This window comes from Anas platyrhynchos, chromosome 2 (assembly GCF_047663525.1).
Source record: "Anas platyrhynchos isolate ZD024472 breed Pekin duck chromosome 2, IASCAAS_PekinDuck_T2T, whole genome shotgun sequence".
NCBI classification, from domain to species: domain Eukaryota; kingdom Metazoa; phylum Chordata; class Aves; order Anseriformes; family Anatidae; genus Anas; species Anas platyrhynchos.
The window spans coordinates 101588658-102157622 of NC_092588.1; the positions used below are offsets into that span (position 1 = coordinate 101588658).

Consider the following 568965-nt stretch of genomic DNA (forward strand, 5'->3'; position numbering starts at 1 on the left):
TCATTTCTTCTTTCAGAAAAACTCTCTTTGTGGAAGTTTGGTCTAGTTTTGCACCTGGCCCTCTCCAAATACAAGAAATGAGTAAGCCCTACAAGTGCTTTACTCAGCCCTTCCATCATGACCCAGATCAGCTCAAGTCAAGAGTCTTGCAGGGAAGAATGCCGGCCATTTTTTATTGACTGTAATGTGACAACCTCTGTATTCGTCTGTTTTTCCAGATGTAGGTGTACCTGACATTTGCTAGGAATAACTAAAATTTGTGTTTATCACTTCTTTGATCAAAGCCTTTTAGAATAACTGTGAACTGTCTGTTCAAAATACAAGGCTATAGTAAGAACTTCCTCTGACATATACCATGCACGAATGAGATACACGAATGACAGATCTTGGAAGTGCAATGGAATTCATCCTGTGAGAACTCAAGAGTGTGTGTATACATCCCTCAGAAATATTTGGTAGGGAAAGATACAGTTGTTTCATCTTTTTCTCTTCCTGCCTCTCCTAAACTAAATTTCTTTCTTGACCCTATTTCTTGCTTTTGCGGGACCACTCTAGCTGCCAAAATTCTGCTACTTCCAGGCAAAACACAGACATATGACTCAGTCTCATTGGCTTCCCAAAATCATCTTCACCTTACATTGTCAGCAAGTATATTTAGCTTAAGGCTGAAAAGATGCTGGAAGTTGTCACCACGCCTGTGGGACAGCACAACCTGCTATTTCGTTTCATTTATGGGAGCTTGGGGAATGTGTGATAGGTAGGCATACAAAATTCAGAGGTTTGTTTATAATATAGATAAGCATCTGAAGTGCCAAAGTTGATTTTAATTTTAAAGGTCCTTATGCATTATGCAGCTCTTCTCCTTTTCAGTAAAATGCAAAGTTACAATGGAAACCACTTTATTCCAATGTGTTACTTCTTTTGAGGAATACAAGAGCAAAATGTCCTCTTTAAAGCCAGAATCATTTGCTGACTTGTTTGCCACAGAACCACATCCATCTTCTGCTCATGATTTGAATGTGAATCTACAGGAGGTGGGTATACAGTTTGCCTCTTGATCTTAATTTTTATCTCCCCTGTTTTATTTAGATTCCAACAAGGGGCAATCTAAAACTGCTGCTTCCATAGGAGATTCAGGATGTCATTTTCAGTCTGAAAGGAAAGCAGAGGTGGTAGCTGGTCAAGAGGAAAGCACGTGTGTGGTGTTCTTAAGAGGGCTCCTGTCCCAAAGTCCATGGAACATGGTGAAGTCTTGTTGTGTGTCTTCAAGTCCCACAGTCCTGAAATGATGTGCAAATATGTTTTTGTTTTGATTTGTTTTCTGGCTCCTCCTCTCACACAGGTTGAGCTGCCTCTGCAAGTCAGAATTGGCCAGGTTTCTTTAGTTCTTGTATGTAGGTTGTTTTTTAGGGTCATGTTCATTTATTGCTTTTTTTCCCCTACTTTAGCAAAATTAATGTCTTTGATGAGCATTTCTGAGAAGAGAAGGATAGGTGGTGTGGCAGTACACCTGCAACCCAAGTGTGCAGAAGGAGCTGAGGAAAAACTCAGAGGAGACGCTGAGCCAAGAGTGAGGAGGTCTGGATCAGTTCTCCGCTCCTTTCTGTCAACCTGCAATGTGATATTTTGGCAAACTATTTCACCTTTTCGTGCCTCTGATTTCATCTGTAATTTTTATTTTACTCCTTCTCACTTGGACTTTTTAGTGCAAAGGCGAAAACACGCGCCTACCATGAGCAATCTGTGTCACGTCTGGATTGAGGCCTCGTGTAGGACTGCTGGGTGGCTTCTCTGGGTGAAGGGAGGTGCTGCACTTGCGCTTGAACACTGAATTTCGCAAACACCTGCAGAAAAGTTTTTGCACACAGGTCTGTCCTGAAATGCATGTTGATTTATTCAAGTGGCCCAGTATGTCTTTTGGTCTGCCTTGATCCTGTGGAAGAGCTGGGGGGCTTTGTAATGGATCCTTTTCTTCTCACTCTGACTGTCCAGTGAACCAACCCACTGGTCTTGTGCAGGTAATTCTGATCAGAAGTGTATGTCTTGTACCAATGTAATAGATACTAAGCCATTCTCCTTCCCAATTCATATATATATTATTTTTACAGGGAGTTTTCTGCTGATACCAGCCTCTAATTTTTCTTGTTTCTCCTCTTTTTAAGAAGGAAGACGAGATGATCAAGTGGAAATTAGAGGCCACTGCATGTCTGAAAATATTTTATCTCAAAGCATGCTGAATGATTAGAAAATTAGAGGTAAAGTATTTCTCGGGCTAATACCGAGAGCAGTAAATCTGTATTTCCAAAGAAATTTGCGTGAGCGGGGGGTACAAGAGTGGCTTTAGAAATAAACTTGGCTCCAGCTATGCTATGTTACTGGGAACGTGTGTTTATTTTTTGTCTATGTCTTTTCTTCAGGATGCAGCTTAAAATATAGAATTTACTTTTTTTATTATTATTATTATTATTACTTTGGGTGGGCGGGGGATGAGGGGGGAGATCCACTCCAGCTGTATGGTTACAAAACGCCGTTTCTATCTTAAAAACGTTTGCAAAAATAAATATATAAATGAATGAACGAATTAATGAGGGGCTACGCAGAACTTCGCAGGGCTGTTGCTGCTCCCCTGCAGCTGGCAGGGGGCTGGCTGCGGGTAGGAGCGGGCAGCACGGCGCAGCCGGCAGGGCAGGCAGCGGCAGCTCAGGTTTGAAACTCCCTCTCCTCGCAGGGCTGCGGCTTTTCTTTGTCCGGGGGTGCCGCCGAGCAGCCAAACAAACGCCGGCCGGGACGCGGGGCTGGAGGCAGGTGGGTGCGTGAGGCTCCATCGGCCCCTCGGCTCCGGAGAGCCCCGGGCTCCGGGCGGCCTCGGCCCGCTGCGAGGGGCCGGGGGTGGCTCCGTGAGGCCGGGCCCGGGTGGGAGGAGGCTGGCGGCGGGAGGAGGAGGAGGAGGAGGAGGAGGAGGAAGAGGGAGCGGCGGCGTTGCGGGCGTTGCAGCCGGTGCCGGACTATGGTGCGCCTCGGCCGGGGCTGACAGGCGGGCGGCCCCCGGCGCACGGGCGGCGAGAGCTGCCGGGGGAGCATGAGCTGCGCCCAGGCCGGCATCCTCCAGGTAAGGCACCGGGGGCACCCCCAGCCTGCCTGGGGGGCACCCCCAGCCCTCCGCGGCTACCCACAGCCTTCCCCCGGCGCACGCTCAGCCTCCCCCAGGTACCCCCATCCTCCTCCCGGTTACCCTCAGCCTTCCCCGGGTACCTCCATCCTTCCCCAGCACACCTCCATCCATCCCCTGGGTACCCCCATCCTTTCCCCAGGCACCTCCATCCGTCCCCTGGGTACCCCATCCTTCCCCAGCCCACCCCATCCTTTCCCCTGGGTACCCCCATCCCTCCCCGGGCCCCCCGTGTTCTGCGCCCCGCTCCCCTTTGTGGCCGGGGGGCGATGTGGGTGTCGTTCCCGGCGGAGCACGGGGGCTGGCGGCCAGGCTGCGACGAGCCCAGGCAGCGGCGTGGAGCCCACCGGCACCCGGCAGCGCCTGGGGATGGGGATGCCCACCGCCGCCCAGGAGTCCCGTGCTCAATTCCCCATGCTCGTGGCTCCGGATGGTAAAAGGAGAAAATCCTCCCCCGCACCCCCCTGGTTTGGTTCTTGGCTCCTTGACAATGCAGCAAAATTTGAGCGCAAACTGTCCTTTTTTTTTTTTTTTTTTTTTTTTTTTTTCTCCCACCCCCCCCTGCTGTTGCTGTGGGCTAACCTTATGATTTGGTATTTTGGCTATTATCCTGCGTTATTATGTAACCGCGTTTTTCACCGGCAATTAAATAAAATTACTTATTATAAGTCTGCTAAGAATATTGCCCTAGCCTGTAGCATTGTCAAATACTGATTTTCTCATTTCGTAGCCTTCACAGATAATGGGTTTGTACCGACACAGGCGCATACAATTGGTTTTGTTGTCTCTTTGCATCGTTTCCCATGTGTGTTTTTTTTATAGTTGCAGAAGAAATTACTTGGCCTGGGTTTTGATTTTTGCATCCTGCTGTTTGGAGCTGCAGTAGTGCCTTTTTTTTTTTTTTTTTTTTTTTTTTATGCTGCACTCAGCAGAAGTGCATAGTGAGACTGTACAACAGTCGCCCGGGCTGCGCTCCTCTCCGCGTATCTAAGAGCACTGCTGGCTTGGTTTGGGGGGCACCTGGCCCTGCTGGACGTGGCAGCAATTAGGGGCACGGTGCTGCCGTGCCAGGGATGTCACATAGCAGGTGGTCAGCTGCGCCTCGCTGATTAGCGCTCGTGCTAGGATTGCAGTTATTACAGTAATTCATTTTAGCTTGGGGGATTCATTTTGAAAATTTGGATTTTCCACTAAGAAGGGATTACGGTTTCTCTGTGTAGTACGTGTGTTTTGTGGAGAAGCGGAGTGCTGCCTGTAGCCTGGCTGCTCTCTCCACCTCCCTTCTGCCTCTGAAATGCACACCCCTTTGGGTGGCTCAGGTGCGAGGTTGATTTTCCTGCTGGAACCAGGAGTGGATGTAAAAAGCAGTGTGCTTAGTCAACGCAGCGCTCACCCTGGCAATGCAGTCGCAGTCTAGCACAGGGAGAAGGAATATCTGTCCCTTGGGAAGCAATGCTCGTGCAATTTACTTGGTCGTTAGCAGGGTGAGCGGGGAGCTGGCTCAGAACAAAGAGTGGCTGGTGAGGAGCGAGCAGCGTGCGTGTTGGTGGCGGGTGGCATCTCGTGTCCCTCGTGTGATGCGTACACTACTGTGCAGCTGACTTAATGTGTCCCGAGCTCCGGACTCCTAACCTTTTTAGTATCAATCAGCTCTTTCTCGTAAGCTGGCTCGTTTGAAACCAGAGTGGGCCAGAGCATGAACTGATGCACACAGTGACTTTATCGGGAGCTATAAATATCCGAATGTGGCAGTGATTTGAAAGCAAGCCGTCCGCTCAGATCCAGAACATCCTAAATAATGGATCCGCAATCCGTGTGCTCTGTTTTTTAAACGTGTGCTAATAAACAACGTGGTGTTTATTGTATTCCAATAAGGAACTGGCTAAGGGTTGTTAGTAAACAAAGCAGCACATCTCCCCGGGGGTTGTGTTTCAGACACGTGGCACTCGATCTGGCGTGCTCTGCGCTCACGAGGTGATCCCTGCGATGAAGCTTCATGGAGCTCTGCACGTGCTGCGCCTGACGCTAGGCAGTGTTCATTCATGACAGTGCCAAAGCCTTCTCCTCGCCTCCTTTTGAGAACAAGCTTTGTAGGAACAATGAGATTGCTGGAATAAGTGGTGTGAGCGGGATTTGGCTGATTAGCTACTTTCTGAAGTCCTCTGAAAGGTGTGGTTGTGGCAGAGTGGGAGGGACTCAATTGGGAGGGTGATAGTACTGAATGGCCAGCGTCAGGCCAGGGCCCGTTCAGATGAGGGGTTGTGCCACCCATTCTTTGAAATTGTTGGAAATCTCAGTCTTGGGGATGCAGGCATTAAGGTTGCCCCTGTGGTTCCTGCTCTGTTTAAAGCTACTTTTAGAAAAAATAAAATCCCACGATACAACCTCCTCATTTCTCCCACCTGTCAGTGATATTGCTGAGTTCAAAAAGAAGGGATTTTAGTAATTAAAAACAAACAAAAAAAACCAAAACAACAACAAAAAAAAACACTCCAAAATATCTTAGTTTGTGACGATGACTTTGCCAGAGAATCCAATTTGTCTTTTCAATGGCTTTCCTTCTGTTCTTCTGAAGGCTCCCTCTGACCCAAAGTCTTACCTACTCCCGAATTTAGGGTTATTCATGGGACTGATGTTAGTGCACAGAGGTTGTAGTCTTTGCAGACCCCTGTAGACAGGGCAGAGAACTCAACCCTCACACAAGTGCTCTGGTTTGCTCTCCCTTTTTTCTGAAGAGGGGCTGCTAGCCAGCTGAGCCCAAAGCGTGCCTTTGTGTACCCACAACAGCAGTTTTGGGGCATACAAACATAAGAGTGGCTTCCACGAACTGAGCTGATTGCATCTCCTGCTGTCGCAGCTTTCCAGCCTGTGTATCAAGGAGGCATCCATGCACAGGGAGTCCCCAGTGCCAGGTCTGCTCCTGGGCCTCTGGTGGCTGTGGCATCGCTGCTGGTGTCCCCGTGGGACTGGCAGGAGCGGCAGGAGGAGGGTCCCACTCCCACCTGTCCCTGCCTGCCTATGAGCACGCAAAGAACTTGCACCGCCTCCTTTTCTTCAGGACGTCTGCTGTTTGTTTATGCTCAGCGGCGCTCTCGGTTTTGGCAATAAAGAGATGACTCAGTTTTGCTTCTGTTTAAGACTTTTTTTTTTTTAAATCTGTTTCTCTTGTGAGGTTCCTTGTGCTGTTGTAATTCTGCAATGGCTGAGTGGCAAACGCTGCGGGAGTTTGTTTTTGTTCCTCAGGAATAAATCTCAGATTTGATGTGCGGTAATTCTAATGAGGTCTTGAACCAAATTTTACATATTTCTGCATTTGTCCGAAGAAGCAAACAAATATTTTGGTCTCTCTTATGCTTGGGAAGGTGGCGGGGCATGCAGCAGAGGGAAAAGTAAACGTGCAGCTGGGAGCACAGGGCAGGCTGAGATGCCACTTGCTCCAAGTTGGTGTTTCCCAGCTGAATTTTGAGCTCAGCGATGACTTAGGACGCATTAAGAAGACATGGCAAGGGTCTTTGATGTAGGGAGCCCAGGGTCATTTTCATTTTGGTTAATGACTGGTGGCCAGGTAGCTGCATAATGGGCTTGTGAGTCAGCCCTAGCTTATTTATTTATTTCTGTTCAGCAGTGCCATGGCTAGGGTGCTCCGCCGTCAGCTCCAAAGCATGAGGTTAGGATCTTCAAGGCAGGGCTGCTCCTCAGGAGGTGCTTGGACTGCCCCTTGGTAAGGCGGTGTCCCCGCCTCACCTCGGGCGTTTGTGGGTTCATCAGGACATGGGCTGGTAAGGCTGCTGCGGGCCAAGCAGGCTGCTGGTGTGGGCAGCTGCCTGCTGGGGGCAAGAGGTGGGCCGTAGCCCCACAGCCTGCTCTCCCTTGGGGAGCAGGGAGGAGTTGGGTCGAGCACAGCAGCAGCTGAGCCTGGAGCACAGTTCTCCACTGCAGTACCTGTGGCAGCTCCTTCTTCTCCTTTGGGAAGGGGGAAACCCTGCTGTTCGTGTTGGAAATCTCGAAGTGCCGTGCTCCCCGGGGACTTGCGGTGCTCCGTGGCAGCGCAGAGCTCTCTGAGGACGCGGCACGGGCTGCGGAGCAGGAGGGCTGTGGGAGAGGGCGAGTGTGTGCGCCGCAGCCAGGAGCGCCGCTACCGAGACCTGAGCCAGGGTTGCATTGCATGTGCTGAGCAAAACAGGCGCGCTTTCACGCCTCCCAGATATTTTTATATTTCTCTGCAGATGCTTGTGGAAGACCAAGCGTTTGTTTGGTTTGAAGCCTGAGTTAAAATTCCCATCCGATGTCTAGAAGCAAAGGAAAAAAAAAAAGGAAAAAAAAAAAAGGAAAAGGCAAGTGTTTGTCCCAGAATTAAAATCTCTTTAAATAATGTGCAAGTTGTTAACCCATGAAATAGTGATGCAGTAGAGAATGTCTCCTGGAGTGAATCACTTGTATTTAAAATGGAACACGTTCTAAAAATAAGTGGGTAATTGCCTCAATGTAGTCAATATGGAATTTCAAGATGACTGACAGAGTGATTTGTCATCCATCACCGTAGCAGGAGTCATCTGGGAAGTCTGTGATGTTAAAGGCATTTGTTTCTATTAGCACCTCTTAAAGCAGTTTTGTTAATGAGCTCCTGAACACAGAACTGAAATCTGTTGTGTGGTATAATTAATTTTTCCATACCATAGGAAAATGTCTGCCTGGTGCACCTTCAATTACTGAATCAGGTTTCTCAGGTCCCAGAACGTGTGGCTCGACAGCCCTATTGTCTCAGGGAGAGGAGGAGTGTGCTGGTCCCCTGCTGCCAGCACCGCGCTTTCACACATCTCCGTGTGAAATTTGGGATGGCACCCCACGAGCTCGGGCAGAACTGATGTTGTGCTACCCACAGCAGACGCTCTGCGAAGAGGAAGGCTGGGGGATCCTCCTCCCAGACATGTAGAAGCAGAAGAGGTGGAGCAGGAAATCGTCTGCTTTTCCCCGGGGGAAGAGAGAGGAGAGAAAGAAATGGGGAGTGCTTGAAGAGACTGTCGGACAGGTTCTCTGCTCGTGGATCTCCTCTGAGTGCTTGGCTGTGTGGAGCGGGCAGGTCAAGGAGCTGTTCTCCCAGCCTTGAAGGTGCTGCCGAGTCTCCTCTTCCTTCCTGAAAGCAACCACACGGAGAACATAAGCAGCGTGGACTTTGCTGAGCTAGGTAAGAGGCAACAAAGCCGGGGATAATCCGGCTTTGCCGTGAGCTGGGCACCTGTTGTAAGGCGCTTCCCAAGCCACTGAACTGCAGGCCTCCCTCCAGCGGGACGGAGCAGACGCGTTGGGAGGCTGCCTGCCCGGGCGCCACTGGCACACTTACAAGTGCCTGACAGAACTGGGTGATGGATGGGGTCACCCTGTGGGCCAGAAAGGTCCCTTGGGCAGCGAGGGACTTCCTTGGGCCCTGTCAAGACGGCTGTGTTATCCTCACGCAGCAGGATGCATTGTCTTCTGCCACATCTTAATGCAGCCTCAGGAAAATTGAGGCTTTTAAAATTCACATTCTGATGCAGAGCATCCGTCAAGTGTTGGGTTGTTTGTCAAGTGTCTTTAATGGTGTGTAAAAGAAAGATGCTACAGGAGAGGCCTTAGGATATTTAATGTAAAAATATATACTTTGTGTGTGTCTGAAGAAGTCAAGGGATTTACTCTCTGAAGCAGCATCTTGTTTGTAGTAGTACGTTTTAGCAGCTACACGCTTAAGGTGGAAAGGGGGGAAGTGGGTGAAATATTTGATTCTGGAGCCAGGACACACATTTCCAAGACGATGCTGTTCAAGATTCGTGAAATGGACATTAGCCATTAACTTGTCGGCTGCCTTGGTTACAGGCCTGTAGCAGCTACGCAGGGCTGAGGAGTGAGATACTTTCGTGAGTGTTAAGTTGCTTAATGTGATGGCACTACGCTCTTGCAAATGGTAGTCAAGGTGAGGTCAATGCCACAATTCAGAAATACTACATAAGTACCCTGAGTCATGGCAGAGACCTGAAGCTGAGATAAAGCATTACCGAGGCCAGCTCTTCCGTGAGAAAATGAACAACACTCCTGCTGAAGTTATTGGGAACTCTGCCTGACGAATGGCAGTACCATCTGGCCTTTTGTGGTGCATATACATGTATACGTGGGGGTTTTGTTGTTGTTGTTGCCATCGGTGGGGTTTTGTGTTGTTGTTTTTTTTTGTGTGTGTATGTGTGTGCACGTGTGTGGTTTTACCAAGTTCTGTGAGTAGTGTTACAAAGCTGACTGTTGCTGGGAAGCTGTTTGCTGTGCCAGTGGAAATTTCTTTCTCATTCTTGTAACACCAGATTAAAGTAGAAACAGCTATAGGAGTTTGTACCCAGACCAGGCATTAGAGGATAATGAGCTGAAGCTGAGCTGTTTTTCCTTCTTTTTCTCTTCTTTTTAGGCTAGAAAAGGACTCCAGCATATAAACACTGAGCCCTACGGCAGAACTCGTTTTCCAAGCCCCATCGCTGCGATGGCTTATGAGAGTTAGGCTGATTTACTCATTGCTGGTTTCCAGTTCTTAACATTCATTATGGATTTTGCTCTATGTGTGGAAGGAAATTGCTCATTTTTATATGAGCAAAGGTCCCATTAAAGAACAGCATTTCCCATCTGTCCGAAGGCAGATTTTCTTCTGTTGGTCCAAGAAACCCTGTGCTGGTGTAGAATCATTACCTGCTCCTGAAATGTGACTTGGAAGGTGCTCCTCAGGACTGTGTTGCCCTCAAAGCATCCTCTTTGAGGAGTTTTCAGAGACTCCCTCTCTGCAAAGAGGTTTGCATTCTCTTTAACAGCTTTGCTAGTTCCTTCTCCCCTCCTCCCACATTCCCACCACCGAGAACTGGGTAATTGCAAAGTACCACTGTGCTTTCCAGCACACTTTGCTGCACACACAGCTTTTCCTAGGCCATGCCATCATGCGTCTCAGACAGTGAGAGCATGGGTTCATGGCTCATGCTGGTGCTCTCTGCCTAATAGCTCAGTGTAGTCAAAAACCTTCGTGTCTGTATTTGAACAATTATGCTAGGATATCCCACATTAAAAATGTATCTCCTCAGCAGAAGTGCCTGAATGCTAAAATGCCTCTGTGTCATCTGTGCTCAACTGCATATAAATCAGCAGCAGGTGCGAAGAGGGTGCGTGCTTAGGATGCTCTAAATGTGGAGCTTGAATTTACTCTTGCTGGGGAGGGAATCAAAAGCTGGGGATGTGGGAACAAAATAATCAAGCAGTAATGCTGCAAGAAATACAGAAAAACTGTATCAAAGGTGTGGTGAGATGTTCTGGGTGCTTCTGTGGATTCAACTTGCTGGTGGTGCTGCTGCATTTTGGCTAGAGGTGGACCAAAGAGCAGGGTGGAAGCAGACAGTGCAGAAAGCAGAAATCTGATTTAAGGACCAGCTGCTTGTCAGAGATGCGTGGTAACTTCCTCTTGGCATCAGCTGTAGCATCTTGTCCAGCTTGGAAGATCAGCACAAGGCCAAGAAGTCACTTCAGAAGTCCCAGAAAGAGCCAGACTGCCCTTGTATCCCTTCTTTTTGTTTCCTTGTGTGTCTGTCAAGCCTGACCCTGGGGCTCATGATGCTCAGCCTGCCTGCAAATGTGATTTTTGAAGCCTGGGACAGGGGCATTGGCCCAAGCCGGGCTCCTTGCAGGAGCATCTCATCCTTCCCCCTCACCATACTGAAGAATGTAACAGGAGACATCTAGAGCTGTAGTTAGAAATGGTTAAGAAATGATTTCCCAAAAGACGTTACAGGAGGAGGCTGCTTCTGTAGAGAAGGATGAAGGATGCGGTGCTGTGAGGCAGAGGTGGTGTGTCTAAACCTCTGTGTGGAGTGGGAATATAAATGTTTCCGACAGCGTCCCTGCTCACGTAAAACGCTGTGATCCCCTGGTTGTTCACATCAGAACGTCTTTTTAGTGGAGAAACTGTAGATTTTGTGCATGGCTGCATAATTATTTGTCAGTAAAACAGTTCTGTTTTGGACTCCCAGTTAAATATATGCCTGTTTTGACCTATTTTTTCTCAACCTAATTCTGCCAGCTCCTAATGTGCGTGCATGGTGTTACCTGCTCAGGGAGTCCCACTGACATCAGAAAGACAACTCGCCGTAGGAAGGCTGGTGTCTCCGTGGTGGCAGCAGGCTTGGGGTTTGTATGAAGTCGTCTGTTGGGCTCAGTGAGGGAAAGCACTAAAGCATTAGGTGATAAGACAGGGGGAAATGGCCTCAAGTTACACCAGGGAAGGCTTAGGTTGGGTATTAGGTGAAATTTCTTTGCTGAAAGGGGTGTGTGGCATTGGAGCTGGCTGTCCAGGGAAGTGGTGGAGTCACCATCCCCGCAGGTCTTCAAGAAACGTGTAGATGTAGAGCTTGGTTTAGATGTGTACTGGTCAGTACCAGGTTAAAGGTTGGACTAGGTGGTCTTAGAGGTCTTTTCCAACCTGAACGATTCTAAGAGAACCGTGGAATACGATGTTTAAACAGGAGCCTGCTGATCAACACTGCATCATATAGTAGCTCAGGAACGTTCATCATGAGCTATGTGTTTGGCTGATATCTGACATCCTTGCGATAGCTCTGAGAGGCAAATACAGCTTTCAGATGCAGCTTCCTGTGTGATAGGATCCCAATATAATTCATTCTGTTGCCTATCAAAGCTCAAATTTTATGTGGTGACCAGATCTTCAAGCCTCAGAGTACCTAGGATCAGAGCTCAGAAAGTTGTTGGGCTCACTTCAGTTTAAGAGCAAGATAAGAAGTAGGTGAGAGGCTACTGAAAAATGCCTTCCAGCTGCACCTCTCAATCACAACTATCGTCTTTTCATAACCTCTTCCCCTGATCTTTTGTTTGCAGTCTCTGATAGGGTATGGGGGAGACAGCTAAAGAGGTCTCAGCTGCAGTTCATGTAAATGAAAGGTTTCTCAAAGGAACATAGTCAAGACTGCAGTTGGTGATGATGATAAATGAGTCAAAAAGGTAAGTTAGCTCCCTCTCAGAGCTTATAGTTTTTTGTTTTGTGTTGTTTTGCTTTTTTTTTCTTCCCATTTTTTTAAAAGGAAGAACCAATTTTTGTGCTTCAATCAGCAGAGGAATTCTGCATCCTCTAGAGGAAGCAGGTGTTTTTTTCTAACAAAGAACCATTTTTATATAATTGCTTTGGAGGGGGAAAAAAAATCACATTTGAGACCTTGGCATTGAGTAGACTTTCTCAGAGACCTCTACCCAAGCGCGATGCTCCTCCTCTTGCCACGTGCACTTGGTGTTCCTGCTGTCCCAGCCTGGTTTTGGGCAGCTCCAGGAGCTCCTGGCAGCCTTTGGCAGCTGGGCCGAATGCTGAGTCATGGGGAGGAGCTGGAGACATGAGTGCTGCTTGGGTTGGTGCAGCACCAATGCATGGTTTGCTGAAAACAGGAGGCCCCCGTGAATCACACATGCTTCTTCAGCTGTCCGTCGAGCTCATATGGCGTAGCAGTGTAATTATGTTCGTTTCCAAAAGGAGGGTTGTTCAGGTAAAAAGCTGAATTAGTCTCCAGGCGAGCCATCCTGATGCTACCAACCCTCCTATAAAAAAATATACATAGCTGTTTTTTTTTATCCTTGCATCTGTTTTATTGGACTGTGTGTGTCATTTATGTGTTGGATCACTCCAGTTTTGGTGATGCTTTCATCGGGTTCTTTCACTCTCGGCAAGGACAAGCCTGGAAACCTGGTAGGAGCAGTCCAATGACCTGCGCACGCGGAGCACAGTTATCTTCTTGAAGCAGTTCTGGTACATGCCCATGTGGGAGGAGGGGAGGCATATTAAGTAGCGCTGCATGAAAATTTGCCAGTGGAACAGTTTTCTGTCAAAAAATGCTGTTTTAAACAGAATCAAAATGTGCCTTGTGAGAATGTGTTTGCGCTGCGGCTGGCAGCCATTCAGAGGGCCTGGAGCCCTGCAGCCGTGTTCAATGATCGGATCCAGTTGGGAGGGATCAGAGATGGAGGTGTGGCAAGGTGCTCGCTGTTGTTATGCTTCAGCTTTAAGGAAAACTTCAAACCATTTCGCTTTCCCACAGTGCAGAAAATGAGACTTGACCTACTCTGCTTCAGACAGCCGCCTCGTGAAATCTAGCTGCTGTCTCTGGTGCACATCATCGTTACGGTGTCGTACTGCTGGGGTTGCTTCACAGAAGCCTGGGGTCGATCTCGTGGTTACGCCGAGTTCATTTAAACCTTGCTTTTGGCCCACGAGACCTTGAAATAACCAGGCAAAAATTCACTGGGTATTTATGTGGGACAGAGACCACACAGATTTTTTCAGCTAGCAGTTTTGTAATGCTCGTGTGATGGAAAACATAAGCATGTTAGGCTGCCCAGGGAGGTGGTTGAGTCACCATCCCTGGAAGTCTTCAAAAGACGTTTAGATGTAGAACTTAGGGATATGGTTTAGTGGGGACTGTTAGTGTTAGGTCAGAGGTTGGACTCGATGATCTTGAGGTCTCTTCCAACCTAGAGATTCTGTGATTCTGTGTGATTCTATGTTAGTGAGGAAATACCCCCCCACACACACACGTGTTCACTTTTTGGATTAAAACCACCTTGAAACACATTTTTTTTTTTTTTTTTCCAGTTTAGATACTGGTGTTATTTTAGCAGGATTCTCCTTACTTTTTTCCCTCCTGACAATGCTGGGAGCAGTTTTTTCCTCTTGTTTATCCCTACTTCCCTGCACCTCACACACACACCTTTTTTTATAGCCACTGGAGGCTAATGTGTCTGTTCTCCTAGTAGCAAGCCTATAAAATGTTTAGGCTTCAAATGTAATCTGGGGCAATTTAAGCACAGTGCTACTGTCTGGGTCTATCTGTTTTCAGTTGTGATGCGACCTTATTTTTGGTTGCAGAAAGGCCTGGACTTTGCAGGTTGTTCAGAAGTGGTCTGAAGGAAAAAAGTGTCCTATTTTGGCTTCACTTCTCCTGTGGCAGTCAGACCAGGTGTCAGTGCAATGAATAGAAAAAATGATGGCTTCAGTTAAAGCCCTACCGTTTCGGGAACTTCTCTCTCTCCTTTTCTGGTGATTTGTCTTGTTCCTGCAGAGACCTTTTTCAGGCCTTGCCCTGTGGGTTGCTCAAATGAGTTGGAAGCCCGTCCTCTGGCTGCTTAGTCTGCTGAAATGCCAAGGTGGAAAATACATTTCTCTTGGTGAGGGCACTCGCCAGTGCAGTTGTTCAGCAGCTGAGCGGTTCCTTGTTCAGACCACACCGTGCAGCAACAGCGTAGTAGCTTCATCATCCTCTCATTAAGATGAAGAAAGGGAAGGTTAATGATTTTTCTTCTATTATCCTGAGAATGTTTCTCATTCTGTTTAGCTCACTGATTTCTGGTGCTTATTTACTAGCATTTGCCTTGCATCCTGCATATAAAGAGAGCCTTCAGCCTTCAGCCTTCCCCTGGGCCTGCCCTGTGCCCTTCTGTCAGATGATGGCCAGAGGTCCCTGCTGTGTCACTTGTTCCCAGCTCCAGGGAGCCATGTGGGCTCCCCTAAAAGTGCTCTGTCCTCTGGGCAAAACTTGGAGGCGTCCAGCTTTTTATCTGCCAGTGGACAAAGCAAAAGTGGGGTACAGGAAATTTATTACTCTTGTTGATGTTTTTGTAGTCTGAGAGTAGATAGCCAAGGATCATGTATGAAAAATAATATCATTTTGAAAAGTTATTTTCCTCAAGTGTTTTGCTCTCCATAAAGACAGGAATTTTTCAGAGATCTTTGTTATGCTGTGCCAGGAGTGGTTAACCATTTTCGGTTTGTAGACCCTAACCCTTAAGAATTTAAATGCTTTTCTAGCAGGGATGTCCCCTTCCCGGTAACTGAATGGCAGACACAATGGGACATTTCCATAACCTCTCTTCTTCAGGGCCTGAAGTTTTTTCTTACCTTTAAATGGCACTTTCTCTATTTCAGTTTGTGCTCATTGCCTCCTGTCCAGCTGCTGGGTGCCACTGAGAAGAACCTGGCTCCATCTCCCTCCCTCCCTCTGATCAGCTATTTACACTGATGAGATTCCCCCTGAGCCTTCTCATCTCCAGGTTAAATAATCCCAGTACACCCTGCTGCTTTTCCAACCATTCCATCCCACACATTACTTGTTTCCTTGTGTCAGGACATGCATTTGTGCAGCTACGTGAAGGGCTGCATCAGGGAAATGACCCAGGTTAGAAGTTACCTGCTATTTTATGCCATGCAGTTAAACCCAGGTGAGGTTTATTTGGCTGTTTGAAGAATATCTGTGGCAATGCAAGCAGACAGCATAGGGTGGAAGGAAGGAATGGAAGGCAAGGTATTTTTTCTTGTCAGTTTATGGTGACTTAAAGTGTTTCTGACAGTGTATGGACTGTGAACAGATCTGAAGGCCTGAGGGATGAAACCTTTGGTTTAGACTTACCAAGTAACCAAAGCAACTGAGATGGAGTTTTGGCAGAGATTATGTTAAAATTAAGAAGACAACAAGAAAATTGTGTAACTCAGTGTATGAATGAATGGTTGTAGTGGTTCAAACAAAAGGTCAGCCCAAGATTCTCTCTCTTGTGACTAAAGGAGAACATTTAGGAACCATAGCAAACGTTTTTGCCTGCCATGAGAAAATCACTATCTCTATTATTTCCTTACCCTCCATGCCAACCATTTTCAGTTCATAAACTTTCTTAACTTGATGTTTTTGTATTTAGTACCCTTTGATAGAGACCTACTCCAAGAATCCCCCCACTACTTATCTTTGGACCTATCTACTCTTTTATCGTGAATCTTCTCTTAAGCCTTCATCTTTGGTACCTGCATAACTTTCCTCTTCCATTTGTTACCTTTATACTATGCACTTTGTGTTTTTCAGGTAATCCTTTTGCGTTAACTCCCTAAACTCATTCTCTTACTTCTGACTCCAACCCCTAGGGTGTGATTTTGCATCTAGCTCTGTGCTGCCTGTGTGGTCTCACTGCTACCTGATCTGGATCCAGCTCCGATCCAGCTCAGATTATGTGATTATGTCAACCTCTTTTTTTTTTTTTTCCCCTCCTGCCCACCATCTTTAGGTCTTGGACTTACAGTCTTTGACTTTGCCAGACCAAATTCAGCTCTTTTATTATGCCATTGAAAGCGTATTTTTCTGTTGATCTTTATTGCCAAGAATATTGCTTGTAACTTATTTTCATCCTTTCTTATGTAATCTTTACCTCATCAGCTTTTTGCAATGTAAAATTTTGCTATGAGTACCTTTATCTCCTTTTTCTTTTTTTTTTTTTTTTTTTTTTTTCTTTAAATCTATTTCTTTTGCTTTTATCTACATGGATATGCTGAATTCTGCTGATCCTTAGATACATGTTCTCATGCCTCCTGTCCCATCTTTTGCTTGATAATTAACATGACTGAAGCACTCTTTCTGCCATTATGGCAACTCTTTTCACACTACTTTTTCTACTCATTGTGTCCAGTGGTAAGAGGCTCAGCAGTTTATTACTTTTTTCCTTCAGATCCCTCCCAAGTATTTGCTACTTCCAAATGGCTGTTCCAGTGATATCAGTAATCTGTTGTTCTGTATTTACCTTGTCTGTATAAGGTTATCAGGTTTTTGGTGTACAGATGCTTACTGGATGATTTCTGCAGCTCAGTGCTATCCTACCTCTCATTTCACAAAATTGTGTCTGATATTAGACATTTGCTAGACAACTGTTTCTGGTGTTTATGACATTTTTTACTTTGCCTTATTAGTAGGTGATATGATACGTAAATCTTCCACGATGCAGGAAACCTCAGAGCACTCAAGTGCTGTTCCCACTGGAAAGCAATTAGATTTGGGGGCTTTCTCCCTTTTGTGTAGTCTTAGATGGCAAGAAACAGCCTTTTCTTTTTATTGATTTTTATTTTTTTACTTTCTTTGTTATGTTTCTCTTTTTCCCTTTTCCTTGTTATATGGATTTTTTATGTTGTTTAGTGAACAAGCCTGAATGTTACTGGCTTAAAAAGAAAAATCCTCTCATTGTCTCTGAGGGTTAATCAAGAGAGAAACTTTCTAACCTGTGAAGGCAGGGTGAGACTGTGTCTGCTCTGAAATATTAAATAAAGGAAACAAAGGGAAATAATCCCCCACGATGATACCTCAGGGAGGATTTAATTAAGAAAATGAAATTGCATTAAGACTGACCCATTGTGGACTGCCAAAAAGCCAGTGGACGAGGGAGAAATTTGTTAGCAGTGTCTGCCCATCACTGAGAGGTCGCATGGTGTACCCAGCCCGCAAGATACAATGCTCCACGGAGTAGCTCAAAGCGCTGTTTAATTACCTGATTGATGAAGGTCACCTCTTTAACTTCAGTACTGCAGGGAGAGCACCTGGCCCGTGAGATGGCTCACGGGGTCCTTGGGATCAGGCTGGCACAGCCATGTGGCTTCTCTCGCTGTCACCAGGTGTAGAGCTCAGAGCTGGGAGTCAGGGGAGAGCGCATCCAGGCTTACTCTGTGCTCTAGAGGTGAGGATTGTTTCATAAATCCCAGCTGAGGATTCAATGGGAAAACTCCGTGGAAAATGCACATGAACCAAGGAGGGAGAAGGGGTTTTGTGAACTTAACACCTGACCCTTTACTCACCCAGGCAGTGCTTTTGAAATTAATTTGACTCATGGGCTCTTTAGCAAACCAGGGGATGACATTCAACAGATAAAGGCTGCAAGGCTGGGTGCAATGCCTCTAATAATGTGTGATTTCGTCAGTCAGCAGTCACTGCTGTGCAAGGGCTGGGCAGTTTCTCTTGTGCCCTGTGCGCTGTCTGGGTCTGTCTCAGCAATTACACAGGCATTCCCTCGTGCTCACCATTAGCGTAATGGCTAGCAAGAACATTATTTATCCCTTTGCTGAGTGACTACTGCTTCCATAATCTCTTTTGCATTAAACTAATGGCCAACATGTGTATGTGATTTTTCTCCTCCTTCTCACATGATAAAGAGGGTACCTGTCATTGCCTTTGTCCCATTTGTCTTTTATTGCAGATGAAAATAGAAAGAAAATTTGACAAGAAATTACAGCAACTGTCATATCTTGTTGTGTCCCACCATCTTCTGCAAATCTTCTTACTTAAAGGTATGCAAATAATAGAAAATGCCAGCTGGAAAAACACCTCCACATGCAATTACTTTGTTGCTATGTGTAATTCCTCAATTGCGAGAAAGCAGGTTCTGATCACTAGCAGTCATTTTGCTTGGCTTTTGTTTGTTTATCTTCCAGCTAGAAGTGATATTTAAACTGGCTACTAGATAAAATGGAGTAGTGATCATTTCCCAGCCCTCCCCTATGAAAGAGCAAGGAAAAATTTGCTCACAGTTACAGTACCTCTTCTGCTGTTTTTAGTGAAAGTAACTGTGATTTGATTTTACGGCCCTACTTCATCTTCTCTGGTTTTAAAACATTCCAATAAGTAAGAATCATTTCTTTTTTTTCCATATTTTTTTTTCCTCTGGTCAATGCTATTGTGCCCTTCTGTTGACCATCTTTTTTGAAAAGTGGACTGATGAGTCCTTGCTGTGAGGGAATAAGTTTCAGAGAGCACAAATGACTGCTCGTTGTATCTGTTCTGGGGGAGTGTAGAAACAGAGCTGGAAGTGACCTGTAGAGGCAGGGACAGCGATACCTGCAGCGCTTACCAGGAGCTCGTGTAGCTGCTCTCAAATGTCACTCAGGATGGAGACTCCACAGACTCCCATCCAAGGGTGTGCCTCTGCTTCTCTCTCATTGTTAGGAAGTTTTTTATAATGTCTGACATTGGCTCTTGCCGTGTAATCGATCTCATTGCTTCTCATCCTATTTACGGTGGGCATGAAGAGAAAATGTTTTCTTCTTTGCAGTAGCCTTCTAAACACTAAACTGTGTCACTTACACCACTTCTTCTACTTCATCTCCAGTCTTTTTTTTTTTTCTAACTTCTTTTTCTGCTAACCAGTCCTAGTTTCTTTGAATGCAGTGTCCAGGAGATGTAGTACTGCAGCTGAAGCTTTGCTAATGCTCAGCAGAGTGGAAGGATGACTTCACATTGCGCAGGCCACAGCCCTGTTTGTCTCTTCCAGTCTCCTCATTTGTCCCTTGCTCAATAGCTTGACACTGACCTGTGTTCAGTTTGTCATCCACTCTTACCAGGGGATCCTCTCCCGGAGGACTCCTACCTTGCCAGAAGTTCTCCTTGTATTTATGCAGCTATTTCCACCTTGTGTGTACAGATCGGTATTTTTCTCCTATTTTTTTCAAAAAAAAAAAAAAAAAAAAATCCAGCTTGTTGTGGTATTATTGGATTTTAATCCTGTCCTCCAACATATTTGCAGTCTTCCTTGTTTCCATTTTGTCTGCAGACTTTAAGGCTACTGTTTTCTGCCATCCAGTTAAAGAAACCATGGGGCAGAACTAGCCTACAGAACTCAGCCTGGGTGCATGCTCCAGGCTCATGCAGAACGTGCAGTAGCTGCAGTCTGGGTACAGCTCACCGAGCTTTCCATCCAGCCTGAATTAACTTCACCCAGATCATATTTTCCAAACTTCCTTATGAGGATATTGAGTGGGACTATATCAAAAATCTTATTTGGAGTCAAGGTATAATGTATTTGTGCTTTTTCCCTAGCCACAAAAACTGTTACTTTGCTGGGGAAGGAAATTAAATTGGTTTGAGATGATTTGTTCTTGATGAATCTATTTCTTGTTACATCCCGTCCCCAATCTCTTGATGTTCTTTTTGGATATGGCCCACTGTAAGAGCTCTTGGGATCTCTTGTCAGAGTAAATGCGTGCCAGAGAGGGTGTAGTCCAGGCCCTGCTTATTCCTCTTTGTCTAGACTTTGCTGTCTCTTGGCCAGGCTCAGGGTTTACCTTCATGATATAGAGAAGTTGCTGGTAAATCTTGAGCACCCCTGAAGTCTTATCAACAAGATTGTACAAATTCAACATCAGGGAAAAAAGGGAAAACAACCAAAACCCAGTGATTTTTTTCTTCGCTGGGGACTACTGCAGGATCCACAAAGTTAAGGAACTGGCCTGGTGTACTGCATGTCAGCCAGTCGTGTGGTCTTTGTAACAGTACGACCTAGAAAGAGAGCATGGAGTACTTTATTTAGGTTGTACCTAAGGAGAAGAAACACTGTTACTACAGATGGGCAGAATCTGTTTCTTCCTCTGATGCTGCATGGATTTGTAGCCAAGGAATGAGAAGGGGAAGAAGGTGTAATCCAACATATAGTATAAACTTTATTTTACTCACAATGTGGTTAAAACGAAATTACTGTAGTTTTATGATCTGCTTTTTCCCCATCTGTGTGAAGAGAAAGTTCTTTTCAGATGAGAAGCCTAAAAGACTGTTTTTTAGATATCTACGCTGTCTTGATAAACAGGTGTGAGAAAACAACACAATTAGAAGACCAGCAAGGCAGCAAATCAGGTCATCTTAGTAGGGGTGCTTTGCAAGGTTTCAGCTTGTCCCCTGGCACTAGATGTTAGATCTGTTTTCAGACAGAGCGGGAGCACTGAAAGATAATAACCCATTTTTAAGATATGTTGTTTGTTGTTGTTTTTGGAAAAAAAAAAGAAAAGTTGCGAGCTGATTTAATCTATGAATTCTTTTTTTTTTTTTTTTCCTCCTCTGAAGTATACTTTATTGCTGAAAGTTATTCCTGTTTGAAGTACAGTTTATTTACTGAAGTTATTTTACTGCTGTGTGGTTACAGAAAGCTTCTAGTGGTCTTTCCTCCTTATTTTGTACAGTGGAGCTTAACTTCTTTTTCCAGTTTGCTTGTTGCTGGAATCTGGAAAATAGCATTATGTTACTCACAATTTGATTTATCAGACAGAAGGAAGGCTTTTCTGCATGCACATTGCCACTGTAAGTATAGAAGAGCTGATCTAGTTTTGTGAAAAACACATTTGGAATACCTTCTGTATCTGAGAAAACACAGACCTCTTAGGATTTCAGAAGGTCTCAGCAGCCTCTGTGGAGTTATCCAAGTGTCTGAAACCTGTCTTGCTGTATCTACGTTGTTTTTCTCTGGTAATGCCTTTGGACTGATGGATCTGCAAAGTTTTCACTGCTGTAACTGTTCAAGAGTTCAGCTCCTCATTTTTTCTGAAGTCAAGAAGCTTTAACAAGAAAATATGTTTCTTTATACATTCAGTGTTTGTTTCCATTTCCTTTGCAGAAAATTAACTGGTTGAATTTTAAATCATTAGTCTTAGTCTTTGCTTAAAAATTCATTTATAAAGTAAAAACAACCTTTGTGCATGAGAGGTATAAAGGCTGCAGATTGCCAGTGCTGGGTGCAAAGCATCAAATGTGGAGAACCGCTACTACTATGATTTATGCAATATGTCTTGCATAAATCATAATAGATACTTCATTTGACAAGGTTTAGCATCAATTCAGGAAGGGACTGCTATTCAGGATGGATCTTTAAACATTCATTTGTATTTTCTCAGTGATTCGTTTCATGAACCAATAAACTTACTCTGTCCCTGATCTGCCAAAGATTTAGAATGTCTTTAATTTTGAAGCAAGAAGACTATGCAAATCGATTAGACAAACTCTGCTTAAAATTAACTTGAATGGGCTTAAGCAGAGTGTGTCTATCAGATTTTGTTCAGGGACCAAAAATGCTTGGGATTTGGCTACGTGGAGGATTTAAGATACCTCATAAGTCCTAAAAGTAATTTAGTGGTGGCTTTTAGTTATAGCTGCTCCTTTTCATGTAAGGAATGCAGGAAAAATAAATACCAGGATTTTGGAGTGCAGAAAATTAATGCAAGTTGTTCTGTATCCACCATTTACTTGAAAAAGATGCCTAGATGATTTTTTTAGTTATGTTCTTTAGAATTGGTCTTCAGTTCCTTAGTCATCTCCTTTGTCAAGGCCTGAATCTGACAGTATATGTATGTCATGGATCATTTTTAATTCAGTCATCTTATTAAACACATGCATTTTATGCAGTTTTTGCAAGTCACTGCAGTTAATTGTCTTTTTTTTTTTTTTCCTGTTTTCTATGCTTTTTGAAATTATTTGGCTTGGAAAAAATGGTGGGCTGTGGGTTTTTTTGTTTTGTTTTGTTGTTTTTTTTTTTGGGTATCTAGATAGTATGAGACTGAGTCTGTGGGATTTTCACATATGCTGTTCATCACTTTGAAACACGTTGCTACCCTGGCTTGGAGAGCATCATTAAGAAAGTGCCACCTCGGAAAGCCCGATGTGAACTATCAGAGAATGTTGATGGTTTAGTAGTGACCCCGATTTTTTGACACTTCTCACGTTGCATTTGCTAACGTTTCGAAACATTTGGTTTTCAAGGAAGAATTTCTTCTGCCCGGCTTATCTTGCTCCTTTCTTGAGGCTGCAGAGAAGATGCAAGGCTGGGTTTGACATCATCTCCATGGCAGCACACGTTCGTTTCCATGGCAATGTATTTCACAAACAACCCTACAACTTTACTACAGTGTCAAACAAAAGGAGAAGCCCGACTGTTGGAGCAAGCCCTTACCAAGGTTAAAATTAAAAAGAGGGGGAGGGGAGGAGCGTGGAAAGAGGTTGGGTGAGATAATGACTTCTTGCAATTTGTTCTTGTGAAGCTCTTGCTCCAGGGTAAGCACGCCATTTCAAAATCTAAATTCACCAGTCCATAATTACTGTGCTACCCAGCTGCATTCCTGCACAAGAGTAGGTAAGTGATGTGCTGTCACAAGTCTTTTGTCCCAAGATACTTCTTTAGCCTGGTTTCCTAAGGAAATGAGGCTTATGGAACAACATTCTTCTGTTCCGGTTGTCTCTTTGTCTCTCTCCTGCCATGCCTCCCCCCACCCCGTAGCTTTTGACCCCATTGATCAGATCATTTGAATTTGACAGAGGGGCCAAAGTTGAGGAGGTAATTAAGTTCCTCTAGGTGTTGTGAAAAAGCTGGGGTCTGCCTCTGTTCAGTCCCTGGAAGGAGGCAGTGGGCATGGAGAACTGGATAATAAGGGCATCTAAGCTAGATGGGTATAATAAGCAGTATATTAAAGCCTGGTACCTTTGGTGATGGTCCGAATGCAGGAAAATGTTTAAGCATGTGGCTAGTGTATTTGATTATTTATTTCATCTAGAGGTGCTTTCCTAAACTGCGAAGTAAGGGATCTGTGTGGGGCTGATACCTGGGGAAGCAGTTAATGACTTGACTTCTCTTTCAGGATAATGGCACTGGGAAGGCACGTGGGAGCTGTGGAGGGCCTTTCAGCTAGATGCTGAATACAAGCCATACACCAGGCTTTTACAATGCCAGGATTGCAGGCAGTAAGCAGAATAATTTGGCTTGTCACGTTGTCCTTGCAGTGCATGGAGTCTGGTCAGGAAGCTGAGAGGCAGCTGTTCCTGCCCCACATGCATGTCAGGCCGTCGCTGGCAGCTTGAGGTGAAAATGCAAGGTGGAGCTGGTAGCACAGGGGGCTCCTAATTGGGAGGGTTTGGGCGTGTGGGCAAAGATAAATCAGTGTCTGCAGTGGTCTGCTCTGATACCTGGGTTGGGCACCTCTGCCCTGTCTCTGAAAGAAGCACAGCATGGAGAAAGTCGTGAGATTGCATTTCTGTCATGGGAAGGTAATTGCCTTTCGCTAGAGGGTTTCTCAGCTGCGTTGGAGAGTAGCTTAAGAACATGAGAAAAATATTGAAATGGCTTTTGAATTCTACATTGACCCTGGTTTAGAAATGCAAGGCTACCAACATTGTTCTCAGGATTTCAAAGCATTTCCCATCCAACTTTGTAGTATGCTATCTTGTTTACGAGTTTTTCTGTGAAGATGGGAGGCATTTTTGTTTCCTAGTTTTATTTTTATTTAAGGATTTTATTAGGCTATGTTATAAAGGTGACTATACAGGGTTAAACATAGGAGGGAACATGCAAGTATCAAAGATAACTGTTGATTAGAAGAAATACAGATAACCCAGGCTAGTATTGCTGTAGATACTGGTGTGGCAAATGGAAGATGGAAGGCAACTTTAGGCTGAGAAGCTCTCAGAGGCAGAAGTAGGTTCTGGAGCTGCAGCTCCTGGCTGAGGGCATTGCCATCAATCTCATCAAGCCCCATAAAGATACTGTGCTTCAGAAGGAAAAAAGTTGTTGTGCACTTAATGTTATTTTCTTCTCAATGTCGAAAACTGCTGGGAAATTTGGACTCATGGAAATGATCCCAGTGGAATTGGTCTATTGAACAGTTTTAGATGAAATGATCAAAGAAGTATGTAGTGAATTTATTACCTGCCTTTCCATTTTACTTGATTATTGTTGTTTTCAGAAGAGCCTTTTATTTGTTTTGCTTTGTTTTGTTTTTGATCTTGCTTTTCCAAAATCTTCTTAGAAGCTAGTTCTTAGGTGGCCTCCACATTCTGAAAATTAAGTGCCTTGAAGTTTCAGGTGATACAAAGGAGCACACAAACACCACATTATGAGTCTTGCCAATAGAAATGTTAACTGTATAAACAGCCTAGGCATTTATGCTTCTGTTTCTGACTGGGGAAAAAAAAAAAAGAGGAGTAATAACTGTGATAAATTACTGAGCTTCTTAAATGCCAGGCAAGGAGTAGCAAGGCAGAGCAAACTAACTCGTATCAGTCCTTTTGTATGTTTATGACCAGGATAGGATTAATGTGCATAGTTTGCCAGTATTATGATTTCCATATGTTTTCCCAGTACCTTTCTGTGAACCATGGTAATGCCTTGCTTTCTTCTGCTTTGCCTCAGAGTGTTAAAATTGCAATGTGGGCTCGCTGCTGAAGAACTACCAACATACCCATCTGAATGAAAGCTGTGAATCTGTTCCATGGGTTGTAAAAATAAACTTGTTTCATTGAGCTTTCATGTATCATGAGATTTGCAAATGTAAAAATTCAATACGAAGAAAATGGGTTTTGAGTAATTCCTTAATCTGTTTTTTCAGTGGTCAGGATGTTCAGCTTTGTTTTCTATGTCTTCTCCCTAATCACTTTCATATTAAAGATTAATTGCATATCATAGAGAATCCTTGATTAAGCCAATGAAAAGTGAGAGCATAGATCTGTTCTTCAGAAGCAGCACGAAGAATAGTAATGAGCAACCGCCTGGCTTGTCTACCTTACAATAGACACACAGAAGACGTATTTCTGTGGTGCTCCATTTGCTGTTATTAAACAGAAAAGAATCGTCTACTGCTATACTGGAAAGCTTTCTTATTAACAAAACACAATAAATTATTCCACTGTACACACCTTTTGTGGTATAAGTTTAACAGGGAGAGGAGTTAATATTTTACAAGTGTGTTTTGCCTCTGACTTCGGGAGAATTCAACAAGGTGATTTATGAAGGCATTTTTATTCTAGACTCGCACTTTGCTGTTTTGGTTATGGCTTTCTCTTTTGCTCCATGCCTCTTAGCAATGTTTTTTGTCCTGAGTTGTGAGGTACTTTATGCGAGGCATGTACCACATCAGTAAACCTGTAGAATTTATTTCCCATTGCACAACAAAGTCAGCAAGGACCCTGTGTAAAATTTCCGCCCCCCAGACTATGTTGCTCTTGAGCTGTCTTTGGCCTCTCTAGAGGAGCAATGTCAAAAGGATAGGATGCAGCAAGGGACGTGGCAGGAAATTTATCAACAGCATGGACTATGCATATGCTAAAATTCAATTTAGAGTCACTTTTAGAACAGACTGAAGCAACAGTGGGATGAGATTTCTTTGCAAGATGAAATGGTGATTAAAAGCATGCTTTTATTTCTGGTAGGTGCTAGTATTGCTGCTGCTGGATTCCTACTCAGCAGCAACATGTGACCGTCCCTTGGAGGGAATGGTTTATTTCCACTGGCGTGCTGAATGGGTTTGTCCTCAACCTGTGAATGAAAGTCATTAGGCTGTAATCATACTTTGTATGCTCATAATCTCTAGCAGTGATTCTGAAACCTCTTGGAAATGGATGACTGCAAAGTCTCAGAATTTCTCATGGGCCCTCTTGCATTCTTCTCAAACGATTAAGAGAAAAGCCCACTAGGCAATGAATTCAAGTTGGTCTCCTTCACCCCATGCCAGTCATCGGAGTAATGTAGCTTGGGGGCCACTAACAGAGCATCATCTTTGTCTTGAATTACCAATAAAAAGCCTCTGGTTTGCCTTCCCTGTTCTGACAGAGTAGCTTTTTCCTGCATAAGGCTTGGAGGTTCAACACGTACAGAAGAAAAGTCCGATGCTGCAGTGGCAGTTGAGTACTCCTCCTTTGAAGGCGCAGACTTCAGGACAGTCAGTTTTACTGTCACAAGACTTGTCTGATGCTCATTCTGTGCTTCTTTGTAAGCCATGGTCTGAGATCCCATTATTTTGCATGTGTTGTGGGGAGGATGCCTGGATGTGTGTCAGAATACACGAAGGTGGTCAGGTACCAAGAAAACCTCCCAGATGTGCTCTCTTGGAGCCTGGCTTGCAGCCTGAGCAGTCACAAGGAGCAGCTGCTTGGTGCGCTGTTGGAGTCCTTGCCCAATAGGTGGGCAGCATGGCTGAATTCTTGATTGAGAAGATAAATTATCCCCAGGGAGTAATTAGCATCTGACAAAGTGACAGTTTCCAGGCCTCTTGAAACAGGAGGCTGTTTCATGATTTCATGTTTAAAGATAGAGATGTAGTTATTGGTGATAAGTCAATACATTTTTTTTTTTTCTTTTCTAGCAATATTCAAATCACAATTAGAAATAGCTGGTTATTGAGTAATCTACTTTTACATTCCTTCTCTTGCTATCACTGGACTTTATAAATCACTTTTTAACATTTTTATTTTTCTGCTTCTCCTTCCTGCCGTTTTTGAACTAACATGAGTAGTACACCAAAGGGAATAGCTAACCTATTTATCTTGCATTTCTCATGGAGTCTCTAGGCAGCGTATTTTAATCTCCTTCATCTTCCAAAATGTCTGCACTATATTCGGAAAGATTAAGGGAAAGAAACTTCAGTCTTGGTAAAAACTTAAACACGGATGTTGGCAATAATAAACCTTCCAAATTCTTTGATCTCTACTGAAAAATGGGAACCAAACTGAATTGTATGGATGGTTGGTCAAGCTGTCACAAGCCTAGTTTGTGTTTAATATAATTTATTGAAGTATGTGGTTTTACTTTTTTTTTTCTTTTTTTTTTTTTTTTTCTTGGTGCAGACCAAAGCGATCCCTTGAACTTCAAAGTTTACTTCCTTTTCTTTATTCATAAATGGTGTTGGTTCCCAACACAGGCTGAATTTACTTTTTTTCCTTTCTAAGGGCTTCTGAAATAAAGATTGTCATTATTACTTCACAAATTTTGCCAATACACCCATAAGGGAATTGTTTTTAATGAATGATGAGATCTTCAACTGGTGATATTTGTATAGAGAAGATCTTGAACTAATGAAAAAAAAAATAATGTCAAGAGTTGGATCAGAGAACGGTATAGCTTATGTGACAATGATGGGGTCCAGTTAGTGATTAAAGTTGTGCATGCTGTACAGTCACTGCTTGGACTGCAGGTTGTGAAGACACAAGCTAACTTTTGTCAAGCCTCTGCAGGTACTGTTGGTGATGTGATTTCCACATAGGTGGTGCTGCAAAACTCGCCAGAGAAATCGTGCACATCCAGGTGGTGTACTTCTTCCAAGTCCAGTCTGTCACAGTGGGTACAGGGTTGGCAGCACAAACCAGTGAAAAAAAGTTGGTCTAAAAAGTATATGCTGCAGGCAATTCACTTGGGTGTTGCAGGGATGTGAGTTGTTCAAAACCCATTTCCACCAGTAAAAGAATTGCATAGGTAAGGCTGCTGTTTGTAGTCCCTACTGGTTTTGTCTGAGGAGCTCAAGGAACACAATGTGTTTATATTCTCTCTTTAGGAATCAAATTATTTCCATTTTACTGCTGTGAAAAATCAGGCTTTAATGGGTGGAGAGGGAAATCTGGTCCTCATCTAGTCCAGAAAACTTGTTATAGTGCTGTCTGTCACTGTGGGTATCTGACAGAACATACGGTCATGGGAACAGTTGAATTTTGCACAGCTCTCTGGACAAGAAGGAGCAAGTAGGCCAGACGAGAGGCAGGAGAGGACTGAGGAACTCTTAATGCAGGTTTTCTGCTGTCCTCCGAAAGAGAGCACACTTCGGATGCGTTGTAGAGGCTACTCCAGCCCCTGTTCCTTGCTGTAGCTTTTGTGCAAGAGTTACAGGGCTGCTCATGCTCTTAAAGTACTGGGTTGGTTTCCTCACCTGCCTTGTCTCTACTCTATTTCCCTGGGTTAGGCTCTGGGCAGGTTCAGAGACAGAATTTTTGGTCAGTCCCATAAGCTCAGATTTACCCCAAGAAGGCCAGGAGGAGTTCAAAACCCTTCTGATTTCTTGTCCTGTGCAGGAAGCCAGGGACCCCCATTCCAGTCCTCTTCAAGTAAGTGCTGGACTCTTCCCCGTGTTCTTCATGGAAAACATGTTTAAGATTAACCCCTAAAAGTGGATTTATTGTCTGTGCATCTCAGATGCACTTTCTGTCTCCTTTGATATGCTCTCGATACCCTGGTAGCGAGGCATTTTTGGAACATTTACTGTATTCTTGCCTTCCCTCTTCCTGATTGAGCTACTTTCCCTTGGAGCAGCCCAGAATATGCATCTCTCATTTTATTTTGTTCGGGTTATCCGAAGCTTTATGCAATGCAGGAACAGGTAGAAAGGAAAATTTGTATTGATTCTACCTTTTAGTGTTTGACAGCAGTTTTATTTTTAGCCACAGGAATGCAGAAGGGGAGCTTTTCTCTAAAACTAAGGCCATCCTAAAGAATTTTCACTGGTATGTATTGGGAGATGGCCAGAGCAATGTGACAATCCTTTCTGTAGGGCACCAGAAGCAAGTATCAGATGATAAATGAAAAAGGAATGACGTTAAGGTCACACAGGGAAAGGGAAGATATCTGGGAAAAAAAAAGAAAAAAGATTTATAATGGCTAAAAGACATCATAGAGATTGTTGTTCTAGTGTTCTAGATGATCTCCTAACAGACAAAAGAACACTTACAATTTAAACATAGGTGAGCTATAAGAAAATACAGGAAGGCAAGGGAAAAAGATCAACAAGGTTGCATAGGTCATCTGCATGCAACGATTATTTTAGGAGTAGAAATAATCTGCAACTTTCATTTGTGAGTGTTTTTCAGTGGAAAATTCGGTATCCATAAAATATAAATATTCCTCAAGGAGTTGTCAGTATTGGAGGGGGGATATGTCACAGTTTCTGACCTGCACAATTAAAGCAAACTAATTTACTTTAGTTTGCTTTATCCAGATCAAAACACTTTGACCTCAGCATTACGCTGAGTCTAGTGTCTTGTGTGTGTGTGTTAGGAATATTGCTTATATGTTGCTGGGTGGGGGAGAAAAAATAGAAACACTAAATTTAGGTTTTGGCAGTCAGCAGATCCAGAGATTTGCATCTGAGAGTTTTGAAAGAGCTTATCAAGGCATTCTGTAGGCCACCGATGTCAGTTTGTAATATACATTAGAGCCCTGTAAGAGTAGAGAAAGGGACTGCTTTGTAGGTATTTAGGAAGAGTCAGGGGTACAGCCTAGGTAGTTATTTGTCCCTTACCTGTTATCTGTGCCAAGCCTAATTATCGGATGCGTGGGATGTGATTATTGCAGCTGTAATGAGGGGTAGCATAATGAAAGCTAGCCCGTGTGGGCATTGACTTGTGGAAAAGAAATCATATCAGATTGGTCTTTTTTTTTTTTTTTTTTTTTTTTTTTTTTACCTTTTTTATGGCATTTTTAAGCCTGGTTAAGAAAACTTATGGAATTGATGTAATACACCAAGACAACTATGAGACATTTCCTTTGGTGCTGTACAACATTTTGATTGAGACACTAGGCTAGGTTGTTGTGGAACCAACATGACACACTAAATAGAGAAAGAAAACATATAACTGAAGTCTGCAGAAGGAATGGTAAGTAGGAGAAACCACTGCTGACATAAAGAAGGCTACCACCCCTTTCTGTGGCGCTCCCTGTTCTTATGCCTGCCATGGAGTAAAGTTTTTGGAAGTGGGATTTGGCTAAGAGCCACAAGGAAGAGTGATGAACTGGAGATACTGGCTGCCTTAATTTCTTCTACCAGGAGATTAAAGTGGTGACTTAATATTCATTGTAAATACATAGAGAGGAAGTAGAAATTTGAAATCTGAAGCAAAGGGGCAATGCTCTGAGGATGGAGACTGAAACAGGCATTTTTACTTTGTGATGTAATTAACAATTTAAATAATTCCTCAAGGTTTGTATGGCTTTTGCCACGTCTGAAATCTTCGTCCTTTTTGTATGTTCTGCTAAAATACATGCCCAGGGAGGCATGCAGGAATTAATTTTGCAGAAAAACCACCACCTCTTTGGGCGAGATAAGCTTCCCGTGTGTCCTGCAGCAAGTGGTGCTTGCAGGCTGGGCTGCCTCCCACTAGACCACCCCATTCCCCTGGACACTGAGCCGAGTGATGGAGCTAACGCGGCAAGGCAGAGCGGTCCTTTGGGGAAGAATAAGGTCAGGAGATGCTATTGGGAGGCTCTGCGGCATCGTACATGGCCTGGGGGCCAATTTAGACCCAATTCAATTTAATGTCAAGCCTGTTTAAATTACAACTTACCTATTTAGTGCAAGACACTAACACATTCAGCTGGGAAATGCTGGAATATTTAATATCCGAACCTAACGATTTCTAAAGGCTTTATTCTGTGGAAAATGCTGATATTTTGAATTTTTGCCCTAATTAGAGATGAAAGCAAGTGTCAAACTGGGATATTCTGAAGGGTGGTACTTCTGTGTTGTTTTTTTTTTTTTTGTTTGTTTGTTTGTTTTCTATTTTTACGGGAAAGCTCGCTTTAGCAGCTAGCATCACTCTTACATTCCCAATCAAGAGAGCTGAGCTTCTGCCTTTCTGTCAGGCTATGTGCCCAGGGCTGGTGCCAGGGGCTCAGCTGAAGATGTCCTCGCTCTGCAGGCTGAGCTCCCACTGGGATGCTGATGGAGACCTGTATCATGTCTGAGCGGGGCATCGAATGGGCGGTGTAATGCGCCAGGAGCAGAGGGTTAAAAAGGCACAGTTTAGTGCCGGTGACTTGGCTGTAGCTTACATAATGCTTCTATACGGGCGCTTTAATATTTAATGTTTACTGTAACATAAGTGGAGCTTGCAGGCAGCTGTACATCAGCTGCATGAATTTTTAAGAGGGGGACTAAAAAAAAAGTTTGGGAGGCATGAACGTCACAGAAGCTTCCTAATTGGCACACACCCCAGAAGAAACCAAAATGTGAAAATTAAGCGACTGCCCTAATTATCAGAGGCTCCTAGGAATATATTGTGCTGGGAGATATTCCTTTTTCATTTCATGCACTGCTTTAAAAATAAGCATTGTGCAGAGCATAACAAGGCTTTTAATTAAAAGGCTGTGCCCACACAGCAACTTTTTGCTGTGTCGCTAGCTGGTGAAGGGAGCCGGGAGGGGTGAAAACACTGCCTTGTGCCCTCAAAAGATGGAGTTAATCATCTGCTGATAACCAGTAGCTCTTAAATGCATTTGCTACGGTGACATGAGGTCTGATCCTGACTGACAGCAGCGTGCCTAGTAGACTTTTTACAAGGGTGAGTACTTCAGAGCGTGCGCTTTGGGCCAGGAGTCGCCGCTGCCCTCCTGCTCCCCAGGGGTTACACGGGAGGAGACGTGGGCTTTCTCCTGTCCGTGGTGCCAGCCTCACCCCAGCTCTGGCAGCTCCATCCCCAGCCCACACCAGAAGGTAAAAGTTGTAATCGTTTAAGCCAGCAAGACTTGTAAGACGTGAAAGAAGACAGATTTGCTGCAGGGGGATGGACAAGCATAACAGCGCGTGGTACAGATGGACAGTGTCACAACGGAGTAAGGAAAAGCAGGCAGAAGGGTGTGCTGGGGAGGCTATGAATTCTGCTCTTAATAACTGTGAAGTTCCTCTCGACTTGCAAAATGTGCTATTTAAAGAGGCAAGGATGCACCATGTATTGATTGAGGCAGAGGATGCAACTTCAATAAACTTTCAGCTATTTTGCCAGCTATTTTGCCAGCTCTGTCATACCAGGGTGATTGCCATGCCCTATTTTCTAACCCACCCACTGCTCCTTCCGTATCACTTTTGCCCCCAGCTTCCCTCTATCCCATCGTATCTATCCTACCTTAAATATATCTGTGCTCCTGATCAACTAAGACTCACATTTTTTGTGGCAACAGCCAAAAGGACTGCCATGGGGCACTAGGATGGCAGGGTTCAGTACCTCAAACCCGTTTGACTGAAGCAGCTTCACAGACTGTACATGTATGTCATGGAGGCAACTTTTTAAAGTTCTTTTAAACATTCCCTCCATTTGTTCCCCAGCCCTTGTCCCTATTAATATAGTCAGGTACTAATTTGCCAATGAGTTACACTTTCCCGAATGCAGTGTTTTTATCTGGGCAAAAGTAATGGTAATAATAACTATTATAATAATGGTAACTATAACTATTTGGTAATAGTTATACTAAGTTATATATATATAGTTATATATAATAGTTATATATAATAGTGATCAGCATGGCCTATAATAATGAAGATGCTCATGAAAACATGGGAGCAGCTATAGTGGATTAGAGTAAAAGTTTCCCCTTATGTAGTTCCCGTCTCTCATGAGCCAACAGGGTTGTTTAGTCAATGAAAAATGGAAATATCACAGGCTTCTACTAGTCCACTGTGCTCTCTCAGCTTGCAGTACTCTGTGGCTCAGGAACTTCAAGTCTGTACTGCCTAATAAATCTTCATGGACTTTTTTATTTATTCAATTATAGTTGCATTTTTCCACTTTATACTTCTTTCATCTTTTCCCCTTAGTGTTCCTCATCACCAAATTTTTCTCCAAAATGAAGTTTCCATCCTGAAGCATATCTGCTCTGACACTGCAGTTTCTGGCTGCCAGGCAGAAATGTGATGATGTGATATTGCTGTTGCACTCTCTAATTCAAACAGCTATAATTTGCTGTTTTTGCAAAAATTGCTATTTCAGTTATTCCATGATATTTCTTTGGAAGAAAGAAAATGTGAACTGAAAATTTAATGCGTTCACAAGATTTTCCCAAATCTTTATAAATGGCATGAACAAAACCACACCAAGTAAGCAGGGTGACAGCAATCTCCTTAAATCTGGTCACAGGGCACTCTAATTGACTAAGTAATCAAGCTAAACGCCTTGAGTATGAGTCCCTGACTCTCACACAAGTGTGAATGTCACACAGTCTGGTAACTGATAACACTGTGGGCAGTATCTCTATAAAACTTGCTCTTTCAGTTTGGCAGCAATCTGCCACAGAGCTCTTTGCAGCCACATTTGTGCTCGTGCCTTATCGTTCTGAGTGTGATAACACGCAGTGTGCCCAGACTACTTCTCTCTTCCCTGCCTCAAGAGAATCTGTGAGCTGATATGAAGGTAGGAAAAATGCATCTCAAGAAGAGTTTGGCAGAGATCCACAAAATACAAGATAGCTGTGTAAATGTATGGCTGCTACCTGGAGGCAAAGAAGGAGGCAGCATTCAGCCTAGGAGGTGTAACAAATACAGCTGTTAGACACTCGTATGACTCTCTTGGTTATCGCTGAGAAGTATCTGAGTGTGTTGGAATCAAAATTTCATCCACTGCCTTTTAGCTTTAGGAAAGATTGTTCCATCAGTGCTATTTGTTCAACCATAATCTGTATGTCCAATTATTTCTTAAGCAAAGCACCTGATAACTTTCTTTCTTCAGAGCAAAATAAACGCTGCAAAATGCTGTTTATGATAGTGCCAGAACTAAGCACCCAGTTCCTGTGCACCAGACATTAATATCCGCCTGCCTGTGCCACAGTTTTCTCTTTTCTTTTATTAAATCTGAATTTCTGCCCTTCTCCTTCCCTGCCTAGCAGAAGGTAACTGCTGGAGCACAGGATTCAGTTCCTCCTAGGTGTGACTGCTCATGTTTTTGGGGGATCCTTTGCCTAATGCAAGCTGCATCAGGACCCACGCTGTCATTTTGGTGTACCTTAAGCTCAGTTGTCAGATGGTAATGGCTGGAAACGTGAGCTGTCATAATGTGTTAACACCTGGAATATGTTTGCCTAATTAGCTGAAGGGCTGGAAATATAATTGGTGTATGCAGCAGCCTTGCCATCGTCTTGAGAGGTCTGGCTGGCTTTTCACACGTATTTCAAAGAAAAGAGCAAAGCTTTCTCTATTGGAAGAATAACCTTTCTCCTTATGGCAGGAAGAGTGAAGTATTTTGGATGTTGCAAGTCAAAAGGACATTAGGGGTCCCTGCACTGTAGCAGTAACAGGGAGGCTGTGCATCGCACCATGGGGCACCACCAAGTTTTTCCTGAAAAAGAAACTCCACCTGAGGTCCCTTGTTCACAAAGATCAGTGTTATTTGCACAGCATCAAAATTGAGTTAGTTCACTGCAGTGAGACAAGAGCAGACTGTAATATAAGGTTTTTTTTTTTTTCCTTTACAAGTCCTGCAAATAGCACTGGCTGTGATAATAGAGACTGCCAATGTTTAGAAGTACTGTATTTCAGATCTGTGTTCACTGCATTGCCCAGGCTTTTAGTTTCCCCGTAATTATTACCCACACAACATTTGGCAACCAAACTGCTCATTCAAATGCTTGTTCTGTATATTGTGAAGGTTCTGTGTTTTTTTTTTTTAACCAATATTTTATTTTTAAATTCCAAATAAAAACAACCAATGATGCTTAAAATAGATTTCAAGAAACAATGGGCAAGAGAAGTCCTGGAGATGGTTGGAGATCTTTCTGGTCTTTTCTTTGTACTGGAAGAAGTGAAGTTGGCTTGCAAGTATTGTCTTGCTTGATATAGCTGCAGTTTTTCTCCTAACATGGAAATCGGGCACCTAAGAAATAAGTATTTACAACAGAATTAAAAGAAATAAAATAAAAACTCAGCAAGGAAAAAAAATGTTCTCTAAAGTTGAGAATGACCTGGTGATTGCAGTGTGGTACTGAATGCCTTAGAAGGAAATCTGAGTCAGTACCACAAGACAAATGGCAGATTCATTTTCTCCAGAATCAGGTATTAATTGTCAAGTTCATTTGAGGTGGTGCAATCAAAGCTTTATGCTTGTTTTCCTGACTACTCATGTGCGTATGCCACGTGACAAAACAGTACAATATTCAGATTCTGTTAGTGGATGTTGAATAAAGGAGTGAATGTCACATTTCTTACCGAGTCAATGAAAATAACATGCCATTTAACAGATGTAAATATATTAATTTTGCACAACCATTTTGCAAACAGTCAGAAGAACTAGTGGTTGTATTCCTAAGTGAGAAAAAATGGATAGCAGATGTTTGTATCTAAAACCAGAGTATTACAACCCAGGTACAAAATACACTTGCTATACCAAATCTGTGTGTCAAATAAAGAAAAAAAAAATTATGCTTCAAGAAAATGATGGCTGTTTGGCTCATGTAGCCACTGGATGTAATTCAGTGCCAGTTGGGCCCTACTGAAGTTTATGTGTGGAATACTGCAAAACTCAGCAGAGCTGGGATCGTGGTCTCAGAGTTACTAAGTCCAGCTGGGAGTGTAACCATTGCAAAGACTTACCTGAGCACAAACTGACTTTTCCTGTCCTCTTGTGTTTTGCACATTGAATCTCTTCTGCCTGAAAAGCAAAGCAGTGTGTTAGTGTGACTGGAAATAGGCATGGCTCCTGGTATGAATCCATCAAAGCATTGTTAACGTGGGTTACTCCTTCACGTGCGGCATTCCCCCCTAACTGAGGAGCAACGCTTTGTCTGTAATCTGTAAGTACTGTTTCATGTGCTTTCAGTTATGCTGTACGTGCTTATGGCAGATTTGAGGTGCTCTGATGACAGATGGGTTTATAAGAATAAAGTGGATTCTTGCCTTGTTGCAAAAACAGTGATTCGGAGCTGTTTCAAGGGCTACACACAAGATGAGTATCTGCCTTTGATCTGCACGCATGCCATCTATTGACATTAGTGCAAGTCTGATTCAAGGACTGGGGGCAGATGTATTAACATGCCAAATGTTCATAATTGGCCTGTCCAGATAGTTGATTTTTTTTTCCAAGTATGGCAAATGAACTGCATAATAAAATAAAACAGAAAAGCAAAAAACACAGTTCAGATTATGCCAAATGTGAAGTTTTTCCTGCCTTTTTCCAAACAGATTTTCACTCAGCCCAAAGTAAAAGATATGGCACCATTTTCAGCAGCTGATTAGAAAACAAAAGAAGGACATTCTTGTGTTCACAAAATCACCTGTGGTCATACCCTTTGTTTTTTTTTTTTTTTTTTTTTTCTTAGAGTTTCTTGATTTCTTTTCTCACCTAGGATATGGAAAACTTGCTTTCACTTCTCATATTCCTTGAGGGCTTATTTAAATTTGTATGTCACACTGTTGACTTGAACCGCAAAGCCAAAAGGTAGTCTGAAGTTGGGGATTCTTCACAATCACTGTTTCACTTTTATATACATAAACTCACTGGAGCAGCAACCAAGACTGAAGTGTCTTGCTCGACAAGTGGGCATCCTCACAGGTGGCATTGAGAGCCAGATTAAATCCTGTGCTTTTTCTTTCTATTGACATTTTTTATCTATAGTGGAACAGCTCCATCCATAGTAGCTGAGAAGGGCTCGATGTTAACTGTCCTATGGTATGAAGGCAGATGTTGGTGGCTGAAAATCCACTTGAGCAGAGGAGGGAACTGAACTGAAGACTGATAGCCAAGCGCCAGAGCTGGAGAGCTGTTGGGCAGAGCAGAGATGCCCACCAGCAGCAGTTCTGTGAGCCGGGGCTTCCTTTTCCATCCCAATAGAGTGCTGCTGAAATGGGATGGGACACAGTCACGTAGTGAAGGGGCATGTGCTTTTCAGAGAAGTTACTGTCTGATTCAGTGCCAATCATACCCTGTTCACCGTTCTTCTAAGCAAACATAGCTGTCACATTAGTAATGTCTCAATGTTTTTTTCATCAAAAAAAAAAGGATGTTAATCACTTCTGAGATCTCCTACAGCGTTGCTTTTTAATACAAAAACAGGTTGAGACAGCAGGCAGTAGGAGCCTTTTAGAGGACATACAAGGTACGTTAAAACTGTTTTGTATTTGGAAAAGTGTTAATGCAGAGGTTTTTCCCAAAGCATAATGTGTGAATTTTTAAGACTGGTAGGGATGCTCTGTGATAACACAGTTTAACATCCCATACAGGTGAGATATAGCTCCTCCAGTGCTTATTCTAGTTCTTTCTTTGTGTTGCTCAGTTATTTGCTGTGAACAAGGTTGGCTCATGCTCTAAACATGTTGATTGTTGCTGTCATAACCATGCAATTTAAAACTTGTGGTGTTTTGGATGCTTACAAGGAAAATTTGATGGTCAGAAGAAAATAAGTCATTCTTTCTGATTCCAATCCAGCTAGTGTACTCCATCTAAAGTCTTCTTTTGATGGCAGAGATGTTTGTTTTGCAATAGTTTTTACTTTATTCTTTTGTCTTAATGAGGAATGTTAAAAGAGGAATTAAATGCCGTATGTACTGAAATCTACTGGTTCTCATCAAAGGGACGCTGCTATGGACATTTATCTTAGGACTTTAAAAAGAAAGAGGCATATCTGATTCCACAGACCACATTTCATTGTTGTTTTTTTTTTTTTTTTTGTCATGGAGATCTGTAAGTGATGGGACTGCTCATTACATCAGTTATCAGTTGACCAAATCACTAGCAGCTGTAGGTTGGAATAACAACCATGTTTCAGCAGATCTTTATTAGTCAGCACCATCGGAGGATTTGGCTTTGTTTCTAAATATGCTAGTCTAAGAGGAGCTCTTTATTGCATATCCTGTAATATTGTGTATAATATGATGAGACCTGCATTAGGCTGGGTGAGTTAATAGGATTTTGGTCAATGCTGAAGTGTCAGTTTTGCTATAAGTAATATGTGTTTGTAAAACATGAGTATTGTGTAAATTACCAAAAATTACAGCTGAAGTCTTGACTAGTAACAGCTAAAAGAAGTCATTTTTAAGAAATGTGGGCCTACCACTTGAAGTGATCCCATTCAAACACAGTTTTTCAGCAGTGCACCTACCTTTTCACCAGGTTTAAAGCAAAAGTTTAAATAATAATGAAAAAAAAAAAGTTTAAAATTTAAATAGCTAAAGTCTCCACGTCTCCAAAGTTTCCATCCTTTCTCCATCAGTCAGCAATTGGTCTGCTGAATGCAATAGTCTGGGGTAACAGGCTACATAACGTGGGATGGGATGGGCTTGAGTCAAGAGAAAGGTTTAAGGACTTCTTATTAGGGAAGAGAAATGAACTGGACAGCAGGACTGGTACATGCCCTCTCAGTGAACTGTACTGTCTCACTGTCACCAAAGGGGCCTGTCTCTCTCTCTCTCTCTCTCTCTTTTTTGTTTTTTTAATCTTGATGTGGATTTCCTAAGGTGAGAGAAATCACTTAGTGAGTAGGAGAAGATAAAGGGGACATGTGAGAAAACCTCCTGCAGTGCCATTCAGGCTGGTCGCACTGAGAGCGCCTCTGTGAGGCACAGGTGTTTTTGCTGGCAGTGCTTCAGGAGCCCCAGGGATTGATAGCCTATATCTGATTACTCACTTGAGGGCTGGGGTCTTACCTCTGGAATACTATGGAAATGAAGTATCTTATGCAAATAAGGGTTCAAGTACCATGCAAGACCTACTACAACCCGAGATATCTTTGGAGAGGACCAGAAGCACCACAACAGTATCCTCATGCTGTTGTGGAAGAAAAACATTTTATCCCTCACTTCAAGAAGTCATAAATAGATCAAGCAGGCAGTCACTGTTTTTAGGTTAGAAACCACTGGGTGGTTTGTAACTTAAAGCTAATGCACTGTAAGTATGGTCCCACCAGTTAGTGGTGGTTATCAGGAGGTTATGCGGTACTGACAGCCATCTCAGTGCAGAAGGCTGTAGTTCTGTGTTTCTTTTTAAAACGAGCTGCTCCATGCCCAGCCAGCAGACAATGAGACATTTAGGTGAATCAGTCCTGCATGAAACATGACAAAGCAGCAAAGGATGTGCTACATAAACTGCTACTAATACAGGGCTGTTACGTCATCACTCTGCTTCTGTTATCATTTACTTAGTAAAAACTCTTTCCCATGGCTTTGCGTCTATTCTGGTGTGCAGCCCCAGTTTGGTAAGCCTACGTGGTTAGGAGCATATCTGAGTCTGCTGTTTGAACATCCCACTTAGCTATTCACGCTCAAAATGGAGTTAGATATCACCATGTGCTCAGGCTTCTAGTGTTTACATGTTTTTCCAGGTGGCCTTTGTGTTTGACATGGGACAATATGAAAATGCCTAGTCAGTTCTCAGAGGCAGGGCCTCTCACTTAACACTAGCTCTTCTCCTGCAGGCAGGCAGTCAGCGGAGTCCCATGATTTTAATTTTGAATGAATAGTGAAGATAGAATCTAAGCTCTGTCTTGTGAGGCTTCCCTGCTTTGGAAATGAAGTGATGGGTGGTTCATAAGCGTGAGAGCTGAGCGCTCTCAGAGTTTGCAAATTTTGATTGAAGGAATGTACTTACTGCCACTCAGTTGGATTAGTAATAAAGACATTAAATAAAACTGAACGTTCCTCTTTGGCATCCCTGTGGACATTTCCTTACAGCTGTGTCCATATGACACGACCACACCAGAATTATCTTGATCTAATATTGGTTCTTTTCTAATCAACATTATAGAATTCTTTTTATTTATTTATTTTTTCAGTCAAGTCCCTGTACTTTCTCCTTGCTACATTTCTTTTTTGTGAAAATGTTGTCATTCCTTCCTCGCAAAGTGTGGTATGCTCCCTGTAAAATGCTGGATGCACAGCTTCAACTAATGAAGGCAGTTTGTCCTTTTCAAAAATATTCTAGGAAGCAAAGTCATGGTAAGGGCATAGGAGAGGATCAGGAAACTTATTTATTTTTTCCTACAGTGCACCATTACATAGTCTAAGGTGATGATTAAAACATCTGTTGTGTGAGGTACAATAGCAGAAAGCAGAGAGCTATCTTACACATTTTCTTTGCAGCATTACTTGAAGATAGACCTTGACGGGCTTGAGAGGTGAGGCTATGGGAACCTCATGGAGTTCAGCAAGGCCAAGTGCAAGGTCCTGCACCTGGGGCGCAATAACCCCAAGCAGAACTACAGGCTGGGAGAGGAATGGTTGGAGAGCTGCCAGGCAGAGAAGGACCTGGGAGTGATGGTGGACAGTCAGCTGAATATGAGCCAGCAGTGTGCTCAGGTGGCCAAGAAGGCCAACGGCATCCTGGCTTGTATCAGAAACACTGTGACCAGCAGGGCTAGGGAGGTGATCGTCCCCCTGTACTCGGCTCTGGTGAGGCCGCACCTCGAGTACTGTGTTCAGTTTTGGGCCCCTCGCTACAAGAAGGACATCGAGGTGCTTGAGTGGGTCCAAAGAAGGGCGACGAAGCTGGTGAGGGGCCTGGAGAGCAAGTCGTATGAGGAGTGGCTGAAGGAGCTGGGCTTGTTCAGCCTAGAGAAGAGGAGGCTCAGGGGTGACCTTATTGCTCTGTATAAGTACATTAAAGGAGGCTGTAGAGAGGTGGGGGTTGGCCTGTTCTCCCATGTGCCTGGTGGCAGGACGAGGGGGAATGGGCTAAAGTTATGCCAGGGGAGTTTTAGGTTAGATGTTAGGAAGAATTTCTTTACTGAAAGGGTTGTGAGGCACTGGAACGGGCTGCCCAGGGAGGTGGTGGAGTCACCATCCCTGGAAGTCTTCAAAAGACGTTTAGATGTAGAGCTTAGGGATATGGTTTAGTGGGGACTGTTAGTGTTAGGTTAGAGGTTGGACTCGATGATCTTGAGGTCTCTTCCAACCTAGAAATTCTGTGAATTCTGTGAATTCTGTGAATTCTGTGTCCTACACCTGGTTCAGGGCAATCGCAAGCACAGGCTGGGTGGAGAATGCATTGAGAGCAGCCTGAAGAGAAGGACCTGATGGTGTTAGTTGATGAGAAGCTCAACATGAGCAATGTGTGCTTGCAGCCCAAAAAGCCAACTGTATCCTGGGCTGCATGAAGTATTGCTAGCATGTCGAGGGAAGTGATTCTCCCCCTCTATTCCACTCTTGGGAGACCCCACCTGGAGCACTGTGTTCAGCTCTGGGGCCGCCACCATAAAAAGGGCTTGGACCTGTTGAAGCAAGTCCAGAGGATGGCTGTAAGGCTGATCAGAGGGCTGGCCCATCTCTCTTACAAAGAAAGGATGAGAGGGTTGGGATTCAGTCTAGAGAAGAGAAGGCTTTGGGGAGACATTACAGTGATTTTCCAGTACCTAAAGTGGGCCTATGGAAAAGCAGGAGAGGGACTGTTTGTCAGGGAGTGTGGTGATGGGACAAGGGAGGAATGGTTTTAACCTTAAGAAAGGGAGATTTAGACTAGATATAAGGGCACTGGCACAGGTTGCCCAGAGAAGCTGTGGATGCCCCATCCCTGGAGGTGTTCAAGGCCAGGCTGGATGGGGTTTTGGGCAACTGGGTCTGGTGGGAGGTGTTCAAGGGGGTGGAATTGGATGGGTGGCAGGGGGCTAAAATTGAATGGTCTTTAAGGTCACTTCCAACCCAAATTACTGTGATTACTGTGGGGGCATTTGGAGATGAACGAAGGCAGAATTTGCTGTCATGGTCAACTTTCACATCCAGGATCATTTGGAAACCAGGATCTGTTGAAATGATTCAGGCCAGCTGACTTGCTGCTGTTCGTTTGCTTTTGCTGGGGGGAATTGCTTAACCCTCTGGCAATCCTTAGTGTTTCTGCTGAAGAAAGTGTGGGGGAAATCATTTGTGGTCTCTTATTCGGGGATCTTACACCTTCTCATTTGTGAAGCTCTGAATTCGGAGTTTTACTGCCAATTAAATCTTGGTTATTTCACTTTCCAGAGGTCCAGTGTGGTTTGGATTTTTTAGAGGTAGTAAATCAAACTTTTACAAGGGTTGCTCAGATATGATGAGCCTTGTTCCAGATCAGGATCAGTTATTCCATTCTCAACAGCCAATATATCTTATTTTACATATATTTTAAATCTGAATTCAGGATTTGTTTCCCAAGCTTCTTTTAGGGCAGAGTGCCAGTGTGTCTCTGTACAATCTCTCCATCAATAGTCTGTATGACTCTCTTAAAACTTGTTTATTTTTTATTACCAGTAATCGTGAGGTTTCTCTCTGAAGGTGCATGGCTCTTAGCACACCAGCTGTTCCTGTAATCGTGTGTTGGTCAATATCCTGCCCTTTCTCTCCTCAGAGGGAAAGGAAGTTGTAGAGAATGAAGTTAAAATGGAAGAAGTTTTATATTGTTGCTTCCTTTAGAGATCCAAAAAGTGGATCCAGTATAAATTATACTGGTAGCAAGTTCCACACTTTGTTTCCAGTCTTCCCTCTACACTCTCACCAATGCTCCCAGGGCTGTTTCATTGATAAGCCATTCTTCCAGACTATCAGGATTCCTAGTCAGATGCAAGGTGAGGGCAGAACCCCCCACCTTGTCAGGAGTGTCTTCATACAGTAATTCAACATGTTCAACTATGTCAATGATACTGGCAACTTCATCAATTTCCATGCCCTCAAATGAGAGCGGATCTTGCAGCTAGTTGCATCTGTAGTTGCTTCCTTTTTAAAGACCCGTGGCTTCAGGTTTTAGCAAGCATATTCTGCCTTCATGGTGGTCCAAGCTCCCCTGCCAAAATGAAAGCACTGCAAAGCCACCTCATATCCTTCTTCATATTTCTCCTTGCTATGTGGCATACATCAAAAATAAGCAGCAATTAGTATGTAGTGACCCTGGTTCAATTTGTTGTCACTGCTTCCATGTTCTTTCATTCTCCTTTCTCTCTGTTTCTATGTGTTTGCTTTGTATTTCTTGCAGGCTTGTTGGGACTGGAAGTGTTTTCTTGTTTTGCATTTGCACCTTGTGTTGGGACACACATCCCCATTGAATGGTCGACTTGCACAGGAGCGGCCAGCTGGTGCTACCTGAGATGCATGTGGCCAGGACCAGCATGAGGCTGGGCTGATCAGAGACTGCTGAGTGAATCCAGCTGCATCCTCTAATGAAGTTCTGGGACCTCTGTAAAATTAGTGTTTGTTCCCATCTTTGCCCTGCTCTGGAGTTGAGCCAGTCCCACAGCTGCAGTTCCTGTTGGATATTTTGGCTCTTAAGAGTTTTGGTTCAGTCACGTGAAGACTGTGGTGGGCAGGCAGTTCATAGATCAGTCTTGTGCTGCAGAACCAGGGCCTTGAAGGTAAGTTCAGCAAAGATTTATTACACTTGTTGAGCCTGCAAACTAAAAAGGTTAAATCTGGTTAGTTGAAGCAGACTGTCTGTTGAGTTGCCCGTGTCTAAGCTAACAATAACAAGAAACAAGTTAAAATAACGAATGTCTCTTTGGCTACAGCTGTAAGTATGGAGGCGTCTAAGCTCGGTTGTTTGAGATTTTGAAATTACCCCAATTTCTGCTTAGGTACCTGCTTGGAACTTATTCATGGAGGACATTAAACAACTTGTGTCTTCTTTGAGACCAAGAAACTGCACATTTCTCCGCCAAAGGCCTTTAAAGGGGCCCAATTCTGGGTGAGGTCTGGCCTTTTTTTTCCTGCCTTTAGTATATTTAAATCCAGTCTCCCAATTCCTTGGAGAAATGTCTAACCTTTACACTGGAGTAAGATTTCTTTAACAGAACTCTTGGTCAAGAGACTTCCCTCGCAATGAATAGGAGCTACTGTGTGGCCCAAGGTCATGTTGCTAGAGAGAAGGGGCAAAAATTAGCCTGATGCTTATTTGGGGGCAGAGGGAGAAGTCCAGGGCTTGGTTCCTACAAGTTCCTGTGAGAAGAAACTGAACTAATAAGGAATGGCTTACAAGTGCTTGAGATCTAGACCTTAAACTCATTTGTTTGGCTTGAATAAGGATCTAGTTAAAACCTTTTCCACCATTTCAGTGTAACAAGACACTTGTGATGTCTTCACCCTCTAACTTCTGAGCCGTTCATCCTTTAAAGCTGATTGTTGTTCTTAGTGCTGGTGTTTGTAGTTTTAACAAACTACAGAAAATGGCTAAATGCAGAATGGTAGCTGTGCAAGATCTTGCTTTTAAAAGAAATACTTGTGTGGACAGCCTCTATGTTCGGAAAATACATATGGAGGTTGTGTGAATGATGACCTTTACCAAAAGTGCTTCCAGAGACCCAGGCAGAGATCAGAATCACTCTGTATTTTGTGCAAGTTGTGGTCACAAAATAAAGCATAACCCTTGTTATGAGAGAGGGTTTACTGTCTAAATAGATGAGATGCCAAACAAATGGTGGTGTCACAGGAGCACTGTGATTATCCTAGTGCCACAACACAGACATTAAATCGATTGTGCAGGGAGTTCTCTGGCAGAGCCAGAATGGGGGCTACCTGTTTTTAAGTCCCTGTCATTGCTATGATCTCCAGCTCATCATCCATCCAATCTTTATCATAAAAACAAACCAGCTAGCCCAAAAGTCAATGGGCTCTCTGGGAGCTGGAAGCAGAGTTTGGAGTAGTGAACTGTGGAAATCGGGAGTCATCTAGCCAAGTTTCCTGGTGGAGCAAAAGATCTTTTGGATGTCAACAAAAGGCCTGGTTGTCCATACCCTGCCTGGTACTTAACTTGCTGTGGTGTACATCTGGGTGTTGTGTAGAAAATTGTGAATTCAAAGCAGTCTTACCTGCATGCATGGACAACAGTACATAAAGCTGTCCAAGGGCATTGTACTAGAGGCTGAAAGTTTCAGCTCCTGCTGGAGTGAACTAAGCTTTAACGAAATCAGAGAAACATCTATATATATGAGATATATATATATATATATATATATCTCATATAAATCATGCATGGTAGTGTGGTGCCACCTTGAACAGATTTGAGGCTAAAAGAATGCTGTGGAGATAATGTTTGTAATTTTTATGGAAAAGATGCCCAATGAAATGGCCTAAAAGGGAACAGGAAAAAAAAAAAGAAAAAAAAAGAAAAAAAAAAGAACTTTACATATTTGTGCACACCACAGAGTTGAAACAGTGTCTGCTTCTCTCTTTAATACCGAGGGAATATGCTTTTCTGTGATTCTTAAGAGTGGTGTCTAAATATAAGGGTAACTGTTTTCTTTAGGTCATTGTTCCACTGTGTCACATAGCAAGCAGCACTTTGTCACTTCCATTTAAAATGAAATTTGAGGTCAGAGATTTTAGTGGCCTTGTGGTATTGTAGGGGATTCCTCTGCTGTAACTCATGATCCTGTAGTGGTTCTCTCTTTGGATCTCATATCTGACTTTCTCATTTTGGTGATTTTTGAAAGTTCCAAATACCCCACCAAAAGGAAAAAAAAAAAAAAAAGAAGTCATCCCCCCTTGCTGTGTAACAGTCCTCAGAGGAGGCTGAGTGGTTGTGCTGACTGTAGTGGTGGGAGAGATGATGAACACCTCCAACTCTACACCTCTACAACCTGTACCTCTTGAGTTAAGAGGAATTGGTGAGCAGCATCTTTAGAAAACAGGTCACTGACAATTAGCAGACCATCACAGTCCAAATAGCTAGCCTTTACTGCTTTTCTTTGGAGGATCTTAACCTTTTGATCTTTGGAGGATCTTAACCTCTTTTCTTTGGAGGTCTGTCAGTGTTGGGATGGGGATTAGAGGCTAGGCCAGGACATATATGTTTGCTCTCAGTCCCGGGATAAGGTGTGAATTTTAGAGGGGAGAAAAAGGCAGAGCTGCTAAACTTTACCACTCCAGTCTAGCCATTTTTCACAGCTAGTGAAAAACCATGTTACAGCAGTTTTAAATCCAAATTATAGCTCCTCAATGGAGGTCCAAAGGATATAGTCTGAGATGGGGAGGCCGTAGCAGAGGGGAGGTACGTTTGCCATTACAGCACCTGTTCCCCAGATCCTTTAAAATTGCTTTGAAACGAGCTTTTTTGGATGAAAAAAACAAAAAGGTTATGTTTACAAAAGGGGACAGAGCATACTTCATCTCTTCTTATGAAGGCCCTTTAGGGTCAAGAACAGGCAACTGGGTAATCACAGTTAGAGTGGGAAGTTTAGGCTCTGCTCATCTTTTTTCACCAGCCAGCTGAAGTGTCTGACCATGGGGTGCAGAGCACACAATCTTCTCTGGGATGGTGGAGATGGCACAAGGGTTCCTGCTCCATGTCAATACCAGAAGTTGCTGAATTTCATAGAAACATAAAGGTTGGAAAAGACCTCCAAGGTCATCTGGTCCAACCACTCCCCTACCACCACTCACCCAAAAAAACCCTGTCCCTAAGCACCACATCCAACCTGTCCTTAAACACCCCCAGGGACGGTGACTCCACCACCTCCCTGTGCAAGCTGTGAATTTAAGCTTGTTCCTCAGAGATCACGCTGTGGTTCCAGCTCTCAGAGCACAGGTGTAGCTCAGATGGTGACAAGCTGTGTGTGTAGGGGGAAAGACGAACAACAAGAATGGTAACAGGAGGGGGAAAAGGTTCCATTCTCTCATATCACTTACAAAGTAATTGCCTCAATCTCAACATGACTTGCTTTCAAATCCAAACTTAAAATAAAACCCAGGATTGTCTTTTTCTATTGCTATTTCTGCCGCCTCCATGATTTGTGGGAGGCATTTCAGAAAGGCTCATATTAGCATTTTCATGTTACTTTTTTTGCCCTCCCTCCCCCCCGTTGTGACAATTCCTCAAAATAATGACTTGTCTGTGACGTTCAGAGTGACTTCTCTGGTGAGGTTTGCTCAAAGATGTATTGTTGTTGTGGAAGGTAAGTTCAGTGTCTAGAGTAATATAATCAGTGCTCTCTCTGGTTCAGAGACCGAATTAAATTTTACCTAGCCTTAGGCTGTTTTCTTTCACAGCTGTCCTTTAGGGAGGCTCAATTACTGATTAAATAATTCCCTTACAGTATCAGGACCTGGAGAGCAATCTGAAACAGGTATATTGCTATCTTATCTGTGCAAAAAATAGTGTGGGCAAAATCACTGGCCAGATTGACAGGTGCTGTGAGGAGGAGGAGAAGAAAAAACAATCCTAAACCCCAGCTTTTGCTCTGCCTTTTGTCATGGAGCACAACAGCATGGAGCAGTGCCATAGGGTACACACTTCAGGCCCTAGCTTGTTTGCTTGTTTTATTTTGGAGAGATTCAAATCAACCCTGAAAAAATGAAGCCCCTTGCCTTTTGATGACCCATGAAGCTGTAATGGCTGCGTGCCTGGGGTTAGAGCAAAGCTAAAAGTGCCTGATGGTACACACTGAAACTCCAGACTTAGGTGGTTCTGTAAGAATGCCAGATTAATAACTTCAGTGGGAATGGTCTTTTAATCAGTGTTTAAGGACTGTGAGATAGTGGGGGCTGTCTGTTGTGCAGTTTGTTAGGCTCTGCTTTTTCTCCAGCCTACGTTGTTGGGTTCGGGTCAGTTTGCAAAGTGCGCGATTTCTGTCCTCCTGTGCCATTGTGTTAGCAATAAAACTGAAGGTGTAACAAAAGCAAGTCAGAAGGTCTGATCACTTTGGGTTATTGGTGTTTTTCTGACTTGAGGTTCCTTTGGCATTGCTTCCCAGAACTGTGAGAAATTCATAAAAATCTTCAGCTTGTGTCTTCACTGTAAATAAACTCCTTTCCATGGAGGCATGCAAATCATTACATTGTGCCTTAAAGGAAAGGAGGGTAGTAATGAAGCTAATCTAAGTGTTTCATGTATGTGAGAAAGTAATTTTGTGGTGCATGCAAGTTGTAATTTTAAGAAAAAGGAATGCTCAGTATTTGTAATCACTGACATTTAAATAAGTGGTAGGCTAATTTTTGTAATCAGCTTTAAATACACGGTGAACTAAGGACAAATTCATTTCTACAACTTTAGCAACCTCTGAGTAGTTACCAGGAGACACCCTGACCCACTTCTTTTCTCTGTGATGATCACATCTTAATTTTTAATTTTAACTTGTCCATGTGTCATTGTTTGTAGGGGAGGGATATATTCAATTCGTGTTATTCTGTGCAAAAAGGAAGTTTACGGGAACTGTATAGCCTGTATAGAGAGCTGCCTGCCCCAAGGGCATTCTACTAATCTGCTTGAGAAGCAAACAGGATCTGGGACCCAACGCGTGGAAGCAAAAACCCTAGTGAGAATTCAGTCTGAAGTAAAACCTTCCCCAGATCAATACCATTTGCTGAGAGTTGGAGGCTTCACATGGAAGGCAAGTGTTGGTGGACAACAGAAGAGATCTTGGCCAGCCAGCTACTGATGTTCAGAAGTCTGTGCTCAAGGTCCTCTATGAAAGCCGCACCTTTTCCAAGTGCTTTGCACACCAACTCAAGAAAAAGCTGCTAGACTGGCTACAGTATTTATACGGCCTATCTGTATGTCTGTATAACTTTTCACAAGTAGACACAGTGAAGACAGTAAATTGCAGAGCATATTAACCACTCCTGACTAAGTTGTAGTAACTTGGAGGGTTGACCAAGGTCCGTGACATGGACTTTGTCTTGTAAGGTATTTCTAACCTCAAGAAGAAGCAACCATTAACATGGGTTTTGAGTTGGTTTTTGTTTGTTTGAAAATATTTCCCCAATCCCTGGCAAATCTTTGGTTGGTGTCAAGGAGTTTGTAGGTGATTTTCCAAGGAGACCCTACTGTTGACTTACTGGATTTCACCAAGAGAAAATTAGTAGATTTCCTTAGCTAGAGTGTACCAGTAGTTAGTAGCTTTTCAGAGCAGCTTAATTAACAATTAATTCATAATATTCGTAACTCTTAATTATTAATTCATAATAGTTTGTAACATGTAAGGAAGGATCTGTCATGGCCTGAAAATGTTAGACAAACCTGAAAATAGGAGTTTGATCTCAGGAGCAATATTGAGAGCTAGAATCCACTCTGCTGGCACAGCAAGAGGAAGTGAGGCTGAGGTGAGAAGTGATAACTGCACGATGGCATAATTGAAGCCATACATCAGTGCTTGTTCACTATTAAGTGATCAGAAGAGATTTCGGAGCAAGCATGGGAAAATAGAACCATTCTGCATTATCTGCTTATGGCACTTATGAATAAATGACCTTTTCAAAAGGAGATGAGTAAATGTCTTGAAAACACTTTGCGGTTTCTTTGATTCCAAATATAAAAATACTCAGAGGATAACACGAATTTCCATGACTTGCGTGACCAAATGATATTTTGGAGGGAGCATTAGGTTTTTTTGGTCACACTTTTATCACATTATCTTGTGACTATATGTTGCTTTCTGACAAGGTTTCTGTTACTATCTTCACAGGTCAGAGCTCTTGTAATAATTCAGAGGGTAGAAATAGAAATCTTTCAGAAGATACAAAAGTCATAGAGCAAAGGCAGTGGACAGATGCTTAGGTGACGAGTCTATTTCTGACTACCTGCAGGATGTGAGATTGGCATGGTGTGCAAAGGGATGCTGCATTTAGTTTACCATATGCAAACTGAGGGTAATAATTCATATTTTCCGTTTTCAATTAAACATTTCTGAGCAGGTATTTTTTCTTCATGTTTTTATAACTTCTGCTGTGGGGTCCTGACCTAGCCACCACTTCTGGGTCCTGCTACAGTATTCTGCTTCTGAATGTAGAAGCCCAAGAGCATCACCGTCTGAAACTTTTCTAGTTTTCTCCAGCCACTTTTCATTCTTAAACCCAGTGTGTATATAGACACATTTCTTAAAATACAGCTGCTGGTGGGGAAAATGCAAAAGTTGCTTACTGAAGTTTATATAAATATATATTTTTTTGCCAGAAGGGCTCTCTTTGATGTCTGTATGCTTAATGAACCTGTCTGAGAATTTCATTGCTTATAGCTATTCGTAATAAATTAATGAGTAATTAAAACTGCTATTAGGAAAAAAACATGGTATTTTAGCCTTTGGAAAATGTAGCGCTCGTTTTACCTTCTGCAAGAGTAACATGTACCTAAATATGAAGGCTCTGTTTGCTTATTTCATTATTGCTTTGATTCCAAATCTATAGGTAGATGTAAAATTGGTGTGACAAAGTAGATAAACTGGCCACTAAATTTTACTGTACACGTGTTGGTGCCTTTTTATAGCCACGTGTTATTTGAGGTGTGTGCTTGCAGTTTAGTTTGAAACTTCATAACTGGGCATTCTGCTAGTTAACAGTAACTTATGAAAATACACTAGCATGATAATTTTTTTTAAATGTTATTTGGGGTATAATTTTTTAAATGCCTTACCAAGCTGGTTTCTTAAAAATTGTTATTTTTTATTTTTTTAATTTGCTGTAAGTATGTTGTGCTTAAATTTTGATGCTTTATTGAAAAGATCTTTATAGTGCATTTACTGCAGAAGGCAGCATCCTAGGAACTGTTTTCATTTTCTCTCTAATGCTGTTATTAAAACTTCCCTTTGGAAAATGTTTGAAAACCTTTCCTGAGACAGTGAAACCACTTCCTTCCTCCCCGCCATCTTCTGACCCTTCACCCCAGAGCTTTTAGTTGTTGTTTGGAAGGGATAAGGCAGTAAAGTGTCTGTCACACATGGAATTCCACTAAGGGTTGCTTGAGTGTGATTAACCTTTTAAAGTTGTTTTTTCCATGTTTTTCTTATCCATTGTCCCTTCCTACAAACATTTTGGAAAGCAAATGACTTCGCACTCAGGCATGCTCTTAGCTTATCACCTGTACAAAGGTTTGCAGGACCCAGACTAATATATGTTCCCAGGCTGACTGGATTTGACAAGTTTCAGAGATGCAATCTTTCTCAACAGAGTTGTCAGTCTCTGAGAATCCAAAGCATTTGGGAGTGAAAAGGAGGAGAATTAGCTTCAGCGCAGGTGTATTAAGAAATAACCACCAATGTGTATCCCTCAAGGGCATCTTCTTGTCTGCATTTTGGTGTTCTTCCAATGTAGGTGTTAGCCCATCTCTTCTGCAGAAAAAGTTCTTGTTTTGACTTCTCACAGGTTTTATCTTATACTGTGCTTTTTAAATTTAACTTAGGGTCAATGGTTAGATGAGAAATGCTCTGCTGTCCTTTCTGCTGTTTACAGGAAAGGAATAGGTGCGGGAAAGGCCATTTTTATAGATGACACGTTGTAGGGTTTCTTGTCTGACCAATTTGGTCTCTTCTGGAGGTGCTCACAGTCTTCATCTGTCTGTTTTCTTTGGATGCTCATATGGTGTGGGCTGGGAATGGGGCAGAGGAGGCTCTGCACAAGCTGCTGCATGGTCTTGCATCGCACTGGGCAGTATGGAGCCCGTGCACAAATCACTTTCTCTTGGAGCTCCTTCCTTGCATCTCAGTTTCTTTTATCTCCCATTCCCTATAGCCCACCCTGAGTGCTTAAGAACATGGGTCAAGAAACTCTTTTGGAAAAAAATGCAGTTTGTGGGAAAGAAAACTTCTTTAAACCTGTCTTGTGATTATTTCTGGGGGGCCTTTAGGGATGAACTTTTCCAGATTCTCTGAAAAGTTGAAGTTAGAAACCCGCCATAAAGACAGGATTGGGCTTTTGATGAATACTGAATATTGTAAAAGCTTCAATTAAATCCTAGTCATTAACCTTCTCAAACATTACAAAATAAACAACAGAATGCTTTTGGCCAAATATTTACAATACCATCTTGTTCACAGCTCAGATCTTTTCCTTTGCTAAGTCTGCATAAGACCTAAGGAGAATATTTTCACTAAGCTGAAAAACACAATGTTGGCTGGAGGAACTGCGGGATGTAATGCAATGTATCAGTCAAGCGGGGTAAAATGCTCGGAAGTGTTCTGTGTTGGAAAAACACACTCCCTTTTAATTAATGTAATGAACAGTGCCTTATCTTTTATGTTACCATAAATACAATCTAAGTTATTCTCATGGTATGCAGTGCTTTTTTTAATTAAAAAAAAAAAAAAGATGCATCTCATGTAAGTTATGCTGACAAATAAGGATACATATGCATACATATATGTATATACGTGTGTGTATGTACACGTTTCTAAACATACATATAAACAATAAAAGCAATGGTAACACAACATCTTAATATAAATACAATTTTCATAATGAATTATTACTGGCTTCTGTTTTCTTAAAAAGGATGAAATGCAGAATGAATCTTCCAGCAGCCAGAATGTCCTGATGTGCCCAAATTCCCATTAGTAACAAACTCTAACAGGTAACGATTGTATTCTCAAATGCCAGCTTGATTACCAACACTTGTATAATTGTATTGACTTTTATGGTTTTATTCATATAGCTAAACACACGCCTTAATTTGCAGAATTGGAACAGCTACATCTTTAGTTTTGGTAAGGTCATTTCCACCTCTGCTAATTGCATATGAAAGGTGTCAGCGCATTTCTAAGTGACTTCTGATCACAGGAGACACTAACATAGGTGAGAGAGGCAGGGTGGGTTCCTGATTATATTTTGCTGCTTGTGTTCTGAATCAGTAGCACTGGAGAGAATGTTTCATGGGAGAGGCTATTTGTCAAAATATTTCTCATGCATGTCAATTGTCACATATGAGGCCTGTTTTTACCCAAGTTATAATTCAGGATGAATTTACTTGATTTGAATGAACAGTCTTTGTACTGGACTTTACAAATTAGTATCTTGAATATGTGATTTAAGAGTTGCTAACTTAGGGAAACAAATGCTTAGACTGGTAAACATTAATGTTTAAAAAAGAAACCACACGCCTTCCAAGATACATGAATTTCCATAAACTTCCTTTAGAAGAAAAAAAAAATACCCCCCTTTCCATTTGAACAAAGGTGACCAAAAAGGGAAAAGTAGTGCAACAACAGGCATGTGAAGACTAGAATGTCCAGAAAAATTAGTCTCTTTGTTGGCATAGGTCCTATTTCCAGGGATATTTCTCTGGTAATTGTGTATTTGATGATGATTGTGCATGATTTTTGTATGATCTTGTGCAATATTCCACGCAGCTTCTCAAGCATACATTTAATCAAAGTTTATTAATTTATCTAGTAAATAACGCCACCAACTTTAACCTGAGAATTATCTAGAGAAAAGTAATTCCACTTTGCTTGTTCATCAGCACAATTTGCCTAACATTTTTCTTGACGGTTTAGATGATGATTCACAGGTCACTCGTGATTCACTAGGCTCACTTGTTTGCAATTTCACTTCAAAACTCCAGAGCCAACTACTGGTTCCTGAAAGGACTTCTGATTTTCATGCATTAAGCATAAAACTCAAATGTACACGAAAGAAAACATGCTACTTAACAGTGTTCATTTCCTGTTGATTACTTTTGATGGATGACTTTGCTTGTATGCCACAATGCCTAAGTAGAAATTACACAGCATGGGGGAAAATAACTGGGGGATTGGGGCGGGGGTGGGAGAAACCAACCTTCAGCTGAAAAGTGATAGCTTTATAATGAAGGTGTTTTTGTTTTTTTTTTTTTTTTTTGGTTATAGAAACAGCAATGAATTTCTCATTTACTTTCTTTTTGTGCAGCTGAAGAACACACAACTGTGATACATATATATTCTTTAAACAGCATTCTTCAAGTTAGATCTGATCACTGGAATTCTGTTAGGGAATTACTTTGGCATCTAAATTAGTGTGTGTAAATTATGCATGCATGAGCACAAGAAATAATTTTGTGTTCATAACAGCCAATTGTACATTCAGACGAATGTTTGCATGCATAGTCACCCATTTGGAATCAGGCCCAAACTAAATTAGAATTAATACCATGGGCTAGTTCCAGGATTTAGCTCTCGGTCTGTTTATAATAATGTAATATACATTAAAAATATCCACCTCGGCAGAGTGCATCCTGCAGAGGCTGTTGTAGCTGAAAACCCTTGTAGCTGCAGCAATCGTATACCATCAGGTAAACATGTACATGTGAGATAAGAGGTTGGTACATCGAGTAGAACCGTCATCAACATAAATTAGGTGCATGTGTAATGCGAAGAAACAGGCTGGGCTGCGTAACAGAAAATAGACAGAGATGCCCCAAGCACCTCTTCTTTTCAACCTCCTCCGCGCCACGCTGTGTGAGCAAGGGCTGTGCAAATTAGATGGACTATTTCCAGGAGACAGCCACTTCTGTCCAAAGCCCCTGAGCTGACAGCGTGCACTTTAAAAGTAATAATAGCTGCCAGCCACCGCGGGCCCCAGGGGATGGGATCCTGACGTGCTGCACAGCGTTCAACAAGCACGCCTGATGTCTTCTGTCAAGTCAAGTGGCCAGGCTTGAGGTGCAGTGATGGAGGAGAAGGGGCAAAAAGCAGTCTTCTGGCTTAAAGCCTTGTGGATGTTGCATCCCTTTCCTCCTGAGCATCTTCCACTGCTTGGACTGTCCTGTGAACAAGGGAACCATCCCCAGTGTCCTCCCTGTCCCCGCCAGCTGTGGTGAGATGGGTGTGCTCGCCAGTCTCGGTTTCAGCTGATGAGGTGTTTGGGCTCGAAATAGCCTCCCCAAAGCAGAGGTGTAACTTTATTTTCTGTGAGTGGAAGACAGTTCCAACCATGCTTTCGGAGCAAACCATGAACAAGTTCAAACTTTTTTAATGCCAGAAGAGAAAAGAGCACTCAGCTGTCCTAAAAAGATTATTTGGTGCAGTGAAAGGAGTACCAAAAGAAGGGAAGAATACAAGGAAGCAAGGAAATGATCTTAAACAATGAGTTGTATTAAGAAAAAGGGGTTAACTTCTGCTTGTTTCAATGCAAAGAAATTAGAATTGTAAATCTGATTTTATTTATTTATTGTATATTAATTAGAGTTATATAGGGTCAGATGACTCTGCATGAAGTCTTGGCATCAGATGGAATACTGATCCTGTTACCTTAGCTACTCATGTGACCCAAAAATGAGTATAATGAAAGTTTTTTTTAAATCAAATTTTTAATGCAGATGTTAATCTGCAAAACTGAGCTGTGTTTGTAACAAAATCTTAGAAGCTTCCTGATGGCACCGCAGGTGTGTTATATATAGAAGCAATCTTAAGCAGGTCGAGGGAGAGCACAAGAGGAAATCAATCAGTTCCTCTGCAGAAAAATAAAAATAAATTCACGATGTATTTACTTATTGTTTTGGGGTAAGACTGTCCTTTAAATTCCCAGGGTTACAGAAATGATAAAATGTATTCAAGTAATTAACTTGCTTTGGAAAAGATTACTTATCCTTAGAAATTGTTTTGTTACTTAGCCCTTTATTCTTAATCCTGTATGGAAATATGGATATGGAAAGCAGAAATAGAAACATTCTCTTATAAATATCTTTCTCTAATGTCTGCTTGTCTGAGAGAGCTTGTCACTTAATTTTTATTCTTAAAAAATATATATCAACTGCTCTCACACTTACAGAAGTAAGACTTGGCTTTGATTTTGTATTTTTATTTTTTAAATTTAATCTACTGCTGCTTTTTATAGGGCAAAACTCAAGGGAAAGCAAGGTGTAATTAATGGGGTCAATGTTTCACCCTTGAAGAAGTTAACAGCAAATTATAATCAATTTCAGCAGTACAGGAATTTCACACATTTTCACACAATTATTTCCTAGGTCTTTTTAAAAATAAAACAACATAATCAATTGGAAGTAACTGTTTTTCATCCAGGTCATGTATTTAAGACTGTCTGAGATCCTTTGAGAAGGTGAAACGCTGCTGGTCTGACCCTGTTTAGATGGGAATTATCTAAATGGCCTGGTTTTGAAGATGTGCTTCATCTTGCTCTTTCCATTTAGAAAATGATGCATGGCAAAAAGCGGGAGGTTAGTGGCCCAGGTAGGACACACTGGTCTGTCTGCTGTTGTCCTTGTGGCCAGGTTTCCATGAAAATAAGCTTCCACTTCCCCCCCCACGGTGAATATGTCCTCTGCTCCAACTCTGTCTACTTGAAAAATAGCATTTGCCTTCTTCAGTGGCCTTTTGTAAAGCCTAGTGCTTGTCTGCCTGCCTGATTCATTATGCTATTTATCACTTTTATCGAGTATAGAAATCTCTTTCGCTTATAGCAAACTTGAAATGCTGTGCAAGTGGACTGCCAGATAAATTAGTGATTATTTGTGTCCAGCAATCATTGTGGCTTTATGTATTATCTGTGTATCAGTGTCACTCAAGTATCCCCTTGCTGAGATACCAAGCTTGCTGGTAACTCCAGAGCTGGCACCGGTTGTCTGCTTTTCCCCAAGGTCCCCTGGATCATTCCTCAACAGAGTCCTGTTGAGGTCGGTCCCCAGGGCATTTTGTGCAGGGAAACATGGAGCCAACCAGTTACCAGAAGTAATACTTCTGGTTTGGGACCTATTTTTATTTTTATTTTTTTCCAAGGAGGAAAAATTCAATCCTTTTATATCTATATTTTCCTTTATGTCTTCCTTTCAAAGTTTTCCTTTTATATCTTCCTTTAGCAACTGGGTCTGTGAACATTGCTTTGAAGAAGTGAATGGTATGATTCTAAATACAACTCTGTGAGATGCTGTTACATTAACCTTTGCCTGTGTGTTCATAAGGAAGCAAATAGAAGTTTAGCATAGCTAGGCCCAGAGCTTGCAAAATCCTTTTAGGTAGTGGATCCGGCCCCCAAATATAATCTCTTTACTGTAACTTCCATGTTCTGCACAGAACTATCCAACAAACAAAACAAAACAAACAAAAAAGAACCTTCATTTCAGTAATAAATTCATTTCTTTGGCGTGGAAAATGCCACTTTGCTGTTATAACGTGGTTATATCTACAGTAAAAAGAGAATGAGATGGGGCCACAGGGTGGTTCCACTGAAATAATGACACTGAGCCTTGTCCAGTGAGCAGGGTTAGTGGGTTAGTGTCGTGACAGCGAGGCTGTGTACCCTTAGGATACCCAGTGATTTAGAAATGAGCTAAAGGATCTAGCATTTATCTGTTACAGAAGTTTGATTGCTGCTTTCTTTCTTTTTTTTTTTTTTTCCCCTCCTTTTTGGCAATTAGATGTAAGCTGTAGATTGTAGATACTGGTCATTACACCGAACAATTGGGAGAAGATGCTTCTGGTGCTGCTAATAGATAGCTGGATGTTTCTGTGTCACAATTCATCAGATAAGTTGAGGAGGTTGCCAGCTCCAGAGATGTCCAACAGCAGCTTGTTATACTTGAAGCTTGCTGCTTTGCAGACACAGGCTTTAGAGGCTTGTTGCAGTCAGAGAGGAGTAATGGCATTTAGGCAGTGCTAAATAAAGTTTTCTGTCTTGTACCTTTTCCTGCTGTAAGTCTAATAGCTTTAACATCCTACTCAAATACAAAATAACATAATAGTTTATTGCATAGCTGTCATGTGTTCTATTTTTTTTCAACTCACTTTATTCCCCCATACCTACTTTCTGCTTTGGCAAAAAAGATGCTTCTAGACAGACCCAGAAATTGCATTTGCAAGTACAGGGTTTTAGAGGCATCAGGATAAGTGATGCAAATACTGACTCTTCACTCATGCCTGGTTCTTGGAATATGGCTTTGGCTTCCTTGTGCCTGATATCTGCAGCTTGTACAGTGGTGAACTTCATTTGGTAAGCATTAATCCAACTGCATGTGTTAGTATTCCACTGATCCTTCAGGACGGCAGTTCAGATCCAACTTCATTTCACAAGTGGCTGGCGGACTGTGTTAAACTGTTTTTCTACTTAAGTCAGTGTACTGCCAGGTATCCACATCACCAGGAAAATCACGATTGTAAGAGAGAGACTGAAGACTTGAGGCCAGGCCCTTCAACCAGTTGTTAATTATAGTCTGTTGGAGCCAGTGGAGTGATGAGAAATTACTCCGTCTGAAGAAGTGGTGTTGTACACAGTTCAACCTGGTCAAACAAAATGTTTTCTATTAAGGCCAGCGCTGAGTCCCCGTGGCAGAGCTGTGGGAAGAGTTTGGCTGCTGCTGCTGCTCTTGCAGTTGTGTCCCACAGTAAGCAGGAGCCTTTTGTGCCTGGTTGCTGGACTGCTGATCCCTGTCATCAGCATGATGTTTGCTTAATAAGAAAAACAGAAAAGTAGCAATAAGTATATATGGACCACTTCTCCTGCAAAATGTCACTGCTAACCAAAATGTTAGGTGCAAGTGGGTGGATGCCTCATTTCACCACATGTAAGAGGATAACTAAAGCTGAGGATAAAGGAACACATCACCTCTAATACACTTCCTTTTGGTACAATGATGCCAACTTTCTTTAGTTTTCATTGTCTATAGCCACAGCATTATATAACAGCTAAATGTTTGGTGAATTGCCTGGCAAAATCTGGAGGAGAGAGGAGGAGTTGCTGAGGAGCCCCATTTTCCAGAGGCTCACCAAAGCAAGGTGAATTTTGTTCTCTTTCATAACTTGATCCCGACATTACTGCAATGCTTGTTCCCTTTTCAGTAAATCTTCACAGCTGCTTGTTGTCCTATCTGCCTGGCAGGCAGATGAAACACTACATCATCCTATTTCCATTGCCTCTTTCAGGTGGGCTCAGTTTGTCCTGAGACCACAGCTTCCTACAGTAGTCATTCTCTTCAGACTATGTTCCTCTGAAGCTCTTGGTGGGTAGGTGGGTGTCTCTGAGATTTCACCTTGTTGGAAGCAGAAATCATGTATTTTGTTCCATGTTCATATGTCTCCTTGCTACATGGAGGGCCTTGGTTCAGGACCTTGCTTCTAAACTACAACTTAATGTATCAGCATTTATAATATCAGTCAGATTTTTAATAATGTCAGCTGTTGGTTATTGCTGCTACTACCCAATTCCTTCCAAGGCTGGCTTGCAAACTGAGAACAACGTGGTAGATCTACAGATTAGCAGATGGAGGATCTCACCTGAAAAGGCCATGCAGTTGTAATCTTTTTAATTTCTTTGGTATGGAGCAATCAAAGGTTACATTTTACATCGAAATGTACAGATTTTATGCATTACTTTACTGAAAAATCTAGAGTGCTTTCCACAACAGATGTAGCTCTGATTTTGAGCCAGATTTCAAGACAACTGAGGTTTGTCTCTGTGCAATTAAAATCCTCAATTAACATATTAATTCTTTTTCCTAATAACATTACTTTTTTTTTTCTTTTTGTCTACTGAAGGAAAAATAAAATGACTAATTTGTATACTGGTTTGTGAGATATTTAGCTAATTTGCACATGATAATTTGTAAAGATCTGTCTTGCAGTCACAAAATTGAGCATTTATTCTAAGGGATGTTATATATTTCCTGCTGTAGCTAGATGCATTGTAATAGTGACTTCATATAGCAGGCATAATTAGCAAAATTGGAAAATACAAGATTTTTGGTATGTTTTTATTTGTTGAGACAGAAGGAACACACACTTCCAGCATAAGTACCGCTTCCTTCTTTTCTCTGATCTTTATAGAAAATAAAAAAAACTTTCAAATATCAGACTATCTGAGGAGGTTAAAAAAAAGTCATTCTGATCTCTTAAATGTCATTCTGATCCCTTTAATGCAAAGACGATGCTTAAAGCATTCAGCAGGCAACTGTTAATTAATGGCATATTGGGACTGATGCAGGGGGCAAGGGCAAACGAAGTAGTGGAGGAACAGAAGAGCGCATCTGCAAAAGAGAAAAAAGCATGACTGCTTTTCTGTTATTGGTAACAGAACTGTTAATATTGTTGGTAGAGAAAAGCATATCTTTTGTTAGCAAGGCTGTGGTGCTCCGTCTCGGTATGAACTGGTGGCTCAATATTTGGGGAGCAGTGCTAGACGAAGCCCTGTGCAAGTGGCATGGAGCCTACGGGGAGCTGAGCACAAGCCTTCGCTGATGCCAGGAACAAACTGTTGACCACTGGGGGAAATAATTTTTCAGCCTTGAATGGGTTTTCCTGCAAAGACTGCATTGTTATTAAGCAGCACTGCACATCATGCCTGGAGATCATTTGTGCTAATTACTATACAAACCGCCTCAAGGCACTAAGCAGTTCACAGGCTAAGTGCAAGCAATATAGAAAGATATTAAAAATAAATAAAAGCACAGCAGCAGGGGGCAAGGATACAGTGGAAATTGTGTATGTGTAGCTTTGTGAACATGTATGTAGATATGTAAAACATGGATTTTAGTTGTTTGCACATCAACTTTAGCATGATCAGAGGTTTATCTTTTGGTTTCCTAAACAAGTTGCTGCAAAAAAAGTGTTTCTGAGTACGCATTTGAAGGAAGATGCCAGGTACCAGCAGGGTGTGAGTTTTATAGTCATGTCAGGAAGGGCATGGTATGCATTAAAGATGTTAATCAGCCTGTATGATGAGCAGAGCCATCCAGAAACTATCCTGCCACTGCTTAAGAGGCGGGGGTGGGGGTCAAGCATCGGCTGTAGGGATTAGCAACTGCTTCTGTGCAGGAAGGGACAAAGCAGGAGGAAATGAAAAGTGGAGGAGGAGAAGAGGAGATACTGTTACAGCAGAGACAAAGGAGATAAACCTGGAGGGAGTGGTGCTGAGGCGCAGCTGGGCTTGTCTGATCTGGATAGCAAACAAGAAACCTTAATGTTAAGTGATGGGTGATGAAAGAGAAGGTGTTAGAAGAGTTGAGGGAGGTAAAAACAGAAATCAGGAGAAGGAGTAAACACTGACTGAATAAACTTGAATTCCCCAGGGTTTTCAGAACGAGAAATGGGTTGGGAAAACTCCGCTGCCTGGGGGGACTCTCCTCCTCACTTGTCACTTTTGTCTGGGCTCATGCTAATGTCATACAGCGAGCTCAGAAGAAACCACTCATCTTCTGGGGATGCAGGAGTGATTTTGTTGAAAACCTGTATTGTTCCCAACAGGGAAAAGAAGGGATGCTCAGGCTTGCACGTGGTCCTGACACACGAACAGCCCAGCTCCTGTAATTTTTAGTCACTGTTCCTCTAACCTGCTTAGCATACAGGCTCAAATCCTGGTAGTACTGATTTTCCAGGCTCTTGAGAGTATGTTTGTGTACACCTTTACTGAAATAAGTGCTTTTTAGACTTGTATTGCAATAGCAACTGAACGACCCCATGATGGACTGAGAAGGGGAGGGTAAATGCTGCTCTAAATGCCACATGAAAACTGAACAAAAGTGCCAAGAAATGTGCAATGTAAATGTAAAGATGGAAGTTCATAGGTGAACAAGGACAGACAAAGAAATACAGAAAACCGTGTTTTATCTAAGTGATGTTCTGTGTGATCACAGGCTCTCCAGTGTACTTTAAGAACACTTCAACCCTAATTACACTTCTGAAGCACTTATTTAACAGAGAAGTCCCCCTGAGTAAATCTATTGATACGTAAGATAGCGTTTTTGCTGCTTATTGCTATTAAAGCTGGAGCATGCAGCCCCACATGCAATGTACACACCTGTGGGCGGGCAGAGCCCTGGCCCTGGGTTGCACCCCACTGCCCCATGCTGCGTAGGCTTCAAATGGGGCCCGAGTGTGCCTGGGCCTTCCTCAGTCCTGCCACAAACCCTGAGTGATGCTTGCTTTCTGGCCTGGATGTGTGAAGGCATCCCAACACTGCCTGTCACATTAAGTGCAAAAAAATGTTTTCTCTGCCTTTCAGGGTGGGAGTGGGGCTGTGTGTTTTTCACGCTGCCTATGTATAATGAAACTTTCCCTTTCTGAAAGCTGCCTAAGAATCTGATTAGGAAGAGAACCATGCTTTTTCTCCCAAACCACAATAAGCAGAGACTTGGCACAGAAGAGTTTTGCAAAAATCACCAGTATGTCATTCAGCTTTTCCTGGCAACACCACATTTAAGTATGTACGTGCTGGTGTCCTAAAGAAGCACTGGTATCAGTCACCTTAGCAGTGTCATTGCGAACATCCTGGCAGAGACAGGGAAAGCACCATATGTACCTTTCACTAGGTTGCCTTACTTTTGCTTCTGGTACTGAAATGTAAGCAGCCTTGGTATGTTTGTGTCTCATTTCTTGTTAGTAAAGCAAAGCGACTGGGCTATGTTATGGAAAATCCTACAGAGTATTAATTTTTCCCATGGGCAAAGCTATTAAGTCTCAAATGAGCTTCCATGTGGCTAAAAAAATGTACATGGTGACAGTGGTTTTGAGAGGTGGTCCTTCTTGTTCGGAAGAGTTTTTATGCCATGTCCACTGCTCACGGACAACTGAAAACAGTTTGTATGGATAAAGTTCACTGAGGTTGTTTCCAAAGAGGGCTTCATCTAACTGTGGGATAAAGCCATTTTGCTTCCAATGTAAATAGACTGTTTCACTAAAAGCAAAGGCCACCAAACTGTAGGCAGTTGGTAAATTTGGGACTGAAATGAATTATGTACATGAGACTTAGTGTCTTCCAAAGAAGGGCACAGGGAGATGACAACATGACGTGCACTTTAACTTTCTTTAATTTCATGGCTGTTATGTATTTTAAAAGTCTTTCTGTCTGATAAAATGGCATTGCTTTATTTATTTATTTATTTTTTTCTTTAACTGAGCATTTCCAAACAGTGGATATTCTTCCTAAATTTGCTACCCTTCCCTCCACTCTTGGTTGTCTTGTTCATTTTTGTACTGTTGAATTAGTAGTTTTAGTAGTCATTTAAATAATTTTTTATAAGATTTTTTTTTCTGCTTTCTTGAGAAGAGAATGCTGAGGGGAGACCTCATCAGTCTCTACAACAGGAGGTTGCAGCAAGGAGGCTGTCGGTCGTTTTTCTTGGGTGACAAGTGATAGGACATGAGGAAATGGTCTCAGGGTTTCAGGGGAGGTTTAGATTGTACATTAGGAATAATTTCTTCACAGAGAGGGTGGTCAAGCTTTGGAATGGGCTGCCCAGGGAAATGGTGCAGTCCCCATCCCTGGAGGTATTTGAGATATGTGGATGTAGCACTAAGGAACGTGGCTTTGTGATGTGATGTGGTAGGTCACGTTGATGGTTGGACTTGATGATCCTGAAGGTCTTTTTCAATCTATGTGATTCTATGAGACATGGGATATTTGACTAGTTTGTTGCTGAGGAGCTTTCCCTTCTAGTGCAGTGGAGGAGCTGCAAATGTCATAGTGCCTCAGTCATAAAGAGGAGCAGAGAGAATGAATTGAAAGCACAGATATAAATGCTGCTGCTGGGGCTGAATTGTGGATGTCTTTCACATTTTTTTAATTGAAAATGCTGTTATTGCATGTTTGGGGAGCCTTCTGTCCTTGCTGATTAGCTGTCACTGATTCGGGTTGAAGTTTCTTTGTTTCATTTCTTCTCCCTGTGTAGTTTTGTAATATGTAGGTTTTTGAAGCACTGGTTGAGGTTAATTAGAGAAGTTGAGGTTCGTTCATTATTTCATGGTCTGATCTTAGACTACAAAAATTATGTTGGATACCAGATTGGTTCAAGTACAGCATACTAAAATTAACTTCCTTTGCAGCTGGTCCCCATGATATCCAAGGGTATCAATAAATTGACAGGACACAGAAACGCTGGTTGGCTGCCACCGCTCTAAGCTCCCTCAACGTGAGGATTTTATGATGAACCTGAAGATCCACTGGTGGTGTCTTTTGTTATATCTGGGCTTCTTGATTTCTTTCAGATGCTTCTTGAATGAATATGGTGCTTAATCTTGTATAGTCTGCAAAATTTACTGTAGTTAATCCCATTTGTATTTTTTAAGCACACATATTTCAGTGTTGAAGTGCATGACAACATTCAGGTCTACCGGAGCATGGTATCATACACTGTTAACATGGGTAAGATATACTCACTGCCCAACAGTGAGGCAAGTCAGTTAATAAAATGTTGGCAAAGACAGTGTTGGTAGAAAAGCAATGTTTATAAATGTCGCTTATGTTGCTTACAGGATACATGCTGAGTTAACCTCATTGAACTTTTCCCCAGGAATTGATGCGCGTACAATTGGCGGGTCATTATGCTGCTCCACCTGTGTAGTGTTAAGGTCAGTGTGTTTTTCTGATTATAAAAACCATCCATACCATTCCATTATAAATTCACTACCATTCATAATGGAATGTGCCAAAGCTCAGAGCTCGTTGCAGCTGCCCCCGGTCCATGTTTAAGATCAAACAAAGCAGTTCAGGTAATCTGAGCACCTTTTCAACAACACGTCCAGTCAAGCTTCATTTGAAATGATCCTTCCTTGTTTTGTTTCTGTTTTGTTTTTGTTTCATTTTTGAACCTGCTAAGTATCCATCCGATATCAGTGTTGTTTTTGTATTGTGTTTTAATACGGCCTACCCAAGAATTTTTCTCGAATCAAGCCATGGCAATTAAGATCATAGCAAGGAGGTCCTGGGAGCAGCAGGCAACTGTAATGTTGCAGTTGCACGCCTTCATGCGTAGGCAAAGCACAGAATGCATCAACCGCTCACCTTCACAAGGCATTTCCTGAAACCTACAGCTTTTAACTGCGAATTAATTCTGAGTCATCAAGGCACACAAATCAGCCATCACAGCAGACACTAATGTGTGAGATGCAGGAATGTATGACTGGCACTAACCACGTACGAGGGGAACCCGTGAGATGATGTGCATGCGTAACACACTGCTGCTGTATGCATCTTTCTGCACAGCTTAGTTCTCTAATTGTCATGCATTATCAAAGCGAGACAGAATGTGCATTAAAGCTTATCTGGTGTTATTTCTGTCAATGAAATGTTGTTATGGTTGGGGTTTTTGTTTGTGTGTTTGCTTCTACATTTTTTTTTTTTTGTTACTAGTCCTCCAAATAGCATTAATTCTGTGAAGAATACAAATTCTGTGAACATCCATGTATCTGATAGGTCATTATATTCTTCTGGTTTCATGAGGATGTATCCTTTTTATATTGAATTTTGCACTGTGTAGTAGCTAGTGGGAGCCTCCAGCACTGGCTGTTTTGCTGTGGAATGTTTTGAGCCTCTGTGCAAATTAGCAGTGCTGGAATTGCTGAGGAAATAGATACAGCCTCTTGGTAATGACAACTGTGAATTTTTGTGACAGTGTCCAACAGCACTCTTCCTTTCACCTCTCCATAGTTGTAAACTCAGTGGTATTCTACACTAAACATGTAAAATTTCCCCAGAAGCATCTGCTATACAGTGCATCACAAGGTGTGTTGGAAAGTCATGGGGAAGAACAATACCTTTGGTGAAAAGTAATCCTTGAATGCTCTAGCTCATGAAAACTGTTCACAACCTGACATCTCACCCAACAATATGACTTTTGAAACTGCTGCATGAGGTAAGTGCATCTCCAGAGGCTTTCAGCAGTTTCTTTCCATTACTCCGGGGAAAAAGAAAAAAGATAAAAAGGAAAAAAAAATAAAAAAAAATAATCAATTTTTCAATTTGGCCACAGTCCAAAAACTAAATAGAATATCCTCCCAAAAGAGAAGATGCCCTTCGTTGTAGGATTGCATGTTTTTTCTCAAGTGAAGAGACCAATGAAGGGCACTTTTAATAGGAGAAAAGATTAAGAATAGTTTTGTCAAGTTCATCTGTTCTGATGTAGGTTCCTAGCTTTTGAATAAATGCATTTCTCACCACTACATAAATATTGTAACAAATTTGGGCCCTTAACATAGAAAACAAAGGAATTCCTAGATGTAGTTGTGTTAGATACCTCCCGCCAAGAACCTTGCCAGAAACTGACGATGTGTCAGTAAGTCATGACAGCAGGAATAAGGTAATTTAACTGCCTGCTGCCACACATTCAACTGGCAGTGATGCTTTCTCTCTTTGGGCAAGTTTTCTGTTTAAGGTCAGTCCTCAGTCTGAGGACAACTATACTCAGACTTACCAGAGTGAGGCAAATTGTAGATACTTGTCACAAAGTGCTGTCTGTTAGATACATCACAGCACTTTTATTTGACAAAATTCAGTAACTGAAAATGCACCTTTGGCCCAATTTCTGCCATTCTGCCTGGAGAGTGAAAAATAAAAATAATAAAAGAGTCATTCCCCAGTTCCCTGCCCCACCTCCTGTATTCTCTCCCCCTACATGGGAAAAAAAAATAAAAAATAAAAAATAAATTAACTGAGTTTATAACAATAATTCCAGCTGTTACAGAACATATTTTAAAAATTACTTTCCCTCTGTCTCAGTACAAACTGCTTCAGGCAAAGTAAAACAAATGCATGATTTGTGAACAGTACATACCTTCATGGTCATATACTTGACCTTGCAGATGAACCTTTTGATTGAGTTGTGTATAGATATTTGAGATAAATATTTTAGATAAATGCTAGTATTTGTTAGCAGTTTGAAGACTTGCCTGGTACAGGACTGCTCCAAATCCTTGGGGAGGCCTGAGCACCATCACAACTCTGTGTTCAAGCACCTGTTTTAGTTCCTTAGGTTAACTTCCCTAAGTATACTTTGTACACTCAACAGTGTGCAGTCAAGCTCCTAATGGTATATCAGAGCACCCTTTCCTTTCCCTTAAGTGGGGAAGTGGTATAGAGAAGTCCCTAATGATATAATAGTAGTAGCCCTAATAATATAAGCACCCAAATCTCAATGCAGGCTATAAAAGGCTGGAAGAGAAAACAGAAAAAAAATGTGTTAGCACAAGCAAAATTGGGTCTCAGAAAAGAGTTAGTGCTCTAGTACGTGGTGGCTGACACTAGCTCCTGCAAAATGACATTCCTTGTTTTTGAAAAAGTCTACTCTAGATGAGACAAGGAACAGTTGGCTTCAACTTAGTTCTTCATTAGGGAAGAGGATTTACATTGTTCAATTGCTTAAGAAAATCAGCTTTTGTGCAAGCTTTACATTATATTCACTCTACCTGTGACCATTATAGAGTGTCTTTTTTGTAGAATTCTGTTTGTATTAAAACACAAATGATTTATATAAGGAAAGCCATTAATTAATCACATGGGGAGATCATTTATTTAATCAGACAAGTTAGCTGTGGTAAAAAAAAAAAAAGAAAAAAAAAAGACACATTAGCGTTCCTAAATTAAACATGTTTGGTGTAGAATTGTGGTTTAGTTTGGACTCAATATACAGAAACTTTTCAGATTCTTTCATGCAAAGAGTAGTAGTTCTTAAGCAAAAATTCAAATAAAAAAAAACAACAGTTAAGTGAATTTCTTTTCTTTACTATAAAAATTGAATTTCTGTATTATTAAAAATAAACCAAAACAGACAGAGGAAGAAGCCATACCTGAAAGCTGTTTTCCAGACAAAAGCCTTCCCACTTATCAAAACCAAAGAATATTGTTACTGCTTTATTTTCTGCTGTAAAAATATCTACTTTTGCTAATGATAACGCACGGAGCACATTTCAAACTTTGCATCTCTTCTCATATGTTTGTCTGATAGCAGAAGAGCTAAGTGACCCACCAAAATGCATTCAGGTGGAAAAGACAGAGCATTTAGCAAACCTGCAAGCGTGAAGGAAAGCAGCAGGCTTTTCCTGCAGACCTTGGGTGAGTGGGCAGCACTTGGGCTAAGCCGCGGTAGGAGGCAGCAGGCTGCGGAGAGGTGGAGCTGTGAACCCAAGCCCTTGCTCTCCTAATGCCTTTTTAATTAGAGTAACATAAATATTGGCTAGGATGATAGTTGTGTCTTAATGGAGAAATTAAGGAATGGATTCATTTCTGGCACAATTCCCTCTTCCTGTTGACGTCAGTCCCTATTTCCAGCAGCATTTTAATTGAAGGAGCAATTCTATTTGCTTATTATCCACCAGCCTTGTAAGGGAATAACTGTACATTTGGGAGAGCATGAGGGGGATTAAGGGCACCAGCAGAAACAAAGGCAAGCATTAAAAAACAGCACAACCCAACACCGTGAGCATTCGAGTGATTACAAAAAGAGGACTTGCAATGAAATCTGGCGATAAGTTTGTCATTCTTCCTGTTGTACCACAGAACTGGAAGGATGGGGAGGTGGCAGTGCTTTCTATCTAACCTCACATATGTAGGAATAGAAAATAGTAGGCCAGGATCTGATTCGAAGTCTGACATCTTGGGAGTCTTCTCATCACACCCAGGGGATGTGAGATCAGGCCTAGACTGAATTCAGTGCAGGGGAACTGAAAAGTTTTGCATGGATCTGTGCCTACACACATGAGCCTCTTGCCTGTGCCACGGGACGGTAGGTGGAAACCATCAAAAACAAGGTCTATGCCTTTGAAGTTTTGATGCTGCTTTAAAACCTCTTGTTAAAGCAGCTGTTGTCGGCTTTTGGGCCTTTTAAAAACCTGAGATAAAAGGCTATCATTTATTTATTTATTTATTTTTGTAAATGACAAATATGCTTTTTATTTACATTCAGCATTTCCAAACTGGGCACCTACCTTGCATCCATAGTATTTTGCAGCTTTTCCCTTGAATGACACACACAAATATATTTTTTTTTGACTTGCATAAATATTTTCATTTTCAATTTCTCAAATCTTTTCTCAAAACGTGGTCCATCTCTTCAAAGCCAACAGAGAAACTGGCTGAAAAAAGAAAATCCATTAGTTTGTGAGATTCTCTATGATAAAGCTAATTAAAATCAATGAATGTCTAAGTTGATTAATATTAAACCACTTATAGAGCAAGTTGCATAGTGAAAAAATTATTCTACAGTACATTGGGTAAGCCTTGTCAAATACGTCATCTCAGACTTATGTGAGTTTATTCTGTAATTGCATTGGTATTTTAAAACCGAAAATTATAAAGGAGATTTCTTTTTACCTGGTAATTTAAATTAGTCCATTCTTCATGACACTAACTTTTCCATCTTTGTATTTCTTTGTTTCTTGAAGAATAACTACTTGATGCCCCCTTTATTGTTGGAATAAAAAATTCACCACAGACTTACTAGTAAACTGGAAGTCTATCAAATATATGTACTTTGTTTCATTTGTAACTAAAGTTTCCCACTAGGATGAGAATAAGGCAGTAGACTCTGTATGACAAAATACTAAGTAGGAAAAAGGAGCTGGAAAGGATGGAGAACTGTTATATTTTAGGTCAAATCCTGCTCCTAATGAAATCACTTTGATTCGGCTTCTCTTGTACTTTTATGCTGGCTTGAAACAAACTCCAACATCTATTTCTGCAGGCTTGCACACTTGAGTAAATTCCCTTGTGTGAGTAATCAATTAAATTGGTGAGGCTGTTGGTAATTTTTTAGCCCGGCTTCCTAGGCTGTGATAAGACTTCTATGATTGCCCTTTCTGTCTATCTGTCACTCCCATACCTAATTACTTTTGAAGCCCTTGGCTAATTTCAAACAAAAGAGAGAGGAGTAATTGGCTTTGAGATAATTGAGTTTCCACAGGTCTCAGTGGCTGGGAGAAGAGGCAGACCCATGTCAGGACAGGGGGATGGCAGGCAGAGCCTACCTGTCAGCAGCTCCGGCTGCCAGGATGGTCACTGGGGTTATCTGTACCTTTGCTTGGGGTGTAGCTTTATTTTATTTTATTTTATTTTATTTTATTTTATTTTATTTTATTTTATTTTATTTTATTTTCAGAGAAATGGACAGGAAAAATCTGAGTCTTTGGTAGAAATTTGCTGGTGATGAAGGTTACAGCTCTGCAGGAAAATGGCTTCATTATAGTTTCACTGCTAACAAGGCTGTTTGGTTTTGTTTCCATGAATGTTTTCAGAATCAGACCTGAATGTCTTCAACACGAACAATCAGCTTCTAGTTAGAGGTTAGGAAAATACAGTAATCATTAAGTTAATTTATCACTAATATTGAAAGAAAAAGTAGTGGAAACATTAGTATGTGGCCATTACCTAATGTGTTACAAGTGATAAATTTGTCAAATTAGTGTCTTTTCTGTTTGCAGGTCTTCCACAAAAACATTTTTTGCAGTGTTTGACCATTTACCTGTTCAGAAGTCAAATTTTAACCTCACAGAAACACCAATTTTACTAAGTTCAAGTTGAACGTCATCTTTTAAGTCAAACAACATTTTAGACAACAAGTAATGCTATTAATTTTTAAGAACCAAAGAGTTCTTGATTGATTTGTGCATAAAATCAGCAGATAGTTTTCGGACAGTGAGTAGTCTTCATGGTCCTCAACAGAACAGAGCCAAGTCCTACAGCAAAAATCTGATGGGATCTGATTGTTCATGTGGCCACTGTGACTGGCTGTGTGATGGTCTGTCTGTCTCTCAGTCTTTCTTCCAAAACAAAACTCAGGTTTAACACCTGCAGAGCAGAATAGTTTTCCAATTTATCTAATTCTGCAGGCTTTTATAAATACTGATTAGCTCTAGTCTTTCATTGCAAAGCACTAGAAGCTAATCCTTGGTAGATTTAGGACACTTCATTGATGGAGGGGTTGTTACCAGAAAAATAAATTTTAAAAATTCTTTTCTGGGCCTTACTTTTACAAGTGCAGTCTTACAAAATGTAATTCTGCTGGAAACCAATGGCAGCAAAAAAGCATTGGGTTAAGTCTAGATAAGACTTAAGTCCCCATTAAAATGAAATGAAACTGTGGCTTGAAACTTTTTCAGAGCCATTCATGTGCTTTTGTCTGTGAGTAAGTGAAATACACCTTTTGTGCTCACCCTTTTCAGTGTTCTTCGTATTTGAAAACTCTCCTGAGACCTTCTGAACACAGGATCACAAACTCATGTGAACTGCAGTAAAAGAGAAAAAGAACCTCCCACAATAATATGAACAGATATATGCCTGCACACAAGATCTTGCGATATAACATATATATAACACATATAATCACTGTATTAGAGATGTACTAGCAGCAAAGTAAATATGTCTGAAGTTCAGAACTTGTAATTTCACAATTACAAAGTTCTGCTTCAGTTGTGCTGGATGTTTTCTGCTTTGAAAATCTACTTTGTGTACACCCTTGTTTTCCAGGGGGAAACTACTAAGCTACCTTGGGTCTAACCCTGGCTAGCAGTCCCCCAAGAAACCCTCCACATGTAGCTGGGGCTTGTCTTGCAGTGATCCAGAGGAAAGCAGAGTCCCTGAACACAGCTCGTGTTCTCTCATATAAGATACTTTCTGAGCCCTATATGAAGACATTGCATTTTCTCTTCATAAAATTTGAATCTTGTTCCCAAACTAGGGATTGTAATACCAGAATGACTCACTTCTCTTGAGATAGCTTGCCCAGTTTCTTTGCTTTCTCATTAATACAATTATAATAACAATTTATTATGATTTATACAAACAAAACATAAACAGCTTTTATTAAAGATGAAACAGTAAGTATGAACCTGGCATGGAGATGAGTGTCTAGACTAGTTTCACCTGTCCAGGAACAAATAAATCTTACTCTTTCAGTTTTGACTTGTGGTTTATCAGTAATATCAAAGGTTTTCAACTGAATCAGGATTCTTTTTAAGAATAAAACACTGGATCTGAGGAATTACTAAGCATAAAGTTATTTTCCTTTGGTGTTTTTTCAGAGCAAAATAAGAATCCCTGATCCTCTTAAAACCTGTGTTATAATAGATTATTATTTTTTTTTTTTTAAAAAAAAGAAAGTATCATGTACATTAGATAGAACAGGCTCCTCAGGGCAGTGGTCACACCACCAAGCCCGCCATAGTTCAAGAAGCGTTTGTACAACACTCTGACATACGGCCAGATTTTTGGGTGTTCCTTCCTGTGTGGAGCCAGGTTTTGGACCTGATGTTCCTCATGGGTCCTTTCCAATTCAGGATATTCTATGATTGTATATTTAAAATTGTTAATTATTAAAAACATGAGGATGCGGTCATAGTTTCCCTAAGAGTGTAAAGATGTAAGAAGTCATAGTCTCTGTTGAGAACAAGCACACTTAACTGTGGCAATTGCACTCCTAATACTTGCAAGCAGTTTTCACTCTGCCTGTCAGTGACACCAGACAAAAACTATACAGTAATGATAGAACAGCAAATGCTTAAGCATATTCTGCTTTAAATTCATGGGGTGCTGCTTTTGTTATGAATTAAAAAGTTTTGTATTCTACTATTATAATTGCATGGAAAAAAAGCATGCAGATATCATGGTCTAAAACTAAGATTTTAAATTAATCCTCACCCATCTACTGGTGGATTTATGTGTCATTCTGAGAACTCGAATGAAAGCCAGTGCTCTAATCTGTGCCCTAAATTGCAGCTTGCTGCTCTGGGTGTTTCATGCATCTTCCAACAGAATAGGTGGAGGCATGGATGACAGTATTTGAAGTGCTGTAGTTAAAGCATTTTTGATAATCCAGCTGTGGACCAGCCCTTGTTCCCTGCAGCTGTTGAGATCTATCTGGATGCTCCTTTGTTTTGCAAAGTCACTTTGTTCCACAGTGAAGCTGGGGGGAGTTTTGCCTTTAATTTCATTGGAAGCAGCACCAAGCACACTCAAGCAATGGCATTTCTGTATTTGTCCGGAGGTAGCATGATAATATGGGAGCTCTGTAGCCAATTAATTTCAAAATGTCAGGGAATATTGCAGCCCTCGTTGAAAGGTAGGAGATGGAGCCAAGGGCATGCACAACAAGCTGGTGTCTAGCTGAGGGGCTGGCTCGCTGCAATGGTTTGTTGTTGTTCGGAGATGAAAGGAGTGGTTTATGTAGGCATTAATACGCAGCCGCCTGCTCAGAGCTACTTGCCTCTGCCCTGCCTCTCTGCCCGAGGGGGGTAAGGTACTGGCACTTCAAATCACTTTTCTCTTAATAAGAAATGAAGACAGGGTAAAAAGCACGTTAGAGGAAATGAATGAAATGAGATTTAAAATGCTGTCTTTGGTGTGGAGTGGGATGTCAGCTGGAAGGAACCCTGGATGAGAAGAGTTACTTTCCATCCCTCCTGGGTTTTGTGTGTTTATTGTCCCCATGTGGAAACCAGTGCCTGCCTTATGGCTGATACAGCATTTAACGCCTCATTCCCTACCCCTTCCTATCTAGGAGAGAGGGGAGAATGGTAATATTAATGAGTGATAAAGAGATGCCCTGAGAATAAAAAGGGATGGGAAGAAGAAAGACAAACTGTCACCTGGGACCATGAGATGTGAGGGACGTGGTACAGAGGAGCAGGACCTCACTGACAGTCTACAGTCAAGGGAGGCAGCAGGGAAGCCTTACTCTCTTCTTGCAGGGAATGGTGCTTGTGATGAAATTGTGCAACTAATAGCAGTGATGAGCACCTTGTGACACGTGTATGGATCTGTGTGTGCTGTGCAGAGTGTCTGGGCAGGGAGAGAAGCATGGTTGGAGGCAGTAGTGCACAGGTAGGTGCGAACTCTGCAGGATAAATACTCCTCCGATACGTACCCACGAACCTGTGGTTTGCAGAGATTTGTACACGTACTTGTGTCTGAAGGAGGGCGCATCAACATGAAAAGCTTTTGATATCTATGCTGGATTGCTTTCTGTTGCCTTTTGTGTGTGTGTGAATTTTACAAATAATAACTCGTGCCTAAGATCCATGTAATACATTTGACTATTTTTTTGTTTGTTTGTTTCTTCTATCTGGTGGCAGTATACAGTACAGAAATCACGTGAACTTTGTTTTTTAGTAAGCAGTTGTCATCATGGTAGGTATAGTATAGCTCCAACATTAGATAATGTTGAGGTTTTTAGAACTCACACATAGGTTTTTTTTCAGCAAAAAGTTTTCAGAAGAGTCTTTGGACTCTCTGGGGAGTTGAGAAACGTGGGGCTACTTCTGAGCAGAGAAATGATTGTAGCTGACAGTTCTGGGAAACGTTGTACATTACCGGATATCCTTCTGCAGCTCGTATTTACTCTGCATCGTTGCCTTCATAATCTCCTAAATTTTGCAAGACTTCACGGCTTTTCCTGTAAACCTCTCCTGCATTTACTGGTATTACACGTTTGAAGAGACCTGTACGTGCAGTGTGTACAGTATGCTGTGTAATTTCTTTTACTTGGTTATTTTTCTCCAGAAGCACCATCTAGTTTGCAACATTTTATATTGTTGCCTGAAAAATGAGACTAATCTTAAAAAATCAGGTAGTAGAGTTTAGTACATTCTTTTATTATGCCTTATGATGTGTTTTCTGTTTCACATGCTTAAAGGTACTTATAATATACATTTTCTGCCACCCTTGGGTGTACTTTGCCCAGTTATGTTTTTCCTATAAAATCTTGCATCCTGAGAAGCTTATATACATGTCTTACTCCATCCCATCTGACTTAATATCCCTAACCCAGGATCCCAACAGTTGCAGTCTCCTTGTACAGGTGAAGAGAGGCGGAGCTGAATAATCTTGGGGGAAGCCTTACCTGGATCTCAGTCTTTTTCTGGAGGAGCCTGTCTCCTCCCTCTGCCTACACGGGAAGTCTTGGAAACCTACGGTCTGAAATGAGATGACTTAGGTACTTAGCTGAACTTGGGTGAGTCCAGGACACTGTGAGTGCTATTAAAGATACTGGTGTTTTGCATGTGGGAAGGACTGGAAGAACTGAAGCCGCTGGTTACAAAAATGCATCAGGTAAGTGGTCGTTATTGTGCTGTGCAGAACCTGAAGCAGGGCATCCATCTGGTCAGGGCTTCTCAGTACAAACAGCAGTTGCTCACTGTACAGAAGAGCAGCAACGTGTTCAGCCTGCAGAGGAGAGCCACCTCCTGTTCTTACCTCCTCCTGAGACCCCTTTGGAGTAAGTAGAGCTCCTGGGAGACCAGCAAAGTCCAGCTGGACATGATGAGCGGAGTGAGGAGACTTGAAATAAATTCACTGGCATGGGGGGGAATGTGGGCTCTTTTGGACATCTCTCTGCTGAGAATGCTTCTTTACTTTAAACAGCAGATCAAAGAAACTTTGATCTGTTTGTTGTTGCTTTTCTTAAAGTGATTGTTGCTTGTAAATATTGTCCTTGGCTTTGAAAAGTTGAGAAGTGGAGATGTTTAGTCTTTGGCATCGCAGTCACCAGGACTGTATCTGTGAAGGTGGCGTTGATGGACATGAGAATGGATGTTAGGAGAGGGCTCGTTCTCCTACCAGCCAAATGCCTCATCTTGCACCTGGTGAGAGGCAGTCACTGTGATGCCTGTCTAGTACTGCAGCAGTGTAGCACCACTTCTGTGCCTGCTCCTGATGTTTAAAACCAAGCCAAAATACAGATTTCCTGTTCCGTGTGTCATAAAGTCCCAGCAAAGGTTAGCATTGTGGACTTCAGAGTATTTGATAGTAGCATATGAGCAGATCGTCAGGTACTTTCTTTCATTTTGCAGTGTGAAAAGAACAGAGTGAAGCTATGTGGTATTATCATGGCTTCAAATGTTACTATACTGACCCTTTTTTTTTTATTTCCTTAGGCTTATCTTTTTGTGTTTTTATATTCAGGCCATATTGCATGTTTACCTGTTGTTGTGTACAAGGATATATATATATATATATTAAATATTGGCAATATTTTCAGACCTTTTTTCTATAAAGGGTAAACCTGATGACTGTTTCTCATTCTTCACTGTGTCAAATTGCTGAGACAGTATTTTTTGCATGCTACTAATTTCAGAGAAGTTAAGAATTCAGTTTTGCTCTTAGCTACATTCTGTTGCAGAAACGTCCAAGTGCCTTCTGTAGTGAACTGTGGCTGGATTGTCACTGTGTCAATACCAACTTGTTGAATGCAACACTGTTAATTGCGCCTAGGGAGACATAAGTAGTCTACAATGTTCAAGCTTGGAGTGATCCCATCCAAACCCAGTGAAATGTCAGATTTGCACAGAAGCTTGTTTGGTTTATACACTTTCAGGAGTGCAGATCTTAATTCTTGGAGTCATTTAATTGGAAATGTGATGTGCATGCCTTTCAGCATAATCTCTTGGGTTCACTAGTCAGCACTTTTTTCTTACTTATCCAGAAGGAGTAGAGAAAAAGCATCATTAACTGTTTTTCTTAGTTTATCTGAACTCCAAGAATTTGCCTTCAATCATTTTGCCCAATAATCTACCTCCTATCTGCTCGTGCCCACAAGATTGTTCAAGTGCTCTCAGAAAATATGGACTGCTCTTAATTGCCAGGGGCAGTTGCTGTTGGATGCACTTTGTAGATGCTAAAAGTGTGTCTGGTTACTGCTGCTAGCTTTTGCTGCCTTATCACTAATACGCCTGCATCGGGAATCAATCCCACACACCAGCACCAAACCTTGCCGGTCTGACCTTGAGGCCAACTCTTTCATTTTGATTCAAATTTTTGCAATGATTTGCACATCACTGAAGCAAAGTTAAATGCAAGAGGATGCATTAACATAGCAGTAAAGCTCGACTGGAAATGCGCAAAGGTCAGGAAATGGAAAAATGAACTCCCTATTAATGTCCTTTTGACCCACTGCAGATGTATAATGGCTTTGATTTCCGATTAGTGTTTATTATAGGCATAAATAAATATATATGCAGTGTGCCAAAGATGTGCAATATTAAGACAAATGCACTGAGCATTTTTTGGTGTTAGTGTGGCGTGCATCCCTTTGAAACATTTGCAACCTCCTTCATTTCAGCTTTCCCAGGGGCAGCAGTGTCATCTGGACACTCTTCAAAACCTTGCAGGAAAAGAGGTTTTCATTAGATTCTGGGATCCTGTGACTCTGTCATGCTATTAAATGATTCATTTGGAGCTCTGAGAAACCACTCTTGTGTCTCACAAGTAAAGGGACTGATCCTGTAAAGTTATCTTGCTGTCCATATCTTTTGGCTCTGTAGCAATCCCAAGGCTGATGATTTTCATGGTGGATGGCTGAACCATTTGCAGAGGATTTTGTACAGCTGCTTGCACTGTAAGACCTTGTTTACTGGATTTTGCTGCACTGTAAGCCATGCTTTACAAATATATATATGTATATATATTTGTGCTAACAGTTACACTAACAATTCTTCCAAAATTCAAATGTTCAAAAGGATTTTTGCTCATGTGTTGAGAAAGAAATAAATGGCTGTGATAGGTGGGAGTAGTTGGGGGCAGTTATAATGGAAGTTGAAACTGTAACCTTGATTACAGCTTATTTAAATCTATATTTCTACTTAACCTTGCATTGCCTTGCACTTCATGTAGTTGATTGTAGTGCGTCCTCAGTGAAGGAAAATGCAAATGTTCTCTTTGTGGGTAATTTCCAGGGTGGATATCACATGCCCTTTTAAGAGAACCATCCCTAGGCAAACAGGAGGAAATCTGTGCATTTCTTTTACCTTTCTCTTGCTCAGAGTTTGTCAGAGGGAGAGTGTGCCTCCCCTGGAAGCTGCTGAGCACAAGGGACCTCCAGGGCTATGGGTGGTGGGGAAACAGACGGGGGAAGAGATTGAGGGCAGCAGCAGCAGCAGTGGAGATGGGAATGCTGCTGGGAAGAACAGGGAGCAGACCCTACAGCACATTTCTGAGGCTGTGAAAAGCAGGAGAGCATCACAGGGAAATATTTGTTTTCATTTTCTTGCTTTCACACAGCCTTTTTACTCTTTGACCCAACAGAGCTGAGTTTTCTTTCTTGAAAAAGTTACTGGGGTTTAATTTGTGCTCTAATAAAAGTTGTATGTACTGAAAGCCCTTTTGGTAGGCTTAACTTGAAGTTGGTCTGCCTCGAAGCTTTGGCAGAGTCCCATCGCTTCCCCCCCTGTAGGTAGTGCTACGTTATTGCTTGTCTTTCTCGCTCAGTCTTGAGATTTTGCCCTGAGTGTTCACATGCAGGCCACGACTAGGTCTTTAAAATATTTTTATGTCATCTCTCAACCACCCAACTGAATCTTTCCTAGAAGCTGTTACTACCTTATATTTCTGCTAGTGCAATATCCTACTTGATACATGTAACCTTATCTTACTTAAAGCTGCTCAGAAGACTTCTGTCATAATTTATCTCTTTCACAAGGCTAGCTTAATTTTTTATCTCTCTTGACTCCTCTTTCTCTTTTACAAAATCATACGCGTTTAGTTGTCATTTGTAGGGCTTACAAGGAGAACCTTTATCTCCCAATAAAAAAACAAGAGTCTGACTACACATCTGATTTTCCCATGATGTTAGACTTGGCTACAGTCCTGTTAAATTTTTGGACAAGTAAATGTGTTCTGTCTCAGGCTTTCCATCACAGAAAACTACCTCCCTATCTTTCTCAGTACTTGCCCTTGAAATTCTGGTTGCAGTGATGCCTGCAGACGTCTGTAAAGCTACATATCCCTCAATTTGAGCCCACTGTCATGCTGGCTAATGTCTCCTTGTTTCTTGTAACCTCCTCTTCTGCCAATACATCACAATAGTGATGTGTTGTATTTCAATCGTATAATATCTTCAGTATGGACAGTAAAAGTCTCTCCTACCACCATCCCGACTGCACAAATACCTCTCTGTCAATGCAGCTGTAGGAAGTAACTGGTTGTCGGTTTGAGTATCTAAAAGCCAGTTCTGAATCTCCTGAGCAGAAAATAGAGCTGGATCCTTGCAGATGCTTAGCTGGGATCTGTCTCTGTATGGCTAAAGCATCATGTACCCTTCTGGCATGACATAAAATAATACCAACTAATATCATGCCCCCACCTCCCCAGACGTGAAGCATCTCTCCAGCAGAAGTTGCTGCATGGCAGCTCTGAATCCTTTGGAGAAATTCACTAGGAAGACGACCGATAATCTCGGAGAGGGAGATGGTACTAGTTTTTGGGGCAATGAAGGAAAAGGCAGGGGTTGCAGCAACTTTGCTGCCTGGTGCCAAAAACCAGGCAATGAGAGAGGTGTGAGTGTGAAAGGGGGAGAATGTGGAAATAAAATCTGTGAACTGTTTTTCTCAGTATTTACCGATTATAGGTTTTCTATATGTGCATATTTGAGATCTGTTTTCTTTACAATCAGATCTTGTCTGCTGCTTCCTTTTGACTTCACCCTTCTGCTAAAATTCATTCTTATCTGACATTTGTTTTGTCAGATGGGCTAAGTGATGTAAATAAGAGGCAAGGTCTGCCCACGGATAATTCTCCAGAAATGTCATTTTGAGTAGGACTTTTATATAGCTAGTTCTACTCTGCACATTGTTATTTTATGACTAAATACTTGTTGCTGAGCTGTCTGGCTACAAAAGGGCTCTTTCTGATATCAAAAAGAAATGTAGTTACTAAATTAATTGAAGGAAATGCTAATTTACAAAGCTGGTAGCAGTAGAAAACCTATTTGTTGTCCAACTGTGATGATTTTTTTTCGTGTTGTCCTTGATTAGATATTAATTTAACTCTACATTTCTTCTTAGTTCAGTAAACTAAAATTACTTATGGATGTCCTATCACATTACTATGCATTATGTTCATTCAAATGAGGAACATCAAGAGAGAGAGACTTTTCAATCTGTTACTTCGGGTGTTGAACACAAAAGTAACTGGATTGCTGATATAACTGAAATACTGTCCATTCCTGTCACATTGTTCCCCCTGCACCAGATGAATTCAGAGGGAATAGCCAAGCAGCAGGACAAGGCAATATTGGCATCCTTAATTTAGGACATGCTTGAGCTCACATTGGACACATCATAGGTGTGTGATGTATCTAAATGTGGCAAGACAGGCTCTTTTAGGACAAAATCTGAAATATTGTTGTGTTGTGTTGTTGGGGCAACATTTGGCCATTTTTTATTCTTGCTATATAATGTACACTGTACACTGTTTATTAAAAATTAGGCTGCAGCTAAGTGTATACAGTGTGCTTAGTGTACCTACGCCTCTAAGTAACAGAGGGAATAAATATGATCTCAACCCATCTCCCCCCCCAAAAAAAAAAAAAAAGTTCATATTTGATGTGCTAGGGTGCTAGGTATTTATGGTGGATCAGATTGCTTCCACAAGGAATAGAGAGGACTTCTTTATAATTTGTAAGCCATTTTACTATGGTCGGGAATCAGGGCTTAGGGGCTGCGTGCACATTTTACAGGCAGATATTGTTGGAATTACGTGAAAAACCTGCAAAACTGTTAATCACATGTGGACTAACTATTTTTCCTAACCTTTTTTCTACTTATTCATACATCTGTGCACATAGAGCTTAGGGATATGGTTTAGTGGGGACTGTTAGTGTTAGGTGAGAGGTTGGACTCGATGATCTTGAGGTCTCTTCCAACCTAGAAATTCTGTGATTCTGTGTGATTCTGTGACATTATTCAATCTAGATAATTATGGCTCACTATATTGTCCTATTTGCTTGTGTTTTGTTTTTTTTTCTGTTTGGGGATTTCCTTTTTTTAGATGATTTGTGTTGAATCAATGCTAGAAATAAGGGAGACTGAGATTTCTGGAGACTGTAACCTTCTGGATTACTTTCAGGCTTTGCTGTTCATGCCATTGACATCGATATACAAGCAAATGGGAACTTAGAGAATTCAAACATATTGATGAATATACCATTGTTCATTAAAATGGGTTAAAGTCATGCTGAAGGTGAAAAAGTCACGTTTGTTAATTCTGCTTTAATTTGAAAGTATGCAATTAATTAATACACTCTACCATTACCATTCAAAAATGGAAGTATCTGTAGAGCCACTGTTCCCTGGAGTACTTTGTCACCAGAAATAAAAGGTCTGCCTTCGAACTGAAATACATGTACCTTGTGGGTAGTGCACTATGAGCAAAGGAAGCCATGTTAATGAGGCAGACCAACACAAGAAGAGTGGGCTTGAAATTCTTTATATTCCTATCTCACCACTACAAAACCAATAATAGTCTTCCCAGGTGCTGTTGTGACAGCATATACCTTCCTGACAAAGTGGCAGGAACTTCTATTGGTTTAAATTACTGCCTAGAGCCTGGTAGTTGTGCATGCACAGAAGTGCTTCCCTGTTTTAAATATGTACACAGCATACAAGAAAGTGTTTTTTTTTTTTTTTGCTTTTCTTTTTTGTTTGTTTGTTTTTATGAAGATGATGCATTTTCTGTTTGAAGGGTGCACTGTTTCATATACTGTGAACTCTTTTTTTTTTTTTCTTTCAAAAAGTGAATAAAAGTAACTGTTAGAAAAGAAAAAGCAAAGGTAGGATTAGGTGCATAACAAATGCTATCTGATGTGAGCAGTGCATGTACTTCATTCCCCCCCAGACATCCTTCCTTCTGTTCCTCTATTTCTATTGCAACCTTTTGCATTGTTCGCTTCCATCGTGCCAGCATTCACTCTAAGGTGTGGCATCCCCGCTGGAGCTATTTTTGCTATAAACCCAGTTTAATGCAGTAAGTGAGGATTTGGGTCATTGGATTGTAAGCGTTGTAGGGCACATTCTGCGAAGTGACAGCATATTCTAAGGGTAAAAACATGCCGGGTGAATTTTTTGCTCTCTCCTTACAGCTTTTGTGCAATGGAATTGTAGGACATAATAATAGGTGTCTTAATTATTCTGCAAAAATTGATATTATTTAATAAACAATATGTTTTGCTTTTTCAGGGCTGATTTTTCTCCTGTGCTACCATAGTCTTAATAGATACCAGGGTTAAATGTCTGCTTGGCTGGACAAAAGAGCTAAGATTTTTCTTCCACTTAATTTGTTTGAGTTCAAAAGGATGATTTGACTTCTGGTCATGTGAAAAGCATTTCATAGCGTACTGGAAAGCTGTCTGGGTTTGTGTCTAACGGACTTGACAGCATGGTTGGCAACAGATGGATAATGGAAAACTAATGAATAATGAAAAGCCAAGTGATTGAAATAGCAGAGCTGCAGGGAGAGAAGAGGGAAAGCAGGGAAGAAAAATGGGAAAACAAACAGCACAGAAGTAAGCAATAACCAGTATTTTGATCAGTATCAAGGCAGGTCTTCACATCTAAATTAACCCATCATAACTTAAGCATTCTCCATCTGCCAACTCACAAGAACTCGTGCACCATGACGCATTTTGTACAAGTCACTCAGCTTGCCTCGAGGAAGGAGAGTAGGTTGGAATTTAAATAATTTTTCAACTGCTGACACGATGACTACTCTGCAGTAATCTCCTCCACTCCCATTAATTGTCCAGTACGTTCCCAAATCTCTGCCAGAGAGGGTGTGCATAGTATTTTTCACTCTCCTGCAAAAAACAAAGCAGGGCAATAGCATGAAAAGCTGTCAGCTCTGCGGAGACTCTGCAACACTCAGTTTGTATTTACAGTCCAGTGAAAATGTCTTTATTTTGGTATCAGGGACAACTCCGTTTTTGTGGCTCTAACTCTTCAGACATGAAGCTCTTACTCATTGTTAACCACTCCACCAAATGGGATGAGTTCTCTGTGGCAAAAGATTCCTCTGCAAATGTAACAAGGAATACTAGGAAGATTGACTCCATGAGTCAAATATGGGAAGGCTACCTCCTGATGCTGAAAGAGAACTGCTCTCCATCTGATTGATAGTCACAGTGTTGGTGTCTGGATGCGCATATTAACTTGGAGGAAGCTAGCTACTATTGATTCTCTCACACACTGCCGATTGCAGCTGGGCTTGGTGGTATAAGGCTTGCTTTTGCACTTCTTTTTGTGGTAAGAATTGAGGAGTAGAAGTTGAAGTAGCAGCCTCTGTTGCCTGCTGAACCTTTCTGTATCTCTTTTTTGCGGTGCCAGATGCTCTTTTCTTGCTTTCTCATTCCGATGCACTAATTTTCATAAGCTTTGACATCACTGAAACATGAATCATACCGTAAATACTATCCTTTCTTTTTTTTTTTCTTCACAGAATCTGTACCAAAACAGGTTCCTGGGCCTGGCAGCCATGGCGTCTCCATCAAGGAACTCACAAAATCGGCGCCGGTGCAAGGAGCCCCTCAGATACAGCTATAACCCTGACCAGTTCCATAACATGGACATCAGGAACAACTCCCACGAGACAGTCACTATTCCTAGGTCTACCAGTGACACGGACCTTGTCACTTCGGACAGCCGATCGACCCTGATGGTCAGCAGCTCCTACTACTCCATCGGGCACTCACAGGACCTAGTGATATACTGGGATATAAAGGAGGAAGTGGATGCAGGGGACTGGATTGGCATGTATCTCATTGGTAAGTCCCTCTTCCCCCTTCCCCTTTGGTCTTCTTGCTACTTTTTTTTAGTTGTAAGCATTAGAGTAATAAGAGCTAATGGTAATAACAGGCTAATACAGATCCACTGAGTATAAGCTTTAAGTGGGTTTATATACAACAAGATTTCTTCTCCTCCTGAATTTCTAGTTGCAGTCCTGGTCCTGACTTTCTCTTCAACAGAGATATGAGAATTCTTTCTATCGACAGTTTATTGAAATTTCAAGACACTTTATTTTCAGCCATTTGGATTTTGTGGAAAATGCCTTCTATATAAAGAAAGCATAATGTTTTCAGGGTTTCCTCTCACAAGTCCTTGAGTAATCTGTGACAGATGAGAGGTTTTACAAGTCAAGAATATGAATCATTAAAAAACCCTGTGAAACAGAATGCCTTTCCTGTATAGCTAGAGGATATTTTGATATGAACAATAATAATTATAGACTGAGGCAGTCTGGAGTCCCAGATGACTTTTTCTTTTTTTTTTTTTTTTTCTTTTGCACATTGGAAGCTGTATTCAGCCATTAGCATATTTTTGGCATCTCCATCTGTGTAAAGGCAGCCCCACAGAAAAGTAATAAGAAATGCTTTCAATGGACATTTACCTAATTGTTTCAGTTCAATATAAAATAAGCATTTTGACCAGGTTTGGTTCCCATGGAAATGGTCCCACTGCCTAGACTGAAGTCTGCATTAACTCTTTTCCCTCTGGTAAGTTTTGAACATGGTGGATCAGTTTCAGTCACATTCCTCAGTGGATTAGAGGTCTTAAAATGTGAAGCTCTAAATGTTTTCTGAAAAACAGTGGCTTGGTAAAGAAGATGGACTCATATCAGTACATTTGAAAATTTATACAAATTTGTAATTTGTAAATTGTGCATTCTACAAGGGAAATATTGGTGAAATGCTGCCGGTACCTGTTTAGATAAGCATGCCTAGCCCTTAGCAGATATTTCAGTTGAGTGTTTTCAGATATTTCAGTTCAGTGTTTCAGTTCAAATCTCAGGTGTTTCAGTTCAGTGTTTTGCCTTGCCTAGTCAGCAAGCCAAACAAAACCAGGTAAAGCATAAGAGGTTGTGAGGGGCTTTTGGAGCAATCGTAGGGAGTGAAAGTGTTGGTCGGGTGCTTTAGTGGATAAGATCAGAAGGGTTGGCATCGTGTGCTGAGGATGTGGGGAACACAGGTGTTGGCAGGGTAGGGGATACGAGAATGAGCTGGATGGGAGGTCGGAGAGTGCAGAGGAGCCCTGGTAGGCAAGTGGTATGCACTGGAAAAGGAGTTCAGTCTATTTATGTGACTTGGAGAAGGGGAGGATGAGGATGGCTGTGGAAAAGAGTGTGGGGTGCAGGAAGCCAGGCTTCAATACTTCATCCTGTGAGTAACCTCATAAAATACCCTGTTTTGAAAATAAAGGTAGGCTTCTGGAATTTAAAATATTTTAGGAAAAAAAAAAAAAAACAACAACAAACAAACAGACAAAAAAGAAAAAAATAGAGACTGGATTCTAAACAGATGCACTGAAAGCAGTTTGGTTTGTTGGCCTTAATAATTACTTATGTTTACAGTTAGGATTGCCTTTGACTGTTTTATTTGAACAGATGAGAAGGCTGCCGTTTCTAGGCACTATGGAATACTCTATGCCTATTCTGCAGCAGTGCAGACAACTCATGAAGGACTACCTTGCTTCAGTAAATACAGGCAAAAGCATCACTTCTGGTGGTCTGCTGTAAACAGGATGTCCACAGAGCTGTTGCATATTGGATGAACTCATTCAGCCAGGTTTCATAGCTCAGACGTTGTATCAAGGGCTATAAGGATATATCCTGCATTTCTTTGATAGGTAACCTACACACACAGGGGATTAGCTGGGAGTGAAAAATCCTCCCTGCTACTCCTCTGTAATTTACCTTATCAACCAGGGTGTTGCTCAAGACACCCCAATAAATTAGAATTAGAATAAATTAGAAGTATAAATTGTGAAATACATCCTTGCCCCTGCTGGCTGAATGTTTGGTATTAAAGGAAATAATCAGTGGTTCATTCTGACACATACTGCTGCCAAATGAAAAATGATTAGTGTGTCCAGTCTCCAAGAAACAGTTGGCCCTTGATGTCTTTGGAAGTGTTTTGTCTCTGTCCTGTCAGGTTCCTAATCTAAGTAGCCAAGGTAATAGCAGGCAGCAACACCCATCAGTCCTTTCTCACTTCCCTTCCAAAACCTGACGTGAGGTGAGATTTTTTTTTTGGTTCCCGTAAAGCAACAACCTGGGAGACTGTGAAGTTCACATGCTTTTCTTTTTTTTTTTTGTACTGGTTTTAAAGTGGAAAAAAATTGGAGCCTAAGAAGGTGACTGGTGCAATGGCTGTATCTACATTAATGACATGGAGCAAACCTTGAGGAACGGGTTTTCAGAAGCAAACAGCTGCTGAACTCATTTTGGAGGGCTTGGCTTTCAAGCAGTTCCAGTCTGGCTGACAGAGTGCCCTTGGATAGCTGTAGGGCACCTTTCAGTTCAGATCCACCAGGAGAGAATTGAGATTTTGTGCCTGAAGATCACTGCACAGTGTGAACCAAAGTAGGGACAGTTGGAAAGGGTCATTCCAAAAGCACACTTCTGTCCTGAAATAAAACACTCTGTTCAACATTTGTGATAAATCCACAGGAATGGGAGATCCAGACATCCTAATGGGTTGGATTTGTGTGTGCGCTTGCACAGATTTCCCCAGTCTGCACTCCTGATTAGGGAGGAAACGTTTCTGGCCTTGTGGATCTGACCTTCACGATGTAAACTGATATATGACTATGTTTTGAATTAGCAGCCAGCCAGACTGGAACAAGAGAACCAAAGAAAGTATGAGCTTTTCCCAGTCTACTCAATAGGGGATTAATGTTGGAGCCTATTATTACCACTTGCGTGGCAACACTGTTAACTATTGCAGTGCTGCTGGTCATGCCAGTGTTTGTCTCAAAGCCAGCTCTCTGCTACAATCCAATCCTTTTTGTGATTATTTTGGGTTTGTGAGATTTGACCGGAAAGGTTTGAATGTAGCAATACTTTATTATTGTGGTGAAAGCACACAAACCATGAAAACATGGAGAAATTATTTGTGTCCTTGAGGTACCAGGAGTGTGGCTTTGGTTTTTCTATAAAACTCAATGCAGAAGCATGAGAGTTATTATTTATTATTTGTCTTGTGATTGCTTCTGAGCATCTGTGGAAGGGGCTATACGAAGCAGAACAGAAGGCAGTTCCCACCTCAGAGGAGTTTAGTCACTGCTGTTGTAGTATTCTAGGAAATATCTCCAAATAATCTTATATGAGTGTTGACTTTGAAATGCATAAAAATAAATCTGCTCTTGCCACTTCTACCATCACTAAAATTTTAATGATACCTAATAAACTGCAGGCTTCAGAACAAAGATGTTCAAAGTCTGAGGAAATACAGCTGATATAGAAGGCTTCCAGAAGAAAAAGAGCACAAATGGTATAGATCAGATGTTTTGATACAGAAACCATAGCGCATTTTGGGATGTTAGTCAAAGTTTAAGGCTGTCTGAAGAAGAAGTAAGGGAGTCCTCCATTTAGGGAAATTTTGGCTGCTTGTGGCGCAGTTGCTTTTATCAAAAATGAAGGTATCTTTTATTCTCCCCTTCAATCCATGTGCAGATTCATAAGGATGTCCAAAAGGGAAACAAGCTTTGCAGGAGAAGGTAAAAGCTGGATTTAGAGCTGATTCTTAGTGTTTATTTGTTCATGGTCTTAGGAAATGGACTAGGTAACCAGTCAGTCTCACATAAAACAGTCTAAAAAATGGTGTCTGTGTATCTCATGCCAAAAATATTATTGATTGTATCTACACTGTAGCTATGTGAAAACATTCATGCACACCTACCTGAATTTGTTGAAGTGCCATAGAAAAACTGTTTGGTTGAAAGGAATTTAATAAATGTTGACTCTTTTAAAATATAGGTGCTGTTACTTCAATGCATTTTAAGAATAGCCATGGTAAAATGACAAAAAAGATGAGAATTTGAAGGACAAGCCTTTCTGGGTGTTTAAGACATTGTGCCTTCAGGAGTAGGAGTTACATTTCATGCCTGCCAAACTAGAACTCTGGAGATGATTTAACTTCCCCTTATAGTATATACTACATCATTATACTACATACTATATCAGCTCCAAGCTATGCAAAAAAAATCTAAATTCTGTGACAACTCACCTGAGGTGTGCATGTGCTGTCCCTCAAGAGAATTATAACACTTTGAATATCGGCAGTCTTTCAGAATAATCAAAAATACATGTAAACACTCAAAAAAAGAGTTATTTGAGGAATTTGAACATGATAACACAGCTTTGTTTCTATTTAAAAATCTCTGTCTTTTTATGAGCTTTCTTTGCAAAAAAGCTACAGGTAAAGAAAACACACACTGAAGAAAAGGTGAAATGAAAACAAAGGTTTGAATAGTGAAGATAGTGTATTTATAGTCTTTAAAAAAAAAAAAAAAAAAAAACCACCATCGTTTAGTAGCTACTGTGAGACAGATGGAATATTTGCAGTTATTTATCTCAGTTTTCTCTTCTTCTGTTATCTCGTTTGCTATTACTATTTGCTCCAGTATGAAGCCTCTTAGATAAATTAATATGGACTGCTGGCAGCTCCTCTAGATAAAGAGCTATCTTATAATTACTGCAGTAGCATTTTAGCTGCTACTAGATTTCACTTCTGTCATCATCTCCATATCTGATGTAGAGTAGCTAATGAGAAATGTTTAAACCAGACTTGGAAAGAATCATTTGCTCCAGTGTCTGTGCACACTGATGGCAGGAATTTATCAGTGCTGATGTTGCACTCTTCTTACCAGTATGCAATAAACTCTTTTCCTTTTGACATTTCCTTGTGGGAAAGCAAAACATTATTAAAGGCTGTTTATTAAATGTTTCTTTGTACGCAAATCTTGTAGGGTCCAATTTCCTGCCTTTCTTTTTTTGTTTTTTTTTTTTTTGACAGAGGAGTAGTTCTCAAATTTATAGAAGTAAGAATGCCTTGACCTAATTAGTGACTGAAGTTTAGCTTTAAAACAGCACGTTTAGGTCTTCTGCTTTAGCCAGTGATGTTATTTCTCTCCCCAAAAGGCAATCTTCAGCATAATCCAACAAACCTCATTACTGAAGCAAATGGAAAGAGCCCCGTATTCTTCCTGCAGTCCAGCTTGGATCAGGGCTTGTTTGTACAGCTATTTCACCAGACGAGCAGCACGTACAAGCAGAATGTCACATGTGGCCAGCAGAGATGGAAAATGTTAGAAATGACAATGTGCTGGGACTTGTGGGTCCCTGCATTACAGCTCTAATCTCTGACTTTGGCTTTCTGTGCATTTGGTCTGCTTGCTCCACCTCTCTGCCTTAGAAATATTGGTAAAACAAAGCCCTTCACAATGTGCCCACTTAGAGGACAGTAATTTTTTTTGATGTTTTGTGGTTAACTGTCTTTCTAATCCTTCAATGGCCCCAAATCATAACATTCTCTTCTTTAGGACTTCTCCTCGGTGGGTCATCTTGTGGTTGGTCTCTGGGCTGGGGATAGCAGCCGTGCCTTGCTGTGGTCACATCAGCAAGTTACGTGTTGTACGACACCTGCAGTTCTGCTCTCTCTGTGAAACGTCAACAGAGGTGCCCGGCGGCCACACAGCTTTCACCAAGCACAGCACTATTTGTTTCAGGAAGAAAAAGTATTAGAGGAGCAAACCTGTCACACAAAAAGGACAGTAGAAAAGCTACACAAATGCTGAGCAGAGGAGGTCTTAGCTATCAGAGGCCTTGGCAGGTACATTACTGCAGCAGTATCTGTTCTTTGTTCCCACCTGGCTGCTCTGGGATCTGGTGGGAGTGACTTGTCATTTCAGGCTGAGTCACTTTTTTGTATTTCTTAGTTCTGTATCTAGTGGACCACTTTGCTACACAAAACCAGGATACACCATTTCCAGACCTACCGACTATGGCACATACAGTTAGCTTTTGCCTCAGTTTCACCTCTTCAGATCTTTGAATATTATGCTACAGATACAGCTTTGGACCCATTCTCCCTTTCAGTGCTTCCAAGGTTTGTGTCTGTCATTTACGTACTTCTAACCTTATTAGCAGCAATGTACCAACAAGCTCTTTCTATAAAGGGATTAGTGCAGTGGTATTGTGCTTTATGGCATGGTCATAAATCCACAGTAGTAATGTTAAAGAAACCTGTAGGTTGCCAGTTCTTTTCCTTTCTGTATATTAAATATGTGGTAGAGAGGCATTTACTGTGTGCCAAAAGATTCCCATTTTCATTTAGCATTTCTCCAGGAAATAACAACTGTGGTATTACAAAATTTTCCAGGTAAGCTTGCAGAAGAGTTTTCTGCTTCAGTTGTCATCTTGAATATCTGGAGAGGGTAACAATGCAGGCAAGGAGTACAGCAGCCTTGTGCCTCCTCTGTGATTTTCAGCACCCTTATGCCCTTGGATAAAACTACTTCTGTGCTGTGGGGCCCATATTGCTGTATAGACCAAGCTGATAATGAGGACAGTAATGATCATCTACTAAAGCATTTTGAGGAAATCAGACCGTGGAGGGATACTGGTGCACAAAAAGCCAGCTTATGGCCTCAATTCCTCAAAAATAAAAAAGTAATCCATGGAGCAAGTTAAGATGTTGACTGGGTAGACTCAATCATAGCATTAACAGTGGACAGCACAAATGTAACTCTTGGCAGGATGCAGCTTAGCCCAAAAAGATGTGTTCTCTGCGGGTTATCAAGCTAGCCATGTGGCTATGTGCATTTTGAAGGTTCAGCATCTGTTTTGCTTAGTTTTCTAAACCAAACTACATCATTCTTCTCACTCCTTATTGTTTATAACACTTCAACGCAATGTTCATAATATTTGAATATTCTCATGCTGTCCTTCACAACTCCTGTAACGACTGTCTATGCATTCAGCTTTCCTAATCTTTTCTTATCCTCTGATCTCTCCAGCCCTAAAGACATTTTTTCTTCGCTGAAGATCTTCTAATTTGTGATAAGCTTATAATTGAATGCCATTTTTTCAGATAAAACTGCTTCAGACTCTCAAGAGATTCTTTATCAATAGTGCTTCTGTGCCAACACCTGAGTTGTGTGGGCTTTTCCTTTTTTTGCTGCTGTATCAGATCACAAACTCCTGTTTAATTTGCTGTCTGCTGTTACATCTTTCAACATTGCTTTAAGTCCATTTTTCAATTACTGCAAATTATTTCTCCCCATTATTTAATGAACATTGTTACCATGCACAAGTGTCATTCTTGTTCACATTTCAGATCTTCCTACGTCCCTTTATATCATGTCTTTATACTGCCTTGGGCATGCAACATCCCTTATTTTAGTATCTTCACTAAATTTTCATGGATTCACTGTTTTACCCTTGTCCACATTTTCCAAATTGTACTGTAATCATTGGGAAGGGAAGGCTTCCATTGACTGCAAGAACTTTGGACTGAATATTATATTAAAAACAAACAAAAACAACAACAACAAAAAGCTCTTTCATGTTGTACCTCACCAAATTCTGTGAAATTCTGTGAAACATTGCATTTTTTCTGATTTCAGTATGCACAGAGGCAGTCGTTGTTTGGATTCCTTCCTCCCATCTTCACTTATGCATGCAAAGACAAATGTCATTAATTGTGGAGAAATATGTGCAATGCATACCTAAAGGATAGCTGTAGCTGTACAAAAAGACAGATGTGTCCCATCTGCCACAGTGGTGAGAAGAAATCTGGAAACACCGGAACTTTACCAAACTGTTCTTGCTCAGCCCCACCTCAGCTCTTTGCTTTCCTCATTCCATCCACGTTTTGTGATCTGTGGGTTTTTGGTAGATTTGTAGGTTACTGGAGAGAACCGGATAGGAGGTAGGTTGTGCTGGAGCACGGATCCCAAACACCTCAGGGATACCGTGGGAGAACAGTAGCCAGCAGCTCCACTATTAGCTGGAGGCTCCCCTATTACAGGGGAGGAGGGAGAAGTCCCTCGGGTGACAGAATTCAAACTCTCTGTGCGATACTGTCAAGTGCAAAGAGGGCAGGACAGTGAGGAAGGGCTTGATCCACAGTTCATCCACAGCCTTTTGAAAACCTCCATCACACCAAAAATGTAATATCATCTTGACAACTGGCAGTCTTGTGTTCCCTTTTTTTATTGATATCAGTATTGCAAAAGATCAGAGTATCTCCCAGCAGTAATTTGGAGGCTACTGATGTGCTAGAGGTAATGTCACGTATGATAATGTCAGAAATGGTTCCAAAAGTAAACCAGATGTTCAAAGGTAAAAGTGTTTTGCTGAAAGTTGCAACTCCTTGATTTGGGGAGTGGATGCAGGTGTCCTTTGGGTTTCGTGTGTCTCTTTCTGCTTTTTGAACCAAGAAAAGTTGCAACTTTGCCAAATATCTTTCCCCATTTTATCATGGTTTATGCTTTTTGTCTTGTTTTTCCTCTCTTTTCTACTCTCCACTCACTGTTCACATTTTCTACCTCCCATTTTACCACCCACCCAGCTAAAGAAAAATATTTTTTGTGATATTAAAATAGAACCACTCGTGTACTTAAAGCACATACGCAGCTGTTAGGTCAAGGGCTGAGTTTTCAGCACCAATGAAGGATTAGATCCTTGTTTTCCAGAACTCTTCTCTCTAAGAAATTACAGGAGGATGGCTGCTAGCTGTAAATTGAGGTATATTTGCTGTCCCTTTGTGACATTAATGTACCTTCACCAAAGAAGCTGTGAATTGAGATACGACAAGACAATACGTAGTTTGAAACGAGAGGAGCAATTCCTTCAGGCTGAATTTTGCACAAACTCTGTGCTTATCAAAGCAGTGTTGTATTCACATCTTACTCAAATAAAAAGGTGGCAGAAATTGGCAAATGAATTAACAGTGAATTTTTGATCCATATTAGAGTTGGATCCATAGCTGAGACAAGTGGAAACATTCCTATTGACTTTTATAACGATATCCATTATTTGTGATTTTCTACTGTGGTATCTTTGTAAATAAGAAATTTGTCATCATTTTATGTTCTCCTTCAAATGATAAATTGGGTGGTAGGAGAATAAACATCAGAAATAGAAAACTTATCCATGGCATGCACTTAGATTATCTGGCAAAATAGTTTCAGTTTTTTGATATTCTGTGCTTTAAAATGCCCCTTTCCTGCAATTTTCCATGCAAATTGCAAAACAGATCAACTGGAGCTAGATCTTTTTGTCCAGAAAACAATTTTAAGAGTATTTTCCTGACTACATTCAGATGTCATTGTAGTACAGACATACATATTGACCAAAAGCACTTTTAAATTTCAAGCTAAAGAAAATTTGTTCAACTAAAGACTATAAATCCTTCTGTAATTTCGGCAGTACAGCATTTCTTAGTCATAAGGGATGAAGACATGAAGTTTAGCTTCTAGTTTTATGCTATAATTGCACCAAGTTTATAGAAAGCACGTGTTGTAATATGCAGTGCTAAACCAAATTAATGATGGATAAGAGACTGTAATAATGTACTAAGTTCAGGAACCTGTCTGATGTTGTGCTTCTTTCTCATGTTAGGTATTTGTTTCTTTGAATGTAGCCCAGATTATTCTAAGTTCTGTAGTTACTATTCTTGAAGAGCATGGAAGGATAGATCATATTTGTCAGCAAAACACTGTTTGGGAAGGGGCATTGTTTCTTCTTTTCCTCCCTCTTAACCCAAACTGACCAAAAGGGTGATCAAAAGGGTCACTCTGCTGTTTGTAATTTGTACGTCAGTCCTTCTGAGGAAGAGGTACGAACTGTGTTCATCTGGGGTAATTTCAGACAAGCTTTCAAATACTGAGATCCTGTCTGTTTAGTGTAGGCTGCTGACAGAGACTGAAGTTCTTACAATATTTTTACAGACCTTTTTGCGGGGTGGCCTTTATCAACATTTTCCCTAATTCATCTGAAGAACAGAATGCTTTTTGTCCATTTGTTACTGCTTTTCATCGGAAAGAGCTTTCTTTGGTGATGGCTCTTTATCTCTCTATAGATAGTGCCTGTAAAGTATGTGGGGATCTCTCAGCATGGAAGTGACAGTGCAGAATATTTTTAGTGGTAAATGGCTGTGCTTGGAGGTATTTGGTTCAGTAAGGACAAGCAGTCTGTCAGAGTCTTCGCTGGTTCCCAAGCTCTTGCTAATATTTGCCTCTGGAGTGCCTTGGTCCCTCTAGCTGCTTCTCAGGCCCCTGCAGCCTAGTGCGTGCTCATTCATCACCTTCCCCTTTTTCCTCCAGGGATGTGCGAGGTGCCGGAGGCCAGCTGCCTCTGCTCCTACCCCAGCACAGCTTTGTGGGTCTGCAGCCACTTTCCCTGCTCCATGAGAGCACCTTCTGCCAGCTCCCCCGCCAGCCTGACTCAGCTGCCACGCGGTCCCTGTCTCCAGCTGATGTTCAAAGGGCAGTGCATCCCGAATGCTCCTTCACTTGGCAGTTTTCTAAATTAGCTCCCAGTTTTCCATCTGGGGAAATGCAGCCTCAGATCTGAGGGTGATTGCAAAATGTTTGCTTTTGGTCAAGTGGGCCCGAACCCAGGCTGTGCAGTGGGGATTGCCAGCTAAGCAGAGAGCTAGTGTAAATGTTAATCTTATTTCAGAAATAGAGGGAGGGAGATGCATTACAATGCTTCATTGGAAAAATGTCAAAAGCCATTAGCTGCTGGCTGAAATATATGAAAGGGAGCAGCGGTAGCTGTGTGCTTCATTTTGTGTAGAGGTGAAATGAAGCATTTCACCATTTACCTTAGGGTATTAAGGTACAACATGTTTTTAAGCTCTGTTCCTTTGTTATAGGAATTATTACTAGAAATACAAAGTATTTTTTTCCTTTGCACATACCTTTTTTCTATTTAAGGTACCCTATTATCTCTGCACTTATATATGGTGGGTTGTTGATATATATACACATATATACACACAAGCACATGCAAGTATACACAGTACAGTAAACAGCTGTGTATTTCACATGCACAATTTTATTACTCAATATGCTACATATACAGTGTCAACCTCTGGGGAATAGCAGGTCTGGATTAGTATCACCTGCCAACTAAATCAGGTCGATAGGAGGTATTCATATGTTCCATCCTCCTGAACAGTTTCAACTACTGCTATTTTTTCCTTGATAGGGGATATTCCTTTTTCTTTTATCTTTCAAAGATGCATCCCTTGAAAACATGAAAAAGAAAGATTTCCTGTTTGGACCTGTATGTATTTTTAGACCTTAATTTTGTCTGGCTTAAGAATCCCAACTGTCTTAAATTTTTGTTTAACTAAAAATAAGCTTTATTTCTTTGGAAAGAGGAGATACCTAGCTTTTCAAAAGATACAGGCAGGGTTTACATCTGGTTGTAAGAAGGACCTACATACTGGATTTCTAAGCCATGAGATTTGTAAATATGTTTTGTTTGCATTATAAATTTATCTCATCCTTACTCTGATCATTTACGCTTCAGTTAACAAGCTTCTTTATTTTGTAAGAGCTAAAAGTAACAGGACCAAGATACTTTTTTTGGTTTAGTTTCTTATAATCTACACAAAATGGGTAGTGTTAGAGAGTAGTAATCAATGACTCTACTGTTCCTACTTGGGGTGACCTGCGTATTTCAGACTGTGGGAAACTCATTGTAAGACATCCTTTCTACTACCCAAGCCTGTATTTTTGTTGCTGTCTGTAAACTGTGAGTGCATGACTAACTCTGTCCGTATCCCTTCCCTGACATGCTGTGTGACCTGACCTTTTGCTTTGGACACTTTCTGTACACTCCCATCTCCTAGCAGGAGACAGCGTGCAGATGTTGCTTGGTGAGAACAGTTGGTTCCATCTTTCCCATATTCTCACCTGTCAGCTCTAACTGTAGACCAACCTGCTTCTTCCTTTCCTTCATTCTCCTTCTACCTTGAACATGTAGATGGAGAGCAGTCTTTTTTCTTAGCTTGCTTTGCCAGGCATTCTGGCTGTTTCCTACAAAAAGAAGGAGAGAGCTTTCCACAGTCATCCCTGCTGGCTCAGCCTGTAATACAAATGTGATTTGGTTCGGGTATGGGCAGATGCTGACATCTCAGTCAAATTAGAGAGACTGTGTGACACAGAGCTCGTACTGCCATTATGCCAGCTGTGGGAAGCAGACAACAACCCATCCAGTGTTCTAGCCAGCTGGCCCCAACAGATAGTACGTATGAATACAGCATTTTAAATCTGATTCTGGGATCTCTTGTGCTGCTAAACTCTGGCCTAAAATGTCTGTGATTTATTAAGCAAAGCCACCCAGTTTAGCTCAGCTAACCCTTCTTAAGCAACACGGTATTTTGTAAACAGTATATCTTGAAAAACAGTAATTATCCATGCATCTTAATCACATGGCAGGTGTTGGAGCATCTCCAGCAGCTTCCAGAGCCTAAATATGACAAATAAACGTCATGAGAGATGAAACTGGAGAGCAGCAAGCCTGAGCTGAGGGATGTCCTCTGTATGCAGTCAGTTTCAAAGCTCCAAATCAGCACAACATTTTAGTATACGCTCACCTCTAAGTATAAAGCATTTTCCCTGTCAGTTAACATGTTTATATCTCCTTGCATGTATATACATGTTCCTGCTTCCACAGAATGATGTGGGTAATACTGGATAATCTGCATCCAGGATGGTCCTTACTAAAGTAGTCGAAGCCGGATGCTTATCTGCCCCTTTTATGTGATTTTACATTTAAAAGAAGACAAAACTAGCTGTAAAGAACAAGAACAGACAAAGAACAGAAATTGTACCAGAGGATTTTACTGTTGAAGGTTTACTACAGGAAAGTACTGTGTGAATGTGCTGAAAAATTTCCACTTCTACACAGAGCAGGAAACACAGCTAGTGAAATAATTACTGACAATTAGCAAGTCAGCAAAGGGAAAATGTATTGTAGATAGCATTGCTGTTTATAATTATCCATTGCAATCATTATTGACCTCTTTAAAAGGATTTCCTCTGTAAATCCCTCAAGAGAGTGGCACCAAAGAGTTCCATGTTGGTAGCCCACTTATCTTTCTCCTTGGAGAGCACAACTATGTAAAACTGAAACAATAACATTGACATTTGCCTGCTGCTTTATTCTTTCAGTGAAAGTGTAATTTCCTTCAAATTAAAAGTTTAGTCTGTTTAACCTTTGCATATATATAGTTGAATAATATGTTGTTCTTAGAGTGTCTTGATTTTGTCCTTTGTATGCCGTTCAGCAGCCTCCTGGAGACACTTTGCTTGGTTCTATATGACAGATAAACCTGCCCATTGATACAGACCTCTCTGGCCACATGTCTATTGTTTTTTACTTGTTTGTCTCGTTTCTGGAGGTCATTTCAATGTCTGTGCCAGCATGGCAAGAGGCGCAGCATTCATGGTAGCACCGTGAGTGCAGAAATGGCAAGCTCTGTGGCCATGCTGGCTCTGGGCACTGTTTTCATGTCTCTGCACCACCTCGTGCTGCTCTGTGCCTCCAAGCAGCCTGGTCAAAGGTGGCCTTATGCGGTCTGCATAGCTCTGCAGGTTGTCACAGCATCACTCTATTCTCAGGTTCCTCAGATGTGGAGTCCTTTTGTCATGGTAGCATCACCTTTGTTTTCTCACTGACCTATGTGGTAATGAAGTGATGTTTATAGTTGATGTGTTTTAATACTCGATCTAGTGGATCACACTTTTCCTTAGGTTTTTGCATGACCAATGATTAGTGTAATTGTCTTTGGAACAGAATTGCAGCACCCACCCAGCTCTTTCTCAACAGCACGGTTGACTCAGTTAGTGTGTTTCTACAAGTCCCTGTCAAAGTTAAAACCGCCTTCATTGCTCTCTGGTCGCTGTAGGCAGGACTCAGCCTTTCACTTTGTGCAGATGTGAGATCCACTACACTGAGTAGTGAGGCCATGGCTTGGAGATGCGGCATAGCCAACAGGGCTGCCACCTCGGCCCTCAGAGTGCTCAGCCACCCTGGCCTGTCACAGGCCCCTACCTCCAATTCCCACACTCCTCAAATGCTCTGTAAATGTCTATTTTATTTTTGCTGTGCTGATTCCATTTACTGATGATCAAAACCATGTGTACTGTCCTGGTATGGTGGCAATATGTGCATTTTTGTTGGCTTGGAAGCCAACGTAAGCTCCTAAGCAAGGATGGGCCATGGCAGGGCCTCACGAGCACTTCTTTTGGCTGTTGAATGAGAGAGGGTCAAGAAGCAGACCCTTGCCCTGAGCCTGGGGTGTGTTTGCTGCCATCTGTACTGGATAGGACTTCTGGATTTCTAGTGAAGAGAGCTGGTTGAAGCAGTCTACAATGAAACTTGGAAGCAAACTCAAAATGAATTAGCATGGACCGTCAGAAGGCTGCTTTTCAGACTCACTGCCTTGCCCTAGTGTTCTTTACACATAGCCCTTTGCATGCAAGGCGGTTGCTTTCTCAGCGTTCAGCCCAAGAGCTGTCAGCAACTTTTTATGGATTGCACATGGATCCAAACATCTTTGAAACTCAGCGTGATAGTCTAACAACCTCTAGGTGTCTCAAAATGCTGTGAGTGGACAGCACTTCATCAGTCATTTGGTTTTAAAGGCTGAGAGGTGTTTGTGTGCTGTTTGTGAAGTTAGTGTAATAATTCTTCAAACATAAATATCGTTCACTGTCTACTACAAGAAATAACCCCCCTCTTTTATGGTAATAGTGAGTGTAGCACAGATGCATACACACAGCTATTCTCTGATTTTTATTTTTATTTTGTTAAGGGAAGAACTGGTGCAAAGGGGGATTATTTTTTTGCTACCATTTTCTGTTTCAGCTAGACAATTATTTTTAATTAGGAAGGGGTTGATCTATGGTAAGCCACATGTTTTCATATTTGAGAATTTTTTAAGGATGTGTCTTTTAAAATTCCATCCAAAAAAAATCTGCAATTTTAAGAAGCACTGCAGTTATTTCACATATAAATGAATGAAAAAAATATATCTGAGCATGTGGTGCCAAGCTGTCTAGCAACCATAGCATGTTCTGTAAATCCAAAAACATATTTTTAGTCTGACTCTCTGCTTTGTGTGTTGTCATAACATGCAGTTGATGATACCGTTTTCTTTGTTCATGTTCATAGATGAAGTTTTGTCTGAAAACTTTTTGGACTACAAGAACCGTGGCGTCAATGGCTCTCATCGTGGTCAGATTGTCTGGAAGATTGATGCTAGTTCTTACTTTGTGGAGCGTAAGTATTTTTTCAGTTTTACTACAGTACAGTCCAAGCAATGCAGAAAGATAATTGAACTGCTTAGGTTGTTCTTGTAATATTCTAATACCCAACATATCCTTTAAAAGGGCAAAAAATTTTGACACAACTTTGAATGTGTTAAGAGGAACGGAAATGCTCTATGGAGTAGGAAAACATAGCTTCTACAAGCAAATAAATTTTGTGGATATTGACTTATTAATGTAGCTATAAATAAGTATTTAATCAATTTGCTTTTATTTAGACCGTGTCATTAGCAGTGAGCTGCAATGACTTTAATAACATGTTAAGAAGAAGAATACGGGGGCATAACCTCACTAGGAGGATTCACACCGACTTTTAATTGGAAAACCTCTGGTGGGTCCATCAGATTTGGATAAATTTAGAAATTAAAAAGGGGTCTAGTTCTGGTAATCATCTAGATTGATGTAACTGCACTTTATTATACTTCTGTCAAAATACACTGATTTCAAATGAATTGTTCCTCATTGTATTCATGTATTATGCAGGATGTCTGATGCAATGCAGTGTAATCCTTTTCCATCCTGCAATCCTCCCTTAGCGATCAAAATATATGGACACTGAGTTCACTTCTGCCAAGTGCTATGTGCCCTGTACAGCAAGTTAACATTTCCAGACTTCATCATTCCACATCCTTGATCAAAGTGAACCTGACCATTGGAGTCCTTCCTCTTTTAAAGTTACCTTGTGCTAGTATGAATGGAGTTCTTGGTCTCTAAGTTCCACAAAGGAAACAAGCACTTTTCTTTGAAGAAGAAAAATAGCATACTCAAAAGACTGGACTGAGATTTATAGGGAATATCCATAGTAAAATAGATGCATTTGTCTTTAAGAAGGGGTTAAGTGTGATGAAATCTATCAAGCAATAATTTCACTTTTCAATTGTAATGGATGTTTTCAGTGATCTACACCAGTCTGCTGGGCAAAATTTAGAAGTCATGTAGAGGCATATATAAATTGCATGACAGGTGTATCTCTTTACAGCTGTCTGAATTTGAGGGCAATCAAGGGAATCTTTGATATGACCTAAATTCTAAAGGACTTAGAAAGGATATGAATTATACTTGATTAGATTCATCTCTGACTTTGACCTCAAGCATCTGGTATTAGCAAGGATGCTATGTGCAGACATTTTACAGAAATTCAATCCTAGAAACAGGTTCTCGCTTCACAGTATGAAGCTATCACTGATGATCCGTAATTCCTAGTGTTAAGTTAAATTGAGAATATTGTTCTAAAGAATTGAAGAGAACTGCTGAATTGTCTACAAAACCCACAGGATATGATAAGGGTGTTTACATCGTTTATTCAAAAAAAAAAAAATACATTGATGGGAATTGTTTAATATACAAAAACATTGATTTTAGTTATCCCGTTTTTGGAACAGAAACGCATTATAGGATCTAACCTTTAAAGCAAGATTCTAATCTGCAGCTGCTGCTTTGTGCTTCAGTTGCCAATCTGTGAGACTGATCACACTTTCTTTTAACTGTTAAAGAAGTGTGGGGAGGAGCAGAACAGGGTTTTGAAGATGCCTTAGTATCTCAGTTTATTGACAAAAGGTGTGAGTGAAACTGGGCTGCTGGAAGCTTTCTTCCCTAATCCACGGCAGAGGAGAAAGAGGCAACGTGAAAAAGCCTCTTCAGGTGGGCCGTATTTCATTAAGGGCTCAACTATGCAATGAATTATGGCAGCTTAATAAGTTGCTCCTGTTAGCTGAGACATAGTAGCTGTTGTTAATTGATTGCACATACATTCTTCACTTGCCCTAATGTGAGAAAATGCAGCTTAGCATAGCCATCCCTCACTGACACTTAAAACTAAGTCATACTACACTGTAGTTGGGCAGCTCACGCTTGACGAGTTTTCCTCTTGGTAATTTGTTAAGCTGCCATCATTAAGCTTTGAATCTCAGCCCTGAGATTGTGTACCAGTGCACTCATCGAGGACAAATTATTGCCCTGTCCAAAATTAAAATAGGAGAAAATGAAGTAGGCAGTAATAAATAATAGCACATGTAGATAACCTTAGAGCGGCTTGACTGTTGAAGTGGGAAGTTAAAGCAGTGAAAAATGTTGATGCATGTAAATCATATTAATGTAAAGGCATATTAGAGGGTTCCTGCTCATTGTTGAGAATTTTACAGGAAATTACACAGCTTTGTAGTTGATTAAACATTATGTTAAAAACTGCAGTGCCTTAATATACTTCATGTATTTTCTATCCAAAGGCAACTGTGTAGACCACCTTCATCAGACTTTTTGTATTTTGGACAGAGATTGCATCTGCATGTTTGCCGAGTACATGGATGTGGTAACATTTGCAGGAATCAGAAATCAGTGGGTGTTAAAATCAATCTCAGAAATCTGTTTTCTTTTTCTGAGAGAGCCTAGAGGATAGGACATGGTTATGTTTAGTGGCAACACAGTATAAGGATTGCTATGTTGGACAAAAGTTAACATGACATGGTGTCCTGTCTCCAAAAATGGCCAGTGGTGGACACCTGAGGAAGTGTATAAAGATAAGCAAGTGTTAGTGACTCTCCTAGCTGGAGTGTTCTTTCTATTAATCTGGTGCCAAGGCAGTTCCTGAGCTAGGTAGTCTTTTTATTTACTAGTGGTCAAGACATGTAGTAGGTAACGAAGACACAGCAATTCATTTTCAAGGTGTCCATGTTGTTCTTCTACGCATTGTGTTATACTTCCCTTAAGTGGCTATTGATGGAGTTTTCCTAAGTATATCGTTAGTTCTCTGTAAAACAGAGAACTAAAACAGAACTCTTACTTGCAAAGGTAACCCTTCAGTTCTGTGTTTACTTTTGGCAGTAAATATCTGCGCTTCGGTATCTGCTCACCACATATGAGTCAACACTGGCAGTTAACCTTTTCTGAAGCAGTGTGTAGATAATAAAGGTATACACCACAGTGTTTAGCCCATTGTAGCTGGCAGGAGCCACAATAAAGGGGAAATCATAATATGGTCAAATGAAGAATCCGGCCTACATATGGAATTTAAACTCCTACATAGAGAATTTAAAGTCCCCAAGACCTTAAGACAGACTGGCTTGGTAGCTATTCTTGAAATGTAGAAGAGTTTAACATTTTTGGTAGTGTCAATTTGTGAGGTAAAATAGACTTATTATCAGGGGACCAGGGGGATCATCCAGTCCAGCAGCCTCAGAAGTCGAGTTTTTTCTTTTGCCAAAAGGTGGGAGCTTCAGTATTTCCCGTCATGTGAGTTTTTCAACCGTGCTCAAGAAAATTACCATTCAAGTTGCCAGCCACTTGAAGCAAAGAACTTAAAAGACATTTTTTGAATGTATGGTTGTTTTATGTATTTATTTTTTTATTTATTGAAGAGCTATATAAGTGAACTCGAAAATCACAGGTATTCAAGGTTGGCTGATTTCCAACTGTGAAATTCCCATTAATATGAAAAAAAAAAAAAAAAAAAGAAAAAAAAAAAGTTCCAGGAGTGGAGTCAAGTAAATACAGAGTCATTTTCTACATTTTGAATCTGTAGGCATATATCATGTGTTTGAAAGTGTTTTGTTCAAAATCCTTGATGTTCCCCAATGGAGATATTATTTCTTTCCTTTATTCATGAAAATTAATAAGAAAATGAAATATGGTATTCTAACTGTGTAATCTGCAGTTAGCATAAATAAAACCAGTATTTAGATACTTAACAGAAAACTAACATCTAATCGTTATAGATACTCAATAGTTTGTATGCAATGATCTAGGATCTGGAATAGCAGTAAGTAAAGGCAAAAATTGCTGGAAGGTATTTTCTTCATGGTGGTAGATTATCAAAACAGAAATCTTCTATCAGACTTAATTGTAATGACCATTACAGGCAAAAACCATTGACATGGAGGAGCACGGTAGCTGGAAATTGTGCACATGCTGTCACTATGGGCAAAGTGACTAGAAATATTGTGAGAGATCTGTAGACGTGTGTCAGGAGTGGAGGATACAAAGAAACACATGGCAAGAAATTGAAACCGCTTTTTGGTGTAAACTGCACTGCTTATGCTTTTATAAAGCTGAAATTCTGCAATTTCAGATGTTTCTCAGCTGCTTAAGCTGTACTTTCACAATTGCTCAGTGTGTTGCCCCATCTGATACATTCATGGTTACTTGTTCAGGTATATTTAAAATCTCACTAGGTTAGGGAAATCATTCTTGTGTGGTGGGTCCATAACAATGCCAAATAGCTTTCTCTTTTTATTATGTGTTTCTGTGTTTTAGGGGCATTTAGGTAAAGGTGTTGCTTTCAAATTTGCTGATAGCATGGTTTAAGACCACCTAGGGAGCCCTCACTATTCAGGACAAAGATAATTTCTTGAAATATACCCATACAGCCTTTTCAGATAGTGTAGCCACTTAAAGTTTGTGTTTTGTAGTGATCTAGGTTTTCACCTTGGAAAGTATTAAGAGAGGCATATGCCTTTCCACTTTGCATATCACAAAATTGCAATATAATGTTGCCAGACAGATATGTAATTGGTGTGAGCCAGAGAGGGAATTGCTTCCAAATTACAGCATGAATGCAAGCAGAACCGAACTCATCTCCTATTAATACTCAGCAAACAAAAAGCCTTAACAGCTGCAGAGGCAATGTCGTACTGTGGCCAGTTTTGCATTTCTGCAGAAGTCTAGCAATTTGTTTTTTTGACAGCCAGCAATAAACAGTAACCATCCCCAGTAAACATGAAATGGTTGGGGTATGGGGAGGGGAAGGAGGAGGGAAGAAAGCCTGCATGCCACTAGGGTTGTGTACTTTGTGTTAAGGCTTGGAGGGCACTGCAGTGAAGGAACCAGCCAATAATGGGTTTTCCAGGAAAGCAAACATGCTCTACTTCATTGGAATTTCTGGCACACTTTTTTGGCTTCTACAGCAATACAAAGAAAGAGTGCAAGGAACCATTTATCTGAGGTGCAATGCAGCGTCTTCCTGTAAGCACAGTATCAAACCTTCATATCCTTAAAAGGATGATAAAAGTTTTGACATGATTCAGAATTGCACTGAAGACAGTTAAATACTGGAGATCTCTGTTAATCTACTAGTCTTCTGTATGTTGTTTTACTTTGTGGCAACTGAGAAAACGATTTCCAATTGTGGAAGCTTATGCAGCAATGGGTTGTTTAAATTTGTTATTCTTGTTGCTGCATTTTTATCAAAGCTGATAGCAAAGACAGATGATAGGCCTGGCAAAAAGGAGAAAGTACAGTTAGTTATTCCTGTTGACCTTGAGAACTAGTAGGGATATAATGGTAAAGAAAGCATGCAACTAAACAAATCAGAGGTCTGAGAGATTGTGGTACACCTGCAGGTAAAAGGTAGCAAAGGAAAAATAATGGTCATGGTCAATATATGCCATGTATGTGTGCATGTGTGGAAAATAAACAGAAAGATGAACCAGAAGTGATGTGTAACCAGCCCTTCCATCTGGGGCTCCCTCTAGAAAATCTGTGTTCAATATTGCTTTAGGCAGACCTAAGGCCACTTTCAAAGCACAAAGAACTGAAGGATGTAGTAGCCTCAAAGGTTTCCAAATAAATGAGACACAGTCACAGCGACAAAAGTTGTAATGAAACTGGAATCGTTGAAAATTGTTGCTTTTTCTGGACAGGCTGTTGACAAGTCCAGCCCTCTAAAATAATTTCCTGTCTTCATTTTCATTACCCCAGTGTCTCTCAAATCACATACACTTCCCTGCTGAAAGTGTGTGTGAAGGAAGGAAATGGAGATAAGGCCAGTGGAAGTCCATCCTGCTGTGCCTTTGAGCAAATCAGAACATGCAGCATGACTTCAACTTTCAGGAACCCACAGATGGTGAAACTGGAAAACTATTTAGCAGAACAGTGTCAAAGAAAAAAACAAAAAACAAACAAACAAACAAAAAAAAACACAGATACAAAGCAACAACAGAGACTTGTGTCCAAAAAAGCACATTTACTGCTTGCAGCTCTCCCTGCCACACATACTAGTCTTATTGGTGCCTTTTGGTTGTCTTCTACCTTACACACCCATAGCACTTCAGCTTTGTGCCAGGCTTAGCTTTGGGAGAGGAGAACAGTCTGATCCTGGGTAAAGGCATTTCCCAGTTCAGAGCTGTCATTGTTCCTTAAGAACCCTTTACTTTGGATCCTTTGCCGAACCTTTAATCTTTGCCATCATTTCATTTTCTATTGTTTTTCATCTTACAAAATCTTTCTGTGCCAGGACTGTAGGTAGCAGCCTGCCATGAAAGAAAACAGGTCAGTCCACACAAGACATTAGACGGTGATTTCTTGGCTTCCTGTGTGACTGAACTGTGGTAGCTTAACTGTGAGACTTGTCTGCAAATCAGAGTTTTCTCCATCTTTCCCTCTCTTTGCCAAACTTATTTTGTCTCTTGGACATGTTTTGTTTGGAGAGCAGTGCTGTTTATTTGTTCCCACACAGGGAAGTGGATGCTTTGTGTTGCAGTACGTGTGCTTGGTGACTCCATGCTGGGACAGCCTGGCTGATCCCCATGCTGCCTGCTCTCTGCTTTTCATCACACCACTGAAAGAAATTACAAAAACTTTATGTGCACAAAGCTCAGATTGATGTGAGAGCTCAGATATGCTGGCAGTAGGAATTTTGGAAAGTTCTTTCAAGGTGAACTGGAAAGCTTTAAATGAGAAATAACGTTTAATCCAAGGCATGCTGAAGGTAAAGCAAGTCTTTCTTCAGTGAGCTGTAGTTCCCAGCCACAGAGACCACAGCTTTCTGTCTTAGCCATTTAAACCTAAATAAGCACGGCCATTTTATCATTTTATCTGCATCAGAGACTGAACATGTTGCAGTTCTCGAGGCAACGGTGAAGAATGACAGTAACATTGAACCAAAGCTTTAGTGCTAATTGCACTGAACCTTGGAGCATTTGGGACTTGATGTGGACCAACAGATCTATTCTCATTTGTTAACTTTCAGATTTGTATTATTTTTGCTATTGTTGCTTTTTTAAAAATATATATTATTATTATTATTTGTTTGTTTAATAATGTCTGGTGAATTCTGTGCAGAGCAGATCTTCATTCTTTTCTATGTACTAAGGCAGTTCTTCTCCTAAAGAGCTAAGACCAGTTTTTTGAAGGTACGGGGTTCAATGCTAATGCTTGATAGCCAGGTTTGAAAGCTGAGATAGGGAAGATATCAGACTGAAAGTTGAGGGATATGAACCGAGGCACAGAGTGAAGGAAGTGATTGTAGTGCATGGGTTACAACTGCGGATGAGACTTCAGTTTCCATGCTCCCTGCACAGTGTCTCATCTGGTATTTTAGGTTGTCTGTAGTATGTTTGCAGTCTGCACTTTTGGGAATTAGTTAAAAGTTCTACTCTGAAAATAAGTGTGCCATACTGCACAGTGCATTTCTCTTCCTTTTGTTCTTTGAGAAACAGAGCTTCTGAAAGCTCTTCTGCTGTAAGGAGTGGAGAGGCTTTCTGTAGGGCTATTATGTCTTTATCAAAGTCATATGCTCAGGCTTATGCCTGAGAGAGAAAAGGTGATGCTGAAAGAATCAGGATTTTTCCTCTTTTCTTTTCCATCTTTTTTTTTAAGACAGCTGTGGATATTCTGTATCTGCTTGTTTTCTTTCCCAGATGTTGTCAGGTTGAGCGACAGCAGTAGCTTCCTTCACAGTCCACCACCCCAGGTCTTGCCTGACTGACCCTCTACCTACAACAAAGATTTGTCAAGTTGCTTTACTCACTAAACAGAAGACTGGCACAGCTGGTTTCAGCCTCGTTATTCCCTTGCAGCTTGTCTTGTCTCATAAGTAGGCAGAAAGATGCTGTCACCCTAGAGCTGCCAGGTGACCCCATTTCTGGACACGCAGACAGTAAGGTCCACCACCAGCTCAACCTGGCACATTGTCACCCAGACTGGCAGAACAGTGCAGACTGGTGAGGACGCCTGAATCCCAGCTGCAACCTAGTGCAGAGTGTTACCTGAGGCACCAGATGTGCCTCCTGCTGTGAGGTCCAACACCACATGATTTCAGACCTTGGGTAGAAGGTCATTGACAATAAGGAGGGAAAAGTACATCCCAATGCTTTCTTCATCCCCATTATTTTTTTTAATTTTTTTTCTTTTTCCCGCACACATCTGCCCAGTCCCTAACTTGACTACCTTTCTTAACTTGGGGGATTTGTGAGGACACTAGAAGATTGTGACTGTTTGGGAGGACTGGTCTTTTTTCAGGCTCATGTGATCCTAAGGTAAGGGGAAAGTTGTCAGAGTTCACTCTTTCCAAGCAGGAGCTCGTCTTACTCTGAGCTTGTCATTTAGCACCCTTTAAAAGAAACAGGTAAGGATGGGAGGGCAGCTGGTAGTGCTACTACTGCAAGGAGATTGAAAAGAGGCTGTGAACCTGACAGGAGCTGAGAATGTGCTGGCCTTTCCATGCCCTTGTGTTAAAATTTGTGGGCAGCTGTAAGTTCTGATCCAATCTACTGTACTCCCTCTGCTCAGATCCCACTGAAGATATCGGGTAGGGCCTACATCCTTAAGCACTTGCAAAGTTATTTCTTGGTTATGCAGTCATTCTCCAGAATAAAATAATTTAAGAAGAAGCCATCAAACCACTCAGGACCTGGCATTATGCCACAGGAAATAGTACACGCTCATTTGGGGTCTTTATGAGTCTAGCTGTAAGTGCCAAATTTTGAAAATAATGGTTCACATCCATGTTTGTTTTGCTCTCCAAATCACATAAAGCACATCAGCCATACTCTCAGACACATTGTACTTGCTCTATATTCAGAACTCTTGTGCGTGTGATGCATTTTCTCTTTTCACTTTGGTGTCATTCAGGGATGTACTTGAAGAGACGAAGAGAGAGTCTTGAAATCCAGTAGTGTGGCTAGTAGCTGTATTGTTCTCATCCATTGTCTGAAAAATGTATGCACAGACACTGCTTTGATTCTTTGAACTTCACATGTTAGTATTCTGCACAATGGGTGCTGAAGTCATATAATAATTTATTTTCATGGATCAGTATAACTTAGATAATGTTTTGTGATTGATAATCTTTCTGCTGCTGACAGCAAGAGATTACAATGTCATCTCTAATTCACGAATCGGTCTTTGCCACTGTGAAATACTACTGGCAGGTCTCTTTTGGATGGTGCTGTCTAGGTACTTGGTAGAATTGCCCTAGAAGATTGATTCCCTCTCTCTTGCATAGGGGCCCTATGCTCTCACCTTGAATACTTCCATTGGACACATTTCTGAAGCTGCTACAAGCCACTAAATCCTCACTGAGATCAGAAAGAACTGCTTGCATTTGGCACCTGTGTGCCCATTATGTGTGCAACCATGTACAGAGAGGAACCCAGGTGCAGATTTTGGCTCAAGTGGTTTTACCTTTGTAGAAAAACAAAAACGAGATTCATGTAGAAGATGAAAACAGTGGAAATGGGACACAAGTGTGACTGGAGGGGTTATCAGCACATGAATGAAAAGGTCAGATTTACTCTGCTAGAGTGCTGAGATGCCAAGCCTTGTTTCAGTCATTTTCTTACTAATTAGAGTAAATAAATAGACAAACACACACTGTATCCATGTTTTTAAAATTAAGGATGTAAGTTCAGTTCATGGATGCCAAATATATCAGGAGATGAAGAGTCTGTCTTGTCAGTGTAAGGTCCCAGTGCCATTGAACTTGAACATTCTTGATTTTGGAGGGCTCAGGGATCCCAGAGATGGGAAACTAAGTAGAAAAGGTAAGCTGCATCAAGGGCTTGCCTGAGAGAGCAAACTCAGCAGGCTGCTTATTGACTGAGTCCATGTCTAGTTTAAGGGTCTGAAAAATAGATCAGTGTCAGTAATTTACTATTTACAGTTTTGGAGGATTTTATGGATTTTTTGGTAATCCTGTTAAATTTTGCTATGAAAGTAATTCATCAAAACAGAACTCGGAGTGTATGTGTTAAAGACAACATTTTTCTTGGTTTATGGAAGCAGTGAACTTTCTTCCCATCTGCTGCAAGGCTCTTTTATACCTTTCTGCAGTGGTAAAGCATCTGAAGGGCTCTTTTTAAACGTCTGGTGTGGCACAGGAAAATCTCAGTATTAAGGGGGATAAATCCCTTCACGTTATACAGAAATTTGGTTGTAGCCCTGCTATATCATTGTCCAGTTTGGGCCAGCTACTCAGTCCCTTATGCCTTGTAGTGGTTATGGCAACATTTATCCAATGCATTTGACCTTCCATGAGGCTTTTACCTGCTTCAGGAAAGCAGAATTATCCCTGTGGTGTACTGCTGTAGTAACTCATCGGGTTTATAAAAAAGAGCATAAGCGATGCAGAGAGCCTTTTGATATTTCCCTTTTCTTTGTAACTAGTTAGTAAATCTAGCCCTGTCATTGTCTTAGTCCTGGTCCAGGGTTTCCTGCTATGGGACTCCTAGATGTCAAGAGCACTTTTTCTAACCAGAATAGACTTATTCAGAGAGCAGGAGGTCAGCAGGGATAAATTAATATCTCCCTGAAGAGTCTGAACACTTCTGCGCAGCAGAACCATCTTTCTGCAATGTCTTTAATATTGGTAATAGGATCTTGGGAGCCTCAGAAGAATTGGTTTTTATACTTCCAAGCTATTCTCTAACCCTTTCAATACTTCATACGTTCACCCTACCCCATTAATAGCAGGTGTAATTTCCTCTCATATCTCAGTGCTAATAGTTTTTATATTAAAAATAACTTGAAATAGATACTTTTGCTGAAATTGTTTCTTAATTAAATCTCCATAATGATGCTTTTTTTTTTGTCCTTCCCCTTTCATTAAATTATCTATGCTGATTTCATTATGCATTCTCTCTTTAAAAGATGTTCTGCCAATGGACTTTTTTCAACCCTCCTTTGTCAAAAGCAGCTGCTACAGTGAGACCTTTAAGGGTAGGCAGCAGCATTTACTCCAGACCCTTCTCCCTGGTGGTGGGGCCTGTGCATCTGCCAGGCCCTTGTCCACCTCTGAGATGGTAGGAAGCAGAGGTGTAGGGAGGTGATGTGTTTACTCACCTGGGATGAGCTGTCATGGCTCACTTGCAGCTCTAGACTCATTCCTGAGAATAAGAGCTACAGATCTGATGCCTTCTCATCATCCACTCAGGGAACATTTTAAGGCAGTGTTATGTGATCAGATTGCATGTACTGATTATCTACATTCCTTTTACTGACTCCTTTATACTGTAAGAAAGCAGTGAATGCAATCATAGGATAAACTTGGGAGGAAGGCAGCTCTGGGGTTTCAGCTCTTTGCTCAAAGCAAGTCCAGTTAGAGCAGCTTGCTCAAGACCATATCCCAGTGAGGTTTTGAATAAAGTCAAGGATGGAGTTTCCTTCCAGGGAACCTTTTTCAGTGTTTGACTATCTTCATAGTGGAACAATTCTAATTTCATTTTCAAAGATGGCCTTTCTCTGTCTCTAAGTTTTATTAACTTGTTCTTTTTGCCTGGTTGGAGCACTTTACAAGTTCAATAATGACTGCCATCCTTTGGAAAAAGAAGAAATAATGAGAAATAACTTAAAAAAGATACCAGGGGAAATAATAATTATAAATAAAACACACGATATCACTATATCACTTACAGAGTTTAAAAATAAAAGTCTTTTTTTTTTTTTTTTTTCATCATGAGAAACAAAATAGATTTGGGCTATGAAGTGAAGTGCTGCTGTGTTACAAGCATGAGGTGAAGCTGGGGATAGAAATAAGATGGGGAACACGTTTCGGAGTTTAAGCTGTGGATATTGTAACTTGCCAGCAATGCTTCCCCAAAAAGAGACTTCTGAATGGCAGAAGTAGAAAACATGGAAAGTGCAAACGCAAAGAGAAAAAGCACTCTGTGTGAAAGTATAATCTTTTTGCGATAGATGAACACCAGGGAGTTTTCCCAGGCAGCTCATGGTAAGGGCTCTTGTTTCCTGAGGGTCCCCTAAACTCAGCAGGCAGAACAGTTGGAGAAGTTGCTTTTGTGAAGTGAAGGTCTCACGTCCATCTCTTTCTCCTGCCTCTGGCTTCAAAAATCAATCTGCATGCAGAAAAATACCATAATGCTGCAGTTGTCCAGCACAGGCCTCACAGGTTTACATTATATGACTGCATTTCTGCTTCTCCTCTTCTGTTCCCATAGAATAAGTCTACAGGTGGGAACGCATCAGCATGCATCAGGGCCTTGTAGAGATGTCAGAGTCTCAGTTTGTCTCCCTACTAACTTGCCGTTTGTCCAAGATACTGAACAGCACTTTCTGGGAGCAGCATCACTTCATAACCTGAATTACTACAGAGATATCTGGAACCAACACAAGCTGATGCGTGATGACCCCCTTGGATTGTCAGGCAGCATTTGAACAGCAGTTACCACACCAAAATATAATATGCCTACAATGTGTTAGATTGTCCTGTCCGTTTGATAGCTACAAAGATTTAAGGATGAAAGAATATTTCCTCAGAACAGAATACAAATGCATTGTTAAGATTTTGTTTTGCAGCAAGGAATTTTCCATAGCTGCTCCTGTATAGTAGCTAAAGTTGATTTATGACCTCTTAACCTCTATGTTAACCTAGAGAGCTCTAAAAGGTGCATTTTCCTGTTCCTGCTCATAAAGGTGTTTGCCCAAGGTAAAATGGGCCAGCCCTGCTCACTTGCAAAACACTGATTACTTTTTTTTTTTTTTTACTATGACATTTCGTGGTCATGTATAGAGATGGGACTTTTTCTTTCTCTTAGTTTGCCTAGGATTTATTGATTTACATATGTAAATATGTGATACTCTGTAATTAGCACAATTCTGGATCCAGACTCCGTTCAGAAACAACCCCAGCAGAATCACCAGTGCTATTTAAGGCATTGCTCTCCCTCTGTTGTCTGTGCTGCCTCTCTGCTAGGAGTCTTTCACCACCACCCCGTTTTAGGAGGGACCGTTTGATTTCTTGTTATCCCCTGCAGCAATCCGGGTAGTTTAGATTATCTTCAGGTGCAATTTCTAAAATCCTCTGCCTGTTACCAGGCTAGCTAATGTAAGCAAACATTTGGGCTGAATAGGCTCAGGTCACCTAGAGACTTCAGGTGTGTGGGGCTCAAGTGTGGGCTTGCACTCAGCTGAAAGCCAAGAAGTGTTTTTGCTGATCACATTTTAGTGCAGAGGGAATCTTCATGTGGGCTCAAACTACTTTTTTTCTGTTTGAATTTCACTCTAACTTTTGATGGAAAGCAAATCAAACTTGCCAAAGGAAAGCTGAGTCACAGCTGTGTTGATTTCCCTGACTGAAGAGGAGGTGACAGTCAGGCAGATCAACCAGGTTTGCCATGATCTCTACCTTCCAAAGGCAAAGGATTCACAGGCAGAGTCAATCCAAACTAAAAGCTTACTATAAAGCTTTATCCTGGAAACCAAGGCCAATTTTCAGCCTTCTTACAAACGGTTGATAGAAAGTCTCATTACTGTTTGTAAAATCTTCTTTTTACTCAGTCAATATCAGAGCAGAGCTCTTCCAACTCATGTCCTGCACTGAACATATTTTACTACGCTGTTAGTGGCAGTTGTGTCTGGCAAGGGCATGGAAGGGGTTTCCAGTTGTCCTCTGGAACATCTCTTTCAAAACAGCCAATCTTTAGTTGTATCAAAACACCTCGTGAGGCTCAAAATAGGGAGAAGTGTGACAGTGCATAGGGTAACGATTGACATCTGTCTCTTTCAGAGGGGTTTGAACAAACTTACATCATGTTGCAACTGGAACAGCCTTAAGAAAGGCATCAATTAAATGGGAGAAGGCACTTGTCCTTGCAGAGCAGCTCTCTGGACAGCAGGAACTGAAGTGCTCCGCTCTTTAGAGACTGAAATTCCTTCTCCACTGCAGTCGAGAGAGATAGCTGTTAATTTAAACAGGATAAGGACTTCACCCCAAAGTGTAAGAATTTGCAGTTTTTAAATTATTAACTCTGCCCCTGGTATATATTCACTGATAAGCATGAAAAATTGATATAATTCCCTTTTTCTCTTTGCAGTTTTACCACAAGGAAAAATAACTAAATAAATTGTTTCCGGGACAAAATTTTCTATGGTGGTTTAAAGCCAGTGCATGGGTGCTTTGTGACTGAGCTGTGAAACCCTGAAAACTGGGTTAATAATGAACCTTCTGACACAGCCTTAACAGTAGCACTGCTACCAGGCACCTCTGTAATTACTGCTTCTCTACAAAGTCTGCTGAGCTCCTACGATAGATTAAAAAATCTCATATTGTGCTTTTTTTGTTAGAAAATGACTCAGTGGAAACCTTTAAAATGTGTATAATACGTGCAAAGATAAAATTATTGCATTTGAACCAGCCCATTTAGGTTTTGTGCAGTTTGGAAAATAGAATCAGGGTTTGCTCTAGCAGGTCTATTTCTTTTTGTAAATTTCATAAATTTGTTGTATTAAAGATGCAATGAAATGCTAAATAATATCTCAATGACATACACAAACGATTTAGCTGACCTATGCATATTATGTACTGTGGAGTATAAATCCAGTTGGTAGTGCATTTTTTTCTTTACCTAGATATTTTCAAACAAAAATAGCACAGGAGCTTTAGAAATATTTTAGAGAAGAACAGCAGGGCTGAGTGACGTGGGGATGCGAAAGGAACAGATTACAGCTCAGGGGACTATTTCTTTTGGAAGGAAAATAAGAGGAGGTAGGTGTGGTCTTCAGCCACTGATATCAGTCAGAGTTTTTTTGCTGGTTTTAATAAGAGATGAACTAGGCTTTTAGCAGATAGTATGCAAGAGCCACATAGTTCAAATGCTAGAATATGTTTAAAAGGATAAGTTAAAAAAAAATGTAAGATTTTTTTTTTTCTTCCCATGGACTAAAAATTCTTTAGTCCTTCAAAACACTTTCATTTTGGAAGCTGCAGCTTTGTCAAGGCTGACAAAGATTCACTGGCAGCTGACTCAAGTAGTACCGCCAGCCCTCTTTGTGGTAGGTATGTTCTACAAGGTAACCAGAAGGTGGAAAAATGGATGAGCAAAACTATAAAGCAACAATGTTCGAAATACGTTTACCTACTCTGTAGCTTTAGTGTGGCAGCCAGCAGTTGGGTGTCTGCAGCAGCATGGTATGAGTGAGCCACGCACATACAGTTCCTGACACACCAACTTGACACTGTTAAAATGCACATCTTATGCTGGCCTTTTGCTAGCAGGTAAATCTTGTGTATCCTCAGAGCCTATTTGAGACTTTGGGTCTGGAATATTCATGTGCAAGTAAAGGACCTCTTTTTGTAACACAGTAGGCTACATATGTCATATGCATGAACAAATACAGATCCAGTAGTTGGAGATGATGTCAGCTCACAGCAGCTGAGGGTTCAAGTTTTGATTATCAGACTAAAATTCCTGTAAGTAGTACAGGAAAGAAGTGTGCAAACCAATCTATTGCAAACCCATCCTCTCTCCTTTTAGAATTGCAAAGTTCAAGTCAGTAAGACAGCTTGTGGTCTCAAAACTTCATTCCTGTCTCTCTTTGATGCCCCTTCTCTTTCTGCTTTCAACACTGCTAAAAAAGACATGTTTAATGGTGACGGTTAATGAGAAAAATTACTTGGGGGAAAAAAAAAAACAAAACTTACTGCATTTTTTATGGATTCTTTTTGACCTGGTGAGTGAACTGAAACATGTTACCTGCAAATTTATTTGTATGACTTGGGCAGTGTGAGTTGTATTTTAAAATATTTAAGCTACTGAATTGTGATGATTGGATGGGTGGTGGCACAGGCACGTGTTTGAGTTGAGCATCTCAGCAAATGGAAGTGGTTCCAAGAGGCTACGTGCAGCTTCTAGAAGTGGGGAACAATTCCCCTGAGACTGGTGAAACCCCACCAGAAGGTCTAAAGGAACCACTTGGTTAATGAATCTGTGGTACGTTATGCATTTGTGCCTGTTATTGTTATAATTGCATTAATTTTAAATGCCTGTTTGCATGCTAAAAGAGCTGTCCTCTCGCAGAGATAGCCCTTTCCTCCCAGCGCTCTCCATGTGTGTGCCAGGCCATCAGCACCTCCAGCCAGCCAGTTAGACCAGTAGCTTTCAGCCTCACTCCTTTGTGGCTGCTGGACTGAATGCCATGCTCTCTCAGTGGGATTCCCAGTGCAGGGAGTGACAGGGTTACAGCCCGGGAATTTCTGAAGTACAAAGCTAGCTGTGATTTAAGAGAAAATAGGTGTAGGGCACGTCTGAACAAACAAATGCTTTGAAAGAAATTCGTAATGTACTTTTCAATTTCAGTGTGACCCAGCTGATTGCAGCTTAAGTAATAAGTAGAGCTAAATCCTGTGGTGACCTGCTCAGTCCAATCCCTTCAGGTCAGTACAGAAGCATGCCTGTAGTGCCTTACCTCTACAGGGGCAGACTCACCAGCCTCAATATGTACGTGTTGGGAATTTAACTGCTGCTGAGCTACTGTGCTACCAGGTGCTAATAAGCTTTGTTAGGGTCTGTACTGAATGTCTTCTTGAGCACTGCTTTACAGAAGAGAACTCTCCTCTCCTGTGGCCAAAGAACAACCCCATGATTATGAAAACCAGCTTATGAGAGGACTTGCAACACTCACATCCTTCTCTTGGGTTGCAGGAAGCATCATCTTATGGAGGAGTATGTTAGGTCAGGAAAGAGTGAAACTACTTGTACAGCAAGTCAGTGGCAGAGGTTCAAAGAGAACCCAGGTCTCCTGACATCACAGCTTCTCATCCTACGCACCTAATGCTCAGTGTGTTTGTGCTAGAGATAGCAAAGCAGTGGCGCAGGTTCTGCAGGACTCCTGAGGTCTCCTGCCTCACTCCAGGCTCAGCAAGCAGACATCCATCTGCTACACTGCAAGGAAGTGCCACAGCATTTTCCTTTTTTAATATTGTTGCATATATACAGGAAGTATGAAAGCAATTGTAAAGAGTAGGATTAAGCGCTGTATTTTCTTATATATAACCGTCAAATTCTCATGGGGAAACATACACGATATACAGTTAACTAAAAACTAGCAATAACAGATGTTACAAATGTGCAGGCGATTCAAAGCAAATCTACCCCAGAATCATCCTCTCTGCTAAGTCTTCCTTCTTCAGATGCCCTTTGTCTCTGCTTTTGGGCTTTTGTTTAGGTTCTCTGCCAGCTTGTTTCTGAAAAAGTGTTTTAAAAATAGTCTGGGTTATCTGCAGTCTGGACTGTACAGTTATCCCACTGTGTGTTGTCACATAACATCTGTTAGATCTTGCTCAGGCTATTGAGGATTTTGCATTAGGGTTTCCTTTCCACAGTGCAGCAAACTCCGTGGGAGTTGAGCGTGCTGGGTTTTCAGACCTGAGCCTTTACTGTAAAAACAAATAAATAAATAAAACAATGTTTCCTGTCTGTCACCTGCTTGTGTGACTGCAGCAATTTCAGCTTGGATAAGCTTGAGCAAGCTGGGAGTTCCTGTTGTCAGGACTGAAGGCCTGCAAATGTCAGCTGCGGCCAATGAAGCGCACATCTGTGACTTGCACTGCAGGTCCGGGCATTAAGGTGCAAAAAGCCAGAGAAAATGCAACAGCCACCTGGTGGGCATCTTCAGGTGTCTGAAGTACTGGCGTCTGCATAGTATTTTTTTAATCAACAGGAACTAACAGTAAAGATTTTATTTTTTTTTTTTTTACATTCCCCCAGTGTACATCTTCATATATTTTGCTAGGGAATAAACCTTCCTAATTCCACAGCACCTCATCCAGGCTACATTCAATTATCTGTCCCCTTGTGTGTTTAAATGTAGTATTTCCATTCCTTGCTACTCCAGTGTATGTTACAAGAGTAAGTTTTACCTGCACAAACACAGTATCTGGTTTATAGTAATTTTCCCACAGTTACATTTATTTATTGCACATGAAAAACCTTGCTCTCATCCAATGCTCTCATTATTAGGTTCACTGGTCTTTTTTATGGTCAGGATATTTTATCTTGCCTCTCAATTTAATCTAATCCATTTGCAGCCCCCTTCTTTTTACTGGTTTCAAGTATGATACTTTGAAATTGCTGGGGTTTAAAAAGTCGTGTTTCATTTTGTAATTACTGCAATTTTCTTCCCTAATTACTGCATTGCAAATAAATGGTGAACAGAAATTGATAGTTTAAAAAAGAAAAAAAAATACAGTTGTCACAATAGGAGATCACAGAGGGAGCTCTAAGGTGAGAAGTAATAACAGGTATATTGTATTTTTCTTAGCAGCTTTTTGATCTTTCTTGATAGCTTGTGCTTTGTCTTATAAATTCCCAGGGAAATTAACAATAGGCACCGTAGCAGTGGTGGCTAATCAAACTGCCCTTGTGAATAAGAGTTTTCTGAATGGGTGAGCAGACACATCCAGGGCCATCACAAGCCAGAAGAAATCCGTCGCTGTTGAGTGGCTCAACCAAATGCAGCAAGTTACATGCTTTCTACTTCTGCAACCAGAATTTTAATGTGAATCACAGAAGCCAGAGCATGATTCCTGTAGAAGATTACTTTATGGGCAAGCTTCAGAAGAGAAGTAGTGTTTGATGGGTCTGTCCCCATCTTTGTAAAGAGAGCAGAGAATCTCAGTACTATGTTCCAGCATCCCATATGATTGTGAATCCAGCTAAAATCAAAAGGAGATGACACAACTTGACATAATCTCTGGAGGCAGAACTGCCTGTGAATTGCTTGCCTGAGAAGGAGTTTCACGTGCTGAGTCCTGTAGGGCCAAGATCACTGCTTATGCATGGCCTTCTACTGTGCACGGTCCATATCCAATCTACAATAGTAAGCACATATTGGCATTGTTAATGGCAGGCCAATATATAAAAATGTACCTAGAGTACAGTCACAGTTTCTAGAAAAGGACTTGGATGTGCTGCCTTCCCTCCACTGTCAAATAGAGACCTGAGCAGTGCTAAAGATGGAATTGCCCAGTGATTTGGAGACTGGCAGTGTTTGAGCCACAGTCCGACAGTATGTGAGCTGGTATTGAAATAGAAACCACGATAAAGAGGATGATTGGCATGTGTGAAGCTAGAATGCCAAGGGCTTTTCTCTTTGAGATGTTTTGTATGCTATCAGCATCTGAGATCCTCTACTCTGTAGGGACTGTACAGTTCAGATAAAAAAAGGACCTACAAAAGGGGCTGTGTGTCAAGTAGACAACTGGGATCTCCTTCATGTCCCCTGGGCTTCGAGGTTATTTTTCTTTTACCAGTCCTCCCTGGAAGAAGTAAGCCTACCTGAGTGTGCATATGACAAGCTCCCATCCCTGTTGAGCTTAGCAGCAGCACACAGCAGAGGAATTTGGGCAGCATTGTTTTAAAAGGCTAAGGCCAAGCCTTTATCCACCGTATCCAGATGCCACACTGCATTTACAAAGGCGTCACACTGATGGGGTTTCACCAGCCAGTGGTGCGGCTCATGAGTCTTTGTGAGCACCAACAGGTTTGAACACACTTTCTCTGCCTGTGATTTCTCAGCAAATGGGAGGAAGATAGGTCCTGCTGCTCTAAAACAAAGCATTTGTAAGACTAAGGAAGAGGAGAGAGAAAAGCTCTACCTCGGTAGTGTAGCTGACATGCAGCTTTTATTCAAGGCTCGCGGTTCTGAGTGGGCAAGCCCAATTAATTATACGAGCTCTGGATGTCTAAACAAGAGAACAGCTCTCTGTTGTGAAGACACGGAAGTGTGTTTTGCTCTGTTTAATAAATGCTTAAGGACCTTCACAGGTAAGTCTTTAGTGTCCTGAGAAAAGACCTCAAACAGTGCTGATTTTTCAGAATAACAACTATGGGGAGCTTCATCATTTGGTAATTACATTGCAAGAATATTCACCTCATACTTGCACTTAATAATGTAACAAATGTTTAGTGATAGAACTGCATATTGTTAGCTACTCTCCAGTTTGGAAAGAGTTTATAAAAAAAAATAAAAAAGGTATGTGGAAAGGAATAAAATGTTTGCAAGGTGTCTAGAGGATTCCATTATCCAGTGTGCTGAAGATCTCAATATCTGCATCAGCATTATTGTGCTCTAACTGCCTTTTGTGCTCAGTAGAGTTGCAGTGCCAAATCCAGGTGCAACTGTCCTTGTTTTCACCTTATATCGTTAGGTGCCTTACAAATAAAGCCAAATAATCCTGAGGGAAAAGGAGAGGAGATGGCCATTCATTGGGTTGCTCTGTTGTAATGTTTTCCTTGCCTTTAGTTCCTGTGCCTGGATTTCTGACCTTCATTTTGGTCTTCCAGCTTTTGCAAATAATTCTCTTCCAAAATTCTATGAAAATAGTTCTGCTTTGACGTAGAGCAAGGAAAGCCACAAATGTGAATTGTAACACTTGCAATCACGTTCTTGGTAAGTGCAATGTATTACTAGTCGTCTAAGAGAGTACAACAACACCTTCTCTTATTCTTCTTTATGCTTGGGGCCAGTAATGAGTTTGGAGCTACTAGAACAATGGTGAGCTCTCACTTTAATCTCAAGTAACATTTTGCTGTTTTCTTCTGCTTGTATTCATACTGTGATGGCAGTGAACAGTCTTTGTCGTATGATAGCACGATATGTAATTCTCTTAATCACTCAAAGTGAGCTCTTAAATGTAATGATTAGAAGTAGCAGCAACAAACAGTAACAAGCTTAGCGTAGTGGATAAATGATAGCATTTGACCACTGAGAAGCTTCTTTTGCAAGCATTTTGAATTTTCATTCAGCTGTGTTCTCAAATTGACCATTTCTTGCTTCATTGTCATGGAAATATTATGCTAAAAATATCTTTAGATGTGCAAGGAATGTGTGCATACTGATTCTGTAGCCATCTGAAGTTCTGATATTAAAATAAGACAAGCAGCTTTTACTGTGCTGTGAGTAACAGTGCTACGCTTCTGAAGGCTTTGCTTTTACACCCAAGTGCAAAGGATGCTTGCTCAGTAATGCTCTCATTTTGTTGTGAGGGGGACAGGCTGACTCGAGGGAATGTTACGCTGTTTCTAACATGAAATTTGGTTATGCTTATCAGATGTAATCAAAGATAGCTCAAGAAGTGTTGTCACAAGCGTGTTAAATTAAACTGCCTCTCATGTAAATAAAAATGTGAATCCTCCCTAATTTAGCTGGGTTTGGAGTTGCGAGGTGGCCCTTCTCATGGTGTCCTCTCCCTTCACAAATCAGGCATGGGGTAAAGTTGGGGCTTACACCTCCCTAAGTACTAATCACTGATCATAAGGGTAATGCAGTTTTCTGCTTTTATAAACTGGCAGCAATTCCTGGTCCACCCAAGCCCTGAGATCAAGGGGAATAAAAAGTTGTGATGTAGAGGGCTGTGTTTGAGGCACTTGGCTTCCTAGGGCTACTTCTGCAGTTCATAAATTATCTCTTGCTCGTGGCTGTGCCTGAAGGCATAATGCAGTCATTTAATTAAGGCCTTAAAGAAATGTTGCCCTGATAAAAGCAGGGAGTTGATGGTTCACAGGCTTCTGCTCCAGGAGACAATTAACTTGAGGCAGACATAACACCTGGAAGCCTCAGGGGCATCATTGTGACAGGGACAGTCAGGAGGAAGTTGCTTCATCTGGGACAACTCAGTGGCTGTAAACAGGAGTAGGGAAAGGAGAGGGGTGCTCAGCTCTGACTGTTCTTCCTCTTTCATGGAGCTTTCAGCCAACTTATAGCTCTGAGTTTATACCTGTTTCTTTCTTCCCTGAATCACCTTTACAGTACCTCAGCTGGTGCTCAGAACAAAGTTCAGTGGTGTCAGTGTTTTCATAGGTTTATTTTTTTTTCTATCCCTTTACATAGTATTTTAATATATATTAATGCCTAATTGTGCTCTCAGTTACACCATCTCTCTAATTCAGATTTTCTTCATGAATGTTGTCAGTGACTCTAAAGTAGCTAAAGGGACATTTTTTTTCTTATATACGTGAAACATGGCTTTCTGCATGTGTACTTAGAAGGATCAGTCAAAGTTATTGCTTCTTTTATTTATTTATTTATTTTTTTTCTGAGAGCTAGTGTTGCATGCCTTTACATGACGTTTTTGAAAGCTTGTTGCTGTGTAAGTTTAAAACCTTCACATAATCCAATTGAGTGGTTGAGGAAAAAGAGGGGTATTGAATCACTCAGACAGGAGAAATAGTAGAGAGGTTATTTGAGTACAGTGTGCCAAATTATAAAAAATAAAATTGTGTAGACGTACAAATATTTTTGACACTAATCAATTTTGCTAAAGAACCATCAAGAGTTAATTGTAACCAAGGTGAAGGAGTTTTAAAAGAGAAATCTTATTTTACAACTTAATCTGATATAACTGTTGCATTTCAGGAGTTTTTTTATAGAATCATAGAATCATTCAGGTAGGAAAAGACCTCTAAGATCATCTAGCCCAACCTTTAACCTAGTACTAAAGACTACCACTAAACCATGCTACTAAGCTCTATATTTACACATTTCATGAAGAATTCCAGGGATGGTGACTCAACCATTTCCCTGGGCAGCCTCTTCCAATGTTGCACAACTCTTTCAGTAAAGATAATTCTCCTAATACCCAACCTAAACTTCTCCTGGCACATCTTAAGGCCATTTCATGTCATTTCTGTCATACATAGATATGTATTTGATTTCACCTGCGATGTTGTTTATTGTGCATTGTGCATGACTACTTTAGCATCAGACTTTAGGCATAGTTCCCAGTTCCTATGGCCTCAGCTACCACACAGGTTAAAATGCTTTGACAACTGCAAGTTTTTCTCAGATACATTACTCACTTGCTAATCGTGGTGGTGAACAACTCACTGTTAAGCTGATTTACACGAACACCTTACACATCTGTAGGCTCCAGGATTTCATTCAAGTCTCAGTTTTAGTGCAGCCCTTACAATTTGCTGTTTGCAAAGGTCTCTCTGAAACCACTTTTCTGTCCCCTGGTGGAAGACAGGTAAGTAGTTACAGCCCCCCCGGGCTCCCACTTGCTCAGGTTGGTGCCTATCAGTCCTTTCCTTCCACCAGCCCATAAAAGACAGAACAGATAGATAGCACTGCTGGGCTTAACTGTAAGAGAATGCATAAAATTCTTGCCTGTTCTGGGCTGGATCCTGCTGTCTTTATAAATACAGAGCAAATTGTTGGTTTCAATGGGATGGGAAATGACAGAGATGACTCGGTGCTAGGAATGGTAAGGCTGAGTCCTTTTTTTTTTTTTTTTTATTTTTCTCCCCATCTCACGTTTCCAAAGATAATTTTAAGAGGAAATGGTTATCTTCAAGGATGTGAGCTGTCTGAGCAAAGCAAATTTCAATCCCATTACCTGTGTTATAGAGTAAAACTTGTGAAGTGAGTAACGGTCTAAGAATATGCCTCCGTGTGAACTACAGGTTCTTTTCCTAGCCATACAAAGGCTGGAACACCTACTTAGTAAAGACATTTAGCATCTTCAGCTGCCGCCTTGGCAGTGACATTCTTCCACTGGCCTTTCCTGTGGTGGGGAGCTGTGGAAGCTCTGCCTTGTTCTGCCCTGCCTTGGCTGCAGTTGTTCTAAAAGCCAGGCTCAGTGGGCACTCTGGCGGAGGCACATGTTTGTGATGAACAGGACTTTCACAGGGCCACTGGATGGCTGTAAAATGTTAATGCATTCTAACCTCTGCCCATCCGGACAGCAGACTGACAGTAAATTCCATTGCCTGTTCCTGTGCTTGCCTAATTGTGAGCTTGAATGCAAGTCCCCTAGTGCGTGCATTGTGTTCCCACCATGGAGGCAGCCAGCAGTGCCCATCTCTTTGGCAAGACTGAGACAGGGCTCTGCTACCTGCTCTCCCAAGCTCCTGCTCCACCTGCCTATATCCTGTCTATGACCTCCACACATCACAGGTTTATTTTCTTTCCCTTCCTACCTGTTTTTGTCCTGGTTTCTTCTTCCCCAGCCCACATTCCTTATCCCCCCAGCTGCTTCTACCTCTTCCTTCAGCAAGGGCAACCCTGGATTCATGGTTTCTTCTTCTACGCTACTTGGCACAGCAGGGAGATACCCAGAGACACACTCTTCCTACCTGCAGAAGGTACACCCAGACGTGGCACAGCTAAAAAGAGCTTAGATCTGCATTGCAGAAAATGTGTCTTAGCGCCAGTCTGGAACATGCTCAAACCAGGTAGGATTTCCTGGGCATTTAGATGGTAAAATCAAAGATGTCTCAAATGAGCATTTCAAACTGAATTTTTTGGAGAGGCTTATAGGTTAGCTGATCTTTAACATATTTTTATGTGAACAGCAGAAGATGAATGCTTAGTATGGTGACTACTGCTCCAGATTAGCATGGAGGATGAAAGGAAAGGTCATCAGAAATCTTTAACAGGTAAAAATAAAAATAAAAAAATGTTCCCTTACTCTCACAGCTACAAATTTCTTCATTAAATTTTCATGGTGTGCATCTCTGTAGATCTGAGGCAGACATCTGGCATGCAAAATTTTACTCCAAATGTGTGTAGCTTTGAAAATGTATAGGCAACTGAAGACAGAGTTTATAATGGAAAATGTCAAGAAACTTTAGTAATCAGCAATGCTAGATGTCCTGCTTAGACAAAGAAATGTATACAAGTGCTAGAAATGAATAGATAAACACACATCCAGTCCAGCCACCAGCATTCCTTAGTAACAAATCTTGCCAGTAGGGCAATTTTTATGAGGGAAGTACACAAGCAAAAACCTACTGATAATAGATTTGTGTTCTTTGCAGAACCATGTTGTTACATTTTTCCTGGTTACCTTTATGTTCCTAAGTCAAAATGAGAGGCAGGTAGCAAAAATGTGTGGCTTTGTCTTTCTTGTGCTTAGGAGTCTCCACCTGAAAAATTACTGAATATCAACAACTAATCACAGTACAGTTATAAGTAGATGCATATCACTTCATGTCAACTGCCTAGTAATAGAGCTAGATTGTACATGGCTAGACCCCAAATCAATGAACATGCAACACTGGAGGCTCGAACAAATGTAGCTAGGACAGAGGAGACTGGCTCACTGACTGCAAGCAATTTATTGTTGCCCATTAAATATTAGCGTACTGATTTACTGTACTACTTCTGTGGTTATTGGAGGCAGGCAGCTACTAAATAGGATTATCAAGCTGAGGAAATATAAGTGAAAGTCAATAATAGGGAGTATCCACAGATCACAAATAACAACAGAACAAAGAATCAATGATAAAATAAATGGCAATCAGCTTTCCTGTTACAAAGGAGATGGCTCTAGTCCTGAACATGCAACCCTTGTAAAGCAATAGCTGTTTATGTCAAAACCAAGAAGAAAAAACTCTGAAGATGAGATAAAATTAAGATTAGATAATGTGTTCCTAAAACATCAGCTAAGTGCAACTACTCAAATACATCATGTACTGCTGCAGATTCAGGGTTATTTGAATGTTCGAACTCTGCATTTCTGTATCTTGACAAGCTTGGATTCTTTTGTCTCAACTGTGATCTTGGTGATAAGTTTTTTGGGTTTTATGCTGCTTGTTTTTGATACGCTTTAGTTTCCTTGCAAACATTTTTACCTGAAATTATCAGTACCTACTGGTCAATCTTACTTCTACCTCCAGATGCTTTTCTCTTTCTTGCTTGGAAGTATTATAGCAATCTGGAAGCTGAGGTTTTAAAATCTAGTATCTTACTATTTCTCAAAAAAGGTCTTTTGAGAGACTGTGTTCACATGTGTTTGTGCACATGTGTGTTTTAGAGCAGGACAGGGAAAAAGTCATGAGAAAATTGGAATAAATTCTGCAACTGGGATTAAACAGACACATCTGCTTAGGCCTTGTTGGGTTTTAAACTGTTGCCTGTCTAAAAACTGAGGAGCCTTACAGAAAGCCATAGGCAGTTGTGTTGCTGAACACCTACTATGAGCAGATATAGTTTACAGCTTAAGGAAATAGAAGCAGAGCAGCCTGAAGGCTGGAGTATCACTGCTGCATATCAGACAGGTAATTCCTGGAACAGGCAGTTTTTCAGGTACAGCACAAGGAATAAGAGCAGCCATGGAAATAATTTTCCCAAGCAGGTTGTTTGCATGGAGCAGCAACAGGCATACATGATAGAGATAACCAGTGCCGTGTATTGATGCTGCGGGTAAAAAGGACAGGCACTCGTGTCCCAGGTTTCCCAGGCAGCTGCTAATGCAGCTCATACATAGTGAATGAAGGAATGTTCCTGGTGAGAGGGCACTTTTTTCTCATCCTTCCTCAGATTTGACTCTCTCCCCCTTTGCCTTTCCTTGTCATGCTGTTTTTTCCCTGCTTTCTTCTCCCTGTTTTCTCATGTAGACAGTCCTAGTCTTCTGCCCCTTCTTTACTGTCCTGTCCTGCTCAGTGATTTTCCTCTACTCTTAGTCCTGCTTTTCCCTCAGCTTCAACATCGGTGCCCATGCCTACTCGATTCCATCACTGCACCACATCATATAAACTGCCTTTAATTGCTGTTTTGACTACCCATTGTAATTTCTTCTCCTATTTTTTCATATGCCACCCCCAGCGTCCCCACTGCGTTTAATCCCAGTTCTCCCCTGCAGAGACTCCCTGACGCACCTACTGGCTCTGCTTCAGAGACAGCCTTGGCTACTGTAATTTCAGACAGTCCCATAGCGATCTGATTATAGCACAGTATCATACATTTATTTACTTTACTGCTGGGTCTTCTTGAAGGAAAACTTTATGACTCATAACTTAATTGCTTCCCTCTCTGATTTGGTTCGCTCGGTTCCCACCCACGTACCGTAGACAGCTACCTTTTCATTACTCGCTTTTGACACCTCTCATTTTTTATGCATGAGGCTTGCCCAAAAAGAGCAAAAACAGCTCTTTTAGTAATAGATGGAACTGATCACAAATGACTCAGTTTTGAAGACTGACGTTGCTTCCCTGAAAGATGTGCTTAGAAATGCTTAGCTAATGCCTAGTCACCTTAGCTATTTATTTGAGCAAAAGTGCCAGGGGTGTAAATTACAACCAGATTGTGGAAGTGCCTCGTGTATCACACACTCTGATCAAACACCAACTGGTAAAGCATGCTGTGATGCATCTTGCCTCTCTGGAGAATATAATTTAGTTTTTTTCCTTGAAATATCCATTAGGAAGTTGTGGGTGTTTCTATTTTTTAGTATAACAAGGGAAACTGCTTAACCCTGGCATTGCATTGCTTCTTGTTATATTTGAGAGACTAAATTCATCATTTAGTGAAAGCTAAGCCTCTGAGACCAGACTAACCTTAGTGAGGAGCAGAGGATTATAAGAGCAAATTAACTTTTGTAAAGGGTAAGAGATTTAAGGCAATTTTGTCAATTCTCAAGGAATGAAGGAAGGCAAGTTGGGCATGGAAGTGCTTTAAAGGAAAATGGTATCAAGTGAACCAACAGGAATGATAGCACTGGCACAAGATGACCCAGGATGACGAGAGTGGGTGGGTGATGGAGGTGAGGTGGGGAGAAGGACTGGGACACCCACCAGAGGCTTTCAACCTTCCCTCTAGCTGCAGTTCATTAGTAGACCCTACTACATTTTATCTCCGCTCACTTCAGTTTAATAATGAGTGCAGTGTTTCCAATTGCTGAGTGATTTTGGAAGAAGTATAGAATATTGCCAGGAGGAGTATTCAGCTGGTAATTAATTTTGCAGTTAATTCACAAAACTGACTTGGTAACTGAGGTAACTCAGGCCTTTAGTAGAGAAATAATTTTCCAGGGACTGGATAGTTTTTATTGTGAGAGTGGTGAATCTCCATGGCAGAGGAGTCCTCTGGCACAACTCAGACTTGCTCAAAGTTTTGCTTTGAACGAGAAGTAATTTCTGTGGTGTCTGGGCTACATCCCTACTCCTCCTCAAGTTCTCAGGAACACCCCACCTACAGGAAAGTTGGTGTCTATGGGCTGCAGTACAAGGAGGGAAATGGAATTGCTTCTCCTGCTGTCTGGCTTGTTACTCTGCCCTGGAGGCCTTGACTTGGGGCAGCTGTGTTTCCTGCACCCATGATGGTTACACCAGGGGATCTGAGCATATGACTTGGGACTGGTTTATTTTTATCAGTGCAGTGGAAGGCTGTAAAACATCTGTGGTGTAATGGAGGTACCACGGCTGATGTAAGGGGAGTATGTTACTGTTCTTGATCAATGAAAATCACCAAGTAGTCTGGTAATTGTCATGGGCACAGGCATTTCTGAGCATCTTTAGATATCTCATCTCTTGGAAGATTTGCTAATCTAAATGTCATTTATACTAATTGAAAGGAGAAATTAACTTCATTACTTCATGACTTTAATATCATAACTTCATTACCTGATCCAATGAACTACTGTTCCTAATTACTGAGATGAAAATAACAATGGCACATCTTTATTTATAGTGGGATTAACAGGACAACACCTACTGCTGACCTGGGCATCATGCAACGTAGCTAGGGCAGCAGGACAGATGTAAATGGTTGTCTTTATTCCAGAACAAGCTAGTCTACAAGACTATAATGTAAACAGCCCTTATACTTGCATGTTACGTGCTAATGCCAGCTGGATAATATTCAGGTTAATTTATATCACTGCCTGGCCTATATTTCAGATGCCTTCTGTTCATCTGCAGAGGTACAAAGCCAGTGAATATCTGTGCTTGCATTTGTTTTGCAAATGTCTCTTTCAGAGGTGATTCAGAGGTACAAGAACTATTTTCAGAATGATTAAAATATTAGGATGACACTGAAGTGGAAAACAAGACACCAACTATGTTATTTGGAAAAAAATGTCTCCCAGCCAAAAAAACAAACAAACAAATAAAATCTAAGGTTTAGGTGAAATTTTTGTGCACAAAGATGCCATTGGTAATTTTGCAAGCTTTACTTGTAAAAATTTTATCTAGAGGCCTAAAAAGCATATGTTGTAATGCAGTGAGAATAGCCATTTTCTTAATATTGTCAATCTGAAATAGATCTGGGAAAATGTAGAGAAAAGAAAAAAGAAAACATTGTTCCCTTGATGTTTCCAGAATAATTTCTCAAGCTGAGATGGTTCCCACAAGATCTTCTGCCATCAGACCTTTCTCTGAATGAAACCTGTGACTCACTTGTTAATCACCACCTCAAATTTTGCCTGATGAATATTTCTTCCTCTGACGCCATTTTGAATTGGACATGACACTTGCATCTCTCTAGGTTGCCTTCTTTCTAGTTTGCATCTGTATTTGAACAAGTTGATTGAAAATTAAACTATAAATAGTAATTCTGTGAAACTAAGAAAGGAATCGTCAGTACCCATGTGGTTCTTTACAAATATATACTCAATTATCTTTGTAATCCTCTGTCCTTGAAAGTAATACTAATAGCCAGAATACCTACGGAAGGATATATTCTTCTTCTGTTCTCACTTTGTAGTAGTTTTAGCTTAATTAAAAATATTATTTAAACCATAGTGTCCCAATGTACATGGTAACCGATTTCCTACTTGTCAACCTATTTCTTGCTGTGAGGTCTGAAAATGGTCACACAGTCTACTACCAAAAGCTATACTTTATTAGCCTTGTAAGCTAATAGTATGTTTTAAAATAATAATAATAATAATAATAATAATAATAATAATAATAATAATAATAATAATAATAAAAAGCTTCTCTGTGTTCTACCTTACTGTTCCACGCAAGCTGTAGCTAAAGATCTCCAGGAGAGAGGAGTGTTGGTTTCACCCTGCTGGGCAGCTAAACCCCATCACACCTGCTCTCTCACTCCCCCTCATGAAAGGAAGAGAGGGAGAAAATATAATGAAAAGGAGCTCAAGGGTGGAGATAAGGACAGGGAGATTGTTCACCCATTACCATCATGTGCAAAATTGATTCAGTGTAGGGAGATTAATATAATTTATTACCTATCACTAGCAGACTAGAGCAGTGAGAAACTAGAAACACCTTCCCCCTCCATTCACCCTCTTCCACCTCCTCCCCATGAACAGCGCAGGAGAATGGGGAATGGGGGCTGTGGTCAGTCCTTGACACCTCATCTCAGCCGCTCCTTCATGGTCCCTCTCTGCCCCTGCTCCATGTGGGGTCCCTCCCACGGGATGCCGTCCTTCCCAAACTGAGCCTGTGCTCTTCAAGCACTGCTCCCACACGGCTCTGTACCATGGGGTCCATCCATCCCCCAGGAGCAAACTGCTCCAGCACGGGTTTCCCACGGGTGGGCAGCAGCTCCCCCCAGACCCCTGCTCCTGCGTGGGCTCCTCTCCACGGGCTGCAGCTCCGGCCCAGGGCCTGCTCCTGCGGGGGCTCTCCATGTGCCGAAGCCTCTTCCAGGCCACATCCACCTGCTCCACCAGGGGCTCCTCCACCCATGGAGGGGCTGCAGCGTGGAGATCTGCTCCATGTGGGACCCATGGGCTGCAGGGGGACAGCCTGCTCCACCAGGGGCCTCTCCCTGCATAGGCTTCAGGGGAACTGCTGCTGCATGCCTGGAGCACCTCCTGCCCTCCTGTTGCACTGACCTGGGAGCTGCAGGGCTGGTGCTCACTCCTTTCTCACAGCTGATGTTGCACAGCATTTCTGAGCCTATCTTGAATATGTTATTACAGAAGTTGTGCCAGTGTCGCTCACTGGCTCAACCTTGGCCAGTGCTGGGTCCCTTTTGGAGCCAGCTGGAGCTGGCTCTTCTCACAGAGGCCACCCCTGTAGCCCTCTCAACTACTGAAACCTTGTAACGTAAACCCAATACAAGAGGAAAACTAAGATTTGAATAATCTTGGAGAGAACTGTGTGTTTTAGCTATTGTATTATCATCAATTTTTCCTGTCTGCTCAGTGGGTAAATGCTTTATCTGCTGAGCTGTTAAAAGTCCTGTAGAGAAAATGAAAATTCAATCTGTCTTGCAGTTTTTCTGTTCCTCAAGCTCACCTAGCTTTTTTTGCTTCCAAAAGGAATATCATTGTATGGGGCAAAAGTAGTGCTGCAAGTCCAAAACCATGGTCTTGCTTGAGTTCCTCAAATAATTCAAATCTTTGGAAGTCGGTGGAAATGCTCCAAGATGAAGTCTCATGGTACTACACTGTTTTGAAAAATGCTTTAATGTAGTAAATGTCAGAGAGGTTAATCTGTGTAGATCCATGTCCTTCCTCTGGCCAAGGCCAGAGCAAACTGAGTCAATGAAACCTATCAGTGAGCAATTATGCAAGCACATTGTGCTGAGTTTCTCACTTTCTCTGCACATTACTGCTTGGTATATCTAACTAGTGATGATTTTCTGTCCCTGCTTTTCTTCTTAGAGTAGCTAAAGGATGTTGATTGTGTTTTCTAAGGTCTGCCTGTCATAACTGGTGCTCAAGTTATACTGTTTTAAGTCACGGGAATTGTACTCTAAATTTCACTCTGGCAAAGCAGAAGATCAGAGGCAGGAGACATCCTGTTGTGCCAACCAACAAAACAGAGACAAACTACTCACAATTCAACTACGTGCCAGCCTTTTGAGTAAACCTTATTATGTCTGTCTGCTGCAACCAATTGTGCCACTTCTCCCTGGCAGTTCTTCTAATCCGAAATAATTCCCTCTTTCAGCTGAAACAAAGATCTGCTTCAAATACTATCATGGTGTGAGCGGGGCACTACGAGCCACAACTCCGAGTGTCACAGTGAAGAACAACGCAGCTCCCGTAAGTAATGCTGGCCTTTTATTTTTTCAGTATATCTTCCCTACTGCCACTGTGCTATGCCTTGCTTTCCTTGCCTGCTTTGTGTACTAATATATGAAAACTGAACAGAGTATTTTCCCTTAAGCGTGCTGTGGAGCAGAGGAATGGGTATTCTCTCAGTTAAGATGTGGATCTATAAGCCAAAAGAACTTAAGAGTCAGCTCTCAATCTGTCACAGATAACTTCTGTGATTTGGGGCCAGTCCCATTTCCTAGCTGTATTCCGTTCTTTTATCTTCTGTCTTCTGGGTGTTGTGATATTTGTTTAATACCTCTGAAGGACTGGGGAACCTTGGATTGTAAGTACAACAAACATGCAGAAAAGGAGTAAGATTTTCCTAAGTGCATTTCTCAAAATCAAGTTGTGAACAACTGGTGGTGTCTCTGAGTTCCAGAAACAGCTAGGCTCTGACAGACTAGCATCAATAATAAGTGGGCATTCAGACCCTGATCCATCAAAGTACTGAAGATCATTTTTGACAGACTGAGGCTTCATTGAGAGCAATTTTGATCTGTTTAGCAAAGCTCCATAGCTCAAATGGCTGTTAGAAGCTATATATCTTGCCCATTTTCAGAAAATGTAGTCACCCTAAGAGTGAAAAAAATTTTAGAAGCCCGGAGAGACTTGCTGAACTCCAAAGATTGTCTGGTCTTGCTGAAGGACTTTCACTACCTACTAGGCTCATCTTGGCAGAGAACTGATAGAACTAAGGAGTTTTAGTTCAACCAACATTAGAGATGGATGGGTTCAGATGTTTACTCTGGAAACAGAGTTCAGGAAAAGTTTGTCTTATGTGTAGGTGTACATAGATTTTAGTGGACATCACTGAATCACATTTTTTGGGGTGGTCCCAAGTGTGGTGAAAATGTCTGATTGCACCACGGTCAGGAAGGATTAACTTTTTTACCCTTGATGCATGCACAGACTTTTGTTGTTTTCCTTTTACCTTCTTTTGATGTACACTACAGCTGGAAGCTGGATGCTGGGTAGGGACTGATGTGTCTGTTAAGAATAAAAGGTGTTGTTGTCTCAATACACCTTTCTCACATGCTCATGGCAAGTCCATACACTATTTTGGGAGCCTGGAGAATTCATTTCAGCTGTCTTCAGTGGAACATTATGGGGTGCTCTCAGATATTTTAATTTTGTGGGACACTGAAAAATACTTTGTATGCTGTAGCATGTAGTGTCTTGTTGACTCAGGACTTGCCATTCATTTCCTGATTGTCATCTGTCTGAGGGAGGACCATCTGTGCCATTGATTTAGTCCCAGTCTTCTCTGAAAGGTATGGGAGTCGGCCAAGCAAGGCAGAAAATACCAGTAGGCTGCGAGATCAGAATATTTTTTTTTCACGAATCACATCTGTGTCTCAGACTTGAGTTTGACCCAACTAAGTAAATTTCTCAGGTCTAGCGTGGAGGGGTTAGTGTTTCATTATTAACTATTGGCAGTATGTTTTAAGTTAATAGAAGAATGTCAGAGGAACTGCTCTTTGTGATAAGCAAATATGTAATCTCTCCAACTTCTTTAGCTGAAGCCTTTACACATATATGGAAAATAAAGTGCCTTAAGTAGCCATTCCCTTCCAGCTGAAGAGGGCTTGTGTTTAAATGAAAGTCATTGTCTAGTACTCAAAGTCTTCACAGAGGTCAGATGAGAAAAAGAAACACCTGTTATGATCTTCAGCTGAGTATACTGTACATGACTGAAAAATAAAATACAATAAAAAGTAATATCACATACATTTTCCATGTGAGGGTCAAACCATTGTCCTTGGCAACAGCATTCTCTTCACATCTAATTTTTCTTGCCGTTCTGGGTTGCAGACTAGTCTGTTTTTTGCCAGTTGCCTTCACAGACCAGAGAGGCCAGCAGTGTTGTAGATGCATCATTGGTTTCTCTGTTGTTTTCTGTTCATTGTTTGCTGCATGACATAAATATTTGGTGCATTGTAAGGCAAATACTAAGCAGTGAAAACAACAAGAACAAAGGAATAGCAACAAAGATGATGCAATATTAACCTGGGTGACCCTGCTGTATGAGTGCAAGGGAAAGAAAAGAAAAAACAAACAAACAAACAAACAAACAATAGATTAGAAAACCTCTGTATGAGCACAGAGGAAAATAATGGGATGGTTCTTGCATATGTGTAGGCTTTCAGTTAAGTATGACCCTTCAAATCCCAGTCCTAGCTGAAAAACCATCAGATGGCTTTCCTCATCTGGCTCTCTGCAGTACATTTGCGACCTATTTTATTACTGAAGTATTTGAATGTTTCACAGCATACTGCACCACTGGAAAATGGTGTTTTTCTAACTGCACAGAAAAGGAAGGGGATAACAAGGGATTTGCTGAGCCCTAACCTTCTCCTGGGCTCTTGTGTGCCTCTGCGCTGGCTGCCACTGGGGCAGAGATACCAGTCATGCAAAGTGCAGATGTTATCCTTACAAGTGCAAAAGGATGTAGGCACTCACCTTTGAGTGTGATTTCACTAACACCGAATTCTGGACCCTTGTATTTTTCAACTGAGTGGAAAGAGAGAGAGGGAAAATGTTAAACAAATTCCAAAATAATCTGCCATATCTATTTTAAAACTTTTTTTTTTTTTTTTTTTTTTTTTTTTTTCAAATAGTGGCTTAGGGCAATGATCAGAAAGTTCTTGTCCAAAAGCAGCAGCAGCTATTCTGGTTTTCACCTTGCTGTGCTCATTCATCATCAGCCAGAGAGTAAATGCACACCTTTCCTTATTCCTGTCGCTGGGTCCCTCCCCATTCCTTTGCAGTCAATACAGTCAAGTATACTGGGTGGGCATCCCCATCTCTTTTTCCTGTCTCCTGAATTGATAATCCTAGCACGGCTGAGCAGGAAAGTGATAGATTGTTTTATTTCCCCTGTTCCTCTGTGCGACCAGTTACGGGCTGTGACAGTCGTGCCATGCTTGTCTGACGTCCCTGAGGCTTCTTACCCTAGTGAGACTTGACACCCTGGGCCTTCTGTGATAAAACTGGATGCATCAAACCCCTCCATTGTTTTCCTTGCTCCAGTGATTCAGAGCAGCGCCCCAGGGTCCCAGGCATGGCATTTCTCAGTGCCATGAAAGCTCTGGTCCCCCAGTTGGTGCGAGCAGGGCTCTGTTCAGCAGGAACCTTCTTCAGATCCCGGAGCAGGTTCTTTCATGTCTTTTCAGCTCATGGAAAGAATCCTGTGCATGGAAACTTACCCACTATTGCAATCAGTGGGAGTTTTAGTGGCATCTGTGGGATCTTAGTGTTTTATTCCTACCTTTGCAGGGAGAAAATCTCAATACAGCTCCTGCAGTGGGTGTAGGGGCTGAAGATTTTTTGAAAGTTTATTGCCTTGAAAAAGGAGAATTTTTGCCAATGTGGTAATGGCATCACAAATTCACCCTGAAACTTAGGCTGTCACTAGAGGAACAGAGGGAACGAGGCTTTGTTTATTTGACAGAAACAAACCTTTTCGTCTGGCACAGCTTGGGAAAAATAGCAGGAGCAGATGTCCTTTGAGAAGCAGCATTTGGGGACAGGTGACCTTCCAGGGACAGTGTTTTCCCTGCTAGCACAGACTCACCTGCATCTGCAGCCACCCAAGCAGATTTTGTCTGAGCCTCCAGGCACGTGGCACTTCCTGTGATGGGGGCAGCAGCTGGTGTGTTGGCCAGCATACCCGGCGGGTATCTCGTCCTGCCAAAGAGACCTGCAAATACCAATAACCAGACAAATCCTAACACCACAATTCAAAAATAACAACAAAAAATCTGTCTGTCTGTATGTGGTTCACTGCAACTGAGAAGAGAAAAGGAGCTGGAAATAGCCATGCTGGGGGCTGTAAGTGGTTGCCATTCTCGTTCACATGCTGTTGAGACAGTATTTAACTAGCAGTTAAAAGGAAACCTGCTTCTAAAGGGGGAAAAAGTTGCTGTGTTAGTTGGATGTCTTTGCATCGCATCGGTGGTGCTTGAGGCTGAGCAGCATCTCGCCTTCCTTATATTGTGGATGTTCTGCTCCATTTGAATTTATCTCCTTACATTCTAACCCAGTTATTAGAGCTGCCTCACCCCCTGATTGGGATGCCCTGCAGTTCATTTGTCAGTGAAAAGTCCTGTCACGTTTTATTGCTTTTGAATCGTCGAGCTTGAATATCTGGGAACTGAGGGCCGTGCACTTTGACCAATTCCTACATGGCGAAAGCTTAAATGTGAATTTAGGGCCTGGGGCTGATAGCAGTGAAGTGGAGCACCTGCAATCCTGGGAAAAAGGAACATCCTGGCAGGCCTTTTTTTTTTTTTTTTTTTTTTCCTAAACTAGTGGCATCCGTAAAGTGCATTTGTGCATAGTAGTTTATACTCCTAAATCATAAGCATTGCTGTGGTGAGGGTGAGCTGAACAGTGTCCTCAGTAGAAAAGCACATTTCTGTGGCATTTGTAACATTCCTGTTCTGTTTGTTACTCTTCTGTTATTCCTAATGTCACCTTTAATTCATCTTTACAACAGATATTGTTGTAGAAAAACAATGCAAGTTAGAGCAATTAATTCTAGCAATAGGAAAGCTGCATCTTGCTAGTGGGAAAGTCTGAGCATTAAAATGATTTAACCTGAGCGCGGTTCTTCCGCGGTAAAATAAAGCAGGCACAAGAACAGTATACTGAATAAAAGGGAAATCTTTTCCCCTTTGAGCTTATAGCCTAAAAAGATAAATTGGATACACCACAATTAAAAGACAGTAAGTGGAGAATCAGTGTTTTAGCCTTAGGACAAATGTCTTCACTAAATTGGGAGTGTTCACTAGCGGTGTATTAGATGCAAATCACCACGGTTGATCGAACCTCTGGAGCTTTCGTGCCACAGTTTCTGTCTCAGAGATCACAATGGCACTTGTCAAATATACTTAGCGTCCTGGGGAAAGCTTTGTAAATTGGGGCTAATTATTGGAAGAGACCTTCTCTGGGCTGTGTTTGTGTGGAAATGCTACCTCAGCTGGGCTTCCCACAGCAGGAATTACCGCTTGATAAGCTGCTGCCATTTGATGGTGACTGATCATTCCTGAGGACTTCCTGCTGTAAATATTTGCATTATGTGCTGTCACGTCAGAGCGTGGGCTGCTGAGGAGTGTTTGATAATGAAGCGTTCTGCCTCATTTCCATGTATGTGCTGCGAGCCAGGATTTTGAAAGAGCTTGCACGTATGAGCAGCCATCTCTCTCGTTCTTTCCAGAGATGGGATTTAAAATCTCAGCTGTGTGTTCTTTTTTACTTCTGTCTTTTTCTGTGATAGGTGAGTTTTAAAACTGTCTGTGTTTCTGGGGCATTACTATGTTTAATAAATCTAACAGATTATTTTAAAAAATTAAGAATAATTATAATTTAAGAAACAGAAGATAAAGAGGTAGCAGCTTACGGGAAACTTGTGGCTATTGTCGTGATCAGCAGTTAAGGTTTAAAAAAAAAAAAAAGCTTATGGGAAACACAAAATCAGGCTGCTGCAATTAATCACAGCAAAGAATGCAAGCCAGGTACATGTTTAACAAGTGTGAGTGGTGTACTTTGGAAGGCTCAGCATTTCTAGGAAGGGAAGCATCATTTCTCTGGAAGCTATGGTTCTGCTTAGGTGACTAAGTATTTGTCAGGACTGAGCAAGAGCATCCCCGTTCCTTATCGTGAAATGTGAAGAAGCCAGAGCTCACCCAGCTTGCAGCTGCCTTTGAATGCAAGGTAAGGAGCAGCATCGTAGTGCCACCTATATTCAACCTGTCCCTGCATACACCTCCTCCTATTTTGATTTCCTGCAAAGGAGAAGGAGTCAGTCAGGGATGAAAAAGTCAACAGGGAAAATGACTGGAACTGGAAATACTTGCTCGGACGGAAGGAAGCATAGATTACAGAAGTGAAGAACAAAGTGCTCTCTGCCAAGGCAGTCCCTTTCCAACATAAAAGAGGATCTAACAGAATATATTTGCTAAGAAACAGTTGTAAGAGATTGTATTCTACTGGTTAGCCATTTGACGTGAATGATTCTGAGACAAGCAGCTGCTCCATAAACTGTGGGAGGAAGGTGGTCTGCGTAGGCTTCTGATCTGTTGGAAATATCTGCACATTTTTTGTTTTCTTCTGATACGGCATTTTTTTCACAGTACTTGCAATGTTGTCTGCGTCCCACCTACCTTATGTGCTCATACTCTGCCACTGGTGTAGACTAACATGGAGTAATATAACACGAGGGAGGACAAAGTCTTTGGATTTAAAGAAACTATTAAATGTGACTGTGAAATTACTTCAGCATTTTAATGCAAAGCTCTGTATGTCATTGCTTTTCTGCAAGTATGCAAGGAGCAGTTTGGTCACTTCTATACAAAGGAATTTTATTGTGTCTGGAGCTAAGTAGCTCTAATGGCTCACCGTAAGCTCGATGGAGGTAAAAGAAGTGTAGTAGTACTTCTTAGAGGGGAATTGGCAAGGATTTTACTATGTGCATAAGAAATATTAGCATTTTCATGTTAGGCAACCCTAAGTGTGTGCATTTTCTGCTTGTCTTGAAGTGTTCTAGAGAGCTGGAGTTAAAAAAGAGGGCAAAGAAAGGATTAGGAGCAATACAGAAAGGTTTTCATTAGTAGTCTATTGTTTTTAACACTTCATATTGTAGTATCACCTAAGCCCCAAACTATGATTGGGCTCGAGGGCACTGTGCACTGAATAGATATGCTCGCCATTACACAAGCATTTGGAGAGCAGATTTTCCAGGCAGAATTTGCCCCCACTAGCTACAAGATACAAGGGAATTATTTTTAGTGTGAAAACGACCCTCAGCACATTTGTTACAGCTTTAAAATGTCATGAATTCATTTCTTCACTTCCGTTTTCCTTCATTATAAAACCATGGCAGTGTTTTACAGCCTGATTTGGCAATATGCAGTAATGTTCAAACATACTCACTCACACGAGCAGCCTTCTAATAGTCGCACGGCTGAGCCCTTAGTTCAGTGTAATTACATTTTTGGTTATGCTTTTCTATATCCTAATTAGCACTGATTCAAAGAATTTGAAGCTTAATGACATATCCAAATTATTTCTTATTGCCACCTCAGTAACACAGGCACTTTTTTTCAGAATCCAGAGACATAAAGACCATTGTATTTACACTGCAATTACCCTGACACGGAGCGAGTGGTCCATTTATATGAATTAGTGGAGTCAGAAAGCGTAACCCAGGTTTAATTGGTCTCTAACTGCAGCGTAACTATAGTCACTGTGTTATAAATAATAACCTTTTCCTTCCTTTTATTTCCTCTCCTCACAGTTTAAATTGGGATGGTTGGCAAGAGATTTTCTTTAGATATTAAGAAAAACTCATTTGCACGAAGGCCTCTTCTGAGTACTGTTCAATAACACTGGCTTTTATGGTCCTGATGCAGTAAAGGTGTGGAGCATGTGCAGAAACACCATTGCTTTTACTAGAAAAGTTTAGGGATTTTCTTCCAAATTGGCAGAATCTTTCAAAACAGAGCAGAATTAGCAAGTAGAATCACTTAAAACAGTGTTTTCATTATGACATATTTCAGATATGTCAATAAGCCGAAGTGACAAGTGATAAGTGATGCAGTTCTGCCTGCCTTGTGCCTTTTTTCCCCACTCTCTTGATACTGACTTTTTCAGCTCAGTGTGCTTCAAACCACTATCACTGCCAGTTTATGTCATCAAAAAGGACACCGCTTACAAGTTGTATGTGCTCAGATTTTATTACCTAACAAGCACAAAGTGAGCAGGGGAAATACAAACAATGATATTATTTGTGAACTGATTTCCTGAGCAGCAACCTGTAACTCACAACGTACAAGTATGTTCTTTTCTATTGCTCCATCTCTGCTTTTCAGCACACAGCTTTCTGCATATTTAGAAGTCCATTCATTTTGTGTTCTTCATAAATTCCTGATCCCTCTGTACGAAAGATGAGGTAGAATGTATTGAAGGGATGATGTTTCAAATATAAGCACCAAATACAAGTTTAGTTTTGGTGCCAAAATTCACAACTGATTTGAAAGACACGTGAAATGGCCCCAAAACACCATTCAGTGCTTTTTCTGCACTAAATCACCTGCATATTGTGGATGCATCTCTAAGGACTGTGTATCTAGGAGTGAAGAGGGGAAAAAGTCACGTGTGTGGGGTGAGTATGATGCAGGGCAGTAGATCCACGTCTCCACACAGCACTTCTCTTGAATGCCCTGCTCCTCACCGAGGGCTCTCAGCACGCTGGCCCTGCAGCTCTGAAACAGGGGACTCAGAGCACTGGGACAAGCAGCGACTTTGCACGTATCATTGGTGTGTTGAAAGCCAGTGCCCTTCTGCAACCTGTGGTGAAGCCAGGTGATGTTCTAAAGAACGAAATAACTAGTCATATATATCAAATATTTCCTGGGCAGGGTATCAGACTATACAGAAAGGATGGTTAGGGTACCTGCACTATACAGCGCACTGATGTGTAACACAAGTTACAGAGGTACTGACATTGTCCTCATCCTTTAGTCCTCTTTTACCAGTGCAAGCATGTTTGAGCACCTGGTAACTTCAAAATCTATTTTATTTTGTACATCATGCACTGCCACAGGCTTAGCTACGATGGATTTAAACAGGGAAGGAATCACATAAGAGAGCTGGTATCTGTTAAGTTGTTAAGCAAAATAATTATTTCAGTGTTTGTTTATTGAACTTTTTCCTATTGTGCTGCCATGAATGTGCAGTTGTGCAGTCAGAAAAACAGAGTAGGGGCAGAACAAAAGGCAGGGCTAAGGCCACCGTATCTCCTGTTAAAGTGTTGTCACCTTTTTGCCCTTTCATGGACTCTAATTAAGCAGCAGCTGCTGAGCCACCCCTAGGTATCACTGGCCAAAGCATACTCTTCATTTGCAGCCGATCAGCTGAACTGATTTTGGGCTTCTCCCTGTTGCCCTTGCTTTCTTGCACAGGTTTCAAAGAAAACACTTGGGTCAACTTAACCTTACCGGGCATCTGATCCTGTATGAACTTCTTAATGTAGATATAGAGTGGTTTAATTAGCAGACTTGCAGTGCAGCGCAGAGTTGAAGTGAAGAAATTAAAAGCATGACAGATGGGGAACTGGAGTGATTTTATTTCAGCAGCACCAAGAAGATCATTACACAAGCCATTTATTTGTTAATGGGTTCAATACATGTCTGGTGTTTCCCAGCCACTTGCTTCCCGAATGTCTCTTGTTATGGTCACATAATAGCCGTACTAATCGCCTGCACATCATATTACTCCCTTCTGTAGTTTAGTAAATTATGGAAAGATCAGTGACTATTCAGCACACTGCACTGGTGTAATCATCTCTGTGCTGGTATGTAGCGCTAGTGAGATCTCGTTCCACGACATCCGTGCTATGCAAAGACAGTGTAAAACTGTTGACTTCGGTACAGTTGCTTCTATCTTACACCAGTGTAACGGGTTCTGCTTTGGCCATTTAAATAGAGATTAAAACAGGAAAAAAAAAAAAAAAAGTAACAGGCATGCTGCACGGCTGAAACTTCTCCAACATCCAGCTAGTCCAACACCTGGGACCACAGAAGTTACAAGGATCCTGCAGTGCATGGGCATGAAATCCTCTATTTTAAATTATTGTTAAATTGTGTATGTCTGCAATAGGATGAAGCACAAAGCAGAAAGGACCAGGGTTTGGTTTGCTGTGCTCCATTATGTCTCCAGGACCACTTGTCTACATCGTGACTTCACTGGCCATGATGTTTTCACCAATTGTCCATTCTAGGTGTGGATAGACATAGAGGGGTAGCTGTTGCAAAAATGTGTGTCCAAACTATTGCAAATGGGGTGCTTGGTGACTGGAAGTCATAGGAGCAGGGAAATAATTTGAGGCTCATAAGTTTGCACTCTGGTATGTATCACAAGACACCACGTAAAGATGCAAGTCAAATCTTCACCAAAAATGTCCTGTGCAATAAATGAGACATGTAGACAGACCTAGTGAGCAGCTGCTTAGGTCATGGTTTAGTGTCCTGTTTGACTTTCTGTTACCATATGTTATATAGCCATCCATCACTTTTTTTTTTTTTTTTTTTTTGGTCTTGTTAAATTCTTGGTTTTCTGTGTCCACGTAGTACTAAATTTTGCTCTCTACTTAGGCCATGCAAGAAAAAAAAAAAGATGCTTTTCTCAATTTTTAAGTTGCTATTGTTCAATTTCTTTGCCTTTTGTGTTCCAGGATCAGTGGATGTGAAGATTAGGCTTCCCTTCTCTGTATCAGTTAGCATGGCATATAGTTTTACCATTTCTACTTTTTCTCATGATTTTCTAAGGTGCTTTAGAAGTGTGTAAACACATCAGGGGATGCATGATACGGATCAGAGTCTCATTACACAGTTTTCAATACAAAATGAAATTCTTCTTGAATGCGTAAGCAAGTATTTCAGGAACTCTGATATCCTCTGGTACTCAAGAGTTGAGGAAGTTCTTTGCATGTTTATTTAACAATATAAGAGAGGAAATTTTGCATGTGGATAGCAACCGTGTGGTTTTGTGTAGAACTGCAACTGAGGCAGAAGACTTTTGATGTAGGAATGGTGTTAATAATCAGCTAAGAAATCTGAAACAGTAGGGTTGAAATGTACCGGTTACTGTATGTGTTGGACTCCATGACCCAGAAAGTAATTTCTAGCCTAGTGTTTCTGCATTGCATTTTCATCAAGATAAGGAGTCTGTGTTCTGGTGGTCATTAAAATCATACTGATACTTTTTCAAGAATAATTGAGTTAATGCATAAACTCTAATTGTTCAAATTCTAATTTGGGTAATTATGTTCCATCTTTAGTACATGCCATTTCAAATTAGTTTAGTTTGTGGTTTTTTCATGTCTTGCTGTGCTTTGTTCCTTTGTACTGCTGTTGGTCATCATTATGTTTTATCACAGATGGGGCTGTCAGTATCTTCTCTCTCAGGTATGTGTTAAGAATTAAAGGTTTTTTTGAAGGGGTTAGAAATTCTAAAGTAAAAGTTGTTGTCATAGTCCTTAATCTGATGCTAATTCCTATTAGCTGATGAGACAAAGCAGACTACTGAAGTTCAAGTATTAGCCATGCTGAAGAACACAGGTTCCTGACTGATGTGTCCATCCAGGAAAATAAGTATACTGAGCCATAGTCATTAGGTTCAAATAAAGAAGAAATGACTCATGTTGAGGAAGAAATGCAAATATTAGCTGAGAGACAACTGTTTGTGTGGATAAGCCTTCCAAAGAAGTTGAATAAATTTTAAAGGGTGTACAGGGAAAAACATGAACTCAGTGCTTATTCAAAGCAATGAGTAAAATCCCAGATGACTCTCTAGAGCTTACAAAGAACAAGACAAAGAAGGCAGATGGAGCTGGGGCAGTGAAGGAACTTGTTCTGTAAAACTCTTGTGATACCTCTGTGATGATATGAAAATAGGACATCAGGGAAACTTGGGAAATTAAGCAGAATTAGCAGCTGATGGGTTTCTTTTAAAATATCTGTGATGTTTGTAGGAGATTAATGATTTTATAAACAATGTTAAGATGTCAGAGGTTCACCTCATCTCTTGAAGATGGTGATTAGTGTACTTGTATCTGCTGCTGGGTCTGACACGCTGCCAAGTGAAAAGGGAAGAGATGCTTAAAAAGATGTTGCTACAATTTTTAAGTCCATCGGTATAGATCATGGCAGTCTGAAAGCCAGATCCACTGAAGCCATTAGAGATCATCCTGCTGATTCAGCGGGTCTTTATCTCAAAGCCTAGAAGAACTATTGCACAAGTATGTGCTAGATATGATTTGCTTGTCATTTACATTGTGTTTCTTTGTGTGGCTATTTTAAATTACTTATTTTGCTGTAAGGCATGATACTTCGGGCAGTTGCTTTGGAGTATAATTCAAACCATCTATAAGAGTTAAGTAAAATTAGATGATGATGATTATGATGATGATGATGATGATGATTATTTTCAGAAAAGAACAAGGAGACTCTCTCTGTCTAGGAAGTATTAATACACTGACCAACCTGCCCTCTGCTCTGTGTTGCAATTGTAGGTGTAGCCTGTAGGTTTACAGATGTGAGATAAATATTTAGGACACACAAATGATAAATAAACTGGATATATCAATGTTGAAATTGCCATGCAAAAGCAAAATATAATTTTACAAGGTGTCAATGTGCAGTTGAGAAGACTGAGAAATTCTCGGGTAGGTGGTACAGATTATAAGGTCTCCGAACACTCACAAATGAAACAGAAGTTTTAGTGGAATCACATCTAACTAGGGTAAATGGTGCTTCATTCCCTGTGACCAGCTGGAAAAGTGACGCAGGGAAAAGAAAACAGGCAAGTTCTCTTCTCATGTACACATATCCGCATCATTCATATCCACATACAAGCCAAGGTATGAATTTAGGTGTGTAACTGCTTGCCCAGCCTCTCTCTCAACAGCTTTCAGCAACTGGCACCCTCCTAACGTGGCTCTTTTCAAGCACTGGGAGGATTTCTTTGCCTCCAAGCTGCAGGCAGCCAAACAGCTAGACATGCAGGGGGAAAGAGGCCATTAAGCTTGCCAAAGCCAGATCTGAGGCCTATGCTGACCCTCACTGAGTGCAACCTTACAATGATGTTTCATCTCTGCTGGAGATGGCATTGTCTTTAGTCCTGACTGGATTTTCAATAACCAAGTATTTCCCAGCAGCCAGTGTGAAGGAGAAGAATAGCTTATTTTTCTTGAAATCTCTTTCTTTTGTTTCCTCATCTACTTTCCTAAGTCATGGGAAAAAGGGGGATGGGAAGCAGATTTGAGGAGAGAAGAATATTATTGAAATTTCAAACAGCATAACCCTTTATAAAAGTAACCAATACTATGTCCTGAAATAACCCATACCCTCAAATAACCTGTATAAAATCAGCAGGCCTGACTGCAGAGATGAATGTGAGGTGAACTTGCATGTGTCTATAACTTGTGGATTTGTAGGTCATTTTGAATGTTTGGCATAATTTGCAGGCTGGGCTGACAGAAAGCTAGAAAGTTTTTCAGCAATTGCAGCATACATCATTGCCAGCAGATATCTGCCCTTCAAATGTAGTGCGTATGTAGGTGCTTCTGTGCGTATGTTCATTTGTATATGGTGGAAGCCCAGTGGTGATCGTCATTCTCTCCATCTAGCTGCTTTTTTGTCCTCTCTTACATTTTTTATTCTTGCTGTTCAGATCTGTATTTCCTACTTCTTCTGCTTATGGCTCAGCTTTTAGTTTCATGTTCTATCTGAATATTGAGTATATCTTGTGTGTCCTGCACTTAGCTTCTCACAAACCTCAGGTGATGCAAAAAATAGATCTGTGATGTTACATTAACTGAGGAAAGTTTGTGATCAGCCAGCTAAAAAAAAAGAAGAAGCATTACCATTTTTATTCATCAAAAGGCAGACTTAAACTTTCCTGGTTATCTTTTAGGTTTATATTTCCTGGTTTCCAAGACCTCCCTCAGCAGGTCCCCTTCACACAGTTGTGACGGTGGATTGCAGTTATATAATATTGTGTACTTTGCTAAATAATTTTTGCTGTAACTGTTGCTCGTTTGAAAGATTAAGAACAAAAGTAGCTCAAATGGGAAAATCAGTGTAGGTCAGTGTGTTAGATACCAGTATGTATGAGGGCTGTCATTTTTTAAATAGAATTTTGAATCCTTTGTTCATTTTTAATCCTTGTATCTCTTGAGAAACATCTTCCACTGATATTAAATATCAGTCTGGGTTTCCTGGCTAGCTGAGTTCTCAGACAAGAGTATTTCCATATATATTGAAAGCATACAGTCTCTCCCTTTTCAAAATATCCAGTCAAAAAGCAGGGTTAAACTCTTAGTGAAGTCTGATGGAAAACATTAAAGTTGTTTCTACACATCTCCCTTTCTGGCTGCAGGGATCTGTTTTTTATTTACGCTGAGGCCCTTCGTACCCTTATGGCAATGCAACAGGGCTTTATGGTGAGCGTAAGCCTAAACCACATTATTAGACTGTATGTTGATGTTCTTAGCAAAGGACCACCGGCGTTGCTCATACTACCTAACTGACCCCGGGAAATTGTTAAAATTGAGTTCAAAAATATATAACAGGCTGTATTATTTCAGGTACCAACACATTAATGACGTTTCGTCTAGCCAGCTGGGACTGTTTGGTGCCTGTGACTGCAGGGGTGAAGTACTTGAGGGTTTCTAATACCCGTTACCACAGAGATGATTCAGCTATGCAGGAATACTCAAGGCTAATACCGGAAAAGCCTGGAGGTGCCACAAGCCATCAGGAAACCCTGGTTTTATTAGCAGCCTATTTATTTCTCTCATTGTTCCCCAAGGGGTATAACCTATCCTAGCCAGTAAGCAAGTTTGAAAGATGCTGCTCTCAGGTTTGAGTTCTGGCAATGCTGTGATGGTTGCTGTTGGCCTTTTTTGTTTGTTTTGGTTGGCATGTTTTGAAATGTATCTGAAAGAGAGGGAGGACATTTTTAATATATGTGGAAGATCTGGAATTTTAGAAGTGCTTTCTTTCTTCATAGCCTCTTCCACTATTCTTTCTTTTCCACTCTTCTTCTAGAGAGCCTTGCCTTTTCTCTCTTCCCCTCTCGTCACTTTGTCTTTCCTTTTCTCTTTCACTCCTTTCACATTTTTTGCTGGCTGCTTCTGCTCTGAAGATCACCTTGATTAGGAGATCCAGGCTGCCAGAGAAGCCTGCTGTGCTCTGGCCCGGAGCAGCCTTTAGGACCACTTGGCTGCCTCTCAGACAGCTGGCTGATGGCAGCCACTGTGTGACCCTCAAGGAGGGGTGGGCTAAGCTACCAGGCACAGCCAGGGATGTGAGATCGACTTTGCTGTGAGGGTGAGCCAGGGCTCTGCCCGAGGCTCAGCTTGCAAGTCCACTGGTTTTGCAGCTGCCTCCCCACATGATGCAGCAGCGGCCTGGGAGTCTTCATGCTTTTTGGAGCAGCTACTGCTGAGAGGATGCTCAGGTTGTACAAGTTTATTATTCAGTTGTGCTTTTGAGAGTGAGGAGTGGAGTGGAGGAGCTGCCAAGTGTTTGTCTCATGATGTCCTCACTTTCTCCTGTGAGTGATGCATCATTGACAGGGTGGGCAGCACAGGCTGCTTCAGCGCCATGCAGCTCGGGGATCTGTAATGCTGCTGCAGCAGGAGGACATGAAATATGAATGCGGCAAAGCCAGCGGCTCTCACCACTTGCAGAAGGGGCACCTCCGGCTTCCAGATTCAGCAGTCATCCCTTGTGCTTCACTCCAGACTGTAGCACAGACTGCCCCAAGATGGGAGGCAAAGAGCCAAGTCTCTTGTTCACCTCCTTTCAACTGGTTTGGGGGGCATGGCCCAAGGCGGTAACCTGGATCAAACCTACTTCCACGTAGCCCAAAGATTTGGACACTGGCGACATGGAGTTTGTGTGGAGATGGGAGCCACACCTCATGCATTATGAGCCCCATTCCTCCCCGCTAGATGAGGACCATGTGGGCGGTGTGTGTAGCGTGAGGTACTGTGGTTTAACCCAGCAGGCAGCGCAGCACCACGCAGCCATTTGCTCACTCCCCTCCGCCCCCAGTGGAACTGGGGAGAGAATTGAAAAGAAACATGCAAGAATTTGTGGGTTGAGATAAGGACAGTTTAGTAAGAAAGGAGAGGAGAGGAAAAAGGGAAGAATAACCAAAGCAAGCAATGCACAATGCAATTACTCAGCACCAGCTGACTGATGCCCAGCCATGTCCATCCTGAATCCAAAACCATACCATACCACAGCACCATACCTCCTCCTAGGAAGAAAATTAACTCTATCCCAGGCAAAACCAGGACAGGTACGAACCTCTGCATTGCCTTAATCTGTGCCACAAGAGCAATTTCCCAGGACTGATGGAAGTGTTTGAGACAGATTCTGTGCTGATCTCCATTAAAACTGACACACTCACTGAAACCCACCTCTCTTGCTGTTAAGATGTGATTTATTTATTACATCTACAAGAATTATATCATTAGACAGACTAATTATAATATTATACACACTAATGATATGCACGCTAATGACTTCTCTGCAGTGACAGCACTCCTGCATTTAGCTGACATCCTTTCCCCCCTCCTGTCATATTTAATGACTTCACATTCAGAAGTCTTTTGCATCCAGCATGCAGCAGGCCAAGTCCTTTGTGAAGCCGTGATACCCAAATTGCTGTAGTGACCTCAGCTGTTATCAGAGACTGGATTTTGTAAACATTGCTTCCCTTAAAAAATTTTTGGCATACCTTAAGTTTGCCATAAAACCCTACCACAGTCATGTTCAGAATGCGCTTGGCCCCTAATTTCTTTATCTTTCAGATTAGTCATTGACATTATGTATGAGGAGTGGCAGAGACAGAGGTGGATTTGTGCCGTCTTAAGAGGAGAAGTATTAAGCGGAATATTAGTGATGCCCTTAACTACACAGTGGGAGGGTGTAGGGCAGAAGGAGACTCGCTCTTCTCACAGAGAACGGTGAAATCACAGCAGGCAGCAGGCACTAGTTGCAGCAAGGGAAGTTTGGATTAGACCTCAGGAACTTTTGGGGTCTTTCCCAGGGATCTTGTCCTTTCTCCTTCCTTGGAGATACTCAGAACTCAGTGGGACAGTGCCCCAAGTAACCTACTCCAAATTGGTCCTGCTTTCACTGAAGGGTTGGACCAGGTGACTTCAGGAGATCCCTTCCAACACCATTATTCTGTGACAGTTTGATTGCAATCAGTATTTCCACAAGTGCTCTTCACTGGATAAAACTGTTGGCTTTTTAAAACCCGCTGCTGGAGATAGCCACAAACTAAGGCAAAAAAAGCAGTGGGTTTTCAGCTGCAGCAAGCAGCCAAATAGTAGAACAAAGGCAATTAAAATAAAAAATAAATAAAAAATAGACCATGGATTTACTGAGATAGGATAAGTAGTTTCTGCTGGCTCTGATGTATCTCCCAAAAGATGCACAGAAGAAACTGAGCATGAATGTGGCTGCATTAACTAACAGACTGTAGATACTGTCTCTTAGGACTTTTTATTTTTTCTTCTCAGCTTTACCCTTTGTGTGCTAGCATGACTAGAAAAATGCCCTATGGAGTGCAAATGTTTTATTAGTAATTCAGCAAGATTAAGGGGCATTTGAAGGAGCAGAGATATTTCCCTATTTATTAAAGCAGACTATAAATTTCTGCAGTCACTTCAGTTCTGCCAAAAGTAGGATCCAAGGTTGAACGCAAAGGGTTTGTAACTCACTTTTCAAAATAATGCTATTTGTAGGGAATTGATATTCGGGGCATTCATTTAGAAGAATGGGCATTGTTCACTGCCTTGCTGCTTCTTTTATGGAGGGAAGGGTCATTGACCAGATTCCTTCATCCAGACTCTCTGACAGCAAGATGAATGCTTGGAGCCCTTCCTCAAACACAGCTGAGCTGAGTGAGCCGGGCGTCCCACGCGTGTCAGCATTATTCATCTATGTACTTGTCCCAGCTTAGCTGCATGAGAAGAGCGAGGAGTTTCTAAAGCCTCCAATAACTGCTGCCTAGCACAGTTTACTGCCTTCCGAAGACATTATCCATGTGTTGCGTTTTAGGGTATTTCTACCATATTCGCCCTGCATTTTGATCCCCCTCCTTGTTCTGTAGTTCAAAGAGAAAAGGCATTAGTGGTGATTTTTTAGTTTTCCATGCAAACAGGACATGTTCTTGAGAAGACTGAATTTAGAGTCTACAGGGGCAAATTTTGTGCCGAATTGTAGGACCTGAACAGTGCCCACTGGGCCTGTCTTACCCATCAATGGTGCTGCTGCCAATTATTTCCATGGTGTAGGGATTTGCGTAGCTGCTCCCAAGAGGCTGTTATTTACACACAGTTCTTTGCTGTGAGAGTGCTTAAGCACATTAATACTCTGTGTACAGACCTGTCAGGTTTACAGGCGTGATCCTGTCCTGCATTAGGCAGCTGCTTGATGTTAATCTGATCTTAAACCTAGATTTCCTTAGTGGGTTTTTTTTTTTGTTTGTTTGTTTTCTGGATAATGCTAGCTCTTGGGAGCACGGAATTGGTTAGCAACCGCAGAGAGCCTTCTTCTCAGTTAACTGCACCAGAGGCAAGGGCAGTGGGAAGGAAGAGCCTTTTGTGTCTGTAAAAGTTTGTTTTGCACATTGGGGTGTAAACTACTGCCATCCTTTGGACTGCTTTAAACTTGCTGAGGGACGTGTTAGTGCTTAAAGGCCCACTGATGTCAAATTGCATGCAGCCTCAGAGCTGCAATGAGTCCTTGGTGAGGTATCCTGCGGAAAGCAGTCCTCCTAAGAAGTTTGCTACATGTCAAGAAAAATGACCGTCTCTTAGCTGTAACCCAGCATTCAACCCATAAAGCACAAATTAAACACTATCACAAATGCGGGCACAACTGTTTAAGTATCTGAAAATCTAAGAATTTATTTAAATGAAATTTCCAAAGAGCATAGGAAGATCAAAATCTCTAATCAAAGCTTCTCCTCTGCTGCCAAAGGATAGCTGAAGTTTATTAGCCAGAACTGTTGAAACAATGAAAAAGCTGAATCTAATAACATTTTGGAAGAAAAAGATGTTGGACTCTGGGGGAGATGCTGATTTGTTGCCTCAGTCCTTGCTTTTGTTTTAATTGAAAGTGGTTGCTCATAACATCCCTCTTCTGTCTTGTCATTATTCTAAACCAGCGTTCTGCCCACATAGGGTAGGTTGGGAAACAGCAAATATCTTCGTGCCAACGTGGAGACCTGGTGTACTTAGTGACTTAGTGCATGCTGTCACTGAATGTACGCTTGTCATAAACCTATTAGTAGTTGCCTTCTAGAGGACCATACTGATAGTACTAAGCAGCAATTTTGTTCTATAATACTAGTTGGGCATCACAATCTAGAATCTGCTGAAAGAGTTCATTACACTTTGAGTGGAAAAAAAAAATGTTTATTTGCTTGCTAATCTCTGCAAGGGTTTCTAGGAGGGAAGCTTTCGGGAGTGAAAAACTTCTGTCTCCTGGAGAAAAAATAATGATAGAAGCACTGCTGCAAGAGGATGCAACAGGAGCCTTCTGCATTCAGAGGGCAATTGTGACATGGCCGTAAAGGCAAATTCTCCCCTTAATCAGGGAACAGCAGTGAGAAGGCGCTGTATTACAGGGCTAGAACAGCACTGACCACAACAGAGGGGGAAGACTGTGGCACGTGTGTGGTCACAGTCCTTCAGGGACGCGAGTCAGCTGCAGAGAATCCAGCAGGGAGTTAGGCTCTGCTAATGGAGAAACTGGCTACATGTGATTTGCAATCACCTGATAGGAAAATACTGCAGTGCCAGCACAGTGGCTTAACGAGCTAACAGGATAAGTGGAATATATTGCATTCAAGAGCTGGATAATTCTGTTAACAGAGTGAGGGTTGTAGCTGAAGTACTGCCACTAATTAGGGCTGGATTTTCAAAGTGTAGCCTGGGATTAGAGCCATAATTCTGTCAGAGACAGTCATGGAGCTTGGATCTCCATTTGCTCCTTTCACAGCCCACCCCATGCATCCCAGCCTACCCTGTGTTCCCAAGAGGTGGTAGAAGTCAGGTCATGGAGGGAAAAGAAGCACTTTTGCAGCCTGTGGATATTTAGTCAAGTTTTCTTCCCCAGCTATGCCTTTTTACAGTCAAGACTGGGAGGAAATGGGAATATTCACCCAGATCAACTGAGAGCCATTCCCTCTCTGAAGTGGATGGCACAATGTGAAGCGTGAACTTGGGACAATGCCTTATATTCTTGTACTGTGGAAAGACACTTCACACTTAGGAAGTTGTCCTAGTATTAAGAGTTCAGTGAAATCAAGGGGGAAACAATAACAGCAAACAGAGCTTGTTTAGGGCATAATAATTTTTTGAGAAACTCTTCTTGACACCTGTGCCATGTACACGCTGGTTTGTTAAAACAGTAGCTCAAAGCTGATTTAAACTGACATCAGCAAAGCAGAGCAGAGTGAAGGCTGGTACTCTGCTCCTGCCTCAGTCTGGGGAATTTTGGACCCATCTTATGTCTCAGATGAACTGAAAAATGCAAACAGATGGAAGGAGGCAGAGCGAAGCATCACCTTCTTCTTTTCCTTCTGACCATTGAATTCAGGCCAATAACTTTGTTTATTTTATTTTAAATCTGCAGGCAAATTTGGTGTTCCTGAGACTCAGAGAACACAGAACTGGAGCTTGAAGCAAGCGTAGGGCAGGCTGTTACTGACCAGTCTCGTCTTTCCCCCTGCTCTGCAACACCATGTCTTTAGCTCTGACACATCTGGCACTATTTATTTTTTTTCCTTTTGCTGATACACAGTTTGGGACTGAGTTTAGGCTATTTTTCACTTGTTATTTGAATCAAGCACAGGTCACCAGCTTCTCTTTTATTTGCAAGGCACTCGTCTGCTTCTTTTCATCCTCAGGACTGGTGTATACAAACAGAATATACTTTGCTGATTTGCTTTTGTAGTTTCTAGGTTTCTTTCATTGTACGCTTCTGTCTTCCATGCAGGTTGAGTAGTGTTGCTGGGAAGTGTGAGAGCCCCTCTGAATACTTCGATGTGTTCTTAGAAGTGTTTATTTTTATTTTATATATATATATTTATTATTATTATTATTTTTTAATAAAAGAAGCTCTTGCTAATAGGTAGTATGGTCCAGGTTGAGCTATGAAAACTTTCAGTACCCAAGCATTTAGTCTACATTAGTGTCACTGCAGTTTTCTCTGTTTTAAATGTAAGAAATACTGGTCTATGTGAGATAATATCAGTTTTGACCATTAAATGTTACCATTGCTTTGCAGTTGAAGCTGCTGCTACCCAAGTGCCTTGGATCTTAGTGAAGAGTACGATTTCTTAAATCAGACGTTTCTTCTGTTTATGGGAAAAGAAAATTTACTTGGCTTTGTTGAATTCCCTTGTCTGTCACAGACAAGGGGCCACAGGGGTCAAAAATGCCCTTCTAGAGAGTAAAGTGTGTTACTAAATTATAAGACATGGCTGTTTTTTCTGTGCTGTGTGTTGGAAAGGAATTTGTGCTTGTACTTGCTACCTGTGTACGTCTAGATGTGGTAAAATCAGGTAATAAAATCATATTCTGTTCCATATCAGCACGACCTTTAACATAATTAAGTTGGGCTGTGCAACATACAAACATGCTAGAAGTAGCTTAGAAAGTGGTGCAGAGCACACTTTACCAGCATGTTGCATTATTACAGGTCACTCCGCTGCTGGAAAGCATATTTTCTACTGCAGCAGCAGGCAAGCTTGTTTACAGCTTCTTCCAGACCTCTATTCACATTGCATACTTTCTAAAAGTATTTGCCTAGGTATAACAGGAAGGCTGAACAGATGCACCTGAGGCGTACCCTGGAGCCACTTTATTTTTAGTAGCAAGACTGTTGTCCTTGGTACTCCTCCATATATCCAGATAGACCAGTGAAGAGCAAAGTATTTTAGGATATATTGTTAATTAGCTGTCAGAGTCCTTGTTCTGAGCTTCTGGCTAGACAAAGTTCTAGTGATGCACTTGGAATCTTGCCTCAGTAAGAGCTGATGGACTGTCATACTGTGGGATTTCTCAAATTTGGTTATTTTTTGTTGTTGTTGTGTTGTGGTTTTTTTTTGTTTTTTTTTTTTTCATAACACATACGAAGAAAGGGAGTCTCAAGGGCTCCATTTGCCAGTGTGAAGCCTGCTTCCTTTCTCATTCAGGGTCACATGAATTCCCTCCAGCATTTGCAGGAACTACTCACAAGGAAAAGCGATGCCAGGAAAACACTGTATTATTTTTAGTTTTCAGTCATCTCCTTCTGTCTTTTTTCTCTCTACCAAGAAAATGAAAAGCATTTCCAAATGTGGACCTTTCCTTGGTTCAGCATGTCCTGAGAGGCTTTGATCTGGCCTCAAATACCTCCCCACACTTTGCAGAGAGCTGTGACTGCCCTGGTGGTTGCCTTTTGCCTGTGCTTCAGTGGTTGGGAAACCGTGCTAGACCAGAAGTTTTTTTCAGGGTGTGTTTACTGGAGAATATTGTGAAAGAAGTACTGGTGCTTCAAGTGCTTGAGTGCACACACTCCTGCCCATGGAAATGACAACGCTCTGCTGAGAGCTACAGCTAGGCTTCAAGCTGCAGCTCAGGTCCCATCTTTTCATGACTACATATGGTAGAAGCATGTAATAAAAGCATATTAATCCTGTTTCGCATCAGGACTTTAAAAATAATTAGGTTTTGCTGCACAATGTGCAAACGTTACATTATAAACAAACAAACAAAAATATTAAAGTAATTCAGACTGAGCTCTTCAAGGGCATAAAAGAGCACCACAGTTATAAAAGGAAAATTACATTTGTTCCTTTCATGCCAAGGTCTTAAGTCTGTAAGATGTCAAGTGATAAGATGAATGTTGTTCTGTCAGCTAACTGTGTTTTCAGTGGCAGTTGAGCAGAGTTTATTTTTTACTTCCTGATGACTAAATTCAAAGTTTACTTACAGTGACAACACTCCTAGTGTAATTATATTGGAGCTACTAAAATTAGTCTGGGTTTCTTTCATGATAAATGGCAAGAAGGAGGAATATGACCCATGCACTTTTTCATCCCGGGCATCAACGCTTTATAAATTCCACTCTGTGCAGTTGCCAGTGATCGTTAGTGAGCACACACCCAGCTCCTGTGCAGAGCACTCTTAGCCTTTTCTCACTACTGAGGAGAATCTGATACTACGTCAGAAAATAGCGAGTCCAAACAGAAGCCAATAGCTTTTTTTCTTCTCAAAATATTGGAATTAAATTGGAAGACTTTTCGCATTGTTTCCACTTTGCTGAGATTTTGGCTTGGTCCTGGAAACTTACCTTCAGTTAGACAGTGAGACAAACATAATGACCTTGTCTGTTCAAAAAGCTGAGGGAGAACTCCTTCATGCTCACCTTCCCTTACACAGCAAGCTAAATCATGCCGTGCTGTTGACATAACTTTTCTTCTGCCCCCACTGGTCGTCGCAACTCCCTACATCAATATTCAAGTAAAACCACTTTCCAAAGTGTTGTAATATCCTTCCTTGGGTATGTCCTTGCATAATTATTTATTTTTGAGAAAGGATTTGCATCTGCTCTTGAGCCTGCTTGGGCACGTGGCCAGCTGCTGGGACCAGCCTCTCAGGTGGGAAGGTGCAGCATACCTGTTGGCCAAGTGGAGGCCTCGGAGCCAAGCCATTTCACTGGGCCACTGGAGAAAAGAGACACCAGTTTGGGATAGTGGAGCTGTACAGAACAGGGGTTGAGAGGATTTAGGAAGTGCTACAGCTAGGATCTTGGTTTGAAGCTTTGTACACTGAAGTCTTTAATTTGCATTGTGCCTCCGTCCCATGCAGCCTTAGTGCTGTGTGTTCCCTTTGTTGGCTAAGCTTCAAAGAAATGTTGTAACATCTTTTAAAATCACTAAGGTTAAGTGCTAGGCATTATCAAAATGACCATAGCAGTGCATCTCAGAGCTACGCTGGGATAATCTACATAGTTCATAATTCACTTATAGGCAGCAGCGCTGGTATTTCGCCGTACTTTCGTATTGCCACTTCAGGATGCAGGATTTGGCCAGAAGGAAACGACCATTTTTAGGGACTTCAGGGGCTGCACAATGTTTTCTGCAACTTAAAAAGTTACTGAGCTGGCTAAAATGAAGCCTAGAGGCACAATATAGTAGGGTGTACGGGATGTGTGTGGCCAGGTTTTGGTAGTAGGGCCTTCCAGGCTGCTGTGTGAGGCAAGGCTGGGGCTGCCCCGTGCTGGTCCCCCTTGGCCCCACCACAGGGCCTGGCTGAGCCCCTCACCTATGGGTGGGCTCCTCAGGGAGAGAGGAGCTCAGCAAGGGCCAAACGCTGCCCGGCAGTGAGGAAAGGAGTGCGAGAAGCAGCCCTGCGAGCAGCCAGGGCAGGAGGTGCTCCAGGCACCCAGCGGAGCTTGCCCTGCAACCCCTGGAGAGCCCAGGGTGTGAGGAGGAAGGGGCAGCACAGAGGAGCTGCTGGGGGTGACCGCAGCCCCACTCCCCAGACCCCTGCACTGCTTGGGGAACAGGGGGGAGGTAGGAGTCCAGTGGGGTGAGCCTGGGAAGCAGGTGGGGTGGGGCAAAGGTGTTCTGTTTTTTGTGTTTTTTTTCTCTCCATCGAGCTCTATTCAATTGGGAATAAAATAAATTAATTTTCCCCAAGGTGAGTCTTTCTTGCGTAGAATGGTAATCAGTAAGTGATCTGTCTGTCCTGAGCTTGCTTTATGGGGTTTTCTGTCTTATCATCTCCCCCTGCCCTGCTCAGGAGGGGGAGCAAGAGAATGGGCATCTGGCAGGTGGCCCAGGTCAACCCACCACATATGGGAAGAGTTGTTTACAGTGGTGAGTTTTTAAAATGTTTGTGCTGTCTGACTTGGTTCTTTTTCTTCATAATTAAAAGCTTAAGCTTTTCTTTGTCACTACTGTAGCAAAACTTGACTATTTTTTTGATTTTTTTGAGACCTTTTAGTCAAACCTCTGACTGAATTGGGATCAGGAAAACCAGGATTAGGAGAATTATGTCAACATTTCAAATCAAATCATGAGAACTGTTTTCCATGGAAAGCCAAGGGGAATGTTTATTGTCAGACAGGTAATTTTAAAACATTACATTACTCTCATACACAGAAATGATGTGTCTGTAGAGTAAAAAAGCAGGAGCACTTCCAGGTCCCAGGTACAGATGTGTGCCCCAACCTGATGCCAGCACATTATTGGGCCCCAGAGCACACACTGGAGATATGCCCCATTCTTTAATCCTATTCCAACCTCCTTGTGCCTTGATTTCCATGAGAAAACATGACACAAGGGGAAATTGAGGGAGCACTACTGAAGGCCCCGTGATTGCCTGAGGGGTGAGCACTTAGATGTGCAGTGTGAGGAGCACCTGATCCACAAAATAGATGGATCCTGTAGAAGCAAATCTAATTTATTCTTTTCCCTCACTACAGCTTGTTTCACTTATAGGGCTGGTTGCATTACTGTCCTCCTTATGTAATGCCATGCTTTGGCACTGCAGCTTTGGCCATGCTGGGCATGCTTTTGCCTATGCATTACGTTTGCCCATGCATTACTCAAGCATTACTGTCCTGATTCAGTTTCCATAATGTAGTTATGGACCCTTAATAGCAACATATTTTTAAGTTTTGAACACACTGGTGTTTGCAGGACACCATCAGTTCCATCCCTAACTGTTCAAAACATAGATCATTAAACTGTCCATGCTGATTTGTGGCAGATTTAAGAATCCTGGGGAAATGTTTAAGGGCTGGAAAAAAGTGCACATTTTGCAAATATGCAAGTATCTAGGGCAGTTGGCCCAGGCACTGTCCCAGACAAAATCATGAGAAGACCATAAGTAGTAAGCCTGAAAGGAAAATGTATAATGCCAGTCAACGAGGTTGTATGAAAAATACATCTTGACAAAGAAATGTCATTGTTTCTGCCATTGATTCACAACTTCAGCTGATAAAGGTTACTGAGTTCTTGTCACAAAATTCTCAGTGTCATGTATAATACTGATATAAATGTGTACCTTTTCTATCAGCGGCGGCTTTAATAAATAGATTGAAACCTGCATACCTGAGAAGTCCAAAGCTGTAATTACAACTAGTTAGCTGTGATCCAGCTGGGGTGTTTCTACTTAAATTCACTTGTAGTGTCACTCTATTCAGTACTCCTTATCCCATTTAAATAGTCTACGAGAAACAAACTGATTATGGCAAAAGGTCAAGTACACCAGAGCCCATTTTTCAATGGTGTCTAAATTCACCCCTTGTATTCACAATCCATGTGTCACTTGTGTGTTGACCTGCCAGCTGTGCCTGTTTCTTAATCCCTGCTAGGGGGCTGCAATGCTCCCTTGCTCTGGTTTGAACTCTGTGGGGACAAAGAAGAGCTTGTTTTCTAAGTTAAGCTTGAATACACAATATTTAATATACTGAGCAATGAGTCACAGTTGAGTGGGACTTCAGTTACTGTCTCCTGGCAGAAACTGGAACTTAACTGCATAAATGCTCTTTTTCTTTTTTGCCTGAAAGCCAAACAACAAGACTGGTGAGGAGCTGTGACTTCCTAGGAGCAGAGCAGCACTTGGTTTGGCTCCAGAGTCAGTGGGAGGTAGTCATAGTAGCACCATCGCCCTGCTGAACTTGGAGCCTGTCTCATGGTAGCATCTCTTCTGCTCTGTTCAGGGAAACAGCAGTGGAAACTGCTGTCCCCCAGCTGATGCAGGTTCTTATTTATGCCCCAGACACTGGCATGAGGGGTTTTTGCTTCCCAGTTCTGATCACAACCAGGAGGCAACCTGGGTCCTAACTTGCCCAACGTCAGCCCACCAATGAACTTGCTGAGCTAAAGCTTGACATTAAAACTCAAGCTGTGGACATGATCCTTGTCAAAAAACAAGGTACAGACAAGTGAATACAAAAGGCCACCTGTTGATGTACTTTTTTTTTGTTCAGATTCACCCTCAATACTTACCGGTATCATAATTCACAGTTATTTGCACAGGATAGCAGTAAGCTCAGAGAAATGTGCAATAAACTTCCTGGAAAAAGATTTTCTACTCTTTTAATATGTTATAAAGACAGACATTAGTAGAGGTGAGAGCCATATCCCCATCCTTATGCATTACTTTTATCTCATTTAATAAATAGTCCCTTTCTGTGTGAGGAACCGCTATATTAAAATTACAGTAATATTGCTGTATCATTCTGTTTTAATCAAATGCATCCAGGAAGGTCTGAGTTAGCCGACTAGTGGGTAAATCATTACCTGAATGAAAACATTGTTTTGATTAATGGTTGTCTATTTGACTCTTAGTTGGTTATGTTGTAAAAAGGACAGTTACTCAGCAGTTTGTCTGTTCAAGAGATACAGGAGACTCCTCCTTCTCACCTTTATTCTTCTTCCAGCAGATTTTTAAAAGCATCACCAATGAAGATTCAGTCCAGGGACAGGGAAGTCGGAGACTGATAAGTTTTTCATTGTCAGGTAAGTTACCATTTGTGTGAAAGTTTTAAGCCCAGAGAGCAGGGGACTGAAATTATTAAAACCCTTCACATACATGTCTATGTATGTATATCTATGTGTATGTATTTATGCATATATGGTGAGGCACTGGCACAGGTTGCCAAGAGAAGCTGTGGATGCCCCATTCCTGGAGATGTTCAAGGCCAGGCTGGATGGGGCTTTGGGCAACCCAATCTAATGGGTGGCATCCCTGCGCATGGCAGGAGTGGTGGAACTGGATGATCTTTAAGGTCCTTTCCAACCCAAACCATTCAACAATTCTACAACTCTATGCATTTTTACAGGTTACTCTAGAAGTGACAGTAATATAGAGAACTAATATCTGTCCTACGATTATTGCCGCACCCTCTTCCTTCAAGGAGAGTTAAGTGCTAAAGAGTCTTGTTCAGGTAGAGGGTTTTTTTGGGTGTTTGTGTTTTTTTTTTTTTGTTTTGTTTTGTTTTTTTTTTCCTGATTAAATGTGGTTCTATATATGTATGCCAAGGAAAGCAAGTTCAGTGGCACATGCTTTACTTATGGAGCTCAATGTGTGGCAGCCCTTTGTTTCTTAGAGAGCATCTTCCACAGTCTTGGTCTGGACCTGAGGCAGATCCACATGCCACACTCACAAGCTTATCTGTATTGCTCAGCAGTAACACTGAGACTTCTTAAGCCAGGACACTGCTCTCACTCCTGAATTTTATGGAGGATGATCAGCCTCATGATTTCACATGTCATTGCAGATTTTAAATGCTATGGATCATTTCATCTGGCTTTAATAACAACAATCTGCAAATTGCCTCTGTAGAAGAGTTTGATTTGTCAAAAGAGAGTAGTTGTGAGCAAGGTTCTCATTTGGGGGGCTTTAAGCTTGTTAGTTCGTTTCTGTATTTTTAGTTCCTCCTCAGTACAAAGAGGAAGATGCTGGACTTGACTCAGAAATTCCATGAGAAAATAGCACAGAAAAAAAAAAAAGAAAAAAAAAAAGAGTGGTTTTATTATACTCCATTTACCCTAGTTAAGAATTTTTACAAGTGCAGGCCTTTCCACCTAAAGTCCTACATTCAGGCAAGCAGCATGTTACATGATTGTTTTGGCCATATGATTTATTTCAAGCCTTGTTCTAAGTTGTGCTGAAGCCAACTAGGACTTCTGATTCTCCTTAATGTTAGGCATGCATATCAGTGCTTTTCCGTATTAGGTGCCCAGTGTGGTTCTTAAGGGGTTGTATATGCTATATGGCAGGTTAGACTGACATTAATTAGGACCCATTTAACACATCATTTACGTTTTATTAGGTTGAACAATAGGCACCCATGCAGTGACATTCATTTGTTAAAGAAAACTACAGGTTCAGCTGGAAAGAAATAAAGTAGACTTAGTATGTTCTTAAGTATAGTCTTGCCCAGAATTAAATACACTTTTCCATTCTCAGAGATTCTTTGGCCTAGTAGACCAAGAGATATCAAGAGTGATAATTTGTGAGACAGCTAAATGATGTTGTCTCAGTGGGCCCTAGATCATCCAATGTATAGATTGATTCAAAGTTTACAAAGACCATACCATGTGATACTTTAGGCATTTCTTATCCTAGTGGTTAACATCCATTTACGTATGTATCACATCCATATTAACAGCATCATCACAGCTAGGTTTTTGTTAAAGCCTTGAGCTCACAGTTATTATGTCAAAAATCTTTGGTATCAGAGTAGCTGTAGTTCAGTCTGTCTTTCTGATAGCCTGGACTTGAGGTATTTCAGTCACAAGTTAACACATCACAAAGATTTATTTACTGGTTTCTTACTTAATCAACAGAAAACAAATGTTGTCTATGTCAAAGTAAAATTGTTGCCACTCCTATATCTGCTATGCTAGCTAATAAAATGCAAATCAACCCAGGCCTTTCTGACAGATAGGAAGGAATTGGGATCCTTCTCTGTTTGCACCACTATTGCAGCAATAACCTGTCTATTGTCAGGAGTCCTCTCAGCTCATGCAGACTTCTTAGAGACTGGTCCTTAGGTGTTTCAGTGTCATTATATAACATTTAGGTTTCAAATTCTATTTATTTTATTATTTTTTTTACATTGCAACAGAATGAAAGGCCATTAGTCTTCGGCTGGGGACCATTGTGTTAGTTATTGCACCAACAGAGCCAGCCTACCCTGAACAGGTTATCATCTAAAGAATGCAAGGAGAGCTATACAATCTGTAATACTATTTTTTTAAAGAAAAATATTAATGGAATGGGAGAGAAAAATCTCAAAGTAGGCAAAATCCCAAGAAATGCTGAACAAGATCATTCCATTTCAGCTGATTTATCTTGTTTGCTCTACTGCCTAGACACTCCAGTGAGACACTACTTTAAAATGAACTGTGCAGAAACAATTTATTTCTAAAAGTTGGTGGCAAAGTATTTTATTCCTTCTGTAGTTTTATTGAATATTTTCTTGGGCAAAATCCAACTAGTTTCACTGGAAATGTTGCCTGTGGAAAGGTATCTGGATTGGACAAAAATGTCAAACAAAAGCGTATAAACTGATGCTTTAGAGCAAAATGAGATCACTATCTTCTCCAGAACAGAAAGAGCAGTAGGTAGTTTGTTTTCCAAGTATTTCCTTCTTTAGAAACTGGAAGTTGTTCCTGTGAAAGGTTAGTTCAGCTTAATAGGTTCATTAGCAATACTGATCTCAAAGAAGATAATTTCCCATGATTATGCTTCTTAATCTTTTATATGATGACTGTATTATCATAGCTTTAATTATTAAAACACGAAGAGAAATATCATAAGCCTAATTTAGTTAGATACAATCTTCAAGGAAAACTATTCAGCTACTTTGCATTTAGTTTCCAGTATGAATTTGCTGCTGTTACCAGAGAGCATCACACTTCTGATAAGGCAGCTGAAAGTGTCAAAGCCACCTCACATGAAGTACAGAAAGAAGAAACGTGCTAAGCTTCCCAAGATGTTCCAGCCACTTCACTGGAAGTTCATGGTTTAGCAGCAACATAACACATTTGCCAAAAGCCCTGGAAACCATTCTTTTGGCTGGCATATTTAGAAAGTGTTATCACAAGGTTTGCATGACATCCCTCCTAGCTATATATTGCATTAAAAATCTTTTTTCAAACTTTAATATTTCACATCTCTCACGTGTTTACACACTTATTTACCAAGCACTCTCATGGAACAAATGACCAGAAGGTCTAAATATTTCACAGACATTCAGGAATTAATGTTTCATGAATGTTTGTGAGACATAAACCTACCTCATCTTCTGCCCTTACCAACTCAAGCTATTTTGTCCTGATGTGTTGTTTATAAACCCAAGTTTCTAACCACTCACCTTTTTGTTGTTGCTATTTGTTTTTTACCTTTCAGAGCTTGTGTTAAGGTGAGGTGACTTTTCTACTTCCTCCAAAGCACCAGTGGCTACAAAGTACTGCAGTGCTCTAGACTAACAGATTTAAAGTCTTTGAAATTAATTACTCCGTTATCCTATGTCACACAAGTCATCGTACTCCATGGTATGGAGTTTTGTGTCAAATTGGTTCAGTTCTGTCCTAGACTGGCGCATACTCTGGTTCTGAGCAAAATAGCTGGTATTTTGCTCCAGTCGTTAACAGCTTACAGTGATGAAACTCTCACCGTTACGCTGTTCACAATAGTTCTTCAAACTTTTTCTGTTTTTTTTTTTTTTTTTTTTTTTTTTTCTTGATGAAGGCAATTTAAAAAGCAGCCTGTCTTTCAGCCATTTTTGAATATTTAAATTCTTCACACCTTTTCATTTATTAATAGACATATTTTCTTCTTTACGCCTCTGCTGCCTCTTCCTTATAGAAATGAGAATTCCTTTCAGCATTCCCTTGTGGCACATCCAGCTAGAAAAATTATTTTCTCCTCTTCACTTTACTTTACTCCTCTTTACTTTAGATTCAAGTATCATGTACTGTTGCATGAATCAAATTGGCATTTCCAAGTCAGTGCAAAATTTCTGTGCTGTTACTGTTGAAACATTATTATGCTACTGGTAGCTAAAATAATTCCTATTGCTTTAAAAGCATGTAGCTGAGAGGCAGTGCCTAGGTGTCTCCTGTTGAATCCTGAGCAAGCAGAGTTTCGTTTGTCCTTCTTTTGAAGCCACCACTATGTAGCTCAGCTCAGTATATGAACTTCTGCCATCCAAGCTAAGAGATAATTGTTCTGTTCAAGCTCTACACCAAGCATGCTACAAAAGAAACATTGATGTACCAGTACCCTGGCAACTACCTTACCCCGTTGATAGTCAACCCAGATACCAGTCCTGGTCAAGTCCAGTTACTCAGCATCAGAATCTGAACTGAAAGCTCTTTGGGAATTTACAAAGGAAAACACAAGGGAAATGTATGATCTATCCATTGACAACCTAATTAGTAGCTCTTTTTCTCATAGTGATGGATCATGAAGATAGTTTATTGTGCCTTGATAGATGAGCTATGAGGATCTTGGAAAGACGACAATAATTTTATTTTCTGCCATTAATGAGCAGATTATGGAGAGAATACATTCCATTTGGGTGTTCATCAAACTAAATCACAGTCTAAATTGATGTCTGGGATTGTTCAGCCTGCAGAAGAGAAGGCTCAGGGGATCTCATTAGTGTCTATAAATACCTGAAAGGAGGGTGCAAAGAGGACAGAGACAGGCTCTTCTCAGTGGTGCTCAGTGACAAGACAAGAAGCAATGTACACATGCTGGAACACAAGAAGTTCCATCTAAACATCAGGAAGCACTTCCATACTGTGCATGTGACACAGCACTGGAATAGCTTGCCTAGAGAGCTGGTAAAATCTCCTTCCTTGGGGATCTTCAAAAGCCATTTGGACATGGCCCTGGGCAACCTGCTGTAGGTGTTCCTCCTTGAGCAGGGGGTTGGACCAGACAACTTCCAGAGCTCCCTTCCAACCTCAACCATTCTGGGATTCAGTGATTTTGTGACAGTGGTCTTTTCAGTGACCCTTTGTTATTTCCAGTGTCCTGGTAGCCTTGCAGAACATCGTTAGGTTGGCTTTTAGATGTGTGCTGAAAAAGTTTGGCCTAACTTGAAATGTCTTCATATTCTGAGAGAGTCAGGGGACTCGTGAGCAATGCATAACATTTCCTGAGTTCGAGCACACATGTCTAGTACAATAAAGAAGAAAAATGTGAATTTGGTGTGTTGACCGTAGAATTGCTGAGGCTTAATGATCTCTCTCATGTGTTATATAGCTAGCTGCAAGACAGCAGTTGCAATCAATTGGATGGTTCTTGGAAACATAAAAGACATTCAATACTTGTTGTCTTTTGATGGAAGGAATTTGCCAACTGTATTATAAAGTTAATATCAGCTTTTTAAAACTAATGGCTCTGTTGCTTGTTGGTCTTGACCTTTTTTCTGGTTTGTAGACTGTGTCTACTGCAGTAAAATAAAATATACACAATCAAGAGACTAGATGGACTCAGTCTTCTAGGGATATATTTATAAACTACACAGAATAACTTTGTGTGTTATTTCTAGGAAAGTTCTTCCACAGCTGTTGACAAAAGCTTCTCATCTCTTGGGGAGAATACTTTCTACCTTCATTAGCTTATCTAGCAACAGACTGATGGCCAGACTAACCATAATTCGTTTAGAAATCCGGCCGTTCTATATTCTGGTTCTCACTTTGATTCACCACCCTTTTCTGTAGCATGAGTCTGATCCAGTACTTCACTATATCTGTAGGGAACTGAACTACCATCTTCACAATGGTTTTGCTGATCATTGCCATAAGAGAATCTCCTTGCTGTGAATGACAAAATGTGACTCTCATATCCAAATCATACCTCTCCCCTGACCATTTGAAAGCTTAGTCACTTGTACTGAGGCAAAATCAAACTTGGCAAACACAAATAGGTTCAAGCTGTGAATCGATTAGTATCCTCACCTGGCTCCATGTTTTCACCACTAAACACACACCAACTTCCAGACTGGCACAAAGATGCAGTCTCCATCACTAACCAGTCATCATTGCCATGAAGTCTGGGATGCTGCATGGAAAATGGATTCACAGAGTGATTCTTTACAAGACAGGGAAGAAGGGAGGTCTACAGCCCACCTTAAGGACAGAAGCCACATGCATGCAAAAGCTTCCTAAGGTCTCATCCAGACACCCAGAGATTGGCATATATGGAAAATAAGCCCTGAAGTTGGAAAAAAATCATAATTCACTTGGGGGAAGCAGCAGACAACAGTTGGTGTAAGCTATTTGTATACAGTGAAGTGAGCCTAGCTGGTTTAGGATGCATGTACTTGCGATTACTGGCTTAGGATGCAAATACTTACAATTACTGAAAGTCTGTAGTAGTGAGTTAGCTAGCAGTTTCTTCTTGTTCACCTGCATTTCTTTCTTCTGTCATCTTTCACAAGAGATGGCCTGACATTATCAAGCTGATAGGTGTATAACCTCTTTTTTATGAGTAAATGAGAAGCTGACATACAGTGCATTAATCATTTTTTAATAGACTGAGTGAAAATACACTTCTGAAAAGCAGGGTGAGTTACGTTGGTAGCATTTCCTGATATGTCTGCAAGAAATAATACACTGTAAAACTGCAGTGTACAGCAAGATGAATCTAAGCCTTCTGGAATTCATTAGTTTTATCAAAGATTTAAATTCAGTTAACCCCAAGTACTGAGCATTTTCAGAACCTTTTTCTGAAGACAGTACAGATAAGAGAGAAATATTTTCATTTGGGGGAGTGGAACAGATGGTATTCTTCTAATGGGGTGTTATACAGCAGTGGTAAGAAAGTACCTGAGCCTTTTGGTTACAGAAAGTTACAGCATCCATGGTTTCCACTTCAGATTAGATTGACTTCTTATAGTTATATGCAGATACCAACGCAGCTTTATTCTGAACTTTTGTATTTTTGATGCTCTGTTTTTCACGGTGCCAAGAATTTGTGGTGATATATGTAAGTATAACTGCAATTTCTGTAGTTGAAAAAGCTAGTTTTGTGACCCTATGGGCTTTGGACATTAAATACATGCTTCTAAGTGACTTTTTAACATAATTTGCTGTATCGTGCAATTTAAGAAAATGACACAAAAAGATAAAATTTCTTGTGAGCTTGGCTTAATCATTTTTCTAATCCAAATACAAAAATTAGATAATTAATTAATGTTAGGAGTACTTTCACCTTTGTGAGTGATTAATTCCCACCACTGGACAGAGATTGGTAGATTATCATAATATGTATGTTCTTTATAGTGTATAATATAGATGTATATATAATTGAATGCTAGCTATTTTCTAGCGATAGACTATTTCTTTGCACAGTGGTAGCAAAAAAAATGGTATGGTTGCTCTTTGAAGGAAAAAAAAATCAGAAACACATACAGCAATAAATATTTCAGTTTCAGAATCTTTTGAGGAAATACCAGAGAAGAAGAAAATAAGATCTCAGAGGTCTTTCTCTACTCTCATGTGTTATCAGCCTGACACGATTATACTGCTGGGCCTTGTCACTCATAGTGCTTTTGCAATCTTGGCTTCTATTTCTGGAATGCACTTTTAACAGTACAACTTCCAAAGCAAAACAGTTTGCCATAAAGGATTTCAGCAGGGCTGATAGATTAGATACCTACCAGTAACACAGAGATTGCACACTTGGAAAAGAAATCCATGTTATCAGTTTGAACCAGATCTTTTTCTTTGTGTAAAAGCATTGCTAGGACCTTGGCAGTACATAGTGTCAGCAAAGTACTTTCAAATGGGATATTAGTACTGACATCCCCTATTTTTTGTTATTTGTTAGAGAACATTACAAGAATAAGATTCTTAAAATACAGTCTGTTTCAGGACCATCTGTCCAACCTCTTTTGAATGTCTGCTACATGAATTGTGTGCTGGAATATATAATCAAAATCAACCAAAATGAAAACAGTTGCTTTTTAGTTCACACATTTTATTGTGTTGGCTATTACCATAGGTGAAGGAAGCAAAATACAACTCAGTGAATATTTTCCCTGGTTTTGGTTTAGCTGTTTTCTGAAAATATGCTGATGTTGATGTGGAAAGTGTAAGATTTTCAGATTCATCCAAAATAATCTGCCTGGAGTGTTTTACATGATCTCCCATAACGTGCTAGAATAATTAGTTTGTTTGTTTTGTTTTGTTTTATCAATTAGGAGAGAGTTTAAGCACTGATATTTTAAATTACTGTTTTAAAAACCTGCCTAAAAGAAAACATATATGTAAATTGAATGTTTAAGAATACATCTGAACAATTTGGGAAACCATCTTAACTAATGCTTTGTACCTCTTCAATAAAGTAAGGGAGAGAAAATAGCCAGTGCTTTTAGCCCTATGTGAAATTAAGCTTTAAACAGAGGAAGAGAACCTCCATGCAAAGAGACATGAGCAAAAACAAAAGCTCGACATGGGGCAGCAGTGTGCACTTGCAGCCCATAGGGCCAACTGCATCCTGGGCTACATCAGCAGAGTGGTGACCAGAGGGTTGAGGGAGGTGATTGTCCCCCTCTCCTCTGCCCTCGTGAGGCCCCACTTGAAGTGCTGCATCCAGTTCTGGGGTTCCCAGCACAAGAAGGACACAGACCTGTTAGAGTGGTCCAGAGGAGGACAACAAAGATGATCAGAGGGCTGGGATTTTCTCTGCACAACGTGTGCAGCACTCCCTGGGAATTCTGCAGTTAGAAAGTCCTGCTCAAAACTTGGAGGTTACGTATATCAATCTCCTAAGTTAGCTGAGGTAAAGTTAACCCATTCACGGAAGGAGGAGTTTTAAAGTAGAAAAAATGTAAAATGACTTCTCACAGAGAAAGTCATCTAAAAGCTAAGTTTCATAGAAATAGAAAAATGATACCTAGGAGAACTGGCATATATTGTGTACCAAGTGCCATGTCTATGTAGTAAAATGAATGGATTCATCTCTTCTCAAGTTGTCCTATCACTGGAATCAGGCTGAGCAAGTGCTTAACTCCTTAGAAAAAGCAATAGATCTCTTCTGTTTAGTTCCATAAACACCAATTTAGAAGCCACATTAGTCTGCACAATCAGGTTGTAAAATCTTCAATTTCATTAGATAGTAATTTTTAAATCCTAAATCACAGAATTATTATAATTTGGCTTTATGTTACCTCATAAGAAATATAATGATTTTTTTATATTCCCACCGTATTATTTGAATTCCTCACTGGCTTCCTATCTATTTCTCCCAGAGAGCTACCTGCAATATGAAAAATAATAAATTTATTTATCTTGTTAACCTTCTTTCAGATTTCCAGGCTTTTGGTCTGAAGAAAGGAATGTTCTTCAATCCAGATCCTTACTTGAAGATTTCCATCCAGCCTGGAAAACATAGCATCTTTCCAGCGCTTCCTCATCATGGACAGGAGAAAAGATCGAAGATCATTTGTAATACAGTTAACCCGATCTGGCAAGGAGAGGTAAGTAGTTGAGCTGAAATTTGTTCAGTTGAGCTGAAACTTATCTTAAAACATGTCAATTACTCTAGCAACGGAAGGTTTTGGTGTGTTGTTTGTTTGTTGTTTTTTTTTTCCAAACCCTTTCTTGGCTAAATAGTTTCATGACTATTTCATGACTTCATATCTTAACACAAAAGGCTTAAATAGTAAAACTTTCGGGATGGGCTGTACTTCGTGAATGTAGTTTATGGAGTTAATTATTGAAGGTAAGCCTAACTGAGAAAGGAAAACTAAATTTGGGTAATGTGAAAGGCTGCTGGTAAATTCTTGTAGTACTCTTACACTGAGATGAGACATTATATAAAATAGAGTAAATATAGCATGCAAATAAAAAGAATCTATGTGATTGAAAAACATTAGCAGTAATATAAATTAAAGTCAGCTTTGGCACATTTGCTCATCACCTTGAAGAAATGCTCTCTAGTCTGCTGCTCCTTGTTGGAAGGGCTTAGTGGGTGTTAATGAGATCTCAGAGTTCAATTGCTGCCTGCTGTTTTTAAATTACACCCAAAATGGAAACAGACAGGAAAGAATGAGGAATCTCTCTAAAATTAAAGGAGCCTGACATAAAGGGTGTGATTTACTGGTGTTCCCTGTCAGACCAATATTTTCACTGCAGGAAAGAGTAAAAGAAAATAAATAGATTAAATAGATCTATTCAAAATAAAATGCAAATTGCAAAGTAGTTTAGGGACAATTAGGTCAAACTGCATAAGAATGAAAATTTTAGTAAAGAAGATGGAAGAAATGTCACTGAATACTCCTACTTTGAGGAGGATGGTCAAGAAATTAGGTATCACATCAGGTTATGCAACAGGTGAGCCTTTGTTGGGGGAAGGTTTGACACCTCAAAACTCATCTGAGAAAAATGCCTTCTAACAGAACTCACTTAAGTGGAAGGCCCTGTCAGGAGGCATCCACCAAGCCATAACGTCTTTCTTGCTCCAAGCATCAGACATATCTGGCTGAGGGGCCCCAGGTTAAGCCGAGGAGCTGGAACTGACATGGAGGATCAGAGAGTTGGCAGAAAGTAAAGTGCTTAGGACGCAGGCCTAGAGGCGGGCCAGGCGTGAAGAGGAATGCTGCTGTATGTGTGCCACACCGTGCATGGGATTTGTGGGAGTTTGCAGAGAGCACGGATGCCAGGAGTTGATGCTCAAAGGAGGACTCAGGATGTGGCTGTGGTCCCACTGTTCTCTGTCTGCCAGAGTTACCTGCTGAGGTGGCACACAAGCTGTCCATATTAAAAGAGGGATGTAGCAGCTGTGCTGGAGGCTGAAAGCCAGCATTCTGGAAGCACTCAGTACTGCTTGGAAGACTTCTCTTGACAAAGACAACCAATGTAATTTTCTCTCAATTCAAGGTCTTTTTGCACTGCTGCAGGGTACAATAACCCCAGAGTAAGGATGTGGCCCTGATGAGGTGTCAAGGGTCTCTTCTCCTCAGGGCATAAAATATGGCTGAGTTTGTGGGCTGACATTTCTTTTCCAGCAGAGTATTTCCTTTGGCTGATGTGGAGATGTTCAACTGCATGTACTTGGGCTGCAGTTTCTACACATCTGCTGTTCTGAAGTCTTTGTTATTGAAAATACATCGGCTTCTCTGGCACAGAAGTTCCTAGGCTCCTTCAACTTTATGTTTTTTATGGGGAAAGGAGAGAAGGAGGACTACAAACTATTGCTGAATTGTGGTGGTAGCCATTCTTCCGTCCTCCCTTTTCACTGATGGATGTGAATACCTGAAATTAATAATATTGAGAAAATCATAGCCATTTTATTAAATCAATCAGTCACTAGTTGTTATTCCACAAATTTGTTTCAGGCAATGTATTATTTCAGAAGGGTGGTTCTTCCTTAAGGTTCTCTGTCACAGTCCATATAAATAGAAGACAGATTTTTTTATTATTTTGTTTTGTTTTTACAGTTCAATGACATATTTAATTTATTTTGTCTGCTAACTTGAAAAAGTCTGGAATGGAGAAATTAAAACTGTAGAAGTAACTGCAAGCTGGTATCTTTGTGTTCTTGATTACCCTTGAGTAAATTCAGTAGAGAAGTGTTGCCTTAATTCTGTAGGACTTCATCATCAAAATAAAATCCTAAAGACTAAGAGAAGATGGTCCATTTGCTTATATTAATTCATTCTGATTTTTCCCCCTCATATACCTAGCAGGCTGTTCTATTTGCAGAGTAACCACTTGCATTATAAGAAAACTCTAGGAGCACCATGATACCTCTGGCAATTTTTCATGTGTCATGCAATATTGATGATCTTCTTCATTTCACAGGCTATTCAAATACTGTTCAGCACAAGTTACTGTGAATTAAAGCTGTTCTTCCATTGCTCTGTTTAGTTGTGCTTTAGACAAGAGGACTTAAAAAAATGAAGTTTCTTACTAAGTGATAAGAGATACATTTGACGTTTTGGTGCTTGTAGCAGGGCTCAAAAAAAGAACACTCACTGAGAATTATTCGGTGAGATTAAAGACCATTCAGGCAGATTAAAGACCATGTGGTATCTTACAGTGGTTGAGAGGGTCCTTCTGTGATGCTTCTGTATGTTTTTACATACTTACAGAAGCATAACATCAGGTTCTGCTAAGCCAAAGTGTTGAATATTGCAGTGCGCAATGATGACAACTGGTAAGTACTTTGGGGGAGATCTAGACTAGTTACTGATGGTGCCTCAACCTCTACACAGTCCAGGAGGAGAAGTAGGCCACTGCAGGAAATAAAAACAAGTTCTCCTCAGACGGGGAACTTACTGCTGATTTATGGTTAATGGACCAGGTTCTTTTCATATTCCTTGCTCTACTTTCAATCTGGTGCATTCTTCAGCAACATCTGTACTGTTAAACAAAATAGATGAGGTCCTGGAAACCAGGTGATGCTGGACAGCTTGAATCTATGTGGTAAACTCTGCTGTCATCTGAAACATGTCAGCAGCATCCAAATGACTTGTTTGGAATGTAGTGACCCCATGCCACTCCTGACATTGGTTGGCACGCTTCAGAGCAATTGCCAATGATCGGCAAAGGAAATCTGTGGAGGAAAAAAAAAAAAAAAGTGTTCTTTTCCCAAATCTTCTGTTTATCTGGTAGAGTTGGGGAAGTTGACCATCTTTCTTCTAATATTGATGTTAGAAGAGTAAGAACATTTTATTTGTCAACCAGTACAAAGTGATAAACAGTTCAGGCAAGCAGTACAGATCGTTGGAGGTCATAAGCAACAGAGTAAACTGGTTTAAGAAGTAGTTCACATACCTCAAGCTGAGTGGCAAGTTCTGTCAATATGTTTGTAGATAAAGTACTTTAACCCCTCTGGACCTTTCCTAAGACCTATTTATGGCATTTCTTAACTGTGGCAGTTTGTTTGAACTAGCTGCTTCTTTAGATTTTGTTATTTACTAGTAAGTAGATAGAGAGCCTCAAGGAATAGTCAGTGAGATGGCTATAAAAGTTGGCTGCTGCAACTATCCATATATTTAAGGAAGTATTATCTGTTAAATGACACAGTGAATTTCAACTCCTATAATCCTAGTTCTGGAAGAGCAGATTGCATTGAAGTAGGAGCCCAGTACGAGGATACAAACCAACTCAACTCCCTGCAGCTTCACTCTTTGTTTCTTTGTTTCTTTCCCTCAGCATTTACAAATATTGTTAATGTTTTGGGCGGCCACTTTATCACTCTGAATATAGCTGCATTTCACTGGTGAATTAATTGATGCGTGTAAGCAGAGGTGTTCAGCACTCTGTTGCCAGATCACTTAACAAATAGTAGTTAATGTGTCACATCTGATAAACAGAATTACAGTATTTACACATGTATAACTTATACTCTCTGCACCTCAGATAACCTACAACCTTTCAAAAATACTGTACTTGAATATGTTGTCATGAAGCCTGTCTCTTCAGATTACCAACACACAATCAGAAGACAGAAACAGGGGCTCGAAGGCTAGGGGGTGGTGATTTGGGGAGAAAAGGCTTCTATACAGGCACCAGTGGTAAGGTTTGTATGCTGGTTGCAAGACTGCCAAGATTATATGAGTGCAGTTGGCTCTCTGAGTGATGTTTTGGAGCTCCGTTTCTTATGATGCAGGTTTATAACTCAGCCACTGGTTTTATGATCATAAATGCTGGACTAGTGTATGATGGATCACCCAGCAGTACTGGGACTGAAAAGGCACTTTGTCAAAGTAGCCAGAGCATGCAATATGGGGTTTATGTTAGCTCTGTGCTTCTCTTGAGGCTTTATGTTGGCCATATGATGATGTAGAACAAACCTAGAGTGGCGCAAGCAGGAGATTCTTGACCAAAGATTAATGTTTCCAGTAAAACCATTCAAGATACTTTAACTCTATTTGAATCAACAGTATGAATTTAAACTGGATGCAGGTTGTATTTGATCTGATTTTGATCCAGTATTAAGAGCACTGGATGTTGACAGTCCTACCATCGCCTCACAGAATTAATACACGATTTCATCAAAAGTCCAAAATGTAAAGAGCAAGAGGAATATCACACTGATTGAACTTTTTTTATTTGAATTGTTTTGCTTAGATAACCTTTCTCTCCCTTCTACTGGCAAATACAAAATAATCTGCTGCAGAAACAGGCAAACCTTTACACCTAACTGTAAGTCCACCATATATGTAGTGAAATACAGATCCTGATTTCGGTATGAGTTTTGCCAAAGGTTTTGCCAAAAGGCATGAGTAAAGCCTTGTGAGTGGTAGCATCAGCATATGACATTCTGACGCACGTGGCCATTTGGGTCAAACCATATTTATTTTACACTTTGTGTAAGATTGTTTTAATATCCCGTGATGACTGGCAAAAGCCCAAGACATCTTCAGTTCCTTCAGGAATGGGTTAAAGAGTGAAAAAAAATATCTAGCTTATTTTAATATGTCATTCTTCTAGAAACACATTTTTATTGCAACTTCCGCACTTAGAATACTAGCAATGTTGCTGGCCTTGAATTTTAGTACTCAAAAGAGTCCTAAAATATTTCCAGTCTGTTCTGTACTCATAAACTTGCGCACAACATATGAGAGATGAAGAAAAATTGTAACTCTTAAAGCACTGTTTATACTTGATTTCTTCCAGGAGTTGTTCTAAATTTAACTGCTGAATCCCAAGGCAAAGACTCTCTAGGAGTATTTGTAGGGATGTCCCAGCCTTCAGCAGCCATGGGGCTCTGTGTCCTAAGTTAGTGACACTGCAATATTTTCTGTTGTTATTGAGGACTACCATAATAAGTTTAAGAAACTGGAATTCCCCACAAGCTTATCCAGTTGCTCACGTAAGTAGTGTTGTATGGGACAGTAGTGACGTACAGGAGATTTTTGAATGGGGAGCAGAATCATACAGATGGAGAGTGGTGAGTGCGTTAAGGATGTAATTGTTTCAGTAGAGTATATGAAATGAAAAGCCCACTAATGAAATATTCAGCTGAAAGACTAAATCTGTCTTCATCCATCAAAAGTAATTTACAGCCTTTTAAGATTTACTTCTTCTTATATTGTCCCTGTGACATGATGGGTATCACAAATAAATTCTGTTTAATTGTATCACTTATTCAACTCCAAATCAAGAGCCTAATTCTTCCTGTCACCAATGTATTAATTTACCTACCTTTCACCAGTTATTATACTGACTGTTCTTAGGATTTGACTTGCACTTAACTTGTCTAATCAGTGCTAGTGGACATACTCAGTTCATGTCAACAGCTTCCTTAATAATGTTATTGAGAGCTCATCGCTATGATCTATCCATATTCAGGGATGCAAATAATGTTGTTAAAAATAAAACATGAGAATTAATCATCATCATCATTAGTTGGCTTTCTATGAAAACTGTTCTCAGACTCTGGAAATGTTTTTATTATCTTATAAATGGATACAGATGTATTCTGCCAGGTCAGTATTAGCATGTGCCTTCAGTCTTCACCTCATGTAAGTCATGCACAAAACCCCCACAAAATCTGTTTATGGTAAGAAAATGAATTATCTGTGTATGTAAAACCATCCTCGGGTTTAGAAGCCAGAAAAAAAAAAAAAAATCTTGGCACTAAGAAGCAGCTTGCTATCTGAACCTCCCTTTACTACAGTGTTTTCAGATCTTGCTCCAAGATAACAGTAGTGGTATAAATTCAGATCTGTGTTTATGTCGAGATCATTTGAGAGAATGGATGTGTCATCTGATCCTAGATAGCTTTGACTCTGATTTGCGTCTCTGTGAGAGTGAATCCACAGGGAAGAGGCAGGTGTGCAAAATCTGTGTAAATGAGTAGGAGTATCCTAATGACTTCACTGGGCAGAGCCCAAACTGATGATATTGTCTGCTTAGCCCAAGAGTTAGTATGTTGACATGGTTCTTTCCATCATAGAATCATAGAAACACAAGGTTGGAAAGGACCTATAAGATCATCTAGTCCAACCGTCCTCCTATCACCAATACTACCCACTAAGCTACTAAATCATAACTCGTAGCACCTTGTCCAAGGGCTTCTTGAACACTGCTGAGTTCAAGCTTTTAACTCTCAGGGTTTTCCAGTCTGGGAGCAGTCTTCCAGCACAAATCACAGGAGCAGCTAGTTGCCCACCTCATCGTTCTAGTGGTGCTCCTCACTGTGAAGGGGTCCTGATCTCCATTCATTTATATCTAACCTATGAACAGGAGCACTCTCATCTTTGGCTGGTAAGGATCACACAAGGAGACAACTGATCCACCACATGGATGGTATGGGGTCTGACACCTTTTAGGGCCAGGCGCCCAGTGAGAAACAAGCTGTTCCTAAGGGTAATTTCTCGGCAGTTTAGATGAGGCAATCTGCCATCTCCTCTGTGGAGTGTGCAGTGTCCTGTGTCATCTGAAGTTCTAAGAGTCATTTCATACCATGTGATGGTTGGTGTGATATGCAAGGTAATGTGTTGTGGCTGATGTAGTATTGTAGGTAGTTACTGGTTTGGGCTAATAAGAATAAAGGTTTAATTTCTTGTTGGTTACACATCTATCCACTGACCACTGCACAGCAACTATAAATGTTGGATTCCATGATATCTTAAGAGTTCTTCCCCACACACACATTTTCACAGTGCATTTTACTTGAGTTTTTATAAGGGGATTAAGTGAAAATGTATTCTAGCTGTCACTAAAATTTTATGTGGATTGTCCTTCCCAGGTGTCCTGTTTTCTGCAGATATCCAAATAAATATATTAATGAACATTGGACAAAGTCTTTTCCTTGGGGGAGGCTTTAGTGTTGAAACTAACTGATTTGGTAGGTGAGTTGAAAACTTGAAAGCAATGTCTTCCTTTAAGTGTGTTTGTAATAAAGTACAAAGAAAGCCACAGACAAAGTCACAAACGAAATCCATGAAGTCATTTTAAAGTTTGGTTGGCCTCTGGACAGCTTTATAATCTAAACCTTTCAAAAAAGCTGTCAGAACATCAGTATTTAAAAAATGACAGAAATTAGATTTTCATTTTGTTATTTGTGGAAAAAGCCTGTTTATGTAAACTTGAGTACGCTATTTTACAGTTAGTCTCCATGTAAATGTTAGTGCCTTTGGATTCCAGTAGGTTGCATGAATTTCTTGTCCAGTTTTGCAGTTTGCACTAGCAGCTGTGATTCAAGGAACTCAACCTTTTTTTGTTTTGATTGTTTTGTAAAAAGTGTAGCATGAGTTGGAGTTCCCACAGGCACCTACTCTTGCAGAAAAACAGGTTTCTGCCCTTTCATACCTCATAACGATGCTTAGTAGCACCTTTACACCTGACCCTCTATAAATCTCCAACTTCCAGCACAAGCGACAAGGCCTATAAACACTATCCATCCTCCTAAAAAGAATCTGTATGATTTTTTCTTAACCTTCATAGATACACACTCAGTAAGGGCATGGTGAGTTATTAAAGCAAAGGAAGAGTATTTGAGAAACAGTAACCACAAACAAAATCATTTTTAGGTTCTTTATCTGTTTTGTTTTAATAAAGCATTATGAGTTTTCTACTCCTAATGATGATATTTGTTACAGAGTAGTTGAAAGTTGTAGATACATAGGACTTATCTTTGATGAAAATTAAAGAAATTTTCATATGTACTACACTATCCTGCTGAGGAAAAAAGCTGAAAAAATGAGAAAATTCTGCAAAAAGTTTAATTTGCTTTGGGAAGGCGGAAATTTGGTTGCTGGGAAAAGTAAGATCCATGGGTATTTTCTAATTGTTTTGCATGTTTATAATTTGGCTTCATCATGTTGCCAGCAATTGTGAAAATCCTTCCAATAACATCATTGAGGACAACAAGAGCTAGGTTCTTCTTTGTATTAAAAAGAGTCTAAAAACAGTGACTGCTCAAGCTTCTCAGACTGCTCAGCTTTCAGCTCACAACACACATTCTGACCAAAGACATTTTTTATTTAAAAATTTAAAAAGCTATTTTTTTTAAGCATCCCTTTTGGGAGCTGAATGTTATGCCCATAATCTGTCTCTAGACACTGACTGTGGATCTAATCTTGATGCAGTAGTGAGTACAGCAATATCTGACATGGCTCCACAGATTATACGGGGAAGAATTCTCCTCATCTGTCTTTGCCCACAGTCCCTTAGCTCTAGTGGCTCTGACCAGAAATAAGAATTTCAAAAGACAGAAGTGTTTTTCCTGGATGACACAAATCAAGTAGTGATGATTGACAGAAGAGATGTTGGGAATAGGGCTTGTCAGGGGCTGGTACAGATGTAATATAGATGTCATGAGGTTTCACTGAGTAAACTGATTTCCACTGTTACTGCAAGAGGTTATCATTTTCTGCCATCCTATGAGACTGTTTCAAAGTCTTCATTAACATCAACCATTTTCCTCCCTGTTACTTCCATGTGCTTTGAACCAGACCTCGTTGTTTGAAATCCACTACCCAAAATATCATCATATATACCACTGAGTGAGGAGGATAATCCAGTTTTGTTTTCACAGCTGGTACAAAAATACATATTCACACAATCACGTAATAGTTTAAGTCAGGAAGTCATCTGGTCTAACCCCTCTGCTTAAGCAGACACCTAAAGAAGGTTGACCAGGACCCTGTCCAGATGGTATTTATATATTTCCAAGGAGGAAGACTCCATAACCTCTCTGGGCAACCTGTGCCATTGCTCGGTCAACTAAAAATTACTTCCTGACATTCAGAGGGAACCCACAGTGTTTTAGTTTGTTCCCATTTCCTCTTGTCTAGTCACTGGGCACCACTGAAAGGAATCTGGCTCCATCTTCTTTGCACTCTCTCTTCAGGTATTTATATACATTGATGAGATCCCCCTAAGCCTTCTCTTCTCCAGGCTGAATAGTCTCAGCTCTCTCAGTCTTTCATCATAGGAGAGATGCTTGAATCCCTTAATATCTGTGGCCCTTTGTTAGACTTTCTCCAGTATCTCCATGTCTCTCTGGTACTGAGAAGCTCAGAACTGGACACCCCAAGAGAGTCCCCATGAGTGGCCTCGTCGATGCTGAGGGGAAGGATCACCTCCCTTGACATGCTGAGGCCACCCAACATGGTGCCAGGGGTTGCATGCACATGGTGCCAGGTGCTGAACTTCATGAGGCTCCTGTCAGCCCGTTTCTTCATCCTATCAAGGATGGTACTCTGGATGGCAGCATGACCCTCTGGTGTATCCATCACTCCTCCCAGTTTTGCAAACTTGTTTCGGGTATCCTCTGCCCCTTCGTCCAGATCATTAACAAAGATGTTAAATAGGACAGGAGCAGTATTGACCCCATGGGTACTCTGCTAGTCAGTGGCCTCCACCTAAACGTTGTGACACTGGTCACCACCCTCTGGGCCCAGCTGTTCAGCCAGTTTTCCATCCATCTCACTCTCTGCCATCCAGCCCATACCTCAACATGTGAGGATCCTACAGGAGGCAGTGTCCCAAGCCTTACTGAAGTCCAGGCAGACAATATCTGCTGCTCTTCCCTGATCTACTGGGTTGGTCATTTCATCATAGAAGTTTGTCAAATTGGCCAAGCATGACTTCCTTTTGGTGAATTCATGCTGATTACTAGTGATGATTTTCTTGTCCTTCGTGTGCCTGGAAATGATTTCTAGATTAATTGATCAGCCTGTAATTCTCTTTCCCTTCTTGAAGACAGGAATGACATTTGCTTTCCTCCAGTCCCCATGCATTTTGCCCAGTTGCTGTGATCATTCAGAGACGATCGAGAGTGATCTCGCAATGATGTTTGCCAGCTCCCTCAGTACTTGTGGACATCCCATCAGGGCCCATGGGTATATGTACGCCCAGTTTGTTTAAGTATTCTCTGACCTGATCCTCTTCCACCTCGGGTGTATCTTCCTTGTTTCATCCTTTCCCCCTGGGATTCCTGAAGGCTGGTCTTCCTGGTAAAAACGGCATTCAGTACTTCAGCCGCTTCCATGTCCTGTATAATGAGCTCGGTCCCCTGTTTCTTTCAGCAGTGGGCCCACATTTTAGAGAAGACCATGAAATTCAGGGCTCTTTTTCTTGCAGATAAATATGATATTAAGGGCCAAGTATGGAACAGTGTAAAAACAGCCAATGTTTTGTAACTAATGTACAGGGGCTAGCACTTGTCAGAACAGAAGGTGAAGGAAGAGAGAGAAATGAGGGTTTGATTTGGTTCCTCAACCAAAGAAGATGACAGTCTAATCTTTAAATGTTACAAGAACCTGTGTGTTTTCATAAATGATTGGGGATTCTTGAAAATGAATTTATCAAACCTCGGTGTTTTGCTGGGGCCAATTTTTCAAAGGGTGGGTGATCAGTGTGTTCCTCAGAACAAGCGCTCCTTAGGGATTTTCAGGGTGGATGGCATAAGCCAGAGGCATCCACAGTCAGGGATTACCTCTAAAAAATTAAGAATTAAAATTAGATGAGAATAACAGTGGGAGCAGGTTCTTAGATAATGGAAAAGTGCATTATGTAAAATTATTACTATTTTACAAACTGTCTCCAAACCCACCTCTCCGAGTTCAGTTTTGATCTCAAACTGCAGTGGTTTCCAAATGGTAAATCTTTTAAGCCCGGCCACAGGACACTTCAGATCCTAAAGACTTAATTGTGTTTCCAAGACACTGCTGTTTTCAAATATCAGAACATTCTTCTAGCAGCAGTGCTTGGAAACTGTGATCATGGGCCAGGACAGTCTCATATATTCCCAAATGCAGTGTGGTTGGCAGGTGGTGAAATCAGAATACAGTTTGATTTTACAGATTATATGGAATATCACTGTATTTCTATGCCTAAGAGGCACAGCAGTGTGAGGAAAAAAATAGACATACAGACATTTCCTCTGGTTGATTCTAACACATCTTGCTCCATGTGGCCATTCTCTCTGCTCAGTTGCTGACAAATGCTCTGGAAAATGTCAATGTGTTTCTTGTGCAAGAAAGGAGCCATCAGGCTCAATTCCACCTGATATTATGGAAACAAATGTCCATGAAGGTTCTGATTTACTTCAGAGCTGTACCACAAGACAAAATATTAGTAGCATAGGAAAGTGCAAATCATTTATCTAGGTTTTACTTTCCACTTACGGACAGTTCAGTCTCTACCTGTGTGTGTGCATGCTCTAACTCACAGAAGCTGTTTTACAGTATAATTGTCAACAACATTATAATGGAGAATTCATTAAATGATAAATTGCTGTACAGCAAAATAACTTCATTGAGTTAAGTTATTTACCTTCTTCTGCTTTCCTTGTAAGTGTCATGTATTGGCAGTTACCCAAGGTTTTTAGCAGGTGAAATAGCAATAATACAACTTACTTTGATAAAGCTGCTTCCAAAGTACATGAGAAATTAATGTCCTACCCTTTGTAGGTTTTATGTTCTTTGGTAACCTGTTGCAAAGATGTAGAAAATAAGAAGAAAATAATGTTTTGCTGTTATTTGAAATGTTTTTCTCTGATTATTTGCTTCTTTTTTTTTTTCAGGACTTAATTAATAGAATATCCCACTCATGTTGGTTTCACTTGAAGCTGTTCAAACTAAGCATTGCTGGAAATTAGATCATGATCCAATAGAGCAAACAATTTAGGGCTTAACTCCAAGTCTCAATAACCCAGAGCACTGTTCTGTTGTGAAGATTGTTTTTGGCACTGGGAAAAGATAGAAAACCCTTTCATCTATCTCAATAGTCACTTACTACAGAAGTCGGCTTCCAGTTTAATACTGACTTTTCAGTTAGACAAACAGCAGTCTCGCAGATAGCCAGCTTTTGTGTGCCACAGCAGAGATGCCATTTTATTTTATTTTATTTTATTTTATTTTATTTTATTTTATTTTATTTTATTTTATTTTATTTTATTTTATTTTATTTTATTTTATTTTATTTTATTTTATTTTATTTTATTTTATTTTATTTTATTTTTGTGTGATTGATGATACCCTAGTAGTAGCAGGTCTGTTTGGCAGAAAGGATTCAGTGACCCATGTCACCAGCATTGTTATTCCTAAATAACAAGCTCTGCTTTCCTTATGGGGACACACCTACATCTCCAGGTGCTGTAATGCTCTTATGCTTGGAATCTGTATACATGAACTTCCTTGCACTCAAAACCTAAAATATTACCCTCCTTCCTGATTTTGCATGCACACATTCACTAAAATATTACTGAAACATTACATGTAAGTAAAAGTAGATGTTCTTAAAACCAAATCAGCTGAGGTGGTGGTCATGTTTCAAAGACTGCAGTGACACCACCAGTTTTAGATGTTGCCATTCCCATCTTCCCTAGTACCATTGGTTCTGGTGCCTGTGCCATGGCTTACCTTCTGGTTTAGCTTTGTGGAATCATATTGTGTGCTGGGTTAGGAGATTGATACAGATAAACACTAATTTCAGACTTTTTCCTACTAAGGTTGGACAGGGATGAGAAAGAGAGGGAGAAATTTCAATATGTATCTAAATATATATCTAAAAATTGTGATCAGCTGGCCTTCCCTTCATTAGATCCATACTTCTCAATAGCTGAGGTGTGCTGCATAGCTGAATGGCCATGGGTCTGGTGGAGGGAAATGCTTACTAAACATCTCTCCAGGCTGCCAGTTCAGTTGTACTTCCATGCAGCTATTTAAAGTTTTTAGAACATGGGGAGGGGGAAGGGAAAAAACATAATCTGTAATGATTTACATTCCCATTTAGACCAGCAATCACTGGTAGGGCAGAGTACATTAGATTCCCATAGGTGTACTGTCCTTATCATAGACAAGCCTTGTGTAGAGTGTTTGGATTCTAATATGATATGAATAAATTAAATTCCTGCGTTCCCCAAGCCCAATTATATAATGTTACACAGTACATATAGTGTGCTTTTACCTACTTGCTTTGAGAACAAGCTTTTTTATTTTGCAGGCCTGTGTCTTGGGGTCCAAGGACTGTGAAAAAAACAGACAGTCCCACGGGTCAATCAGATGCTAGCAGGATTTTGTTGCTGTGGCTTGGATACCAGCTTCATGTTCTGTGCTCTTCTTTTCTTGCAGCAATTCAGCTTTGTCTCCCTGCCCACGGATGTCCTGGAAATAGAAGTTAAGGACAAATTCGCAAAGAGCCGACCGATCATCAAGCGTTTCCTGGGAAAACTGTCTATGCCAGTTCAGCGCCTCTTGGAAAGACATGCCATAGGGTAATTTGGCTGCTCGTGTTACCTTGAGCTTTTTGAGGAGTGTGCTGCCATTTAAGTCCCTGATGATGTATCATTATAGTGTTACAATTATGTTGAGGGGGAGTTATCAAACTGAGAGTTGCCTGTTGAATTATGTTAATTAGAATTTATACAACTATTATCCAGCCAGTAATTTTTCTCTATAGCCTTATCCATTGCATTTTGAAACATGAGAGCTGGCATTTAAGAAAGATTTTTTGTGTATCGTGACCACAAATCTGGAGAGTGCAATATTTTCAATTTAAACATTGTTTTAATGTTATCAACAGGCTATTTTCATGTTTCAGGGAATTAATGTGGGCTGAAATCTTGCCAAATCTGTTCCTCCTTCATTTAATTTCTAGACAGTGGAGATAACTATAAAATATATGTGTCATGTTGTAACTAAATCTTTCTGACCCTCCCTTGCTGCCAAGGAGTAACCGGTTCAAATCAGCAGTCTTGTCCTGCTTCCCCTTTTTAAGAATGTCCTTGGAAGGTGTGTGCAGACAAAGTAACACACCAATTTATGAGGGATGGATAGCATGTCAACAAAGCTAAAAAGTTGGCTGTAAACTCTAAGGTTTAAACCTTGAGGAGCAGGGAGAGAAAGAGTAATCTACTGAGAAGAACATAGGCAATGCAGTTCCCAAGAGGGCACTTCAGAAAATTGGATCTCAGTTCATCAGAACAGCAGGAAGCTGAGCTTGTTGGAAGTGTTTTTGAACAGCTGTTTCAGAAACTGGCTGTGATATTGACAGCTGAATCTACCAGAAGGGACTAAACTACCTCCCTGTTTCTCAAGTAAGAAAGATAGAGTGGCTTTTTAGAAACCAGATGGAAAAGAACAGCTTGGGTAAGGTGGAGCCCTATAACTGATATCACTGGCTTCCCTTGATGTGGAAAGATTTGTCATCATCATCTGATTATATCCTCCTATTTTACTTCCTTATGGTAAACACTGTCTATCTAAGGGTATACTTTGCCAAGAGCCGTGCCTCCAGCCTGCACCTAGATCTGGTTTAGTTTTAATACCATGGTGGCTTTTAAATCTCAGGCAAGCTCAATGTGAAGTATACAACCAAGATCATGTGTAAACCTTGAGATCATCTCATTTATATGAGTTTCCAATGCATGTGAAACTATCCTAGCAAATATATTGGGCCCAACTGAAAGTGAACTATGTTTCTTCAAAAGATGTATAACTATTACTATCTAGTGAACCCTCTGCAGTCAAAAATGCTTTGCAAACATTGATTCAGCCTCATTTTGGGCAGCTGGGAAGTTAATCTCTTCTGTAGTTTCATTCTGTTCTGAGGGGTGGATGAAGTGTGGCAAAGGGAGGGACCTGCACAAGGACAGAATGGAGTCATTGATCAACCTTGTCAGGAAGGTGTTCTCCTGATATTTCAGCTTCATAGAGGTAAGAGGGGTGGAAAGAGATGAAGAGTAGTCATTCAACCAGTTTGAAACAAGAAAGTGGTAAGCGGGGACTGGCCTGTCCAGGATTTGGAAAGAAAGGACAGGAAAGCTGAATTTTATGTGGATGGTGAAGGGAAGGAAATACAAAAATGTGAGGTTCTGCAAAGGGTAGATACGGTCAGATCAGCAGGGAAGTAAAGTCTTGTTACAATAGCTGAAGTGGGAGTTGTTTGCTTCCCATGTTGATATTCTCATACCCATGCTGCAGAAGTTCCATTCCCACCGTTCTCTCTCTCTATATATATACATATGTGCGTGTGTATCCCAGAAGCCTGTCTGAATCACTGACGCAGCTGTTCCATTGTAATTGAAGACATTGTCCTCTCCTGCTCTGCCATTTGTTCTCACATATGCAAGTCAACATGCCCTCATGGCTGGGTTGAATAGACTTTGAAACTCATTATGTATTTTTGTAGGACACAGCAGCTTTATCTGTGGACAGTAGACATTTGGTAGGTTATAGTCTATTGTGACAATATTTTTTTTCTTGCAGGGACAGGGTTGTAAGCTACACTCTTGGTCGCAGGCTTCCTACAGATCATGTCAGTGGCCAGCTGCAGTTCCGATTTGAAATAACTTCCTCTATCCATCCAGGTAATTCTTAATCTTTACGCATCATTTATCTACATCCGTCTTTTTGGTTTGCATTCATTTCTCCTCAGAAATCTGAATTCTTTCCTGGCTGCTCTGGGACTTTAGGTACACTCGTGAGAAAGGAAAGTGCATAAAACCTCCTGTCACAGGATGCATCGTGAGTCACAATTTCTTCCCTGTTTCCCCTTAGCTTGCAGCTACTGTTCTATGCCCCTGTTCTTGGCAGCTTCAGATAGTCTCCCTTGTCACTGGGAGAAAAGAGGATGGAAAACTAAGGTCCCAGCTGCTTCTCTGTCATCTGCCCTGAGGAAGTGTTAGATGGACTGTTATTTGTAGAGTCATGAGCATTTGAGCACTTTAGGAATAAAAATGGAGAAGTAATAGTAGAGATGACTGAAAACTTCCTCGTTTTGATTACTTTTAATTTAAGAAAAATGTAAAAGAAAATTTATTGTAACCCTCCCACCCTCCCTTTTGATTTGGTTTTGGTTTAGGTTCTCTTGTAGTTATTAGGAAGTCACTGTCATGATGGAGTCAGTTTGAACTTTGGTTTCATGTGAAAATCTCAATAGTGTTGCCCAGGGACTTTTTGCTTCTCTAAGGTAGGACCCTCTCAGGAAAACTTTGTCAAGCCAGCAGCTGCATTTGTAGTTGGAAATTGTGACCTGCCCCTTGATGGACAAGGTAGGTGGAGTCAAAGAGCCCAGGTTGTCTGGCATCTGGGAGGAGATTGTACAGATGGGGATCATATCAAAGGATTTTTGGGGAAAGTTTCCAGCTTTTGGGACTTGAAAAGCAGTTTGTTAAATTCTCTGTTGTAGAATCTTATCATCTTCTGTATGACAAGAAAAATGTCATTAAAACATCAGAGAAGGCTTCCTTATCATTCCCGTAATATTCCTTCTTATGCCAGTTGACTCAAAGAGCAGCTTCAGGAAGGTGCTACCATCAGGTTATGTTTCAAGGAGGAAGGGTGCTGAATATAGAATGCCACCATGAGTAAGCCCCATAATCGTTAGATCCACCGTACAAAGGCTGCGTAGCAAAAAAAAGCAGCAATTCTTGATGGTTGCTCAGTTACCCACTCATTTAGTTCTGTAATTTATGCTTTTAATTTTCTCAGATTGCTGCGGATGCCTGTGCCCCCATAGCCAAGCTACTTGTTCAGTCAACACTTTGTGTTAAAGGAGTACGTAATTTCTTTTCCTGTCTTACACAGATGATGAAGAGGTCTCCATTAGTGCAGATCCTGAGCCAGCTGACCTCCAGGAAAGCCCTGTGAACAACCCCACAGAGGAAAGCCTCGGTGAGCCTCCATGCATCAACACAGTGACCTCAGAAAACACAGCTCCAGAAGAGCTAAATGGATACAGTGTGAACAGTATTGATAGCCCAGGGGCTGTCAAACCACCTGGGGAAGTCAACCAGAACAACGTGAAGGAAGAGCTAGCAGGAGATGCAGAGGTTGATACGGTGCCAGTTCCCGAGCCCTTGGAATCCATCCCAGGAGAAGCGCCGCCTTCTTTGAGTGCCACGGACCTCACGGAGCAGCTGGCTCTGCTGGCTTGCATGTCTCCTCCTGAGACTGAAGCTAGGGAAAACAACAAAGTCAATTCTGGTTCTCAGGAAGATGGAGTCTTGAATAGCATAGAAGCTTTAGATGCCAATGAGGTGAGTGCAGATGTGCAAGCTGGCAAGGATCTACAGAAGAGTCAGGAAGAAGGGGCTTCAGCCCAGGAGGAGGAAGGCAGCAAGCTCCAACTGAGGACCACAGCAAAGAGGAAAACCAGGCCATGCTCCTTGCCTGTGTCTGAACTTGAGACAGTAATAGCTTCAGCTTGTGGTGAGCCAGAGACCCCTCGCACGCACTATATACGGATCCACAACCTGCTCCACAGCCTGCCCTCAGCGCAGATGAGCAGCGATGGGGAAGAAGAGCAAGATGGTGGCAACGGTGGGGAAAACGATGAAGAGTCCACAGTCAAGGAGGCATTGGATAAGGAGGTGGTCAGTGAGAGTGAGACAATGGCAGCAGAGCCTCCTCTGGAAAATGAGGTTGAAGAGAACTTCAGCCAATGCACAGTGCCTCCCGGGACCTTGGAGGAGCAACTCTCTGACTTAAATGATGGGCTGTTGGACGGGGAACACCCCAGGACAGGAAGCGAGAGCGAGTCGAGCTCCAGGCCTAATGGTGACAACGAATGTGAGGCGTGCGACACCTCTTGCTACAGCCCCTCTTGCTACAGCACCTCCTGCTACAGCACCTCCTGCTACAGCACCTCTTGCTACAGCACCTCCTGCTATGACAGTAACAATCGCTTCTCCAGCCACACCCGCTTCTCCTCTGTCGACAGTGCAAAGATTTCTGAGAGCACGGTCTTTTCCTCACAAGATGATGAGGAGGAGGAGAACAGTGCTTTTGAGTCAGTGCCAGATTCAGTACAGAGCCCTGAGCTGGACAGGGAGCAAGTGGATGGCTCCTCCCAGTGGCCAGATGAACTAGTAGCTCATGGTGGGAACCCACAAAGAGCCACAGAAAGTCTAGACACCCCAATAGCAGGTCCAAGCAGCAGAAGAGAAGGTTAGATCCTGAGAATCAATGCGCTGAGCAACCCTGATTATCTGGATGTCACAGAAGGCATCAGATAATCGAGGTTTCAGATAGCTCACGGTTTATTTCCTATAAATTTGGGTGCTCTGAGCTGGGCGATATATCAGGGAGGGTTGGATAATTGAGCCTGTCTTTAAAAATCCCAGTAATCTCCCAGCATATACAGATGGGGATCCATATATATAAGGATTCCTGTAGATATACATGCATCATTATAAAATCAAGATTAGCTGAAGTTATGTGGCAGATCAGCATTATCACATCCACCAACCCATTCCTTATTTCCTGGGATTGTTTCATTTCACATATCTGATGTACTGCCATGTCTCTGGTAGCCAGTGAGAGGACCAGCTTGTGCTTATCAAGGAGCAGATATGCTGATTTACTCCAGCTGAAGATCTGGGCCAGTATCTGTATATGATTGGTAGCCATACACAGTCATATGTGTGGAGAGAAGCAAATACTTGCTAGTTAGAAATGAAACCAGCTACCTCTTACAAAGCCTGTTTATTCCAGTTTCCCAAATATCAAACAGATTTACATCAGATTTCACAGACCACAGGGCAACTCAGGTATTGTGTGTTGTTTTTGTTTTTTGTTTTTTTTCTCAGATGCTTTGAAAATTTGACTATCTCAAAGTTCTCATCTCATCTTCCTCTAGAGATGAAACATAAATAAGAAAATCATTTTTATCTTTTTAATTTTTATTTTATTTTATTTTTCAATCCTTCCAAATTCTTACATTAAATTCTTACTTTTGGTAAGTTATTTTGTATAGTTACATAAAGGGTGGATTTGGTCACTTATCGTTTCTTCAGCTCATTTATTTTTTTTTCAGGCTGAAGAAGTAAAGGCCTCAGCAGCAGCTGAGGGTTGTACAGCAAGGTCTTTGCATTTCCAGATTCTGAGTCAGCTTTATCCTGGTATAAGTGACACCAAATTTAAACAGCACCAAGAGGATAACATATTTGGGGATGACTGGGAAACCACAGCCAAAGCATCCTTCTGCCTTTTCTGTGGCCATTCTCACTTCATTTACCTCTTCCACTGCTCTGGCAGAAGGAGAGGTGTAAGGATGTCCTTACATACTGGGCTGCGTAATGCCTATCTAAACAGCCGGGCCTAAGCAATTATTCACTCTGGAGAACAGAATCTGGCCCCCCTCAAAAAAAATAATTCTCAGAAGTAAAGAGAGATACAGAAATCCCCTGTGAGGTGATCCTTCTTCCTTGCAGGCGAGGGTATTTGTATGTGGGCAGCATTTATGTGCACATATGCCTAGGAGGGCAGGAGTGTGTGTGTGCATGAGACCATGCTTACAGATCCGATGGTTACTCTGGGCTGCGTGCACTTTTTAAAGAGGGGATGTGGGGAGAGGGTGTCTTCTTCTGCATACAGATTCAGAACAGCTACAAGACTGTCCCTCGAGCCTGTATAAAGCTCACTGCAGCATTCACAGTGGCTTTGATTAGCTGAGAGAAAGGCTGAAGGGCAGCCCCGTTTCTTAGCACTCTTGATATCACCAGGGGGTACCTCAGTAACGTGCACACTGTTTCACGATTTGGCGGCTGTTACAAGCACAGTAGATGCGGTCACCTCCTCCTGCTCCAGGTGACTGACACTACCATGCTTCCGCTGGCTTGGCGTAACTGTCTTGACTAGGGGAGAGTCAATTGTGGTGAGGTAAGTAAAGAAACACAGATGGATGTTCTGGTAGTTTGTGCTACAACACCTGGAGTAACAGCACCATTTTTCAGGCTGAGAGATGGACTTTTAGCACTGAGCAATAACTTATGTAACTCTGCTGTCTGTTCAAAACACACAGCAGATGTGACTGTGAGGTACGCCTATACACAAGTGGTTTAATGAAGACATTTAAGAGGCCATACGGTATCATCAGAGCATCTAGAAGAGGGAGTATTTTTGTCTAAGCAGTTTTTCTCACTTCTGGATGGTGTGAGATTTTTTTTCAGTTTTACACAAAATTGGCTTCTGAAGCCTTCTAGCTGTTGGTTGTTTAAAGAAAATGTATAGAGATATATATTTAGGCTTTTTTTTTTTCATTTGATAGCTATGTGTTATTTTTTTTTTTACAAAATATTCTTTCTTAGGGTATTAAGATACTGACATTAAAGACAGTTAAAGCAGCCAGCACACAGAGTTTGGTTCAGCTGAAAGGTCTGTTTTTAATTGTTAAGTACCTGTGTAATTTTCTAGTGATGTTGGAAACACTAAATATTTTTCCCTAAGATGTATCTTTTTGATGCACCTAAATGTTTTATTTATGTAACTTAGATTGTATCTCTGTAATACAGACCCACCTGCACCTGAAGGTTATAGCAAAAAAAACCTGTTACCACACAATTTGAAAATGTGTCCATTATTAGGATGAATAGTCCTGGTTTCTAAGGTTTTAAGGAGAGAACAAGAAGGAATCTGAATTCTAGAACCTGCAAAGTTTTATCTTGCAGTTTCCTCATTCTCACAGTTAAGTCTATGAGGAATAGATTTTCATCCTTATCATACGCTTCTTAGTTTCTTAGAGAATTCTATAAACATTGAATGGATCTTAAGTTACTTGTTCCTCTCAACAGAGCATGAGTTTGGACATTTGTTTAGGTTTCATTTATTTCATACTCAGATACATAGGCATATATACAATGTTAGTGTTTTTAAAACTACCTCTGCACTGTCTACTTACTGTGTGTCGCTTCTTCTTTTTCTTCTTCTTCTTCTTCCTTCTTCTGTATCTCAGGTCTTCCCTCTTTATCTCAGGTCCTGACTATGTCTCACTATCTTTTGTCCTCTCTTCTGCCACCTGTCTCCTACCTGTTTCTGGTCCTTCTCTCATTCTCCCTCCTTCCACCCAAGATGGACACTTTGAATTTTTAAATATACCTATAGAAGGGGACGATCTTCTGCTTTGCAGGGACTGCATAATCCTGCCACTCCAGTCCACTTATACAGTCATTGATCCTTTGGAAAAGCAGAGAAGGATTCAAGGCAGTTTTTAGCCTTGTATTCTGCTGACGGGAACAGTTGGAACCAGGATTTTGCATGTTCCTGCCCAATTCCTGCAGAAGCTGCTTGAGTTGTACAGTATTTCTCAGAGATCAAGCCTGATTCTTCTCTCGCTTACACTTGTGTGTCTATGAGTCCAGAATCTGGTCCATAATAGCTTAGCATTGACACAAACCTGAGACCATAGCCTTGATTGCATTATTTTCATAATTCTTGGGCATGTGAGATATTATTAACATAGTGCCTAGAAATAACCAAAGCTGTTAAGACACCAGGCTAACCTCTGTAAAAAAAAAAAAAATCGCTTGTTTTACAGTAGCACATTTTTTGAACCACTTTGTAAGAACAGTGAATGACTGTCAATGTCTTGAATATCTTGTCCGTAGGTGATTGTCCTTTACTCCATAATTCTCAGCCAGTCAGCCAGCTTCCTTCTCTGAGGCCTGACCATCATCACTACCCAACTATCGATGAGCCTCTTCCACCAAGTAAGCTTTAGTTTTTTAATTTATTACATTTTTCAGCCTTTCCTGTTAACTCAAACAGTGTAGAGGTCAGTATGTCTTTCTAAATAACCCCATCTGTTCTGTATACGCTTTCTCCAGAACCTAAGCAATGTGGTCTTTTGTTTCCCGTATTTGACCCTGACTTCAAGTATTGCCATGGTGTTTTGGACAAGCACTATAACCTTCCTCTACCTTGATCCATCCTTTTACTTACCTACCATGATATGAAAATACTAATGTTTCCCTGTCTCCAGTCAATGCTGTAAGACTGGAATGAGTGGGTATCTGTCAAGTGTTCTGGAAGCCTTACAAAAAAGCTTCTGGTTGTTGTGTCAGCAAGGTACTCTGATTTTTCTGTAATGTTTGTCTTCAGGATTTTTCATAACATAATTCCAACATGGTTTGGGATAGCACTCCCTGTGGTCTGTCAGCTCTACTTGCAGGTTCAACAGGAACCCTTTCACAGTCAGGATGCTCCTGGGACAGATAGCAGGTCCAAATCTGAGCAGAAACAGCAGAAGCTGGGGAAAGGCACCTCATGTACCGTGGACCCATCATACTGTTTATGGATTTGATGATCAAATCATTTTATGTTCATTATGGACTGTAATGGTCTCTGAAGTTATGCTGAATAAAAATTAGAGGGTTGCAAGTAGAGTGATCAACCAACAGGCTGATAATACAGGGTTTTTACTGCCGTGTCTACTGCTGAAGGTGTTTTCCCTTGGTTCTACAGCCTTTCACTTGTGTACCTAGAGGATTAGCCCACTTTTTGCATTAGCGTTAACTGCCCAGCAGAGTGCACTCTATGCCCTGCAACGTGCTGCGAGTCAACTTCACATTCTGCACATTATTTAGCAACCTAACTTGTGCAGTGCCTCAGAAAACAACCAGGCGTATAAACAAAGCACTCTGTTTTCTTCAAAGCCCAAGTAGGGAACGCGCTTATTTGGCCCATGGTGCCCTTGACAAATAATTCATCATTTACCAACCATGCTGTCAGTATTCCCTGAACTGAAAATAGCCCCGATGCTGGCGTCAGCTGCACAGTAGCATGAATGATTCAGATGCCTCTAGCCCAATGAAGTCTTATTAGAGTCCCACTGTGGCTTACCGGTGAATGATGAAATGGGAATGGTTACCTCTGTAACAGGAAAATCTCTCTTCCTCCCACTCTTACCTCAACATTTTGTGAATAGTTCCCAATTAGATGACTTTATGATAGGACACTGACTCCAGCTCAGGTAAACAAAACATACTGTCAATCCATGTCCCATATTCATCTGTCACCAATTTAATACATTTTTTCCTCTTTTTTATAATTATCCTCAAAAGGCCAGTATTTCTACCATTGGTTTTCCCAACTGCTTTCACTACAAGGTTTAAGAACATGAAATGCAGTGCACAACAATACAGTGCAGAAGTTATATCCTGTTGTAGGATTTTATTTTAGCATTCGCACGTAACCTTTTTACAGTAGAGACTGAAACTTTGGGGTTAAGCATATTGATTTTAATAGGAATAGACTCTACTAAGTTAATTTTGTGAGAAGAAAAAGTTGAATCAGATAATATCAACGAGGAAGGTAGTGCTAAAAGCTCTCAATGAAATTTCAAAGTAATTTTAAAAGAAAAACCATGGTCTTAATCTAGAAATGTTTCTTCATCTAGCATTTGGTATCACTGCCTCAGTGCCTTTAATGCCTCTTAATCCTAGCTAAATAATTCTCAAATGATGGGAAGGGAAGAAACTTTGCATTTTAAATGTGAGTTATATGGTTAAACTTGGCTTGCCTCTCGCATGTAGCATTAGTTTCTGCCCAGAAGTACTGTTGGTGATAATTTGCCATTGCTGCAAGTCCAGTCTACAGTGTAGACTCTCCAGTGTAGACTGGACTTGCAGCAGTGTAGACGAATAATCTTCTGGTCAGTCTTTTTTCTCTTTGGAATAGTTTTCTGAATACCTTTGTTTCATCATAACCTCACACCAGTTGGTCCCAGGGAGAAAATTTAATCTCAGACAGCTTTGTTTAGGAAAGTAACGTAGAACAGATTCGTTATTTATGTAGGAATGTCCTAGTGACCAGTCCAAATGTTAAGGCCTGTATGAGACTGACAGGTTTGCAGAACTTGCGCTGCCTCCTGACGGCATTAACAGTCACCCTTTACTACGCCTGTGATCACTGGTATTGCTGCAAGCCCTACAGAACTGAAGCCAAGACAAACACATGTGCCCAGTTCAGCACCGCTCTATGCCAAAGGTGTGGCTGAGCTTGGAAAGGGAAAGGGAGCCTGTTTACTCTGCCCCTCTAGGATTATGGGCCTGCCAGAAAAAGTTGTGTCTTGCAGTGTAACTCAGAGCAGTTGCAGAGGCTGCTGTGAAGACTCAGCAGATGGAGGGGGATCGCTGCAGGACACAACCGCTGCTGCCCCGTCTCTAGCCTGTGCTCCAGCATGCCACTGCTGTGGAGGTTAGATGGAGGTTAGTCTCTGTTGTAGTCACAGTCTTAATTTGCCTGGAAAAGTAACAAAGAAGCCTGAGGGGATTTGGCTGCATCCTAGATCACCTGTCCCCCTGAAGTAGCGTGAAGGAACTTGAGCACAGCTCAAAAGCAGACTCCTGTCTGTCAGTTCACCTGCCAGCCCATCCATCTCCGTGCAGGTATCCACCATCTGTCCACAAATCTGCTGTCATATGCAGCTTCAGTGACTTGTATGACTTACTGGTTGTCTTGTGGGGAGGCAGGAAGCGCACCTGACATCTATGGACAACAAAAATACCAACACCTGCTACTCTCTGACAGCCTTCCCAGGTAATCAATAGAATAGTTATTCAGCTGATCAGAAAGGCTGTTCGAAGGATCAGTACTCACCTAGGACTGCTGCAGGTTTCCCAAAAGCCACGTGACACAGTTGCTACTATTTCAGTATGCCACTGCAAGTGTCAGCCCATGGTTTCAAGTGTATACACACATAAAGCAATGAATAAAGCAGTGCTCACAGTTAGATTGGTGTAGTTCGTGTTTGTACGTAATGCTGCTGGATGCTTGATACACACAGCAGAGATAGCCTGTCTGAAGTTGTAGTCCAGCCTGCATGATCCTGACCTGATATTTTCACCATGACCTCCAAGCTCTGGACAAGTTTTGTTGCTCCTGGATTTCTAAATGTTATGCTTAAGAGCTTAGGAACTCTGCATTACATTTAATTAGAGAAACACTGCAAAATAGCCTCAGAAGCCATAGCTCACAGGACTGGATTATGAGGCACTTGCTTTACTGTGTAATTGGGCAGTTGTATTCTTACTGAGTGCCTATCAGCAGGCTCCAGACCAATATGACGTGGACTGTTAGTTGGTGTCTACTATGTAGGGTGGCTTAGAGTGTGGGTCTAAGGATCCCACAAGGATCTTGGGGTCCAGCTCCTGGGTCCACACAGGACCACCCAAAACTCAGACCATATGTCTGAGAGTGTTGTCCAAACACTTCTTGAACTTTGGCACTTTCCTGGGGAGCTTCTTCCAGTGCCCAACCACCCTCTCAGGGAAGAACCATTTTCCTGACATCCAGCCTGACCCTCCCCTGTCACAGCTTCACTCCATTCCCTCAGGTCCTATCGATGGTCACCAGAGAGCAGAGCTCAGCACCTGTCTGTTACATGTATACTGCAGTGGGAGGTGATTTGGCCTTTGCCAGACAATGGCACGAAAAATGAAGATCTTCTCAGTGATGTTAAGATACACCAAGTCAGCTTTGATTTGGGCCAAGATTATCTCGTTTAGGATGTTGCAAATAATGCATGGCTTTAGAAGGTCCGTTCCCCACCCATGGTGGTACACCTGCCGCTAGTCACAGCATGCTTGGCAAGGCATTGGCCTTCAGCCTGCCCTGTGTGTCAGACTGATTTCCTTCAGTGCGCAACTGTTGCGCTCCGTGTGCTGTTTTTCACTGTCTTGTGTTTTAGGTATAGTTTTCACAAAGCTGTGTTCTTGTTCTTGAAACAGCTACAACATCCTTGGGAAACCTTACCTGGTGGGAGAAACAGAGGGCCCTCCCCTTAAGATTATGTAGGGATGTTCACTGTGAGGGAGGGAGACTGTGTGTGGTGTGAGCATAGGCTTTGCACCTATAATTACTGAGGTACTTACAGTCGACTCTGAAGGAAATAATGCACATGCATGAGATTCCTGCTGTTTTGAATTCTTAGAGAAAATTCCTCTGAGGTGTCCTTTCCGGGTTCCTGGTATTAACATGCCAAGGGCAACCAGCCATAGACGTAAGCCAGCGTACAATAAGCTGGGACCAGTCTGGGTAAGGGAACTGAGTTTAGCCAGGGGCAGTGTTCTGGAGGAGGAAACTGGTTGTGAAGGATGGGTTTCCAGACAGAGCAGGGAGAGGTACACCTTCAGTCCTTCTCTTAGAAAGAGGAGCAGGTAATACATAAAGAATGAAGTCCAGCAGATCCTAAATATGATCATAGAAGAACATAGAAGGAATAGAGTCATCCCCAGTTAGAGCAGGGAAGCTGGCATCACAGTAAGGCTATGGGAATAACAGAGAGTTTTTGCCCCCAAAAAGGTAATTACCATATGTACATTTGTGTGTGAATGTGAGTGAGGTTTGTACATAAACAGGTGTAGAAAGTGTGTGCTTATATTTACATAGATGTGTCATCAGCTGATGGATCAGATAGAAAGAAATACAAAGCTAGCAAGTCAAATTTATATCACTACTTCATACTTTCTAAGCAATCTGAGGTGAGAGTCTGTTTTACTTTCACTTCAGAATTTCCCCTGTTCCAACCCCTTTTGTCGTCAACATTACCATTTTTCACAAACCATCGGATACTGAAGAACTTTTAGTTTTCAGTCATGGGGCAACTTGAACAAACATTAACAGGAGACAATAATGATGGAAGGCTAACTATTATGCTGCAGACTTTCAGTCTAGTTGGCATTCATCAGTACAATAAATTTATGAAACATCTATTTATATCTGCAGAGATTTCTACAGGTATGTTCAACCAGGCTGTGATCAGTTTTCAGGGGAACCTATAATTGTTGTATGGTATCCTTCTGAGACACGGTATAAAAAAAGAGAGAAATGAAACAAACAAGCAAACAAACAAACAAACAAACAAACAAAAAGAAAATGGGATTTGCCACATTAGATCCTATTCAATCCTGCTTTGCTAATGGTCAGTTCTATGTGGCTACCCTGATCTGCAATGAATCTAGCCAACTGGTATTACTAATTGTAAAATTATCCAGCCCTTTAAAAATATACCCACTATGTCACTTGTTTTTCATAGTCTATGATGGTTTTCATAGGCTGCCTATGTGCTGTGTGTGAAATATTTATGTATATGCATATATTGCATATACATACATATAGGCAAGCACAGAGTATATATATATTTGAATATATACACTGAATATATACACATATATTGCACGCATATAGACATCTATATAGTATCTATCTCACGTGTGTGTATCCACTCTCTGTGTGTATGTATGTCTGTGTATATGTATCTCCCACTTTTTTTTTTTTTTGGAAGGCTTCACACTGACACCATCATCCCTTCTTTTCTTTCCAACCCTAGATTGGGAAGCCCGGATAGACAGCCACGGGAGAGTATTCTATGTCGATCACGTCAACAGAACCACCACGTGGCAGCGCCCCACAGCCGCAGCAACACCAGATGGGATCCACAGGTCTGGCTCTATCCAGCAAATGGAGCAGCTGAACCGGCGGTGAGCAGTTGCGTCTAAATTCCCTTCAGATCCACACTCCCCTTCTTCCACACCATGCCAGTGGCTTCCTTCCTTCCTCGCTGTATCCCTTTAGCTCCCTAAAGATTTCTCCTCTTTCCTTGTCCAAGTCTAATATACACGTTCCTGTGTCTGCTGATCACTTTCTACCTTGGTGTACCTGCTGGGAGTGTTCAGTACCCAAACTTGCCCACATGAGGAGCGCTGTTGAGTGAAAGATGTTGCAAAACATTTCAAACAGTAAGAAGAGGCTTTGGAAAAACTCCCAAAAGAGAGGGGAGCATTCTTCCAAAAGATGGAGTCACTTTTTCTAACTCTTAACTCTTAACACATAAACTCTCAACTTTTTCTCTTAGAGTGGTATCCATGTATCAGCACCTAACACTGCATCACAGTATCTTCAGAGGTTTCTGAGCTGACTGTTACTGAAATATTGTTGCTATATCAGTGTGGCATTTCTACTCAAGCTAGTTAGGGCTATTGAAAGGTCTGTCCCCTAAGAGAGCAGGGCAGAGCAATGCCTTTCCAGAGTATGCCTTTCCAGACATAGAGAGATCTGCTTAGTGTTGTAATAGGTGCTGTAAATCTGTGAGTTCATTCTGAGCTAGCTCAGTTATCTCTTAACACGGTACATATTTTCCCTTTGTGTGACTCATCCACACATAGATTTGTTTATCATTTCTTTCTCTTGCTTGCTTTTTGGACTGAATTTAAGAGGAAAGACAAAAAAGAAATAAAGAGCTAGCTAAAAATCTTCCCTTTTTAACTTCAGAAAAGATTTTCTTTATTATTCCCTGCTTACTGTAATGATATGGTTTCTTTTCTAGACAAGCAAAACTGAAATTATATTCTAATCATAGCATGTGAAATGCCACAAAAGTTTGTTGGCCATTTTCTCTTTGCTAAGAGAAAGATCTGCAGCTGAGAGAAGAATGCAGTTTCAAAGTGCTGTTTTCATATACAGAATAGCTTTGGAGTTACTGTGTGTAAGGAGAAATGGGTTCTGAATGACAACAACTGGAAAGTTAATGTAACTTTTGGAGAGTAAACCACTCTTCTGAAACTGGTTATTGTACACAGTAAGTTGTCACCATCAACACACTCTTGAAGAAATTCTCCATTTTTTCCCACCAAATTTATTATTTTGGATGTCATTTGTAACATGTATTATGTTTTGCAGAGGTGAAAGAACCTGCATTTGTTTCCATTATAGTTTTCCTCAGAAAGTGTCAAGCTATGATGTTAATATTAAAAACAAAAATAAATAAACAAACAAAAAACTCAAAGGGTATGTTTAATGTAGATTTTTTTCCAGTTAATTTATATGACTCTTCTCTGCCATTTGGCATTTGTCTTTAAGAGGGATTTGGATTACGTCAAAGATCAGACTATTTGACTGCCACATAAGCAAGCTATCTACCACAGAAAGCTCTTTTCTGGATATACATCAGACTTTTTTTTTTAAGTTGAACTGTCATGTAACTGCAGCATAAAGCCAGGAGAAAGTCTTTGTGAGAGTCTTTGTAAGAGTTCACCATTCTTCCAGCTAAAACTGGTTAATCGGTAAATGAGCTATCTCAGATCTCACCAGAAACTGCAGAGTAGGCATTGCATTTGTGACTTCCTTGCTGCAAACTTTATTCCTCTGTAGGTTTTCTTGTAGGTTGTCTGACTTCCTTGGTTGTGACTTGATTGTCACTGGTTTGGATTAGTAATTGACTGTTAATGTATCCAACATTCTTCATTGGATCTCTTTATTTTTAATATTCAAATATCTGATTACAAAATGAGAAGTGGAGAGGGTTTTCAGTAGTGGCATAGCTCTCTTTAGCTGAATCCTGTTGGAGACTAAGCACTGTGCAACTTAATAAAGATAAATTGCCATGGCTTCTTGGGACAGGGAAAAAAATGATGATTCGCTACTCATTGCCAAAGAGCTCTGCTGATTTAAAATGTTGAATGAGGAGTTCTGTTCCCAAGTTTGGGAACATTTCCTAAGATTCTGATAAATGAGATTCATACTGAATACTCCATTGAAACAAACTAAGTATTTCTGAAGTGGAAAATAATTTCTGCACTTTCAACCAGGCTGCTAGAATTTTAAAATTTTCATTGTCCTAAAGCAAATTTCACATAATTCAAGTCTCCATATTTATGTATCATGAGGAAAACAGCATTTCATAAACGGTTACTGGAAAGCACTTTGGAGAATCAGGCATAGTTTTAAGCACTCATTTTAGAAATACTGTTTTTAGTGTTTCAAACTTCGTTGTTAGAAACAGTCTTCAGCAAACACACCTGAGAATCATTTCAGGTGAGGCAATAACAAGACCTTCCTGATAGAATTAACAACAGCCTGAACTTTTGCTCTAACCTGAAATAAAAAGGGGCTCAAAGCCACTTAGTTTGAAAAAAAAAAAAAAAAAAAAAAAAAAAAAAAAAGGCCACTTTTCTTTTTGAACCAATCTACTCACTTTTTAGCTTCCTGGTTTCATTTTTTGGGAGGGAATGGAAAGACCAAAATATTACAGGGAAGCTTGGTATTTCCAGCCTTGCCAAAACCACAAAACCTTGGAAATTTAAAGAAACCCATAGCTGTAACTCTTCAAATCCAAGAGCCTAAACCTGCTTTCCTTCTGTGCTCAAAGCTTTCTATTAGCTGTGCTAGGCCACTCGAGGATAAAGGGATTGCAAAACTGGAATCCAGGTGTTAGGCAAGTTCCAAGGAGACATCCATAATTTTTATTTTAAAGACTCTTTCTCATTTTCTCAACATCACTTGACTTGCTAACTTAGCAAAGCCTGCAACAGCTATTGCTGATGAAGCTCTGTTGGAAAGATCCTTTGCAGCATATGTATATCTAAACTTGTTTTTTTACTGATTTAAAAAGTAATAAATAACACACAAAAATATATTTGTGTAGTTAAGACAGCCTCGGTGTGGTATTGTTAAGCCTCCATTTCTTCGACAAATCACTTTGAAAGGAGACTGAAATTTCCATAGCCATTCCCATAACTTTTGCCCTTTCAATGTTTTCTTCACTTATTTTGACATTTTGGGGTATTTATATAAGATGAGTTTACCCCCCCAAAAGCATATTTTTTGTTGGCACACAGCTAGTGCTACTCTGTAAAGTTTGCCAATAGGGATTTTCTATCAACTATTAAATGGAAACTACAAGTTTTTTTGTTTGTTTTGTTTTGTTTTTATAATTGTGCTTATATCATTTGATTACATGAACTCATTTAAAAAAAAAAAAAAAAAAACTCTTGCTGCCGCATGTGGGTGTTTTAAAACTCCTACAGTACAGTACTGGAAACTTCATTCAGTTGCCTGCAGTCAAGTAAATAAAAATGTGAAGTGTGGGTCTAAAACAGAGGGACATAACAACTAAGGCAAATTCATGCTGTTGTGAAATCTGCTATCAGAAGTTCCTTGTAAAGATGGATATTTACCTAAAAACAGAACCCCCAATTGATGTTTTTAAATCAAACAAACAAACAAACACTTCTAAAGATGCTCTTTATTGAACTTCGAAAAGAAATTTTAGATGTCTTTAGATACTGAGGGACAGACATACTACTGTGAAAGTTTAGTGCAAATCTACTAAAACTTAAGTAGTTTTTCTTAATTGTCTCTAGCCCCCTCTGCCCAAAGTTGAGTTGCAGTAAGTTGCTGGAGATGCTACCTGTTGAGAGATGTAAAAGCCAAATTGTCTTACATGATCCCATGTCACTTTGAAGAACTAACTCCTGGCCACCTTCCTATCTGGAGTAAAATGTGCATTAGCAATTAAAGAGAGAGATAGAAAGTAAGTAAAATTTGTAAGTCAGAATATGAGCTGAGGAAAGAAAAAAGAGTTTAAGTCAGGAAAATGAGAGACAAACAATGCAGGATCAGATTAAATACAGGCAGTAAAGCCATTCTGATTTATGTAAGCATGGGAATGAAATCCAGAAATACAGATAAAAATATCAGGGTGGAGTAAAAGCTAATTAATCTAATTAAGAGGGCCTATTTTCTTTCTTTCTTCCCCTTTCTCCCTTTTTCTTTCTACTTCTTTCTTTTGTTTTATTTCTGTCTGTATATGAAATATATGTTCTTATTCAACATATAAAAAGATTTATATTCATAGCTAACCAGTAGAACCAGAGAAATCTTGATCTCTCATTCATCTGTCTGTGTGGGTTAACTAGATTTTGTTTTGTGTGGTGTATATTTGATCACTCCAGCTTATTCTCACAGCCAGATATATACTTTGTTCCTGATCTGGTAAAGTATTTAATATTGGGATCATCCCTAAGACCATGATTAATCCTATTGGCATCAATTAATATGGTAATTAGTTCTATAATTAACATGGAAATGGCATAGTTTTTAAAGGTGTTTGCAGGTTTTAATTCAGCATTTACTTCGTCGTCTTTCTCACTGTTGCTCACTTGTCTCTGTATTGTTTCCTCTCCCTCATTCTGCAACCCAACACAAGCTAAATACTCAATCCCTTTAATTTCCTGAAATGGATATATCCCATCCTTATGCTTTTCACACAGCTCATGTGTTACATTCTATTCTCCTTTTCTGTGGTTGTCACATTAATTATAGTTCTTTGAGTTCACACTACCTACTAGTCTACATTCCATATTGCCTACCAAAATGGAAGTGTTCCCTCCTGGTGGCCATGCTGTGTCATCATCAACATTGTGAACACTCTTAATATCCATTACCTTTTTATGGTTGAGCATGTGCATCTGATACTGTAATAACAAGGCTGAAGGGCACTCCGTGCATCATAGATTGTACTATCATAGGACTAAATGAGAGAGTGAACCATGATCCACTAATATTTTTAGGTTCCAGACATCCAGATGTTTTAAAGAGAAGCCTAGTAGCAACGTGTAGCCTAAACACCTTTGTGAATTTGACCTTTGAGTCTTCTTCCTTGCCTTGCACAGTAGCTATTTGTTAGTCAGTGCAAAGTGCCATATCTGCAGAGTAGTGGTTGGCCCAAGTGTGACTAGCTACAACATTTGAAGAAGAGTCCAGCATGCTTCTTACTCTGTTGTATGCTGAAGGTACAAGCATTGTAGTCTTTTAAAATTAGTGCTAATTTTTTAAGATAGAAATCACTGGAAAGCTGTTCTGTTAACTAAACATGTTGTTGCTCTCTTTGAATGTACGTAGATACCAAAATATCCAGCGAACTATTGCAACGGAGCGGACTGAAGATGATGGTGCAGTAAACAGGGTGGAGAGAGTTCCCACTGGAGGAGGAAGTGACTCTGAGGCAGAGCCTTCCCAACCAAGCTCAGGTATGTGAAAAAAAGGTATTGAGGATGTGTTCAGTGCCACTCAGTGTTGGCATTCCGATTTGGAGAGCACTGGGGGCTGGAACTTCTTTATACCAGGGTGCAAAAGCTAATTAAAAGAAAAGAGGTTTAGACCTGAAGCTACAGGTACAAAAACAGATACAGAGCTTCATTTTTTAACAACTTCTAAGACAGACAAAGCATTTTTACTTTATTGCAATAAAAATATTTATTATTATTTGAAATTAAAATGGAGAAGGTACCTGGTTTTTGTTCAGCTTTGTAGTTGCAAGAAAACACACTTCTATTTTTGCTGCAGCGTGACTTTGATCTTGGGGCCTTACAATTTATTATTTCTGGGCATGGCTTCTGCACTGGTCACACCTGCAGTGGCCCTGGAATGGAGTATGGAATATTTGTGGTTTTTTTTAAGGCTGCAGCTTTGTGATAGCTATGAGCTGATCTAAGTGTGGGTTGCCTCTGAAGGAGGCACAGCTGTCTTTTTGCTCATCACCAACTCATGTGACAGCACCCCATACCAGAACAGGCAACTGATCTGTCTGAAAACTGATCTATTTCTTGTAGTTAATGCTCTTTACAGCCAAATTGGTTCTTCCATCTGGCTCATTAGATGACTAGAACAGAACTGGTGCCAATATGAAGGAGAAGAGGAGAATGCATACCAAGGGAAGGTTGGGCTGGGCAGGGAGTTATTCTATACTTCTTGGTGATAGTCATATTTCCTTAAAGCAGTTGTGAAACCATCAATGAAGGATATATATACACTTTGGGGTAAGAATTATTAGCAATCGGACTAATACCCACTATGCAACGTGTGGACCCACAAAAATAGCTATCTCCTTTGTTTTAGAACTTGTGTTACCAAAACGAATGGCCAGTTCTCTTCCTTTGCATCATTCTCAGCCCCACCTAGGTTTGTGTTCTGTGTTGACTACAAGAAGTAAATGTCTTCTTGCCATCCTTCTGTAAATAGCATTGGCAAACGTACAGAATCAGCACAATGTCTGCTTGAATTTTCTTAGTGTTCTATGCTGAAGTAGAACACAGAAGAATAGTGAACCTGCATTTTTTAAACAAGTTTGGTAAAATATTCAATTTTATCTATTTGCTATCACAATCCTTTAGGTGTTTTTAGGTTGAAAATGAGTTTTGACTAAGAATGTTTAATGCTTGATATTAAAAAATTCTTTGCAGTCCTCTTTATTACAATTTGTATAAGCCTTTTACCTACAATGGATCTTAAAGGAAGAATGCAGTACTTTCTATTAGTAGATGAGATAGAAATGAGCTTCACATTGTATTATTGCTATTTAAATTATAAGTAATACAGTCATTAAGTGTAATATTTATAATCATTTACTGCCATCACCTACACAATAAAATAGTAATTGAATAGGAATTGCTACCTAAGTATTTAGGTCTGTTTATTAATGTAATATTCACTTTTTTGTTTTAACCCCAAAGGACTATTGAGCATAATGTATATCATCTTAAGTAATCAGGAAATGGTCTTTGCTGTGGATATTTTATTGCTGTTAGGAGAAAAAATCCATACTTTATAAAATGCCAAGAATTAAAAGATCAAGGAGTGATGCAAACCTCACTAGAACAAGAGAAAGCTGCAGTATGATATCTTTGCTATTTGCCTTTTAATTTAAATGAGAAACATCAGAAGGAATACAATTTAGGCACATTAATCCAGATTCTAAACCACTATAAATCAATTTAACTACAGCACTGGATCTAATCTACAGTCTTAAGTGGATAGCATAACAAAATGTGTCTAGGGCAAAAAATTGTGATAGTTGATAATAAGAAAATGAGTATCTATATTTATTCTGTTGATGACCTCTGCATCAAATTTCCTTGGACTGTACATAAAGGTTTGCTTGTATTTGAAAATACCAGAACTGCACACTGAAGCCGTAATTCCATGATAGGAAGCATTTTTCTGGTGTCTGTAGAGGTCAAAGAGCCCCTACCTCTGCAGAATTCACATTCTCAAATACTCAGTTCTGCTCCTGTGCTTCATGAATCAATACAGATTAAAAATAATCCCTTTGTGACTGATTTTTTTTTTTCTTTGCCATATGAATATACAAAAAAATGGACTTGCCAAAAATGATGCAATTACAAGTAAAGGGTAATGTTTTGCAGCACTAACATGGAAATGGGTGGGGCAGGGGACTTCCTTGTCTTAACCTTGCTACCAGATGCTTTCTGCTGGTGATCCCCCTCAGTCTGGATTGGGAAATCTGCTCTCTCCAGAATCAACAGTGCAAGGAAACAGTCAGGACTTGGGTAACAGTAATGTCACCTGGTAAAAATTGTTGTGGTCACATTGATGTTCAGAGACAGCAGTTGATATGACTCAAAGGTTTTTAACAAACAATATAGAAGAGCATCCAGCTCCTGCCCTGCTGCTGTAAACACTGCAGCACTAACCATAAGAATGCTTACAGTTTTGCCAGCAGACTTATCTTGGTAAAACAGAGAGGGTAGGTGCATTGGGCAGGATGCTGCTGTTCAGTAAAGATTAGATACTAGACTTGCCACTATATTAATACAATTTTGGTGTTTTTGTTGTTTGTTTGTTTGTTTGTTTTGTCCAGAGATTAGGAGGGAAGGTTCACTTTCTCCTGTGAATTCTCAAAAAATCACCTTACTGCTGCAGTCTCCAGCTGTGAAGTTTATCACCAATCCCGAGTTCTTCACTGTGCTGCATGCAAACTATGTGAGTAATTACAATTTGCTCTCTTGCACTACTGCTTTCTGAGTCCAGACTCTGTGCCCCAGGCCTTCAGGTAGAATGCACACTGAATTTGAATTGTGTGGCTTGGGGCTCACTTGTCCTCTCTGAGCACCAGACCAGGTTGGGGACAACACAGGCAGACTGATCCAAGAAAAATCTTTCTGGAATTCTGCCTCATACACAGAGTTCCTTGAGAAGAACAGAGAAGTTCATTAATGTTACCCTTCCAGATTAAGCAGGAATCCTTGGTTTCAGGTTGGTTGATTCTGTTGTCTGTTGCTGCAGGGAGTGAGTTTGTTACCTTTGGAGCCATGTTCCTGAGAAATCTTACTCAGATTCCACCAAATCTCAGGGGAACAGAGAGGGAAAAATTATTTACTCCTGCAGTTTGCACTCCCAAGAAGCAGGTGGGCATAATGCAGTGAAAGAAATACTGACTTGAGTCAGTGTATCTGTTTTGGGGAAGAAAAAAAAAAAAAGATTGAAACTGAATTTTTAAATATTCAAATCAGTTCTTTTTTTTTCTTTTCTTTTTCTTTTTCTTTTTTTTTTTAAATTACTTCAATAAGTCTGTATGTTTTGTTGCAAACCTGATGTGGAATGGAAAAAGTTTAATGGTAGGTCAACCAGGAGGAAGCAGATAGGGAAATCTCACAGGGATGTGTAGTTATTAGGTTCCAGTCCTAGTTTGCCTATCTTGAATGTAGGTTCAACTAGACACCCACACAACTTCAAAATATTTGGAAAATCTGGCTTTGGGTAGGGATGGCCTTTCTTTTTGAAAGTAAAATTTGAAAAAAAAGCACTTTAAGAGTTGTCTCTGCACAGGTCCTTAGCTAATGACAAATGTCCTGTTCTGGATGTTGTACTTGTTGTGCTGAAGCCAGCTGTCCATTTCCAAGTTTCTGGCAAAGTTTATTGCCCCTGAGATTATTGCATCCTGCAGAGGAAGGGATATATTAACTCATCTAAAATTGCCTGAACTATGCTATGGTGTGCACATAATTTCTTCCATTGACAGGATGATATATGATGATTTATAGCTGGAAGCTGTATCATTTTCCTTTGGCATAGCTGTTTGCAAAAGGAACAAATGATTCTATAGTGGTACAAGGAATAGCTCACAAGAGATTAGGTCCCAACTTCATTTCTCACTGAAATAAAAAAGTAAAGAGAGGCCTTCAGTTTGAGCTTATAAAATTGCCTCTAATATGGGAGCCATAACAATCTGTTGAAACATCCATCAAATAGTCATACAGATTCCACTTGCACAGAAATAATGGCCCACATAACTTTTGGTTTAACATGGTTGTTATATTTTAACCACACACCCCTATTAAAATTTCAAGCTATTAATTATACCAATGAAGTTGGGATTGGAAAATATTATCCAGCAGTTAGAATTAAAAGGAAAAGGCTTTCATTTTGCAGGTATTTTAATTCTGTGGAGGGATAAAACTCCATTACATTTTTTGTTTCCCTAGTGCAGCTCAGAGATACTCCGTTATTGATCAAACATCAGATCAAAATATAACTTCTGTCATGGAGTAGGCTGTGAACTCAGCAACTTGCAATCATGAAGCTTTCCTGGGTAATAACCAGGTCATATCTTCAGGGCAGAGATCATATCTCTGTGATTTCACAACATACACCAGTGCTTTTACCATAATTAGGGACCCTGACCTGCAAGAAGTATATTCCCTTCTCAACACTACCACAATGACAAATCCTTACATGATAAAAATAATACTTGTAAATGTTTTATTGCATTGTAGTGGTTAAAATGCATTAAAAGTACACAGAATTTGAGAATTGAAAGCTCTTGGGTCAGATTCTCTGGGCAGATCACAGATACACACACTGGGGCTCACTTCACTGGAGGCGCATATCCTCCAATGACACTTTATTGCTCAAGAAGACCAGGACAGCAGAAAGTACTTTGTGTAGTATAACAAAAGTTTCAGTGAGTAATTCAGTCCTTTGCATTGACCAGCACACTCATTTTCTCTCTAGTGAAATGCTCAGAAGGCATGCAGATTTCTATAGTTTCCTACCATGCCTTGAGCTTTCTCCCTTAAGTAAAATATCCAGGAGCAGCCTGAGAAAAAGTGTTGACATTGCACATGTATTTTGTGGTACTGTGTTGTTGAATATCCTGTGGCAACAAATACAGTTCACTTTGGCTCCTATTCTGCGGCCAGATCAACACTAATGAACTCCAGTCTGCGTCAGTGGATGCTCCCCTAAGAGGTGTGTTTAATGTCCATGGTGAGATACAACTACCTGCCTCAGGGGTAATGTTCATCTGACTCAGGAAAACATCTCCATCTGACATGCTTTTTAGTCGGTGCAGAAACAAATACTCAGTTCCAGGAAGCGTTTCATTATCTTCCAAAAATAGACAATTGGATGTGTCTGTTTCTGTCCTGTGGCTATAAAGTGACCGTAAATAAGTTAACAAGCTCTGATGTGGACATCTGTAATGCAATCCTCTTCAGTCGATGAGTTCTATCACAGACATCTTGATTTGAATTATACCATAACTATATGTTCACAGCTGTCTTTGCATCTTTCTGGGATCATCCAGTCACACAAACAGGCTTTCTGTTGGACTGTGAAAACACTGAAATAGGCACAACTGTGTGCATCTAGAGTGGGTGGTGTTTTAGCTGACTGGTTTGGGAGTGCTTTAGGAGGCAGCCTATGCAAAGGCTAGCTGTGCGTAGTGTGTGGGCTGTTTCTTACTTTTAGATGTTTGTGTAAAGCAGACATTCAAATCAATGCGACGAGTTGAAAATTGTTCTTGACTTGAACAGTATATGTTTCAGTTCTTTGGGCATATGTCCCATGAAATAACTGTTGTTTTGATATCAGAATTGCTTTTCCTCACTTTTGTTTTCCATCTCATAGAGTGCCTATCGAGTCTTTACTAACAGTACCTGCTTGAAGCATATGATTCTGAAGATCCGTAGAGATGCTCGTAATTTCGAGCGCTATCAGCACAACAGGGACCTGGTAAATTTTATAAACATGTTTGCTGACACCCGACTAGAACTTCCTCGTGGCTGGGAGATAAAAACTGACCAGCAGGGCAAGGTAAGTGTGTCAACAAAACTAATCACTTGCTTAACACAGCACATCAGCTTACAACATCACTGGAGGTCCTTTCTTTCTTGACTCAAAACTGGTGAAGATTTGGTTTAAACAATACTTGCAGCAAGCAGAGTTATTTTAAAAGCAGAAAAAATCTTCAGGAACAAATACTTCAGAGCATAGTGGTGACCCTGTAGCCTTCTGTGGAATATCACTCCATAGCCAAGGCAACACTGGACTAACAAAAAGGTTTCATCTAGAGCTAAGATATGTCATGACTGCAAAATTTGGCTTAGTGTCTGCCTCCATTAAGCATTGCTGGGTGACTTCTGAAACTACCCAGAAGGTTAAAGAAGTGTTCCCTGGTAATTTTGTTCTCTTCTGCCTCATTTACCTCATGGACATTACATGTGTTTTTGAGCTATGTAGCTTTAGGCATTTCCCAAGAGCTGTTCTAGCTTAGGCTAAGAAAGTCTTGTCATTTGCAGATACCATCCATGGACATCCTTAGCAGGAGATTTCCGAAACACAGTTGCCAGTGATTTTCACTTTATGATCCCATAATACTGTCAGTGTTGGCTTTCTCCTTACAAAAATAACCCCTGTACATTGTTCCTGTGTGTTTCAGTCTTTCTTCGTTGACCACAACAGCCGTGCTACCACCTTCATAGATCCCAGGATCCCACTGCAGAACGGTCGTCTCCCTAATCACCTGACTCACCGGCAACATCTTCAGCGACTTCGTAGCTATAGTGCTGGAGAGGTAACAGTGCTAGTATCAATACAGCTCCTTTTGACAGCAGTCTTCTGTAGAATTAAAAACACTTCCTACTTAAAATGTGTTTGAACAGATGTTGTGGTGGATTTTTATCTTCCAAAGGAAGTGAGGGATCTTTTATTTCTGAAGGGTTTGTGTAAGTGCTTGCTGTTAATGAAGTTTATATTTTGACTGTTTTCAGAATAAAATGATAAACAAGTAAAACTAAATAACCAAAATGAAATGACATCAAAACAGATTTTAAGAGAAGAATCCATGTTTGACATGCTAGTTGTGCTTTAGTAAAGGCAAACATCAAAGATGATTTTTGTCACTGAGGAGCATGTGCAGGATGGTAGAAGCATAAATCCTGTTTTGGAATTGTAGTGTTAAGGAGGAAAGTACTGGCAATCAGATTCTTCATACAGTTGAAGCTTTGTAAAGATCAGAGCTGAATGGGAGTAGTTATGAATTGTGGCCAAAGAATCCTCCTCTTCCAGAAAATCATCAGGAGAAATGCCTGTGAAATTAACATTGAAATTTGTTGCAGCCAGACCAGTCTGAACACCTCCCACTGCCAAAGGGGCTTGGTATCAGGAGCTGGTTAGGGTGTGAGGTCGGTACTTCAGGACCAAGGGCAGGCCATGCATAAGTAATTTGATGATTTTTTTTCCATTTGCGGTAAATACAGTAAAATATTTTCTGAAGATAGAAGTGTTATCAATGTCTCTTTCAGTTATTTCTTCTCCCCATCTTAGCAACTTCTGTCCATCAGCAGCCTGCAGTTTAGTGCTTTTATTGTGACTGATTCAAGTGATATGAATGTGAAAGTCACCCGCATGATGATTCATACTTGGGCCCATGTTTGCCTGGGGCTTGCTTACAAATTCACCCAGTCAAGGACAGAAACGCTGCTGAGCAACTCAGCCAACCTAGCACAAGAAATACACTCGGTTCTGCAAGTGCTGGCAAAGCTGGCAAAAACAATTTGCAGTAAACCCAAAATGTCATGTACAGAGAAAGGAGTGAAAAGACTTAAATATGTCTGAGCAATGACTTTGTCTGGGGGAACTGTAAACTGTTCATCAAGACCACTGGTTTGGCATGATCAATCAATGACATGGGGCCTTCTGTCTATGCAGCCATCAGTGTTGGCACCCTCCTCTCCCTGTCTTGGTTGCCCAGGTTCCATGGCACTTAGACATCTTTGTCACAGCCAGTAGCTTCCCCTTTGGGAGTATCAGCTCCTCCACTGGAAGCACTCCCGTTGGTTTCCAAGGACTTTGGATCAGTGCCTGAAAGCCCACCATTTACAAGGAAAAGATTCAACCCTTTGCAACTTGGCCCATTTATCAAGAAATGCATGTTCCATTACATTTCTTCCAAGTATATTTAGATGTCTGTATATAAATATAAATCGTGTCTGCTGGGACACAAATGGGGCTTTGTCCTGGCCATGTGTCAGCTGTCTGTGCTCCAGTTGGTTTCTTTGTTGAGCAGGTGATGTGGCCTCTGGAATCTGTCACCAGGGTGGTATGAAGGACCAACAGAGATGACCACCAGTCTTGAACAGTATGCACAGATGCCAAGTGAGCATGCCGAAGAGCAGAGTGGTGCAGCTTCAGATTTCTTGTGGGTGGCAGAGAGGGCACAGAAAGGAGCTAGGATAACAAGAGGCAAAACTTTCCTCCCTGTCTTTGCACGCACAACACTGACATACTGCCCAAGTGCCAAAACGGGTCATCAGAGTGTTTGTGTGGACCTCCCAGGGACTTTGTGACACTGAGTGATCAGCTGAGGAAATAGCAGATAAAAATCATTGGCATATATTAGCCCAAAGTGGAAAAAAGAAATACCCCAGGTTCACACAATCAGCAATGGCTTTGAACTGAGTCATCATGAAGAAATGATAACAGTTCTAAGAAATTATGGTCTCAGTACTCAGCAGCAGACAAAAAGAAAATGCATTGTCTCGAATTCTTAGAAAGTGAATAGAAGTAAAGGATTATTTTATTCAGCAGACAACAGGCATTGCAAAAACTAAGTGTTGGAAGTAAAATCAAACCAATTCAACTGAAATTAGGTAAGATTATTTAAACGCAGTGAGAAGAGCTAACCATAGGAACTAATGATTTTCATGGTTATTGTGTCCCCGTTTCTTCATAATTTCAGGCCAAAACATAGTCCTTTTCTGGAGGATATATTCCATGCATAAGCCAGTTTTGTCTAACCATCAAGCTCTTGATCTCCTTGTCTAAGTATAGTGCAATAGGTAGGTTGTTGTGATCAAATAACAAATGGTGATCACCTGCTCTGCCTTCCATGATATCCATGAATCCTATAAATTCTTGTGGCTAACCTTGCCTAGTCAGTATAGTGACTAGAATACCTTGCATCACTACTAAAGAATTCAGTTGTAGTATTTCGTATATAGTTTTAAGACTGCTTCATGAAATTAAAATATGCAAATAAGTTTCCTCAAATATGTCAGTTTTCTTTGCTTTATGGCAATTAAAATTTATTCTCAGTAAAGAACAGAGATAACAGTCACACAGCTTTGCTGTAGAAGGTTAGCTGTTGTTTTCCAAGTCCTCTTATTCAAAGTTTATCCAACTATTAACAGGTCAAGCAGAGATTCAAACTGTCTTTTTAACTTCATCTGTATGTGGTGGGTGGGCTGTAGTTGTGTTGTGTTTTGTTTTGTTTTAATTAGAAAAAATATGTGTATAATAATACCCCATTTCCCTCTTCCAAGAAAGCATGTGTTTCATAAATTATTCCATAGTGTTTATGCTTTTCTCTATGTTGAAGTATTCTCCTAAATTAATTACCTTTGTAAACGCTCTTAATGCCCATCCGTGTAGATTCTTGATATTAAATGGCATAATATGTTATGGACAAAAATGCTACTTTTTCAAGGGAATCAATATTTTAGAAAGGAAAGGTTGTTGATGCTACTTCTGGTTACCTGATTTTTGAAAGAAAACTTCCAATTCACTCTCAGGGGGTTTCCTTCTCCAATGGAAGTCACTAAGTACGATGAAAGGGTAGAAATTTTAAAAAAGAAAGAAGCAGGCATCCATAACTGAGCATCAAGAGTTTCTGATTAGTAGGAAAGACAAGATGTACGAGGATGTGGCAGTATATAAATCTCTTTGCTGACCCAAACCACAGAAGGCAAGTGGAAGGACTGAAATATGCAGGAGCCTCTCAAATCCAGCAGTGATATAAAATCCAGGAAACAGTATTTTATCATTGGAAGGCTCCTGTGATAGGTTTGGACTCTCCTCTGGTTGCAACATCCCAGAATCAATTGCTAAGCTGTTAAACTGTGTCTGTAAATCTGTCAGATCACCCTGCACTAGGTGAACCAGGTCACTAAGTCATTAGAGGGGTCACTCTTTTTTTTTTTTTTTTTTTTTTTTTTTTTAATACGAGAATACAGTGCTAATCTAAATTAAATGATTCAATTAGAAAGTCAGAACAGACAAGGCATTTGTAATTAAACACTGAATTGAAGCAATCAATTGTATTGTATTAGATAAAAGATTAGAAAGAGGAGTATTAGCAAAATGGAAGGTAAATAGATGGCTGGGAATTTTCCTGCTGTTTTGCCAGAGGAAAATTGTTTAGAGGTGTAAATGTGAAAAGACCAGGATCCAAACATAGCATTAGCAACAGCTAATGATGGTGATGAAGAGAAGCACAGCACCACACAGTGTGTGCCATTTATTCTGTTCAGGTGCGTACAGAACCGGGTTCTTACAATCCGGTCAGCTTTAACTGTTAAACCGGGGTAAGAAAGGGAAACGGGGAGTGAAGGTTTTCCTTTATGAGCTCTAGCCACATTTCCTTTCAAAATTCCTGCTTCAGGAGAATGTCTTCAGATACACAAATTACCAGCACTGGTAGGCTAGTGAAGAAAGGAAAGGAAAGGAAAGGAAAGGAAAGGAAAGGAAAGGAAAGGAAAGGAAAGGAAAGGAAAGGAAAGGAAAGGAAAGGAAAGGAAAGGAAAGGAAAGGAAAGGAAAGGAAAGGAAAGGAAAGGAAAGGAAAGGAAAGGAAAGGAAAGGAAAGGAAAGGAAAGGAAAGGAAAGGAAAGGAAAGGAAAGGAAAGGAAAGGAAAGGAAAGGAAAGGAAAGGAAAGGAAAGGAAAGGAAAGGAAAAAGAGAATACTAGTTTACATGAGCAAGGGGTAGCAACAGGGGTGCAGGATTTCTATTTGTCACACATGAGTCAGAGACCACCCTTAAAAACAGGCTCACCCATAGTCAGCCTTCACACACAAGCTGATTCTACATTCAGGCCTGGGGAGAGGCCTCCTCACCTGACCTCTGAAGCTCCATGAAAGGGGAGAAGCTGAGCACAGTGTGATACCTTAGGATGTGCAGTCACCCTGCATATCCTTGCTAACACATCCTGCACATCTTTGCTAGCACATCCTTGCTAACAGCTGACCACAGGGCAGGCCAGAGTGTGGCCCTCACTACGCTGCCAAAGACAGCCCAGGAACAGCTGTGCCCAGAAAGGCTCCATGCCTACTGCGGCAATGGTTGATAGGGCACCCCTTGTTCCTACACCTCCTCTTCTTCCATAGCAGAGAGTGAATGCTGTGAAGAGCACATGGTTCCTGTCAGTGTAGATGCCTGGGCCACAAGGCGAAAGCTGCCTGAGCTAAATTTGCAGTGTCAGCTGGCCCATGGGGGTGTGAGGAGACAAAAGGAGAAGGTGAGAAGATTTGGCCCAGAACAGAGGGCCTTGTGTCTTAAAATGGCTTTAGGACAAGACTTAGAGTGCAAGCCAGTGGGAGCAGAGAGTGTACACCTCAAAGCTGTTCCTTAACAGGGTTGGAGAGGAAACACTAGTTTCACAGCCAAGGATTTCATTACATTTACGCGGCTTTTGACAAAAATGTACACACTGATTAAATTGCATCAATCCCAGTGGCATTCACTGCTGTTGCAGTTAGTACATTGTGTTTGACCTGCCTGAAAGTTCAGTCATAAATTGCCTGTTTTTAAAGGTGAGAAGGATTGGACCAAGATTAGCACATCGGTCCATTAAGTACTGCAGGCTTGACTGTTCTCCCTGGTGCTGGGATAACTCTCTGTAGTCAGCAGATGTGCAACAATATAAAATGGGTACAAGCAAAATCATAACTGAATAGTAGAGCAAAATGTTCACCATGCACTTTCATAAGTTTTGTGTTTTCAATTAGAGTAAATTTAATTTGAATCATTAAGATTTTTCATTGTTTAACCTGCGTATTGATGCGTATCAAGTGCATTCACTGGCATCTTGTTACACATAAACTTCTTATGCTTTATGTGTTCCACAGGCAACTTGCCAGTCACATTTAGCTTCTCAATTTTCATTTGTATCCAGTTGGAAGATTTGGCATTTGGCCATAGCACTGAAAATGGATTGGCACTATTTGCTTGGATGCAGAGCTAAGCATTTAAAATATTGGAGTTGGGGCAATTTCTTCATGAACTGGTTGCCAAGTACTACAGTTTGTGCTGTGAGGAGGAAGCCACCATCTGCCCAGTAGAATGGAATTCGTGCACATCTTGTCCTCATACAGGGTGTGTTTGCACCGATTTTGTAGTGGTGCTTCTCTGTTGGCTTCCCTGAGGCGATATTCTGGAGGAACACATGTGTGAGGCGTGGGTTCCTTTCAGTTTGCCCAAGCCCACATGCAGTTACCCAGAAAATAATGATTTACCAAAGACATTGCCAGACCTCATTGTTTGTCTTGTATCCTTATATCTAGGTGTTTTCCCACCTTCTATTGTATCTGCCTTCTTGACATGAATCCCTCCTCTAGATAGTATATTTAGGACAGTGTCATTCTTCAAATTAAGTGCCTTAATTAAGTAACGGTGATAAATTTCATCTTTACTTTTATCTACTTTCAGATTATGTTCTTTATTCAGTATATAAGATTCAACATTCATGTCTGGTCACGCAAGTTAGGCAGCCATCCTTTAGGATGATGTGGCCCTTCTTTGACCTGTGCTCTACCTAGGTATGAGGAACACATTATTACCTGACTCTTTTAAGCTGGTTAAAGTGTAAAGCTATAATTTTAACAAAGACTTTCTGTCCTTTAGTCAGTCAGCGTCATGGGCCATTCTAAAAAAAATACAAAAAAACACCACCAAGATCAGAATCATTCTTACTGACTGATGTGCTGCTGACTGCCAGTTTGCCCATTCTTTCCTTTTTTTCCACTGTTGTAGGCCTCTGAAGTCTCTCGGAACAGAGGAGTTACTCTGTTGGCCAGACCAGGCAATAGTCTTGTAACAGCTATTCGAAACCAGCATCATCATGAGACATTACCTCTGGGTAAGCCAAGTTTCCCTTTTCTTTTCAAAGCAGTGCTCACAAAGATGTTTTTTAGATCTACTCATCAACCACATGCACTGCTTCATGTTGTCCTGTGCCTCAATTAGCAGTGCAGTCAGTGTGCCCCTACATAGTCACAGTGACGTCCAGAAGGCCCCCACAGTGCTAAATAAAGCCTCTGTATCACTTTTTTGCTTTTCCAGCTTACAATGACAAGATTGTTGCATTTCTACGCCAACCCAACATTTTTGAGATGCTGCAGGAGCGTCAGCCCAGCTTGGCCAGAAACCATGCACTCAGGTACTGCTTTGTTCCAGACTGCTGACACCAAGTTCCAGAAATGATTTCTTGTAGTGAACAAAGCAAATTCTGGTAACTGTAGTAAAAAAGATGAACTTATGTCCTATGCAGAACTGTCAGTAAATGTTACTGAATAGCAAAAACTGTCTTCACCTACAGTTAATCACCTTGCTTTTCAGAAGATAAGGTTAAAATAATGTTTTGATGGAAGTGAGCAGCAAAACCCCAGTAACTTCAGCAGAACCAGGATTTTACCTTGTGTCTGGATCTACACACATGCCACGGACATAGTCACCCTGGATTTTATGAAGAAATAGGAACGTTGTGAAGTAGATTATACTCCTGTCTTTATTCTCATGACTTAATGGTAGTCCTTTCAAAAAAAAAAAAAAAAAAAAGACCATAACCAAAGCGATTATGATTTAAAATTTGTTCTAATTCCAAAGGTTAAATTAATTGTTTTAGTCTCAGCAGTGCCAGCGTGCACCAGCTAAGAGTTTGGCCCAAGGGTTTAGTTTGCCCTGTGCAGTAAAAAATGCAACTGGGGGCTGGTAAAGAAGGGAAGGAGGGGCAACAGAAAAGCCTTCAAGATCCTGCAGTGCAGTTTCTGCAGATAGCCCTCCTGACTTGTTATTTACACGAGGGCCAGACAAAATGTTCTTTGGGTGTAAGGATTAGACTTGCTTCCTGGAGGAATTAGTACATGCAAATAAAAAGAAGAGAAAATGAAAACTGCTGCCTGTGTTCACGATGTACATTTCTGTAACTGAGAAATTTTTATCTTCACCATCAAATTGTTCCAGACTGCTTTTCTCCTCAGCTGTAATTTGAATTCTCATTTCTCGTAGAACAGATGATGCTTTTATCTCCTTTTGAGCAGAGAACAAAATTGACTAGCGATAGGGACTAGACAGCTTAGCCAGTGCGTAATGAGATTTGTAACAGGATATCGAGCCCTTTGCCTCCAGGTCATTGCTTTGATTACAGTTTAGGTTAGGATTAACCCCAAGCTACCATCTAATGCTCATATAGCAGACCTTAAGTAAACTCCTAGGAGACAAACGTCCATATTTACAGGGCTTGAATCTGCAAAACTTCACAGCCCCAGCCAGCAAGGTTCTAAAGTACATCCTTGACGTGAGGTAGAACCCTTGGACTTGATAATACAATAAATATTCTTGGATTCTGTGGTGCTTTAGAAACACACTTGCACACCGGGGTATATCTTTGTATTTTCCATGGTCCTAATCTGTTGATAGGATCCTGTCCTTGTTAGCATTCACTTGAAGCAGCAAAATGTATGATTCTATACATGCACCATGTAACTTCTGTTATCAACCACTATCAAGTGTATGTTAGAGTGCTAGTTCCCAGCTAGAATTGGCAAATAAAAGTAAAGCGAGTGGTATTATGTGAAATTCTGTTAATGAAAGGTGATATGTTAGTTGTAGCCTTCAACACAAAGTCTGTCAGTGACGGTAGCTATACTGCTATACATGAGCTTGGAAAACTAAGAATTATTCCGTTTTGTAACATATGGTATAATTTCTCTTGCTTTAGGATCAGGCAACTGAATGATATATTTAGATTATTTTTTACAACTTTGTTAGTGAGCTTAGAGAATGAACCAGGCAGTTAAGATGTCTGCTATTTTTGTAAAGAGAGAAATGGGAACTGGCAAAATACCAAAGAATAATTATTTTATATGTATCTTATGCCTTGATTATGGCATGTTTTCTTCCTTTTCTTTTTTCCTTTCTACACTTGTCAATAATATTTATTTTTCAGGGAGAAGATCCATTACATTCGGACAGAGGGTACACATGGGCTTGAAAAATTGTCCTGTGATGCAGATTTAGTAATTCTGCTGAGGTAATCAATTTGTTCAAAAACATAATATTGTTACTTACGGTACCAGAGAAGTTGGCTGTCTCTTTCTTAGCATAATTGGAAAGATTTATTAAATCTTCTAGGCCATTTATAATTAGAATAGTTTCATGGCTGGTGATCATCACCAAATACTTCAGCCAACATATGTCAGTCAGTTCTTACTTCCTGGAAGGCAGTCTCCGTCAGTGAAATAAACTCCATTCCCAGCCAACTCAAACTGTTACCATCAAGTAGCAGATAAAATGTTAAAATGTTTCCTTATAATGGAAAAAAAAATCTTATTTCCTTTATTCAAAAGGAAAAATAAAATATTTTCTTTTACAAGACTAGTAAATAATATAACTGCTCATGAAGTTGCTAGTTTTACCACAGTGGTGCAGCCCGGATGTGCAGGGCTATGTCCCACTTACAAAACCTTGAGATACAGTGAATGTTGTTTGGATAATGTCGATAAGGCTTTGCTTTTATTGGGACTTGGGAGTTTAGTTTTTAAGCCCTAACTGCTTTTGTTTAGCACAGTTAAGAACTTCTTTGTATTTTCCTGGGCTTACATGGAAAATGTTGCATTACCCAGCAGGTCTGGGTATGCTGCACAGCACTACCTAATGCGGGAAGTTATTCCCATCAGCTTCACCTGAACAGTCACAGAGCTGAGGTATACATGACCAAATATATGACCAAAGAAAAACAACCTGTAAGACAGATGTGCATGTCTTTGTTTCTCAGTTCTAAATTGTAGAAGTTGCCCACGTTTACCACATAGTCTCAGATCATGATGTTCTGTCACTAAATTGAAGCACCATCTTAGCATGAAATGTCTAATAAAATTTACTGTGTTCTCCTTTGTTGCTGGTGACCATGCTTTGTTTGGGAAACCTGTGGTTTTACAAATCCAGCAATTCAGAGATGTACCTAGACTTATAACTGCAGTAGACTTGCAATATACTGCATGTTTACCTTCCTTCATGTGATGAATGTGAACCAAACTTCTTTATATCACTTTTTACATGCAGCCTTTTTGAAGAAGATATTATGTCCTACATACCACTGCAGGCCGCTTTCCATCCGGGTTACAGTTTCTCTCCTCGCTGCTCACCCTGCTCATCACCCCAAAATTCTCCAGGTAAGGGGATGTGGAGAATAATACAAAATCTTGCAGTTGTGGTATTTCTCCTGATAATTAGGAAGGAACAGATTGCGAGCCAGCATAACCTACAAATTCCAGTGCCCGTTCCAAATCCGACCCAAGCTGCTTCTTTTCTGGATCAGTTGTCGTTGCTGTGTCTGTTGAAATGTTAACAGTATCTAGAAGAGAGAGATCAAAAATTGCCCATATGGAGGAACGTATTTTACTGCTTTTCATATGGTTGGAAAGGATTAGGATAGGAAAAGAATAGTGTAGTCCAAATATAGCTCTCACGTGGAAGCACATTTATGTTATGTGAGAGGAGCAAAGAGCAACTTCCAAATCAAAGGTTTATTGCAATATCTCCAGTACTCCTATAAAGTTAACTCACCTTCACTTTGTGCTCCAAATACTTCACCTCTTCCCAAGACCCATCTATTTTAAGACCTGAGGGGATCATCTTGATCATCTAGTCCGACCTCCCGTATTGAGACCATTAACTTAGGTTTGAAAGGAAACATTTTTTCCAGAACGACATGCTGTCTGAGAAGGTTATTTCCAGCTGTGGTATGTCTCTGTAGTTATTGTTTATGCTATAGAAATTCAAGGAGCTAATGTCTCCCTTTTGCCAAGATATGCAACCCCCACTATAGTCTTGCTGCATGGCTGTGTCCAGTGGTCATTTTGAGAGAAATAGACAGAAATATGATCTGAAGAAATCAATTTTTGGCTGAGATTTTAAAGCATTCATTTAAATTACCTGGTTTCAAACAAAATTAATGGACAAGAGATGTCCAAATCTGAGAGGTGGCTATGTAAAAATCGAGTTGTTTTTTTTTTTTTTAACATGAAGAAGCTAAATGCTCGGCCTTTGTCTACAGAAGAACTGTTTTTGTCAGACTGTCCAGTTGTCATTAATGAGTTTGAACAGCATTGTAAACACAGTTCCTCTCCTCTACATCAGGACAGATCATAAACAAGTCTCCTGCAAGACAAAATATAAGTATTTGGCAAGAGCATGGCTTACAGAACTGCACTGGTCTTTATGTGCTCTTGTAAAAAGACAAGAAGGGCAAATAATTTCTGGCAACATGCTGTCTGCTTGCTTATTTCTGCCACTGGTTCCATAGCCCATGAAAAAAAAAAAAAACACATTTTCTTATGTCATGGGGCACAAAAAATCTAACAAAAGAAAAGAAGTGTCCTGAGGGATTCTCTTCACACAGCATGTAAATAAATACCCAGCAGAGACTTTACCAGCAGAGACTATTACTAACATCTTCCCCTCCTGGCAATCATGATACTTTGTGCTCCCACTAAATGTGGGGTGGATGGGTTTTTTTTGCCTTCCTATGGAGGATTTTCTGCCAGATTTCTCATAAAAGAGCTTGTTTATATTGTCTTCTTTAATGAGAAAGGGAAATGGGATTTCATGGATCCATTCTTTGACCCTTTATGGCATGGCACTGCTTCATATAAAAGGACTAATCAGCCGCTTTGAAAATGCAGATTTCAAAACAAAACAGGTCCCAAATTGCTGCAAATCTGCTGTATATGCGAATCATAACAGGAAAATGTAGCATTTCTTGCTGACATAAATCCTTCTCGGTGCCACAAAGGGTTTTTGTGTTGATGGCTGGAAGTGTTTAATATACAGTCAGATTAACTCTGGGAAACCCGATTCCCAGCTTGGCCCGGGTGCTAGGCTCCAGATAGAAGCACTGCTTTGAGCTCCAGAGGTTTAATCCTGCTAAGTAAGGAGATCTCCTATACTATGCAGAGGAGAGAGATCTCTTAAAAGTGCAAAAGGGAAAGAAAACCTAAATACCAACAACCATGAGTGGGAGTTACGCATGTCAATCTTTCTCATGCCTTTCTGATGCTTGAATTTCCATTCAGACCAATGACAGTTAAAGGCTCAGGCAACACAAAGGCACACACAAGGACAGTTTAACAGTTCTGTTAGTGAAGAAGATATAGACACTGAAAGTCATCAGAATCACTGAATTGTAGGATCTTAAAACTCCATTAAAACCAGGTAGACCAAAATTAATAATGAGTGCACAAAACCCCTAAATATACCTGTTAAAAGTTCCTAAAGGGTTAGTGAGTTTTGTCTGGAAACATCAGCTGCGTGATTTGGAAGGATGTAAAGCCCTTATACCTCAGAATGCTGTTTGTTTTCCCACCAGGACTGCAGCGAGCAAGTGCAAGAGCACCCTCTCCATACAGGAGGGACTTTGAAGCCAAGCTACGCAATTTCTATCGAAAACTTGAAGCCAAAGGATATGGGCAAGGTCCAGGTAAAATTAAGTGAGTATTATGACAAGTCAGTCAAATAGTCTAATGTGTTGTAGCATTGTCTTTCATCATTATCCATGAATGAAGACACTGATAGGAAGTGGGAAACACACCAGAGACTGTATTTCATGTGTGAATCATCAGGATCAGATAAGAGTGTATCCTTCAAAAGAGTGTATCCTTCAAAAGACCTTCAAGAAGTTTTAGTGGAAGTTTTATTTCCTACAGATTCATACTCTCTTAACTACCTATTTAACAGGAATGTGGGTATTACTACCTATAATTTACTAGTAGGAAAATCATCCATTCAGGCACATGTCCACGGTAATTAACCAGACATTATTATCATCTATCTCTTTGTAATAATATAGTAACTCCAAATCCTTTGTATCTACATATTAATATAACTTGGGACCAGAGTATGACCTTATGGAAGTTATCCCATCCCATGCAGTTTTAACTTTCAGCAGTTCGTTATGCTGTTAGCCCTGCTGGATCTGAACTAGCAAGATTTCTGCCTGTCTTCACCTATTTTGGGGATCTCTGTTACTTGGTTGTGGACTTGGCTTCCCAGACAGCTTAGTAGTCGGCTTGCAACTCTGCACCTTCTTGTGCTTGATTGAGTCATCCTACTTGGCTAAAGGACTATAAGTTTCTTAGGTATTTCCTGGGCATCTGGTTGAATTTATGCATCACTTTGGCTTCTTACCAAATCACATCTGTTATGGGGAAAAAAAACCTGAAACCAAGCAATTTATTCCAGGCAAATGTCATCATCAAAATATTCTTGCAGAGGTTGGGAGTCCTTGCTATTGGTTATGCCTTTCAGTGTCCTTCTAAGTGGGTTCAGGACATTTTTGAAGAACATTTCAGTATGTCTGTCTTAAAGTGTCCATGACATATGAACAAGAAAGATTTCTTAACACAGACGGTGTTTAAATGCACTATTCATTAAGCTGTTTTAGAGGCTGACAGGAGAGTGAGAGGTGTGTTGTACAAGGAGAGGCTGATACTCCTTTTGTTTACCCTGCTGCAGAAGCAGTAATTCCATGCACATTCACTGGATTAAATCCGGGAAGTGTTTGAGGCCAATCCCAGAATGCTGTGACCTCATATACACAGGAAACTGACGGCCCAAATTTGAGTGTAGAGGTGTCAGAGAGAGCAGAGGGCGTTAGCAGTAGAGCAACACTTAAAACCTAATCACAGCTTTGTGAAGAAATTCACCTTTAAGGCATACAGGAAAACTTAATGAAGCCCACTGAAAACCCATACTGGTCAAGTAGCTGTGCACCAGCGGACACAACTTTATTTGACTTCCTCGAGACTGAGTCTCTCTTTACCAGCTCTTGTTTACCTTCAGGCTTACAGACTCACACCAGACTGAATCATCAGATCTCTATTTCTGCCTCCCTTTGCAGGTTAATTATACGGCGTGACCACTTGCTGGAAGGCACCTTCAACCAGGTAATGGCATATTCACGCAAGGAGCTCCAGCGGAACAAACTCTACGTCACGTTTGTTGGCGAGGAAGGGTAGGGAACCACTAAATGCTCTCAGTTTTGAAGTAGCTGTTATGTTGCAAAATACTTACAGAGTTGACTAAGGCTGAGCCTCGTTACATATTGTTTTTACTTTAGTTCTCGTTTTACCTCTGAGCAAATGGTCTATCTTAATTAGCTCAAACGTTTGTTAAAAAATCAAAATAGTAAAAATGCTTCACTTTCCTGCAGCATCTTCCGTCTAGATGCCTCAAAGTGACAATTTAAGTGGTGAAATCTGATGTCACTTTGTCACCATGAATATTTTGACTAGATGGAAGGCAAAACTGAACTAAAAGCCCATGGTTACACACTGAAGCACTCTCATGACTATAATTAGAGACCAGGCCTTTACCCATTTTGTTACTCTTCCTCTTCAAAATGAATCTGGTTTTGGTTCAAAAAAATTTTGCTTTGCATGCCATCTAATGATCATTTGTTTCCCATATGTGGACCTCTTGTTTCTGGCTGAAGTGAGAAGCATGAATGCTGTTAAAAGATTAGTCATAACTGTTTAATTCACCCAGCTGGAAGCTGAAAGCAATAGAAATCTCTTGAGAAGTCGTGTTCTCAGGAGACTTTATGCCAGCCCTACAAATTCCAGAACATTGTATGTATGATAAGGAAGCCACTGACTTTTTGCTTCTAAGTCTAAACAAAACCTTTCAAAGCCATCTCATCTCACCCCCAAGAGCTACATTGTAATCAAGGCTTAATCCATATCCTTTTATAATGGAAAAAAACGTTGTGTGTGTTTCCAGTGTTTCATATAACAGAGGCTTGAAATCGTATTTGCTAATAGTTTTGTATATAAGGTTTCATTTGAAAAACAAACAAACAAACAAACAAAAAAGACAAAAATAGGAATAGGACTTCAGTTTCAAAGTTACTAAAACAGTAAGGCTCTGGGGCATCTCTCAGCATGTCCAGCAGCTGCTGACACCATAAGCTCTGAGGTGGCACATCAAATGAAGAATTCTGAAGAGCTGAGTTTGTATGGAGACATGTTAGGGCCAGTGGAAAATAAAAGTCACCAATCTCTCTTTGAGTTACTCAGAGACCTCAGTATCAGGGGTTTTCTTAATTCTTACTTTTATTCTCCATGGATTTCAATATTATCTAATAGAGGTAGTCTTTTGCAGCTGTTTTTGCCGCTGGCTTGCAAGTAAATCACAAACATGCGGCATACCTCAGTTTGCATTTTTGGAATAGTATTCTAGTATGCTAACACTGTCCAAAGTTATAATGTTTTCCCCACATCTCTAATAAGTTTTACTGTGTGTGGCACAATATCCTCAGGAGAAATCATAAAGCAATTTGATTTGCAAATTCATTCATTCTTCACTGATTCATTTACATCTGAAGATACACTCCCCCAGGGTTTCTGCAGTTTAATGCTAGTATAGGTTCTCCTGGAGGGACTCCAAGATAGCAACTCCCCACTGAATAGTTGATGCTGTATGGCCACATCATGCTGTATGGGCAGAGCTTCCCATGTGTTTCAAAGTTAAAATGACATTGAAAATCAACTATGAAGGCTTTATGATGAGTTAATGTGTTGCCCAGAAATGCAATATTTGGTCCCTCCTTGGAGGTTTTTGATTATAGGCAGGTGTTGTTTGCACTTCTTTTCTCCAGCCATTGGCACTCTTAGACCAGTTTTTTAATGTCTATTGAACCAAATATATAACATGGGCTTATTACCATCTCCTTTTGCTGTTGTTGCTTTAGGCTCACCTACATGATCCTAGGGCCAAAGCTGCTGAAAGAGAACCGTACTGAATCTCCAGATATAAAGCATAGAAGATGGGTCTGCTGGTCCTTTATCATCTTTCTAGTTGCACAAATCAGTCATTCAAACTCATGTGATTATGCTTCCGTAACTTCGAATGTATTAGAAAGCATACTGGCCCAGCTGCAATTTTCCACTTAGCTGGCCTTTGTTAAGTTGAAGGAATAGTGCCCACCTCACAAACTGTTTTGGCACACGTGATATGTGGCTACAAATCTTTTGTTCGTATTGCTGCATGTGGATTTATTTTAGATTGAAAAGCCTACCTACCTACCATTATTAAAGGACAACCTGTTTTTAATAAATCCATCACAGCTGGGATTAATGCATTCGTGAAGCTTTTTGTTTGTTTGTTTTTCAAGTTGAGTTAATTGGAAACAGATTGATTTAAAATTTGAATTGGAAAAAAAAAGTGGGGGAAATGCTGGTTTTCTACAGCGCAAAATCATGCAACAGCAAAGCACAATTTGGTACACCACATGTATTTGAAACTCTTAGGAAATTAGGTACACCACATGTATTTGAAACTCTTAGGAAATTAGGAGAGCTTGAATGAAACAACTGAGGGATCCCCACTCCATCTTAAATGAGTTCATCTGAGACTAGGTCTTCCTCGGTATTGCCCTTATAGTCAGTTTTACACTATAAGAAAGCATCCTTGGGGGTAGATTATATCTTTGGTTACATCTCAAGTGTAGAGGAGTAAGAACAATTTCTGCTTCTGTCTGGGCTGTCTGATCTGTGAACCCAGGTGTTCATAGGCAGTTCAAACCCATTCGTTAAAAAGTGATAGAAGAATCTTTGCCATCTGCTAGCCTGCCAGCTAAGGCAAGGCTGAGCTCTGTACCTCCAATTTACTAAACCCTTGAAACAACAGACAAAAAAGTGGAGGAAACTACTTAAGGGATGTGTCTGAGTTGTGATTCTTCTCTGATCAACCAGTATGCTGGTGAAGTTTCAGCATCATGAGTTGTTTAGGGCTCATAATCAAGTTTTGGGAGAGGATATATACCATGATTATATACCATGATACGCCTGATTGCACAGGGGTAGGTGGTAGCAGCCAATGTACACAAGAAAAACAAGAAAATCACTCAAATGAGAACAAGACTCATTTTATCTTCTTTACTTTCTCCTTTTCAGGCTGGACTACAGTGGCCCCTCACGAGAATTCTTCTTCCTTCTGTCTCAGGAGCTCTTCAATCCCTATTATGGGCTGTTTGAGTATTCAGCCAATGACACTTACACTGTACAGATCAGCCCCATGTCTGCCTTTGTTGAAAATCACCTAGAATGGTAAGGATATTGTATGCAGAATTCAATAATCCTTTTAGAGCCATGCAGAAATGGAAACACAAAACACAAAAGCTGTCAGTTTAGACTAGGCTACATACCAGTACCATTGCTGCTGTCGGGAACTGGGAAGTAGATTGGGAGAAGGAAGAAAGGAGTAAGTATAAATACAACAGCAAGGTCTGAAAAAAATGAATTGTGATGAGGTACTGTTAGATGTCCTAATCATATTACTTTCAACTTGATGTTTTCATGCTTCTGTGTGAAGGTGAAAAGGATGGGGGAGGAACATCTCTGCTTAATCCAGTCCTCCTCTCCTGGGCCCCTTTCTAAGGGGTGTGTAGTCTTTCAGTACATCACGCAGCTTTGTGCTTGGAAGCTATCGAGTGCTCTCCAGGAGCTACCCTGCTGCTCTGTACCTACTACAGGCCTTAAACAAGGCCCAGTGAAAGCGATACACCTTTTTTTCCCCACACTGTCCCTGCTCGTGTACGGCAAGGCCAGCAGAGCAAACAGGTTCCTCCCTTTGCCGTGTATGTGTGCAAACAGACAAATTGGTTCTATATCAAAAATTCTGAATGCATATTGTGATCTCTTCATTTTTCTATCAGCCTCCAGATCTCTCTGTCTCTGGGAGTTGTTTTCCCTTTGATATTTTCAGATGTGGTTCAGTGAAGCATGGGCTGCCAGCCCTGGGTGTTGCTCGATCCCTTGTGGTCTTTCATTGTGTCAAAGAAGTACTGACACATGGGTTTGTTCCTATGATGTTTTCCTTTGTCTAACCAATCTCACTGGCTCCTCTCGGAGATACTTTTTTTTTTTTAATGGAAGGCAGTTCAGGCCCCTTTTAAATTGCAAATAACGCACGTCCCACTGTTCTTGTAGACTGTTCCCACTTTACTTCAGCTTACAGTGGGCAGGAGATCAAGAATAACCAAACGGTTGTAGCATCACTTCTACTAAAGCTTCAGTGGAAGACAAGATTTGTTGTGAACTAGCAGTGGTGTCTGAATTCTTTTAATATTATCATTTCCAGCAGTGGAGCATTTTGCTAACAGTGATCCTTGCATTAGACTGTTTCTCTGCTGTCATTAGCAGGAAGAATGCCATAGTTCTTACAGCTTGTCTGTCTCCCACTGCAATCCTACTGATTAAACAGTATAAAGTGACTTCCCAGTTTTCTAGAAGAAATACAGTCTGTCCTTCGTTCAGTTTAACAGGCAGCATGGATAAACTTTTTATTTCAGAGTCTGTATTTGTGGGGATGCGTTCTAATTCCAGAGCATAGGAATGCAGGTGCAAACCAAGCATCATTCTGCTCACACAGAGCAAGCTAGACTCAGGCCTGTTTCCCCAGAATTGGTGTTACCGTGTTATCCCAGCAGTATCTGAGATAGGTCCTGCCTCTTATCTGCTGTAAATAGTCTCCTTGTGAAAAGAGTTCAGCTGCACTTCTCTTAACAGAAGTGATCAATTACACTACAAAGAGCATATAGTTTGTTCTGTACCCCCATTTTGTTCTGCTCATTGAGAGATTTCGTCATGGAAGAGGCAGATTTTGAAGGTAATCTGGGCATATTAAAAAGTGAAAAGACACCTAGTATGATTTTCTATAGCAGTTAGCACTTAACTCAGAAATCAGTAGAAGTTAGTTAAGATCACGTCCCAGTTTCATGTGTCTATACAGGCTATGTGTACACTGAATGTTATTTGGGCTTTGAATATTTTTGGTTTGTTATTTTTAAGGAAAGAGAGTGAAGTCTCTTGGCCTGTAAAGTGTAATAAAAGCTATGACCAGAAAGGTTTGTACATAAAGTAAATAGGGTAAGACTGTAGAACCCAAGGAAAGGTAAGCAATCCAGCAAGTGCTCAGTAATACTGCTTGATCCTGTTACAGAAACAACTGGCCAAGACCAGCAGTTTGTAATTAGCCCAATAGGTTTCATTATTGGCTTGTAGATGTGTAGACATTCCAAGTTTTTTATGCTGTCTGTGTTGACTGATCTTAGTTATACATGCGTAACCCTAGAGGACTGTATTCAGAAGTCTGGGCAGGCAGCTAAGATAGGATTTGAACAGAGCTTTTCAAAACTGAAAGAATAGGATTCTTCCATTAAAGCTTTGTAGGCTTCTCTGAGGACACTGTACTAACTTGCTTGTCATCATTTGTTTATGAGGAATGTTTTGTTTTCTTTTGTTTTTCTGAAGTTCTCATCCTTTCTCTAACTTTGTTCTCCTCATTGTCAGTGCTAGAACTTCTATTTCTCATATTTACTTGCTGATTTGGTTCCAGCAGAACCTTCTCCCTTTAACCTACATGAAATTATGAATATTTTCCTGTTCAGAAAACTGTTATACGGCATTAGTTGACATGCATGGAGGAATTGGTTTTGAGAGTCTCAAGGTCACAGATAATTAAGATTCATAGTCTTTTTAAAGCTTGAAGTTTGATGTCAGTCATAAAAACCACACAACCATAATTGTATTATATTTGCAGATTTCTTGAACTGTATGCCTTTTGGGGCTTTGGGGCTTATCATTTTTGTTGAATTTACCCTTGACGTGTGTTTCTGTAGATTAGTTCTGCAAGACCTATCAAGACACAATGATATAGTAAGAAACAGGGCTAGCAGAAAAAAATCTCCTCAAAATTATTTTACATTTTCATTTTATAAGTGAACAGTGGTGAGTTTGAGATAGAACATGTTTAACAAAATGCAAAGATGTGAAGAACTGGCAGAAATGAGAAGTACGCTGCTCTTTTTCCCCTGGCCTAAAAGTTACAGTTCTTCCCCTGTTAATGGCTTATTTCATGCCTTGCTCTTTGTACAAACAACATTCAGAGTCCAAAATGAGCACATCAAAGCGTAGAGTATTTGTATGTGTGCCAAGTAAAAAAGAGACGTAATGACTGGAAAATATTTCTCATTTATGGAGAAACTGAGATTTAACACCTTTCCTGCAAGCTTCCATTGAATAAGACTTTTTCCTGCAGTTAACATATGTGCATGCAGAACATACAAAATACAAGATATCACACTTTTTCAAACTTCATAAAAATGATTTTAAATCCTCTTGTATCTGAAATGGCACAGTTGACTCTTTCTAGACCTATGAGGTTTGATGTTACACATTTTTATCTGCATGCTGCAGGATGTACCTGAAGTTCATGCTCAAAAGAGTTGCTTTTAATCCATGCTGGTAATGAGCCATTCTGTCTGATCTGGGTAACATGTCTAGTTCTTTGCCTGAATATTTGAAAACATCTTCTGAAATACAGTTTACACCCCCCACTAATGGTAGTTTCCCTTTCTCCAAATGAGTGGGCAAACTACGGTTGCAGCTGCCATGTGTTATTCCAGTGAAAACAGTATGGTTTAACCCAGAAAGAATGTTCTTTTCTTTGCACTTGGTCAGGTGTTTTGGGTAACTGAAGAAAGGAGAGTCACTGAATTATCTCCCTCAGGCTTTGCACAATGTGCTGGGAGACAGAATAGTGGGGAATGTGAAACTTTTTTATCACAACCTCCAATGAAGCTAGAGGTGTAATATTGAGTACAGCTACTGAACAGCTACTATAGCTAGTTAATTGCCATAATGCTGCGTTCTCACATATGAGCAAATGGCTCCCAATAGCTTGCAACATTAGCTTATCATTTTCCTCCCTGCCATCAGCCCTTTGAAAGATTTCATACTGGCTTTCAGTTCTCTGCAGCGATGAAGCCCTGGTGTCCAAGATGCCCAATATTAGCGAGTATACAAAGATACTTTTTCAGATACTCTGACATCTTCTTCCTTTTGTGATATTCAGGATTATGATATCCATCAAATTCATCTTAGATTGACCTCTGCAGAGTGCTCCTAAGGTGCAGGGAGATGACAGGTGATGATATTTAAATCATTAGACCTCTGGAAAACATATATAGGAACTCTCTTCTAGGGAGGGCAAGACTTTTGGGGGATAAACTTGTACTCTCTCAGAAACTTCAGATTTCATTTTTTTGTGAACATTGGTGCTTGTTAAATTCGGCTTCAGCAGATAGAAAGGGAAGATGGGAGATCTTTCTCTTGGAGTTAATGCAAAATGGACATCCAGTCCTTTTAACAGAGATTGGGACAGTGTTTCCATCTCTGATTTGGAGACTAAAAATTTGACTGAATATTGTAGTTCCCCAATTCACCAAATATAAATAGATGGTTGGATGGATGGATGGATGGATGGATGGATGGATGGATGGATGGATGGATGGATAAATCATTCTTGAGTGAAAAAAAAATATCCTGCAAAATAATAGATTGAAGAAATGTGTTTCTAAATTGTGGAAACAAAATATCTAGTTTCAGAGTTAGCATAATCTCAAATGCTCATGTGGGTCAGTGGTTACTCTCCCTGTTGCCTTCATGGTGCATTTTCAAAGGTCTAAAAAATGGCTGGTGTTTGTTCACTGCATCTCATTCACTCTATGTTGTATCAGAATGATTTATCTAACCACGTTGTGATACACTGTGTTTTTCCTCAGGTGTTCATTTTGTCTACCATCTTCCATAGTATTTCCCTACTCAGGTCCAGCTATGCCACCGAGTAAAGTGGAAATTGGTTTTCATGATAATTTTGCTAAACCTGAGGACTGTAGCCTGTACTCTTTCATTGTTCTTGTGGCTACCATTTTCAGATGCTTAAAATTTGTCTATCATAAGTTTTATTTCTTAGAATACAACAATTCTTAGTGTTTGCCTGAGAAGTTTCCCTCCCTGCTGTGAGTTCTTAATCTGACAATGATAACAAAAGTACTGTTGTCTTTTCAGTTCACAAAACACTGTATTCACAAACTGCTGTCAGGCGGAAATCCAGTCTCTTTTCATGTCTTCTGAGTGGGCTAGAGTTTTCCTTCACAGCAGTCCTGTCCCCAGGAGTAATCCAGTTAGATAATGTAATGCACCCTTCTTCAACACACAGCATTGTAGTCACAGCATGGTCACCTACGCCAGACTTTCTGTCCCCAGATCACTTGCCTGTTCTTTTATCTAACTGGCATCTTCTACTTTTGAATTTTTAGTTCATTGCATGTTTGTGAATTTAGAACCACAGCCAGAAATGTGAAAGGAAGCCCAGTCTCTGCATAGAAGACCAGATGGCCTAGACAGATAAAATCATTCACAGACATTCATTTGGAGATCTGAGGGATGCTAACTTGAAACATCTTTTTTTTTGTGTGTTTTCATAGCAAATTAATGACAGCATTTTTTTTTAACAATTATGCATTTGCAGACCTTGCTGTGTTATTTATACAGCCAGAGACCAAGACCTCAATGTCACGGTTGCCCTAGAGGTATTTGCAGCTTCCTAATCATGCCTAGCATTCTATATCCATCTCAGAGTAGTCCTGGTCTGTCTTGATTTTTGTTCTGTAGTGTTTTGTTTTGTTTTGTTTTTTTAATGAAGTCTAATACATTTATTTAGCAGAAGCTTATTAGAAAGTTGAAGGTTTTTGACTAATATGTTTTTGCACAGAACCCTACATCCCCACAAGGATGGACAGTCAGACACAGTGGTCCAGGTTCCCAGAAGCTGTAGACTGATTCCTCACTGTGGTGTCCTAATGAACTACATTAATTCAATGCTCATTTACAACTGCTTTTAGGGCAGGAGTTTTTTCATTCAACTGCCATAGTCTTTTTTTCTTTTTTTCTTTTTTCTTTTTTCTTTTTTTTTTTTTTTTATGCCTTCCAATACCCTCCATATTCTAGTTCTTGCTGCTGAACAGACTCAGACAGAAAAATGTCATGTATTTCTACACCGTATTCTGCAGGTAGACAAAAGCCTGTTGCACCCACTCTTCATGCAGACATGAACTTGCTTTCTAAGCTAACTGATGTGCTTACTGGAACACTGAGCTGAGCAAATGTATGCAGCTACCCATCAGGGCTGATTAGTTTAGGCTCGACACTGCCTTGATTGCTTTTACGTGCTCTGGCAAGCTTGGCACAAGGGTAGAGGAAGCTCTCTTTACCCACACACTGCTGTGTGGGTATATGCCATGCCAAACTCTGACCTTCCCTTTTATTTGTTTCATATAAACCACATAGCCATCACTGTCCATCCCAAGTGTTCCAGAAAATGCAGGGTGTTGTTTTTTCCTATTTTTTTTGTATAATAAACCCAAGAAGAACCAAGAATGTTGCAACCTCAGCTGTCCTTTTCTACTCAGAGAGCTTGGTTTTCATAACCCGATTTCCTTAGTAGCTCTGCCTTTTGCAGTTGTGCTGTACAACCATCAGTTTCCTAGTCACTTTGGGACCTATTCAACAGGAAAGTAAATGTCCTAAAGATGCAGAGTTCCTTAAAGCGTCGTGAAATTTGTGATTGGGTAGAGATATGCTGAACAATGCCTTAGCAAGGGCAGTCTGATAAGCTCAACAGTTGCCTATTCTGTTTGGCCCCTTGGCTGGCCCAAGTGAGCTGACAGGTCTACCACAAGCATGGGCTGTGAACCAGCTCTATCATCTTGTTCAGTAGCTAGAGGATGTGAGGGAGAGCTGTGAATGCTCAGGGGAGGCAGAAGGGAGAAACTGGAGATACTCCAAAGTGTGGGAAGTGCTAGCAGAGATGCGTAGGAGGAACTGCAGCTATTGCACGTAAGGCCATCAGACAGATTATAGGAAACAAAGCACCATTAATCGTGCCACACGGAGAATAGCTTGTTTCAGTTGAAGTCTTTTTAAAGAACGTGACAAATTGCCTCATGACCTCATGGGTTGTATTCAGATGCTGACCAGCTCCTGTGATGGATTTAGGCACTTTCTGTGGCTCTTTATAGAAACAGTGGAGAAAAGTAGTCACAACTTTGAAGCAGGAGCTCTGCAAATAACCAGTACTCCTCTCCACTGACTGAAAATAGCTCTGAGGAACTTGTTTCAGCTGTTGTGGCAGGTAACCTGAGTATTGGCCCAATACCTGTTTTGTTGAGGGAGTCTGAAACACTGAGTTCAGTTTTGTACCTGACTGAAATGGGTCAGTTGCATGGGTCTGCACTTGGGGGAGCAATGAATTTAGAAGCCCATTTTGACAGCCATCTTGAAGGGGCCTATTTATGCTAAGCACTGAAAAATCATTCTCTTAAAAATCAGATCAGATACAGCTCTTCTCAGAGTGGGCATCCAGTAACATTCAGTTCTTTTTGAAATTTAGATCATTACGTCTTTGCCTCAGTTTCCATCTGAAGAGATTTCCAGTATGTAATCAACTTGAAATCCATTTGATGTATACTAATGCTCTGAACCGCTTTGAAATTCTCAGATGAAAGGCACCATAGAAAGCCAAAGCATTTAATTTTACATTACACTATAAATTTTAATTACTAGCAATATCTTACTTTAAATAAATTATGTTTGCATGAGAAATTTTCAAGCACTATTGTAAATCTTCTGGACAAGAATTATATTAAAATAAATACGCAGCTGAAATCATTTTATAAGACCATTTCACTATGTGAAAAGGGTATGTTACTGAAATACCTTCTTGCTGCTGTACTCTTTCATTGCTTTCTGTACTTAAGTAAACCTTGATTTTCCTATTAAGTTTGATGTATGACTGTATCACATAGAGCCTGCCTCAGCAGCTGGTTAATTATTTATTAAGGGTCAGGAGGAATTGGAAGATTAAAGGCAAACCAGAGCGAAGGAGAAAAAAAAACATTCTCCCAAACTGAGCTTCTACAACACCCTTTTTTTTTTATATATATTAAAAAAAAAAAAAAAAGTTTCTGCTTTGTATTTTTCTTATTCTTGGCTTTCTGTCACTTACTGGTGGATTTTTATCCAAGTTCTTTTGAGAATCTGGATGGCTGTATCACAAGGGCTTTAGAAAGAGTTGTGTCACTTACAGTCTCTCTTCTCTTCTCTGGATCCCATATTGTGTAGCACTGTTTCCATAATTAGGGTTTGGTTTGAGGGGAAGGCGGGTGTTGTATTTTCTTGTGTTTTTACAGAAGTCATTTTTTCCCCTCGCTTAAGGCCATTTAATCTTTTGCAATGCTCTGGATTGAATTTTCCCAGTGATGGGAGGGTTCACATGAAAATCTGTATGGTGTCTCCACCTTGCATGTGGTAGAAGAGAAAAGGGTAAAATCCATACCGTCTTTGAGCACGGGGGCCTGCAGGGAAGCATCAGGGTGGGCAGTGATGGTGTGTTTATTTGTAGTGGTGAAAAACTCCTGGTGAGTCGTGAATGTCCTCATATATCTTGTTCCAGCCACACTGGAATGGCAGTGCTGAGCTGTCGCTGTGAAGTACCGCTCAGTCGTCTTTGCCACTCCTTATTTCTACTATATTTTATTCAGGCTTTGGTAAGATAAAGAAATGTCAATTAGGACAGGTGCAGAAATTCCCAAGCTAGCCTTTTTTTATTAGTAAACACAATTCATGCATCAAAAAAAATCTGCTTGCGGAGCAGAATTGTTTTCGGTAAATCACTCAAAGCCATGCATTTATTTTTTTAATGGAAAAGGCATTTTTCTTTCTGTAGTTCTTTCCCTGGGATATTTTGGAAGTTAAAGGTTTTATTTCTCCATTGAAAAATATTTTTCATTTCAATGTTAGCTAAGCATTACATTAAAGTGCAGAAACAGAGAAGATAAAATATTTACATTGATCTGATCTGTATGTATATATATGGAGAAGGGTAATTTCAAGTTTGTTGGTTTGCCCCAACTTGAGACTGGAATATTTTTCAAAATCTCAATAAAGTCGCAACATTGTGGAGGATGAGAACAATCTTTACCTGTCCAACCTCTACGAAAAGTTATGTATTTAATAATGAGAATACAGAATTGCAAATTCAGTATCTTGTGTCCAATGTAAGGAAGCTTTTCACATTGTCTCATGACTTGCATTCCAGAAAAGATGAACTAGAAGCTTGAATTTATAACAGAAAAATCAAAACTTTTCTCAGACTTCAGGGAACAGCAATGAAAAGGTTGAGGTCTGCTGCATTCTCCATGTTCCTGGGACAGGATTGGAGCTGTCAGTTTTCAGTGGTATTATAAAGTTGGAGGTGTTCAGTGTTTTGCAGAATGAGATCTAAAAAAGACTGTCAAACGCTTTATAGCACGTCTGAATTTTAGCACACAGATTCCTGAGCTTACACAGTTGAGGAACCTCATCCCAAGAGGCAGGGATTGTTAGCTGAAATGCAGCACAGTGCAAATGCAAGGTACAGCTTCTGAACCCGAAGTGGTAGATCCACGTGGCTCTGCACTGCAGATGACCTGTTTGCACTTAGCTCAAGGCTATCTGCATCATGCTTCATCACACGGTGTAAACATTCCTGGGTGCTTACCGGTGAGTTTATGACGAGCAGTCTCTCTTATGTTTAAACACCCCAGACAGACTGGAAAGAATATGCTTCCTTTGAGTGAGACTAAGTCAATTATTGTGGCTTCAGTGTTCTTAGTTAGCCATTGAAGGAAAATGTGCAGTCATTTGGCTTGTGCTTTTATGGCCCTCTTGTCTGGCAGATGACTAAATCTATGGATTTTCCTCTCTAACTTGAATAGTTTGTTTCAACACATGACAAAGCCATGGAAAGCAGTCATAAATCATACAATGTATATAATTTCATCAATTTGTAGGTTTTCAAAGTGCCTCCCCACTTTTCCAAAGGGTTTGACTGAGAAATCCAAATTTCTTGATAAAACTGCTCTTTTGCTGGCTTCAAAAACAACCTGTTTGCATCAGACTGAGTTGATCCATAAGGAGCCCATCATGAACTAGAGCTGATCCACACAGTGACATGTTGCTTTACAGAATGTAAGAAAGTAAAAAAATGTCAAATACACTAAACAACCGAAATGGAGGTGGGACCCCAAGGAGCATGATTTCGTTTCTGTTTCTACCACTTGTTTCCTGGAGAACAGTAGATAAGTCATTTTACCTCTGTGCTTAAGTTTTTTCATTTGTCAGATGAAATATTGACACTGATCTCGTCTGCAAGCTGCTTTAAGATCTGCCAATGGGGGAAAAAAAAATCTAGGATCTGGGAATCACAAAGTGTTGAGATTTGTAATCTTCTAGCCAGCTGTTCATACCTCAGTCTGCACCTGTTCTGTAGTCACTGCTCAGAACTGAAGGAGAGTTTGCCAACCATCTCACAGGCCAGTGTGTTTTACCCACTGTACCAGCAAGAGAAAGTGAACCCTGCAAGTATCCTGTTTTCAGATGGTTGGTCATGTTTGTACTATCATATTTTGCCAGCGGTTCTCCCAGAGGATGATGATAGTACATTATGGTCCATGAGGTTGTTGGCTTTGCACCACTCTATCACACTCCTCCTCTCCTCCTCCAGAACACCATCTTCATGGAACATCCTCCCTGTTGGCAGAATGACACGTAGCACCAATTTCATGCCATAGAGAGACTGTCTACTTTATTGATCTCCTTCTTAGTTGGAAAGACAGAAGTGGAAATGAATCCTGTATTTGCTATGCCTGGATTTTCTGGTGCTCAGACAAGGCTGTCATACCTGTGACTGAGTGGAGTCACACAGTCTCCACTGTGTGGAGGAGTCATCAGAGACGGATTTGCTCAATTCCGTACATGCAGTAATAACCTCTGATGCAGCTCAAGTGATGGGCAAGGAGCCAGATACCTCAGTGTGGTGCTTCATACGTGTCCAGTTCTGTGAGGGCTTATTATCTTTGACATAATGTCATGCAAATGCAGCTGTAACTGTTTCTCTGTGTGAGCAATTGCTTGGAACCACAGTGTGCTTAAATTCAGGAGTCCTCCTGGAAGTAGCTGTTTGATGGAGTGTATTGTAAAGAAACCTGTGGGGGTGCTGTGAATTTCCTTTATCTATATTGTCTTTGTCCCTCATTTTTTCTGGATAAAGTAGAATAATCTGGAGCTTCCCTGATAAAAGCATGTGTTTTCTTTTTGTTTGTTTGTTTGTTTGCTTGATGGTTGGTTTTTTTTTTTTGGTTGGTTGGTTTGGTTTTTGTTTGTTTGTTTTTCTCAGTGACACAATTACTATTTTAACCATTCCTGACGATTTTTTTGTAGTTGGTATAGCAAGGATATAAACAAGATGAAAAGACAATTTGGGAGAAAATGGAAAATGCAACATAGCTTGGTTAGAGACAAGAAAAAGACTTTTGAAAGATTTGATTAAGTTAACAAAAGAAGCAATGAGGTTTGCATTATCTCATTGTTTTTCAGTTACTGGTAAATTAAGCCTCAGGAATGGTTTGAGATTTAATTGTTAATTCAGGGTACATGAGCTCCAGAGATTTAAGATGACATGGATAGTTCACGTTTCCATCATGTGTAAGCAATAGCTCTTTTTCATGTGGTTACTTTTTAGTACTGAGAAACAGAGATGTTGTGTTCCATTTGCAGATAGATCCAGAAAAGTAGGGCAAGCACTGATTGGAGTCAGTAATGCAGTGGCTTTTCAGGCAGAAAATTTCTGCACAGTTTAATAATAAATTGAGAGGTTGACCACTTGAAACACATTTATCATATGAAACTCAGGTGCCTTGCAAAAGCAAAACTATGTAAAGGACGACTGGCAAGAGAAGGCTTATTCCTGTAGATCTTCATCTGAAGAGAAACATTACATATTCAGCATTTGATACCACTATTGTAATTTTATTTGTATCAGGCTGTTTTTCTCTCTGAAAATCAATTTTCATCCTTTTTTTTTTCCTTGCTTAATTTCTGTTACTGGTCAATGTGTGTATATTTTACGCATCTTTGAACACCTTCTTTGTATTTTATGGCAATCTGCAAGCAGACCTGCTGTACTGGTTCACTTTCCATATGCTTTCCAATCAGGACTACTTAAGAATGGCTAGCACTTTCTTAAATGAGTGTTACAAATTTCCTTTAAAATATAACTAAGTTTCATAAGTTTTATAATAAGAATCAGCACACAGAATATTATCAAAGAGGTACTTATAGAATATGCCCTCTCATCTTTCAATGCCTGAATGAGATGCCTTGGCTCTGAGCAGAATGTATGCTCTATTAAGTCCCAATAACATTTGCAGGGACTGCAGGGATAAATCCCTGTAGTCTATAACTATTTAACATCCATCATTTTCCAGGCTGGAAATTCGCACAGTTGCTCCATGTGAGCACTCCTAAATGGTTCCTTTTTGTTTTAATTTGGAAAATTAAATTAAAATGAAGCTCATCACACAGAATCACGGAATGGTTAAGGTTGGAAGGGACCTCTCAAGGTCATCTGGTCCAACCCCACTGCTCAGGCAGGGCCACGTAGACCAGGTTGCCCAGGACCATGTCCAGATGGCTTTTGAAGATCCCCAAAGAAGGAGACCCCACAGCCTCCCTGGGCAACCTGTACCACTGCTTAGTTCCCTCACAGTAAAAAGTGCTGTTCAGAGGGAACCTTCCGTGTTCTGATTTGTTCTCATTTCCTCTAGTCTGGTGACTGGGCACCACTGGAAAGAGCCTGGCTCTGTCTTTCCACACCCTCCTTCAGTGTTTAATATACATTGATGAAATCCCCCTGAGCTTTCTCTTCTCGAGTCTGAACAGTCCCACCTCTAGCAGCCTTTCTTCACAGGAGAGGAGTTTGAGTTCATTAACCTTTGTGGCTTGTTGGACTCTCTCCAATATGTCCACGTCTCTCTCATACTGGGGAGCTCAGAACTGGACACAGCACCCCATGACTGGCCTCACCAGTGCTGAACAGGAGGGAAGGATTTCCTCCCTCAGCCTGCTGTCAATATTTTGCCAATTACAGCCCAAGGATAGTTAGCCTTCCTTGTGGCAAGGGTACACTGTTGTGTGCTCAAGTTCAATTTAGTGTCCAGCAGGACCCCCACGTCTTTTTCTGCCGAGCTGCTTTCTAGCTGGGTGGCCCCAGCATGTACTAGTGCTGGAGGTTGTTCCTCCACAGCAACACGGGGAGGAACAATGCAGGATTTAGCACTGCTCCTTGCTGAACTTCATGAGGCTCCTGTCAGCCCATTTCTCCATCCTGTCAAGGACGGTACTCTGGATGGCAGCATGACCCTCTGGTGTATCCACCACTCCTCCCAGTTTTGAGCTGTCTGCAAACTTGCTAAGGATATACTCTGCCCCTTCATCCAGATCATTAACAAAGATGTTAAATAGGACAGGAGCAGTATGGACAGTATGGGTACTCTGCTAGTCAGTGGCCTCCACCTAAACATTGTGACACTGATCACCACCCTCTGGGCCCAGCTGTTCAGCCAGTTTTCCGTCCATCTCACTCTCTGCCATCCAACCCATACATCAACATGTGAGGATCTTACAGGAGGCAGTGTCCAAAGCCTTACTGAAGTCCAGGTAGACAATATCTGCTGCTCTCCTCTGATCTACCGGGTAGGTCATTTTATTGTAGAAGCTTAACAAGCGTGGGGGTCCAGGGTAAGTTCTCAGGTGGAATGCTGGCATGGTTAGACATCAGAAGAGGTGGGATGAGTCCTCAGTGCAACATGAGAAGAGCAACATAGAGATAACCCAGAATTATATCTGTTGTGCTGAGAATTCTTCACATCGGAGATGGATATAAGAAAAGAAAATGAGCCAACAATAATCTTACTCCTTCTGTTGGAATTCTCCTTCAGGACTAGTTTAGGAATTATTTTACCTTCTGTCTTTAATGCACTGAGACTTTGTGAACTTTTGTCTCCTGGCCTTTGTAAGCACCATTCCTTTTGTATTAATGACACATGAGCTCATCAGATTCCTGAAACGAAGAGGCGTTGCACTGGAATGCCACAGCATCCACCTCTGAGCCTGCAGATGTGCAGAGCAAATTTGACACAACACCAAATAACACGGTGCTAAAGTGGCAGTCTGCAAAGTTTGCAGATGCAATATGGATAAACAGAGTGGTGTTAGCTGACTGACCTTCCTGACTATAGATCGCTTTGTGTCATCACACTAGTCCACTCAAAAGTTCTGTCATCGTGAGTAGAGGTTAAATATGCACACCAAACTAAAGAAAGGCATTTGTTAATGAAGCTGATAGAAGGTGTGGATTTGATCTGCTGCCAGGGTTTTGTAAAGATGATCTGATCTAATGCTAGGTTATTGCTCTGTAGATGCAGGTCATTATAGGACATGTTGATTATGTCCTACAGTGAGCCAACACAAGGATATGCACTTCTATTGTATAGACACATACCTCTGGCGCATGTTCCTGACACACTGCTAGTTTTGCTTAAAATTCATAGCGTATGAGGCAGGCAGAGTTGCTGTAATCATCTGGTCTGCTTTTATGCAAAATTTACATTCTTAGAAATGGCTTGCATTACTCCTAACCCAAAATACAATGTGTTTTTTAGGGGAAACATTATTCTTCATTTTAAAATGCTAGTGACGGTAAATCCACCAAAATTCAGAAATCATGAATCAATAAATTTACCTCTGCATGACCTCCTTACCCCCAAATAACAGGATTCCAAGTCACAATATTTTAGGCTATAAGAATGGGGTTTGCTTCCTTTAATCACTAGTTTCTAGCCTTTAGGATGCTTGCAAGACTCTTCATAACAGTGGAGGCTTTAACTGTCCTTTAAAACATGCTGTACCACAGTCTCTGGAGCCCACGATGCTTAGTTTCCTTTAAATTTGGGGTTCATGATTGACTTCCCTGTCATCTAATAAGATGCATTTTCAGATTAAAGCTTTATCCATGACTGGGCCCTTCAAATATTTTCCCCTTTTAGTTTTTGTGGTGTCTAATATTGGTTGAGGTGAGGTCCAACCTTTCCCACTGTGGAAGGACTAATAGGCTCTCTGGTTGCATCCACCTGCCAAGCATCATTCTTCCTTAGCACAGCTGCCAAGGGCAGAAATCCTGTACCAAAGTGCAGCTTCATTTGTTCAGCTTGTCTTTCAGGTAGCCAGAAGTTTATCTGCACAATTAAGCAGACAAAAGCTTTAAAGCTGCTGCTACAGAATGTGTAAATTTGTCTTAAAGATGAAAGTTAGTTTTCAGTAGTCTTGTGAAAGGAAAATGTCACTTTCAAATATGTTTTGAACAGTATTTACTGTATTCATCTCTCTTAAATTGGATTCTGCACCTGGAACAGAACAACCCTGACTGTTATGTACAGGCTCAGGGAAGAGAGGCTGAAGAGCAGCCCCATGGAAAGGGATCTGGGGGTTTCAGTTGACAGCAAGTTGAATATGAGCCAGCAGTGTGTCCTGGCAGCCAGAAGGACCAAACATGTCCTGGGGTAAATCAGCACAGTGTTGCTCGCTGGTTGAGGGAAGGGATTGTCCCACTCTGCTCTGCGCTGGTGCGGCCTCACCTCAAGTACTGTGTGCAGTTCTGGGCACCACAGTATAAAAAGGACATCAAACTATTAGAGAGTGTCCAAAGGAGAACTACAGAGATGGAGAAGGGCCTAGAGGGCAAGACATATGAGGAGCAGCAGAGGTCCCTTGGTTTGCTCAGCCCTGAGCAGAGCAGGCTGAGGGGAGGCCTCATGGCGGCCTGCAGCTCCCTCACGAGGGGAGCGGAGGGGCAGGCGCTGAGCTCTGCTCTCTGGGGACAGCGACAGGACCCGAGGGCACGGCATGGAGCTGGGACAGGGGAGGGTCAGGCTGGGGGTTAGGGAAAGGTGCTGCACCCAGAGGGTGGTCAGGCACTGGGACAGGCTCCCCAGGGCAGTGGTGAGAGCACCGAGCCTGCTGGAGTTCAAGATGCGTTTGGACAGTGCTTTCAGACATAGGATCTGATTTTGGGGTGTTTCTGTGCCGAGCCAGGAGCTGGACCCAACGATCTTTGTGGGTCCCTTCCAGTTCAGGAGATTCTGTGATTGTTAGCCCTTCTTTGAATATTTTTTGCACAGGACATGTCAAGAAGGGCACACATAAATCTAACTAATGTATTTAAGTGAGATAAGGTTTGTGAGATTTTTAATCTTTTTAATCTCATCAAATGCCTCTTCTATTAGGATTTAAATTTTCTCCTATTAGGGTTTAAAGTTATTCATACCATAGCTAATGTAGCCCACAAGTCATACCGTATAGAATGATGAACAAAAAACATCCTTGTCCTGTATGCATAGATTACAACTTTGTCAAGGTACATCATTCTCCATCTGAACCCAAGGAAGGACTGCCATGTATGGAACAGCTGCATTAGTTCAACCGGTTAAGAGAGGGCCCTGTAACAAAGGAACATTATTGGTCTTGCCTTATTCTGCTGCTATATGATAAGAAGTAAATTAAATTTCCTGTGAGTCACCTGCAATTGGAGGAAAAATTATTGCTTAGTTGCTGCTACAGCATATGGATTTGTCTCTGCATACGCAGATGTGGTAAGTATGCAGAATCCCACTAAGGAGAACAAGCCTGTTATTTTGCAACAGGCTGTTGTGAAAACAGGCTATTTCAGGGGCACCTGCAGCCTCCAGAAGGAAAAGGAGTTAGCTGGGTAGTGTGGAAAATCCTGCAAACGAATCAAAGAATACTGTTGTTAAAAGCCAGAAAGCAGGTGCACACAATGTCCTTTCTGAGTGGACGAATGGTGTCAATAGGCAGGCAAACCAGAGCAGCTCTCCTGCTCATTAATTCTGTCTCTCCTTCCACCATTTCCTGCTCATTAACTCCCTCCCATATTTCCCCTCTGCTAGAGTGCATTACTCAGACTCAATCATTGTCTCCGAAAGGGAGGGGTGTTGAAAGAAAAAGCCAGAATGAGACCTCACATTCCCCACCTCTCGCAAGCTATCTTTCTTGCTAGAAAGAAATCGAACAAGCATTTTACACTTCCTTGGAAAGATAAATGCAAGTCAGGTTTAAGGAAGGTATGTGCCCTCCAGCCAGGATTTACCTCTGTACTGCTTATTCTGTCAATAAAACTTTTTTCTTTTTTTTTTTTTTTTTCTCTGAAGGGACTGTCACCCACCTCTGAATTTCACCTGTGTTCTAAATCCTTCAGGAAGAAATAAAACACGAGAGTCTATTTTCATTTTAACTGGCTTTTGTAAAGGGGTTGATTTCTTGTTGCTTTTCACAAGTTTTTTTTGCACTAAAGGCTTCTTGTTGCTTTTTACAAGTTTTGATATATTTTAAGTGGGACTGTGGCTTGACTTGCAGCAGTGGGAGCATGATGGACTGTACAGACACACACGCCTGAGTTGTTGTTCTGTGAGCACTTCAGCAAAGGCCTCCCTTTTGACTGGTATCTGTTGACTTACCACAGTCCATGGTTCTCAGTGCGCTCACTGCTGGATCAAAGGGGTGTAGCCTGTGGTCACAGGCCCTGTCCAGGATGGACAAGGGGACAGAGGACTTTCTCTTACACCACTCTTCACCTCAAAGAGTCAGGTATAGTAAGTCTCTGTAGGGATACCAAAGCTGGGTACAGGACAGGAAGGTTTTGTGGACTGAAGAGTTTAACACCCTCAGTGTGGAAGAGCAGCCATGACCACAAAGCACCATGTCTCCTGGGGTGATTCGGAGCTGCCAAGAACTATAGTTTTCAGTATAGCTTGTTTTTGTTTTTGTTTTTGTTTTTGTTTTTGTTTTTGTTTTTGTTTTTGTTTTTGTTTTTGTTTTGGTTGGTTGGTTTTTATTGATTGTATTGACAGGCAACAAGAGTGTCAATGTCTTGTTAACTATTTCACATTCTTCATCCACACCAGTTAGCACTGGACTTGCTTTTCCACACACTACCATCACAAGGGCTGGGATTGTGGAACCACAGTTAGGCCCCCAGTTGGAGCGAGCCCTGGTGTGTCCCAGAGGGCTGCAAGGCCAGACTGACGGACTGCACAACCTAGGGCTGCACTGCACATGTTTGCTCAGGCTGACCCACCAAACTTTTTGTGTTTTCACATAGAAAGTCTGCCTATAGCCTTTGGATGGTTTGATACGGTTCTGCCATAAGGCACTGATTCCAATTAAATTGGCTGTTAATGGATGCCATGACATGTACGCGTGCCTGTAAACACCTCGATCTAGATGCACTGACCGTTCATGTCAGCTTTGCATTAAAACTCTCGAAGTCATGTAGAATTACAGAAGTGATACAAGCAGAACAGAGAACACCAATGCTGTTCATACGTTCAAGCAATTTCATAGCAGAAACTGAGTTCCCAAATCAGTGAGACTTTTCTTGGCAATTTACTTTCAGCTTTACTTTATTCCAAATGTTTCTGCCTCCCCAGCCCCGCACAGTTGAGTAGCCATGGGATGAGCTTTGCGGTGAGGAACACTCAGTGCTTGTAGTGTTTTCATTCAACATTCATTTTCAAAATGTAAAGGGATGAGGGGACAGATCTGTGAAGAACAAAACCAAAAAAGCCGACATGCATTATTTAGGACAAATGGACTTGATTATAGATCCTGAAGGTGCTATAAAACTGATGGATTACAAGCTCAGCATTTCTGGGTTTTGAGCTGTCTGGCTTCCACTGTGCTCTCATTGTGTCAGCTCCCCCTCTTTTCATTGCTTTTTGCTGGAAACATTGCACTGGAGCACAAGTGAAGTGAAGCAGGTCCTAACTAGACCCAACAGCTGCCTTTTGTTGCTGCTGTGGAAACAGCTGTAAAGGGGTAATATAATCACTCTTCTGTTACCAGTCAGCTGCATACCATAAGCACCTTTTTTGGATGCAGGGGACCCAGAGGCAGCTCCTGTGGTGATATAAATGCTAATTGGGCCCACAACATGCTATTTTGTGCCCCATTTGACAGACTAAGCACTTGTTGTTCTGTCCCATGAGCATAAAGTTGACTGCATGGATATTCAGCACCTCTTTTATTATGAGATTCATGTTTCTTTCATATGCAGGAGGGGTCTTCGCACGGGTTCCCATAGTGGAAGGAATGGTTTCTCAGCTTTTTGATCCGTTTCTCATATTTTGTTCAATAAAACTTTACTATGATGTCAGTCAGCTGAGGCTTGGAGTGCTTACAGTTAGGATGTGTTATTTTTACTTCTCCTTTTTTACAAATAAGTTTTGAATGGGTGATGGATGTTGTTTTTACCTAAAGAAGAAAAAATTTTTTAAAAATCCTCACCTAGACTTACTCCATTTCTGTATTTTCCTGTCTGAAGTTACTGATTTAAAACCAAATTTGATGGAAGAAATAAATTGCAGGAAAAAAAAAAAAGCAGAGAAAGAAAAAAATGATATATTATCATCATGTCATAGATTGTAATGGGCAGAGCACTTGGTTAATGTACTTGGAGAACACAGAAGCAAACATGGGGGTACGTGAAAGCTGAGCATCACCATTAGGAAGGTGGTCTGGGGACAGCTTCCCTGCGCTCTAGTTATTGATTTTAATGTGTCCCTGGTCACAACAGGTGAACAAAGTTCTTTGAACTTTGGTTTCCCACCTGTACAGTCAACTCATTACCTTTCTAAAGTACTTTAAAGTCACAGTTTGAAAGGGTTGTAACCAGTCAGACATACTGATTCAACAAATATCCTTTACAGCTGTTTTGATAGTACATTTTCTGTTGAGGCCAGATGAAGCATCACAGTTTATCACTGGCTAAGTATTGTGTCTGATGGAGTCTGTTTGCTTCAGAATATTCAAGTAAAGATCAGAGAAAGTGAGTGTTCATAGTGTTTATTGGTTTGGCCCAAGCAAGAATACAACATGCCAGCTGCATATATGGGTACTGCAGAAGATGAATCATGAAGAGGTCCATTATGGATCAGTCAGATATCTGAGGGTTGGTGTTAGATACCTGCTGGGGTAGGGGAATAATAATAATAAATGGAAATAACTAAGACACTAAAACAACTGCTACCTGTATAAATTTCTATGCCGAACGTCTTGAGTTACACTTCATTTACTCTGCCTTTTTGTATCCCAGGTTCAGGTTCAGTGGTCGTATTCTTGGCCTTGCGCTCATTCATCAGTACCTTCTTGATGCTTTCTTCACAAGGCCGTTCTACAAAGCACTGCTAAGGCTGTAAGTATAAGCATGCAACTGTGCAGCTTGGAAACAGTGATGCAGCAGTGGGTTTCACAGAGGCACAGACCCTCATGGAGTTGCTTTGAGTGCTCAGACCTTCAATTTCTTTCTGTGGTTGTTTGGGTTGTCTACTGATAGAAAACAAACATGTTTTAATATTTCTTGACTTTCTCTGAGAATTTGCCCTTCATAAATGCTGCCTATGTTGATAAAAGTGGATAATAAGTATGACATTTAGGAACATGCCTTTGAAGGTACAGACCCATAATTCCAGAGTTTACCACTGATTAAAAGTTATCAAAGCAATTAAAATAATGTGGAAGACTGTAAACCATCTCTGATAGAACAGACATCATTAATTCCTAAAATAAATAAATTAATTAATTTAAAAAAAAAAAGAAAGGATGGGAGTATATTAAGAAAATTCTCATGCCTTACTGGTAGGGTACTTTTTCATTCTAAACAGAAGTTGGACTAAATTAGGAATGTTAATGCAGCTATAAACAGTGAATATTTCTTGGTGGTCTTCTGTCTTTTACATTAGCAAGCAGAAGCTACCAGTAATATATTATCTTCAGCGTCAACTCTGTAAGGTTTATAAGGTTAACTTTAACAGATAATCTGTGCTGCTTTAATGGACTGCAGGAAGACAGCATACATAAAAATTGCAGCATTAAGAAAAGCCTCAAGTAGTAAGTCAAGAATGCAATTAAATGACAAAGAGCACACTAAAGCATAGCTGAAAAGGTTATCAGTTAGGATGAATCCAAATCAGGAAAGATACTTCTATTTAGAGTCCATATAGTTCTTTAACATGTATTTCATTTTGTGTTGGGTTTTATTTTTATTTTTTTTAACAAATGAGTATTGCTGGGGTCCAAACATTCATATTTATATTGTATGTGAGCCAGTCTGGAAATAGCCTAAAACCTAGAGTGCTCCTGCATCCTTAATGCCCCCTTAGGGAATTTGAAACCAGATTGCCTGTAACATCCGCCTGCTTTTTCAGCAAGCAAGGCTGGCTCCTTATTAGCAAAAATTTAGGCTGCCTGGTCTGCCTTATGTCAGTCTTGTGAGCTCACCTCAAGGATGATGGATACATGGAAGAGCAGCCAGGCACAACATGGTGAGGCCCATTGGGACTGAAGGTAAGCATGTGCTCTCAAGTGCAGGGCATCTTGAAGATTCACAAAAAAATGTGCCCCAGGGGTGCCCTCCAACAGCAAATAGTGTGGGCAGCCAGCAGAATTGGCCTTGAGCCCAGCCGTGCAAAGCAGACAGTTGCAGAACTGCTCTAAGAGGGTCTGTGTAACTGCCTTTGATGTTAACAAAACCAAACACCAGCTTTATGTTGGATCTCTGTCATAAATTTGCTCACATTCTTAGTAGTAAGTCATCTTACCAGTAGTCATGGGGTCGTATATTCAGCTACGTCTTTTATCTTGCCTCACAACCAGGCCGTGTGATTTAAGTGACTTGGAGTACCTGGATGAAGAGTTCCATCAGAGCTTGCAGTGGATGAAGGATAATAACATCACAGATATCCTGGATCTCACCTTCACAGTGAACGAGGAGGTGTTTGGACAGGTGAGCACAGCTATGCAAAACATCTGAAAAACAAATGTGAAGCTGACAAAGTTGAACATGATGAACATCTTCCTGTCAGAACAGATCATTTAGCCTTTCAATAACACTTTCTTCTCCTACCTTTTGTCTCTTTCAAGCCACCTGTTTCAATGTAGATGTTTATTCTTAGGGTCTATAATATAAAATACCAGCCACAGCCCCCCTACAGGCCTGTTGAGCCACACACTGATGAGCACGAGGAATTCTCTGAAGTGGAGTGCAGCTCTTCTCTCCAGGGTGTAGTTCACACAGATTGTGGCATTCAGTGAATTCAAGCAATGTAACATAAAGCTGATGTGACTAAGAGAAGGGGGGTCAGGGAGGACGAAAAGCATTTGGCAGCTGGTGTAAGATGTGGCAACTCTCACCACTATTTTTTCTGATATATTCCTGTTAGCTTCTGTGTCACTCACTTAACCTTGCACCTGCTTCACATATTGCTCAATACATACAGTTATTATGCTTTTTACCATTCGACTGTATATTACTCAGATGATTCTCTTTAACCTAGATGATCTGGATAACTATAACCTTAAATAGGAAACAACCCTGGCTTCAGTGCAGACTGGCAACCAGAACACATATCTTCTGTGTGTTTCTTTGGCTTGCACTGAAGCCTTTGTGCTTTCTGCTGTTGTAACCCATACTGGCCTATAACTGTCTCTGAAAAGTCTTGAAGGGACCCAAAAGAACATTCAGGGGAAAATTAAGGATCTCCAAGGAGATACTGAAAGCTAGAAAGACTGAAGAACCAAGCTCATCAGGTACTGCAGAATCTAAAGGGAAGTTAATTCCTGTGTAAGGAGCAGAGATGCACAGTGTAAAAGGGATCAGAGAGATCGGGTGGAATATAGAGAGAGTGGCTTTTAGCTGTCAAAAGTAAAGTTGACAGGAGGAGTTTCTCCAGAGTGAAAGCATGCAGAGCTAAGGGAGAGTTAGACTTGTTTTGGAGGCAAGAAATCCTGGCCCTGAGAGTAAAAGGGCTGCTCAGCTATAAGCTTGAAAGTAACAGACAGCAAGCAAGACTTCAGGGGATATTTTCAAAGCTGAATTTAGTCTGCTTGTTGTACACGGGCATGAAGGATCAGCAGAGTCAAGGACAAATGAAATAAAAAGGATGGGGCAGAAGAACTGAGGTAAGAACCCCTGTAGCAAAGATAACATAATTTTTCACAGATTTAAGTACAATTTTTTTCCTGGCTCTGAGCTGAGAGTTTGCATGACATTCAATTGACAGTACAGTGGTTTCCCTGAAAGGTATGGCTATGTAAGACTAATACATGAAGACAGACAGAAACATGCAGACATATTCACAAAGACAGATGAGACAAGTTTGTATTTGCATTGGAAGAGTACAAAGAAGAATAAGAATCTCAGCCTGAATTGCCCTTATGCATCTGAAGGTAGCATTTGGCGCACTAATTACTTGCTATGCTCTCCCCAAAGAAAAGAGCTAGACAATTACATAGGAGTCTGTTGTGGAAGATAAGGGATGGCTCCAAAAAGAACAGAAATAAAATTATAATCTCTTGTAGATACTGTGATACTACAGCAAAAGAGCACAAAAAGATTTTGATGCCAGTTCACATACCGTCTAGTACTTTATTTCATATTCACTAAACACTAACCTTGCTATAACTAGTGATGGGAAAAAATGATTCTCACTGTGAATTACTATGGTCAGAATTCAAGTGTCAAAGTGAAGGTGAGATTTCCCCCTTAAGAAATTTGCTAAGTGCTGACAGCGAAATACCCAAGAAATTGCAATCACATTTTTTGCTCACAGATGGATCCCAGTTGGAAATTCTTGCATGCCAAGAGTATCTGACCATTTAAATGCCATCTGAACATTGCTTTGCTGGGTACATATGCACAGTGGGAGCTCTGCTAATATTTGGGAAACTAGACTTCAAGGGTTGGGTAAGGGAAACAAGAACTAGTGGTTCTTGGAGAAGCTCTGTGGCAGATGGGTCACAGCATTTTCATCCTTTTTCCACAATGACTTTAATATGGACAAGTCAGTACTTCATTCATTTTTCTTTCTTGTGCATCTCTCACCTGTGTATTTAGCTTTTAAACCTTTTGGCTTAAATCTTCTTTCTTGGTACTTTTTTTTTTTTAATTAAAGCATACTAATGAGCAGCTCCATCTTCCTTCCATACTGGTGCCCAGAGCACTACTCTAATACCAAAGATGTGGTGTCAAACCAAGCGTCCTGCATTTATATTTGTGAGGACTGGATGCCAATTTGAGAGTTTTGGTTATAAAGCTCAGAGGGGTGGCAGTTGCTGGTACCTGCTCTTGCTTTTACCCAGTAGAAAGTGTTCTTCCAGGCCTAACTGTCTCCAAGCCCTCTGTGTGGATGCCTTGTCGATTGCTCTGGTCAGGTAAAAGGAGTGGGCTAGATTAGCTGAAATGTCTGGGTGCTGCTCTGAATTCTAGCTCACAGCTGTGACTAATACCTCTGTGAACAAAAAAGGAAAAATCAGGACCCTCTGTCATTGATTGGCTGCCTCCAAGTCTAGATAAATAATTGTATTGAAATTGTATGGATAATGACAAGCTGAAGAAATCACCAGTATATGTGGAAACCTTGCAAGGAGATGTAGAACAACTGGATTTATGGAAATGATTACAGTTAGACAATGTTCAGTCATTGGTTTTAACTGATGTATCTTAATGCTGCACAGTCTTGAAAATACAGCCTAGCAGTCGGGCAAGAATCTTGCCCTCTGACTGATGCAGCTCTGCTTGTGTAATGGTGTTGTAGTGATTTACATTTGGGAATTTGACCTGAACCAGCTAAGAATTCCTAACTCATTACATCCAACCTTACTTGTTCTTGCAGTTTCCCAACAAAGCTACAGATTAGATGACTCACTGAGTGTTTCCATAATTCATATTTTTTCTACGTGTCCCTCAAGCAAAGTGACATAAATACTAAACGTCCTCTGTGTGCTGCCTGTTGGGCTAATAAGTAGATAATAATATAAATAATACAAATAATGAATATGTATTCATGCAGCTCATTTGCTGTCTGTACTAGACATCATTGCTATAGGAGCAGAAAACTGAAGAGGAGAGAAAAACATTCTTCCTTTTAAATCTACTAGATTGAATATGAAAATAATTACAAGATAAACATTATTTTCTGTCACATGCAAGAAGAGTTGTGTGCTTGCTGGGTAGAATCTAGATTGATTCCTTAAATCACTTCTCAATCTCAAGCCTTAGTAACCCAAGCCAACTAAATTAACCATTGAAATGCAATGAAATTCTGTGGATCTGGCTAAAAAAATATTTACATTACATACTGATTGACATTTTCTTACCCCTGGATAGCTTCTAACTCTCAGGTTTGGGTGGCTGATACAAAACTGTGAATGCCACAATGACTGTATTTGTCCTCTGTGCAGGTTACTGTCCAATGTTGGGCAGTGTATTGGAAGTATTAATTTGGTGAGAATTTTCTCGGCTTTTGGCATTTCTGAGTAAACACCTTTACTACACACACCTTAATTAGGTCCCAGGTTAACGCTTGTTGCTGAAGAGAGTCTGTCATAAGCTGATACCCCTTCCAGTTGGCAAAACAGTGCCCGTTCCAATACTGGGATTGCCCCCAACCCATTGTTGCTGTACTAGCGCTTGGGTAACCTGCAGCAAGTAGAAAACTGGCATGGTTATCTCTCTGTTAGAGTACCCTCTCTGCAACTCTTGGGAGCAAGCAGGAGAGGAGGAGATGAAAAAAAATGGCCAGACTGGCACATTGCTCATGGTGCTCTCAGAATCAATCTTTGCTGGTACAGTATAGAGTAACCTACATATTATTCCAGCTTCAGCTGGGAATAAGGCTAGGGCTAGGGCTGAGGGAGGAACAGAGATCAGAAAGCTGTATGTAGCCTCTTGAAATTTCCCACTTTGCTAAATATATGTGTAGTAAATCAAAGGTTTTGAATCTCTGTAGGTTCTGTAGGAAAGGTTGTGAGGTGGAGGTGGGTTCCCCTCATTATCCCTTTTCTTTCTATTACACATGGGCAAGAGACCAGGAGGACAGAACTAGAAATATGTCTTTTTTATTTTTCACTTACGTTTTCAAAGTACCCTTAAATTTGAAACACGACGTGATCCATACATTGTTACCCTACTATTCATCTTTGTTCCCTAGGTGACAGAGAGAGAGTTGAAATCTGGAGGGGCAAATACAGCAGTGACAGAAAAGAACAAAAAGGAGTACATCGAGAGAATGGTTAAGTGGCGAGTGGAACGAGGAGTGGTTCAGCAAACAGAGGCTCTGGTCCGTGGCTTCTACGAAGTAAGTAACAATGACCAGAGTGGTGTGCAAACTTGGTTGTACCCAGCTGTGAAAAAAAAAAAAAAGACAAATGAGAAGAATTGTACACTTGAGTGAGGAGCTGGTGGGACATACTACATCTTTATGGACTCATTGCAGTAAATTTATTCCTGGGATTCAGTCAGCCACATATATTGCTAGTATTGTCAGATGGTGCTCCATTTTGTCCCTGGATTTTGCTAACTTATCTCTGTGGAAAATCTGGAGCTGAGAGCATCCTTGTGGCAGAGCTGCTACAAGGACTGTCCAGGACTGGATGAAAACCCACAGCTTTGCTAACCCATCCATGTAGTCACCTATTGGTGCCCCTTATTAATCACATTGAACCATCCATCTTGCCCTGGCAGCTGTATTCTGTGGGTAGAATCTGAGGGATATCTCACAGAGAGAAATAAACGGAAAGACTGGGAACCCTGTAAAACAGAGCAGCAGGTACTGATCACACAGAACAGTACTGATAAGTGGTTGCTCTGAGCAGTCATGGGAGTGGTGGCCAGTGAGGATGGTTTTGTAGCTGCACAGACTTGTCAGCCCTGTCCTGTGGAAAGGGATTGGCAAAGTGACTGCATACAGTCCAGATGTTTCACTAGCTTTTTCACCCTGTGAATACTTCAGACTGTCATAGCTTTTGGTTTAACCTAATGAAGAAGATGACCCTCTGCTGCATCTTCAGTGAATGAAGACCTAAGGCCTCTGTACACAACTGTAAACAAATGTGAATGCCAAACAAATTGTCCAGATTACTGATCTAGTAATTTGACCATCAAAATCACTCATCGGAATCAGTGGTAACAATGAAGAATTTTCTGCACAAACTATGTACTGCTACTTGCATTCTCTCATTCAGGTCAAATTGTATGTATTGTCATTGTTTGCAGATGGAAACATCAGCAGACTCACTGAAGGAGAGCAGAGATTTGTCAGCAAAGGAGTGGAAGTTAGCTGTCAGCATACAGACTTCAACGGCCAGCAGTGAAAGAGCTGGCCGTCAGAGCCCTGGGTTTACGAGGCATTGCATCTGCTTTATTTCCAGTCTGAAACTGTGCTTACAAGTGTTTTTTGTTCCAGGTTGTAGACTCCAGGCTTGTCTCTGTTTTTGATGCCAGAGAACTGGAGCTGGTTATAGCTGGCACTGCAGAAATAGATCTCAATGACTGGCGTAACAACACAGAATATCGTGGAGGTAAACTGCCTACTGATGCTTACTAATATTTTAAATGCATTCAGTCTAAAACATGGAAGACTTGGTCCATTTTTTTCCTTCTGCCCCTTCTGAAGGAAATGGCCTGTTCTGTTTAGAACTTTTTTTGTGAAGAATAACTCATGAGAAAAAATAAGTAAGACCTCAGATTTGAATTGATAGATGTAATAATACTGAAATTGCTTCTGCATCTTCTGTCCAGATTTTACCCACTCTTGCTTCGTACTGATTTAACAGGAGTTTTGACTGTTAGGGACTGAAAAGGATTTGCAGCGTTAGGTCTAAGTTATTCGCTCAGATGACTGTGAATGAACTCCTGGCCTCCTTGTGAAATAGTATCACAAGTCCTCTTGGCTTTAGCAGGGAAGGAGGCTCAAGAATTGAATTCCACTGTTCCCAATTACACTTCAACAAAATACAGGTCTTGCTTAACCATTCCCTCAACCTATCTATGTCAAGTTGGATTTTTTCCCTTATCCTCTAATACTTGGCCTGCTTTTGCTGAGCATGATTTATTCAGGCTTTCTTGGATGATGGATAAATGTGAAATCCATGAGTTCTGCATTTCAGAAGAAAAGCCTCTGAGGTTTATGTATCCTTCCCTGAAATACAAGGCTTAGGTCTTTGCTGCTGACTGCCCAACCTTTGTGTTACCTTGAAATACTCAGTTAACTACAAGTACAGCTGGTTCTCCAAGTTATTCTCCTCCTCCTTTTTTTCAGTTTAGCTATTGAAAGAGATTTAGCCTGGGTTTATGCTGGCTTTCCCTAGCACAAACCAAAGCACAGAGCCCCTCAGGTGGGAGGTTTGCCAGGGAAGAGCTTGCAGCCCCAAGCTCCCCTCCATATGTTGGACACTATTGCAATCCAGAAGAGAATGCATTTGGGAACCAGAAATTGTCAAGTCGTCAGGACTCAAACTGTGTGGCATAGCACAAGTGGCCTTTTATATCTCGTGCAGGCAGCCCCAGTTCTTGCCAAGAGATTTGTCAGAAGCTGATGTACATATTTCAATTTTTGGATTTCAAATGAGTTAGTCATATTATAGTATCCAGAGCCAGGACAAGGTGGGGGGCTATGACCTATCACTCATCAAGAAAAAAATATATTGTTAGGTCAGAATCTTTTCATAGGAGATCTGCTGCCCCACGCTTGTGAGAACATATTTCATTATTATAGTAAAGGGTGTGAATTTAATTTCTCTCTCTTGCTTCTTGGTTTAGGTTACCATGATGGCCACATAGTAATACGGTGGTTCTGGGCAGCAGTAGAGAGATTTAACAATGAGCAGAGACTCCGGTTGTTGCAGTTTGTCACTGGAACATCAAGTGTGCCATACGAGGGCTTTGCAGCTCTCCGAGGGAGCAACGGACTTCGTCGCTTCTGTATAGAGAAATGGGGAAAAATAACCTCCCTTCCAAGGTATGTCCTGACTAGGATACAAGAACAGAAGTGCTGTGAGAAAGATGAGTCTGTACTTAGTTATATCTCTCTGCCAGTCAAAGACAGTGAATATGGTAAGGACATCTTAAAACAGCAAAGAAACAATTACCATGTTTTTCTGTAATTACATTCAGAGAAAAGTGTTTCTCTTTTGCTGTTTTGTTTTGTTTTGTTTGTTTGTTTGTTTTTGATTTCAAGTCTCAATTTAAACTACTTTGAACCCTGGGAAAAGGTTAAGGTAAAGCTTTCCATATATCTAAACCTAGTTATTTTATTTTGATTCTGTATTAGATCCAGAACACCAGGAGCTTGTCAGCTGATTCTGTTCCCTTTACTTGCAAAATACTAGTAAAAATACTCAGGAAGTTACAGAGCCATGAAAGCCAGAATGCACCTCTGATTTTTGGCCAGAGACCTAAGTGTAATCCCTTCATTTGCTCTGATGGTTCCACTTTTTCATCACGAGGAAACTTAGTGGAGGGGCTTCAGACTGTGTGGTGGTAATACTCAATATGTTACATCGAGTTCAGCCAGCCTGAACTATAAGCAAATGAGCCATAATGTCATACAGGGCCAACAGACTTCACAGTGCTTCCCAAAGGAGAGGTCATCTTCCTTTTTAAGTACAAAGGAACCAGGGCACCAAGGGCTGGTCTTACTTACTAAGGCTACCCAAGAGCTGTGGCACAGCCAGCAATAGCATTGAGCTTTGAGTTCTGCTCCAGCACTTTATCCATGACCAGCACCCATCCTTCCCCCCTTGAAGTAAGTCACCTTTTCTCGAATGTCCTTACAGTTTCCTAAGACTCTACCCCATTGAGGTTACAGAACATTTTTCATCTCTGAGATTAATTCGCTGAGTGAGCTTTTTACCAAACATTTGCCCTCCAAAGGATGCTTTCTTCCAGCACTCCAGGAGTGTCTATTCACATTTAAATTATTCTCCTGGAAATGAACTGGAAGCCAAAGGAGACCCTGAAACCCCCCAGATATGTTTTGCAGCTTACCAGCCTGCATTCGCAATTTCCTCTGGTGACTCTGCTGGCCAGGGTTGGCTAGAATCAGGGCAAGTCTTTTTCAGAAAGGCTCCAGACCATCCAGGTCAGAAGGCATTTTCAGAGAGTCCCTTGGGCTCTTATCATTTGACTTCAGCTGCAGTCCAAAGGAGGCTAACTACTTTCATGGCGTGCAACAAGAATCTGTTCTCACAGACTTGCAGATATATTCAGGCAGTCCATTAACTGTGGGTCTGACCCAGTTTTCTAGTCGCTTGCCATCCATATTATTTACACAGAATCAGACTGTGAGGATGGACTTGAGAAGACCTCCAGAGTTCTCTGGAGAGGAGAAGTCCAAATCTGCTCACTGTCTTAAGTCCAAACCTTCCCATGTTTATGCAGTGGGGACGTGCAGGAGCTGGACCAAGGGCACTGCATCAGCAGACATTCTGAGATAACATCTTAGATGGACTCCCTCTAAAGTCAGGAAAAGGGAAGGAAGTGTGTTTAAGGCGTGATTCATCTCACCTTAACACAGGCTTTTAAGATAGCTTGACTGAATCACAGCTGGTACATTCTGATTTATTTTCATTGACCATGAAGACTCTACAGAGACCATAGAGAGACCTAGAGCCTAGAGGAAAGCTAGGTGTAGGCACTGAGATTTAAAAACAGATGGAAACGTGTAAGGTCAGTGAGATGACTCATGCCCTCTGAGCTTCAGCCAGCAATGTGGAAAGAAAGCCTGAGAGCTGCAGTTTGCTGTGCATAGGCCCGATCTTCCTTTTGCAGCATAGATATATAGGCTGGTTCTGTGTAACAGTTTTGGAGCTGACCAGAAGCATTCCTGCCTGTAGGCAGGCAGCAACTGGAGCTCACAGACTGCACAGCGTTTCAGCATAAGCTCTCTGCACTCCCCACAACGGGAAGGGGCAAGCGGGGAGGGTGGACCTTGGCGCGTGCACAGAAAATGCCCTGGGCTGACCCAACAAGTTCTGAAAAGGTAATTGGCGTCTTTCTGCTCTGCTTAACTTTTTTTGTGAACCTAGGCATTACTTATGACCTAGATTCAGTTAGCCTCGAGATATTCACATTAACAGCTTTGTGTTTGTCTGCTGATCGCTGAACTTGTTGCTCTCCCTGAAAGAGGCCTCTTTTCCAGGTGAAAGTTGTTAGCACCTTTTAGAAGTCTCAGAGCCCTGCGTTCATTTTAGCCAGGGGAAAGAGAAACAGCGCTTGCTCACGGGAATAAACACAGCTTGATCGCTGTGAATTACTACCTGTATTTTTATAAAATTATGGGGTGCTGCCAAGTATACACAGTGTTAAGAAATACATAAAACACACAGACTAAACCTGGAGGCTTTCTAAATCCTTAGTCAGGCAACTAAACAAATGTTATTTTAAACTTTTTTTAAATGCCTGATTATGGTTTGCTCATGTTTATTTAGATTTACTTACATATTTACGTAGACTTAGAGGCTAAAAAAAGTCATATGTCATATCCTGTAGGCCTTTGGCCCCTGTGATATAATATGAGAGCAATGTTAGCTGTTTAAAATAACCCACAACAAATTCCCTTCTACCTCTAACAATTCCTACAATTTTACAGCAAGAGTTACCTTGTTCCACATTTTCAAAGTTCTAGGGAAAAGAACAGCTCTCTCGTGTGTCTTAGCAATCATCAGATTTGGTCATACATGCGATCGGATACAGATTGCACCTCTTAATTACTGCCCTTAGTTCTTAGGCCCTGCCCCCATAAATGCAGTGCTGTGAGAGGTGTTAGAGAAGCTTGCATAAAGCTGATGCATTTGGCTTTCCTGCCAACGAGGTAGATGGTGGGTCCCTGGGGAGAGGTTATTCTGGCCCTTGGGTCTTCAGGTGTCTTGCAAAGTATTGAGGTAACTTCTAACTGCATAAGAAAAGCCCAGGACTCCTGTACCCTCTCACTCCTGCTCCAGATGGCTGAAGTAGTTAGGCAACTCTGCCTTACGTCTTGTTCTTGCACTTTGGCAATGGAGCATGCAACTGCTGTTTGCTTATAGTGAGCAAAGATGTGGTAATACCTACGACAGCCATTACTCTTGAAGTAGCAGCAGAGATGCGGCACGCCCAGAAGCTGTAAATCGCAGAAATGCAATACTTTTCAAAGAATAACCACTAATGCAAAGCACCTAGAAAGCACTGTGGATAAACAAGACTTTTTTTCAGGAAGGTTGAGAATCCATTAATTCCACTCTAAGTTTACTGGTGCGCTTGTTTTTCAGTACCAGTTCTTCTCCTACAGAAACAGGTAACAGCATTGTAATATGCTCATTTAAGGCAAATAAGCTAGATCACACCAGCAGTTTATTTATAGAGAGTGTTGGTAGCAGACACATTATCCCTGTCTGTATTTACTTTGAATCCACACACAGTAGAAAGATTGCCACTGTAATCCCAGACCTCCAGATGATAACCCTACAGCAGGCTCCAAAGAGAATGCCAGATTTACTGTTCTGTTGGTGTAAATGTGCAGTGTGGTTTCTTCCAAACGGATGGAGTGTATCAGGTGAAATAACACTGAACAGATAACAGGTTCAAGCCTTCGTTCTTCAAGGCTGGCTTTTACTTTCCCTATTTAATGCAAAAAACTTTCTCCTTAAATAGGAGTTACTTTAATTCTTTTAGCTGACTTGGCTTTCTGCTCTCTGTGGATTGAGTAGGGATGAATGGAGAATTCTTCCAGCTACACCCTCTTCTGAAGCAGGAAGCCTTTTCTTCCTGGGTTATGTAGATATTCAACACTGAACCAGTTTTAGCAGTGGTTTTGCAAAGTCTTTCATTTGTTCCCTCCACAACCTTACTGAATAGACAGTGGCTTTCAAGTAGGAACAACATAGCTTCATCTGATATTGTGGTAGCAGAACTCCTGACCGAAACACACCTATGCAAAGAATCAGCAGTGCTTTCTACTATACATGTAGCTGTTGGAGGCAACAGCTTCCTCTTCTTAAAATCTCAGCCTGCAAAGTGTTCAGCCTACAAATACCACTGCCCCATCTTCTGGTTGTGCTCCCCACCTGGCCAAAGCTCATGTAAGCTCCAAGGTTATTTCTGTTTGTGTGTCAATTAAGCAGGGACCTCAGAATGTATCCCAGTGATTTATATAATCACATTTGACGCAATGAGGCCACTTTCCCCATCACTGCCAAGTTGCAACTACCCTTTCATCAAAAGAGATTTTCATTCAGCCGGGTGGTATTACCAGCTTACTGTCTGCGGGTTATGTATGATAAAGGTTACTAGTGCTAGTAAAGATCTGATCTTTTGTAAGACAGTTCTGTCCCTCTCCATTAGATAATCAACTATTTAATCACCCCAGAATCCCATGTAGCAATTAAAAAAAGATTGTGTGTGACTACAAAGAACTTTGTTCTCCTTTGTTCCTCCTTTCCCAGTGGACTGAATGTGTGTGTTTTGCTGTCTTCTATCTTCCTTATCTCCCATTCTTCTTCTCTTTCCTCTTTTTTCTCACACACAAAAGAAATACCATCTACAAGTCGACGTCTGTCTATTGAGCAGTGGTTCTCAGACAGCATATGTGTTCTTTCTTACAGACAAAAGGAGTAACAGACGATACCTGTGGGTCCTGAGGTTGATCAAAGAGGGGTTTGCAGGGTCAACTAAAGAAAGCAAGGTGAAAAGGGAGAAATGCCTGGTTTCTGCCTGACAGACATGGTCATGTCACTCGCCATGCATGTCTTGCAGACTTTAGTTGGTAGGCTCAAGCTATAAATAAGATAGGAGGGAGTTCTGTGCACTCTTACTGCCTGTGCACTCTTGTCATCTTGTGGGTTAAAGGAAGTAACAACAGAAAAATGTAGAAAGCTTAAAAAATATACAAGTGATTTTTAGAGAGAATTCTTAAACAGAAAGAAATAGCATAGCACTGTGAACAGTGAGAGAGATTAAAGATCAGACCACCTAAACTGCGTTGAGCAATAAAGACAGACTGCCAGGAAGAACAAAATTCTAAGTGATCCATTTACTGCTTTACTTACTGGAGGATGAGGGCATATGGGGGTCAGAATTGGTTTGCATGACGATCTTGCATTTTTTCTAGAGAAGCCAGAATCCTTTCCATAAAAGCTCTCACCAATCTAACTCTTATTCCAGACCTCTCACTCCATGAACACCCTCTCAAATGTCAGCAGGCTTACATGGATGGGGGCTTAATTAAGGGAAGAAAGACTTCTCTCATTGCAGTGACTGTTTCTTGCATTGCTGATGTAATGTTTTCACCCCGAGATATGTGTTGCAAGCCCAGTGCTAGAAAACAGCAAGTGTCCCCTGAATTATGCTTACTGTAGTCACTGCCACTGGGATCAGTAGTAGGAAATCAACACCATCCAAGAAGAACTTGTCCCCTTGGAGGACAAGGCACAACACTGAATATTGTGGAAAATGCCCTTTCCTCTTCATCGCCCCTGCAGTATCACACAGCATGTGATATAATGGAATAGAGACCGAGCCATTTGTCTTCAGTCCTGTTCGGAAAATAAAGGTTTCAGCTTTCAGTTGCAAGAGGCAAAGGCTATGCACAGTAATGCTGAGGAGAGAAGGAACAGAAGTGGTCCTGATCAGCCCCCTCTTTTATTTCAGCTAAGGCAGAATATGTTGTTCAGTTAAGGAAGTAGACACCATCTCTTGCCTTTGCAGCAAAGAACCAGTTAGGCCCATTACAGAGTACATTCCAGATAATTTTGCACATAATTATCTTGTAAGATTGAGCGGGCTTCACTGGTATCATTGGAGTTGCAGTGGATCTATGTTAGTTTCATAGAAAAGATTTTGAACTCAGGTTTTGTCCTTTAGCCAGCAATATATTGTGTCTTGAACCTTAAATAGGTAAAGTGTAAACCTAACCTGCATAGTACTCCTGAAAATAAATTTTCTTTCTTGATTTGATGGGGCTTTTTGGAATGAACGGATTTTTTTGTATAAAGTTGAACTGGGGAATACAAGTGTGTTGCTTGGCAAAATGCTTTAGTATTTCTTCTAGACACAGTAGCGTTTTCTTCCTGTCTTTGTAATAGTTTCTTTCCACAGTAAGTTCCTTGAGCCCTGCTGTAGAAGAGCCCACTTCAGTAAACCCTGTCACAGGAGAAGGAATGGATTTTTTTCTGAGTTTGACGAGGTCAATGACTAAAAGTCAACAGCATTTCAAGGCTTCCTTAAGTGATATGAAATGAGATGGATCAGTCGAGATGAATGCCTACAAGAAAAGTACACATCAGAGTCAGTGGCTGTGGATATGTCTGCAGCACATAGTAAGGTGCAGGACAACAACACCTGAGATGGTTTGGTCTCATTCAGCTAGGTACCACGTATCACGCAGAGACACCACTTCAGGCGTAGGGAATGGGCATCAGCACAGTCTGCCATCCTGAGCAATTGTGACTGTATGGCTTCCAATTCGGGAGCCAGGCAGCCAAGCACCTCAAGGCCAATGCTCTGAATGGCGCTCTCCTACCCACGGTAAACATGTCCTGAGTGGACTGCAAGAAGCCTTCAGTTAATTAACTCCCAGTGGTTGATACGTATTGGCAATGAATTGTAGAAACAACTTAGGCTGCCAAAGATTGCTGAGATAAATAAACAGCGCTCGTGGATAATACACATGATCTACCACGTTTAATTTCAAGGACTATATTAAATAATGTCTTTATTAATGTTCAGTTTTTGCTAGCTCTTGCGTGTTCCCAGCTCATTTGTGCAAATTCTGTCTTTATTGTACACTCTCTCTGGGAACAACCAGCTAACAAATCTTCATTCAGAAGGGAAAAAAAAAAATGATGGTAAAAGCTCTCCTAATTGAAGTTGTGTGATGCGGTGAAGATTACGTGCCTCTGGCTATTTCAGTTGCCCGATTGTTTTTAATGATTCACCATCAGTGCCTGATAAAACTCTCCCTCTGAATCTGCAAGTCTCAGGCCAGCCCATCTACCAGCATCGTTTTTCCCACTTTGTGGGTGGCCTAAGAGATGACTAGCAGGGTTGCACATAGTTTCTCCAGTGTAGCTTTTTGCTTCACTGTGGAAGAAATGACATTGTACCAGGGTATGAGATAGAAAAGCTAGCAGTAAAACAACTTCACTGCTTCTAAAAATACTAAGGACCAGAAGCTTAGATGTTATTAGACACCAACGCTACGTTTCCATACGCGGGGTTTTGTCAATTCAAATTTATCAGAGGGAGCCAGAGGGAACAGAATGATTTCCAGCATCATGTAAAACTCAAGGCAGACTGAAAAAAATGCAGCAATTTTAATGAAAGTATGCCCTTCCTGTTTGATGAATGAGCTCTGCATTTTTCTGTCAGTGGAAATGGATGAACTGTTGGGGCAGGGACAGTTTCTTTGCCTCACATTTGTATAGCACCTCACATGGTGAACTGCAGCCTGCATCTGGGTCTAATTGCTGCTACCAGTAAAGCTGCAGCAAGGTGGAGGCACGCATGGGGCCCATTCCACGGCTTCTTTTGAAGGTGCTGCCAACTGGGGGTAAATATAACGACAGAACTGGGAGAAGAGAGGGTCATCATGTTGGCAGCTTGCTCTGCACAAAATATTTTGCTTTTGCCTTGGCTACTGCAAATAAATAACATTTAAAGGCCAGGCTTACAGCAGATGGCCAGCAGCTGACTTAGGGGAACATTTTTTAGCAACCTTTCTTCTTCAGTTAGCTGAATGGCCTTTTACCAGTCAGCCCTGCCTCATTATAAGCACATTCTGTCAGTATCATCCATCATATTATGCCTGTTGGCTAGCGCAAAACTTACTAGCTGCTCATGTTGGATGTACAGCTGAGTTGCATTTTTTTGGGGGTAGCTGGGGAGAAATTCAAGGCAACCAAAATTATGGTAGAGTTTTCTCACTGTCAGGGCCTAATCCCTGCTCCTCAGTGACCTCCAGCATTTTCCTCCATGAAGATCCCTGCAGATCGCTGCACCATCTAATGCAGGGGTAGCAGGGAATGATGTTATGTTAATAGTTTGCTTGTATCTTCTTTTTGAAATATCCATGCGTATGTGCACATGTATTTCAGTACCGCAGACTTTAGGGAAATTAAAGAGTTTTACTTTAATATTAGAACTTCTTTGATCTCTCTTGAGTGAACTTGAATGTCTTGAGTCTCAGTAGGAACTTGTTTTCTCAAATCTTGTTTCCTCAAGTATGTATTTAGAATGAACTTAACATGTAGCATATTTTCCTTTTGCAGGGCACACACGTGTTTCAACCGTTTGGATCTTCCACCTTACCCCTCATATTCTATGCTGTATGAAAAGCTGTTGACAGCTGTTGAAGAAACTAGCACCTTTGGACTTGAATGAGGGGGTTCAGGCACTTCTGGTGTTTCTCTGGCTGTTGATGTCACCTTTCCTCTCCAACATCATTTGATCTTGGTTTCCCATTTTTTTATTTTTGAAAACAAAACAAAAAAAAAAAATCAAGATTGACAAAAGCTGTGCATGAAGAACTGCCACCCTCTAAGATCTAACCTTCATGCTTTCATCCTGTTTCCAATGGACTGCTAGTCTGTATGCAATAGAAAAACAACTGTCTCAAGGTTTCTGTATATCTCTACATACCTCCATTAATAACAATGAAAATACAAATGCAAGTTACACTACACTTGACCAAATGTTAATAAATGTTTACTTCCACCTACGTTGATTAAAAAATAAAAAAAAAAACTCATCAAGCATTCCAAGCTTTTATATGCCCACATCTACTAAATCAATCCACAGCCCATCTTACTTCTTAACAGTTGAATCCAGTACTAGGAGCTGGTCAAATACATCTTCATCCATCCTTGTTTTCCCTGTACATATTGTCCATCTGAGAGACACCTATGAACAAAACTGAATTTTTTATATACGAACTCATGATCCACATCAGTTGCATCAGCTGGAACTGGCCCAGATACATGGTGCAGATAAGACCTTCAAAAACTAAACAAAAACAAAAACAAAAAACCTGTAATGCAATGCAAAGCATAACAGCGATTGTTGCGATTGTTCCTTGCCAGTACTGGAGAGAACTTGCGCTTCAGAGATATTGGGAGGGGCATCTCTATTGTTATGTTTACCACACAAGAAGCACAAGGCTGTGCACTCTAAAGAAGGATCTCTTATTATGTAGCATAAAGACAAGGCTCCCTTACCTTAGTATTGTATATGACAAGGCAAAGGGGAAATAAGAAGAATGTTCTAATCTTACGAATACCCGTGGATTCTGTTTAACAGATCTTTGTTTTCTGATGTTTAAAATGCTCCTTTCCAAACAAGAAGTCTAGACAATCCCATCCCCTGTGTCAGAAGCCATTTATTTTCTGTCAGACTGGGCTAATCTATGGTTGCTGGTGGCGGTTCTCGGTTGTGTCATTTTTCTTTTATTGTTCAGTGCAAATCTCCATAACCTCAAGAGTGGCTGTAGACAGAAGGTTTTAGTCTAGGGTCTATGGAATGAGAAGCTGCAGTGAATGGGGGTGCTTGTCAGGGATGAAGGGGACTGTAACTCTCATACTGTGAAAAATTTCTTGTACTTCTCCTAGTGTAAGCCCAGAGGCCCTCCAGCCATGTTAGGTACCACTAAACTTAAGATGGATCTCGTATCACTTCAGGCACAACCCTCTTCAATTTGATGTACTTCGCATTCCAACTCTGAAACCAGGGAACAAAAGGAAAACAGCAGTAACAGCAGTAGGCTTGTCTTTGGACGGTGTTTGCTGTGGTTATTGCAGTCAGCCTCACTGCTCTGATTGTGTTCTACTTATTAATCTTTGCTGCCCTTGTTTTCCAAGACTAATCTCAGATTGAAAGTGTTTGTCTTAACTGGGAAAAGGAAGTGAGAAGTATCTTTCCTTCTGATGCCAAACACATTAAAGGATCCATGAAATAGGAAGTGAGAGACATGTAAAGGGTGAGTGAAGGTAAGTGAGAAGGTAATATCATACTGTCTAGCAGCTCACATGAAATACCGCACCTCCTTGGGGGTTGTTGCTGTTGTGTGTTAGCTGTGATTCAGAAAACTGTAAATCAGGAGATCAGTTCAATGTCTGACGTCTTATTCCCAGAAGTTTTAGCTCCAAAGGACCCCAGTCCTTTTTTTTTTTTTTTTTTCTTTTTTTTTTTTATGGTGGCTATACAGAAACTCATTGTACTTGAAAAACTTCATCCTGCATTTTAGATCATTCTCCTGCTTTGATTCTTAGTTCAGTAGCTATCTGAAAGTGATGGACCCCCAAAAATATGTGTTTAAGCAGATGCAGTAGCTTTTATTAATGATATATAGAATATCTGGGATATCTAAATTGGCCTATTCATTCTATTTCTGTAACATTTCAGCCACTTTTATAGCAATTAATCGTATGACTTTTACCGAGGACCTATTTTATAGTATGTGTTGCTATTCATACTGAGTACTCGTATTAGAGTTGTGTACAGAGGCCTTGACTACAGGCCAGTTTCATTATACCAGACACCAAAAAAGATGCTTGTTGTTTCCACAAACCAGCTCTCGGGCATCTATTCTACTTGTCCAGCCAGCCCTACTGCACAGTAGACAGAAATCTTTTTTTCTGAGAACATCTGTCATGAGTACATGAGCTACATCAGTGTGAGTCAGACCATGAGAGACCAAACCAAATCTTCTAGTGTACATAATTTCTGCCTCTTCACCACCAGACCCCCATACACCAGTGACTGGTGTATGGTTCCTGCTTTATTCCCGGTAATGGTAATGTTACAAAGGTATCTGCACTATGTCAAGTGTTGGATGTCTTCCAACCCTAGAAGAACAGACAGAGAAGTATCCAAGTGGTTGGTCCTTGTTTGGCCAAAGAAAACAGTGGATCAAGAGCCGTCTCATTAACACAGCTAAAAGCAGTAAAAATATAAAAAAATAAAAATAAAAATTAAAAAAAAAAAATCCAATCTTTACAGTGCTGTATAGTTAAATTTTTAAAGTATTTAAAAACTCTATTTTGTTAAGAAGAAGTGAAACTATTTTTTGTAGCTTAGTAAAAGATATTTGTATTTCAGAGACGGCATCAAAACCCACTGACTGAAAGAACGAAGGCTTTCTCCTGAAATTCTTCTTCATGACATGCTCTGGCACTCACCACACACCGAGAGCCAGATGGGGTGGCATGCATCGCCACATCTGGCAAATGCCATCTCGAGCAGCTTGTCCATTCTTGCCCTAGGAAACATACAGCATAGCCAGCTACTTCCCATCAAAATCCTTGGCCCAAAGCTTTCTTTCAAGCATACAAGCTAGGCATACTTTTTAAAGGTTCTTTTTGTAGGAGTCAGATAACATTAAAGTAACAAGATCACAGAGATGGCCTTGCAGGTTATTTTGGATCTAACACCAGGAATAGAGGAAGACAGCCAGTTATTTCATAAAGAGGAAGAAAATGCCATGCTACTCCCTGCCTTTCTCGTGTTGTACCATCCCGGTTCTATCCCTCTCTTCCCAAACTCCCTGCCCCGGTAAGTGTTCAAGCACTGACATCACTCCCAGGATATGCGGCTCGCCACCTCACTGTGCATTCTTCCATCCATTGTGCTCACACCGGGGGCTGAATCCGGCCCCAGCCTGGAATGAAGGGGAAGCTGTGCACACAGGTGGCACTGCAATGTTGGAGTCAGCGAGAGAGAGAACGATGCTAACAGGCGCCGGGAGGAACCCGCCTCCCCTGCCCTGTTCTTTAACCTGCCCATTAGGTAATTAATTGACTTTGTTGCTACTACTGCATATGCAAGGCATATAGCCTTCCTTGTTCACCTTTCAATCCAAACGTTGACTCGTATTTGTGCTCTCTCCAGGTCTGTATTTGCATATGTAACACGTGGACTGTTAATGACAGAATTTCTGTTTTCATTGTTTTCTCCCAGGAAAGACTTTAACATTTTCCATACGGCAGACTTGCGGTGAAATATGTGAGCAATGAGCATTCAAAGCAATCTGCTCGTCTCCTTCACCTCCGTTACATTTACACACAGAGTTGGCTAGATAAAGATATGACACCAACATCAGTCGATTTTAAAAGGGAATAGGCAATCTGACAGCTTTCCTGAATCACAGTCTTTGATTGGAGCAATTAATATTGGTAATTTGTACGTTTGGCTTCAGGGGGCCGTTATTTTTCTTGAAGTGATTGTTGTGATGGTATTCATGGTAGAGGGAACAAAAGGAATGTTGCTGTTGATTAAATCCTGATGCTATATGAACAGTAAGCTGAAGATAAGAGAATGAAAATGGGTATTTTTAGGTCTTCCACCTTGAAGAAGTCACACTGACTGTTCAAGAACACGTGCTATGCAGGATTTGATCCAGTACAAACACATCCATACCTTCCTGTTGACTGCGCCAGGTCTAAACCTTACAAACATCACTTGGGTCTGCAGTGCGTGATATGAGCACTCGGTTTCGATCGTGTGGCTGTGCGTATTCAGAACTTGCCTTTTATGTTCTAGGGAGATCCGTGGCTATGACAAGGCAAGAAGTGATCCAAGCTCCATCTAACAGAGAAATCAGGAGTTTTGTACAGGTCTGACACAGAGGACATTTTTCACCCAGTTTGCTCAAGTGCCCATGAACCTTTCGATTAACTGTAGCTAAGGTTTGAGTTTGTGTTCTAGTCTGAGGGACAACCACGGGGAGGAAGTTGGTTTTGTGTTTTGTTGTCCTAGTCTCACTGCAACAGGGAGCTGACATACCTCTAGCTCAAAACAGTCAGATACTGAATTTGGAAACCAATTAGGAAATAAACTGAAATACCTACGCACAGTGAAGGAGCTAACCTCATCCTTTGCTATTAATCTTGTGGTAGTCTGTTGAATTCCAGCAGTATGAATTTGACTGGAGATATGTTTCATTTCTGTTGAAATAAAAATTATTTGCCCTGTCTCCACAGTAGTATTAGTAGGGCTTCCCAGTCAAGATTGAACACTTTCAGTCAAACGCAGACCAACAGATCTTTCTACAATAAATGCGGTGCTTTTTTATTATAATACTTGCTGTACCTCAGTGTTTGTTATTTAAAAAAAAAATACTGTCTGCAATATACTAAATCTGGGATAGGTTTTCCAGTTATCACAAGGTCCAACAGATTGGTTTGTTACTTTCTCTCTAGTGAGTCATGTAGTTCCTTTGTTCTAGTAGCAAAACAGGTGCCTGTAGATGGTAGATACTAGGTATAGTAAATATTGTACCATTAGCCAAATTCCCTGCAGCTTCCAATTTCTCTAACAGAAATGTCTGTTATGTTTTTGTTAAAGACTACACCAAGTCAATGGCAGGAATGGTCCTCATTATTGGACTGACTTTGCTTATATTGACAGAAAAATGTCACATGATATTCAGGCTGTGCTTTCTATTCAACCATATCACTATAGAGGAATGTCAATAAAATCACTTTGTTATGGCACTGTGTGGACTGTCTATTGCAAATAATTTCTTTCGTAGAGGATGCATTTCACTGGAGTGGGGGGATACTGGCACTGGTTGAAGTCCACTGACTTACAGAGTTGCTCTTCCTCTGCCAGGGCAGGATCTTACCCTTTCCAACCATTGCGTTTAGACCTTTCCATTGTTTTTGTTCAATTTCCTAGGTACATGTCTAAAACTTGAGGTTCTCCATGTACGCGTGCATAACCCATGTGCTCTCCTAGACTACCCTAAGACCAGCTCTGCCTTGAAAGCATGTGAGCTTATTCCTCGTTACGGAAAACCTCTGGGCAAACAGGGACAAAGAGGTACATACCTCACTTCCAGAGTCTAATTACTGCATTGCAGGTATGAAATGCAAGTGCAAAGGTGATTTCCTAATAGCATATGCTAGGTCTGCATTAAGTGTTGACAGCAAGTAAGTAGCAGATGCTCTGGCATTCTCAGGATGTCACACCCATCTCCTTACTACTCGTCACTGTAATATCTCAGGCATGTTTCATTAGCACATTCCAGGACAGATTAGCACACCTCAGATATCCAGTCAGCAGACACCTTGCTGACCATACCTGTTTTCTCACATAAACGGCGCCTCATGAGGGATACTGGTAGAAAAAGAACTGCGGGAAAGCAGTTTAAATACGAGCAACTGTTTCATCAGTATCAAACGTGAGCAACTGTTTTACAAGGAAAAAATAAACACCAGCAGAAGACACTCCAGTGAAAATGGTAAGCACGTCATATTGAAGACAGCCCTTACTGAAGACCCGACTGTGTGTTCTTGCAGGCGTGTGAGGAGGGAACGGGGGGAGAAGGTACTTAAAATACTAAGCTACATTTCTCTCAATTTTTCACAAATAAAGGAAGAGAAAAGCAACATCTACTAAAAAGCAGTCACATGATGAGCTACTACTGATCATTAGGGTACTCCAGAGGTGTCGGTTTCTTCAACAGTGGTCCTCTTACGTGTCTGGAACTATGTCTCTTATGAGAACCCGTTTTATGATACATGTTACTGAATTTTTGTTAAATGACACAGTTGAGTCCACCTGAAGCCTCCATACCTACAGCAGATGCCCTTCTGGCATGCCAACAAAACTCCATAAGCCTCTAGGATGTTACAAATCAAAAATAGTCCCTTCCCGCTCTGTGGTACCAAAATCATATTTTTTTTTTTTTTTTTTTGCTAAAGTAGACAATAAATCAGCTTGTAGCCTGACATTCATTCCTGTATAAGAGGACAGATTGGACAATAGCTGTCATTTCTGGAGAACAATGGAGAACAAAGCCGCAAAGGATCCGCTGCGTCTCCTCTAATCATAAATCCTTCTTGGGCTGCAAAGCTACACTCTGTCTTATTATTGCTTTAATTTAATTCTGGTAGCCCTCAAAATTGATTCTGCCTGAAAATACCTTTCATGGGGATATCAAAATGAAGTGTGTGGTTCTGTTTATTTAGTTCCTACCCTCTTGGAATTAAGTGCTGGACAATAAATAAATAAATAAATAAATAAATAAAAATATTATTCTGTCTGAAACAGGAGCCCCAATTCTTATTTATATTAGGCTTTGGTGCAAAGCAGATTTATCCTGCCATAAGCCTACTGTAGCTGAAGCTCCTCCCCACAGAGCCACCCTAGCTCTTCCAGGCCAAGTAGAACAGAAAGCACCAGGGAACACAAAACCCGCACCTAACAATGTTTTTTCTGGAATTGCTGCCTGAATGTCGGATTCCATGTAATAAATTTCCATGATATAAGAAAAACATGTCGCTGAGTGCATCAGTTTTCTGTGTCAGTGATAAACAAGAGCAATACTGAGGTGCCTCGTGTTTTCTTCTGTGAAAAGTAATATGCTGCAGGGACATACCTTTAACTTTAAAAATTTTCAGTATGAAAATAAAAGACTGTTTGGGTTATTTTCTTTCCCAGTTACAAAATCAATCAGTTGTAATGGAAAATGGTGTAAATGCTCTGTAGTGTGATGCTGAAAAGTCTATTCAGTCAGTTTCAACAGCCAGTAGTTGAAGAACTATTGTTAGGCGAGATTTCCTAACGCTGCTTTTCCAGAATTAAAATAGCATGCAAAAATAAATTGCTCATGCTCATATTTTTCTGTTTGCAGCACTTAATATGCCTCAGCCTGTAGACAAAGCAGTATATGTAGCTGTATGCCTCATGGAGCCATCATATTTAGATAACAGATTTTCAGGAATGTGGCTAGGGCAGCACTGGAATCTGCTTAGGATCTTCGTTAGGAGCTGTGATCTGACTCTGGTACCTCCAAGGTATTTCTCAGTATTAAATCTGCAAGTGAGTTTTTAGGAATTACTGGAATTAGTAATACAGATTACTGTGTAAAATTATACTCTCAGTTTGCAAGGATAATGCATTTACTGACAGCTTTGGCATAATTGGCAATTGAATATAAAGTTCCCTGCTTTTGGCCTGTAAGTTAACAGCTTTAATGATTCAAGCATTGATTAACAGAACTGGGACCTTAGAATTTCACCCCTAGTACCACGGTACACAGAGCACACAGCACGGCTTTCAAACATCATAACTGTGTTTCAAATACATATTTTAGCTCTTCTAATGTACAAACTGAGAGAGTTTATCTTTATGCTCTGGGCACAGATATAAAATAAGCAGTGTTGCATCCTGGATTTTGTAAAATATGAAGCCTACCTTATTTGTGAAAGATGAATTAGTCTCCGGGACTGACTTGGCACTGCAGAGAAGCAGTGAAAGTGAGCTGAGGAGCACCCAATATGTTGAGGGACCAGTATGATGCGTTTTCCAACTGGTAAATGAACGTTATTATAACTTATATAAAGCTCATATTCAAATGGAAATTTCTGCAAAATATGAACCTGTGAAAGTATTTGGAAAGGTTATTCTAAGATCTTCCTAGTGCAAGGCTATTCATCTCTCCTGGAAAATGATGAAATCAAATACTAGGAGCAAAAATGAGACTTCTTATTGCCGCATGAGCCTCAGTTTATATTAAATCTTTCACAAATGTAAAAATAATTCTACGAAGCTGGCAATAATAATGCATAGTGCTGCCACTTAGTGGAGCTGTGCTTTCTGTCCTTAAACTGGAAAAGCGAAAATCAGTAAAACTTTGTTGTTGTTGTAGTTTGTAAGAAACTCCAGTCTGTGCAGAAGTCTAGCACAGGACTGGTTTTCAGTGGTGCTGGGTACTCAGAGCTCTTGTTTAAGTGCCTTTACATGATGACGGAAAGAATTTGAGTAGTACAAGAGTGAAGCAACTGAGATGATAAATACATACTCTTCTGGCTGCCTCACAAGCAAAACAATCACATCAAGAAATAAGGGGCATGCAAAATACATGGCTTCATACAAATCTTAGGCAGCCTGCAGAAATGCCGGCTACAGAAGATTGTGTTTTTCTGTGACTACATGAGTTGAAAGGATGAATATAGCACCTGAAAAAAATATCTTAAGCTCTGTGTGCTGAGTTATGGATGTGTAGATTCCATGTTTCTGTTGTAAAGGTACCATGATGACGATCATCATTTAGGGTGATCACGTACAAGTTGCCTGAATGCATTCATTGTGTAGGAAACAGTCCTGTGAAGATCAAGCTGGAGTTAGATGTTATAACTGAGCGTATCTTATGTACCTATACAACGTGTCTTCAGAGTGGAGTTGAAATCACTCTTTCACTCAAGTGCATGCCAACATAAATTGAAAAGGGCATGCTTTTAAACAGAGTACTAGTGGTAGTGTCTTTCACCTTACCTCTTGCTTCTTAGCTTCTAGGTCAAACATAGCTCATGAGAATGAATGCCTTGGCTGCTACTGGCAGAAAATAAAAGATATATTGAAACAGTAAACAGTTAATGTTACCTGTACACACAGAAATCAGTGTTATGCCGTCTAAGTGCACTTGAGCATACAACACCTAATATTTCAGTGATTGCAGACAAATATCCAAACAAAAAAAAGGACCACATATATTTTTTCGGTAAGTAACATATGAGAGTAGCCAACCTAAATATGACTGTTTGCTTATCTGTGAATAAATCAAGCATTGTTCATACACACATACGTTTCTCTCTGTATGGATAGCAGACATAAGCTTATGCTGCAGTATTTAAGACTAAGATGAGTGCTGTTTTAATACACAGGTTAAACTACCATGAGTCCTGAAGGTTATGTTCAGTCTTTCTACAATAAAAATTATGATTCCATATATCAGCTCCATAATATTCTGCTACGGCTGAGCAAATCAAAGTCTCTTCTAGGGCTTGTGCATAGTAAAGTGGGAGAAAACATTATTTTGGTCAGCTTTCAAGATAGTAAAATGTAATTTTTCATTCTGCCACTGTCTTTGCATTCTCTATGTAATTCTGTTTAAGAGTGCAACAGATCCATCTTTCTGTTACATTAAGACACTGAACTTCTGATGCCATTGGTATTTTCTATCCTATGGAAGAAAAATAGATACATTTACATACTGTATGGAATTAACGTTCTTCCAGATAAGAAGAAACAATATATTCAAAATCCTTCATAATTTACATACAAATATATCTGAAATTTATCTGAGTAAAATAACCATATGTGGAAAAAATATAAGCATATATGTTGCATAAAGAACCAATTGGTAGAATCTTAAAGGCATTTAGGCATCTAAAACACATGATTTATTTCAAAATTTGTCTGGAGAACCTTAAATATCCTAAAATATTTTGAGGATGGCCTGTTCATGTTCCTGCATCTGTAATTGCACTCCTTTCCATAAATTTCCTTTGCAGCTTCTTCTTTCTTCTTTTCTTTTCTTTTCTTTTCTTTTCTTTTCTTTTCTTTTCTTTTCTTTTCTTTTCTTTTCTTTTCTTTTCTTTTCTTTTCTTTTCTTTTCTTTTCTTTTCTTTTCTTTTCTTTTCTTTTCTTTTCTTTTCTTTTCTTTTCTTTTCTTTTTTCTTTTCTTTTCTTTTCTTTTCTTTTCTTTTCTTTTCTTTTCTTTTCTTTTCTTTTCTTTTCTTTTCTTTTCTTTTCTTTTCTTTTCTTTTCCTTTCTTTTCTTTTCCTTTCTTTTCTTTTTTCTTTTCTTTTCTTTTCTTTTCTTTTCTTTTCTTTTCTTTTCTTTTCTTTTCTTTTCTTTTCTTTTCTTTTCTTTTCTTTTCTTTTCTTTTCTTTTCCTTTCTTTTCCTTTCTTTTTCTTTTCCTTTCTTTTCCTTTCTTTTCTTTTCTTTTCTTTTCCTTTCTTTTCCTTTCTTTTCTTTTCCTTTCTTTTCTTTTCTTTTCTTTTCTTTTCTTTTCTTTTCTTTTCTTTTCTTTTCTTTTCTTTTCTTTTCTTTTCTTTTCTTTTCTTTTCTTTTCTTTTCTTTTCTTTTCTTTTCTTTTCTTTTCTTTTCTTTTCCTTTCTTTTCCTTTCTTTTCCTTTCTTTTCTTTTCCTTTCTTTTCCTTTCCTTTCTTTTCCTTTCTTTTCCTTTCTTTTCCTTTCTTTTCCTTTCTTTTCTTTTCTTTTCTTTTCTTTTCTTTTCTTTTCTTTTCTTTTCTTTTCTTTTCTTTTCTTTTCTTTTCTTTTCTTTTCTTTTCTTTTCTTTTCTTTTCTTTTCTTTTCTTTTCTTTTCTTTTCTTTTCCTTAGGAAAATGTGACTGTGAAAGTAAGTAAAGAAGTAGAAAAGATCTTAAGAATTAAGTATCTGAAACCTTCCTTTAGTATCAACATACTTTTAAGATAAGAACCTTTTTTCAGGAAACAACATATTTTTCCATAGTAAATGCTTCTGATATTTATCTTCAGATGTAACAATTTCTTGACCACTGTTTAATCTGAGTTTTATTGTTCAGTGGTAAGAGTCTGGCTCTGCTACTACCTTAACTACACTCTGAGTGGAAAGCACATCAGTACGGTAAGTCTTGAACTCTCCATTATTCTACATACAGCTTCTGGAATTTATTCCTAACCTATTTAATTCTGCAAATCTGATTTGGCATTAAGTGAATTAGGGAATTTCAGAGAAGTGCCTTGTCAGCAGTTGTACTCCCATCTGAATCATCACCGATCGATGACTGTGGTTTGGCCTGAATCCTTTCCTGTATGTCGGCCTATTTCCTCATTAGTCTCTTCTCCTTCATGCTCTGGATATTGGCAGGTGGTGGCAAAGAGATTCTGTGCCCTTAATAGAGACAAATTCAGCAAGACTTCTCTCTATAAACAACTGCCACACAGAACAGTTCTCTTAAACACGTACTTGAAGTAAGCCATACAGTGAAGGGCTGGTGACATGAGTTGAGGATGGCCATTCCTCAAGCCGCATCCAGTTACGCTCATTAGTGGAACAGCCACAGGACCAAACCCCATCCTCAGTTAAAAGAGACCGGAAAATACATCTGCCCTGCCAGATCACGATGCGCTAAGAGGCATGCATATTCTCACACCACAGATCCTATAGTCTTTTTTTTTTTTTTTTTTTTATTATCTTCTCTATTATTTTATAATATTCTGTGCAGTAGCCAGAAATAAAAACTTGTCAAGCGTACAAAATAAGTTTGTAACTGTGGACTATAAATACAACTATAAATAACTATAATCAGGGCAAAACTTCAGGATGGATTTATGCTGTGAAGTTTTAAATCCTACAGTCTTTAATCAGCTAATGTAGAAATTTTCTGCCTAGAGAGGCTTCGGAGTCTTCTTCTTGGGAAGACTCCTTTTTTCTCCAAAACCTGCCTGGATGCGATCTTGTGTAACGTGCTCTGGGTGACCCTGCTTGAGCAGAGGGGGTTGGACCAAATTATCTTCAGAGATAGGGACTTTCCTACCTCAACCATTGTGGGATGCTGTGAAACCAGGCCTGACCTTCCTACAGGAGTCCTGTAACCCCACAAGGCAACTGAAACCCAGCCGGACAAATATCTGGGGGCAGTCCCATCCCCGTCAGGCAGGCATTTTGAGCTCAGGCACAGCCGGAGGGGAGCAGCTGGGTGCACCCCAGCTGTCGGAGAGGCTTCTCTGCAGCTTTGCACACCGCTGAGGACAAGCGCAGGCTGCAACGAGGTTCCTCGGGGTGTGCTCAGGGATATGTAGAACCACAGAGTCACAAAGGTTGGAAAAGCCATCCAAGATCATCTGGTCTGATTAAGGAGGTATTGGGGAGGTATTGGGGAGGCAAGGACAATCCCCAGACACGGACTGTATATCTTGAAACAAGACACTGGAACTCATGATAAGGAAGCGGCAGACGGACAGAGAAACAAATGGAAGGACTATAAATCTCAAAATTGGACATTGGAATTCATTATAAAGATACAACAAACGGAAGAATTAGCAACAACCAGCTCTCACAATTAAGAAACGTGCCAATTCAGCAGATTCCTGACCAAAGGTGAAAAGTACACTGTGAGGAAGACTCGGGATCTTCCTCCCAAAGACCCCTGCCCACGTCCCAAAGACCCCTGCCCACAATTCTTGGGAGGCTCTACGCAGGCGCAAGGTGCCAAAAGGCTAATTAGCATGAGAAGCGAGGGAAGGCGGGGATAGGTAATGCATATGTATAGGCGCTTGTAGAATATTGATAGATTGATTGTATAAATTCAAGACTGCTTTCCGCTTTGGGTATGCACGATAGGTGGAGAGATCCCCCGTGCATCCAGCGCTGCAATAAAGAATATACCACTTAAAGGAATTTCGGCTTCGATCTTTGAATCAATCTGGCACCCCAGATGGGACTACCTCTCTGCCGGTCCGCAGGACCCGCTGGGGACAGGACTCCCTAGGGTACCCCCGGGATTTCCCGGAGGGACTCCTTGACTCACCGGATCACTGCGGAGGCAGACAAGGACCCCATCATTGTAAGTGAGTATATTCTTTATTCTGGTTTGGTTTTCTGGTAGACCGGTCGTCTGGGACTGTCCAGTAAGTCGGAAGGTGACTTCTGCAGGACAGTATTTGGTATATACTTTGTGGTTAGTACCACAAGTATATTTGGGGACCTTGAGGTCCATCTGTATCTGGAACTGTCTGTAAGTCAGAAGGTGATCTTCTGCGAGGCAGTGTTTGGTATATACTTTGTGGTAAGCACCATAAGTATATTTGGGGACCTTAAGGAAAGAGCTCGCTTTAAGGTCCATCTGGAATTGTGTTGTTTATTTCGGTTTTCTGACTCATGGAGTATGGTATTTAACTCTGGTTATTGTTACTGTGATTTTGGCTATTTTTCTGGTGGTAACAGTAGGTTCGTGGCATTGTTATAAGAAAGATATCGTTATGGTGTTACACAGTTCGGTTTTCTGACTTATCGCATGTGGAATTTGACTCTGACTATTGTTATTGTGATTTTAGCAATATTGCTGGTAATAGTAGCTTTGTGACATCGCTACTGAAAGATATTGCGTGCCTGTAATTTTGTGAGTGATACGTTTTTGTGATACGCTTTTGTAAGTAACACGTGTATTCTGAAAGTGTAAACTGGAAAATGGGGGGGCGAGTAAGCAGTGAAATTCCTAAGAAAAGTGCGTTAGGATGTGTTTTGAGTCACTGGAAGGATATTGGAGGATCTGCCGGTGGAAGTGTGAACAGGAAAACATTGATAAAATATTGTAAACAATGGTGGCCGCTTTATAAGCTGGAATGTGGAGAAAAGTGGCCCCTAAATGGAACTTTAAACTCTAATGTTTTGCTACAGTTAATGTTGGTTTTGAGAAGGAGAATAGGATGAAATGTTGTATACTGATGTTGTTTCAGCATCTTGGTGGGAAAAGGTACCCCTGACTGAGCCTTTGATGTTGGCATTAGAGAAGTACAGGCTGGAGAAAGATAAAGGAAGTGTTAAAAGGGTTGTTGAAAGTGTTAAAGGTATTCGAAGTTGAATGAGCAGGGAAAGAGGATGTAGGAATGTTAATAGTTCTGCCTCTGCTCTAGGCAGAGATCTTAAAATCATGGGTGTTAGCCCTTTGGGGCAAATGGATCATGATGGGTCCGAGAGAGAGTTGTTATGGAAACAGAAAAACAGTTAACTCTTAAAACAACCTGAGTTCATGTGCGAGCTCAGATTACCGATGGGACCGCTCAGGGAACTGTGGACAACTGCATTCCCCTGACCGACCCCACTGAGACCCTAATCATCCCTAAAATTATGAACGGCTAAGTAAATACTAAAATCTGGATGAATTGGGAATTGAGAATATGCTTCCAACAAGGTCTAAAAGAAACCCCTATGGAATTTTTGGACCAACTCTGAAATGTAATGAAAATAAATAAATAAATAAAACAAAACGGTTTGGACCTGGCTTCGGAGGACAAATTGACTAGCCTTTTTCTAGGGTAATCATTGGTCCCTGATTTCAACAGGAATAACGGGGACCTGGGGAATCTACCCTAGCGGATCCTCCACTGATTATAATGAAGCTAGGGGAGGAATGGAAGTGAAATTTCTTATTGATATGGGGCAACGTATTCAGTTCTAAATCAAGCATTAATGCCTTCACAGAATTATTATGTTAGGGTAAAAGGTGTGTTGTGGTTTAACCCGGCTGGCAGCTAAACACCACGCAGCCGTTCGCTCACCCTCCCCCTCCCTCTCTGAGACGGGGGAGAGAAATGGAAAGTGAAGCCCGTGAGTTGAGATAAAGACAGTTTAATAAGACATAATAATAATACCAGCTACTAGGAAGAAAATTAACTCTATTCTAACTGAAACCAGGACAAGGTGTAACCGAAAAGGCTTATTTTTGTGAACCTTTGAAGTACAAGTTAGGGAAACAATGGGGCATACACAGACTTTTATATACGCCTAACTCCTCATGGGCACTCTTAGGTAGAGATTTATTAGAGCAATTAGGAGCAGAAATTGTCGTTGAAAAAGGGAAAATGAAATTAAGAATAGGAGGAGAACAACTAATAAATGTGTTAAGCTTGGCACTAATACAAACTGACCCTAAAAGTGAAATACCTTTAGAGATCACAGATCAATATGTCCAGGAGTTTGGGCTACCGAAGTCCCTGGAAGAGCAAAAATGTGACCTTAATAATTATTAAATTAAAGCCAGGAGAGAAACCCGTTAAGGTTAAGTAATATCCTTTGAGGATAGAAGATAGGAAAGGAATTAAAGAGATAATTGATAGATTTATACAGTATGGATTATTGATTGAATGCGAATCAGAATACAATACACCCATATTGCCAATTAAAAAGGCAGATGGGAAAAGATATAGGCTAGTTCAGGATCTGAGGGCCATAAATAAGATCACTGAGGATATACATCCAGTAGTGGCAAACCCTTATACTTTGCCGACTAAATTAAAGAATAGTCAAGTCTGGTTTACCGTACTGGATTTAAAAGACGCCTTCTTCTGCCTAGGCTTAGCCACAGAAAGCCAAAACCTATTTGCCTTTGAATGGGAAAATCCCAATTCAGGCAGAAAAGACGCAGCTTACGTGGACATTACTACCTCAAGGATTCAAGAATAGCCCCACTATTTTTGGAAACCAATTAGCAAGGGAACTCGAAACATGGATGCCTCCGGACACTGAAGGTGCTTTGTTACAATATGTAGATGATCTCTTAATAGCTACCGAGACTAAAGGGAGCTGTATTCAATGGACTATAAGTTTTCTTAATTTTCTGGGTTTAAAATGGATATCAAGTCTCTTGACAGAAAGTCCAGCTGGCTCAACAAAGTGTGACCTATCTGGGATTTGAAATTTCGGGAGGACAACGAGAACTAGGAACTGAACATAAGGAAGTCATTTGCCGGACTCCAGAACCTCAAACGGTAAAGGAGCTACAAACCTTTTTAGGAATGACAGGTTGGTGTCGCCTTTGGATTTATAATTATGGACGATTGGTAAAGCCTCTATGTGAATTGATAAAGATTAACCAGTCAAAGTTAGTCTGGACTGGAGAAGCACAAAAAGTCTTTAAACAAGAATTGATGATTTTAAAATATCAAGCAATATTAGTAGAACTAGATGATGTGGAAATTGTGGTCACTAACGTCGTAAATCCAGCTTCTTTCCTTAGCGGAACTCTGGATGAACCTATAACTCATGATTGTATAGAAACAATAGAGACTGTGTATTCTAGTCGACCCAATCTTAAGGAAGAACCTTTAGAAGATGCTGACGAATCTTGGTATACTGATGGGAGCAGCTTTGTGAAACAAGGACAACGTAAGGCAGGATATGCTGTTACAACTGCTCAACAGGTAATCGAGTCTAAACCATTACCCCCTGGGACATCCGCCCAGAAAGCAGAGATAATTGCTCTTACACGAGCACTGGAACTAGCAGCAGGAAGGAAAATAAGTATTTGGACAGACTCTAAATATGCATTCGGCGTGGTACATGCTCATGGAGCGATATGGAAAGAACGTGGATTGCTGACTGCTCAGGGAAAACAAAAAGAAAACATGCTGAAGAAATTTTAAAATTGTTACAGGCTGTAAAACAATCAGAAAAGGTAGCTATGATGCATTGCCAAGGACACCAAAAGGGAAACTCTGATTTTGAAATTGGAAATCGATTGGCAGATCAGGAGGCTAAACAGGCAGCTGAAATAACTGAGGTGAAGGCATTGTCTTTAATACCAGACGGTAAAATCCAAACTATATATATGAACCAAAAAGCCAAATTATACAAAAGAAGACTTAAAATTAATTGAAGATTTGAAAGGTAAAATGAAACCAGATAGATGAGTATATTTAAAAGATAACTGTGTAATAATACCCTCTAATTTGATATGGCCCATAGTTCTTACAGAACACAATAAAACACATCGGGGAGCTGACACATTGCATAAGAGCCTGAGTCAGACATTAGTGGAACAAAATTTATATACAACAATAAAACAAGTAACTCAACAATGTAGCATTTGCTTACACAATAACCCCAATACCAAGAATAGAATAAAATTTGGAATAATCAGTAAAGGAAATTATTCGGGGCAACTGTGGCAAATTGATTTTTCAGAACTCCCTAGAAAAGGGGGGTATTGTTATTTACTGGTTCTGACTGACATGATTTCAGGAAGGCCTGAAGCCTTTCCCTGTCGAACAAACAAAGCAAGAAGAAGTGGTTAAAGTCTTGTTAAATGAAATAATACCATGCTTTGGGATTCTAGTAGCAATGTCTTCTGATAGAGTTTCACATTTTTGTGTGCAAGTGGTACAACAGATAAGTAAGATTCTAAAGATATTCTAAAGACAACTGCATACTCTTTATAGACCGCAGGCAAGTGGACAGGTAGAAAAAATGAAACATTTAATTAAACAACAAATAGCTAAAATCGGACAAGAATCTAATTTGTCATGACCTCAATCCCTCCCTTTAGCATTACTTAGAATTTGAGTTAAACCTAGAATAAAAGGGAATTTGAGTCCCTTTGAAATCTTATATGGAAGGCCGTATCCATTTCTATTTAGTGGAGAGGATCGAACGCAGTTAGGATTAGAATATTTATATGCATATATAACTGAACTTCAGAAATAATTAAATAAAGTACATAAATTTGTTCTCAGGACCTGGGCTAGACGGTTGGATCAACCAATCCACCCTTTTAAGCTCAGGGATTATATATATAAAGACTTTTTCAGGACAACCCCTAGAGGAAAAACGGAAGGAAAGTGGACGGGACCATACCAGGTATTACTGACAACACACACCGCCATTAAGATTAAGGAGCAAGCAGCTTCGATCCACCATTCAAGGGTGAAGAAGGCCCTGGCGAGGATATGGACCACCACTCCAATTGGACCAACAAAATTATGGTTTTCCAGATCCTAATGATTGCAGGGGTGTGGTTCTCAGATTCGGGGTGGGCAGTTTGGGATGAGAACTTACACCTGTCCCTGATACAAACAATTTCTCAAGTAATTAATAAGACAAACTGTTGGGTATGCACCCATCTGCCACAGCATGGGAATAAGGGTGTATCGTTAATCAGGATTCCCTTGCCTGCAAACTTACCTTGGACTAATTTGTGGGAAAACACATCTTGGGGTCAAAAATATGAAGAAGTTTTGGAACTAGAAGTTAGTAGCTTCGTGCCATTGGAATCTTACTATGTATGTGTACAAAGGTGTAACCCGCCTAAGGGTATGGGAAAACAGGATTGTATAAATACGGGTACTACTTATGTGGGAAATCAGACATCTTGTAATCAAACAATTGATATTAGTACGACTAGCGGCTGGGCAAATTCAACCAGCTGGCCGGTTCCAGAAGGAAAAGGGTGGTATTGGCTATGCAATGATACAGCCCGTAAGGTCTTGCCCGAGAACTGGAAGGGAACTTGCACTCTTGGAGCAGTAGTCCCCAGTATGACAGTACATGATGTAGTGCCTCGAGGTTACTTGAGAAATCATATCTGGAGAATTAGACAAAAAATTAACAATCCATTGATAGAGAGACACACTGCTTTTCATAGTTTTGTTCGATGGTTTATCCCATGGTTAGGAGTGAATGAATTGGAAAAGGCGATAGTTAATATTTCTGCAATTATAGAGAAGTTAGAAAACAAAACTCTGGATGCTATAAAGGCTCAACAAGAAGAGATATCTAGTTTATCACAGGTACTATTACAAAATTGGATGGCCCTAGACTTGTTACTGGCCGCTCAAGGGGGAGTCTGTACAGTAATAAATACAAGTTGCTGTATATATGTAGATCAGAGTGGAAGGATCTCTACCGACCTGGAAGAAATATGGAAGCAGACAAGGGTCCTACATGAGATCAGTAAAGATGATCTTTCATGGAGTTTTAGTGAAATATGGAATAAGTTAACCGCCTGGTTGCCCAACTTCCAATGGTGGAAACAAGTGTTCATTGCTCTAATCACATTAGTAGTGTTAGGAATATTTGTGTGCATGTTGTTTAGATGCCTGCTTTGTTGTGTTACTGTAAATAATGAAAGTATCTGATGCAAAAGAATTTGCATGGGAAAAGAAAAGGGGGGATTGATTAAGGAGGTATTGGGGAGGTATTGGGGAGGCAAGGACAATCCCCAGACACGGACTGTATATCTTGAAACAAGACACTGGAACTCATGATAAGGAAGCGGCAGACGGACAGAGAAACAAATGGAAGGACTATAAATCTCAAAATTGGACATTGGAATTCATTATAAAGATACAACAAACGGAAGAATTAGCAACAACCAGCTCTCACAATTAAGAAACGTGCCAATTCAGCAGATTCCTGACCAAAGGTGAAAAGTACACTGTGAGGAAGACTCGGGATCTTCCTCCCAAAGACCCCTGCCCACGTCCCAAAGACCCCTGCCCACAATTCTTGGGAGGCTCTACGCAGGCGCAAGGTGCCAAAAGGCTAATTAGCATGAGAAGCGAGGGAAGGCGGGGATAGGTAATGCATATGTATAGGCGCTTGTAGAATATTGATAGATTGATTGTATAAATTCAAGACTGCTTTCCGCTTTGGGTATGCACGATAGGTGGAGAGATCCCCCGTGCATCCAGCGCTGCAATAAAGAATATACCACTTAAAGGAATTTCGGCTTCGATCTTTGAATCAGGTCCAACTATCATCCTACCACCAGTGTCACCCACTAAACCATGTCCCCAAGCACCACGTCCAACCTTTCCTTGAACACCCCCAGGGACGGTGACTCCACCACCTCCCTGGGCAACCCGTCCCAGTGCCTGACTGCTCTTTCTGAGGAGAAACACTTGGAGCTACCACTGTCTTGTTTGCACCTCCCTCCAGCCCACCGGTGTCCCCACCTACACTCTGAGGCTCCCTTCCCCCAGGGCCATGCCCTTTGTGTCCATCTCTGCCATTTTCCCCTCAGGCTTCGCCCTGCTCCCTACGCTTCTTCCCTCAGGGCAGGCGTGAGCAGGAACCCATTAACTCGCACACACAGCCCAGAACTCGCACACACATCTTTATTAGCATTTCTCAGCTTTATTAGCAGTTACATCTCGCCCCTCCGAGGGGGGTTTCGCAGCAGCGGGAGGAGGCAGCCGCCCCCCCGTTAATGGCGGCCCCGCCAGGCGGCGCTGCCCAACCGCCGCGGCTCGGCAGCCCCCGCCCGCCAAGGTGAGGCGTTGAGAGGGCGGTGCCGCGGCCGTGGCCGCCTCCCCTCGGCTCCCTTGGGCGGGCGGGACGCGGAGCAGGAGCCGAGCGGAGCCGGAGCCGAAGCAGCGGGGAGAAGCCATGAGCCCCGAGGAGAAGCCGGGGGGGCCGCCGCCGCCGCCGCCTCAGGCTGGGCGCTGCCGCGGTGCCCGCCCGCAGCAGCAGCAGCAGCAGCAGCCCCGCCGGGGCGGGCTGCTGTCGGAGATCCGCACGGCCATCCGCAGCGAGCCCTTCCACCTGCGGTACCGCCTCAGCCCCGGCCGAGAGCTGGGCAGGTGTGTGCGGGACGGGGGTGGGAGGCGAAAATGGGGAGGCACGGCAAAACCGAGCTGAGACCGCCGCGGGGTCGGTGCGGGGCAGAGACGTGCGGTACACCTGCAGCTCCGTCCTAAGGGGCTGTGAGTGTGCACGCTTGGTCTCCTAGTTCAATTTCAGATGGTTCTTTACTACATTTTTACTTCAAAAAGTGGATGCTTCACCCCTAGTGCGTCCACTAAAGAGAAGTTCTTGCTGCCTAGGCAACCTAAAGGTGGTGGGTGGAAAGCCTGGCTGACCCTCGCAGCTGTCTCCGTGTAGGGTGTTTTATCGATAATGCGTGCTGAGCAGAAATCGCTTTTTCTGTTCCTAAAGCATGGAAGTCTGTACTTCTGAGCAGGGTTATCTTTACGGAGGGCTTGGACCAGTTAGCAACCTGAGGTGACAGGTTTTGTCTCAGCCAAAAGGCAGCCCTTGTGCACGCAGCGCGTTTTGATCCTGCTGCGGTAGCTCCGTTTGCTAAGGAAATGGGTAAGGAAAAGCAGTCTGTGTGCTGCGTGTCTGCCCACCGTTTTCCCAGAACCAGGGAAGCAATGTGAGAGCTGAGCTTCAGACAGGGCACTGAGAATAAGAATAGCACAGTTGGCACAAATTGTGTTGAAAGCAGGTAGTAGGGGGAGAGGAGAAGGCAGATGTAGCACCGCTGCTGAGCCCAAGGCTGCTGCACAAACTCAGCAGGTCTGTGCTCCTTGGCCTCCAGCATGTGTGTGCTGGCAGCAGCCTTGGCACCTGCTGCCCTCATCCCCTGTTCATTGCCCTTCTAAAAAAGTGGGGAGGGAAGGGAGGTGTGGGGGCTGCTGGCCCCTGGTGGCATGGTGGAGGGGACTGTGGAGGTGTTGGTGTGGGAAGAGCCTGGTCATGATGTCGCAAGGGTGACTCTGGTGCAAAACTGCAGGAAATCAGGCTTCATTGCTTCTGTTTGCAGAAAAAAAAAAATTGCTTTCAGTATGTAAGGGTTATGTGCTTCAGAAGGCCGCTGCCTGGTGCAGTAGCTGAGCAGGCATTTGTAAGTAAGCCCAAATACCGCTGCTAGAATAAACAGGTTGATTTAGGAAGAATGCTGAAATTGTGGTTATAGTGGCAACTCTGGAAGGAAAATTAGTTTGAGATGTTTAAGCTGACATAGAAGTGGAATTTTTTAATGAAATGTTTTAATAAACTAATTTTGGGGCTGGTCTTGAGAGCCTAATTAATTTTGTTGTCCCTGAATCAGAATGTGCCCAGGTAAATCTTCATGTCAAGTTGTGTGATGTTTGAAATCAAACTTTTTTTGATTAAGGGTGCCACTTCTAGTCAGCTCAGACTCTTAAATGATTTCAGCTGGTGCTAGATTGATATAAGTTTATTTGAAGTATTGTATACTTTGCTGACAACAGGGAAAAAATTTGCCTGACTTTTCGCCTTATCTACACTCAAGCCGTAATTTTACTGTAGAATTAGGAGCAATATTTGTGTGTGTGTGTGTGGTGACAGATTTGAAGGATATTTGCAAGTCTGTGCATGAGTGTCTGAATGTCTAAGCTCCATATTCCAGAAACACAGCGTCAAACAAAATTTTTCATCGCTGGTTTATATTACCTAGAGCTTCTTTAAAATGTCCAGTGTAATTGTATTCAGATACTTCTCTCCTTTTCATCAACAAAATATCTCCTAATTGCACACAAAATGCTACTAGACAATTAATACTTTAGCTCACTGTTGGAGTATTGTGCTCTTTTTTTCCTCTTTTAATTTAAAACAAGCTATGCACGTACTGGTAGCTATAATTTGCGTTCAGAAAATACTCCTGGTTCTAGAGCTGGGTAGGAAAAAGGCATAAAGCCTTGCTTTCCACAAGAGTCTTCTTAAATGATAGCTCTAAAACCAGCAATATTCTGCCAGCAAAATGGATGCAGTGCATCCCTGTAAACGTACATCAAGTGCAATTCAGCTGATTTTCCTCATTCTTAGATTTTTGTTAAAACAGACAAGCTCATTCTCCACTCAGAGCTAAGAATAATAACTATTCTAATCATCTGGGGAGACTGAACAGAATAATCAAGAAACACTTTTTTTTTTTTTAACTGTGGTTTCATGTGCAGATAACCTATGTACTGATTTTTTTTTTTTTTCTAAAAAATTTTTTTCTGAACTTGCACATTTCTGAGGTAGCCTTCAGGAACAGTTCTGTGCATCAGTAAGAACGTGCACGCATGCTATCGCGCTTCTCAGCGGCCGCTTGCAGTTGCACAGCTAGGGGGAAACACTTGTGGAATGCCGGGACAGGGAAAAGGAGGTGAAAGCAAAGGTGTGCAGGTAGTTGGTTCCGCCATTTGGGAAGAAATTGGCGTGAGCTGGTTGCTCGTGAGCATCGGAAATGGCATCTCCCCACCCCTTGCTCTTTGGTTTCCAAAAATTTAGAAAGAAAATCACAGTTCTGGGGGAAAAAGTTTGCTATGAAATTTGTAAGAAATTGCATATAGTTTTATGGATCTCGGAATTTTTTTCTGAGCTATCTGTGAAATAAACAGGTTAACAGGAATTGCTGTTACTCCTTTTATTAGTAACAGTGACAGTGTTTAATAGGTCGTCTTAAAAATAAGCATTGCAGTCAGGTTAGTTCTCTGTTCTCCTGAACCTGTGACAAAGTGAATTGGTATGACATAAATGTGCCTGTTTATCTGATTTGACATTTGATTTGTGATTTGAGGCTTTTCGTCTAAGCCCTGTTGTATGCCAGGCGAAATGATGCTAATTCTGCTGGCAATCAGGGAAGGTGACATTGAGCTGCTTTGTACTCGGATGTGATACCTTAAATCACAATTTCTCATGGAGGCTCTTGTGAAAGCTGAGAGCTACTTCTAGTTTCCTACTCATGTCTCCCTTAACAGTATTTTTGGTTGTGTTTCGATAACTGATAGCCAGTTTTTAACTTTGGAGATGAACATTAAGCATTTCCTCTCAAAACTGTGCTGCTTTCAACGCTATGTTCTCCTTGTTAGCTCTCAATGCAGCTAAATTGCTGTGGTCTAATACTGTCCACTGGACAGTGCCTTTGAATCTTTGCTCAGAAACAGACTCAGCTGTGAATCTAGCAGGCTGCATAGCATTAGCGCTCTTGGTTATAAATATCAGGTTTGTCAAGTTTGCTCTCTTCTGGGATGGGATTCAGAAAAGGTGAGTTCTGCAGGCGGCAGCTGCAGTGGCTCTAATTACAGGTATAGCCACCGAGGGGCCGGGCATGATTCTTAGTCCCGAACAACTGAGAATTAGCACTTGTCGGCTGGCCCCCTGCGTAACCCATCCTTTTAATCCCGTCACCTCGCAGGCTTCTGTCCAGCCCAGCCCAGCAGCACACGCGTGGCACATGCAGCGGTGCCTCGTGCGCTGGGAACGCTGTCCCATTTCCACAGGGATCGGCGACATCGGGCTCGTTAGGATTGAGGCACTTGCTTCCAGATTCCGTATGTTGGTCTCAACAACACCGAGCTGCTTGAAGGCTCTATCAGAGAGGTTTAAAATTTATGAAGCTCCTGTTTCTGATGCTTGAATTAAAAGCTTTTGGCTCAGTGGCAAGGAGGCATAGCTGCTGCTCTTCCCCCTGTACAGTGTTTGGGTTTCATGCCAAAACGCAGCCTCAGCAGGGCTTTTAGCACCTTTGGTGAGCACATAACTCTGCTGCACACGAGTCATACAGATGCACGTCTTTGGACTAACTTAAAAGCCTTTTCCCTGGCTACATGGGGAAGGTTGCTCTCAATTGTGGTTAGGATTGCAATACTGGAGGGATGTTTATGCTTGTAGCCACGACACTAATCACAAGCTTCCTAGAACTCCACTTGAAAGAAGCACTGGCCTCCCAATATTTTGGGGATCAGGAGCGTATAATCTTTGGAACACTTCTCTGCTTCCTGATAAGCTGCCCATGCTGTCCGCATTTGTTATTTCTGCCAGCGTGCTTTTTGATACGTCTCTAGCAGGCACGTAGCTGTTTGTTAGCCTCTTTTCCAGAGGCTTTGGGTGCCTGTTCCTCCCACCACACACTGTCTATATTATTTAAACCATTTTAGAGCAATCCTTTGACCACACCTTCCCTACGACTACAGAACCCCGTAATATTTTCACGCATTTGCAAAGCTTACGTAGAGCATTTTCTTACTGTTTGTCAGCCTTCACATCTGCTGTGCTCTGATCTATCCTAATATTACGGTGCTGCAGATAATGTGTGCTTATGCAAAATAGTATTCCCAGAGGAATAACTGTGGCTGCCTCGGTAGTCGCAAGTTAGATTATTTTAGTGAGATTGCCTAGCAAATATCCACTTTGCGGGTGCTTGTTTGACTTAATTTAGACTGGGCAATTTTGAAACAAATTTCTATTATAAGCGGGCTGACCACAACTCCTTTCAGCAGTCACTTTTCGTGGAAAGCAGGCTGCCAGTAGGTTAGGAGCTGTGAGAGTGAGAAGTCTGACACGAGCGGAGTTAGTTAACTCCGTACGCTTCAGCTGGGACGCAGGAGAGGCAAAACCCGTGTAATTGTATTCCAGGCCAGATGAGGACTCCAATTTTGGTTTCAGCTACCCTACAATAAGGTAATAAGGAAGCAGAATAAGACCCTGCAAGCTATTCCTGCAGCTTTATAAGCATGCTTACATACAAATAAAGATAGTTTTCTTGTAAATTCTTCCCATACAGGCAAGATCACTATACTGAGTGTGGGGATTTGTCATGGCATTAGACGATGCATTAATTAACAGACCTTTTCACTCTAAACCAGGACGGTGCAAACGGGACTGAGTGGAGCAGGTGGCTTTGGGCTCTGCTGCAAGGAAGTTCAGGGCAGGAACCTCAGTCGAAAATGCTGTGGGGGAAGGCTTCTGATGTAAGCACTGCCGTGTGGTTTTAGCTGGGCTGCTGGCGTGGTGCAGCTCATCTGCTGGGCGTTTTGTCAGAAACAATGCCTGCTGATGTGGGTTAAGCAGTTCTGCGCAGTGTGTTGTGTTCACATGTTGCTGTTGGAGTGCCTTATGTTGGCCAAGCCTCTGTGCTTCTCAAAACTCTTCCTGTTCCTTAAACAAGGAGACCGAGGATAAAGGATTGAGAACTGTTAAGCAATCAGAACTACAGCTGTTGTCATTGGAGACATGACATGGTGGAAATGCAAAGTGACGTTTTTTTAAATGTCCCTAGTAAATAGGGAAGGATCTTGAGCAGTCACTGAATAAAGCTGTTGGCTGCTGCTCTTTGGATGTAGTGGGGAAAACAATAACTGGGCAATTAGTTTGCTCGAGTATAGTCACAGAAAACACAAAGTGCTTGCTCATGCACCTTTTTACTAAAAGATTGAGGAGATGGGCTCAATCCTTGTGGGGCCCTTCAAGCTCAAGGTATTCTGTGGTATCTTCACCTTGTTAACTAGCACAGCTCACTTTTTCTATCTGTTTGAAAGTCGGGTTTCTTAACTGAGGGTTTCAGTATTTTGTTTACTTTCAAATCCTTATTTTTAGAATCTCGCACTGTACTGTGTTTGGGTTTTTTGATGAAAATAGTGGTGATAACACCGGTATTTTTAGCTGTTGCTGAGAAGTGCTTACAAAGAGCCAAGGACTTTTCTGCTTCTCGTGCTGCCCTGCCAGCGGGCAGGCTGGGGGTGCACAGGAGCTGGGAGGGGACAGACCCAGGACAGCTGACCCAAACTGGCCAAAGGGGTGTCCCACACTACACAGCATCGTGCTCTGTAATAAACTGGGGTAAAGGAGGAGGAAGGGAGGGACACTAGGAGTGATGGTGCTCGTCTTCCCAATAAACTGCTCGTTACATGTGATGAGCCCAGCCTTCTGGGAGGTGGCTGAACGCCTGGCTGCCCATGGGAAGGAGCAAATGAATTCCTGGTTTTGTTTTGCTTGTGCGTGGCTTTTGTTTTACCTACTAAACTTCTTTGTCTCAGCCCAGGAGTTCTCACACTTTTACCTTTCCAATTCTTCCCCCATCCCCATCCCACTTGGGACGTGGCACTTTGCTGCCTGGTAGGGTTAAGCAGCAACAGGATTGTACTAAAGTTTTCACCGAAGGACTTATTTCTAACTTAAAATTCTCCTTTAATTTTAGAGGGAAGTTTGCAGTGGTGAAGAAATGTATCCAGAAAGACACCGAAAAAGAGTTTGCGGCGAAATTCATGAGAAAAAGAAGAAAGGGTCAAGACTGTCGGATGGAAATAATCCATGAAATTGCAGTCCTTGAGCTGGCGCAATGCAACCCGTGGGTCATTAACTTGCATGAAGTTTATGAAACTGCAACAGAGATGATTTTAGTCCTGGAATAGTAAGTACTAATGATAATTCCTGAATAACCTTCTGCAGTATTTGCTTAAAGCTAATAATGTAAAAATCTTGTGTGTCTATGAATAATATGCAAAACAATTTTATTGTTTGCCTGCTATCTGCTTGAATTAAAAAATAATTATGGAGAAAATCAGTACTACAGGAAGTTATGTGCAGTCTTTTAACTATAGCACATTTATAATACATTTCTCCAATTATGCAGGGTATTTCAAAGGTGAAACATAATTTCTATAGTTTAAAAAAAAAAGCAAAATATGAACTGTTCAGAGTCTCTACTTGTGAAAGAAGCAATGAGTATCTGAAAGTACTGAAGTTTGTTGCTGGCAGTGACAAAGATGAAGTGAAATCTGTTTCTTTTGTTTTTGAACTTTGAAGTTAATTTGGGATGGGGAATCGTTTGACGACAACTGACAAATACCAGGATTTGTACTCATTTTTCTCAGCTTGATACATCTCTTCATGAACCTCATGCATTAATTCAGAGCCAGCATTTGGAGCAGTTTACTTATAGGTATCCTATCACAGTTAACACTAGGGAATTTAGTGTTGAAACTTTCCTTCTTTTGGCTGCTCTCTCTGGTTAAACTATTAAGTTTTCCAAACACCAGATCTTTCAGGAAGCATGTAAGTTTAGGACCACAAGCTCTCCCCTACTCAGTGCTTGCAGACTAGTTTGTTCAGTCATGCTGTCTGGCTAGCTGCATCTTCTTAATGTGATACAGACAAAAACTTGTCTTCCATGCACTGGCAAAAGACAAGAGCACTTATCAAGAGGTTAAAGACCTGTTGAGCAGACAGTCAAGACATATCTCAAACATAGTGCTCCAGTGTCGTCTTGGAGAAAATCAGACTTGCAAGAGAGTACGAGGATTCAGACCTAGAATAGTTTCATATTTCACATTCACCCACATTAGTGGCATTTAACGTGTGACTCTACACTTGCCTTTTGTTTCCCCTGCTTTGAGTTTGTCCAGAAGAGATTTTTGTCTTTTTTTACAGCTGTGAAAGTTTATCTGCTACCCAGAGACTTTGTTTTTTGTCATCTAGGTTCTGAGAGGTAGCCAAATGCTTGTTGGTGTTGAACTCAGTTAAGATCCTGTGAAAGCTCTATGGCTCTAAAATAACTAGCAGAGGAACAGTGAGGCTTGATGGTTCAGAAGTGACTTGACTGGTGACTGCTGAAGTCAATCTAGTTTGTACAGCTGTTTCCTTCCTTGATGACAGAAATGAATGGTGAAAAATCTTGTGCCCAAATCTGATGGTGTTCAGAAGTCAAAAGAAACTTTATCTTTGCACTTCAGCGACATGGAATGAGACTGTCTGCTAAGGCAAGCTTCCTTCTAGAATACATTTTTTCCAGCTTCATTGTGCAGTTATGGTATTAGGGATTTATTATGAGTTGTTCAAGTATTTGTTATAATGCAAAAGTGTGACAGAGCCTCTGCAGTTACTGGAGATGAAAAAATACATGTTCTAGACACTAGTAACACAGATCTAATGAGAAAGCAGTGTAAATTTCTGGATTGTGTAGGTATATAGAATTCACAGCTTGGGATGAGCAATGTTTTTTGCACTAATCCTAACGCAGATTGCTACTTTTCCTTTAGAACTCAGTTCTGTTAAAATTACAAAACATTTTTAATCCAAAGTATTAACTAGTAACCAGGTTGTTCCATAATTAGCAACATTATTGTTTTTATATGCATCAGTCACACCTCGTTACAGATAAATAGCTGTGTGTTGGAGCTGTAAATTACAAAAACGCTCTTTCACTGACTTCAGCAAATATGTCTGGATGCTTCTTTAATGTCAGCATGTTCCAGAGGCATGTTGCAACAAAACAGGTATGAATGTTAGTAAATTTCTGACATTCTGTATGCAGAGGATTAAAGAGCATATCTGGACTGTAAGCTTCTCTAGGGCATTTCAGTTTCTATTAAGCTTGATGGTCTGCGTGGCAGATCTTTATCATGGAAAGCAGAAAAATAAATACTTAATCGTTGCCCACTAACTTTATCTGCTAAGGTTTTGAAGTTCTTCTCTTGATGTAGGATCTGTCGTAAGGGGGGTGGGGTGCTACTGCCCTGACTTCATGAGAAGAAATATTAAAATCATATGAGGGTTGTCTTTAAAGCACTATCAGTTTTGACAGAAAGCAAACTTAAAATTGGCTGCTAAGTGTTCATACAAGCTCTGAGCAATGGCAAGCAGTGAGGCATTAGTGTTGGCTTTAACGGCAACAGGTTGGTAAGGCTGTATCTGCATCCACACTAACAACACTGACTTGCTGAGGCTTTTTGCCAACAAGCAGCAGAGGGTTTAAGAGCTCGTCTTAAGGGACAGTATGGAAAGTCTAGAATTACTCTGGAATTAACAGTCTTGTTTCTGTATTTCAGTGAAAACTGAACGAATAAAAATGTTTACTGAAAAACACTTAGTGTCTGGGGAAAACCTGACACATTCAGATTTCAAAATTGCTTTCTTCCTTTTAGTGTAGCTACTGGGCTCAACATTTATACACGACCTGCCTGACTGTTCCCGATTTCTTTTGAAAGAAAGAGCAACAGTGCATCTGGTGCTTCAGAACTGGCGTCTTGAAGTGATCATCACTTTGTTTATACGTTTGTGGAAGGAGTAGAGGATATCGCAAGCAGTGGGTCAGATTTTGGAGAAACATCTTTGTGTAACTTCAAAATCTAGGCCATTATGTGTAGTAAGGAGCCCATGAATTGAATAGTTACCTCCCAGGGTCTTGGGTGTGTATATATAGACTTCTGTTACGCAAGGTTTAAGAAAGAAAAAAAGTTGTCTTTGCTGTCTTGAGGAGATGGTTGGGGTTTATTTGATACGCTGCATGAAGTACTTTTTCCACCTCTAGCTATTTGGACCTGGAGAACGTTCCTTCCTGTGCTGTTGGGATAATTGCACTGCTCCGGTGTCTGCACACCGTCTGTTAGAGTGCTTAACACAGGTATGAGAGGTGGCAATCAGATCGAGGTGGGAGCCCCTGTAAAGTTTTAAGGGAAAGCTCCTCCAACTGAGTTGGTTACCTCATGCCCTGCATCTCAGCCCTTAGGGTCCCCAGTCAGAAAGGTTGTGGCAGGGGGACACGAGGTTGCAGTTGGCTGGCAACCAGGAGCTTAAAAGCAAAGCCTCTGCAACTTAATGCCTACGAATGCTTCCTGCCCGTGTGTTCTCTCATCAGATGGAGACTTAGTTCCCTCTGTCTCTGGGCTCATTGGCGTGCAGTGGTAGCCTTACACTTGAAAAATTCGCAGTGAATTGGCTTGCATGCTTGCTGCCTAGTGGTGTATGCCTCGCTGAGGAAAGGAGGCTGTGAATGTCGCTAGCAGAGAGCACGAATATGTAGTCTTGTGACAGCCACCTTGGTGGGATGTCCCTGCAATATAAGCTGTGTGTACAGAAACAAATGAGTTTCCAGTTCTGTTCCAAGGGTAACACTTTCAAGAGAGGCTTTTGACAGAGCATAAGTGAATTTTTGATCCTTGCAGGCTGCTTATGGTCTCACTCGGATTTGACATCAAGAGTATTCAAAAGACTTGTTATCTGAATCTGTGTTCCGAGGATTTGTGCTGCTGAGGCTTATGGAAGACTGTCCCAGTTCCTGACCCATTATAGTTAGGGGGATTTGAATTTTTTGGATGCCCTGAAATGGCTTTGTTCAGCCTTTTCTCCAATGATATGCTCTAACTCTTAATGTATCGTAAGTGCACTTGAAAAAAAGTAGGATGTTGAATTTTGTGCAGTGCATTAAGATGTCCAGAGGAAGATAAGCAGTCTCCACCAAATTTAAAGTCAACGTGATTGTAACCATGATTAATGCTCCAGACTTTCAACTGATTTTGAGCTTGTTTATACTGATAAGCAGTAACAAAGTGTCAGCATGCTTTCACTGATGAACAGCACTTGGATTTCACTTGAATCTATGGAGAAGCCAGTAGTACAGCAGTACGGTCATAAATATGGTAATTCCTAAGGAATACGGGTTGCTGCAACTTCTAGGTTGGAAAGAATTCATGCATCTCACACCTCTGTGTATTAGAAAAATAATGCATTCTAGACAACACTGAATTTCTGAAAGCTATGCCCCTAAATATGGCCTTTTCCATTTGTTTCACATTAAGGTGACTTGTTCTAAAGATGTTGTTGTCCTAAAGGCAATGCCTTGCTTTTATCTCCTGTGAAATTTTTCTGTAGAGGTGGGTGGGGTTACCCAACAAAGCAAGTTATTTCACAGCAATTTTTAGAAAAGTGTCAACTTAATTGAAGATTGGCTCTTGAAGGAAAAATGGATAAATTCTAAACACAAGAGAACTCTTGGTCTGCATGGATACTGAAATCATAGCACTGACATGCCCAGAATACTTTCCTAACAGGTATTTTAATCCCTTCTGTGTGTTTTTTGTTTTGTTTTGTTTTTCCCTGAAGTGTAGTTGGGGAATATAAAACATCAGAGTTGAAAATATTTTTAAGTAGCTTGGCAAAATTTGGCATGGATGTGCAGGAAGGATCTTCTTGGAGTTCGGTTTGACGTTGTACTTCCAACCACTTGTGACTGAGCTGGCTCACAGTCAGCTGACTGCTTTGCTTCAGGGAGTCAGCTCGGCGCACTCCACAGCAGCAATACGCAAAACAGTCTTGCAGTAACAAATTTCTCTGTGCTCTTCTGAAGGGTCACTAATTATTTATTTGAATGTGGCAATTCTGGGATGGAGTGAATTGCCTGGAAGGAGTTGCTCTGTCTACATCCTAAACAGAGCAGTTGATTTAAAGAAGAAGAAGAAAAAAAAAAAAAACATTGCATTTGAAAACACTTTTCTATGTGCAAGTCCTTTGTAAAGCTAAGTATATTTGTCTACGGTGGGTGTGTATGTCTAAGGGCTGTATTTGTTTGTCTCACTTTTAAATTTGGTGATGAACTGAAGCATCTTCAGAAGTACCACAGGTTACTTAAACACCTTCTAGAAATAAATAAAAACCTGAATCCAGGGTTTTCTTCTGTCCTGCTAGTGCTGTCTTTTGATTTCAATGAAGGGACGTTCTGTGCTTCAACTCTGATTGCCTTGACTTCTAAGCAGTGTAATTCAGGATTCTTTAAGTGTCATATTAAAGCTTACATCTTAGCATGTTGGCTATGTCAGTGTTCCTATTTGTTCAGAGCACAACTTGGTTTTATCATGACCACCAAGCAGACATACAGAAAATAGGGCCTTATAAGGCCCCCTCCCTTTGCTGATTTTCGGCCGTGTTTATTTTAAAAAAAACAATTCCTGATTGACAACAGCTGTTTGGAGGGATAATTCCAACTTCACTTGTAAATTTAAGCAACAGAAGTACTGCCTTGCTTTTTTTCCAATGGTAAAGAGTTGCTGCTGTAATAAAAAATTATATATAGTAATTTTAGTTGTAGATTTTATCACTGTATACATTATAATTTATGCTACAAGAAATTAAATCAGTCTTCCAAGTAGCATAGTATGATGTTCTTAAAACAGAATGTGTAATTTATTAATTACAGTAGACAATATTCTGTGCCCATCTTCTCAGTTCTGCCCAAGTTCTAAGCGATAGTACTTTTAAAAAGGAATTTTATTTAGAATGTTAGAATAAATTACCTGAATCCCATCCAAAGCTAAAATATTACTGCCTTTCTTCTTGAACTAAATAAAAGTGTACTGAAGAAATAAGTGATGAAGGGTGTCCAGAATATGCGCTTGTAGGGGAATCAGAGCATTAACACTCACTTGACTGAAAACTCAAAATAATCCAGATTTCGCATTTTGTAGGACTGCCTTGCTTGCCATTAGGTCTGTGTTGAATGTTCCTCTCTGTCTTCTGGATGGCCTCGGTAGTAAAATTTAGAGAAGAGCAAGCGAAGGCAAATGAGATGGTTGTGCATCAGCCAAGATTCACACTTGTGCAGAGCTAGGCTGGGCACGTCACCGTGTGGGGTGACTGGAGAAGGCTGTGCTCAGGGGATTCACCAGCTTTCGCTAAGGGGTGGTTGTAGAATCCCATGTGAAACAAAGTGTGTGCGAGTTAACTTCATTTGTATGTTGCTAAGCAGTAATCCAGCAATCCATACACCAGTTGGCCCCGTTCTGATGTTCATAAACCCATTCTGGTTGGAGGATGGAGCATCTGCTGTGCTTGTTGTACTGCTGATGCTGCAGGGTGACGTTGTAAGGCATCTGTGGAGTCATTGCCTTACAGAGATGGTCCTGCATGTGGCTTTGGACTACTTTAAAATCATGGTATTATTCATCTGTAGTTGTTTTCATATTTTTCCTTTGACTTGTTTTTTATTTGAATGCATAAACAAAAGATAAGGAATCAAGCTCTGAGAGCTAAAATTTTCAGAAGTATTTTTAGATGAAAGCCGCTCAGAAACTTAAAGCATCCCTGCACCCCAGAGACTTCACAAACTATAAACTTTACATTTAGTCTTTTTTGAGTGTGTGCAAAGTCTTTGGAGGAGGATTGAGGGTGGGGCTATTTTACTTTGTGTTTACAAAGGCTTACTTTGGCCAAATTTCCATGTAGCTTAGTAGAAATGGCAAAAGGCACATCTTTTATGTTAAATGCTGCCCTTAAACAAATGTAGCATTCATCTCAAAGCACAGTCACTAATGTTTCCAAAATAGGCCCAAGAGTTTCTGTAGTATTTGTGTTGTCTAACCTAAATGAATGAGATCTCTGCTTCTCTTCAAAGCTGCCGTACCGCACACAAGTCTTCCTAGGTTGCTAGAGCTTGCCAAACGTTTAATAACTGAAAATACCCCTACTGGATAATGCCACCTGCTGATCTTTATTATGCTGAATAAAATAGTGCAAGTAGAGCGAAATAGGAACTATAGCTTAGTCTTTGAAATAGTAACATTCGTGCTGTTCCATAGCGCCGCTGGAGGTGAAATCTTTGACCAGTGTGTTGCTGAAAGGGAAGAAGCCTTCAAAGAAAAAGATGTCAAGCGACTTATGAAGCAGATCCTGGAAGGAGTTTCATTCCTGCACAGAAACAATGTAGTTCATCTTGACCTAAAGGTAAGAGTGTTGCTGTATTTTTCCTTTTTTTTTTTTTTTTTTTTTAAGTGCTGGCTTCCTTGCTGGGCATGTATCATACTAATGCTAACATAATTAACACACATTCCTAGATATTCCTCAAATGATAAACTTTTGGGTCTTAGTATTAGGCACTAGGTTTGCAAGTCTTTTAGGGAGCTTTTATGATTATATCAAATACAAAATTTGAGTGAAATGTGGATTTGCATTGTACCTTAATTTGGGAATGTGTGCTTTGGATAAGACCTGACTCATTCTGACAGTGCAATAAAAATGTCTGAGTATTATTTAGCCCTTTAAGAATAGGGCTGTGTTTTGTGTTGACTTGAGTTTTAATGAAGCAGAAGTGTGGCAGAGACACTGGTAATATAATATGTAACATTTCAGAATAAAGTGTTCATAGAGGACTAATAAACAGCATGCTAATTTGTTAAATATGTTTATAGCATTTCAGTAGTTTTCTGAAAAAAATACTGTATAACTTAATTTACAGGTTTGTCATTTACTACCAAACACTTGGCAAACATGACAATTTGGCAATTTTATCTCATTTTGAGGTTGAATTAGTTTTCTAAGCAAGATAGTATTAAAAGCAACTTGCATTAAAATTTTGTAATTCTTCTTACAGGCCTAATTCTCCTGTAATTCCTAAGCATGCAGTAAGGCACTACATGTTTCTTCTGTTGCTGAGTTCCTTGTTTATACTTCGCTGCCTTTTGGCAGTAGTACAAAGCTCTCAGTAGATTCCAGTATCAAGCTATACATACTTATATACAACAGCAAATCATGAACCATGCCTTAGCTAAAGTAAAGAATGAGCAATATTTGCACACAAACATCTCATCTGCCTATTTTTCTAACCATTTATTTAAATTACCTCTGGAATCCTTTAAAACTTTCTGTAGCCCATTGATTTAGTCACACATCAAATAACTGTACTAATACTTAATGAAAAATTCCTATCTAGTAATAAGTGATCAAAAGGACTAAAGCTCCAGTATGCTTATACAAGATACTCAGTGTCTCTATTTTGCCTGTATATATGCTATGCTAGCCAAAAATATTTCCATTGAATTTCCTTGAAGCAAACTTTATGTAAAATTAAAACACGTCTTTTGTATATATTGATTTCTGGAGTTAAAGCTGTGGTGTTCCTTCAGCCCCGACCAGCTGGGTATCTGATCTGAAATGCATTGTTCTTTATTTTACTGCAGTACTTAATAGTGAAAGTACACTGCAGTGCTGACTATGGCAGGAAAAATATGGGGTATTTTGGTGTGGGGTATTTTTGGTGTTGCCACACAATTATCTTTCCAAAAGTGTGTTTCTTGTGAAAGATTGTTGAAACCTGGTGTGTTTTTAATAGCAAAATACAATAACATAATCCACTTTTGACTTGGAGAAAGAGCAAATACAATGCTACTGTTGAGTGATGTTTAATTTACTCTCAGTATTGTGTTGATCCTGTTTAATTTGCAGGGTGTAGATTGTAGTTGGGAGTCTTTCATCTCCTCTTAATAGCACATAAAAGCTGTGGAATAAGAGAAGCTTCCTCTTTTCATCGGCTGTTTGACTTGAACTTGGATTGGAGTTTGGTAAAGTTTAAAGGAGTTTAGGAATAGAAGAGAACTTAAAATAATAATAATAATAAAAAAGTTGGGGTAGTTGAGGAAGGACTAGCTGCTGCCTGTCTGCAATGGAGATGGGTAGAGCTCTGCGCTGCCCTGGACCCTGGGAGAATGACTGCCCCAAGCAGCACTCTCCTCTGGTCTGTAATACTAGGGCTATTCAACACGCACCTTGTCCCCTTTCTGTTGTTCTCAAGATGTAGCGTACAGTGAGGACAACTAGCAAAATCATTATTTGAAATTAGTTTGGGTGTCACTTTACACCAGTATTCAGAAAGTGAACTAATGCAATTATTAAAGAAGGAAGGGGACTGTTACAGAAACATTACAGATTAGCTTTCTCATCTGAGTCTTCCAGATGGATTAAGATTGAAGATTTATTATACGTAAGTATAGCATTAATAGAAGTGTAGTATTTCTTATTTAAAGGAACACCCACAAGACTAAGAAGGGTTAGAAATACTAACTTCATAAGTCAAAAGAACACTTGAATTTGGAGTTCAAATTTCTGTAACAATAAGGGCACAGCTATTTGGTTTTTGGCAGGTATAGAGTATCCAGGATCTATGGAACCTCTCCTGATTATAGCCTTACTTCTCAATTTATGGGACTTGTATTGATTACCTTATGAAATAAGTGCAGTGCCACTCTAATAACTCTATTCTTTAGCCACTGTTGCTGTGTTTTTGTTGTTTTTTTTTGTTTGCTTGTTTGTTTTTAACACGTTGACCAAAAAAAACCAGCTGATCCCCAAGCAAATTCTGTTCTACTTAAAGATATTTGAGTCCTTAAACTTTTTCTTAGTGCAAACATATGCGATTGCTTTAGTATTTTTACACAACCTAGCCAGGGCATTCCAGCTAGACTGTTTTTCCTGTTTCTACCCTATTATTCCTTGGATAATTCCTGTTTTGTTGTCTAGGGATCAGATTTTTATTTATTTTTTTTACAGTATTGTAAAATCAGATGCCTAGCTTCATTAATATTAAAGGTGAGACATTGATTAGTTTAAAAAGATGAGCATTATTATGCATTCTTAGTCATACTCTTCTGGAAACCAATTAAAGTCACAAGAAATATTAGGGCCAAAGGCTCACAGAGACCTCTGGAATACTGAGAAATGTGCAATGTATGGATTTTGCCATTATAGCATCAGTTTACAAGATTTCAAAACCTGCTTGCAAGGTGTAGGGTTATAGGGTGTCTCCTTTACTAAGTACACTTTTTCTGAAAGTTGCACAGATAATTGGTAAGTTGCTAGATGAGAACAGCTCTTTGTACATATTGTCTTATTTTGGCCCTTGTACTGAAGTTCAGAGCATCAGGAAAGCTAATTCAGTGCTAAGGTGACATTGGGCTAGACTCACATGGCTATGTCATGTGCTCTCTGTCCATGTGCCAATCTCATTGTGTACATCCATTCAGAGGTCCGTATAGTCAGACTTTTCATATGTTTTTGTTCAGTATGCATCATACAATGATCTAAACTGGAACCTTTCAGTCTCTGCAGCAGAGAAGATTTTTAAATGTTGGCGTATTACATTTTTTTCAGACATTTCATTAACGCTAGTTGGCAAGAGTGAAAGGCCCATTTCAAAATGGCTGGCAGGAGAGCCTCTGGCTTGGGCATCTCTGGTCTTTGCAGACAAATCAACACATAGCAAATGTAGATATATTAATTACAGCCGTGCAGAACCAGAAGGAAATCAGCTCTACAGATACAGGAAAATCATCTTCCTTTTATTAAAGCTTTAGAGTGACTGTGTCAGGCTGACAGTAAGGGTAAATCCAAAGCTACAGCTTCTTCAAGGTTTCATGCTGGTGTTTGGACTGTCACTTTATTTTAACCCCATAGTAATTCCTTAGAATAAGAAAATGACTGCTATTCCTAGGGTTATGACTCAATTTGTACTAGAGACAGTTCTCTCTCAGTAAGCATGTAAAAAACAGTTGATTAAAAGCTTCTGTCAACTATGTTATCTACTAAAATATTATAAAAGGCTTATTAATTGTTAAAAAAGGCTTAAGGCTTTCAAGAAATGTTGCCATTAAACTTTTCCTCATTTAAATACAGAGAACAAATGCTTTTCTTGTGCTTTCTCTTTGTCTCTTCAGAAAGTAACTAAATTTCCCACTGGGAAGAACATCTGAGAAGTTAATTAGGGAGGCATGGTCAGCTTTTGGGGATGTTTGCTTTTCTAATACAAATACAAAATAACAAATGTGAACTATAAAGCATATGGTAACGTGCAGCTCCGAAAGCTGGTGGCTTTGTATGGCCACCAGATCCCAATTTGTAAGCAAAAAATAAGCTGCTTTAAATACTTACATTCACAAACAGCAAATAGATAGATAACATCATGGAGTTCGTTTTAAATACTGTGGCTAAACTTTGTGGGAATTAAAGAACTGGACTACGTTCAGGTCTTGCAGCAGGAAGATCTGGCTCGAGATCTCAAAATGTTCTTGTACAGTTTTATTTCTCTTTTCAAGAGGAGGGGTATCAGGGTGAAAACATGCCTTTGTGATCAACATGGGAATAAAGAGAGAGCGACTGAGGGAATAGAAGTACAAATGGTGGTGGTAATCCAGCTTGGACGACCCCGCAGTGGTGGTTCTTTTGCTCTCCTCCCTTTTCAGCCACCCCTAATACATGGCGATGCAAGTTCTCGGGCTGGGAGACATGGACTTTCTTGGCAAGGATATGCTTCAGTTGCAAAAATCTAACACCTGTCATCTCAGGTTCATTTTCAGTTTTTTTTTTTTGTTTTTTTTTTTTAAAACTGAGCTACCATTCAAGATAGAAGGTAGGGAACTTCTGAATGATCACAACGTTTGTTCTGAAGGACGACAGCCAAGATCTAGTGACGTCAGAGCAAACAAGTTTATCCAAAGGTGATGCTCTTAAAACCTGTTTTTCAGGCTGCCCTATTTTTTTTAACTGTTCTTCAGTTAGTATTCTGTAATCCAATTGTTTGTACTTTGAACAAGATTGAGGTCAATTGCAACAGACTTTCTTTAAACAGGTGTAGTCAAAATAGTTTCGTGTGTTCAGGTTTTTTAAATGATTGGTTGGTTTTGGACACCCTCCTATGAGAAGTATTTTACACCATCTGTTGGAAGGAAGCAAGGAGAGAAGTTGGAGCTGGGTGGGGAGAGAAAGGTGGTCTGTCTGAAGGGGCTAACAGACCAAATGTGGAGATCTTTATGTCCTATTGTTAAATGGTAGCTACTGGCATGTCTCTTGTGTGAGCTCTAAGCTAAGAAAGGTAGGTGCTTGGTTTGCGGTTATAAACAGGAAATCCTGCTACTGCTTTGAGCCTATGTGTCTCTGCAAGCTCACCCTCAGTTAAAAATAATAATAACTTTAAAAAAAATCCTGTTTGCTGTACATGTAATGGAATGTATTGGTGTTGCTCATGATCTGAAATAATTATGCAATGTTATGGTGTTATAGGTATTAGATTTGGGTGATTTTGAAGGTCTTCTTGCTTTGTTTTTCAGCCGCAAAACATTCTCCTAACCAGTAAGTCTCCTCTGGGAGACATAAAGATAGTAGATTTTGGCCTTTCCAGAATAATGAAGAGCAGTGAAGAGCTAAGGGAAATTATGGGAACTCCAGAATACGTAGGTAAGTTGTTACCACAACATTGAGGTAGCCTTGAGGAGGGAACTTCAGCAATGGGGAATTAAGGAAAATTTTCTCAAAATTTGGTGAATGCCGGACTGGCTGTGTAGTTATGGTGTCAAAAGATTGTGTTATTGCTTGGATGTGGTACTGCTGTAAAAGCTTAATTGCCAGTTTAATGACTGCCAGTTGTGTGCTTGTGTTCATGAGTACTCGCTTAGAGGATTCTGAGCAGTGATAACAAGCATTACTTGGAGTAGAGGTTGAAAGGGATACGCTCGTGCTGAGTACAGTATTTTAGCTTGGTGAGGTTTGTATCACTTCCATTTAAAAATAAATAAATTATTCCAGGCCTTGAAAATCTGCTTGAAATTATCTTTGATAAGTTGTGTAGTATTTTCTTTATGGGTCCAAGTTTTCATGATGGAATATGGAATGCTGGATATTGAAATTATTTTTCAATAAAGTTTCTATAGTTTCCTCTATTAGTAAAAAGACTGGCCTTGCTTCTGAATATAGCAATAAAAAGCAAAGTTTTTCTTAACTTAAAACTAACGAACAATGTAATCGTTGTAATAACTTGAGTAGAAACATCCATTTCCAAAGACTATCATGATTCAAGTGGCTTATATTAAATTTAACCACATGCCTATTTTTGCATTGTATAGCTACAATATCATGTCTGCATATGAAAAAAAAAATATGCTTTTTCCCCCAAATAGCTCCTGAAATACTGAGTTATGACCCAATCAGTACAGCAACCGATATGTGGTAAGTTGAGCAAATTAACGATCATTATAACTTTATTCAAAAGTTTATATACATAACTACAACAACAAAAATAAACTTCTTGTTTTTTACTGTCAATTTAGGAGCATTGGAGTACTGGCATATGTTATGCTAACAGGGATATCGCCTTTCTTAGGGGATGATAAACAGGAAACATTCTTAAATATATCTCAAATGAATGTAAGTTACTCTGGAGAAGACTTTGACCTCATATCAGAGTCTGCTGTGGATTTCATCAAAACTTTGCTGGTTAAGAAACCCGAGTAAGTAAAACAGACAATTGTATATAATAATACGTTGGACCAGATCTGTTTTAAATATAGATGCATGCTGGCATTTACGTCTTTAAAGTATAAGGGAATTTTGATTATTCATATTTCTTTATGTACTTTTATTTTCTTGTAAATGAAAAGAGAAGTTGGAAATTTCAGCTCTCAAAACACAAAGTGCTTCCTGTGCAATTCCCATGGCTTTTCCTGTGGTGTATCAACCACTGAAATTGTCCGCTTTTTCTTGTGTGTCTTCTCTTTCTTGTGGAAATACTTCAACGTTAGGATGGGATCACTTTCATACTTTAAACGAAAATCTGTGACAGTTGTTCAGAAATACAGTAAACTGTGATATTTAAGGATCTATGAATTCCTTTATTTTACATATTAACAGTGCATCATGTGCATCATCTTGGACTGCTGTTGGGCTTCTTAGGTAAAAAGTAACCACTGACACACTTAAATTAGTAGTTCTGTCGGGTTAGTACAGTCATATCCTTGGAGAAAAATTGCATGAATCTCTTACATGAGGCATTAGGTTTCAAGTTCCCTTGGACATTCCTTTTAACGCTTTCCTTCCTCTGCAGGGACCGGGCAACTGCTGAGGAATGTCTTCAACATCCATGGCTAGAACAAAGTGATGAACCTATTTCCAGGGCCTGGAATGAGAGCGCAGGAGGGGAGAGCAGCGACGTCACCCAGCAAGATGCAGATTCTGCCTCTGAAAAATCTGTTGATGCTGAGAAAACCGAGGAGGATGAATCAATAGTGACGGAAGAACTAATTGTAGTGGCTTCGTATACACTGGGACAATGTAGGCAGTCAGAAAAAGAAAAAGCAACTGAGCAGAAAGCCATTTCCAAACGATTTAAATTTGAGGAACCATTGCTGCAAGAAATACCAGGAGAATTCATTTACTGAACTGTGTGGCGCTTCATAGCTATAACTGGAAGGAAGTGCTTTCTGCTAAACAAAAATATCTTAGCCAAGGGAATCTCTGATATGCAGTAAATGTTCTAGATAAACGAAATGTTGATAGGTGGCATCTAAGGAAAATGTGCCAAGTTTTTAATTTCATGGAACAGATTAAACAAGATTTCAAGTGGCTGACATGAATTTAATGAAGATAAAAGCTTATTTTTGTTTGCATTTTTTATTTCCTTTTTTTTTGTCTCTGAGTAGCAGACAATTTTGTTAATTGTTCTAATGTTCTGGCGAAGTTGACATAGCAGGTGTTTCAGTGACAGATGTCAAGAGGAGTATATTTTAGGAGACGTTTTGTCATTCAAAGTAAATTCATAATGCTGGGTTTTCCTCAAACACCTTTTAGCACTCCTGACTTCAGTGGAGCTATCTGCTGATCTTAAAGTGTACGAGAGAATCTGACTGGTTTGACATACAGATTTCAAAGCTACGCTCTGTGTATATTTCTTTGTTTTCATCAAGTCCAAAGACTCAGACTTATTTGGTGTATAGCCAGACAGTGAGCTGGGTTCCCCTAGCAAGAGATGCATATGTCCCACAGGTAAAGAAATTTTATCAGTGAACAATTCCAGATAGAGTGGTGATGATTTTATTTATTTGGGAGAGCACAGTAAAATCCTGCTCTGGAGAGTGATAAATGAACTAGCAAGTCAGTCTCGAGAACCAGCAGAGACTGTTCCCTTTCCCTCCTGTATTGAGCTGGATGCACTAACAGCACAGCTCAGTGTGTCTGCATAGTGTTGATGTGTGGGCAAAAAAAGTGACACAGGGTCTGCTGGAGCTCTGCTGGAGTTACTGAACTTCTCTCCACTGACTTCAACGTGTTAGATCAGACAGTTATCAGACTTAGGATAAATCAGCCCTTGATTTCCCCCCCCCCACCCCCGGAACTCAGCTTGGGTTTTGCTGGGAGCATGAGGTCATTGCTGCCTTCTTTCTGTTCCTTTAACAGCTGCTTTAAGGAAGAAAGAAGCATCCTTAGGCTAAATTGCAAACCTTGCTCAGTGTAACTATGAGAGGAAGCAGAATCTTCTTCCTGAACTGAAACAATGAAGCACAACTCATACCTCATGCTTCCCAATCGCTCTCCCTTAGACGCTTGGAAAAACTGCATGTGTATGATGGGGCAGAGTGGGATTAGGGAGCTGCGTGGATGGGGCAGAGTTCTCAGTGGACACGGTCCCTCGGAGGGTAAAGCTGGGACCAACCAGGCATCAGAGTTGACAGGGTTTTGCAATGCACAAGTCTGAGGGTCTTGGACTGAGTCCTAGTTTTCTAAGAAGTCTTTAATATCGTTGCTGTTCCAAAGTTTAATTTTTATGTAATTGAAGTTTAGTACTATTATATTGCGTACTGTTAACTATTCAACTATTTATTTGGTTTCCTATGCTGTTCCTTTATAATAAACCATGACAAAAGTTTTCTTGCTATAAAATAATGAACAGAAACTCTGAAGCTAGTTTTCCCTTTTGTTCCTTCTGTGTTGCCACAGACCTTTTCATTTCAAATGTACTGGGAATGTTCTCTTCCTAGCGAACAGGATTTTCTGCGCTAGTGTTACAGCTCCTTCACACAAAAGGTAAACAGTATTAATAACAAAAACAGTGCTGTGGGGATCTGATTAGTGTTGCTGTAAGGGTGGGAGGAAAAGCACTAGTAAAGAAGAAATCTGAACAAAAAAACTGAGTGTGGCAACGTGAATTTTTCCCTAACACCAGTGGTCTGGTTGCCTTTGCTCGTAGCCACATCAGAAAAGCAGTGCCTAAGTTAATCTATCGGGCTTCTTCCCTTATGGAGTTACACGCTGAATGTTCATGTAGGTAGGGCAACACCTTGCTCCTCAAAGACCTTTAAGAAAGCATTCAATAGTCCTTCAAGAATTGAGCTCGGATGTAATTTATATTGCAAAGCAGAGATGCCTTACTTACATACTTTGGAAAAATTAGACATTTCCTGTTTGTTTGTTTTTGGTTTTTTTTGACCTCCTGTAGATAGCTTCTCACTGCTATGCACATTTTCTTTGATATCTGTGGCTGGTGACTTGTAGAAGCCAAACAAGGCTCTGAGCTAACAGAGCACTTGTGTTACCTAGGCGTTTCTGGAGGCAAATGGTAGCTGCGGCGCTGCGTGCCTGCAGCCCCTGCCCTACCTCCACTGCTGATCTTTCAGATGCTTTAAGCAAGACAGCACTCTTCGTTTAATCCACTGCTTAGTAAGTGGTCTGGCGGGTGATACCTCTTGCTATTCATCAGCCAGCGCAACTCTGACCCTTGCTTGCCTTTCTCTCCTGCAGCCACCGTTAGTGGCAATGGAGCAGGGCGTGGAGGCGAGCTGTGGGCCTACCCCAGGGCCAGCTGCTGCTGAGCTGGCTGCTCCGAGATTTCCAGGGGGCTGTTTTTGTTCAGCTTTTTGTGCCTTAACATGCAGCTGTGCGGTGTTATTGGCATCGTTAGGAATGTGCGTAAAGCTGTGGAAGTTCAACAGTGTTAAGTTATAAACATGGCGCCTGAGGTGGGCCCTGTAATAGGAAAGTTTCTGTGAGGTGTAACTGCAGACTGTCCACCACTCCCACATGTTTTAAGCAATTTCTGTGCCATTAAGTGTGGGTAAAGCTGTCGGTGAGGCACTTTTTCCCTACACTTGAGGAAGGGGCTGTTGAGGCCAAGCTGCCAGCGTTCGGGCTGGGAACAAGCCCCAAGCTCGTGAAGGGCCGATTCTCTGCAGCTCCTAGAGTGTGGCTGGCTGCACAGACACAGTTTGGGGAAAAAAAGCTGCTTATGCTGTAAGAACCGGTGGGGAAGGGGGTGGTGGCGGGGCAGGTATCGGCTTCTCAGCCCTCGTTGCTTGTGGGGCCCGCTCCGCAGGCCTTCAGCTGGCTGGGCCCAGCACCCGCTGGCTGCCCTTGGAGCACAGCCGCCACCTGCTCCAACGCGGGAAGGTGGAAGGCAGCTCGGGTGTGCTTGGACAGTGCTGGACACCGCAGCTTCTGGGGGCTTGGTGCAGGAGGCACCAACCACAGCCACGTGTGCCAGGGTGGGGCTGCGAGGCGCAGGCCTCTGCCAGCATTGCAGCTAAAATAAACGCCAAGCAGCTGATGGAAGCAAAGCTTTGCCTTCAGTCTCCTTGCTATGTTCACCTCTAGGCGAGAGGCTATAGATGTCACTAAACTAAAACTCTGTAACAAATAGTATTTTTTTTTTTTGGTCCAAAGCAACATTTGTGTTGTCATTTGTTTCATTTTTTGCATTTTTTGGTTGAGGATCCCAGTGTTCAATCCAGCTGCCAAGCTGCCACACGCATCTCGGTGGCTGTTCAGTGTTTACATTTCTAACTAACACCCATCCCCTGCTGGGGGGACGGGGAAGAGGGGCCTTGCACCACTCAATGACATGGCTCGGGGTCTCTCATAAGATAGCCCAGGAGCAGTTCGTGAAAGACAGTTCCAGTGTTTAAGGAAGGAGTGTCAGGTTGTTGTACTTCTGCCAAGGTACAGAAGCTTTACAGTGAGACTTTGCCTTTTTTTTCTTTTTAACTGGCTTTTGTTCCTCATGCATTGTGAAAACACTTCAAAACATAATAAATTTATTTAAAAAAAAATAAATCTTGAAGTCAACATCTACTAATTTCAAATGGGATTAAGTTATGCCAATTTCTCTGCCTCACAGCAGCTGCATGGTCGCCGGGCTCGATGTCAGGGCGCAGTGCGGCATGACAAGGGGCTGCAGCTCCAGCCCCTCTGCTTGGTGCCTCCGTGCCTTCGCGCTTGGCTTTGCCTGAGAGCTAGAAATGCGCTGCTGGGACTGGGTCAGTGTTCACTGTTTGGAGTCTCCTGTCCCAGTACCCTGGCTGTTCTTTAAGACCTGCTGTACGTTTGTTTTTCTCAATGCCCACATAGCACGGTTACTGACATCTTAGTTTTCTGTATATTAAGTACTTGTTCAATTTATATTTGGTGCACAAAGGTCACCAGTAATCTTTTCCAGTATAAAGGAATATGTTTGCATTGTAGACGTCTCCATGATGCATCATTTACAGATGTTGAATTAAACTGTCCTTGGGATTAATAAATATAGTCACATTATCCACCGAAATCCTCTCGTATTTTTTTCTTCATGTATGCTAAACATAGAAATATATTGCCATTAAATTTAGGACTGTTCTTTCAGGGGCCTGACCGGTAGGAAATGACCTGGCTGAAGATGCAGGGTTAGAGAGGTGGAAGTTAAATGGCAGCGAATGGTGTGAGACGCGGGATGGCTGCGTGTCCAGAACAGGGTGGAGCAGATGCAAATCAGCATTAATCCATGTTTAAGAAGTCCTGCTGAAAGGTGTCCTGGAGTGGTGACCCTCTGGCATCCCCTCCGTACTGCGCTGTGTCCACAAGCAGGCCACTTGTCTGGCATGACTGCCTGCGCGGAGAGCCAGAGCTAGGTGCTGGGGGAGAAAAATATTTCCTCTTCTTGCACTACTGCGTTTCATTAATCGTTCCTGTTACAGGACAACTGTATAGCTCTGTAATAGTGAAATAATTTGTTTCCATAAAAATACAACCTGAAACTTCTATAAAACAAGAAAAAGAAATAAATCCAGGTGTGTGTGATAAAATCTCTCTTAATTAAGAATAGGTGAGGATTTTTCACAGTGAAACACAGCATCAGGCCCACAACACTTCCAGTAAAACTAGGGAAGGTGGAGGAATTTGGCTACTAAAAGGGATTATCTTGTTCCTGTGAATGCAGAGAACTGAACAGCATTGATTCTTTGGCTGTTTATTGAGGTCTGAGCATCCCAGCCCCTAAGTTAATTTGTAATCTCAGTGTGCAGGCTGAATTGCGCAGGTGCCTTTTGGCTACTCCTTACAGGGAAATCTCCTGAGCCGCTGGGGTATTGCCGTGCTGATTGCCACCTTCCAGCAGTACCCAGTGAGATCCCGCTGCCCTGATGTTGGGTGGAAGGCCTCGTCATAGAATCATAGAATCATAGAATATCCTGAGTTGGAAGGGACCCTTAAGGATCATCAAGTCCAACTCTTGACACCGCACAGGTCTACCCAAGTTCAGACCATGTGACTAAGTGCACAGTCCAATCTCTTCTTAAATTCAGTCAGGCTCGGTGCAGTGACCACTTCCCTGGGGAGCCTGTTCCAGTGTGCAACTACTCTCTCTGTGAAGAACCCCTTCCTGATGTCCAGCCTAAACTTCCCCTGCCTCAGCTTAACTCCATTCCCGCGGGTCCTGCCGCTGGTGTTAATGGAGAAAAGGTCTCCTGCCTCTTGACACCCCCTTACAAGGAAGTTGTAGACTGCGATGAGGTCTCCCCTCAGCCTCCTCTTCTCCAGGCTGAACAGGCCCAGTGCCCTCAGCCGTTCCTCATACGTCTTCCCCTCCAGGCCTTTCACCATCTTCGTAGCCCTCCTCTGGACACTCTCCAACAGTTTCATGTCCTTTTTATACTGTGGTGCCCAGAACTGCACACAGTACTCGAGGTGAGGCCGCACCAGCGCAGAGTAGAGCGGGACAATCACCTCCCTCGACCTGCTAGCGATGCCGTGCTTGATGCACCCCAGGACACGGTTGGCCCTCCTGGCTGCCAGGGCACACTGCCGGCTCATATTCAACTTGCTGTCTACCACGACCCCCAGATCCCTCTCTTCTAGGCTGCTCTCCAGCGTCTCATCGCGTCATGGGCTTCAACAAGCAAGGAGAGGCACCAGCTGTCTCTCAGGAGCTATTTAACAAAGGTGCTTGCTTCTGAACCCCCTTGTAAGGCCAGTTAATGGAAGCAGGATTAGATCCCTTTAGAAATGACAAGACTCTAGCGTTTTATTTATTTGGTAAAATAACATACGAAGTTACCAGAGGTGTTTAGGCAGGTGTGGTGTGCTTTCCAAAGTAATGCCAAGAACGCGACAGGTCTCTGCCACCACCAGTATTATGGGATTGCTTGGGCCCTGCTGCAGGGAGCTTTGTGGGAGGTTTAGCAGAAAACACATAGGAAAAGGCTTCTTGCTTCAACAAAGCGGTTAAGATGCAGGTGAATGGGAAATAATTGGATGCACTCTTCTTTCTAAATGAGACATGAATCAAAATGACTCATGTGCCCCGTGCAGCACAAGGTACCTGCCCAAGCTGGAGAGTGAGCTGACAGGCCCATGAGCTGGCCAAAACTGTGACTACCCAGAGAGGTATGCCCAAAAAGGCACCCGTCAGCCCACTTAGTCTGGGAGAAGCTACTGCTTTTAAACCGTCTGGTTTAACGCAGCCCGTTTGCACTAATCAGGCCTAATTCCTATTAGGTGCAAGTGCTGTAGCTCTGCTAAACAATGCTTGGTTATTGTTTGTTAGCCATAAATTAGGTCCTTGCCCTGAGCAGCTTGCCTTCCTGGTAGTTCCTTCGGGGTGATGACCGCCTGGCAGGAGCTGTTAAAATCAACCTAGAGAGTAAGGAGCAAATGTAATCCAACAGCGGCCGTGGCGATGATGGATGGTTTAGCAACACAAACAACTGGAAAAGGAACTGTGGACATTTTCAAGTCAATTTAAGAGAAATCATTTAATGTACTTCAAATGGCTATGGTGATTAAAGGACTGCGGCACCTGCCATGAGGCTGGGGCACCTTAGATTGTCAGCATGGAGAAGGGATGGCTTCGGGGCAGGGGGAGCAGAAATCCTACCGATGCACACAAACACCTGTGGAGGAAGAGTGGAGCCAGGACAAAATATGTGTGGAGTGGAGTCTTCCTCCCTGGAGATGTTCGAAACCTGGCAGGTGGCAGGTGCTCTATTTGTCCCTGCTGTGGGTGAGGCGGGGGGACTGGGCGGCCCCCAGAGGCCCCTGCTCACCTTTTCTTACCCTCCTGGTAAGAAAAGAAGGGCCTCCTAAATAGAACATAACTTTTTTTGGGGTGTCTTTTAACAAAAGATGAATGTTTTCTCAATAAAAATGAAATGATTGTCCAGATCGGTGTCTAGTGGCATACAACACGACATAATTACAATGAATTAGAGTTCCAATGACCTGATGAAAAAGTTAAATGCAACCCAATCTGCTCCCTTGTTCCTTGGTGGAAAAGACTGTGAGGAGACAAGGGGTGCTTAGGAGCCCTCCTGAAGTTATTTGGGCTTTCAGCAGCTGCTAGTGGTTTTGAGACCTTTGCTCTCCTCCTTTTCCTGGCGTGCTGCAAAGCCTCTTGGCTGCCCCTGCTGCACCTGCGTCCTCTCTGCGAGCAGCAGCCGTGGGCTGCGGCGCGCTTAATGGGAGCCACATGGCTGAAGCAGCTCCTCAGCACACCAGCCGGCTGCTTTGTGCTCCCTTTGAATACGTGCAGCCTAAAACAGCTGAAACACCGAGAGGAAGTGGCTTCTGAGGCTCTTCAAGGTCAGGAGGTAAGAAATTCAGTGTTTGCAGACGATAGGTCTTAAAACAAGTGCAGGGGTTTTAGTGTGACTTTCCTCTTGTCCCACTCCCCTCATCTGTTGGCTTCCAACCCCACCCACCCATTTCTTCCTTCTCAAGGCTTAAAGACTGGAATTGGAGGAAAAAAATGGCAAAACACGATGATACTGTGTGTCTCTGTGGCATTGATGAACCCATGGTTTGGTTGGGATGGCCAGGATGGATTGGTTAGGAGTGCCTGCAGCTCAAAGGGCAGCCCTAGGTCTCTAGGGGGAACATGAGAGGCACAATTTGTACAAAAACTCCATTTCCCTGAAGGGACAAAGAGAAGGCGAACAGCAGCACGTACCAGGTCCTGGCATGTGTAAAGCCCCACTGGTCTTTAGCAGTTGACCAAAAGCCAGAGTTGCCCAACCTCCGAGGTGGCAGGAGATCTCCGGGTGGATTTCTTGCTGCGTGGGCTGAAGCAGTGCAGAGCAAACATTTCTAAATCATGTGCTGTGTGTTTTGTTTGTTTTGTTTTGTGAAAGCATATGGCAGTGATTTCATCTTGAAGCTGGGACATGCTGTCTCTCCTTGATGCATCCTAATCCTTTCCCAGGTGTGCTGGGCATCCCTACAGGCTGGATCAAGTCTCGCAGGTGGTGTTCGTCCTGGGCAGCCGCTTGTAACCCCTAAACTAGATCCTGTGTGTTTTTTCCTTCTACAGTGGTTCATCACAGGGATGTTTTGCTGACGAACTTTAGTCCAGCCCTCCATTTGCTTTGGTATTTGCTCTTCAGACTTCTTCGAAAGCCACACTGTCGTGTTTGCTGGATCGCTGCTGAGCAGGATGGCGCTTTCTGGTCTTTTAATGATCATTTCTTATAGCTCTCCCTTCGCTAATAATCATTACTAGCAGTAAAAATTGAACGTTAGGATAGAGAGGTGAAAAAAAATGGAAAAAAGAAAAAAAAAAGGAATTGAGTGGTGTTAGCTCTAGGTTTTCACCAGCTGCATCTTGATTAAGCTGCTCTGTTACAGTAGTGAAAAACACTTTCTCTGGATATTTTCAGTGGCTTGCATGCTACTTCAAGGAATTAAAGCAGGCCAATTACTTGTGTCTCTTCACCTTCTCAGCCTGTGCCTTAGCCTTTGCAAGGCAGCAGAATGAGCAGTGTGTTTTTGTTTGGTTTGTTTTGTTTTTGCATATTCCCTAACTTGCTTCTGGTGTTGGGCAGTTCTTTACTTCTGTTGGCTGGGCTGCTGCAGTGGCAAAATCAAGTGGCAAAATCTCTTGTCATCTGGCTGTACCATGGCAGTATTTTACCTGTTTTGCACCTCCTGAGTGTTTTCCTCCCTAAATGGAACTGGGAGAGCTAATGTGCTCTCCCCAGCTTGTCTTTGGCAGTGCTGATATGAAACAGTGGCTTGTTCTGAGTAATCTTCAGCATCAGCAGGTCGTGCAGTGAGCCTCTTCCTGGAATGCTGAGCTTATGGTCGGTGGCCTTTATTATCTCATGAGCTTTTTAATGACAATTGATGGTGCAAATCTGCCTGATATGGGACTGGTTCGTTAGCAGTGGAGGGGGATGCTGCCCGAGCTTCACCTTGGCTGCTCCTCCCTTCTGCTTTAGGTAACACCTTGCTGAGAAACAGGGAAAGCAGAAGCAGTGAGGGAATTGCTTTGAGAAGCTGACCAAGTCCTCTAGCCATGAAAGAGCAACCCCAATGTCCAGATTTAGGTCTGTAATTGTAAGAAAAGCCCAATTTCCTGGCAATTTGTTTCCTTCAAATTCATAATACCAGCATACACAGGACACAACACACGGCCTTTGGAAGAGCAACTCTTGCTGCAATATCTTTATTTGAGGCTTTTGCTGAACATACAAACATGACAATAATGACACAGGTCAGTGCTGGAGATGAAACTGTCTTCAGAGCATCCACTTTGGGGACATCGTCCTCTGCAACACCGGCGTGCATCCATGTGCACAGCGTGATGCAATCAATTAATGTCTCCTTCGGTTCAGTAGGAGGTGGAGAAGCAGCTGCCTTGGACCATTAGCCTCCTTGCACACTGATGCTTTTCACAGGGGAATGGTAGACTGAAATATTCTGCCCATCCCGGAGCTTCAAGGTGACATCCTGAAGGCGCCAGCTGACACAAACCAAAAGAGCTTTTAACTGGCTTTAATCACTTTTAATCTAGCAGTAATATTGGTGTAAAAACAGCTGGCATGGAGAAACAAATCATTCCATGCATTCATTCCTCTTAAAAAAAAAAAAAAATCACCTAATTATTGTAAAGCTTTATTTGCAAGTGCCAGTTCTGAAAGCTATTTTCCCTAATGGAGTAGCACAGCCCAGAGTTAAAGCTCTGGGATACGTGCTCCTGTTTGTTGCAACCTGAATAAAATCCTGGCAGCTATTTTTAGCTAGGTCACTCCCCTCTCCCTGCCGACCCCGCGCCTTTCTTCCCCTTCATCCTGTCGGTGCATTCCTTGCCTCACTCCTCTCCAGCCTTGGAGCCGGGCTGTGTTGCTAAGGAATTATCCTAGCTTGGGAGAGTTTGAACACTGTGCGATCGCTCAGTGTGACTGCTGAAAAACTGACAGGGTACGACAGTGGTTACTCAAAGGAGAAGAAAAACTGCGTTTGTTGGATGCAGAGGGGGAGCCTTTTGCTTCCTCAAAGCTCTGCTCCAAAACCACTTCTGTGAGCCTGCTCGTGCCGGTTTTCCAGCTGGGAAGGACCATTATTCCAGCACACTATGATAGGATTTTTAAAGCTCCTGGCAGGCACCCAGCTCTGCTCTTACTGGAGTCAGTGCTGAGTACACACAATTAGGTAATTAGACTGCTGCACCTCTTTGCGATGAATCTACAGCAAGGCTCTTTGCTTGCCAGCCCTCTGGCTCGATCTGACCCACTGAGAATAACCACCTCACTTGCCGACGGTCAGCAAGTGCAGGGCTTGCAGAAGCTGCTCCCCTCGGCATAGCCTGGGGTCTCGGATCTTCTCTGCTCACCTCAGGGCAGAAGTCTGCAAGTGGCTCTTGGCAGGACCGGTGCCTCGCCTGCGGTCTGTCCACCAGCCCCTGGGCCTCCGTCGCCTCTGGGCAGGGAGCTCTGCACCCTCCCCGTCCCTGCACTGCCTGCCTACCAGCAAACACTCCTTTATCCAGGTTCAAACCAGCTCATTTTTCTTTTATTTGGCTATTTAAAAAAAAAAAAAAAAAAAAAAAAAAAACTGACGGACAGACTGTCCACTCATAGTCTGAAGCATTTAAGTGCTTCTGGAGCTCACCTCCCAGTGTCATTTCACGCCATTTAACATTGCCTCTTGGGTCTGTGTGCCTGCTGTACAGGACCACAGCAGCATGGCCCACTTAGACATTTGCTATTCCTCCCAGTGATTTCAGGAACTCTTCTTCGTGGAGCAGACAAGAACAAATGATTTTGCTTTTAGTTCCCAGGCAGGTGCAAGGATGCAGCGTGCTGTCAAGCCCCAAGCGGATCCGTGTGTAGGCCCCATGCGTATGCTGTGGCAGTTGAGTTTGACAGGTTTGTCTGCCACAAATCATTTTGCCAGAAAATGCATTATTTTCTTTTTTTTTTTTTTTCAACTTGCAGGTGGAAATGTGCAAAGAGCTCGCTTTAAAATAAAACCCTGATAGATACGTATGCATTTTGCTTACTACTGTATTTTCACATCTTTAAATCTTTAATTGTCCTCACATTAGCTCTGTGAAAGAGGGAGAAACTGCTATTTCCCTCCATCTGTGAGGAGGGGATAGTGAGGAGCAAGCGTGTCAGGGTGCAGATCCCCAGAAAAGCACAGGTGGGCACAAAAGATGCCCGAGGACCTCTGGGGGTATCTTTGGCAGCTAGGAAGGAGGCCAGGTCTGGCCCTGAATCTCTGAAGTCTCAATATAGTGCCTTCCTCCCATGCTTTTAAACCTTGCTTCCCGTAGTTATTCTGAGCAGAAATCCAGTAAGTTGTGGTTATCTAATTATGAAATGACAACAATACCATATGGCTGGTAGGAACTGAGCAAAAACGTTGCAGCTCTGGGTTTCTAAATACAGCTATCAGAAGTGTCTAACAAACTCGAAGAATAAATGCATGTGAGGAGATTTTCATCTAATAAAATTTCCTCTTTTGCAGTGGAAGATGGACTTTGAATTCCTGTAGTAATGCTCAGTTCTAGAAGCGTTTCACCTTGAAAAGGGAGACTTTCAGGCTTCAGTACTACAAAGATGTAATATTGCTATGTGATGCGGAGTCAGAGCATGTTTCTACTGCAACATATCTGTTCTAGCACTTCTTTTTAACTATAAGGACCATATTTATTATATAATTTGAAATAAAAAATGCCTGATTTTTAGATTACCTTGATATGCTCTGATATAACATGCAAGATAACTCCCCTAGTGCAATGCCTAATACTGAAGTTGGACCCAGCACTCAAGTGGCCTCAACATCTCCTTGGAGAAGAGGGGTGAGAGGGAACAAGATGCTCCCTTGGCTCACAGTATCTATCTGTATACTGAGTTATGATTTGTAGAAGACATTTCACCCAAATGAATGGCTCATGTTGTTCTTACACTTGTATTCATGGGGATGTATTCAGTCTGTTTCTCAACTAATTTACATTTTTGTCATAATGATGGTAACAACCTTTCACAAGATCCTCAGACATGAATTTCCTCTTTCTTTGCATGCATGATCTCAGCAACCAAATGACTAAACCAATTATCCTGCTCCACTGTTTTCTCCTACCACTTCTGTCCCTGCATCTCTGTGTTTCTCCCAGTACTTCCCCCAGTACGCACCATTGACGGGAGTGGTCCATTTCTGAGTCAATGTAGAGGTACCCCGCTGATTTTGTTCCAGATACAGGTAACTTTATCTGCAGATGTAAAAGTATGTTAGAGATTCATTGAAGCGTGTTCCTGAAATGGAAATTTACTCCTTTTACAGTCAAAGCAGCAACCTGCCTCCTTTTAACTTAAACTCTCATTTTGTTTTTTAAACGCATTTCAAAAGTTTCACTAAGCTCCTCTAATGGCTAACGTGTACGTGGCTATACAAGTACGCCTGTTCTGCCATACATTAATCTCTGCTGAAAGAATGTACTGTGTTACAGCTGCAGCCCCCAGGGAAAACCACTCGCTCTCTGAAATATTTATGAGCAAACACCTTTCCTCACCAGAATGCATGGTGATCCAGAGGTGACCTGCATTATGCTCGAGCTTCCCATAACCATAACGAGCCGGTAGATTGACTATCTACACATCAGTCAGCCCATTAAGATGCATCCAGGTAATAAGACATTCAATTATTTTGTTGGTGCCACAAATTCTACTGTTCAGGGTAGTTAATAAACAAAGCTGTGCTCAGTGTTGCAGGTCTTAGCTAACTGCACTCAGTCTAATATTTGAATAAAAGCAATGTTTCAGGTGTAGTGCTTGCTTGCTGGTTGTACTGGAGCCACAAATGGAAAATGCCCCGAGTTCTCAAACGGGACCAGTAGGTAGGAGGTAGGAATGTTGTGGAGTCAGTAAATCTCTCTATGATGATTAACTAGTTTATTTCATGAAAACACGAATGTTTACTGTGACTGAGAGCATGAAAAAGTGGAAAGGAAAGTTGGTGGTTTATGTCTGGGGTGAGGTCTGGCAGAAGGCAGGGTTTTGATTTCACCCTGAGTCACTCAAGCGACTATCATTCTCAAAGGGTGACACAGGAAAATATGAGTGGGAAAAGTTCTCTTCTTTTTCTTCAATCAGCACAAGGGGTTGTGCATTTTTCCCATATTTTTGGTCTAAGATAAGGTTTCTGGTAAAACCTCTAAAACCTGGGTAACATTTTGACCTAGGGTATTACGTAGGTGAAACCTGGCTGGAGTCAGATGGGAAGTGCAATTTCATGTGAGTTGGTTAAAGGTCGGTTTTCTAACCCCGACAGTCTCCTCCTTCACCTGCAATATCTGGCACATTCTTTACTGTCCTTATTTCGTCCCTAGGACTCAAAAATAGAAGAATCATAAGGAACAAAATGATTCAAAAGTGACACAATCTCTCAGCAAGTTGCCTGAAGAGCTCTCTAAGGATGTCCTGGGTCATTAGCAAAAACAAGGAAGAACAGCCAGTCCTGTTCTTAAGGACGTGAAGTCTCTGGGTAAAAACACAGAATGCGAAGCCCTTTTCAGACGGCCAGGCCCAGAGAGGAAGTTGACTTGTATTTGTGAGGTTTGCCTCAGCCCAACCCTGGGGTGATGCAAGTCAGCCTTGTGCAACATCCAGCGCCCAGCGCAGCATTCTCTGGCGACTATGTAATAATGTGAGCGCTCAGCCCCGTGCCAGGCAGTCCTCCTCCATGGCACAGCCTTACTGGTGCTTTAGAAAACACGCCGTTTGTGCTGCAGCTCCGCAGCACACCTCGTGCGTGGCTGTAAAACCCTCTCCTGAACAAAGCTTTAAAAACCAGCACGGAACATACCTGGGGGGAAGGGAGGCAACAGCTAGTTTAAAGCTGGAGCTTAATATGTTTCTGAAAATTGTTTTGTGGCTTGCAGTAGGAGGGGGATTCACTAACTTGGAAGGCCCTCTATCATTCTGTGATGTGCCCATACAGCACAAAATGCAGATGCTGTTCTTGCTGTTTCTAGTTCTTGTTAGAGCAACAGACTTATGCCTGGAAATCTGTTGCTTCTCCAAATCAACTGGCACCCCATCCTACTGCCTCGCCATGGGACTTCTGCTCCCAGGTCACTTGTGACCTGCCGAAAACCCCAGTGCTGATCTCTTTTCACCTGTGCTGACACCCCAGGAAGCTGTGACACAATCTCCCCAGCGTTACCTGAGCTCTTTCTGTGTCCACGCGGTTACTCCCATCTGTCAGTCGGATGTTGTGAACCTTTAGAGGGGGAGCACCCAGGGCTTCCAGGGCAGTGGGATTGTTGTTGAGTTGCTCCAAACCCTGCTGATAATACTGGGTCCTGGCAAAGCCTTCTAGATGAGAGAAACAGGATAATGAGCAGACTGTCTACTTAAAATCTAAAGATACGATTTGGTTTTGTGTTGTTTTTTGTTTTTTTTAAAGATACTTCCTCCAGACCCCCACACTCTCCCTGAAACACAGTTCAAAACTACTTAGTAGGATAAATCTGGCTAAAGGAGGAAACGAGCCCTTGTATCAAAGAAGCAGTGTTGGACTGCAATTCTACCCAGTACATTTAAGTGAAAAGGGCTCTGAATATCTGCAGATAGCCTGTTCCATACTGATGTACAGTTCGGCTTATGACTGAGTGTCCCTGTCTGTCGTATATTTTGTAAAAGAGGGGGTAAAAAAGAAGGCAAAGAGGCATAAGGATGAATATTTGCAAATGTTCTGAACGTGACTCAATCTTCTTAGAGGAGATACAGAAAATAAGAATAGAGAATATTTATTCCACAGACACTGATGTGGGACAGCAACAGCTGCTGCTGCTGCTGTGAAGCCCTTGCTGTGGTTTTGATACAGCTTTTCAAGTGGCAGCCGTGAAGCTGCGACTCTCCTGAAGGGTATATTAAAACGGAGGCACAAGGAAGTGCCATTAAATTTAATGGTCAACCAGCAACAATAGCACGGCAGACTGGATGCCGCAGTGCTGGCGTATGGAGGACAATTGTGGTAAATTGCTATTTATCAGTGCCTGGCTGCTCTGCACAGCTAGGAAATGCTGTCCACTGGTGACCACTGCACAACGCAGAACTGCGAGGCTGGAAATGTGCCGACCTTCCTATGGAGGTGGAGATTTGGCTAAAAACATCTTACGGCTTGCCAGATGAGATTTCTAGACATGCTTCATGCCAGCCTAACTCCCTTCTGCTGACATCAAGAAGGGCAGTGTCAAGCTAAGGGTGTGCACGAATTAAAATCCTACTCTGGTAACTTTGTTCTTGTCTTCCAAAGAGCTTAAAATAAGGTGTATGGTTGTTTCCTGGTCTTCTGCCTGTTGGTATTACTCTCAGAGCATGAGGCTGAGGGATGCTGCCTACTCTCCCTAGCTAGAGGCATCCCCTGCAAGCAGACAGCATCTAGTTGTTGGCACAGAAAGAGCTTTGCTGGCCTGCAGCCTGCGTTGGCCAGGCCCTCTTGTCCTCCTGGGCCATCCTCAGGAGCAAAAGGGGCCCCAGCATGCTGACCCTTTAGTGCCTACTGACAGTGGCAAGCAGCCACCCAGACCGTGTTAAAAGTATGTTGTACTTAGCCTTCAGGTTGGAAGGGAAAATGGCTTGAGTTTCCCAGTGCCCCAGCTCAGGCATTCCAGCAGCATCTCACCTTGAGTAGCAAATGCAAGAGGCCCAGCGATCTGTCTGTCAGCCTGCTTGCAGTAGGAAAGCTGAGAGCACACTGGGGTTGGCCAGGGAGACTGCTCCCGTAAGGGAGGGAGTGGAGGCGAAGACGGAGAGTAGAAATATGATTACCTGAATGTTTGTACAAGCTTTCAAAGAGAACACGTGCATGCAAACTATTTCAGCCTGAAGGAAGGGGAGGGAAGCACCCCTCTTCCCCCCGCTCCCACCATTATGGAAACTGTTTGCTCCCTCTGAGCCAGTTCAGTACACTGGACAGAAGGAACTGGGATGGCCCTGAGTGTGGGCAAAGGGGGGGACAGTTCCCAGCTTGGCCTCTCTGTCTTTTGGAGGCTACAGAGCGACATAGCCATCAGTAGAAAGCTTTCTTTTGGCAGCCCAGTTGGCCTGTCACTGTGTAATCAGGGACGTGCTCAGGGGCCATCGGTTCTGCAGCAAAGCGAGAGATAGCCACCGTGCTGAGCCATCTGATTACGTGGCTCAGCGATGCAGGCAAGGAGCTGCTTTACTTTCAGCAGCACAGGGGAGAAGTTTTTTTTTTTTCAGAGATTTCCAGATAGCAATGCCGAAGCTGAAAATTAAAAAATGCTAATGTCCTTGTTAAAGCCAGATTCAATATTTTAAAGCATAAGAGGATCATATATCTGTCATATACTCCTGAGCTCGAGGGCACGAGCTGACTAAAATTAAAGCCTGCTTTCCAGCCTTGTCTGATTTGTTATTAATACGTGTAAAATGAAGGGGAGGTTTCACAACTTATCTCAGGGCTTGAGGAACAGGCTCAGCTACACTTTTCTGGCAGCATCCTCTGATATAAGGGTAGGTAAAAGCAGTATCATGTGGTAGTACCAGCAAGTGAGAGATAGGATTTGACTATCTGGGGGTCCTACCGACTTCTTGACCCTATTTCTTTTCTGATGCTAAATATCTAGAAATAATTTTAAAAAGAATTATATTGCTAGAGCTAACACTTTGAATTCTCAGCCAAAGACATGTGGCTATTAGGTCTGTCTGTGAACAGCAATGTTACCTGCCTAGCTTTTCTCTCCTTTCTCTTCTTAATGTTGATCGCACTTAAGGTCATAGTCTTCAGGAGAAATTAATACAATCTTCAGCACATCAGAGGCTGTTGTGTTTACGGGCCAGCACCACAAAGATTTACTGATAAAAACTGCTAGACTTGAATACGTTCTCACAGACCCTCCTTTAAGTGGCTCTCTCTTTCTTGCCCAGTTGTAAAATCTCAATAAGGGATGAAATGTACATGACTGCCTCGGCTTTCGTTTCACCTTAGCTCCCAAGAAACCTCCCAGCATTTCTAGTGACCGCAGCAGTCTGCCCTTGGTGTAATACCCACCTTTGGAAATGGGTGCAGCAGCGTGTTAGAGAGGGAATCAGCCCGGGGATTAAATAAAGCAGAGGCAGAACCCAGCAGTTTCAGCCACACTTCCCTTAACTTCATGTGCTTTTCAGACCTTACACACTGCTATTTTCCCTGCCACACAAAAGCAAATGAAAGGGGCAGAGGAGAAATAAGGTTGCTAACAGCACCGAGACTTACTTTGCATAAGATTATACATCACCACACATCCCCCACCGCTGAACACTCCCATAAAAATAGCCATTTGCCGCAGTTTTCTTAGAGAAGCTGGCATCTTTCCCCTCCCTGAAAAGAAAAAGAACAGACATTTGTTGTAAAAGAAGCAAACTAAAGGGTTATTTCCCCCCTTCTCTCTTCCAAAAGCCCCTTCCGACTGCCCAGCCAAGCGGGCCTGAATGAAAGCGCTGCACACAGCGACCGGGCTCGCTCTGGCTGGGGCCCCACCGCACACCCAGAAGGAATCACAGTGAGAACAGAGCAAAGCGGGGACCGAGCAGGCCTGAATGTGTTTATTCACTCCTTTTAGGGATGCCACCACTTCACTAATTGCCGAGAAGAAAATGACCTCCCCGGTGTGGCGGGGAGCCAGAGGCCCGGCGCATTGTTCTCAGGCTTCCCATGCGCGCTCGCTAGCACAGTGCAAGTATTCAGGCTTGAGGGGCCAGATTTCTCTCTCGAGTAAACTCCTCTAAAGTAAACACGCTTGTGGCAGGGGCAAATTTGGCCTCAAGTCTTAAGCTGCCAGGCCAAGCTAGCCCTATGCCAGTGAAGATAATGTAGCTAGGGTGTGTGTATTCTGCTTTTTCTTTTCTGCTCATTTTTTCTTTTTCTTTTTTTCTAAGCCATGTGGTAAACAGGAAGGTTCTTGCAAGCCTATTTGTCTTCCTTCCTGCACCCCCCTTGCTTGCCACCAGCCTGCTCTTTTCACGAGTCCCAGTCCCAGCATCTGAATGGAGGGCACAGCAGAGCGAGGAATACCTCCAAGAAAGTCAATCTACCAGTCTTCCATGGTTGGGGTAAAGTGAGACCATGAAGCCTAACGAGCCTGATCTAATGTTCCTGCCCGCAGCAGGGTGGCAAGAGCTGAGTGAAGTTGTCACAGGAGAACAGCATGTTGCTTCAGGCCTGGCTGGGGCAGGACAGGGCTTGACCAAGTGTCTGAGCATCACCTCATGCTCGTGCTTCCCTCCCAGCTGGGGTGATAGGGAGGAATGGCCTTAACAGCGACTTAAACAATCGAAAGATTAACTAAAGCCTGCCCTTTCTCATGCAGGAACATAGACATCTGAGTACATGGGGAAGCCGTGGGGATTTCTAAGCCCGAAGGCTTCACACCGAAGTCCTGCTGCCACGGCAGTGTGACGTTAAGTGTTATGCTTAGTGAGAGCTGCTCAGCAAACCGAAGCACAAAACCAGTTACGGAAATGTGACCTAGGCAAGGCCATTTGAGTCCTGTTGTGCAAATCACCTCCAGCATCCCTCAGGTATGCATTAGTCAGGTATGGCTCAGCTGACAACCACAGTTTAGAGAGGGTGGAGAGGAGAATGTCAGGTGCTGGGTCGGTGTGATACTGGCTACCTCCCTCAGCTCGCCTCTTTGCTAGGATTCCCATAAACCATCTCTTCATCATGCTCTAGCTGGAGGGAAAGCAAGATTATAACCCAGTAAAAAGCTTCATCTACTGACTGACAGGCACTAGCATTCAACTGTAAGGCACGTTATTTCTTATTGGAAGGCTTCTTTTTTAACTAGTTCACTGGGTTTTAAGAGGTCTTAATAGTCATGTTTACAGCTGATTTTACTGAAAATCTGTTGATAGCTAGCACTGATAGCAACCCAGATAAATACACGAATGTTATGGCTGTTTTACGCCCCAAATCCCCAAGTCGTACCATTTGCACAACCGCATCATCTATGCCCCTCCTGATCTGCTTCTCTGCTGGGTTTTCTTCACTTCCCCTGAGGAACTTGAGCAGCGTGAGAAGTTGCAGCAGAGGAAGTAATAGTGTGTTTTTACAGAGAAATGGTGACAGTCAACTCACAAGGACATCAAGAGCTTTTTCGCCTGCTAGCTTGTGTTTCCAACTTTCCTTCGATCACAATTTACAGCTTTTTTTTTTTCCCCTCAAACTGCACAGTCTGATTAATATCTGCGTTTCCTGTAAGATGTGTCCTGCAAGGAGCAGTACATACCCAGCTTGGTGTGTCGACCGCTGTTGTTCTCAGCAGCCTGTTACACTGATCCTTCTGCTGGATGCAGAATAAAGCGAGGGACATGCCCAACGCCAACACCACATAACAGGAAAAAAGGTCGTAAATCTGGAGAGCTGATCAGATATAGCAGGCTGTGACCCGAGGCATTTGTTTTGCCCCTTTCAAAGCTGCGGCCTGAAACTGCCAGGCAAAATTTGCTTTCTGTGATGAAATTCAAGGTAATTGAACACAAATGTCTGGGCCCAGGGGGTGCTGCCGACTGTTTGCTGAGTAGAAGTGGAAGGACACGGAGCTCTTGCACCAGCGAGGAGGTTTTGACCGAGGCTGAAGGGACCTGCCTAGCAGAGGGCTGAAATCAGACAATCTGCAATTTGCCGTCAGCAGGTTTGAGGTTTGTTCAGTCTCACAGTCTGGCTGCACCCGAACAAGCCAGATGGAGAGGAAGAGGAACCTCTTGCCACTCGACCACGTGCTCGTGCCGGTTCTCACCGCCACCTCTACTCGCCCTGCGTCCCAGCCCACCAGGCCCCGGCCCACACACGGTGTGTTGTGAGAGGGTCGAGGGCTGCGAGCACCCCGAGGATGGCACGTCAAGACAGTGCCATCAAGGAATGTGGTCTGGCAGCCGAGAAATGTGGAGGCCGGTAGGCGCTGCTGCCCTGCGCGCCTCCCCTGCCCACAGCCATCGCCCGTCGCAAGCCCCGGCGAGGCAGGGCCGCGGAGGGCTGGGGCTGGGGCGCCTGAGTCACCCAGCGCCTGCAGGGCTTTAGTCACCTGCCCGCACCACCTCTGCAGAGGTCCTTGCCGCCCTAGCACGGAGAACACCTCCATCGCTTGCTTGCTGTCACACCGGGAAGCCAAGCGGCCAGGCTTACCCATCTCCAGGCTAGCCTTCTACTCGGTTCTCAGCTCTTCTCCTGGCCTAGTCCTAGGGCAGCACATTGTAGGAGAAGGGTCAGAGAGCTGTGCATTTTAACAAGTCTCCAAAGACCTTGTAAACCTTCTCTTTAATCCCACAATTGCCTGCGAGCTTCCAAAGCAAGGACACAAGTGTCCTTGGAGCCTTGGTGGGCCCCTCGAAGGGGGCTGCCATCCATTTCATTACCATCACGGTCCCTCGTGGGATGGATGTCCAAGTGTTGTGTTCAGATCCTTGAACATCCTCAGCATGCAGCTGCTGCTGACTTTTGGGTGATGACACAGGAGATACTAATGGTGTCAGCCTGTGGAAGACCGAAACATGGTATGGAATTGTTGATGGTGAGGATTCATCATTAGGATCCCTGCCCTCTGGCCCACTGCTTGCTGCTCCCATCGGGTGCTTTGCTGAAATGCCACAGAGGTGGCACATTAGAGAAAGGAAGCTGGAACGTGCTGAGAGACTGGCCTTGTGTCCTGAGACTTTCTGAAAATTACTTACAGCTTGCAAAGCAGAGAGGGTATTAAAGAGAAAGAAAGAAAAAAAATAGACTTCATTTGCCACAAAGGGAGTAACTGTAAGACAATGCATTTAGGGGACTCTTATAAATACAATATGCAATTGCATCCTAATGAGGGAAGCTCAAATTGCTATCTGTGACAGAGATCTCTCCTCAGAACCTGTTATACCACTGAAAACTATGCAAGTCAACTTGTGGAAAAGCACATTTCTTCACAACTGGTAATTAAAAAAGCACAATTTCCAAACTATACTGTTCTGCGAAAAGATCTTTTCCCTCATGCTCTTCAAGATTAAGTGGAGATTAGCGCATGTAAAAACACCAAGCCTGCAGTTACCAAAGGAAGAGACATTAAATTATTTTAAGTGACATTCTCTAAAAATAAGTATTAAGGAGCAGAACTTCCTAATAAGGGCAATGTTGACTTTGTGCCTTAAAAATAGTAAGATCTGGTGGAAAAGGTAGTATTCAGAATATGGCTTTGAAGTTAAGGAGGACACAGAGAGTTAACAATGAGATTTAACAAACCCGGAGAGGTGGAAGACTCCCAGGGTTACATGTGAAATGGTGGGTTACTGCAACAATGAAGTCTGTTTTTAATTAGACTTTGTTTTCTCCATAGAGGATCTTCTAAAAATAGGCTGGACTTAAGAGATTCTCCCTAATTTCAGCAAATTCAGATCTTCTGTTCTGGTCTCTGCAATTCATGTAGGTCATTGTTTTTCCACTGGTGCTAGAGTTTGGTCTCAGGCACCTCCACCAAAGGCAGGGGAGCAGTGAAGCTAGGGGCATTTTCACAAAGCTACAACCATCCATTTCACTTGCCTCTGACTGCAGTGGGGAAGCTGGGGCTGCAGGTTCTTTGGGGAAGGCACCTCCTCCTCCTCCTGGCACCACCGGCACCTCTGGCTTCCAGGTGCTGTCACAGCCCAAACAGTAAACAATAATATTGCTGTGAATTCAGAGAGAAGCTACTTGACCTATGCAAGCTTACTGTGATCGCTGCTGGTTACCTCAATTTGGGCCGCTGACTACCTACCTGGCCAAGACAATACACTGACAGGCCACTAATACATGCAACTGCAGCCTTTAAACCACTAAACCATTGCTGTCCTGAGGTGTCAGCCTGACATGCTAAATATGTGTGGCAAAAGACTATCATTAAATTACATTAAAACTTATCAAGTGGCCTAAACTTGGACCTGAGCATCTGAATTCAAGGCTGGAAATATTGCCCTGGGAGCCTCCAAAAACCCCTCTGCAACTCAGGCCGGTGGGAACTGAGTCGGCCTCAGCTTCAGCTTTTGTGAAAACCACCCAGGTAGTCACCAAAGTCACAGGAGGTAAGGGTAATGTCAGGGAAACCACACACAAGCACACGCTTGCATCTCACATTCTTGCTATTTGGCTAGCTCAGATGGATAGATACAACCCATCCATTGATCTCCCCAGATCCATAAGGCATCTGGGTCTTAGCCAAATTCTACACTCAGAACATGCCAGGACAAAATTTTAAAGACTGCTTGTTGACATTCACTGTCTAGAAAATACCTTCATCATTGGTACCGTCACCAAAAAGAGGTAAGCACAGCAGAAGCTATTTTGACAGAATAGTCATTTCAGTGTATTATTTTCCCCTTTTTCAAGGAAATAGTCTCAACATACTAGTTACCACATTTCTGAGAAGTAACAACACAAGTTGTGCCCCCTTCCAGCATGTTCAGAAATACTGAAGACGTTGCATATACTATCTGCCTTCACCAAAAGCTCAGCAACTTGTAGAAAGGAATTTGCTTAATTCAGAGTTGAACCAGAAGTAGTTGTAATGCTTTTTTTTTTTTTTTTTTTTTTTTTTTTTTTTTTTTGTTCTTCTCCAGCTGTGCAGAAAAGGCATATTTTGGTACTTAGGGGGGTAAAACATCCTTATCAGCCAGCTTTGAAATGGTGCCCTCAGGGGTCTCCAGGTGGACTGTTTCCTAGAAAGATGTAACTTATCCTGGTTAAAATGCTTTGAAAGGACAATAGTGTGTATGAAGAATATTACCGGCAAGCCGGAGAGATGTGCTAAGTTTATTCTTCTGCATTCGCTGCTACCTAATTAACAAGGAAAGTGAAAGTGGTCAATAGGGTGATTAAGGACTGCAAGCAGCCACCTTTTCTTTCAGTTGTATCATATCTCCTGGGGCCACACGCTACAATGCAGGTGGCTTGTTCAGTTATTACAAAGCCTAACATGGTGCCTACAGATATTTTAGTTTTGTTTCCTTTTTCTCCTCTCTTGGGCACTCTCACTTGCACATTTTAATGTATTTATATATTTTCGGTACTCCATTGGCACAATCTACTTCCCCATGTGCTACAGTCTCATTCAGATGGTTCCCCTGCAGTGCATTTCTTTTCCTCCTATGTGCCTAGCTTCAGTCCTCTACTTCTCCTCTTCCCCTGCAGACTATTGCACCACCCAGTGCAGTGTGGGCAGAAACAGCAGTACTATCGTTCCTATTGATCCGAGGAGCCTTCTCCTGCCATCCATCAGCTTATCCCTCTGTGAAATTGTTTCCATCTTCCTAACTATGATAACGAAGTCATCAAAGAACTAAGTCCTTTTTGCTTTTCTCCCAGGCTACAATGATGCTGCAGCCCAGTTTCTTAAGTATCCCCTCGATGAAATGGTTTCTGTCTTCCTAACCACAGATAATGGAGGCAGATGCCAAAACCATTTCTGCTCTTCTCCCGAGTTGCAATGATGCCACATCACAGTTTCTTAAGAATTTTTGAAGGCTAGGCTTATGTGCCAGCCAGTTCAGCAACCCTTACCAGAGCATCCTCGAAGACAAATACAGCTGCTTATGCTTTCTACTGAAAGACAAGGGATATCACAGAAAAGGGGCATGACTAGGGCATGTTATTGGAGAAGCAAGATAATTATACCTACAGTGTGACCCATTTTTGCTGTTATTAGAGCACAGCATTATAGGTTAATGCCTAATAATCTGTCATTAACATCCCTAATTGTACGTTTCAGTAATTGGATACTCTAGGTGGGAGGAAGGTGTGAACGTTCACCTTTTGTATTTTAAAGGTGAATTGCAAAGATTGTAAGAGTAAGAACTCCTAAGTAGGAAAAACGAAAACCTACTTCCAAAGTAGAGGGAAAAAACTGTGTTTATGCTTTTAACAGTGAGCGTTTTACTTGAGAAAACTATAGGACGTCTTCTTTGCTTCCCTGCCACTAGGAGTGAGGTCACTAGAGCTGCAATCCAAGGTTCAAAAGGATTGCTCCATTCTGTACCAGCACCTCCCCACAGCCTGCATCACAGCCCAGCTTCCAAAGGGCCACATTAAAACAAAAAAAAATCTCATAAAGAAACAGCAAATATATCCTTTCGACTGTCTCAGGAATAATACTCTGTGCTTAAGAGGGGCGTAGCAGAAGTGGACTGTCGAGCCAAAGAGCTTTTCATATTGTGATGTATATTTTCTGTATATAGTTTCCTCGAATAGGTTCACTGAACCTGCAAGGTAAGCGATCAGTGCAGAGTACCAAATCGTTTTTCATGGAAAGATCAAAGAGCTTGCAAGGCCTTGCATGCGGTGGTAACTACTTAGTTCTCATGCCAGTCTATGGCTGTTTTTATGTCCAGTATATTAATTATGCCAAAGACACCAGCAAGTTCCCAAAGCCGACAGACCGACCTACCTAGCTGTAACTCATCTTACTTTCTCACAAATTCTGAGATGGGAAAAAACATCCAAATACAAGGAGTCTGCAATAACTCTGCTGGAGAAAAGGTCATATTTTACCATGTAAAATTAAAAGGAAGTTGTCACAAAATTCCCTAGCAGTACTCCAGATGTCACTGGGCTAGGACCTGTACATGGCTACATTAGAAGTTAGTCACTGCCCGGATATTTACAGTCCCTAACTCCACTCCTGATAAGGTTTACATCTGCCTGTAGTCTTACTAACTCCAATAATACGATCCATATGCATGCAATAAATAGGCACGCAGTAGACAGTGACCTAAAGGAACCAAATGCCAAGGGAGGCTGTCACAGGAAAAAAATGTTTCAGGCAGGAACATAGTGTAAATCATATGATGCTTGTTCCCTTGTAATGTGCCTGCTTCCTTAAATGAAGGGGGGGAAAGATGTGATCCAGCCTGCTGTGATCAGCATGAAGCCTGATTTACGAAGCCTTTAAAAATTAACAACGTAAGTGAAAGCAGTCAATAGAGCGACTAAGGATTCAAAACAGCCACCTTAGTCTTAAGGCCAAACATATTGTTGATTTAATGCTTTTTGTTACACAGTATTATAGCAATACATATTTTTGCATATGACAAACACCTTGCTTTTATTCATACTTCCTAGTGAAAACCAAAATTAAATAAAATGCTATCCCAAATTTCCCTAGATTCTCAGAAGTGGTATGTTTATTTCAAGTGCCCATCTTTACGCTCTACCCAAAGGGCCTCTCCTTCAGAAAATGCTGACCTTACCCTTCTTCTGAAAGTCAAGTCCCTTTGAAATACATCAGATCAACACTTAAAGCCTAAGGCTTTGAGAAAAACTAATTACTTTCGATCATCTTGGACATCTGGATCATTTCCAGAAGTTGGTCCTTGCCCATATGAGTAGAACTGGTTCAGTATCAGCTAAATCTGTTAACGCAAATTAAGATCTGGGAAAAAAATAACCTCAAATACTCATGACATTTTAATAAGTGTTGAACGCCAGAAACAGCAGAAGACCAATGGGGATTCTGACCTAAAAACACTCTGTTCCAAGACAAAAAAAAAAAAAAAAAAAAAAAAAAAAAAAAAAAAGCTATGATGGGAAGCATTAAAGAGAAAGAAAGAAAAAAAAACCTGTGGTACTTAAAGGTGTCCATTTAGACAGACCTAGCTTGTTAACTTGCATACAGAGCTACGTGAAATAAAGATGGAGAGAGCAAAAGGGTAAAAGAAGTGGTGGAGCTTGGCACACATAATATCTGGTGTCACACCTCTAACTTGATCTAAGGAACAGATTTCAATTTATCCATCCACCTCTGGAAAAATAAAAAGGTTTGCTGGATATTCACAAATCAGTTGGGAGTGAATCACCTTGTCTTCCAAAAATGAGTCAAGACAAATTATAGAGAACAGCTGACTGCAATCCGTATTTTCCTCCTCTGAACATGTGTGGGGAAAAAAAATTGAGGGAAAAATGTCTCTCTTTTTAATGGTTGAAATGATGTCTTCATTTTACTCACAGGTCCTTCCAGGTGCTGGGATCTTTGAAAATTAGGCTGCTTTCTGGCACTTTTAAGACACGCCTTTACTGGTAGCTTTCAAAGAGGACTGCTAATAACATTCATTATTTCCCTGTAAATTATTGCTACAATAAATAGCAATACTTATTACTACTTTTTTTTTTTTTTTTCCAGATACTTTTTTGGTGGTGTTTTAAACATTTGCTCATCACAGGGTAGATTACCAAGGGCTAAATGTAATGAGATTTGACAAATATGGCATACATGTAACACACAGGTGTGCCGTGGCCCATTAGAAAAGAGAATAGGATCTGCTAGCTGGGAATCACAGCTGCTAATAATACTGGCAGGAATCCATGCCCACAGACTTCCTAAATTGAAGGCTGTACAGGAAAGACTTTGTCTTTGACCACAACACACAATTTTTTCCATTTGTTTTTGTTTTCTTTTCTCATTGCAAGCTACTCAGCTCTTTCTTTGTGGGAATTAGGAAGAGTGATAAAGAGATGCCATCGCTTTTATAAAATGTTACTCCCAGAGATCTCTTCCCAGATAGAAAAAGCCTCTAACTCTGTGTGACTTTTAATTTATCTGTGCCTTTTGTGGTTCATATGACAGCAGTGCAGGCAAAGCAGAAGACAGTGCTCCCGGCTTTCATAAGCTGCTCAGGTCCTGACTCACTGGATCACTGTGGCTAAAACCATAAACTTTGGGTGTCTCAATTCACACTTGCAAAAATAAGTGACTAAATACATCCTGGTTCCTCCTTCGCTGGAAGATAGTGACATTTAATGATGGCAAAATGCTCTGACAGCCTAAGATACAGCGTTACTTAGGTATGAAATTGCCCAGGTGCAATTGCAGCATGTGAGGCGGCACGACAACGTGCTCCAGAAAAGGTATTTTGCAGCCTGGCACAGGGCGTGTTGTCGGACAGGCAGAATAATTACAGCAGCCGCAGTTGGCACTTATTATAAAATTAAAGAAGCCGTCATTAATAATCCGTGACTCCCTGCCTTATAGTACTCTTCAGTCAACAGGCATGAGAGTGAGGGGGTGGAGGAAACCGTCACGCCTGCTAAGTCACCGTGGAAGGCCGATACCCTTATTTTTCATCACTTTGTAATCTGCTGCTTTACTTCCTCCCGGTGGCTCTCCTGACTGTCTCTTCTCTCACTGCTGGCTCCCACCCGGCCTTCCAGCCAAAGGCCGGCAAGGATCTCTGCCGGGGAAGTGAGCCACTTTATCTGCGGCAGGGAGGCCCAGCGAAGCGCGGCCCTCGCTCTGCTGCCCAGCCTGGTGGGAGAGACATCTCCCCCCTGGGCCATGTTCCCTGTCGTGGGCTCCTCACCAGGCCTCCTCCTCCTTTCCTCTGAACATGTCTCCTCAGCATGCTCTCCTGCTTCTCGAGGCCATTTTGTCCACCACACACCTCTCCCCGTTCATACCGCACCAGGGCTTGTCCTCTCACATCTCGCTCCTTGCCTTCTGCGCTTGGGCAGGTGGTTGAAGGAGGAGAGAAAAGCAACTTGTTTCCTCGCTTCCTCAGACAAACACGTGCTCTCCAGAGCAGACAGATGCCTTAAAGTCAGATACAGGGCATCAATTCATCTTTTGGGTTCAGCTGCAGTGTATAAAGCATTCGCTGGCTCTGGTCTAATGCTTTTTGACATTGTCAGACCCCCTTCAGTGAGCTACTGCCTTGTAACCAACTTGACAGCAAGTATTGTTCTACATTTATTAATACCGTACGTGCTATCTTCAAACTGACATGTTCCAAGGCCAGGCATCAGCTGTGTTCAGCTCTGGCTTGAAAAAAAAGTATTCAGACAACAGCACATACCTCCTGCTGCTAATAAGTAAATAAATAAATACATGCCTTCACCACGCTGCTGCCACATCTTCTTACCCTTTCCACCTCTAATTTCCAACATTTTTTTTTTCCTTGGGGTTTCAAAATTTCAAGTACCCAGTTCCCTGCGCCCTCCCCTTTTCAGCTTCCTTAGGAATTTTTTTTTTTTTCCAGTCTTATTTTAATTTGTTCTTTTCTCTCTCTTTTGGATGCAAACCTAAATTCCAGAAACTTGAATCTACATAAAAGTTAATTAACTTCAGAAACTGTTTCTCCTCTCCTTATTATTTTTATTTTTATTTTTCAGAATGTAAATATTTTGTTACTATAGCCACTATAATTTTCTATTATTTCTAAAATGTTCAGCTTAGTGGGTTATGTTTACTTAGTCAATAAGCTGATGATGCCCATGACAGGACCAGAAGTGTTTGGTTAGCAGCAGGGAGGAAAAAAAATCAATAACTCCAAGCATTTGGCAGCTTTGTGGGCAGGAAATCATTTGTATTCTCTGGTTTAAATCAATGACCTTCTTTTCTTTGCTGTTCCAACAGGAAATTATAAACTCTGTGAACATTATTTGCATAGTGCCTTCTGCAATACACTTGTATATGCTTGGGCAGAGCAATATGTTAACCCCAGCAGTGCTTCCCTGAGGTCTGTTAGACAAACCCAGGCACTTTAGCTTGCAGTGATCCAGCTGCAGTCACTTGTATGTTCAGAAGTGGAGGCAGAATTGAGCACCAAGTGAGATGAGCTCCTTCTCCACTTCCAACAGCACCATCAAAAAATGAAGGCTTTATTATTTGGTAACAGCATTGTTTACTGCAGAAGTATGAAAAAAAAATGTTTTGTTTTGTTTTTTTTTTTTTTGTTTTTTGTTTTTTGTTTTTTGTTTTTTGTTTTTTGTTTTTTGTTTGTTTTTTTTTTTAACTTGCCAAGATGTTATATTTTCAGTATGATGGACAGAAACTTGTCGCTTTACATTAGGGCTGCAATTGTGCCTTTGTGTCTTGCTTGCCATGGTTACCCTGAAGTGCCAGGTAAGGTCTGAAAGCACTGCAGCTTTGCTTGAACTCTGCTTAGAACTACAGACTTCATGCTTATGGAAGTCTCAGTCTCCTTTTTCCTTTTTCTCCCCCCCCTTCTTTTTTTTTCCCCTCCAGTGTGATCACAGCATAGCCCTGAAGCCTGGGACACTTATTCATGCCCAGAATTTACTGTTGCAGTTCCTAAGTTGCCTAAGCAACCCCTTTATATGCTTATCTTCATCCTCTGCGGGAGACTGATGTGGTGTATTGAACCCCAAAACCCACTACAGCTTCAGTAGTCTGCACTGAAGTGAAATGTCATAAAATTCAGACATCCATATTTTTCTGCTTGGTTTTTGCACACGACAAGTCCTATCACAGTAGTTCTCAAGATCATTCCCATGCTCCCAGTGCCATTGGCATGAAGCAGCAGTCACGAGGTGACACCTGAAGTAGTTATGTCACAGCCCTCCCTCCCTAAAACAGAAGGATAGTAATACTGCTCTGAGTGGTTGAATTGGAAGTAATATGTGATTCTGGTACAGTAGAGAAGTGCTTCCCAATGCCCACACTGAACCCCTCGTGCTTCAATTTGTGCCCACTGCCTCACATGCTGGCACTGGAAATCACCACCAAGAGCCTGGCTCCATCTTGTTTGCACACTCCCTACAGGTATTTATACACATTGATGAGATCCTCCAAGCTTTCTTTTTTTTTCTAGGCTGAACAATCCCAGAAAGCAGAGTGATGAATTAGGTTGCTATTGTTCAGTCAACTTCTACTGAGTGGTTCAAAAGCAAATGTGTCTTTCTTTCCCTGCTGCTTTTCCCCCCTCCCCCAGGCATATGTGTCCCAAAGTGTCATGCTGTCCCCATTCCCTGTTGAACACCGCACACCTGGAGTCTTTCCATGTCACAACAAGAAACGCTTTAATCTGGAGAGCAGCGCAAACAGAATAGCTCACTCCAGAACTATGAACTGGTCTGGTTAGTTTCAGGCCTTGGACTGAATTGTGAGTGATTTATGATTGCATCCGAATAAAACCTAATCAGAAACTGTGGAGTGATAGTGGTGTAGGTACAAGGAGGAGTGGATATTCTTCTCGTGGGAAGAGTGTCCAGGGATGCTCCTGTTACACGTGGGAAAGCATAGCCCATAACCCCAGTCTTTTCAGGCTGTGAAAGGTGTGCTAGGTGACTAATTCATTTCACTAATGCATGACTAGACACTTTCATAATGGAAAAAATGAGCTTCCTAGATGATTTGTTTTTTAATGTTATCTTAAGGTTGTATATTTTCCAGCATGCAGAAAACTGGTGCAGAATAAAAAATGCTGATAGACCCAAAAACTTAGCTTCAAAACAGAAGCTTGTAGATTATAATTTTGTTTTAACATATGAATAAGTCACAGTCTTCAAGGTTTTTCCCCAGAAGTCAGCCATGTATTTTATGTGGTCTCTGTTTACAAAAAATTTAATTGTTTCAGGGGAAAAACAAGAACAACAACAACAACAACAAAAACACCACTAGTCTACACCACAGGAAAATGATTTCATCCTGCAGTGTTCAAGAGCACTTAGATGGAATTTTAGCTCAAAAACTCTGTACTGAACCGAGCCTGAGATTTACCATTCAGCTCTGGTTGTGCATTGGTCTTAAACATATTGCTGCATTTGTAGTGAATTGAATGGAATAGCGAGATTCACTCTCTCTTCTTGAGTTTTACACAGGGTGATGACTTTGCTGAGTTCAGTAGAGTTATTCTTGATTTATTACATTATAAGCAAGAGTAAAGCTGGATGAGGAATGTACGTCAAAGCAACAGTGTTCACATTTGTATTTAATATTTATTAAATTAAATATTTGGAATAAAATGCACTGTTCGCTGCTCTGTCCACCGTGAAATGGCCTGATGTGTTGTGTTTGTTTTTGAACTTTATAACTTTGCTAATAAGGACCCATACGCTCCCAAATTTATTCTACTCATGTGACACTTCTTAAGTGTACATCTCATAATTTTACATGAGGTGTGACTTGCTATCAGAGAAGATAAGATTGGACAGCTTACTCTGTGGATGTACAAACAATAAGACAGCAAAGCTGGCTGATAGATACACAGAGCTAAAACTCACCAGATCCACTCCTCTGCCCAAGGCTGGCAGAGAAAAGGTGAAAAACTTCCTTTGCCTGCCCTCTACATTGCAATCCATTAGGGACACCCTCAAGTGTCTTATTTGCTCTTCTTCATTTGTGTTGGCCACTCCTTTCTAACAGGCCATTCTCCTCCACCCAGAACAAGAGGCTAGCTGAGCCAATGGTGCTATACTGGGCTTGGAAGTCCCTATAAGCACAGGATTTTCCCCTGGGGATGTTTTGTCTGGGTCTTTTTATGACGCAAAGGTCTTACTGGAAGAAAGAACTGGCCCTGCGAGGTCTGGGTGCCTTGCTGAGAGATGCATACTAGTTAGCATACGCAGTACCCACTGCTGGGAGGGAAAGTAAGAAGAAAACCAAACATTTTTAGCTTCTGAGCAAGCTGTGCTCCTCTGACTGCGTTTCTCCCCAAATCGGCTTGTTAACTACGATTCTGTATGTGCCGTTTGTGCTTTATGGGACTGAGAGTCTAAGCCAGCTTACCGGTGAAAGTAACAACTTGCTCATTAAATATGAATGGCAATGTTTTAATTAGTCCCAGGATTCCGGTAGAAAGCTAAGCCCTTCCTTCAATAACCAGCACTTACAGATGCAGTAAGTGTTAATAACCTAATAGGAAGCAAGCTAGGCAGGCCTACATTCCATCACCCAGCAAATGGATCTCGGGTAGCTTTTGAACGACTGTTCATGCTCTAAACCAAGGGTGGAAAAAAATGTTTCTTAACATGAGGAGTTGGGCTGTTTGCAGCACCCAGCACCGCAGCCGCATCCTGTTGTTTCCTTTTTCTCTCAGATGTGATGCTTAGTGTGCTTCCTGCTATACAATTTGAACCTAAAAATGTCACCTGGTTTAGAGCTGGGGAGGGGAAGAAATTCAAATCAGACCAACAACTATGCTCAGACTTTTAGCAACTGTGCTCCAAAAGACGAAAAGTAAGAAATCATGAGAGATTTAAATAGCTTTGCTTCTGACACGAGCTTTTTCAAGCCACAAATGGACTTTTATAAAAAGAAGCAGGAGTATGCATGGGGATTATGCAGGAATGGGAATGGGCTGTGTATGTGAGTGTAACACCAGAAAGGATTTGGTGGGAACAGCAAAGGAATGAAGTTTTATCAAATCCTGGCCTAAAGGGCAACTGGAGCAACCAGCTGGTTTTCATCTCTATGCAAAATGGAAGCAGCCAGTTTCACTGCCCTTCCTCCCCCAGCTCACCAGCCACCAAGGTTTAAGTGGGGAGAAACTTTCTCTTTACAGAGCCCAGTACATTGCATGGACAACCCAAGATGAGGTTTTTGAAACATTATCTCCAGGGACAGAGAGTTTTCACTATGGCAGGTAATATTGTCTTCTGATCCTGTTTTTCTGCCCTAGTTCAAAAAAAAAAAAAAAAAAAAAAAAAAAAAAAAAAAAAAAGGACTGAAACTTCATTCACTTAAGTAACTGGCCAGTTTAAGGGGTTTTTTCTATACTTTCCAGTTTAGGAAGTAAAATGAAATTGCACTAAGAAACCTTAGGCTTTTATCATGGCCAATAAGCAAGACAGTTTTTGGTTGTGGGCAGGGTTTTATCAGAGATCCACTGCAGTTTTCAGGACTCAGCGCTGCTGTAACTGAGGGAATTCTTGAAATACAACCCAACTTCAGCAGTGTACTAACAAGACCCCAGTTAGTGCAACAGGGAGAGATCTGGCAATATGAGTGTCAGCTACACAGTATCTTGCTCTAGAGATTTTTCCCCTGGCGTGGTCTAAATTAATTGTATGATAGGCTGATAACTATAATTATTTTAAGCTCAGTTGTGCAGTGGATGCAGACTTCTGAGGCTTGACTTACTGTATTCAGATTGAAGGTTGGTGCCTAGAGCATAATTTTCAGGCAGCTGAGGAAGCAGAGTGTTATTTGTCCCATACAACACTCTGCATAACAACTGTTTTTTTGGTGCCACTCCTCAAAACTGGCTCAAGATCACTATCACTTGGTAGCCCCAATCAAGCTAAAAAGCTATTAGGATAGCTCTTATCCAGACTCCACCTACAACAACAGAGACAATGCAAAGGACTGGGTATTTAATAGAGGGAGAGGAAGAATACTCCGGCCATTCTTAAGGATCCAGCAGTCATTTGCCTTCCTGCTCCAAGTTCTAGTACTGTCAGTCCTACTACTTGTGTTTTCCTTGTAATCAATTTACAGTGCAGCAAGTGAGGTGTTGAGATTACATGAGTCATATCAAGCTCATTAGGGATCTTCTGCAGCTTTGCCACACATTCTTTTGCATTAAGCCATGTCTACTGTTTGTCTGAACAGTGACAGCAATGTTTGTGAAAAGCAGGTAATAGACCAAGTACTTAAGTCCTACAGACAAACATAGATTTCATAATGGACATTTCTCCTGTACAACTCTTCCTCTGTTGGCAATATAGGATAAATCTACAATAGTTCATATACCATGACCTCTGGCTTGCCTGTTCATCCATTTTTTATGAACTAGCCTACCTGAAAACAGATGAAGTCATTTCTCAGTCCGTACATGCAGCACGTTGCTCTGTACACATAGCAGAAGGAACACAATAGAGGAGCTAGCAGTTTTAAAAGATAAGCATTTCATGCTGTAGCCAAGATATTTAAACCAGTAAGTTCTGTGAGAAGTGGAATAAGAAACCCAGTGATCCTCCAGATTTGGGCTTCCTGGATTCTCCGAAGCCAACCGAGAACTCAGTTCCCTGTAGCCTTTCCTCTGTGGAAAAGATCAAGACTCTTTTCATTATCCAGCTACCTTCTTCCATAAAATTCTTAATGCCTTCAGTAGCTTGAAGACCCCGTGCCTCTCTGTTAGATCTGGTTATAACAGGGAAGGAGGTTCCCAAATGCTATATATCTATGTATGTGTACACATGTACACACAAAGAACAGTCATTTAAGTACCATTTCCTTAAGAAAGCTGACTAAAATACATGAGAATCAGCTAATACAAAGCCAGATCATTTTCAAGATAGCTACCAAAAAAAATTGTTGAATATTTGCTCAACTTTGTGGGCTTTTAGTAGGATTGCATACCATGGCATCCCAACACCAGCCTCTGAAGTACTCCCAGTATGCCAGATTTAATGTTACAGTATCACCATAAACCATCCCAACAGAAATGAGACTTTCATCCGTTGGTTGCTCAGCCTTAATTAATAGGACACTATTCAATTAAGCCTCATCGGCATCTTTTGAAAGCTAGTTTTATGCCTGCTATATTTCTTTTGAACAAAAAGACCTGACCAGCTGTATTCCCAGCTGTAGGTTTTGTTTCTCCTCGTCCGCTGGCAGCCACGGCTACTTAGAAAGAGAGTGAGTTATGTCAACTACAAGTATTTTCTGCAGTACATATTACATCACCTTCCCCGAGAAACATGTCTGAGCAGATCCCTTTTTCTTGCTTTCGTCTTTCATAATGTCCTTCACATTCCTCTTTCAATATTTGTTGTTCCTCTTTGTGGAAGCTCAGTTGCTGGCATTTTAAGGAAAGGTTACATAGCAAAAGGGTCACTGCCGGAGGTTTTTCCTCCCCCCTCCTGTGCTCCTAGGGAGAAAACTGTAGGGCATGGCACCTTTAGAGAAAGGTTCTTCTTTAGAAAAACCTACAGCATTTATTGCTGGTTTCAGAACAAGAAAAGGAATTTGGAGCATAAATTACATTGTCCATTTTAATTCTAACAAGTGAAGACGTAAGGAGGAAAAAGAGCAAAAGACAAAACAAAACAAGGACAGCAAATTCATTATGCTCAGAATACCAGATCCCTAAATTTTACCCTCATCACTGATACTTAGGCAACTGTGCCCCTGACCAAATTGCTCCATGTCTTGCTTCTTTACAAGTCCTTGTCCTTATGAAACAGCCTTGGAAGTCAACAGTCATATGCCTTTCCAAATGCCCTCTAGACAATATGTACCAGAGTCAACCGAAGTGGCTGGGAGCCTGCCCAGTTCGAGTCCACTGGCTTCAAACCAGGCAATGTAGGAATGAAGGATGTTAAGGCTGGGGACAGGATTTGGAATAAGCTGTGAATGCAGCCTACAAGAAAAGATAAATAAAAAATAGACACTTCCAACCTTAGATGTATGAGCTTGGAAGGGCCTAATGTACACACTCACTAGTGTGAACGATGCACACAAGTGAGTTGGAATGTGAGGTGGCTGCTTTCTGCTTGTTCATGTGGGTTCTTCTACAGGCCCTCACTCCTGCGAGGCAGTGTGCACAGCAGACTGATGCGGACTGTTAAAAGGAGCCAGCTGAAGAGCCTGGTGGGGATGCTTGTTTGGACTACAGCTGAATGGCTAGACATGGAGTTGGGAGGTATCTTCTCTTCAAAAGCAGCTCTACATTTCTAAACACTGTGGCTCCTGCATGATCTCCTTGAGCTGTTACAGTCTTTCTGTACAAACAACAGAGAAAGAAAACTAATTCCCCATCTAGGAAGGGAAACTCTACTAAATGAATGCTGTTAGCAATGGCAAGCGTATGTTCCTGGCCTGTCTGAGAGCCCACTGAGGTCAAACAAAATCTTTTCATTAACTGCAGCGGAGTCTCTATCACACTCTACTTGCATGATCCGCTTAGGATTAAGCATTTCTTGAAAAACACACTGCTTTTAGTCCCAAAGCATTTTTCACACCACGGGATTCAATAAAGATTCAGTTCAGCAAAATGCTGAACAATCTGTGTCATGTTTAACATGAAGGGTATCTGAAGCACCCTGTACCCTGCAGGAGTGCTCCCTGGGCTTCTGATTGTTACAGGATGTTGTTGAAAAACAACAGAAAAAAAGCAAGCTATTATGTGGAGGCTTAAATTTGGTACAAACAGGTCAATACCTTTACTGGAAAACTCCTAAGGGGGCTCATAAATGAAAAAAAAAAAAAAAAAAAAAGATTAAAAACCACTACGCTTCAACAGTAAAACCATCTAAAAATTAGTTCATTCCTTTTAGGATCAGTAATCAGGGCAGATAATGAAAGCCATAGATAATAAAATAGCCAAGCAGTGGGTACACAGTGAATGTATCAGCATGCTGTTGATGGTATATAAACAATGCTAAAAGAACAGGAAATTATTAAAGCAGAAGGCAATACTTCATTTATTATTCAGCTGGGCTTGCTGCTTAGGAAGTCACTAATGCCTGTTCATAATGAATACTAGGAGGGAGTACAGGCAGAAACTTGTCTGTTACCCAAAGAAATATGACTGGTGCTGAATGTTTCTCTTACTAATCTTTCTTAGAGCCTGAACTTCACAGCAAGAAAGGCAAGATTATTTGGGAGGTTCCATTTTCATGCTTAATTGTAGAATCAGACATTTGTTTTGAGCAGAAAAAACACCAAAGAACAATAAAGCCCAGAGCACCTGTTCCGAACTTGGTCTGCAGACCTTGAGTTGTGTCAGATTGTGAATGTCCTTCTCTTGTCTGGGAGATAGAGAAGGAAAGGAAAATAATAATAATAATAATAATAATAATAATAATAATAATAATAATAATAATAATAATAATAATAATAATAAAGAAAATGGAAATCCAGCTCGAAGTATTCTGTTCTTGTTCCAATTGACCCGTCTGGAGAAATTCTAGAGAATTTTGTCATTGGCCTCTGTGTACGTTAGAAAGGCTTCTGTGTATGTAGAACAGCACCAGGAGAACAGATGGAGAGATCAGATAAGATGGGGCCATACCAGAACTAGAACTAGCAGATACAATATAGGGTCCCTGGCATGTCTAGACCCCTCCATGGTCACACTCTGACCCCCCTTGTCCCTTTTTACAGAAACCACTCTCGGGATTGCGCGAGTACTTAGATGGGAGCCTTAGATGAACAGGCAGCTGCCTCGTGCCAACCGATTGGGAAATGTTAGGCATGAGGTGTGTCTACCAGAAAATCTGAATCAGGATTGCAATGCCCAACTCCAAGGCCTGAAGTAAGTAGGCAATGGCAACCCAGGCCATCCATTCCCCTTCCTGAAATGCCAAAGTTGAAGATTTTCCCACTTTCCTTTTCTGTTGCAACAGATGGATGATGGAAAAGGATGACACAATTAATTTTTCAAGCACCAAAAATGCCACAAAGACCACTTCAGGTAAATGCCTATGAGGAGCGCTTGAGGAACACACAGAAGCCCCACGAAGGAGGGATTGCTATCAGAGGTAAAACCCCTTGGTTTAGTAACAGTCTGGAAGCTGTAGCTTCTACAAAGAAGAGGTGGATTTAGGATACACAAAGGTATGTGAAAGAGAAAGGGAATTTCTGACCATACTTTCTCCCACACACATCCTGACCTTCTTTTTACCCCTTTCTCTCCTCCCACTCCATCCCTCATCCTCTTGCCCTTTTGTAAAATCCAAAATAGCATTGATTGTGTTACTACTACTGATCATTTGTCAAAGATTTGTCTCCTCCCTCTTGGTATGAGCTAATCTTTCCCAGCAAGCCTTCTGGGGAGATGAGTCAGTGGCACAAAGAACTGACAGATTGGATGTGGTATTTATTTTCTTCTGCTTTTTTCAAGCATGGCAGTATCCCACATCTCCAAGCAAACAGGGAGCAGTAAGCAAACATACTACAGCTGGGAGCTCTAAGGATAATGTCCGCAAAACCTGTAGCTTCCAGTAAGAGCCATGTATTTTTTCATACTCTTTTTTTTTTTTTTTTTTTTTTTTTTTTTTTTTTTTGTTACAAGGGATTGCAGGATGTTTACTCAGCTACACACTGTGTTAAAAGTTGCAACATTCATCTTTAAACATTAATTATGAAGGCATGATTGCTTCAAAAATTCACTGCCTGAGGCCAGGGCCTAGGAAGTGGAAAATGTAATTTCAGAAAGAGATGAGAACAAATGTTGAGCCTTTTAATTGCAGGTTTGTACAAATGACTAACAGTAAAGCAAAGATTGTTTGGATGTATTTGTTGTTCTGAATGTTGAATTCAAAGCCTAGCAGAGAGTTGCCTAGGGTTTCGTTTCTGCTTTTCTTTTTATAAAAGTCAGAAAAGCTAGTGAATTTCAGAGAGGTTGGGGGAAGTACATTTCTAAAAACCCAGTAAAATCTTTAACTAGACTTAAGAGAGAGAAAGACCAAGCTAAACAATGCGTGAAAACTCAAGCAATCATTGCTGGGCAGTTACTGTGCTCATTTTGAGGTTCATTTTGGGATGAAGACTGCAGTGATTCTCAGCACCTATCTCCAACTCCTTCAATTCTACATAAATCTATCTGGAATTACCAACAGTACAACAACGGATCAGGTTTGTTTCATAACATATGGCAACATGAGATTCTGTGGGGCTGTTTCTCAACTCTGCCGTATATCGGATGCCCCAGCCTGAAGTGGACAGAACCATTGCAGCAGCAATGGCTGTTGTCCGTGTTCATCTCCTTAGTCTGCCAGCCCTGTGTAAGCACCTTTGTATGGCACCAGAGGCACTTCTTGTCCCACCAGGGTAGAGAACTCACTCGTTCTGATCCCCATCACCCTTCAGGACATGCCTGGGAGCACACAGCTGGTGGAAGATGTAGCTCACGGTGTGGTAGGCCTGAGGCTTGTTCTTGTGTGACCATAGGGGAGCCCACAAGGACAAGGCCCACAAGGCCCACAAGCTCTGTGATGGTTGTAGTTACACACTGAAGCCTAGAGGCCGAAGAGACTTCAGGTTGTGACACTCAGCTTTTCTAACGCTGACGTCCACCAGGATCCTCCAGTTCTGCTTCTGGGTGTGCTCAGAAGCACTTCTCACCTCATAGCACTAAGCTTGGTGCCCGCCTCCCTAGGATTGAGAAACAGCATGTCACTTGGCTACCTGAAGGGCCTGATCCACTAGGTGTATCAAAAACATGCCTAACCTACCATGTTTCATCCAGAGGAGTGGAGAGAAGACAAGAAGAGGGTTGTTGTGACGGTGTTTGCATCCCATCTCTTCTCCCTACTTGTGTTTGTCTAACAGTTTTGTACTGAAAGCTTTCTCCCCATGATCTGGGAGATGTAGTTTCAACACACTCCGCGAATCTTGCTGATTTAGTCTGTACCCTCCTGGTAAAAGAGGAATAACAGACCTGCTTCACCCCACAGTCATTCTGCCCTGCAGACGCTCACCCACAGGCCAGTTTTGCAGAGCGGCCCATGACCATGCTGTTAAGAGCTGAGCAGATGTGCTGCTGCCATGCTGTGTTGTGCTCAGCTCAGGTCCTCTCTTACGACCCTGTGGCTAGCACTCATTATTTTCTGTGCATGGCTTTGGTGGTATTTTTTTCAGTTCAAGGCATGCAGAATAATAACAGCTTTATACAGCAGGCCAGCAGAGCAGCGCTGGGTTAAAAACATTACCATGCCAGAAAAAAAATTGTTGTGTGTCTTAGGAAAAGGATGGGGGGAGAGGACAAATAATGCTACAGCCTAAAATGGAATTATGTTGAAACACTGTTCTGGTTGGAAGGAAATACATTTGGTGTCTTCCACATTTATCCTGTCTGTCTGGAGCAAACCCTGGAGTGATCTACACAGCTGACTACATTCAGGTTTCCCCTTGGGATACCAACTGATTTGTTCCAGAAGAGAGCTCAAACACTAATTGCCACAGGCAGTATGAGTGGCCAGGAAACCTGTCCCTGGAGCAAAACAGGAGCGTGCCAAGCTGCTAGTACAGACACACCATTTTTAGCAATAACCTTACTGCTTTGATAGGGTCCGTGGAGTTCAGAAGGGATATCTCTGCTAAGCTTGCTCCACCAAGGCAAAGCACCAACCAGAACATCAAAAAACAGGTAGAACAAAGTGCTGTACAGAAGCCCTCAGTGGGTGGTAAGGCCAAATAAGTAACAACAACGTTCATTTTCTCACTACTCCTCTCTCTCACCCAGGTGGGTGCTGCATTTGTAGGGTGATGCCTGGAAGTGTAACGCTGCCTGTCACTGCAGAAGAAGACCGGGGCTCACAGTTTGCCATCCTTCTCTCCTTTGTCAGCAATTTGGTGACCAGTTTTAGTTCTAACACAGGTACAACCGATAGATGGAGGGGTGTCTCCCATGCCTCTGTTGTTGTAGCTCTCCTTGACTGCAACTGCTCTCTGCAGAAGCCCAGCTGCCACTATGTTTTCCTGACTGCCTTTAATATGATTGTCAAGGACAGAAAATATTAATTAAATTTTAATTGATAAAGTGAATACTATTGGGTTAATTATAGCTATTTACAGGGAGCGTATGGGATTTGGAGGGCCTACCTTCTGGTGTTTTTGCACACAGTGTTGCCTCTTCCTCTATGCTCTAATTAGCTCTTTTTTTTTTTTTTTTTTAATAGCCAGTCTCCCCATGATTGCTCAGTAGCTCCCATTTTGTTCCTCATCATCAGTTCTCCAGCACAGCTGCTACAGAAGGGAAGCAGCCTTGCAGTTTGCCTTGCAGGGAGCAGGTGATAAAGAATCTATCAGAAGTTGTATAAACCAAAAACAGGACCAAAAAAAAAAAAAAAAAAAAAGAGAGAGAGGCCCAGACCCCAGACCAGTCTCTGATAATGTCTAGAAAAGGGACTATATAAGAAACTAAGGATACATGGGCAGAAATAAGAAGGAACAGCAACATCTGAGGTAGAAGCAAGGTCAAAATTCTCCTCTACATATACAGCTCTCTTGTCCAGTTGCACGTTCTGCCTTCCTGCACATGCATAACACCAGGCATTATCAACAGGAGACAAGCACGTGGGAAAGGGCAGAGTGCCACAGTATAAAGTCAACTGCACAATTCTGAATGATTTCTCCTCTACTCCTTACTTGCAACACATGCATTTCTTCCTTAGTGGTAAACCTTTTAAAAAATGTAAATGGACTTAATTATTTGCATATGAAAACCAGTTACTTTTAGCCACATGGTGTATATCTAGAAAGTGCAAGGGTCCTTTCAGCACATTGTTGAATTGAAGGCACACAGTAAACATAATGTGCCCTGATACCAGGAGTTCATTCCAGTCCATTTTTCAGTTTCATGCCACTGTGTGAAAATTAATAGCACCCAAGAAACAACGCACAAGAGACCTTAGAACTTCATGGGTTATTTTTGGTTCTTTCTTTCTTTGTCTTCCTTCCTTCCTTCCTCTTTTTTTTTTTTTTTTGATCAAAAATTATCAACTTGACCAGCAGGCAGCCTGCTGCTCTCCCTCAAGTAGATCTCCTCCTGTTTGCCAGTGCTCAGGATTGAACGGCTGCCACCGAGGGAACAGAGGGCAGCGGCTGGAGGCTGAGGAGCAGCAGCGGCACAGCAGCCAGCTCCCTCTGCCAGGCGGCAGCTGGCCTGGTCGCCTGCCTTCCCCTTCCCATGGCAGCAGCTGGCTCTGCGTGGTAGGCACAGGGGCCCACACTTGGCTCCTGCTGAGGTGAGACAGCGTGAAGAAAAGAGGAAGAAAGAGGGTTTTTTTTGTAAACAACAGCAATCACGCTAGGAAAGGAAAATGGGGAAAGATGTGACAACATGGAAGGCAGGGTATACAAAAAAAATGCACGGGTCTGTGGTTTCTGAGGTTGGAAAATCATTGCCTAAATTAAGAAAGCTATCTTCCATCTCAAGAAAGGAAATGTAAAAGCCAGAATGTCTCTTGCAGAAAAGTTTAACTTGTCTGGCTTCTCAAATGTACTTGAAATTTTTATCCACTTCCCTTTGCAGTAAAGTATTTTCACTGCCCAGGGGCATGGAGCTGAGCGCTCTTCAGCACCAAGGGGTCTTGCAGCCAGCCCAGCAGGCACTTTCCCAGAACCATAGAATCTTAAAATGGTTTGGGTTGGAAGGGCCTTAAAGATCATTTAATTCCACCCTTCCTGCCTTGGTCAGGGACACCTCCCACCAGACCAGGTTGCCCAAGGCCCCATCCAGCCTGGCCTTGAACACCTCCAGGGATGGGGCATCCACAGCTTCTCTGATCAACCTGTGCCAGTGCCTCACCACCCTCCAAGTAAAGAGTTTCTTCCCAATAGCTAATCTAAATATCCCCTTTTAGTTTAAAGTCATTAGTTCCTGTTTTATCACTACACTCCCTGGCAGAGTCCATCCCCAGCCTTCCTGTAGGCCCCCTTTAGGTATTGGAAGGTTGCTGTAAATTCTCCCCAGAGCTTTCTCTTCTCCAGGCTGAACAACCACAAGTCCCTCAGCCTGTCTTTGTAAAAGAGGTGCTCCAACCCCTTGATCATCTTTGTGGTCCTCCTCTGGACTCTATCCAATAGGTCCAGGTCCTTCTTGTGCTGGGGCCCCAGAGCTGAACGTAGTACTTTGCTGAAAGTACCTGATTACAGGGCCAAAACTCCGCTCTACATCTGCCCTTCAAAGCCACAGAAATTCCCTCCAAATGGAGAAGATGGCTTCTTTTACTATTTAGAAGCAATTATTACCTCAGAAATGCTTGGCGGGTGGCTTCTTCCTTTCTCAGTGTGAGATAACTCATACTGAGATAACTCAACTGGTAGCACCAACAAATACACCACAAAGCACTCTCTACTAACTTATCTGCAGTACCTACAGAGCACAAGTACCTGCTTGAAGACATCCTTTGTTTAAAAAAAAAAAAAAATAATGGTATATTCAGACTGGTTTTTCTCCACATTAATGGCAAGACTAATTTTGCAATGAGGTTGCAGAGACACCACTGCTGAAAGCATTTGGTCCCCCCAGTTCGTGCCACGAGATCCTGTCACATCTGTGGCTGTCACCATCCCCTGAGCAGCTACCCGTGGGGTCAGAGGTCTGGGCAGACACAAGGAGGGCAGGGTTTTGTCCCCCTAGGCTAAAGGGGAAAGCTGAGCCACATCCTTGCCCGCGGTGTGAGGGCTGCCGCTGCCACCTGCTGGAGACCATGTGTGGGCGGTATTCCTCCCCTCCGGATGGAGGCAATAATGTCAGAAGGTGCCTTCATTTCACTCCCCTTGCACCCCTTTTACATCCCTGTGTAAGTAACAAAGATCTGGGACTCAGGGGGAGAGCTGTGACCAAGGCAGCCGCAGCAAGCACTGGCTGCAGGCAGGATTTACGAAAGTGCCCGGCCATCCGGCCTTTTTCTATTGAAAAGTACATAACAAGCAGCAAGGCAAAATGCTCCCCACCCTTGGCATTTCCTCTTATCCAAATGTAGAACAACCAAGCATGGAAAAAGGAGAGAAGTGGCTGTGATACTCAGCTGAAGAGACATCTGTGGGTTTTATGGTAGGGAGGATGAGTGGGAGCACGCAAGGGCCCTCGCTGACACCAGTGGAACCATCTCAAGGGTTCAGAAATATTAATTTCAGTAAGTACTGGCCTGCAGACAGGGGTCTGACTGGTCTTGCTGTCTGACTAGGCTTAATGGCCATGTTTGAATGCAGACATCTTGCAGCCTTGCCATTTGTGTCGATGGCAGTCGTGTTCTCAACGGGAATTGCTCTCTTGGAAATCCAAACCACAAACTGTTGAGTGTGGTTATACCACAGGCATTACTGAGAGCAAGACTAAGGTTAGGGAGGCCATCTCATTTCTGAAGGAATCCAAAATTACATCTCCAGTGAACAGCAGCTGCAGCTCTGCCTGTGTCTTACAGCTGCAGACTGGGACCTGAGCACTGTCATCTAAGTGACAAACAGGATGCGATGCATTCACTGAGCACGTCCTCAAAACCCGCCGGCAACAACTTTCAGGGTGCAGAGGAGACGTCTTCAAGGAATGCTTTAAAGACCACAATTAGGAGCAGCAGACCAAGAAGAGCTGGTGTTGGAAAGAAATGTCTGAATTGGTAGAAAGCAAAAAGGAGCCAAAAGGAAGAGACATGGGGATGATGCAGAAGGAAGGTAGCAATGAAAAGTTACAGGCTATGGCCAGCAGCACTTCAGGGCTCCTGAAGACTTGTCCTTTTGCCCCAAACTAAGCTGGAGTGTAAAAAAAAATGTGGATTCTATGGAGTTTGAAGCTGCCAAATGCTTGCAGCAGTCACAAACATGCAGCACCTATAACAACGTGCCTCAACTTAGGGGCAGCTTTTTTAGGGATTATTGTAACATGGGACACTGGTGGTACAGGCTATATGCCTGGCAAAATGCCCAGGTAATGCCGCGTGGTTTACACCGGGAACCTAAATGACGTAAGTATTATAAGGAAGCTGCTCCTCTTCTATACTGCAAATGATAATTATTTTCATGTCAGAGACCACAGCACAGCAGCGATGTGGAGTCAGGGTAAGGTCCCATAAGGAAAGGGTACAGCAGTGGTGGAGTAACATATTTATTTCAGCAGCTGGAGGGAATGTGAGCTACTTGAATTATTTTTTCATTACATTTATTTTAAATCTGTCAAGCCTTCCTTTAATACGCACGTGGTTCAATGATAGATACCAACTGTGCAGTGGTATTAAGGCCGCACCGTGGCTGTGATATTGCCGTGTTAGGGTTATGTAACTCACTCTCAGACGGTGACCCATCTAGGCTGCCAGTTTTTATAGTCAGACTTCATTTCTCCATTTCATCTTAGTTGCTGAGTAGCTAGCCCAGAAATATGTAGTTACTGTTTTTTTTTGTTTGTTTGTTTTTTTAAGCAATAACTTAAATGGATTTTTTTAAATGTAGATTTTTAAAAATAGCAATAAGTTATTTTCCAGCACTGCATCATCTGAGCAATTGATAATAACAGCAGTTTACTCTCATCAAACTCTAATGCCTACAGCTGCTAGGCCTTACCTCCCACAGCTCTCCAGGAAGGACACTGACAACTCCTCCCTGAAATAGGCTTCGGCAGGGTCTGGAATTCTGAGCCCTGTGAAAGGGTTCAATAAATAGGTGCCCTGCTCTTTAGCACCAATACTTGACAGTGTTGTATGCTTTATAACAAAGGGGGTCAAGTGAAACCCTTTCACTCTCTTAGGCTACAACACTGAGGAAGTAGCAAAATCTGTACATACACATTTTATAATTTCCTGTCTGTATTGATTTTAAAAGCATCTTTAGCATGCAAGCAGCTGTTTAATGTATTTTGACCCCAAACCAGGGCATTTGCATTAGTATTCCCTCTAGAACGTTTGTCCTTTCGTGTCCATGCATTAAGGCCCTGTTTAAAATCTGTCCATGTCCCTAATCTCTCTGGGGAGCTTTCCCTGAATATTCAATGCTAGTCCACAGTCTGCAACAAAAGAGGGAGGGAAAAGAGACAGAGAGCAGTGTTTATGCATGAAGTTCAACAGCCTTTTCACGTAAAAAACATACGTACACACAAAAGCACCTCGACTACAGAGCCTGGCATTTCCACAGCAAAGTTCTGACAGCGTGTGCAGTTTTTCAAGTTAACTAATTTACAATAAGGGCATAAGGCATCTGAGCTCCAGATGCACTCATTCAGACAGCCAGAGCCATAAATAAAATCGAAAAGAATGCTCTCACTCCAGCATGGGTTTTACAGAGATGTGTTGAAGGTCTAGCAGATGGGTCTTGCTGTCTCAGCTTTTACCTGGGTAACAAAGTAAATGCATAAGGCCACTTACTGGCTCCTTCAATTCAAAACCTTTGCGTTTGCTCCCATATGCTCCTGTGAAGATACAGCTAATTTAAACAGTGAGCAAAATCCTACCCCCCAGGGAAGCTGATGGCAAAACTCCCGCTGCCTCCAGCAGGCTCTGGATGTTGCTCAACAGAAATGCAACTGGACGAGCTTTGACTAACAGCATAACAAATACTGTAATCAAATTTGTATTCTTTCATCTACAGATTTGCCACCCCAATGCTGCCCCTGATGCTGCTGTTGCCCTGTGGTTCTTGTCGACAACCAAACTAGCTACAGAGCTGCTGCTGCTCAGGCTGGGCTCACTGCAGCCTCTGACCATGCTCACAAGTAGCTCACTTCCGTGGAAGGATGAGAAATCCTCTTCTGAATTTGAACAAAACATCAAGGCAATTTGTCAAGCAGTAACTTTGTTTTGCTCAGTCTGTGTGCTTTTCTAATGAAGTTCTTATACAGGAGAAAACTGGAATTCTGCATTTGAAAGAGAGCGTACCAGGTAGCAGAATTTTCACCATCATCACTCAGTCTAGCTTTCATAAACATAAGTACTCTTTTTGACACCAGGCTGATGTTTGTGCAGATGGCAAGGAAATTTTACAGTCCATTTATTTCATCCCTGATGGATACAGTTAATGCTCACTGTTAACAATGGAACACACGCACATACATATACAAACAGACATGCATATACAGCCATGCTAAAAAAATATTTCTGACATGTTCTAATAAGGAATTAAATTGGCAAAGGCAGATTCCTGGCCTCAGCAGACACTAGAAGTTCATCCCCAGAGCTGTGTATTTGGCTGACATTAGTAAAAGTTGTGCACTGTGAATAACCAAGCAATGCTTCCAGGATTAGTATGTCTGGAAAATCAGTTTCTCTGTGTCTTTCTTCGTACTTACCAAAATACACCTGCTCACCTGTACTACTTAGCTTTAGACACAGCCATTTGGGTGGCCATATTCAGTTTGAGTACCGTGGATGCTCACTATTTGCCACATAAACCCAATACATTGCGGCACAAGGATCTGTCCTTACAGGCCTCAGACCCTCTTGTCAGAAAAACACTTGTCATTTTAAAAGTGTCTTCAATTCATTCCATTTCAGAACCAGGGAGTATTTTTTTCCTCTCAAGACTGGATTTAAAACAAATTCCTAGCATTAAGGAAGGAGGAGATGGCAGGGAGAGGAACACACAGCTGGGACCTCCCTCTCTGTAGTACACCCCCCCCAGCTTCCAGTCAAAGCACTGCTTTGTAGTACAGCTTGGGGAAAGAGGGAAGAAGGAAGAAGAGAATAAACATATTTGAAGACCGATGACTCAGACTATCTAGAGAATGCGCTTAAAGCAAGTTTGCTTTGTCAATGGCAGGGCCCTGCTGTTTGCTTTACCCCTTTTAGGCTGGGTCACCCTGATTCTTTTTTGCCATATAATGGTGACATAACTAAGTGGCCAGGAGGAAGCTGTCTCATCTATCATAAAAGCACTGTGCAGTAATCATAGGTGGCTACTGTTCAAGACAAAGCCAAGAAGTCCACTTTCAAGAATGTGCTGGGCTGTCATTCTGAAGAACACATTTATTAGCAAACTCCTGTTTTTACAAGCCACAAATCAAGACACAGCTCCCTTCAGTGCGTGACTGGCTTTATGAATCATGAGCCCTGCAGTGCATTGCCATGAGATGTTGTTTTAGAAATAAAATTGTTTGTTCAACAGCAGAACACCCTAGTTCAGCCTTCTCCTTCCACAACTGCTGCTTAGTCTCAAACCAGATGAAATGGCTCTGGAATTACACATGCATTTACTGTCCTCTTAGTACCTATCAGACTTGTATAAAAGCATCATGGTGGGTTTCTGACATCTGCTTAATTAGGCAACATTTTCCTCACAGTATCTGGCTACTTTGCAAAACTAGGCAGAAAAGTCAAACAGGTCCAGCATAGTCAGTCATGTGACATTTAAAATTTTTGGGGGTAGGTAGAGGTTTGCCGAAGGAAGGAAGGAAGGAAGGAAGGAAGGAAGGAAGGAAGGAAGGAAGGAAGGAAGGAAGGAAGGAAAGAAGGGAGGGAGGGAGGGAGGGAGGAAGAGAGGGAGGGAAAGAAAGAAAGAAAGAAAGAAAGAAAGAAAGAAAGAAAGAAAGAAAGAAAGAAAGAAAGAAAGAAAGAAAGAAAGAAAGAAAGAAAGAAAGAAAGAAAGAAAGAAAGAAAGAAAGAAAGAAAGAAAGAAAGAAAGAAAGAAAGAAAGAAAGAAAGAAAGAAAGAAAAGAAAGAAAGAAAGAAAGAAAGAAAGAAAGAAAGAACGAACGAACAGTGGCTAGCACTGTACCAAACCACAGGTCAACAGATTTCAATGGTCCAAGGTTAAAATTGGTCTCCAGCTAGCTGCACAGACTTATCCCACAGGTATTAAACAGGAAATTTCTAAAGCTTAAAAATAGTTACAGTTATGCGACTTACTCTTGTAAAAGGATTTTTATCATGTACATGAAGACTAAAAGCTTTCCCCCTTTGAAATGTTATTTCTATTTGACACTTCCTCTACAGCACAGCAAGGCTATGTTTTTCTCTCTTGCACAGGCTGTGGGTTGAGTTTTGTTTTCCTATTTTGTCCCTTTTTCTTTCACAAATCAAGCTGTCAGCGGCACGGGAAGTAAATCTGTAATTGGGACACGTAAGAGCTCTGTTCTGAGACTGCATTGCTGCCCCCAGTAAAGTCACCCTTGGAAACAAGAGCACTTGAGAATATTTCAGCACACAGTGAAAGGCTTTTTGCTATGGTTTATTTAGCTGAAAAGGAAAAGCATATTTCAAGTAAAAAGCCCCAGAGATTAGAGATGGTAAAAGTATGTGGTCCCTGTCGATCTTCCTGCTATTGCAGGCCACAACCTCTAAAGAGCACTGTGGGTGAAAATCCGCTCTGGTGAGGACAACTCTTTTGGCCTGGCAGATAAATCTAGTTTCCTTGGACTGATATGAAAGCCAAACAACAGTCTGCGCTCCTTTACGGCTACCGCAGCCACTCCCAAAGCTAAGAGAGCCCAGCCCAAGACTGAAGAGCCAAGCCGCGATGAGCAGCTACCCCAGTGGCTCCAGCCAGCGGCCATCTTCTCCCTCACTGCCCCATACAGGGCCCAGTGGCTGCAGCCCCTATGCCCAGCAGGCCCGTCCCATCTGTGCCCAGATGCTACTTCTGGCCACCACCTCCCAGGTGGCCCAAGCTACACAGGGCCATCTCCTGGTGGGCCCTGGCACCAATTTCCACCAGCAGATGCTCTGTGCTTGGCCCGCCCCGCTACCTAACTCCCCGGGCAGCCGCACAGCCGCGACCTGCCGGTGCCCAGGCGGCCGAGCGCTTCTTGGCAACCATTAATCATACATCGCATGAGGAGCAGTGCCTGAACGAGGGCTAGGCTTTCCTCTCAGCCCCATGTAAAGGACATGAAAGGTTTTGGCCATGCAGAAAAGGGACCCAAATGAGTGGTAATTAACTCGCATGACTACAAAGGCTAACAACTTCGGCACTTGCAAAGGGGATCAGAGGCAGCTGAGCTGAGAAAGAACTGCAGCAGAGCAAGTATTTGCCTGGGAGCAAACACTGCCAGAGTGCTTATTTTAGAATGAATAGTCATGTTGGTAAACTAGGGCTAACTATTGAACAAATAGCTCACATTACAGCATACCGAGGTACACTACTTCCACCCTTTGATCCACTGACTGATGGACTTACTGTAGCGTTCTTTTCTTCAGAAATTGAAAAGAAAAAAAAACACACACACACACCAAAACCCACAATTTATCCTATATAGCATGCCCTGATTTTTTTTTTTTTGGTACAGTCTTTCCACAAAGTAATAGCAATGAGACTTGTATGAAAAAGGAACCTCAAAAAGCCTTACTCATTTCTGCATGAGATACTTACACTCAGCATGATCATGTGGTTTGTAAAGAGAAAATGAGCAAGTACATTAAAAGTTTTTCAATAAATCAACATGTGACAGTTAACCCTTACTCATGTATCAGTCAGGACATGCAAGCTTTAGTGCCCCTTTAGTTTCTGATATTTTAACACTAAGGCAGCCCACAGCATCAGGATTTGGCCTGCTGTTCAGCTATGTGCTATGTCACCTGCCACACTCTGTGTGCCACTTAAAATACCAGTGTGGACAATGAATATGATTCCTGTATTTTTTAAGAAACAGGGAAAGAGAGCAGGGTTTGGGGGAGTGTTTTTTAGGACAGTCAAAATTCACTCTGAAAATTACAAGTAAAATGAATTCCGATTAACACCATGAAAGTAACCACATCTGATCTGCAAACACATGGAATGATGAGTAAAAGTTTATTTTTTACATGAACTGCTTTAAACTGATCACAAACTTAGGGGATTTGGCAGGGATTAAAGATTCACTTGGCAGCTGCTGTGTCCTTTAATAAGCTTCTTAACATCTATACTGACAGAAGCAGTGTGTCCCCATTTTAGCAAACCAGTCTGTCTCTGTCCAGGCTTCATTGCAGCTCCAGGGGCCAGGAAAAAGTGTTAAATGCAGTGATTCTTCTGCCCCCTTCAGGGAAATAATCTACTAAGTAGATTTTCTTCAGACCCAGCCTTTGTGGAGCAGACAATAAAAGTATTAACTTGATTTCCGGCAGCTGCATGTAGCGTGTGGCTCTTCATGCTCTATTGAGGAGAAATTCACATAGCAAAAAACTGTGTTGGGCAGTGCTGTGTCCTGTTTTGGTACCTCCTGCCTTGGTTCAAGTCCACATCAAGCTTCTTCCTGAAGACTTACTCAGCTCTGTAAGGATGGCCTCACTTTTTTCAGTATCCAAGAGTCCCAAGGGCTTCCCTGCCACAGCCAGCACAGCCACAGTCTGACCCAGTCAAACCATCTTAATCTCTGTTTTGCACCCCCAGTCATAACACGGAAATGCAAAAAAAAAAATCTTTCCTCTTTCCAGATAAGTATTTTTCTCATCTTCAGATGGCACACTTCTTAGGACATGGGGGGGTTGACCATGTACTTACACAGAACCAAGCACAAATCACCCTTTGCTCTAAGTCTTTGTGGTTTCTGTGTTAAGAATAACTCCCTAAGATGCTGAATACTTTTTACTCAATGGCATTTATAGTTGAAACCACTGTAAAGCAGACCAGGCAGATTCTTACACTGGACCTTTAGTTTCATCTGGTTTCCATCCCCCTGACTTTCTATGTTCCGGGCAATTCCAGGCAAGTTTATTGCTGGTCTTACACTTGTCTTGTACAATCTTACACTGCTGGAGCCGTGCAAGTAAGGAACTGTAATAACAATACTAACTGCTCAGTTTTGACAGGACATAGCTATTTTTACTGGATTACTTTTCTGGCACAGTACTTAAAACACCAAATGATTTGACACCTGTAATTTTATACTTGGAATAACACAAGGTATTCATACTTCTTTTTATGTAAAGTAAGATAAAAGCAAATACTACATATGTTCTCATTCCAGTGCTGCTGTCTGGCAACTATGTGCCTAGGGGAAAAAAAAAAAATTAAAAAAAAAAAAAAAGTTCTGTTATGTTACAGAATATGTGGAAAAGTAAAAGCTATGGAAAACAAATTATTAAGTATCTGATTTATTCCCCTGTTAGCACTAGACTGCTCTCTGCAGCATGTTTGAGTGTTGTGTCCAGTCTGGTTTTACGAGTTTCACATTACTTTCATTTATATCTTTAATACAGCGCTGAGTCCAGTGCGGTTTGGTACTGCTTATTTTCTTCGTCTTTCAACTAGAAGACTCAGTAGTAGACCAGCTGTTCATATAGAGTCTGCTCCAAAACTACTGGAAAAAATCTGGACTCTTTCCACTGACTTCAACAGACTTTGGATCAGGCTCACAGAAAGTCGGAGAATACATTTCATGTAAGACTAAGCAGGTTACAGTCAGCAAAGTATAAAGAGGATTAGCTGTGTACAATCCAAACGCGTATTACTCTGCATGCTTTGGAAACAACTGGCTAACACACTTTCGCTTTCACAGGAAGAAAAGGCCAGATTCATTTCAGGTGCCCATCCACTAAGTCAACGCCACAACGCCAGCAGCGAATTTAATCTGGACTCTGCCCAGTTAGCCTCATTACAACTGAGATTTGCCTAAACTGGAGGTGAGGAAATGTATTTTCTATAAATACAAAAAGAATAAGCAAATGCTTTCTGCTTTCCAGTTGAACTCTTTGGAGAGACTCCTATGGAGTGAGGATTTGGGCAAACATAATGTGTTTGTAATGCTCTTTGTTCTTTCAGGAAAGGTTTGTCTCTCTTTTCTCTTCAGAACCTAAAATGGGTCGTATTTGGTTTAAAATACATATACTTAGACCATCACCAAAACAGATGGGTGGCCGAAACTGCTAATTCGAGCTTATTTTACAGAACACTGATACTGCAACACCCACCCACTGTGTATGCTTTGATTGCACGACTTCTGAGAACTAGAACGTGTTTTATCAAGAATTACTTTATCAGTGGGGTATTCATACTGAACAATACAGTCAAACAAAGATGGTGGAGTGCAGTTATTCTTCCCACCCTTTCAAAGTTCACAGCAAACCCTGTCAGTTAATGATGTTCTCAGCTGCTGAGAATGCTTTAATCAATCAGACTTTTTTTTTTTTTTCTTTTTTTTTTCCTGCTCCCTCTGTTCCCTATGGACAGGGAAACTTCGTGGCACTGCTTTGTTGTATGATGTGTACAGTTATAACCTACGCTAAAAGTATGCCATTAATGAATGAACACTGGGTGTGTGTGTCAAGCAGATGAGAACCTTCTTTTGATCTTCTGTGCTCCAGCGCTGTGGCAGACGGATGTCTAAACTGCTTTATTAATGTGCTGAAGTCTGCTATCATTTCTCAGACAATACAAAAGGAATAATCAGAATTTCATCACATTTTATTTTCTGATCTTCTACCTCAAACCTGTCTTGATGTTATATAGTTGAAAAATAACTGTTTTTCCCCTTATTTATACCTTTTCCAGGGTGTTGGGAAGAAGATATCATGGACTTGACACTCTCTGTAGCAGTTATCATAAGCTTCTCAAAATTCTGTTTAATTTCAAAGCAGTTTTCATAAGATATGCAATTTCCTGTAAGACCATGACATAGAATATTCCTGATAACACTTCCAAAACTGATTCTTAAACTGTGGTGCCATGAAAACTGTGAATCCACACGCTGATTTGAATGACACTTCCCTGAACTGAATGACAAATCTTTAAGTGACAAGGGCAAGAAAAGAAGAGGCACAGTAGTGACTCTGTTCTGCGAAAGAAATAAATGAAAATACTGCTTCATAGGCAGTTAAGCTGATCTAACACATCACTGTTGCAAAAGTGCAAGGACAAGTCCCTCTCACAGTCTTTTTCTGAGCCTCCTGGCTGCAGTTGAAGAAGCTTTGGTACTCCTCTGGTCCTTCGACTTAAACTTGTCATTTAGCTTGCTGATTTACATCACTATTCCAGAGAAAAATATCCACCTTTCTGTTTTTTTTTTCTTCTTCCAGGCTAATAAGTCAAAACGGCTAATGGAGAGACCCAGAACACACCAGAACCTACACAATGGGAGCATCAGGATGTCCAAGGCCACGGGGACTGGGGGCTGCCACCTCTCTCTTTTGGCAGCAGCAAACTGTGAAATTGTCTCAGGGTGTCTTGTGGAAGTACTACATTACTGCAAGTACTTGTCATTAGAGGGAAAAGGGAAATCAAAGGAAGAAGTGGAATAAGTATGAATCCTGATCAATGTTGTTTTGGAGGAGTGTGGATATAAGGTGGCAAGCGTTAGGGGTAGGAATCCCCCGTGCCTACAGAGGATTTCATGGGCAGCAAACAGCAAGTGCCTATGCAGCAGCTGCAGCACACCCAGGAACGAGCGGATGTATAATCTACATGTAAATAACTGCATAGTTCCCTTCTGAAAGTATGGGGCAGACTGCACAGTCCTAGTAGCTGCACAACATGTTTACAGCAAGTCTGCTGTTTCTGAAGAGTTTCGTACTTACTATGCACGGGAAGAGAGCACAGCACAGACAGCTGCTCCTGCTAGGCTGCTTCATGTTCTGTGACTGCAGAGCATGCTCACACTCCTTATGTCCACGGTCTCCAGGCATGCAGCAACTAGTTCAGAAATGTCTGCTCCCTACACCTACCAGACATCCAGTAAGCCCAGAATTTTTAATGAAGTCCTCAAAATCTACCTACATTTGATTTCCAGTCAGAAAGAGTAAATATGTATGGGAAAACTAAGCCTGCAACATCCAGAAAGTTCTTCTCTACCTGTAGAAAAACAAACATGGGGCAACAGAAGTTTGGGAACATCTGTTATTAAGAACTGAAGACAGGGATAGAGCTCAAGTCTTAAATTCTTCACCTGTCTTCTCTAGTGCCTTGATTTACCGTAACTCCATTTTACTACAGAGTTGAAGCGACATGCTTTCACATAATGGCAATGTGAGAGGTGTCCTGCAGTTCAGCTTCACAAATATTCCTGTTGCTGGGGCCACTACAAAACCTGCATTGGGAACTTATTTCAAGTCTAGACACCCGTGAAGAAAATAACTGTAAACGAGTAAGAGGCTATGCACTATTGTGAGAATCCACCCTTCTCTCTCCTTTATATGGCGTTGGCTTATAAAATTAATTACTTATGTACCTCACAGAGATGCAATACTTAATTAATATTTGTTAAGTGCTTTGAAATTCTCGTTGAAGGCATCATACCAGTGTGTATTATGACTAACAGTGTGAAAGTGATGCCAATGGTGTTGCTCAAGCAGAATGCTGAAGGGATATCTACTGAGTTTCTCATTTAAAAAGGGGCATGGATATGAAGAAGGTTTAGGAAAGTGTTTTAAGACGCAGTTTATCACAGAGGAACAGGAAGAATTCAGGAGGAAGAGTGCTGAAACACTTTTCAGAGTGTGCATTAACTCCTGTAAAGTAAGAGAGTAAGTACCTAGCATAAAATCCTGGCACCAGTCAAGTACATGGAAAATGTTTTCACCAACTTCAGTGAGGTGAAGATTGTATTTTAGGATTAGCTCCTCTCACAATTTCTAAGACATGTATCCAGCATCCCATACACTGGTTTGCAACTTTGTGTGGCTGTTTGTTTACAGTTTAGGTTCAAGAAACAGCCTCATCAAGCTAGGGCATGCTTACCATGCAAAAGTAACTCCAAATCACCTTTCTACTACATCCCACATTTAGAGTAAATCTTTCCATTCTGTTAATGAATTTGGACCTGAGCTACCTATATAGGTTGGTGGCAAAACTTCAATTAAATGGAAGCAGGGTGGAGATCACCATATATTTTGTAATGAAGGGGGGAAGAAAACACCCTATATGTAACAGTGGCTGTAACCCATATACGACCATAAGTTTCAGTTCATTTATTCCAAAGCCTGTGGAATTTCTAATTAATTCCTGACAGTGGGGAAAATGAGACTATGTAAATTAAAACTTTTTTTTTTTTTTTTTTTAAAGCAAAATACAGAATATTTGTATTTCAGGATTACTCCTTCATGCCTAGCAGGACAGACATACACCTCACCACTTCAGGGTAAGGGAGGGAGAGTTAAAGAGCACAATTTCCACCTGGAAGCCTTGCACCTGGGAAGCTTGAAGGAGAAATGCTATAAATAGTAGCAGGTAAGAGGCAGGAGGAATTGAAAGAACCTGGGATCTTCACCCTTAGGTAGGAGACTGAATGTGTTATAAAACACTTTTTTTTTTTTTTTTTAAGGAATGAGGCTTGTTATTTATTGTATATGGGGCTCTTAGTAAACTGTTAACTGTGTTGTTTTTTGTTTTTGTTTTGTTTTTTATACAAATGGTGTGTTATGGCTTCTGTTGAGTATCTCTATGTATTCCTATACTGCATAGGGAATCCTAGAAGTACTACCTATTGTAAATAATCTCTAATTGTAGGCTTCACCAATTTTGCCACATGTAGAAATGTACTACATCAAGCCAGCACTTCTAAAGCACCACTGTGTCTGTGCTGTTGGCTAGACCAAATGTAATGATAAAAAAAAAAGTTCTTAATATTATACACTATGTGTTTGTGCTAATATGCTACATCTTTATAGTTAAGATAGATTGGTAAGACTTAGAGCTATACTATAGCCTCTGAAGCATGTAGGTATTTAGTTTTCTCCCTGTGTACTTGTATAGCTGTATCCACTAATGCACATCTTCTGTAAAACCCAAGGATGCCAGAATTAAACTTAGATAACTGCAGCTCTAATAACTTGTGTGCAGTTCTCTGCTTCCTATTTAACAGAAGGCTTTCCCAAGCTTCTTACAGCAGCTCATGTTGTAGCTATATGTGCTGACAGTTGCTTTCCAGTCCTACTGGAATAAGCAACATCATTCTTCCATCTGAACTCAATACTCAAGCTGGTTTGGCATCTGACCTAAACCATGCTGCAGCCCTCTGAATTCCAGGGTGGAATGATGGTAAAGGGCCACGGCAGGACTCCAGCCTAAAGCTCTTAATTCACTACAAGTTAAATGGCTGGTATTTGGAGTTGTGTGAAAACAGTGCCGCGGCACTTCTTTAGACAGATAAGCTGTCTTTTTCCTCTGAATGCTCATTAATAAGATACTTGCTGGGCAAGTGTCCCATCAAACATGACAAATGTTTCTCTGCAGCCTACCTTTTACTAGGGCTGGTGATAATGGTGGGAAGGTAGCATAGAGGAAAAATGATTGTCTGCTGCTTGGCAAGACTGCTTTGAGGGAAAGTCCCTCCAAAGACCCTTACTTGTGCTTTGCAGGGAGCTCATTCAGAGGAGAATGACATAAGAGATAAATGTGTTTTATGTGAGTCAGAGTTAGTGATACCATTCACATTGAGCTAACAAGACATAGAGGATTTTTAAGACAATACCTTTTCCTCCCATAAGACTTAACAAAAATATTTCATGGCTTGTTCTCCTCACTGAGTCCATCTACATTATCCCTGATTTTTTTTTAGCTGGCTAGCCCTAGCTTTCACAGAATCACAGAACTGTAGGGGTTGGAAGGGACCTTGAAAGATCATTGGGTCCAACCCCCCACCAAAGCAGGTTCCTCAGAGCAGGCTGCCCAGGTAGGTGTCCAGACAAGCCTTGAATATCTCCAGAGAAGGAGACTCAGACAAGCTTTCTTGTACTGGTTTATACTCTCCCTCCCTGGTAGGTTTAAAAAGCAGTCTAGTAGCAATCTCTGTCAAAACCAACAAATAAAAAAACCCACCAATATCTATACGGAGAGGAGCTGAAGTGCCTCTAAGCACATCTGATAGAGCCTCATTGCTCTACCTACCATGCTTTTCATATATGTTTTCCAGAGTCAATCCTTGCAGCTCTAATCTAAGTTACAACATTTCTGTGCCTGGTTCTAATGTTAATGATGCTTTCATGTTTTTCCTATGCCACAAACAGGACACAAATCCTTGTTTTCTTGTCAGTTTTTCTCTGACAAGACTTGCATTCCTTCCACCTATAACCTGCCACAGGGAATCCTGTAAATACAGGGTGAGTAGACTGTTTAACAAATGTCTCTTCATTCCTGACCATCTTCTCTTCTCCCAGCTCATAAATACCCTACATACATTTCCCACCCTCAGGTGAATAATTTTTCACGTAACTTTTAACCCAGTGTTGTTTAGATGAGCCTGTCTTTTCAAGCAGTCTAACTCCTGGTGTACCAACCCTTGTTTACACCTTCAATTTGTGGCATTCACCAACACCATACAAACAGTTGCAGAGGGCTGAGACTGGGAAACACTGACCTAAGATTATGGAAACATGAGGGTTGAAAAGACCTACAAGATCCTCTGGTGCAACCACCCCCTACCACCAATGTCACCCACTAAACCATGTCCCCAAGCACCACGTCCAACCTTTTCTTGAACATCCCCAGGGATGGTGACTCTACCACCTCCCTGGGCAACCCGTCCCAATGCCTGACTGCTCCTTCTGAGAAGAAATGTCTCCTCATTTCCAACCTGACCCTCCCCTGGCACAACTTCAGGCTAGTCCCTCTTGTCCTAAAGATGTTTGGAAATGTCAGAGTTCTCGTGGATCAAACATCCCAATGGGTGTTCCTGTTCCCTATGGGCCTTCCTTCAGGGAGAGTTCAAATAGATCAGTTCCTAATTAGCTTAACACTAGACTGATCTCTTAGATACAGCCAGCAGTAATTATACCTCAGGAAATAGTACAGGTTTGTAAATCAGAATATCTCATGCTAAGGGCTCTATATAGGTCACTGTATCCCACAATATAGGTCATGTGTGGTCAGTTTGGAATCACTCTTGTGAGCTCTCCCACCCATGAGTGGGTGGGCATGGGGGCACACATGCTCCTGAGGTGCAGCTTCTGGTGGTCTATCTGAAAACTTCGAGGTCAAGCCAAAGTGCTGGACACAAATATTGCTTCAAGACAACATTCCTGGTTCTAGCTCATTTAGCATCATCAAAATGAGCACCTACACTAGGTCTAAAATGTAGATCAACACCTGCCAGACAGAGTAGGAGACTGCTGCTGGCATTAACGATGTTAATCTGCATCTGGAGCATGGCACGCAGGACATGGAAGATTTCTATCTGTTAGTTAATAGTGGGAGAAGCTTGCTTTGAAGAACAGCATTGTAGATACAGCTAAATATGTGAAAAACAAAAACATTCACTATTTGTGTGTCTCTAGTTTGATCTGTGAGGTGCCCTATAACAAGATAGCAGAAAACATTTTTAGCTAAAGCATAATTAGCCTTACTATGTATATTGTAGTGATTAAGCCCAAGAACAACTTCTCTGGGGGGGTTGAGTGAAAATAGTGGGGAAGGGGGGAAAAACCCACCAAATTATCTGCTATATGCAGAGCATATGCAAAGTATTGAGGCATTTCCAGAAACAAGGACTATGTAGTTTTAGCTTTTGGTATGCTGTACAATGATTTAATGAAAATATGTAAATACAAAGAAAAGCAAATTACCTTGCCCTCCCTGGAGGTGACAAGGGTTTAGATATATTTGTTGTTACTGCTGTGCTGTTTTTAATGAAAAACATCCCTGTCTTCCCCAATACATAAAAGTAATCTATTGTCTAACTGTAGATGCTCTAATATCAGAAAGCATTTCTGGAATATGCTTAAAAGCAAGTAGTTGATGTCTTTTTCAAGTATTTTACAAGAGGAAAAAGACTAAGATGTAACGCTGAACTGGTAACTGTAAAATCTCAAGTTCTCTTGTGTATCAGGTAGTTTTCCAGAAGCATACTCTCAAACCATTTATAATCCTTATGATATGCTGAGCAGACAAATCTAAGACCATATCTTCAAGAGGTTACATCCCACATTAGCTTTATGGTCCTGTAACTGCTGCTTGCTTACAGAAACTGAGAAACAATACAGGTTTTTTCTCTGCAACCTCCCCAGCTATGCAAAATCACAGCTCTAAATTCTAGACGGAGTCGCTAACAGCTCTACAGACAAATGGAAGAACCCATCTAAGTTCCTTTCTTCCTCTCTTTGCTCTTCCCCCAGCTTGAATATGTATGCATATTGTGTTCATGCACATCAGTTGTTGACTTCAGCTTTTGTGGCACTTCCGCAGCTGAGAGTTGGACAAGCGGCGAGGTGTCTCAGTGCAAAGCAGGCGTCCTTCAGATCAGTATCTTAAGATCAGTTACAGTTCTCAGAACAACCACAAGTAGGGCTGCCACCAAATGATTCTCAGAGCTGCTCTAAAGGCTGTCCTGCTGACTTCCTAGGTAAGGTAGCCTGAGAAAATAAGAGAACCTGTTGTGAAATAATGCTTGAGTGGAGCTCTGGTGAACACCAGATCAGTCACATTCACCTGTGCCTGCTAGACTGTGCCAGGCCTATACAAAAGGCCAAGTGCAGGAACAGTCACATTGTTGAGGAGGGCATGTGGGTGCCTCTCCCTTTGTGTAAGCAGCAACAGTAAAAGATACCTTAACTGTAGCAAAAACAACCCAGCATCAACTCTTCCTCTTGCTTCATCTTATGCTGTGGTCAGATCTGCAAAGTTAAGCATGTATCTTGCTTTTTTTTTTTTTTTTTTTTTTTTTTCCTCCTCTGGCATTATGTCAAAACCCAGAAGTTTTGTATTAGTACTTTCTCAGCCACTTTTCTATATCAACAGACATGCAAAGCCTCTGACTTCTAGGGAATAACCAGCTTTGAAGTAAAATACAGGCAGCAATAATCCATGCACACTTCATTAACTTCAGAACTGCTAAAGCAAAGTACTACTTAGAAAAAGCTGTAACATAGTAATGAAGGGTTTGGGTTTTATTTTTCTAATCCTGAAAGCTCCTTATCTCTATTCTCCATGTTTTTTCATTCAATTTACAGAAGTCCAAATTAAAGCTCATGTAACAAAGACGCTAAGTTTTGACTAACCTCTTCACTTCCTGCCCTACTCCCTCAATGCAATCCCTTTCTTCCTTAGGGGAACAAATGCAACAACTTGAACTGCTGCATTGTTTGGTTAAGATAACAATAATTTGAGTTGCTGAAATATCCCAAACCAGCCAAATGCCATTGAACACACAAAGTAAATGCGAAGAAAAGTTAAGATAGTGAAAGCCAGTAATTCTTTTCAAGTTTTAACCGAGACAAAGTGATCTCTAAGCACTACACTGCCGAAAGGACAGTATTTTATCTCTCGTCAACATGCATGCATCTTTTTCTACCACACCCCAGTCACATTTAAGAGCATTTAACGTGGGCTACTGCAGGCAATGTAACTAGTTTACTGCTCACATTTCAGTTGAAGCGTGTCAAAACAGACAGTGTATATTAATGCTGCATCGAGGTGCAGCTGTAACCCTCTGCTGAAAGGGGTGCAAGAGTGGGCATCTGCAGGGTATGCCATGCCCGGAAAGCTGTGATACACTGGAAAACCAACTTCTAAGAAGCCAGCGGATGGCCAAACCCGATACAAGACGTACAGCACGATGTGCGGCTGGGGCAGTGGAACAGGGCCATCTTGCTGTCGCAGCCTGCTATTGCTCCAGGTTGTGAATGGAAAGTGGCCTAAGGGGGCAGGCTCACTCTTTCGTGTGTCAGTGCTTCGGTTTATCAAAAAACGGCACTAAAAGAAGCAATCCAGCCAACTTTTGTGCCCTATGCTACGTGCTCTCTTCTTGTGCTTCACGTAAATCAGCAGGAAGTGAATAACTTTAAACCAACCGGGCAGGGAGGCACAGGAGGAGCTAGCTTCAATAAAAAGGGATGGGGGCGAGCACACTGACAGACAGACCTTGTCTCATTTAGGGATGATCAATCTTAAACTGGAAGGCTTTGATTTTTAAGGAAAGCTAGCAATTCGTTTTCTTCATGGTGTTATAAGAACATTAAAATATGCTCAGGACAACTCATTCAAAAGTTGTAGTAGAATGGAAAGGCAAATTGGACTGTAGTTTTCTTTGTGGGTGGATGACACAGTAAATGATCTGCTTTGTCTGCTTTAATTCTTCAAATTTCTTCTAGCTGTGCTTCTGCCATTAGCTTTCCTGCAGCACACGGTACTGTGGGTCCATGCCTATTTTAACATCGCAGGGACTAAGTGCTGGTCCCACGGGGCAGCAGTGGGGCCGCTGCCTCCTGCACCCCAAACCACCTGCCCTGGAGCTGGCGGTGCACACTGGTGTCCCTGGAAAAGGTTATTTAAGTGGGTGAAGCTACTGTTAGGGGACACCTGCCCCTGAGTCGCCTTCACAGCAACCTGGATTGTTTTTCATTGGTTTTGGTCGTAGATCCCTAGATGAATTTGCCTCGCATCTAAAACCAGGCAATATGTACTTAAAATATAATCACCATTAGCACTGCCCTGCTAATTGCACTGTGTATATTACTGCAGTCGTTCCTCCCCTTACGTGTCCCAGACTCCTCGCTCACCAGGCATGCACCCACCTCCTGCACTGCTCCCCCCCGGGGTGCCACCCCGCTCTCACCCCCACCACCCTCACAAAGTGCTTTATCCGCCATTCCCCCCCCCCCCCCCCCCCCCCCCCCCCCCACACACACACACACACACACACAGAGCCTGGGGTCCCTCCCCGCCGCCATTTTGTGCCCCCTCCCCCGGCCGCCATCACGGCGGCGCCTGACTCACGGCAGCGGCGGGCGGGCGGGCTCACGCCTGGGCCGTGGTGGCCGCCATTGCTGCGGCGCTGCCAGGGGGCGCTGCGGGCGGCTGAGGAGCTGGGGGGGGAGGCGAAACTGTGGCCGCCGCTGTGTTTAAACAAGGGGTTGGATTTGGAGGTCCTTCTCTCTTCTTTGGGGCAGGATTGGGGGTTTCCTGGGACTGTGCCCTTTTGGGAGGGAGCGGCGGGTGTCCCGCTACCCTGACCTTGGCTGTGGAGGTGAGGGGCTTGTGGTTGGAGGGGAGCCTTGCTTATGTTCTCTGTCAGATGACAGAAAAGAGGAGTAAGTTGTATCTTTGCAACTGATTCTTTGCATCTAATTTGATCAAATTCCATAAACTGAGATATATATTTAATTACTATTATCTTTTCATTCCAAATGTATCCCTCATTATTGTACCACAAGCTGATGCCCCTGTCAGTTTATTTAGCAGGCTTTCTGGGGCTGTAACAGACCAGCACTTAGGCTCTAGCATTTGTAAAGTATGTTTATTGCTAGATTACAGGATCCTGAGTGTTGGCTCACAATAGCTTTGATTCATCTGAAATTAAATGGTGACTGTACCCGTAATTTCAGTGTGTTGTCCTGTTATTTCTCACTGTGTCATACATGCTTTGATAATACGTTGCATTGCTCTTCCTGACTGAGGAGCTGAATTCAACACTCTTCTCAATGCTGTTTTTTCTTATCCAAATAGTTTTCAACTTTTTTTTTTTTTTACATGTTTTGGCTTGCTGTACTAGTGGAATACTAGCTGCTATTGAATTCTCACAAACACACCTGCTTTTTCCCTTCAAGGACTTCAACTGCTTACCAGACAAGTTGTATCATCGCAGTGACAATTATTTTGTTGTGCAGTGTTTAGGCGTTCCTGACAAAATAATTGAAAAGTGAAAAACTGCTAGGTTGTAGCAAAGTGAGTTAATGCATCTGGCACTTGCTAGGACTTGTAACACTCCTGTGTCTGTGGCAGGTGAGAGTGGGGGGCAAAAAAAGACAAACAGCAAAACAAAGCAATGTGCAAATGTAACAAAAAATCCAGTGAGAAATACAGGACAACTAGAAGGGGGGTGGCAGCCCGTACTAGTGGGAAATCAACCTGTGCTTGTGCAAATAAGGCCTGTTAGGAGACTTGTCTGCAAAGCTGTAGGCTTTTTAACCCTCTTTCTTTCCTCAAGCCTTTAGTGCCTCTCTACTGACATCCATTCTTTGTGGGAATCTGTTACCTTTATGTTCAGTGGTGGTCTGACTCCAACATACCTAATTACTCTCTAAAAAAGAATCTGTTTTATACATTTCAGTCCTGAAGAAGGATTTTCACGCCAAAAGCTTGTCTACAGTTCTCAGCTATGCTTATGTAGTAGACCTAAGTACATCTGCAAGCCTTCTCCTTGTCAGTTTGCCATGATGAAAGCTGTACAATATCCATCCAACTTTGTTGAAGTTTAATTTGTATTGAAAGATCTTCATTATTTACAGATACTTTCTCTGCCATTTTCATACCAGTAGAGGAACAGACTGCTTAAGACAAGGCACTATTTGGTGTTGCTTCCAAAGTCAGTGTTTCCCCCTGCCCACATTCACCATCCTAGGGACCCCAGCTTCTCTTGCCGTGCTGGCTGCTCATCTCACAGCCACAAAAGGCTGCTCTGGAGTCCATGTCTCATTCCTCTCTGAAGGAAAAACTCCCCTGCACTCTGATCTTGCCTAGGTTTGGAGTTAAGTGTTCGGTTTGTTATCTGGCCACCTGCATAAATACACAAACCTGTGGCAGACCAAGCTTGAGGCTGTTCACAGGGATCAAACAGCAAGCAGTGATGCCAAAAAGCATAGTTGTCCGACAAGTTTACGCTAACCTAAATTTACAGCATGCTGGAAAGAGGCAGTTCTGTCCTGTTTGGCTGCATGTTGCCACTCCCACCCTTGTTTTGGAAGCTGATCCATCTGAAAAGTGGAGGTTTATATATATATATATATATATATATGTATAAGGTTAATTATGAGATCAAACAGGTTCTGGATCCTGTAGAACACATGGCTGTACAATTGATACCACTCTTTCTGAATCTGAAGATGCATCTGCCTCTAATCAGTCCCATATGCATTATTTCATACATTCTGCTATTTGTTATGGTTTCCTATCATGTGCTAATTGATTCATTATTTTTTGCTAAGCATACAGTCACATGCTACTCATTAGCAGTCCCATATGCTGAACTCATGTTGGATACCTTTTAAATGCCATATATCCTGGCCTGCCAGTCCTTCTATAGGCAAAACAACACATGTTGCTGACCTTCATTCATGCCTTGCACTTTAAACTTCCTGCTCATTAGTCTTCTATGTAATTCTTTAGTCACACTCTGGAGCTCCTCCTTATTGCAGTTGTGTAATGACTGTAATTAGAGCTGCTGATTACATAGATCCGTGCTTTAGCCTCTGGTACTACAAAGTGTTTGACAGGGGGAGGAAAGAATTTTGAAACACCATGTGACATTTTTGAAACACCCAGCATAGTTACATCAGTATAAAACCTGTGTTCAGATTAAGTTATTTTAGACCATGGAGGTCTCGCCTGTGTTATAGCTCTGTAAGTGGCTCAGAAAACATGACTATAGAAAAGCAAGTGTGGCTGTAAGGAGGCTAACTGGTTTCCTGACTACTTGCTGGTAGGGAAGTTAACTGGCCAGAATAAATGAGTGAGAAAAGATGAAAAGAATAGTTTATCCTATAACCTTACAATCCCATCCTGCAGATTTTTATAGTAAAGAATTAACAGGATCTACAGCTGCACTGAATTTTTAAGCCTTATAGGAAAAGATGGACTACTTATGCTATTACCACTTATAGATAGTGTGCCCTAAGGTTTTCTGGGAACAGGTTGAATAGAAGACATTTAGGTGGAAAAGATATTGTTACAGATTTCTCTGGAGTTATTTCTACTTTACATCTGAAGCAAGTGAGTACAGAAGCTTTGTACCTGCAGTCTGAATTTGACATGGTTTCAGGTGCTGTCATGGTCTGAGTGCCCAACATCAGCACGGTGTAGCACGAGCTGTGGAATTCACGCTGTGTGTTTGATATTCTGTTTATTGCAGGAACTACTGGCCTCCAGGAAAACAGCTGCACCCTCCCAGACTTTTATCTTCCAAGCCCCGAACGAAGCAGCTGAAAGCCCTGTTGCTGGTAGATAAGCAGCACAAGTTGAGGGGGTAGTAGAGAGGCTGGCAGTGAGAGCTAGGTAAAAAGCATCTCTCCAAGGAAAAGCTGGTGCTAAAGCATGGTGCATCACAGCCCTGGAAGCAATTTCTACAGGAAGCAGGGCAAATAGCCCTGAGTAAGAGCTTGTGTAATGCCTGGGTTGTCCCAGCAGCTACTCCTTGTGTGCAGCCTGCTTGGGCGAAGCCAGGTACAGGCTGACGCGGTTGCTTTTCCATCGCGGGGCTTGGCACTGCCGAGACCCCCATTTCCCTGAGCAAAGACTCAGCCTGCACCATAAACCCTGCGGATGCAACAACAGGGCTGATGTGCTGGGCTCTGGGTGGTGCTCGGCTGCGACTTCACCGGGGTCTTAACCCGGGCTGCTTAACCAGGGGCTTCTGCAGGTCCCCAGGGGGATGAGGACGCCCCTCGCTGGCCAGGTGCTGCTGTCTCCTTATCTGCCGGGCTGAGCGCCTGCCTGCAGCAGCCTCTGTGGTGCCGCAGCTGCTTGCTGCAGGGCGATATCCCGCCCCTATAGCGCCCTTATTGGGTTCCTGGCCCAGGGGGTGTTGCCGCAGCGGTGTCAGGGCAGCGGGGCATTGATGTGCTGCTGCGGCTGCAGCGCGTTGTGTAAGGAGGAGCTGCAGGGAGCGGAGGGGAATTAAGCAGGATCGCAGTTCTCCTCTGTGAATGGAAGAGGTTAGTGACTATTACTTAACCCCTGCTAACAGTAATTGGGGGCTGGAAGCACCGCTGTAGTTTTCTCGCCCCCAAGGTGGGGAAGCCAGCGGGGGGAGCAGAGAGAGGAGAAGAGAAAAGCCCTTTCTTTGGAAAAACGCCCAAGCTGCGCTGAAGCAGAGAATTAGCTTATAAATGATATGGAAGTGGCCAAGTAACACAGCGGGGTGGCTGGAGCAGTGTGTGGTGAGCAAGTGAGAGTCCACCCCGAGCCTCTTCTATGAGGTGTCTGCTGGGCTTCTTTACAGGAGTGCTGAGCTTCCTGCAAGCCCTGTTAAAAGCCATGGTTACTGCAGGTGTCTGACACCCCCTTCGGAAACCATAGCCCACTGACCTTAGTTCACCTGTGTGGAGATGATACTCTCCTATCCTGAAAGGATTGTGATGGATGGGGCTGTGTTCCAGACAACCTTTGGTGGGAAAACGGCAATTCTCATCTTCTCAGATGCATCACAGAATCCACGCGTGAAGTAGGAACTTTACTAATATTACTTTATCCTCTAGTCACAGCTGTCACTTACCTCTATCTTAACAAAAAAAAAGACCAAACAAACAAAAACAACAATCAAGCCTTGTGCTGTAGCTCGGCCTACTCACAGAAAGAGAGGCTCAGCCTTTATATAACTTTCCTGGTGTCATGCTGAACCTCCGCGTTGGAGGTTGTTCAAAAAATCAAGCTAGTGTTAATTAGGGCAGCAGTTTATTGAACTGATTTTGCGTGAAATCATTTTTATCACACTCCTTCCGTTGGTTTGCCAAATTAATTTTCCTGGATTGAAGGTAGTCATTCAGCTGTTAGTCCTCTGACTCCAGTTGCTAACGCAGAATGACACTGTGCCAAAAATCAATAATGTAGTTCTTGAGCATCTTCCTGTCATTTGTATGAATAATGGGCAAATAAAGACAAATCGGTTTCAATAATACAAAATAAAGACAAATCTGTTTCAATAATACAAATCCAAACTGACGTTTAGTTTTCACAAAATGAAGAGCAATAGTTAAATGTTTAAAAGTATACTCAGATAACTAAAATGAGACCAAGTTAGCTAAATATCCTTCACAGATGTTTATGTTAAGAACTAATAATATATTCTAACCAAATAGACAAGTTACGGAAATAAAACTAATAGTGCTCTTATATCAAAACCTCTCTAAACAGGTTATTGTGTTGTTTCAGTTGGAAACTGACAGCCTGAAACTTCCTTCAAAATGCCAAGACTTAACTTAGTTTGTTAACTGAACAAATGTTTAACAAACATTTAGTGAACATTAGTGAACAAACATTAGTGAACATTTGTTCACTGAAGTTAAAAATGAATAGGAAATATAATAAAGCCTTAGTTAAAGTCTTACTAAAACTATTGTCACAGGCAGTGGATGGAACTTAGACATTCAATTAATGATATTTTAAATATTTAAGTATTTAAAATATTAATGGTTAATATTTCTACTGTAGGACCGGGGAACTTCCCTTATACTTGAGGGTTAATGTATTCTGGACTTGTCCTGCTAAATTCATGTGGATGTTCTCAACAGACTCTTTTCTAATACCAACCTCACAGTTTCTTTAGCAAGTGAGCTCAGTTACTGCTTAGAAGCAACCAGAGTTTAAGTCAATGCAGTATAGTTTTTGTTATCCTTATAGGAAGGGCAGTGCGTATTTTATATAGCTGAAGAAAATAATTGATCTAATTTTCAGGGTTTTTATTATCCTTGTTACTTCCCAAATTGTTGCATTAACCAGACATTTCAAGAATAAACAAAAAACAAAACACCACATTTAGTTTTGGGATACTTAATTTTAAAAATCAAAGAACTGAGCTTTTTTTTTTATATATTTTATTTTTTCTTCTTTTTTTTTTTTTTTTTTTTAATAAAGGATATCTGTAGTATTGACTAACTTCAGAAACTAAGCCCAGCAGAACTGGATGAAAGATCAGCTGTTTCATCTATGTACTGAAAATTAACTGTTCACGTTGAAACAAGTGAAAATGAACCAATAAATGAAATGACTGGGTTTTGAATTAAAACTGGAATCACTTCCTATTTTGTACTTGAATATCAGAATTTCAGTAAGATGCAAGAATGAAATGCACATTGGCTTTTTTTTATGGTAAATCTGAAGTCACCTCAAGTTTCCTGTGGCTGGTGGGGAGGATATATTGCATGCGCTTCCGTGCAGATTTGTTGTAAGAAGCGTCAGTAAGTGTTTTCCATCATTTCTGGTAGGGTCCATTGCAATTTTCTCTGTGCTGCCCTCCTCAGTCAGGTAAGCAGCAGTCAGGCACAGGGTGTAAAAACAAACCAAAGCTGGGGAGAAGTGGAGAAACCAAGAGAAAGGGCTTGGGTAGGTGTTGGGGTTTGCAGTGGGAGAATAACTACCCAGGGGAAGAAGTTCCTTTGTTTGACATATAGTTACATAGTTGCATCAACATACATAGGGCCAGGAATAACTCTTTCAGCTCTAATTTTCAGGCAACTGGTTATCTTTCTGAAGCTTGCAGTTAGTGCTCATTGTAGTAAGAGGACTTGCTCGATAAAGAACTGTATAAACATAACATAAGGCATCAAAATGGTTACTTCATTGAAAGGGGAATGAGGGGAAAAGCTGTCTGAAAAGCCAAGGCACTTAGCAGCTTAATCCTGTGTTAGAAAAACATTGAATGTGTACATGCCCTGTTATAAATTGGTAGAACAAAGGTTGCTGAGGGGCTGTCCCCCTGATCTGGAGCCAGCCTTGAGTCATAGAAATTGCTCTTATGCATGTTGGGCCAATCTATTAGGCTTACACCTGGAAACCTTATAAAATAAGTGCAATTATAATAAAAATATAAAAATATATTTGACCTGCTTCTTCTCAACTAAGCAAAAAGAGCTTTGGCTTTTTTATGTGAACTTAAGCATCCCCTACAGTAACATTTGCAACCGAGACAGAGCTCTACTGTGCTAATTGGAAAGAATTGCAGAAAACACACCTGACCGGGAAAGATAATGAAATGGGTTTGCTAATCCTGTTATTCCAGATGAGTGGAATCCACTATGTAAAATAGAACTGAACTTTCCTTAACAATATGAGTTCAACAGCATAAAAGAAGTCTATTTTTTTTTTCCTCCTTAGTACAGCATTATAAGCCATTTAGAAAGACCCTGGCTTGGGCAACTAGAGTTTCTGTTATAGTAACTATCCTAAATGCCAAATTAAAGGCTGTACCGTGCTTGTTAATAAAGAAAGCCTTTCTAGTAGCTCAAGTAATGTTACCGTGTTTATTAGCTTAGTGAAATGTGTAGGCAGAAAGGGATCTTTACCATCTTGCTGCAACCTTTGTTCTGTGAGTGAGAGCAGATGAAAGCTTCCAGAAGAAATACAGAATTATTTAACAATCACAGAATTCCTAAATGAGAGAGAGAGAGAAGTGGTACAGGATGTGAGGGAAAGAGTTGAGTCCATAGTCATTCTCGTCGAAACGCCATGGATGTTTTTAGCCATGCTAAGAGCTGTAAAGCCTTGTGAACCTTTCTGTTTCTAGGGAGAGCGGCACTTAGTCACTATTTACTGTCTTTTGCAGGCTCCGACACAGATCAGCAACAGAAGACTGGTTAGTCTATTATTTTATGATGATGGTAGAGACTGCACTGGCTTGCTCGAGCTTGTCTTTGGAGTAATTAGTTAATTTTTCTCAGGCACAGCACAATTGTGTGCAGCTGGAAGTGGAATCAGCATGTTTGTATAATTCTCTCTGTGTTTGGTCTCAGTGACAGATACAAACATGTAAAGGACTGAGGTTTTGTCCCTATCAAATCAGGTTCATAACATACAGATGGAGAAGGTAATTCAACTCCTGGCCTCTGCTGTCTTCTGAAGCTGTGATTCTTTAGTGGCAAAAATCTGTGAGGAACTTGCAGAAAAGGATAAAATTCAGTGACAATAAGTGACAATTCACTGTTAAGTGATGAGCCTATAATAAACTGGAGTTGGTACAGTTCTGGCACTGGAAGTGACCTTGTACTTTGCTTTTGTTCTTGGTATCCAATGTAAGACAAGTGGACGTTTTTTTCCCTATGGAGTCTGGGATGCAGGGTCTCAAAAACAGAGTCATTGATATCAACGGCTGCTTTAAACGGTTGCTTTGGAAAATGTGATTTTAGGTTGGAATTTGTAACATGGCAACAGCTGAGCAAAACTCTGATTTCAAATCTCTTTTACACTTTCTTGCGTTGTAAAGTAGAATAGCTATCCTTGCATTTAGCCTAGTATTTACAAAGATACGGCACTCTGTCTGTCCTTGTATGTCCGGCATTTGTGAAGAGGTCCTGAGTCTGAAGGCTGTTGAATAAATCTTTTCAAAATAAACAGGCCATTTGCCTGACTCTGATTACTGGTTAAAAATAACAGTATTCTGACAGGTGGTTCCAGCCCAGTCCTTCCTGGGTAGGACTTGGTGACAACTGGCTTGGTCTAATAATATTTGCAATATTGATGCAGCAAAAACACAGCAAAATAATCACAAGAACATACAAGCTGGTCTGTTAAATGGGACTCAGAGAGGCTGGACGGCAGCTGGTCCCTTATCATTGAGAGAGAACAGGTTCGCATCCCTTTTCCTCTTGCCCTCTGAACAGGGAACATGGCAACACAATTCTCTGGCTGCTCCAAGCCCAGTTTTCCCAGTAGACTCCACCAGAAAGCTGTCTCAAGAGGGCAGAAATAGGGAATACAGTCTTTATTCCCTGCTGGCTACAAAGGAGGGTCAATTTTGCACTGAGGAAATGTGCTGCATTTTTTTTCCCCCCTAAATGCAAGGCCAGCAGTTTTATTCCTTTCATGTACTCCTGTTGAGAGAGCACTTTTCCGAAAAATTGCTGGCCCACTGCAGCTTACCACCATCCCCATCAGCTGGATGGTACCTTCCCAGGCTCAAATGGCCTATAACATTGGACACAAACTATCGTTGTTTTTAAAGTATGGGAGCTAAATTCCTCCTGTCCTAGGTGCTGCTAAGATACCAGCTCCTAAGGGAGCATGAAGGTGGTGCTCGTAACCTAGGAGAAATAGCCATTAAGCTTCGTTTGGTTAAACAACTACTAAATGAGTCTTGAGCTCTTCAGCATTCATCTTCGGGTTCCCATGCTACAGAGATGGACTTTTTCATCATGAGTTGTGAGAACAAAAAGAAGTTCAAAGTGCATTCCTTTACAGTGTGCTCATTATTGCGTTTAATTTCTAGCCCCTTCATGACCTCATTTTTGCTTATATGCCTTTCCTATTCTAGACCGTGGAACCAAAATCTGTATGGTCAGGGGAAAAAACATCCAGCCTGACTGCAAGTTAGTCGAATGCCTTGTGAGTCTGGCTCACAAGGCATTGTTTGGCTGCAATGTTATACGTTTTCCCTGGTTCTATTAGATCCTAACCAAAGCCAGGATCTAAGCAGACTGGGAGGACACAATGTTGCAGAGAGTTACGTTACATATTCTGAATGGCTGAGGCTCAATTACCTTCTTTATCTACGAGTCTGACCGTGGGAGGGAAGAGCAGAGGTTTAGTTTCTGATACCTTATGTGGGAATCTGTAAAACAGTGACAATTTATAAATGCCCTTGTGCAGTGGTTGTGTTTATGATACTAAGGTAGGATACCTTGCATTTTCCTTTTTCTAATGATCAAAAAATGATGTGATTTGTCTGAAACAGCATTTTGTGGAGATGCCACGATCTTGCCTGGAATGCGAGTGACTTAAATATTTGAAATTAGTCCTACACAGTGAGTTTCTTAACCAGAACCTCAAAATGCTTGTTGAGTTATGCTAGCAGAGGACAATGAGAAAAGAAGGCATTTAGACTGAATTTTTTAAAAGCTACAAGGCTGAAGAAAATAATGAGCAGGATTACTGCTACATTATAAAATATCGTTTATGTGCCCATTGGTAGCATAGGATGGTAGTGGTCCAATACAGCCCCTTGCCTTTTTTTCAGAACTTAGTGACCTCTTTAGCCACTTAAAGGAATGGTGCAGTTAAGGAAATGAACCTTTGAAAGAGAATAGAGCTCTTTTCTTATAAAAGTAACTGTTAAATCTTTTCCCCAAAATACTGAAATATACCCACTTCATGTTCCCACAATAAAATCTGGGTAAGAGAAAGGGTTTTTTGTTTGTTTGTTTTTGTTTTTTAAGCCAATTCACTAATTATAGATATTTGTACAAAGATTTTGGAGGGTGTCATGAGTTTTGTAGGTGCTGCCAGCAGCTTCACTGATCTCAAGTCAGTGAGATTTAACGTGGTATTTAGAACCTACTCTGCTATATTGTACGTGAAGTCAGTACGCTGGCACAATCCATCTTGTATCCTCCAGATAATGTTACTGTGAGGACCCAACCACTCAGTCAGGTTATCATTTATAATAAGTTTTGTATTCAAGACACATTGCCATGCGCAAGACAGAGATATCTTATCTGTGAGTTGCAACAGACATCCATTTCTCTTTAGCTATGTTTTGAATATTAGTAGTTGTTGGAGAGGGTCAAGCCTAGGAGGATCTTCTCTTTTGCTTGTGGTTGGACTCAACATGATGGCTGTTTTTAAGTCCCTTTGAAGACTTTGTCTAGCAATGAATCTAGTGATGTTGGGTCTGTGAAGAGGCAGTTGTAAATTGGAACCATTTTGTAGGTCACTCTTTTACTTGTTTTTTGTAATAGTTCCAATCTCTGGGTTGGCACACTTGAAAGTTCAGGTCTAGGCATGCTCAGAGCTGTCTGACTGTACAGGCAGTCCAAAACTTCTGGGTAATTGAGCTACCTGCTTGGCATATAAAACTGCCTCTCTGCTTGTAGAAATCTCAGGGTTTGATGGGGGTGGACCTAGGAACTGGGAGATGCAGAGTTTGCTTTTGAAATGCTGCTGGTTATGCACAAAGCACTGTTCTTCATAACATTTTTCATGAGACTTAATGTGAAGTTCAAGTACTGTGGGAAATACACTTTTATAGAAGCCCTGCAATCTTTGTATAAAACTTTAAAATTATTTATTTATTTTTTAAACCGGTGTGATGTAAGCGGGATACCAAACACTCCCTCTAGTGGCTGATATGTCTGTAAATGGTTTTTTTTTTTTTTTTTTTCAGTTTCTTGGGTTAGTTTTAACAGAAGAGTAGCATGTCAGGACTGCTTGACTGCTAAATGACATTCAATTGCAGACTGGCTATTCATGAGAGAAGAGGCTAATGGCTGGCTTGTACACTTCTTGAGCGCTATGATAGTCAATAGCATGGAAAATACTGGGCTGTAAAGTTGAGAGGGATTTGAGTTACCTCGGTGATTGCTGTTAATTCAAGAGCTGCTTTCCACACCCCCCCCCAATCAAGCAGTTGCTGTCATTAGTACATTTTCAAATTTTAAAGAAAACTGAGAGCTTCAATTGTATTTTTCAGGCCCTACCGAGGAGTGGTAGCCTGATAAAGTGGCAGAGGTACTAGCCATTGCATGAATCACTTTTAAGATTACAGTTTTTTGCAAAGCATTATCTAATTCTGAAGTCATCTTAATCTAGTTATAAAAGAAACTATCAGTTACTACCAATTTGTTTTAGAAGAGTGAAAACACTTTTCCAGGGTAGGGGAAGAGAAAGTCAGCCAAAAAATACACTTGCCTGGCCAGCTGCAGTTATCTGACCAGTTTCAGACAACGTGTATGTTGTTTGCTCTAAAGAGAGTATAAGACAGGCCCCTGGTGTTACAAGTTGAAATGCTAATGATGGGCACAGGGTTTCATCAGCCATGGTAAGCAATATCTTTATGGTGACTGCAACTTGTAGCAGGAGTGCTGGCGTTTTGCTTTGGGAATTCTCAAAATAGGTCAGCTTGTCACAGAGCTGGGATGCAGTGACCTTTGGTGGACCGGAAGATAGGTATCATCTATTGGGTTTAGTCTGTAAAGATATTAAAAGCACATGCTGGTGCCTGGGTATGTGTTTTGTTCTGGTGCCTACTAATATTACAGTTAGCAGCAAAAGCTCTTATTTCTTAATGTACTTGTATGAGTATTCTCATTTATCAATGGGATTACTCGTGATTAAAACTAAGCATGCATTTAATTCCTTGTAGGGCTAGGATTTCAGATTAATTTGACAGCAAGAGAAAGGAAATGAGAGATATTTTCATGCTGTACTTTATATTTTATTGTTTTAAATAGGTATTTGAATGTGGTTATAGCCACCCTTCTAGATGTCTGATCTCTGGGGGATTTCCTGCAGCAAACAAGAAGAGCAGAAGCTGTAATAATACCAACTTCTTACATTGCGTTTGTCCTTAGTAGGTCAGAGGGTGCTTTGTAGAAGAGATTCCCCTCCTTTGGAATTGGGAGGACTGATAGGGAAGGGGATGCAATTTGCTTGCTTTATATCAACCAGCAAAATTCTGGGAGAAACTAAAAATACAGCCTGGAAATACAGCTTTCCTGCATCTCCCCAGCCCGGTTCTGCATTTGTTATGCCCTCTGAAGAAGAGTGCTTATAGGAAGAACAGTAACTTGAGGGGTAGATGCAGTACTTGAAAATATATTTCAGAGCATTTTTTCTACTGTGGTTTATCATCATTTGGTTGTTTTGCAGCAAAGGCTTGAAAGCCACTCCTGGCGTTGAAGTTAACCTGCAGAGCACTCCTGTATCTGTCAAGTGAGATGGAGGCTGTGCCTCACAGAGACTCTTACCTCAGTAGGTGAGACAGTGAAAACAAAACGAGCAGCACAGAAAGGGAACGGAGTGCACTGAGGTTACCTGGCATTTCCCATGTCACTGCCCTGTCAGCTACACCTCTTGTGATTAGCTGTGAATAAAGCTTCCCTGCAAAATGCAGGTGGGGATGCGTAGTCTTCCAATTATTATTTTTTTTTTAATTTTTATTTTTTTGGTAGAACCTGGAAAACTCTCAATTTTTGGAAATGTAAGAGTCAGCACAGAACAGTCTTTGTAAGAAAGAGGTATTTAAGCAGAGTCTCAGCAGTTAGTGTTCAACTGCTTAGCTGTGTGAAGACTTTGGCTTTATTGTTGTTCAGGGAAGCTGGGGACACAGATGGATTTAATGCCTACATGGGTGGGTGTTAAGCAGACAATTGTTGGAAGATGCATTTTGGGGGAAGGGCGAGCAGTCACTGGTGTTTCACGTTTTTTGTTTTTTTTTTTTTTTTTTTTTCTTTTCCTTTGAGTTAGGATTAACTCAGGGCTATTTTCTCCTGCCTGTGTTCTGGCACAGAATTTTAGCAATAATATTGTTTGATCCAATGGAAAAACAGGATCTGTCAATTGCTGATAGCTCCATACCACAGCTCATTCTCCTGAATGTTCATCTAAAAATGGACTTCACTCCAAATAAATTGGCAGTTATCTCTGAAAATATTCTTCTCCTCTTATTCTACCACCATGCACAAATTCACTTTCAAAAATTGTTATAGCACATTAAAGCCCCCAAAGAAACTTTTGGGACTGTGGCTCTCTTTCCGTTACTCATCTACTAATCAGCCACAGTCCTTTGGTTAAGTAATAGCTGTGATGAGGCTGCAGTTATGTGGAATTGTTTATTTACCCACCAGAAGTTTCACAAGACTCTAACTCACTCCAGAGGATTTCCTGGAAACTCAGCATTGTAAGGTGGTGGTGTTTTTTTTGGCTTATTTGTATAAAATAAAAACTGGAGCCCTTCATGTGTTCCTCTTAATATTTTTTGTGTGTACCTAAAGATGAGCTCAGGTCTTTCCTGGGTAGCTTCAGCACTGGCAGTATAGGTATATCCAAAAGGAGTTTGTTGCCTGTAGAAAACAGCTGCACTATGCAAAGCACTTACCCACAGCCCACCATTGACACTGGCCATACAGAGCACCACTCTGCCCATCCTCTGCCCCCCCAGTTGAAATAGTATCATTTATCCCAGGGCAAGGTTACAAACAAACTGGGCCAGACTGAGAACGACTCTAGTTTCTCTGTGCATCTCTGTTTCTGGGACTCCATCTCAGAAGTATTATTTGCTCTTCTGACCAGTGACCAAATCTGAACCATAAAGGGTGACTACAGATGGAAGAAGGGCAATCGGACAAAATGATTATTCATGCTCACACATGCACGTCACAGCACTTGTGATTTAGTCTTCCACTGGGTGGAATATGAAATGTATTAGAGACAGCTTATTCCAATGTGTTGCACAGTTATTATGAGTTTTGTGAAATGGTTTTGCTGCCAGTATGGGGTTGCAGGATGTGGAGAGCAGCCCCACCATGACGTGAGTCAGGACAGCTGTGGACTCAGGAGTTGGCAGTTAGCTAGCAGAAGTATGTTTTAATAACATTTTCCTTTCTACTCAGGTATTAATTCTGGAGACAGTATATCAGTTACAAGTGCAGTCACTTATTATTAACCGTCGCTGCATTTAGTAAAGTAAAGGTGTTTGGCACCTGTAACACAGTGCCTGGCCAGATCTCAATGGGAATACATCAACCTCAACCTTGGCACCTAGCTGGAAAACCAGATTTTAATCAGAAAGCCTGGGCAAACAAGCCGACATAAATGTAACATGATACGGGTGTGTTATTCAAATGACATTTAAAAGCCAGGAAGGAAAGCCTATCCTGGCTGTTTGCAGGGTGCAGTGGTGCCAGTCAGGATGAAGGATTGTCTTCTGATGGCAGCCCGCTGTGAGAGTTGGCATCCCAAAGCTGTAACTCTCCCACCAGACACGGTGCCTGCCAAGAAACTGCGGCCTAGGCTGTGATAGCCGGAGATAGGGATGTTAGAGATGGAGATGGAGGCAACTGGGGAGGGTTGGCTGTTCCCAGCTGCTCAAGGACAGCGTAGGTGGTTGGTCTAAGACTGTAAGGTCTAAAATTTTCCCTCTGAAACATGCGGACTGTAAATGGGCTTGGCAGGTTTAAGAGATAATTTCTTCATGGCTCTCATTTCACATTCATTTCATTCTAGAGGGAAGTAACGAAGTGACAGAGTGTTGGGTGTTGCCTTTTTGACGGTCTCTTTTTTCCAGCAGGACTTTAGGTTAAAGCTAAGGCAGAGCAAAACCACAGACTTGTACTCTCGCACATCGGTATTCAAACAATTGCTTTCTTCATCTCCATTCTGCTTTTATTTCAAGTTCTGCCTTTAGTTAGGATTGATGAGGCCAGTGTTGGGACTACTTCAGGGCTACTTCTAACTTCTACATACTCTGTATGTGCTGGAGTATTCCTTAAGCACATGCAAAAGTTAAAGTGTGTAAGTAGTTCCCTCTGAAACAATGTGTATTTATGCCTTTGAATAATCTGCTAGATTGGAGTATTTGTGCAGCTCTTCCCTTTTCTAAAGAACACCAAAAAAAGTCACACTGTTCAGCTTCTGCTTTCTCTGCTCCAGGCAGAGGCGTCTTGCTGTGAGCAGACAATATGAGAGTAAGACATGGTGGTACAGGCAGTAACATGTACCAACATCCCAAGTACAGCATCTGCCAGGGCTGGCAGATACCGTCGGGGTATTTGAAATAAGAGATGTAGGGCTGGAAGTGTCCTCAGCGTTTCAACTTACCCATTTTACAGTGACTGCTTCTGTCTGTTCAGGGTTCCTTTAAAAACCTCTATTGAGGAAAGTACCACAACCCTTGTCTCAAGGCTCTGCTGCTGTAACAGCAAAAACATACGCTGCAATGTCTAATCACACGTCTGGTGCAAAGGAAGCTCCGGAGAACTTCCTCAGTCCAGCCTGGGTTATGTTAGGGGAAAATATTGGTCTGGATCTGAAAGCCTGGGAGGGACGGACCTGGTGCAGCTTTGTGTCATCAGGTCCAACCAGTAGTGGGGATGAAAATGTATTCCCAGTCAGCACACAACATAGAGCACACGTATATATCACAAATACACACATATGTGGCTGTCTCCCCAGTTGCTGGCATCTGGGCATGTGAATTTCCCCTTCCCCTTTTGCTCTTATCAGTGGTGGGAGCTGGCTGCAAAGTCACTGGTGATTGTATTCTGTGTTTGTAATTGGTAGGAGGGATGTGACAACTTGTCAGTGCTCTGGCTCTAGAGAGTTAAAGATGTAATGTAAGCAAATATATGACCACCTATAGAAGGAGACACTGGATAGGGTGAAAATTCCCAAGTAACTGTGGAAATCAAATGGTTCAACCATTGACTATACAAAATTGAACTAACCTTGACAGCAGCATTTTCAGATCAAGTACTTATGTGTGAGGTTTCTGCTTCTCTTAAGATATATGTGGCAATAGTGTGGTAGTCGTTTGAAATGGCACACTTAAAAAGATCAGACTGGAATTGTTCCAGGAAAGCCTCCCACATCAATATTAAGGTAATGCTAGTACTGCAGGTGACACTGATGGCAAAATGTTTTGATTTCTGATGTGAGTCACTCATTCATACCTGTTGGAACCGCTGGAAGAATGTGTGAGGCTTTACTGAAATACTCGATATGTCATGGTACCTGTCCCCATCCTGTAATGTTTAGGCATGGCATGAAAAATATTTCATAAATATGGAGATAATTCTTAAGTTCTGGCTGTTATCTTGGCTCTGCACTGGCTTTGCATAGCCTTAGTGATGTTGCTCAGCATGGAGGTAAGGTCTCACTTCCCTGAAGCTTACTTCTTTGTGAGCATTAACATGTTGTTTGAGATATAAGGGCTGAAGTCCTGCTGTGATTGCACAGGGGAGGAACTTGCTCTGTGACTGATCCCTTCGGGCAAACTCCATTGCCTGTTTTGCTCCTGAAAATTCCTGTTTTACTGCTAAGTTTTCCAAGAATACTTAGGTATAGGGCATATTTTGCTACAGAGCTGTCTAGATCTATGCAACGGAGCAAGCAGCGCAAGCACAGAAAGCTCCACAGAGAGCAGGGTGGTGATGGGCTGACGATTTACGTGTGGCATAAATGAGCCTCTTCAGCTAGATGCTTTTCTTGGCTCAACTTCTGCGTCACGCAGGGTTCCTGGACCAGCCTGGACCCTTTGTGGGGGCTGGTGGGGCAGCCTGTGACCAGGCCGAGGTGGCTGCTGCTGGGTGGTGAGGGGCATTCTTCAATCACAAGCAGTGAGCATGAAGAACATCCCTTCCTAATCTTCTCACCAGCCCCTTTGCTTTCATACAGCCAGTTAGGAGGAGCAAGGGTGGAGAAAAATGCTTTTGGATGCTGGCTGATATACTGTTACATTGCTTTTTGGACATTTTTTTCCAAGCCTACAGGAGCCAAGGTTCAGCAGCCTAAAAATCTTTTTGTCAGAGCTTTAACTGAGGTCACGGGTTTTAAGAAGGTGTGGAAGGCAGGCACAGCACTTTGTGACTTGGGTTTCCCCTTTAATCATTTTTGTAACTGAAAGATAACTGTAGCTGTTATCCTAGGGTTAATGTTTGAAATAAGGAGTAAATTTTCATTTATTCACCTGGACTCTTAGATAAATATTCTTTATTTTATCTTCTGGTTCCTGACAGTTCCCCAAAACATCTAATTTACCGCCCTCACTGAGCAGTTTCACCATTTGTTGTGCAAGCAAACGGAGGGTAATAAAAAGCCGCAGCAGGGATGCAGACATGGTGATTTTTTCTCAGCTGCATACATAAGCAAAGCTCTGCAACGCACATTTAGGCGCTGTCTCTTCCCGTGTGAATGCTGTATTAACCTGCAAAACCTTGACGAGCCCCCGACCTGTGTGACTGGTTGCTGTGGCAACAGGTTGCATAGTAACAGTTTTTGTTCCTGGGTTGAAATCATTTTCTCTTAAATTTGACTTTTTGGGAGGTCAGAAGTTAGGCAATGGATGAAAGTAGAAAACCTTTTCAAAGGAGAAGCAGAAAACGTTGATGGTCTGCAAAGCGTTCTTTGTTCGTGGCAGCGGCAGAAAATAGCCAGCCCCACGACCTGCTGCACTTGGGTGAAGCATCTCAGCAGAAAAAAAAATAAAAACACAGCAATTCTTGGTAACAAGATGGCTGTAGGAGCTTCAGGGGGATCCATCTGCTGTGCGATTCATGCACCCAGTCCTGCTCAGGGTGGTAGGCAAATATTAACAGCTTAAGACTCCAGTAACCTTGAAATTTGTGAACTTAAAATAAGTCCCTGATTAGCTGTTCTCCAGCTGGACTGTTTCTAAGCCTCTGTTGTCTGGGTCCTGACCTACACTGGAGCCCTTTATGAATCAAAATTTTAAGGAATTACAACCACACGCTTCTGAAAAGCGGTTTTTGTCCTTTTGGTGGATCTGCTTGATGAGATCCTGTGGGAGACCGCCCTGGAGGGCTGCGAGGCCCAGTGTGCTGAGAGCAAAGCCAAGTGTGGCTCAGCACTGGCATGGATCAGCTCCTGACTGACCTCAGACACAAAACCAAAGGGTGTGGAGGCAGAAGCTGGGAGGGAGTACCTAGGGGGGACACTGAGACAGTGCCTAGGCTTGCAGGGACAAAGCTGGGAAAGGCCAAGCTCAGCTGGAGCTGAAGCTAGCAAGAGGAAGGGCTTCTATGGGTACATGGGCAACCAAAACAAATGAGGGTCTGCTGCTCCAGTGCACCACAGGGAAAGGAAAATTGAAGGTGCTCAGTGCCTGTTTTGCTTTGGCTTTCACTAGTAAGGTCTGTCCTCAGGCCTCCCAGGTTTCTGAGTCTACTAAGAGAGCCTGTGGGAATGTAGCGTTACCCACAGCAGAGACAAGCAGGGATGTGGCTCTTCAGGTAATTGGTACGCCTGTCATAAGTACCAGATGTCCCTGGAAGGCCACTTGGCATTCAGGGGAGGTTCCTGGTGGCTGGAAAAGGGCAAGTATTGCCCTCGTCTTCAAGGAGGGAAGGGGAGTGTCCTGGGAACTGCAGGCTGGGAAGGCAATGCAGCAAATCCACCTGGATTTGCAGAAGGCAAATTGTGCCTGATCAACCCAGTTGCCTCCCATGATGAGAAAGACTGGTGCTGTTGACAAGAAGAAAACAGTGAATGGTTTTAGGCTTGGCTAGTGAGGCCTTTGGTGCGTGGTCTCCTGTAGCCTTACGACCCGTTTGGTGATACGTGAACTAAGTGAGGTATAAGATGGCTGGAAAACTGGCTTAAACATTTATAAGTCCTGAAACAAGGTTCAAGCAACAGCCATCAAATTTGTACAGGCAGTTAGTGGCATCCCACAAAGATTGATATAATAGCTAAAATTGTTAATCGTTGTTACTAAACCCCTGGATGATGGAATGCAGTTCAGCTTCAGCAAAGATGTGGAAAAAATAAATAAATAAATGAGGGGAGTGGTCAAAACACCAGAGGACAGAGCTGCTAGTTAGAGCGGCCTGGGCATGCTGGAGAAATGGCAGACAGAAACATCATGAAGTTGAGTAAAAGCAAACGCAGAGGTTCTCCATGTTTGGGCTAGAATAACCCCGTGCACCAGTTCAGGCTGGGGACTGTGTGGCTGCAGTGCCAGAAAGTGCCTTGCAGATGGTGGTGGGCAAGCTGAGTCTGTCTGTAGTGCACTGTAGAGGAGCCGGAGCCACGTGTTTCTGGGAGATGAGCAGTAAAATGGCAGAAGGCAACACAGGAAACTGTTGAGTAGATATTAGGAAGTTTTTGCTGTGAGGGTTGTCAAACACTGCAGGAGGGGCCCTGGGAAGCTGCTGGATTTCAGTCCCTGGGTTTGATCAAAACTCAGTGTGGCCCAGATGCAGCTGGAGGGGGTTGAGTCAGGCGACCTCCAGGGGCTCCTCCTAGCTGAGATCATCCTGCAAGTCAGAGCTGAATGGGTTGAAGATACAAGTGGACGTAGCTGAGAAGCCAGCACAGAGTTCTGTGTGTGTATGTGGAACTGAAAATGTGTTATGGGGTTATGCTATCCTGCTGCCCTCCATTTCTCTCTCTCTCAACCCTGTGCATCTCTCTTTCCTCTTGCATTTTATAAATGCAGTCATTTTATATGTCAAATATTTGGTAAAAACATGCCACTCTAATCCTCCTGGAGAGCTCTTCTTTGTATTAAACATGTCATTTGTACACTTCTGGCACATATAAAGAAAGGAGAGTTCAGCAGTGACAGGAATATATATATATGGAGGCAGAAGCTTAAAGAAAACCACAATCCAGACATGACATGTGATTGGATAGGGGCTTTCTTTGAGTTATTTATTTCTTTTGTACCAGTTGATGTAGGTTCTTCACAGCTGTCAATGTGTAGCAGTGTCAGAACAGTCACTCAGGGCTGTGCTGCCGCACTGTGACCCATCAGACAAGGGGCACAGGGAGGAGTGGAGTTGTCTGTTTAAGTCTCAAAAGAGTTTGAGCAGTGAAACAGCAAAAGGTAACATGGGAAACTGATGAGTAGATATTAGAAGTTTTTGCTGTGAGGGAAAGAATTTGGTGTTGGGGCTATAATATACTAGCTGTTAAACATGAGTCTCAAGACGAGCTATATGACGTGCTGAACCATTAGACCAAATTTTGATGGGATATGGGTGAACTCAGTAGCCTATTCATCACAGGTAGTGGAAATGATTGAAAGTGAAGGGGTTGGCAGCAGCACAAAGAACACCGAAAGAGAAGAAACAGAGTACGAAGGGAAGCTGTGGTAGGATGGAGCTAACAAAAAATGCAGAGAAGCTGACTTGGCTTGGTTTTAGGCTGTTCTCCTGTAAATCTTAAAATTACTTTGCAAAGCATTGCTAGTCCTTGGGGTGGTGGGAAAGTGCTTATTTGAGGTCTGAAAGATTACACCGGTTGCCTACTGCTTCATCATATCAATGCAAATCAGAAAACAGACAGGAGAGTTTATTACCAGTGGCCTGGCCATGAATGTGCTGGCTGGCTCATCCACCCTGTGATGCAACTGCAGCAGGGTTGTGCATTTGGGAGAGGTAAATCTTCAGGACATGCCTGCTTGTCAGTAAAGAGATCATAGAGCTTTCTTCATGCATGGAAATGTCAAGCAAGCATCTTGACCAAATTATCAGATGGTTGGTTCCATCTTGACACTGTATGATGTGCCAGCGGTTACTCTGAGTGGGGGAAAAGATGTTTTTTGCTTCCTGTCTTAAAATATTTTGGCTGTGCTGCTGTGCACTGTTAATGGCCCTATGGCAGCCTGGAGCAGGCTGTGTTGCAGACGATCAGGAAGTCATCAGGCTCTATATAAAACTCTGCTGGGTTTGCAGAACCTTTTGGCTACTTTCCAGCATGGAAGCTATGTTATAAATAGAAAAATGTCTCACTTTTGAAGTCTGCCTTCCACCCATGGAAAGGAAGGACTTTGTGCCGGGGCTGTGATACACTAGCTGTTAAATACAGGTCTCAGGACCGGTCTTACGACATGCTGAACCACTTGACCACATTTCAATGGGATTTGAGTGAGCTCAGTAACCTATAGCATCACATCTCTTTTAGCTACTTGCTGACATCTGAATAAGGTTTGGCTGTATGAAAGCGGAGTTAAAGGATAATCCATCCTCCCAAGTCCCCTTCCAGCTGCTCCTCTCCCTGGTAAAAGACTTTTTTTTTTTTTTTTGTCAGATTAACAAAATGTTTGGGACTGTGGTGGTTGGAGTTGGAATTGCTGGCTTAGCACGGATCCGAGACTTGATGAATCCGATGCCTTCCAGCCCTTCTGAGCATCTGAAACTCCTTGGATTTGTATCCAGGTTAGAAATTTCCTCTTAGGATGCGTAATATGTATATTGTAATGTTTTCTGCTGGTGCATGTGCCTTTCCATATGGAGGACTAATTTGATGGAGACAGGGAATGAATAGTGGAAGTTTTCTATTTCTCTTACAGTGAGGGCTGTCTGCAAAGGGAAAGTTTATGCAAATATGTCTGTCATTCTGAGTGGCAGCTAGGAAATGAGTACAGAAAGCTTTGCAAGAGAGACCAAATAGGCTACCTTAGAGAGATACCTTGCAGAAATGACTCTGAAATAAAAACTGAGACTTTCTTGCTGCAGCATCTATGTGATAAAAAGAAGTGCAGTTCTGTCTGGCTGAAATTTTCTGTAGGTTCAGGGTGTACAGACTTAAAATATTCAAACTGGTGTCTGTATACAGCTATAGAAATGTTTAAAAAACATAAGAAGGTTTACGAAGTTTTAAAATGTTTTAAAAATAAAAAGTTTCCTAAAAAATATTTATTGCAAAGTTTCTCATGCTGCAACTTCATCTTTTTTTTTTTTTAAAAAAAAAACATACTGTAACTGTAGAAGTCTTTAAAGAAAATACTGTAATTTAGTATTTACAGTAAGGTTGCCTGTCAGAGAGCAATGTTGTTTTTTTTTTTTCTCTTGATAGCTTGGAGCAATAGAAATTTAATGGGACTGATATGCATATATCTCCCTCTGAGGTATTTCTGCCAGACCATCTGCCCCATAACACCAAAGCATAAAGGTTTTAAATAGTTAAGTGGTACATGTATAGATCTTAGACTGTGTATGTATTTTTTCCAGCTATATTTAAATCATGCAGTCAGAGTTGTTTGAGACTGAAAGAACCCATTAGGTCATCCAATTTATCTTCCTGCCAGATACTCCCTTGGTTCCCTGATGCCTGTGCTAGTGCTACAGCCAGCCTTGAACAACATTAAAGATAGGGTTTCCACTACTGTTGAGAAACAGTGCTGTCAAAATACACAGTTCACAGGCGGCTTGCGTGGATATACTGCCTTGCTCTTTGCACTCCAATCGAATGCAGACATTGCCTGTCTTTCTTCTCAAGTCCTGCTTGTGGCATGCCCTCATCCCCTCTGTCATAACACTATCAAGCTGTCTGCTCCAGTCTTTGTTAATGCAAAGGGCAGGTGTGTGTTTCATTTTCAGGTGGAGATGCGTGTTGGGCCAAGAGAACCTTCCCTTTAGCACTGGCACGATGTGTGTGTTGCAGATCATGAGCCATCACAGCCAAGCATCTGCTTTGTCACTCTGCTGCTTCTCTGTGCTGGTTGTCATTGCATGTGGCACTGCCAACTCAGGTGCTTTTGTCCATGTTGTGCAATTCACTGGGGAGAAGTTCTCCTACAGGTGCACTGTCCTCTTTCAAGTTACTGTTTTAAAAACTGCTCTTTTATTACAATGCTTCTAAAAAAACCACTTTGCTCTTCAACAACTGGATGGTTTCTGTTCTGATGCTACCACCTACCCCCTGACCCATCTGTTTGTTCTTTTGTGTGCTTCACTTCTGACTGTAAGTGCTTTGCTCTTTCTGGATCACAAGCTTCCTTTGTTCTGCTTTGGTTTAGCTCAGTAGAACAGAGGTCCATGGCAACAATTTCCAAGTGCTGCTTCACAACATGCAGTTGGGAAGAATGGACTGAAATAGTTATGCTCTGGTTTTATTTATGCTAAATGCACAGGAGAAGTTTTGGCAGTATTAATGAAGCCAAGCAGATTAGCCTGGAAGATGCTCTGAGAAGCAGGGAGATCCATGCAGCCTTCATCAGTACAGAAAACAGAAGCCATGAAGAAACCATCAGGTATTTTGAGTTGCTTTTCCTGCTGCTTTCCCTTGTCCCCACCTTTCACGTTAACTTAGAAGCATAAAGGAGCTGTGTAATGCTGTTGCAGGAAAGGATGTGGATACCTGAGGAGAGACTGGCAGACTAGAAGCCTGAAGTAAATGACGGTGACTTCCCTAGAGTAACACATAAGCCCTGGAATAGAGTCAGATTTAAGATGCATTAGTTTCCCAAGTAATTCCAGTCACATTCCTATGGGCTTGTGTTTGATGCATAGGTAGCTTAAAACAAGATTCACAGCCTTTCCTCACAGATTAGGTAGTGGAAGGGCACTCCAATAGCCCCTCCAGGCACTCAAATATCTGGGAGTTTAAGTTGCAGTGCTTAATGCTTCAGCATTTTAGCAATTTGCTGTAGGTGAGTGAGGGAATTCTGTGGAAAAAGCAGAACTGAACTCCAACTCTCCTGGTGTTTAAGCCACCACACTGTCCTTGCCAGGAGAGTTGTGATTTATTTCTGTCACTGTGTGTTGTGCCGACTGTGGGAATGAGAAGCAGCTAGCACAGTGGAGAGAAATGATTACGATACTGTACTTTTTAAAGACTGATCTTGTATCCCTTTCAGAATGTTTTTAGAAGCTGGGAAACACGTCCTCGTTGAGTACCCCATGGCTTTGTCTGCAAAGGCGGCCCATGAACTCTGGGAGATGGCTGAGCAGAAAGGTAATGGCATTTGATCCCAAGGCTGTAAACAGCATTACCTGCAGGGTAGCACCAATGGCATCAAACCCAAAGGCAGGACTTTCCAGTCTGCTATTACTCATGATATGCAAAGGAGTATGCCTATCTCAGAGATGTGTCAATCTAGGATTTAAGGCATGTGCCAATGGGGAAATAAATACAGAAATGTCAAGGCTAGGAGTAAAGTATGTCTACCCTCACTGAGGGTCTCAGCTTCTGGCACTAATAATGTTGTTAAAGAAAAGTTCTGTCACAGTGATAGTAAAGCACTTAATGAACGTAGCCATTGAACTCAGCACCTCCCTGTCCTTTCTCTCCCTGTAAATAAAGCTGGAAACAGCTCCCCTATCTTCTAGTGTTTGTGACATGCTGGTTGCACACAGATGCTTATGTTATTGTGGCCCAGCAAGGCATCCCTGTTTGAAAGAAAGCTTATCCCCAAGCAAGATCTTTTTAATTGTGGAGAGCATATGGTCCCATCTCTGCAGTACCAAGGATGAGAAGCTGGCAGTTTGGCTGAGGCCAGTAAGTGGGGATGTATGGGACTGCAAGAAAATGAACAGTGCTGGACAGGAGCAGAGTGCAAATCATTTGGACAAGCTGCACTATTTATACCGCTGCTTCTTAAAAATTTCCTTTGTGACTTTTGTCCTAAAACACCGGAGGTATAGGATTTCTGCTTTGCTCTTTCCCTGCACCAACACCACTTACTGCCTTGTTGCCAGCCAAATGGCTTTCCATTGAGCAGAATTTATGCCTCTTCTCTTGAAGCAGAAGCAGCAACTGTCAGCAACCTAAATTGACTCTTCTGGAAACCTTCCAGAAAAACACAGCGTGAATGAGGACCAGATTCAATGCATATTGGATATCCTTTATTCCAGCGTAATCCAATTAATTGCAATGGAGGAGGTGCTCCTTAGCATATTGTTACAATCTGGATCTAAGTATTGTGCAATGGATTTTTTTTTCATCTTTTTTCCTACTACTCTGGGAAGAAAAATGCAGAACAGGGAGGCATGAGGGGAAAGAGGCCAAGAATTCATTCATCTTTTACTTTGAATACTAATGTTTCAGCTTTAGTTGGGTATATGGTTTCATTTCAGTGAAAACCATGAACTCATGCCTTAGCACAGAGACTGCGTTTGCTTTTCCTGCTAACATCATTTTGCCAGCCATATATGTGAGCATTTTTAAGTGAACTCGCACTGGTGGATGGTGAAGCCTTTACTGCTTAGATGCGCCTTTGATTCACACAGAAAGCTCTTATTTAATCTGACCTGATTTTTTCCTTTTTTTTTTTGATGGTAGATAAAGTTCTTCATGTGGAGCACATTGAACTTCTGACTGAAGAGTACAAGCAGCTGAAAAAGGAAGTGGCTGGGAAAGACCTAGTGAAAGGAACCTTGCATTTCACAGGTCAGTAGCTGAGGAGACTGAGGTTCAACAACACTTGTCTGCTTGCTCCGTGGGGATGCCAGCCCTTCCAGGCTTTTTGCAGACCTTTTAGATAACAGTCCATCTATAAACTGACTAGACGCATAAGTATTGGTTCTATATGTTGCCATGAAATTATGGAACTGTCTGGAAAACACCTTTGCATTAACAAGTGTCATCAATGAGCTGTATGCTAACCTATCTGCTATGACAGATGAAGAAAACACACCTGTACCTTGTATGGTGGAGGGAGTATTTCTAAACCTCTCCTGTGCTTTGGTGGTGGTGACCAGTTCCTTCATTCTAATACCCATATGAGATCTGAGGAAGTGTCCCAATTTCCAATGGGGACATTTAGTCTTTCACAATCATGTTTTGCCTCAGAAGAAATGGGAGAGGTTTTTGAGCATTTTTTTTTCTCCCTGCTCTGTTGCCTTGTGAATCCACAGACACCCTCCTGCCCTCAGTATGTCCTGAGGAGCTTGTTGTATATGTTCTTTGTGCAGCCGTCTGTCATAGCTTGCCAATTGGATCCATTTGAAGGTTGACCGTGTTTGTTGACTGCCTGCTCAGTCCATCCACTGATGGCCTTCCTACACCCTGGTCTCTAAACCTGCAACACAGTAGTTTCTTCAGCCTTTCCTATGCAGAGTGCATTATTCTTTTCCATTTCTTAAGCCTTTCTATTGCTGTTGTAACAGGTAGTGTCCTTGATGAAAAGAAAGCAGGATTCCCAGCTTTCAGTGGAATTGCCCGATTGACTTGGCTGATTGACCTCTTTGGAGACCTCACTGTTACTTCTGCCACCAGAGAAGAGCAGAAGGATAAGAATTATTCCAGAATGACCGTTCATTTTCAGACAGCAAACAAGAAGTGAGTAATGACCATGGCAGCAGGTGAGCCAGCCTGTTCAGGTGTCATCTGCAGGAGTTCGGCATCATTTTTTTCCACTTGTGGAAGTAAAGTAGGTTAATACTAGCATGAGGTTATACACAAGACATTAAAGTGTTTCCTTTAGGTAGACAAGTGTTTCCTCATGGTAGAAAAGAGCCACCTCCAAACAGTGTCCGTGGAAGAGCACAAGAAGGTTTTTAAAGGTTCTGATGTCTGAATGTAGGAATGTGCCCATAATATATTTCACCAGAAAAGGTGTTCAGAGGCAGGATGTTTTTTGTTTTACATCAGACATTCTTGTATGTTGAAAGCTAACCCTTTTTGAAAGGTTGAAAGCATGTGACTGAACATACAGTGCACTAGTCATAATACTTATAGCACTATAATGCTTACACTGTTATGTAGCACTAGCTGAAAGTTAAGAGAATATGACACATTTGGGGCAGAACTGTAATGAACTACAGAAAGTCTAGAATATGTTTGCTCTTGACTAATGCCTAATCTGTAGTCCTGAAGATTCCTTGATTTTTCCTGAGCAGGGCATCACTCTGTTTCCCATATCTTGTCTTTTTGCTTTTGTTGCGCTTGTCTGTCAGACTGTGAGAACATGAATCCAGCAGCCAGAATTACTTGTAATTTTGTCTAGCTGTTGCAATATGACTTTCTTAAAGAAAACTCTTTTGATTATACATTTTTAAACAATGAGTTAGATCTCCTCTTTATTATATGGTAACAATAACCTTGCTATAAACTAGTATGTTTTAATAGCCCTGCTATAAAGTATACTTTTAAATACTTTATGAGTGTGAAATAAGTTGTCAGTATTCCATTCTGTGTTTTGAGTACTCAACCTGATCCACAGTATGGTGTTGTATTTGATGGAAACTCTCCATTTTGATAATTGTGGGCCATCCTCATGGAGGTCATCTCCTTTCAGGTAAGTGGAAGTTGAAGTAGGTTGAAGCATGATACAGCTGCAACATGAGAGTTGTCTGACATTAAAAAGTATAGTGAAGCTTTTCCATACATTGTGCTCTGCCCTTATAAATATATGAGAAGACTAGGGAGAGCAGGGATGACCCCATGGAAAAATATTGTCCTTTCTCTGTTCATAATAAACTACCCCTTTTTTGTTGCACATATGTAGAACCAAACACAAATGCAACAAATACTAACAAAAAAGATGAATGCTGACTTCTACAAGAATTTTAGATAAGTTTTTAGTTATGAAAAAATAATGAGCTGAAGAACTAGATATTTGGGGAGGAAAAAATCAGGGCTCATTTGGACTCTGTTTCACTGCAGGTCTGAGCTCCTGCAAAACCTTCTTCAGTTTATTATGGGATTAGCATCTTGTCTTAGCAATCTTTATTTCTCTTAGATTAAAAAAAAAAAAAAAAAATTCCAGTTCCTCTTAAATGTAGTTATGAGAGGACAGAACTCCATATACCAGCCCTGTTTACCCGCTTAGCAATCTGCCAGTAACAGGAGTAGCTGTAAAGCTCTGTATAGAGTGAGATTTTGAACTAATTCCAGCAGGTGGAACTAGTGTGTGGCTTAAACATTTCCCTGGCTGGCCTGGCTCCTAGGTAGTCCTCAGCTGCCATGTCGATATTTGCTGGGCACAGAACCGTTTTTGGATTTTTCCTGCTCTACACAGCTAACAGCTATCCTCTTTTCTTAGCCCACTGCCACCTATGCATTTGGGCCAAGAAGTGTTTTTGCCGCCTTTAGTGTTTTAATGACCTCCGGGACAGTCAGTTTTATGCCTCTGGGATAATTTACGCCGGCTGGAAAGTTACATAGCATTCCTGTGTGCTGTTCGGCCACTAGGCCATATTTCCTGCTGACCTTCCCCCATTGACGTCAGTGGAGTTAGAGCAGTAGGGAATTTGGCCCACTCTATCAAATGAAGTCATAGCCCAGCAGTAATGATGGCACTGTCAGAGCTCTCGTGTGCTCAAGTTGTATTTTGATAATGGATGGGAATGGTCTGCACCTTTCCTTAGTGCTAGCCCACCCATTTTTTGATAGTCATGAATGCACTAACCTTGAGAAATCAGGTTAACTCAGCCTACTTTCTGCCTTGGAAAATCCAGCAGGTGCAGAGCGCGGCAGCCTGCATTCTGCTTGTTAAGCAGGGATTTGTGCAAAGGCTACGGTCTGACCCCGCTGCAGAGCCTGCACTGGCTGCTGATCTGTCTCAGGGTGGATTTCGGAGGTGTGTGTTAATTTCCAGAGCCCAGCTATCTGAGAGATGACCTCTGCCTCTGTTGTGTTTCCAAGGCAGTTGAGCAGACAGCCTCTCTGTGATAAAATGTTGAGCAATCCAGGAAAAGACAAACCTCTGCTGACAGCACGGCTGCAGTTCTTGTCCTGGTATTACGAAGCCTGGATTCAGTAAATGTCAAAAATGGATTTTTTAGTGCAAGCTGGAGAGATAATGATCTGGGCAACGTCTGTTCTGATGTTAGCTAGTGCTAGGGTCTAGTTCTCATCTGAGAAAAAGCAGCCCTTTTTGATTGCTTGGTAAAGAAAAATTACTGGTATTTCCAAAGATGTTTAAAAGAAATGGAAGACATTTTCTGAATATATATTTTGACAGTAACCATTTGAAATTATGTTTGTACTGAGATTGAAGCTTACAAAGTCTAATAAAATAATTTCAAGCTGAACATCCAAAAAAAAAAAAAACACCATGTAAAACATGCTTTCTGCAGCAATAGCTGCATGAAATATTAAGCTGAGGGGACCCAGAATGCTTTCAAGCATGAAACCAGCTTAATTCTTCTGCAGGTACAAAGAGCGTTTTCTTCATTTTAGTTTATTCAGTTAGCACAGTCCAACTGGTAAGGCTAATTGACATTTGAGGAAACGGGGAGTCAGAGAAGCAGAAATTCACCTATTTCAATCTGTGAATAAAATGTAGTTGTGAGAGCTCTACAGGTCTAAAATCTGGTAAGACAAAATAACTGTGAAATGCTGGTGTGGTTTCTTCGCCGCAGATAGTGCTTCCTTTGTGAAGTCAGCACAAAAAGTGGTTTGTTAGTGTTTGGTTAAAATCTCTTTTTCTTTCTTAACTGCACAACAAATTCAGTTGTGGCTTTATTTAGCTACCAAAAATGCTGGGTTTGTCATTTCCAAATAAAGCTTCTAGATAACTAATTACGTCCATGACCAGATAGCGCTGTGATACAAATCTTTAATGAAAATGGATAAATTACCTGTTAAAAAGCAGCAACCCTATTAAAAAATGATTTTCTGATATGAAATGCAAGCCTGTTTCTTAAGTAGAATCAGCATCTCTTTGGGAAAATAACTAAAAGTCCAATCACAGAAGATGAATCTATTAGTAAAATCAGCATTTCCTGCTCACAACTCCAAGGCAGTCATTTCGGTCACTTTGCTTAAATTCCGTCTGGTCTGTGTGATTGTGCTTCTGCTTCACCGGCTCCCTGGTCATTGACGTGCATCTGCTCTAGATCACCCCAGGGATCTGGCCCCATCTTTACATTGCCTTTTGTGGGTCATATCGTGGGCTCCCCTCTGTTACATGGTGGAGGTCTCTGCCTATATCTGCCTGATGGTTTCTACACACCAGCCTACCTGAGACAAAGCAGCTTCAGACAACAGTGGCCTGAACCCTCCGTGGCTGTTTTGGTAGCATGAGGACATAAAAACGTCTGCGTTGCATCAGAGCAAAACCAGCTAGCTTGGTGGCCTTCCTCTGGCCATGATCAACAGCAGACACCTCAGGGAAGGAGAATGAGAACACGGAAAGCACCGAGTGGTACAGCCCTCAAGCACCCTTATGGCCTGCAGCGACAAGTAGCCTTAGGACTTCCTGAAACACAAGGAGCCTGTGGGGATTTTTTTTTTTCCAAGCTGTGATTTGAGTCATTTTTTTTCCCTTCTCTACAGTAGTTTAGCTCTGTTCATTCAGTTTCTTCTGGCCAGGTTTAATTGTAGGGGGTGTGCGTGGCACTAAGGGTGAGCAAAGAATAATTGATACAAAGATATGAATATAGAAACTGGCTCCTAAAGCATAAAAGATGAGTGGTACAGAATCATTAAGCTGAGTGCTCTGAGGAATGCATTCAGGGTAGACTGACAAGGACTTTCTTTCTTGATCTAATGATATTGAAGATTTAATGGGCATTGCTTGGAGACAGAATTTATTCTTCCACGCTATTGATGCCCTCATAATTTGTGAATGGCAGACTAAAGTGGGCCATAAAGGATTGTGGATAGGCCATCAATAACTGAGTGAGAAAAATAGTGTGCATCTTCTAAACACAGGCAGTAGTGGGTGCTGATGAATGAGCTGCAGAAAGGTAATGGCACGGCATAGGCAGTTGAAAAAAGAGCAGGAAGGGGGATTATCTGTGGCTTTTGCTGAGGATCGTTCCTCAAACCTCCTGCAAGCATTTGTTGTGTGGGGCCAGGGAATCTGATAAGACCCCTCAGCAACACAGCACTTGCCATGGCTTCTCTTTCCTCAGCCAGCCTGGCAAATTGGGGAGGAACATGGGATCCGCGAGCTGTGCCAGGCAGCAGCACCAGTGCTTGGCTGGGCGACCGTGGCTATTGTGTGGCATAAAACAGGACGGTGCTCTGGTTAAGAAAGACTTGTCTGAGAGTCTATGTAGCTTGAACAGGCAAAACTGACATCATTTGGCATAATCTTCAGGATCGACTCAGTGCTTACTGGTGTATTTGAAAAGTTCAAAGAGATTACAGACGCTAGTGTCTGCAGGAGTGAACTTGCTGACCGTCCAGCTCATCCTAAAGGGGTGGAGTTCTCCAGGCAAACACTTGTCCCGGGCAACTTCCCTTAAGGAGAACTTCCCTTAAGGTGCTTGCACAGCAGCACCTGGATCATCATTATGTGTGTGTGAGTGATGAAAGTGTGTTCTTGCTATAGGAATGACTAGACATTGAGGGCCTTGTAAGTTTAGCTATGGTCAAGTCATGCACAAAATATTTGAATGTTTAACTGCACTTTTCAGCCAAGTCCACAAATGAATGAATGAATTAGAATTCCCTATTCCCCATGAGATGGCTAGAGACTGCTGGCTACACCTTGTGCATAGGGGAAACAGAGCTGGAGAGAGCTTAAGTGGTGTGCTGAAAGCCATGGCATTAAGCAGTGTACAGTCAGGACTGTACGTGGAGTTCAGTTCCATAACCACAAGACATGTTGGTAAGAATGTGTTAATTTGAAGATGCAATGTCTGAAATTTAAAATTTTATTAGGCATTTTTTGTAAATACTGATAAACAGGCTTATAGTAGAACTGTTGATTCCTTTTTTTTTTTTCATAAGTACTCTTTTCTTTCTCTGATTCTCCACACTAGACCTCTAACTTGGATTGAAGAAAGAGGACCAGGGATGAGACGTGAAAAGAAAATCAACTTCTGTTTCACCAGTGGTTGCCTGGAGAACTTCCCTCAAGCCCCAAGGTCTGCTGTGGGTCTTTTCATGCAGGATCAGAACCTCTTTGCCAAAAAACTGCTGGGCCAGGTATCCAAGGAGGAGCTGGCTGCTGAGAAATGGCGAATTTTGCGGTGTCTTGACCTTGCTGAGACAATCCAGCAACACTGTGAACAGCCAGAGAAAATCTGTTCTTAAGGTCACTCCTACAGAAGGAGGAACGGGGCAGACGGGAAAGCTTTAGGTCTAGAGCTCAGTGTTGCCATCAAGCAGTTGCTGTTTCTGTTTCATTATATTCTCTTTGACTAGATGTGACTCCTAGGCTCTCTGTGTGGCCTGGAAAGCCTGGGCCGTACCCTGTGCCTTCTAGTGTTAGCTGGAACAAAACGTTACCCTGCCCCAATGCACTGCTGTCCTTACAGGCAAGTAGGAACCTAGCAGCAACAAGCTTTCTCGTGGTTGCTCCCAATCAATTCAGTTGGAAATGTCCCTGAGAGCAGATCTTGGAGGACTGCAAATACTTGATATGATTTTCCTTCCTGTGGATGTTTTCTCCTCTATTTAGGTATGTCTGAAAATGAGGGACATATAACATTGCCTAGAATGAAGTTTTAGATGAGTTTTCCACCTCTTTACTTGAACTTGTGCCACCACACTCCTGACCTTTTCTTCCAGATGCCCTGAACTGTTTTGTGTTTTTGCCCTAGTTGGTAGTTGTACCTGTTTGTTTGTTTGTTTCCACATTGGGAATCATTTACCTTCAAATACAATCTACACTGGTATCAAACCAGCGTAGAGTAAGTAAGTCTCTTAACAGATGCCATGTTGAGTTCGCTCACTTAATTTCTCTGGTGCCCTGTGCCAACACAGAAGTCTTTTTCCAGCAGAGATTGGAACAGTACACTAAAAATGCATCACCTGCCTACCTTCTCCAGTATTTTGTCACAAGTCACAATGGATCTATTTTTTATTTTTTTTTGGTACTGGAAACAGCATGTCGTTGTCCTTCAATTGTGTGTGTCTAGTTCAGCATATGAATGAATCTCACCTAAAAATAATACGCATCCTGGTATTAAGAAAAAATAACTAATGTGCTCCTGGAAATAGTACAATTCATTAAAAATAGTGATAAAATTAGAATAGAACTGTAGAAAATGGAGCAAATTGCAAATATAGCCATGCAATTATGGAGTATCACACCTGCGGGGATGGGTGTTTAGCATTTTGCAGTAGTCCCAGGGTCACATATGAAGACACTATCACTTTCCTAAAGAAAAACTTTAAGGAGAAGTCTAAGCAGTGCACAAAGCTATTAACGATTTCTGTTTGCCTTTTACTTTCTAATTACAGCATCTGCCTATGCTCTATTAATATAGCAGCAAACTTTGGTCCGCACAGTTGTTCTTTCAAACACACAGTCATCACGTCTTTACTACATTATCACTTCAGCAATTTTTAATGAGGGAGCTTATGTGTTATGAATGTATACATAATTAGAACCACTCCGTACTAATGGAAAAAGGTCTTCCTTTATTTCAGTCATGTTCATTCAGAAGTTGGATATAGTTCAGCTAGAGTTTGAAACAGGGAAGGGAAGACTGCAATTTTTTCCAAATGAGATTTTAGGAGCAGTTAGAGCTTGCTATGTGAATGAATTTTGCATACGAGATTTGTTTAAATCTATCTGTTAAAATCAGTGAACAGCCTCTTACTGACTCCAGTGGATTTGAAATCCCTGTGGGTCGCCAGCAGATCTGCAGCAGGCAGGCCACGTGCTTGTTCACCCAAATGGACACACCTTCCTCAGCATTCACAGCGACTTCTTTACCAGCGTAATTAATGGACATTGCCTGGGCAGACCTGATGCTGTATGAGTGGGGAGGCTTTTACCCTGACGGCATTCATGGTAAAATACAGAAAGTCCATATTGGATCAAAGTGACATTAAAATCTGCTGTGTGTGTGTATCTGCTGTGTGTGGCAGCACAAGAGATTTCCTGTGTCTTGATGAGCTCCTTGGCTGTGAATGTGGGGTCAATACCACTTGCCAATTCACAACGGGTAGTCGGGGAGGGATGGCAAAGGGAAGGGAGACTTCGCGCTCCCCATCTGTAAGCATGAAAACGGGCCCCCAAGGCTCCCTGGGCCCACTCTGCAGTTACTGACGAGGGCTGTGGAGAGCTGTATTCCTCCAAGGAACAAAGAATAAATTCATGGGACTTCTGTAGAGCAGCAGCGTAACCGTGTAGTGAATCATCCTCTGGAAGAAGCCTGTTCCAGTAGCGAGCGCCTGGGGAAATTAGCTGTTTAATTTGAGCTAGTGGAGGCAGGTTCTGGGTATCTGTGCTCTCCTCCATCCCCACCGTTCCTCCCAGTGAACCGGCATGCCTTGCTGTCTGCTCTGCTCCTGGGAGCCTGGAGTGTTAAATTGCTTTTTCTTCGGCACTGTGAATTTGCTGATGTACCACCATGGTTTGTATACAAGAGCTACTGGATGTTGAGCTGCAAACGTATATAGTGTTTAACCAGATGTCAAATGCACCAATAAAAGGATTGGAGCTCTTAATCGTTCCTTTTAGTTCCCGTTGTCCTTCATTAGCATTTCCCATTGTCACACTTCTGAAAATGTCTCTGCCTGAACCCGTTCTTTTCCTTCCTTTCACTCCTCAAGCCCTGTGAAGTCCTGCCAGCGACTTACCACGCTGTGATCCTCCTCTAAAACCCCCAGCTGTCTCCCTCTCCTGTTTCAAAGTTTTGAATACAAGCATCCTGGGGTTGGTGACCTTAGCTCAACTTGTGATCCCTCCCACAAAATTGCTGCCCGTCCAGTCCTGGTCTGACTCCTGCCCAGAAGGGCAGGAAAATTTAAATCCCAGCTGGACACTTGCAGCTTCCTATTCAAAAACTGGTGCAGTCGAGTGACCTTTTGGAGTTTCACAAGTACAATCTGAAATGGGTTTTGAAAGGGGTTTCCTTGTGGTTCGGTAAATAGCTTGATAGCAGTAGAAATGCTATCAGAAGAGTTTCTCAGTTTCTCAGTCTGAACCCAGCCAGTTTATACAAGTATGGAAAGGTAAGTATGAGGTGTGCCGTGGGAAGGTTGGTATATCACATTCACTGTATCTGGCTTCCTGCTGTTTCTGTTGGAAATGTCTCTGATCCTGCAGCATGCTCTAGGAGCTCTGCTCAAGCACACTTTGTTAACTCTGCTTGATGTTACGGAGTTGTTACAGGAAGTGCCTTTTTGCAAGATGCTTCCTACGTGAAGGAGGAAGCCTGCGTTAAGGCCGGAGCTTGCCACTGGCAGATGAGAGACGTGGAGTCACTAACGTCAACAGCTGTGGCCTGAACAACACGTTAGCTGAAACGCAGAAGAGATGGCTTGATCCAAATTGGCTTTCAGACAGCTAAGGCAAATGGGAAATTTTCAATGAGCAAATAAGCTATTTATTATATGAGGTCTTACAAAGCTGCGCAGGAAGCTCTGGTCAAGAGAGAAAGAAAGTGGGTGTGATTTTTGGATCAAGTGTTTATGAGAGAATGTGGACTGGGGGCAGGGGCTGGGGTCCCTGTGATTGCCAAGGTCTGTCTGCAGCAGTATAGCTGCATGGGAGGTTGGATGGGGGGAGGCAAAGAGGGTCGGGGGACACCACAGAGCTGCTTAAGCTGGCATCAGCTGTGGGGAGGATGTTGGCAGGAGCCCCAGAGCAGATCAGTAGACAAGGAAGGGGGAAGGCAAGGGGTGGCAGCTGTGCAGAACAGAGCTACATTTAAAATGGTTAAAATCATCCTAGTATGTCAAAACTGGCTGTTTTAAAGCAGGTAGTATGTATGGCATCTGCCTAAAACTGCAGTGCTGAGTTACAGAAAGCATTTTGGGGGTTGCAGGCCCTTCAGCAGTCTGCATAAGGGTTAGGGTTGTAGAGACTGAACTCCTACTCAGGAGCCTGGCTCTGTCACAGTGTCTGCAGTAGGACTCCCAGATCTGCATGCTAACGGGCTTCATGCAGTGTATTCACTGCTCCTCAAGGTACTTGGTATGTTCTGTGCAATAGGAGTAACATGTAACACCAGGAAGTAAACATCTCCAGCAAAATAATTCCAGGCTTTTGACAAAGAAAGTGAGATATTTGGTTAGCTTTAAGGGCTTTAAACTGCTATCTGTAGAAGCTTGATTAAACGATGTTACAGGACTCTATTGAGAGACCCATTTGTATTTTTGTTCACAGAGGGGATGCAGCACAGGTATTACAGTCAGTGCAAACGTGAGCTCTAACTCAGAGGAACCAACGCTTGCGGTGGGAAGACAGGAGGTGTCCCTGCACAGAATCCCTCAGCCAGCTCTAGGTGAGCTACTTCACGTACTACAAAGGGCTGGACTGTGGTGTAATTTCATCTGAACAGGTGTGTGCTGCTTCTCAGTGATGTGAGGCCATGCAGACCTACCCATGGGTCAGCCCAAAGGGCCTGGCTGGCTCCTGGCCTGCCACCCGAACCTGCCAGTATCAATAGTATCTTTCTCCCGTTTACATTTCCTGGTTGGGCAGCAAAGGGAGCCAAAACACAGCTTCCAAACAGTGGCTTTTGCTTTCCTGCCAGCCCAAGCTGGTTACAATCAATAGCTTTTTTCTCACCCTTGACCACCCTGGAACATAAGGCTCAGGAGGCATGGGCTGTTGTGTAGCGATGCTTGTGAAGCTGTGGGAACCCTGCCTGTGTGACAGCTAGCAGAGCTCCATGCTTGGTGCTTGTCTTCCACGTTTGGACAGCAAGCACACCTTACTGGGGTCCAGCCATGTGCAGATAAATGAGGAAGGAAACTTCAAAACGGTAATTGAAGTCCAAAATACCAACATCAAGAGCTTCAAATAACAGCTTACAGATACACCTGCTAGCTCTTTCAATTAAATGTATCTTGGTCTAATGAAAATACTTTCTTTAGTACTGGTTACTGCCTCAAAAAGCTTCTCTAAAACTTCATACTCGGGGCATCCTAGATCACGTTTAGCAGGAGCTGACTTTGATTTTGTCAGTGCTGCCAGTGTCGCAGTCTGCCTACTGAGATTACTGTCTGCCATACGTGGTGTGTCATGCCATCCTGCCTGCTGCCCAGTGAGTCACTGCTTTCCCTGATAAAGGTTACCTTACAAAGAGCGCAGTAACTTGTCTCTAAAAGAGCCGGATTGCCTGCGTGTAATGAACAAATAATTCACTGAATTAGGGCTTTCTGGTGCTTAGTGCGTAGGTGTTACTCAAGCAACAGATAAGTAAAATTAATTCTAAAATGTTAGGTTAAGCATTAGCAGGAAGTTGAGAAAAGCACAACAGATCTCATTGTCAGGAATAATGCTCCTCTGTGAGTAATCTATCACTTGGGACATCTAAAAGTCCAGAAGCAAATAAATATACTAGAGAGAGTTCCGTATTAGTGGGAAGCAGTGGGTGAACTATTGTGTGTGTGTGTGTGTTTTTTTTTTCTCTAATTCAGAGTCTCTGCCCGGGATTTAGGAAGCAGCACATCAACAGTGTTTGGTTTTACATTTCACTTTGCACGTCACCTTGATGAGTTCTCTGAGAGAAAGCCTGGGACTGTGAAAGCAGCTAACCCGTTTGTCTTTTGTGATGTCTGGCGGTGTCTGGCTGTAGTTGCTTGCTCAAGGAATGTGTTTGGTACAAGAATTTATCACTGATGGCCTAGGCTGGGTAGGCAGCAATATCCTTCTGCACAGTTCCTAAGGGGATGCTTGCATCTCTCTCTCTATCCCCTTCTGTCCTCCTGACCAAATTGCACCTGTATTATTCTTTTTGATCTAACACCAATGATTCCTTTGCCTTTTCAAAAATATAACATTGTGCTTTAAGCTGAAGTGTCTCCTATATTCTGGTCCTCAATATTAACAGTACTTGTAGATAACATGAATATGCAAAGTTTCAGTAACATTTTAAATTAATGAGGATGCATTTTCTTCTTCTTTTTCCTTTTTTTTTTTTTTTTTAATTTAAAAAGACTTTTCTTTCTAGTACTGGTGCAAACTACATATTTATTATAGAAAAGTTCTAGATTCTGACATTTTCCTGTCATTGACTGTACCTGCATTTCAACATAGCATTTTTGCATATGAGGAATGTTTAAATACCTACGTTTCATTCACGTAGACAGTGTGAATGTTTAGACTTTTCCTTTCACTCTGATGAACTCTGTTTGCATCCAGATTTTGAACATTAAGGCATCTTCTGCAGGACCTATTAAGATTTGAGTAACAAATGCCTTATCACTGTCTTTACCTTATTTTGTCCTATGGTAGAAACCCAACAGACCCAAGCCATCTGTATCACTGTTTCTGTGCTCTATGCGCTGAGCTTCTCTGTTAGTCTAGATGCAGGGAATTTGGGCAGGATGCATTTATATGTCGTTTTTCATGTGTATCTTCCCTTTTGCTGGGCATGCTTTTTTGCTTTGCACAGTGCAACCCCCCTCTGCTGCAAACCTGCTGTGTAAATACATTTGCTTCCCTTGTAATGCCATGTCCTGCTGTTGTACCTTCACCTCTGTATGCTCATGAGACCATTGCTCATACCTGTTTTGGTACAGATACCCGTTTTATTACATCATTGTGCACCAGAGCGCTTCCATATGCAGTTACAGTGTAAGTTTTTCTACGTTAAATTATCAGGTGTTAGAGCTTTCTCTACTTTTGCTTTTGAGCTTGATTTCATTAGGAGCTCATCTTTCAGCCTGTCATCCTAGCCTGTCAAGGCACAGTCACCTTACTGTCAGTTGTAGCCAGGCTACACACCCATGAATCATTTTGGAATGTCCTTGATTTCACTCATCAGAGCTTCTCTGATGTAAAAGTGTTTTTCGCAGGAAGATAACAAGTTTTTGTGTAGCTCAGGCAGTACACATAGATGTGTTTTTTTTTCTATCCTGTACCAGTGAACTTTCCACAAGAGGCATATGCTCTTCAAACATCCCTACCTTTTTTCTCTGGTGCATTGCATTATGGCTACAGGGCTAAAACTGCAGACAGCCCTGAGATGGTCAGGTCTGTTGAGCTCTTCTGTGCAGTCTGTTCTCTGCAGTGCTTCCAGGGTCAGAAACCATTGAAGGCAGCACGTTTCTTCCAATGCTTCACATGGAAAGCCTTTTCTTACTATCTTCTGATGTCACGGCTTTTTTATCCAAAAATCTGGCCAGCAGCTAGAGGGATCGAGTCTAGTATGGAGAGAGGAGCCCCTAGACCAAGTTGTGACTCTTGGTTGACACTTTACAAGCACTACCACATCAGGCAAGAACGAAAGAGGAAAAAGGGAAAAATCCATTAGGGGGCATTGATTTTTTTTTGGTGGCCAATAACTCTGACAACATAGATAACCTTTTTTTTTTGTTTGTTTGTTTGTTTTTTCTTTCTGGTGCTTGTGTATGAAATGTCTTAAGTGCAGTTAAAACTGTAATTTTCTGATGCAAATAATTTCAGGGACCCAAAACCCACTAAGTGCACCTCTCTGTAGGTGATGCATTGGTTTCTCATGGGTGAAAAACCGCTAATAGGTTTTCTTCTTGTGGAGGCACCTTTTCTGGTGCTGAAGAAGAGCCAGTGGCAGGAGGGCTTTTAAAATAAAACGAGAGAGAGGAGGACAAACAAGTTTAATGAGCTCAAGTTTCTCTTGCAGGCAAGCCTGCTTTTCTTGGCTGGTAGGTCATCATCTCTTCGGAGCTGGAAAGCAGGGGGAATGGTGGAAACCCAGCCAGGAGCAGCGAGCAGAGTTTCACCAGGACATCATGTCCTCTTTTTGTGCGTGCTAGGTTCTTACCAGGAAGTTTCAAGTCGTAATGGTTTGTCTTCTGGGTTTGGAAAGCCTGGAGCGGAGAATTAGGATATTTCCATGTGGTTTGCTCTGGGCTCAGCATGGGATTGGGCTGATCACTGTCACTTTGACTTCTGCCTCTCACCATTTAAACAGCAGGGTTTGTACCTTCTCTTTTTAACTGTTTTACTAAAGTCATCTTCTGAGGGAAGAAGCAGTGCCTTTCATGGCTACATGAATTTTGATGGCCAAGCTGCTCTATCAGAGGCATGATGTCTAACTATGACATTGTGTAAGCATCTGATTTCTGCAATCAAAATTTAAACTAGAGCTTGATCTCTAGCATCAAGAATACTCCAGAGTATGAGCTTGACTATTTTCTTACTCCACCATGTGTAGACCTATTTATTCTCTTCAAGTGCATTTTATACAGATTCAAGTTGCCAGCCCTGGTACAAAGCAGTGAACTTTTGGTATGGAGGGTGAGGAGTTATTGTAGCAGAGGCATATGGGGAAAAGATAAAACAGGGAAAGCTAAATCATTGTAATAATGTATAATGAATATTTTAGCTTTATGCTTAGTAACATCAGTAAAATACACTGCAAGGTTGATGTAACCTCTGCACATGTAGCTGAAAAGATTTCTTGTGCATTGATATTCATTTTGCAACAGCTTATAATAAGATGTCACTCACAATGCTGTGGTCACTGAATACATTAAAGATTGTTTATTAGGCAGAAAACTGCAGTAAATCATAGTCAGGTAGTTATTACTGGCAGTGTAATGTCTCGTTATCAATGCAGCTCTGATCTTTTGGAAATTCAGGACATAAACTAAGATATGCCAACATCTCAGACTATCCTGCTGATTCTTACCACATTAAATAATCACGATTTAATCTGCCTGTCTGCTTTTAGCCATTCATGTCAGGGAACAAGATTGTTTTAAGTGATGTCTTGCAGCTATTTTATTTTTGACTGATCATTTCATTCAGGCTGAAGCAAACAGTCTTCATACCTTAAGTCTTGTGTAGATTGAGATCTGTGCAAAAGAGTACAAAGGGAAACCCCATTGAAATGTGCCACGTCTTTGAATGAAGCGCAAGGCAACAGTGAGTCTGTTGAACTGTTTGGCAATTGGTACTCGTCCACCTGAATTCCACGTAGGACCCTCTTGGAGGAACTGCACCAGTGACCCATCAAAGGCAGAGGGAAAAGAGAAGCTGGAGGGACACCTGTTGACTGAAGATGCAATAAAATTTCTCCCGTCAGCATGGAGGAGGGGAGTTACTGGAGGAAGGTGTTCAGTGGATGTGTGCAGATGCAGAAATAGAACCAAGTTGTTCATCTTGCTGCTGCAGAGAGCCCTGCAAATAAATGCCAACCAAATGGGAGCCTGGAGCAGAGCTGCCAGAAGAATAATTCCATTTCATGGCACCTGAATTTACTTCTATCCAGACTGGGAGAAAGCAGAATTTCTGGACAATATTTTGTGGATGCAAACAGTGAGTTTGAATAGTGATTGAGATCTGTAAAATGAAAAGTAATATTCATGCTTTACCTCATTCACAACAGCATGTTTTATTTTTTTGTCAGATCATTCCCAGTCAGGTAAAGCACAAATTTTACAGACCAGTGTTTTTGTCATTCAATGCAAACTTCTTTGTAAGAAAATATTCTGCTTTAATGAAACAGCAAGTAAGAAACAGCTCCATTTGGAAGATTGATAAATGCTTTCCCGGCATTGAGCCCCACCACATGAGATTTCTTTTTTACAAGTCAGCCCAATGTTTGTATTTCAGAGATTGTAGACAAAAATAGTCACAAGTTAAATCAGATTTTATTAAAAACAAACATAAAAAACAAATGTAGTTAAAATTGCATTTCAAATACAAATTTAATGTCTATTGCTACTATATTAAAATAATGTGCTGAAAACAATCAATAAAGCAATGCATTTTTTCCACATAAGTGTAAGATGAAATTACTGAAACTGTGGGAATCTCTTCATGGAATGATTGGGGCCAGAGTTTGCTGATTTGATAAAATAGCTTTTTATAGCCCTAACTTCTCAAAGATTGCTTTGTTCATGATACCGTATTTATTTCAGTGTAGTTTGCTACGAAGAGTAATTAAATAATAATAATAAAAAAATGCCTGAAAATTTAAAAAGCAGGAATACCTGCTCAATTCTTTAACCATGTGCTTACAAACTAGATATGAGGCGTCATCTATCACTGAAAATCTTTAGACTTCTGTTCAGCTACCCCAGATTTCTTAATAATACAGCAATTCTAAATACATTACATTTTAACAATAAATTTAGCATTTTTTTCTTTATTCAGTATATTCAACGTAGTTTTGCATTACTGCCCTTATGAAATAGAAAAGTCTGCCTGCCATCCAAAGCAAATCAGGAGCAAAGTACATGTATTTAATAGCTCCGTAAGTAAGAAATGTCATTTTTATAAGATTATAAAGTTTTATCAATAAAAATCTGAATGCATACGTTTTAGGTTAGATGAGCATTTGCATCCTTGTATTATATCTTTCTGCATATTGAAAGATAAGTGAAAAGTAAATTTTATACAGAAGTTTTCTTGGTTGTCTTCAGTGGTTATTCACGGATGCAGTTCAATTTTGGTTTATGGAATAAGTACAGAGTGCATATTCAACACAGGATTAAAGCCTGCTATTTAAATTGAGCTGCTTTGCCTTCCTGACTTAATTCCCAATTAGAATCAGAGTTCTAAATCGCCTTGATTTACATTTTTTCTGCAGTGTTCTCCATTGAGACGGCTAGCCATAATCAGTGCTGGATTTCATAGCTCAGACAGCGGTGTGGGGACCACCACCTCCTTCCACACCGGTCCACAGCAAGCATCAGACAGCAATTATTTTTGATCATGTCAAAGTTCAGTTGAATTACGAGCCACGAGCTGAAGATAAAACATTTTGTAGTCTGTTTGTGCTGCCTCAGACTCCCACTCCATCGGCTGTCAATCCTTTCTCTCCAGTGCGCTTTAATGGAACACCTGTGGATAAATTTTAAAGGAGAGTAGTGCAGTAGCAGCAATTTATTGCACTGTCAATACTATACAAGGCTTAGCTGTGGTTGCTGTCTCTAAGATGAGGGTTGGGCTCTTGAGGGTTAGGGAAAGAGTTCCTTGGTGTTTTTTCACCCACATCAGCACTGTGCTTCCCCGCCTTTGCCAGCCCCAGTGACAGCCATCAGGTCTTGAAGAAGCAATATGTAAGCACCTGTACTGAAGCCCAGCCAATGAATTAAAGCACTGAGAGAGTTGGGTATGCAGCTAGACAAGGTTGTGATGCCACCTCAGAAGAACTGGGCTTGGGCAAGCCACCTTACAGAAACCAGGCTTGGCTGTACATGTAGTTCAGGTACAGGACTACCTCTTGTGATGTTTGATCTGGGGTGGGGCATGCATTCGTAAACGTAATGAGAAGAGCACCAGTACTTAAAAAACAAAGTGTATGGATGTTATCCTCTTGCTAGCAGGATCGGTGGGCAAGAGATTGAAAGACTTGCAGAGGGAGTACTGTCCAGAAGGTATATTGCACTGGTTAGTGGACAGACGACGGCTGTGTTAGACAGTACTGGGACCTGACTGCCTGCGAGCCTAATCTGCCCTGTAATGCATGACAACGAGCCTATCCGAACCGTCAGCAACAGTTTCCCCAAAATATTGGGATCTCTACCGAAAGAAAGGCAAGTCTTACCCTCATGTAAATCGCAGAGGAGAGACCAAAAAAAAAGAGGATCCAAAAGCTGGACTTCCTGAGATACATCGGCCACCTTTGTCAGGAAAACAGGTGGAGGGCTAGCCTGCACTCTGAATTTTGACCCCATTGTGCTACTACCGTGTCTGTCCCTGAGGCCCACAGTGTGGTATGGGGCCTGGTGTATTTGGGATATTTCCACTGCCTGCAAACAAAAAAGCTGTAGAGCTTGGCAGGTTCTGTGCCAGGCATCCAGATGTGGCCACAACCAGTGCATGGGAATATTTGGAAAAACTGGATGCTTCCTTGCAGCCTGGCAGACATGAAAGGCACTGTCACAGGTAAGGCATAACTTTCTGTCCCCTCCTAATCACCACTGATACTCATTCAAAGATCTCTTCAGCACCGTAATGAGGTTTTCCTGATGCATTAAGACATGCCCATTCATTTGGTCCTGGTGAGGAAATGAGCATGGAGCTGGGCAGTGGGATTTTTATACAGCTTCGACTTCGATTGTACTTCAGGTTTATCCAACTGGAAACCTTACAGAATAAGTGAGGAGTTTGGTTTTGAAGAGTTTAGACCAGGAAACATGGTTTGCCTGCTCTTGCTGACATTCCTGAAGCATAACAGCTTCACTGTTCATACACCGTTTGTATACCACTGAATATACTCCACCTGAGGGAGGAGAGCAGGAGTCAGCTCTAAGTCCCTGGCTCTTAGGAGGCATCACAGCTTCTTTTTGTCTCCGTGTGCCTATCGCTCACCACCATTTGGTTGTCACCAAAATATTCTGGAGGGCCTGGGCTCCCGGCACTGTTGTGTGGGGCTGGGCAATGGGACTGCAATAAGGAGGTGCCTAAAACCACATTTGTCCTCTCTGTAAATGCAAGCTTGCTGTTCACCAGTGACTGGAAAAAATGGTAAATCAGGAGAAAAGGAAGCTAGAATTTGTTAGGGGGAAGAGACAAAAAGATGGTTCCTGCTTGCGTCACCCAGACCAAGTGAAATCAAAAAGCAGGGTAAATATTTTGCTCAGTCCTAGAAATTTGCATTATTTTAAATAAGTGACATATGTATTTATAAGTAACTAAAGATGTATTTCGTCTTAACCATACATTGTACTGTAAAGTGACCGTAGCATCAAGGATTCCTAAATTTCTTGCCCTCCTGCAGCTCCCAGATCAAGGATACTCCTCTCCTACAGACTTCTACCTCTATTCAAAATGCTCACAGAGCTTGCAGTCTGCCAGGTGCTTTCCTCCTGCCCCATCACCACAGCTATCAGCCAGGGTCTTGTGTCCAGCTGTCCCCTTCTGTGGCTGACACAGATGTGCTCCAGACCCTTTTTCCTGCAAAGGTCCAGCAGCCACCAGAGGGCTCAGGCGCTGAAGGAAAGCCCCATCACCTCTTCCTCAGCCGGCTCCAGCTCAGTGCTGAAGGGGGAGGTGGCAGTCACTGAGCCACCTCTGGCTCCTCGTTGACTAATACAATGCCAAGACCCTTTCCTCCAAGCCCTAAGAAACCCAAAGCCATTTGACTGAGTTGATAACATAAGTAGCTGTAGGGTATTTTTTATTCTCCTCTCCTCTCCTCTCCTCTCCTCTCCTCTCCTCTCCTCTCCTCTCCTCTCCTCTCCTCTCCTCTCCTCTCCTCTCCTCTCCTCTCCTCTCCTCTCCTCTCCTCTCCTCTCCTCTCCTCTCCTCTCCTCTCCTCTCCTCTCCTCTCCTCTCCTCTCCTCTCCTCTCCTCTCCTCTCCTCTCCTCTCCTCTCTTTTCCGATAGTAAATGATACAAAGCTCAGACTGTGCAGAAAGCAAGTCCTCTGGGACCTGTGACAAAAAAATTGCCTTTGTAGATTTGGGTTGGCTGGATCTGTTCAATACCTTCCAGATGTTCTACGTGGAGATGTATGAGATGGAGGAGTGGTGCTGGCATACCTGTATTTCCTCATACTTGTGGTTTCGAGCTGGGTAAAAAAAGAAGCCTCAGCTGTAATTATCTTTTATGAGAGGAGCCCCTAGTTTGGAAGCAAGACTCAGCACAGAGATCCACATTAGGGTCTTTAGGATGTTCATTTATGAACATAATTTGCCTTGGCACTGGGGGGCCAAAAAAAAAAAAAAAAAGGAAAGCTGGAGAATCAACTAAATGAGGAAATGAGGGGAAAAAAGAAAAAAAAAAAAAAGAAGAAAGAAGGAATGACAGCTATAACTTCATGTGCAACAGCACTTTTAATATAATTTTTCTCCATATATTGCTAATTGGTAAGTCTAATGTTCAGGTGGGTGTCTGTGGAAAAGATGTTTGGGAAAAAATGTACAAAATGATGCTATATTTCTTCCAAAATCTTCGGGATGTTTTGCTCCTTTTATAAACAACAACAACCACAAAAGCTTCAACACACACAAAACCAATCATGATAGAATTAATATTTAGAGTATTACTAGAAATACAAGTTTATAATAAATTTCACTGCTGGAGAGGCAGCAGTTTGCTGTGTTTTGCAAGAAGACTCAGCCAGGACAGAGATTAAATTGATTGTATTTATTTACTAAAGAAAGAAAGAAAAGAAAAAACAATCTTCTCAGAGGGAGGAGGAAGGGTCAGAATGGATGCCCTTTCATCCTGGGGGAAAACGAAGGACATCTGAAAATTACCCCTGTTTCCAAACTGGGAGCTGGCTCTTCTCCCTAGGGAGACTTTCCTCCATCTGCATTGCTACTCTGAATCAGCAGAGCTTCAGAGAAACTGGAAGAACTTGTGGCTGGGGAGAGATGAGAGTCAAAAACATGACAGGGACTCAGGGAAGATGCACCCTCCAGTGGCAGACACTGGAAGAGAATGAATTTCCCCGTGAAACAATCCTTGTCACTGGTATTACCACTGTGTGACCAGAAATCATTAACAGCAAGAGCACTGTCCAAAACTAGGTAAATCCAAGATGGTGCTATGTTACTTTTCTTGGGAAAGGAGACGTGTCCAGAGTTACTAAATATCCCTTGCCTCCTGAATCGTGCTATTTTGGCTCTAGGCAATGTCAAAATGGAGGTCTTGTAGCCCTGTTCCTGGCCTGTTACCTTGATTTGTGATTACTTGAGTTTACGTCTGGATTGGCAAATTCACTTTGCTGCACTAGTCACATAAAAAGACATTTTTCTTGCAGTCTAGCATGCTTCCCCTGCAGTATGCAAGTCTGAAGTTATTGATCCTATTTCAGCTTGTATGCAAATTCAGTGATCATCCTGTTTCTGACTAGTAACTGCTCATGCTAACTGCTGTGGGCATCAGATTCTGCTCTGTCACTTCAGACAGGTAATACCTGTGTTTGTACGAGCACACAGCACAACTGCATTTAACCTCTAGGCTGAATGGAAACAACATGTTAATACTGTTAGGTCTGTGTAAAGAAGTAGTGTGTTTTAATTCATGGGGCTAGGGTTATTTTAGTCAGATTTTTCTTTTCTTTGAGTTGTGAATCCATTTGCTCTTGAACATAGACGCAGAGTCCTCCAAACATCCTTCAGAGTTGATACTGGCTTACTGCCTCCCATTGCTGGTGTCTATTTGCTTGTTGTCTTTGTACTACCATAAAACTCAGAGTATGTTGACTAAACTTGTGCAGGATCCTTTTTAAGTGTTGTGGCAATATATAAATTTAAGCAGAATCAGCTTTTATTAATCAGGTTAATGTGGTTTGTTGGAGTGCAAAGTTTACAGTTTGGCTGGAGGGGCTTAGAGACAAATCAAGAAAATGAAAACACATGAAACGTTCAATGCTATTAGAATGTATGGGGTTTCTAAAACAAAAGGAAAAGGGCTGCAAAATGCCATATTGAACTGATATTACTATTGTCGTATCTTCTTTATCCATTGGTTGTGTGTTACTGCTTGCTGTTGGTGCCACTGAGGCAAATCCTCTCTATGGCTTCTTATGTTTGTCAAATGAGCTGATCCAGCTGTCCTAGAGTAGGTAGGGATAAAATAGTGTCAGAGAAACAGTGACTCACTTATCCTTTCAAAAGCCTTTGTCAACATAATTTTGAGATTTATGAAGTGGAAGCTTCTTTTATATGAGCTACTATAAATGTCCTGGCTGGCCTCACACCAGCAAAAGCCTTGAAGAAAGCTGAGTGTGACTGAGCAAGGGCCCAGTGAGCTCTAGCAAGATGAGATTTGCAGGTGGAATTAGGGTTTTGGTGAAGAGAGAAAAACATCTGGCAGAAAAGCTGTTGAGAGCTGGCAGATCTCAGAGAAGAGGGGAGAAAAGGACCTGTAGGAAGGAGAATCAGGGGCTGGGTTTGGAGGAGGAGAGGAAGTGTGTGGGAGGGGAAGTATGAGTGGGATGGTTGGGTAAGAAAATGAAGTACTCAGGAAATGGAAGAAGACAAAGTCATTTTAAGGCAGAAAAACTGAAACTGGAGTGGCTTGCATAAAAGTAGTGGTCAGACAACAATGAGGAAGTGTATATGTCTTGGTCTGGGTTGGAAAAAGGCATATTTGTGGTTATCAAAGGAAGACCTTTATTTAGGGGAAAGTATGAGAAATGTAGTGGGCTTGGGAGTGCTGAGGACAGAGAGTCTTTTAGGCAATTAAGATAATATAGGGAAAGGAGAAAGAGGCTTACATCTCAGAGAGAAGATGGCTTAGAGCAGCGGGCAGAATGTTAGTGTCACAACAGAGACAGGATCAGTCAGAGAGCAGAACTGGAGCACCAAGGCCGGAAGGGGTAATAAAATGAGGGAGATGAAAGAAGAAGAGTTCAGAGGAAAAGGATTTTCAGGGGACACAACAGGATACACTCCCTCTCAGTAGCACACTATTCTTTTCCACTGCCTTCTTGATACTTGCTTTTCCTATTATCTTCCATGCCTATTCCTACTTGCCATTCCATCCATCCATCCTTGCTCATCAGGAACAAGTTCAGAAGGTACCTTCCCAGTGTCATGATGACCTCAGGTTGAATTTAGCAGGTTGAATTTTATTTTAGGCAGAGGGTTAGTCAACTTCTGCTAAACTACAGAGGAAGCACTCTGCTTTTCTATTGACCATACTGTATTGCCTGTGGTTTACTTCCAGGGAGAAGTCTCTTTTTGTCTCTTTGCTTGAGACAAGTGTTTCTTTTCCAGACAGTGCTGGATTCTTGGAATCTTTTTGTTAGTGGCTCTTTACAACAGTTGCAAACAGCTGGAAATCCTTCTTTGCTGGGGGAGACTTCATAGGCCACTGGGCAATGTGATAGAGAGACCATTTAAGTACAAAGATCAATAAACCTGAACACAACTGTAGCAAGTGAGAAGAAATGGTGTATAATGAAAGTACAGGGGCTAACTTTGGCCACTGAATGAGAACTACTTCCAATGGAAAATACTACTAATAGATTTTGGTAGAAAAGTCCATGTGCTTCAAAGTATCACAACCGACCAAAACTAAAGGGAACTACAGTGACATCAAATGAGTTAAAGTTAGAAACTAGTATTGCAGAAATAGGAAGGGATTTTGAGGGTGTATAAAGTTAGCATATGAAGATTCAAGGAGGTCAAGAAGCTGATGATCCCAGAGGGATAAGCACAGAGTTATTTGCAGCCAGTTTGCAGATTAGGCTGTTACCAATCTTGAAAACATGGATTAGAATTGCTGGGAGCAGTGGGTAAGAGATATGGGACACCAGGTATTCTGGGAAGATGCACAGGTAATTATTTAGCAGCACCTGGCATTGAATCCCTCAAAAGGATTATTATACAAACGGATCAGAATGTATTTGAAGCAGGTGCTGGAAATTTCTAAATCTCTTTTTTTTTTTTTTTTTTTTAACAGAATATTGACAAGAATAGAGCACAGCTGCAGTTGCTTAGGGTTTGACATAACTACTGCTATAGCAGAGCAAAATGGGGCCTTGAAAGAGGATGTGAAAATTTTAACATACAGATTAAGAAACAGATGAAGGTGAAAATCAAAAACTTGAGCAGAAGATCACAGAATTGAAAGCTGATGCACACTGCAGCATCTGATGCCCTGACTGAAAAAGCTGAGAAATACTGTGACATATCAAAGAAGCAGGTGGGTAATTTGGTAGCTACTGGAGAGCATGTGGAAGATGGAAAGTTCATAGAGGCTACTACAAGATAGAAGTGGTAGAATATAAAGGCATTCACCTGGGAAATAAATGTTTGTCAAGAGATATCTCCTTAGGTAGTGAGCCAGAGCTCCTGCCATTATTCTCCTGCTTACTCTGGTAAAATCAGAGAGGGAAAAAAGGTTTTATTTAGAGGAGGAACAGTACTGTCACTGACACAAAGCCACAGAGCGTGTCCTTGTCTGTTTCATAAAGTGCAGAGAAAAGCAGAATTTCTCACTTGGTCAGAGCACTGGATTACAGATAATCCTGATTTTAAAATAATCTATCAATAGCCTCTCTTGCATTCTCTAATGTAGGAATCAGTCTGAAGCACATCAGAATGGACATCCCTTAGATACCCTGAAATAGTACCAGCTCCTGATAAATGATGGGGAAAACTGCAATATATTCTCCTCAGCAATGCCAGAAAAGAACCTTGGGATGCTGCTGAGCGATGTGGAGAATGATTGTCAGAGGGGAGGCAACGTATGCAATTCTGCCTGATCTCTCTCCAGACACAGTGAGAAACACACACTTTTTAAACCTTGTTCTCAGGTTTTTGTCTCAGGATGTCCTAGTGGGATCAAATATAAAATAAAATGTTTAAAGATGTTCAGAGAATGCAAAGGAAATGTAACTTGTCATCAAAGAAATAAATACGCCAGAAGTCACTCTGCATGGAGGGGGAAAAGAAAAAGCAAGTTCCTGTAATACTTTATTATTTATTAAGCAATTTATTACTTTAATTCTTGGTAACTGGATTGGTAATTATTTATTGATTTATTAAGACAGTTTTGGAAAGTACAAAAATGTTTCTTGGGAGTCTAAAAATGGGATTTTAAAAATTAGAAACCAGTCAATGTATTTTACCTGATTAAATCTTTTCAATTTCCACAGGGAAAAAACCTTATTCTCCGTATTCTTTCTTAAAGCAAGAAGTTTTTTTTTTTTCAAGGTGAAGTAGTTCCAGTAATTTCTGGGTCCTCTGAGGAAGAAAATCAGGTAACAGATGGAAAAATACTTGCACGCAACTACATTTAAAGTTAAGATCAGAAAGGAAATAAAATGGCCTCCCCACACCTAGCCTTCACTGCCTAATAAAAAATAAGGAGAATCCATCTGCCACAAACTGCAGGCTGAGCCAGGCTTGGCATAGGTGTTCGCAAGTCAAAAGAAATAGGAAATGAAATTAGTGAATGAAATGTCATTGCAGCGACACAGATGTGTATGAAACGTCTGACCGCCAGCCAGACACAGCAGTTCTGTGGGCTTCAAGCAGGAGAGTAGGGCTGCTAAGTACCTCCTGGAGTTTCAGCATAATGTGATGGATTATGCAGTTTGTGTCTAGGTCTATCAGCATACGTACGCTTGATGCTAGTTGACCAAAGTGTGAGTATTAATGCAGAACGTGCTCGGAAACAGATGATGACAGCTGTTGTATCATGTTTTTAAGGCTCAGTAGATGCATGCAGAAGTAATCACGTTCCCTAGCAGCCCATCCTACTGCAGCTCTTAAGTCCATCCACCAGCTGAGCCAGAGAAGTATTAGACTTTGATCTCCTCTAAATCTGCTCCAGGCATGACAGAACAGCACCCTCCCTCCTCAATACCCTGAAGCAATGGTAACTTAATCTGGAAGTCTTCTTCAGGATGACAAATGTTGACTGAATATAGCAGTGGGATCTGGCAATGGAATAATTTGTAAGTAATTGGGAGCATCAGAACATGTCTAATAATGTGCAGTTTTGCAGATTATGTATAATGTGAAAACCTGACAAACTTCAAGTTGCCATGACAGCTTTGTCACAAAAACTGTGTATACTTTCATATGGAAATGGTGACAGAAGTAATGTGTGATTTTTAAGTAATCGGTAGATGAGATGGTACTGGGGGCAGGGAGGGGCTTTGGCATCCCAGAAGGGAAAATGTTACCAAATGGAGAGAAAGAGAGATTTGGGATGCTGGGGAGAAATGTGAACTTAGGGATGTTGGCCTGGGTCCCCTGCGGGCAAGAGGGAGTGATGGGAGGAGAAGCAGAGAGGAGGACCCAGTAGCAGAGGTTATTGATGGACATTAATAGTTCTCAGCAGGAGGACAGAGAAAAAGACTTAAAAGCTGTTCAGAATGCGAGTGGCAAGACATGCAGTTAAGAAGTATAAAAATAGCACTTCGAGCATTGTGTGCCAAGCCAATACATGACAAACAAGTTCCTGCGTATTACACAGCATCCTACTTGGTACTGAGGTTACGAGCAGGATGTAGAGAAACCCAGGGTGCGGATCGGGAGAGGGAAAGTACTTGGGTTCATAAAACACAAGATGAGGGAACAAGGGTAAATAATAAATGTGAACTGATGGAGGGGAAAAGGAGTCCTAAGGAGTCCACTCTGCCTGGGAGGAGAGTGGGCTCAAGAGAACAGGACTCCTCACCATGTGTGGGGCAGTGACGGGTTGTCTGCATGTTTGCAGAAACCATCAGGGGTGTTTCCAGTGCTAAGGTGGCTGGTGGGGTCAGGATGAATCCTGGGCTGTAAAGGTTGAAAAAAGTAAGTACTGGCAGCCTCTGGGGTAGACAGCATCCAGTGTGTGGCACAAGCCCACTGACATGACTGGTGGGTGTTTTATTTAGCAATCAAATAAGTAGCACAAGCAGGAGAAACTTGCTCACCAGTCCCAAACACTCAGCTGTTGATCTTTTGCTATTGCAGCTCTGGAAGCTGCAGGTCAGCAGAACTGAGTCCTACTTCCTCTCCAATAAGGCGTGACGAGTTAATGAGCAGGTAGCTAAAGGAGCTGATAGCCTAAGGAGTCCATGTGTCCACAGACAGACAGATCTGCTAGGAAATTCTGCTTGGTTGGAGTTACCCCATGCATGATCAGAATACCCACAGTGCACAGGAATTTAGTGAGCTTTCTCCGATAAAATTAATTTGTAATAGTACTGATCATTTTTGTGTGCAAAGCTAAAGACTTAGAAATAGACCTGAAGAAATATATAGAAAGCACAGATCTCAAGTCACTGGAAAGGATTTATAAGTTCCAAAATACTGAGAATTGTTATGACAGTTTCTTGGGTAGTTTATGAAGAAACATAAATGAATGTTAGCCAAGTTTCAGAAGACTGATGGATATATAGTAGACTATAGGGTAAGGTTGCAGAAAAGGTAGAAAATGCAGGACGGAAAGGGACACTTTGAAAGTCAGCTGAAATTGATGTGAACTAGCAAACAATTTTAGTAACAACAACAACAACAGAGTGCTAATAGGGAAATTAAATATTAGCACACAGATTTAAAGAAAGTAAATATTGCTAATACAAGAAATGGCTGGGGAGTCCAAGAGGTATTGATTTCATAGGGAAGAGAAAGGTATTGTACTGCTGCTGTCAGCTCAGGCTTGCAGGTTACTTTACATAATCAGCTGAAATGTTACCTGTAACTCATTTACGTGGTGAACTTAATTCCAAAAACTGTCCTTTCCTGCTCTTGAAATAGCAACCTACAGCCTTGCCAAGGCATAGTGTACTTTCTAAGGACAATTTCCTCCTAGTTTTTCCTTCAGTTGCAGTTGGCTGTTTCAGTTCCAAAGACCAGTGTGCTGGTATCTGCTTATTATCACTCATCATACTCCTGTCCTGTGTCTGTAATGTCTACCCCTAACTATCCAAAATCTTAGTCCATTATGGAAGTTCTACAGAAAACATAGTTGGGAAAATTTTTGGAGATTAAAAGGAACCCTTTCCCAGGTGAGGTTGGAGAGAAATTTCCTTAGAGAAGCTTTACGACCGAGCCTTGGGTCTCATCCATGCTGTCTATCTTGCATGCTGTTAACCATGTTCCAGCGGAGGCCATGCTTCAGGATAACCTCTTTGCTCCTCTGGGACAAGAAGGAACTGCCAGGCATTTCCTTCATCCACTAATCAATAAAAAATCTGACTGGTGCTCAATAAGGTTCATTTATATACTAGCAGCTTCCAGTGCAGAAACTTGGACAAATGTAACAGACCAGGGTGTCTTTCACCCTGGGAGGATGGATTTATCCGTTCTTCTTTATTTGTTCTATATCTGTCCTGAGAAAGAAACGAAGAGCAGCCTAAATTTTATATATAGTGTTATTTGTGTGAAGACTCTCTCTGGAGTCTTGGAGTGGCTTACCAGATGGAGGCAGGGCAGAGATTCATATTGTGATGCTTATTTATTAATCCAGCTTTTTCTGAGACAGAGGGAAAATATGTTGTTGTAGGAAACCTTTCCCCCTTCCCTGGAATGGAAAAAGGATGACATCTGGACATGTCCTATTCAGCTGTGCTTGGGATGCATATTTTCCCCAGACAAGCATTTCTGAATCTCATGACATTCGAGTTGCTTAGAAGTAGCTCTGGTAGCCAGTTTCTGTTTCCCACAGAAAGCAGTTTGGACAAAGCAGCGGTTTTGTTGCACGTTGGTGCCCTGTTTGTTTCCTGGTCTCAAGAAACTTCTGTTGTTATGTATCTACCCAGAATACATACAAAAACACAAAAGAGCCAAAATTTACCAGGGGCAAGTTTTGCTTGATGGATAATAACAGGATGTTGTTTGACTCTGTTGTTGACTCTCACTTCAAAGACAGGTTTTGAAGTATTAGGAGGAAGGTTTAGACAGGCCAAAGATTCAGATTATGATGTTTATTTCTTAATGCCTGTTTTCCTGACAGGAATTAAAAGTGAGCCTTGGCAGAAAAGTCACTATCAACTCTCCCTTCCACTCATCAGTCCCCATAAAAGATATAAAAATGTCCTCTTTGGCTCTTTTCCCCAGGCAGACATCTCTCCTTCTGACTGATATTCTGCATCAGTGAGGTTTAAAATAAACCAGAGGGGCAAAGGCCTGGAGTCAGGGGAGAATGGAAGAGTAGGGGATAGGGAACAAAAGACTCAACAGAGAGGCTGCGCTTATGGGAAAGATTAGATTAATGACAGACCTGGAAAAAAAAATGGATATTTTGCTCCCCTTGGGGCCTAATTTACCAGCTTGGTACCCCTGTAGAAAGATCCTGGTAAATGATTAATTGGCAGCAGGGTAACCAGCAGTTCCCACAGAGCACAAACCCTGGACTAAGGAGAGCGCCAGTGGCTTGATGTCTCTGAGCAAAGATAAGCCTAGTTTACCAGCTCCCGCAGTTCCTGGCCTGTGGAAGTGTGTCGTTTTGGCATTTGATGCTAAGAGAACTGGCAGGGCTGGGGGAACACAGAAATGCCCTTTAGTCATGATTTCTTCCCGCTTCCTTGTGCTGTGCCTCCTCTGTTGAGACTACGAGACAGCGTGGCCCTCGATCTCATCTAAGCTCTGCAAGAATACAGATCCTGATGCATAAACCCAGTAACAAACTGATGTTGTGTTTGGCAGATCACACGTGATGAGTTAGCATGTAGCAGCAGAAAGGTCCTGCAGTGCAGGAACCCAGCAAGCTCCATCTCTCTGCAGCTTGTAGTTGAGATTAATGAAAATCTTTTTGTGAATGCTAAAAGCTCTGGGGCCAGATCTAGCCAGCTAGTTGTTGGGCAATTCTTTAATTTCTACACACAGTGCAGACTATACCTTGGATTCACGCTGACTTCAAAAACAATGCTTTTGCCCCAGTTTGATTATTCTTTTCCATTTTATTTTCCCGGGGGAAGGGAAGCAGGGATGGAGGCACAGCAACTACACAATGCATGAAAACCAGCAGCTGCTTCTTCCTGACATATGCAAGGTTTTACAGATGCACTTTTTTTCTCTTGAAGTGCTCAGTAGCTGAGTCTCAGAAGTGGGGAGAAAACATTTGTTGAAAAGCCAACTGTGCAAAGAAGTGCTTATGTATTTCCCTGCCATCAGGTATATTAATGCTATATTTCGAAGTGCGGCTAATTGCTTTGAAATCAGCAATGGTCCTTCCCACATCTCTTGCATTGCCTCCCTTGCCCCTTTTTCCCTCTGCTGCGTTTTGGCACTTACTGATCCATCATGCTATGGAGAAGAAGCAGTGTGTTTGGAAGAAAAGATGCCTTTGCTTTCCCAGCCTGGCTTGTCATGCCTGCAGGTCAGTGCCTGCTCTCTGGAAGGAAGGAAAACAGGAAGGATAGTGTTACTGAGACATCCCAGCAAAGGCCAAAATCACTCTTTAATCTCATTGGCACATGGCAACATAGGAAATGACTAAGGAGAGAACACGAAGTCTTTTGATTTCCCTTGCGTGTGTAGGCTTTGGTAGACTCCTGACTGCGGAATTGAACAATTGAATTTTCACATTACTGGTCATTTGTTTTTTAGGGTTTGTTTTTGAGGGTTACTGAATGGGGTTTGCTATGTTTCTGTGTTAAGTGACTGAAACAAGCAAGTCTTCTAAATCCCATCAAGTAGAGCTTCTTGCCTCTGAGGGTAACCTATATACTCCAGAGACAGCAACACCAACGTGGCTTGTGTCTGGTGTATGGATTACCTTGGGTGCTCCTCCAAAGCAGTGAAAAGGGAGTTAGAAGTGACAGAACAGCTGACATGGTTTTGCAGGGTTTGAGGCTGGATTTAACATAAGATGGTAAAATCAGTCTAACAAATCAAGTCCCTGTTTGTCCTAGTCTTGCACACAAATGTAGGCCTGTTCCCCCATGTCCCACCAATTCAAAACATCATGCTGGATGTCAGGAAGACACATACATGGTCCATAGACATCTCTGTGCCTCAGGAGGTGCCAGGAAGAGTAGGGCTGATCTCAGTGGCTGTTTCTCTATGTTCTTCTGTGAGAAAAAGGCCAAGCTGTAAACTCTCAGCTGAGTAGAGCATTATTCGGACAATTTCATTCTCTCAGCTCTCACTTGCAGTTATTCAGGGCTGTGCAGACAAACAACATACCTTAGAGGAAGGAAAGACACACGTCTTTCAGGCAAATCAGGAATGATACAGGATGAAAGAACAGATCTGGTGAGTTCATCTCCAAAAAACATGTAAAGAGATCTCTGTTGAGACCAGGGCTGGTTCAAAGGAAAGTGGGATTGTATGGCCTGGCTCTGCATCAGGTCTCCTGAGGACACTGTGCCACAGCCACGAGTGGGCAGGGAGAACTGGTTGATCCACCAGCCAGAAGAACCACCTGATAGTCCAGAGCAGACCATAAATACAAATGCCACAGCTCAGGGATGCGGTGAGAAAAAGCCAAGGGCACACTGATTGTTCTTCCTCCTTCTGTGCCATGCAGCATATCATTAAAAGCTGCTTATTCTACAGTAGAGTGTTATTATGCTGTGGATGTGCATCATCCTGAAAACTAAGGACGATGACAAACAGCATCCGTATAGAACTAATTGGCTTTCCAAAGGGGAACAATACCTTTCTTGTGCCTATGTAAAGCAAGGCAGATTTTGACTAAAAGCCTGGCATTCTTTCATGCTTAGCAGGCTGCAATTCTCTTGGAATAATTTTCCCTTCCTTTCTCGGGTATGAATATAAATGACATTTCTTGCTTCAGGGCATTTGGACAGGCTCCATATAGATTCAACATGTAAATTTGTTGTAAACGATATGTCCGCCAAAACTCATGCATGGATGTTGCTCTTGATTGCATCTGGCTTTCCTCTCCCTCATGTTAGGAGAGGTGACAGAGGAGCGTGTGCCCCATGGCAAGCCAAGGAGCACGCTGCAGAACAGGCTGGCAATTCACAGGGTAGCAGTCCTACAAACTTCCAGTGACCTCTAACAGCAACCACAAAAGAAGAGGTTGAACTTGGAGTGTTCCTTATTTTTTCGGTCATATTTTTGGAAATAACTAACGCCTTTAGACCTAAAAGTAGGAAAGCTGTTGGAATTAGAACTTGATTTATGGTGTAATCTGTGATCATTCTTGCCAGGAAAAAAAAAAAAAAAAGAAAGAAAAAAAATACTAACTCATCATGTCAATATTAGCTGTATAAAATAGGGTACTTTTCTCTTTCAGCTGCTTTGGAAGACAATTATCTTCCTCACTTTCACAATTGTTTTCCCTACCTAAGCTGTCATTTGGATTCTTTGATGTGACAGCAAAATAAAAATATTCTAGTACACTAAATTGTTGTAGAGCATGACTGTATGTGTAGGACAGCATGTAATTGAACAGCCTCTGAATGCCCCCTGTCTTCATTTAAAACTTTCTGCTAGTTGGAGATGTCATGATTGGCCTGGTAATTGCCCAGAGTCAAATGCAAGTTGTTCTGCAAGCAGCAGAGCTAACGAAGCCTGGTTTGCTATGTTTTTTGTTTTCTGTACTTGTTTGTCCCCTAATTTCATTTTCTGCATGGAAATCCCATTGTAAAATGCCTCCTGCAGGAGATACTAAATGTGCTGTGATCTGCAGTCTCCCTTGAGCTACCCGTCTCTCCACAAAACTTGTCGGAGTCCAGATAGGTTGGAAACTATTTCTTCTCCTTTTCTAATGTGGTTGAAATGGGTCAGTGGCCTACACAACTACTGGGGATGCCAGGAGCCACTAAACTGGGGCTAATCCCCAGATGAGCACATTCCTCATTTGCCTCATCAAATTAACACTACCGTTGGTGAAAATTGCCAGCCTGGCACCAGCTGAGGTGAAATGCGGTTCAGCAAAGAGCTGGCTATGTTCTGACACATTCACTGATGAGCGGGGAGAGAAGCTTCCTCGGCTCTCCTTGTCGTGGTAGAAGGCTGGGAGAACATGTGGGCCTCGTGAGGGAGGTTGCCACTTAGTTTTACTCTGATTCAATGATTTTGCCAGCACGGCACAGCCTGTGCCGTTTCACATGAAAAGCCACACGAGCCAAGATGTTTTGGTGGATTAGGGTCCCAAGATTGGAAGCAACCACCAGAGGGGGAAAAAGGTCCTGGTGTGCTAAAGCCCCAGTATCATGGTCCTTGGACTTGTCCCAGGGTTGTTGTAACTTTCCTGCTCTTTTGAAAATAACAAGATTAGTTATCTGTGGCCCAAATAGCTATTTAGGTTTTCATTCATAACAGCAAAGATGGCATACTAATTAACTCTTCTTTTTTTTTTTTTTTTTCTGTTTTAATACAGAATGAAGACTGTGTGCAGTCTTAAAGAGATTAAAGTTACAATTTTTAGCAGATGTGAAATTTCAGTATTAAGATCAGAGTCTTAAATTAATCTGAAAACATGAGCAATATGTTAATTTAGGAAAAAAATACCAACTGGCTGAAAGTAACAAAAATAAAATGGAAAATAAAACCTAAAATAACAAGTTTTTTTGTTTGTTTGTTTGTTTTTTTAAGGTTGTCTTAGGGAAGACACACCAGAATCTGTTATTGTGGAGAAGCGTAGATGGCTGCCCTCTCATTTTCTTTGGTGTAAATTAACAGGTTACTTGGAGACACAGTGCAGCTATCAATGCAAAGGCCTGTGATGGGTCTGCTGGGTCCTTTTTGTGGCCTCAGGCTTGAGAAATACCTGCAGGTTTTGGAGCAGGAGAAAGTGACTGTGGTAGTATATTTGTAGTACAGTATTTTATTATTTTATTTCTAGCAAAGGCTTCAGTGAGAAAATGCAGAGGACAGGAAAACTGACAGACAAAGAGGCTGTCATTTGGTATCACCACACTGTAGGGAAATAAATGCAGTTAAGGGTAAAAAAAAAAAAAAAAAAAAAAAAGCACAAAACAGTACAGAACAAGTGATCAGCACACCAAGGTAACAGGAAAATGTTTTCTCATGGGAATGGGGAAGTCCTTCTCCCTGGAATGGCAAGTGCAGCAGTGTTCTTCTTATTCTGGTATTGGGTCTTGGGATCTGGCTGTAAACTAGGTGGCTGAGGTTTAAAATCTCAGCCTGGCACCTGGCTGCAGCAAAGGAGAAAGGAATCTGGCCGCTTTGGCTTTACACCCCCGATACCAAGTGAGCTCGTTTGGGAATAAATCCCGAGCCCTCCTGGCAGCCAGGAGCCAGCCACACAACCCCGCTGTTGGTGGCCATGCCTGGCTGTGCTGCTGCTCCTGGGGCAAGGAGGCTGTGGAGGAGGAGATGAAAGCACGGCATGGTGCTGGGGGGAATGGGCAATATAAGATGTTCATACAAGGGAAAACATTGGGTTAAGTCTGGCTTCTGTCAGGCATCAAAGCCCTGCAGTAGGAGAGGTCTTTGTTTAACCTTTCCCTTGGGCAAGTGAGCTCTGAGTCACATATATAACAGATAAACCATGGGATTATGTACTGTGTAAGTCTGCCAGCTAAAATCCTTAGTGCTGCCCTGCAACAGAGAGCTCCAAAGACAGCAATGAAAAAAGAAGCGGTAGATGCAGTAATCAGTACCCTGAAGTGTGTATGGAAGATTTACAGAAATCGATAAAGTATTTAGGGTGTATTGTGTTGGTGAGGGGCTATTATGTTTACAAACAAATGGAAACTTTTGTGTTGTGGAAATTACTTTTCACCAAGACTTTTTTTTTTTTTTTTTAATGTGGAGGATCTGAGCTTCTGTTAGCTTGAACAACAGGACACCCAAGCCAAGTATCTCATTTATCAGCTCTTCACACACTAGACTGTTCCCTAAAATCTGTAAAGGTAAGTTTAGGAACACATGGCTAAACTCTGAGAATTCAGCCATTTAGTTCAGCATTTCAAAATATTCATGCTGAAATCCACTTGGCCTGTTGGTGTCCTTGAAGGTAGCTGGGGAAGTAACAGGAATGTACTTTCAGACTTCAAGTTCCCCTCCATTATTTTTTTTTTTAATGTATTTATGAACAAGAAAGCCTGAGCACTCTCCTCCTGGAAGTCTGAAGTAATCATTTCGAATTTGAGTTTCCTCTACACAAAGGAAAAACAATCCTAGGAAAATATATCACATTTATTTTGGTGGAAGGCAGCATAAAAACTATGTGTCATCTGCAGAGGCTCTGGTAAAGGACTGAAATCTCCAAATCAAGGAACTTCAGTTCTTTTCTCTTGCATTTACATGGCTCTTATAAGCCACCACAGCGAGGCAAACCGCAGTGCCTTGCAATATCATGTTCTCATCCTGTGGGCTTGTCGCCGAGCATTGCTCACATCGACTTCACTGCAGATGACGTGTTCAGGATGCTTATTGTGCCAGGGCCTTATTTTTGGTCTCACACATATACTACCTAGCTATTGCATTCATCACCATCTTCTCAAATATAACCCACTTTAAAGATTTTATTTTGTCCCCTAAAATAAAAGTGGTGGTGTTAGACTTGGGCTAGACCTGTGCCAGCAAAGTGGGCTCTATGTTGCTTTGGCATTGGCAGCCTATTTGACCATGTGCCTCTGTGCAAACACATTAAATGTGGTGAGACTTAGCCTTAGTAAAGACAGGGAAAACCTTGCTAATGGCAAACAGCATGAGGGAAATGATACAGGATATTTGGCTTATGTCTGATAAGTTGGCAATGATAAATAAACAGTGCTCCTTGCTTGTGGTATTGAGACCTTAGCAGAGCTCATAATGCTGCTGCTTTACAATGCAACAATTGAACCATGTTCATAAGTTGAACATATATATTCAAGATATACGTATATCTTAAAAGGTATTGACCCTCCATTCTGCTTTCTTCTCTCTTACCCATTTTCTTTGATTTTCACTCTGTTTTTGTCTCTCAATACTTTGCAGCTACTTTCTTTTTTGTGTGTCGTCTACCATAAACAGCAGAACAGATTTAATCAATGTTCTTCTTCTCTTCCTCTATTTTATATATTATAAATTTCAATCATATTTCACTTAGTATTCCCATTACAGACTTACAATAGAAAGCAGTCAGCTTCTCAAACAACGGGGAAAGCACTGTTCAGAGTCCATGACCATCCTACATGACTGTGCTGGAGATGCGTGCTATGTTCTCTGAAGCTGTTTTATATTCTAACAGTCTTGCGTGGTTGCAGCGTGCTATTTTGAAACAATGCCAGGCTCTTCCATGCAGACACAAGTGCTATAAAACAGCAGCAAAAAATATTTTTCTACCATTTAGATACGACCAAAGATTATATATAAATAATGGTGGGTTTATGTCCCAAAGTATAAATCCAGATCTTAGCCATTCAAATGCTTTGGTTCAGCTCCTTGAAAATAGATTCTAATTATAGTAGCCTGGAATTTAACAAAAAAAGATTTCCTTCTGTGTATGCTTTAATTCAAGCTGTGGACTTAGATGCACTTTTTCATTAATTATGAAAGTTCTGTAAGATTCTTCTCTGCCTTATGCTCTGCTTAGTATAGCACACCTAATTAACAGCCAATCGCAGGGCAAAAGCAAGCTCCCTTGTGCACAAGTTCATCTGGAGGCAGAGTCAGATCTGCTACATTTTTATTCTGTTGACAAGAGAATCACCGCCAGCCAGCTCTGCTCTTGCATCACAGACTGCGTTTGTTATGCTGGCAGCCAAAGGAAACATTTTAGGTGTAAATGGAGATGTTTAACTAAGAAACTGCTAACATAATAAATATGGAACTTTGTGTCACCACTTATGCAATTATTTATCGGAAGATGTTTGTTCCTTATGGTTCCCAAGAGACAACAGTACGTTTTGTCTTAAACAGTCTAGCTAGAAACCCTACAAAAAAAGATCTTCCAGGTATTTGGGACTGATTGATTGGCATCGGTTCTGCAGAAGTCAAAGCTGGTACCAGCAGGGTGGGTGAGCAGAGTCAGGCAGCTGCTGAGACCTTTTAAAAGTTTACCTTGCATCACATTATCTCCAACGACATGGTCAATTACAGTTAAAGACTGTTTTGTATCAGGTGAAGCCTAAACCCGGATCTTTCTATCTTTCTCTTTTTTCTTTTTTTTCCTGCTAAAATTCCTTAAAAAAAAAAAAAAAAAAAAAAAAAGAATTGCATTTTCCTTCAGGTGTAAATGCCCAGAATATTTTTTTTCCATAATTTTACCAGGCACTGAAGCGAGACTGACAGACCTGTAATTACCAGGGTCTTCTTTATTGCCCTTCTTGAAAGTTGGAACAAGTTTTGCCAGCTTCCAGTCAGCTGATACCTTTCCAGATTCCCAACTCCTTTGAGAAATAGTTGTCTCATGATGACACCAACCAGCTCTGAGTATCCTGGTTTGAATGCCATCATGCCCCGTGTCTTATATGCATCCAGGTAGCATAGCAAATCTTGCACAAGTTTAGGGTTGGCTGGGAGTTTATTACTACTGCAGTCATTGTCCTCCAACTGAAGATCCTACAACCACCCATTGTAACACCCCAGCCGCGGGCCTCTTCCCACCAGGTTTGTCTTATGCCAATGATGTTGCAGCTCTGGGACTGAGGCAAGGCTTCTGGCACCTCTTTTTTTGTTCCTCATGCTGTGTGCATTTGTGTAGAAATATTTCAAATGTGCTTCGTGGTACCCAGCACCTTGTGGAGCAGACTGAAGGATCTCACCAGGGCTCAGTCCCTCAGATATTGGGTGCCATCCCATAGCTTATCACCAGTGGGCCTGATTTTATCCCTTTCCCTGAACTCTTGCTTCCACATGTAATGCCATCAGTGTAGAAACGGATGTTTTACTCCACCTGATTTCACTGAGCAAAACGAGACGATTTCTTTTTTTTTTTAAAAAAGGAAAACATTGCCTAAAAGGTTGAAATGCTTATGATTATCCCACTAGGCATAGTGTAATAATAATATTGCTTACCTGAAATACTTCTCATTTTAACGCAAGCAAAATGCCTGTCAAATCCTTTGTGGTGTCTTACACAAACACTTATGAAAATGTCAATAAAAAGACAGTGTGAAGAGGATAAGGAAATTCACGTGTAGTGTCGGTAGGGCTTGTATTACAAGTGGGGAAGCACGAAGGATGTGAGGTAAGGTGGTAATGCTAGATACCTGGAGTTGCTGGTATCTACTGGTTAAATGTGGTGAGACTGTGGGTGATGGATGAAGTGCTGTGTGAATAGGTCTGGTGTGCAGAGGTAAGAAACCCCTGCTATGGATGACACTGGAGGAGCTGCTAGTCATGCTTGGACTGGAAGAAAAATGTCTTCACAAGCTAAAGGCATCTCTTCCTCAAGAACAGTGGGTTTTTAGGGGATTGATGTACTCTTTTTACATGCCTGCTAAAGATTTTAATGCAGCAGCTGAAGATTAGTGTCACAAGTAACATTAAACAAGAATTAGTCCCGACAAGCTTACAAAACTGCCTGCTGCTAGCCCGGTGATGGTTTTGAAGGACGATAACAATCAGGTTTGGGGCAAAAATGATTGGAGTTGGAAAAAGGAGCTCACCAGTAGGAGGTGGGGAGACAGCCCTGGCTGAACCCCTCCACCCGCAGAAAGCTCCAACACTGGAACATCACTGGCTTTATGAAGACCTCTGCAAGAGACTTTAGGGAAAAAAAGAAAAAAAAGTGGTGGAGGGGGCCAATATAGGTCAGGATATTCTGTGGGATCCAAACATGTTGGACAGGGGAACATTTAAAACAAAAATGCTGAGCTGTATTTAGTACGGTCACATACTGATTAACTCATTTGTGAATTCCTCAAAACCTAGGTCTGTGGTGTGTGTGCTGCAAAAGCCTGGCAAGGAGCACATAGCAGGGTAAATTGTAAAAGCAGAGCATAATTTCACCTGTGGAATTTACAAAAAGGACCACACTGAATGCAGGCACTCCAAGGACTGATGGCAGCATAAGGAGCTGTGGGTGGAATAAAGTCTCCGTAAATCTCAGCTGAAATGAATCAATACCTTGTTCCTAAATTTATTCACTTGCAAAACTTTTAGGTTGTGGAGAGCTTATGAAACTATGCTCACTTTATGTCTTAGTAGTGAGTACTGGAGCTGGAGCTGAATTTATTTCTAAGAATTAATGTATAAGAAGGATAGTTGCAGGGCGAGCAATTATCGTACAGAATAATCATTGCATTTGCCATGTATCTACGAATAATGAATTAAATGACTTCCAGAACTGAAGTTTGCTGGCTGGTATTTTATGGCATAGGAGTAAAGAGAAGGGAAAAAAAAAAAATCTAGTGGGACGTTTATAAACTAAGAAGGAGGCTCTGCATTCTGCTCCACCTCAGAAAAATGTAAAGAGGGTGTAGATAAAAAAAGAAAATAGGGTTTTTGAAGAAACGTGCTGCTGTCACAGGGAAGAATACGAAATCGTACTGAATGGTGGTTATTGGATATTCTCTCTGGCCTGAGTGCATACACATTATAAAAAAATCTCTCCTGTAAAAGTAGCTGAAGTAGTATCAGTTATGAGTTGCCAGAACAGCTGCTTTTGGAAGAAGGTCTGCAGTATACTTCTGAGGTATTAGTGACACCAGTATGGCAGGAGATATTTAAATTGGCCTCAAGAAGGATGACAAAGTCCTTTGTACAGGCTCTGAGAAGGGTATTATGCAGAAGCGGTAGTGAATCCATCAGTCCCAGACTGCTCCAGCGAGGAGATGCTTATACAGTGCTAAAGGGTAAAGGGTTTGATTTACTGCAAGTAGGCTTAGCAAAGAGCTCAAGGTGAAAATGGCAAATGGGAAAAAAAAAAAAGAAAAAAAGAAAGAAAAAAGAGCCCCATGGTGTGGAACTCCCTTGGTTTCTCTGCATAGAGCAGATAGTGAAGATACATGACAGAAAGGGAGGAGAAAGGTAGTTAGTATGAATGGTAGCATAGATACTGGGATGGGCGACACATTTAGCAGCGGAGCAAAGCAGAGATAAGAAAAGTGGTTTAATAATTGCCTGCAGATAAAACCAAAAATTAGTTATAGAATATGCACCCTGACATTAATGAGAAATGGTTACGAGGTTTCATAAGCTGCAAGGGGGAACCGGGAGGTGGTATTGAAAAGTAATAACCATGGAGAGATGAGGAGCCACGTCTGCGATGATCACAGGAGGCAGCAAGCAGGCTCATGTTTATCATGCTCCCCGGTGCAGCTCCACAGATTTCTACGCTCGGAGCAGGCATGCTGGGCTAGCAGAGCTCCAGCTGCCAATAAATTCCCTCTGCCCTGCTAGGGAAGGCCTTGTAACATCTGTGGAAGTGCAGGCAGGTTACAGGCAAGGAGTGTGGACAGGGCCATACAGCCAGCCCATCCGCAGGGCAACGCAGTGCAGGAAGGTGTGTGTCTGGGTCCAGACCAAGGGCTGCTGCCATTCTCCAAAAGCTGCAGCTGTGTTCATAAAATGTGGGTGGAAGGAGAGTCTGTACGTATGTATGGAGCCTACCTTTCACTTTTGTGCAGAATTAGATGAAGATAATGATTACTGGGAATAACGGCCTCAATAAAGAAGCAGCAACAAGCGACAGAGAGCAGGTTCTTCTCCTCTGACCGGGTACCCCACGGTTCTTCTGTAAGGCAGGTCCTTGGGGTTTTGCACACAGGAATGATTTTATTTTATTTTATTTTATTTTATTTTATTTTATTTTATTTTATTTTATTTTATTTTATTTTATTATTTTATTTTATTTTATTTTATTTTATTTTATTTTATTTTATTTTATTTTATTATTACTATTTTTTCTGAGAGAGGACCATCAGCAAATGCTGTGTTAAGCCCAGGATTGCTTGTTCTGCCTTTGCACTTGGGCAGCAGCCTTTCTGCTAGACGAATGACTTGCAGAGCTACTTTGTGGATTGGATTTGTGAGGATGAGCTGGGTTAAAAAAACAGCTGAGAGGAAAAAAGAAAGTTATTTTTAACCCGGATCAGTTCATTATTCATGCTTAACAGGGCAGCTTTACAGAGTCAGAAAGGCACAAGTGGGAGGTGAGCACATTGCAGGGTAGGGCACGGTCTCAGCCACGTCATGTTGGGGCTGCAGGGTGGGGTTTTGAGCTCAGCTGCTGAAAACCCTGCAGGTCTCACTCTGTGTGGTGTTTTTATTTTTGCAATTTTGGAAGTTTAACTGTTCAAGGCTGCTGCTTTGAGGACTGCCGTACGGAGGGAGTAGCAGAGGAGGCCAGGTTAGGATGAGAAAATGGGGGGCACCTTTGGCCTTCTGCACTCTGACCCTGGTCTTGAGGCTTAGAGAGAAAAAAAAAAAAAGTAAAAGAAAAACCCTGGCATTTAAATAATTAATAACCCCATCCCTTTGTAATTATTGGTGTCACAGCTGTGCTTGATTAACCCAATATTTCTTTGTAGAGTGGTGCAAGCGAGCACGCATCAGACACAGTACCAATCTCAGAAGGGAAGAGAAACCCACTCGAACGCTAGCATGGATGCAGTAAGTAAGGCAAGCAAGGCTCAGTGGGACAAAGGCTGGCCATCCATCCACTGTGGATGCCTAGCGCAGTAGCTGGGGAACAAGCCCAGATTTCTAAAGCCTCAGCACAGTGCCTGAAGTACATAAATTGCTTTCTCTTCTTCTTTTCTTGTTGTCTTTTATCCCGGGAGGTTACTGAACCGAGAGCCTGCCTTTTCATAATGAGGCCGGAGTACACTGGAATTATCTCCGATCATCAGTTAATAAATAGCAGGATAAAAGGTGAAGAGCTGGCTGGGCGTGATGCGCAGTGGCTCTTGCCGTCGGATCTGCAGAGAGCAGCAGCCTGCTCCTGTGCGGGGTGCTGGCAGGGGGAGATGAGAGCCAGGGCAGGAGGGTGCACCTCGCCCCAGTTCTGGCAGCTTGGCCATGCGCCTTGTGCAATTAAACTAAATTGCCTGATTCTGTTACCTTTTCCCCCCTCGGAAAGCAAGAATCCAGATCGCTGTCAGGCTACGGCTGCTAATGAGTCCGAGCCACGCGGCGGCATGTTTAGTTTACCCTCTGCTGTGGTGCAGGAGAGTGGAATTAGAGCTGGTGGGCCACATCGGTGGGGGAAACAAAATCTCACAACCTGCTCTAAGAGAAAGCCATCGACTTCACATTAATGGCTGTAGTGAGCAGTTACACAGTTAGCACTGACCATCTCAGCAGGACGTAGGAACAATGGAAACAAAAGTGTTATTTACTTTGTGTTCATGTTATCAGAGAATCACAGAATGGTTAAGGTTGGGAGGGAGCTCTGGAGGTCATCTGGTCCTTCCCCCTGCTCAGGCAGGGCCACCTAGAGCAGGCTGCCCAGGGCCATGTCCAGGAGGCTTTTGAAGATCCCCAACGAAGGAGACTCCACAGCTTCACTGGGCAACCTGTGGCCGTGCTCTGTCACACACAGCACAGAAATGCTGCCTGGTGTTTAGGCAGAACCTCTTGGGTTGCAGTCAGTGCCCTCTGCCTCTTGTCCTGCGTCACTGAGCACCATGGAGAAGCGCCTGACTCTCTGCACCCTCCCTTCAGCGATTTGTAGACATCGCTGAGATCCCCCCTCAGCCTCCTCTTCTCCAGGCTGAACTGTCCCAGCCCTCAACTTGTTGTGCTGCCTATCAGCAAGGTTGCCCAACACTGGGAAGCTGTTTTCAACTGCTTGTAGCAATTCTTAACCACTTGGACTGTAATTTTCCACACCAGGTATCTGGCTCAGCCTAAGGAGTTGTGGAAAAATTCCAAGCATTCTGGTTTGAAGGCTTTTACTGAGGTGTTACCTAAAGAATAGGCATTATTTTGTCCATGGTGAAGTTCTAGCATGTTTCTAATACTTTGAAGTGGGGAGGTGGCATTTGCTGTCCCCATGGTGATCCACCAAGATCTGTCAGTACTACAAACCTATAGAAAAATATCAAAAAATCTTCACTGAGCACCATCCTCCTCCTCCCAACTCTAGCACAACTGAATGTCATGCTCCAAAAACTGAGCAAATAATTGTGCTGTTTGTTTGCTGAGTCTGTGGTTCTGTTTTCAGAACAAAGCTTGCAGATTTCTGTGTTTCCACGTGTGTTTGTGTGGTGAAAGTGGGGACAGCTTGTTTGTCTCAACACTTAAAGTAGAAGGAGGTAATTTTTCAAATGAGAACTGCAGGATTTGGCCCTTAATGTAAAACAAACATCTGTCCTTAATTCACAGCTGCATTTATTTTTGATGGCCTTGGGACATGAAGCTAAAAATGGGAAGTACCTTTCTCTCCTTCAGGAAAAGACTGCAATTAGTCAAAGGTAATTGTTTCTATAGAACATCACGTGTCCAGGTATTCTTCCAGTTGCAGTCTTGTGACTTAAGCAATACAGATAAAATCTCATGTTTTCAGCTGTTTGGATCAAGGAACCTAGAAACAGTGACAGTCTGTTTATTTTAATGGTTGCTGAACCTCTATTAAAAGGTATTATGCACGGTGTTTGATTTTTCTGCCTTTACATCTTCGCATCCCCATGGTTACTGTTTGATTAAACTTTGATCAAAGAAAAGACAAATTATGTTGTTTGTCATTTAACCCTGTGTGGAAAGGGCTCTGTGGGTAAGAAAATAAATCCTAATTCATACAGGGACAAAATCTGAAATTCTTTATCAAGTAAAATTCCTACTTAATGAAAAAAAAATAGGAAGCTTATTAGAATATGCAGTATACCTTCCTTTTCTTTTTTTTTTTTTTTCCTACTACATCTTCTTCCTGATATAAACTTGTCACTCCTTGTTTTTCATCTATTGACTACAACTGCCTGCTTGAAAAAGAAAGAACACTTTAAAGTTAAAAAACACCCTATATTCAATGTTAGTGACATTGGGCAATCGATGCTTGATTAGAAAATCAATGCCGCTTCCTTTCCATTCTTTGAAAATGTTTGGCTATTTGCATCTGTTCAGGCGGAACATCAGAGATAGATGGGACAGATTGGTTACGTCCTTATTATCCTGACCGACTTCACTGTATTGCTAGAAAGAAGGGACCCCAAAAAATGACAGAGGATGTGGGTAGCCCTGAGCTCTTCACGTTTCTGTTTAAGACAATAAGAGGAATCTCTTATTGGACTAATTCATAAATGCTTAGCTGGATTTAAGTATCAGCAACATATTCTTTCCTGATGCATGCTCAGGTTCAGGGGGCACTTCTTGTGAGGTGTGTTTGAGCAGCCATGCTTCTGCCTGGTATTGCCAAGCTCGTGGTCAGGAAGAACCAGCTAGAGAACTTGCCTTCTGACGGGATTTGTTTGGGTGTTTGACCATGACTTTAGCATCATGCCTTATGGTGCAGCAAGCTGGCTCTCCTCTGCAGTGAGACAAGGGGGTCAGGATCATCCCAGCCTGATCCTTGGTGCATTGGACCAGGGAGTGAGAGAGGCATTGCAGTGTAGTTTAACGGGCCAACACGGCTTGAAGCAGACTGTAAGGCAAAGCGTGGGAGTTCTGACAGGTCTGTTTTTAGGAACCTGTGATATTCATCACTGTGCTTGCACTGGCAAGAGCAGAGGAAACTCCTGTGAAAGCAAGGAGTGTGGGACCCCACCGCAGTGAGTGCTGTAAGCTTGGGACTGTGCCAGGTTGGGTGGAAATGAGGGATTTTCATCTGTTTCGCAGTGCTTGAAGTGGTTGGGGAAAAAAAATAATGTATTTTGTTTAAACCAGGAAGCTGTCCATCAGAAAAAGGAGAGAGATGCAATTCTAATACTGTGACGAAATTAGTCACAACCAGGAGGATTGCTTTAAGTATAAAACAGTCTTGGGATAGGCATCACAAGCACTTAGGGAAAACTCCTGCAATGCGGAAAATGGGACAGAGAGACAGAAAGTAGAGCTTTGCTTAGACTGAGGCAGCTAACAAACTCTATAGCAAGCTGGCTAGCAAATGAGCCCTTGGAGCTGTGAAATGTGCAGGAGTTTTGGATACTGGTGCATAGATTAATCTGATAATACTAAGAGACCGAGAAATTAACTACCGAGTCATCTTCAATGGGTAAAAGTGACGGGGGGGGTTTGCATCCATTTAAAAAGTAGGGAATTGCACTTGAACTGTAGACCTGTGTCATGTGAACAAGAAGGTATGATAGCCAAGTAGTTATCTGGACTTCATTATAACTGAAAAACATGTGAGATAAGAACGTGTTTGGGAGCCACGCAGTTTGGGGTACGTTATGATAGCTCCCTCCCTACTTACAGAAGTCAGGAAACAAATGCCTTATTCACTTTTACATAACAAGCCGAGGTTCATTAATCACCCGCTCTGACAATAGCAAGAGACAAAAACATCTTGAAGCTGTCTCAGATGAATTATAATTGAAATTTGCCATGAATTCAAACAGAAGTGCCTAAGACTGTTGTGAAGAAATGTTGAACAGATAGGAAGGTGTCATGATATCCATGTGGATAGATGACCCTCCTCCTTTCTCCTTTGCTCCTCTGCCCTGCTTGGCTGTGGAGTGTCACTCATAGCAATGGAGTGTCACTACATGTTGAAAGACAATATTAACTGCCTGAGGACTAACTTGTGGGGTGACTCAAAATGCTAATCGGGCAGGGATTGAACCTTCCAGCACTTTTAAACTGCAATATTTCTACCAGGTGGGAAACAGCATCCAGTTGTCCAGATACTGAATTCCTCTCTTCATGCACCAAGATGCAGGGAGGTAGGGAGAAAAAGAACACAGCAGCCTTTGAAAAGGGGAAAACTCTGCCAAGCAGCAGTTTTAGGCTAATTCTTGAATACAAATTGAAGCAAATGAAACTTCATAATGCTCTGGTAAGGACAGAAATGTGTCAAACCAGCTCTGTCATTTTTGCATCCACAGAAATAAGCAGAATTGTGAACTGAAAACCGTTAAGAAATGGCCACAGTAGCTCTTCTTACAAGTCCTAAACACAAAGCATACAACTAGGTGCCATTACGGTTGATATGGAGGATTTGCCGAAGCTCCAGGTAAGGCCATTCTCCCTAAGTGTGTAAAGCACATTATTTACATCATACAATTCAAATCATTGTTTATTCTCACCCCAAATCAAATCCCCTTGAGGTATGCATCAGAATTCCCCATCCTTCTGCATTACCCACCAAGTGCACCCAGGTCCTTGAGCAAAAGCAATCCCACAGATGGGTTTGCCTTTGCCTGAGGCAGGAATAACTGGAACAGGCTCTCCAGGGAAATGGTCACAGCACCAGGCCTGAGTCCAAGAACTGTTTGGACAACACTCCCAGCTGTATGGTCTGGCTTTAAAAGACATTTAGATGTAGAGCTTAGGGATATGGTTTAGTGGGGACTGTTAGTGTTAGGTCAGAGGTTGGACTCGATGACCTTGAGGTCTCTTCCAACCTAGAAATTCTGTGTGATTCTGTGATTTTTGGGTGGTCCTGGGAGGCAGGAGCTGGACAGGAGCCTTGTGTGTTCCTTCCAACTCAAGATATTCTATGATTCTACTCTACAGTGACTTTCCTAACAAGCAAACATTGAGTAATGACTTTGCACAGGGTGTTTTAATTACTAATTTTTCTTTGGTTTTCAACAGAATTTGATTACTGGAAATGTGGTTTTGGTAAATTTATGGTGAAATTTATGTCCAGAGACATGCACAGAGCTTGTTAAACTTCTTTTCCAGGCCAAAACAAAAGTATAAATCAAGCCTCTTTATGCAGCAGAAACTTGAGGGGCTGGGAAAATATAGGCATTAGGCTAAAAGCAGAATAACCTGAAGCTGCTCGAGGCTGAGGATGGGTGGCTGCAGGTGAATGTGTTGGAGCATGAAGCACGAGGAAGGCATGACCTTAAGGGAGAGCAGACTCAGTGTTGCTGCAGTGATAATCAGTTACTACTCGGATTACTCTACAGGCAGCAATCTCTTCTACTTATGCTCAGGAAACAGTCTTTGTGTACAGCACTGTAATAAGATGAGACTATATTGAGAATTCATCTGCTTGGTTTCATGCAGAAACTTCATCCTTCAGGGAACATCCCTGTAAGGCCCTGAATGGCTAACCACATTCAGGTGAAAAGAGACATCAGTGTTTTTTCGTGTATACCTAGATAGTAAAACCGTCTCTCTTTGATGACTTTGTTTCCTTGTTAGAGATGAATATTTAACAAGCGCAGTGAATACTGTGTGTGGACACTGGGACAAACAGGAATTTTCCCTGAGGCGCACTCATGGGGTTTCTGCATCTTTTCCCTTGAATAATTTGTGTCCCTTGCAAAGACAGGACTACTGCAGGAAATGAATGAATTTTGAAGGTTCACCAGAGCACTGAACATCTTTCTAATTACTTCACTGCATACAGAATAATTACAGAAAAATAAGGATGAAAGCCCTAGCGAGGCAGAGAGGTCCCTGAGAAATGCCACCAGGCCAAACACCACTGCCATCTCCTCCTTTTTTCTTATTGACTCTCCTTTCATCTCAGTGTTAAGTGCCCACTTCCTTTAAAGAGCGTTTTATCCTAACCCACTCTCCTAATTCTCAAAGCTGCTTGGACTTGTTTATTTTTTGTTGACTGCCTGTAACAGAAGGCTTTAATGCTTCGTTCCTTGTAACTGAGAGTGCTTCACTGAATCTGCTTGCATTGCTGCAAGCAGGTAGGCAATGGTCATCCGGCCCCAAAATGCTAACCTGGCTTCTTCAGCCAGAAGCAAAATAGACTCCATGAGTTAGGGGAGTAAGAAAAGGTGAAGGAGGAAATGTAAATAAGACAGGGTCTGCAGGGGAGAGCTCTTATCTTGTAGCAGTAAACACAAGTGGGAAGAATTCTGCTTCATTTCTCTGCAGATTGAGGAAACTTTTTGATATTCTTCCTCCCTGGCAGAAAATGACAGCGCACAAAGCAATCATGTTATTAATTCAGATGAATAGCAGAACACATCCCTGTGTTATATAATTATTTCATTAAAGTGAAGGATCAGTTTAAAACTTCATTAAAATCTAACCAGTAGAAAATAATATGATTCCACTGACATTTGATTTAATTAAAATCTGTAAGTTAGGAATATTAAAATGTGTATGAGCTCTTGAAGGTCTTTGAAAACAGCATCACACGGTACCTTGCTCCTGCATGCACCCTGCTTCTCGGACAGCTGCAGGTAGCACACGGGCATGAGGCCTTCTTGGGGTCCCGAGGAAAGCTCAGCGACACCAGCAGTAAAGGTGGCATGCATGCAGTCATTCAAAACATACTTGAATTAGTCAAGCAGGGCTCCGCATTATCAGAATAAGTATTATTTGTTCAATTCAGTCTCGAGAGTCTAAGAACCAAATTGATTCTATGAACTGTGAGAAACAATGGCTGTGAGCCAAAGCCCACTGAAACCAAGAAAAAGATCCCCTGCTGGCTTCAATAGCTTGCTGGATCTCACCCAAAGCGAGTAAATGACATTTTTCTAAAGTGAGTTTCTTTTTTTCTGTGGCAGCTTCGCACAATATTTTCTATTGTGGCTACCTTCTTTTGTACACTGCTGTTCTTGTACATGCAATTTCAGACTCGTATTGTTCCCAATACTTTATAATTTTGCGTTGTCAGGATAGTTTTCTCTGTGGTTTCATAGGGTGAATTGACCTAGTTAAAATTAAAGGTTGCCAGCATAAATTAGATTAGGTTGGTCTAGTGATCTGAAAAAGCACTTTAACATGCCGCGTTTGTCTTTATTTCTATGTGTAAGAATGGGTGGATGAAAAGACAGCTATTAGAGCTACTTGGTTTACACAGTTAAAATTACAGGTCTGATAGTATCCTATTAGGATGCAACAAGACAAAGTGATTGGTTATTTCGATTAGAAACACAATAATTTCACTGTTTTATTTTCAGCTATAATATTTCACATTACATTTGAAATGCATGTGAATCAAGTTAGTAATAAAGGAGTACCATTTACTGACAGCAAGCATATCTCTGCGTTCTTAAGACCATCTACATTGTAAACCATCAAGTCTGAGGTAAAGAGTATCTTATTACAAAGTTGTTTTTGTTTGTTTGTTTGTTTGTTTGTTTGTTTGTTGTTTGTTTTTTTCTTTCAGAAGGTGGATCTCTTTCTCTCCAAATGTCAGCACGGGTTCTCTCATTCATGAAGCGTGAGTACCGCTGACTGGGACGCACTACGCATGTTACCAGCCTCACCTACCAAACAAATATCTCAAGTTTTACTCTTTGTACCCACAGTGCTAATATGTTGAGGATGAGCTGCAGTGATGTCTGGCTCAGTGTTTTTATCCTTCCCCTCAAACCTGTTTCTTTTTTTTTTTTTAACAGTAAAAAGTTAGACTACCATCTCCTTTATGAAGCGTATTTTCTCCTGTCAGTCCTATTGTTCATGTAAATACCACTCACCACCACTAAAAAGGGACAAGAGGATAATGGATATTCATCCTGAATGGAGTCCAGAAGCACTTCACCTTGGGAAATGCATCACTCTTTGCAAGCAGAATCCCTGCAAGCATCGAAGGGAACTCTATTAATAGTAATAAATAGATAATAATTAGTAAATAATTGATGCTGACATTGCCACTTACTGCTGCGTATAGCTCTGATGTGTGCAGAGCAAACTGAATGGTAAGCTTCACTGGGAAAGGCTGCAGTGCTTTTTGGCTTCTTGATACCTGGCTGTCTGTCACTCCACTGTCTAATGCGTGGATGTCTGATGGAGCTGTAGGATACCAACACGTCTATATGTAGAAGCAATTCTCTGCAACTCTGTCTGTATCAGAGCATAACTCTCCCTTCTCAAGCAGATTTTTAACACAGCTGCATTGCAAAGTGGCTCTCCTTTGGATCTATTGTTCAGTGTCTGCCATCCCCAGAAAACATTCTTGTTTTAAATCTGTTTTCGGTTCTTTTGTATGCCTTGCTGTTTGCTGCTAAGAATTCCGTCTGACTGCTAAAAAAATACACCTTGGAATGCTTGTTGGATCAACTGCACGATAGTTTTATTATTTTGGAGGGGCTATGGCTGCAACTATATGTTCTTAAAGATATTGGGACACTTCAAATCTGCTGTTTTCTTCCTTCCTTGTGCATAGTCAGTTGCTGTTTTGGAATGAGAGGAGGTAGAAAGAGATGGGGTGATTGAGGCTGGAGAGACTTAGGGTGACGAACAAGGAAACATTTTTCTCAGTGTCTTTTCTCTTGAAGGATCTGATGTTTATACCATTCCTGAGTGGCTTTCAGTTTCTCCTCCTCCATGGGGTCTGCACCTTCTTAGGTTTCTACCTCAAATGCTCCACCACTTTATGCTTCTGGGAGGTCTGAGTGCCATGTAGCCCCTGCTATCAGACAAAAGCACTGATGAGATACCTGCCCATGGTAGCATAGACCATTGGTTAACAGTGGTTGCTACAGAGGGCCATGTTAGCTTACCAACTCTTTGGTGGGACTGGTTTATTTCCATCCTGGTGTCCCAGCAGCGTTATCCTCCTCTGCCACATCCTGGCCCCTGTGTCCAAAAACCAGCTTTATGTCTGAAGCTGGGCACACATTGCCTGTTCTGCATCAGCAACTCTAGAAAATCCACGTCTTCTTTCCTATAATTCAAGGATGCCCTGGAGCGTGTTCATAGCTGGTTTCTCAAGGCTGGGCCAGCTGGAGCAGAGAGCATTACAAGAAATGGGCATGGGAATACAAACACAGATTTTAATGATAGGACTTGAAACTGACTGAGGGCAAGGCAAATACACGCTAACATAAGACAAGTTGCACTGATAAAATCTATTCTAGCTGAAAACAGAGCTGCCTGAAAGGTATTTAACAACTGCACACTGCAGTAGTTTTAGGATGGCTGGCAAGGAGCATCTTGGATAATAATACCTGTAGTGCAGTTTAGGTAGGTGTGAGATGTTGGCCATGCTGAACAGCATTAGCAGCTTCTTAAGGCCAAGTGAATAATAAATCACTGACTTCAACAGACTTTACTGTTTACCAAGTCCTCACATTTATATTTACACAATGAACTGTACTGACAGAATGCATCTTGAGTTAGTAGAGCAAACTCCTCTGCTGAAGGAGTTATCTTGATTTTCATGACAAGCAGTATGCACACTTAAAGAAAATCAAGATAGTTTGCTCATGCAGGGCCCTACATGCTTCGGTGCTTGCATATATACTTGCCTGAGTGCTAGTGCCAGGGAGAAATTCTTAGCTCTGGTCTTCAGATTTCCTGAAGAAGGTAGGCCTGACGGTTAAAGATATTCCTTTTAAGGGAAAACAAAGAAAACCAAAACAAAGCAAACAAAAACAAACAAACAAACCACTATTTGAGCAAACCTAAAACTTTCTTGTCTGCAGCCTCTCAGGATCCACTTAGGTAGCAAAAGTGCTGTGTTACATTGTCCTCGAGTGTTGTTTTCATGCTATAAAACTCTGAGACAAGTGTTTGGAAACCCTGCCCAATGGACAAAACCCACATCCTACATGCTGTATTCTCCATTGACCTTCCTTGACTCATCATCTCTCTTGAAAACTTCCTTACCTATATGACTATACCTCACACAAGCATATGGTAGATCCAACTGTCCAGGGTTTAAACATGGTAGACCCAACTGTCCAGGGTTTAAACACCAAATCATGACTCTGTTACACTTTGTGCTGTCCATGCCAGCCAGCTTTGCAGATATACCTGCCCTGTATTTTTACCAAAGCTGTGTATCCGGACAACCTTGGCTGGTAGGTAGACATTTTATTACTTGTAGAGCGTCGCACATGTGAGAAGAAATGGTTAATCATCTATCACCATTAACCTTCTGCTCCCTGTTGTAGCCCCCACTGGATTTTCAGGAAGCCAGGAGAGATGCTTGACCCCTTCTTTTGGCTTTGCATGCAACACAGGAGTAGTAGTGGGAAAACATAGGAGGACAGGTGGATAGAGATGCTACTGGGGGTACCACTGAGGCAAATATTCCCTGACTAACAGGGTTGTGTGTGTGAACATATGCAGAGACAGCACATCTCAAAGAAGGTTGATTAAAGGTTAAATAATTTTCCTTTTCATAATGGACCCCATGAGACGCTCAATAGGCCAAGTGAAGAGCATCATTGCTGTTCTTTTTGCAGCCCTACATATTTTCCATTATTAAAACTGTTTTGTTTTACAGATCAGATGCCCCATTAGTATTGTGATGATTTCTTGTCATTCTGACAGCAGTTGCATTTTATCCCTTGTGATTTCTAGAATACATCTAGCGCTGATTTCATTTTTTCAGTCCAGCAACATCATAATTTTCTTTCTATCTGATAGTAATATGAGAAAATTGAGATTGCTGGGGGGATATTAGTTAATAAACACATTGTCTGTAGTTCCCAGACAATTTATACAGTTTTCCATCTGTATGTAATGGGATGTTATTTCTCACATTGAAATAACCAGGCTATCAGGGTAAAGGAGTTCTCAGTGTGCTACAGATAGATTCGCACTGGGGATAAAACCAAAACCAAAACAAAACAAAAACAAACAAACAAAAAAACCACAGGAAATTACTACTATTTTAAATGGAGAAGGAAACCCCCTATTAGTCAACTTGATCTTTTTCTTTGACTTAAAGCTGAGATCTAAAACCTGATTCTCCACTTGCACGGGTTTTATATTTATCCCATAGACTTCAGTGGAATTAATCCTAATTTACATTGGTATGAGAGGAATCAAACAAGCAGAGCCTCGTTATTCCCAGCTGTAACCAATGACTTGATAGAGCTTTTTATTCTTTGTCTATGAGGATGCTGTAAGAGTTTAAAGGCTGTGGCACGGACAAAAAGACAAGATAAAGCAAAAATTACATGCTCCAGACTTCTTCACTCCAAGGGGCTTGTCCTCCCCAGCCACAGGGGATAGCTTTGCATTTCCACCCTACCACTGGGTGCTTGGAATTATTTCCCCCAGGCATCTTCTCTAGTGTGTAGAGAGCTCCCTGAGCGTGTCTGGATATGCAACATGCTCCACACAATGATCAGTTCTAGTTTTCAGTCTTTGTCATCATCCCTTTCTTTGTCCCTGTTTTTTTAACACAGAGGGTGAATAATTATGTTTTTAAATCATGAAGTTGCTCTGCAGAAGAACTTAGTGGTGGGCAAAGCAGAGAGCAAGTAGGCACTGACAGTGTCCTTTCTCCATTTGCAGTTTACTGTACTGCTTAATAAAGACTCTGGAACAAAACGTGGTTTGTAATATTACATAATTATATTTAAATTACAGCTGGGTTACTAAACAAAAAAGTGATGGCAGGCAGCAGCAGTTGGTTCAATACTTGGCTGTAAGGGGAAAAGGGCTCCACCTCTCCTCCTACCTTGCCTCCGTATCACGGGCTTTCACTGTCCCATGGGATAACACAAAACGCGTTTATCTGCCCCATGTCACTACTACTCCACAGCTTGCAGGCCACTAGCAGTATGTGGGTAGACCTCTAAGTACCCATGGAAATTAGTAGCAGGAATATGGAGCCTAAATGTTTCACTGGCTGAGTTTTGTTCCTGTAACAATGCTCTGAGTGAACTTATCCTTCCTTACTCCTTCCACCGAGCAAACATTTGACCTTTTACCATGGACCATAAACAAAGAGTTTGCATTTATAAATGATCCATCTTTCAAGAAAAATATATTCCCCTTGAGATCCTGAGTTCCCTAACACAGAGCATTAGTATTTTTGCTGAGAGGATAAACTTCATTCTTGATTGAGAAAACTGAAGAAAATAGCATTTGATTTGATTGATACCACTCTTCTGGTTGCATTTTCTAGTATATTTAATCAATAAACTTCATCCTCCTGAATATTAATGCTTATCTTATACTTGGTGCTCCTCAAGATACTGTTTGTTATAGAACTATTTGTTTAATACGATGGACAAATACCCGACTCCACCAAGAGTCTGAAAATCACAGAACGTGAGCAGCAGGACTGCTTTTCTGGAGCCTAGGCATCACAGTTTGTACACAATCAGTCCACTCTTCATTTCTTAGCAAGTCAGTTAAATATGTTATGTTTTATTGGAAATGGTGTCTGAAATGGCCACAGACTTCTGGTGCAGCGGTATTCAGTAAACAGGACTGCTATGGACTCTCATTTGACAGTCTCAGAACACAGAATCACAGAATCATCTACGTTGGAAGAGGCCTCCAAGATCACCCAGTCCAACCTCTGACCTAACACTAACAAGTCCTCCACTAAACCATATTGCTAAATTCAACATCTAAACGTCTTTTAAAGACCTCCAGGGATGGTGACTCAACCACTTCCCTGGGCAGCCCATTCCAATGCCTAACAACCCTTTCAGTAAAGAAGTTCTTCCTAACATCCAACCCAAAACTCACCTGGTGCAACTTTAGCCTATTCCCCCTCATCCTGTCACCAGGCACGTGGGAGAACAGGCCAACCCCCACCTCACTACAGCCTCCTTTAAGGTATCTGTATAGAGCAATAAGGTCGCCCCTGAGCCTCCTCTTCTCCAGGCTGAACAAGCCCAGCTCCCTCAGCCGCTCCACGTAGGACTTGTTCTCCAGGCCCCTCACCAGCTTCGTCGCCCTTCTCTGGACCCACTCAAGCACCTCGATGTTCTTCTTGTAGCGAGGGGCCCAAAACTGAACACAGTACTCGAGGTGTGGCCTCACCAGAGCCAAGTACAGGGGGACAATCACCTCCCTAGCCCTGCTGGTCACACTGTTTCTGATACAAGCCAGGATGCCGTTGGCCTTCTTGGCCACCTGAGCACACTGCTGGCTCATATTCAGCCGACTGTCCACCATCACTCCCAGGTCCTTCTCTGCCTGGCAGCTCTCCAACCACTCATCTCCCAGCCTGTAGCTCTGCTTGGGGTTATTGCGCCCCAGGTGCAGGACCCGGCACTTGGCCTTCTTGAACTTCATGCAGTTGACCTCAGCCCATTGGTGCAGCCTATCCAGATCCTCCTGCAGAGCTTTCCTACCCTCGAGCAGATCGACACACGCACCTAGCTTGGTGTCATCTGCGAACTTACTGAGGGTGCACTCAATGCCCTCATCCAGATCATCGATAAAGATATTAAAGAGGACCGGCCCCAGCACCGAGCCCTGGGGGACGCCACTAGTGACCGCCCTCCAACTGGATTTGACTCCATTTACCATGACTCTTTGGGCCCGGCTATCCAGCCAGTTTCTAACCCAACGAAGCGTGCGCCAGTCCAAGCCAAGAGCAGCCAGTTTCTTGAGGAGAATGCTGTGGGAGACGGTGTCAAAAGCCTTGCTGAAGTCAAGATAGACCACATCCACAGCCTTTCCCTCGTCCACCCAGCATGTCACTTTGTCACAGGGGATCAGGTTCGTCAAGCAGGATCTGCTTGATGAACGCAGTCCAGTAGGAAGTAATTTTCTTTCAGTTTATCATTTTTATTTAATTTCACTAGTTATGGAAAACTGTAGGAATTCTGACTTTTCATGTGTTTTGCAGATGTGAATGACATTGCTGACATTGAATTAAAAAATATACATATTATCTGTGTGTATTGGAACAATAAGATACAAATCAGGTATCTTTTTGTCTGGTGCTGATCAGCTCAGTAATATCTCTCCATATTAAAACTAAGTTGTAGGACCTATAAATATTTGCATTTCCATTTCAAGAAAGGCAAGAATGTCTCCAAAACTCCATGGACTCTTCCTAAAGATGTAAGTATTGAAGAGGCAGGCACTGAGGATAACATGCTACCGAATTTGGAGCAGGTTGTTAAAACTTAAACAAGTCCCTGAGTCAGATTTCCTTTTGAGTTTCATTTAAAGTCAATCATGATGGGCACTCACTGGTGGAAGTAATTTAAAAAAAAAAAAAAGTCTTTATTCTGGGAAGCTGGATTATAATTTAACTAATATTTTGCCAAGAGACTATACCTTTGTGTGAGCTTCTGCCTCTGCTAGACAGTTAGAAAGGCACTTTTTTTTTTTTTTTTTTTTTTTTTTCAGAAAATGTCTCACGTCTTATAAGATGCATAGGATATTAAAAAAAAATACATAGGTAAACAAAGGGCTTTGAACAAGATATAGAAGCTGCAGAAATATGACATGTTTGTCTTGGCGAGTTATTGCTGTATTCATGAATACAATATTTTTTTTCTATCTGTTTTCAAATGAATAACGCTAATGCAGTTTCTCAAAAGGAATAAGCGACAATTTAGGAAGGCTGAGACATTTACTGAATATTTTATGTAATTTAAAAGGGCTTTCTTTTACTGAAAAGATAAAGGCTATTTCCATTTAGATAATTATAAAAGAGAATCTCAAAATATATATGAGGTTTTTCTACACTTAAGTCACAGAGTTTGGAAAACGGACAATAATTTGACTAATTTTAATAGCACATGTGGAACAGATAATATCAATAATGGTAATGGTAATAAATTCAAAATCATAGATGTAAATAATTATTTACAGTTCATGGAAAGAATGAGAATACTGAATTTCTTTATAATAAAATTGTTACCTGCTTCACACACAGCCCTCGTGGAATCAAATATTTCTCAATAGTATTAGGAACAACTGTCCCAACATGAATGAGAAAATGCTCAATAAAGAACAGTTTATAAGCACCATGTGCTTTAATAATATTCAGTAGTGTTGTTTCAGAAGAAATAAGGTCTAGAAAATACACTCATGCATATGTATTGCAAGTCCACCCTAGTAATTTCTGTACCTGCTATTTTATTTGAAAAAAAAAAAGGGAGAGGAGTGGCAATCTTAAATATATCATATTCTTTCAAGTTGCAGGAAATACAGACGGCTGAGTAAAAGAAATATGTTAATATTGGTACCTCCACTGAAAGAAGGATGGCAATATTATTAAGGAACACCTAGGAATCCATGGAGGAAAGGGATGTTGTGAATATTCCAGCTGCAGCACAAGCCTCGATCAGATAAAATAAAGCCTCATTAAAGCGTCTGCTCATGGAACTAGATTTTATTTTTATTTTTAAATATTTGTTTCTATGCATAGTTCCTGGGTGCTCAGGAATATTAAGCTGTTTGAACACTGTACCTGAAAAAAGACTGGAAGCAGAATGGGAAATAAGGGGCTGTTTTTCACCCAGGGACCTTGCCTCCAACAAAAGACTTATCTCATTTTCCTGTTCTGTCAAACTGGCACAGCGCACACACCCTGCCTGCCTAGCTGACGAGCTGTAACGTGGTGGATAGAAAGTGTTCATTAGAGCCCAGACAAGCTCTAAGGGGCTCTGCTGCAACTTGCACTTTTGCTGAGAAAATGCCACATGCTGGGCTAAGTTCATTTGTACTCTAACTCCATTAAAGCTAATGGGCTTTCCCCAGGGATGAAGATGGTTCCTTGAATCTAGGCGGAAATGAAAGAAGACATCACTTAAGGGAGCCAAGATATGACCGAAATGAAATCTGAAACCATTTATGCCTGGGTCAGGAGCTGCTCTTCTTTTTTTCAGTTTATCTCTTGGCCTGGAAAGAATTTTATAGCTTATGATATTCATACCCTTATCTAGGATGGATAAAATATGCACAGGGAAGCATATGCTTCCAGACTATGAGGCTTCTTCTTCCTCCAGCCTGCTGCCTCTATCTTACTCTTGCTAATCTTCTCATTGGAAAAAAAAAGAAGAAAGAAAAAAAAAACAAACAACTACAGTGTTAATCTTTTTATTTTCTTTCTTGCCCCAGCTGAAACCTTGTTTTTTCTAGAAAAAAAAAAAAAAAAAAAAAAAAAGAATCTCAAGGTTTCTTGGTTATATGTGTTCATAATTAACTGATGTGTACCTGATAGTTGGCTCTTGCCTAGGCATACTTGGTACAGGGCCATCAGCTGAAAGTGCAGGCAGAGCCGGCCTCTTAAGGCCATGGTGTCTTAGGGGGCAAAATTCCATATTCCTCTCCTACCTTTTCTTCATGCCTTTGTGTTTCCAGGGTCTTGCTAGAATTTTTGCCAGCAGCAGCAGCATAGGCTCTGTGCACAGCCCCATGTTCAGATTCATTTGGTGCCCCTAAATGGGGCAGACTGGTTTCCACATGAAGAGTCGTCCTGAACTGGTGGGTCTCTAGAAGACTTGACTTACGGGTCATGCAACACAGAATTTAGAGCTGGGAAGGGAGTTTAGCATTAAAGTCTATGCCAGGATAGGACTCTGAAAACAAGCAATGAACTGTTAGATCTCGGACAGCTGTGTATGTCCTTTTCAAACTTCATACACTGAAACCTTTCTGAAGTGATTCCGGACTTTGTATTTTTATGTTGAGGCAACACGAGCTGACTTACCCTAGATGATACCTAAAACACATTGTTTCTTTCTCTATACCCCAGGTTAAATAAAGTGGGACTTTCAAACTCAGACTTTTATAGGGATTTGTGTGTATAGCTCAGAAGTTACCTCATCCAGCCTTTATTGTTGGACAAAGTGATGGCTGTCACATCTCCTTAGGTGTCTTCCAGCAAATTCAGTTAGAGATGTGTGTGTTCATCTGAAAAATACCTTGCAGCTTTGGACTGGTTGGCATCAAATAGAGGCAAATAAACATCTCAACGGAGATGTGAAAATCAGTGGTCATTCAGGTAAAACTTGTACAGGCTACCTCTGAGTACATAATGTCATACAGTGTGTGGGAATCCCTTAGTGTATATCAGATACCTGTCATACAGCCCGTATGACCTGGGCCATGAGAGGATGTATGATTAACAGTGCCAGCTGGAAGCCTCGGTGAAGAAGCCTTCCCTCAAAGTTCACTGTATGGAATTAATAACCACCTGATGACATTTCACTGAGCAACTTGGCATTGGGAGGCAGCAAGTTTCCTCCTTGAAGGCTGTGACAATGGGGAAGCGCAGAAGGAGATGCGTGTTGCAAGGATGTGCTAATCATTTTTAATGCGCTAGCCCACAACAGGATCGTGGGAGTGTACACCTCCTTCAGAAATGCTGCTGAGAAAGGTCTGCTATTCAGATGGCAGCAGGAGAAGGTGAAGAGTTCCTCCTTCATACCCAGTTTGATATTCTCCCAGGGATTGAGCTAGCTCTCATGTAATGAAGAACACCTCGGTAAACTCCAGTCCCACCTAAATCTGAAGGACAGCTGTCTCTCCCTGAAGCAGCACCAGGTCTAGCTGTGTAAGGGTGCAGAAGGGCTAGGAAAAGGAGGCTCCGAGCACCATGACAAGGTGGCGGTGAAGGAAACATCCAGGACATAATCACCCCGGCCATCTGTCACAGGGTCTGCTGGGGGTGTCAGGGTGCGCCTCAGCTCAAGGCAAGTCCTGAGACCTTTCAGACAAGGTGGCCGGGGGCTGTTGATAATTAATACAGCGTGTGAATGACCACGACGGGTGCACAGCCCCAAAGCACACCCGCAGGGGCGAAGCCCACCCTCGCAGCTCCGGCTCCCCACCCACAGGGCAGCGCTGCCCCTTCCTCCTCCTCTTCCTCAGGGCCTCCCCGCTACCTGCCTCGGGGGCTCGGGCTGCTCGCCGGGGGCTGCCCCGCGGGGAGGGGGGCGCCGCCATTTCGCGCTCCGGTCGCCGCCACCCTTCACCGGGGAGGCAGGGGCGAGGGCGGCCACCGCCTCCTCCCGGCCGGGCAGCGGAGCGGAGCGGGGCGGTCCCGGGGCGGGCACCGCCTCTCCCCGCCTCTCCCAACCCTCAGCCGCCGTGGTGGTGGCGGTGGTGGCGGTGCGGGGCTCCTTTGTGCCGCCCGCCCCTTCCCCGGGCGCCGGGCATGGCGCTGCCCGGGCGTGTGTGAGGCGGCGGGGGCGCGGCGGGGACGGGGCGCCATGAGGCGCCTGCAGCCGGGGGTCGCGCTGCTGCTGTCGCTGCTGTGGGAGGTGAGGCCGGGCAGGGGGCGGCCGCGATGGGCTCCGCGACCCCCGCGGTCCGGGGAGGGAGGCGAGGAGCTTCGCCGGGTGTCGCCGCCGGCAGCGACCTGCCTCCTTCCCGCTGTCGTCTGTGTTTTTTTGGGGTCACCGCGGGGTGGTTCGCCGAGGGCTGGGCTCGGGCAGGGAGCTGCAGGCAGGGGGACGGGGCTGGTGGGTGCTGGCAGTGGTGATCGGGGGCTAGCCCTGCGAGCTGGTGTGTTTCAGGAGGGGTGAGAGTGGAAGGTGGCTTTTTCTTTCTTTCCCTTTTTTATTTCATTTTTTATTTTTGGAGTGTCATTTTGTGGGCAGAAGGTAGGTGGGAAGGCAGGCACGCAGCGGCGTCGCCTCGGCGTGAGGAGCAGCGTGCGAAACTTCTCGGAGAGCCTTGGCAGCGCGGCTTCGGCGCTTACGGCGGGGAAAACAGCAGCTCACGTTGATCCGAGAGGGGATTTGTGCCACCTAGTTATGTCACAGGGCTGGAAAACTCTTCCCTTTTTTAGCAGGGAGATCCACGGCTGCCCGCTGGCCGGGCGGGGAGCTGGCTCTCCTCCTGCCTTCGAAGCTCAGGCACGCTGCCGAGGGCACCGCTGCCCACCCTCGGTCCCCACGGTGGGTTTGCCATCCTGCTCCTGCTGCTGGTCCCTGGCTCCTCCACTTGTTGAGATGGCTGTGGTGATGCCCGTGGGCTCATCCGAGACATGCTCGCAGCTTTAGAAAGCCCTCAGTGCTCGCAGGCTGGCCGGCTGCAGGTCTGGGAGGTGCAGCAAGCTGTGTTGCCTCTGTGGGGTTTAGGCACAAAATGAATTAATACTTTAAAAAAAAAATCTGAACAAACCCATACATAGAAGCTGGAGTGCTGGCTTGTATAATTACTGTTTTCGGTAATGAATATAATTCTTGAATACGGTGTTTACTATATGTTTATGCCACCTACACAGATGAACGATTCCTGGTATGTTGCCCACTATGTCATCCATTATCATCGCATTAAAATGCTCTGATCAGAATTGCCATTTAATGTAAACACACGCAACTCTTTTGAAGTTAATTGGGCTGCATCTCATTACCCCGGCTGTAAACCTGGCCCAGGGCCTGGCCTGCGATCGCTCCTTGACTCTGCCAGAGCTCTTCAGAAAGTACAAATGGCAAAATGTCGATTAATGAAATGGGCGATGGAGTCCCCCAGGGGGGATTATTCATCTCTGCGTGGCCAGGATCAGCGTGATCAGGTGTCTCCGCTCGGTGATGTGTGTTCTGTTGAAAAAGATCCTGCCTGCCTGAAAAAGTAATTTGCATAAATCTTCTTTGGATGTAGCCCATGGTGCTGTTATTTAAGCTTTTATACTGATTTTAATGGTGGATTGTTGGTGTTGTGTTTTGTTTTTTCCCTTTTGATCTAGAATGTTTGTTTTGCCATCTGGCTCTGTGGATTATTTTTTTTTTGGAAGTACTTAAGATACCTTTTTAAATGAGATGTAAATAAGAAGTAATACAAATTGTTTTAAGTTGTGCTCTACAGGGGGGGAAAAAAAAGCCCAGAAACAGAACACTGAGAGTTTAAATAACTAATCAGAGACATCTGGCTCTTTAGAAGGATTCTGGTATTTGAAACTTTTGCTGTGCTCTGTGCTAACTTCTGTACGGGCGATTATCTGAGATTGCACTGTTACTTTTTTTTTTTTTAAATCTGTTTGCACCTTCCACATGATCTTAATTAATATTTTAGTGTGAGTATATTTTCCATTCAGCATTTTACAAATGGCTTTCACTATTATCTGAATAATGGGGGGAAAAAGCCACTGAGCCCTTCAGAGCCTCTTGCAGTAGTTTGCTGATGTTAAAAGTTCGCCTTGCTTAAAATACGCAAAATACTCATAAGATGTGAATGTATTTTCTGTCCAAATGGGTGCTAAAGGCTGCTGTTTTTGCTGTTGAGAGGATTGAGCTCCTTCAGCAGGAGGTGTGCATCCAATTCAGGGCGTGTGGAGCGCTTCTTTGTGACTCGCAGGTTGGACTCCAGCCACGGCGCCGCGCTCCCCTGGGAGGTCACGTTTTGTTTGCTGCTCCTAATTTAAGGGAGAAGACGAGAAAGGGGGGTTGAGGGGAAGGTGCTGGCACACGCTGGTGGCTGATCGCACCAAGGCAACTGAAGGCATCGTTATCAGAGCAGGATTTACGTGTAAGGAACTGCTGGCGCTTGATGCTAGGACACTCGTCCTTCCTCTAGAAGAGCTTGAAATACAGTAATTGCAGAAACACCCGGACTGCTGTGTTGGCAGGAAAGAGGAATTAATCCAGAGTTTTCTTGTTTTACAACTGTTTTCTGCTATAACTACAAAGCCTTTTACAATGCTATTCCTATTTCTCCCACACCCTCTACAATGGGAGAAACATCCCCAACTCCAGGACCCAGATAACTATGCTCTGAGAAGACGATGCTGTGAGGGGGGAAACCAAAGATGCCATAAGTTCTGCTCACAACTTTGTCATCGTTGTCTGGTTGAATGTGTAAGCTAAAACGAGGAACTCTTGAGATGGATGACTAGATAGGTAATTTCGGTTCTTGCAGGAAGAAATGAATGCTGTTAAATATTCACCCATCTTTCTTCTTCAAATTAATTCAGCTACCTGGAGGTAGCGGTGCGTTATTAACCACAGTTGTCTGAAACTCCGTGTTTCACCAAGAGGCTGGATTTTTGGCAGACCCATAGTGCGTTCAGCATCTGGTAGGACTCTTGCTCAGCCAGCAGTCCTGCTAACTAGTGCAGCATGTAGTTCTTCCTCAGTCAGGACTGTATTTTGTCTCAACTTTGTGTGGGTAGATGGCTCTCAATTTAATGGAGTGACTTGAGGAGTGCTTTCATGACGTCTGTTTGGTAGGCTGGGGGGTATATCAAGATTTTCTGATTTTATTTCTTCAGACATCCCAAGGCTTGCTCGCATTTGGCTTTAATGAGTGGCTTTGTCTTTGGGATGAGAAAAAATAAAACTAAACCAGCCTCTTCCCTCCCCGTATGATTAAACGAGCTTGCTTTCAGCCTGAATGTGGGCACCACACTATTTCCTGGTGGGTTGCTTCTCAGAACGAGTGCTTTTTGTTCCCCTCCTGCAGCTGCAGGTGTGCCAGGCTGAGCTGGGAGGCTGACACTGAGCTCGTGGATGGGAAGCTGAACTGAGCCTTTGAAGCCCAGCAGAGGATGCTGCTGGTGGTAGTCCAGGAGGAGCTGTGTGACTTGTGCTGAGGGCAGCTCGGTTTGTAGGTTGCTGGGTAGCCTTGCTCTTGAGAACTGTCAAATAATTTTAGCCGCCTAAGCTTCTGGTTGGCCTCTGTGGTGTGTCCAAAGCAACCCTGGAACTAGTTTCTGCACGCTCAGCTTCTCATTACTAGAAATTATAACGTGTATGCTGATAGAAATATTGATAATTGGATGGTTGGAAAAAAATGGCGAGCGTAATTATTATCTTGTTAATTTGTCAGATGGGAGATACTACAAATGAGTCAAGCGCCTTTTTTCCTTAAAGAGCAGAAGAACAGACATGTAATGTGAACAGCAAAATGTTTTAACTTTAAATAACATTCAAGCGCTTGTGACAGTCTGTCGTGTAAGATTTATCCAAGTAAAAAGCAAAGTTGGCCAGCTTCTTCCCAGTTGGGTAACTGCTGTGTGAAGCTTTTTATTATTTTTGTAAGTGGATTTCAACAGGAGAGGTTCTACTGTGTAAGATAAGCCTAAAGTCTTTGGCTCTTCTGAAGCTTTTTGCCCACCAAGTTTGGATGATGGTAGGCACAGCCAGAGCTCTGGAAGTTGTGGGCATCTTCCCAATAATCCTAGCAGGTTCTGATATATACATATAGGTGTTATTTTTTTTTAACATTAACTGTCAGGGCTTCCTTTATGTATGTGCTCCAGGAATGTGTGCACCCCTGCACACCGAGGTTCTCTCTCTGGTGTCCCTCTCTGTGAAAGCCCACTGACGCCGTCCTGCTGATGGAGTGCAGAAGTTTTTAACTTCTATGGGCTTTGCATAAGCAGAAGTGGTGAGAAGCACGATCCTTTCCTCAACCTGTGATGGGAAGAGGCTGCACTAGAGTTTCTGGGAGGGAGTTGTTAGCGTGGATGTGCCCGCGTACTCTCTGCTGCTTGCTTGTTTTATTACACAGGGGCTTAGCAGCTTAGGCAATCTTTTATTTTTCCGACTGTCTTGCTGCTGGATGGGAAGTAGCTATTGCTTTGCTGAGTGAAGGCAGGAAAGAATTTAGGATTAATCGTTTCGTGATCCAACTGGTGCTGGCAAGTCTCCCCTGCCTCCTGACAGCAGCGAGATGGGCTGTGGCTTCCAGTCAGGAGGACTGAGCTCTTGGCCCTTTCTCACTTTGCTCCTGCTGCTGAGGAGAAGGATTCGTGTTAGCTGCGGGAAGGGAAGTGAAGAGCAAGGTGTCCCACTGCCATCTGCAAGGGAAGGCGTGAATAGTTGTGCAGGGGGTTTTTTGGTGTTTTCCTCTCCCCATCAGAAAAAGCATCTATAAAACCGATTTACTTTTTTTTTTTTTTTTTTTTTTTTTTTTTTTTTTTAAAGCAGTCAGAAATGCTTAGCACCTTCTGTCATGCTTTCTCTATAAAAAGAAAGTCCTCTGACGCTCTTGACCGTGGTACTTCCCGCCCAGCTAACGCAGGTGTCTGGACGGATGTGTTAAACTTGACCCAAGCATGCCTTCAGGCTTCAGCTGCTCTTTTAAAACGGTCTTAGCTAAAATCAGTGGAGGGAAATAAAAAAAAAAAAAAAGGCTTCAAGGAAAAACTCTTGGTTTACTGCAAATTTATTTTGGTTTACTTCAATAGGACTGGTTTAGGAAGAACTGGAGTAAGTGTGCCCAAATGCAAGTTTGCCCTTCTCATATGTGTAGGCTGAATGTATGGACAGGAGCAGAGTGATGCTACTGATGGTACTGAATTAAAAAAATAAATAAACCTGATTTCTGGGTCAGCCAAGGTAGCTGCCTGTGTACTCCTAATCTGTTGTGGTATCAAGTGAAATCCATCTAAGTCAGACACACTTCAGAAAGCAGTGGCCAGCCTCGTTTTTGAAGGTGCCCCATGGGTTTGTGTCCTCAGCAGCGTACCTGTATCCACAGCGTGTGCCTTTTGTTGAAGCCTTTGTTGAAATCCCATTAGTATTTGTTATGGCAAATAAAAACTCTGTTCTGACTAGCAAGTGGTAAGAATAAAAAACCTTTCTAAAAGGATCATTTTTTTCTTTCCTTGAGTAGTGTCTTTTGGGCAACAAATCTCTGTCTGGAGACTGGGGTCACAACCTGGAGATGTAGGTGTGAAAGAGCACATGCAAGACAAGAGAAAGATAAGGTCTCAAACAGTGGATATTGTCGCTTCCCTGCCATTTGTGAAGGACTACAAAAGGCGTAGAAGTGTGTATTTTAATGAGAATGATGTGCCTTGACAGGCTTCTTGCATATTAAGTGGAAAAGTTTGCACTGGGAAGTTAAAAATGTCTTTCTTCTCAAGTGTGCCTTCAGCTTTGTGCTAAATAGGCGCTAACTAAACCCGCCTTTTAAATAACTCGCCGAAAAAATCTCTTCCTCTTTCTCTCTGACTCAGCTTTCAGTCTGGCAGAGCTGTCGGGGAGGAATTAGCAAGAAGTGGTTTCTGATCTGTACCTGATGCAGGATGCGTGTGGCGAGGGCGCTTCCCAACCCCGCCGCCAGCTGCCTGCTCCTGCAGGGCTGCTTATCAGGCGGGGGAATCGGATCAGGAGCTGCAGTCACCAAAAAGAGGATGAGGAAAAATGGAGGTAGTTTTCCTTCGGGCCGGCAGAGGTTTGTGTGGTGGTAGCCATCACTTGCCAAGTGTTCATTGGAGCTGAAGTGCTCAAACTGGAGCTGAAGACCTCCCTGCCCTTTCTGTTCAGCTGAGGGGTTGTGGCTCTAGAGCGTGGCCACGGAAGGTCCCTTGGTCCCTTCTGCTGCAGCAGAAGCTGTGGTTCTGGATCCCAGCTGGTGAGCGATGGCCAACCTGGCGTTCCTCTGGCGCTCCTTCTCCATCCGATGGGGCTCTCTCGTTTGGAGCATCAATTAAAAGCAGGTCTGAAGGAGAAAACCTCGGCTGCGTCCCTTTTACTGATGATGGAGTGATCTGGCCTTAGGATCAAAGTTTAATGACCATGGAGAAGAGCCATCCTCTGAGCGTGGTGAAGCATGGCACCAGGCATGTACCCTGCCCAGGGCCAGGCTGGCTCCAGCCCTGGCTGCTCTCTTGCCCTCTGTCAGCAGTTTTGTTGTTTGTTTTTCCTGCTCATGTAGGAAAGCAGCTCTGTTTACGAATTTTTGCACACCGCTGCTTGTCTGATTTGACAGCCTGTGTGTCCTTGGGAGCAATCCCATTTGTTACCTTTCCTGATTGAATCTTTTCCTACTCCCGTGCTGTGGGTAAGAACGAGACAAAAACAAACAAACAACCCCCAGAGGTCTCCTGCCTCTGATGTTGATGGTGTCGCGCAACTTAATAGCTGGCAAGAGTTCTGAGGGAGAATCCGTCCTTCTCAGGTCTCGTGCTGGTGGCATTAGAGGTTAGGACCATACACATCCATACGTGCAGCCCATGCCTGCGCGAGTCTGGCCTTCAGGTATGTCAGGTTAAGGCGAGCACATTTAGCATCATTCGATGCCTCTCTAGTTAGGTGTATTCTTGAAGGAGATGCAAACAGACAGAGAAGGAAGAACTAGATGGTCTTTAAGGTCCCTTCCAACCCAAGCCATTGTGTGAACCTGAAAAGAAAATACTAAGTGAGAGGAACATAAGTGTGTGGAAGGGTGGCAGGGGTCTCAGGGTGCTGGCTTTGTCTGGGTGTATGTATTGGGTGGGAAGACAATGAGACAAAGGCGTGTTTAAGTTGCTTCTAACTTGTGTATTATTTTTTTTCCTGGCATTATTGTCTTAGGCAGGCCAACAAAATTTTCTTGTGTATCCTGACCTGAGCCTGTATTTCTCCCTTCCTTGATAGGAGAGACTTCTCACCTGAACAGAGGAGTGTAGCAGTTCGTGCCACGCTGCGTGGCATGCAGTCCGCTCAGTGTGAGCACAGCAGCTTGCAGTTACGGTGCTTGTACTGCACGGCGACTCCTTGCGGGGAACGACAGTGCAATAGAGCACGCGGTATAATGGTCTCCACCAGAGGAATTGTCCAGGTGGAACTGTTTTTTATTTAATTTGCGATATTTCAGTAAATGAGGAAAGTCAGCGCAGGCGCTCCTCGCGGGTGGCTCTAAGCACGCTGCTCTCTGTCGATGTGAGAACCGGGTAAGGATGAGTCAGGCAAGTGTTTTCTTTCCTTTGTGCTCCTCGAGGGGGAAAATGTATTGCTCATCGCTAAAGATAATTATCTCAGGGCTGGTGCAAGTGAGATCCAGAAATTCACTGTTGGCTGCCTTACAATCCGAGCTCCCAGCTCGGGGCTGCGCTTCCCCGCTATGTTTGGAGCCAAAGGTTCAAACCAGCACAGGGAAGGTCTAAAATTCCACCTTAATCTGTTCAGTGCCACTTAAGTTTGGGGAGATTTCAGTCCAAGGCAGGGGAGGAAACATTCCACTCTGAAAATCATGCTTTCAAGTGGTCAGACAGCTGTCTAGCCTGAAGAGGGGGAGGAAAAGTGGGAGAACGGAGGTGTGAGGAGTCTTAAATCTGCTTCTCTAGGGCTTGCTTTTCTTTTTGAAGCTGACATGAGCTGTTCCCGTCTCGAGTGCTGTCTTGTCTATCCCAGGCAAATGTCATATCCCTAACAAGAGCCATGATTTTCAGAGGTTTGAGAAGTGAAGCAGCAGTGCCGAGGACAGCGGCTTGTCCGGAGGTAGCAGCAGCACTGACACGGCAGGCAAGCACATGTCAGCACCGCCTTGTGTGAGGGACTTGGAGTTTCCCCTGCTCTGCTTTTTGACTACAACAATTCACATCTCCCATCTGTAACGCAGAAGGAATAATAGCATCTGGGATTGAGTTAACCCTCAGAACTGGGTCACCCCTGATTTCGAGGTGGTGTAGGATGACATGAAGCTGCTCCATTCATTGTCGTAACTCAAACAATGGCGCTCTCTATTCCCAAGCTCGTGCCCGTGACCCTGCCTAAACCAGCAGCGTGTGCCAGGCTGGGGCCAGGGGGTTGCCTACGTGTTGTTTGGGATGGTCTGCGTTTTTGCTAGGGAAACCAGAGAGCAGAGGAGGCAGTTAAGTGCGAAATAATGGCCAAATACCGCTAGTTTCCTAACCCTGAGAAAATGCCAAGGCAGAGACCTTTGGATTTGAGCGTCACTCGAAGGAGGTGAGCTGAGATCAAAGCCTTGATTCTGTTCTGTCTTCTGTTTTCTGTCCCTTTGGTGCTTAGAGAAAGAGGACTTTGTTTTTAGCAGCATATATACCCTGTTGTCCTGGGGGTTCACAGTTCTGTTTCTGCCCCCAGTGGCAGCAGTCCACAGCTGTTACTAAACTCTGACCAATGCCCAGCGCTATGCGCAGTAATGGAAAAATATCCTAGGACTTGTAGATGTGAGATTTGGAGATTGCAACTCGTATTCCATGAAACACCCCATGTTTTCAGCGTGCAGGGCTTAAATGGGTGTCTCACTGAAGGTAATGCTTCTGGTGCTGGTTCCTTGAAGCACTGGGCAAACATTAGTGTATTGGGTCGTGTTGTACCCTACACATGACGGTCTGTGTGGATGTCCAGTGTTAGCTAGAAGGCACTGGAGTACTGAAAATGCACTGGGAGATGCACTGGAGCATGCCCCAAAGCTTTGGGGAGGTGAAGCTGTCCCTGGTGCCCACCGTGACGCACGCTGTGAGTGAGCTCTGTGTGGCAGCAGCCAGCCCGGGTTTTCCTGCCGGCACGGCCGTGGTATAAATCCAAGGGCATTTGGATTAAGTTTATTTTAATTCTGTGGTAATCTTGACCTCCTATTTTTACTAAAGGCCTAATCCTGGGCCCCATCCAAAGCCCATTAAAAGTCAGCGGAGCCGCCCTGCCTGATGGCAGCGAGCACTCAGCGCCGTGCCACGTCCCTATGGCCCCGGCATCCTGACGGGCCTGGGATGCAGGCGGGCCCTGCTTCAAGTGTTTTTGCGATCAGTGTGAGCTTGGTGGGTGATACTTGTGCCTTCCCCAGGCTGAGGGCAGGCATTTGTCTCTGAGAAGCTGTGTCGACTCGAGTCGGACCCCACCGTCGGGGCTCTGCCAGCCGGCTGCCTGCTCCTGCTCCCCGCGCCTGGCTCGCGTTGCGTAAGTGCAGTGCCTGGTACCGATTATATAAAAGAGATTATGTAACCCGGTGGCTCCGCAATCGCTTCTCCGGTGAGCCTAAGAATAGCTGGCGAAGGAGCCTGCCTTCCCTTGCTACCCAGCCGCTGGCCAGAGGAGCCCCAGGTGGGCTCCTTGTCGGTGGGAGCAGGCACAGCGAGGCCGCCTTGGCGTGCAGGCTCCCCAGCTTAGCACTGTCCCGTGCTTCCCAGGCTGTATTTTTTTTTTTCGTGTTGGTGTCCCCCATGAGGTATCTGGCATGCCGAGGCCTGGCCCGTGCCCAGCTCCCGGTGAGGAGCGAGAAGCCTCCTGGGCTGCTTTGAGGCGACTGAGAGAGCTGCGTGCGCTCCTGCCTGCCTCCCCTGTGCAGGGGGAGGTGACTCACGAAAAAATGAGATGCAGCCAAGGCTTGGAGAGAGCTCACGTACAGCTAACTGAAATCTTAAGGGGGGGGACACACAGCTCTTGGGGAGGGAAAGGATGCCGCTCCTTAAAAATCTCTCAGCCCTGAGAAAAGCGCGCGGGGGTAAGCCAAGGATAGCTCAGGAGAAGGCGGCAGGGGGGCGAGAGACTCTGGTGGGGAGAGGAAACGAGCAAAAGGAGTTTTCTTAGCACCAGTGATTCATCTCAGAGCACGGATCCCAGCCCTTAAGATGTTGCCGCAGCTCTTAGTTCGACTGCTGGAGTCTGGGTGGCTGCCCATTTTATTTCTGGCTTCCCCTACTCTTGGTTTTCTGTGTGTGATTTATTTTTTTTCCCCTGTTCCTCCAGTACACTCTCCTGGTGGCATCGTTGTCACCTTTCCTTGTTGCTCCAGCCACATCATCTCTACCTTGAGTTGCTTTATGGGTGCTGTGTCTCCAGCTTGAGCTTCAGGCAGCAGTTTGTCTTCACACTGCCACGTAAACCTATCTCCACCTGCAGTTCTGACCCCATTTCTTCCTCCTTCCAGGCTTGCTCTGGATATTTGTTCCACTCCTCTTGGCTTTGGGTGGCTTCCTTCTCTCCTGCATTACTGATTTCATGATTCTGATGCTGTCAGCAAGCACTTCTACTTTCTTGGCTGCTGAGTCCCTGTTTCCTTTTTAAAATTCATCCCCTAGATGTTTTCTCTGCTTTCCCCCTCTTCTTTTCTAGGATTTCTTCTGTCCCAGCTATGATTCAGCCCTGGCACAACCATGTCCCGCGTGGACTTTGCTTCTCCCACCATTTCTTCACATTCCTCTGCCTGCAGAGGCCTTCTCCCAAGGGTGTACCATCTGCACTTAAGTGCCCCATAAATCCATTTTCAGTGTGCTGCAATTAGGCATTGGATACAGATAGGAGAAAATACTCCTTTTTGCTTGAAAGGAATGTGTATTTCCATCCAGCCTGCTTTGCCTGAATATCTGTTTCTGTGCTTTTTTTTTTATATGTTAGTGTCAAGATTTCAGGGTTCAGCGTGATTTCTATCCCTATAATTTTCCTCACAGCACTGGTGACCTCATTACAGAGGATTGCCCTGTGTGCAGACCCTTTTTCCTTCCTATTTATGCCTCCTCTCTTCAGGAGGGTGTCAGCCTTGCAATATACAGCTGTTGATGCCATGGCAAAAGAGCATTAGGGGAACGTTGTTAATAAGCATCTGGCTGTTGCATAACGAAGATGGTAACGAGGAAGAGGAGATGGCACGTGCTGCTCGTAAGCTTTCTGTGAACCCCTGCAAAGAACATGACAGACCTGCAGGATTTTTTTGCCATGGGTAATAGAAAATTACATGTGTCAATTCCCAGAATTTGAATGAATTTATCTTCTTTGTCTCAAACTACACCTCTAGGAAAAGATGGGAGTTGGAGAGGTTTTGTGCAAATGCACGTGAAGGTGTGGGAGAGCTGTTGGAGGAGCTCCTTAAGATGAGAGCTGGTTAACGTGCAGCTGTGCCAACACAGTAAGAACAATCCTAATGGGCTGATAGGCAAATGAGGGGTGGTGAAAAGAGGAGGAAGACCAAATTTGCCCACTGGATTAATTCTTTAACACCAGCGAAGCTCTGAAGTTGATGGAAATTGCATAATATTTATGAGGTACGTCTGTAAAACTCCTGCCTAGGATCAAAGAAAAATGTTATATCCTAGTTACAGTTGAATACAAGGGCTAAAAATACATAAATGCAGCGTGTGCAGGTAGGAAGTGCAGCATTTGGATCTGGAGTGAAAGCCGTGCACAAGCTTTTCTTGCCAAACTGTCTGCGCTGCCCATGTCAGATCCAGCGTGTGTAATGTGATTAATTTTAGTCTGAGCATATGTTCCCCTGTATTCTGGGATTCCAGATGCAGTTCTGATAACGCAGGTCGCTGGTCCTCAGCGGAAAACCTGGAAATGAGCTGGAATGTACCAACCTCAGTGAATCTGGTGGCAGCGCTCTGTGGTGGGGGGAGGATTATTAGTTACTTGGTTTTGGGGATTTCAGCTCTGGACCTAAACTGCAATGTGTAAACTTCCAAGAAAATCAGCTGGAAAGACATTAAACATCTGAAGGAGGGTCGGTTAAATAGATTGAGTTAATGTTCAGTTAAATAGATTTCCAAAAGCAGGTCCTGCGAAGATGAAAATTAGTAGTGTCTGCAAATATCCCGCTGTCTGGAAGTGCCTGATGGAGCCAAATTAATAACTTGTAAAGAGCTTCCTTTTGAAATGCTCCTGCAGCAAGCTTTTAATAGAATCTAGAGAGGCAGGGAAACAGGGATCCTTCGTAAAAAAAAAAAAAAAAAAAAAAAAAAAAAAAAAAAAAAAAAGGCTTTCCTTCAAGCAGGAACACTTACAACCTTGCTTCTCCATCCTTAAAGGGACAATTAATGCTGGGTTTTCTGATGCTGCTTAGGGAGAGCTCCGCAGCCTTATTCACAGCAGTAGGAAGGGCACTTGTCATTTCATTGTCAGCGTGTGCAAGTGTTATTCTAGCAGCAGTAATGAGTCCCTGGACATCTCCACGAAGGTGACTGCCTGCCTCATAAGGACTGAAAACATGTGGGTCTTGAGGAAGGATTGAGACCTCACTGTGAGGCCATCCATATGAACAGCCGTGTCTGGGACTGTGTTTGGATCAGCTTGGCACAAAGTGCCTGTGGATCTGTCATGATGCTCGCAGCTGGTGAGGTGAGGCTGGTGTCCTGCTGGTGTGCAGCTGTGGGGACAGAGGTGGTGCTCCAGCCCCAATGCCCGTTCCTAGGACACAAACTGAAGGTAGCAAAACTGAACCTGTAGCAATTTATCTGATTTTAATAACTGGTTATTTAACTGCAAAAAAAACCACCACGCTCACACACAAACACCAAACCAACATTCCTGTCTCTCTCAGCGCTGTACATTGTTCTGCAGGAGTTATTCTTCATGATTTGGTAGGCTTTTCTATCAGCTGTATTCATGGTAACTGCTTCTCCAAATACCCATCTTCCAAATGAGATTAAACCTATTTGTAATTTAGGGTATTTCTTCATGCTCTATTCAAATACAAATAATCAAATTAAGAATAAATCGGGCTGTTACGCTTCAGAGGTCTCTGACAGCTAGCATTTAGATTCTGGTTTCCCATAAAAACCTCGCAACTACTTGTAATGACAATAAGTGTGCTTCTTAGGCACCTCTCAGAGGAGGATCTTGTGGCACTCCAGAAACGTGAAATGTGCCGTGTCCTGCCCCAGTCACATCCAGCCAGGTGCGTAGCTGTTGAGCAGGTGGGTGAGTGGGCTGCAAGCAGTGAAAGTGTCACGTGCAGTGTTAGTGACACAATTAGTAACTTCATATTTTTGACTGCTGGTTTCTGAGCCCAGTGCAGCGTGCAGGAACTTCTTTCACTTCACAGTAAACGCTTGATTTGGGCTGGGTATAAGCACAGGCTTTGCAGTGCAGAAGGACAGTTTAGCACTTCCTTTTCATGGTCACTTAAACACGGGCAGTTCTGCAAGTCCCCTGCTAGACAGCCTATAGATGGGATGAATCCTTCCAGGCACTTGAATGGTCTGGAGGAAAACTTCTTGGAATGGGGCTCCTCGCTTTGCGCGAATGCTGGATTGTCACCATGATGTTTGTTCAGTGCGTCCTGCTAGTACTGAATCTAAGATCAGTAAATGCATCCAAGTTCTTATCCCATGCATTTTAACCTAGTGTTTTGATTCCAGGATGCCCCATCCCTGGGCATTAGACGGAATTAGATGATCTCTGAGGTTCCTCCCAACCCAAACCACTCTATAACCCTCTGATTTATGTGTCTGGATATTTACCACTGAACTGTACTTGTGTTGTGGTTGTACCTGCACTTGACTTAATGATTTTCTGTTGATATAATCTAGTCTAGACTAGACTATTTGGGTAGAATAAGAACTGGCAAAAAGTCTTCACCTGCATTCCACTTCTTTGGATCTGTGACTAAATGTAGTGAACTTGTCTTTGTAGTGCTGCGTTCATACACGCTGAAATACTGCAAGGGCTGATGCTCAGGTTTGAGGATTTTTGTTCTTGTGGATTTTTGCTTTTTGTTTTTCATTGCTCTCTGAAAAATGCAGTCCCAGGACAAGGCTTTGCAAAATGGGTCAGTGCAGCTGAGAAGTTTCAGTCAAAATGGAAACAACAGCTCATTGAAACAGTTTCAGCTCTTAAAAGGTCAGAATTTGTTTATGTACTTCCGAAAGCTAAGGAATTGAAAGTGTAGGTTTACAGAATGTGGCCAGAGGAGAGTGGAACCCTTTTTCTGAGAAGCCTGGCATTTACCCAGCCTGTGGGAGGCCAATTGTATTTCCTTTATGTCCTCAGGATGATCTGAATGTTTTTCACTCATCTCCTGGAAGAGCTCCTGGCCTGCAGGAGATGGGGTATACTGGAATTAAACCCCTGTTGTTGCCCCTCTTCTCCATGGTATAAAATACAAAGGAAACGCACCTTAAGGCACGTGGAAAGCTGCTCAGAGGTTTGGATGTCCCCTCAAAGAGGGAGAGCTGTGTTTGCAGTGCTTGCTCCAATTGCACCATTTCAGAAGTGGGGGCACGCGCAAGTTAAAGACGGCCACCCAGGTTCATGGTCATTGTTAGGTCTTTTGGTTGCTGTTAAACAGCTCTGACTTGAGAAGTGCCTCGGTGGGGGACTTGCAGATGCTGCTTGGGTCTGTTGGGGCAGGAGGTAATTCTGTCCTTGCTCGTTTTTCTGTGGGATGTCCCAAATTTTTTGCTGCTCTCTGTTGGTGGAGATTGGATGCTGGTGCAGATGGGCACGTGGTGCTGTATTTAGGGATTTCATGCAAGCATAAATACTGCCAGCAGAAAGCTCAGAGATTTCTCCTCAGTTTTCCTGTAACCCGATGGCTCATTCACTTCAAGGAAAGAGAGAGAAGCTCAGGTCTCTCTGGGTGCACGTGTGACCTGAACACAGATTTGTCTCATCCTGGCAGAGCGTGCTGACCTCCTCAGGCACTACCTCCTCCTTTCTCTTACCTTTGTGTTCTGCAGATGCATCCTTTGGGATACTTAACAGATGCCAAAACCCCAAAGTTTTCTTTAGAGTAAATAACTAAATTAGGAATGCAAGAAATAATTAGTTTGAGAACCAAAAAATGCAATCATGTGCCCAGCTCCCTAGTACGGGTGGGTTCCTCAGAAGATTCTGTGAAGGTTTCAGATCAAGCTGGCACCATCTGGAGTTTACCTGTCACTACATAATAACTAATTCATATGCTGATATGAAATATTTATATTTAATTAATAGCTCATAAAAAAAAAAAATCTCTCTCCCCTCCTCTTTTTAAGCCAAGAGTGTCCTGCGCATCCAGGCAATACTGGAGAGACGGGGAAGGTGGTTCAGCGGGGACAGCAGAGAAGGCAGCACCCAGGTTGCCTTACCCATCCCTAAAGACCACTCTGAAACGGATCCGTGTAACACCGGGGCGTAGTGTGATGGTTGGTGGCTTTTCAGCGTGCCAGGCTGTTGCGTTGCTGATCTTGCTGTGCTCAGTTCCTTCCTGAGGCAGGGACTTTGTGCTGAGAACGGGTTTTGGGCTGTCCTTCCCAAGTCAGGATTGATTTAGCACTGACAGCCCGTTGTCAACAGAGGATTAAAGGATTCTCTGTGATGAAATTAATAGCGAAAAAAAAAAAAAGGAAATAATTTTCAGATGAAACCATGTGCATTAGCAGCATCAAACCAAGCTGAGAAGTTCCTTGTACCAACGCGTAGAATTGGCTCTGCAGGCTTCTTGTTGCACACTGCATTTAGGCTCAGAGGAGCTCCTGCATTTTTATTACCCGTGGCCTCCCAGCTTCATGCACATAAATAGCGCTGGGTTGTACAACGTCCCTGAAGGCTCCTCTGCTCCACCATCAAGCAGGCGCAGCACAGGGAGTGTTGAAGCAAGCTTCATACACATGTGCCTTATGTGTGTGCCTCAAACCTGACCTGGATTGAACAAATCCCGAGTGCAAATGCAGCCCATGCTTCTCACCTCCCCAGCGCCCTGTCCCTCAGTTGAGGCTGTTGGCAAAGCCTATAATGAGTCCTGGTGGTGGCGGTTGCTTCTTCTGTTGCATGCAGAAGAGCCCAGTGCAGAGATATTTTCCTCTTTTGTTGTATTACAGAACTTCGATGCATCATTTTGCAAGAAAAGAAGCGAGCTTCTCCCATTTAAATCCATGCTGTTCTGATTTGTGATTTTTTTTCAAGGAATTTCACTGATATTTTTTTCAAATGAACTCTTACTCAAAGCAGAGTTGAGTGTGATGACAAAGTCATGAGTTCCCCGTGGTTTTCCAGGTGCTTTCCAAGCTTGTCAGAAAATATTTTAAGTGGAAAAGGCCTCCCAGAGGTTTTGATCAATTTTAAAGCCTGAAATCCTTTTTGTGACTTTATCATGATGCTTTCATGAAAAGCACCCTCAAACTTCCACTCGGGCTCATCCGTGTGCTCCTCGGGGTGTGCTGCTGTTTGGGACGTGTTGGTTAAAATTAGGGACCTCTGCGAAACTTCATCTAGCCAGATGAAGTTCACATTAAGTTCTGTGGAGCTCTTGCATGGGAGGGAAGAGCTGCTCCTCCTCGAAGAGCTGTTGTGCTGAATCCTGTGGTCCACATCTTGCAGGCACAAGCTCAGCCTGGCCTGTTCATGGATTTTAAATCCTCACGATCACGCGTTATGGGTTCTTCCACCGCAACCGTGTAGGGAAAATATAAATGTTTAATGGGGCCGTGTATGAACCTGCCGAAGATGTTTTTGATAGATGAGTTGGTTTGTGCCTCAAACTCTCCATAGGGTCGGACAGCGTGCATATGAAATGTTTTGCCTTGTGTGGGTTTTGGGTGATTAATGCTTTATGCTTGCCCCTGAGATATGTGGTTAAAGCTCAATAAAACGGTGATTACGCAGTGATTATACTGAATAGTGAATGTTGCATTTATTTTGTTTGAAATAGGAAATAAAAGGTTACTGCCACGCTGGTTTTATTTTAAAAGACTTTGTCAAGACTGGCACATTCAAAATCTTTCCTGTCTTTTAGACTTAATCTATTGGAAGAATCCCAGTATTTCTTTGAGCCTTTTTTTTGAGGTGGGCGAGATGTGTGCCTGGCCGTGGTGCTTTGACTTCCTCAAGTGTTGGAGGTGCAGGAAGAGCTGCCGGGGGGAGATTTCTCACAAGCGTCTGCTGAAAAGTTGGGATTGCCCTGCGGCTCAAAGCGATGGTTAAAATAAAGCTAATTTTAACCTCCAAGCTTGTGAGGAACTGTAACCAAATAATTGGCCTGAGTCGGGTTCCAGTAGCGCTACTGAGTGTTGGTTGTGACTTTCTCTGCATGTGGTTATTAGCGGCGTAAAGGGCTTTTCAGCACAGAGCTGAAGACCATGAAACCTTCCTTGCAAAGGCTGTGTTGACTCATGCCTCATAAAGCTTCACTGCTTTTGATAGGCCCGGACAGGAGGTAAAACAGTTCGTGTTCACCGCAGAGACTGTGAAGGAGAGGAGCCAGCCTAGCGTCGCTTCCCAAACTCAATGCTCAGCAACCTGCTCGGGTGTGCCTGCAGGGAGAGACAGCCAGGTTTTAGCCTGAAGGACTGGGGATGAGCTCAGCTGCCAGGAGGCATCCACACGCGCTTCTCCAGCAGATGCTCGGCTCGCTTCTGTGGGGTGAGCACCAGAGGGAAGGCTGCTCGTCAGCAGCTGACTCAGAAGAGCTGCACCATGTAATTGTGTGCTTCATGGCAAAGGCACCCGTACCAAGGCGTTGTCTACCTCGTTGTACAGCACCTCTAAACTGTGCTCTGCTTGCGTGAAGGCATCTGAAGATGCCCTTGAAGTCACAGGCAAATTTGACTGCTCGGTGCTTTTGAGCCTTAATTTGGTGAGCTGAATACAAGCTGCTGGAGAGAGAACCGAGTTAAGTAACTGGAATATGTGTTTTCACGTGTTACACCAGTCAGACTCCATAGCTTTGCTGTTCTTAACAACCAATGCTTCTGTTACTGTATCTTGCATTGAATATTATGAAATCAAAATTTCTCTGCTGAGGAGCCCACGTGATGAGTTTTTTTTCTAGATGAGCTCTAGGTGTGGGCCTGTAGTAAGTTAGTTCATCAGTATAGAGTTTTTCATAAAAATGCCCAAGATTTAATGTTCCTTGTGGAAAAGCACATGAAGTTGTGTGTTGCTTGCTCAGAGGGATGCTGCTTCCCCTGTTTGCCCCTTCTTGTTAACACCAGATACAGGCAGTCTGTTTCGCAAAGCCTTTTGAGATTTGATTTGCCCTTATTTTGCTGGTGAATGGCTTTTTTTGTTTGTTTTAAGGAGTACTGTCTTAAGCATATCTGATACCAAGATTCAGAGACCTGTGATTTCTGTCACATAAATTAAAAGGTGATTTATTACCATAGTTTAGACCTGAGATGGTTGATTGGAAGACGGGAAATGCAAGCATAGAAATCGTGGTTTGAATTTTAGGTCAAATTCTTCTGAGGGTTTGGGTCACAGATATACTTTACTAGTTTTCTTTGCATTGAATTGGGAAATACTACTATAGCAGCAATCCTCTACTTAGTTTCAACTTCTTTTAAAAATTTGTTCAGTAAATTCAAGAACATCATTTCATAAGGGTTTTAAAAAAATGAAAGAGAGAAGAGATTAATTGACAGCCTAGTGCCAAAATAAAGCCTTGTCTGATGACATTGGGCCAGAAAATCAGGTAGCAAACTTGTCGGCACAGATGGGATTGCAAAATCACTCTTTCTGGAAGAACACTGTTGGTGAGGACGTGTTGAGATCTACATCCCAAATAAAAATATTTGTGGGCTTGGTAGGCTGATGTGCTCGCTGTGGGCACTTGGTGTTTGACGCTGTGCTTCGAGGCAGACTTGCAGAAGCAGAGGGGTGTGAACGGTAGCGTTAAGCCTGGATTTAGTGCCAGAAAATAACGTGGTGGCTCATTCCATATTGCTCCCTGATGTTTGCTCCTTGACATTGTTACAAGACCTTCCTACTTTGCTGCTACTTGGGTGAAAACATAAACAGGGGCATTGGAGTGAGACTTTTTGGGTATAGGCCCTGTGCTGCTGTTCTGGTCCTTGATCTTCCTAGTCCAATCTAATCTTCAAATAAACGTGTGAAGTCCTCAGTAAGCCTCCTTCGTGTTGCCTTTTACCCTTACCATTGGGAAAGGCTCTCAGGAAACACTCACAATCTCCTCCTTGTGCAGGTCCTGCTGTGGGCTCTGTGACATGAACGCAGAACTCGACAGCTGTTGAGCGGATGTCTGGAGACCATTCACTGCCACGACAAAGGCATACTGCTTCAGTGGTTGCTTTTACGCTTTCTTTCATCTTGCTTTCTGGTCCTTTTTTTTGTTTGTGTTATACTCGGGTAGTCCCTGCTCCAGTTTTGTGTAGCGATTGTGCAACAGAGTCCTGGTTCCTGGTTAGGGCTTCTAGATGCAACAGACGATAAATATGGAATAGTAATTATCCTGCCATACTTCTGGTGAATTTATTTCCACTTTATTTCCTTCTGCAGTGCTAAGCACAGTGAGCAGCTGCCTCTACCAGCAGAAACTCCGGAGAACTGACTTCCCCCCGTTCATTTTCCCTTCAGCCCATATGGATTTCTCCTTAGACCTAGGGACAGATGTACTGTACCTGTATAGTTGTGTAACGAGCTGTTGCTTGCTTTTCTACCCTGAATGAATAATGAAATATCCTAAATGATTATAAAAGCTTTAGCACCAGCTTCATTTCATTTTAATAGAGCAATAAAAGCAACCGGTGTGCGTGCTGCTGGCTCCAGTACTCCTGCATAAACCATTAGCAAAACAACATTACTGGCTCTGGACAAAGAAAAACAGCGGTGACAAAAACAAGAATTGGCTCCAAAAAGAAGTCAGCTTAGTGCCAGCGAATCCAGGGACCCACTCTTATGCGTGCTGGCTGCTGTGAACTCTTTGTTTGAGGTTGAGAAGTCAGTGCTTTCTCATAATTTGCTTTAGATTCTGGCTTTTTCCTTTGTCTTCTGTAAATATCCTTTGCAATGTTTCCAGCAATGCTGGCAGCTTCCCAGGAGCCCGAGGAGCTTTTCCAGTTAACTTGCGTGCACGGAGACCTGACAGGTTTCGCATTTTATGCATGAGACCGGCCGATCTGGCCTCTTCTGCTCTGTCCCACAGTGCTAGCAGCACATCAGGCACAGCGGGCTGGCTTTGGAGGTTGTGAGTCTCCCCACAAGGCCCAAAGGAGACCCAGGCTTTCGCAAAGCCTGTGGTTACCTGTGCCCGTGTTGTGACACCCAGCACTTGAAGCCTTCCGTACTGGGGAACGACAAACACAATCCTGGGAGCACGCTGTTTACCTAAGGTCTGGTAAGTGTGCCGATACAATTGCTATATTGTGTATTCCAAAGCGTACAGAAACTGTAAAGCTACCAATTAACCCTCATCAGGTACAAACTAACGCCATCTGCTTATGTATTACCCTCTGGTGTTTTGCTGTGTTTAAGAAACAAAAGCAGGGCTCAGGCTTTGGTACCCGCATAGTCAGATGCAGGCTGCCTTCCGGCGTGGCTGCACCCCAGGTACTCTCCTGTGAAGAGTTATATCCTCTTGAATTCAGCAAGTATAATTAAAAGATGTGATTGCTCTTCTCAGGAAAAGCTTTCGGCGTTTCAAGCTGCCCTAAGACATGCACAGAGTACGAGCATTCCCAGAAATGGCTGGTCAGCTGGAGCACTTCAAAAATGCAGCATCAGCTCGGACAGGACAGATGCTGGAAGAGAGATGCAGATGACCTCAGGGAGAGCGTGGGGTAGGAGAGAGGATGAAATTATCTCCAAAGAGAGACTTAATAATAATAATAATAAATTTGCCTCTATCAAGTGGTATGTTTTAATTTAGTTGGTTGTGTGTTAGGCGTACATGAGGGAATTCAGATTTCTACCTGTCTGTATAACCTGGAAAAGCATTCAGTGCATTAGTGTAGGGTCTTCTCTTTTGTCTCTTCACTTTCACAGAACTGTGTGAGCAGCACGTGTATCATCACCTTGCCTTCTGGTCCAGGTCTTGTTTCTCTGTTAAGATGTTTTGCTGTCCATATGGAACATCTGCTAATCATCTAGTTGGCCGTGGTTGCACATATTCTTAAATTCACATTATTCTCTGTTTTACGTATCTTCAGCAGTAGCTCTTGTTTGGCAGCAGTCTAAGAGTTCAGGATCTGACATCCTGGTTCTTTGTGCTTCCTTTCCTTACATCTTTTGGCTTACCTTTGTAGTTGTGATCCTTTGAAGAATGCTCGTTCTTTTGTTTCCTATCTCCTGATGTGTGCTGGCTTTAAAGGAGATGTTTCTAGCATATTAAGAATGCCATTACTGCGTTAGCGTGATTTTTGAAGTGGCAGAGTTGTGTGTTTGTTGTTTTTTTTGTAGCGCTGTTCGGAAATAAGACAGGAATTTCCAAATGATCATCTTTAGACTTCTGGTGCATTGTGGAATTGTTATTTTCAGTAATCTTTGCCATTTAGCTGTCAGTCTCATGCCAGCTGATCTCCCTGCCAAGATGAGCTGCTGGAGTCAAGGGCTTCTGATCACTTCCATGAACGAGCAGGGACCTTTGTAGCCTGGTGCTTACAAGCAAAATATTCCTTGAAGAGAATTATTAAAAAGTCAACACAAAAACACACCGTGTAAAGCATTCCAGCAGTGTCCTGCTGCAAAATCCTACTAATGTCAGTAAGTATTTGGGTTCAGAACTGGAGAATTTCTCCTGATGATGTTTCCTTTCTTTTAATTTAAATGAATGTATGCATCGTGTGTTACTGTGGTGATTTTTTTTTTTCCAAAATACTCTGAGCATGGAGCCATGGTAAAATAGCTGTATGGTGTGGTAGTTTGTCTTCTTTTTTGTCTTCCCACTCGGAAAAGGAAAATGTAGTTAGCCCTTTAGTTGCAATAGCTGGTGTAATGCTATAGTTGCAAGCCCTGCTGGGCTGGGATTGAGGTGTGAAGGAAGTATTCCTGAATCAGGGCTGCCCAAGTGTGCTGAGTCCCACTGATGGCACGTCGGCTGGTTCAGACGGGTGCAGAGGCTGCCTGCTCATGCTTGTGCAGGATCTGTTCACATCTGTGTAATGCCGGGTAAGTTCTCATGCTGAAAGCTGTAGCCAGTGGGCCATTGGAGCCTGGTGATGGCCAGGTGTACATCTGGTGTGAGATTCTCTATTCGTGGAGTTGTTTTCTATTTTCCTTGTCTTGTTTTACCTATTTATGCAGCTGATTGGAGGTGCAGGAGGGTGCATACATTAATCACATCTCTAGTATGAAACACAAAAGCTGAAAAAAAATTTACTTTTGTGGTGTAGTCTCCTTCTTTGGCGAAATGTGGAGGTATCTCATATCTTCTCAGGCAGGGATGCACCAAGTGGATCCTGTCTGAGTGCAGAGCAGCAGCCCTGGATGGTCAAACCATGGATGCCCGGCCTCTTATCATGGGGGGCTGCAGCCCCAGTGGATGTGTTACTTGTTATACGTATTGCCCATGATGGGACCAAACGTGCACCAGCCGTGCCTGGAACCATTCTTTATGACTTTTTCAGTCCAAACTGCATCTCCTTTGCCACCGTAATTATGCCTTGTGCAGTGATGTGTTTGGCGTTGCAGAGAGCTCCAAAGCAGACTCTCTGCTGCGTGCAGTGAGTGGCAGAGCCCTCGCTCACAGAGCGACAGCACCGCTTGCCTTGGCTGGCTGGGGGGAGTCTCACCAGAGGGATGCTTGTGGAGTTGGGTTGCTTTTCTTTCCCGTCAAAGATCAGAGCTGTCTGAGTGCTGTGGAGAGCCTTGACAATGCTGTCAACTTTGACTTTTATTGTATTTTTTTCTCCCTGCTTTAAGGCTGTTCCTTAGTTGTCATGCTCTAAGTGTTGCTGTAGCAGTGGGCCCTTAACAAGAGGAGATTTTTACACTAAATGTTACCTGCTGAATGCTGTGGCTGTATGATCTCTCACTGCGCCTCTGTGCATCTGAACGAGGCCAATGAAGCCCAACAGAAGTAGGTCTATATTTCCAATCAAGTATCCCAATTTCCTTGTTGTTTCTGAGCCTTCAAATTTTACTCCTGTACCTAAGTTCAGTTTTTCTTCTGTATTTCATTGCTATTGTTGGGTGTCGTGTGTGAATTTATAAGCATTGTCTGCCTGTGAACTCCGTGGGGTCTCATTTGTAAGTGGGTAAGTGTGAGAAAATGCTTAGCAACTGCAGATAGAAGTGCAAGAGATGCAACTAAACAAGCATTTCTTCAGTGTTTCAAAAGTGGTTTTAGTATTTAGATGTGGTTTTAGTTTTTACATGACCTTTGCAAAGCTTAAGAGGCGTGGTTTCTTTCATTTTGGCTCCCTAGAAATACCCAGCACTTTATTACTTTGTTCTGTACTAAACTAGGAAATCCATTATTCCTAACTCTAGGCAAGTTGGTTAAAGACTCTGAGGGAGAAAAGCGAGCAAAGCCTCCCTGTGTAATGCATTTCACATTAGAAACACTCGGTACTTAAAATAGAAAGAAAAAATTAGCTCTTCAGCTGTAAAAATGTTTTCCACATTGTGAATTTTTATTGAGCACATTTTTTTTCCAGCTATACATATTAGTGAGCCTGTGAGCCTGATCTTATCAACTGCTGAGTTGACGAATGGCTTGAAATGAGAAAGACAAGGCAGGAAGAAGCATTTTCTGTGCACGTCCAGTGGTCCTCCTGCCCTTTCTCTGGGTGCTGTAAGAGTTTACTTGCCTTTGGCGTTCACGTTAACTAAAATATCTGCCTCCTGTTCGTACAGCGTTGTGCCAGGACTGAAACTGGAGCATATTGTTTCATCATTAAATGGGCAATGTTGAATACTTTGGAAATTAACAACAGCTGCAAGTTCTTCAGCTATTTTTATTTGTACTGTGGCTATAATTTTTCTAGTGTGTTTGTGCTGAAGTTAGAAGAGGAAAGGAAAATAGATCCCCCAAGAGGCTGACTTTTTGTTTTTAATTAAAAAAAGGGCCTGCCTAACAAAAGCATCCATAAAACAAACAGCACAGAGGGCAGCATAGCAATTTATCCAGCATTGCATGGGCCCCGTAGTTTGCTCGATGGCATGAATGACTTTGGAGAGGTTGCAGAGCAGCCTGGCATCTTGGCATGTGGTTTGGTACCCAGCATCGTCTGCAGCCAGCCTGCTTCTGGAAAAGGTCTGCTGCTAGGAGCATCTGCCCTAGCCCTTCATGATGATTTACAGCAGCAACCAATTTTTTATTTGTTTTATACTCCTAGCCATAAAGATAAGCCCAAATCCGTGGCAGCCACGCCACTCAACGATCTTTGCGTGAGGCCCTAAAATCAAGCAAAGAAAGCTTAAGAGCATGATGGTAAACCAGGATTTCTCAAATATCCCTTTTGCAGTCCAGCTACTCGGACCTTTTCCCAGAAGTTGTGTGCTCATGCATCAGGAATGACGATGTGGAGACCGTGCTCTCAAAGGAAAGGTCAGCGTGAATCCATGAAATACTTGCTTCTTCTTGCCCCGGGGGGTTCACATCCCTCCTCTGCTCCTTCCCCTCCAGCACCAGGCAGCTCTCAGAGGGGTATCGGGGAGATGATGTGCGGAGAATGAAGTATCGGAGTTCACTGTTGGTGCTTTTTGGAGCACCTGAGGTGAATGTTTTTTGCAAGGAGCGAGGATGTTTGGAAGTTTGGGATGTAGCAAGAAACACAGCTGTAAGGTTCACCAAGGAGAAAAGTGAGGTTTTTGCTCAATCTGTGGGCTTTTTAATATTCTGACTGAAGACTTAACAAATGCTGGCTGAACGGGAGGAAGCCCATGCTGAAACATTTACCTTTTCTGCAAATACAAACAGATGCTTCTTAGAAGCCTTGCTGCTGATCACCAACAGGAACGAGCCATAGGTGCGTTGTTGGTTTATTTGCAAAGCAAATTAGCAAGAAGTGATCTCCTTTAGCTGAGGAGAGCGGGTGGTCAAGTTCTTCTGCCTTTCTCTGTGACCTAACTTACGTTAATGCATCCATTTCTCAAGCTGGACATGGTTTACAGAAGAATGCACGACTCTGGGAATTTGTAGCTATTATCTTAGACATATTGAAAATGCGTTGTTACAGTGGAAACAGATGAAGGAGGCAGGTTGTTCTTCCTCGCTTTCTTAACAGTGTAGCTGAAACTGCTGCCCGGCACAGAGGAGAGCTGTGGCTGATGGGCAGCACCAGGCGTCTGCTATGGGACAAAGACCAAGTCGGTGGGATCTGCTGCTTCTCACCAATCCCTTTCCCAAGTTGGCATCGCTCCTGTGTATTGGCCTCGCTGCTGCTACATCTCTTTTGGAGACTGCCCTTGTGATGTCTCTGGCTGCCGTCCTGCTGGGTTCTGGCCTCTGGTGGGAGTAGCCTCTTTGGAGAAGTGAAGCCCCAAATTTTATAGGTAGTTCTTTCCTTACCGTTTCTTCCTGTTCCCCTAATGGAGGAAAGGAATGAAAGGCTATCTGTTTCACTGGGAGACTGCCATCATTGAAAATACCTGCTAGAAATGAGAACTTGCTCCTTTCTCAAATGCTGTTCCAGTCTTTGGTTGTCCTTTCCCTTTCCTTCTCCTATCTGCCTTTTCTTCTGCTTATTCACAGGCCTTATTTCCACTTCTCATCTTGCCTGCTGTCGCTGACACTTCTCTTGTTCACTTCTCTGCCCTGCCGCTCCTGTTCCACTTCTTCCTCCCATCTGTGAGTTTACATTTATGGCTATGGTGTAAAGGGTTATTTGCCTGCACAAAGCTGTCCTGAAAAAATGCTTAAGAGCTGTGATGCTGCTTCATTTTGTGATGCTGTTTCTCGTCTGAAATAATGCTGTAGCGCTTGGAGGAGCAAAGTGCTCTGTGTCAGCTGGCAGACCTGAAGAGAGGAGCAGCAAGCCAAGATGCATCCTGTGGAAACAGAAGCAATGCCCTTAATACCTCTGGAGTTGCCCAGTGCTTTCTTAGGGGTTGAACTTGCTCCAAAAGTTGAGTTTACACATTGTTGTGACTGCTGGCTAAAGGTGTGAGTGCATCTATTTTGTTCTGACCATTTCCATCTGCTGATGTGGGCAGGCACTACTAAAGTCCTCAACACTTTCAGTCCAGCTGAATAATTTTTGAGCTGCTAGGTTTAAATTAAACATTTGTGACCATATCTCATGCTATTATCCATCCGTAGTGATACCTCCAGGCAGGAGTGCTGGACTTTTTTGGAGTGTAGACTCCATGTTGATGGAGAGCTGATGTTTCATTTATACATCATCTCAGTCTTGCCGTGATCATTTGCAGAATGTCCCTAAGGAAACTTCAAAGACTCTTTGTGAGGAAGATAATCTTAGGGAAGAGATTTGTGCTATCTGTGTAGTCTGTGTGAAAGAGGAGGGAGCTGACTGCAGCATCCCGACGTTTCTGTATGTCTCGTCAAGCATCTTCCCCACACACGGATGTGTGCCATCAAATGCAAGCAGGAGAGCTTAACATCAGGTGAAACACAGAGCACCAGAGTGGTAGCTAGAGGTTTGCTGATGATGGGTAGGGAACTTGCCTCGTAACTGTTGGTAGAGAAAGCTGAAAGCTTGAAGAGGTCCCAAGGAAAATCCCAAGGTGTATGGGGGACAGATGCGTGGGCAAAGAGTGCACAGTGATTGAATGAGAGAAGAGGCATGCCAAAAGTTATCACCATCCAGCATGTGCTTCGTCGAGTTGTGGCGTGGGTGGAGTGTGAGTTACAAAGCAGGATGAGCCAAGGCACGGTTGCTATACAAAGAGTATTTGCAATTTTCTGCTTGCGTGTATCCAGTACCTACGTGAAGCCAGTCATCTTTGGAACCTGCAGTAAATCCCCCCGACACACACACACACTCCTGTTTCTCCCCCATCTCTTTCTTCCAGGGAGTCATTTTAAATGTGGAAAACTTTGGGTGATCACTAACACTGACAAAACAATGCTTTTTTTTTAAAAAAAAAAAAAAGCACTGGTGTGCTTTTGATTTAAATGAAGAAATTTGTCAATGCTTCTAGTGGATTGTGTTGAAATTTGACAAGCTGGGACATTGGGGATCATTTTTTAATGTAAATCCAGGTTCCTAATAGAAGAAAAATAAATATTATGGTCTTATGTAGGAAGTTACTTCATTCTGAAAAATGTCTTGCCATCAGTAGGCATTGTTACTTGCCAGAAAGAGCTGAGTAGTCTTTCCATGGGAAGCACTCCAAGGACAAACACACTGCATTTCTTCTGCTCAAATAAGGAGCGAGGTAGAGCTGCTGGGCTGTGTTTGCCCTGGAATCTAATCATCATATACCATCACTATGACAGTATATTGGTCTGTCTAAGTAGCAGTCAGTCTAGAGTCTTAGTTTAATTTAAAAGGCATCGATGTTTCAGTCCACTTGTTGAGTGTGTACCCAAAAGCTGTAATAAAAAAGCATCTCCCTGAAAGCTTGAATTGACTTGTTAAACAAACACAAATTATACCAGGTCAAGCTCTTCTGCTGGTTTTGTTTGAGGAAAGTTTTGCCCAGAGAAAGAGACGTTTGCTGCCAGTCAGTAGGAAATTTAATGGACTGTGTATGAGCAAAGGGAGACTTGATTATTGGTCTTGATGAACCCAAACCCATAAATTCCTTCCAGTGCTCTGGAAGCTGAGTGCCAAAGCAAAAAGCTTTCTGGACTGCAACACGGAGATGACTATTTCAGCATTTTAATAATCAGGCTGACGTAGCCCTGCTCTCTGAGATAGCCTTGCGGACCACACCAACTGCACCTTTGTGTTACGATGTGAGGTGTGTTTTTTTTTGGGGGGTTGTTTTTTTGGTTTGTTTGTTTACCTCGAGGTAGCTAGTTTAATGGAGCTGACCCTAAATGAACTAGAGTTTCCTTTAGACTTATGTCTCCCATTCCATTTTGGTTGTTGTGGTCTTCACATGGCTTTAGTGTAGACTGGAGCTGCTCCATAAGTCACAGATCTGTGCTTTCACCTCGAGAGATCAGGACACCTTGTGAGGATGTGAACGATGCCATCACGATGGCTAATGGAGCCATCTGTAGCACCTGGCTGCAGGGCTTACAATTCACCATTAAGCAGGTGAGATTTGGCTAGGAACGAAGCTCCCAAGCAGAGCATTGAAGTAGGTTATTTCTGCTCAAAGAAGAAATGAAAAAAGAAGAAACCTGGGTTCTCACATGCCGAGGTTCCTCAAAAACTGCTTTTCAGATACCAGAATGTTTCCAAGGTAACCTCTTTCATCTCCACTGTATTCAGATGCTCACTTGTTTAATACACACACGGCATATGTAATCTGATTTAAAATGAACAGATGCTCTTAACAATAATATGGCATTAAGCATGATGAGTTTCTGGAATAAGCTCTCAAAAGTGAGAACTCGCCTTGGCCTTGTGTACCTTACAGGGGAACAGCACTCACACATTATTTCATTGCGGCCAATTTCTTCTGTTCCCTGCACTGGGTGTGCAATTGGTCATGGACTCTGTATCTTGTTTCTTGAGTCTGAGGTGTTGCCTTCAGTGGTACATATGTTTTTTTAGGATTTTAAAGCACAAAGGATTTTGATCCGGTGTCTGCAGTTTTGAAATAAATATCTCAGAATTGCAAAGGAAAGTCTTAGCTGAATAAACAAATGCTTTTTTTGTTTCCAGTGGCTGCGCATAAGAAGGATCTGAGGAAGGTGTGCATCGCTGGATTAAATGTCAGGAATGAAAAATAGGGGTACAAGGAAGGGGAGCAAGACTGGCTGTCATTATGCAGCTGTGCTCCGTCCTGTCACTCGCTCCCTGCGGGACAAATGAGTGCGTGGGGGATGCATAACACAAGCAGAACAAAGCCTGGGAACTCCCAAATCAACTGCCCTGAGTCGTGGCGTTGCAACCACCAAAGAAATGTACTCTCCTGTAGCCTTTGATGGGCTTTGATGGGCTGTCATAGTGTAACTAACCAGCGTCTGCAGCTCCGTGCTGTTACTGCCTCAACCTTGTCCGCTCCGCAACTGACGGAGAAAATTGAGTTCTGAATCCATCTTGCCTGACTCGGTCTTTCTTTCCTTTGGTTTTACTATTATGGGAGATGAAAGATGCCCCCTGAGGATTGAAGTATGAGGTAATTTAAAGGCTGTTTTCATTCTTGGGACGGTAAATTGTAAGAATGAAATGTGCATGGGAAACAGGCCACTGTGCTGGTTTGGCATGAACCAAAGGGGCTGAATGGTGGCACGGCTTTAGATTTATTTTATTTTTATTTTTAAAAAGGAGAAGGGGTGAGGGGCAGAAGCTGAATCTAAACTTTGTTCTGATTGAACTAAATATTCTAAACCGTAGCAGTTCTTGAGAGCAGTGAGTGCCTATGGTTAGGGCTGGAGATGAATCAAGTGTCCAGTTCTTCATTGAAGGAAAGCAAGTTAGATACAGGTGTCTCGACAGTGACTCTTAAAGCGTTACCTACATTCATCAGAGGCTTTGAAGCAAAATCATTGTATGATTAAATCTTTTTGACTGTAAAAACCAGTATCCGGTTTGTTTTGGTTTTAAAGAGATTGAGGGTGGAAATTGTAAATACCCTCACTCTTGGCATGGTTTTATTCCAATTCCTGACAAACGATCCCTCCCCCCACATCCTCCTTTATGGGTTGTTTTATAAGGTGACTTATGACTTATTCTGTAGCTCAAGAATGCAAATAATAACCTTGCCTTTACTTCTCCTGCACATATAAAAGGAAACATAATAACTGCAGAAGCTAAATTCAATTTTGGAGCTGTGGAACCTGCCCAGTACCATTTGGAATAGATCAACTGCTTCTAGCCGAGCTGGGAAAATGTTACGTCCTTTTCCTTCCAGTTGGAACAGAGAAGGTTACCACTACCCCCTTGAAGCTGCGAGACTCTGCTGGAATGTTGATTCTTTTTTTTTTTTTTTTCTTTTTTTTTGCTTTTCTTAGGTGAAAATGCTTTCAATATGTGGCACGCCTCATGCTTTTTTACACATCCGCCCTTAGACCTCCCTTTGTGCCGCCGGTCCCACCAGTGGGGTTTAGCCCCCAGCCCATTTTTCACGCGTGTGTGAGCCCTGCTGTGTCCACGCAGGTAGAAATAGGAACACAAGTCCTAATCTTCTCTGGTGCTGAGGGTCTCCTGGCACTTTTCCTTGGCATCCCAATGTAGACCAGGTGGGATATTTCCCACTGAGCGTCCCAACGATGACGGCAAGGGCAGAGGAGTGCTGGGCGCTGTCCGAGGTACTGAGGCCTCTTGCAGGCTCCAAGACACGAGGTTTGCTTTCCCCTTTGCTTTCTCTCTATTTATTTATTTATTTATTTATTTATTTCTATTTCCCCCTAGGAGACTGATGAAAGGATTATATTCAATTGAAATTGTAGCATTCTAGGACTGGAGTGCATTTGCAATTTGCTGCATAACGGTGGGAGGGAGGAGAGGGGGGAAAAAAAAGAAGTCAGGCTCCTGAAATGAAATTACATGCGAGGGATATTTGTATTTCTTTTATGGGAAAGGTTAATAGATCTAAATGTAAAGTAAAGCTTTTTGATGAGAGGCTATCTAATGCGAAACCCACATTAATCTTTTTTTTTTTTTAACTCAAAATTAATGCATGTGCTCAGAGCACCAGAAGAACTAACAAGAGTTCAATGCTTGTGCTGAAATTTTACTGTAAAGAGCAGAGTGTTTAATTCAAGAAGCAGAGAAGTTGCTTCTATTAAGAACCCTGTGTGAGAACTATTCCCTTCTTTCTAAGGGAACAGAAACAAATCCCTCTGAAAAATACAAAAGTTAATTCTTTGTACTGTGTGTTACATGACTTTGTAAACTTGAGGTTTTGTTGCAACAACTGGGTGTCTGGAATAATATCTGTTCTGTTTAGCATTACGCAGGAGGGAAAGCTTGGTGTGGGATAGAGCCAGCATCCTATTATAACAAGCTTTTCTGCTGTTTCCTCATTAGCTTAGTAAATAATACCTTAATGCAATCCTGGTTTTTAGTAAGAGTTGCTTTTGCAATACAAAATACAGAAGTATTTGCTGCAGTCAGTGGTGGACTGCCTTGCGAGCTCAGTCTCTTAGAGTAGTTTGGAGATGGGCTACTTTTACCCTCATCTGTTAGCGTCACCAGAGAAAGAAGTAGGGATGAATTTTGATGGATTCAGGCAAGGCTAAAGCAAAATGTATTTTCTATAGTAAATTGTTTTCACCCTTAGGCTGCACTTTCCCGTTTCAGTATATACCGTCTGTTACTCTAATGGATGATGTTTTGCCCTTTTCTTGGCTATGGAGGAGCAGCATGCTCATCTTGTCTCTGCAAATCCAATCTTTCAAACTCAGCATGCAGAAGTCCCTCTGATTTCAGTGCACCATATCTAATGAGCAGCTTGTACCTCATAATGCTTTCAGCTCTTGTCTAGGCACCGAAATGGATAGCGTTCTGAAAACTGAGACAATTTTAAAGGTCAAATCCCATAAAGCATTGTGATTCCTAGCCAATAATGTCCCTTCTGCAACCGATTATTCAGTCTAGGGTTGTGCTGTAGACTGCCCCATCTTTTTGTCTGGGCTCCATCAAGAAGCTGCCAGGTACAGGGACCAGGAAAACTGCAGATCATTAGTGCAGGTGGCTGTTGTGACAGAGCCTGGGTGTCAGAGGTAAAGCCAGTTGGCTATCAGATGGTGTGGAGCCAACGGTCTCGCCCTTCCCACTTCCTCGTGGACTGGTTTTGGTCTGGCTGTGTGGAAGGCAGTTCTGGTCGTACGCCGGCGTGGGAAATCCTTTTCTAACGTCGCACATTGTGTGATGCTCAGAAATAATGAGGTCTTATGCCACGTCTTACAGGCTTTTAATTCTTTTTCCCTGTTCCTCTGTGGATGAACTAATTATAACAGAGCTTCAGAGGCTGTAGCCACAAGAATGAGGTTTGGATCAACTGGCGCTCTACTAGTAGCACTAGTCGGCACTCTGCTGCCGAGCACTAGTAGGACAGAAGGTCGCAGCCACTAGTGGGGCCATCCCAGAAAACCAGGAGCCGTTTCTGTCCTGTCAGGATGGCAGGGTCACTCCGTCAAATTCCTGCTTTTTGTCATCTGAATTCACCTATTTGGGCTCTTGTAATTGTAATCCGTAAGGGCAGTTGTGTGTAGCATCGAGCTTTTTGTCTGGTTAAAAAGAAAGAGCTGCACCCTCGGTTACTGATGGCTGGTACGGTTTCATTGGCTTTGTGATTGATAGCAGACCCGTGCCTCTTGCAGAATCTGGCTTTGAGCAGATGTCACAAACTCAGCCTGACTGCTCCTTCCGAATACAGATAGCAATCTTCCTACCCCCGCCCTCCCCAGCCGTGTCCATCAGCAGCAGGCTGGTTTTTTCATTGCTACCCATAACAACAATTGATTCTACTTATATTGGAAAGTATTTACCATCTGCAGAGAGTGCTGGAATTGTTTTTTTTATATATAATTATTTTTAAAATCCCTAGTAAAAGCACTGGGTATAAATCCACTGCTCCCTTGATTGCAAAGAGTAATTAATTGATCAGATCTGTTCTCTTTTTATTGTCCTGCGAATGGAAAGATAATGATGTGCAGTGTGGAGGATATTCCTGCTAGATATTTCTGCAAACCCTGCAAAGCATAACTAATGATCTGTATCATACCTTCCGACATTCACTGAGCAGCCTGCCTGCTCTGTCTTTCCCCACACCATGTGCATCCGTGTGTACTCCATTTTATGGTGTGATCAGAACCAGTCTTTGGTTAATGTTTCAGTAACTTCTCTTTCTCATTGTTCATACCAGCAGTGGTAGCATTTGCAATTTCAGTCTGTGGCAGGAAACATGTTTCCTTTCTTAGAGGAAATCTGAATGAATTTAGAGGCCACAGAAAAGCATGGCTTGCCGTTCACGTTGCTGTAGTCTGTCAGAGAAAACAGGCTACAAGAGAGATCCTGATTTATTTAAAAAGAAAGAAGTTATGTGTTTTTTCTCTCCAAATATTCAATCTCAAGGAACGTATTCAAGCATCTGGCTAATTCACATACCATTAATTCTCTAAAGATTACATATGCACACCCAATTAGACCTGCATCATTTATTTAAAAAACGAACATACTCTTGTATTTATATTTTATAGCTGTGCCAAATTGTTAAAGGACATAGAAGGAGGAATTTTATAAGCGAAATGTGCAGAGCTGTTCTCCTAGAAAAGTTGAAAGCCTCCACAGGGTCATAAGTAAGTTTAGTTTAACAACCATAAGCACAATTTTTTGTTGTTAGTGAATAGGTTTGTGGCTTTTTAAGGCATGAACAAACACTTCTAGAAACTCTGAGATAGTCTGGCTTCATACAGAAGCTCTCAGAGTGGGCACCAGCTTTGATGTCTGAGCTCCTATGTCACTAATGTGAGCAATCTCCCCTTTGTTTCTGTCTGTGGACTGGAATTAGTTGCTGCCAGCTGAGGTTTCTTAGCTGCCTCGGGGGTTTGTCTCAAACAACTGCAAGGATGTAATCCTCAAAAGACAGTGAGCATCAGACCTAGTGCTGGTGGCAGACATCCCCTTGTGAGCTCTCCACTGGCTCATGTCCCACCAGAGCATCTCAATGCCTTGTGCCCCACCAGAAGGACCTGAATGCCTCACCTGCAACTTGAAGCACCTCACCATGTCTCTTGCCACAGGGAAGACCTTGATGTCTCCTGTTCCACAGGAAGGACCTCAACATTGTGCCTTCCACTAGCAACACCACCTCTGATGTTTCAGCAGTAGGACCTCAAGCTCTCGAGTGCCACCAACCAGCCTCGACACAGGCTGGGTTTTCGGGGCACTTACGGCCAGCTGCCTCTTGTGAGGCTGTAGGGTGACAGTGACTCTGTGGTGACATCAGAAGGCTCTTGGGGGGCCCCTGATGGCATCTCTTGGGGAATTAACATGGCTGTTGTGAGAAAATGCTGACATGAAATGGCTGCTCATCTAGTCCAATGCCCCTGCCTAGCAGGATCACTCAGAGCACATTAAGCAGGATGGCATCTGGGCGGGTTTTGACTCCAGAGAATGAGACTCCACAGCTTCTCTGGGCAGCCTGTGCCAATGCTCTGCCACCTTCACAGTAAAGAAGTGCCCTCTCATATTCAGCCAGAGCCTCCTGTGCTTCAGTTTATGCCCATTGCCTCTCATCCTGTTGCTGGGCACAACTGAAACGAGACCGGCTCCATCCTCTTGACACCCTCCCCTCATACATTTTGGGGACAAGACACTGGAGAGCAGCCCTGTAGAGAGGGATCTGGGGGCTGTGGTTGTCAGCAAGCTGAATGTGAGCCAGCAGTGTGCCCTGGCAGCCAGGAGGGCCAACCCTATCCTGTGGTACATCAAGCACAGCATCGCTAGTCTGTTGAGGGAGGTGATTGTCCCGCTCTGCACTGCCCTGGTGCGGCCTCACCTCAAATACTGTGTGCAGCTCTGGGCACCACAGTACAAAAAGGACATTAAACTGTTGGGGAGCGTCCAGAGGAGGGCTACAAAGATGGTGAAGGGCCTTGAGGGGAAGACGTATGAGGAGTGGCTGAGGGCACTGGGCCTGTTCAGCATGGAGAAGAGGAGGCCAAGGGGAGGCCTCATCGTGGCCCTCAGCGCTCCCTCATGAGGGGCAGTGAAGGGGCGGGCGCCGATCTGTTCTATCTGGTGACAGCGATAGGGCCTGAGGGAATGCAGTCAAGCTGCAATAGGGGAGGTTCAGGCTGGATATTTAAAAAAAATCAGAATTAGGATCGTTCTAGGACCCAGAACAAAAATAAAGTCCGTGCACCAAAGAATTTTTAGTGTATGTGTCTAAGCCCTGTAAGCTGGAGGGAATAGTTATGTACAAAACTTTCCTAGGCTAGAGCCTTTTTTTGGATAGCAGTAAGCATATTGGCTGTCTGAAGCAGAAAAGTCAAAATAAATCGAGGCAGAAACAGGATTTTTACAGCTTGGAAGATGTGGGAAGGGAGGAATCTTCCCAGTTCATTTCAGAACTTGCAAAGTGGATTGAAGTGTGGGGAGGAGGGTGGCAGAACGAGCACTGAATATAAATGCCTCCTTTACGCTTGTAAAGGGTTTGCAGGCTCCACGGGCTCAGAAACGTTGCTGGGAAAACATCAATTAAAATGCTTGAGACTGATGAAGGCTTTAAGGATGTTGAGGTAAACAGTGAATCATATTGGTTCAGGAAGAAAAACATGTAGGAGCGTACGCTGCAAGCTGGACTCCGAAATGAGACTTTCTAAGGGAAGATGACCTGCAGGTACTGGGGTTTTAGCCAGGGCTTGCTGATTTGCAGAGGAAAAGAGCCAAAGTATTTTGCCCTGTATCTGCAGTGGACCTGCTGAATTTACAATGGCTATAGGTTTGCAGGGTGATACCAAGAGAAACTTGCCATACTTCACATTTTAGAGTACGAGGAAACAGCAGGCTGATGACAGGATTCGGAAGAAAGGTTTCAGAAGTTGGAAGGTTTTGGGGAGGAAGGGGAATAGGGCAAAAGTGGAGATAGCTCTCTGAACACCACTTGTTCCAGCAGCTGCTGTGGAGCCCTCCTGCATGCATTGCTGTAGTAGCAGCATGGATTTGAGAAGGGAATGAATGAGGAATCTGTTTGTCTTGTTTTGTTTTTCCCCAAAGGAAGAAGCTCCAGTCCGTTCAACAGAACCTAAAGCTTGTGTATCTTGAGGGCTGGTGTGAGCCCATCTTACGATTAGTGGACAGGCCTGATCACATGTTTCAAAAATCTCCTTCTTCCCCCATCCCCATATTGGTCTCAGCAATTTAATCCATAGCAGTTTGTCTTCATGGGCTGTAATTGATCTGTCTGTGATTTAGCTCATCAGATGCTCGTTAAAGAGCTTGCAGCCTTTCTTATTCATGAGGAGTGAGAGTCAGAGATGTAAAAACGCTTTGTCTTTGTCTTAGCTGGATTCATTTACTATTCTGGGATTCAGGGAGGCTAATAAACTTATACGAGCTATTATTTAAAGGTGAGCTGCCAAGTGAACATGAAGGATGATCCAAGTACTGCTGATGTGCGAGTGCTCCCTGACCTTGGGTGTCAGGTGTGAGCAGCAGAGAGCTGCTGTTCAGATCCCCCGAGGTAACGCTTGCTGCTCTGTGGAGGGTGTCCCGGAACACCCAGTCCGTGTGCAACCAGATCATACAGCCTGTGGTGGAGCTTCTGCAGCCACATCTACAAGGGAGACAGCATTTTATGCTAGCGGTGTCAGCAGGATACGCAGGAATATTCTGTGCCTTGGCTATGTAGTTTGGGCTTGACATCTGGTTTTGTTTTTTAAGCGCCGCTATTGTTCTTCGCTGCTGTCTGTACTTGAGCCGTGCCCGTAATGATGTGCGTTTCCCACACACGCCACGAGAATGCCTGTCACCATCCTTTAACAAGGATACGCTGACAGTCTGCAAGAGAGAACAATGCCCCCGGACTGCAGAAAGCAGTTTCCTTTCCCAGATGCCGTAATGAACGCTTGAAACATTTCCAAGGTGTAGGAAGACGAGCTAGGATCCTAGCATGGGCTCTCTGTTCTGTGCCTTTCCAAGCCTGGCTTCACACGCAGAGAATTCCACGAAGATGAGTAATTCCCTGCAATTAATGAATCCGCTCTGCACTCATACGCCTCGTGTCGTCAAACCCAGCATGCCTTGGAGGTCTCTTAAGTGACTACAGCCCTGATGGGCTCTTAAGTTCTCCAGATCCTGTTAAGACATGAGTTTTGCCGTGCAATTGGATCCCGTATCAGAATCTATTAACTATCTATTAACTACGATCATGAACTGTGGTAACCTTTGGGGCCCTGAAGACAAAGCCTGGTGTGAAGGCTCTGAATCCTAACAGGGCACGTTGCAGTTCCAATTAACTGAGTTCCCAGTTCTTGTGTGTGTTAGGATTGTGAAGTCTTTGAGAAAAGACACCTTTTCTAATTGCTCAAAGTTAGGGTATTTATAAGCACTCAGTGGTTGCGTTTAGAATTGCATGTTGTCCGGTGGAAATATTAATAATATTTATTTCTTTCTTTGCAGTGTACAGAGGCCAAAAAGCATTGCTGGTATTTTGAAGGATTATATCCTACATATTATATGTAAGTAGTCATTACTTTGCTGTTTGTGTTCTCTAGTGAGCAAGAGATAAGTTTTCAGCTCTTAAAATGTTATTCTTTCATTAATGATATTTCTTCCATAATTTCTTTGAGACCTTTTTTGTGTCTAATTTAAAAAGCGATGATGTAAGAAACTTTATTTCCCCACATTCCCTATGTATTGTCATGTGTTTTCCCTTCCCCCTGTTAAAATAAAAGTAGAGACTTGTTTCCCCAGCCGACCTTTCCAGTTGAAAACAAAGTATTGGATCTTAAACAGGTCTTATTTCAGGATGCTGAAAGGAAATGTAAGTAGAGCTGTGTGAGGACAGTTCTCCCTTTGTTTTGAACAAGGGCAGGTAAGCAGGCAGAATACCAAGAATGCTTTGAAAATAACTTTGTCCCTGTGGTAATACTGTTGTTTAATTTAGGGACTTGAGAAGATTTGTTATCCGTGGCATAACTGTCCTTTTGATGAGTGGCATCTACATTCACATCAGGCTTGGATGTGAACCAAATGTCAATGAACTGTAGGTGCATGATTGAAGATCTTTCTGAATCGCAGTTTTCTGTTTTAAATTGCCCACAGCGACAATAAAAAGGTGGAGGAAATGTGTGGGTGGGAGGTATTGTTCCTGTGGATTTGGGGGTAGGAAGGAGATAAATGCACCAGGCTTTGCCTCTGGGCTATATAACTTTACAAATGCAAACACCTTTTAAACCTAAGTTGAAAAAAAAAAAGGGGGGGGGGGGGAGGTGGTGGTGGAGGATTAGGTAGCAGCAACAGGTCATTGCTCCCTGAGCAAACTTTTCCTTGCTTCAGGGTAGGAAATTACTGTAATCCTGATGCTCTGCAGGAACCTTCCTCACTTTTCCTCTCCTCTTTGTCTGCCAGAAGCAGGAGAGAAATGCTAGAGACAAAAAGCAGCCAGGAAGTCAGGCAAGAAACAAAGCTCACTGAAAGAATGAAACGCCGTGTGGTTTAATCATCTGTGATCTCAAATATTAACTGGTTAGGAAGTGTTTGGGCCGAGAATTTATTGTCTTCTTTTTTCAGGTGACTGAAATGTTGAGAATTACTCATAAATGGTTGGCCAGAACAGATGGGTGAATTTCAATGAGTTAATTTTCTTTGCTGTACTAATAACAGCAGGACGTTGGTTCCACCTACATTTTATTTTGTTGCAACGTGGGAAAGAAGCTGGGGTGTTATGAACCCCCCCCCCCCATACCTTGACATTCAGGAGTGTGTTATTCATCATCACCTTGGCGTTCTGTTTACGTTTCTGCCCGCGTTTTTGCAGGCAGTGTTTGTCTTCCTTGTTAATGCAAAGGGATAGCTGCTTGGGTGCTGGGTGTCAGCTCAGACTCTTCATGCCACAGGTGCACACAGACCGAGCCCTGAGAAGAAGGGAGTACAAAGGGGATAATCGCTATCTGCAATAGATCTAATGCACACAAGGCTGCTTTTTAATTGGTTTTCATTTGGTAACTCGTTTACTGTTTTCTTTGTGTGCTGAAATGGATTCTCTTGCAGAAAAGCGGCATGTTTATTTTCCAGTTCATCAAAGAGGTTAATTGGAATCGCACACGGCTTTGCACATTGGAAGGAAGAAAGTTGTGAATAAAACTGAGAACTGGGAGAGGGGCTGTGGTGTTGGAGGGGGGTGGTTGTTACAAAGAATTGCTTCCTTTAGAGATTTTTATTTGGTTTGATTTATAATGTGGAGGGAAATCTGTCGGCTGTGTCAGGTCAATCAGAACAGGGCTCCTCATAATTGTGTTTGTTGTGGTAGTTGCTACAGCACCCTATTATCTGAGACATTGCATAAATGCGTGGTAATTGCCAGTCTGCTGGACAATGCAAATAAATGGAAGAAGGAAGAGGAAAGGGGTGGGATGCGTAAGCTCAGAGATTATTGTGATGGTGATGAGCATCATATTGATGCCTTTGTTACTATTGTGATTATGGTTTAAGTGGGGAAGAAGAAACACTAAAGAAAAGCAATGACGATTTGGAGATGATAAAGCTCAGAGGGTAGATGAGGTTGACAAGTGAAGAAGTATGAAAGGGAGGGGAGAGTCTATGTGACTGTAGAGGAGCTCTGAAGTTTTAAAAGGGGGAAGAGGCATGCTCCAAAACTGTAAGAAAGTCATTAATCTCTGCAATGCCTGGAGTTTCCTGCTTTGTTACGTTTGCAATTTCACATCCTACTGGATAGGATCGCTCACTGCTTCCTAGCTGTGCTGCTTTTCAACACCTGCATGGCAAAGGAGATGCACTACAGCAGTCTTGGTATTTTAGGGCGAAATCCCATTGCTTTGGCATTTCTTTGACTGTTCATGGAGTTAATTCAATTCGTTAGTCCCCCAGAAAGTACTTTGTTTTAGCAGATTAAAGTCAGTGTTGAATCAGCTTGGTACAGTTTCTGGCGAATGCTGGTGAAATGAGAGGGAAGGTGGGAGCATTATGCATTTTGTGGGGGAGGACACATGAAAAGGATCTCCTCCATTAGCATATGGTGGTTAGATGTTAAATCATCTGAAGCTGGTGCATCTAATGTGTAACTGCATCTTGAGTGTTTCCTCTGTGCAAATCTAGATCTGCAATGTGCTGTAGGGAAGTGGGTTTTATTTTATCTTACGGGCTGCTGCTCCAGAAAATGATAAGAAGCAGATCTATTTAGTCACCCAGGTTCATAATAGATTCCATTCCATTTTATCTCTAGTTTTGTAACAGAAGTTTTTTCCACCCAGTTAACATATGTAGTCTGTCCTTTGGTCTCGAGACTATCTTTGGAGACTTATGACACCCAGCAGTGCAGTCCTTAATGATTTCCCTGTGGTTTCAGGCCCGTGCTGACAGTATGTCATGTCTCTCTTGGAGACACTTTGTATTCAGACGAATAGATTAGCTTGTCAGTTCAGAAATAGGAAGTCCTGTGTGGGTTCAGAGATCTCCTGTGGTAGCCTTGGAGCAAGGCCTCCCCGGACTGGCATGTCAGTGTGCCGTATCTCTTCTGGGGAGGCATTTCTTCGTAGAAGGCGCCTCTTTTCTTAAAATTGCGTAAAAGTAACAGAAATCCGAGGTGGCCTCTCATATGAAATGGTTGTGAACTTTTGATAAAAGTTAAGTGGCAGAATAGCTGAGATAATCTTCCCTGTAAAGCCTCCACTTCAGCTATCCAAAGCCAGAGATAAGGTTGTGTCTGCTAAGCAAAAGGAGCGTGATAAGAAATCAGAGTGCTAAAGTAAGTGTCCTGGACAGACAGCTAGATTGGGGACAAAATTTGCAATGATACAACTGTCTTTTCTGTAACTGGAGTGTTTGGTTTCTATTTTTTTTTTTTTGTGTGTGTGTGTGTGTTTTTTAATTCAGCATGTCTTCTACTGCAATTATTTTGAAAAGAAAACGCTGTTGCAAGTGTTGCTCAAAACCTTGAAATGTGTTGATTATATTTTCTGTACTAAAAGCTGAGGCAGGGGTGGAAGTCTCTATTATAGAAGTGATCATACATCTCTCTGTCTAAGTAGCTAATGGTATTGATACTCTTTTAATATTTTTCCAGTGGCCATAATTGTTGTAGCCTTCATAAATGAGTGATAAGCTATAGTTTAATGTGTTTGTTTTTTGTTTTTCCAGATAGATTTTTATTTCTTCAGGCAATTATGGGGAATTATGAGGATAATTTTCCCAAGTTTTCTAATGCTGTTGTGTGAATCTGTTAACTTAAGGTATAGCTTATTTCAGGCTGGAAGACTTCATGAAAGCATGCCAGGATTTTTAGAGACACACTGCAGCTTGGCTGTTGATACAGAGAATTTCCAAGAGAGCTCTTAATTTACTTCTTTAACCTAACCAACTAGTTGCCTGAGTCATGAGATACTGTCAGTTGGTTACTTCTCTCTTGCTTCAGCAAAATATTTATTTCTGTGGTCAGGGAAAATAAGTAAACACAAATTAAACTGGGCAAGGAATTAGTCATTGAATTCTAATTTTTGTCCTTTGGAAAAGAAGACAGTCAAATTATCCATGACTGTGCTGAAAGAATGAGATCCTACTTCTTGTTTGGATGCACAAGAAGCAGTTCAGAATCGAAGCTGCCGGAACAGGCTTGTCTCTGATTCTTGACAAGGATCATCGTCCTACCCGCACTTAAACTAGCTCAGTCTTGTTCTAGATGTAGTTGAAGTGCTGGCAGTTGGCAGAGGAGACAGTCAAGATACTTCTCCAACTTGACACAGCAAATAATGACACAGAACGCAGCACAGCGAGTGCATGACATTGCCAGACCTCCTCCTCTGGATACAGATGCCAGCAGCATTGGAGATACATTCACTGATGAGGAGTAGTTTGATTAGAATAATTATGAATGTGTATCTTACTGCAGGGTGAAGTGTGCTTCAGGTATGACTGACCAATCCCTCAGGGCTTTTCTGTTTATTTTTCCTCCTGTTGTTAGCTACCATCACATCTAATGAAGTGATAAAATCCAGATGCTGGAACCTGCATGTTTCTAATCCTTTCCTTTCCAGACGCTGTGGCATATTTATAAAGCAGCACAAATGTTTCTGAGTGTGAGTGGTAAGCACATGTTCAGGGGAATGGAAATACAGCGGGTTAGTGAAGTAGTCCCCACAGTCAGGGGGATTGGCTGACTTAAAGGGAGAACAGGATTGTGATGTTATCCAGCACTGAGTTAGCATTATTTCAGATCATCCCGGTGAATTATTGTGTGCTGACGTTTTTAACGAGGTGATATTGTAAGAGAAGTAGTGAGGAAAGGAGAATAACTCTGCCCAAGAGATTTGGAGAGTAATTCAGATGGGAAGGGCTCTCAGGGGATCTCCAGTCCCACCTCAGAAACAGTGTCAGCCATGGGGCCAGACTAGGTTGCCCTGGGCTTCACCCAGTTGGGGCTTGGGAAAACCTCCAAGGAAAGCGAGAGCACAGCCTCTCTGGGCAGTACACTGTTGCCTGCCTGTCCTCATGGTGAATAAGTGTGTTTTTTTTGTGTGTGTTTCCCACATATTAAGTCAGACCCTCCTTTGTGTACATTCATCCTCTGCTGTTGTCCCACCCTTCACCGCCAGGACGGGCCTGACGCCATCTTCTCTTATGGCTGCTGTGGCACACTGCTGGCTTGTGTTTAGCTTGCTAGGTGCCATGATCCCCTCGGGCCTTTCCAGTAGATCTGCCCCACAACCTTCAGGATGTTCATCCTTCCCACGGGCAAGGCTTTTGTGTTTGTCTTTGCTCATTTTCATGAGGTTCCTGTCAAGTCGTTCCTCCAGTCAGTCCAAGTCTTGGAGTGGCAGCCCTGCCCTTGAGCTCACTGACTGATCCTCCCCAAGTTTGGTGTCATTTTGTGGGCTTGGTGAGAGCACCAAATCGCCAATTACAGCGACACACTTGTCAACAGAACAAGTCCGGCCCTCTGTGGTTACAGCCATCAGGGGTTACTGCATCTTCTCCAGGGGGAGTGGGGCCCATAGGCCACTGTTCTCTGAAGTGTGGGAGGCCTTTCTAAGGTCAAAGTAAGAGACATCTGCTCTCTGGCTTGTCTACAGATACCATTGTTTTACCCTAGAAGGCCTTTAGGCTTGTCAGGTGTGATTTACCCTTGGTAAATTTACCTATGATGACTGTTTTCAGTCACTTTATTCTCCTTCCTATGCCCAAAAACATGTATCAGGAGGACTCAGTTCTTTTTTTTTTTTTTTTTTTTTTTTTTATGAATTTTTTGCCAGCAGATGGAATGAGTCTGGCTGATTTATGGTCCTCCAGATCATACTTTTGACCTGTTTTTTTCCTTCCACTGCTAGTGTAGGAATAGGAGTTCTTCTTGCTGTTCTTGGTGTCCCTTGCAAGTATCAGTTTTAGGTGAGGCTTGGCTTTCCAAATATTATCTCAGCTTGTGCATGTGATGTTTCCTAAACTCCTTTGGAGCCTGCACCTGGTTCCACCTCTTGAATACTGACTTTTTGCGTTGGATGAGCTCCGCCATGTGCTTGCTGTGTAAGTATGTTTTGGCTGGTTGTTGGTGTGCTGTTACGTGAAAGACCTCCAGAAAAGAACATGGAAATTTTCTTTGGATGAAAACACTATCACTGCTGCTGACAAAAAAAAAAAAAGTGAAGAACAGAAGGGGAGTGTCATCTTGTAACCTAATTCCTGTTATCCGATGCAGGACCTGAATTCATGTTAAAAGCCTGTGCAGACAGAAATACAGTATTTTTAGACTAATACGTTGCTGCCATGGCAGGTAGTTTACTGCATATAGCTTACAGCTGCACATGTACACAATTATGTTAACTATCTATTTAATTTTTCATTTGGAATTATTTAAGAATTTATAAATCTAAAAAATGAATGCATTGAACATAAATAATCCTTGCAAGCGTATGTTCTGCAGTGTATAGGAACAGTCCATTCTTTTTCATATTTTAGAGAAGAAAGCTGATTGTATTTTTTTCCCTGTGGCTTTTGAAATAAATTTCTTGTGTATTTCCACGTAATTCTCTTCCTCTGCTGATTAAATTTTGTTGTATTTATCACACAGTTGTATTCATCTGGGTTTTGAATGTAAGCCCTTAGTCACTTGGTAGCCAGTCTGTAACAATAGTTCTGTATTACTGAGAGCCTGGAAAATGTTCCAGGTGGAAACAATAGACAAGTTCTCTCTCACCCTTACTCGGAGAGCTCAGGAAGCAATTCCTCTGTCAAAGTGTGTACAGGAGGATGGGGAAAAAAACACCATCCAGACAGGGGCTGTGTTGCTTTATGGGCGTTACTTTCTGTGCTCCGCATCCTGTTGTGTTTACTGCTTTTAATTAAGTTGGCTTTCCTGATGATATGCTTAGCTTTCCAATTGCAATTACAGCTGCACGAAATGTCAGCAGGTGTGTGCTTAGGGCAGTAATCTAGCTGTTGATATATTCTTCCATTTGATTGGGAAGCAGCATGGGAGGGAGAGGGGACGCAGCGTAGCAGTTTTTGCACGATTCCAGGCATCTCGAATGGCTGGCACAGTACAGAAACAGAGACCTGGATTTGGGCCAGGGCTACCAATTTAGCAGCTACAGGAAGGGCCTGTTTGTATACGTAGTTCAACTCAGGAATGAAAGTGTGTGGATTGTCTGAAGCAGGGCAGCAGGAACTATCAGGCCATCTACTTGTATATAAAGGCAACAGACCCCCACCACCATTGCTCAGCCCTGTGTGGTCCTAAACAGTAATGATACAAAACATCACTGCTAGCTTCAATTGTCCATGTCCTTACACTTCTCACTTCAAATAAGGCGCTGGATTCCCTTGATGTTGACAAATCTGTGGATGTTACAGTCCTGAGCACCGTAATCACCCACCTACTGGATAGAAGCCTTGGATTTTCTTTGATGGATCAGTTGTCCTGTGCACAACCTGGGGTGAGTCAGGCTACCAGATTTCCCAAAAGGTTAGCTTGTAAGAGTGGCTCCTGCTGAGGGGTGAGGAATTTAATATCGCTGCCTTCACAGGCAGTCAAGCAGGTGACTGACCAAATTTGAGATGTGAAGGTCTCGTCTCATCTCACTCAGAGCTGGAGGTTTACCAGGTGTAGGCAGCTTATTCTGAGGGGAAAAAAAAAAAAAAAAAGAGAGGAAGGAGGGAAAGGAGGCAGTCTGTCTCTTTGTGAATACTCCTCTGGGAGAGGTGAGGCCTGAAATCCGTCTGCCTTAGGTGGAGCAGGAAATGCAGTCCTACTCCCTTGTACTTCCACAGTTGTGACTTATCCTGAGCGAGCCTCTGTTTCCAGCTGGAGCTGTTTGGCTTGAAATGTTCCTCAGAGCACTAACTCTTCTGTGTCCCAGGAGGAACCCTAATGCACGGTGGAGAGGCAATTTCTCCTGGCTTCCAGGCGCCAAGGAGCACTGGGCCCTAAAGTCATCGTGATGTTTCTAACCCTTTCTGGACAGGGAGAGCTTGAATGAAAAGTTTGAAAGACTGGATAGCACCTAACTGCTGGCCATTAGTACCTATGTCCTTCCCAGTGTTAGATCCTGTGGTGGCATGTCAAAGCAGAAAGGCTGGCTCTGCCCTTCATGGAGTTTAACACCAATACAAATTCCTGGACACTCGTCACCCCCCGCCAGGAGATTGCTTGTAATCTCCTGAAGCAGATAAGGGATTAGGTACAATAAGGACTGCTGGCCTACTGGGAGAAGTTGGAGATTTGAAGAACTAATGGTGTGCTTAATATGGGGCCTGATGATTAACTGTGAGCCCTTCTGGTTCCTGCTGGTATGAGAAATTTACACGTCCAGCTTCAGAAAATTAAAACCTGACATAGTACAGTTTATCTGTGTCTTCCTTTGGCTAGAACCTTAAATTAGGCTGTTTCTCTGCGTTGTTCTGCTGCAGAAGGGCCTGCAGCCTTGTTAAAACTCGGGTGCTTGAGGTGCTGTCTGCTGCCACTGATGGATAAAGCCCAGAGCCACAGTAGGAGCAGAGAAAATGGCTAGATGTGTGTGTGCGGGCCAGAAAGCCAGGAGACTTGCAACCTTTACAGACAACAACAAGAGAATCCCTCTGCAGGGTGGCTTTCTTCTTGGGGTCTAAGAGGAGAGAGCTGAGGATATGCCAAGCCATTGGGTAGCAGAAGGTTGGTGGCGTGGCTGGTTTGGTAGGAGCAGCTGAGCAAATACTTCTCAGCTCATAGGAAGTAGGGAAGGTTTTACTGTATTCTGCTTGAGTTCTTGCACAGAGATAGCATTTTATAAGCTCTTCACCTAAAGAAGTGAGAAATAATTCATTTTTCATCTGCTGCCTGCTCTTGTTTTTCACGTTTGTGTGAAAGACAGGGGTCAAGTATCTTGTCTCATTGTGGGAGATTTTAATTGTGCCAAAGCAGACAGAAATCTAATCTGAGCAAATATCAGTTCTGTCTCTGTTATTTCTACCCAGTAGAAAAAGATTACCTGAAAGCCCCTTTCCTTCTTTTTGCCTTAACATTTTAACTAGTTAAGAGCTGGGTGATTTCAGGTACCTGGTTACTCTATCTCGAGTGCCCCCCTGGTTACCAGCAGCAGTTTACTTCAAGTGCAGATGTTTCCCTGAGGCCCCCGCTACATTTCATCTATGAAGCAGTTACATTCCTTATAATTATATTAGCCAAAATCAGACCGACATATTAAAATACGCTGTTCTTACATGCACTGAGAGATCACCTTTGCTATGTGTAAGAAGAGAAACAGAAGAGTGATTTACCCAAGCAAAGCCAATGGCTGACAGAAAGGTAACCAGATTGTTGCACTTAGCTACTGAACCAGTGATTTTCAATCTGTTTCAATTTCTTGGGCCCTAAATCTTATCAGGAGGGGTGCATGCCTTTGCATAGCAAATGTAGGTGTGGTTGCGGTAGGCTTGCTTCTGCGGTTTACCGTGATCCCTCTGAAAGTTTTGGTTCTCCTCAACATTAGGTGGTAAGATAAAGACCTTTTTAATAGGTCACTCCTAGTCAAAGGTATCTTATCTGTAGCGTGAGTGTAAGCATGCTCAACATGGATGGTTTTGGGTGCTGAGAGCCTGTGACTACAGGTAACTATGACGAGGTTGTCTCCTTCCTCAAAATTAGCCAAATTAAAATTATGCCAGGGAGACAACCAGCTCTAAGACTGAGGCTGGAAAGCAGATGTTGTCCATCACTTCGCTCTACCAGCCAAAGACTTTGCACTTGCTGCTGTTCCTCAAGCATTTTGGTGGATGACAGTGGAGGGATATGGCATTCACATTGTGGCATCTTTCTGGAAAGAGGTTAAACCACTTCAGGACTTGCTGCGAAAAGTTACTTGGGTGAGACACCTGAACTGGACTCTGTATTTTCAGGAGCATACTCAACAGTTTCCATGCTCAGTGGGGGCTGCTATAGCAAAAATGGATTCCTTGAGATAACTATCTCTCCACCATATGTGTAATGCTAAGCTCCTTCACTTGTCTGGTCTTTAGTCAATAACCTGGGTTTTCATTTCCGTAGTTGTACAGGCAGTGGCTTTGTATTGAAAACAAAAAAACAAACAAACAAAAAAAAAACCACTTCTTTTCCTGTCGTTGAACAAATAAATACGTATGCATACTTCAGCTGTCTGCCTTCATCTATTTAACAGTAGCAGACCTGATTTGAAGGCCCAACATCGGGTCTGCATGGAGGTGACCCAGTCTCAGTAGTTTATCCCTTCCAGTTCTTATGAACACTTGTGGATCTCCTTCTGGTGTTTTGCCTATGCCAGTATTAGGACCACAGCTGGGACTTTCTTAGCTTCATCTGATGCTACTAGACATGTCCCACAAATCTTTCTCTTATGTTCTTAATTTCAGTCTCTTGCTATGCCCTCTGTTACTTATATTTAACTCTTGGTTCTAGCAAGGAGTCATAAATGATGCAGCAATCATTTAACTTATCACTGGCATGCAGCCTTTTTTGGAATCACAGTCAGGCTTGTCTACAGGATGCAAGTTAGAAATCATGCAGTTTACTGTATTTAAAGGACTTAATGGTTGTGGGTTTTTCGTGGTTTTCTTTCACCCTTCCTTCCTCTCTCCCTGTGTCTAGAGCAAGCTTTCTGCCACCACATGTGGATTAACAATTTATAGTTTGTTATATGCTTCCAAAAGATATTGCTAGTCAAACATCTTTAATGTTAAATCAGATTTTGGCACGATATGATGCAAATAGTTTAGAGAGGAAAACGTTATGAACGTATGTAACGTATGAACGTTACAGCTTGCATTTTAAAGGGATAGTGTTGATGGGGAATAAGTTAGACCACTATGACCATACGGTCTATTAAAGACTGTAATCTGTGTTTACCTCTTTAATTTATCCAGTTTTCATCAAGTGCTGTTCAGGGAATTGCTTTTAGATGCAGTTCTTTCCTTCAGCAGCTCTGCTAAGAAGGGACTTGTTTGGTTATGTAGATGCACATATAAATGAAAAAATAGCTTCTGGATTGTTAAATCAAGCAGTTGTTATCTGCAGAACACGTGCAAGTACAGGATTTAGTTTTGGGGCTTGGGTCATACCCTATGCCCTTCACGTGAAATTTCATGCTTTGCTTGTCCGTTAAGGAATGAAGTTTGGCTTCATGATTTAAGTGAAAACACATGTAAAAAGGTTGTTGCTGTGATCTTACAGAGTGTAACTTTGATCCCTGACACAGCAGTTCCTCAGTGTGCTAGTAATGCACGTAGTTAGACGTGGAGATGCATTCATTTCACTCCACTGAATTATGAATGAAAAGATGTACCTTCTAAATCATAAATCACGGTGCGGGCAGTTTCTAAAAAAGAGAACATATGCTTGGTGAAGTTGCAGATTAGCAAAGCAACTAGTGGATCATGTCTTATCCTACATAATGGATTAAATTTTGATCTACGATGCAGGCATCGCCCTGGGGAAATGCAGATCTTGGATCATTGTTTATGTGTGAAAGAGGGAAATTGGCTTTAAAGTAGTCTTCTGTAGGGGATGAACTCAGTCCAGTTTAGATTGATCGTATAGCTCATTCCTCAAGAATGCAATTCTGTCATAACCGATGTGTCCAATTTAAGGAAGACAGAGCCAAACGTGACAAATATTCTTTTAATTCCAAGCAACTCTTCTATTTGTTTTTTTTTGTTTTCGAGTAAAATTGCCCCAAAGCAAAATTTTAATCTAGCATGAAAGGCAGACAGACGTTCCAGGGGGCTGTAACTGTTGGGATTGCTGTGCGGAAGGTATACCAGCACTAGGCACAACCAGTCCTTCACTGCTAAGCAGAGCCAACGCACAAGGGTAATTTAAAGGACATGCATATCAATTCAATAAATATATGTGTGTGTGCTTCATTGTTTTTTTCCGAGCCAAAGTCTTAATTCAGCTGGGATTTGCTGTCAGGCAGTAAGAGATAGTACATCAAAGATTGATTATGCTTAAGCTTGTTTGTTGCTCCATTAATAAGCTGATTTTGTTGTCTTCTTTTGTCTGCAAATAATAATGGCTTTTATAAGTAAGTTAATTTTGTTGTAATTAGGATCAATGTTGGCAGAAGTTGTGTTGTTTTTTCGTAGCGCATTGAACGAAGAACAAAAGGCGAGCAGAGCTTTCGAACGGTGCCCGAGCAGTGGTAGCAGCAAATGGCCGCTTGTTCTGCCAGTCTGTTTGAGCAGCTGCTACCAACTGGTGGAAAATACAGACAGACAGCACATTGTGATCGTGGTACCATCGATTGTGGACTCCTACATACCCGTGTTCATACTCACAGACATAAAACATCAAGCACTTGCTTGCCGTTATAGGTAAAAAGTGAGTGTTACTTCTGTCAGATCTCAAAGAGATTTCCCTTGAGTCATGACACTGGTTTAGCTTCACAGATCAACCCAGGAAACACAATGCTTAGCCTTGGATGAGTTGCCTTGGAAAGGGTATTGGCTATTACAAAATGGGCTTACTCTAAACACAGCCATAGGGAGAGACTCCTCTATCTTTTGCATCTCATTTTCAACCATTTGAAAATGCAGTCATCTGTGTAGGAGACAAAATTCCTTTTTGATGGCCTGTTTGTTTGCCATTCAGTGGTCTCCAGAGCTTCATAAACATTCAGCAGTTGAGCCTTTCTGCCTACCAGCTGGTACCTCCCTCTTCTTTTGCAAGAAGAAAATTGAAGACATTGACACTTTAAAAATGGTGCTGATTTATAGCCTAGATAATTTAGAGATTAAGAGTGAAAAGTCAGTTCAGGTACTACACTCATCATGCTATTTTTAATATTCATTGTTGGAACAACCATAATTACAGATTTTTAAAATAGCCTTTTCCCATCCCTTCTTGCTCTAGAGAAAACAGATGCAAAATAAGCAAGGTAGGGGGAGGGAAGGAGTATGTGTCGTCTCCCAGACTCTGGATTTTAGTTGGAGTCTAATAAAAGCAAAGCTCTTGGGGCTTGGCTTGATCTGGAAAATTGTTTTTGGGGCTTTCAAGTTAGACAGAAGAGCATCTGCTCCCTGTCCCTTTAGGTGCTGTGGTGAGGTGCGTGTGTGGAGGCTGAGTTGCAGAGTGCTCACATCCCCTAAACCCTTCAATTTTGGGGCCTCAGTTGCCTGAAGAAGGGCTACAAGAGGGCAGTCCCCTGGTGATTCTGGGAGCTCATTCCCTGTCTTTCACAGATGAGAAGGGCATGGCTCACTCTTTTGAAATGCGGAGCGGCAGGAATCGGTGAGAAGTGTTTTTAGATACCAGCACAGCTGCCCCACACAGTAGACCTCCAGCTCCATCCTTCTGGCAGGATTTACAGGCCGTTTCCCCTGCTTTTCTGTCCCAAAGCGCCTTGAAAGTCCTTGCTCTGCAGCATCAGCAAAAGGGCAAGTGCTCAGCAGCGTGGATTAACAGCTGTTGGTGTGGTTAAGAGCATCAGAGTTACTGTCACCTCTGTTTTAGCAGGAGGCAGGGGCTGCCCCGCCATTTTGTAAGGCCCGATCCTGTCAGCACACTGAGGGCTTGGCTTCACAGCTCCCGCTGGGTCGATCCACGTGGGGAGCATGGGGGAATACTTCATTTCTGGGCCCAATTCAGGCTCAAAGTCAATGTTGCCTTGCAAAGTCTTGTTGGTAGTTTTCTGATATCTGGTAGTTTTCATATGAGCAGTTGTTAGGGTCCTGGCAAGCTTTAAAGAAGAAATGTCGGCGATTGGGACGCTTTTGGTTCAGGGACAGCAAAGTGGGTGTTTTCTCCTCTGGTGTTAGCAGCTTACTGTGCTCAAATGCCAAACTGGGTGTCTGAGCGGAAGAGTAGACCTCGCCGTGCTGACCAAAGTATCAGATCCTCAGGCTTACTGGAAGAAATCCTGCCTGCCTGGCATCGCAAGGGTGGATGCGGTTTTCACTGGCAGATTATGTGGCCATAGATCCTCCTCCTCTGCCCCAATTACAGGCTGAAGCCTGTGAGACTTGATGAATTTTCTGAGTGGAGGTGTGTTAATTGAGCATGTAACTGTGTAAATGTCTGTACGATTACCCAACTGTTTTTTTTAGCTTTGCATGCGAGTATGGGAGCACAGTTATCTAGTTGGGCAAATTTTCCCAAACCTGGATGCTTAATGAAATGTGTTCATTGAACATACAGACGTAACCACCCTTAAAAAGATCGATCCAGTTGTGATACCCACCTCTTTGCCTTTGGTGTGTGGATAATCTGAATATTTTCATCCAAGTCTATCACATCCAATGGTTTCTGTGTTATCTCTGTCCCTTATCCTGCTAAACATGTAGCATGTTTCCTTGGTTTGGAAATGGCAATTACCATAGAAATTGTTCAGAGGTGGCTGCTGTTAACCTATGTGCTGGCTCTGGTGTGAGTGAAGCTGTGCCTTGTGCTTGCAGTGGCTGGTGCTATAGTATTTTTTAAAGCTGTTCCATTCCATATGAAATATTAATTTGCAATGCCTTGTTGGAGGAAAGCCTACTGAAATAATGGGAGTTGTTGGCAGCTGCAGTCTGCTGCAACTTCTGGAAAGCAAAAAATGCCTTTAAAATGGCTAATAATGGTACACTTGAAGTTGTTTTTTTTTTTTCTGCACTTGGTGTTTTCTGTGTTTGAACGCTGCCAATGTGCAAAGAATGAGTGATCTGGCACTTTTTGACTTTGTAATTCTCGTCTGTTACAGTGAATAAAACCCCAAATGGTTCATGTTTGATGTATGCAGCATTCATTTACTGTGAAACAAAACACAGTAATAACACTTCTCTTTGTAGCATGCCCTGTTATATAGAATTAAATGCTAAAATCAGGCTTTTGGAGGCAGCTTTGAAAGAAATGTATAGGAAGGCAGTTTCAATAACACGTACAAAGCCTCTGGGTTGTGGTAGCACTGTGCCATGGATATGTACACATGAGTGACAACCTTATCCAGCCGCATGTAGTTTGCTGTTAGCAGTTCAGCTGGACTTCTCTCCTGGTGGTAGCCCTGGGATCCTACACGGGGTGGTAATCCCAGCGAGCATGTCTACGTGGCAGTTGAGGAGTGAGGACCGTGGTACAAGTTTAGTGCACAGTGATGATTCAATCTGATCCTTTCTTATTCCTTCAACCTCCTGGACCAGGAGCAACTCCAGGAAAATGGACAGGGTGCAAGAGCAGATTAGGCAGGGGTTACTGGCTGAGATGTTAGCTCCTTCACAGCCCTAAATAAGCAGCGGTGCCTGTCCTTAGCAAGAGCCCCAGCTGTGCTTTATGCCAGCAGGGCAGCAGTTTCAGGTTTTGCCTCCCAGGCTCGCAGTGATGTTGTAAATAAAGCTTCTGGCAGGGGGGCTAGCAGCATCTGAGTCAGGGACTCCTCTCTGCTTGTGTTTAAGCTCCGTAGAGTTAATTTAAAACAACTGAATTTGCTGGAAGTTTTATGTTGAGTTTATATTCCCTTCCCCGGTCAGATCTGGTGCTGTTTGTTTTGCTCTGAGTGACAGCCACTCCCCTAACATCCTTTTCTCTTTTTTCCTGTGCAGATGTCGCTCCTATGAGGATTGCTGTGGTTCAAGATGCTGTGTAAGAGCTCTCTCTATCCAGCGACTATGGTATTTTTGGTAGGTCACAGCTAAAATTTGATTTTAATGTTCCCAGTGTTCTTCTCCTGTTGTGTTTGTAGGACATGAATCAGGGTATTGCCAGCCCTAGTATTTTAAAATAGTACATGGTAATGTATATGTGTGTGCATAAATGCAAGGACTTTATTTTTTTGCTTATACAGTCCTCTTGATGCCCCCAATAATAATAAAGAAGTGTTTATCTGATAAGCGGTGAGAAAATACTGGAAAAGGAGGCTACTTGTTTCAGGTTGGCTTTTCCTGTTTCTGCATCCTCTTGGGCTGTCCAGGCAGGGGTCTCACATTTGTCCTTACACCCATCCCAGCTCCTTCCAAATGGCAGCATTTGTCCAGTTTTGTTGGGCACTGAGTTTTAAAAGGGAATTGCATAAGGAGAGTTGTGTGTTTATGCAGGGTTTAAGAAAGTCTTGCCTGATGAATTGAGGCTTCAATTAAAAGGAAAGAGTAGTACATTTATGGCTGTGAGGATTTTACTGGAGATGACAGCAAGGGAGAAGAAGGCAGAAAGATTTGAGCTTGTGAAATCAGCAGCTCAGTAATCTGGATAAAGCTTAAACTAATCACTTTTATATGCATAACGAAAAAATAAGGTAAATTCTTTGTAGAGAGGAATTTAAGAAAACACCTGAATAAAACCTTCTCATTACAGTAGAGAGAAAGCACAAGCTCTCTGAGAAAACCTGGCTTTAGGAATTTTTATATAGAATTTGAAGACTGCTTAAAAAAAAGCCTTCAAAATTGAAATGAATAACCACTGAAAAACAGAAGCCTGATATAATACAGAGATTTCCCAAAGCAGACTGTGGGATTTCAGTGTGCAATCCTTAGTGATATAACTGAGGAGTTCTGCATCTGAATCCCTAGAGTGACGTCGTAAATCTCTGCTTTTCTGTTCAGAGCAAATCCTTTGCAGGAACACAGCCAAAAAGGAATGCATTAATTTTGGCTCAGGGAAACAGGACCTCATTCTGCTCTTGTGTCCACTGTAGAAACAAGAACAGAATTTGACCCTTTGCATAAAATATCTCCCACTGTCACGCAGTGTCACAGTTCCTCTCAGGCCTCTGGGAGTGCTCCAGATGAGATAAGTGTGGCGTGTAGGCTTGCCTCTGGCCAACTTAGGCAGAAAAAATAAATACAAAAATGCTCTTCTTGCCTCCAACCTTTCCAAAAGAGCACAGCTTTATTGTCTTCCAGAAAAGGGCCCTGAGAATAAAGGAAATGAGGTGGCAGTTAAAGTCGAAGACCCATTTAGGTTTACTGGAACTTGCCTCAGTCACTACCGCATCTGATAACTAATCAAAGAAAGGCAGGGAAAGAAAGTCACTGTTTGAATTAAAGTACTCTTAAGAACAAAACCTCGTGATGTGCTCTTGCTGCATACGTCTGTTTTCACAGCATCAGGGCAGGAGAATGATGAGGAAGCCGTGGTCAGGTTGGAAAAGGAGCTGAGGAGAACAGAAGCAAAATAATGTCCTTTTCTTTAGCAATGTCTATGTTGTATAGGAAGCACAAAAGAAAACCTGTGGTTTTCACTGCTCGATGCTTTGGTCTTCTTGCTTGAACATAAATGTCAGTTACCCTGTTTCCCATGGGAGACAAAATTACAGCATTACTCGTTTAAGAATCTTCTTTTAAGAGTAGCTGCAGAATAACAGTCCTGTTCCTACAGCCAGACCTCCCCACCCCAAACCTATTGGCCAGCCTAGGTGCTGTGAGAGTTAGAGTTGTGCAGTTTGTGTCTGTACGGTTGTGGAGTTTCACTTTAACCATCCAGTAACAAAGGCCAGATATGAACCTGAACATCCCAAAAGGTCAAGGGCGTTTCAGGTTCAGAGTTGTGTTTTTTATGCCAGCAAATGTTAAACAGTAATATAAAATGCAAGAAATGTCCACAGTATGTCCACAAGTGCCCCAAGATGTGGCGATCTCAAATGCCATAGGTCTCCTCCCTACAGCCAAGCCGTGCAACCTAAATGATTCTGTGATTTAAGAAACCCCGATATAAGCCAGAGGTTGATGGCTGACAGGTGGCACTCCGCTTCATTCGGTGAACAAACTCTGTTTGAATGCAGGTGGGTTTTGACCTCCTTCCTCTCTTTTCCTAGGTTCCTTTTGATGATGGGAGTTTTGTTCTGTTGTGGAGCTGGCTTCTTTATCCGAAGGCGGATGTACCCTCCTCCACTAGTAGAAGAACCTACTTTTAATGTGTCTTACACCAGACAACCAGTCAACACTGCATCAGGTCAGAGACTGCTCACTTAACAAATTCCATTAATATCTCACATTTGCCAAGGCATTAGAAATAGCATGGGTTGTTTTTTGTTCATTTGTTTGTTTGTTTTCCTCTGGGAGTGGGTGGGTGGGTTTGCTTTTTGAAAACTGGGGGATTTGGGCGAGGAATTGCCCTGCACTAAACCACTCGGCCACCTCCTCTGATGATTGAAGTCCTGCCTTCCAAATGGCATCATGCAGCAGCGGTGTGCAACAGTATTTTGAAGCCCGGGATAATGGGACTTTCAGTTCCCTCCCATTATGGTTCCTAGCATCTTTACAGCTGCGTACCCATGAATGGGGTGGCAAGTGCTCACTTTGCAGTGTAGACAAGATGACAGGTAGCCAAAATCAGCAGTGACATTTTCTTCATGCGAGGAATATGAAAAAAAGAGTTTTAAATATAGTTAGTAACATTTGGCAGGGGTGAAGGAAAGCCCAATGTTATTCTTCTGTGGTCTGGCAGTATTGCAAGCCTTCTCTTTTTGATTTGCCTTCCATGTTCAGTGCGAGGTTTTTTGTGTCAACGTTCTGCCTTTGCCAGTGTGATTGCTCGCTGGTCAGTCATGGCTGTGAGCAGCAGGAGGACCTGCACAGTGCTGGCTTCTCTGGCAGGACTTTTTCTAAGCTTCTGTCCTGGTTTCAGTTAGCACAGAATTAATTTTCTTCCTAGTAGCTGGTGGAATGCTGTGTTTTGGCTTAGGATGAGAAGAGTGCTGATAACACCCCGATGCTTTAATTGTTGCAGAGCAGTGCTTATACTAAGCCAAGGACATCTCAGCCTTTTGCTCTGCCCTGCCAACGGGCAGGCTGGGGGTGCAGTAAGAGCTGGGAGGGGACAGACCCAGGACAGGTGACCCAAACTAGCCAAAGGGGTATTCCATACCATCTGACGTCATGCTAAACAATATATAGGGGTGGCTAGCCGGGGGGAGGGGGCCGGACTGCTCGGGGTTAGGCTGGGCATCGGTCAGCGGGTGGTGAGCAATTGCATTGTGCATCACTTGTTTGTACATACTATTACTTTCGTATTATCACCATTGTATCATTATTATTATTATTGTTATTATTATTTTTGTTATTATTATTTTCCTGTCTTATTAAACTGTCTTTATCTCAACTCACGGGCTTCACTCTCCATTTCTCTCCCCCGTCCCAGAGAGGGAGGGGGGAGGGTGAGCGAACGGCTGCGTGGTGTTTAGCTGCCGGCCGGGTTAAACCACGACAGCCTTTTTGGCGCCCAACGTGGGGCGGCTGCAGGAGCTGGAACTGGGGCGGCTGCAGGAGCTGGAACTGGGGCGGCTGCAGGAGCTGGAACTGGGGCGGCTGCAGGAGCTGGGGCGGCTGCAGGAGCTGGAACTGGAGCGGCTGCAGGAGCTGGAACTGGGGCGGCTGCAGGAGCTGGAGCTGGAGCGGCTGCAGGAGCTGGGACTGGGGCGGCTGCAGGAACCGGATCTGGAGCGGCTGCAGGAACCGGATCTGGAGCGGCTGCAGGAACCGGATCTGGAGCGGCTGCCGAGTCCACCGTAGGGGTCACAGTGGCCGTTGGATCTGTCACAGGGCTTGGAGTGGCCGCAGGGTCTGTCACTAAGTTGATAGCAGTATCAATGGCAGCTCGATAGGCATGAGCCAGGCCCCAGCACGTTACAATGATTTGTGTTACTTTAGAACTGCCAGCATCATGACACCTTTTTTTCAAGCATTCTGCCAGTTTTTGAGGATTTTGCCATTGCTCAGGGGTGAATTTCCAACACACTGGGGGTGCCAACTGCTCTAGATGCCTGCCCATATCCGCCCATACTCCCTGCCACCCACAACTATCCTGCCTCCGGGCAGATCTCCAGATGAGCTCCCCAAGTAGTTGTTTAACTTTAAGCAGAATCTGAAGTGCATTCATGAGGCAGAACAACAAGACTATGGTATTCCGAGTATCCCAATAATATTCAATATCTTGGAGAGCTATTTTGACAAGCTCAGGGGATAAGAGGGTGGTGAAGGAGGAAGGCAGATATTTTGAGGGAGAAGGCAGAGTGATCCAGGAGGATACAGGGGTGGTGAAGGAGAAAGGGAGAGTAATCAAGTAAGAAAAATTATCTTCCCCTTTTCCCTCCACAGACTGACTCTCTAATGGAGAAAAACAATAGGTATAATTGCTAATAGTTCCCAAGATACTGTTTCCAAAGTACAGAGTCCACGATGTTACTGAGTATAAATACCAAGTTAGAGTCATGACCAGATATCTTATCGTCTCATAAGCCATTGCTATAATACTCAGTACCATAATGATCTGAAACCAGGGCCCGGAGAGGATAAACAACACTACAGAGAGAAAATACGGAAAATAATGTACTATAATACTCAATTTGGAAAACAGGCGCAGCAGAGTTGAGATTAAAGCAATCAGCATCATGACAAGTGACTATTAAGCAGGTCTAATTCTTACACCAATTTTAGTTTAACACACTCTGATCAGATCTGCCGTTATCTCAACCTTTCGAGCCCCACGTTGGGCGCCAAAAAAGGGCTTACCCTCTGGCTGTTAGGGAGCCCTGCTTGGCAGAATCCGGCAGAGTTAAGACCCAGCTGTAAGCAGAAGACGTCTGTACCTGGTGGGAGCATTTTAATCCAGCTGCCTCCAGCTGGAAGATGCGTAGTGCTGGGGTTACGCCTGAATGCACCTTCAGGTGCTTGCCTTTTCCCAGTCTCAGCAAGGCCAAGCCAAGACATCTTTAACCACTCTCCTGATGGCAAAAGACAGTGCTCACACTTGCCTGTGAAAGCACACATATGCAGGCTTGCTCCATACAATGGCACTTTTCCACCCGGGCTGTCATTTTGTCACAAGATATATTAGAGCGAGCTGAAGCCAGAGGATAACAACCTTTTCTGACAAGTTTTTGGGAACTGGCAATTTGTTTTTGTTTCACACTGCCTTAGAAGTGGAAATATAAGTGAGTATTTTGCATTGAGGAGAGGGTATCTCTGAAAATTTGCTGCCTCAAACTTCTTTGTTAAAAATCATTTTCTGATCCATTCCATCTCTGTGCCACACTAGACAACGTCCTTAGAAAAGTGTCATAAAAAAAATTTTAGCGAGCTGTGACTATGACCATTGTACAGAGGTGGAGCATTCAGGCTCTCCCCTCCACCGTGCGTGCTGTTGAACACCCGCACACATTGTACAGATTTTTGAAATGCTCTTCCTTGCATTCCTAAGTGTGTGCGCATAGACATGCACCTTTCCCTCTCTGTCACAGGTCTAAATGGGTAAAGAGATGTTACAGACACAAACTATCACTCTATTCATTTTTTACTTTTTTTTAATCCTAAGTTTTTGTTTTGTTTTGTTTTTGGAAAGCATCCATTCAGCATCTGTTTTTCTGCTTTCCACACGTTTCCCCAGAGAGTATTTATTTTTCAGCAGTGGAGGTTTGGAGGCGGGGAACGAAACTAACTAAGGGATATTTTTAAGCCTGAAAAATAACTCCAAGATTATGTAAACAAGGAGCGTCTTTGGCTGGATTGGTGAATGCCAGATTTAATTTTAGAACATGTTTTTGGTTTTTCATGACACCTCATGGAATACAAATTGTGGGCAAACATAAAATAAGCACCAGACCTTTGGTAGCTTGCTTGTGCCACCTACTTCCAGATTGCTGTTGCCGTTTCTAAAAGCTTTGGGATCTGAGCTAAGCCCACCAAAACTTTTTTTTGTACTTGTTTTGCTGAACTTGGAGTCAGCCTCTCAGCAATCCCAAGTGCTTTCCCTGCTCCTCACTTTCTGTCCTGCCTTTCCTGAATTCCTGCACCACCTTGCTGTCTCTGCTGTGATCCGGTGCTGCGTGTGCACCGGAAAAAAAAACAACAGAGTGCAGTGAGCTAGAGACCTTACCTCTTTTCTCCCTGTGCACCTGGAAACTGCAGTGCTGAGCAGGATTTCAGTTTTAAACAAAAAAGCTTAAGAAAAAGTGCTCTGTGCTAAGAGGATGCACAGACTCTGGAGAAGGAGGACGTGGATCCTTTTCCCAGCCTGGCTCTCCTGCAGCTGCGTGCCAACGCCGGGTGGAAGCAGGACAAGGGTTTCTCATCTCCACGGCAAAGGAAGAGAGGCTGTGGAGCAGCCTTTTTTGCTCACATAGGCAAAAGGAAAAAAATCCTTTTTGTTAAGAAGGAAATAACTGCATTCACGATCTGCTTTCTGTCCTCTTTGCTGATAAGCATCCAAAAAAAAAAACACTCCTGAGCCAGACTCCAGGCTCTGGGATTAGCTGCATCCGTGGGCATTATGGCTGGGCCAATCTGATCTTAACATTGTACGGTTGCATTTTTGGATGCAGTACGTAAGTCCTTCCTGAATGCTTAAAGTACTGAAGGATGCCTAAAGCTTCGAGATGCTGTGCTCCTTCTGTGGCAATACCGAGTCCTAGAGTCAGCAAGTCATGAAGATGAAGGATTGAGTTGAAAATCCCTTAGAGGCTGTTTCATTATGGGAAAGACAGACTACTACCAAAAGAAGAAAGTGCATTGCTCAGTCATAATATATAGATACACACTTCCAGTCCAGCCTTATTTAAAGAGACAGAGAGGAAGAAAAGGAAACCAATTAGCATATTGAGATAGAGGCGCTCTGTGACTTTAATTGCCAAAATTACATTCGGTATTCGCCCACTGGACAGTGTGATGTCTGACGAGGGTTACGTGCCATTTCCATCACTCCTCACGGCAGCGCCCTCTGTTACTCCTCATGTGTCACGATGAAGGAATTTAGTGTTTGATTGTAAGTTTCCGCTCCTTGTCCCTGCAGGCTCCGCTGTCGTTTCCTAAATTTAATCTGTGCTGAACAACATTGTCCCATTTTGTTAGCCAGCCATAATTGGCTTCAGCTCAGACTGCTGCTTTGTACGTGTTTGCTCCTTAGCCACATCCTGCCTTAGGGGGAAATGGGCCAGTTTGAGATGTGCTCTGACGTACAGGAGAACCCAGGATGTTAGAAAATTATCTCTGAAGACCTCTTTGTCTCAGAAAACTTTCCACCTGAGTTGGGAGGTGCAACGGGAGCCCCCTTTTGGTCCATCTGAGAGTCCTTTCTGTAGGCATGATGGCTTTCTCTCTGGAGAACCAAGCCGGGCTCCCTTTCAAATGGCATTTTGCTGGGGCAGCAGTGCCCTTCGCTTCAATGAGTTCTTTCCAAGGCTTGCAAAATTGAACCTTTTTGGTGAAATCTCGAGAAGTGAATGTAGTCCTGCTAGTCTGGGTCCTTCCTGGAATGGGAGAAGCATGGCCCCGTGTCCTTGGTCTGGTGAACACTTGGAGAAGGCTTCTGTGAGTGTGCAGAGCACAGCTGCATGGTCTCTTCTGTGTCTCTCCTGCCCCTAGAGGAGCATGACTGCTGCCTGATGTTGCTGCTGCTGCTGACACCTTTTCTCTCCCTTTCTTTCTTCCAGGGTCACAACAGCCTGGAGTGCCGTACTACACAGATCCAGGTGGACCTGTGATGAATCCCATGGCTATGGCTTTCCACGTCCAGCCCAACTCCCCACAGGGAAACCCGGTTTACCCGCCCCCACCTTCCTACTGCAACACGCCGCCTCCCCCCTACGAGCAGGTGGTGAAATCCTCCACGTGAGGACTCTGTGGCGCTCTGACCTGACTGTGTGAGAAGAAGGTGCCACTGCAGAATGACCAAGATGGTGGGCATCTGCCCTTTTGAACACTTGCTAGTTCTCCGCGTCCTCTCTCCCTCCCTCCCCTGCACCTTCCCTCATTAAAGTTACTTGCAAAGGGGTGATTTTTAATTATTTTTTTTTTCAGTAGAAGTGAATTTTTTCTTTGTCTTCAAAATGAGAGAAGTTGTCTTTGTAATGCTTTTAATGGAAACCTATATTTAAAACCTGTATGTCTTTCTCTTTTATTTATTGTTTGTTTCAACCACGTGTATAAGCGCATCGTGGCGGGCTACCGGTCGCAGCTCTTTATGCAACCTCAGAGCGATGTGCACTCTCCCAACACAGCAGAAATGCCCTCACCGAAGGGAAACTACAGAGAAAGCAGGTAGACAGAGAAAAATCAGGGCAATGCTTTTACCAGAAATGTGACCACCGTCTTTTTGGTTCGTGGTTTTCTTGTCAAACTTGGTTCTGATGCACAGCAGAGAGGCGCTGGGGCACCACGGTTGGCCGAGTCACGGCAGCAGCTTTGCCAAGTGCCCTAGGGAAGCGACCTTCACTACTTGAAATGGGGCATCCGAAAACGAAGGACCAGGAGCTGCCTGGTTCTTGGCCGCCACCTGGACTCTGCCTGCGTGAGCTGCGTCCTGGCTGCCCTTGTTTTGCTAAAGGTGAGACTGTGTGAGACGGCTGGTGGCCTAAATGGGGGTGGTGAGGGGAGTGTGAGAACCTCTGAACTGCTGCTGCTTCTGCCTCTAGACTAAATGGTTAAAAATAATGAAATGCATACAAAAATTTTCATCCATAATTTGGAGAACAATTACAGTAAGAGGGAACGGAAGCACATTTCCCTTTGAAATTGATGGGAATTTTGTCACTGAGAAGTAATACTTTTTATCATGGTCTGGCTGCTGCCACAAAGAGTACAAAGAAGAGCTGTCACGTCCGGGTGACGGATTTGTAAAATGCTCTCCTCTCTAGGATAAATAAATAACTTTCTGGGACTAAGAGCAGTTCCTTAACCTGATGCACAAATGGTTTGATTTTGCGTTAGCTCTTTGTGTGCTTTGCTTTGTTTCCCAATTTGTTATCTTGTGCTTGTGGCCGACTATCTGAGTGACCACAAGTCGACACTTTCAAAGAAACAGATTCCCTTTTCCTCTGAGGGCTTTGAGATCCATCTCCAGCCAGGGCACAGAGGTCACCGAGGTAATTTGGAGTCATTCAAAGACCTGTGTTGCTCAGGGAGCAAGGGTTTTACTGCGCTGCTAGGGCTTGCTGGTGGCTTGTATTTGTTCGTAGGCAGAAAGGTAGGTTTGTGGAACTGACTTTCGTTATAAACGTGAGTATCTAACAGAAAAACACTATGGGACACTGTGCTTCAGGGTGCTGGTGGTGCTGGTAGCAGCCCTGTGGAGCAGAGCGAACCTCTGAGGAGCTCGTTCTCGCAGGACTTGGGTGAAATTGTCACTGAAGTCAGTGTGTGCCGGGGAGGGAAAGCAAGTCGTTTGCAACCTGCTCTACTAAATGCATAAGGATGGGTGATTCTCGGGTGGCCTCAGGGATCTTCAAAGCTTTGCTGAGCTGATTCCTCACCACGAGGGACTCCAGGGAAATCAGAGCCAATATGAGGGGTAGATCCGTGCTCTGAGCTTGCCCTTCTTGTGTTACAGTTCATGCAAGGTTCACCTGGACCATATCCTACTAGGTTTGCTTAAGTTCAGCATATGTTTAAAAAAATCTGAATAATTTTACCCTAGGCTGCAAAATACCCCTGTGTGTGGTGAGACAGTGCGCTTTCTGTTGTGCTAGCGGGATTCCTGTGCTCTGTTCCAGAAAGAAGTTTGCCCGGTCTCTTGCTTATTGTTACAGAGAGTGCTTTATGGATTACAATTCAGCCATCCACTTTCTAAGACTATTTCATTGTTCTCTTTCACTGCACTTCCAAATGAAGAAATGCAGGCAGGCTGGGTGAACCTTCTGACTGGAAAGTTATTAACAGGGAACCTCGGAAGGACAAAAATCTGAGTTTCCCAGAGCTGATGGGAGCAAATGGTGTACCTAGAGCCAAATATTGGATAACCTTTCTGTCATTGCAGGTGTTTCGATAGGCAGAGCTGTTTTCCAGTCACTTGGCTCTCTCATTTGAAGTTGTGAAACAGGGAAATGGTTTCTCGGGTCAAATGCCAGTTTTTCATGTAAACACCTGGAGACAGCTGCCTGACAAGTGAACGCTTTGATTTTCCTAGCTAATATCAGGGTTTTCTGCACAAACTTCATCGTGTATGGGAGGACGAGAAGGAACGGGCAGAGCTGTGAATTCCCCTCTCCTATTGCAGTGCTGTTGAGAGAGCTCTTGGGCTCACCTCGCCTCATCCCTGCTATAGTGCAGGCTGGAGAACCTCCTCTGCTCACCCTTGCGATGAACCCGAGGCAGTGCAGAAACACTTTTCAGATACGTTTTGATAGTAAAATGTTTTCCCTTTCTGCATCATAAGGGAGGGATGAAGCATTCGCTTCTGCATCTGCAGTGTAGGCTCAGTGGGCAGGTAAGGTAGGAAAAGGTACATTTTGTATGTAAGGTCCATCACATGGTTGTGCATGCCATAACTATATACATAGTTATAAATTTTTCTTCAAAATATAAAGCTCTGTATATCACTAGGGTTGTGTAGACTCTCTATATTTTAAATCCAACATTTCATGTTCTGTCAGTAAAATGACAACAGACTTGTGATGTTAGCAGATACTGAGTTGTTTTATATCATTAAATGTACCTCTGAGAATAGATGTCTTCTTGGTAACGTGGAGTAGAAACCTTTTATAGCGATTTCTGATGCTGTGCATTGAAGTTCCACTCCTGGTGAAGTTTTCCTGAAGCTTGGTTGCTCTATTTGTGAGCGCTGGTGGATCACACTACCTGTTAGAAGATACACACTCGTCTTCCAGCAGAACTGCTTGGTCTTCTCTTGAAAGCCAGGACCATTGTGGGCATCCCTGTGAATTACTTGCAGGCTGTTCACATGCCTTTCCTCTTGTTGCTTTGCCTTTGGAAGTGTTTAGGTTTCCTCTTATTCCCCCCTGCCTTATTTTTTATATATATTAGGTTGAAAAATGGTGAAGGAGAAAGAAGGGAGAAGCCCTGTAACTTTTTGCAGGCTCATATCAACAATGTGAAGTGGCTCAGGTACGTGTATTGCATGTTTAGCAAACAAAGCTGGGTTGGCGGGCTGCAGCAGAGCTTGGCCTTTCGACAGTCCAGGCTTCTACTGCTCTGAAAACTTGTGCAGGTTTTCTTTTGAAATGGTTTTGTTTGTTTGTTTGCTTTTTCCAAGTAAGTTTAGATGTTGCAATACCTCTAACCATTTTCGGTGCTCTTTGCTGAGGTGTACTTTTAAGGCTCTTTATATTAATGAGCAGATTAAAAGCATCATCTCTCGTGTAGCAAGCAGGAGAGGAGGCAGGGCTAATTCTTCACGAATGCGACCTCGATGCTGTGATCACTGAGTGCAGCTCATGCCCCCAGGTATGGTCACCGTGTTTCTCTTGGCACCATTTCTTAGGCTCCGAGCAGGGAGGAGCCGTCTCCTCACCCACCCAGCAAAGCTCCCTGACCTTGGGAGTTTCAAAACAAAAAACCCGTGTCCCTCATCAGTTGGCTTGGTTGGAAAAATGGGCTTTGAGGTGCATGTATGTGTACAGGGGGTCTGCTCCCCTTGGATGAGCTCCTTTCTTAAGCATCTTTCAGGTCATTGCTTTGGGCCAGGTTTGGCTACAGACACCTGGGGTTTTGTTTTGGATTAAGTTTAATGGACGAGCTGCCTGATGACTGCTAAGGGTAGCACTTGGGGCAGCCTCCTCCCGGCTCTAGAAATGTGCTCTTTGGCAGAAGAGACCTTCTTAGGCTGTGGTTTAGGGGGCAAGCTGGAGGGCGAGGAGGGTGTGTAGTCACCCTGTGCCTCCCCTCCCCTCTGTTGTGATGGATGCAGGCAGCATCAGGGAGTTGGCAGTGCGCTGCCTGCCCATGCACTGCAGGCCCAGCGCTCACTGCTCAGTTTGGGCCGAAAACCAACCCCAATTCTGTCCTCTAGAGGACAGGATTTTCTTCAGGGTATTTTCCCCTTTTGTTTGTGCTGCACATCTCCACAGCAGGAGGCTGATGCCTCGCTCATTTCTCCCATCAGAAGAAAACCAGCCCTGAGTGCTGCTTTCAGCAGACAGGCTGAAGCTCCCCCTTCAGCCTCTGTCAAACTTCTTCAGGCTGACGCTGAAGGTGAGGGCTTGCTGTGGCCACAGCACCTCGGGGCTGATGAGGAGCAAGGCAAGGCTTAACATTTACACTGCTGCTCTCAGGCAGCACTTCCATTTCCACTCAGCTCACATCCTCCTCCCACATCCCCCAAAAAGCTTAATAACAATTAAGCTGCTGGATAATGACCTCCACCCTTCAGGCACAATGTCTGCTATTCTTCTGATTTATACCAGCACAAGCAAGTGGCAAAAAAGCACAGCCACTCATATATGAGAGCAGTTGTTATGCTTTCTGGTCACTGTCTGGAGACAAAATAAGGAATTGCTGGTGAAGTGCAGCAGGTGAAATGCAGTGAGTGCTGTGCAGACCTGGCTTACTGCTTTAGGGAGTCACCCACTCCTCATCACCAGCAGTCAGCGCAGCAGCTGAGTGGCCACTGAAACTCCTTGACCTGTGGGATTATTTGTGCATACCTGTGCGTGCATTCGTGCCTCTCCTCTCAGCCTCCTCCTTTCTGGTGTGACCGAGCACCTCGTCGCTGGCAGAAGGGCAAACTTCACCTACAGCACAATGCAGACGCTTCCTTCTGGCCCAATAATTAGCAAGCTGACTAATCAGTTGTGCTGCAAATAGGACCCGGTTTGACAAGGATGGCACCAACCCTGCCCTTTCTGTTTGGGCTCCCACCAGCCCCTGCCTTGCAGCTGTTCCTGCCTCATTATCACATCAGGAAAACGATAACATGACAAGCTTTTTTGTTTTGGGGGTGGTGTTTTGCTCTTTTCTTTCTTTTAAGCCCTATGACAGTTTACGCTGCTGTGAAAACAAACAGCTGGGACTACATCTTTTTCCAACAAAGTCTCCAGCCTGTGTGGTACACAAAGGAGCAAAGAAGGTATTGCTCTTTCTTCCCTGCATACAGCAAGTAAACAGATGGCTCGGCTTTACATGCATACACACGAGCAGCCATGGTTTGGCAGACACCTTGCCAGATAGTGGATTATCTAACAGTTCTGTTTTATCTATCTGAAACACATCGCTGCTAATCTGATGGGTAAAAGAACTGGCCAGGATCTTCACCAGCCCTGTGGCTGTGGGAGCCCTCCCCCTGATGCCCTGTAGGGGATCCTACAATCTGTATGTGATGAGAGGGAAGCTACTAGAGACAGCATGCAAGGGAAGAGCCAGCACAAGGCAATTACTCTAAAGCAATTAGTAAATAATAATGCTATTATTTACTAATAAAACTAGGAGATGTGCAACTGGCAGCCACTGTCCCAAGCTGCTGGGTGCGGCAAGGGAAAAGGGACGTGTCTGGAGACAGCAGGGGCACAGGCACAAGCAGCCCTCAGCCCCTTGGCTGCACCTGTGTGTTGTTTTGGCTCTGTGCAGCGCAGAAAGTCAGAGGGATAGGGGTGTTTTTCTACCTCCTGCTGCCTAGCCCTCGCTCATCTCATGGCTTACAGGTGGGCTTACAGCTGTGGAGGAGCAGCAGTGGCTGAGCTCCGGTCACTGACGCTCCCTGCGTGCAAGCTGTGGCCGCTCTGCTGTGCGGGCTGGGCTCCTGCGCCTGCAGATCAGTGAAACAAATGAAAGCAAATGGACAGAAAGTGAACGATTTGGCCAGGAGAAACAGACTGCTGTGTCAAACCACCCTGACACAACGTGGCTCAGGCAGCACACCGCTGCTTAGCTAGTACTTGAGGCACAGCAGAAAGGTTTCCTCCCACCTCTCCTACCTTACACTTCACTGTCTGAAAACAGCACTATGGTGGTTAAAAACTACTACATGCATGCGTGGAGGGCTTCTCTAATATTTCAAGGTACAGCTTCCTCAAGAGGAAGGAAAATAAATTTGTACAGATCAGGCCTCTACCTACTGATCAGAAATAATGCTATTAAATAGAGAACAAAAGAAAAAGCAGTCACTCTCAGTGGGAAGGAGGGCTATAAAGTGGCTTTCTGAAACAGAAATACTGTTGTACATATACTGCAGTGCACTTCAAGTTTAATTCTGTTAAATCCTACCTAGAGGAAAACCTCAACCTGTCTTAAAGCTGGAAAGCAGATGTTAGTCAGCTGAACAGAGAGGTTTCATGTATGTGCTCTTGAAATCAGTCCCAAGTAAAGCTGCAGCTGCAAACCGTTCAATGGGACCTGTCTGACCAGGGGGGAAAGCAAACATTGCACGCAGGTACTACGCAATCCAGACTAAAATCACCCACGAGAAATGACAGCAAAGAGGCCTTCAGCAGTAATAAAAAGTGAAGGTTGAAAAAGATTTGCCCATATTCTGGCGTCTCCATTCCATCCTGCAGGACTATGAAACCAGGAGGCAACTCAGCAATCCCAGCAGGGGAACAACTCTCAAACACCACAGCGCGGGAGGGAAGGAAGGTGCACAGCACCAAAAAAATAACTGCACACAGATTACCACCACACAACTTGATCTTTACTAATAAAGCCAAAGAACGAAACATCAGCATTTTTCTTCTTTTTCTGCCTAAAGAGCATCTCCATTTTTAACATTACTGCTTTTTTGCACCAGATGGACTACTACACACGGACAAAGCAAACCAGGGAATATTAAGACAGTTTCCACATTTTAGTTTGATGTGATTTCTGAAAACAGTGTCTTGGTGAAATGCATTTTTTCACTCATTCGCACAATATTTTAATGGGCCACCTGTGTATCACAAAGCTGTAACAAACAGAGAGGAGGAGCCACAGGGAAAGTCCCGTCAGGAAGACAAGGCAGACGCAGTCGTAAGCTTCCTGATGTGAGACACTTCCAGGCTTACTCAATTCCAGGGTGATTCTGCGGAGAAGGACGGTGCTGGGCCTCACCCCTGCCGAAGGCTGGCTATGGTACAGAAAGAGCTTGCGCTGGATTTGCTCATTACATCCACTGGTGCACTCAAGCATCTCCAGGATCTGCTCAGCATTAAGCAGTTTTAAGGGTGCATATACCTATACATATATTTTTTTAAAAGGCAGACTAAATTTTAATTCTCCTTGGGTTCCAGCTAGCCAAAATTACCTCCTGCAAGTGTCAGTCCAAGCTCTACCAGGATGGCTGGTGGCTTCTGTGTTTGCAGGAGGGTCCTGCAGACCTGCCAAAGGGATGCACCCTTCCTTCTTAACCCACCTTGCATGTTTTGCATTTGCAGAGAAGAAGGAAAAAGGAGTGGGGATGCAGAACAGAAATTCAGGGCTGCCTTCTACCTCCATGTCTGCTTTTCTTAGGATTTATGAGATGTTACCCTGGGCCAGGTTCCTCCATGGACACGAGGAAACAGCTACCAGGAGGAGCAGTAAGCCACAGGATGAAGAAAGAAATACAGCGTTAGACCTCAGCACGCTTGCCAGGGCAGAATACCTCATTTGAGCTGGCCTCTGCTGGCATGCTCTGTGCATTACCTCCCGTAACCAATCCCTCCTGTTCCGCTCTGATCCCACCACTTTCTGCCTCTCTGCTCAGGTGCATTTCACCACAGCTGCTCGCCGTGCAGCTCCCTTCCTTTCCACTGCCTTTCAGCAATTTCCCTCCTGCTTGGCTGGGCAGATGCAGCTGGGTTCAGTGCCCCCCACCAACTCCTACCCTTTGCCAGAGGGGTGGAAAAATCCCGCCCCTGCTCCATTTTTTGTTTGACAAATCAGCAGAGGAGCTACACTGTGACTTTTACGCTCTCCCAGCACTGGAACTGTTGCTACTGCAACAGCAGAACCAAATCCTGAAAATATTATTAGCATCCCAATGGCTTTGGCAACAGATACGACGAAGCTCAAGGAAGTCAGCTGCTACCTGCCAGAGTTTTATGCAGGTGCAACAAAGCATGTCCAAGCCTGACCGCAAGCACTGGCACTCAGCATGTGTCCCTCAGGTCACGTACGTGCACCTGAAAGGTCGGAGTCTCAGCCACCTGTCACATCTGCACCTGATGTAAGTCCCAATTAAAATACGCAGCTGGACTGACACAACACAGGAGGGTCTGGGGGGGAAGGCAAGAGGGTGCAGAGGGAGAGCGACAACAGAGCTTGAGCGAGTGAGAGAGTGCTCTGCTTACTTACCTTTCTCAAACAGCACACGTACTTATTACCTGGAAAGCATGAAGATGCTGTAAGTGCACTTACAGCATGCTCCGTTCCTCCTCCCGGACTGATACAAGCAGGTGGAGGCAGAACTGAGCACCGCCTTGCTGGCAGAGACAGAGGACCCACTGCTTCACAACGCCAGCACAGCGCGGGGGGAAGCAAAGCACTATCAGCACAGTCAAAAACGAAGGGCAAAGGGCATTTTCTGTCTTGCTTTTAAGTTGAAATAACTTCAATTACAGCTTCTAGCAATGACTTACATATTGCTCATTAATCTTCTGCAGCCTCCACAAGCAGCTGGTATTTATTGCTCCTGTCATATTACATGGGCTAAATGCAATGGGGCCGGGAAACGAACGGGAGGGCCCAGAACAAATCGCCTCCTTGGTTCAGGAACAAGTTACCGTCCTGAGCTATCCGCATGAGAAACAGCCCTGACTTCCCACTCTCCTACACTGTGTGCTGCTGGAGAGAGGTGTATTATAAACCCATGCACATGAGTGGGGAAGCACAGATAACTCTGCCTGCAGTTTGTTCAGCTCACGCCATGCGGAGCATCTCCTTGTACTATGGGCCCACCACGCTAATCAGGTGCAGGCAGCTGCTCTTTCAGGTTTTCAACAACAACAAAAAAAAGCAACAAAAAACCCTCCCAAATCAGTGGCAAAAGAAAATTCAGGCCCTCTCCAACCTGACACGCTCCTGAAAATCATCACACCACTTCACCAGGTAAAGCTGATATCCATTGCCTCAGCTTCTAGGGACCATGGAGAAAAACGCAGAAAACTATGAACACAAAATTTCTTCATCGTTTTGAAGCTGCCAGCTCACCAGTGAAGCTGGGCTCTGTCTTACAGTGAACTCTCTGGCGCGAAGTGGAGCTCGCTGGCTAGCCACACTGCAGAAAGCAACACTGCTGTTAGGGGTCAGCGACAGTGCTGTTGTGTTGCATGCATGAAGGTACAGGACAGAGCTTCACACAAAGAACAGCTCTCTGCTAACAACAAAAGACTCGAATCAACAGACAACACCAATAAACATGCAGAGCATGTCGAAGACCCGGAGAAGACAAATACAACGAAAGAGAGAAAGTTCAAAATTTGACTTCTCTTGTCCTACGTGTGAAGGTGTCACTAACAGAACTTAGAGGTGGCTTCTCTCATTCATGCGCTAATGACTTCGCGGTCCCTTGGGGCAGGGGAAGTGAGAAACGGGGTTTTTATCCATCCGTCAGCTAGGGTCGAGTTGGTTCAGTATCAGAGGCACTAAACAGTCTTGTCTCTTTTGGCATCAAGTTTACTTGTAAAAGAATCTTTTAGCTGTCCTGCTCCACTTTGTTTTCTCTCCTTTGAGGACCAAGTTCGAACGCTGGAAACCTGGAAGTCTCCGGTACTGCAATATCTGAGAGGAAATGAATAGCTCCAGCCATTCCTAAAATATAATGAGAAAGAGATTTTTGTGCATCCTGGACATGGAAATAGCATAGTTGATAACAAAGGCAATCGCATCTGTTTGAACTTAGCACCTTGTGAGGTCTTTTTTGAACTGGTGAACTTAGGGCCTCTAGAAAGGGATGCTCACCTGTAGTTTGCCTAGGAAATCAAGTTTCATTTTAAAAAGATGGAGGCAGTAGCAGAGTTCTCTCTGCTGCTGTTGTTTCAGAGGCACAACTACAAGGCTACTTCAATTACAAAAAAAGTAAATGCCAATTTGGACTGTCTCATAATTTCAGCAGCTCTCCCTGGTCATTTCACTAGTTAAAAAAAACAAAGGCAAAATTTACGACTGCTGTGATGTACTGATTCATTTGTTCATTATTCATAAAGAGGGCATCCAGGCTCTGCAGCACGAACATCAGCAACATCTTGTAAAACTCACAGGGCGACAAACTACTAGGGTGAGCTACCTTACAGAAAGACAGCATGCAAATGGAAGCTCATTTTTATTATCACACTAAGATCCTACTGCATCAGCAGCTGAGCACGTACAAAGAAAGGAGCTTTCCTTAAATACAGGCATCTGATAGAAACAAAGTGATTACGACAGTTCCATAAGAACCATGTGCAACTTCCCATTAAAATGTGCATGGATGCACATATGTGCTGAAATGGACAACTTCACGCACACTTTTGGCAAACAAAATTCAGATTTTTTTTTTGTTTTAGATTTGAGGCTTCTAGATCTTTTGAAAAAAATCACTGACATGAAAAACTAAAATAAAATCTGTGTCAGCATTAATGCACATATCACCCTGCCTATTGTTGGCATTAGTACACCTCAACAAATTTCAAAGCTCTTGTACTACAGACTGTGTGTCTGTTTTTTTTTCTTCTATAAATGCATAGAAGGGATATCTTACAAAGAATAAGAATCTTTGTACTTTTTCATTCTCATAAACGTTAACACAGTAACTCTGTATTTGGATTTTTTTCTTTGCATATAACTACTTATAACTACTGCTGTCTCGCATTTATGCCTCGGGTTGGTTTACTTGTAAAATAATCCTACTTGGTCTGCTGTAAATTCACGTATTTGTGATAGATGGCGCACTAGGCTCCTGCTCTCAGAGTAGCAGCACTATTTGAAATCCTGCTTGTTCTATGTACAATTCCTTGCTACTGTGTTTCTAAAACATCAGGATGAGACAGGACATAGAAAATAAACTACAAATGAAAATATACAAAGCTCTAGGAAAGGATTTAGGAACACCTTTAAATTTACAGAAAGGCCCGTAGGAACTCTGCGTTTCTCTTTTTGTTCTGGTGATCTTGGCTCATATTATAAAATAATATTATATTATAAAATAGCTTTTTCTTGTGTTACTATTGCAGCAGCAAAGGTCCAGTTCCTTCAGGCCAGCAATTGCTCTGAGACCCCCTGCCCATGGCTGCTCCTCTATCCTGTCCCTCTTGGACAATACCCCAACACAGAAGTGTTGCCTGGACTTTCATTCTTTCATTTCTTTCAACAGCAGAATTTTATTTAAGAATGACAATGCCACTGGCTTTACACTGCAAACTGGTGAAATGCAACCAGAAGGGAAAGTTTTGACAGGAGATAGGGGATGCTTTTTTTTTTTTTTTTTTTTTATCCTTTGGAGGAGGGAGGTGCTGGCATTTTTTTGGTTTTCTTTTTGTAATAGTAAAGGAACTACCCAAGATTTTTGAACTCCCAAGCACGTACCAAAACTGCAAGGTATCCTTTCTATCCTATACAACACAACACCATCTGCAATACCATCACCTTACCTTCAAAGAGAGAATAAGGTCTGTCAGGAATACGACATCCGTGTGCACCATATTCCAAACACCATTCGGCAAACTGTGGAAGACATAAAATATTTGCTCATTTATTTTAAACTTAAGACTGCTAAACACAAGCTTAAATATCTGCATGGGGAGGCACTTTTAATAGCTACTAAATGTAAAATAGTGTAAGCAGAGAAACAATGCAGGAATCACCATCCAAGATTAATTTGTCTCACTTCAACCGTGACATGGCTGCAATTATTTTTTAGGATATGTATTTCCACAGCAGGAGTTTCAGCTCCACAACAACATAATTAGTTGGGTTGTACTTAATTCTGATTTAAAAAAAAAACAAAAAACAAAACAAAAAAAAACAATCCCACTACACATCAATGAAGAGCTCTGCAAGAACAGTTTCAAGGGCAGAAATTTTCTAATACCGTAACATTAGTTCCTATCTGTGTTGGCACTTAATTTATCCACCTCCTAAGGACTTGAGAGTTGTTAACTGCATTTGTTTTCTTCCACTTCCATGCACTGATTTAGAGTATTAAATCCCCAGCTGCCATTACTTAGCTTTATCTATTTTCTCTCCCTAAGCCTCACAAAAAATCGTTATAAATACAGTTAGACAATTATGGTGGTCAATATTTTGTTGCAGAGGATGGAATACCTTTTAAAAACAAGTTAACAGTGTCTTTCTCGTGTTTGATCAGCGCTGCTGCAGTAGCCACTAGACATACCTTACTTACAAACCCCATCTGGATCAATTTAAGAGCAACAATCCATTTCTCCTTTATGGCTCCCCAGAGCAGGCACAGGGCCCACACGTTCCCCTGGCATTTCTGTGTCTGGAAGCAAACCGCTGCTTATGCAAAACACGGTGCTAAAAGCACAAGAGTCCTGCAGAGCAAAGAACCAAGAGAACTCTCCCTGCTTCCCCTGTGATTTTGGGAGCCTGATACAGAACACAGCTCATCGTACTCACTAGAGGGTGCTCAGGCTCCACGGTTGGAGCTATGTGATATATGAATAGGCTCCCAGAACCATCAGCTGTTGAACAGGAGGATAAAGAGTGGTATCTTGCCCCACTCCCTCTGTTCTCTTTAAGTATTTACTGGGGAATGGATTTCATCACTTGGGACGTGAGTGTGTGTGTGTCCACGTGAGAATGTCTTGAGGAAACCCAGCAATGAACTCACAAACACAAACACTGTGGTCCACGGTTATTGAGCAATGATGAAGTATTTTGGGCCCCCCTACAGATCTTCAAACCAAACTTGTAGCCTTCTCTTTTACGTGAGGACAGAACGTGTCTATGGCACGTTTCTGAACTACAATCAATTCTTGCAACATCCACATCTTATTGCATAATAGCCTTTATAATTATTATTGCCAGCCTGGGAACTTCAACAGAAATTACAAAAATGCATCCCCAGGCTACTAAACGAATCATTGTTTATAAATCCTTAGCTTTGGTAAACCTTGTAGATCCAATAAACCATATTAATGTCTTTGTTAAACCAAGGAAAAAGAAATCTCTTCTAGTACAAAGACATCTGCCATTATTTGTCACACAGGCTGAACAAGCTTGCCATCGAGAAACAGCCTTTCAGACCTCTGAACGTTTATCTTGAAAGAAGGAAAAAAAAATTAAAAAAAAAAAATAAAAAATGAAGGGCTTGGATGCTCTCTGGAGCCCAGGATGCCAGCAGCACGTTTGTTTCCCTGGATGCTCTGTCTCAAGCATGGTTGTTTCCCTGCATGCTCTGTCTCAGAAAGAAAAGATTTCAAGAATGCCAAAGATCAACAAACTCCTTTGCCCATTTCAAGATTTTCCCTGCAAGAGCTTAGGGGGCCTGACTGAACACTGCAGGTGCTAAAATGCAGAATGGCAACAAGTGTGCTGCCAGACCCGACTGTGCTCGGCACTTCCAGCAAACAGCCTTTGGCTCACTGCCACATGTTCCTCCTCAAAGGAATTTCAGGTATCTAACTGAGTGTCCTCCTTCTTTGGCTCTGATCCGGGTATGCTTGCTTTCCTCTAGCTTTGGACAGAGCTACAGGGTTCCCCTGGGCAAGAAATGCAGTGTGAGCAGGAGTTGCTAATGCTGCACAGAGCCCCAGGAAATGTATGGAAGTGGAGGATGACAGGGAGAGCCCAACTGTTGTGCTGAAAGCAATGCGTGCTTGGTAGCGTGGCTCACACATCAGCAGAGGATCAGTTCACACACAACAAGGTCACACATTTGCCGTGGCAGTACTAGGGGCTTATCGCATTCTCCAGGATGCGTGTATGCATACATGTGTCCCCACAGATTGACGCACATGTAAACATAAGGTGACAGGAACAGCCACTTTGTAAAGCTCTGCTGATGGTGGACAAGCTAACAGTAGAGGTGAATGCACTAGCTTTACATGTGACTCATCTGAAAACACCTTGAAAGCAACTCATCAAACTTCCCACTGCTCTACCTTTAGATAGACCTCAGTTGAGTAGCTATATATGCAGCATGAAACCCACTATCAATGAATTAAGTAGAAAACAAAACAAAACCAAAAACCAGGAAACAGAGGCAGAAAAAGCCTTTTCTTTTGTCAATTGCTAGCACAGTGAGAGCTGATAGCAGAACCTGGATGCTCCCAATGGAAAAATTTTGACTGCGTCTTTCTCTGCAATTTGTATTAATGAAAAAAACCTAAGTGAGCAATTTAATAACTGCAATTCAGAGCTCTGAAAGCCCCAAACAGACACTAGTCTGAAAACAAATAATTACAAAGGACTACTAACAGTATCGCTGGAGGAGCTGAGGATGACAGTGGATCTCTCAATGGAATAATTAGCACCATGTAACATTCATCTCTTGTTGTTCAGGCTGGCTGATTCTCCGACTCTATTTACAGCACAGCGAAGTGCGTTTGTGTGGTTTTTCAACCACTCTTTGTACTAAGATGCAAGTGCCCACATACACAGCTGAAGTCGTCTACCCAAAGGTGTGAGTTGGAAGTGCATGAAACACATGAAAGGGACGAGTGACTTTGCTGGGATGCTGCAGAGCTCACCTTGCAAGCTCGGTAGAGGTACTTTTTGTCCTGAGTTAGGTTATAGAGAGACAAGAAGGAGTAGCCATTGCCAGCAGTACCATGGCAGATCCCGTAGCCTTTTCTCAGTAAACCTCTCTGCCAGATGACGTCGCTACACTCCATGGCATCTTTCAAGTACTTATCCTCTTTAAAAGTCTGCGGAACAAAAACAGAAAATAAACATATAAATTGAAGTATTAATGATTACAAAGTGATCCTGGACCTGGAAGATGTTTTGCTATGGAGGTGGAGTTTTTCATATATAGTTTATTTTGGATTTTAAGACTCCAACCATCATAGACTTGCTTTTCTTCCAAGTTGCTTCTCATTTCTCTGTGTGGAAAAAGAAAGAACTCAAGTTTTTCTTTCTGAAATTAGTAAAAACAAAAAAACCCTAAAGTTCGAGGTCCTTGGTTCCACAGCCTGTAATCTATTTGCAGGGTACATGATCCTTTTTCGCTTCTCCCCTCTATTTCCCAACCACTACATAATTTGATTTGAAATACAGGAAAGTAATTCTTGCCTCCAAGAAATGTAACAGAATAGTGGCCATCAAATCTGGTCCTGAAGGGCCAGTTCCTGATCTTTCTGATTAATTCCTGCTGGTTACTCACTATCTGCCTTCAATTCCATGTCGAAAAACGCACGAGAATCCTTCTTTCAGGGCTCTTTCCTCTATCCCAAGTACAAGTAGGAACAATCCATTACCTCGACTAGTATTTATATTGGAAATACTCGTGAGGTACTGGCCAGCTGGACAAAGGACCAATTTTACAAAATACATTGCAACTGAAGTGCATTTTACATGCACAGAGAGTCCATTGAGGCAGCAGAAAAAAAACAAAAACACCAAAGTGAACAGCACCACTGACTTGTAAGACTGCTCTGTGCTCCCCTTTGCCTAGGTCACACCACAGATCAACAAGACAAAGAAAGTAACTGATGCACTGCTATAGACACAGTCCTTTGAAGATGGCCTCCTCTTCACAGATGCGACTTAATGAAGTAACAGAAGCAATTAACGTGCAGGACTCTTAAATCCACAAGCTTGATAAAGAAAGTCCCTCTCTATGAATAGGGTTTGCCAGCTACTCAGTTGTAAAGCTTCAAATGAAGGCCTGGCAACAGCATTTGATTTCCAGGACAAACGCTGCTGTCTGCTATCACAAGTCCCTGTGCTTGGTGTGAAAGCACAGCCAGAAAAACCTGCTCCAATTTTTCTTGTAACTTTCTCAAAAAGCAGATTAAGGAGAAAAAGAAAAGCGTCATACGTCCCATCACCTTAAACATAAAAAGAGGACAGAAAGGAGGCTGCTAAGCAGAACTTGGTCCTCTCCCTCTTATCTCTTGGAAAAGATTTTCTGCTGGGGAAAGCATTGCACTGGGAAAGAAGTGAAAAAAAGGACTGCAGTATTAAGTCAGCCTCCTACCACAGTCCCAAGGAAAAGCAATTGCGATTGTTGCTGCATTCAGCAGCACTCTAAGAGATTTATAGTTCACTTTTCAGGTAGCTGCACAAGTAATTATTCCATAAACCAAACCTGTTTTTCATCAGCCCACCCTGAGGCCGACCAGGGAATCTGCCAAGGAGGGCTGTCAAGAGAAGGAATTAATTTGCATAAATGTAATTAAATGGCACGCTTTCAAATGTTATGCAAATCAAAAGTGCACAACTCCAGAGAGATAGCAAACCTATTTAAGGATGGAGAGGAGCAAACAGTAGCTCACGGTAGCTCGGAGGTTATATTTATGCCCTGTAAGGGGCCTGTAGTCTTTGTTCTGACAAAGTTCTCCAGTACTTTATCTTAATAATGGAGTAATTTATGGAAGACATTCTTTAGCAAGACACATGAACCTTCATTTTTTAAAACCAACATAATTCTTAGAGCACCTAGGATAAAGTTTCAAAGAATTTAGGTCAACGTTCTCAGAACCAGGACTCTGATATCAAGTCGTTTAAATGCATGGCCCTTTTCCAAGAAAACCTGAAGTCTAGTAACTACTTACACCCTGAGAAGCAATTTTACCCACTAATTTTACAAACTTCCTTATGCAAGTATTTTGAGATGTTTAGGTGCCTAGCCTAGGGTTCTTGTTTGAAAGCACGGATCTAGAAAGACTTAAAATGCAAGCCTTACAATCTAACAGGCCTGCATAGAGGTGTCTAAAAATACAGGTCTGTATAAACACGGAATGATTCACCTTATAAGCTTGCATGAGCATGTGGATGACTCCGGGGGCACCATGGCACCAGTGAACCAATCTGTCGGTCTCGTTGCTCAGTGAGGATGGGTAGTTCCCAGATCGGAATTTTTTATGACGAACATAGTCAATGCTCGGCTTCACCAGCTCTGTCAGGGTCTCCTGATCCACGTTTGCAATCGGCTGAAGGCGACACAGAAAGAAGAAACAAAACCACAGGAGTAGTAACAAATCACGTACCAACACTTCATTACGTGTCCTATTTTCAAGTACCCTACATGTGTGCTCTATATCCCAAATACTTTCTGTCACTTCACACAGATTTAATTAATGTCTGCTCGCAATACCCTTATGAAGAGTGTGTTACAGCAGCTGTAGAGACAAAGAAACTGGGGCACCAAGTTGCTGCCCGCCTTACTTGAGGTGACACAGAAAGACTTGGGAAGAACTGAGAACAGAACGCAGACCCCAAGGCTCCCAGGCCTCCACCTTCATATAGAGAAAGCACTTCAGGAGAAAGGCAGTTTTATAAATTAGCTGCTTATAATACATTCTTAAAACACACCTGGTTAAATGTTTTAAAAATAGCTAATGTAGACAAACCTGTCCTATTTCCCAATAAATGAAGAAGAGTGTAGGTAGTGGCATACCTAGCAAAGTTTGATAATGTTTTCCATCGTAAACAAAACTCCCTGAAGCTACGGACTATAAATCAGCATTTCTAATGTCAAAAGCAACAGCTTCTTCGCAAAGTAACTAAATGTCTTTGCTCTACACACTTATGCTTAGATTGCTCTTCTCAGTTTTTCTCTTCCATTTCTTCTATTTAGCTTATGTCCTTTCCAAGAGGCAAATACATCCATCAAACTGTGCACTCCCTGCAATTAAAAGTTTAGAATCTGTGTATCTGTTGGGTTCTTAGTTGATATTCCTTCCTCTACCAGCCTATTTCACAGTATTTTCATAACAAAGCTCTCTATTTTTACACAGCCTACAGGATTTATGGAATTCCAGCACGCCGTGGGAACAACTGCAGAAACTGGAGACTACAGAAACTAATAACTGAGCTTTTTAGCATTTTTTTTTTTTATAACTTTGCTAATTATGTCTTACAATTTTACTGTTTCCTACCAGCTCCAGCACATTTGCATTCAATGGGTGAGCATGCTGCTACCATTCACAGTCCTACAGCTAAATGAAGGAATATTTTCAATAGCTGCGTTTTTTGTAACCTGAAATAGCCAAAAGCCTCTACTTTACCTCAGCTTGGAAATCTCTGCTGAGCTCCTACCCACCGGCTCCCTAGAGCAAACTCCACCTCTGCACTCTTCTGAGCGGAACAGTCACCTTCATGCTGCTAACTGCAAGTAGATCTGAATATAGATCAGCTTTTCATGAAGAACATCTTGATCAGCCCTCACACAGACACTGACCTTCGCGTTATGAAAAGGTCCCTGTTTCAGGAGTCTCATTTCACAGGGGAAACCTGCAGCAGAAAGCAAAGGCAGGCACCAGCAATAACTGCTATTCAGTCTTGAGCTGTGCAAGGCAAGCGTAGCCCAGGGCTTCACTGAGCTTGTGCTTGTCCTTGGGAGATAAATCCAAGAAGAGCAGAGATCTTTACATACCTTCCTTCTCTACTTGTGCTTCCATGAAGACCTCAGCACAAGTGTGTCCCTTCTCCTAAACTGCTGAGGTTTTCAGCACTGAACTGTCAACAGCAATCAAATAACCTCGTGGTATGCGTCCTGACTATCTGGCCAAGAGCAATGATAGACAGACATCTTTGTCTCGGTGTTAGTGAAAGAGGCTAGGACTAGAGACTCCCTTGCTAGAGTATCAGAATATCCCCCTCTGCATCCTGGAGGAATAATTTAACACTGTTGAGCTCTTATTCTTCCAGCAGTCTTCTGCAAGCAGATTCTGCAATACGTGTCCCCTCATAAAGGTGTTAAATAGAAATGATCGGTGGCTTCCACATCTCTGCTGCTATGCTGGACGCCTTCTTTGTTATCAAACAACCACCCAACAAACCATCTCGTGAACTCTTTGCTGAAAATACAGAGTAATGGTGTAGGAGGGGTGGGGGGAAGGATGGACTCCAGTGTGCCATCTTCTGCAGCAGATGACTCAACCCTGTATGACTCACAATGTTTAATGTACAGTGAAAAGACAGTAATCTAATGCTGCATAAACAATGGCTTTGTGGTAATTCGGAAAAGCAGCAATTATATGTAAAGGAAAAGATATTTACGATTTTCCCATGTAGACAGAGTAGCTTCTGCTTAAACCAAAAAGCACTGCACAACTATTTCTGGTTTCAACCTCGAATAGCAAATGAAGGATGGAGCATTTAAAGAGACTTCTTTAAAGGAACAGAAGTTCCTCAGAAAAATCTAGTGAGGAAAAAAGGAAGGCAGAGAAGATGAGGTAACTGGAAGGGTGTGGACCACCCTGTCAAAGGCATCAGAAAGTGAAGATAAGGACACAGTAAATTAGAGCATCCTGAGACCCCAGTCAGATGGCCACTGCAGAAAACAGCTGTAGTGATGTTAAGACATGGACCCCAGGCAGCAGAGCAGTAGCTACTTCCACAGCAAAGTCAGCTGCTTTAGCCTGAGCTACTGGTGGAAGTGGTGTGAGCTAATCTGAAACAGATGGGGAAAAGTCACCACATCTTTTGCAAATGAGGAATGGCTGACAGAAGTGACAACAGCTAATACCATCTCAGTCACTTCTGCAATGAACATTTGTACACACCTCTAGGCTGTGAGGAGAGGATGTACTTTCTTTCCACTTGCCTGAAGGAAAGTAATTTCTGCATAAGCTGGTAAGAAAATTACCGTTTACAAAAGTACACAGACTGGCGGCACCTTTCAAAACCAAAGAAAGGTATGATACAGATTTTGCAGCTCTGTGGCCATCTTCTGTAATGAAACATAAGGCTCTGTTTTCAGATTGTACAGCATTAGAAAACATACAGCTCTGTTTTGAAAAACATCATAATCTGATTTGAGAATCTCAGAGCAGGGAGGGAATGGATATAAATGTTGGAAATAGGAGGCATACAAAAGAGAAGAGTCTCAGAACAGGAAGAGGAGAGCAGGTGTCATAAACACAATCAGGAACATTAGATTTTTTGAGCAGAGAAGGGGAAAAGAAGGAATACGAGAGTATAAAAGTAAGAAAAGCGTATTGAAGATGAATGCGTGATTAAGGACAGTTTTTCCAGGAACTTCAAAATAATGAGGGGGAAAAAAAATCACAGGGGAAAAGATGAAGAACATGGAAGGCAGAAGGATAAAAGGCATCAGTGATGCACTCATTGAAAAACAGAAAATAAATGAAAATAGGACTAATGGGTGGTGAGTAAATTAATATTTAGCTAGCCCGACTGTAGGCATCAGATTACTTCTGATGGGTATGAAGATGAGGATGAGGGAAGACACCTGACTTTCTTGAGGACAGGAAACTTCAGCTTCTAGACCTCTGGGGCTCTGAAATGCAACTCACTCATATTCACAAGCAGATGGTATAAAATACTGTGGGACAAGGATGTACATCTTCATCATGCAAACAGAATGCCCTGCTGACAGACTGGAGTAAGCTGCAGAGAGCTGAGCCCTCAGCTGGAGGCCTGGCAGCAACGTTAGAGGAGTCACAGTGCTGAACACTAGGATATGTGAGTCGTCCTCTGCTCCTGGGGCCTTGGCTAGCATTTCTGCACAGTTCTGGGCTGCAGTCTGACCCCCAGCTGCAAGCCTCTGACTTACCACAACCTTGCACTGCTTGTGCATGAAAGCTGAAGAGATCTTCTGATGCAAAACAAGGCGTGACTGGAGTTTTGTCCCAGCCTGCAGAAGACACTCTTACCTGCATAAGCATGTAGTAGATCCCAGCCACCCCATGGGCCGCTCCAACATATTGCTTCCTGTGCCACTGATACAAGAGAGGGCAACGCTCTGTTTTACGCTCCTCCTTCGAGAAGTTCTTCCCCGACTCAATAATGGCATCTATTACCTAAGAAGGAAAACACACTTCTTCCATCTCACTTGCTTTGATTCAGAGAGTTTTGTTTTGTCATGGCTAAAATCACACAGCAAATAACAATTGGACTGTGATATTCAATTCCTTTGAATATGAGTATTGAGGTAGAAAGGGAGTTTCTCCTGAATGACAGAATCACCTGTATTTTTAGGAAAATAAATTGAATATTAGATTCTACTTATCACTCTTTTCCAGGCCTATTTTCTCTGGTTCTGGATCTGCAGAACAGTCATGCACCTTCCCCACACTAAGTTCTCCTCTTTTCACTTAAAACACTTCCACACTTCTGTGTTAAGGTTTTCCATAACAATTTCTCACCCTCAAGTGCTCCACCACTTTCATGTTAGATGCATTTAAATGGCCAGCTGTGGACCCACCTGCATTGGCCTCTGTTTCAGTCCCAACTGGGCAAGAGGAAAGGGGTAACAGAGTGGAAGGAAGGATGAGACTGAGCCTGCAGTTGTAGGTTCCTCTCCTCTGCAGCCTCCCCCTCTTAATCCCTTGAATTACATGAAGGTGTGATTCCAGTTCAACTGCACTGATGCTGTGGCACTGGAGAGAGAAGCGTCCTACCTCTTTGATAACAGACTGTGGGACAGTGTCTGGACCAATTTCAGTATTCAAGTACAGCAAGGCATACAGGTATCCTGCTCTGCCGTAAAGCAGCTCATCTGGAAGCTCAGCATCTGTGCTTGTAACTGTCCTTTGGAGCTGCAACAACCTGCATCAGACAAAAATGGTAGAAGAGATAAATAGAGCATGTTCTCTAGAGACTGTACCGGACTATGCACTGCATAAGCCATCAAACCAGAAGCAGTAGGAGTGCCGAAGCCCCGTAACTTCCCTTCTGTCATCCCCAGCAAAACTGGCTGCCAGCTTTACATATAGAAGGATCTGAATTAATCAAAAGTGCCGCTTAAACTATAAAAGTAGCTACACGTTAATGGGAAGAATGATGAAAGCTTCCTGCAGCCTGGTATTTCACCTCAACAAGGACCCTTAATTTGAGATGTTTGAGAGAGAAAAACACTCAGCATTCCCCTCTTTAGACACACATAGTTCCACATGCTTAAAAGATAGATTTAGAAAGGGCATTGCTATTATGCAGAAGTGTTTTGCTTGCATTTAGTAGTGGGGGGGGGGGGGGAAACACACTTGAGCTGGCCACTGCAACTCTCGTTTGTTCCAAAGAGACTCCCTGCTATTACTCCACCAATCTACATTAGAATTGAGGAGGAGCAGAGAAATGGTTTCCTGCCCATTCCCTGGACCTGTCTCTTCCTATCTTTTCTGATGAAACTGGAAATTAGATGAAACCACAGAGATGGCCAGAATTTAAATTTGGGGAGGGAGGAAGACAATCTGGATTAAGAGAAAATTCAATTCCCATATCCCCCCCAGGAGCTATTACTTGACAGAAATGTTAGCATCATGCTGGAACAAAACCACTGACGCCATTGTCCTGTTTAGACCATCACTACTTAACATCAGGGAAAAGGCATTCACAAAAAGAGAGCTTTGTATTATCACTCCTTTTTTGAAACTACTTTTTGGACTCAGAATTAAATTACTTTCCTTTAAAATGTCCTCTGTTAAGTTTTATTATTCAAATTTTATTATTCAAATCATCCTACAACCAGACAGCTACAAAGTAAAAAGTTAGAAATGCAATCATATACTATACTGATATCCATAATGTACCCCTCAGATCATGTTCTGAATGCATTCGTAAACAACAACAAAAAAAGGGAAGAATAAAAAGGAGCAAATAATCAAACTAACCTCCTTTTTCAGTCCTCCTCCTGGAAATGACTTTCCAAGCAGAGGTGATTCTAGAAGATTTATTGCTAATCTTATTCTGCTGTACTCATGCTTCATGCCTTACAGCAACACTGCTTCCCTAGCTGCATCCAAAGGGTCATGCCCAAGATAATGCCAGTTCTAAAAGCAAAAAACAAACCTTCTACCCCTTTCAAGACTGAAATACTTGCTCAGGAGCAGCAACTGATATTAATCAGACTAGGACTCTAGACCAGAAAGAGATCAATTATCTACCCAAATGGAGATATTGACATGAAGCTATCCTGCAAATTCTGGCTGTGCAAGGTATGCTGTTAGACTGTTACCAGGTGCATTGCTGGTGTTGAATGCAAACCCCAGAGGGCTTCAGTGATACCAGTCCTCGACTGGAATCTCTGTCATCTCCACATCAGCAAAAGGACATCCAGTTCTCTAAGGAAGCTCTACCTCCAAATGGGATTTCTCAAGACATTTGTTACATTTAGACTACTTTGAGAAGGAGATGGAGTTTTTTCAGGCTACCCTTCATATGATCTGACCTCATTAGAGTCCTTGCCTATGACAGTTTAGCAAATACCTCTTTTTTTTTTTTTGATTAAATTTTTGGTACATATCAAATATCCTATGTTTCTGCCTGGGTGTTTCCCTGCAGTGTACATGTTTTGTTGTGTGTCTGTAATTAAGTCCTGTGCTGTCCAGGAAGCATCACATATCGTACAAGCTGCTGCTGACAAGTGTATGACTTTTGTTAAATGTCACTTTACTATGACAAAGTCAGAATGTGCATGCACTACAGATATGCTCATGCCATCCTGTTCTTATAGCAACAGAAGACTTGCTAACCTGCTAATCACCAATCAAGTGTAAGTCAGCTTTCATAGTAATAGAGCCTATTCTGTATTCTGCTGAAGATACATCAGGGGAAAAAGTGCCTCCACTTTTTAAACCTGTCTTCCACAACTTCACTGGCTAATTTTACTGAATTAATGCACTCTATAAAAGAAGGGCATGGCTTTTTCCACGACCAACCACTCACCTGGTAACACATTCTTTAGATTCACTGTCATTTTTCAGCTTGTGATAAACCACTGCACCCACTGCCAGTGGCCCCGCATCACCACAGAGAAAAGTAACTCTTCTGCCATTCAGGTTGCGAAGGATTCTCTTCACATAATCAAGAGATCGCTGCAAATGGCTCTGGTTTTTTGTGACACGGTACAATTGGAGATATAAGAGGGCAATGCCTGGGAAAAAAAATTTAAAAAAACAAAAACACATGAATAGGAGAGACTCATTTACTTTTCCTTCTGAGTACACCACGCCCCCATCTTTAGTGCCTCTGAACTAGTAATTCAAATATGAAGAGGTATTTGGTCAATTAAAGGATGTCAGCTTAGATCCTAACTTACGCAAAAGGAAGGCATCAGTCTATCTTAATTACATTTCTGTTTCAATTGTGACAACCATATAAATGTATTAGACTGAAGCCCAATGGTAGACTCTCACTTTGCAGAGAATGAAGAACGCTCATGAGACGAGCACTAAAGTTTGGTGAAGAAATCACCATGGATGAAGAATTTTAGGCTAACAAGCATGCATACAACCAAGTACACTTGGTTTAAAATACTCATCTATCACACACTAGAAATGACTTATTTCCCATTTGATTTTTAAAAGGGTCTTTTGATGAGTTCTTGGCTTCAACTTTCCAAGTTCTTTATAACCATTCTAAGTGTTTTGCAATAAGATTATGAGCTTCTACAATTTAAGCTAGCTTGCAAAAACCATAAGGCAAACACATGCTAGGAGAATGCTGAAGGTTAAATCAAGCTTCACTCCATTATGCTCATTATACAGTTTTCCTTGAAAACAAAACAAAACCCAACCCTACAAATAGCAATGATGTAGATTTAAGAAAGTGAAACAAATGCATCTAAGAAGCTGTTTGTTGGCCAACTGCACATACACGAGCAAAAAAAAAATTACTTCTTGACCACAAATTCCTCTTTCTTCTGAGCAGGCAGAGCATTCTTCTGTGCCATAGCTAAAGTGGGGAGCAAGCCAGAACCACTTAGCTCCACAGAAAGACCTTCTGAGGAATATGAGAAGAATGGCACCACAAGAGTGGTGGAGCACCCTAAAATGTTCTCCAGATCAGCCTTGAACAGGCTTTTACAGATGGCTCCAAGAGGTCTGCTGCTGAGCTTGGTTAGGTCGATTCAGTGGCACAGAAGCTTGTGGTCTACTTATCATTCCTGCCAAAGCAGCAACAAGAAAATGTTGCCTCTGAGGCTGCTGGCCTGTCTGGGATTTCCACAACTCTTTTTTATCTTGCAACAGCTGTGCGGATACTTGGGTTTGATCGAGGGGTGGTCAGAAGGTAGCCCTAAGACCCAGCTCATCCAACCCTTTCTGGTGCAAACCCCTCAAACCAGCTCCTCCAAGACTTCTGGCTTGTACAAACAGTACTTGCATAAGCAAGATGGACTCTAACATGGGCTTTAACAACACACACTTCAAGATTTTAAAGATGCTTCATAAGATACAAGCCAATGCTCAGGACTGTTCACTGCCAGCCAGGTTTGTCTAGACTTGGTACGTAACAAGCAGGACTGTTCCTTTCAGCACTGCTTTTACTTTCTGATTTGCACACTCAAGTAAAATGCTGCAAGAAGTTTGAGAGACAGTATTTAAAAATCTAGATCATTTAAGTATTTTTATTCAGTTAACTCCAGAGAAGCCTTGAAAGGAGTTTACAGCTTGGAGTAGATGTCGGTTATCCTTCTGCAGGATGGAAAAACACCACTCTCATTAGGCTGTGTTGCTTGTTCATCTATCTTCTCGTTTCAGCTAATGATGGCTGTGTTACTTTTAGCTTATGACTCATTTTCAGCACGCTCTGCTTCATCGGCTGCGACTTGTGTTGTCAGTCACGGTGTCAGAGCGCTGCTCCCCGGGAGCCGATTTGCAGTGTTGCTGCCAGGATGCCCACCCCTTCAGCTCCTCTGCACCCGCTCGCTTTTAGACCTTGAAACGCATCTATCGCTTCAATCTGAGTTGTCCAAAACTTCCCCACCCACCCGCCCACCGCACCATCTGCGCTGAAATATCAAGAAGAAAGAAAGCGAAGATATTTTACACTTCCACTGCCAGAATTGAGGCTAAGCATGGGCAAAGCCTGGGTTTTTTTTTCGAGGCTGCTTCCCCCCCTCCCTGACACAAGGATAACAGACCAGATCTGCTCATGGCACTTTTCAAATACGCTGTGCTAAAAGCAGGAGTATGTCTGAAGCGTGAGCTAGACAGAGCAGGAATAGAATATGCCATTGTAAGTAGCAGAGTGGCACTTAGGAGGCCAAGATGGAAAAGCGTTTTGGCAGCTTGAAGAGCAGTGTCTGTGTCAGGCTTGACAACTGCATGCTCTGCCTAAAGGATCAGAGGGTTCATTCACACTTGGACAGCATCTGTAATGCTGATGCAAAGCTCCAGGAATCACGGTGCCTTGTGATAACCAGCACATGCCTGTTTATCTTCATATACATCACAAATCTTGCAACTCTACCTCCATACTCCTCCTCCTTGCACACTCATTTTACCTTTTTTGTACAGACAGAACAAGCAGAACTACCCATACTGCAGGTTTTAAGGCATCTGGGCACAGAGCACCCTCTCCTCAATGATTAGAGGATAATCATTAGAGAACTGCTAACTAACTGTTAAGTCAGTTGAACAAAAAAAAAAATAAATTTTAAGAAATCCTTTGAAAAAAAAAAAAAAAAGAAAAAAAAAAAGAGGTAACCCAAAAGAAATAGCCTTAAAAATCCACTCCTTTTGCAGGACACAGATCTTAATATACAAAAGCATATTATCTCTCTGTAATGAGATCCCTTGTCCACTGAAGTCAGTGAAAGTCATTTCCAGACAACAGTGACCAAGGTTCCAGAGTTAATACAACTCATATAAATGACTGTATCATAGTACTTCTGCTGCTCCCTTATCTGAAGCTCCTTGAATGAAAACACAACATTTATGAAACATTCACATTCCAGCTTTCTCACCAGTCCAGCCAGTGTAGGCAGAGCAGTCATGTGGATCTGCTGTCTTCAGCCCTTCCTCCATTTGCTGCAGCAGGTCCTTGATTTTGGTCTGTATCCGTTTTGTGAACTGAGCGCTGACCTGAAAGAAGGAAAGGAGAAAAGGGAGTGAGCCAGGAAAGGAATGAATCCAAGAAGCCAGCTGCTCCACTTCTTTGTTTGGGAAAAAAAAAAAAATACTATCTGCAGCAATCAGCAGTGTCAAGGAAACAGATAAAGAAAAATAGATGCTCATATTTGAGACAGCCAAGGCAAGATCAAACCATCATCTTAAATGATGTGCTTAATCACATCATCCATGATGTATTCACATTTTCTTTTTAAATCCAAGGCTCTGCTTGATTTCCCAGTCTGCGACCACCAGGCAAGTCATCTAAGAGCCATAAAATGCCCTTCCTTTCGCTCCTTGATCTCTCCTCTCACCAAAACGCTATTAGGATTGGCATACTTTATCATGAGAGGAGGTTGTTAAAAGCAGCAAACTATTTAAGAATGACTACCTAAAAGAATAAGCTAGACACAAAGAAGATGGATAAAAGCAGCTTGGCAGCTTCAGCTCATCTATTTTGCCTTCGGCATGAAGCTGAGGAAACAAACCTTTGATCTTATTCATTGCTTGCTTTTACTTTTGAGCAAGAAAAGTTTACAGATACTATGTATGAAATATTACACAGGAGACTATATCACTGCCACCATTTCCTCTCTTATTAAACCTAAGATGCTTTACTGACTATTCCCTTAAGACTGCGGGACATGGAAATAGTCAATCAACTAGAATTTATTGCCCTAATAACTACTACAGGAAAGCATGTTCAAGAAGTTCCTTCAGAGGACGAGGTTACATTTGCAGTGGGAACATCTAGGAAAACACTCAAGAATGTATTATCATGAACATATGTTATAAATTGTATGACCTACTGATAAACTTTTCCTATTAACTCAAATATAGAGTTTTTAATAAGTAGAGCCTGAAAAAAAAAAGGAAAAAAAAAAACACTCCTTCCCTTCATGGGCTGTAAGAAAAGCTTTATCATTATTGGATATTTGCATCATTCTGATGATGTACAAAAACTTCATGACACCAAGAAATATTTCCTCAATTTGCTTTCTCTACCCTCTACAGAAACACCTAAGCATACAACAGTTGGCATTCATGTCTTAGTTATGCAGGCAGAAACAGGTAGAAGGAAACTTGCTAGCAACATGAGAGCCTGCAGAGCTCTCCCACCTCCCAGATCAGGTCCCAACACAATGGTCTCAGCATCCAGAAAAACGGCATGATGCAGTTTGGCTGCTTGTCAGCTCGCGTTGAGCACCCACTACTGCTTTCTGAACAGCGCTCCACCTCCATCCACCACTTGCTGCCTCGGTCTGCTCCCAAGCACCAGCTAAAACGAGTCGGATTTGCGAAGGCTTGGTTTAGCATTCAGCCCATCTGCAGCCACGGTTTCCCACTAGAGAAGGAGAAGCTATCTCGTTAGGAAGGCAAGCTCTTGTTTGATTACAGCACGTCCCAACAGGGAAGGGTTCAGTCAAAAGGCAGATCCCAAATGCTGCTCTGCAACCAATTACTCAAAGCACTCTTGTTCGGAGTGCAACTTCAAACAGCAAGCAGTGAATTCAAACATCCACTTGACAGATGTGGAAATAGGAAAGATAGCAGGGATCGTACAGGTCCTCTGAAACACTCAGAAATCTCTAGGGCCCAAATCTATGTTATGATGGCAAGATAGGGAGGGAGAGGGAAGTTGTGCCATTATAACTCATGTCACACGCTTACCCCTCTCACCTGCCCTAAGGATGAGCAAAAGCTCCCTCGACCTTCCCCAGTAACTCCAAAAGCAGGACACAAACATGGTGAGCACCTGGCACGTGCTCTTTGGCCTTACTGTGGCATCAAGCACCTTTTTGCTAGGAAACCATACTGCGCACACACAGCGTCATCCCCTCAAGCCTCTTAGCCAGTTCAGCAAAGTCTCAGCACAGAGCAAAACCTCTCCCGAGCGCAGGGCATCTCTCCTCCCCCAGACAGCCGTGCCACGGCATATGGCAAAGCAGCGTGAGGAAACCAGCACAAATGCACCCAGGCTCACTACTCAGTGTATCCAACAAGAGTGAACAAAGACGGGGTTTGTGTACCTACTGCACATCTCGTGCAGGCGTTTTGTTCTGACAAGACACCTGCTGCTACTCAATCAGGTTATTTTTTTTTTTTTAATCCAACTACTTAGAGGCAGAAGGAGAGGACTAGGACATCGGGACACTTGGGTTCTGCTTTGTTTGAAACCTCAGTCCCACAGAAGTTGTACAGCTCAGGCTGGCACCTCCCTCTCTAAAAAGGGATCTGCGACTTACCTATCTTGACTCAGCACTTGGAAAAGGAAAGATGAAAGGATTTTTTTTTTATTACAATTATAATCGTTTATCAGCCCAAACAAAGCTACTCCCAAGCTCGTGCCAGTGTGAATAGATCACACGTGGCAGCAAAGTTTTCCCCAGCTACCTACGCCTCCACCACTGCTTGCATTTTTTATCTTTTCTTTTTGCTCTGAAGCTCTAACAACAGAGCGCTGTCGCTGTTCATCTGGTAGGATCCCACTGTAAGCTTTTAACAGATGCTTACGTGTCACAGAACAAATTAATTACACAAAGAACTGAACGTTGAAAGGTGGGTTTTTAAGATTTATAAACCTCCTTCAAGGAATCTTATGGCAGCATTACAGCTGAGCACGAAGCGCACTAGCTCGTGTTGAGCACAGATTGATTTTCACGAGGAGCATATTCGTTTCAGGAGGATGATTCCAGCTGGCATTCAGCCTTTTCTGCCGGTGACTCTTGTTTGGAAAAACAAAAACCAGGATAGCTGGCCTCTGATATCCTGTACGACACTTACTCCTGGTTCACAACAGACTGGGTGATAACAGGGGCAGAAGAGTTTCTTTAACAAGTAGAAACATCTCTCTCCAGGAATTCAACGTTACTCCTCCGCTGCTGAAGGAAGAACAAGCACTACCACCCCAACCACTGCTCAAGTTTTAGATCAACAAAAACACAAAACATGAGCACTAATCCCCAGTAATACCCATCACAACCCTGAGCCACATTGCTTATGGTAACAAGAAAGGCTCGTTATCAGCATGAAACAAAAGCACTGCAGAAAAATACAAACATGTTGGTGTCGCAAATTAATTGTTTTGTGATTTATTTGAACCACATCATTGTTTCCATTGCAGCGAGGCAGCATGCCAACCTACATCCCAATGCAAAGCCTTCTGAAGCCAACAAAGAACGTAAGGAATGTAGGTATATAAAACCCCACTCAGCTTTGGCACTAATGACAGTGTCCAAATTTTGCTGTCCTTGACAGCATGATTACCTCCGTCCCCTGTTTGCTTTCTTCCATTTGCAAAGTTCCTAAAAAGAACTTAAGTGATCCTTTTTTTAAACCCATCTCAAAAATTACACACACACACACCAGGATGTGAATAAAAATCCCCTAAAAAATGTCACTTGCAGTTGACATCAGAATAACGTACCGATTCTTACTGAACCACCTCCCCATTACGATCACATCCAGCTTTGCAGCTGCGATTTTCCAAGCAAGCAGCACCAAGAGCAGATGAGGCAACACGCGGCTGCAATGTATGCAGCTTGTACTACAATTTCAGGAAGGGAAGAGGAGCCTGGAACTTAAAAGTCTTGCAAGTTTTGAAAGCATGCACATTTGGACTAGATATCACACTGCTTACGTTAAGTCTGACAGTGCAACTGTGAGAGCTCATGGCACTCCTTTTGTGCACAGAAATAAGTAATACTCTGGTCTGACAGATGCAAGGTGAGTTATTTCGTTTGTTTTTTTCAAAGATACTTTTAGATGCTGATGTGTTTTTCAAAAGCACCTCTCAGTATTTATTTGCATCGTGCCACATCTATGCCAAGTAACTTGTGCAGACGTGTAGCAAGACACAGAACTGAGCTCAGCTTCCTAACGAGTTGCCAATACATGTTTTTCTTGCCATCAGTGGCTCCCAAAACCACTGCCTTTCTACTGACATATATATATTTTTATCATTAGATGTTTCATTTTGCTCAGTTACCTTTTGTAGGACCGATGCTATGTGCAAGAGTAGACTGAAGAAGGAGGTGACTTGATAACACAGGAGACGCAAGATGGTCTCAGGAGAAGAAGAGATGGTCTACGGGCAGGGTGCTACCTCCTGAACAAGCAAAACACTCCTGGCTAACCTGATCCGAATGGAGATGAAACAGTAGAGGCATTTCAGAGAGAAGTGACGTTAATGTTGGTGATGTGTAGAACAGGAGACAAAATGGTGCTGGGCTGCCTTTCAGGCAAGGAGCATTTCACAAGGAAGAAAACAGAGCTCCAGCAAGGATTCACTCAAAAACCAAACTGATACAGAAGACTACACAAGGGGCACAACAGTCACTGATAAGGGAGAGTGAGGAAAAAAAAATAAAAAGTCAGAGTGGTACTGAAACATGAAATCCTGGCATTGCTGAAATCAGCGGGAACTTTGCCACTGCCTGTAAGGGAGCCAGGTTTTGCACGCTGTGTGCACAGGTTTCTTGACGTGGGATGAAATCTCACACTCACCTCCACGGGGCTCCTGCAAGAGCAGCCCCGAAGGAATGCCAGCAGGATCCCATGTTCCGCTGGGGAGCAGCCTGCCTTTTTGCACAGAAAACCAAGTTTCACTTTCTTTTTAACTTAAAACAAGCAACTGCTACAGCTCTGAGAGCAACTCTCCTGCTCTGAAAATACCAGATACCAAGAATTCTCCTCATCCAATCCCTGAAACAGTTCAGCACAGGTCCCTGCTGTTTCTCAATTAGGTTCTTCCAGAAATAAATGCCAGTTCTGCAAAACCACATGCTGAAAAATTACTTGAAATGCTGCTGTCTGTAGAACACATTGCTCTGTTTTTTCAGTGATCTGGCATATAGTTCCGTAAATGTGATAGTAAGGAAAAAAAAAAAGGAAAAATAGGGGATGGAGAAAAAGAAAAACAATAGCTGTAGGCAAACAACAGCCTTGCCTTCTTGATAGACATGCCTTCTTGAAAGGCACAGAGATCAAAAACTGTTGTGTGTAATAAATCCTGCAAGTAGGATTTATATTTACTCACTACACAGATGTCTTCACCCTCACTGGGACATTTTTAGGTGGTCCACAAGCTGGAAAAAAGCTAAAACCTCTCCCAATACTGCCTAAATTATTTTGATACATAGACAGCAGGTCTATTCCACATAATGAACCTGACAGTACATCGATGTTGTGTAGTCAGACCCAAATACTGTATATATTAAAGTTTCATTTATCTTCACACACACACACAAAAGGGTGTATTACACTTGCTTGTGAAACTAGCCAGAGTAACAACTCGTTAACAAACAGGTCGGTGAGATAAAACTAGAAACTGGTGAAGACTGCATAGATGTGAGACAACTTCATCAGATGTTTTTGAGGTAGCAATGCACAATGAAGTGCAATAAAAGGGATTCTCACGCTGAATTTTGACCAAGAGCCCCAAGAAGAAAAGCAAACTTTTCTTAAACAGGAATGTGATTATTACATGATTAATGTGTATGTTAATATATATATTTGTAGTCTCTATTAAAATAGCACACACTTGACATGGGATGCCAGAAAATGGTGAAAAGAGTGGCAATCTCAGAAAATGCAGATCCCACAACAAGAAGGTGGGAAGAAACATTTATTGGCTCTAGAGGTTTGATTTTGCCCGTGTTGCAACAAATGTTATGATTCCCACTAGTGTAAGTGGTTGCAGAGTCAGTCCCACAACAGAGAGAGCTTGGTGCTCTCAGCGTGACAACTGAAAGGCCCAGAGAGGCCTTCCAACAAATGCAGCGTGCTGTGGTGTAGGATTTTGTTTTTATTGGAAATTTTACAAGAGGATGGAGACTGAAAAGCCAGAGAAATGAATTATCAGAACAGGTTATTGAGAAAACACCAGGAAACTGAGCACCACTCAATCACCCAAAAGATAACCTAAGGAAATATTCCCTATCCCCATTAAGCAATAGCTTTTCCCAGAAAGCATTGTGAGCTTTAAAACAGGCTCCTTGCAAAACCTCATTGTATAGGTTTGTCAAAACACACAACCTTTTACTAATATTCTTAAACCTTACGATAAGTGAGAAAAAAAGCTTATTAAAAAGGAATTGGCCAAAAAAGGAGTTACTGCTTGGGCTTCCTAGTGACCTAGCATGAAGTCTGAATGAAATTTCCATGCTGTCCAAGACCACCCCTGTGATTCCAGAACAAATCCAGACAATTTTCAATTGAGGACAAGGGTGTGATAAAGTCCTTATGTCAGGGGTGCTCTTCTTGCACTTACATGGCACCTGTACCAGGTTGCCTGGGCACTGGTTTGCTTCCACCTTCCCCTGGGTGACCAGCTAAGACAGTCTGCAGGCAGACTGGAGGTGGCTCCCAAATCCCCTCTGACCAGGCTATGGATGTAGGCAGAGAGCTGTGCTGGCTCAGAGGATGGTGCATAATCTGAGGCTGCTGCTGGTGGGCCACCCAAGGAGCCAGGACAGACCTGTCCTCAAACAAACCCCTCACCAGTGAGCCTTCCCCACCGTTCCCCTTCCCAGGAAACCCACAACAGCTTTGAAGCCCTCTGCTACAAAAGAAGTTTTGATAAATGAATTCTGAGTCAGGACAACTGGTCACCAACCCTGCTTTGCAAAAGCCTTACCCACCTGCAGTCCCCAGCCCGCAGCTAAAGGGCGACACAACACCCACAAGGCTTGACATTAACTGAAGGTGAAGGTTGCTTCTGCTCCAGTTCAGCTGGAAAGGGAAAGCAAAGCACAACGCTTCTCACAAGAATTACTCTTTGGGTCCCAGACTGCAGGGACCCATACCCTTATGTTGTAGTATTATAATACCCTGTAATTAAGAACGGGTGGGTTTATAACTAGACTTACCTAGGATGCAGGGAAAATATCAGAACATCTGCTTTTCAAATATTAATACCTTCCCCAATAAGCACTTACAATACATTAAAAATTAAATAAACCTTAAAAGACAAACTGATTTTCCCCAGGAAGTAGGGAATATGCTTTGTTCTGAGTTTATGGCTATTTATTTCTCTACCTGCCCCCAACTATTTACATTATTTTTTAAACTTTTAGACCACTCTGACATCTATAGGTACTTTTCCAGGCTAAAGTATCTCTATGAGGTCTGTATCAAAATAAAAAGAGTTACAGGATATATGTGTATTTAATTGAAAGAGTCATTATTACTGCAACTACTCTCACGATTGCAAATCAGCAGGCCAAAGCCTTGGTTGTTCTTCTGCTGTTCCCATGCACTCCGGCTTCCTGCACCATACCTCACACATCCAAGCAGCACGCACACACCTCCACATGCAGCACCCTGTCCCAATTGTCTCACATTTCAGACAACAATCTGAAGAGCTTCTTGTCCTTTTATTTTATTTAGAAATTTTCTATGGCAACCGTGGCAGCTTATGAAATCAAATGGAGGGATTAATAATGCATCGCCTTCCATGACAACAGCAGAACCCCGCATCCTTCTGGCTGTCATTACGTGAGTCACTCAATTCTCACCATCACACAGAGCAGCAGATGGGAGGGAAAAAAAAAAAAAAAAAAAGACGCAATGCACTGAGGGCTTCTGAAAGCCACTTTAATTTTTAAGAAACCTGTGCTACTGTGTAGAGCAGTTTACAGAACACACTCCCTACCCTGTGTAAAGTCCTTTTACCTTCACAGGGCCTTTAGGCAGGCTAAGATGTTTCTCTGACAGCACTGGAGCCTGTTAAATGCAAAAAGCAAAACAAAGCAAAACAAAATAAAAAAAAGCACCTTAAAATACTCATCAAGAAGTCTCAAAAAAGTCAGGATGGCATTAGGACTGACAATATGCAAACACTACCAACAGTACAACTACACATGAATAGTGACATACTGATAGCCATGATCTAACTCTGCAATACGTAGGACAATTCCTCAGATTCTGCAGATGCAGAAAGAAAAGAAAACATAGGCACAGACCTGCCTTCTCCAGTGAAACGTACAGTTGCAAAAAATCAGTAAACCTACTGAAAGTTGCTGTAGCTACGCTGCTTTAATGCAGTATAGAAGATGGGTTGTTGTTTTGTTGTTGTTGTTTGTTTTTTTCCATAGGAGCTTCACACCTTTGTACACAGCAAAGTCCCCCCCCACCTTCACACTTCAACTCATCATCATACGTGCTTGTTTGTTTTTTTTTTTTATATATACTAACCCAGATACAAATAAATAAATAAACCATAATTGTCTTTCTGGAAAAAAAAAAAAAGTTTTAAATCAACACTGAGCATGCTACTTGGGATTTCTGTAAAAACAATTCAGATTTTACTTCCGCATCTACCCTTGCTTTTTAAACCTCTTCCAGTGCATAGTTCTACTTCTGACAGCTGCGGTGAGGTCTAGCAGACCCCCAAAGCGACCCTTTTTGTGCACCTGGCTTAGCCACACACAACTTTATGAACTTCAGCCCCTGCTCCTACTTCAGAGACCTGTAACTGCCTCACCCTGACCCCGAGCGAGGAGCCCTGCTTATTTTTGTAATGATGAGCACTACCCTGCTTCATGAGCCTACTCTGACAGCCGTGCATCACCACGGACCCCCAAGCTGCAAGTGAGTCGAGGTGAAGTTGTTTTTGCTGCCTGCCCATGTGCACGCCCAGCAGTGTCACCATGCGGTGCTTCCCCTGGCAGGAGGATGATGCAGCACGGAGCGGCTGCTCGGGGCTCTGCAGGCAGCGAGGAGCTCCGCGCTGTGGCTCTCTCCTTGCCCGCTGTGGCTCCAGCCCCGCCGCCTCACCTTGCCGTCGGTGCCGAAGGGCAGGGGCTCGTCCCCCGGCGCCGCCTTGTCCCGCGGGGCGCCCTCCGCCGCCGGCGGCTGGTAGTCGGCGTAGGGGTTGGTGAAAGCCCGCTCCTCCATCTCCGCCTCGCCGCCCAGCTGCAGCTTCAGCCGCTTGGACATGCTCTCTCCCATCTCAGCCCGCCCGGGCTCCTCATCGTCCCCCGCCGGGGGCTGTGGCTGTGGCAGCGGAGCGGGGCTCCCTGCGGCTCCGGCCGGCCGGCCCCCGGCCGCGGCTCATGTCAGAGCAGCAGCAGGACGAGGGGGAAGGCCGGCCCCAGCAGCAGGCAGCACGCCAGCACCGCCCTCGCCCGCCTCATCCGCAGCCTCCGAGCCCCGGCCCCGGCCCCGGCCGGAGGAGGAGGAAGAGGAGGAGGAGGAGGAGGAGGAGGAGGAGGAGGAGGAAGGGGCCGTCTCCTTCCCTCGTCCCTCCCTCGGCTCGCCACGTCCCTGTCGCCGTGGTGACCGCGCACAGCGCCCTGCCTGCAGCAGGCTCCTCCCCGAGGCCGGGCCGGGCTCAAAACAAAACAAAACAAAGCCAAGCCAGGCCGTGTTCAAAACAAAGCGCCAAATAAATAATAAAATACAATGAAAACGCCCGAGGGGGCCCGCTCCGCTGCTCGGTGTGCCCCCAGCCCCGGCGGTTCTCCACAGGCCTCCCCAGGAGAGCTGGCTGTCCCATTAAATATTTACTCTGAGCCGTGCCATCGCTTTTGTGCACTTGTAGCTCAGCCAGACAGTAAACTATTAATTCAAGACCTGGACACTGCAGATTTATTGATCTTTAGTGTTATGCACTGAGTAATTCTATTGCTATCAAACTACGTATTCAGCGTGTAAGATTAAATGTAGGTGAAGCCTGTCCCGGCATTGGCTTCAATGTAGAGTTGTTTGTATATATTATACATGTGAATAGAAGGCACATGTCCATTGTCTTGTGGCAAGATACACGTTTTAAAAATTACTTTATTCATTTATTTTTAGAAATTGAACTGATGACAAAGCAAAAATTCTAAATAGCTTGTAAGTGAAAGTAACCATCAACTCAAAAATTACACAGGCATCTATAAAATAGCCTGTTCTGTAACCATTTAAAAAACAAACAACAAAAAAGAACACTCTTTTTATGTTTTCCTGTCTAAGATCTTTTGTGCTGTGTTGCTGAGCCTGAAAGCGTATACACAAAACCGTTAAAAAATAAAATGAAATCTTTGTAGATATTTTGCTAGGCAAAGAGCTTATTTTCATCTTAAATGGTATCCTGCTCTCAGCAAAGGCCAGCTGTGTCAGTGCAAGCTAGTATGTTCCTGTGACTGAGATTAAAATTGAGTTCTTAGTACAGATGTGTGTGGCTTCTACTTTCTTACACATTCCACAAAAGATGGGAATGTAAAGGCCAAATCATGCCAGCTGGTATCTGCTCAGTGCCTGCAGATGAGAAGAGAAGTGAAGGATGCTCCACAGCACTGTACAAGAGCAGGTTCGCTGTTCCAACACCCTGTTGTGCCTGTGGACCTGAGATTTCTGAGGAACTTCTCTATCTATGCTCACCATTATTCGCACCATTATTTGAATTTGTTGTAACAATGTTTTTTGTTTAGTCTTAAATATACAAGACCTTCTTTTGTTCTTAGCAGGTGGCGTATAGTTCAAAAGACTTGATATTTTTTCTTTTCAATTGGTGATTTTCATTTTTCCTTTTTTTTTTTTTTTTTTTAGCCTTGAAGCCAAAATAATAGAGAGCTCCACCGCCTCAGTAGGAATCATGGATAAAGGCAGAAGAAAAAGGCTGGACATGTTTTAAGCAAGAATACACGTCTCTCATCTGTAACGGTAAAGAGCAAGAGGTCTTGCCTACTGAAATCATTATTTCATGGTTACTTCCATTCAGAACACATCTCAGTGCTACTGAAAGCAGTGAACCCTCATCCTTTCTTCCTACTCTTGCTATGCACTCCTGTAATCTGCCGTCTGCAGCCTTGGCAAACATGCAGCCCTGCAGCAAGCTGTTCTAGCCAAACGCTGGCCTTTTCCTTTCGGTCATGTAGGTAAAATTGCAATGGATGTTTTACTAAGACCTGATACCTGCTTCAAGATCAATTTCTTCATGTAAATCATTAGAAGTTTTACTTAATGGATAATTGGGCCAATTGTCCTTTACACAGGAGGAATTCACAAGTCCCTCTTTGCTCTCCTGTAACCCCCCTTGCATTCTTGAATGTCTGATACTGTGCTCTTGATGGGACCAGTGCCAGTTTTTGAAACAGTAAAATAAAGGATCTGTTTCTTTTTGGGCCAGGACTAAACAATTGTAATCCGCTCATAAGCCATTAATGATGCTGTGGTTTCCCACATATTTTGCTGTTTGATTCCCAGTGTACTTAGTAAATTATCGTAACTAACAAGGGGGGAAAGAGCATTGTATATCACAGAGTCAACCCTCCCAGAGCCAGCACACAGCTGCCCTTCACACTGTGCCCCATGGGAGCTACAGAATCTGCAGCTTACACAATCAGCATGAACAACCATAAGGAATCTCTGAAGCACTGGCTGTGACACGTTTAATGGTCCCTTCAGCAGCTGGCTTCATTCTTATTACACTCTAACAGCTATCATTTATTCTTGTGTGCAATGCCTCCAGATACGTGCAAACAGCAGCCCTGTCTGTATTTTGTTCAGTGGAGATAGGGTGATGAGCATTGTGACTTCAGCACCCATTGTAAACTACCTTGTAAATTCTGGGAAACCAATGTACCGGCTGGCATTAATCTCATTTTATTTCTAAATATAGATCGATGAGATTCAGCTGAAATTATCTGAAAGAAGTAAGACCTTCGAGAATGAACAAACACTGCTAAAGTGCTGCATGAATAATAGAGGGCCAGGCTGGGTGCTGCTTTCTTCATTAGGTAACTGTGGAAAATAAGGCAGGGCGTCTTCTCATCTTGCCAGCACGTCAGTTGGGATGGGGCAGTTTACACCTGCTGCAAATCATGGATCATACATTTATTTGTCATGAAAACTGTAGTCTTTCATACTGACCTTAGCTTCCTCTCTACTCTTCAGACTGCACTTTGTCCATGCTGCGGCCATTGTGTTCTGCAGAAATCCTTTTTCTCCTCTGGCACTACAACAGGCCTATAATAGCATACAAGGACTTCCTATTTGCCTCTTTACCATTAATATCCCATTCCTTAGCTGTATATCCTCATTTATTTATTTATTATTTCTCTTTTTGTTTTATTCTCCATGGCTGTCTAGTACCATATTCTGCAATTAAATTATTTGAAACTGGTAGGCCTAATAAACTATGATGGACTGCTTTTTGTAATGAACACAATGTTATGAAATAAAATCTGCAGGATCAGGCTTTGCATTTTGCTTGCAAAAGACTCTCAGACTTTGGACCAAATTCAGCCCTGTATTTCAGATTCAGGTGGAGTATGACAGTTCATGAGAACAAATGGTTTTGTGTGATATGCTATATCATTCTGCTTTCTGGTAGCAACAAATTTCTGTGGCTGCTCTAAATAACTGATCTCTCTTGCAGCATAATTTTGCTGTTTAAGATCTCAAAGATTTCTGTGAATCTGTTAAGACACTGTGCTACTTAACTACCAAATAAATATTTTAATAATAAATCCATCTTATATAATTTTTTATTATTATTATTTTCTGTTCTTATCTTTGGTCTTATAGCAGAAAAAGCACTGTCATCAAGTCTGTTGCACTTCTGTTTTGGTGAGAGCACACTAATCAATGGTAAGCCTGAGCAGCAATTGTTGCTCTTCAGCCTGTTTTTAAAGAATGGATTTTGTCATAATCAAACATTTCAGTTCCTTATCCCCTTAATCCTAGTGGTTCTTGTTTTTTCACATCCTGAGGAATAGAACTAATAATGAAATTATGCAAAGATGCTTGTGAATGTTCTCATATGTCTTTACTAACTGTCTATGATGAAAATTGACACTCACTACTATTTAAACTTATCCTTTATAATCTTTGGCAGAGCATTAATTTTTCAGAGGAGCTAATTCTAAGCCTAACAAGGTTTGTAAACCCAGGGAAAGAACAGTCCAGTTAGTAAAAAAGCAACTGCAACTCTCCCAAGTGCAAGAAGCATAACAAACAGAGGTGAAATATGTTTTCTGTTAGGCTACCTGTGGCTGGCCGCTATCTATACATAAAATAACAATACAAGTGCTGGATGAGAGGATTCCTATTGTCTAAGGAAACTGTTTCAAGTTTGATTCTAAAATATCTGACTTTATCTCTGTTACATCTATTTTCTTTTTTCTTCTGGTATTCTTTGAATGACACGATCATAACGTGGCTTAAAAAGCAGGCCTAGTCACTACCTATAAGGATAAGTGAAAGAATCAGGCCCAGAGATTAACCAGAATTAATGGGCTCGGTGCTGTGATTCACTGAATAATCTTAGTCCTGTTCATGCAGAGGGAGATTAGAGAGGTTTATGTTCTTCAAAATGGGCTTCACAGCTTTAGGTTCTATCTTCAATGTTTTTCACCACACCAGGACAGAGAGGAATAATGGAGTTTTTTAGGGGACCAAACATGCAAAACACAAGCACCTTCAAGCGAAGTAGCTTTATAACTTCTATAGGATGAGAAATAACTGCAACAGTACAAGAAGGGAGAAGACAAATAAGGGGAGGCAAAGGAATGTGTGGTTGACGAGACAGAGAAAGAAAAAACATCAAGGTCCAGTGAAGTGCCATGCTGCTCCTACTAAAGGAAATGGGGGAAGATTTTATCTCTACCCTGACACTGAAAGTACAATTGTAGTTCAGCTAAGTATTGGTCAAGATAATACAACCTGGATAACAGTAGTAGTGAAACTACAAGAAATTCTCCAACCACCACTGGCTGCTGTGGGCAGACATCAGCCTTCAGACCCATCAAAATAAGGCTGAGAGGGAGGACAAGCAAACTTCTTATCCACCTTCTGGCTGCAAGAGCTCCGTGCTGACATATTTGTTTGTCCAGATGTTAAAAATCACCACCAAGAAGAGTTGAACACTGCAGGCATTCATCTCTGCTGTTATTCCCATGAGCTGATTACTCCCTGTGTCTAACTCCTTTGCTGCATTTTCAGGCCAGTGCTGTTCATCTTACTCTCAGGGATGTAGAGAAGAGTTTACACCATAATTCATTCCTCTCTTCAGCCTTGCTAATAAATTGTAGCCAGCACAACAACCTCAACACAGTGTGGGTATGTGGGTCGTAGTGCAAGGAATGAAATGGGCCCTGTGTCTGAAAAACATTCCTTCCCACTGTCCCCCACCTTTGTAGAAAGATATTTTGAATCCCTTGTCTGCTGTTCATTTGATGATTATTGTTTTATCCAGGTAACTGTGTTACAGCTTCCTTTGTTTACATGCAGCTCTCGTCCAGAAGGGCCCTGAAGATACCTGTCTTGCCACCAGCAGTAAAAAAAATCTGCCAGGTCAAGCATTTAACCAGAAACCTGTATCGTAAAAGCAGAATGAAGGTGAAAGAAGAGCCAAACATACTCATGTGTCTCAGCTGATTTCCACTAATTGCTCTGAGAGCCCTTGGGACTACAGCTTTCGTAGAAGTATAGGAAGTCTCATTTTCTGCCATATGTTATAGACTTGTTCCTGCAAGCTGTGGAGAGCTTTTTTTTTTTTTTGATGAGCGTATTATTTTCAGAAGCCTGGATCAGAAACCAATTTACAAAGACATTGTTGGAGCATTCAACACTCAGCAGGATTCTGCCCTTCTCATGTGTACCACTCATGTATTTTACTAGATGCTGCCTGATACTGTGAAGAGCACCTGACAGTGCTCTTCACAACCCTTACTGCATGCTACGTGCCCCAGTCTTAGTCACAGAAGCAGGAACTGCCTCATCTGGTGCCTTAGGTCCAAGCCTGAGCTAAAATCATAGCATGAAGAGCTGGGCTAAAACATATGGAGATAGATGGGTGTCAACAAAATAATAAACATGTCCCCCTGTTACAGTTGCTTCTTTATGCCATTAGCCTCTCCCTTTCTGGGATTTCTGCATCTTGAGGTTGGGAAGAGACAGAGAGAGAAAAGAGGCAGCTTTTTTTTTTTTTTTTTTTTTTTTCTTTCCTGTTTGTTTATTTGTTGTTTTGTTTTGTTTTTGTTTTCATTAACAACTGAAATGCATCAGGTCCATGCTAACCAAAAATGCATTTTGCCAAATGTGCTTGACAGATCCCATCTTTTGAATTCTTCTTGCAACCTGTCCCCAAGTTCTTATTTGCATCTCTGTTTTGTCAGGAAGTATGTGGAAAAATTCAGGGTTCCCAAAATTAAGATGACTAGATTTGTGGAAAGGTAATCAACTGTAACAACAGTAATTTTCCTTTAGCTAGATAAGCAACAAAGAGCAAAGAAAGAGTCCTGTTTTGTTTTGTTTTGTTTTTAATAGCTTAAGGAGAAGGCTAAGAGTATTAAGGAGATTAAGGGTAATCTAGGTCTAGTGAGAAGCAAAATGAGTATTTTGGTTGTTTTCAGCAACACAGAGGTTATAGAATGTGGCAGTGAAAGCGGGGTAATGGGAACAAGTGAAGGAGAACAAATTACCACATGCTGGGTAGGGGTTGCAGCAACACAAATTATTTAATACCCAGCTTGACTGGGATCATAAGAGCTGGCAAATGTAGCTACAATTCCCTCAGTGATGTTTATTTGTGCAGTTATAAAATCAGGCAGTACTGTGTGGTTGGTGAATGGCACATATAGGACCTGTTTAATGAAAAGAAAAATAACGAGGCATGCCATTACCAACTATTAGTATGACCTCAGTGGGATGCAAAGATTCAGATGAAATGTTGAAGAAAAGATTAAAAGGGGAGAGAGACATAAATGGAAATGGAAGAAATACAATGTGGTGTGTTATACATAGTTCACACAGGAGGAACTTGCCACTGTTCTTTGATTAGACAACTGGTTCTGTAGCTGAGGCACGTACAGTGGCTATCACTCAACTGTACAGCTGCAGTAGCATAACAGGTAATTTTCCATGTAGCCCAGGAGCAGATTAATGCAATCATTGTACTGTAAGCGAGGATCTGGCAGAAAGGGAGGAAGAATGTGTTCTTGTTGAGGACGCATGGGCTAGAGAACAGTAAATGGGGTTGATAATGGAGTGGGTTTTTGACTGATCCTAATGGACATTTGTATTAGCAATGTTTGTACAGAAAATAAGGAAAAACAAAAACATTTAACTTTGATGATGGAAGGACAATTGACAGAGAGAAGGATCAGAATTTTGTAGTAGAGCTGGTAGCCATAAACGTGTGGTTGGTAGTTTCAGTAAGGATAAGGGTGTACTGACCACAGTGCAAGGTCATAATTACTCTGTCTGCAGTAGAGATTGTCAGGCATACTTAAAAAGAAAAAAAAATCCATTAAAATTGGAGCAAATGCAGAGAATGGGAATGGAGAGTCTGTTTTATGCAGAAAGCCTAGACCACTCTGGCTTTTTTAGCAGAACAAAAGCTGAAATGGTGTGTAGTTGCTCTCCATGAATACCAGAGAGGTATAAATATAGATTTACACCTATACCAGGGAGGAGACAGAATGATTAAGGACAATATTTGCAACTGAACAAAATGGTTATATGTTGCCCATGACTTAACTATCAGAGAGGGAAGGTTTTGGAGCAGACTTTCAGTGAGGCTTTTTACAAAGACTTCGATGAACATCTTGAAAAAATGCTATAATGTGGTTATTGTGAGCCAAGATTCTCATAGTCCTGTGCCTAGGAGGTGTGAAAGAGCTTCTACTTAGCTGTAAATAGGCTTTGTTAACTTGTGATTAAAAGGACTTAGGCTTTTTTTTGCCCTTCATAAACTTTCTGGTGAGGAAGGTGAATTGACAAGTGAGATGGTTGTAATAATCACTGAGGTCCTGAGTGAGATTTCCTTCAGCAAGCTTTTGAAGTCTAATTGACATTAACAGTTCTGCACATTTGTTGTTTATGTGGGGATGGAGAGCAGGCACCTAAACCTGCTTAATATTCTGCCAGGGGACTGACAGGCCAAATCCCTGGGCTGACAGATAAGAGAGAGTAAAGTTAGGAAAGGAAACTTCTAGGCAGTTTTCCGTTTTGTGACTTGAAGGGCTATTTCAGTCTGAAGTGAATTCCCCATTCAAGTGGTTTCCTGACGTGTTTATATTTCTGTACCTCTCTCCTGGCATTTAACTGTACAAATATTTCTGTCATCCAGCACTGGACTTCCAGGTCTAACAGTGAATGAGAAGACAGCTGAAATATGAAAGTGGTGCCCTCCTGGGTGTGATCTAAAAGAGACTAATAATACTGCCTTATTTAGATTGTACAGATTAGGAAGATATGGGAGTGTGCTCTCCTTTTTCCCTCAAATATTCTTGTTTTGAACTGCATTTTGGCTCACGGAATAAAGGAATGACTTGGTTGTTGTATAGTCTCTCCATCGCTGTTGGGCTGGGTGCAATTCTTGATAAGGTTGAATACCACCAATGTAGATATTTCTGCAGCTAGGAAGGGATGATGCAGGTGCCAAGCAGAAGTAATACAGTACAGAACTTCATAAGCTTGAATAATGTGAGTAGTAATTGCTAGCACCTTAGAAAATCTAATTTCTGCTGGCACAGTTGCATTGACTGGTTTAGATTTCCTTAACTAACAAACCAGATTAACACTTCTTTGCATGTGTGTTGCAATTTGGTTGCAACATCACTTCAGAATTAAGCAGATCACTTCTGCATATTTCTGGAGTAATGCTAACCATCGAGTAGTACAATATTGTTGTATCCATGCTTAAACAGGGCATGCTTTGCAGGCTTTTTCATATGTCTTATTTGACCAGAAACTGTTGCAGATTTCAGACATACAGGTTTGTTAGCACACTGGCCTGACTTCTGTAAAAATGATAGATTCCAAGGACTAAGGGGGAGGAAACGGTTGCAAAACTATTGATCATTGTTTACTATTTTAAGAAAAGGACAGCATGAGAGAAGCAAAATGAAGATAATGGGCTTCAGTTAAGCTGACTTTGATAAACGTGGGGAATTTGTAAGTAGATTCTCTTGGGAAAGTAGTTTAAGGATAAAGGAGTGCAGGAGAGATGGCAATTACTGAAAGAAGCTGTATTTAAGGCAAAACATCCAATTATTGTGCTATGAAGGAGAAAGGAATCAGTGTAAGAAGCAGGAATAGCTGCAACAGAAGCTCTTTAAAGTCTCAGATATTAAAACTGGAATTATTTTCAAATCAGGATAAAGCTGACTAGAAGAAAGGTAGACCAAGGGTTTGTGGTTGATTCCAGGATGATTAAATGACAAAATGACTTACTGAGGGTGATAAAAATTAATGTGAAAAGATTCTATGAGCATTTACAAGAGAAAAAAAAAAGTTCAAGCCTATTCCTTAATAGGAGAGGATTGGAAATAATAAACCACGATGAGGACAAGATATTCAATGACATCTTTTCTTCAGGCATGACATAGAGGTAAATCATTACCAAATGCCGAAAGCAACTAGGTTGTTTACAAGAGCATGGATGCATGAGTCTGAGTAGGGAAAGAAAAGGTTAGAAAATATTGAATGTGTTACGTATATTAGTTACAGTGGAATTTACCCTGGAATATCTAAGAAATTTAAGAAATATCTGAACAGCTGGCACTTGTTGGTAATAGGAAAGGAGAAAGTTCTCTAGGAAAGAAACAAAACCACAGAAGCCATCCTTAAAAAGAAGAAAAAGAAGGTTCAGGGAGCTAACAAGCAGTCAGTCTATCTCCGTTAGCCCAAAAGATATACAAGACTAAATTATTAAAGAACCAATTTATAAGTACCTAGAGAATAATAAGGTAATAAAAACAGCTAGAGTAGATTTGTCAAGAATAAATCATGTCAAACTAACCTCATTTCCTTCTTTGACAGGATAATTGTTCTCATGGATAAGAGAGCAGCAGCAGCAAAGTCTTGACTCTAATAAGGCTTTTGGCATGGTGCTGCCTTGCATTCTCTTAAGGAAACAGGAGAAATGTGTGCCTACCCAGAGTCACGATACAGTGAGCACACACACTTGCATGGTTGGATGTTAAACTGGGAACAAATTAAAAACAGGGGTTTGCAGAAATCATATTTCTACTCAGTATTTTAATTAAGAATTCAAATCATGAAACACACAAGTTTCCAGCAAGCTAGGAGGGATTACAAGCTCCTTGTGATACAGGATCAGAAGTCAGAGCCATATTAATAATTAGCACAAAAGACCCAAAACCAAGGGAAATCTAATAAAGTCAAATTCAAAGTCAAATTCCCTTGTGAAAGGGAAATTACAGAATCAGTTATAAAAGAGGGGATAAATAGATGTGATGGCTCTAATGGTGCATGAATGAAATTGTCATAATATGATACCGTTACAAAAATAAACAAAGCTCTTGCTGTGCAGTGCTGACAGAAGTGTTGTAGGTAACATATGCAAGGTAATTATTCTTCCCTGCTTGGCCCTGGGAGGCTGACATTGGCTCTGAACACATTTTGGGACACCACATTTTCTGAAGTGTTGCCAAACTGTGAGGTGTACAGAGGAAGGTGATCAAAAACGTAGGAGGCAAAGAGAATACGACCAGAAGCCAATATCCAAAGACATGACTTGTGAGTAAAGATTGAAATAAGTGGTTATACTTGGTTTAGGAAAAAGAAAACTAAAGGTAAAATGTACTAATAATCCCGTATGCAAAGATCTGTTAAAGAGAAAGGTGGTAATTTGCTCTCAAAGAGCTTTGCAAACAGATTATGACAAACTCAATGAATTTGTGTTGTACATATTTTGGGACTTACTATTAGGAAGTATCTGTGGTGCAGTGCCTAAATATGCTAGATAGAGGAGGGCTGTTTATGGCAGGGTTTTAAGATCAAGCTAGACAAATTATTAGACATGTCCTAAGTCTAATAGCCCTATCTTTCACATAGGAGGAAGGTCGATGTGATCCCAGGAGGTCTGTACCATGCTTTCATTACCATTATTCTATTAAATTAAGACCAGGAACACAGCAGGGTTGACTGTTATTATCTTTGCAGATAATTTTCAGTTCCAAGTTTCAAATATACAAGGGTATTATAAGGTCTCTTTTGTTTTATATGGATGTTAGACAATCACAAGTAAGAAAGGAATGTGATTAAATTTAACTGATTTAAATTTGGGGCCAGTTAAAGAATAATGATATGTGGAGGAGAAGATATAATTAAGGAACTGTAGGAGGTCTGTGAAGAATTAACTATGGTGTATATAATGAAATCCCAATAATTTCCACAGGCAGAGCTGGTAGCCTCACTGGTAGAAATCAGCCTGAATGAGCAGACCCTGAAAGAATAGTGTTTGATATTGTGGAAGACAAAATGGAGGATAAGACCAAAATTTTATGGTGAAAGACCAACCATACAAGAAACTAAAAGGGAAGGAGGGCAGGCTGTAGGAGTCATGAAGATTTCAAGAACCAGAAGCAATAGCAGAGAAATAAGTTTAATTCCCATATCCACTCTGTATAATGTTATCCAGGGCAGAGACAGTAAAGGCTTCCAAAGTTATAATTTACTCATTTGCATATTCAATGTGTGGTCTAGTGCAGTGGCCACTGGAGAGCTAGGATCTTAATCTTCTTGGGAAGCTGGGAATGTAAAGGATAAATATTAATCATAGAATCACAGAACGGTTTGGGTTGGGAGGGACCTTAAAGCTCATCTAGTTCCAACCCCCCTGCCACGGGCAGGGATGCCACCCACTAGACCAGGTTGCCCAAAAACCCATCCAACCTGGCCTTGAACACTTCCATGGATGGGGCATCCACAGCTTCTCTGGGAAGCCTGTTCCAGTGCCTCATAGTGAATTTCTTCCTAACATCTAATCTAAATTTTCTCTCTTAAATCTTCTCTGTATTTGTGCTTGGGATTGTCCTGGCCCAGATGTGGCAGCACTCCTGTAGGGACAGGAGCCTTATGATGTCCTCATCAAACAAGAGTCATGGGGCTGAGCCTGGGCTCCATGCCTCCTTTTGTGTGGGGAAGGCAGGTGGAGACCCCCAACACAAGAAGGGGGTTGGCATCAGGGGGCAAATGGAGTTGTCCCATGGGGCAAAAGGTTTCCCTTTTCCAATTAATAACCAACATATTGTCCCTGTTGCATCCTCAATCTTGATGTCTGATAGGAAAGGACCTTACACGGTTACCACTCTTTAGCAGAAACCCCAGCATATACTGTGTAAGACTGTGATATGCCATTTAGAAAAGGCACAGAGTAGGAGGGAAAGAAGAAACTGTACTGCGGAAAGTGTGTCTCCTTTAAGTTTGAATGAATTCTGGCTTTATATCACATTAATCTCCTGGCTATTAAACTGGAGTCATTATCCTCAAGCACCAATGACTGCAAATGCTGTTCTTACCCGTCGGAGCACATGTATGGGTGTACACACCCATTCACCTGAACCTCAGAGGAGCTGCAACGTAGTGGACAAGTAGGATTGGGTGAGGGAGATAACAGACATTAGCAGATAAAATACTTAAATTCTTTGTTCTTAAGTGTATTCCTGTTATTGAGAAAGAACAAAAAAACGTAGTGATTTTTCTGCATTTCACTGAGGCCTGAAGAACACCTGAAATATCTGATTTGTAGTATGTCTACTCTCTGGTTTACCGTCATTCCAGAAACCTGTTTTTTTGTATGGCTGGGAATGAAATAGTGCTGGACCAGGAGACATGGTGACTTATAAGTCTTATATGTGTCCACTTGACTTTTGAAATAAGCCACAAGGTCAGCAACTTTGTTTTCTAATGCCTGAGGCTTTGAAGCAATCTTTTATCTCGTACCTATTAGGAGTTTAACAAGGGGGCAAGGTGGGGTGGTGTTGCTTAGAGGAAATAACAGCAAAACTTTGCCCCTGTCAAGAAAGAAGACATGGTGTCTTAAGTAGTTGAAGGGTAGACTAGGTTAGCTCTTTTGCTACTGATGCCTCAGAAGATATCACTGACCATCAACAATAAAATAGATAAGGCCTAATGTATGCAGGGCATTTTTTAACTCTAGGAAGTGAAGGATTTCTGCATGGTATTCAGCTTAGTGTATTACAGATAAGCCTTTCCCTGTTAAAAGTAAGAGAAAATTAAGTAAAAGGCTTCATAATCTGTGACTTCAAGCACCCCAGTAGAGAAGAGTTAACATGCAACGATGCAATGTCTATTTTCTGTATCAAGAACGTTTGTTGTTCCACTTCTTGACAGTGTGGCAACCTATGCTGTAACTAGTTAAGCTCACATTTTCTCAGAGAAGGTAGAGATTTTAGTCAATACCCAGTATTGTATTGTTGAGAGAACATGATCTCTTATCCTCCCCATATCAGGAGCTATTGCACTGAACAGATGTCTACTCTAAGTACTCTCTTAAACAGTTTAAATGTCCCTATTTATCTAAAAATAAAGTGAGCATCTTTTGCTCAATTTGTAACAAAAAGGATGCTGTCAAATTGCAAACCCAGAAAAACTTATTCTGGTATCTAAGAACTGAGTGTGATTTGTGTTTTTCTGGCTTAATAGTCATCACCAGTGATAAATCTTGCCTTTAACTTGTAGAGTCTTTTCGGATGGGATTTAATTAAACAATTCTCATGATAAAAAGCAAAGCAAGTCAGAATCTGGTTTGTGCTTTTGTAGCTGTATAACATTCGTAGAGCTCATGCAAGTAAGATTTGAACAACAGGTATTTTTATCTTGAAGTCAGCATAGATTATTCTGAATATATGCATGTATAAGACCAGATGAATATCAAAATAATGCCTTTATATATATAGCTGCTTTACTGATTTCACTGACAGTAAAAGTATTGTGAGAAAAAATTGGGAAGACTCAGAAGTTTTAGTGTATTTTGATGTAGTAATATATTTTTCTTTACTACTTTATTCTCTATGTATTTTCAATTCATCTCTGAGATTTGGATTTCTATGGCTGAAGAGGACCTTTGTGCATCAGTCTTTCTAAGCAACGCAAACCAAAGAGCATCACACAGCAATTTCTGCATCTAGCTGAGAATTTAACTTTGAATTAAGGTGTGTGTTAGAAAGACATCCTGGCTTGCTTTTCTCTCTGTTATAAATTGATCTCCTCTGTCTTTACCTTTTTTTTTTTTTTTTTATTAGTGCTTCAGTATAACAACAGAAATAACTTTTATTGAAATACATATATATTATTCCTCTTCTAAATAAAAGATGCATTAACTTTATGATAGTTAGAATGTACATTTTACACATCTTAATGGCATTAATTAATTCCACACTTTGGCCAGACAGCAGTCCCAACAGAGAGCCACATGGATGCTACCATCTTACCCAGGGTCAAAGCTCAATGGCATTAGTTTAACACGAAATGCAGCTTGTTTTGCTGTGGCTTGGTCTCTCATTAAACATACAGATAAAAAGACCATAGATGTTTTGTACTTGTGACACTTTCAGAATGTGCAGTATCGAGTAAAATAGGGAAAATGGACATTCCTCAAATGATCTGAATTTTTAGTGAAAAGATTAAAATTAATTGTAATCCTTCCTTTATTAAATATATCGCGTTTAGGACAAACATTATTTCTTAACAATACCAAACAGCTCTCAGTGCTTCATAAGTAGAGTTCACCGACTGCTAAAGCAGGCTACAGTTAATACCATTCCCAATTTTTTCTTTGTGTTCAGCGGAGATTCACTCCTGTGCTATTTTGGTTCTACTGGCAACATCAGTGAGGTGATATTTTATGCCTGCTGCCTCCTGGCTTGTCAATGTTGTTTGTTGTTTTTTTTTTTTTACTCTTGGTATCTGTGTTGAGTTTGCACTGCTTAAATGACCTGTCTTTGTTCTTTTTTCTCTGCCTGAAAAATGGAATGCTTCCCTCTTTTCCAGTCGATCAAGCCTTAGAAACCAGCTGCCTCAGGTATTTTGAGTCTCTCTTGAATTTAACCTTGTTTGTCAGGATTCTTGCCAAGTGCTTCAGGATGCAAAAAAATCATAGGCACATCATCTGGGAATAGATTTTATGTTCAATGCCAAACTGAATTGACTCACTAGTTATATAGGGTACTAGGGAATATGCATATTCACTACATCTTCTTTCAAGCCAAGAGTAAGTACAGGAGGAGAAAAACTTAAGATTTATAGATTAACAGAATTGTCAGATATATTCCACTTGCCAGACTTTATTTATTTATTTATTTACATCCAGTACTCAAGTGCATGTTTTCTAATACCTAATGTTTTTACTGTCACCGTACTGAATGGCAGTATCGTGTTCACACTATCTATTCACAGCATGTTTTGTAGTTCAGCGTGCTTTTGTTCTGAGCATTTTCTAACATAAAGATGAGTGAAGATCTGAGTATGTAAAGATCTGAGTTTGGTTGCAAATCTTGCCAAAGCTCAATTATATCACTTAGACACAGTCCATAATAGCATTAGTCAGAAGTCATGCAATTTCCCAGGGGTCCTTGAGAAACATTTTGTCACAAGGAAGTAAAATGCCCTTTTTTTCTGAGATTACTGCTGTTCAGTTGTATGGTGTTACTTTTATACAAAACAACATACAATCTGCTGGACAGATGTCTTAACATAGAGCAATTCTTTTTTTTTTTTTTTTTCTCTCCCCAAATATACCTATCCAGTAATCCTCATTTTTCTTAAATTTCACATACTCATATCCTTGCACCAGTATTTGCTGTAGCATTTGAACTTTTCAGCCACATCCATTTTCTTACCACAAATACTAAGTCTTTACCTTAATGAAGGTGATGGTTGGTGTTTGGATACCATGGGAGAACTAGAACATCAAGAGAGTTATTGGGAGTATCCTAAGCAGCAATGTGTGATGAAGGACCTATTTTACATTTTGCACAGCAGTGTTCACAGGGGACATCTCTGAATCAGCACCTACTTTGATGACATGCTGGAAGTCTCTCTTTATCTTGCAAGGGATGAAGGTTTCCCAACAGTCCCCAGTGCCCTGACAGTATCCATCTGATTTCACAGCCCAGGGAATGTTGCATCCAGTTGGGTGCAGCAAATGGTTTCTGATGCGTGCAGCTTACCAACACGGAAGAAGAATCTGTGGGCACAAAAATCATTTTCTCTTGCCATTTCTAAAAGTAGAGCTGCTGAGAAAAGCCTAGTTCAGTGGCTTTGTTTTTCAGGACTGTTAAAAGTGCGAGATTATTTTTACTTACAAAATTCCTTTCTGTCACCTCTGATACAACATTCCTCTTCCAAACAGCTGAGCTATTTTTGCTGGAACTTTCAACAAAAATAAGCACTTTTGGCAGACACCAGGAAAAAAAAAAAAAGTTCAGAAAAAGTACACCCTAAAAAGAGAAAAACTGTGGCCCACTGAAGACACTAGGGAATTCTTGCATAATCTGATTTAAAGCAGCCACTGTGGCTCCCATTCCAATTACTGTTCTTCTTCTACAAATCAAGGATAACCAATGTAGAATTAAACCACATGGGAAGCAGAATAAATCACAGTCATCAGGCTGCAGAGTGCTTCATTAAGTCAGGTAAGCTATCAGCTTTCCATGCAGAAAAAAAAAAAACAGCCCTGAGGGGACAATATAGTATCAGCATAATAAATTTGGTGGCTGACAGGATAGAGACAGGTACAGGCTTTGGTTATGAGATCTTGCTGCTCAGCAGGGTTCACACTCCTCATAGCTGTGTCAGATCTTGCCTTCCTAAGAATATAGGGCATGGAAGGGTCATGAAGCTGAAGAGCCAGCAGGTGGCTTGCAGAGTGAAGGAAACGTTGGAAGAGGGTAAACAGTCCCATAAAGTGTAGATGGTGATTATGGACTAAACAGCAAGTAGACTGAGAATGTGAAGGGAAAAAAAAAAAAAAAAAGCAAAACCCAAAAGGAAGGAAGGAAGGAAGGTCAAGGAAGTCTTCCAGGACTTTACCAGATTCCAGGACTATCTCCTAGAATAGAAGATCAGATCTGCCTACATGATGATTCGATCCAGCATTTTGATGATGCTACCATTTTCATCCAACAATTAAAATGTTTTCCAGATCTCTCTATGAATATTTATAGTCCTTTCTATCTCTGTTGTTGAATATAAACAGATGGAGGGTTTAAAAAAAATATATAAAAAAGTGTGGTTTCTAGGTATTGGTAAATGCCTGGATAGACTGACCTCAAGAGATTATAGAAGTAAGCTCTTAAGAAGCTTATCTAATCTCATCTACTATTGAACCTTTATTTTTTAGAATTAGCACCAGTCTATTTTTTTTTCCTGAAATTATTTTCTTCTTAAGTGGGCTGTCTTTGTGATACAACTGTGGGTGTAGCTGTGTGTGTATCCTGATAATACACCTACACAACAGGAAACATGTAATGCTTGTGATAGCATTTGTCTGATAACAAAATGTTTGATCACTTGGAGGAAAAAGTGAGGATGGGGCTCTGAGCTTTGATGTATTTTGCTCCTTGTCACAGTGTAGGAATCAACATAATCTTTGGTACAGTACCAAACTTTCTGACACAATAGCTTTGCAATTTTGAAACACCAGATCAAAACCTATGTGGACTTATTCAAGGCCTGAAAATTTTAAATGGAGTACATCAAGGGCAGGAATTTTGACTTAAATATCCCCAGATGCCCAACTGGTATAAGTTAGCACTGTCAAATTCCAGGCTAAGCCTGTAAGTCAGGGGAAAAGGTCCCAATGTGGAAAAGAACTTCTCACAGGAATATGTGCTGGTAGTCTAGGAGTTTCTGTAGTCCCACAGAGCTTTCAAGAAGGAAGGGATTATGTGGGTTTACAAGAGGTAAGGAGGTGCCCTTCAGCCAGTGCAATGTGAATTCGAGCTCTCTTTGAATTTTCTTATCCTGGAAGTTTCCCTTAAAACTGAGGAAAGCCTTTGTACAATTCAAACAAATGGTGGTTATGCAACTCAAATAAAAGATGTGAAGGTTGCCTTGTGTGAAGCTGAGACAAAAGTGTCAGTGCATACTTTTCAGAAAGTGAATATAATGAACTTTGAGGTTCCTCTGTGCAGGCATGCATAAAGGCTTTCATCTCTATCAACAGATGTACACTTCTTTCTGCAAAAAAGTTACAGAGAAAAATCCCATTGATAAAAGTCCTTTTGGTGTTTTAGTGTGTCTTGCAACCATTTCCACATGACAAAACTGAAAAGGTCATACCCCATTTGGACAACTCTGCTTTGTTTCCAGTGCTGTTAGCAAACCATGACTGAAGAATTTTTTTCTAATGTTTCCAATTACTCACCTCCAACATTATGGATCTAGTTTTAATTCTGCACAATTTCCCTTGACTAAAACAACTGAAACTGGTAAAAATTGCAAATAAATTAATAAAAAAGCAAATCCTGCTGCTCTCATTTAATTGTCAGTGATGCCTGCTAGCAATAAGTTTGTCAGTCTTTAATGGTAGTCTCCACAGAAGCCCCAAAACTGAAGACATCTATGGATTCTACCATGGCAGAGCCTTTAAAAATTTGCATTTGAAGTGAACTAAATAATATTGTCCCCAGCGAAGCTTTATGATACTAAGGTAGTCACAACTGCATCAGGCAACAGAATCTAAGAGAAAGTAAAAAGTCACCTAGAATTTTGTTCAGAGAAGGAAGAAAACACTCCTATGAACAGATTATTCAGTATTTGTTTTTAGGTAGATTCTCAAACTCCATTGTAGCCAGTGATGGAAATCTGAACTCTATAAACACTTTTCTAAAACAGCTTAAGAAGGTTTATGAAGTGTTAAGGAAAAGTTTCCATAAATGAGTAAAAATGACATTTTGAAAACAGTGAGAGTCAGATGGTAACCACTGCTAGGAAACTGTCTGAATTTGTGTATGTGTGCATACTTTGAAGAATTGGGTCCTAAGTGATCTGGTTATTTAAAATCCCATTTTAGAAGAGACCTGCCTACTTAAAAGTCTATTCCTCTGAACTTCCACAAAAGGAGTCACATTATGCTATACAGTGTTTTTGATGTCCATAAGTCTAAGAGGAAATATATAAACAAATATAGATTTTACTACAGTTTTAACTTGTGGATTTTAATTATCAGCTAGTGAGTAGAACTCAGCTTTCATAATATGCACAAGCGATTAATGCTCTTATCACCAGCTTGGCGGCAAAACCCACTGCAGTGAGACTTTTTGGGACAGACTAGCTTAGGCCTCTAGATGAGCCACAAACTTGCCTCCCCATACTTAAAACCTTTGAGGAGCAAATGGATAGATACCCAGGAAAACAGAAACAAAAAACTGAGAATAGTAACTGCAGTGGGACAGAAGAACCTACTTGTGCATAAAGGCCTGCCTATGAAAACAAGGATAATGGTCTAAACTGCCAATTTATACTCATTCCAGCCTTGCTTTTCAAATATTGCATACTTATATTACACCAGGAACAGTTTCTCTGAGCTTCTGTGGCACTACTTTAAAAAGCTAAGGATATATGCATGGCTTTGCAGACCCACATAGAGAAATTCACTCCAGCAGAGCAGGCAGATGTGCCATTAGTCATGCTTTAAAGACTTAAGTGGGACATAAATGATACATATTTTCTTACACAGGTTGTGTACACAGACATACATTCCAATAGCATTGTTAATGCTATTTGAAGTATTTTTAGAAATGCTTTGCATTCAGTGGTTAGTAAAAAAAAAAAAAAAAATATCTGTGCTTCAATTGACATCTTAAAGGAATATTTAGAAACTTTACTACCGTTTTCCCTGAGGCCCTTCCCACGATAGCTGTAATACTGAGACATGGAAGGTTAATTAGTGAATATTTGTAAAAGACTTTGAAGATGAAAAGCTTTTTTTCTCCCCTTTTTTCTTTCTCTCTCTTTTTTTTTTTTTCCTTTATGCTAAACATGCTGGCGGTTATGAAGGTGGGTTTTCTTATATCTTTGTTTTGCATGCTGCACTGAAGTGGTTTGCTATGAGTCCAGTTTATTGTCAGATTTTCAGAGGCAATTTTACCAGCTCCACTTTGTGAGTGTACCATCTGCTTTTTGTTATGCTAATGCCTCTCTCATGGGTTTACACTACCAAGGGTGCGGGGTGATGCAGGAGGAAGCCAGGCTCAAGTGCAAAGTTACACACCACCAGCAACCACCACTGTGGACCAAACTGCAACACCACCCTGTTTGTAACATTAATGCCCATCAGAGTTTCCCCTTGACTTCACAAAACATGACCTTGCAACCTAGGAAGTGAAGCTCGTTGAACAAGATCTGCGTGAATAACTCTTGTTGAAAATTTCAACCCACACTGATGATCCTTCTAGACAACCTGCTCTAGGTGGCCCTTCTTGAGTGGGGGGCTGGAACAGAGGTCCTCCAGAGGTTCCATCCAACCTCAACCATTCTGTGATTCTGTTCTGCTTAGCATAATACTGTCTGTTGTGAGATAGAAAAGATGTGACAACAGTTTTGCCATTGGCAGGTTAGACAAAAACCTTCCTTCCATATAACTCCATACAAAATAACAATATTTAGGGTAAAGAACCAAGTACTAAACAACGTGCATTACAGTGTCTTCTGTTCATTTGAACACAAGGGCTCGGCAATAACAGCAGGAATCAAGTCTAATTCTCAGAACTTTCTGCTGTTTTAATCAAGATACTAGTCTTTCCCTTCATTACACTCAACAGGCCCTTCTTTATCAACCATGTAAGCTTGCACAGGAACTGAAGCATGTAACAAGGCAAAGAGCAGTCTCCATCACACAAAATAGATTATATTTTTATATTTAATAAAGTAGCTAATACTATTCTGCCAGCAATCTTGATAAGCATAATTTATTAAACTTTCACTATGTGAGGCCACATTGTTGTGTTGGAAAACTTTATACCTAATAGAAGTAGGTTTGTGAAACAGGTTATATAGGTACAAATATGTTTTGGGGCATTTACACATTTGAATATGTTTATAGCTAAGACTAGAGTTTTCCTTGAGAAGATGCAAATAGAAATTATTAGACTTCATCTTAGTCACTGCCAGTTCCTTGGCTGGTTGTTGCTTCATTTGCCAGCCCTGGTTCTGCATATGCTGAAGTGAGTCTTCCCTATAAAAAGCAGCTATGACAGAAAAAGATCATTAAGAAAAGCATCAGTGTTGCTAAGAAACTTTGTGCTGAGATGGTACAATGCACAGAATAATAATTTCTAAAGATATATATTTCTTCTCAATGAAAAACACAACACATTTCCCCAGTGAAGACCAAATTCACAGCTGAGCAGCCTTTTTAGCCCAACCTGTATTAAAACACTAATTGTATAGTAATATGATGTTGAAGTGAAATGGTATAATTCTATCTTTTTCTTGAAATTATATTATACATTATCATTGCAAGTTTATTGAACACTGATTTCTCACCATCTGTGGGAAAGTAGTCACTGTCTACATATTTATGTTTTCAATAAAAAAAAGAGTGTCCCTATTATATGTCTCAAGGTAAATATTGTAGTTAACTTAATAGAGGATAAACCATAAGGTCATAAACTGATGTAAAGCACCATTGGCTCAGTGGATTTAAGTCAGCAGGGCTCCAATTGGACCCCATTGCTTTATACTACCTGGAGAGCTGAAGCAGCCACAGCAATAGGGAATAATTTTTCTGCTTGGTGAATGAGAGTAAATCACCAAAAGCGTTTCAAGTATGGCTGGAGCCAGGCTTGCCCTATAGTTTCCACCAGTATTGTTAAAATTCTGTCTGTGTCATCAGATCAAAGGTCAGTTTGGCAAAATGTCATTCCTCTCCCAGTGGCTAAAATGTAGTGTTAAAGGAGTGTGTGAAAAGGAGGACATGTATCCTCCTGGGGTAATGCAGTTTGCAATAAACCTAGTTATTGATTTCCTGATAGCAGCTGCGTAATATTTTGGTGCTTCGTTATGTGAGAAAGCATAAATTCATGTTGTGATCATTAGAGTAGTTTGGAATAGATGTTAATAATTAATAGCAGTCTTTCCACCCAAGAAAATTTTCTGGGTAATCGTTTTGAATGATAACTTCAATACTCAGTAACCCAGCATTCAGGATGAAGTGTCATATATGAATGCTTTAAACACTCTTTGAGGTAGTATCTTCTTTATGTAAGCAGCTTATAGGCTTGCAAAATAGTTAATTGCATCCTTCAAGAGACTATATATGTGCCTATGCCCTTTTCTACCTGCTGAACAAACCTCTTTGCAAGAAGTTGGGTAGACCTGTGTGGTGCCAGGAGTTGGACCTGGTGATCCTTATGGGTCCCTTCCAACTTAGTATATTCTATGATTCTAATTAGACCCGAAGACCACATATTCAGCATCTCTTTGCAAAAGTCACATTCAGTAAAGGGGTTTGTTTTCCAAGCAAGGTCTGATAGATTTCCATTCTCCTCTGATGAAGAAACAAGTCCAAAAAATAAACAAAATATCTGAAGAGTACTCAAACAACTCCCCACTTTTCTTTAAAACACCAGTTTCTCCCTCCCCACCAAGTCTGTTAAAGAGCCTCTGACTTGTCTTATCTCATCCTTCCTCCAAGTTCTCTCTCCCTCCTTAAGAAGGATGCTCTTCTTCCATCCTGACAACTCTTATGCAGCTACATGAAAACCTATTATCTCCCTCCCTATTAGGCAAACCCACACCAGCCTGGTTTGCATTTCTTTATCTCATTTTCCTGTTGTACTATACATTTTCCTACCTTCCAGGGTTGTTGTGAACCTAAATTTTTGTTGCTCACTGTGAAGCAGCCAGTGTCACCATGGAGGTCTCTGCAGGATTACTTTGGGTTGTCTAAATGTGCCATTTCTACTCTCCTGTCTCTTGACACTCGCTTCCCTTTGTAACCAGCTTGCTGAAAATCCTCCAGGCTATCCCCACTGCCAGCATCTCAACGGGCCCATCTCTTGCTACATAATGATTTTAAGCTTCCCAGGGACCGTTGTCCCCTTGGGAGAGGTGCCCAATTGGTCTGAACCAGCTTTTACTGAAGGAAAGCATCAGAGAAGCCACTGTAATTAGCTCTCTAACAAGGATGCATACAAAGATGAATTTGGCCTCAGTGATACCTCTAATAACTGTTGTTTAATCACATATAGATCACAGTTTCTCCCAGGAATTGCTTGCTGCCTGCCTGCCTTTTTGTATTGATTTCAAAAGCCCATTGCCTCACCACCAGGTAACTAGGAAGGTATATCTTGATGCTGCCTGCTACCTGGTGGGATAACATTCCCTTGGCACACACAGACTTCCTCAGCAGGGGTATCAGCCCACTTGCTTGCTCTTCAAATGATAGTCGAAATATAACAAGCATGGTTTTGCCATACATCAGAGATATGAAAACTGGGAGAAAGCAGTCCACCTTTTGGGAGGAACACAGATCCATGGTCTTATCACTTACGGAGATGTACCTCACAGATGTGTGTGCTGCCCTCTGCAAATACAAAAGGTCCCTAAGAACCCCATTTTTGGAATAAAAGCATCTTGTTACTTTTGCTCACCTACACAGCTGATGTGTGATGGGAATTAAGATTGTTCACTTAACACTTGATCTGAGAAAAATTCAGAGCCTTACCTGCTTATAACTCAATTTCAACATGCTTATTTGCAACAAAACACAAATAATCCAGATTTTTAGGCAAATCTCCATTGTGTTCTGAACCAATAAAACACGTAATAGGAAAAAATTGTATTGCAAGACAGGGGATAATATAATAATTTTTGAAAATATATGGAAGTTTTTACTTTGGAAGGATTACATAAGACCATGACTTTTCACCAAATATATATTTATTTACTTTGCAATATGTCAAATTATGCTGGAATCTCCTCAAATGAAGAAGAAACTCTGGAGAAAGACTACTTCCCACCAGTAGTTTAAAAATCACAAGCCAAAAATGAACCTAATTTCCTTTGTCCTGACATAGCCTGTCTACCTGCATTATTTTAACTCTTCACAGCATTATCTGCACAATATAGCTTCTCTTACATGACACGAAAAATAACGGAGTGCTATGGAAATGGAGTACTTCACAGGAACATGCACAAGAGCTTTTGGGGGCAGAAGGACGTACACTTGTCACCAAGGAGTACAGTCATGTCCTTGGGACACACATTGCCATGTCAGATGTCAGATCTCTTGTGCATGTAATTGCATTGCATATCCACTGAAACTAAGCCATCAGAGAGAAGGATTTATTTTCCATCGGATCAGTGCAGCAACCCTTTACAGCAGCAGCCCGTACTTAGCCTGGATTAAATGTAGCGTGAACCTGTACTCTGAATGGACTGGAAAATAAATTGCCCATGCAAGCTATTTTTCATTTTTTATTTTCTTTCTGCTCTGTTTGCTTGGAGACAGATACTAAAGCTATATATTCGTGTACGGTTTCTTTCTCTTCCAAGAGAGGGCACTGTTAGCCTTCCTTCCACTGCCTTCAACAGCAAGGCTCATTGCAGCACCAGCATGCTTGCTGGGCACGAAGCACCAAGCGCAGGCCCCAGAGCCCATGCAGGCTTCACAAGCTTTCTCTCTAGAAATCTCCGATAGCTTTATGTCCACAATCCCCAAACGGTGGGGCTGTTCACAGGGGACAG

At 42.1% G+C, this 568965-nt stretch overlaps 6 protein-coding genes and 2 long non-coding RNA genes across 30 annotated transcripts; 5 read left to right on the forward strand and 3 right to left on the reverse strand.

Moving 5' to 3' along the window:
* Positions 1-2553: 2553 nt before the first annotated feature.
* Positions 2554-260380, forward strand: HECW1 (HECT, C2 and WW domain containing E3 ubiquitin protein ligase 1). Of its 19 annotated transcripts, none has more exons than XM_072033308.1 (29): positions 2679-2805; positions 64138-64195; positions 82815-83139; positions 98349-98456; positions 130096-130190; positions 157283-157358; positions 166677-166846; positions 180407-180549; positions 182543-182643; positions 183863-185224; positions 188662-188763; positions 194385-194535; positions 199736-199863; positions 202494-202615; positions 205544-205729; positions 206355-206489; positions 212725-212830; positions 213034-213130; positions 214919-215002; positions 216034-216143; positions 218339-218459; positions 219869-219982; positions 222924-223076; positions 242917-243015; positions 244476-244605; positions 248810-248956; positions 250064-250178; positions 251419-251617; positions 259902-260380. In XM_072033308.1, the coding sequence occupies exons 2-29, from the start codon at positions 64169-64171 to the stop codon at positions 260011-260013; spliced, it is 4818 nt and encodes a 1605-aa protein (XP_071889409.1). In that variant the 5' UTR covers positions 2679-2805; positions 64138-64168; the 3' UTR covers positions 260014-260380. The 19 variants fall into 19 exon arrangements, 16 of the variants coding, with proteins under 16 accessions (XP_027307122.2, XP_038030298.1, XP_027307134.2 ...); XM_027451327.3 differs by lacking the exon at positions 2679-2805 and adding an exon at positions 2934-3109 and having other exon boundaries at positions 157280-157358; XM_027451330.3 differs by lacking the exons at positions 2679-2805; positions 64138-64195 and adding exons at positions 2935-3109; positions 18218-18308 and having other exon boundaries at positions 157280-157358.
* LOC119715831 (uncharacterized) lies at positions 234150-245578 on the reverse strand. Its single transcript, XR_005263270.2, has 3 exons — positions 244726-245578; positions 244421-244628; positions 234150-243149 (listed from the first exon to the last, which is right to left on the reverse strand). It is a non-coding gene; the product is annotated as an uncharacterized lncRNA (long non-coding RNA).
* A 19823-nt stretch (positions 260381-280203) lies between the features above and the next one.
* Positions 280204-305300, forward strand: STK17A (serine/threonine kinase 17a). Of its 2 annotated transcripts, none has more exons than XM_013095211.5 (7): positions 280204-280480; positions 286609-286821; positions 293759-293903; positions 299054-299180; positions 299900-299948; positions 300050-300229; positions 300823-305300. In XM_013095211.5, the coding sequence occupies exons 1-7, from the start codon at positions 280287-280289 to the stop codon at positions 301154-301156; spliced, it is 1242 nt and encodes a 413-aa protein (XP_012950665.4). In that variant the 5' UTR covers positions 280204-280286; the 3' UTR covers positions 301157-305300. The 2 variants fall into 2 exon arrangements, with proteins under 2 accessions (XP_012950665.4, XP_027307120.1); XM_027451319.3 differs by lacking the exon at positions 280204-280480 and adding an exon at positions 285808-285887.
* A 1999-nt stretch (positions 305301-307299) lies between these two features.
* Positions 307300-348821, forward strand: LOC140001553 (uncharacterized). Its single transcript, XR_011806850.1, has 4 exons — positions 307300-308605; positions 338092-338242; positions 338334-338930; positions 347011-348821. It is a non-coding gene; the product is annotated as an uncharacterized lncRNA (long non-coding RNA).
* Positions 310429-363104, reverse strand: COA1 (cytochrome c oxidase assembly factor 1). The gene is made up of 5 exons (XM_027451320.3): positions 362971-363104; positions 318522-318626; positions 315462-315613; positions 313433-313509; positions 310429-310755 (listed from the first exon to the last, which is right to left on the reverse strand). Exons 2-5 carry the CDS (start codon positions 318613-318615, stop codon positions 310659-310661), a joined length of 420 nt encoding a protein of 139 aa, XP_027307121.2. The 5' UTR covers positions 318616-318626; positions 362971-363104; the 3' UTR covers positions 310429-310658.
* On the forward strand, positions 352695-397442 carry BLVRA (biliverdin reductase A). 4 transcript variants are annotated; one of them, XM_072033087.1, is made up of 9 exons: positions 352695-352710; positions 352829-352952; positions 354345-356536; positions 384445-384572; positions 386270-386389; positions 386996-387093; positions 388420-388527; positions 389247-389418; positions 394797-397442. In XM_072033087.1, the coding sequence occupies exons 4-9, from the start codon at positions 384454-384456 to the stop codon at positions 395068-395070; spliced, it is 891 nt and encodes a 296-aa protein (XP_071889188.1). In that variant the 5' UTR covers positions 352695-352710; positions 352829-352952; positions 354345-356536; positions 384445-384453; the 3' UTR covers positions 395071-397442.
* A 50385-nt stretch (positions 397443-447827) lies between these two features.
* Positions 447828-508806, forward strand: VOPP1 (VOPP1 WW domain binding protein). Its single transcript, XM_027451318.3, has 5 exons — positions 447828-448034; positions 484973-485031; positions 500540-500617; positions 502747-502883; positions 508357-508806. The coding sequence occupies exons 1-5, from the start codon at positions 447984-447986 to the stop codon at positions 508536-508538; spliced, it is 507 nt and encodes a 168-aa protein (XP_027307119.1). The 5' UTR covers positions 447828-447983; the 3' UTR covers positions 508539-508806.
* Positions 508807-515260: 6454 nt separating this feature from the next.
* On the reverse strand, positions 515261-544723 carry LANCL2 (LanC like glutathione S-transferase 2). Its single transcript, XM_005014930.4, has 9 exons — positions 544288-544723; positions 535365-535482; positions 532343-532550; positions 530080-530227; positions 529333-529479; positions 525460-525642; positions 523237-523413; positions 520174-520246; positions 515261-518356 (listed from the first exon to the last, which is right to left on the reverse strand). Exons 1-9 carry the CDS (start codon positions 544459-544461, stop codon positions 518241-518243), a joined length of 1344 nt encoding a protein of 447 aa, XP_005014987.2. The 5' UTR covers positions 544462-544723; the 3' UTR covers positions 515261-518240.
* Positions 544724-568965: the final 24242 nt, after the last annotated feature.

Coding starts and splice junctions, on each gene's coding strand:
- COA1 (XM_027451320.3), bottom strand. CDS start 318,615: ATGCCAGCTTCTCTAAGAAAACTGCGGCAAATGGCTATTTTTATGGGA. Junction 315,614..318,521: donor GATGTATAATCTTATGCAAA/GTAAGTCTCGGT, acceptor TCTCTCATCTAG/AAGGCTTTGCCAGGACCCAG. Junction 313,510..315,461: donor TGGACACAGAAAGAGCTCAG/GTAACGCTGGGG, acceptor TTACATCTGCAG/ATAAAGTTACCTGTATCTGG.
- STK17A (XM_013095211.5), top strand. CDS start 280,287: ATGAGCCCCGAGGAGAAGCCGGGGGGGCCGCCGCCGCCGCCGCCTCAG. Junction 293,904..299,053: donor TAGTTCATCTTGACCTAAAG/GTAAGAGTGTTG, acceptor TTTGTTTTTCAG/CCGCAAAACATTCTCCTAAC. Junction 299,181..299,899: donor GGGAACTCCAGAATACGTAG/GTAAGTTGTTAC, acceptor TCCCCCAAATAG/CTCCTGAAATACTGAGTTAT.
- HECW1 (XM_027451321.3), top strand. CDS start 2,569: ATGAATGAACGAATTAATGAGGGGCTACGCAGAACTTCGCAGGGCTGT. Junction 182,644..183,862: donor AACTTCCTCTATCCATCCAG/GTAATTCTTAAT, acceptor TGTCTTACACAG/ATGATGAAGAGGTCTCCATT. Junction 213,131..214,918: donor GCCAGAAACCATGCACTCAG/GTACTGCTTTGT, acceptor TTTATTTTTCAG/GGAGAAGATCCATTACATTC.
- LANCL2 (XM_005014930.4), bottom strand. CDS start 544,461: ATGGGAGAGAGCATGTCCAAGCGGCTGAAGCTGCAGCTGGGCGGCGAG. Junction 532,551..535,364: donor TGCCTACACTGGCTGGACTG/GTGAGAAAGCTG, acceptor TTTTTTTCCCAG/GCATTGCCCTCTTATATCTC. Junction 529,480..530,079: donor CACAGTCTGTTATCAAAGAG/GTAGGACGCTTC, acceptor TTTCCTTCTTAG/GTAATAGATGCCATTATTGA.
- BLVRA (XM_072033087.1), top strand. CDS start 384,454: ATGTTTGGGACTGTGGTGGTTGGAGTTGGAATTGCTGGCTTAGCACGG. Junction 387,094..388,419: donor GGAGATGGCTGAGCAGAAAG/GTAATGGCATTT, acceptor TTTTGATGGTAG/ATAAAGTTCTTCATGTGGAG. Junction 389,419..394,796: donor TTTCAGACAGCAAACAAGAA/GTGAGTAATGAC, acceptor TCTCCACACTAG/ACCTCTAACTTGGATTGAAG.
- VOPP1 (XM_027451318.3), top strand. CDS start 447,984: ATGAGGCGCCTGCAGCCGGGGGTCGCGCTGCTGCTGTCGCTGCTGTGG. Junction 448,035..484,972: donor TGCTGTCGCTGCTGTGGGAG/GTGAGGCCGGGC, acceptor CTTTCTTTGCAG/TGTACAGAGGCCAAAAAGCA. Junction 485,032..500,539: donor TTATATCCTACATATTATAT/GTAAGTAGTCAT, acceptor TTTCCTGTGCAG/ATGTCGCTCCTATGAGGATT.